Source organism: Hesperophylax consimilis, chromosome 2 (genome assembly GCF_061612785.1).
Source record: "Hesperophylax consimilis isolate HC1 chromosome 2, BYU_Hcon_1.0, whole genome shotgun sequence".
NCBI lineage: Eukaryota > Metazoa > Arthropoda > Insecta > Trichoptera > Limnephilidae > Hesperophylax > Hesperophylax consimilis.
The window spans coordinates 35,244,541-35,821,256 of record NC_142837.1 but is presented as its reverse complement, the minus strand read 5'-3'; the positions used below and the strand labels follow the sequence as shown (position 1 = coordinate 35,821,256).

The following is a 576,716-nucleotide window of genomic DNA, read 5'->3' as shown; positions in this document are numbered from 1 at the left end:
TTCTGTTTCATGTAGGTTCCTATGCAAATTATTTCCGTTTCATGTAGATTCCTATACAAATTATTTCCGTTTCATGTAGGTTCCTATACAAATTACTTCTGTTTCATGTAGGTTCCTATGCAAATTATTTCCGTTTCATGTAGATTCCTATACAAATTATTTCCGTTTCATGTAGGTTCCTATACAAATTGCTTCTGTTTCATTTAGGTTATTATACAAATTACTTCCGTTTCATGTAGGTTCCTAAAAGAGTTACTTCTGTTTCACGTAGGTTCCTATACAAATTACTTCTGTTTAGTGTAGGTTTCTATACAAATTACTTCTGTTTAGTGTAGGTTCCTATACAATTTACCATAAATACTCATATTACATTGTTATACCCATCAATGAATTATATCATTGAAGAAAAAATAAACTAAACGAAACTGGAAACAGAAAAAGACACAGAAACAAAAATAACTGCCCCTAGTGGGAATCAATATAAATCAAAAAAATAAAATTTGCTTGCTTGATTTGAACCCGCATCTTCTGGATTCGTAGCCAAAGATGGTAACCACTAAATCACGGAGGCCGTAGTTAGCTTCGATTCTGAATGGTGATATTTCACTTATGGTGATACTGAAAGTATCTACCCGTAAATATGCTATATATTATTTTTAATTAATAAATAAAATTTACTTGTCGGGATTTGAACCCGCGTCCTCCGGATTAGTAGCCAAGGATCGTAACCACTAAACCACGGAGGCTGTCGTTACCTGTGATTTTGGCAATATCATAGCTTATTTACTTTTCTAAGTAAACAATTATATTACAGTGTGTCTTTAGTGTCTTTAAGAAATTGTTTTGTCTCCCGTGATAAATGGAAGCTGACATTGTGAAATAACTCAACTTATCTCGAAGCTTATGTTAACAAATGCTGAGAATGTTATTTACAAAATTCTTCCACCAGGTGATAAATATGCTTAGCTTAGCAAAATATGCAAAGTAATTGACCGAACCGATAAAAAAATCGTATGTACACACCTATTTAATAATTATTCTTTCTCCGCGCTCGGTCGGCTGTTCAACAAATCACATCGATTTTGAATTTCAATCATTGAAGAAGAATATAATACTAATACATTTAAAAGAAACATGAAACAGAACAAGACACAGAAAATCAAAAAAGGTAACGGTCGGAACTAGGAATCGAACCCTAGATCTCTGTCTTTTAACGGCACAACGCATCAAACCACTCGGTCATTTCAATCTCCTTTACAAAAAAAAAAATATTTATCCAAGACACTATCTAGCCTACTAATAAATTAGGTAGAACTTTGTAATCTTTAAAAAATAAAGGGCCGCCAAACACATGGGAAAAATAAGTTGAATATAATATTATTGATTCTGAATTTGAAATATGAAATAGCCAAGTAAATCGAGGCGTTGTGCGTAAGACAGAGATAGTGGGTTCAATTCCCAGTTGCGACCGTCAACTTTTTTATATTTTCTATGTCTTGTTCTGTTTCATGTTTCATTTAGATTTGTTAGTATTATCTTCTTCTTCAAATATTAATATTAACTTGATGGGTATAAACTAAAAACTAATTTTTAAAAATATTCCAAAAATTGAAGTTGAAACATTATTTTTTGTTTATCTTTGAAATGGTAGTTAAAACGTGTTTCCAAATGCCGCTGTTACTAAGCTCAGATGTTTTTTAACACGTGCATTACGACTCGACAAAGTAAAGCCACAATTTTTTCTTAATTATGATGAATAATCACCCCCACAAAAATTCGCGGTATGAGCGTGGAACACTGTGTATATGTATATCTAATTAACTAACTAACTAACTAACCATCACGCCGTTTCCCCGCAGGGGTAGGCAGAGAGAACGGACCGCCAAACAACTCGGTCTTGGCACACACTCCTTGCCTCATTCACATTCATACATCGTCTCATACATACTCTTGACATGGCCCGATTCGAGTATCTAATTCACTTGATCGTGCCATGTCTTCCTCGGGCGTCCCCGACTTCTGCTACCATTCGCATTTGCATCATATATCCTCCTTACACTCCTATCTTCGCTCATTCGCTCTACATGCCCAAACCATCTAAGCGTCCCTTTCTTAATCTTACTCATTACGCTTACATCAGCCTTGCACTCTTTGCGGATCTCCACATTCCTCACACGATCATACATGGTTTTACAACACATACGCCTCAGGGATCTCATTTCAACAGCATTCAATCTACTTTCATCTTTTCTTTGCCAGTTCCATGCCTCACTTCAGTAAAAAAAACAGTAAAATCTTTAAATTTTTCTCATGAAATATGCACAGCTTTTTGTTTTTTGCTCAATAATAATAACAATGATTGGATTATTTGTACAGCGCCGTTTTCGTGAGAAAATCACATCAAGGACGCTTAACAACTTAGTTTATACATTTAACGTATTCTTAAGACTTAGGACGGGTTGTTTCGGAGTATTTGAACAATTCATCAAATTTCAACGTTCATTCCTGGGATCTGTGAAAGTCCAATACAAGTTCTGTTATTATATCATTATAGGCTAGTTGCTTGACAAAACTGAAATAAAACAGAACTTAAAAAAATCTTTCACAGAACTTGAAAATGAATATTTAAATTTTATGAATTGTTCAAATACTCCGAAACAACCCAACCTTAGAATTATAACTTATTACTCGTGGCTTATAACTAAGTTTAATATTCAAAAATATATTCAAAAAATAATTCTGAAGGTTATTCTAAAAGTCCCGTTAAGAACGAGCACTGATTTTATTTTTAAGACGCTAAATGTTCCTAACCAGAAAAAATTATATTCAAAAAATATCATCAAGTATCAGTAGTAATGCAAAATCATGTGTTTTTGGTTTGAAAATTTGGTCGCCTAGAAATGTTTCAGATGCTTTAATTAAATACTGCGAGTAGAATACATCTTGGCCTTTGAAATAATCGAGTACTTTTTAGATAAGTCTTTTTATAAGCCCAGAAAAAAATTATTTTTATTTATTTATTTTGTTTTTTCATGTTCTCCATGAAACGGTTATACACCAATATATCATGGAGAAGATTACAAATTAAAAGGTTTACACAGGCAGTTTTACTATTTTGTCACATGCGTTATAAGATAGTTACTGAATTGTCTGTAGGTGACATTGAAAATGTCGATGGTTAATGCAGAATCGTTAAGCAGTTGAGTCGCTCTGTGTATCGGCGCATTCTGATAGGCAGAAGTCCTCGCTTTCGGAGCATATAAGAGTGCATGGGATCTCCCTCGAATATAATTGATAGGGACATAAAAGTTAACCTCTTTCAACATAGGCGGATTATGTATTGTACCAGAGATTAACTTAAAAAAGTGTTTGCCTAAAAATATTTTTCTGCGGGCTTCTAATGTATTGAAATCGAGCATACCTGTTAAGAACAAGGATGGATACAGGAATGTATAGTATGTATATTCCCTCATATACAGGTAACGCATAAACCTTTTTTGTACTTTTTCTATTTCTAAGATATGGTTTTGTTCAGAAGGGGCCCAAATAATGGAGCTGTATTCCAGGATACTGCGGACAAGTGCTTCATATGTTCTCCGTATTGCAATTCCATTAGTAAATGATCTCGCATTACGAAGAACAAATCCAAGCATTTTGTTGGCGCGGCACGACAATGTCATATATGTGGGATTTGAAAGAGAGATTTGCTTCGAAGATCACCCCAAGGTCACGAATCTCGTTTTTGCGTGTTAATATATTTTTATTAATGTGATAGGGGAATAGAAATGGTGTATAGGCCTATGAAAACTGCTTTAAAGTTCAAAATCTCCTACTTACGAACCCATTTTTGGTTATGATTTTATTGTATAATGTGGCAAATTAAGTTTTTTATAAAATGATCGGATCTTTAAAAAAAAAAATATTTATGCCTGAACATCCACAAAATAAAATAAAAGGCACTTTTTGGCCATGTTTTTTTCTTGCATAAATCAAAACAGGCGGATAGTGTTAAGCGGGAATTTAAACCTTATCGCCATATACGTAAGAGTTGTTATTGATAGCGGCTCAATTTAAAATATTACACGACGTAGTGCATCGCCTTAACATCCCAGTTTGTCAAACCTCCCATGGAAAAAAAGCTTTAAATACTACGCTATTAAGCTATTCAATTCTCTACCTACTGACATTAGAAACACACAAACCAAAACTTTCTTTAAAATTAAAATCATTGATTACCTCCAATAAAAATATACGTTAGAAGTATTTTATAACATATTAAAAAAGGTGCCTACTGTGTATACTGTATACATATATATATAAAATAAAAAATTAAAATGTGTAATATTTTTTGACTTTAAATAGAAATAAATCTCATGACGACAAGTGTTTGAGTATGAAAGAAAATACCCTTCTCAAAAAAAAGCCTCGAACGAAAAATAATATTTTGCCCGATATTGATTTCTTACTACAAACAAGGAAGTACTGGAAACAAAACTTTCTGCACCCCACAAATATTGTGAAAAACTTGCACTCGTGGCGAGACGGCTTCCTGTTTACTTTTCTTTTATGTTTCCGTTCGATTGTGAAACTGTCTTTACACGCCACAAAGCAACAATGTAAGTACAGGGTGCAGCAAAAGAGACAGTGCAGTTTTAAAGGGCTATTAAAAAAATGGCGTAACTCACATAAAATTAAATTTATTTTATTTTATTTGGTTTATTATGCCGTTTAATGCATCAAATCCTGAAGATGTCATCAGAAAGATGATGCCCCCAGGGGGGGATTCATTGATGAGGGTGATTTCTCAAGTTTTCTACCATATTTTGGCACATCTCGACGGGTATAGCGGCGATTTCCTACCGAAGTCGATCCATAAGTTCTTCCAGGGTGTGAAGCCGATGTTTAAAAATATTTTCCTTTAGGTAACCCCACAGGAGGAAGTCGCAAATTGCAGCCGGAAGGCCCTCTGTGTTGCGACGAAAGAAGGTCGTTTTCAAGAAACTTGCGGACGGCGAAGCCCCGGTGTTGTCCGGACCAAACCATGGTAACGGCTGAAACCCACAGAATGTACAGGACCTTCAAAACAGCACTGTCTGTTTTGCTGCACCCTGTACCTATACATTTTAGAGTTTTGAGTAGGTACGTATATGTTAAGTTACTTTCTTCGTCGGCAAGTAGAACGGAGCTTTATGTGCTTAGTATATAACCAATATTAGGATATTACCAATATTACATAAATAAACGGGGATCCTTCGTAGTTGGACAGTCAAAAGCATAAAATGTAATCAATGTTGCAAAAAAAAAAAATTAAAAATAAATATCAAAATTAGGATAATACTAATATTAGGATATTACCAATATAAGGATATTACTAATATTAGGATATTACCAATATAGGGATATTACTAATATTAGGATATTACCAATATAAGGATATTACTAATATTAGGATATTACCAATATTAGGAAATCAACAAATTAGGATATTACCAATATTAGTATATTACCAGTATTAGGATATTTCAAATGTTAGGATATTACCAATATTGAGATTTTATCATAATTAGGATATTACTAATATTAGAATTTTACCAATATTAGAATGTCACCAATATTGGTATATTACCAATATTAGGATATTACAAATATGATGATATTACAAATATAACAACATTATCATAACAACATTACCATAACAACATTACCATAATCAAGTGACAAACAACATTAAACAACATTATCATAACAACATTATCATAACAACATTACCATAATCAAGTGACAGTTGTGTTTTACTCTGCTCCCTAAATTAATTACAAAATACTATGTTATAGTGAACATTTTGCACAAACGTCGCTTTCTGTTTGCTTGGAAGAAATTTAACAAATTTAAAAGTAACGAATTTGAGTGGATTTAGTGATATTACATTGCAGAAATCGATTTTGAAGTAAATAGTCATCACAGTGATAATATTGTTGCCATCAATTTACCCACTATGAGTTCTACCTGCAACCAATGTAACAAGGCAGTACAAACGTCTGACTGTATGAGGTGTATAAGTTGTAAAAACCAAATGCATCTCAGCTGTGCCAAAATTACGTCTGAAAATAAGTATATGTATGTAATAATTTTAAGAAGATGTCGGAGGAGAACAGGGAGTCATGGACGTGCACTAAATGCAAAACAGGACAATCACCGCTCTCCAGCAATCTCAACTCTGTCGACTCTTCAATCCTTCTTAGCGAAATCAAGAAACTCTCCTCCCAGCTCCACTCAATGAATTCGAAACTATCTTCCTTTGAACAGACAATCGTCCATAATAATAGCACAATCGAAGACTACACGAACAAAATTTTGGTTTTAGAAGAAAAATTAAAAAAAATGGATAAGCTTGAAGCCGAAGTAATCGAATTAAAAAAATTCGTAACTTATCTGGACAAAACAAACAACGAAAGAGAACAGCAGCTGCTCCTCAATAATATTGAAATCTTTGGTCTCCCCGAAAATAAGGATGAAAACCTAGCAGACAGTCTAATAAAAATCGCATCTAACGTTGGACAAATCATTAAAGAAGAGGACATTGAATTCATTAGTCGAGCCAAACCTCGCCAACATTCTCAAGACGGAATAGCAGCAGCTCCCCGTGACGCCCGCCCTCCAAACGTGGTGGCTAAATTCATCTCCAAAAGGAAGAAGGACGAACTACTTGCGGCCATTAAAAAGAAGAAGGGGGTCGACTGCAAGAGCGTAGGTGTTGCAGGAGGTAAAATTTTTATAAATGATCACCTCACCAGAAAAAACAAATTGACACTAAGATCAGCAAAAGAATTTAAAAATATAAACAAATATGATTTTTTATGGGTACGAAACTCAAAAATTTATATAAGAAAGAATGTTACCTCTCCTGCTATCCTCGTCTCTGGTCAAACCGTATTGAACAACTTAACTCAATGATTTCTTCTAAACTTAATTTTAATTTGATTTTATTTAATTTTTGCTTTCAACTTACACCACTTTTGTACTCAACTCTAATTCTATATACACACTACTCAACTTACTCAAAACACTACAACATAATACACTCACATCTGCGCAAATCGAAAACCATGCTCACCCCAGTGGACTTTTGGCTGTTGAGTGAATATGTATTTATTTATTTTTTTACATATTATTCTATTTACTTCGAATCAAAATTGGATAGTAGTTTCTCTTTTACATGATGCATAACAACATTATAATTTTTTATCAAAACGCACGTGGCCTCCGATCCAAGACTAAAGAATTCTATCAAAACGTCCTGATCAACGAATTCGACATAATATTAATTAGCGAGACGTGGTTAGTTGACAGCATATCCGATGATGAGCTGTTTGATTGCCGGTATAACGTATAAAGAAATGACAGAGATACTAATCGAACGGGTAAAACTAAAGGGGGTGGCGTTGTTATAGGTATAAAAAAAGACTTTAAAGTTCGATCTCAAAAGTCATGGACATCAGAAGCCGAGGATATTTGGATCTCACTATTACTAAGACATTCAAAACATTGCATTTCAAATATTCATATTTGTTGCTCTTACTTACCAGGAGTTAGTCCTAAGTTGTCTAATGCACAGCGTTTCTCTATTATCAATAGTCATACAACTACCATATCTGACTTAACCAAGGTTCAACCAAGTACGTAACAGCGAGTAGACGCGATATTTGTGCTCTCACTAAAACCGCTTAAAAACAGTGAATAATCTGAAGATTTATATTCAAGTGAGTGAACTTACTGATTAAAAAAGTTTTCCTTAAAAAGGTGGCTAAACATACTGTCATTCAAGTGCTTTATCACGGTGCATTTTGTAAATTTAACTGTGTTCTATTGGAGTCCATTAGAGCTCAACCAGTGATTGTGACAATAACACACAACTCAACGAAATAAACAACACAGTGTAAATTGGGGTAAACATGACGCACACAAATAACCACCAATTTATGGAATCATGCAAGACGGCAATTCAAGACCTGTTGGAGGCAGTACAAGATCCAACAAAAAAATTTACCAAGGATCAACAAAACTTAATTACATTAAAAGTGAATACAATATTGGCACTGATGGGTCACGTCGCCATTGAAATGACTGAAAACAATGTCAAACTTGAGTCGTATGACCAATCAGTAGATAAAAAACGATACTTAAATCGAAAAAACGAATTTTCCCTAATGATTACCCCTAATCAAAATAATAAAGAAACAAATGAAAAACTCCAAAAACGAATCCAAGAAAAAATTAAAAACGGAAAATTAAGGATTAATATTGACAGCATTAAAAAAATTTCTCAAAACAGATTAATCATAAAATGCTTTAAAAAAGAGGACGCACTGATGCTGCAAAAAGAAATTTCCAAAGAATTACAGGATGTAGAAGCAAAAGAACTTATGAAAAAAAAACCTACACTTATATTCAAAGGCATCTTCAATGACTACAACACTGAAGATTTTACTGATGACCTATTTGAACAAAATGAATATCTTAAAGTTTTTACACACACTACAGATATCAAATCACTAATAAATGTGAAAAGGTTGTTAAAAATAAATACAACGACACGATGAACTTCATTGTAGAGGTAGACAAGGACATCCGAAGAACTATAATACAAAAAGAAAAAATAAATATCGGATATCAAAGAATTTACGCCGAAGATGCAAACCCGCTGGTACAATGTTTCCATTGCTTACGCTTTGGACACACATCAAGTAGATGCCTTGGGAAAGAAAAGGACGCAGCTAGCTGCAGCTATTGTGGAGGCCCTCACACACATACGACTTGTATTAATATAAGCCAAGCACCCAAATGTCTGAACTGTGAACAACATAACCTAAAAAATAAACTGACATTTCCATCAAATCACCGAGCAAATGACAAGATTAATTGTAAGTTTTATAAAAAAATGCTTGAAATTGCACACCAAAAAATCGATTATTGAAAATCGTAATGTTTTAATGTTTTCTTCATCAGGATGTCATAAAATTGACATTTCTAACTACGTTTTACAAATCCATATTCTTGAAGTTTATTTTGTACTCTATAGTAGTATTTTGCACATAACTCTACAGCAGTATTCTCTCGTATTATTATTGAAACATATCTCTTTTTATATATTCTACTTACACGCCGATATTATTCAAGTTTGTTTTGTATTACTCAATACTAGGTTGTACATAGCTTCTCGGGAAATAGTATCAAATAATACTAAACCCAACAACCATAATATTAAAATATACGAGGATAATACTATTATTACAAACAGTTCGATATTTTTCTTTATAAGATGCACAAAATTAAAATCTATTTTTCAATTGATTTTTTACAAGCATTTTTTAAAATATTCAAGTATATTTTGTACATCATTATTATTTTGTACATTATTAATAGATGCTATATTTCAACTTCCAACCATTATACTGAATGTTACGAGTATAATATTATATTATATTTTTAAATGGCTTTCAACTATATTGAAAATGATTCTGATGTAGAATTTACCCGAGTAAGCAATTTAGAATGTTGGATTCACGCACAAAATATTAATAAAAGCAATACTAACCTAACCTGTGTCCAAATAAATATAAGATCACTAAACAAGTATTGGGATATTCTTCATGCCTATTTGAAAAACTGTTTGAAAGACATAGATGTAATTATGCTTTGCGAAACTGCAATTAACGAGGAACTTATTAAATTATATGATATTCCAGGATATAAATCGTATTATTATTGCAGAAAACATAAACAAGGAGGTGGAATATTGCTGTATATAAGGGAACCTTTAAATTTTAAACAAAAAATAGTTGAAACCATTCACTTTGAAAATGTGTTTGGAATATTGACATTACCTAATAAATGTAATTTTTATATTTTAGCAATTTATAGACCACCTAACCTCAATAAAAAGGGATTCTTAAATGAAATTTCTTGTTTTTTTTGCAATAATGTAAACTTTAATGATAATATAATATTTTTTGGGGATATTAATCTTAACATACTAAATCAAAGTGATTCAAATATAATAGCTTATGAAAATATACTTACCAGTAATTACTTAACAAAATGTATTAATGATACGACTAGAGAAGCAATCGTTGCTGGTCAAATAACCAAATCCTGTATTGACCACATATATGTTAGATCTAATAAATGTAACTTGTCCGCGTGTGTAATTGATTCGAGAATTGCTGATCATTTTATGACGGGACTAAATTTACAATACCATGACGTCAAAAATATTGAACAAAATGAAAAAATCACAATTCTGTCTCAAAAACGTGTTGATAAAGAAATAAAAAAATATAGTTGGAATATTCTTTTGAAAGAAGTGGATTGCGTTACTCTGTATAATAAAATTAAAAATAAATTTAATGAAATCTATGAAAAAAGTACTGTAGTAAAGTCTTATAAACCTCAAATCAGACCTAATGCCATAAATGAATGGATAAATGAAGATTTATTATCAAAAATCAAATTAAAAGATACACTTTACAAAAGATGGAAAAATAATCCTACAAATAAATTTTATGAAAGAGAGTACAAATGTAATCGAAACAAAGTTACAAAATTAATCAGTACATGCAAATTAAAATTCTTCAACTCAAAATTTAAAAATTACTTTTCCGACTCTAAAAAAACGTGGGACGAAATAAACAGATTGTTAGGGAGGAAGAGCAAAAGTAATTGCGACCAAGTAATATCAAACTATTTTTTAAAAAAAGAACAAACGACTGAACAAACATCTAACAATTTTGCAAACTTTTTTTCTGACAATGTTAAGCAACTATTACATAGATGTGACAAAAAAGCTTTTCATATTCAAACACATAGACTTCCACACAGCATGCTCTTAACACAAGCAAAACTTTGTGATATTGAAAAAGTAGTCAGAAGTTTAAAAAATAGTCAATCGCCGGGGATAGATAAAATTAGAATGTCTGACATTAAAAAACACTTTAATATCTTAGGACCTATTTTAACTCTATTAATTAATATGATTTTATCGGAGGCAATTATACCTGAAGATCTTAAATGTAGCATAATCCGACCTATCTACAAAGGTGGTAAACACAGTGAAATTGAAAACTATAGACCGATCAGTATCAAAGGCGGCTTGAGACTGAAATCACCAGCAGTGCATTTAACTTTTAAAATATACATAGAATGAAAAATAGTTGTAGCAAATCAATTAATGGGATTACTGTAATTCATCCACTCATACAATAATTGAATGAATAATACTGCTCCATCAGCATTCGCAAAATCATCTCGATAGTAAAGACGCGCTGTTCATCGTTGAAAATCTTGCTAAACCCTTTAAAATTACCGCGCACAAGCGCTAGTGTGTGAGTAGTATAGCGCTAATCTTGCAAATTAGTAATCCGAAACGAATTCCTTCCAGACGCAGTGGATTACGAACGACTAAAGTGATGCAAAATTTAGTTGCCTTAAATGCGATTTTTGCAAACGTCGATAATGCACGGGATGAGTCATATATCTACACTGTTCCAACACGTGATTTGCCATTATTAGCATAATCTTTCTCGCTCATTTCACCGTTTCGTAGGACCGAGTTGTCTCAATACTGCCCGAAACCGTCCCCGTTTCTGTATGCTAAAACTAAGTGTGTATTCGTTCAAGTTACGTGAAGACTGAAAACGAGCAGTGCAATGCACAAATGCACATACCAAGGAACCGCTTCTGATCAGTATTTTACCTGCAATTGAAAAGATCCTAGAAAAATATATATCTGTAAAACTAATAAAGTACCTTGAAAAATTTTCTATTATTGATACCCATCAATATGGTTTCCAAAAAAATAAAAGCACAGATCTACTACTTCAAGAATTTTCAAATAAAATTAATAATGATCTTAACAAAAGAAAACATGTACTCGTATTATTTATTGATAATTCAAAGGCTTTTGATACGATTGATCATAGTAAATTACTTAAAACTCTAGAAAACATTGGAATTACAGGAAACCTACATAAATTATTTGTTAACTACTTTCAAAATAGAAAGATTTGTGTAAAAATTTTTGATCATTTTAGCAAAAAAAATATTGTTTTCGCAGGCGTACCACAAGGGTCCATACTAGGCCCTACCTTGTATATAATATATGTTACTGCAATGAAATTTATTTTTTCTCATGTAAAACATTACGTTTATGCTGACGACACTGCATTAGTTATTTCACATGAGGATTTATTAATAGCGAGTAATTTACTTCAAATTGACTTTGTCACTCTTCAAAAATGGTCACATGATGTAGGTTTAATAATCAATGCTAAAAAAACGAAGCTTATGCACATCAGATCTCCTCATAATAACATCACCATAACTCCTAAAATTATTTCTCATGACTTTAATTGCATTCATAACTTTGTAATACAACCATGCTCATGCAAAAATATTGAACTTGTTTCAAAATACGTATATCTAGGCTTAACAATTGATTGTTATTTTAAATGGGATATACATATACAAAAAGTGTGCACACGGCTTAGAGCTATAGTGAGCAAACTTTATAGATTAAAGTTTTTTGTTCCACCAAATACCCTTAAAATAGTATACCTATCATTGGCGGAATCCCTAATAAGATACGGAATAACTTCATGGGGACATTCAACAAAAACAAATCTTCTTTCAGTCCAAAATGTACAATATTCTTTGGTAAAATTATTATTAAACAGAACTAAATACGAACAAAGAAATGACGTACCAAAGTCATTACTATACAACTCTCTAAATGTATTATCTGTTCGTGCTTTATTGTGGCTTAAAATTGCGAGTCAGCATACATCTCAATCTGAACATAATAAAATAGTGACACATGTTCATAATACAAGACTAATTGCAAACGATGGACTTGTAGTTCCCAGATACCTGAATAAATATGGTCAAAGAACTCTAGAATACCTCGTTCCAATAATTTACAACATGTTACCAAACTCAATAAAAAGCTGTGAATTGACTCACAGAAGGAAATGTATGTTAAAAAAATGGTTATGTGAAAGAATTTTTTTGTATTAATGTAATTATGTGTATATTTTATGTACTTGTTAAAATTGTATATGTATTTAAGAAGTAATTGTTAAAAGAACCCGTTGACAAACTGATATCAATCAGTTTAACGGGACTTAATTGTAAAAAATGTATTTTTGAAAGTTGATAAATAAAAAAATAAAAAAATAAAAAAAACTACTGAATTTCCAAATGACATTTTTCTAGTAATAGGCGATTATAATATGCCAAATGTGAGCTGGAACTCTACGTATCAGCCACGTAGTATTGACCTCTGTACCTCTACCCTCCTTAGCTGCCTTTCGTTTTCCAATTTAACACAGTATAACGAAATTTATAATACTCACGGACGAATTTTAGATCTCGTGCTTTGTAACACTGCAGTCATTGTCTCCGCGGCTGACTCGCCACTAGTAATCGAAGATGCACATCATAAATCTATTATAGTTGAACTAAATATTCCTCTCCCTGCTACCACCCTAAAACCCCAGATAGTAAAAATGTTCAATAAAGTTAACTACGAGGTAGTTAATGATGCTCTCAGAAACAGTGATTGGTCCTCTGTCGTTAATGCACAGGACGTAGATGCTGCAGTGCATTATTTTTATGGTATTATTGATGCCCTGATAGATGATCTGGTTCCAAATAAAGTAATCAAATCAACCAAATTCCCAGCATGGTATTCGGCGGCTTTAATTAACATAACTAAAGAAAAGTTAAAGTTTTTTCGTGCCTGGAAACGGTACAAGAATCCTCTAGATTACCTATCTTTCTCAATACTTCGCAAAAGACAAAAGAAAATTTCTAGTCATACTCATAACGCCTACATTGCTCGATTGGAATCAGATATACAAAATAATGTTAAAAAAATATGGAATTATGTTAAGACACAAAGAAAATCTCCCACTATACCAGAATATATGACCTATCATTCGACAACGGCACACGATAGCAAAGAAGTTACAGACTTATTCGCTGATTACTTCTCAACGGTCTTTAGAAATGAATTTCCAACACTCAATGTTAATAATAAGGAAGATCCTCTGAACAACACATTAATATCCTCAATTAAAATAAATGAAGAAATCACCTTGAAATACCTTTCAAACATAGATATTAAAAAAGGACCAGGAATTGATAGGCTACCCGGAGTTTTTATACGCAACTGTAGTAAGTATATCTGTCTTCCGGTTTGCGCCATCTATAAAAAATCATTAACAGAAGAAACGTTTCCCCTCAAGTGGAAATCAGCAGTTATCACACCCATCTATAAAACCGGTGATAAGCATGACGTTAAAAACTACCGTCCAATTTCCCAACTTCCTATTTTAAGCAAAGTTCTAGAAAAAATTGTCTTTGATCAATTATACTCGGCTATTTCCACAATAATTACACCGAATCAGCACGGATTCATGAGAGGTCGGTCTACGACATCCAACCTGGCCCTATTCATTAACTTCTTGCATAGCAAGATGGATGACAAAGAGCAGGTTGATACTATGTATACAGACTTTTTTAAGGCTTTCGATCGCGTAATACACTCAATTCTTTTGAAGAAGCTTGTCTTATTTGGTATACACGGTGACCTATTTAGATGGATCAAATCTTATATTAGTAACCGTAATCAAGTAATCTTAATCAACGGCGTCTTCTCAAAATCTATCGAGGTAAAATCTGGTGTCCCCCAAGGGTCCCACCTAGGTCCGCTAATGTTCAACATTTATATAAATGACATTGGATCATGTTTTCAAAATTCCAAATATGTACTTTATGCCGATGACATGAAAATATTCAAAGTTATTCGTTCTCTTTCTGACTGCGAAGCGTTACAGAGTGACCTAGATAGGCTTTGCAAGTATTGTAAAGTTAACTGTCTAGATATAAACGTTTCTAAATGTCACACTATGACATTCACCAGAAATAAACTCGTAATTAAGTACTCATATTCACTCAACAATGAACCTGTCATCTCTAAAACGGAATGTAAAGACCTCGGCGTTTACCTTGATAGCAAACTTATATTTAATAAGCACATTGACTCAATCGTTAATAGGTCATATAAAATACTTGGTTTCATGCTACGTATAAGTAAAATATTCAGTAATCCGCGTACAATTGTAATGTTATATTTCGCATTAGTCAGAAGTACACTGGAATATGCATCGCCTATTTGGAATCCGCAATATAAACTTTACATAGATAGTATAGAACGAATCCAAAACAAATTTATAAAATATATTACCCACAGATTCAACAATAATTTTGAGTGTACATTTGAAACTTTGCAGCGAAGACGAGCAGTAGCTGACTCAATATTTATACACAGAATTTTAAACAATGAGATTGACTGTTCTGAACTTTTGTCCCCCATTAACTTTAATATACCTTTGAGACGTACACGACATACAGTGCTATTCCACACGCTAAATTATAAAACAAATGCAGCATCTAATTCGACAATTAACCGAGCTCTTCACACTCTAAATAATATTTGTATTAACTCTAACATTGACATTTTTTCGGATTCACTGCCCAAATTCAAACGTGGCATCATGTCAATAATTTAAATAATTAAATGCGCATACATACAGACACACACACACAAACACTCACACACACATTACACACGTCACACACACACCTATAAACTACACAAGTCACCTGGTAATTAAGGAATAAACATACCACTTAGCAGACATTTCAAGGAAACATATCATAGGTACACAACATGAAGTATCTTATTCCTGTATATTGTTTCATCTCTGTAAATTATGTACTGTTTGTTTCAATAATATAAAAAAGAAAAAAATAAAAATAAAAATAAAAAATTAGGATGTTACTAATTTTAGGATATTACCAATATTAGGATATTACCAATATTATGATATTACTAATATTAGGATGTTATTAATATTAGGATATTATCAATATTATGATTTTATCATTATTAGGATATTACGAATATTCGATGTTACCAATATTAGGATTTTACCAATATAAGAATATAAGAATATTACCAACATTAGAATATTACCAATATTAGGATATTACCACTATCATGATATTACCAAACATACTAAATAACAAAATGTATGAAATTGTTATAGCTTGCAATAGTTTTCCATTGAAACTATTTTTCTACAAATAACATACGCGGACATACAATGTATCTATCTAAAATTGAATGACACTAGAGGAGTTAATATAATAAATAAATGTCCGTCCTACCCAATTGGGAATTGGCTCAGTTGTTCAATTGACTTCAGTCCCTGGGGAGGTAGGTTCGATCCTCAAACAAACAAACAATTTTTTTAAATACATCTGCTAATAAAAATAGACGTATTATAGTAAACAAACATTGTTTTTTTACAGGATATTTTTTTAAATTAGAATAAAGGGGAATATCAGTATTACTTTTTATAATTGGAAAGCGGGTTTGCGAAAAAGGAGTTAGAAAAAAAGTAAATAATTCAAGATGTATGTTTTTACCTAAATCTACTGTAAAAAAGAACGATAAACAATAGCCTGTCAGATGAATCTCTGGTCACATTGTTGAAGTTTTATTTATTTCCACTAATTAACACCAAAATATTAGTACCTATAAGTTGTATCTTGTACTTCAATATTTTGGTAAAAAGATAAATCTTATATTCTTTAGGGTACTCGCCTAGTGAAGATTGTTTTATAAATTGGTGTAACATCGTAATGTGTTTAAATTTCTTATATTAGATGTTCTTTGGTACAGTAAATTAGTTGATAACGTAGATCCATTTTTCTGGGGTTTAAGTAGAACAAACAAGAAACACCAAAAAGGAAACAAACAGAGATATACAAATACGCACAAAGCCAAGGTAGGAATTTACAAAAGGTACCCACTAATATATTGGTAAAAATAGATTATGCTCGATCACAAATACAGGGGATAGAAATGGAGAGAAGAAGAAAAAAGACACAACACGATACGACAAGAATTACACATTTTCGTTTTTATATCTATTTAAAAAATATTTTATTTATATGCCGGCTGTTTTTATACATATCTGGAAGAGAGTTATAGAATGAGTTAGGAGATTTTAACCCATATTTTGTAGTGTGTGTTAGAGGAATGCGGATTTTATTGTTATTACGAGTATTTTTTGGTTGTTGATGTCTTTATTTATTTTATTAAAAGAGTAATTTTTGTCTGAGTCTTGATTTTAGTGTGGGTTGGGTAATTTGTAGGATGGTGCTTATGATTTCGTGTTTAGGAAAGACTGTGATTGGAAGGATACCGGAATCTGAATAGATACCCTTGACATCTTTTTGCGATGAATAAACACATTTCTAAGATCTTTCCTATCAGTTTCTTTGAGGCAAAGCCCCAGATACAGCAGAGGTAGGATAGATGTGAATGTACCATAGCATAATACACCAAGTTAGTAAATGCATACGTAGTAATCTTTGAAGCCTATGTAGTTCACCAGTTATGGGGGGTAATTTTCTCCTTCACATGATTTATGTGAATATCCTACGATAGCTGGGAATCTAAAAATCAGGCCAAAATATTTTGGGTTCTTTTTCTTTTTGAGACAGTTGTTACCAATTTTAATATTGAGGCTGCATTTTTCTTGTTGCCGAAAAGTATGTAATGCGTTTTTTTTTACTTTTAGGGTCAGTTTGTTTATTCTCAACCAGCTTGTGAGATGGGAAACATCAACATTCATTTCAGTTTCAAGTTCCGCTAGATTCGGTTTGTTATAAAAAAATACTGTGTCATCCGCATAAAGCTGTAGAGTTCCTTCGATACCCTAATTTTATGTCATTAACATAGATTAAGAACAGCAACGGTCCATGAATTGATTGCACTCCACATGTTATATTTTATCTAAGTTACTCGTGACTCCACCCAGTTGACTCGAACTGTTAACTACAAAGTACTGAGAAAGTAAATAATAGAGTATGGTTATTATTAGGGTCTTAAATTAATAAACCTAAGCGTTTTAAATTTGCACCATTTGAAGCAACACGGGGTTTTTACCGCCATTTACGCCTTATTCAGGGTATTTACTTAATACTTTAAAAACATAGGATGATTGACACAGACCAAATATTCAACATGTTTGATGTTACTCTAAAGTTAGCAGATCTAGATGTTAGTAATCGTCTAATCGAACTTTCTAAGTCAAATCGAGCCTTATACTATGATCGCTCTTTTCATGTAGCTGGCTCGCTCATCTGGAATAGACTTCCCTCAGCTTTTACTAATCTCCAGAATTTGGCTGAATTTAAACGGTCTAGAAAAATAAACTTATTTAAAAATCTCACCATTCATAAATCTTAACTTTTTTTATTATTTTTATTTATTGTCAATTTTTTTGATACATACAGTTACATATAAAATTATACAAAATACAAGGAGTAACAAAAAAATCCCACAAAGGCGAAGCCTGTGCGTGGGCATTATAAGGTGAAAATTAAAACAGTGGTGGTTATATTATCTATGGTTTAAATTACTTCTTTTCGATATTTTATAATAAGTCATATTCTAAAACTTCCGGCAATTGTTTGGTTTCGGTTGCCTCTGTCGGTCTGTCTTCGGTCGGTTGTAGGTACTAGATATGCAACAAACATGAAAATTCCGACGGTAAACACAAGCTTTGAACAAAGACACCATAAATACCAGGCAAAAAACAATCTTTTACTCGATATAAAATTAAAAGATGAATTAAAGAACAAAAAAATAAGATTTGTAAATATTGTGAGCCATAAATATATATATATATATATATATATATCACATTAAAAAAAGGAATTATAAAATTTGTCCAAAGAAATATCACCATCTCAAGTACAATTCTCTTTTCAATTTTTTTCAGGTATTGATTCAGATTTGATAGCTCGTAATAAGGAACAACGATCATACGAACTCTGACGGGATAAAATGTAATATCCAACAAGGCCACCATCTCGAAACGGAACCGGAACGTAAAAAATAAATTGCAAAATGAAGATGCAAAATGGTCGAGTTAAAATAGGACTTATGAGTTCTCCACGTTTCTCTGCGGTTATAAGTAGATATAATATATTTTTATAATAGAAATCACAATAATACTTCAATGAAAATACACGACGTGGGTACTTATGAGGCATTACACGTGTCGCGTCGTCATAAAAGCCGATTTGAGTGACTTTAAAACCTTATACTTAACCCACAACGGGGAATCACGTTGTAAAATAAATCAGCAAAATCAAAATGACAATATTACGAGGAGCCGTAAAATTTCGAAGTGTCTCAATTTTGCTTCTTTCAATTTCACGGGCTTCAATAACGTAGCCAATTTTATTGTATCAGTCATCTTTTTAATAGGTTTTATGCTGTAAAGGTCGTCATTTCGTTCGTTTTGATTTAGTGAGAAATATTTTTATTGCAAAATAAATGTCACGGCAGTGAAGTGTAAATATGATAATAATAATTTAATTATACGATAAGGGTTATAGCGGGTGTAATTAGTTGTCCCGAAATAACTCAATCTCCTCTGAATAGCTTTTAGACTTCTGCTACCAAGTTAGAGTCTCATGTAACGCGTAGAAGAAGCAGGTTTAAACAGTCAAAGGTGGTTAAGAATACCGAAATATTAATCGAGTGAGCAAATCAGTGTGGGATTGGGTTGGGTTTAGCAGTTTAGCACCTGTTTAGTCATGACGTTTGTAATTTCTCTGGCATTATCAGCTTTGTTATGCTCCCACCAACCATAGAGCAGGAATTCAAACTCCGCACTTGATTTTGTACATGGAACAGTCATCCACCGAGGGAAGAGAGCGGTAATTAACAATTCAACCGTCATCGACTAAAGACCGGAGAGAAAAACCGCCGTTTTAATCTCATTTTAAGTGCGGGCCACAATTGACATCAATCCAAAGAATCACCAAACCTGGTAAGTGCAGAAATCCTGCAATGAAAGCAAGTCTAGCTATTATGTCTTTCAAAATTTGGAACAATTTTATTGATAGCCCGTTCCTCTTGGGATGCGATGATTTATATGTACCAGACCACTACAGCCGAAGTCTATACCATGACTTATTCAAAAAACCAAAAGGCAAAACCAACGTCCTGGCAAAGCAAAGCATAACGAGGGGAGTGGTGCTGTTGAACGAACGAGCAATGTATTTGGATGTAAGTGACTGTTCTCTAAATGACATAAAACAATTATTGAAGAGTCACTTACCTAAATGCTGATACGATGTAAAATTGTACGGTAACTGGAATGAAAATTTTGTTGTACAATAAAAAAATCAAAAACTGTGATTACTTTGTGTGTTCGTTGGGGTAGCGCAATCTCCATTTCGAATGTCAAAGTCTCCTGGAACATAGAAAAAATAACGCCTTTCTCTGCCCCAAATTACGGTGACGCAATTCCAGCGTCATCGCACAGCACCAGATGATAAACCCGAACAAACAGAGGCAAGTTTCAAGCAATAGTTGAAAATTAATAAAGGCCCGAAATATTATTATTTTTTATATTAGCTCCACACAGGAGGCCCTAAGGAAAATAAATGGCCCGTGTCATATTTGGAGATATTATATATAGGGTATTTACAAGGACACAACCTTTGCTTGCAGTAGTTGGTTGCGCCGCGCTGTTTGCTATGTCGCCAGCACGTTTATTGTTAGCGCATGTGTAGGTAGGTGTGAGTGATGGGGCACACGAAAAAGGTGGGCCTCCGACTAAAAATTACACCGCTACATAAGGGGCCGAAGACCAACAGGTCTCCCGGCCAAGGAGAATCAAAAGGCCAAAAGTAGATTTCTTATTGAAAATACTCACTTAAGGAAATAAAGGATCGGCAGTTCTGAGAAGGAAACGGGTATGAAGAATGGGTAGAAATCTGGGGGTTAGTGTGTCCAGTAGTGATGGATGTATGAATCCATTTTCGCACTGCACTGCAAGGCGATGGGTCGATAAAGGCCTGTTGGAGATGTCAAAGGATCTCCCTCAACCGGTGTCTCCCGATAAGCTTCCGATGCGGCCGGCTACGCAGTAGGTAGTAGAGGTGAGGCGTATTTATCGTACTGAATCAAGGAATCCAGAACCGAGTGAGAAATACCCCATACAATAATTCCCTTTGGCATACCATCGCTTGTAAGCCAGTACAAGTGCGAAATACTAGGGAACGGGTATTTGGACTAGGTATTTATTCATACTTAGTTGTTCCAAGTATCTCCAGTCTCCAGATACCAAAATTCCCAGGTAGGTATAAAATACTTTTGAGTACTTTGTAACCGGTATTTTTAACAGGTATTTTTTGTACCTGTACTCACTGTACCCAGTAACGAAAAGTACTCACAGGACCCAACTCTAGTAGGTGGGCAGCCGTATCCTCCGCCTAGACGTAAACTAACCACCCCCATGAACCCGGGTACCAGTGGCAGCTTGTTCTCACAAAAATGGGTAGTGCGCTAAAAATATTGCCAATCCATCCCTACCTACTGGAATGATCGGTATGTGAACTATAAACTTAAGTGGCGCTAACTCTCACCGGAGAGTTTACGAGGCATTGGCGAGCGCCGCTCACGTTTCGGAGAAATTTCAATACTGTAGTCGACATCCACGCTCCGCGCGTATATATAATTGTTGTTCCCGGGTGACGTTTCTCGATGAGCGATACGGAATTCGCTCGCACCACGTGATTTATGACACGTGAAACAAATAACGAAAATAGAACCGGTTGAATTTAACTTAATACTTTTATTACGTAATTAGAATTATTTTTTTAACTTAATACTCTTATTTGCTTTGATTTTCGATGATATTATTTTTGATTGATAATTATTATTTTTAGATTGACTGAAATTTTAGGGGGTGCGTTGCTCCGACGCTTCTCAGAGCTAGCCGCCACTGCCGTGTACCCCTGCTAAGTCGCCAAACGTAGCGAACCACTTGGGGTGACTTGTGGCAGAGGTGTTGGTTGGCCAATAAATGGTTCCTGGAGCAGTGGTACCCATGTTAGTCTCCCAAATTGAAACAAATTACGATCAATAGAATTATTGATTTTATTTGCCCTATTGACTGCCAATTTTTTATTTGTTGGTTGGGAACTGCCTCAAACGCTAGCAGCACATTGTGTAGGCACATGGACTGGACAGGGCTAATGAGACATGATTGCGTTTCTTATTACGTTCATACTTAAGTGCAATTTTTTTCGTTGTAAACAGAACATATTAACTATATTATAAGCCAGTAGTCTTCACCAAATTCATCGTAACGTAACATACTTCACAACTTTATCTTCAATCTTTATTTCAGGTTCTTTATTCGTATGATAATGAAGTGCTTTTTTCAGTGGCGTAATTTTAATGTTGGCGTAGTAACTAATTTCATTATTTACAAATTTTTACTTTACATACCTACTAATACTGAATGAGCCGTTACACAAAATAAACTATAAATTAAAACAACACTTTAGAGACATTACTAAAACTAAATTGTAAGGGTCAGCGAAGAACTGATATGAAATATTCTATAAATGTAAATCGTACCACCTAACTTGTTTCCCAAATCAAGCATCCTGTTGGTTAGTGAGTGCGTCTGATAGAGTTGGTTGTGTATGTGTTGCAGAATATTTAATTTTATTTGTGTTCCTCGTCGGTATATGGAATTTAATAGTGGCGACGATGGCAGGGCTGTCAATTAAGTAGTAATACAACTAGGTCGGGAATCATTCTCGTGTTTGACAGCGTCAATTAGACACAATTAATTCATAAAACTTATATAATTAATATGTTCAATTGGAATTTTCAGCTTGAAATTTATGTGCCAAATGTCACAATTTCCTCACAATATAACCAGTTAAGCTTTTGATTGAGATCATGGTGGTCACATTTGGAGAATTGACTAGAAAAAATCAAGTAAAATATGCAGGGGTTATGACAAAAAAGATGTCATAACCTAATTGAAAATATTGCAAACTAGTGTTTAAGACTTTAAGAGAAACAAAGAAAATCAATATTTTAACACGTTCCTAACGCAAGGAAGGGATCAAAGAAGTACGTATAGAAGGCGAACCTCGCTAGTGAAATATCGGAAAGCATTTTTGTTGCAGCTGTTTCATTGAAGCTATTCAACCTTTAAGAGAAGAGGCATAAAACTAGGACTGGGCAATAAAGTTACCAGAGTATTAGCACTAAAATTCGGCAATATTTTACTCTAAGAAGAGTTAACAAAAGTTTCATAAGCAAGTCAATTATCTTCTTTATGTTTCAATAAAATGGTAACAAGTCAGTAAAGCCGAAATTTAAACGCATGTTCCTACTTCCGTGCGGTTTTAATAGTTAGGAACATAAAATTTAATAATATTAAGTACTGTGTATGAAGTTTGGCATCATTTTGGAGTGTCGTTTCTAGTTGGCAGACTCTATGCATTTCTTTGACAGGTGTCCGAGGTTTAACGTCTTCATTTATCATTCTGGGGAAATGACAATAATTGAGAGCAAAATGAATCTCTCCTGTTGCAAAAGTCCCACTAATCAACACATCGTTAGAACGTATATCATAGACTGGATTAGTATTACGTTTCATTCGAGGTCAAAACTAATATTAATTTTAATATTATCTGGATTTGGGACACTAGCTGAAAATCTCTATAATTTCTATTGTTGTCTGTCCATGCGTCATATTTAAATATCTAACTACCATACCTAATACTTCTTTGGCAAACTCACTGATTTCCCGTGTTCACCAAAAATTAAATAATCTTTGTCCCAACCAAACTCTTGACATATTTATCGACTGTCTTCATTTAGAAAAAAAAATTACTGGTAACTTAACCAATGTGCACTCACAACGCTCCACTACTTATAATATAATAATATAATAAGATAATAAGTAGTGAGGTTGACTCTGGTAGTACGGAGTAAGTCAAATAGGTGACACAATTTAAATAGTAATGTTGTAAGTAGATCGATCTCTCTTAGGTATATCCGAACTGCTAGCTAGTTAAGACGTATCCGCAATCCTGTACTCGGTCTAATAAATGTAATTATCTAATCCTAACGGCCGTTGTTCCCAACTTTTCGAACAATCAATCTCAGGCTCCGATCAAGCAATTGATTCGTTCAGTAACGTTCGATTCGCCTGTTTCCAAACATCTTTACCGTTGATTATCTTAAATGTCCCCGCCCACTTTATTATAAATGCATGTGTAACTTGCAAAGTAATATTAATATTGACTAATTAATTATTGTATTTATTATAAATGCATGTATATATATTATTTTTTAATACTATAATACATAAATAACACGTCGAAACATGTTATTGGTACCGATCTAGTAATCTAGTAATTATTTATAAAACAATAGCTCTACCCCATTTGCTGTGACTGAGTCTTTCTGTGCAGATAGAGAAACAATAGCGCGTCTTGTTTTTACGTCCCACTGATGGCGCTGTTTTTAAAAAAACATGTTTTTAACTGTCACAGGTGACATTTATATATTATGGGCATATAAAAACACACACGTATTTGAATGTAACCTTGTGTAAAATTTCAAAGCAATCGGCGAAGAACTTTCCAATATTTAAGATCTTGAACGAACGAACATTATCATTTTTATTATACAGATTGTTTGACTCTTTGCCACTCATTTTATCTATATCCTACTGTTTGTTAAAAAAGAATAATAAATAAAACAAAACTGAACATTTTTGTTCAGTCACTGACAATTTTTTTTTTTATTTCTCCAGAAATTTTATTACAACGCTGTTGGGGTTATTCTTAGGACATAGACATATACTATTGCTGATTTTTCTGTAGGCCTTTTTAAGATATACAATTCTGTAGTACGTTATTTTGATGTTTCTCTTAGGGTTTAGCCAGCGTTAGCAATGTAAGCGCCCGAAAAAATATTTTTAAGACTTATTAAAAAAACAATTTTTTTTCTATATTTCTATTAATATAATATCCATGTATATACAAACCATCCAGAAAAAATACAACAAATGAAAGTGAAAATCCTATCAAAATCCGTGCCGTATTTTAGAAGAATTAAGGTCACAAACAGACAAACGCGGGTGGCGATTTTATTTAATACTATTTAGATACAGATAATAATATTGATTTATAATATATTACCTACCTTCTCCTGATAAAGCAGATATTTATGCTTAGGAAAAGAGAACCTATATTTATTGGTAAAGGTAAGAGACAAACAGTTTATACATAAAATATAAATATAAATATATACATGTTAAATACAGTCAAGCCATAATTATACAACAACCACTTGTGTATATTATTGGGTAAAGTTATAAGTTGTATTTGTTCAAAATCTGTGAAACAACTGACCCTTAGTGCTTTCAATTTCCACATAGTTTGGGCTGTCATTGTAACCACAGAAAAAGTCATCGACGCTCTTTTACGCCAAATATGAAAAAAATGCATTACACGCACAAAAAATGTTAACCTTATAAAATATGGATAAACCGAATACATTGTGCTTTTGTTTTATTCACCCATAGGTTCGCATTTAAATCAATGGGTAAATGGAGCCTTAATAAGGGGTCTTAGTAATATTTCATAAAACAAACATCCATCCGTGAATTTGCATAGTTTATTGAAAAATGATGGCTAAATTATTCAACGTTAGTTTCATGAAATTAGAAGCCGCGGGCTTGCATATTAAAAAAAATATTATTCATTCAATCAGAGGTACACAACCCGCAATCTGTAGGTATATTGTTAGTAGAAGGTATAACCACCAGTTGGCACGCGAGCCAAATAAATATATTTTTACTACTTTTTTACATTAACTCCACACAGGAGGCCATGAAGAAAATAATTTCCCTTAGGACCTATGTCATCTCTGGGGATGTGGGTCTTCTAGAGACTCGTGTTGTAGGAGGGAGGAAACACAGAGGCCGGCACATCGTTCCACAACCGAGCTGTTGAACTCAAGAACGAGTCGTAGAACGACCGTTCTCGTATAACTTACCATGTACAAATAATGGGCACGCATTTGGCGTGTTTCACGATTATGCACCGGTGTTGAAGGGATCCATGATGCTATTTCCTCGGAGCATCATCCATTGTAATACTGGAAGAACAAGGACAGCATACATGCCTGACGCCTGTTCTCTAAAGATTACAATCCGCCTGTTAAGATAGAGCAAACTATCAAACAGAGTCAAGGGTTTTTTACGGGTATTTTGGGGCTGCGGACCAGAGTTCAGCAGTTGTTAGTTTCTTCTGTGAGGCTAGCTTGACTCTGGCTTCGATGGAAGCTCTGTGCCGTAACTGATCACTCGCACAGACTTACACCAAGCATATCAAAGGAAGATTGGGAATTGTTGGGAATGAGACTAGATTGCCATTTCGATCCCTGTGAGAATTAATCATAAATGATTGGGTCTTTGAAACATTAAATTCGACTAGGTTAAAATCGAATTATTAATAATAATTAAAATGTAACAAGTTATTTTCATTTGGTTGAGGACTGGAAGAAGTTTGTAGAGGAGATCACCAGTATTATATTAAATTGCACGGTTAACACATGAAAGAGCTCATGAGCTTTTTGTTTTCTTATAGCTAACTTTACACGTAGAGTTGAATTAATAAAAAACACAAGGGTATTAAATATGGTGACCGGATAAATCATCACAATGCTAATTCATCACATCTTTAAAAAGTTATATAAAGTCATGGAAAGTGATGAAACGAAAAATTTATTAACTGGGTTAGTAATAATAATATTTGGCTAATTTATATAGCGCCGTTTTCGCGAGAATTCACCTCAAGGGCGCTGTACAAATATGTACGTTAGGTTATGTTAGGTTAGGATAAAAAAAAAATATCATCGTTTCTAATGACTTTATATCACTTTTTAATAGTGTGTTGAATAGTCACTGTGTTGAGTTATCATGGAACCAGTCTCACTGGCTCCATGAAGGTTGGGAGCAGTTGGGACTCTTGTGCGGTATTCACATTAACAAAAAAACAACAAAAACGTAAAAGAACGCCCAACTAAGCTCTTGACAGTATTTTTTTAAATTTATTTTATTTTGAAAACCTCTCAAGTATCTGACATATTCTGTCAGAATTTGTGTGTATTTGCGTTTTGCAATGAAATCCAAGTAAATGGAACATTTCTAAAAATATCCAAAAACTAACAACTGGTTTCCAAAGGTGATGAAATTTAAAGGTGAAAAATTTTTAAATATTAAAATTGAATGCAAAAAAACAGTGTTAAAAATGCCTCGCCCTACGTTTTTTGGTCTAAGCACTGAACCAAAATAATTGGTACATAAAATAATTGGTTTATAAAAATAGGTATATAAAATAATATCCACGATATCTCCTCAAAATGACAATACAACACATGATATAAAGCCATTAAAAGTGATAAAAAAACTTGGTTAAAAAGGTTACATATGTAATTATTTAACCTAGTTTTTGTTACATCACTTTTCATAACTTTATAGCACTTTTTATAGGTGTGTTGAATTGTCATTTTGAGGATTTATCCGGTCACCCCTTTTCATATAAAAATATTTAAATTTTTTTTAAATATTAATACATTTTAGTTCTTGTGTGGTTAGCTTGTAAATTTTAACAAAAAGCGTTGTGCTTTTTCTATTTAACACCATGACAATAAGGAAGATACAAGGATTTATATGAGGCCACATGAGCTATTCCCAAATGCGAATAAATTAGCCTGACGGGTAAAAAGAAAATAATCAACATTGTTTACACCACTATTTAATTAAATTAAAATTAAATAACGTTTCACGCTAATAGAAGCTAACGTAATTATCAATTAACATTGTTTACATCACTATTTAATTAAATTAAAACTATATAACGTTTCTCGCGAATAGAAGCTAACGTTATTTTCTTACTATTTTGACCAGATCCCTAAATATAAAGATAAATAGTGAATGTCAGTCTGATAAAATAATGATCGTGAAATAAGAATACGTTTCTTATATTCCGTCAAAACAATTTTCACCCACTTTTTCTCTAGACAGAACGCAGACACATTATTATGTTTTATTAACTTGTTTATTGGTTTAGGCACATTTTTTTTAACAAATCTCAAAGTCACCGCAGACGAAATTGTTTTTTTTTACATTAATTCCACACACCGAGGAAAAATAATTTTTCTCAAGGCCTTTCTTTTGGGGTATGTGTGGAGGATCTTTTTTAAGGAAAGGAAGGAGAGGAAGCTCTGGGAAGGTAAAATATATGAGGGTTGGATAGGAATCTAGGGATTGGTGTGTCCAGGAAGGATGAATATATCCCTCCAAGATGATGTGTCGAGAGACCAGTTGGACAGGTCAAATGGTCACCTCAAACAAGCCCCTCCCGATCTGGAACTCCACGCAGATAGTGGGTAGGCGCATCCTGAACACACCTCACCCGATGAACCCGAGCACCCCTGCTAAATTACCAAACGTAATAGACCATGGCAGAGGTTAGATGGCTATCCAATAAGTGATTTTTCCAATATAAATTGATGGAAAATTGAATGCATCAAAAAATTAACGCTACAAGTGTTTTCTTGGAAACAGATAATATTAAAGTAATACATCGCTAGATTTTTTTTTCTCTACGCGGAATAAAATTACTATTACTAATTTATTAAGAATCTCTTCAAATTGACGTAGGCCTATTTGACACAGGCTTTACGAATAAATTAAAAGGTTTCCTGATAAACCTTCGGTGAATTACTAATAAACTATCATAATATCGGAACACGTGTTAGTGAAAATCCGAATACTTTTGCATTACAACGAAAATTCTTTGTATCTTCATTGTATATTATCAAGGCAAGTCTATAAAACATTTTTAAATTGATATTTGATTCTTATGGCCTGTTAATTTATATTTATTTATTCATTTTCGGGAAATCGACAGTTTACATTTAATCAGTTTGTACATAAGTATTATATAGTAAAATAAAACCAATTATGGATTTCCTCCTAGTGACTTTAACTGAGACAGCATAATATGGAATAAGTTATTTAAATTTGTGAGAAAGGAATATGAATTAAAAAAATTATACAGAACAAAAAAATAAAAAAAAGCGAAAAATTTACAAAACAATACATTTATAGCCATAGAGGTTGTAGATATAAATCAAATCATAATAGAGATATAAACAATAGATACATAAACATTATTCACAAACCATCAGAGAAATTTTATTTTATGGACCTCTTGTATTTGGTAAGTTTGCAACTGAAAATATCAACCTTGGATAATACGCTATTGTAATTATTGCATAGTCTGTTCAGGCAAGAATACTGCTTAGAGTTCGTTTTGTTTTGATTAACCCTGATTGAGAGCGTGTTGAACGCGCAGGTACATTGAATGGAATCTTGTTTAGCAATTCTGGGCATTGAATATTATTGTTAACTACTTTATACAGGAATATTGCATCCTTATGATGCCTCTGTACACTCAGGGAATCAATTTTAAAGTATTAAGCTGCCTCTGCATAATTATTAAATCTTACAAATGACTTGTAACAAAGATATTTTAGGAATTTGTTTTGAATTGCTTCGATTCTGTTTATGTGGATTTTGTAAAATGGAGACCAAACAACTGATGCAAACTCCAAATGACTTCGTACATAGGCAAAGTAGAGTTGCTTAATGATATCTTATATATATTGAGGGCAAAAATCAATTTCTCTCCGTTTAAGATTATAGTTGTGGTATGTATATTAGAAACACATAAAAAATTGCACCTTATTTGTTGGAATCGCTTAGAATAAAATTTTAAATGATTACACAGTTATTGGTAGGCAACCAATTTTTCAACAAAATGGCGGTTCCTTTGTAAAGCGGCAAAATGGTTTTGCTGTTTTTTAGTCAATTTGTGTCAATTTGCAAGCAATTTGGCAAAAAAAATGGTTTTTATGTTTTCATTTAAAAATTTAAATTTTTTATTTTTATATTTAAAGGCGATAATCGTCCCGCTGACAGAAATATTACGTGATAGACACAGCTTGATCAAAGAAGAAAAAACTTTCGCTGAGAAAATATTACAACAACTTTAATTTTTTTGTTCCGAAAAAGTCCAATTCTTATTTTATTAGTAATAAAAAAGAGCCCAGCTTCTTGTCTACTGATTTATTTTTAGGCAAATAAAATGTGAAATGGGAAAATGACTCATTATGTAGGTCTTATTAGGGTAATGTAATATTAATTTATTTTTTGTAAATCCGTAAAAACATTGCGGCCTCCGCAAAGATATTAGAAGAACGAGATGTGCTATGAGCAGTTCATACTGTGTGGAATTGTTTGGCCGAGTGTCGCCGGTTTTGTTCACCAATACAACTGCAAACCTTCGCTTACGCTAAGGTATCCGCACTAATACATAGAACAGATTTCTGTACGTACACGTCCCGATACCGTTCAAAGTACCCTAATTAGGTAGTACTCTGGCTACGGTCCGGCGGCCAACATAGCATATCTCTGGACCTCCGTGATCCAGGGGTAAGGGTCTCGCCTAGCAAGCCGTACGTCGCAGGTTCAAATCCCGGCGTGCGTAAGTAAATGTTATTTCATCAATTTGTGTTATTTCACAATAATAATAATAATATTGGACAATTTTTATAGCGCCGCTTTTGTGAGTTATCACCTCAGAGGCGCTTTACAGTTGATGCAAGTATTACAAAAAATATAAATATTACCAAAATAAAGTGAAGTTAAGTAAAGTAAAATGAAGAACAGGAACAGGTGATATGAAGATAGAAGATGGATACTCTGCAGCAAGAATCCTAGGTGGTGAAGAAACTGGACCAGCTGGTGCAGCGAGAGAATCCACCAACAGTGCCAACACGAGGTTCGTCATCCATCCAGGTATGTGTTTGCTGCTAATAAAGCGCTGACAGCATATCCTCACATAGATACCAGACCTTGGCAGCACCGCTGTGACGTTTAACAAAGATAGAAGATGGAGACTCTACAGCAAGAATCCTAGGTGGTGAAGAAACTGGACCAGCTGCCGCAGCGAGAGAGACTACCGCGCCCACCAACAGTGCCAGCACGAGGTTCGTCATCCGTTCAGGTATGTGTCTGCTGCTAATAAAGCGCTGACACAATATCCTCACATAGATAACAGGCCTCGGCAGCACCGCTGTGACGTTCGACGTAGATAGTAAACGGAGACTCTGCAGCAAGAATCCTAGGTGATGAAGAAACTGGACTAGCTGCTGCAGGGAGAGAATCCACCGTGTCCACCAACAGTACCAGCACGAGGTTCATATAAGTTATATTTGCGGTACGTTCCAAAGTGGAAGATTCTTTCAGTATCGCCCTGGTGTAAAACAAACGTTGCTTGAAAAGACCCTGTTTTGTGACCAGATCTGAACAGCCAGGTACACCCCACCTTCCTCTCCCCCATACCTTCCCCTCCCCAATACCTTCAGCCTAACAATATACCCAAATTGGGGATGCCATAGTCTAACTGGTTACAGATAGTTGGGATTCTTGTGTGGTATTCACATAAATAATTTTTTTTTATTTTTTTATTTTTTATTATCAATATAAAGTTTTTTTACAGGTTTTTTTTTCGAAGTCTGTCTCACTAGGATAAACCTGTGTCGAGACAGACGTATTTGATACATGAATTAATGTTTACATATTTTTTGATACATAAAATATTTCATTACATTAAATGACATTGTGAAAAAGATACAAAATAATAAATAATAATAATAAATGATAAATTTGTTAAATTTGTTAATCAGCATCTAGTTGGAGTACATACTTATGTAGGGATTTTTATAAAATTTTTGATCATGGATCTGTCTTGGCTGATGATCCAAGACTTGATGTCTGTTTTATATTTCAAAAAAAATTCGTTCAGTCTAATGGCTAGTGGGAGAGCATTATATAGCCTTGTTGCAAAATATCTAAAATTTCTCTGGCCAAAAGTTGTTTTAGCGAAAGGGATTTGTAAGAAATTATGTCCTTTGGTTCTAGTATCACGAGCAGTTTGGATATTGTCAAAAGTAGTTTTGTGTTTGAAGAGGTATGTTAGTATGTTTTTGGCATAAAGTTGCCTAATGTCCATAACACAGATTTTCCTAAAGATTTCATCCGAACTGCTTGTGATTGGTAGTTTGAGGATAATCTTTATTATAAGTTTCTGAGCTTTAGATATTGGATCAATGGCGGCAGCGTTTGCTCCTCCCCATGCTATGATACCATATTCAATTATGAATTAAGAATTTCTCAATTGAAAAATCCTGTCATTTTTAATTACACAATTGATAACAATTCTCTTGAGACGTTGACACATATTAAAGACTTAAGCATCACTTTTCAATCTAATATTTCTGTTGTTAAGCACATTACGGAAATATCTAACAAGGACTTGCAAATGTTGGGATTTGTAACAAGGTAATCAGAAATTTCAACGAGCATTAAATTGTTATATTTTGCCTTTGTTGGAAGTCAACGTGCGTACAATTAATCAACCCACATTACAATATTTATGTACAAGCTTTTGAAATAATACAACATAAATTCTTATGATTCTCATGTTTTGAAAATGGTGGGTATTCCAGGAATGACTCGCTAAGGTAAAATCATTTTCTAAAATATTTCTTCAGGCCTCTCCAAGACCCGTGATAAAACCCTTCCTAAAGCCACTACCTTAACCCCTCCGACTTTTCGCGAACTTGAAGCTAAGATATCTTTACCGAAATGTCAATTTCACGAAAACGTTGTGTTATTACCGCCTCACAATCAAAGCTCTATAAATGAAACATTACTGAACGGAGCCGAATAGTAAAAACTGTTTTAGAAAGGTTACAAAATAGGCTTTCAAATTGTTGTATCATAAATAAATATTAACATTTGTAAATATTTAAATTTAGAATGGAAACATGAAAAAATTGTAAAAATGACTGACCTGTAATGTTTTATGTAAAAACGATACTAAAATCACGGATAATGTAAAAAAAAACACTTATTTCATCGTACAAATGTACAATAAACAATTCTGTCACTTCACTTTTTGACCATTTCATACAAAATATATTTTTAAAAAAATAATTAAACTTGCGAGGCGGGTCGGCACGTCAAACGGCTTTCTTGGCGTCGTTTTACGATTTGGCGGGTAAAATTTGCTTCCACTGAGTAGGCCTTTTTACGGGTTTCTATGGATAACTTTGAATAGAGATGTGAAGCTTCATTCAATACAAATATTCTACTTTTTGTTTTAGGGGTGTCACTAGAAGAATAACGGAGTTATGACGATTTTTGTGGAAACACACGCGTTGACGTGTAAACACGCTTATTGTACTTGACTGCTATCGTTATTTTATCGTGTATATCTGCTTACGTTGCTGACCGGTTAACCCTCCCCACAACGCTTCCCAACCGGGTGGCGAGATGTTCCCCTGTCTTTACACTGTACAGAAAGGGGCGCTCTTGTGAGGTGTCCATAAAAAATTAAAATAAAAAAGTTCACAGCGCACAGATTGAAAACCTCGCCGCTAGACGACAGCGAGAATAGTTTTATGATTAAATATTGCACATTTTGACAATTAATTTATATTTAATATCTACAAGACCTTGGGCTGATCTTTGCGAGTGCAAAGAAATGTATTATTAACCACAGAGACTTATTTTAAGTACCTATTTACTGTTAGCACGTTTAGAGCTTTAAGCTGTTAACTTTTACATAACACGCATGTGGTCAGACCACTCTCCATTCTCATGCTGATTTTTGCGATATATTTACATATATATATTTTTTAATTCTGCTACTTGATTTTAGAAATAATTCGTGCACTATTAGACAGCTCTCATATATTGATGTTTATTCACTTTCATGTTCCTACCTTTAGGTCAAGGTTCCCCAGTATGAATTATTGTAATAATTGTAGTATGGTTTCAGGCTACAATTCTATTATAAATAGATTATACACCATTGGTAACTCGTATGCTATGTTAGCTGATGTTTTTAATATGCCTCTATTGAAATATAAAGCTGTACCAATTAAACACTTTACCAGGGCATATTTTAACAAGGTTACTAAATTGTTTTTGATTCTTTTTCTTTCTTTCAGAAACTTTGTACTTTTCGCCAATAAACAATTAGATAATAAGTGTTAATCTCAAGTGACCTACCAGGTAAGTATTGTACAGTATATTTTCTCCATAAATAGTTAAGTAATAACACTGTAGAAATGTATTATAAGTTTGTACAGCGCCCTTGAGGTGTTTTTGCACAAAAACGGCGCTATAAAAGTCATCCAGGTATTATTATTATTATTATTATATTATTTTTCCTTATTGTCAACTTGCATATAATTTTTGCATTCTTTTTTTTTCTACATTGTACTGTCACTGTCAATACTATCATGCACGTAATTGTATGACTGTTAATACTATCGCGTATGTATTTTTTCTTTATTATCCTATGACTGTTAATACCTACTATCATATATGTTATTTGACTGTCAATACTAACGTACATGTATGTATTTTTTCAATATTGTACTATGACTGTCAATACCATGTGTATAAATGGCATTTTTATTCTGTAACTAATTGAATTTATTTTATATAAGATTCATAACTAACTAACTAACAATCACGCCGTTTCTCCGCAGATGTAGGCAGAGAGGACGGACCGCCAAACAACTCGGTCTTGGCACACACTCCTTGCCTAATTCACATTCCTACATCGTCTCTTACATACCCTTTTATTATTCTGACTCTTGACATGGCCCGACTCAAGTATCTGGTCCTCTTGATGGTGCCATATCTTCCTCGGGCGTCCCCGACTTCTACTACCATTCAAATTTGCGTAATTTATTCTCCATACACTCCTTTCTTCGCTCATATAAGATTCATTATTATTTTAATGAGATTTAAAGTACATTTAAAATAGTATTTACATTGTATTTGAGCATATTGTGAGATTTGAATACTGTTTTCCATGGAAGCGTTAGCTGTGGTTAAGTGTACAGTACATTATTGTAATTATTTATAAGTAATTAATAATATGATAGGTACAAGTGTTTTGAAAAGCATTTAGTATATTGTCTTATTATAATATAACATTTTGTCTTAATATTATGTGAATCTCAATGAGGTACTGTTTTTTCGACTTGATGAGGCTATTTAATAAATAAGTAATTTTGTTATAAATTTAATTTATTTATTATTTTACATCTTGTCCTATTAGAGGTAAAGTCACAAGGAAGAAATCCACTATTGGTTATATTTTTGAAATGCTACCTACACATAATCTATATAAACTTTATTGTTGTATACATTTGATATACTACCATTTTCATATTTATTTATACTTGTTACTTAGTTCGGCTTTTAAATTTGTTACTTAGTTCTGTTTTTTTTATATTTTAGTCTACATTCAATAAATACTTAGTTTACTTTGCGATTCTTTCAAGGATACAGAAACCATCCTGTCACTTCGAATGCAATTAACAATGTTCTCAAAATTTGTTTTGACAGCACCGCCATTCCATTGAAACGGGAATCCTTCCCAGTTGGACAGACAAAGGTTTATTTTGTTTTGTTTTATTTTTAATTCAAATATATAAAATAAAAAATTAAAAAATAATACCAATTCAACCATCTATGAACATTTATAATTGGTATGTTTTTTTTCCATCCTCTACTGTATATTAAATTAATAAACTGTTTATTTTCCTTAAAATAAATAAATAAACTGGGCAAATGTAAACTTTCAACTTCCAAACTTATTGTGATTGAATTATAGATGTATTTTTTAAATTTCCTGTGCTAGTGCACAGTAAGATATTTTGAAATCAATGACTTTGGCTGCCATAATGTGAAAGTGCCTAGTATTATGGTAGTCAACTGCGTTTTTTGTCTTTTATTTTATTTTCACATCTTGGTTTGTTGTCATAAATTACAACTTAAATATCATTTTATGTGTTACTTTTGGAACGGAGGAAACAAAACGGAATAAGAAACTTGAATCACGAGAAAGTTTACGGCTTATGAAATTTCTGAAATAATTTAGATCTAGAGAAATCGGTGAAATTTTTCATTCAGTTTCATGACGGTCGCGCTGAAAGAACATCAAACAATTCAACGCGTATGATTTGTTTATACCAGTGGCATAGTGAGGCATTTAAACATCCAAACGTTGAAACGATAATAAAATCGACAGCAGACTAAACAGTCGCCTTTCTATATTCTAATCGTCACCGACTTGGACTTGCTGGTGATAAGATTTACGGGGAACGAACTGATGATGGATGATTTTCGATGATGATTGCTGAGAGCGCTTAACACTTGAGTTGATGATTCACAAAAATCACACTTACAGTTGTTATTATTAACGATTTGATTTTTATCTAACTAGCGCAGACCCGTGATAAATCACAGGATAGTCTGAATATTGACAAATCAGTTCCGATTTTGAAAATACCAGTTAAAATAACCTCGCCACGCGTTGCTGAGGTTCAGTCTGTCTGTGCAGATAGAAAAACAATAGCGCGTGTTGCTTTTACGTCCATCAGATGGCGCTGTTTTTTCAAAAAAGTATATTTGTCAAACACGTTTATAACGCACGTTTTCACCTGTCACAGGTGATATCTTAATATAAAAAAATCACGTGTCACTGTGTTTGTTCGTGCTAATCTCCGAAACGGCCCAACCGATTTCAATGAATTTTTGTGAATGTGTATAGTGGACCTGATAGGTGGCGCTGTTGTCGAGATTTAAAAAAAAAAAAATTTCAATGGATATTTTATTTTATAGATAATAATATTAAAGGTACACTGAGAAAAATGAGTATTGCTATTTATTAAGAAACTCTTCAAATTATTAGTAATCCGGTTAAAAACATGATTGCAAGCCCTTAACGAATGATTTAACAGGTTTCCTGATAAACTTTTAGTAAATTGAGAATATATTATCACGATGTCTGAACAAGTGTTCGATAAAATATTCGTATTTTACTAAACGTTTATCAGGAAACCTGTGAATTTATTCGTAAAGCCTGCATTCCCGTTTTTAACAGGATTACCAAATTCAAGCTTCATTAGATTGCGAGCAAATCTAGTAAAAACTATACCAACCTTGGAGGAATATGTATATATTTCAAGAAAACGCACATAACAGCTTTTCTGATTTGCAGTTAAAATTTTACGCAATTTAATATAAGATGAGAAAGGAATGGACAACCAGATGATTTAAAAATGATCACAGACTCAACAGAATTCAGCGCTAAACTAAAAACTCAACTTTTTATACAGTCATATCCATAAAGTCATAGATCGTCACCGTCACAGTCTGGGACATAAATAACTAAATTTATAAAAATGTAAACAACTAAGAATTGGTTAGCTTTTTAAGGTAATTTCTTAAAAAATCTCGTCCTAAAGAGTGCTGAATTCTCCAGTTTAAAAAAAAAAAAATCAGTTCAACTTTTGTTACTAATCTTCTAATAAATGTAATCCGATATATGTCCTGTAATATGATATTAAAATAGCATATTATGTAAAAACATGAAATGTCCAGTGTTTTTACCAGTGGCGGCCGGTGGTCAAAATATGTGGGGGTTCACCGGATTACAACATTAAGTCATAAAATAAATTAAATAAAGGTACATACCTATTTATAAAGAAGTTCTATTCTCTGTTCATTTTGTTTAGCAAAGACCTCTATCAATGCTTAACACTGATAGTGCGTTCAGTCTGTCCTGGCTCAACGTGTTAAAAGATTTTATTCTTTTTAACGTTGAGAAACATCTTTAGCTTTCAACTGAGGTCATTCCAAAGGTCATGAATGGTGCACAAAAGTTTTAGTAATTTCACAGTCTCGGGAAAGTCTTCTAATAAACAAGTACTATAAAAAAGTTGCAAAATTGATAAAGCGCCGTTAGCTTTTGAAAAATCGTCGCGGGCGTAAATTGCACAGAGTTTACATTTTAGGTACTGAACTTTATTTAGGAAGTCATACGTTTTAAGCGTCACATTGAAATCATGTTCTGGGAAATTTGACCTGTATCGATTTTTATTAAATAGCTCATTATGGTGTTTACCTTAGGCACGGTAGCCTGAATCCAATTGCATTCTGATGTCAACTTTTCCTAAAACCTTTAAGCTCAAAACTTTTTGTTAATGTAAATGATAAGAATTATGTTTTTTGATTTTTTCAGAAAGGTGAGTTACATCAGTAACACCGCTGATTGTCCAAACTGAATCAACATCGTAAATTAAACACGTAAAACAAAATAAACTATTCAATTGATCACATGCACAGAGCTACAAGCTTTGTTATACATTGTTTTGTTAAATGATCGAGTAAACTTCTTCGATCCAGATTTGCACTCTTGTTTTATTATCAGTTCAGGTTTTAGGTGGACCGGCATTTTTTATTATCACTTTGTTTTCAAAACTCGACCTATTATTCTTAATGTATTCCACATTCAAACTCATTCTTAATTTATACGTTGAACAAACACAAAAGTAATCATAAATTAGTATAACATGCAATTGATATGCCTTATTAATAATTGATATACAAGATCGATATAACCTGCAATTAAACTTCAAAACTTTCTCAGAGTAAGAAAAGTTTTAAATTCAAGAGACAATGCCTGGCAACGGCGAGTACTGACTGAACTGATAATAAGTAATCTGACCATCACTCATCTCTTAATGACAAGTTTTATCCTGTATGCTTGTATCGAAGAAGCGTAACATTCGCTGAAAAATAGCAGATGGTAAATTGAAACAACGATATCGACAATAATATCAAACATACGCGTTTTAGTTTAACTTTCTACTGAATAAACCGTTCCTTCTGATGTGGTGGTAAAACTCCGAACGCCGTTCTTGATATGGTATTATTTGCAAAGAATAGTATGTAATGGTATGGACCCACGCTTTCGACTGTTCCACAGAATATGCGACAAAGCAGTTAAATTTTGGATCGCAATCGAAAACGAACTGCTACGAACATAGGCACAAGTCAAAGTCGGTCTGCAAGTTAAGCGCGCTTAATAAGTAGGTACCTTTTGAATGAGATATTATAACCGAGCCGAGTTTCGTATTGTGATTAGCCATGTCGGAAATCTTGTTGGTTGTTCGGCGCTCGGGAGCACATATTAGCTGGCCGCCACTGGTTTTTACTATGGTGTCTGCGGGAAAATTCGTAAACTTTTTAATAAAAGTGTGTTTGTGACCTGCCAGGTAAGTATGTTTTTTCTGTATGTGTTTGAAAATAATAAATTTAGATAGAGCACAGGAACTCTTAATAAATTGTACAAATTACATATAAATTATCCAATTTTTATTATTAAAGATGGATCTCAGACGGTCCAACGTGACAGAGTGCAATGAAAACATGTTTTTTTGTAACCTCCATTGATTGGGGAGGAACCAAAAAATAAGTAAGTGCGAAGTCACAATTAGTACTCTGCAGAAACCAGTGCAATCAACCTGCATATAGTTTACCACCCAATCAAGTAAGCTAGCAACTGTGGTTCGTGTAGAACTGCTGCTACCGTGGTCCGTAAGCTCAGAAAAAATCCGAGGGAAATGGCTGTGGTTTAAGAGGTCCGGCGGTTCCAGCCGTGCGCGCCGGGCATCGCGCAAGTCCGCTCGCAGTTATCTTAGTATGCCCCTGCGTGTTCTGCCGGGCGCACGCGCACAAGTCCTTTCTCCTGAGGGCACGTCGCGACCCTCTGTGATCGCTGTTCCAACACTCAAAAATTCAAAACAGTTTCAAAATAATTATTGAAAAAATCTCGCTCCAACACCGTTAAAACATCAATCACGCAATCCACGCAAAAAAACAAATTTCAAATCAGATTCGTTTTCCGTTTGAAAATAGTACAATCAAAAACTATTCGAATTATTTTTGAATTCTGACTCTCATTTGAAAATGTCATAAACATTTCAGTACCTACTCGTAAAAAAAGATTTTTTAAATCGCTTTTAGAATCATAACATGATTATTTCACTGAGAACATTGTTTTTTAGTGAAGGTGTACAACTGTAGGTACCTACTTATAATATTACATAGTGAACTCATTTTGAAAGTGTGATGCGTTGTAAAAATAATTATTAAATCTAGCAAAGCTTTCGCTTTAAACTTTAGTGATTTTTGTGTAATTTAGTGCGGGACATTCATCCGCACGAGTTTTAACATTTTATGATAGGTTTTTAACTATTTAAGTGCGTAAGTTAAAGATTATATTTATGTGTTAAGTGATTTAATATACTAATTATCTGGAAATAGTTTACGCAGTTACGTGAACTTGTAATTAAACCAGACAGTGGTAAACATTAACTGGCAACTCAGACATGAAGAAATATCTAAATATTTCAGGAAATATTGGTGAAAATTTTTATGGTAAGTAAAAACGTTATATATCTTAAGATTGTGCGAGAAATTGACACATTCTACTACGCTAGTAAGAAACGAGAAGATATCTTGTCACCCGTAGTCAGTAATGTAGTTGGTATACGTGTCAACCTGTTTAACATTTGCCAATTATGTTTTTCAACATTCTTGAGTCTTTCTTGTCGTATGATTCAGTTATCAACACTTGCCGGGCATTAATAATAACATACAAATCGATTAACCAGGTAGGGTAACGGTAGAAGTCTCGATCGATGATAATGCGGTCATGGGTTCAATTTTAATAATTGATGGCTTAGAGTTAAAATATTTTATCTCCATAAATCATAATATTGAGATAACTGAAATTGAAAGTTTGTATACCTTGGGACAGTTTTACTTTAGTTGCATCGAATGTAAATACGAAATGTTGGCATTAAGATGAATATTACTGTTAAGGAGATACAATAAATGTGCTCATATAAACATTGCCTGTAGGAAGTTTAAACGGTATGTTTAGGAGTACTTGACTCATGTTCGACCAAAATTTGAGATACAATATTTTAACTCTAAATCCATCGAAACACACTGTAACCTGATTTGATTTAATACTAATTGATACCTAGGTGCTCTATGCAATAAAAAGTCAAGAACCTTTAACAATTTCATGTGGTATTGTACAAGTGATGTACATAGATTATTATCTAATACAAAAAGTGTTTCAGTACTGAAAAAAAGTGTTGATAAATCGAGATAAGAGAAATGTGAAATAAATTAACTATATTTAAATTTTTATTAACGGAGTGGAATACATTGACATTTGTAGAAAGAAGGGTTAGGTTTTAGTACACCCAAGGTATGTGTTACAAAACCTATATTTCCATTATGTACAAAACAAATGCCATCTTATATTTTTCATTATGTATAAAAAAAAATTTCATTATGTACAAAAAAAAAAAAAAAATTGCAACTTATATTTTCATTATGTATAAAAAAGGTAGTCCTTCATGCATCCAAATTGTAACAACTGATAAGTATGTATAGTACTGTCAATTTGATAGTGCTCCCTCCGTAAACACTAGAATTTCTCAATTAGGGAGGTATTGTTACCACCAATATTATATATTATGTATTATATGTATATTGGTTAATAAATAAAAAAAATAAAAAATATTGTTAGTCGATGGAATTTCTTATTTAATATTGTTGAAATAAATAAATATGGTATTAACAAACTTTTCAAGTCGAACCGACCTACAATTAAATTTTTCCTGGTTTCTGCATGTCATCCACTTGGATAACAGAAACCACGTTATTGTCTATTTAATAAACTCTTTGTTTTTCTTTATTTCACTATTAATAAACAGTGGCTGTTTGTGGGATCAAAAAGAGTGAAGGTACAAACACAAAAGTATTATTTATATATGTATACCTACATACCAATATTCTACGTTAGAGGACAACCAAATCAGACGACGAAGTACCATGGCTGCAAAATAATTGATCAAATGACCATCTGATCCAACCGCCACAACAAGGCCATGTATGTGCCTGGTATGAATGGTGGTTTCAAATATCTAATCTATAACCGTTTATTAAACTATCAATTGAATAATGAAAAAAAAGTTACCGATCGGTGCTCCTTCGAAAGTGTAATTGGAGGCGCGCCTCAAACTAAACAATCATGTTACCAGTCATTTTGATTCCATTTGACTTCCCCACCCCCTTATGTTTACATGAAACCAACGGCTCCCGGAGGCGGGTCGTAGATCTGCCTCACTGGTGTATTTTGTATTGTACTATGTGTAGCTCAGCGGGATGATGCGTTACGTAATATTATGAAGACAACCAGTCCAAGTGAAATACGAAAAAGATGTATATTTTTTCCCTTTTCTTCTTTACCTCATTGCACGAACCGCCACTGAGTATGAATAAATGATGGCATCTTGTCTGTCTTATGTCGTGTGTACATACTAAAATAATATAAATAATCAGATAAATTAAACATTTTCTCAAAGCAAATCGATTTCCTAGTTTTCGCAAAACCTTTTTTTCACGGGCTTATGACATTCTCAGTCGGCGTACGCCAAAACAATCAAAATGTGAATTTAGTTCCTACTTGTGCGAACAGTTAGCTGTCTGGCACCAGTCCAACGAGACTTTTTTCTATGCACTTGAAGTGGCAAAGAAAAAGGATTGTTAGGTACTTTGGCGCAAAGCTGTTAAATCTTATATTTGATATCTCTGAAATTTTAGGATAAAGGGATGTAAAAGATATATTTGTAGATATTATCATGACTTCATTTATTTAAACTACTGACTAGAGTGGACGGACCGCGAAACGACTCGGTCTTGGCACACGTTCCTTTTCTCATTTACATTCATCGTGTCTTCTTCGGGTGTCCCCGACTTTTACCATAGTAAGGTGACACAAGAGGCATACAATTTAATTAATTCGACGAATTTGTAACTATGTTTTTTTCAGACCGATATCTACGGGTGTAAGTTATATATATTTAAGATTAGTATACAGTTTCTTACCATTAAAATATTTTACGAAAAAATATCTGATAATTTAATAAAACATTTTTCAAATATAAAATTAGCGATGAACACAATATTTTATTTTGGAATACGATGAATTAGTAACTTCCAGAGGTATTGATTTAGAAAAATGTGTAATTTTAGTAATACATTTTATAGAACAATTTTATAGGACTGCTAGGGCAAATTCGACCGTAAATTTTTATACATTCATTAACTTACGTCGTTTGTCGTCTTAATGTAGATTGACGGCCTACGTGGTCGAGAAAATTTGATTTGGTCAGTTTGTGTTCTTTCACAATTTATTAATAAATATTATACTTGCAGCACGTTCCAGAGATGAAGATAATGTCAGTATTGCCCTGGTATAAGACCACCAATCATAATTGAAACATTTCTTGAAATGGCTTCAATGTTGTTTGATGACCAGAACTGAATAGCCAGTTACACCCACCTTCCTCTTCCCCAGCTTCCCCTCACCGCTAATTTCAGCCTTGCAATAAGCACGAATGGGGATGCCATAGTCTCACTGGCTCCGGACGGTAGGTGTTATTCAAGTCCCATATAAAATATTATTTTAGAAAGGAAAACACGAACAATGTACGTGATAGATTCCAACTGCAAGGAGCCAATAGTTCTATGTCATTTCCATTGGAGGTATATTGAGAGATTAAATGGAAGTGAGGGAGGGGACGAAGAGAAAGATCAGAAAGTAATTAGCTATTCATAGCTGATCACTTAAGGCCCCGTAGTAAGCATTCAAATATAGTTTGAAAGGAAGGTATGTAAATACGAATGTTAGAGGGAGCGCGCTCATATTAAAAAAAAAACGATAGAATTATGCGAAAATGCTGAAAATATTTAATAAAACACGACTCATTCTCGACATATGCTTTAGTTGCATTTAAAGATACACTGTGAATTTTGTGAATCTGAGGTTAATTTGCGATTTTTTCTATCAAGGGAATTTCAAATAATTAAAGTTTCAGAATAACAAACGTATAGATATTATCTTCAAAAATAACATGTTTATATTTTTTTTAATTTAAAAAAATTAAGAGTTAAAGAGAAACTTGTTTTAAATCGGTAGAAATTGGGAATTCGGGGACTTAACCCCTTGGGAAATATTGGAAGATATTCTTCTCAGACAACAAACAAAGGTAGAGTATTTTTGGGAGACATATTCCAGCCTGACACGGTCTCATAAAAGTTATGCATAATAGCGAGAAATATGATTTAAACAGTGTTAGAAAGAACGAATACAGTGCTTTCAGTTTGCTTAAAAAAATGCATGAAATTATTCCATGAAACAACATTTAGCATTTAAAAAATATTTGAAATTTTTTAAATAAATATTTTTATATTGAACGAAAAAGAGTGAAGTGACAATAACTTTTTTAATACTTTGGTCTAATTGTATGTGTTTTTAGTTTCGTGTAAAGTTGTTATTAACTGCATTTTACTCGATAAAATCCATCGGTAAGTTTTAAATACTTTATCTTTGTATTCGTACAAAATTGTAATATTTTTAATAGCATTCGTTGATTCGTAATAATAAAATCTAAAAAAGTATAAAAGTCGTTTTCAAGAACAGTATTTTATTTCAGAGGTCTCCATATTTTTAAAAGTATATTTATCTTTTTTCTATCATGCAGAAATACGTATTTTTTATGTAGATAGAGAAATAATAATTCTTTCCAGTTTGCCTCAAAGATATATACTGAATATCATAAATAAAATCCTAAAAATAACTATCATGAATAATTCATAATTCGGTTTATCTTTAAAAATTATTTCTTATATTTTATTTTATCAAGGAGATAAAAGTGAAGTTACAGTTTTCTTACAAATTCCCCAAACAAAACGAACGTGTTTTCGAAATATCGAGTTCTTTCAATTTTTCTACGATTGGGGTAATAAATTATGTAAAATTTTTTTCACGTTTCATATTAAAATTTTATTATTTAGAAATAGTAATGTTTATTTTAAATGCACAAACCGGAAAGATAATTTTATTTAGTTTTTAAACAATATTAGATTACAAAGAAAACAATATAAACTAAACAAAAGCGATGAAAGCACTGAAAGAAGATAGTGTAAAGTAATTTTATTCAACGATTCGAATCAGAATTGTCTCTCAGTCTCGAACAGTCTCTCTTATTGTGCTATATTTACTTTAAATTGTGAGTTGTAATTAATCAATAAATCATTAATAAAAAAATTCGACTAGCTTTTTATTAATTTAATGTTTGTTTTGTAGAACTCTACCATAAATCATGTTACAATCAAACTTGGTTATTTTATTAGGTTTAGCGGAACGAAAAATCTTTGTTTTCATTTAAATGACAATAATTAAAACGATTAAAAGGTCGTCCACGAGAATTATGAAGTAATTAATTTGTTTCGCCATAAAAACATCGTTAACGAGCGTTTGGGACTGACGGCATTTTGTTACTTCTTCGTCTTTTATTGACTGTTTATCTTATTATTTTGAATATGACATGTTTACTTCTTTCCAGTAATTTATTTTTTGTAATAGGTACCCACTGTAATGTTTTCGGTATCTGTATTAATAATCAATTAAAATTTCCATCTCCTGAGATATTTACCGTAAATCTTTTAAACATTTATAAAAACTCAGACTGCGTATGTTTGCGCTTGCAAAATCGAAGAGTGGTCGACCGATATCGATGAAAATTTGTGCTTATTAATGAAGAAGTCGGGGATGCCCGAGGAATGCTTCACGAAATATCTTTGCACCAGAATTAAATACGGAGTCCTGTAGCTAAAAGATCAAAGTTCAATGCCAAAAGCTGAAAGCTCAATAACTCAAAGCCCAAAGCTCGAAGCTCAAATTAAGTACTTTGAAAGATAAAGTAAACAAAACTTTTCTAATATAAAAATAAAATACTTTTTACGTAGCAATTATCGAAGAAATAAATTTTGTTTTTATAAAAACCAATAATTTTATTGTAAAACTAAAATGTAATATTTCGCTTAATGAAAACTTTTTGTGTCTGTTTCTTGTCTGTTTTCTGTTTTTCACATTTATTTTTCACATATCTGTTTTTCACATATTCTCAATTTTGAACTTCTTTTTAAATAAAGATGGCTTTTCACAATTGAATTGAGATTTCATGTCCAACAGTTTTACAATGCAGTGAATTTGCACTTAAAGTTTATCATAAAATATTAACCTTAGTGATTTATTCACATAATATTGCCAAGAAGAAAAAAAAAATTGTAGTAAAATTCCTATCTGTCAAAATGCTGCTCAATTTTTAATTTAGTTTTTTTCCATTTTTTAAATAATAATTTCGTACACATTATATTAATTATTTTAACTTAAAATGTTCATAATTGTTCGCGTCTAATATGGCTGAGATTGAACTGATATTAAGGATATGGAATTATGAAGTGGAAGTTAATTGTAGAATAAGTTCTGGGCGCCCTAGGAAGATATGGCAGATCTCCTGATAAACTTTTAGTAAATAACAAATTATCACGATGTCGGAACACGTGTTCATGAAAATCCGAATATTTTTGCATTTCGTCATGGTATATTTTTAAAGCAAATGCACGAGCATTACATATATATGTAATTAACTAAAAGTTTATAAGGAAACCTGTTAATTCATTTGTAAGGACTGAAATACCATTTTAAATGGATTACCAATAATATGAAGAGAATGTTAATAAATTAGTAATAGGTACCTACTCATTTTTCTCCATGCGAAGAATTCTGAATTATTGATATCCCATCGTAACGTACCTTACCGACTGCTATAGTATAAATTGACATTGCATGTAATCAACGATAATAATTTTATGGTTTTGGAAAAACTGACTCTATTTTTAAATTTGAATTTATTTGGATTTACCGACTTTTACTGTATAAATAAACATTTACGGATAAGAATCTAATTGGAATAAGAAAATTATTTAAACGTAAATAGCTTAATAATAAAGATAACCTGATTGAAGAGGCGATAATTCCCAAAATATGTATTAAAAACGAACTCAGATCGGTCTGCCAAAAAAACAACTTATCTATAACTATTTATAATTTCTTTTTGTGTAAACATGAAAAAATGAAGGTAATAGTTTTAAATTAAAAATAATGCTAAATGAAATTTGGTACGTGATCGATCCAAAAATGAAATATGAATACTTGCTTCGCTGATCGCTTCTCTAAATTCCGAAAAAATGTATTTCATGACGCTAAAGCTCGCAGTTTGAGAGTTTTTGTTGCTTCCGAAACCAACTATACAAATACTACAATTAAAATCATAATTCATTTTTAGTACAAATTTCAGAGAATAAATTAAAGCTTTATTTAAAAAAAGAGTTTTTTGCGGCGCCCACACCACACGCGCGCGTAGGTGTCAACAAATTAAAATCTCGATAAAAACCCCTATTTATTATATTCCAGCTCAGGCGGCTAACGTCCCGTACTGACAGAAGTACGGCCCGACGAGACGGGTCGAAACGAAGCGAATGAAGATTGGACCTAACGAAGTTTTTAAAGATCATTTGATCTCAGAAATAGCTTTGATAGTCTTGTCTCGGATGTTTGTCATTCAACTGGAAGCAGGTGAAAAAATATTCATAATTTGTCAAGAATATTTTGAAGTAAAAATCGCAAGCAATACAATCGATTCCGCTTAATTGGTACACCGGTTTATCGAGACAGTCGGTTATTTAGGACAAAACTCAAAGAACTGAAACCAAACAAAGAAACTACTACTAATTTACTTCGGTTCATTCCTTGGTATAAATTCCGATCTAAAATCCACCGTCATTCGACAACGTAAAGTTATTCAGTTCGCAGTACATCGCTGCACATGTTAGAAGTCAATTTTTAAGGTTACTTTTAATTTCACGTATTATTTTTAATTTCCTATAATTAGTAAATAATTATTTTTTTGTAAGTAAAGTTTTTTTCTAAAATTAAAAAATTTAAAATTGCATTCCAGATTCCACGATTTAATGTTATATGAATACATATAAAAAGCTTAATAAATATTAAAATGTTTTTACCTGCCTTCCTCGAACTTTGCTTATTTGGGACAGCCGCTTATTTGGGACAAAATGGTTGGGTTGGGTTAGGTTGTCCCTATTAAACGGAATCGACTCTATTATAAAAGAATGGTCAAATTTAAAAAAAAATAGTTTGTCAGTAGAATTGTTTTTTGATCATGACCTCAGATCTGTAAGCTAATTGGCTGTGAAATTTGTGGAACGAATAGTTATGTATTCATGACATTTCCTTCCAGTGTTCCTACTTATCGGAGATTAGCTGTCATCAGGGCAATCGTCCGCCATAATTATGATTAGAGAAGTCACTGTGGTGGTTTTCAGTTTTAAACAGCCTTTTTGGTCCAGGAGTAAGACTCTCGACTAACAATCCGGAGGTTGCAGGTTCAAATCTCAGCGGGCACGAGTAAATTTTATTTGATTAATTTGTTTCATTAACACATTCACTAATCAAAAATAATATGTATTATATTTGCGGCACCTTCCAGAGTGGTAGATACTCTCAGTATCACCCTGGTGTAATCCACCATTCGAAATTTAAACGGCGCTTGAAATGGCTATAGCCGTGTTTGGTGACCAGATCTGAACAGATCAGAATATCTCAACCTTCCTCTTTCCCCTCCCCACTACTTTCAGACTTAAAGCATACCCCAATTGGGGATTTCGTAGTCTCACTGGTTGGGAGCAGCTTTTTATGATAATTATGGAGGTTTGGTTAGTGGTTTTTAGTTCTCTTCCACGTAGTACGTATGTAAGTACCTAATCATCATGCCAATTCATTAGAACCCCTTCCTTTGAAATACCGGTCTATCAGAAACATCACTTTTTTTATGATTAACTAACACATCTTACTTTCATTTTTCCGAAATGTATTCATCAGAATGCGGTCCGAGGTGATAAAAAAATATTTCTTTAAATTAACTTAAATTAAAATTTAAAGTAAAATAATGCATTTCTTGATAGTGAATGAAGGGAGATCACTCAATTTAATTAGCCAATTTATCAGACGTAATTATGTGCAGGTAAATATGTAGATTGATATGAAATATAACGATAGTACAACTACAAGTTTATGTAGGACATGTAGGTTGGAGGCGTATCAGGTGTAATAAATTGATTATTATATATTATATAAATATAACTGGATTGCACGTGATTGCGCAATAAAATTGTATGTAGTTGCAACAGTTTTATAATCATCATCTAACCATAGTAATTAAAGGAAGATATTAATTATTGATTTTTACATATTTATTTATTTACTAGCTTTTTTACACTAGCTCCATAGAGGAGGCCCTGGGGAAAATAATTTCCCCTAGGGTCTATGACATCTTTGGGGATGCTGTTTTGAGAGCCTTTTCAAGGAAATGTAGGAGAGGTAGTTTAGGGAAGGAAAAAAAGTATTAGAGGTGGGTAGGAAGCTGGGGGTCAGTGTGTTCAGTCAACCAGTCTCTCCTGATCCGACCCGCCAAGCAATAAGTGGGCAGACGCAAGGCCTAGAAAAAACCTCACCTTATGAACCCGGGCACTGTTGCTAAGTCACCAAACGTAGCGAACCACCTGGGAGCAACCTATGGCAAAGATGTTTCGGGGCGGCGGTACCTACACACGCCTCCCAAATTGATGGCGCTGCTCGGGGACTGAATGATTAGGCTTAAAGTTCTAAAGTTGTGAATTCTAGGCAGATGTGCAAAATGGGTACCCAAAACCATTTGAAATGCAAAATGGAAATGGGTCAAAACTTTTCCATTTGAAAATGCAAAATGCAAAATGGTTTTTAGAAAAGCATTTCAAATGCAAAATGCAAAATACCTATTTTCAAAATGCATTGAAAATGCAAAATGGTTTCTCAGGTTAAACAATTAAAATAATTATAGATTTTTTTAACAATTTTGTCATTTAATAATGGACATCAATGTAGAACAAACATATTACATCCAAAAACACCACGACTACAGATTATGAAACCACAAAAAATTTGCGCGGGACTAATGTCGCCAACGTAAAAACATAGAAATTGCTATCTAATATATAATATTACAACGTCATGGCTCCATGTTCAGTATTTTTTGTAATGGTATCACTCAATTGCCAGGGCTCCTACCAGGGAGCAACTTGACAAATGTAAATTATCTCTCATAGCGAGGTTGAGGACCGACTGATATTTGGGGCTTATGAAAAAAAAATAAGTGGAGATAGTAGGAAGAATGTTGCAAAAAAGCATTTAAAATCGAAAATGCATTGAGAAAAGCATTTAAAATGCAAAATGGTTTTTAGAAAAGCATTTAAAATGCAAAATGGAAAATACCCATTTTGCATTTCCATTTGAAATGGATTTATTTGAAATAAAGCACATCTCTGATTCTACGGTACCTGACAACTGAGTGTATTTATAAGGTGGAAATAAGTATTAGTTTTACTTGATCGTGCCATGTATTCCTCGTGGGTCCTCTACCTCTTCAACCATTCACTTCCAAGTCATGCATACATTATCCTTACACCGCTTTCTTCGTTTATCACTTACGACTCATTTTACCACAAATAATTACTTGACTGTCATGTCTTCTTTGGACATCCCTGATTTTTTCTACCATTCACTTCGTGAAATTCACATCGTTACTGTTAAAGTTAACTGTTTAATCTACATTGTGTCGACTTTAATTTAACTCCGTATCTCATTCAAGTGCAGAGATAATGCGTCTTTCTCGAGCGTCTCTGATTTCTTCTAAACATACCTGTTAATAATAAGAACAAATTGTGAAAATTTCAATGAAATCGGATGTTAGGTATAGGAACGCGTATGGGACAAACGAACAAACTTTTTTTTTAAAATATATGTAGATTTAAAAAATTGTCCATTAATTAAAATCATAAGCCGCTCATCTCACTAGGGAATTCCTTTGTCGAGAGAACTGCTTTACAATTATAGAAAACAAAAACATACGTGCAAACTTAATTTAAAATATTAACCTACAAAATTATTACATGTATAAACATTTCATAAACAGGTGTTATTCAAACTAAAATTACAGCTGGGCAGTACGTTATAATAGAACTAATAATAATACGTATAATAGAACTTCCTTCTTCTTCTGGCGTTAGTAAGATTAGATTGTTAATATTAATTTTAGTTGTAAGTTGCTAAATATGTAAATACTCGTATATATGACGTTAAGATAGTAGTTATAGGCCTTAGTCGTAAGTCACTAGATATAAGTCAGAGAAAAGTCAGTAGTTCTAGTATTAACTATTTAAGAAATAAATTTGTACAGCGCCCTTGAGGTGATTTCTCACGAAAACGGCGCTATATAAATTAGCCAAAATATTATTATTATTATTACTTTAAAGTTGGCAACAAAATAATTTTACTGAATAAATAATGATTACAAAGTACCTATGTTGGCTTATCAGCCACAATTATAGGGTGACCGTACTGACAATAACAAAAGGGAAAGTATCAATAATTATTAACAAAAATAAATGAAAATAAAAATAGGTAAATACTAACAGATTTGTAATAAAAGAAAATAATTTTTATTTATTTAATATCCACGGTATAAATATACCATAAAAAATAATTGCAATTAGAAAATAAAAGTAAGTAAGTAAATATAAGTAAATTAAGTAAAAAATAATTAGAAAATGATGTTAAAAACAATACAACTTTACACATTCTTAAGGATTGATCGATTAGCTTGAAAATGGCTTTAGTCATGTTCGGTGACCAGATCTGAAAATGCAGGTACTTCCCCACATTTTTTCACCTCATCTCTTTCTCCTTCTCACTACATTCAGCCTCACAACATACCCCAATTCGGGATGCCATAGTCTCACTGGTTCCAGATGGTAGTGGGCTAAAATCTAGCAAAATATTATGTGTGTATTTTCTTTTAATAATCAAAAAAATACCGGAAAACATTTATAATTATTTGACGTAAAAGCTCCGAGATAAATAAACCTGCTTCAACATTACTTTTAGAAAAAAGCTCCGTTGATAGTTATTAGGCATTCCCCTTATTTACGTAAAGATTTTGAGCATCGCAATAAGCTGATTTATATTAAGTAACGATTATAGCGGGGAACTTCATAACATCGTTTATATTAATTTGTCTACTAAATCTGTGTAATGCTATTGCGTAATGTTAAGTGACAGGGATCATTATTTGTCATTGGGTGAGCGGACTTTCTTCTTGCGGAGAATTGCATTCTGTCATGTCTAAGCTGTCTTAGTTCAATAGAGATTAAAGATGCTGCGTTTAAAGTTTAATTGACTCATAAGTTAGGTGGATATGCCCTATGTAGCTTTATTTAGAACAACATGTTTATTTAACTGGAGAAGCACGGTTATGTTGTAAGTAAAAGACGATCTGACCTTTAAAAAGTTCAACAAAATTTAAAAGGTCCAGATCAGAGGCCCCCAAACTTTTTTGTCCCGTAGACCATTTTTTTTCTGTTTTGAGTAGACACCTTGCTTTCCTAATATTGATTTTTCTGACCGAAAATACCCTAGATTTTTCAGAATGGGTTTGTATCTATGAGGTATTCTCGATTGCCTAGTACTGGATTTTCCACAATATTTTCCAATGCACTAATTCACCATACAATAATAATAATAAATCTTTATTTGAGAAATTTTATAACTAAGAATATATGTTAAGTGTTCGTAGTGTAAATTTGTTTATTAATTAGGTAGTAAATATAATTTACAACAGAAAATAATAATATTAAAAAATATAAATACTTTATTAATCCCAACCAGGAATTATTAGATTCTTGGTCAAATAAAATTATTCACGCAAAACATTTCAATTATCTCAACCAAACGTATGTTGACAAATTTTCGTCAAACAAATGGTTGAGTATTGGAGAGTTGAGCGCAGAAATAGAAGGATTTATGCTTGCCATTCAGAATAGAGTCATTAATACTAAAAATTATTGGAAGCATGCAATCAAAGCTACAAATCAAATTGATGATTTGTGTAGAAAATGTTTGACTTTTCCGGAAACTATAGAACATATTATTTCGGGATGTTTTGTATTAGAACCGTCCGGTACACAATACACTTAGGCACAATCAATTTTTAAATATAATTCACTAAAGTTTGGTAATTAAACATAACTTGATTGACTGCCGTAATATAATAACATATTATATAAAAAATATTCCAAGTTATAAAACCACATTCGGACAAAGAAACTATACATACTTTGCAACAAAACTCCATAACATCCTTCCCCAAGACATAAAACTAATAAAAAATCCTAATGAATACAAATCATTAATAAAAATATGGCTGAAAGAGGTCAATGAAAAAACCCTAATGAAAACACTAAAAACGATATAGAAGACACTAAAAACGACATAGAAGACACTAAAAACGACATAGAAGACAAATAAACCATATTTAAATAACTTTAGTCCGCCTCGGCACAGGACCCCCTAGTGAGGAGGACTAAGAAATACAATATTTTATACTTAATTTCACCATTATATTTTGTATGTAACAATTATTTTATATAGTCGCTAAAAAAAAAAAAAGTAAAAAAAAAAAAAAATTATGAATACGAACCAAATTATTTTTTAGTAAACGAATTTTATAAAATATATCGTGATAAAACTATCCTAACAGACCGAACGATTAGTCATAATAGACCCGATATAGTTTTACATGACAAAATTAAAAAATAACTTATATCATTGATGTCGCTATTCCAAATTCCTGTAATATTCAAAAATCTGTCAATGAAAAAATAAGAAAATACACAGATTTAGGAAATGAGATAAAAAGATTTTGGCATTCTCAGACTATAAAAATATTACCATTTGTTATTTCGGCTACTGGCATTATACCTAGCTCACTCATTTAAAAAATTAGGCGTATTAGATCTATCAAAAAATTTATATATAAAAATGCAAAAATCAGTCATTTTAAATACATGTAGGATTACGAAAGATTTTAAAAATATTTATGCTGAGGGATCGGTAGGATTTATAGGCCCTGTTAGGAGTTCTACCGAGTCGAACCTTCTGATATGAAAATATCTGGAGTCGGCGAATTGTTTTCCCATTTGATCTCTGGTGAGTTGACGTGTTGTTTTTGTTTTGTTTTGTATTTATTTTGCTTATATAATGCACTTGCATTATGTAGATTGACCAGATGATCATTTGTGGAAAAGTGTGTGGAAGGGTTTAGTTTTTCCTATGGGGAAGATTTAACCCGGACATAAAGTCAAAAAAAGTAGTAATAAATAGAAAAAAGTGGAGGTTTTTTATAACTAGACTATAACTATTTCTTAGGCTAGAAAATTTCAGAGAAGACACTAATTCTTTAAAATATTTTCGTGTGACGAAACTTGAATGTTTTCAGAGATTTTGAGTACAATATTTGAGAATCCCCCCAAATTTAACATTTCAAAATTTCACTGTTATTGTTGAAAACTATTCTATGTGAAACCACAAAAAAGTGACATTCCCTAAAGAGGTGGCCTAAAATTGTCCTAAATGGGATCCACTCTTGTGGACCCCCAATTTTATTTTTTATTGAATGAATTTTTCACTGTCGTTTAAGACCACTTTGGGAATGACTGGCCTAGAAGAATAAAGCTTTTAATCAAGTTTTATTTTATGATTTAAGTTGGAACATGGATTTGTCGTACTACTTACATAAATTAAAATTCAGACCAAATAACAGCATTCATAACTTTGTTTTTATATTTATATCGTTACATTAACACAACAATTATAATTATTTCAACAAATGATTGTCAAGTTTGCCTCTAAAATAATGATGAATCGAATTCTAGTAGCCTATATTTTGTAATAATATAGCTAGATATTTGATACATGTATATTTTGATTTTTTTTTAATTATTGTTGGGTATTTGGCTTAAAATCCAAAATTAAGTTTTGTATGAAGAAGGCCGAGCAGCCGTTCCTCTTAAGATTACCCTTTCAAACAGAAGATTATGTTTTCTATTTTTTTTCTTTGTTCTATTCTTCACTCACGCTCTTTATCATATTATTTGAATGGACATAAACCATTCTAGACTACAGAGAGATTTATTTACACCATGCTGTGAGAATTGAATAAATGACAAAATATAACATAAATCAATTCGCGACTAACAATAAAATTATCACTTTCACGTTTCCTCACCCACGAACTTTCTCTAACTTGATTTGATAGTGATTTTGTAAAGGTTGCATTGAATGAAGAGAATAGTTTAACTGATAATCGAACGCGATCACAACTTTGTTAGACGGATTAGTCTATAAACCATTCGAAACAATAGGACGGAAATAGAGCCTGATACACTTGGACATTCAAGTCAACCTTCTAATCACATGAACGAGCTTAGGGAGTGAGCTTATCGGAGAATCTTATGCTGTGACTTAGTAGCATTCAGGGCCGACCCTGTGCAGGCGCTATTGAATGAACGCAGAAAGCATGTACCAACAAAAAAATCAAACTGAGACAAAACGCACATTTGTCTAAAGATTGAATAATCAAATTTACAAAACACCTAAAATGTTTTAATTTTTTTTATTTTAAAAGGTGTTCATAATATATAGATCAATTTCTTAAAACTATAAAGTTAATTTAGGTGTAGATTTGCTCAACGACTCCTTGTGTAATGATTGAGATCAAAATAAGTTGCCAATTCCCCAAAACAGAGCATTGAAAAGAATATCTAATATATTTTTAAGATTTTAAAAAGTAACTAAAATGTTAAAGGAACTAAATTGGCTAGCAGTGAAACAGATGCTGACCTTAAACTCGATGATATTTATAAATAAAATAATAAAAAACCTATTGCTATTTTTTCTAACATTAACTCCTAGCAGTAGGCTCTGAGGAAAATAATTTCCCTCAGGCTTTATGTCATCTCTGGGGATGCTGTGTGGAGGGTCATTTTGCGCCCTTGATGTGATTTTGCACAAAAAATATGTGCTACAATAATAACGCTATAAAAATCATCCAATTATTACTATTGTTAAGTGAACACCGGTCTTTAAGTGAACACCGGTCTTGAAGTGAACACCGGTCTTGAAATGAACACCGGTCTTGAAATGAACACCGGTCTTGAAATGAACACCGGTCTTGAAGTGAACACCGGTCTTGAAATGAACACCGGTCTTGAAATGAACAGCGGTCTTGAAATGAACACCGGTCTTGAAATGAACACCGGTCTTGAAATGAACACCGGTCTTGAAATGAACACCGGTCTTGAAATGAACGCCGGTCTTGAAATGAACACCGGTCTTGAAATGAACACCAGTCTTGAAATGAACACCGGTCTTGAAATGAACACCAATCTTGAAGTAAACACCGGTCTAGAAGTAGTAGGAGTTAGGAAACACAGTGGCAGGCAAATCGTTCCACAATAATTTTCTAAGAAAATTATATACAACAAGGAGATTCACAAACATTGTACAAGAACGTGCGATTAAAGAGTTAGATTAAAATAGTTCACAAAAAATAGTTTACTATACAAAGGAATACAATATTGTTTTATTTATTTATTTCTTGGACAATTGAGAGTGAGATATCACCACAAGGGCGCTTTACAATTGATGCAGGTGTTACAAAAGTAAAGTGAAGTTAAGTTAAGTAAAATGAAGAACAGGAACAGGTGACACGAAGATAGAAGATAGAGACTCTGCAGCAAGAATCAAGAAGGTGGTGAAGAAACGGTATTAGTAAAAAAGTGCAATATATGATAAGAACGTAATTATGTATGGATGTAATTAATAGTGAATAAGACATTTTGAAACTTCGATGTGCAAATGACTAAAATAAAATTAATAAATAAAAAAAAGGATATATTAATCTTTGAGAGATATTTGGGTCTTTTCCGGTCTGGCTGTTTGTCTATAGAATACATAAATAATATTGCATTTATGCTCTGCAATCAACTGTCTGACCTTACTATGTGAAATATGCACTCTGACCAAAAACACTAAATATTTGTTATTACAAACGCTGTGAACGTTTTTTGCTGATTAGGTCAATTTCATTCTGGCTGTTTTGAGTATAGTGGGCGCTTTCTGCACACTTTTAAATGATTTTTTCGCAGTCAACGAATATTTCTGAAGGCGATTACTATTATTATTTTTGTTGGTTAAAGTAGAACCTAAAATTGACCGTGCTCCGTCAGATGACAAAAATATCTCGTTCTGATTGGCTTATTGCAGCAGTCCGCTCCGGATGCCTACTTGGAGCCAAGGTTCTGATAATATACCTAATACAGCGTCATTGAGGTTTTTAATGGCACCAAGCGCCGTTTTGACTGAGGGCCGGCCCTGAATATTAGCAATATACATTCGTTTCAAATGATACTAATATATTACTTCCTACGTTGTCTCATGCCCTGTTATATGATAAAACTCATTTATGTACGGACAAGAACTGGACGCAGCCGCTATAAAACCATTTCCTACAGAAGCGGTTATAAAATTTAGCTTCTCCCATGTAATAGGTATACAAACTATTATATATTTGCTAGATACTGCTGACGGTATTCTCTTACAGATTTTCCAAAGTGGTTCATTTAATTTAGAAAGACACCGCGCTACTTAATTCACCTCAAGAAGAAAACGGGACGCAAACAGATAGGAACAACTTAACTATTGATTATTTGTAATACGGTTAAAAAAGATTTGCAGGCCCAATGAATGAATTCATAGGTTTCCTGATAAACTTATAGAAAAACAACTGACGTGTGCCCAGCGTTGCGCGACTTTTCTCTACTTTCAATAAATATAAAATCCATGTATTATACAGGGTGTATCGGCACGTTCCCCACAAACTTTAACCAGTTATTCCTCAGCATATTTGAAGTAAAATATGCTATGGGCACTTTGCTATCCGGTCATATTGAAAAAAAAAATCCACACTCCGTCACTGTCATTGGCATTGTTTCTCGTGTTCAATAGCTGTTATTAGCAAGTGTGTCAAAAAGCGTCCTCGCTCTTTCATACACACTAAATGAGTTAAAAATGAGACGAATGGCGCCATGCCATTTCATTGTGATTGCAAAAGCGCGCCAATGTAGGTACGTACGTACATTATTCAACGAAACTCGAATAAAATATTGCCAGATGGGTTTTCAAACTTTGACAAAGGATAAAGCATTGTTGGCATGTGGTGAAATATGATTTTTTTATTAAAAAAAATGTTACCGGACAGCAAAGTGCCCATAACATTTTTACTCCAAATGTGGTAAGGATTAGCTGCTTAAAGTTTGTCGGGTACGTGCCGATACACCCTGTATATACATAAACCTTCCGGGAGAAATTCTCTAAATGACAGAGAAAACCCTATCAAACTCTGTTGCATAGTTAAGAAGAACCAAGCAGACAAACAGACAAACGCGGATAGCGACTTTGTATTGTAATATTTACGAATGTATTATCACGATGTCGGAAGACGACTTCATAAAATTCATAATATTTAGGCATTTCCTCATTATATATCAGCGTCATTACAAGGCAAATGCAGGTGCTTAAACACTGGTTCCGGTATATTAGGAATTTATTAAACTTTTTATTTTTATTTTTTTATATATTCAATAATATTGTTATTGGGTTTATACAAACAGTTTATTTTTAAACAAGTTCTGCTGTGTAATTATTATTACGCGTGACAGCTGTTTCGCCCTCTGAAGGCATTATCAAACTGTGGGTAGCCCACTTACAGACGATACATTTATATTATTTCTAGGTAGGTTTTTTAATTTCAATTACTGATTTCTCAATTGATTTCTGAGTAAAATGTTAGAAATTATTACTGGTTAAGTTTAAAGTAAAGTTTCCCCAATTAGTGTAATGTTTAAATTTGACTGAATGTCTTGATGTTAGTCATCGTTTGGGAATAACTAACATAAAGACATTCAGTTTAAAAATAAACTGTTTTTATAAACCCAATAACAATATTATTGAATATATAAAAAAATAAAATGGAGTTCTACAAATTAAACTGAATAACAATAAATAATTTACTAAACGTTCATCAGGAAACAGCCGTTTTTCAGAGATTCTTAATAAATTAGCAATAATGATTTTTCCTTGTGTAGGACCCTCCTTGATTGCGGTTTCGGTTTAAATTGCATTGATCCCCCGTGAAGATCGTCTTCTTCTTACTATTGTATTAATGGCTTAAAATAGACAATACCCTTTCTTAAAAAATAAATTGGTCTTTGTTATTCGATTTAAAAGGTTGGTTAATCTATGTAGGTTTAACGGTCTAAAGCAGGAGTGCTCAAACGGTCGATCGCGATCGACCGGTCGATCGCGAGTGCTTTTTGAGTCGATCTCGAGAAAAATTTCCCATTTTTCATGCCTTCTTTTTTATTATTTATTTGTTGCTTGTAGCGGACTGAGTTACTGAACGGAGTGTTTTGGAACAGCTAATGCTTATTGCGAACTAATTTCTGTCGTTCCTCCAAATTCTATGTGGATTCGTAGCCATGTAATTGTGCAACGTCCCTATATATACACATATACCTGCGCCACGATACACCTTACTTACATAGACGACAATCCTGCATCACACATAATTGCAGCCTCTCAGAGTCGATCGATCGGAATCTAATAATATTGAGGTAGATCGCCAGCAGTTCAAGTTTGAGCACCCCTGGTCTAAAGTATTAATAGACGGTACTTTTCTCAATAGATTGTATGCGAATAACAAAGGTACTTGCACGAATAAGTGCTCGTTTAATAATAAAAAAATACACGTTAAAAAAGGGTTGACAATCGAATATACGCTTTTGAAAAGTTGCTCGAACAAACTTCATTTTGCCGAACTTCGCACAAAGGAAGACATAACAAAAAATTGGTTTAAGGCGATGCACTACGTCGTGTAATATTTTAAATTGAGCCGCTATCAATAACAACCCTTACGTAGATGACGATAAGGTTTAAATTCCCGCTTAACACCATCCGCCTGTTTTGATTTATGCCAGAAAAAAACATGGCCAAAAAGTGCCTTTTATTTTATTTTGTGGATGTTCAGGCATAAATATTTAATTTTTTTTCTATCATTTTATAAATAACTTAATTTGCCACATTATACAATAAAATCAAAACCGAATACGGGTTTGTAAGTAGGAGATTTTGAACTTTAAAGCAGTTTTCATAGGACTTTTACATTATTTTTTTCTGGGCTTATAAAAAGACTTATCTAAAAAAATACTCTATTATTTCAAAGACCAGGATGTATTCTACTCGCAGTATTTAATTAAAGCATCTGAAACATTTCTAGGCGACAAAATTTTCAAACCAAAAACACATGATTTTGCATTACTACGTATGGCATCGCCACAAGGCTCTCTAGTAAGCGTTCAAAGAATCGAATAAGGTCTTTTGAAGGGAAAATATGTAAATAAGAATTTTACAAAATAATTAACCGAAAATTATGAACATATTCAATAAAAAACGACTCGTTTAAACTAGATCAAAAATCCTATGTTGCTTTTAAAGATACATTGTGAATGTTAAATAACGGAGCATACTTTGCGATTTTTTTTCTATTGAGAGAATTTCATAGAATTATTATTTCAGTTTTACAAATGTAATGATATCATCTCCAAAAATAAAATATATTTTTTTAAGGAACTTAAAAACTTGAAGTTCAGAAATATGTTATATATCGGTAGAAATTCGGAATGCGTTCCCTTCTTTGATAGACATCTGTTTCTAATCTGTAATATTAAAAAAGAAAGTTACATGACAATGTATGCTCCATCCTTTTATATGGATCCGAAATCTGGGTAGTAAAATGAAACGTTTTAAATCATTCGACAAGTGAAGGATAGAATGATGTTTTGCCATATTCCAACACCTACAAAATGACGATCAATATGAAGTTACAAGATTGATCATAGAGAGAAAGATCTTTGGGAAAGAACATGGGAAAATTAATGTTGAATGTGGACGGATGGCATTACAGATTCAAACATTGGACTATCATGCCAATGTTAATGGCATTAATGGTTGGAATACTAATTTAGAGTCAATGATCAGGTGTTTTTGCAGAACAAGTTTGTGTCTGTACATCATAATGGATATCTGAGTAATCCACCAAGCTTTAACATTGGATATAGGTATACTTGTAGAAGTATTCGGAATTTGGAAATATAGGCGAATTCTCAAAATATCCTGGATAGATAAATGTTCTAGCGAATGGTCGAAATATCCTTGATAGATAAATATTCTAGCGAATGGTCAAAGTATGCTGGACAGATAGATGTTCTAGCGAATGGTCAAAATATCCTGGACAGATAGATGGGTCAAAGAGGGGAAATTTATTGAACTTTTATTTGAAAAATCAGTCGGTTTTTTAATGTTTAAAAATCGTTTTACTGGGGATTGAACCTTTCTACACAGAGACTGGAGTCAACCGCGCTAACAACTGAGCCTAATCCCGATTGGGTAGGAATAACATTTATTTCTTGTAATAACTGCTGTAATGTCATTAAATTTGAGAGAAATGCGCGGATGTCGGGAATTGGTTTAATTTTCACTTCCAAGATTTCCATTCATGCATTCATGAAAAATAGATGTTTTCAAAAATATGTAAAATAAAATATCTTTGTTGCGTTAAGAGGCGCGACAAATTTAAGTTAACCCAACTAATAATTTATAATAGAGGAAATCTGTCTTTTGAAATCTGTTTTATATCGAAGGACGAATCACATTTAGGAAAGTATATTCTGAACAAAACTTTGTATTGTTGTACCTTGTACCGTCTAGCATAAAATTTGATTTTCCTTTCCTAAACACGCTCATTAAAGAACATAAATATATATTATTAAAATAAATACCGGAAAGTGTCCTAAATCCTGTGTCTAAATTTTGCTAATAAACAATTAGTTAATGTTAATTAAGTATTAATCTCAAGTGACCTACCAGGTAAGGAGGTAAGTATGGTATACTGTATATTATCTCTATGTATAGTTATTAATAACATAGATCATTGTAAATGTGTTTGTACAGCGTCCTTGAGGTGATTTTTCACAAAAACGGCACTAAACAAATCATCCAAATATTATAATTATTATGAGTATACAGCACATTGCACTTTCCAAATTTACGAATGAGTGCAATTTCGAGCTGCAGTCTGCGGAGTGAAGATTGGTCATAATCTAACCTAACCTAACCTAAAGATTTAAAGAGAGCACCAGATGAAAAATAAGACGATTCTTAGAATCAAAATGCGGAACCCAAATTTCGGCCATTGGACATCAAAGATAATAAGTTGTCGTCGTCATGACAAAACCGCATAAAAAGTCTTGCCCATAAGTTCTTGATCCGATAAAATCTTCATATTATCCCCGGGAGCACGTAAATATACATCACAACTCCAAAAACACAATAATTGTTTGGTTTGAAGCCAACATGCCTCAGAGATTTTGTAGCTTCGACTATAAAATAATATACAATTCCGCGTTTATCATATCTTTTACTGGTCACATTCGGACAAGTATTCCAAGCTAATTTTGTACAAATTGGGCCATTAATATACATGTGATTCAGCTTGTTCTTGGCACCGTCTTATTATTGCAATATTCAGATGACGGAATCAAATTTTGAACTCAAACAGAGACATAAAGAGGAAATTTACAGAACTATTGATCTTATCAGGCTCGACAATCTAACAAAGATCGCTTTGTGAATTTACTTAAACCGGATTATTACTGTGACATTTTCAAAGGACGTACGATTCTTTTATATAAACATTACACATGCTTTTAAAACATAATATATATTCATATATGATCAATTCCCATCGGCGACATTTATTATTTCTTGGGAGATTTTTTTCAATTTGTATGGGTATTTCAGGTGTATAATATTATTCACCTACTACCATCTTGTATCATATACATCAGTTTATCATTAAAAAAATAATATTTCATCAAGAAACGTATATATTATTTATCTTGACGCCATCTAGTGGGGAATTCAGCATTAACAAATACTTTGCTACAAAAAAAATTTGGTTGTTTTCATGTGAAAAAATATAGTAAACAATAATTGTTGAGTGAAAAATACCAGTACATATTGAATTATATGGCGTTTTTCTAATAAGCCGATATAGGTTAGTTGTTAGAGCTGCTGACAGGCAATTAGAAGGCTGCGGATTCAATTCCCGTGGGCGTCATTTATTCTTTTTTGGGAGATTTTTCAATGTGTATGTATATTTCAAGTGAATAAATTTTTGCCTATAATAATTTGTTATCCTTTGAGCTATGCATAAAAACCTTAATAATTATGTATATATTGCTAACTTCGACCATTTAGAAATTGAATGTGAAATTTAAAAAGTTATATATTATTTTTCAATACTTGTTAGAATCTCATAACACATTAACACCCTGTGGGAATTGCTCCTGCGTATTTAATTTTTAGTTATGTACTGGCAAAGTCTACCAGCTTGCCACCATGAGACGACACGTAGCCCCCACAAAACTACTGCGGCGGAATTTGGAAATCTTTCCGACTCGAGCTCCCGTATATAGACGTCATATCTCTTACATAGTTCTCCTTCTGGTAATAATATTGTCGCGTGTATCTTGTATTTTTAATAAGTAATCTATCTAACGATTGTCTTTCTTTATTCATCTCTGTAATCCGTCGCTCCCTTTCTAAATGTATCATAGTTTTTGTTTTAACTGCACATCCTTATCCTAATTACTTCTATTCCTAAGCTCCTACTCACATTATCAGAATGAATGGCAGCGTAAATTATTTATCTTTTTATCCAAGAATTAGGTGCTAAAGAAAACATGATAGATACATTAACATGGTAGGAGGAATTACTAATTCTTATTATGCACGGACGTGTCCCTTCAAACCTGTCCATTTAAATGCTTACCACAGAAGAAATGCGAGAAAACGCATCGTGAATTGGTTAATTTTTTACTGTACAATAATTATTCATCGATAAAATTCAGGTGACAAAGAAAACTTTTAAGCCTTGTGCTTATGCTGTAATCTCTGCTGGATATTTGAATCGAATCGAGGTTTTTTTGATGTAAATAAAACAAAATTAATCTGATAATAAAATTAGTTTTATTAGAAATATTCAACCGAATATCTCAATAAATAATGTGCTTGTGTGGTTTAAAAAAAACATAAGGTAGTTTGGTTTCAAAATTGGATCCTCAAAATGTTAATATTTAACATTCAAATTGCGCCATCTGATAATACGCTGTAAAAACTCTCGTTTTTAGATAAGTTTTGATAGGTTTATGGGGAGTTAAAAATTCATAAGTAATCAATTAACAGGCTTATCTTAACAGCTATTTTTTTAATGTGTCGCTTCCCATACAGTCGTGTGTCGTTTATGATGAACTAAAAAATAAAAACGATTTGCATATGTAGAGTTGATTCCTCCGTAATCTTTATTGTTTTCTCAAGAACACGTTTTCAGCAAACAGAAAAAAAACCCTTCTACTCTATTTTCTCTCCAAATTTATTCCTAACAACTTCACTGTTGCTGTGCAAACATGTCTAATTTTTATATACACAGAGTTTTTCGAAATCAGATGAAGACAGTAATTTTAGACAATAATCAGTTGAATGGCAAGTGTGTAAAATTTCACCAAAAAGCCTAAAATTTCTGCTTTAATGGTTGGAAAAAATGGGATTGGTATCGCGTAGAGAAAGTGGCCGCCCTCTTGTTTTTGTTTAAGTCAAGTGCCCAAAATATTAACGTTCTTTGAAGGTAGATTTCAAGAACGGTTTCAACTGTGGATTTGTATAGAAATCTAATACACTCCACCCGCCTGCCCTACACAGACACTATTTTTAAAATATAAATAGATATATTGTTTTCGTTAGGAAGGTATGTACTTGTTCTTAACATAAGAATATTTTTTGTTATCGCCTTTTTTTCTTAGATGGTTAATGGCCGAGTTCCGTTCAAAGCGCCCAAGCGTTGGAGGTTTAATATTCTGTTAGCTAAGCCTTCCGTCATTGCAAGATCAACCTTTTCTATTAGTAGTAGTAGCAGGAATGCAAATATTTTCAAATGACACCCTGGAAATAGTTATCACAATTCCCTACCATAAACATAACATAACATAAACATAACATAAACATAACTTAAGGCGATACACTACGTCGTGTAATATTTTGAATCGAGCCGCTATCAATAACATACCTTACGTAGATGGCGATAAGACTTAAATTCCAGCTTCAAACCATCCACCTGTTTTGATTTAAGCAAGAAAAAAACATGGCCAAAAAGTGCCTTTTATTTTATTTTGTGGATGTTCAGGCACAAATATTTAAATGATTTTCGATCATTTTATAAATAACTTAATTTGCCACATTATACAATAAAACCATAACCGGAAATGGGTTCGTAAGTAGGAGATTTTGAACTTTAAAGCAGTTTTCATAGGCCTATACACCATTTTTTTCTGGGCTTATAAAAAGACTTAAAAAAGTACTCGATTATTTCAAAGGCCAAGATGTATTCTACTCGCAGGTTTTAATTAAAGCATCAACATTTCTAGGCGACCAAATTTTCAAACCAAAAACACATGATTTTAAATTACTACGTAGTGCATCGCCTTAACAAAACCAATACACAGCTGGTAATAATAGGTAATTACAAAATTATAGAAACCGAACATAATAATGTAATTACCGAAAATTCTCAATGCATGATTCATTAATAATTTTTTATCAAAATTCAAGAGGTTTGCGCTCGAAAACACTGGAATTTCATCAAAATATACTGCTCAATAATTATGACTTGATCTTCATTACCGAAAGTTGGTTGGTTGATAGTATCCGAGATGAGGAATTATTCGATAATCGCTATTCTGTTTACAGAAATGATAGGGATATACACCGCACTAGCAAATCAACTGGCGGAGGCGTACTCATAGCAATTAAAAAAGAATTTTTTGTTACCCCTCGCTCTTGGAAATCAGACGCTGAGGATATCTGGATAACTGTCAATACATCAAAATCGAATCGTCATTGTTATAATATTCATATGTGCTGCGTATATTTACCTAGCGTCGGTCCAAAATTAACATCATCAGAAAGATTAGCATTATTTACTAGTCATACCAATACTATTTCTGACTTAACAATCCGTTTTCCCAATGACAAGTTTTTAATCATTGGCGACTATAACATGCCCAATATCGAATGGAATAATCAACAAATGCCAAGTAATAGAGATCAATGCGCACTCGCGTTACTTAACTGCTTATCTTTTGCAAATTTAACCCAATTTAACCATTTACCTAACAAATACGGTCGAATTTTGGACCTCGTCTTTTGTAACACTTCAGTTAATGTGTCGCTTGCCGACCACCCATTAGTTAAAGAAGATGCTCATCATAAATCATTGATTGTAGAACTAGAATTTCCATCCACTACTGCAACGCTCTCAACTCCTCGAACAATAAAATTATTCCATAAAGCAGATTATGCAGAGATCAATGAGAGACTGAAAGAAACCGACTGGTCAACCGTTATAAATGCACCAGATGTAAATACAGCGTTAAATTCGTTTTATGTTATAATTGAACAGATTATCGAAGCGTTTATTCCTAAGAAAGTTGTGAAATCTGGAAAATACCCACTATGGTACACGGCAGCCTTAATAAAAATAACAAACGAAAAATTAAAATTCTTTAGAAAATGGAAGCGCCATCGAAACCCCCTTGATTATCTCTCATTTTCATTGCTTCGCAAAAGGCAAAAAACAGTCGCTTCAGCAGCTTACAAAACCTACATTTCTACAATAGAATCCGGTATACAGCACAATGTTAAAAAAATTTGGTCCTACGTCAATTCTCAAAGAAAATCTCCTGCCATCCCTGATCATATGATTTACGGTGAAAAAACTGCTAATGACAGTAGAGGAGTAGCCAACTTATTTTCTGAGTATTTTGGATCTGTATTTTCGAATGCTCAACCTGCACATACAAGCAATGCCAGTCTTTGCTCTAATTCAAATAGCATAATCAACTCAATCGAGATCTATGAAGACATCACATTCAAATACCTCAAGTCCATTGATATCAAAAAGGGACCAGGGGATGATCAACTTCCAGGGATTTTCATAAATTATTGTAGTAAACAATTGACACCCCCCATTTTTGTTATTTTCAAACTATCGCTATCCGAAGGAACATTTCCCGACAAATGGAAAACAGCCCTGATTACCCCAATATATAAAAATGGCAGTAAAAATGATGTCTCGAACTATCGACCTATATCCAAATTACCGATACTAAGTAAAGTATTGGAAAAAATTGTTTACGATCAATTATATTCTATTATCTCACCCTCACTCTTAAATAATCAACACGGCTTCATGAAAAATCGCTCAACAACTTCAAATCTTGCATTTTTTACAAATTTTCTTCATGCTCAAATGGATATGCGATGCCAGGTAGATGCCATTTATACGGATTATTCTAAAGCATTTGACCGTGTTAATCATTATATTCTTTTACAAAAGTTATTAGGTCTAGGAATTCACGGTGACCTCTATAGATGGATCGCATCATACGTCAATAATCGGCACCAAATCACGGTTGTCAATGGTTTTGCATCTTGCTTAACGGAAATCATCTCAGGTGTGCCCCAGGGATCGCATCTTGGACCACTCTTATTTAATATTTATATAAATGACATTTCCGTATGCTTTAAAAATAGTTACTTTGTTTTATACGCGGATGACATGAAAATTTATAAAGCTATACAGTGTTTATCCGATTGTATGGAATTGCAAAGCGATCTTGATAATTTGTGCGTATATTGTGAATCAAATTTATTGTCCTTAAACATATCTAAGTGTCACTCGATTACATTTACTAGAAATAAAAACAAAATCATCTATCCATACAACTTGAATAACAAACCTTTACAACCTATGTCTACGTGTAAAGATCTAGGTGTTTACTTAGATAGCAAATTAATTTTTGACAAGCACATTGAACACATTATTTCTAAATCCTACAGAATGCTAGGTTTCTTATTAAGAATATGCAAAGTTTTCAAAAGTGCTAAGACTCTGAAAATTTTGTTTTGTTCATTGGTCAGAAGTCCACTGGAGTATGCTTCCACAATATGGAATCCTCAATATAAGGTATACATAGATTTAGTAGAAAGTATACAGAATAAATTTTCGAAACATTTACTCAAGAAATACAACAATACTACAAATAATATGTTAACTTTACAAAAAAGACGCACATTGTCAGACCTGTTGTTTCTACATAATCTGCTAAATAATAAAATAGATAGTCCCGAATTACTATCCGTCATTGGTTTAAATGTTCCAACGAGGCGTACCAGGCACACTACACTATTTCATATTGAAGCCAACAATACCAATGCAGCAAACAACTCAGTAATTACTCGCGCAATCACAACATACACCCATTACGAAAAATTACTACATTTAGACATCTTTCATGATTCCTTTCTAACATACAAAACTAACTCATTAAATTTCTTAGCATGACAAATTTCAAAAATATTTTCACATCATTTTTCAAAACTCCTATGTATTAACAGTCAATTACAATTCGTGAGCTTATTATAATTCTTATTTTCAATTCATTTATTATTATCTATCCACACACTTCCTTCCTTTTATAACAATCTCAGGCGAAATTACGTAATGACATTTTATGGACATACGTAATAGGTACTACAACTATGTAATAACTAAAAAATTTCTAACTGTATCTTATTGTACTGTGTATGTCTTAACAAATAAATAAATAAAATAAAAATAGGAACCTGTGTACAATAGTAGTGGGCGTTTATTTTATTTAAAAGAACAGATTTTCCAAAATTAGAAGCTTTATTTTTTTTAAAACAGTAGGTACTTTGAAATAAATATAAACAAATACAATAAAAGAAACAAGAAAAATATACGACATTAGATATTTTGGAATTTATGACCGCCATACTACCCGGAGAAAAATGATATTAAAAAGTGATAGCATGCCAACTTCCCGATAAAATACTAGTCATTCAGAATATATCGAACACACGTGTTTTTTACCTAATAAATTCCATGACGGAATGTCAATATCAATATCAGTATTTGTATGAACACATGTTCCGCCGTCCTCATAAAACATTCGCTTTAACTTATAGGATTCTTTGATAGGAATTCTGTCAATTCATTCGGTAAAGGTCTGCAGTCCCCTTGTTAACAGGAAAACAAATAATTAAACCAGATTTTTAACGAATTAGCAGTAAGTTTTCTCCGTGTATGATCACTCCCGTAGTCAATTTGGACTGAAGGGACGCATATTCTTTAAGTTTTAACCATGAACTCCTGTGATGAATATGCGAATTAAAGTTGATAAAGATTGCCTAACTCATTTTACCTAACTTCTTCCTATTTTTAGATTGAAGATCTCGGTCAGAACGTTTTGTTTTAAAATTTCAACAATAACGAATTAGGCTTCTTAACCGGTTGCAAGTCGTGTTTATATTTTATAAAAATGATTGATAAGCATGTAACCTGGGGTCGTTTTGAGTTCGGCAAACACAAGGCACGTGTATCTAATTACAAATGTGGACATTTTAATAACGTATGTATTATTAGTTAATTACCAAAGTAAGAAATCTCATCTCGGTGTTCATACTTTCTGGTTTGATATTTTTTACTTGGAAGCTTTGAACATCGGACATTTTATAAATAAGAAATATTTCTTCAATACGTGGATATCCGATTTCACTGATTGGGTTTTACGGTAATACAGTTCATATCTTGATTATCTTGTCATCGATATATTGATATTAAAACGAGTCTTGCAATTCTGATGAACCTAAGCCATAATTATTTTAAATAAACATACCAACATATCGCGTACAATATTATTTGTACCTGCTTCTGCAGTTTATCATGATTAGAGAAAACCACACACATTAATGAATTTTTGTGTGCGTTTGTCATTTTCATGTAATGCATACGCTGTGGTTACTAGTTATTACTTATCTTATTTATTTAATAAATCTTATAATTATAATAATATATAAGACACTAATCGCTCGAGTAGTTTCATGCAGTTAAATAAATTATCTTCGAAAACTTTTAAATATGTTTGATTTCGTTTTTTACGTGAAGGAATTACTGTATAGTTAAATTTGGAAAATTGGCAGCAATTATTAGTTGCTGGTAAAAATATTTCAAAGGGAGCAATGCTAGCACTCAACGACTCAACATTGAAGTGTTGATACCAACCAACCCTGATGTGTGTCATTGCGGAATTCCATTGCCCTCCGATGAATTAACAGACCCTTATCAATAACACATCAGTTTAAGCATGTTTTAGCGATTTACCTTGATTTATCACGACGATACAAATAAAAATAGACTATAAATAAAATATTATGTTAATATATATCAGTGATTTACTAAAAGTTTATCAGGAAATTCTATTAATTCGCGTCATAACGTTTGTTACTCGGCAACGTCCTATTATTTCATCCTTAAGGCCTGCAATCCCGTTTTTAACCAGAATTACCAATAATTTTAAGAAAAATCTTAATCCTTATGACGACCTCTCGACTGGCAAGCTGTAAGTCACTGGTTCAAATCGCGGAGAGCACAAATAAATTTGATGTGATTAATATGTGTTATTTCACAATGAACTCATTAAAAATAATATAAAATACATTTGCAGCACGTTCCAGAGTGGAAGAGACTCTTAGTATAGCCCTGGTGCAAGATCACCATTCAGAATTGTAACGTTGCTTTGACCGTGTTTGGTGACCAGATCTGAATAACCAGGTACTTCCCACCTTCCTCTTCCTTATCTCTATCATCTCCCCACTACTTTCAGACACACATCATACCTCAATTGGGGATGCCATAGTCTCACTGACTCCAGATAGTTGCAAGCAGTTGGGGCATAAATTAAAAAAAAAATCTATTAATTAGCAAAACATTTTTCTCCGTGTTGTAGATATATGAAGGATGATATAATTCGTGATGTACTTCAGGTTCATAGGAAATTTAGTTGTTTGTTTGCATACATCACAGCTAAATTATTAGATTGAAATTAGTTCGGTAAACACAATCATTAAATTCTAATTTGAAATAGTATTTGGATTTCCGGAGGTTTCAAATGACCTTTATAATAAAGCAGAAAGAATGTGCAATTAAGTAAATGCATAAGGTATGAAAAAAGGTGTTTATATTTGTGCATATAAATGACACTATCGTTAAATTGTCATTACGTTGTCATTACAAGAGACTTAGTATTTTGTCAACAATACGTAATGTACGCACCTATTAGTATTAATTTGTTGTGTAACTATTTAAGATATGCAAATAAAAGTTACCATTTGATCCTCCATTACTATTGATACATTACATATTTTGGATTTGTCTAATTTGTCCAAAAATGCAATTATACTATTAAAAAATAATATTTGCCTTTGAAAGGCAATGAATGAGATTCAAACTCCTACAATTATAATATCCTGCGATTTTAAATCCTCATAATGCTTGTGTCAGACGACGCTATATGCCCAAAGTTTATTTGGGCGTGGCATGTACAGGTTATATAGGTAGGCTATAATTTTCCTCTCTCCCCCCTTAGCATCTATTAGGGCAAGAGTGGGAGAGCACGGAATAAAATTTATTTTCATGAGAACTGTTACCTTGACCATGGCAGCTCCCTAAATCATCTGACCCCCTCTCCTTTTGAAAATATCGCTCCGCTAGCAGATCACGGCATATCATCTGGGCCACGCCCACATGTATAAAATATTATCTGACTCGTCGGACACGTGACACAACTCGTTGCGTGACACAACACACAACGACGAGTTATTGGAAGATAATTATAATCTTGAGTCGTGTATTATTTTATAAATCTAAGCAATTAACAAAGCGTTAAATCATATAGGTACCAGTCGTACCAGTGTGTGGTGATAATATGAAATGATTATTAGATAAAGTTTCGCTTAGAGATGCTAATCCAATAATTTACCAGAGGACACGAATGCAAATGTGCCAACGTAACAAATGCAACGCCAGATCACCTTGAAAAAAGGCAACCTCATAATAAAGATAACCTGAAAATAAAACGTTTACTTAATATGTGCTGTAAGGCGCCCAGAGAACCTAAAAATAGGATGGGTACATATTTTATGGTGTGAAAAATGTCTAGACTAGCACAGTTGCCAAAACTGTACAAAAGCTGTTATTATTTTATTTTCCTGGAATATATTACAAGTTTCTTTTCCTAAGTGGAAAAGTGAATTAGCGAACAGACATATAAACATTTTTTTCAGTCGGCCACTTTGTGTAAATGGGCAGAGGGTGGACAAACTAAAACAAAGATATTTGAATATTTGTCTATAAGGGGCTTAAATAGAAAATGAAGCGTGGTGAATACGTGAAGACTATTTCTGTAAAATTGAATGATAAATAGAATAGTCGCCTCTTTCTTGATATTCATATTTCTTGTCACTTTATGTCAAAAGCTAGCCTACTTGTATAACACTTTCTTTCGAAAGGATCTTTTCAGATTCGATATTTTATGCGCAATTGAAAGTGTTAAAATGACGGTTTCAGGTTGAAATTACACAAACGTGAATTCCGCACGTACCAAAGAATTGTATAAAATACATGAAACATCAAAGCCATGCCATAATTACACACGGACGGAATCACACATTGACGATATTACACAAGGAGAAAATCACACCTGCTGGAATTACACATGAAGAGAATCACACCTGCTGGAATTACACAAGGAGAGAATAAAATCTGATGGAATTACACAATGAGAGTGTTTTCTAAATAAAAAAAAACAAACGTTAGGTTAGGCTTTTTTGACTTGTGTAATTCCAGTAGGTCTGATAAGAGTATGTGTGATTTACTGCGAGTAATATTGGCATGTAATTTTCTCATGAAATCAAAAATAAAACAAAACGCAACGTTTTATAAGAAAAACAGTTTCGGATAAAATTCTGTGAACTTATATAATTGTTAGATGTTTTAGTTATTCTTTAAATATTAAAAATTATCTTTATGTGTATTTCGTTAATTTTATTAGTCTATTGAATCAATGTTTTTCTAGTAATATTGAATAAGTGTAGCGTGTTTAACAATGATAATTGTTAAACACGCAATGAATTCATAAAATAAATACATTTGAATATATATGTGAATATATATATAACCAACGTTGCAATGAATTCATAAAATAAATACATTTGAATATATATGGCTTGAAATATCGAACTGAATGTCGAATCTTATTGAATCTTATGGATTTTAGAATCTCTCTACCTAGTATTTATGAGATTTCAACTTTAGCTACCATTTGGCTTCCACTTAACTATCGCTGTGATGTTAGCTAATGGTTTTAAATAAATTAAACGCAACATAATACTTGTTTTGTTAGGACGACAGAAATGTGAAATTTGTCTTGGATCCACCAAATTTCTGGCGAGATTTCATAAACAAAGCTATTGTTCCCAGTTTTCGTTAAGGAAATTAGCAAACAGATGGCCCAATTTATCAGTTGTTTACAAACTAAACTAAATTCTAAATTTAATACATATTTCGTATGTTTTTAGCTGACAATTATATTGGTAGGTAACCGAGTAAAGATTTTTGAAGCCGACCCAATATGAAGATGTAGAACCATTTCCCATGTATCGAGGAACGTGAGAAAATACCCCAATAGGGCCAGGTCGAAGGTGTGAAATTGCTGAGCCCTTAAGTCCACAATAGGATTTCACAATCACTTAAGGTCTAAGAACTAAAGAAAAATGCAATTAAGTCATAAACAAGTGTTTGCTAGCACTATGTGGTCTCGTAACACTAGTTATCAGGATAATGGGACTATGAGCCTTTATTCTGTTTGCCTATTTATTTTCGGGGTATAATGAAATTCCCAGAAGTGTTTGTTTCGTAACAGGTATTTTTCGGTACTAATTACTACTTGTCTAATTTTAAAGTCTCTAATTAAAGATTTTTACCTAGGTAGAAAAACAAATATTGTGCTTTCTTATTCTCGGGTTATTACTCTTTTGCGTCTATATATCATAATACATTAACTTTCTTCTTTGTTCCATGAAATGGTACTGATTTTACGACTTTGGAGGCGAGATTTTTTGTACAGTTTAAAAGAATTTTGTTAAAATTCTATTTGAACCATTAACATCACGCTGAATGAATGGTTTATCATTTTATCATTTACGACTTTTTTCTATTATTCACTACAGTGTACCATATTTGTGATGTTAAAAAACTAAATTATATCGACATTAATTCGAGCACGTATCTCATTCCAGTGAAGATATAATGCGTCTAGTCTCTCCTGGGCGTCACCGACTTTTCTACCATACTCTACTGTAAACCACATTGTCACTATTAAAAACTATATTACATCAACTTTTGTTGGACTCAGTGCAGAAATAATTCATTCAGTGTTCCTCGGGCATCCCCGACTTCTCCTACCACGGAAACCTCTCTCTAATCACTCCTGGCACCAATACGAACGAACTTTGAAATTTTCAGCGAAACCGGTCTTTTTTTTTTTTTTTTTTTTTTTTTTTTTTTTTTTTTTTTTTTCTTTATTCATGAAATATTAATGTGTACAGTTTTTACATGCTTTTCGACTACCACACTAGACACACGCCCGTATTATGGTAGTCGAAATTTATATACATAGGTTTATATAATTATATAAATGTAATATTTGATAACTTGTTAATCTAAGTATTTTTTTTTTACATGCAATGTATGTGTATAATAGATGACACTTTTACTGGTTCCCAGTTCAGTAGATTGCTCAAGTGTACATCAACCGTATTTTAAACTGTTGATATTAATGAGATAAAATGAACACAATCAGCAAATAAATAGGTTACTTTACTTGTTAAAATAATGAAAATAAAGTAGAAATTATGAAAATGAACTTGTTGAAATAATGAAAATAAAGATTAATTAATTAATTATTAAACTTTTTTCTTTACAGAATTGAATAAAAAAACAAAAATGACTAATAAAGAAAATGAGCTTAATTTAATGATGGCAGGCATTCCTTGAAAAAGTTCCTTCCCTTTATAAATAACCAATTTTGAACACTTATGACATACAAATTGTGAGTTTTTGATTTTCTGATATCAATACTCAGCGAGTTGAATATTTTGGGAGCAATATAAGAAAACTGCCGCTGGGCGAAAGCTGTTTTCGTTTGGGGAATTTTACAATTTAGGTGTGACGAGTAACGGGTGTTAATTTTTTGTTGTGTTTTATTCACCAAGTCATTTTTCCGTATGTATATGAGAATGGTCTTAACATATAATTGTCGAATATCTAATATTCTGAGTTTTCTAAAAAGTGGTTCTGATGGGTTTGTTGGCTTACATTTGAATATTATCCTTAGTAACAGTTTTTGAATTAAAACCATGGGATGAAGAATCGTTTTTGCACAACCTCCCCATCCCACTATACCATATGTAGTAATTGATTGAAAAAGTGCAAAGTATACACATCTTAGTGTTTGTAGGTTAAGGATAGATCTGAGAGAGTAGAAAATGTAGCATAATTTGCGAAGCCTTTTTTTTGTAGAATTTATATGGGCCTCCCATCGCAGTTGATTGTCTATAATGACCCCCAAGTACTTAATTTCGTTTGATATTATAAGGTTATCGCATGAACAATTTTTGTGAGGTGATGTAGCCATGTTGAATTTCTGTGAACATGAATGTATGGTAAGTTTATGATAGTTTTGAGGGAGATTAGGTTTGCGTATGGAAAAAAGTAAGTATTTAGTTTTCTCAATATTTAGAGTGAGGAGGTTGGAATCTAACCAGTGTTTTATTTCATTTATACCATGATTTGCTTTTTCAAATGTTGAATTCAAATTTCCATCTGCAAATATTATAACCGTATCATCGGCAAAAGATATTATAGTGCCACCAGTATCCAAATTGCATAACGAGTTAATGTATATTAGAAACAGAAGTGGGCCCAACACACTGCCTTGGTCTATTAGTGTTTTATTTATGGCACACACATTCGGACGATGTCTTTAGATATAGATAAAGATATAGATATAGATATAGATAAAGATATATATATGTAGAATAATGTTCTCGGTTTACCCGCGTAAAGTAGTCCTTAAAAGGACTTTTTAATTTCTGACGTTTCGGACAGATCGCACTGTCCATCTTCAGAGGCCTTATGTCCTGAATTTCGTCTCAAACTGAACGCTTTCGCGTGTCTGTTCGGTCCGGAAGTCAAGATACAAGTGGGTGCTTATCAATTCTTATGTCTAAGACGAAGTATGCGTGTTGATAGTGATTTGACGGTAGAGGGGGTGGGGGGCGGGGTTGGCAATATCAAGCAGTATGTGTGTAGCGACCTGATTGGGTTGCTTTGAACTATACCTTCATTATTTGGCAACACGGAATTAAAGAATTAAATAACTTTCTTATTCATTTGAACAGTATCCACGAAGATATTAAATTTACCATGGAAATCGAAGAAAACGGTTGTCTCCCATTTCTCGATATTTTAGTTAAAAAGAAAAATAACGGCAGCCTTGGCCATACCGTATATCGTAAACCGACACATACAAATAGATACTTAAACGCTTACTCAAATCACAATCCATCTCAATTATCATCAGTTATAAATACCTTAGTTACCCGATCACAACGACTAGCGGATAAAGATCATATTCACGAAGAACTAGATCTTCTTAGCAGCGCTCTTCAAGCAAATGGCTTCTCCAAATATTTAATAGACAAATCCATAAATAGACGCAAAAAAACTGATCCTGAAACGGAAGAAGAACCCCCCCTTTCTATAGCGATTCTCCCATACATCAAAGGCTCAACAGATAAAATTAGTCATATCCTCAAAAGCAATAAAATCAAAACAATTTATAAATCGGAAAATAAAATCTCATCTCTATTAAGAAGTCCGAAAGACCACATTCCACTTGAGTCTCATGGTATTTATAAAATACCTTGTGGGGCATGTGAAAAGGTGTATATTGGACGGTGTAACAGAAAAATATCATGTAGAATTGCAGAACACAAGGTAGATGTCACTAATAAACGCTTAACTTCATCCATAGTACAACATGTCCTTAATGAAGGTCATAAAATGGACTTTAATAATACCACAACAATAGCTAGCATATACAATGAGCCAAAAAGAATTTACCGCGAAGCAATTGAAATTCATAAACATAAAAATAATATGAATACCAGAAATGACTCAATTAGAATTCCCAACACCTGGAAAGTTATAATTGACCAAAATAACCCAAAACCGACATTTCCAAAATTCTCAGAAACACCTCCAACAAGTTCAAAGCAACCCAATCAGGTCGCTACACACATACTGCTTGATATTGCCAACCCCGCCCCCACCCCCTCTACCGTCAAATCACTATCAACACGCATACTTCGTCCTAGACATAAGAATTGATAAGCACCCACTTGTATCTTGACTTCCGGACCGAACAGACACGCGAAAGCGTTCAGTTTGAGACGAAATTCAGGACATAAGGCCTCTGAAGATGGACAGTGCGATCTGTCCGAAACGTCAGAAATTAAAAAGTCCTTTTGGACTACTTTACGCGGGTAAACCGAGAACATTATTCTACATCTTACACCCGTGAAAACCTTAACCATAACAGATATATATATATATATATAGATATAGATATAGATATAGATATAGATATATATATATATATATAGATATAGATATAGATATAGATATAGATATAGATATAGGTATAGCTATAGATATAGATATAGATATAGATATAGATATAGGTATAGATATAGATATAGATATATATTATATTGACAGAAAAGCTTTGTTAATTTCGCGACGCCAAAGCTAACAGTTTCGAGCATAGATAGTTTTGCTGATTTTGGTTTTCTGCTTAGTTCACATTTTCGGATGTATTTATTTATTCCGATACAAAAATATTCTATGAGACGGCTGTCTACTTAGTAAAATTGAATACTTAGTTAACTAGGTAGAGTAAATAGATTATTTTCACAGCATCCGAACTATTTAGCAGGAATTTAGAAGTTTGATCTATTTAAAAGATGAGTCGCTCTACCTCGTTATGTCAACAAGTTGGAGTCGAGACCATTGCCTCGGGGAGCTTTTGTTTGGAACCAAATACTATCACAAGTTGTTTTTCTTGGAATCCTTCCATCAGACCTGTAACAGACGTTGGAACATTGCAATGCAACGCACTCGTTACTTGTTTTACGTCAACTAGCGGCTGACGTCTAAACTGTGGAAGTAACACAGCATTACATTGCATTCAGAGCTCAATGTGGATCGGGTTAAGATCGTTATTCAGGGTTATGTTTATTTAAATGTTCTGTTATGACTCGATAAAGTCGTTAATATCTTATCGATCTACCCTCGGGGGAATGTGTGTGTGGTATACATAAGTTAATTTAAAAGGAGATTAAAACAGGGAGAAAAAAATTCCCTCTTCTGTAAATCTTATTGTGGTCTTTTCCACAATTTTCTATCCATTTATATACAAAATAGTGTGTGCGCACGCAGAAAAATGATCTCATTAAAAAAGTTTAGTGATATCATGCCAATTTACTGTTAAAATATTAGTCATTCAGAACATATGGAGAATATGTGTTCTTTTTCTCTTCACTACCATGATGGAATGCGCCAGTTTCAGTATGTCAGTATCAATATCAATATTTGTATAAACACGTGTTCCGCCGTCCTCAGAAAAGATTCGCTTTTAACTGATACTTTGTCGGGAACTCTGTCAATTCATTCGTTGAAGGCATACAGTCCCGTTTTTAACAGGAAAACGATTAATTTGACCAGATTCTAAATGAACAGTATATAATCTCAGTAAGTTTTCTCCGTGCGGTGGACAATGAGCGGGCGGGGATTTGATTATTATTCGGAGACAGATAAAATTTTGCACACTTAACCTTAAAAACAAGAGGAAGGTCACGGTATACATTAGATTTCAAAAAACTTTTTGTGAAACCAAGAATTGCCGCCAATTTCAGAGAGTTATTTCATCATATCACATCGTAGGTTATGAAAAGCTGTGTTATGTAAGAAAATAGCAATTAACGGAAGACAATTTTTTTTTATGAAAAAAACAACTAATTTATTTAAATTGCAACACATTTATATCGAAAATGGGGTAATTTTTGTTTTGATGATTATTATTAACTCACGAATAATTAGTCTCTCAAATCACGAAAAAAGTTTTGTAAGGCCTATATTTTATAATTTAAAGCACAAATAAATAAAATAATACATATATCACTACTAGGTGTTAGCTATACTTTTTGATTTAAAAAAAAATTGTTGGGTATTTCGGTATCAAATCCAATTTTTCGTATGAAAAAGGCCTCACAGCCGTTCCTCTTAATTCGATCGTTTTCGCTTGCGCGAGTTTTACACTCCCGATACGCTTTTCTCCATCCATCCAATAAATATTTTCAGACAGTCTGCTGATAATAATAACGTTTGTTTATTTGAGCTGATTAGAGCGGTGAGTTCAATACTCTTTTTTCCATGTAAAAGAATACATCTAAAGAAATTGAAAATAAAATGGTAAACATATTTACCACTTATATTATTTGAGGATTTACTACGTGGGTTGAGGAAGTTTCTCCATCTATGGTATAGGGGCGCGCCCTGCCACTGGACAAGAGTGTTTTCTGATCTCCGTTAGCTACTCATATAAACTCATGCACCCTTCCCTCTGCGAACATCTGTGAAGCGCTGCATCGCCAAGGGAGGCAGAACAGCGCCCTGTATGAATGGTTGATTGTGTTCATGACGCCTTGTGTGTACCTTGTCCATAGTTCGCTAGTGTAAAAGCTCAGTATGTCTTGAATAGTTGCTTCTTCACTGGAGGACTGCACCTGTTGAATCTCCAGGCGAGCATGTTGGCTCGCACGCTCAGTACCTACCCTCTTCGGGCCCAAGACCATTTTTTTAGACTTTTAAACTTTTTTCTACTATTTTCGTATTCTCTACCATCATATTTGGAGCACATTTTTTTTTTTTTTTTTAATGGCCGGTTTGGGAGTAAGGGATGGTATCATATGTGATACTTGGGGACTCTAGCTCAACAAATATTGTGTTTTTTTTTTCAATTTTGCTTTTTTATGCTAATAATTCGAAAAGCAGATTAATCAAGTGTAATAGAAATAAAAGAGTAATGTTTATTTTTTTTTAATGATTTTTTTTTACAAAAATTGTGGTTTCAGGCACTGTAACCTACCACCTAAAACATAAAGTGTAAATGAAAGAAAAAAATAATACATCAGTTCAGCTGGTTGAATGAAAAGTTTTGAAACAGTTGCGATCCATTGAAAAACACAAATAAACCTGACAGTTTTCACAAATTACAAAAGTTAATTGTTTACACCCAGGCAAACGACATTTGGAACGATTCTTCTGCTGATCATTCATCATAACTGGCAAATGTAAAGCCTTTTTTGTCCTCAATTCTTTGTGTGGTAAAGGCTGCACAGATCGGCGTTTTCGAGGTCTCTCACAAATCTCAATACTATCACCATTTTCATCATCTACCAAATCTGTCGATTCTAATCCGGCTAGTAAAACATTTGCTATATCCCATTTAAAATCATAGTAGTCCAATATCTTGTTCTTGGGAAGATGTTTTTGGGCTTCCAATCTGTATTTTAGCCAAGATGCTGCTACAGCAAAGTAAAAAAAATGGTAAATTATTCGCACAGTCCACTTATTAGTTCGGTTTCGCATGGAATACTTTGAAATGACTCTGTCCAACAAGTCTACTCCTCCCATATATTTGTTATAGGATTGGACCACGGCAGGTTGAGATACTCTGATGTACCTGTTTTCTTGCTTGGACCATCGTCGACATTGATTGAGAGGTTCAACTGACGATGATGTGGAAGAAAAGTGTATTGATCGACTATCTAGCCATTTGACAATACATATCTTATTGTCTCCTCTTACCACACATTCATGGGAACCTCGACCAGCTCGTTTCATTTGAGAGTCTGATTTAATGGATATTCCTTTTGGTATCCGGTTCAGCATTAACGTACCACTTCCAAGAATGCCTCTGCTGTGTAAATTTTCTAGTAGTGGAATAGATGTGAAATACCTATCAGTATACACAGTGCAGCCAGTAGGAAGTGTATCTGCCAACTTTAATACAAATCGGGCTCCAACATGAATTTTTTCAGGCATTGGGAATAAAGCGGACTCCACCGATGTTCCTTTACCTTCGTACAAGTAAAAATCCAAAGGTATACCCTGCGAAGTAGTCATAACAAAATTTTTGATTCCTACTGGATTAGGTTTACCGCGAATGACTTATCTGTTCTTGCATTTACCTTGAAAGGGTATCATTTGTTCATCAATAGAAATATTTTCTGTTCTATCATTTTTTAGGCAACCTTTTTGAACCCGTAGTACAATTGGTCTGACCTTCCAAAAGCTGTCAAGTTGTTTTTCTGATTCTGACACACAATTATCATCGACAAGTTTTAAGTTTGAGCGTATATTAAAAAATCTTTTGCGTGAAATGTTGTCAGCAACTATAGGGATTCTAGTTTTTTGTGCCCAATTCTGGCGGATGCGAGGAAGACCCAAAAGGCTGATAATCATACTGATTCCAATAAAGCCTTTTATTTCAGTACCTGTCGTGTCCAAAGTCTTGCCTGTGCTCCTTACAAATTTCCTATTAGTGTGTAATGAAATTTCATCAAAAAAATTGTCATCAATGTACTTAGAAAAGTATTCAATGGGTTCTCTTGATTCACAGCTTTGTATTTCAACATCTATTGGGTGCCATCCATTTATGAAATGTAAATTTGTAGAGACAAAATTAGGTTTATGTTTCCACTTATTAACTGGATCATGCCGATTCACATTTTGGAGATCTACTAGTGGCACATCATCAGCGTCGCTCCAATCTTCTTCATCTTCTACTTGTAAAGGGCTAAGAGGTCTCCGAATTTCGAATTGCTCCTCACTATCCTCATCACCCAGCCAACCATAATCAAATTCCAAATCGGAATCATTTGGATCCATAGGAAGTAGCAACTCCGCTTCGATTTCATCCTCAACCAACCCTAAAATGAAAATAAAAGATGTCATAGAGGCCCGCGGTATCACCTATGATACTTCAGTTTAAAATGTCCCTAAATCTAACAAAAACGCCGATAGCTATATTTTTTTTATTAAACGATAGTGAATTGAACAAACAACAATTTTAATAACAATTGGATGATTAAAATAATAAAATAACACCTTACCTGCATTTTCTCTCCGAGACATTTTGACAGCTACAAATCACGATGTTTCAAAGACAATAGTTCACTCAAACTAACTTCAAATCAGTCCAAATGCTCCTAGCCGGTAAGGTAGGAATCTTCATTATCAGATACTTTAGATCTCCATTGGAAATAATGACTTGGAAATATTTTGTGAGCTTAAAACAGTGAGTATCACATATGATACCCGGGGCCCGAAGAGGCTACTCTTCTTTGACGTTCTATGTAATTTTTATCATTTAGGTCATCAGTGCGAGACTTGCCCCGAATGTTTTATTTCGCTGCAGAATTTGAGATTGGCTCCGCCGAGACATAGTCATTGTATGTTAGCCCTTGGCTATGAACGTATGCTTCGCATTTGGCCAGAAGTTTCATTGCTCTTACCGATGGGGCTAGTATGACCATGTCGTCTGCATAACTAATATTTTTCTTACATACCCCGACAATGTGGCGTCCGATTCTTGTTTGGTTCAATGATTTACTGAGCTCATCCATATACACGTTGAATAGTGTCTCTTTCTTACTTTCGATCATGGCGCTTGCTTTCTACATATATTCTTTTCTGATTTACAAATTTGTAACACAGTCATGGTTTTACCACAATAGCTGATCTCCTTTCATAAATTTCGGAGGACCCATGAATGATCGGTTATCATTATACCTTGTTAATCTGCTCCTACTGTTTTCTCATTATATCAGGTTAGGTTATTTAGTACAAAGCGTACTTTAGGTGAAACTACGCAAAATAAATTAACTATTATCATTATCATGACATTTGAATATCTTTTAATCTTTGCAATGTCTAGGTCAAGGCAACTATTTTCAGTTCGCAACATTGTTTCCATCATCTCCTGACGACAGGTGAAATTCAGACACCAGAATGATATATACGCACTCTCAAGTCCTATCCCTCGCACAATCGATCGATTCAAGTTTTTCGATAATGCCGGTAACTTGTCATCGTTCCCGAGTTTGACTGCAGATCGCCAGCGAACAAATAATAGTTCACGTCGAATAATCATAACGATCGACCACAATTCAGAATAGAATTGATGCTTACAATTAATACAATTTATGTATTTTATATATATAAATTACAAACAATACATAACAAAATGACCTTTGTCTGTCCAACTGGGAAGGATTCGCGTTTCAGGACAGCCAAATTGTGTATTTAGTACATAATATTCTTACAATGGAATGGTGATGCTGTCAAAACAAATTTAACATAATATTATCAACGCTATTATATTTTTTTCTATCTAAGTACTAAAAAAAATAAAAAAATAATTAATGGAATTAGCCGTGTTCGGTGACCAGAATGAATAACTAGGTTCTTCTCAACCTTCTTCTTTTCCATTTCCTTCCCTTCCCTTTCCCCCCAACCTCACAATATCCACTTAATTTGGGATGAGATAGTCCAACTGGCTCCAAACAATTGGGACTCTTGTTAGGTTTTCATATAAAAATCGCAATTCGAGATAAATCAACTAAAAAGATCTGGTTTCGAAAAAGGAAAACTTGAGTGTGAATATATTTAACGCTCTCTAAAACTAGTTTACACGATACACTGCACAAATTGTATGAGAAGGGGTTAAACATCTTGTTGCGAAAATGCTTCGTTACTTCTCCGAAGAAACATGGTGTGTTAAATGGTTGGTTAACTAGCCGATTATCTGTTATCCGTTGAATAACAAAAGGTTAAAACTGGTTTGATCGTTATCTGTTAAAGCGTTAGTTGATATCTATAACATAACGTTGTGTTCTGATTGTGCCACTATAGTAAATATATATTTAATAGCGGTCATGTTTTCACTTTATATTAGTTAAGCAATCGAACCTTGTTGCACGGCAAAATAATTATTGCTAATTTATTAAAAATCTCTTCAAATTATTGGTAATCCGGTTAAAAACGGAATTGCAGGCCGTTTATATCAGAACATGTGTTCATGCATCTTCATTTGCCCTGATAATATATAATGACAAAATGAAAAAAGTATTTTTTGGTTTTTATGAACACGTGTTTCACCGAGATTTCCATTTTACTAGGAACTACTAGTTTATCAGGAAACCTATCAATTCATCCGTTAAGGGCCTGCAATCCCGTTTTTAAGCGATTAATAATAATTTAAAGAGATTCTTTCTATCTTCATTTTTTGTCGCATGCTGCGGCTGAGAGTTTCGTTGTAACATAATATCAATATCCATATTTTTAATCATGATTTATGCCTAATCTTAGATTTCCTGTTAAATAATAGTAAAATGTCGCTTATAAGGAGAATTGAGAAGTTGTAACAGAACTATTAGAGCTATCTCTGGAGCTATACTTAATCCACTCAAGTGCCTAACAAGTATACTCGCTCCCATGCAATTTTTTATACTCCAGTCAGGATTTCTGCCTATCAGAACGCGCCAATTTAGAGTGCGACTCAACTACTCGACGATTCTGCATAGACCATCTTACAGACAGTTCAGCAAAAGCTATCTTTTGTGATTGTGCTAATTGCTACATGAACACGTTGTATATTCTTAATCTTTCTCTACACCTGTGCTGACAAAATGCAAGTGTTTATAATTCACGCTGGACACAACCTGTGGATCTCAGTCTAATAATAATATTGATGGTAAAGATTAGCCTGCACGTGCCTTGTTGCAATAACATCACCTCTCCACAGAGGAATATTGCTTGCCATATATCTTCCGCGCTTCGTGCCAAGACTCGATACATCCTTTACTTGGATGCCAGGGTATTATAGGAACTTTGCATGGAAATACTGTACAAGGATATGCAATACAATAGGGTGGGACTTTTGGAACCAATAGGAATTCCCCAAGGGTTTCGAAAATAAGCATGTTAATACTCTAACTAGTAAACATGTTTTAAATTTTTGTTGTTTATCAGTTAAAATTTAAAAAACGTTTATAGTATTTTTCAGTTCGATAATTATTAAGGGACAAAACAACATTTCTATTAGATCTTCCACCACCAGCACGTACCTTCATTAAAATGTTTTAGAATTGTCTTTTGATTTGTAGCAGAACTGGTCATTATTTGCTGCAGCTTTTCCTAATTATTGTAAATGACAATAATCTTGCTGAACTACTAATTGGTGAAATAAATTAGATGTGGCCTAAGCCGGATCCCCGAGGAAAACCATTTTTTATGCAATCAATGCAATTTTAATAAATATTTTCACGATCTACGAAAAATCTTGTTTGTCAGGCTCGAGTCAAGAAACCGCTGAAATGTTAACATTTTGAAAGAGAAACTCTTTGGTAAAATTCGTACCTACTACGGTATTCGTACCTACTAGGCTTACTTCTAAACACACACAAATGAATGGAATAATATTTCGTTTCATCTTAATTAGTACAAGAACCAACTATTTACGTCTGGGGAGATGGAAAATCATGCACAAAAAATGTTATTAGTTTTTGTTATTTATATAATTCCTGCAGATTTAGATTGATGCGGTACTACTTTCGGCAAACGCCACATCATAAAATCAAACATGGCGAATGTCATTGGTCTTGTATTGCAAATTTTGAATATTACATTATTGCAAAAAAATGTAACTTTAGTTCATCTTTTATCAGCTCCCCCGACGTAAATAGTTATTTGTTGCAGTAATTAAGATGAAAGGAAGAGTTATTTAAATATTTTTTGCACATTAGGTAGAATATATAAATATGGAAAATTCTTATAATTGTCTTCCATTAAACCTCAATATGGCGTCAAAATATCTATTGATTGTGAACATTATAAAGGAGGTTATAATTTATAATCTAAATTGTCATTCGCAACTTTTGAGACCAATGACCGTACGATAGTAAAAAAAAATACATACATTGACGGTGCACTCTAACGTACAAGAATATTCCGTGTGAGGATAAACTATGCAAGGATATAAAAGGAAGTAGGTACCAGGAACCAGGAACTGTAGTAGTGAGTAGCTAGTACATAGTGGACAGACACTCTGTGTATCTGTGGCCTAGTACATTACGGAAATAATTTAGTGTAACAGTCGAGATTCCAAGTTCGTGTTGTAACTTGTGACTATTGACAGTAAATAAACAGATAGTGAGATAGGTAGTATGTGTTTAGTTCGATATCTGAGTAACATGTGGACATTGCCATAAACTTAGACAACGCCCTGTTTTTCTCCCTACTCAAACATCCGGAATCAATACCATTATTTTTTCTTTATCGTGGGAGAGAGAATAATTAATTTCTTCGAAATTTCTAATTGGATTAATTATCGTGTTTACCATTAATACGAAATAACTAATAACAAAACTGTTTTAATGATCCTCCAACTTTTATCTGGTTACAAAAAATATCGGGATATGGTTAAATCCTCATTACGAAAAATATAAATGTAGATATTATTTATTTTTAAACAGCCTTTATTGCCTACTCAGGAATTTACTTTTAGTGTCAAGTTAAAATTCCTTTTGGAGCTTACAAGAAATCTTTTATTTCAGAGCCGGCGTTTTAACACTCCCGTACCCAAGATGGTAACTTACGTAACAAAAATGATTTAATATTTCTGCAAGATTACATGGCACCACTTTTAAGTGTTAGCTATTCAAAAAATAATATTTTTACAAATAATTCAATAATCGTACATTTTATAATACACAATAAAAATATGTATTATCAAACTTTGACAATAAAAAATATATTAAAATTTGAACTAGTTGGAAATCGCATTTTTTTATCAAACTTCAAATATGGTTAAAATATGATAAATATTTGTAAAATCTGGAATTTTATGGTGAAAATGATGGAACAAGTTAATACATTTGGACAAAATTTTGTCTATTTAGATATTCATTTTGTGCATTTAGAATTTTTTTCCAATGAACAAACGTTCTCGAATCTCAAGGAAAATGCCAAATTTTTTATCTAAACATTTTATTTAAGTTTAGCTCCAGATTTTGAAGCAAATCCTTGGAAAATTCTAAAATTTAATGAAGTCAGTCGAATTTTTACTTTAGAATCGTGTTCAGTTTACCTCCTAACCTCCAAAATACGAAAATAATACGTAAATATCAAAGAAAAAAACCTTACCCATACATTACTTGTACCTACTGTAATGTTTTATGAAACTTTCAACAATTCTTTTTGAAAATTTTAGATGGCAGCACTATCGTTTGTAGCTAGCACGTGCTGCGAGTGTGTACGACAGATTTTAGCGTAATTGGGTACTACGGATTGACTGTCAGAAATGTATAGAACAGAACCTACGGGGAATTTTAGAGTTATCCAAAGTACCTATGGTTTCTAACTCTAACTAAACTACTTGATTCTTGTGATCGTTTTTTGATCATTGTAAAAATATCAAAAAGATACAAAACCAACGGAGGATTTGAAAGGTGGCTTTGGCTTTATAAGATAAGAAGTATCGATAAAATTAAACATAAATCTCAGGTATGTACAATATCAAAACCCAATTATTCAGTGTCCGAAAGCATAGAATTATTTTCATCATAAACAATTTAAAAAAAACTGCTCCTTGCTTTTGTAATTCGCATCATTTCAATTTGACATTTTTTTAATGTTAACATTTTTTTACAAATTACAAACTACCTAACAAATTATCTATTCTGCTCTTGTAGATTTAAAACGTGTATACACTTATCGTAACGGGTCCATTATAAATCTTCAATATGGTGTGTTTAATATAAATACCACGAATGCAATCTGTTTAGGTTAAGTAAACACCATTATGTAAGTAATTGTATGTAAAACAAGCACTTAATCCTGAAAAGATTATCAAAGAAAATTAATTGTAATTAAAGTTCAGAGTCATTAGAGAAAAAGCAATTATTGCGGTCAAGTATCACTAGTGTTTTATTATTGAAACGTTTAATTATCAATAACGCAGTAATAGCCCAACTGACAATACCTTCAATATAATGTGGTTTATAACCGTTTCATACACTTAACAGCAGTCTATTAAATCTCAAAGGATCACTATTTTTATGACCCTGGAAACGAGTCATAAATTACAATGTGTGACGTGTAAGGGGAATCATGACAAATAATATCCCAGATAAACGAATCTAAGTTTAACAGCTGCAGGAACTGCAATAATTAATATTAAAAAGTCGTAACCCAATGACACGTTGTTTAATGAATAGTTTTTTTTATCTAGGACCCAAAATTAAGTGCCGGATCGTAAAGATTTTCTAACGGCGGCGGAGTTTTTGAAGAAGTCATAAAGTTCGGTATAATTGTGTGATTCAAATCGTCCAGCTGGATTCTTCTCTGTCGTATCGGTCAGTGATGTTATGACTGGGAAAAATTCCCTAGATCTAAGGAAAAAAATGTATAAACCATAAACGGATATTTTTATTTATTCATATTCATTATAAGCACCCGCTACACTAACAAAGCAGTTTGTCTGCAGGTCAATTTCACAATATTAATTATAACACTTAAGCACACGCATAACGAAAATCCACATTATATAAAATAGATAAGGAAGAATAAAATTTCAGGTGACTATAATATAAAGACATAAAATAAATAGATAGAAAGATATAACACAGTCAACATACTCATAGGCATACACACACTCAAAGGCACACAACGCACTCGTAGGCATATTAATATAATCACATGCATACAATCAATGGATACTAAATAAATAGATAGATAGATATAACACAGTCAACATACTCATAGGCATACACACACTCAAAGGCACACAACGCACTCGTAGGCATATTAATATAATCACATGCATACAATCAATGGATACTAAATAAATAGATAGATAGATATAACACAGTCAACATATTCATGGGCAAACACACACTCAAAGGCACACAACGCACTCATAGGCATATTAATATAATTACATGCATACAATCAATGGATACTAATTTATTCATAAAAATATCGATATAAAAACTATTCAACTATTTACTTTGCAAACTATAAAAATAAATTCGAAATAAGTGAAAACAGAATCAACATTAGAAATAATAATGTATTTTATACTCCCCAAACGAACACAAAACAAATGCAAACACACTGCAGTTTCATTGGACCTCGTACTTTCAATATTTTACCGAAAAATATTCAAGTGATTACTAAACTTTCTTAATATTTAAAAGAGTTAATATTATTGCTTTTCGATACAGCAGTTGAAACTTTTTTTATTTAATTTGTATCAATTTATGTTTCTCGTAAAATATTCACCATATATTACACTAAACACTTATTACTTCACTATACACTATTGTAAACACTTTTTATACAAACCGCTTAGACAAAATTTAAACTTGTTTTTGTTTTATATGCCCACAGTTTGTTTATTTCTAGGTACAATAATATAATAAGTTAAATATATTACAAATAAGTGCGCCTTAGTGGGTTCCCATTATTCGTATTGATTTATATAATATTGTATGTAATTCATGTAAAAATTGGGAAAAATAAAGGAATTAAAAAATATATATTTTTTTATATATATTGATCTGCAGCGCCCTTGAGGTGTTTTTGCACAAAAACGGCGCTATACAAGTCATCCAAGTATTATTATTTATTAACCGCTTATTCAGTATTCTTTAGTACAGTGGTGCAATTTGATTCACTTTTATATATGCAATGGCATCTTATTAAATATATAAGGTACAAGATAAGTAAATGTTTATTGGCCGTATTTATTAGTATTTTTTAATGATAAACTAACGTTTATAAGACAAGGTTTTTATGCATAGTACAAAGGATAACAAATTATTATAAGCATAAATTACTCGCCTGAAATATCCATATAAATTGAAAATATCTCCCGTAGTGTAGACGTAGCTCAGTGGTCCAGAGCACCTGACCGGACATCAGAAGGTGCGGTTCAATTCCCGTCGGCGGCATTTATTTTTACTCGGGAGATATTTTCAATTTGTATGTATATTTCAGGAGAGTAATTATTGGACATATATTCATTTTGACTGAATCTTGTGTTGTGTGTGAGTGATCTAAATTTTATTAATATGTGGAATATCCGTCTAACCAGTAATATATTAACTGACTCTTTTAATACTGAAATACTTTTATAAATTAATTGGTATCAGATAGCTGATAGATCACCACAAAAGTACCATGAATTTCACAGTGCGCTTTTGAATTTGTGAAATGTTTTACGTAGGTACCTTTCATTAAACCGACATGAAAATTGAAAAATAATTTTAAAACCCTCCGTGGCAGAGCGATAAGCTCGCTGGTTGGTTCAGAACCCTATGTTCGCGGAAACTAACATTAAAAAATGAGTTTTTTGACGTTTAGTTTTAAAGTATAAAATAATGTATAAGACCTATGAAAACCTCTTGAAAGTTCAAAATCTCCTTCTTACGAACCCATTTTCGGTTATGATTTTATTGTATAATGTGGAAAATTAATTTATTTATAAAATGATCGAAAAAAAAATATTTATGCCTGAAAATCCACAAAATAAAATAAAGGCTTTTTTGGCCATGTTTTTTTCTTGCATAAATCAAAACAGGCGGATGGTGTTAAGCGGGAATTTAAACCTTATCGCCATCTACGCAAGGGTTATTATTGATAGCGGCTCAATTTAAAATATTACACGACGTAGTGCATCGCCTTAAGTTATTTTATTGTACAATACCATTTTATGGTAATACCCACGTAGAGCCATAACTAGCTCGAGTTTATAGCGATGGATGGCATCAATGAATGGCGCCTGTTGATGGGTTCAAGGAAGTGGATATCAAAAAGATCACTAAATATACATATGTTGACTTAGTCTGTAATACTCATAAATATGTTAAATTAAATATTTATTGATATTTTTGTTTTATACTGTTTTTAGAATCTATTCGGCGCGCGACATCACTGTAAAAACTCGTAAACACTCGAGGAACGGCAGGGCGGCCTTTTTAATATAAAACTTTAATTTATATTTGAGGTAAAAATGCCCAACCAAATTGAATAATTATTTTTTTTTATTTCAAAAGATTTAGCATATATCTAGTAGGGAACAAATTAATTTATTTGTATTATAAATTATGATGTATTGGCCATTAAAGAATTCAATTTTACATGATTTTAGAGAAAGATTTTCTGATTATCTTCATAAAATATAGTCGGTATCCGCGTTTGACTTGTTGTACGCTTAGTTCTTCTAAACTATTCACTATCAATTAGATTTTTTGCCGGATGGTTTGTATATGTAATACATGCTATATTCATATTATATTTATGGAAAGTAGAGAAAAATCGACGTTTTGTAATCAAGTAGCAAAAATATTTTCGTGCGCTTACATTGCTAAGGCTGGCTAAACCTTATAATGATACAGTAAAATAATTTACTATGGAAATGGGTTCCATGATAACTCAACACAGTGACAATTCAACACACTTTTAAAAGGTGATATAAAGTCATTTGAAACCATGCAATTTTTTTTTAACCTAACCTAACCTACTTAAAAGATAACCCCTAGCTACGCCGGGTACACGTCAGCTGGTCTTTTATATAAAAACCAATGTTCGTATGTTTGTGCCATGTACACTAAAAAACTGCTCTACCGAATTTGAGAAAATTTTGAAAGTTTGTTCTTATTAGTGCCAGGAGTGATTAGAGAATGGTTTGAATGGTAAAATAAGTCGGGGAAGCCCGAGAAATACTTTTACACAGGAATGAGAAACGGAATCGAATTAATGTCGATGTACTTTAGTTTTTTTAACAGTTACGACGGCCGAGTAAGATATTCGCAATGGGTTCGCTAGTGGATAACATTTATACAGGGTGTATCGGCAAGCACCCGACAAACATTAACCAGCTATTCCTTAGCACATTTGGAGTAAAAAATGTTATGGGCGCTTTGCTGTCCGGTAACATTTCCTTCCCAGTTGGACAGACAAAGGTTCATTTTGTTTGTAATTTATATATATAAAATAAAATAAAAATAAATAAATAAAGTTAAAATTATCTAATAATATATGTTAAGATGATGCCTGAAAAATGTTGTCAAAAACGCCAACCATATTTTGAATTAATTTTTTACACTAAAAATTGAGAGAATTCGATATTTCAAAAACACATTCGCTTTGTTTAGGGAATTTGTAAGACAACTGTAATTTCACTTTTATCTCGTTTGTATAATAAAAAATAAGAAATAATTTTTAAAGTTAAACCGATTGTTACGATAGCGACCTGAAATATGAATTATTCATTTTTTTTAATTTTTAGGATTTTATTAATGGCAAACAGAATAAATATTTGTAATAAACTGAAAAGAATTATTATTTCTCTTTCTTATGTCAAAAAATTACGTATTTTCGCTTGATAGAAAAAAAGATAAAAATACTCATTTAAAATATGGACGCCCGGTCATATATGACCCTAAAATGATGGAAGGGTTAATATCAATTAACTAACTAACTCGGTTTTGGCACACACTTCTTGTCTCATTCACATTCATACATCTTCTCATACATACTCTTCTATAATGCTGACTCTTGACATGGCCCGACTCGAGTATCTGATTCATTTGATCTTGCCATATCTTCCTCTGGCGTCCCCGACTTCTGCTACCATTCAAATTTGCATCGTATATTCTCCTTACACTCCTTTCTTCACTCATTACAAACCATCTAAGCGTCCCTTTCTTGATCTTACTCATTACGCTTACATCAGCCTTGAACTCTGCGGATCTCCACATTTATCACACGATCACACATGGTTTTACCACACAGACACCTCGGGGACCCCATTTCTACAGCATTAAGTCTACTTTCATCCCTTCTCTGCCAGTTCAATGCCTCACTTCCGTACATCAGGGTAGGTACCAGCACTCCATTGTGGACTGCTAGCTGCTACCATTTGCATTCGCACCATATATTCTATTTACACTCCTTTTTTCGCTCATTCGCTCTACATACCCAAATCATCTAAGCGTCCCTTTCTAATACCAAAATGCGACATAATTTCGTCTTATGTATGTAATTCATCGAGAGAAAACAAGATAATTGCAAACCAAGAAAGAAATTACATCAGAAAAGATTAGAGTATTTAACGAGCGGCGTGAATGACTCGTAGATAAAACTGTTGGTTTATTACCTGCAGATGAGAACGTCGGCACTCTTCCTCCCAGTATCAAAGCCAGATTGAACTCGACCAACCAGGCCCATAACCAATACCTTCATGTTATGCATGAAGATTGTAGATACCTCCGATACCTCCTCCGATTTTCGAAAACAGCAACAGGTGGAGTATTTTTTTAGATTTTTCTAGAAACCCGAATGTTATGTGTTTATTTAACGGTACTATAACATGGCTTAACAATGATAAAGTTTAATTGAGAAGTTATTCGATGCACCGCTGTTCGAGTGGAGTGACCCTTATGTAAGAATGTACTTTCGATGAGACTCAAGAATAAGATATTCGACCAATGTATGTACTTTCGACGGCGATTGCGAGCGGCCTGGATTGGAGAATCGATACCCAGGAAATAGTCGTAGGCTGTTTCATCTGTCTACACTTAGTTCATGATTCTAACCTTAAATATTAATATTTACTAATTTGCCGGTAATACTAAAAACTCTCAAACGAAAAATGAGAACTACGAACATTTTCTTCATTATCGATTTTTTTTGGCTGTTATACGTGATTCCAAAATTTCTAGATAGTGTATTGGATAAATGCATCAATTTCTTACTTCCCACCATCCGATCGGGCTGAAACTCGTCAAATAGACTCGTTATCAATTTGTTCGCATTTCCTCGAAACCATTTGAGGCACTAAACACGTTTAATTTTACATTAAATACATAATAAAAATATTTTTCAACAACGTCTTCTTTCTGGCAATGCATTCTATCATCTTTTAGTGGCATTTACGCACACACACGCATTTCTTTAAATTGGATGACATTATAAAAATGTGTGCCAGTCAATTCGGAATTAAACTCGGTACCACCCAAGTAGGATTTGGCTGAAGTGACAGCGCTGTTTACTCAGTTTAGTCATTCCCTGTGGAGGAAGATTCAACTAGATCTAAAATAGAAAATAGAAAAAAAAGAACTTTTAAACATAAAATTATAATATACATAATTAACAATTAATCATAAAATTCAAATTTAGAAAATATCAGAGAGAATTAACTGCAATTTTTTAATCTGCTGTTGTTGACATTAATAAACTATAAAATAGCAGCTTTGCTAAAACTGTTTCTGACACTAAAAAATAAATGTATAAAATCAAAAGGACCACATCTCCATTTTCCATACCTCCCGACGGTTAGCAGCACTTTGATCGACCGCCTGCAGTCTCTCGCTGCAGGTGTCACTAATTAGTCGGTGAGTTACTGTTTAAATTATACAAGCCCGCACCGTGGCGGTATGCTGATTTCTTTAATAGTTCTTATTTATCGGTCGAATAAAAAAGTTTACAAAACATCTATTGAAATTTATCGGTGGTCCGACAACAGTCGATTCATGGACCAAAAGTCCCAACACTCGACAGGTGGAATTTAAAACAGACGTTTTGTAGTTGTAACTTTTGAATTTACAACATGTAAAGGGAAGGTCTCTTTTTTAATCTGGGTTGTCTCATAGCTTTTTAATTCGTGTAATATCTGACCCAGTTAGATTAATTAACTAGATATTTGTTACCATCTGAAAGCATTTTTGGTCAACAATTCATGATAGATAACTTTATAAGTGTGACCATTGTCATCTCCCAACCCCAACTGGAAACCTGGTGAATGATTTGTGAATAATATGTTTTTCCGATTATTTAATTTGTTTTGATTGATAGCATATAACGTGGGACTTTTACTGAGCAAAGCTTATTCTGAAAAGCGAGAAGTCAGTATCTGCAATAATTTTCCAACTTAATCCTCATTTCTGTAAGTGTATCGTTTCACCACCATATCGAACAATGAATATTTTATGAAAAAATGTTGTTTCACTGAATTTGAACAATTCATTAAGTTTCAAAGATAAAATTCAAGTTCTGTAAAAGTTTTGTTCAACTTCTGTTATTATTTCAACATGCGCCGGTTGTTTCACAGTATTGAATAGTATCAGAACTTGAATAGGACTTTCACAGAACTTGAATATTAACTTTGAAACTTGACCGTTATTCAGGACGAGTTTTACTTTAACAATTTCAACGTCCCATTAAAAATCGTTTCTGAATTCGTTTTTAATGGGCCACGGTAAAGTTGTTTTCAGAAGCAGATAGGTAGGACGAGTTGATTACACAGAATGTGAACAAAACTTCAAATTTGAAAGTTAATTTTCAAGGTGTGTGACATTTCTATTCAAGTTATGTTATTATTTCAATTCTCTGAAGCAACTGGCTTATAATGATGTAATAACAGAACTTAAACAGGATTTTTACAGAACTTGAAAATTAAAGTTGAAATACTTACGTACTTATTAATAGCCCGAATAGTTAAACTATGAATATCTTATTTAAAATCACAACATTCAAACAGGGTTCATCTAGTTTTCTGTTGTGTTCATCATACGACTTTCTGTTCCTTTTAGTCTGTTATCCAGTTACATTTTTTGCCACGACAAAGCATTTTTTTCTGGAACTGTGACAGTTTAATGGCGTTAACCCATAGAATACATCAATGTGTTGACCCTTTGGTTATTTAGTCAGTGGTCTAGCAGAAGAGTTTACACTGTGTGGAAAACATTCTATTTGCACTCAACCATTGGGGTCATCAATCCTTCATTTTGCCAATGACAATAGAATAAGAAAGCTTCAACGTTTATATTGCAATCTTCAGATTTAAGGTTTACCAAAACTTAAGCTACGCACAATGAACAATGGCTCAAACATCATATTACACAATAGTCTATCACGAAAAATACTCATAATTACTGTAATGAGCTTTTCTGTATTTGCTCAGATCTGAAAGTTCATTTTAACTTGATTTGTAGATTGTAACATTTTATATATTGGATGGGAAACAAGTTAGGTTAGGTTAGGACGGCCTCCGTGGTCGATGGGTAAGGCTCCCGACTAGCAAACTGAAGGTCGCGGGTATATGTACATCCCGGCGTGCGCAAGTGAATTTTGTTTTATGAATTTGATTTTTTTCACAATTTATTAATTTAAAATGGTATATAGTATACTTGCGGCACGTTCCAGAGTGTAAAATACTCTCAGTATCGCAAAATCTTAAATCATATTCACATTTTTATTTATGTAGTTAACTTTCAATTTAAGTTTAGTACTGCAAGTATAATTTAAATATAATCTTGATAACAGTAAATTCGTTTATTTTTTTACTATATTATATAAAATGCTTACACATGTGCTAACTTACATACAAATATAAAGAAATTGACTACAGTATTTAATTAAAATTACATTTAATATATATAATTCGTTACTTTTTCATAATTATAAATACAATTTCCTCTTTTTAATATTGGTTCGTATTTCTTGGAAGATTTTACGAACTCCTCTCGAATGACAACTTCTTTCGAAAGGGAAACTTTATTTCATATTTTTTCTTCTTGCGTGATTATGTTTGGTTGGTGTCTAAAGTTTTTACATAAATTGTGAAATGTGTTGGCCGTTAAACATTTTAAAATGAAATACTGTTATATTTAAGTACCTATATAACTGAAAAAGACAATACGTTTAAATAAAATATTTTAAATTATTACATTTAACTATTAGTGAAAAATTGATAAAAGTTGTATTTTAACGTCCTGTTCAATAAATTATGTTATAATAATAAACTAGGATTAGTTCGTAATTAATTCATTTTTATGTTGACAAGCAATTTAACCGTTTAGCTACATCATTCAGAGTTTAAAAATAGCTGTTTTAAGTGGAAGAACTGAAGCAGCATTGTTGTCTTATAGTAATAAAATGACCACTTCCACACATTCCACGCTTTGTCCTTTTATAAAAGCCATATTGAAATACACATATTTAAATTGCAGATTTATGCCATATGTCAACGATTAATTTTTAGCCACTGTTTTAACTACAATCTCCATGATTTGTTGTTTTTAAATTAATCTTCTGAAAGACCTAGTTATATTAAATATATATGTTTTTTATTTTTTTATTAATACATGATTTAGAGGGTACATATAGTTTTCGTGATATTTCACCTTCCATGCTAGGGATGACCCTGTGTTATGGCGGGTGAATTTTACAGTTTTTACAGAATCAATACATTACTATAATATGAAAAAGAAAAATAAGAAAAATGATGTAAAGCTAGTTTGGGTTGCAATAAGAGAATGGAGAAGTTAGAGAATTATAAGGAGATGAAAAATTGGAGAAATTATTAGTAAATAGATCACACTAATTAATTATGTACATACTATACCGCTAAGTTAGGGAATACGGATATATTATGTTTTGTCTAAAAGGTGATTAAATTGATAGAGCGTAGAATGAATGGGTATTGTATTGTAGTTGTAATGTATTCCGTATGTAAGGATCCATTTCGTAATTTGTTTTTTAAAGGAATTGGGTGGACTCACGGTTTTAAGGTTTTCAGGGATAAGGTTAAAGATTTTAGGAGCTAAGAAGAAAAATTGTCTTTGAGCTGACGTGGTATATAGTGAAGGTACTTTGTACCGTTGGTTATTGTTCTGGTGGTGTAGTTGTGTTGTTAAAGAATTTTGTTTTTATATTTGAACAGGAAATGGATTAGCGAAAATTTTAGGTGGAGTTGTCGTATGTTTAAGACCTTATACTCTATGAGGAGTTATGTGTTAGTTTAGTTAAAGTGGGGCTTGCATAACGCTATTTTGAGCGGTGACCGGTTAAATCATCAAAATGATAATTCATCACATCTTTAAAAAATTATATAAAGTCATGGAAAGTGATGAAACAAAAACATAATTAACTGGGTTAAGTATGTTAGGTTAGGTTAGGTTTAAATATTTTTTCATCGTTTCTAATGACTTTATATCACTTTTTAAAAGTGTGTTGAATTGTCACTGTGTTGAGTTATCATGGAACCATTTTGAACATGTCAATACAGCCAAATAAAAACGCATTTTTCTATGGATTGTGTTTTTTCACCACATCATTTATCAATAATTCTCAATAATATCTCAAATCAATAATATCAATAATATCAATAATATCAATAATAATATCAATAATATCTCAAATCAATAATATCTCAAATCAATAATATCTCAAATCAATAATTTTGAAATCCTAGAAATAAGAAAACACGTGAATATGAAAGCAGATATTATTAATAAACAAAAAATTTTTATAAACCCCATTTTAAATATTTTCCCAATTACCCGGTCTTTCCCGTCTAATGACATTTTAATTCCTACTTTGAATAACCCTCCCCCACTCTTACCCCTCCCCACTCCTTCTACCTCTTCTTTCTAGACCTAATTTTAATTATAACTTTAGTATACTTGTGCTCCTGATGAAGTGAACTTGGTTCATGAAACATGTTGAGATTTTGTATCGAAATAAAGTGATGTAAACAATGTTATTTGTGTTTTAATAAAAAAATAAAAAAAAACATCATTTATCATTGTATCGTGCGCCTGTTCAACCAAAATCTAAATAATACGAACTAGCCAACTAAAAAGTCGGCATGCGTTTTGGATCCATTGCAGATGGCGTTGTTTGGTGGTCAACACTTAATTATGAATACCTAACTATTGGAATTATAATAAGGAAATCAAATTTATTACCTACTAAAATAGTAATTTATTGTGACATCAACACAATAGGGGGCATTAATGTCATGTTTTCAATATTTTCATCTTCAATATTTACTTCAATCGATGCTTAGTAATTATTGCGGTTTGTAGAATACCATTTTGTTCACGATATGTCTCCATTAATTTTAAATCACTTGGTTTTCTAGCTTCAATATTTACTATTTTCATAAGACAATCAGCCCATTACTTACAAATCACATTACCTTTACTTATTCCCCTATCTAATTTAAGCCCCCTTCTCTTGCTGTTTTTGTTTCTAGAATGAGTTTCCCTCTAATAATTAACGTTTCACAATAACTAGGTACGTTGTCTTCGTTGCTCGAGGCTCACATTTGAATTCATTTTGACGAATTCTTAAGGATTATTAAGGGATCCCTACAGATGTATATTAATTATTAAAATCTTGAATTTTTTTTAATGAACCCCACGTCGGAGACGTATATCATCTTAGGGGATGTTATATGGAGGGTATTTTTAAGGAGGGGAAGATCTATGAAGAGCGGGTAGGAATCTAGGGATCAGTGTTTCCGGGAATGACGTATACACAGGGTTTTCCAATAAGAGGTGTTATTTTGAATAGCCCGCTATTTCGGTAGATGTTACTTTTGAAGCTGTCATTTTTTGACATTTGACAAGTAGAAACTACGCCATTAATAAAAATGGAATAATACACGCTTCAACAACGCATTGAAATTATTAAAATTCACTTGAGTGAATCAAATGCAAATCATCTTGAGTGATGAGGCCCATTTCCACCTCGGTAGCTTCTTCAACAAGCAAAATTGTCGCATCTGGAGCTCGGAAAACCCAAGAATTATTGTTGAAAAGCCGTTCTATCCTCAACGTGTGACTGTTTGGTGCGGTTTATGGTCCGGCGGAGTCATTGGACCTTACTTTTTCTAAAATGAGGCTGGAGCAACAGTTACGGTGAATGGATTGCGCTATCGAGAGATGATTAAGGAATTTTTATTGCCGGAATTGGATGGTATTGATCTTAACAACGTTTAATTTTAACAAAACGGCGCTACGTGCCACACAAGTAACGAAACGTTGGTTATCTAATAAATGGTTCCCGGAACGGCGGTACCCAAACCCGCTTCCCAAATTAAAACGGTTTGAAAAATTTATAAAACGTTTTTCAACTATAAAATTATCGTTAAGCAACAGATTTTATTTTTCTAGACGATGAATTAGTAACTTCTAAAATATGTTCATAAGAAATAACTAAAATAAACCCGATCAAAAGATTAAATTTCCAGACAGGTCTGTTTGATTAAACTTTTTGAGTGAAAACAACCGACACACTAAGATATTTAATAATTAATTATATATGTTTATTTTGTACCTAAATGTACATGATATGTAATAGAAAAAAAATTGTTATTTTTTTTGTTAACTTCAAACAGAAGGAGATGAGAAAAAATACCTTGAGGGCCTATGTCATATTTGGGAATGCTGTGTTGAAGGTCTTTTAGAGGTGAGGAAGGAGTGAACGGGTGAAGGAATGAGATGTTCCTATTGGTTATTGGGTTATAACCTAATCAGCATTTTTTTATAACATGTTAATTTTATTAACATGTTGATATTCCAAATAAAATACAATAGAATATACTAAAATAATAGACTTTTATCTACTTTCTATAAATATAATATGCATAAATTGTTTATATAAACCTTCCAGAAGAAATTATCTAAGTGATAATGAAAACCCTGTCAAAAAACGTAGCGTATTTTAGAAGAACTAAGTGCGATTTTTCTCTAATTTCTATAAATATAATATGCATGTATTCTATATATAAACCTTCCAGAAAAAAATTTCTAAATGATATCGAAAACCCTTTCAAAGTCCGTTGCTTAGTTTAGAAAAACTAAACGCACAAACAGACAGACGCGAATAGCGACTTTATTTTGTATCTATTTAGAGATAATAGAGTTGAATATTTTACGTGAGAAATACAAAATAACGACATTTTATTTTTCAAGAGCACTCATTTAATACCAAAGATAAGTTCATATATTGTAACTGCATTCTCAAGGTCCACGGCGGCGTCCCAACTTATCCGTATGAGAAAAGGTGTCATGTGACATAAGTGCATCATTTCTAATCCCTGATAATAAAGTGATCGATAACTAATAATTGAACCAACCCGATATTGTTATCTATTTACCGTTAGTTTATTGACCCCATATTACGTTTTATAATGTAATTCAACACGATTAAGGCTTATTCAGTAATAAAATATACACACCTAAATTAATTAGCAAGAATTTATTTTTTCGTAAGTAGGTACTGTAAATTCTTAATTTTATTATGGTACCTGCCTAAAATCTGAGTTTTTTTGTTGTTGCTAACCCGTCATCTTTCCGGTAGCGAAGATGGCTAAAAAAACCCCTTTCCCGTGACAATGAAAAGCTTTAATATTTTTAAATATTGAAGACAATATTAGTGATTTCTAAACGAAAATCTGAAACAGAAAAATCAGAAAAGGAAACGGTCACATCTGGGACTCGAACCCAGGACCCTTGTCTTTCCGGGACAGTGCTCTACCAACTGAGCTAATGGGACCCTATTCCCCTCGGTCACTTTTAACTGTATCATACTTCGAATAAGAACTACTAACATTGTTTTCATTTTTTCATCTTTATGTATGATCGCAAGATTCAACCCGAACTAAATGCAATCCAGACAGCGTCTTTTTAGATAAACCTATCTTATTTTTTTTAATGTGCGACATCTGTTGACTTTTCTGCAAGTCTAGAATGAATATTTATATTTTTACTGATCTGTAAGAGTCACACTATGTTCGAGGCATTTCCGAGGCATAAAAAAATGACAACACATGGATCATGTATTGTGTGTTTATTGGCATAATAATAGGAACTGAACTACATACACTAAAATTACGCTTTATATACTACAAAGACATCTACAGGTGATGAGGTTGACCTCTATTGAACTCCACAATCGTGTCACCCAAAGATATTAGAAGACCGAGATATGCTATGTTGGCCGCCGGACCGTAGGCGGAGTACTACCTAATTAGGGTACTTTGAATACTACCGGGACGTGTACGCACAGAAATCTGTTCTCTGTATTAGTGCAAATACCTTAGCGTAAGCGAAGGTGTGCAGTAGTATTGGTGAACAAAACCGGCGACACTGGGCAAAACAATTCCACTCAGTACGAACTGCTCATAGCACATCTCGTTCTTCTAATATCTTTGGTGTCACCATAAATATATTTTTTGTCGCCCTCTGTTGAACTCGACCGCTTTATCATCAATTGCTCCATCCACGTGATAGGCAGTCATCGGTCGTCCACCTAGTGAATTATATAAATCAGAATATTTCTCAGATCCATTACTATAGCTTTTCTATTTCTCTGAAAAAAGTGGTTACAACGAGAAAAAGGTAGATTTAAGATGGACTACTTTATTAGTATACCTTTATTTAAAATACTTTGTATCCTTTAACTTAAATCAATATCTACCTACTGCAACAAAGAGGCATTTCAGTGAGTTGAGACTAAACAGATAGGCTTTGCAGAAAAGGGGATGAAATATTTAGATAAAGATTAAAGGGAATGACAGATTACGCCATAAGTTCAAAGCGTTTTATATAACCCCATTTTGCTCGCCATACAATCCTATTTAGAACTGTCACACCTAAAAAGATGATGTGTTATAAGTGTGGCGTGGCGACGATATGCGCTGTGATCTGGCAGGAGAATGGTTCAGAACAATTTACGGAGCGCCGAAATTATGCAGTTGTCATCTGCCAAAATGAAAGATCCCATACAAAGAAATGATATTTGACTGCAGTTCGGCATATGTTGTATAAATTAAGAAAAAATATGCGCACATAATATAGCGTAAGGTGTATAAGGATTTACGGAAAAGTTTTTTTAAACATAAAGGTTAAGAAAGTGCGCTCCTAGGTTCTAACTCCAAAGCCAAAATGAGTTCGTACTACGAGTATAAAGAGATATAAAAAATATTTTTTTTAAAGTGAGATGGAACGAAGTCGCGTTCAATTTTATTGCGAAGACCAAACTTTTATTAAGGGAAATTGGTTTATACGTAAACGCCAGTAATTTAAGGCGATGCGCTACGTCGTGTAATATTTTAAATTGAGCCGCGATAAATAACAACCCTTACGTAGATGGCGATAAGGTTTAAATTCCCGCTTAACACCATCCGCCAGTTTTGATTTATGCAAGAAAAAAACATGGCCAAATAGTGCCTTTTATTTTATTTTGTGGATGTTCAGGCATAAATATTTAATTTTTTCTCGATCGTTTTATAAATAACTTAATTTGCCACATTATACAATAAAATTATAACAGAAAATGGGTTTGTAAGTAGGAAATTTTGAACTTTAAAGCAGTTTTCATAGGCCTTATACATTATTTTTTTCTGGGCTTATAAAAGGACTAATCTAAAAAATACTAGATTATTTCAAAGGTCAAGATGTATTCTACTCGCAGTATTTAATTAAAGCATCTGAAACATTTCTAGGTGACCAAATTTTCAAACCAAAAACACCAGCTTTTGCATTTCTACGTATGGCATCGCCTTAATGAACATCACGATAAATATATTGTGTAGGAAGATAAGTAACAGGCGCAGAAAGCAAATTAGAGTAGTATTAATAGTAAAATATCAGATTTAATTCTTCCTAGCTTATTCGTAGTATGTATGTTGATTCTAAATCTAAATGAACCTGCACACATTTGCATGGCCCCAACATCTGAGCAGGTACTTGAAATATTGCAAACATCGACAACGAATATTTATTTATTTATTAATTTTACTAGATGACGTGTACCCGGCATTCCTCGGGATTGTCAATCATTTGGAGTATAGTTGTGAGGTTGTGAATTATAGGATAAACATCGACTTTTCTCAGCTGTCTACAAATATAATATGCACGTATACATAAACCATCCGGAGTAAATTTTCTAAATGATGGTAAAAATCCTATCAAAATCCGTTGCTTAGTTAAGAAGAACTAAGCGCACAAACCGACAGACGCGGATGGAAACTTTACTTTATACTATTTATTTATTTATTGCATCTCACTATACATAAAACGTTTTTTTTCACATAAAAATCAACCTCACAAGGACTGAGCCTGTATCGAGGTTAACAATTTACATTAGAGTGAAGCATACATAAGAGTAATCACAAACATAAAGTAATTCTACATACAAACACAAAATATTTCAAAATTATAGACAAAATAAGTATTAGATGTGTTACCAGATGGGTAATTTGACAGTATATTGGAACAATATTTGAAACATAACTAATCATTAATCATTATTCAATATAAGTAGATAATAAAGACAGATAGGGTGACATTCAGTTTTTAGCAAATGGGACTTATATAAAATCTTATTATTTAAGAAAAGACAAGGATGAAAAATTATTAAGACAAACGTCTGTCAATACAAAAATCTTAATTGACTTTTTAAATTTAACTATAAATAACGAGCTGACGTGTAACCGGCGTTACTGGGGGTTACCCTTAGAAGATAGACGTATACTGTTTCGGACTTTTCTGTAGGCCTTTTAAAGATATACAATTCCGTATTACATTATTTTGATGTATCTCATAAGGTTTAGCCAGCGTTAGCAATGTAGTGCACGAAAATATATTTTTACGACTGATTATAAAACATCGACTTTTCTCTACTTTCTATAAATATAATATGCATGTATCGTATATGTAAACCTTCCGGAAAATAATCTCTAAATTAAAGTGAAAACCCTATCAAAATCCGCCTCGTGGTTTAGAAGAACTATGCACACAAACAGACAAACGCGGATAGCGACATTATTTTATACTATATAGACATTTTAAACCTTTTTATTATTTATTACATTTTTTTATTAATATGGCCCTATATCCAGCTTGAATCTATCAATTGGTGCAGATTTTGTGGGTTCCGACATTCCTTTGTATCTGTTTTAAGTATTGGCTTTGTCCTTTTTTGATAGCCTAATTTCATTGCACTTCTCTCGTTATGTCTGTGAATGTCCTTGTTGTACAGGGTTTTCCAATAAGAGGTGTTATTTTAAATAGCCCGCTATTTCGGTTGATTTTACTTTTGAAGCTGTCATTTTTTGATTTTTGATAAGTAAAAACTAAGTCATTAATAAAAATGGAACGATACACGCTTTAAGAACGCATTGAAATTATTAAAATTCACTTGAGTGAATCAAATGAAAATCATCTTGAATGATGAGGCCCATTTCCACCTCGGTGGCTTCGTCAACAAGAAAAATTGTCGCATCTGGGGCTCGGAAAACCCGAAAGTTATTGTTGAAAAGCCTCTCTATCCTCAACGTGTGACTGTTTGGTGCGGTTTATGGTCTGGCGGAGTCATTGGACCTTACTTTTTCGAAAATGAGGCTGGAGCAACAGTTACGGTGAATAGATTGCGCTATCGAGAGATGATCAATGATTTTTTATAGCCGGAATTCGATGATGTTGATTTGAACAACGTTTACTTTCTACAAGACGGCGCTACGTACCACACAAGCAACGAAAACATTGATCTTTTACGATTGAATATCAAAATTACAACTCTTATTGGAAAACCCTGTATATCATTTTGGTAATAGGCTGTTGGTTATTTTATGTATAAATATCATCACGTTCAAGGCCAGCATCTGTTTCACTGTGAGCCAATTTAGTTCCTTTAACACCTTAGTTACTTTCAAAAATCTATTTATATTAGTATTTAAGTATTTAAGTATTATTCTCATTACTCTATTTTTGAGAATTTGCAACTTATTTTGTTCTTTATCGTTACATAAAAAAGAATCGTTTAGCAGTAGTTAAATAAGCTGCACATAGTGATTATGATTGTGTATACTGTTATGTAAATGCTACCGGTTTTATCATCGTTGAAATGTTAAAAAATATTACAGATTCTTTACAACACGATAGTGCGTTGCGTATGATGATCTTTATTAATTTATTATTTAAGAACTTCATTTGCTTGTAAAACCCCGATTGTGTGAAGGCGGGCTTAATGTCAGGTGGTAATTTCATTCAACCCACCTTAACAGGTTGTACATACTAATCCCAGCGAAAGGTAATCGTTCTAGAATATTCTATCTTTTACGTTTTCACACAAGACGTGTGAGAAAGAAGAGAACGATCGTCGACGACGTCTTTACGAGTTCTCGCTGGGACTAGTATACTCGGCATTTTTAACACATAGGAAAGTTAATCGATAATATTTTATACTTCGATGGCACAGTGTCTTGCAGTCAGTCATGGATTTGATATACATATTTTATATGTTTTTATTTATTTTATAGTTAAATGATATTGTAATATAAGTTCAATTAATAATTCATTATTTTAAATGTAATACATCAAACAACAATTTAATGGTGTTTCATTATTACGAAGTATCTCGGGAGTGAGGAACGCAGTAGATTTAAATTCGATAAAATGTTATTTTATGACAGTAACAATTTCGGTCATATACAGTACTGAATTGTACAGAATAATACGATACTGAATTGTACTGAATGGTGGGCTTATTAATAACTTAATATAATTAGATACAGGCACATATATAAAACTAAATAAAAGCAGTGATTGATATAGATACAAAATAGAAAGAAAGAGACACAAAGAAAAGGAGGGACAAAATATTTAGGTCGAGTAGGGGTGTCAAACACCAATTGACCTAAGGGAAGAACCGCCCCTGATTATAATTATTATTTTTTTTTTTTAACATCCGATTTTGTTGTCCGGGTTAAATCTTCCCCAAAGGAAAACTAAACCCTTCCACACACTTTTCCACAATTGATCATCTAGTCAATCAACACTATGTTTGGTGATTTTTCACAAAAACGGCACTCTACAAATTATCCAATTATTATTATTATTATGTGAGTGCATTATATAAGCAAAATAAATACAAAACAGTACAAGAACAACACGTCAACTCACCAGAGATCAAATGGGAAAATAATTCACCGACTCCAGATATTTTCATATCAGAGGGTTCGGCTCGGTAGAACTTCTTACAGGGCCTATAAATCCTACTGATCCCTCAACATAAATATTTAAAAAATCTTTCGTTATTCTACATGTATTCAAAATGACCGACTTTTGCATCTTTATATATAAATTTTTTGATAGATCTTTGGTGATCTAGTGAGGAGGCACGGAATAAAAGACGTGTCGTGAAGGTCAGAGTGTTTATTTGATGAGTCAGGGCCGTGATGAGAGTGGGCGTAGGATAGATGTTGTATTCTCCGGATGCTGGCTGTGATGGCTGGTCAAGCGCGGGTCTGTGAGTCGACGCCGGGCGCTGGTGACCGGACTCGTTGTCTGTCAGGCACTGGCGATCTTGGCAATCAGTACTCCAGTGCTGACGAGAATGCCGAAGGTGCGATGGACCTTGTATGCGGTTGAGCGGGAGCTGGTAGACCAGTGAGGATGCTGCGTGTCCTCGTGGTGGTCATGGTGAGTGGATGAAGCGCTGGTCAGAGACGCTGGAACCAAGGCGCTGTAATCCACGTAGCGTTGGCCAGGAACGGCGATCTGGGCCAAAGCGCTATGATGATGTCCCGATGGAGTCCATGATGAGAGCCGGGAAGAATTTCCTTCGCGCAAGTGAGGTGCGCGGATTATCACTCGTTGAGCACCTTGTTAACTGATGGCAGATTGATGACTGACTGACTTCTTCATGCTGTCGATTTTAAAAGGTGAAGAAGCTTCTGGAACAATTTGGTTGCTATGTAGAATTTTCCAAACAAATAAATAAAAGAACATCCAAGAAGTTTGTTTGGAACAATCGAGACTTCTAGAATTTCGTTCGAATGAAGTAGTTGCGTACCACTACAGATCTAATACGCCTAAATTTTTAATGAGAAAGCTAGGTATAATGCCAGTAGCCGAAATAACGAATGGTAATATTTTTATAGTCTGAGAATGCCAAATTCTTTTTATTTCATTTCCTAAATCTGTGTATTTTCTTATTTTTTCATTAACAGATTTTTGAATATTACTAGAATTTGGAATAGCGACATCAATGATATAAGTTTTTTTTTTAAATTTTGTCATGTAAAACTATATCGGGTCTATTATGACTGATCGTTCGGTCTGTTAATAATAATAATGTTAATTATAATCTATAACTTACTTTTGTTGTTAATATTGACCACTTTTTGTATCCTACTTTTTATTTTAATTTGTGCCATTTACTCAATGCAGGAATCACTGTGTTTTCTTCTCTTCTCTCTTCCTTGTATTTGTTGTGACAACAAATATTATGTTGATTCATTTTACTTAACGGCAGAAACTGAGACGGACTCATAAAAGTACTTCTATCTCCTTTTGTATTACTGCGAGATGTATGATTTAAACAGTGCAGAAATTGGCAACACTACTTTTTGTATATACATTTAAAAGTTTACCATAGATTTTTCCAAACAATCCAAAAAGTCATCCACCACCATCGCTTGAATGTTTGCGAAAGAATTGTCAAAATTTGTGATATTTTTAGTAATTACTTTTAAATGCAACGAAACGAAGGTGATGTGGTCATTTATGATCATTTAAAGTAACTTGACGACAACATCTCAGAATACCCCAGGGGTTTATTAGTTTTTTTATGCTTTGAACTCCAAATTCATTTTTATATTCTATTTTTACTATATTGTCAGTATACATTGAATTGCAAATCCTATTCACATAACTAAAAAAAAGAAAAAAAAAACTATTAAAATCCCAAAATTTAACACTAAGCTCATTCAAAATACCTATCTTTATCTAGGCATAATTTATTTTAATAACCTTCCGTTAAATTTAAAAAATATCGAAAAATTTCAGGAATTTCACCTTAAATTAAAAAATTACCTTAAACTATTATAAGTCCAAAATACGTTCACTGCTTACATCTAGAAGTAATATTGTTTAAATCTTGTGTTGTTTTTAACAATTTATTTACCATAACATGTACATAATTGAACTAGAATTCCCTCAAACACAAGAGCATTGTCTCTTTATGGTGAGGAAAGGCTACTTTAAGTTCTAATGTTTTATATCTTGTTAATATCCTGTATTTATCTATGTAAAAAAATATTTTTTTCAAATATTAAATAAAAAAAATAAATAAAAAAAAACTGAAAATAAAATGTTATTTTTTACATTATTATTATTATATCAATTTTAATGCACTGATGTAATAATTAAGACTGATTTAGATAATTATGTATATAAATAAAGTGTACTGTATTGAAATTAAATAAAATTAACCTAAATGAAATTATTAAAAAAAAAAATCAATAAAAACAAATTAGGCAATATGTTTGTAATTGTGAGGTACGGTTGTAAAAACAAAATTACACTCATATATCTCACAGTGATACAAAATGAGATAGAACGAATTTTATGAGTCCAGTTTACAAAAATACTGCCATCGATGTAACGTTTACTAAAAAGTATAACAATACCCAGGAGGTTATACAAATCTCCATACAAGCAGATTTCCCGCTCTCTGACCGCAAAATTGTCGTGGTTTTAAAAATAAATCAACTACATAGGTATAACGCGGAATCATAAAACACTATCATTTATGGTTGATATTTATTCGTGGCTATCAATAAAAGATCATTTATCTTTATTACGACATTATTTATTTACTTATTAAATTAAAAATACATTTTGAAACGGTAAAATAATGATCCGCAAGCGGAACGGCGGCACGTGATAGGCTCAATAAAATAATGTGACCAATAATGAAGTAGGCATTTGCACAAATGTCCACCATGTTGCCCGATGCTCTCTTCTGATTGGCTGACGGGATGTGACTGGGACAACTTTCGCTATGGAAATTATATTTTTCCCACTATTATTATAGACAGCAAGATCGTTATTTTAATTAGTTGTCAGGTGACCAGGCGGTTCGTTATTATGGGACGTTAAAGTTGACACACCCATTCACCAGAAAATGTGGTCTCCTACTGTACGAGTTACGACTAAAAAGTTTTTTTTTCTGAAAACTAAAAAAATAACTCATTTCCTTACAATAATTCATTTTCGACCTATTTGGGGACTCCTAGAAAATATTGATATCGTGCAAAATCTTAGATTGAATACGTTTCTGTTAAAATATTTTATTGAATTAACTAGCTGTACCCTGCCACGCGTTGCTGCGGCTCAGTTTAACTGTGCAGTGAAGATAAAGAAACAAAAGCGCGTGTTGCTTTTACTTCCAACAGATGGCGCTGTTTTTTAATTTATTTTTAAACTCTATTTTTACCTCTCACAGGTAACATCTACACAATATAGGTACATACAAATACTATTCAATAGTCCTCTTGAAGACATACAATTCCGTGTTACATTATTTTAAGGTATCGAATAAGGTTTAGCTAGCATTAGCAATGTAAGCGCCCAAAAATATTTATTAACGACTTGATTACAAAACATCGAGTTTTCTCTCTTTCTATAAATATAACATGCATGGATTATAAATAGTTATATATAAACCTTCCGGAAAAAATTCTCTAAATGATAGTGAAGACCTTATAAAAATCGGTTACATGCTAACTCAACATAGTACAACACACTATTCAACACACAAAAGTGATATAAAGTCATTAAAAACAATGATTTTTTTTTTAACTTAACCTAACCTAACCTACTTAACCCAGTTAATTAAGTTTTTGTTTCATCACTTTCCATGACTTTATATAACTTTTTAAAGATGTGATGAATTATCATTTTGATGATTTATCCGATCACCATAAAATGCGTGGTTTAGAAAAACTATTTAGAAAAACTATAACGACTTTATTTTATACTCTTTAGAGATTTTTTATATTTCTTTCATTGAAAAGTACGGCTTTGTGTAACACTTAATAGATATATATTTTTTTCTTTTAAAAGAAAGACAAACATTCCCGGGTTACGAATAACCTGAAAATATTTGAAAATCTTCTACTACCACCACAATAAGCTGAAAATGTTGCTTGTGTTGTGATGGAGGACTTAGCCAGCCGAGGAATTGAACACACTACGCCTGGGTGGGACCCAAGCGCGATGTCAACTCGGCCACCGACCGGTCATTATATTGTATGTATAATTTTAAAATATGTATATAATGTATGTATAAAATAATGTATGTATAATTTTAAAATATGTATATAATGTATGTATAAAATAATGTATGTATAATTTTAAAATATGTATATAATGTATGTATAAAATAATGTATGTATAATTTTAAAATATGTATATAATGTATGTATAAAATAATGTATGTATAATTTTAAAATATGTATATAATGTATGTATAAAATAATGTATGTATAATTTTAAAATATGTATATAATGTATGTATAAAATAATGTATGTATAATTTTAAAATATGTATATAATGTATGTATAAAATAATGTATGTATAATTTTAAAATATGTATATAATGTATGTATAAAATAATGTATGTATAATTTTAAAATCTTAAATCCTAGAAATATGATAGTAGGTATTTATTATCATACCCAAGCACAGGCTTTGCCTTTGTGGGATTGCATTCATTCATATTTCCTTGTATCTTTTTATATTCTCATTTTATTATAACTGTTCCCATGAAACAAAAAAAAATCTATAAAAATACTTCACATCAATTAATTATAAATAAAATGTATGTTATATTTGCGGCCAGAGTGGTAATATTCTCACTTTCGCCCTGATGAAAGATCACCATTTAGAATCTAAACGTTGTTGCTTTAAGTAGTTTTATACTCGTTAGGTGACCAGCTACGAACAGCCAGGTACTTCACAACCTTCCATTTATCCATCTTCTTCCCCTCCCCACTCCCATTAGCCTCACAAAATTTACATTAAGGCGAAGCTTAGTGCTAAATCACTCTTTTGATTCATCTTTATAACGAATCGGTGTACATTATGAATACCAAAAAATATGCTTTAGATAAATTGAAGATTTTCCTATCGTTTTGCTTGAGTAGAATACAAATAAAAAAATAAATTACTCAATAAAAATTATAAATGTTAACTATTAAAAAAAAAAAAATTCTATAGAAATTTATGAACGCGTAAAGGAAACAACTTTTTAAAAATACAGTACAATAGATAAGATTACCTGTTACGTTTTCATTGATTTACTTTTTTGTTTTCTTATAAAATTATTTACAAAATAAATAAAAGCCAGTTTTATGCTTGAAATCTAACGTTTCTAGACTCCGTTTGTCGAGCGATTTTAATGCCTAACCTATAATATTAGGTATATTAAGAATATATACATTTTTTGCTTGTAGCTTCCTCTTAATACCGCTGTCACATAACATACAATTTTGTCCTATGTAAATAATTATTTGTCTCTCCTATCACCTTCCAGAATCAGGAATCAATAATTGCTTAACGTTGGGTATCGGAGAATTTATGGTTTCCTTAGGAAAATACGAATATTTAAACGGCAACACACTAGAAAACAAAACCGATTTGATATCAGTATTCAAGGAACAAGGCGATACTGAACTTTTAGCACACTGGCCACGACTCGAGCCATTGTTTACAAATCAGAAGATAAAATAAAAATTCTGACTTACGGATACTCACGAAGTCTTGGTTATTTTTAGAATCCCACTGCTTATATAAATTTAATAAAATACACGCAAGACCATTGGAAAACCAAGTAGTTTGTAAAAACGAGAAATATTTCATTTACATTAATTTGTCGCCTGTAAAAAAAACGCAAATGTCTTTTGACATTGTTTTAACAGTCCTGGTTAACGTAGGTATCAAATTGTCTTTCGAATTCAAGTTTAAATTGTCTTTACTTTGCATACGAAAGACATATAGTTCACAGAGGATTTAACATATTGCATAATTTCTATATTAACAACGTATCGTTTTATTTCATATCTGCAAAAACTTTTTTCTTAACCCTTCCTGACCGGTGCTATGTATTGCTTCGACATGTGTAGGTATAGTTATTTCAACACCTTTAGTAAATATATGAAACACGGAGTTAATAATAGGCGTTCCTCGACAAAAATTGTAGTATTGAATAAAATAATCAAAATACAGGTATAAGTATTTACCGCACACAACAGAACAAAAAAAAAATTGTCTAAAAATCCGGCGGTCTGCCGGCTGTAATGGGCATATTATATATTTTATGCTCGTGTTCAGCTTGTTTTAACATCATATTTTATTTACGCCCATGTGTCCGTATGTTGTATAAATAAAATGATTTACATAAGCAATAAATGAAAACTATTCATTTTTGTACAGCTTTGAAATGACAGCTGTGTACTAAACATTGCACCGGAGTAGGAAGGGTTAAAAAGAGACAAACATTTCCAGGTTAGGATTAACCTAGCAATAATTTTACTCTTTTAACTACCATTATTATAGGTAAATACCCAGAAAATGTCGCTAGTGCAATGATGAATGATTTAGCCGGTAGAAGATCGTGCCGGCTTGACACCCGATGCTTTGGACCACTGTATAAGATAATAGACTATGGACCATACCATAGACCACACATAGAATTCCTGAGTAATAATATGTTAGAAGATAATACTATTACTAATGGTGTATTTTCACAAACTATGAATACCGTTAAAAATGTGTGGAAGATTAAAAGTTTATTTTTCTGGTTTGACAGATTCTTCACAGAACTAGGTCCAGTGGACATACTTTAGCGGGTATATAACTATTTATTTCGTACACACATATTATTTGAATGGCTATCCTTTTTGTAAGCGGTGCTACGTTTTTCGTTAGATTAGTTTGAATATAACGTGGCTTATATTTTTATGACGTCATTGGACAGATGTCATAATTTTTCAAGTTTACTAAAATTTATTCTTTTGAAAGGCAATGATCCGGACGCAAATATTTTTTATGAACGCTGAATGCTTCACGAATCCTACAATTATAGTATCCCATGATTTTTCCCGTCGGGTTTCGAAGAAAATAATTTTCCTCGTGTCATCTTTGGGGATGCTGTGTGAAGGGTCTTTTTAGAAAACGAAGTTCTGTGTAGGAAAAGGGTAGGAGGGGTGGGTAGGAATGTGGGGTCATACAGTCCAGGGGTGACGCACGTATGAATCATCCCTAATGTAGAGGTCAAATTGACTGTCCTAAAGCGGGAATCCTCCTAGTTGGGCAGTCAAAACATTTCTTAAATAATGTATATAAATGTATAATCTTTTACTAAATAAAAATAAAACTTAAATAAATAAAAAAAAACTAAAAAAAGGTCTCCCTAAAACAATCTCTTCGATCCAGTGGGCAGACGCATCCGCCACCAAGACCCGACAAAACCTCACCTCATAAACCCGGGCACCACTGCTAAGTCACCAAACGTAGCGATCTACTCGGGGTAATCTATGGCGGAAGTGTTAGTTAAACAATAAATAGTTCAAATGGGTTTGCGCTAGTACAACCATTAAATGAGTAATGTATAGCATTATTACCATACTGATATAGCAACCGTATTTGAAAAAAATCTGAAAAATATTTAATTGGTTTTATATTGATGGAGACCAACGTGTATCTGTATCTTTGGCGTTGGCCCAGCTTGTACAGGGGGCTTCAGATTGATTCTCACTGCGAATTGGAATTCAATGGGGACTGGAATCTTACTGGACTCTAAAACGAAATATTTGTATTGCGTGAAATACCAAAATCCAGTTTGTTTAACGACTTGGGTTTATATTAAGTTATTGGCATGTAAATCAGTGATTCCTAACGGGGGCGGTGCCTTCCCCCGGGGAGTAGCTGAGATCCAGGGGGGTGGGGGGTGGTGGTGGCCTCGAGGGCAAATGGTGGGCGATGAAGGGCTCGAATGAATAAAAAAACAATTCCTTAATGAAATCCACTAGTTGCAAGAATTTTGCGTTTTGGACCTTTCAATAAGTGATATTATTGATGAATCAACTTTTTTTTTAAATTTTTGAAATACCGCATTATACATTTAATAGTCTCAGAATATGCGAAATCCACAAATCTCAATTCTTATAAGAGGAAAATATAGCTTGTGCAATGATGGAGGAGTAATCTAGTAGGGGAACCCGAAACGCCTAGGTTAAAAAAAGTAACTATTAATAGACTATTAATAAATAGTAAAACAATCATGTTTGAATGAATGGCTTCACTTTTTTTTTTGAAAATTCCGTCGATTTAATAGTGGGGGAAGTGATGAAGAAAATATTTCTTAAAAAGTGGGCGGTGAGTCAGATAAGATTAGGAACCTCTGATTTAAATGATATTAATAATTTATTTTTGGGATATTATGCCGTGTTGCCCTACCTCCTTCTTTAGCCAACGTGTCGGACAGCATTCAACGCTTTTAATAAACTACAACATCAGTCGTACATTGACAGGGGGGTATAACTCCGATCGAAAATTGGAACCGAAATATTGTCACGTCATTTGATTACCTATATCCATCTAGAAAATCAACTATATCCAACTATATCCATCAATGAAAAACTCTGAAAGTGTAACAAACTTTCAGAGTTTTTCATTGGTGTATAGTATAATAAGTAGGCTCCGAATGAGAATTTTGCTGTCTATATATTGGCATATCTATGGTTTTTCAGGACCAATTTGTTTCATACAAAAAGCCCGAAGATATCGATCTAGTAGGTGGTTTATGTACATTTACAACCGAAGAGTACACATGAAAATAACCACACCATGTAGATACAGAAAAGTAAAGTTCGCTAAATTACGGCAAAGGCTTGCAGCGGTATCCATTGTGGGACTTTTCTGCGCAGGAGCTGAATGTTGGTTATTAAACAAATCGCTTGACTTAGTATTAGTACTTTTTTGTCATAAAGTGTCTTACTAAATATTGTAACAATATATTAAATTTTGGAAACAAGCCAGAACTTTATATGTAGTTAAGTTTTTTACGCAGCCAGAAATTTGTGCGCTATTGTAAAAAGGACCAGTAATAAGCAGGACCGAATGGTGATATTACAACGCGAGTTGCCTGTATACTGTCAGATTCATTTATTGACAAATCAAATTTATTGACGGTCCCGCCGCCTCCTAATATTATTGAAGGAGATATTATTTTCACTTATAGGTACTTCTCGTTTTACATACAAATATTATGTTAGTAGGTAAATATATGAGAGAAAGGGTGAAAAATATATGATCATGCAATCTAGATTGGATTTTGATTTGTTCAAACAACCTTATAAATAACAAATTATCTGATTTTATTACCACAAAAACTCGAAAAAAGAATGCATTATTTAATTTCGCTTAAAAACCCCACACACTAATAAATTTAAACTTGTTTCTGAGGCAAAGCGAGCTTTGGCCTCTTAAAGTATAAAAAACTTAATTAACTCCAACCACCTGACTAAGCCTGTGAACCTTTAATCTCTGTATAAATCTTTTTTTTATTTCCTTATAATAATAATATTAAAAGATTAATCCTGAATAAATGCAGGGGTAGTGCAATGCCATGCATTTCATATTTGTAAATAACAAAAAAGAAATCAGACAAATAACAGGAAAAATAAATTACACAAAATAAAATAACAACAAAAAATAATAAAAGAAAAAATCTAATCTATTAAATCCTCGTGATTTCTCTATAAATCAATAAGCTGAATTTTATGTCCAATGATTTAACAATATCACTTAGGTACGCGTATCTGATGCATGTAACAATAATAATATAATTTTACAGTTACAATCCCACAATATTTATATATATTTTATTGCATACTTGATTTAAAACGACGCAGTTAAACCGCGGCTCGGCCACTAACAAAGAGAAAACAATAATTGAAAACATAGCTATTTCAATTTTCGATTAACCAATGCAATAAAACATTCATGGCCAACTAGAAGGAGCAGATTTAACTAAGGGAGTGATTGGAAAGTACCCTTCAATGGTTTATAAAAGGTCGTGAGGTCTGTTCGTAAACAAGGAAGGTACCTGCTACATAACGATGAAAGATGATCTGAACTAAAGCAAACATTTTATCTCATTTCACACGGCTACCAGCAAGTAAATATCATAACTTATCGTGCCATTACTTCACGGTTAGGGTTAATGTTAGTTATGGAGAACTTCAACAAATAAGTAAAGGGTGTTTCATTGTGTTATTTAGAACATGGCAATTATGTGTGAAAGAAATATAGCCCAAATGTTCGTCAAGCCTTCGGCGGCACACTTCCACTGGATAGTCAAATTTTTTAAGACATCTCTGCATAATTGTTTCTAGATCTCACCATTACACCTTATTATCTCATAATAAAGATGTTTATTTATTTATTCTAATACCAACGGTATAAAATATACCATATTCAGTAAATTATAAAAGTGACATCAGAAAATATACAATTAACAGAAACTATAGATGGATATAAAAAGTTAGAGATACAAGTGCATGCAAAACAAATATGTAGATTAGGTTAGATTAGCATTGATTGAAATATGTGATAGTGTAGATACATGATATAATATATTACAATAGCTAAAATGTATGCATTTATTTTCAGGTTTTGGTTGAAAGTAGGTAAGTGCCAATCAAGCTGTTGGTTCACCGAATTGAATATTATTATTGACCCAAGTTTCCTCAGTGATGAATTCTTGTTGGCTTCTTGGCATAAACCTTACTCTTGAGATAACCCCAAAGGAAAACGTTCAAAGGCGTCAAATCTCACGATCTTAGTGGCTAATTGACTTTGCTGTTTCGAGAGATGATGCTACCTGGAAACTTCTCATCCAATAAAGCCATTGTTGCGTTGGCTGTGTGGCGTATGGCGCCGTCAAAACCACAAATCTTCGACATCCATAACATCAAATTTAGGCCATAAAGAGTTGGTTATAATTGCACGGTAACGTTCGTTGTTCACCGTAATAGAATTTCCGGCATCATGTTTGAAGAAAAACGGTCCAATGATGCCGCCAGCAAAAAGTGCACAACAAACAGTGAGTTTTTTTGGATGCATCAGTTTTTCAACAATTGTCCTTGGACTTACATCAACCCAAATGCAACAATGCTTATTAACGAATTTACTGAGATGAAAATGGGCTTCATCAATGAAGATGACTTTTTGTGAAAAATCCTCATCGATTTGTTTTTGCTCTTGCACTCAATTGGCGACCGTACGGCGCTATAGTATCGCCAGGGTATAGATTATCCAATCCAGGCGGCTTGCAATCGCTGTTGAAAGCACATTCTTATACAATTGTACATAAATTGGTCGACATTCTTATCCTTGAGTCTCGTCGAAGGTACATACTTGCATACGCCAAACGTCAAAAGTCATTCCACTCAAACAACGAATGGGTCGAACTACTCGTTGTTCGAGTGGAATGACTTGATCGAGAATCGACGCCCTAGTCTCTCCGTCTCATTTAAGCACACTGTGCTGCGGTGTATATGTAAAAAAAATTGCGAAGTGCACGAAATGCATTTGTGTTTAAACGTCCATTTTCGTAATAGACTTCAATAACTTTAAAGGTTGTTCGATTGCTAATCTTTCCATGGATAAAATTGTCAAAGACCGAACACAAATCCGTTTAACCGTCAAAAATCATTTGACGGTTAAATCTCATTCACATTTAACATGTCCAAGCCATTGGAACACTTGAGATGACGATGACAGGGATGTTGGTCATCAAATAAATGGTTCCCGGGGCGGCAGTACCCATACCCACCTAACAAATTAAAAATTGGGAAAAGAAGGAAAAAACATTGAAAGGAGGGAAAAAGATTTTTTCTTTAAAGCATCCTGTATTAAAAATGCGAACAATAAGGTCGAAAACTAATGAAAGTTAATAAAATAAAAATATGTCGCCATTGCCTTTTGTCCAGCAGGTGGGTCTCAAGTTCAAAAGGGTCTGATTAAATTCTCATTTGTGTTTGTAAGTTCTGTGTTGGGGCTTTATGGCGTGGCTTGAGAACTACGAGTAAGTAGGAATGAACTCGTGCAGTCGCCATACGATCGCGTGTGAGAAATCAGAGTACTTAATGCTTTATGTGTTTAAATCAGGTCGCATTATTGGTTGTATAAATGACGTGGACAAAGAGAAAGGATCATGGTAGTGATTTAGGAACTTTGCTTCCTGTCTTTTTAGAGATATACCCACAGATATACTTCATTATAATTCTGGATTTTATCGTTCTTGGAGGTATATTCTCAAAACTGTTTGTTTTTGTTCAGCTGGTCAAGTTATTAGTTATTCTCGTACACGTGGACTGGTGTACATGAACTTCATCGTGATTATATTGCAATACTCGTTTAGTCGTCTAGCAAGGTTAAAAACGCTGATGTACTCATACGTAATCTTACTTCCGATGGTTATGCAACTTAAGGTATAGGTGAGATAAAGATGTTTTTGCAAATACCATTTCACTTATGATGAACGATTGCTTCTTGCTCTCTCTCTCCCTCTCTCCTAGATTCTCCAATTTAATTCAATATGTATAGGATGGGGCAAAACCCGATGTTCTTTTGCTGTAAATTTTTTTTATGATAAACTTTGGTACTGCTTGTGAAATTTCTTTATTTAATCCATAATCGATTCATGTCTTGTGGATTTGTATTCTGTATTTGTTTACCTCACAAATGTCAAAAACCGAATTGACATTTTCCAATAGTGTGATTACTTTTGCTCCAACTTGTAAATACAATGACAAAATGTACCATGACGAAATATAAAAATTTTAGAATTTTTATGAACACTTGGTAATATATTCGAAATTTACTTATTGTCAGGAAATCCGTTAATTCATTCGTTAAGGCCTGCAATCCCACTTTTAACCGTATTATCAATAATTTGAAGAGATTTTTAGTAAATTATTAATACCCATTATTCTCCGCGCACCGTACACTCCATTCATGACCAATCCATGGTATTCAATTGTTAATTAATAACTGTAATTGCACAAATGAATTTAAATAAACACGCCTAATGAATATTTGGGGATCCCAGGGATTGTGAGTTAGCATTTGTTTTGTTGTAAAATAGTTTGGTATAGCGGGTACATTTAGAGGGTGTATTAAAGTTTATTTGAGACACGAGCTTAGGGCGGTCTGTGTCATTATTTAGGATCTTATACAGAAATGAATTCCGTGTCATAAAACCACATTCGGACAAAGAAATTATATTTATTTTGCCAAGAAACTCCACAACATCCTTCTCCCTGATATAAAGCGAAAATAAAATTTGGATGTTTACAAATCAAGAATATAAATCTGGTTGAAAGAGATTAATGAAAAAACCACGAAAAAAACATTAAAAACGACATAGAAAACTAATAAAACCGAAATTAATAACTTTAGTCCCCCTCAGCACAGGTCACCCTGGTAATAAAAACTAAGAAATACAATTTACTATAGGGAGCTAAGATCCATAACAAGTCCAACAGAATTCAGGTCTAAACTAAAAACTTACCTTTTTAAGCTGTCATACCCTTAAATTAAATATACCATTCCTGAGAGAAAGTCCAATTATATCCAATTTTCCAATTATCCTAAATCCTGTATCTAAATATCGCAAATAAACAATTAATGAATGTTAATTAAGTGTTCATCTAAAGTGACCTACCAGGTAAGTATGGAACTCTATATTATCTCCATATATAGTTAATAATGACATATCATTGTAGAAATGTATTATATATTTGTACAGCGCCCTTGAGGTGATTTTGCACAAAAACGGCGATACACAAATCATGTTTATTTATTATAATTATTATTTATTTATTATCATGTTTTGTATTTACAATGTTTAAATAGTCACTATAATAATAAAAAAATGGTTGTTTACAGATGAAAAATATAATAAGCAGAAATTGTTGGTTGAAGTACTAGTACATATTGAATTGTTTAGCTTGTTGGAAATAAGCCCACGTAGCTCAGTGGTCGAGAGCACTTGACCGGACATTCCCGGGTTCAATTCCCGTTGGCGGCATTTATTTTTACTCGGGAGGTTTTTTCAATTTGTATGAATATTTCAGGTGACTAATTATTGCTTATAATAATTTGTACAGTGATAATCATTTTTGTATGTGAACCGGAGAAACCAAATGAATTTATTTTGTATACTTTCAATACCTATTCTATTGATGTATAGCACGTTTATGGGATTCTAGGCAGGCGATGCATATTCCAGTGTACGAGTACTTCGGACTAGTAATAAATTATAACGAGTATAAATACCACCATGTTATTTTGCACTATAAACAATAAACGGGCTTGACAATAGAACACACAGCAAAACCAAGGGTTTTTTTATGTGACACCTCACAAGAGCGCTCCTGTATATACAATGTAAAGGCGGGGGAAATGTCACCTCCTGGTTGGGCAGCATTGTGAGGCAGATAATGCTTTAGAAAGACAAAAGCTTAATCCATCTGAATGAATTAGCCAGTTTTGATTTGATAATGAGATGCGTTTGGAAGAAACGTGTTTCTATGGGGATTAGTTGCTCATTTGTGTTTTGTGTTCCTAAATAGGAACTCTAATATCCTCACTATTAGTAAGAGCTCACCCATATGCAAATGGTAATAGATTAGTCTTTTAGGTTACCCATAGATGGCGTTTAGTTGTCGAGTATTATTGTAGAGACCGAGTGTATTATAAATCAGGTGGGAACCTCAAGGTCGGGGATCCACATTATGTATTGCAATCACGATATCAGAGCCCATTATCAATATATCGCATTAAAATTCCAAGTTTTTTTGTTGAGAACTGAGTTTCATATAATAAGATTGTTTGTGAAAAAGCCCGGAGTTACAACAGGAACTACGAATGTAGATAAATGGAGAATTAATTGCTTAGACGTGGTCAGTGTTTGGTTATACTTAATTTACTTTCTTTTGCTAACTACATCAAAACACCAAGGACGTTTTGCGAGCTTTTATCTTCATTATTTTAGACATTACTTTGTATGGTTTAATTTTTATTAACGAACTTTTAGTTTGCTTCAACAGAGATGTGAAGTGTGTTGAACTTTAACATTATATGCAGATTAAATGACCCTAGGTGTTCATACTGTTTATATTACACCAATATATCTCACCCGGTATAAATCTCATTTGCATTACCAGACCTTGTGTCAGTCGCTGATGGAATGCTGCAAAGGTCATGTGTGCATAATACGGGATATCAGTTCCCGATTTCTGACATGTATAATATTGAAGGCTCCGTAGTAAGCACTCAAAATAAAGAAGAAGATGGCCTAAAAGGTTAAAATTAAATATGTAAATACAATGTTAGAGGGAGCGCGCTTATATATAACAAATAAACAATTATAATTAATAGGCATAAGCGAAAATATCATGACATATTTAAAGTAGAGTAAAAATCTCTTGACAAACGGTGTTTAAAGAAACACTCTGATTTTTTTCACATCTGTCACATGTTAAATAACAGAACCTGAGGGGTGATCCTGGTTCTATTGAAGGATAATAAATTGTCCATAACGTTAAAGTTAACGACTTTTCACTCTCATCCAAGAGGACTGAAATCGCAGATAAAGTCGTTAGTTTTAAGGTTTCAATTAACAATTCTGCTGTTATCCAAAAGAACTGGAACCGCAGTTATAGTGAAATTTGTAATTAATTTTAGGGTTAAGGCGATGCCATACGTAGCAATGAAAAATCGTGTTTTTTTGCTTTGAAAATTTGATCACTTAGAAATGTTTTAGATGCTTCAATTAAATACTGCTAGTAGAACTCATCTTGGCCTACTAGATGATCCAGTATTTTTTAGATAAGTCTTTTAATAAGCCTTGAAAAAATAATGTATCAGGCATATAAAAACTGCTTTAAAGTTCAAAATCTCCAACTTACGAACGCATTTTTGATTACAGTTTTATTGTATAATGTGGCAAATTAAGTTCTTTAGAAAAAGATCGTAAAACTATTAAATATTTGTCTCTGAACTTCCGCAAAATAAAATAAAAGCCACTTTTTGGCGATGTTTTTTCTTGTATTTATCAAAAAAGTCGGATGGTGTTGAACGGGAATTTAAACCTTATCGCCATCTTCATAAGGGGTGTTATTGTTAGCGGCTGGATTCAAAATGTCACACGACGTATTGCATCGCCTTAAGGACAATTCGTAGTGCCGCAATCTCCCACAGTATGTGTTTGTTTAAATACATATATTTGAATTTAAATTTGTTTTCGTGAGTGAATGCAAATCTTTATTTTATTCATTCACGGATATAAAATATTGCTAATTTATTGAGAACCTCTTCAAAATATTCGTAATCCGGTTAAAAATGGGATTGCAGGCCTTTAACGAATGAATTGATAGGTTTCCTAGTAAATTTTCAGTAAAACACGAATGTGTTTTCGCGATTTAAAACACGTATTCAATTTTTTTTCATATTTTCGCACATCGTCATTTTATATTATCAGGATAAATGCAGGTGCATGAACAAATGTTCAGATTTAATAGGAATGTACTAAAATTTTAATAGGCAATGTCTTGCAATCCCGTTCATAACCTGATTTTAATAAATCAGCGAGATTTGGAGATTTATTTAATATCAACGGTATAAATATACCATAAACAATGATAACATGTCACAGTTAAAATCGTAGAAATATTTTAAAAAAGAATTACAAATATATGTGGCATTTAATTGTGAAATGACCTTAGAGAGTAAGTAAGTAAACAAGAGATACAAGTACATAAGTTTCTATAGTGCAAATAAGGTAGAATTATATTAAATTAATATTGATTGAAAAGATTTGATAGCATAGCCCTCTTGTACCTACCTTGCGTGCAGTTAAATAGATCTGCCACATCTGCGTATCTATTACTAACTTCATGCAACCTAGGTACAAGCGAGTGTTTGGAATACTCAGTCCTGATATTTTTGCATTTAAACAAAATTTTAGAACGAGTAGCTCTCGTGGGTATATGAAATTCAATGAGGTTAATTAAATCAGGACTGTCTATACTACCATTTACAATTTTGAACATAAATATTAAGTCGGATATAATTCTTCGATCTGAGAGTTTTAATAAATTTATATTTTTCATCAAGTAATTATAGTTTATATTTTCAATGGGAATACCGAGTTTAAAATTAATGTGTCTTAGGAATTTATGTTGAATTTTTTCGATTGAATCTGAATGTAATTTGTAGTGGGGGGACCAGATCGAGGAGTTATATTCGACTTGACTACGAACCAGGGATGTATACAAAATTTTTAATGTTGAAATATTCTTGAAACCTCTGGAATTTCGAAGAATGAAGCCTAGCATTTTCATTCCTTTATTATTAATATTATTTATATGCGATATAAAGTTTAATTTAGAGTCGAAAGTTATCCCCAGGTCATTAATTTCTTCGATGCTATAGTCTCAGCGACTCCAGACGGTTAGAAACGGTTGGGAGTGTTGTGCAGTACTAAAAAAATCTACTTATCAACCTTTTTACTTCCACTTATTCCTTTCCCCATCTTCATTCAACCTGAAACATTACACACGAATAATTTGGTATGACTTACTGGCTACGGCTATTTGGCCGTGAAACTAAGGTATGGAAACGCATTAAAAAGAACAAAGGCTTTTATATTTTTTCATTTTCCTCAAAGGCTTTAAAAGGCTAAATAAAATGAATAAATCATGAACTTTTTTCCAGCGGAATTGTCAACTCTGTTGGTATTTTTAATTCAAACGATTGCGTTCAAACCTTGTTTAAACAATGGCGTAGCAATTGATTATTTGTACAGCTCTGGAATATGAGGCCTGGCATCGGATTTCTGATTTTATGGCGAATAATAAAGTATGAGGAAATTGTTTATTAGGGATTGATTTATTTTAGACCACCTGTTTTACCGTACTGCCTTACATTCAATTTGATAGATTTTCTTTTATAATTCTAAACTCGTCCGTAAAAAGGAGATTTAAAAAAAAAATGAAAATCGCTTTTGTTTTCGGTAATGAATTAATATAAATCTTAGAAGTGACATCCGATCGAGCTGAAACTCAGCATATTTTAATTTATTTTATTTTTGTTTATTGCAGAAACAAACAGTACATAATTACATAGATGACAATAGTTACAAAGTTATAAAAGTTAGTATAATAATTGGTACCAATGACATGTCGCTGACATATATACATAGGAGGTATATTATACATTTACGGTTAAGTTACATTTTTAAGTTAAGTTAATTAGTGTGCTGGGGAAGGAGAGAGGTGTGTGTGAGTGTTTGTGTGTGTGTACGTGTGCGTGTGTGTCTGTGTGTGGTTGTATGTGTTATGTTGGCGAATTTAGTGTGCTAAAAAAGTTTTTCTTAAATAGAGGGACAGAATCAAAAAATATATCGGTACTTGTGCTTGTTTGAATTGAGTTGAATGTTTATATTAATATTTATATTAAAATATACACTCATTTTCAATGACAAAGCTCTCTATCAATCACGTACACACGTGGACATATATTAATTTCTCTGAAATCGGGTGTAACTTCAACATACGAAATAGACGTCGGTCTTACCAGATTTTTGTCAACCTCAGTTCCTGGGTAGGAAGGTTCAATCCTTAATCAAACCAAGTTTTTTAATTTTTTTATTTAATGTTTGAAAGACATTGTAAAAAAACTTTGTTTTTTACGAATTTAAATTTTTTTATTGATAAAACGGAGACGGTTTGCACTGTTGACGTTGACCCATGACCTGAATGCCATGGTTCCATTATGCCGTAAGCCGTTTTACCTCATTTTACCCCTGCCCTTTGGTAAAATCTACCAGGGTTGTTTGGCTATTTCTCCTGGTTCCACAATGTGTCTTCACAGGCAGCTGAGCATTGTTCCCACCAGGGCGAGACATTGGAACCGCGATTCAATTGAAGTTTCTTCACCATCTTCTCAATTCCTGCTCCTGTTGGGTTTTCCACTGTCAGCAGATGAATGTGACCTGTTAGTAGTCCTACCAATTCCCTCACTGAGTGAATTGATCTTTTTTCTCTTTTTGTATTATAGTGACTATTTATATAAAGTTATTCATTTCTGTTTTATTTGTTTTCTATGTCGTTTTGAATGTTTTTTCATTAATCTCTTTCGGCCAGATTTTTATTCTTGATTTGGAATCTTTTAAATTTTCGTCCCAAAATAAATTTAATTTCTTTGTCCGAATGTGGTTTTATGACTTGGAATATTTTTTTATGTTATTGTGATTTGATGAATACGCGGTATTGGAGAGGATCAGTTTTTTGTAATAGTTTCAATAGTTTTTCATATTGAGTACTTTCAATTTGGGAGGTGGGTATGGGTACCACCTCCCCGTGAACCGTTTACTGGATGTGTTTCGCTACGTTTGGTGACTTAGTAGGGGTGCACAGGTTCATGGGCTGAGGTTTGTCTAAGTCATAGCGACGGATGCATTTGCCCACCTGGTTTAGGGAGACCTTTTGACCTCTCCAGCCGGACTCTCTCGACCCATCGCGGGACGGATGGATTAATACGTCTTTGTGGACGCACTGACCCCCAGATTCCTACCCACCCCTCATACCTGTTTCCGTCCCAGAACTTGCTTTCCTTCCTTTCTATAAAATACCCTCACAAAGCATCTACAAAGATGACATAGGCCTTGAGGGATTTTTTTCTCCTCTGGGCCTCCTGTACGTAGCTAATGTAAAAAAAAGTTGCTCCGTTCGTTTATTATAGGATCTAAGTCCATTTATAAGTATCTACTTTGGATTCTCTCATTCCAGTGTTGGGATTTGAACCACCTTTCAGTATGTAGTTTGAAAAAAAAGTTAAAATATAGTTGGTAGTAGAGTTTAAATGTCCGCTTTTGTGAACAATTAGTGAACAAATGCGCCGTGATCGCACCCAGGCTTCACGTTGCGGGTTCAATCCATCGCTAGCTAAGTCCCCATCATTGCTTATTGTGCAACACTGCACATTGCAACATTGCATCGTTGCGCATAGCAAAAAATTCAAAATTTTACAATTGACCTGAGGAACATTCAATTATTATCAGGTTATATGAAAAGTCTTTTCTATGTAAGAAATGAAAAAAATTGAAACTTGGTGCCATTTAGAAACTTCTGGTTTTATGTGTGTAATCATAGTCATTGGTCGTTGATCTTTTTTTAAATATGATTCAACATGATTATTGAATCACGCCTTTCGGCACAAATAATAACGAATATTGTGTAGGAATACTTAGGACGGGTTTTTTTTTTTTTTTTTTTAAATTTTTTAATTTTTTTATATTTATTATAAATTTTTAAAGATACAAGTTTTATGCAGTCCCACAAAGCTGTCACACATGACGGCTTGTCTGTAGGTTCTACAAATAATATATATAAACATTTTAAATTTTTAATACATGTATGACACAAAATTATACGATAAACAATATCACAAAATAATATAATATATATCAAAGTACCTACCTATATACAAATTATTTAGGCAGGTACGTTGAGATGTTCAGGAATACATCAATAATAAAGTTCAGAGATACATTGATTCGTCGCTTATTAGCCAACGCTTAGTGTTTTTGGGGTAGGGTCTCTCATTATTCTGAGGTTTAAAAGAATTATTAAATTTATTAAAAATCTCTGGTATTAAATATTTAAGCGTTCGGCTTCCATACTTATTTGTTACTCTTGGAATAATGAGGCCCTTATTTTCAGTGAATCTTGTTGTGTGATTATGCACCGGTTGCTTTTTATATTTGCTATCTCCCTCATTATCCATTATAATAATGTACCAAAGAAGACCCTTTATTGTTGTTTCGGAGTATTTGAACAATTCATCAAATTTCAACGTTCATTTTCAAGTTCTGTGAAAGATTTTTTCAAGTTCTGTTTTTATTTCAGTTTTGTCAAGCAACTAGCTTATAATGATAAAATAACAGAACTTGAATTGGACTTTCACAGATCCCAGAAATGAACTTTGAAATTTGATGACTTGTTCAAATACTCCGAAACAACCCGTCCTTAGTCCTAGTGAGGTTAAAAATTGAATTGTTTGAATTGTTGACAATAAAATTTAACAAGTGAAGACAAAGAAAAATTATATTTATGCTTCGAACTCGCATAGTATTTGTTAAACAAGCCTTTATCCTATCCTAAATAAAAATGGTGGACAATGGATTATACAAGATGTTTTTTTTAAAAAAGCATTTGAAAACAAGCACGATGTGTTTAAAATTTTTCTAATGTTCTGCGTATATTTTCTTCAGGGCCTCCTGTGTGGAGTAAATATAAAAAAAAAATATTTTGCTGAAATTTATAGTATTATGTGCGATGTTTTCTATTTTTTATATTGACAATTATTCGTAATGGAATTCCATTTTAATGATTTGTTAGAACAATTAGAAACTTTTCATTTTAAAATTTCGAAACCATTTTTTTTGAAAATTTGAAAACATAAAATAAGTAGAAAAAGTTTAAAATTGTTTCAATATATCTTTCAGAATGTTTTTTAACACAAAACCAACCTAAAAGGGTCGAGAAGATGCAGTAAGTGTCATGAATAGATAAGAAGTTACTAGAAGAGACGAAGAGACTAGGAGAGATGATGTTATTTTGCACAAAAGCGGCGTTGTATGATTCATCCAAATATTAGAGAATGTCACCCTAAAAATCTTACTTGTTTTTCTTCTTACTGAATACATATATGTTTACATATTTTAGTTAACGGGTCTGATTGCCATGTGTCTGTATTACCTGCACCTACATATATATTGAAATACATGATAATAGTAAATAATAATTGTACTTATATGAAATGTATTAACTGTATTAACTGCATTGTATTAACTGTACACGTGACTGTATTTGTACATAATATATGAAATGTTAACTCTTCTTCCATCCACAAGCTAAGGCTTTTAATGGAAGACCAGTAAAATTATATATATATATTACTTTGTAATCCGTTCGTATCACGATATGTTTGTATTATAAATTACATATTACCAAATAAAAAAAAATAAAAAAAAAAAAAAAAAAAAATTATTATTAATAGAGACTAGATATGATGGACTCACCGAACGTCACAGCGATTCTGCCAAGGTCTGTTATTTATGTGAGGATATTGTGTCAGCGCTTTATTAGCAGCAGACACATACCTGGACGGATGACGAACCTCGTGCTGGCACTGACGTGCGTCCACTGTTGGTGGACGCGGTGGACTCTCTCGCTGCAGCAGCTGGTCCAGTTTCTTCACCACCTAGGATTCTTGCTGCAGAGTCTCCATCTTCTATCCTCGTGTCACCTGTTCCTGTTCTTCATTTTACTTTACTTAACTTCACTTTATTTTTTTAATATTTCAAGCGGCGCTATACAAATTTTCCAATAAATTAATTATTAATTACATGTCACCAGGTTCCGCGCTCATATCGCGAAACTATCATGAAACATGTTCATAAAAATCTTATTATTTCTCCCAGTCAGCTATTCTATAATTTACATTGATTTTGAATCTACACTCTTCAATTTTTTGATGATAATTGTAACATTTTTCCAAACGTATAATATCTATAACTAGGCATGTACGAGTACATAATGCCTCTCAACTGTTTCCCGAATGCATTACTACTAGAAAGCTACGATTAAACTTTTTTTTGTATAAAATATTTCATGTTGCAGAATTATTTTGAAATTTAACTGACCGTCATACCGATACAAATATATTTTTTAAACAACTCATTCTATTAATCAAATTATTGGCTAAATTAGAAGATTCATATTAATAACTTTATGTTTAGTGATAATTCGAAGCGATTTGAAACTTTGAAGTAGGTAGCGCTACTTCAAAGTTAGATATTGCCGTTTTCTGCAATTAAAGCTTAGAGAGCTGTTAGATATTGCCGTTTTCTCCAATCAAAGCTTAGAGAGCTGTTAGATATTGCCGTTTTCTCCAAACAAAGCTTAGAGAGCTGTTGGATATTTCCGTTTTCTCCAATCAAAGCTTAGAGAGCTGTTACATATTGCCGTTTTCTCCAGATTGCAGCAAATCGTTTTATTCAGTGACGTTTTTTATCTTTCGCCTTGTTAATATTTCGAAGAACCGATTGGACATGCACAATAACACTCGAAACAAGCTTGTTCATTTGCATTTGAAAGACTTTAATTTAAATTCAGAGGTTATAGATTTTCATTTCTCGGACGCGTGAACAAGAAATTAATTCTTAGATATATTTTTAAAGATCATTTTATGTTTGCAAGACAAGATTTTATGCAAAGCACTATGGAAATAAATAAATTGAATCCCGGCGGGAGCATTTATTTTTTCTATAATTTTTTTTTCAATTTATGTAGAAGTTTTAGTCTATAATTATTGGTTATAAAAAATTGTAATTCTTAGAATGCTAGAAATTATTTTCACAATTATTTTTGACTGTTAATGACATGCACATAATATTAAATTTGCAAAATAAATGTTTTTAATTGTTTTTCAACGTTGAATATTTTATACAATCTGGTAACAATGCAGGAGCACATAAAAAATATTTTGATTTGATGTTTTTAGAAGTTTATATATGAAAAAGGTTTTGCAACATTGCAAAATCGCATTTGAAGGTTGCACTAGGCATCAAACTTTGCTGAATCCATGAATTAACAAAACGTTACGCCATATATTATGATGTTAATCAGTATATAGTGATACCATCATGCACAATACATCTAGACACCACTTTTCACACAAATTATCAATATTCCACTCACTTAATCACCTTTATATAGAGTCCATTAAAATACCATATCAGTTTGAAAGCAAGCCACAACAATGAAGATAGGAAAATCCAAATAATTTGAATAAACCCATTGTATTAAACCCCCTTCCCCAAATGTAATGTATTATATAAACCATATGTTAAGAAATATTTGTACCAGTCTGAAGATGGCCTTAACAGGCTGAAATCGGTTTCGGACAAAAATAAAATGTAGTGGAAAAAAAATTTATAACTTTTTAAATGTAATTCCACCACGAATTGTCAGTATCAAAAATAGAAATATTATCTTCTGTACTATCGAATCTTGAAATGATTCAAATCGCATCATCGAGCTACGTCTTCCACTTTTCCATTTATTTATGTGTTCTTCTTATGTTAGTCAAGAACCACTCATAATAGATTCTATTAAAACAGGCGTAAATTAAATAATTTTGGCCGTTTGCGTGTTACAGCCATGAACTCGTTATAAGAGTGCATTATAACTGAGTTCGAATGTAATTAGTTTTGTAATATCTTAACTAAACTCCCTTTCCCGTGAACTATAGAAGCATGTATTCATATTGTAATCTTAGCCTGTATCGCCTATCGTTTACTAATTAAATGAAACTCGATAAATGTCACCAAAGTGCTCATCGCGCATAACGTTTCACCGAGTCGGTTCCGTATCAGCGACATTCCTCCGATTTTCGATTTTCAATTGAAATTAAATGTTGATATCAAATAGCGGTGACCGGTTTACAATCGGTCGCGGCTTGGAGGCTTTTCAAATACGAAATTACAAAATCTTACAAATTGTCGAATGAAATTTAACAAAATGCGGTGTTTGTCGATTACAAAATGGACATAAACAAACGCATTGAATTAGCTACCAGCTAAGCACGTGCTTCTCTCGGAAATATCATATCGTAGTCAATAAGATGTGGAGGTAGGTATTATTCAAATTTCTTTTTTCAGCTTTGTGAAAATGAAATATGTTTTGGTTTCCACGAGCCAACACATGTTATATAATGAATGTTTTATTACACCATGTTCCTCTTATTGAGTCTTTTTCAATGATTGAGATTTAAGAGTTTTCAAAACATCTTTCTATTATATCACTGATTAAAAAAAAATAACAGAGGTCCTAGGTGTGAGCCTTGTGGTAGAATAAATTACTGGTGTTATATTTTAAAAACGTGAGGATAAATATTTTCCTTTTACTGTTTGACTTGATTTGTGACATATTAATATTATGATTTGATCCATCGTGAAAGGTCTAAATTTTTTGACACAAGAACACATGACACAATCAAGTGAATTCAATCCGTGATAGAGGTAGTGACAAGAATCAGATTAATGGAATCATATTAAGTGAGGAGTGCGTATTTATACATAATTTTGTGGCGTTCAAACTATATCTGCCAGCTCTTTTACCTCATACAGAACGCCAATGTAATCTCCGGGTAAGATTGTCGTTAAACGCTTGGCTTCCTTATAGTTAAAAAAAACATAAAAGCCTGGCTTTAATTCGTAAATACTGTTAACCGAAGTATCTACAGTTCATTTGTAAGCACTAAGTAATTTATCGAAATGTACCTCTCACGAAACACAGTTATGATTTCAATAATCTTATATTTATTACAAAATTATAACGTGTGTACGAGATAATTATGAAGTAAGCAAATCGAACTGATGCTAAGTATAACTATTATTTTTTAATGATAAACTAATGTCTATGAGACAAGCCTTTTATGCATAGCGCAAATTATTATGAGCTATAATTATTCAACCTGAAATCCTCATTAATATTGAAAAAATTTCCCGAGAACTTTGAATTAAACCCGCAGCCTTCTGATTGCTGGTCAGCTGCGCTAACTATTCTATAACTCACCATAAGTAACTGGTACAATGTCTTGAACAAAGCTGAGTAAACAAATCTACTGAAATAGTATCAAAAAACTAAATAAAGCATTAATAAAACTTATAGGTAGGTGTAATGTGGTTACTACAATGTTGTACGTAATATGTTCCTTGCTTTAATTTATTTCGAGATAATCCTAACAATGTAACGTACAGAGATGTGCAAAATGGGTACCCAAAACCATTTGAAATGCAAAATGGAAATGGGTCAAAACTTTTCCGTTTGAAAATGCAAAATGCAAAATGGTTTTTAGAAAAGCATTTTAAATGCAAAATACTTATTTTCAAAATGCATTGAAAATGCAAAATGGTTTCTCAGGTTAAACAATTAAAATAATTATAGATTTTTTAAACAATTTTGTCATTTAATAATGGACATCAATGTAGAACAAACATATTACACGATGGTAAATCCAAAAACACCACGACTACAGATTATGAAACCACAAAAAATTTGCGCGGGACTAATGTTGCCAACTTAAAAACATAGAAACTGTTATCTAACATTTAATATTACAGCTTTATGGCCCCATGTTCAGTATTTTTTGTAATGGTATCACTCAATTGCCATGGCTCCTACCAGGGAGCAACGTGAAAAATGTAAATTATCTCTCATAGCGATGTAAGGACCGACTGATATTTGGGGCTTATGAAAAAAAAATGAGTGGAGATAGTACGAAGAATGTGGCAAAAAGCATTTAAAATGGAAAATGCATTGAGAAAAGCATTTAAAATGCAAAATGCAAAATGGTTTTTAGAAAATCATTTAAAATGCAAAATGGAAAATACCCATTTTGCATTTTGCATTTCCATTTGAAATGGATTTATTTGAAATAAACATAGACATATGAATATTAGTAGACCTGCCCTAAGTGATTAAAAGCGTATTATCCCCACTCCCCATACCGGTTCCATTGGAGCCGGCTGTGTTCGCGTATGGCCTCAAGTGAAATTTGAAAACGTGACGTCATCATTCTCGTGCGAACTATGGTCGAGGCATCATCGGTTCATTTTACGAAATAACACGGCAAAATGTTGACTTGTACTATGAAAACTTGTAAAAATAGATGTGAAAAAGAGAATAAACCCAATTGTCGTATTACATTCCATATATAAGCATTATTTTACTTTATTTTAAGCATATTCACATCGTATAATATGAATCAGTTGTTACTATCACATCGAGAAACGTCTGGACGCGAAACACAAAGCTGGTTGGTTGCTGGGAAGTAAATTATGAACATTTATAAAAGTGTCTTAACTAAATACTTAAACGAAATATTCGACTCTGAAAATGAACCGAATTTTTTTGCCGAATTTGGACTTCGCAAATTTGTTCATAATGTGGCGAGTAATTTGCGCTCCCATGTAAAAATGTCTATTCATTCCAAAGCAGATTTTACTTTTAAGAAGTAAATGGTGATATTATAATGCGAGATGCCTATTTACTGTCAGATTGATTTATTGACGAATCACAGTCAGCTTCACTCCCTTCGTTCTTCAACAGTTGATTTTACCCCTCGCCATTATCTTCTCGTCTATTAATTCCTATGTCTGTGGAAATAAAGCACATCTCTGGTAACGTACATTAGTGAAGTATGCATGAGGAGAGCTTTTTAATGCTTAGCGGATTGGCAGTGTTTGGTTACGAAAATTGACCAGTATTTACGTTCTAAAATACTTTGATCTTAAATCTAGAACTAGTCTAAAATATCTCACTACTTACGTGGTTTGCGTTTGATTATCAATTCTATTGAAGCTTGATATAATTATTTTTTTAAGATGTTTATCTTACTGACTTAATAACTACCATTAGGAGTTAGACATCACTTTATAAAGACGTACCTAAATACGTCATACCTTCTAGATCAAGACCGATTAGAGTACAGGCTAGGCGCTCAACCGCAAAATTACAGTCCCAGTGTTGTTCGCTAAGTAAACTTCACTGTTTAAAATATTCTAATCACTCTAATTATTTAAGGTTCCGCAGGGAACGTATACAAATAAGAATATGTTTTGAAAGGCAGATATGTAAATACGAATGTTTACGAATGTTCGATAACGTATTACTAAAATTTCTAGAGGGATCCTTAAGTATGTAAGTGATATTTAAGATTAATAAAAAGGGGACTTTTTAACTGAAATATTTTATTTAAAACGATTTGAATTTTTTTAAACCATCTATGAAATTAGCGGTAAGCACCAAATTTTATTTTTCTTCACGATGAATTAGTAACTTTCCTGGGATGCTTCTCAGAAATAATTAAAATAAACCCCACGGAAAGATCGATTTTGTAGGCATGTTAGAGCAAAGTCGACGGTAGGTGAATCATTTACAGGTTTCTGATTCTTAAAATCCCAATTATTAATTGTAACTTACGTATTTGCGCAGGAATACGTAAAATACTAAAATGATATGTGAAGTATTTAAGCTAACATGAGGAGAATTTGATGATTTTCACGGCCAAAAGTATTTTTGTTATTTATTTTTGGGGTGTAATGCCGTTTTGCGCTAACTCCTTATTTAGCCAACGTTTCGGACAACGTTACAATGTCCATCGTCAGGGCAGATGTGTAATTGATAATGGTGAAAAGTGTGTTTAATTACGTCTGTGCGATACCGTGTTGCCAGCTCACTTCTCTACGAGCTGGTTTTACAGTAAAACTTAAAATGGTTTTCTGCGTTTAGTCGTCAATTACCGGATACCAAGAACTATTGAGCTTAGCTCCGTCGTCTTTATTGATATTATTGGGATTTTTGTGAGTTTCGATTACTTCTGCAATTAGGCGAGCTCTGTGAGTTTTGGGTCTTCCCAGGACTTCAGGAACAAATCCAAAGTAATGGCCGGTTTCAATCAAATGCTCGGCGATCGCCGATTTTTCAGGATCGCCGCCGCAAAGGTATCTTCAGTGTATTAAAAAAAAACTATTTAAACGCTATATACCTGCCTTTGCATCATAATGCATGGAATGCACATGTGTACCATTATAATTGCAGTTTACGCACGCGTATATACATATACATTAGTCATTGTGCTTATATGTATGTATGTGAACTTATTCATATTACAAGTATGTACCTGTCACGAGTATGAAATGTATATTATACATGACATGTATGTATATATGCCCGTTACCGTGTCAGAACTGTTTGCAAGTGAAGTGTATTGTGATTTCCACTGAAACTGGAAGCAAGGAACGTGACGGCCATCTCAGGTGTGAATTACTTCTGATTTCAAGGTCTCAGTCGGTCAAACGTGGTCCTGAAAGCGAAACCATTCATTTACTACACAATATGCTAACATGTATACGTTTTATGTTAAATTTTTTAACATGTTAAAGTTTTTTAATGGTATTTTCAAGATGTTTATGTGTGAAAATTAACATTTTCACTGCTTTCGTATATTACAAAATGGACAGTTATAATTTTTCCCCTGGTGAAGCTATAGTGCAGGGCTGCCCAACCCCAGGCCCGCGGGCCACAATGTGGCCCGCGAACGAATTATAAGTGGCCCGCGTGAACCATTTTCAAAAAACCCGCCAATCCGCCAATTTGAAAAAGTGTCGCGGGCCCGTGGTAAAACAAACAATGCAGCTTGCGCGCGGTCACCAGTGTTGCCAACGAAGGCGATTTATCGCTATTTAGGCTACTCAGAACAAGAATCAGCGACGAAAAAATCTAACCTCTTGAACTTACTTTTTAAACAAAAATACACCGGTTTTTGATATAATATTTTCTGCGTCCGAAATGAATCTCGTAGCCACCCCCCCCATGGAATTCGAAAAATTGTTGTGGGGAATCACATATATGATGTTTTTGGGTGCGCGGAATTTTTTCTCAGCGAAGTTCCGTAACAACCCCCCCCCCCATGGATTTCAAATTGTATTTCTATAACCGACTGGTTTCGCTTAGTACAAGCATCTTCAGTATATAAAATTAAACCAATCCAAAAATACAATGTGTGTGTCTATAAGTGAGCCAAAGTACACATTAATAGTATCTTTCTTGTACTCATTATTATTTATTGAACAACTATTACTTGAATATACAACAACTACTCTCAACGATAACTTGTATTGTACCTGCATATATTGTCTTTATGATTTGTAATATACACTCATTATGGTACTCCTGATCAGCTTACCTTAAACATTGTATACATGTAAAAGCTTTCATGACGTGAATAAATAAATAAAAACACAACGTGAGATAGCATGATCTTAAAATCTAACGTAGTAACAGAGAGAAAGGAAGAAAACAAATAACGTCGTGTACATAATGGAATAAATATTGCATCTAAAAAGACAACGCTTCACTACCCAATTTCTACCGATTTCTCAAACAAGTTTGTCGTTAACTCTTTAAGTTTTGAATTTAAAAAAAAAATATGTATGTTATTTTTTAATATAATATCTATACATTTGTTATGCCAAAACGTTAATTATGTGAAATTCCCTCGATAGAAAAAAATCGCAAATTAAGCTCCAAAAATGATTAAAAACACATTTTGTTCTGTTATTTAATATGATATAGGCATAAAAAAAATCACAGCGTATATTTAAAAACAACTAAAGCATTTGTCTAGAGATTTTTGCTATATTTCAAACGAGTTGTGTTTTATTAATATTTTTAACATTTTCGCTAAATTATTATTTTTTTATATTAGCGCGCTCTCTCTAACATTCGTATTTACATATCTCCCTTTCAAACCATCTTTGAACGCTTACTACGGGGCCTTAAGGGTTACTGGGAATCTTATTAGTTCAAGGGAAATATACATCATATTTTACCATTGGACACATGTAAGTGATTATTAACCAGGCAAAATTAACCCCATTGACCCCGCCAAATATCAGGCAAGAAATTGCAACACTGAGGGAATTCAAGAAGGCGCTGCAAAAAAGTGCAATACCTTTGCACGACGATGTCGTCTCCCACCCGGCATGCCGCTTGAAGTCCCGAAAGTCCTTCTGGGCGGAAGGAGATAGGCTCCTCCGATTACCTCTCACCCAGAAGATAGGTGGAAACTTTAGTGGCAAACGGTCAACGTGGGAAATGCCCACCTCATACAGGACCCCACCGAGAGACAGCCTGGGTTCTCATTGGCTTGCAAAACCTGGTCCGCCATCAATAGGTTAAGGTGCTCCCATAGCCGCCCACATGATGCACAGATGGAGCCTTAAAGAGTCGGCGATGTGGTGCGGTGTAGACCACCGAACATGTTGTCAACGAATGCCCGCTCCATTCATTCCCCGGCGGGATACATGATGTTCACATGGCGACGCCTGAAGCCCTAGAATAGCTCGCAGACCTAGATGTCCCCCTCTGATCCCCCCACCATACGAAAGAAGAAGAAGAAGTGATAATCAAAAATTAGGTTTTTGGTTTTATCAGCTTTCTTTATTTCAAGACCTTCTAAATAATTTTGATTGCAGCCATAACCTTTTTTCGCAGAATATTAGCACCAAAGAAATTGTTTTATTTTCTTTAATTTGTTGAACCACAAAGTCACTGCTTTCTGCTAAAATACAAAAGTTATTGTTTCATTTAATTATTATCTCTGTAAAAAAATAGGTTTCGCTTTTTGACCTCCAACTGACCTCCAACTCTCTGAACGCTCTAACTTAAACTACCGATTGTAATGGCGTTCTCAAAGTGAAACAAGTTTCGCCGAGATATTAGTACGCAGTAGCGCCTCTAATTATAGATCAATTTGTGTGATTATTCAGAAATGTAGGTACACATTTATTTATGTATTAACACTCTGTACGCATTTTAAACGATGTAAATTTACCCAAACAACCTTGATAAGTAGATGAATAAAATGATGAACGTCTTGACACATTTAACATTTTAGTAGGTAACATCGCTAGGGTAGATTCAGTGGATGTAAAAAACTTATGAATATTGAAATATTGAGTTCTTTCGTTAATTAATACCACAATTAACTGCTAGAGAAGATTAGTGTGTCAAGTCGGTTACCCGCTGTAAGTATTTATTTCAATTGACCCCTCCGACTGCTAGTCAAGCGTCTTGCTCATCAGACCATCAACCACCCCACAAGCCGTGAATGCATGGTACGATCAAGTGAATCATCATGATTTTGTCAAGAGTCAGAATGATAGAAGATGTCATTGGCGGTTGAAGCAACTTGTTATGTGTACATCAGAATCATAAAATAAAGAAGAAAAAGTTGTGTTCCGTACAAATTTGAATGGAAAAAAATATTTTGTTTAGTAGCTCCAGACAGGAGGAAATGAGGAAAATAATTTGCCAAGTCACCAAACTAGCGAATCACTTGGGGTGACACATTGCAGAGGCGTTAGTTATCTTATGAATAGTTCTCGGGGCGGTGGTACCCATACTCGCCTCCCAAATCGGCCACTGACTTATTACCTTTTGGCTCTAACCCATTGGGAAATTTAAGACCAGATTGGCCAAATATTTCGATCACCAAACACATCTACGTGACATTTCTTGTGTTTTTATTTAGTCCACGGTCAGAATATAGATAAATACATAGTATTCTAACCCTTCACAAAAATTGTAAAACAATTCAAATATTAATATTTATAATAAATATTAATTCTTATTTTGCCGCTAATCTTCTATGTGTTTATCTGAAGTGACCAACCAGGTTTATGTGTGCTGTTCCTGTTTTTAAATATAAATTACCCTCTGCGTGCAAAGTTGTGTCTTCTCCAAGTTTAAACATTCTAATAAAAGTGTGTTTATCTGAAGTGACCAACCAAGTTTATGTGTCCTGTTCCTGTTTTTTAAATATAAATTATCCTCTGCGTGCAAAGTCGTGTCTTCTCTAAGTTTAAACATTCTAATAAAAGTGTGTTTATCTGAAGTGACCAGCCAGGTTAATTTGTCCTGTTCCTGTTTTTTAATAATTAAATTAGATAGATCCCATGAAATCATAATTGTACAGCGCCCTTGAGGTAACTTTTCACAAAAAAAAACGTCGCCATACAAATTATTTAAATGTTTTTATTCAATATAATGTTTATATATAATGTTATGGCACAGTACCGAAACGCTAATGGGAAATGGAAATAATAATTAATCAGGTATCGCTTTACAATCCGCTTTGGGTTATTAAAAACACGAGTCACCTTGAGCAAGTGAGAGAATTATAATGCACCTGCGCATAGTTCGCTGGTCAGGTTTCACCGATACTAGAATTATACATTAATGTTAATGGAACGGTAGTCGGAACGTGTCGGTGGTTCATGTTTTGGAGTTACATTATTTTACCTTATACAGCCGTCCAGATTTTCAGTCTTTTTGTAAGAGTACTGACTGTGATTTGTCATGAAATAATCATTGAACGGGATTACAGGGATTTGAGCGCGCGTAAAATTGTAAAATAATGGTATGTCATAGCGATGAGTCGTTCATGAACGAGCCGCACAATTGAATTAGCTCTTTTGATGTGCCGTACTCTTACGACTCCCTGTAAACCGTACCACGGTTCAATTGAACGGTAACTCTTTTTTATGGTGAGATATTTTAGAAAAATTGCGTCATTAAAATTATTTGTTATTATCCACTCAGAGACATGAACGAAGTCTGACAGTCCGACATCTGGACTTGACGTATGTACCCACACGTAACGACTACGTAGGATCTTTTTTTCTCGTGGTACGAGTCGGCGTACCGGTACCAACAGTCGTGCGATCATTCATACGCTTATATGATTTTAGTTGATCAAGTCAGTGTTGAATGAAACTTCAAAGCTAATCGACAAGTGTGAACAGCCTTTCAAAAGAGTTGATCAAGTTTTTAGTTGAGCGATGAAAGTCGAAAGCCCGTCTACTTTTGTTGCTCAACTATGAGTCATCGTTCGATTTTCTTGCCGAATCGAAATATGTGAATATATGTTTCAAGTCGCTTGCAATTTTATATTCCCTGCGGTCGTAGGTAGACGTAAGACGTCCCCAGTGAGTGGTCTATTTATGCGTACCTAATACATACCATCATGGCGTCTACTTCAATGAAATAATATATTAATTAATAATAATATTTTTTAAACGTTGCTGTAATTATTAGTAGTAATTATTATTAAATAACACGTCTCTGAATGTTTCAAAAAATAATAATTTTTTTACCTTCATAACAAATTGTGGGGTATTAACTATTGTAACTAACACGTCTTTTATAAACAATGATATCGTATTTTTTGGAACTCTGTGCACATAAGCCAAAATTTAAAAAGAATCCCCGTTGCCAAGTATCTTAGCGTAATTTGTAACTTAGTTTTTGCCGGGACAGCTGCGCACATAACTGTGTCCTGTTTTTGGATTTTTTCTCGAATCTTAGACAGTACATCAAATTGTTCTTTCAAAATTCGTAAATGCTTTCGATAGCCTTCGGTATATCCCAACGCCATCTCTCTCAATATAGTGTTAGAAGCACCCAATTCGTTTCTCCTTATAATCCATTTTCTAGCCCACATAGAAGTTTTTTGCGCTTTTTCATATTCTAAAGTTCGTTCTGTAAAAGGTCCAAAATCATAGGGACGCACGAAGCGATAACTTCACTTGACGCCATCTTGATTAATAATAACGGTTCCAGTTAAATTGAAACGTCTGAACAATATCTTGTTCAATTTTTGTCGTTCAGTAAAAGTCGTCAAACTAAAATCGCTCGTCTGAACGGGGCATTACGCTTGGGAGCTGGAAGCCGTAGCGGGGAGCCGTATCGGGTGAATCGTTTAGGGTGGGCTTAGTATGCTCATTGCTCATAAGTCATATGAAAATATTGAGCTGGTACCGTGACTCCCGCTCTTAATAAATATTGAGCTGGTACCGTGACTCCCGCTCTTAATAAATATTGAGCCGGTACCGTGACTCCCTCTCCTAATAAAATTAGTCGTGACTCATCGTTAGTGTGTTAGCACCGGTTGTCGGTAGGGAATCAATGATGAAATTGAATCTTAACAAATTGTTATTATTATTACTTATTTTTTCAATCCTGTATTTATAATTGTGGCTTGCATTCAGGCCTGATGCTTTCTCCCAGTAGCCCAGTTAATTTTCTCACGATCAGTGTTGCCAAGTTAGCATATTATATGCTAAATTTGGCATAATTACTCCATGTTTAGCATAACTATTAAGCTTTAACATATAGCAAATTTATTTGTCTTATTTTTACAGAATCATGAAAATAATAAAAATCAATTTTTTAACTAACAAAAATGATATCGATAACTTTGTCGGTCTCTCCACCTCACTTGCACTATGGACAACACTTTTTCGGGCGTTTGTTGATTCTCTATACTATAAAAACAAAACTCCGAAATTGTTTGGCGGTGAGAACCCTGAATGCCATTTTGTACGTGAGATTTGGCCTAAAGAGAGCAGGAAAGTGCTGTTATTCTTACACTGTTCCTGACGAAGTACTACGCTGCATTGGGACCAAAGAAATTTACGACTCCGTCTCTCAGCCTTCCACATCACCTGCTGTTAATGAAGAAGAAGAAGATGAAGATATTGATATTTTATTTCACTGATTTTATTTCTAAGTTAAATTTATGTTAGCTTCTTTTTGGCATTTTTTAAAGTAATTTAGCATTTTTCTGGCATATTTTTCCAATCACTCTATTTCTCAATAAATACTAAGTTAAATTTATGTTGGCTTTTTTTGGCATTTTTTAAAGGAATTTAGCATATTTCTGGCATATTTTTCATATCACTCTAGCATATTTTGAAGTAGTTGAGTTGGCAACACTGCTCACGTACGTCAGTTGGTGTTTGGCGTCGTCTCTCGGTATTCAACGAGGCTTTGCAGGTTTCTGCGCATTCTTACAGCAAGTTACTAACTTCATATAATTTACTTTGAATGATCTCTAATAGTAACCTTTTTTCATTTTGTTTTATTTTATTTAAAATTAATTTATTTTAATGATGAATGAATAAATAAATGAATTCTTGGAAGTGGAAGTTAACCCACTTCCTGACGTACGATCGAGCTGAAACTCGACAGATAGTCTTGTTGTCGGTGGCAATGAATTATGTCAACTTTTTGTACACACGCCCATACACTCTGAAACCGGATGACATTGTACAAATTTACAGCAGTAATATACGACATAAATATCGGTAACATCCAAATAGGATTTGGGTTAAGTGATAACGCGGTTAACTCATTTTAGTCAGTCCCTGGGGAGGAAGGTTGAATCCTCAGTTAAACCAAAAAAATTAAAATATATTAAAAAACATTCAAAGGTTCGCTGTCGTTAAGTCCAGTTGATCCAGTCCCGGGGAGAAAGGTTCAATCATAATTCAAACAACAACAAAAATATGTGTGTATAATATTTTAAATTAATAAAAATATATGTATTTTAGTATCCAAAAACTTAGGTTTTACCAGCTAATCTGGGATTTTTATCTCATAATATTTTCACTCTGTTAAAATGTGGATCTATTTATTATCAACATACATACCTACTATTAACGTCACTCTGTGATACTTACCTATTTTACATGTGCCATTTAACATAAGTATAAAGTTACAAATACAAAGTATAAAGTGTAAGAAAATATAAAAATACAAAATGTATGAGAAAAAAATGTTAAATTTTTCATTGATTCCAATCTGAAAAAACCCACAATGTTTGTTATCAGAATAACCACTTATTTTGTATGGTTTAAGAAAAGATATATAATTGTAAGAAAATCAATAATCTCTTAAGAGGAAACCGGGTGGTTTTTTTTCCATACAAACGTATTCCTCATTTCCCTCTATGGATTTTGATACTAGAGAAAATATTTTTTTTACATAATATGAATATTGATCGCAAGCGTGTCGGTACGTTTTGATTTTTTTGATAAGTTACTTTTTATAGGAGTTATAACCCTTCAAAAATTGTTAAAATTGCCTTTTTTTAACGCCATCAACAAACGTTCAGTATACAAATAAGACGATGTATTTTTAAAAAAAGCAAAACGTACAGACATAGAATGTTTTCTTCCAATACATTTGGTAAAAAAAATCTTGGAAATCGGTTCAGTTTTGGAGTAGAAAAATGAGGACTACAAAACCTCGATTTTGACAATTTTATTTAGGTATTATCAGGCTGAGGTGCATGTGTCCCTTTCTCTCAGTATTCGGGGGTGAGGGGGGGCGGAGAGGGTTTTGTTGAATACGTATACAGTCAACGAAGTGATGTGACATTCTCAATAATTATATCGACACACTAGTCCACTAGTGTTGTCATGTCCCGAGTTATCGACGTTTTTTTTTAAATTATTTTTCTGTTTGGTGACTTATCTTGAGTGTGCCAATACTTACCGAGCTTATTTACTAAAGTTATTGTGACAAATTTAATTTGTTTACGTCAAATAAATTAATGGAAAAAAAATGAAAAAAAAAAACATCTGTTACAGACAGACCCCGAGATGATTCCGTTCCGTATTGCCGAGTTGGATATGGAACACAAAAATTAATTAAAATATTTTTTGATAACTTTTGAAGGTTGTACTCAACATAATATTATCCCTTTATAGGACACTTTTTTTAAGATACAACTACCGAACCAAAAAAAAAATTTTATATTTGACTTAATATATTGTTCTAGATTTTTTTTCAAAAAAATTATATTTTACAAGAAAATGTGTGATGGTAAGTACATACACCACTGATCGTTTAATGGAATGCTGGTACAGCGTATGTTCAGTGGTACATGCATCTACCACATGTTGTTGAATCGATTATGTTATTATAATATCATATTATACAAATGAATATTGAAATCTATGTATAAGAGGCACCATATTGTTTATTGTGCTACATATTAGGTACATACACATAACTAGTTTAGTTTTTATTTAACTTTTTTAATACGTTATATTATTACAGAAAAATGCACTTTTGAGAATACCTCCTACATCACTTGACATTTTCAATCTTCTTCAATGATCTAATATTTTTTGTTTTTAAACGCTTTATTGTAAAAAAAAATACTGTTTAACATCTACACAATGAAATTAAAACAATTTATGGTCCAGACCTTTCCCTCGCCGGTAAATTTCTTGGTATGCGACCGTCAATTATTTCTGGTAAAAGGCATTGGTGGTAGAAATTTTCTAACAGTGGAACGATTTTTTGCCAGATTTCATCGTCCCTCTCAATTTTATTCATACAGCAAACCTTTTGGACTCCACACAACAAAATAACAATAATTACGACGAGTAATATGTAACTGGCCTTGTACTTGGTAGAAGTAATTATGATTCCGTTTTAATGTTAAAGAATGGTCTTCCAATTTACAGTAATCAATTATCTTTTGTGCAATTCCCTCTTCTGGTGACATATTTGCTATACTATAAGGGCATTTAATTTCAATTATAGAATCCTCACCGATAAGGCCATCCGGACTTGCCGCTAAAAAGTTTTTCGTTTTATCGATAAATAGCCCACAAGCGGATACCTGAAAACTTGTTTGTTTTGAAAATTTCTCCATTGCTAGGCTTTCATTTTCTTTTCCATAATTTGTGGCCATAGTTCCTTTGAATTGTGAGTACAGTAAAGAGTTTAATACTCCCGTAACTGAAGTTTTTTGCCGAAGCTTATATATTTTTCCAAAGTTAGACGCCGTTATCCGCTTACGTCTTTCAATTGCCCACAGATTGTTATTGCTTTGGCCTACCGTATTCCGTTCGAGCTCTTCCTTATTCGTTGAAGATAATTCTTTGAGAAATTCCTCTTTTTTCGTTTCAAATATTTCAGGTGGCATATCTGGTTCTAATTCCAATTGACCATAATTTTCATCGGGCCCTGTAACTTTTTTTCTTTTTTCTGTCGTATTTTCATTATAATTTAGTTTTTTTTTTCGACACATTTGTGTATTCTCCTTCGAACGTCGTTTTCTCTCTATAAAGTGCTTTGTGTATTTGCCGGGACTGTGGCCTTGGATTTTCTTTTGTATTCTTGAATGGGTTGCCAATTCACTATTCCACGAAGCTACTGCTCCAAAACATCTTGCTTGGTAAGATCCTCTTGTAGTAAAATTTACCCTTTTTCCATCTATAAATTTGGCGATAACGTTGTTGAATTGCTCCACAGTGTTATTTGTCACGTCAATAATAAGACTTTCTGCATTTGCTATTAGAGACAATAAGAATTGTTGGATATCAGTCCATATTCCACAATCTCGAAGATCGCTTACTAAATTTGGATCATCAGTATACTTCTCCGGCTTGCAATAGTACGATGCACAATTTTTATGATCACCAAACACATGATTTGCGGTATTTTTTATGTCCATTTTCAAATTTTTTATTTTATCACTTTGTACTGTGTTTTCTTGCTCTTTCCTGTAATTTACTGCTCCAACTACAGCTCTTCTCATGCGTAAAACGTTTGCTTCAACCTTTTTCCTTATATGAACTGGTACAAAGCCTTTAGCGTTGTTGGTTTTTTTCCAAGTGCTTTCATTTTGTTGCAAAAATTGCGGAGTAAGTGATTTTTGCACTCTATTTTTTGTACTATAAGGTTAGGACCATATGGCATTTGTTGCATTATTTTTTTCATGATGCTGGAGTCGCCATCACCAACTAGTTTGTTAAATTTCAATCCATGCATTTCCATGCTTCTCGAGAACCCTTCTGCTATAATGTGGGCTTCCATGGCATTAGCACTGTCACGCCAGTTTATGAAGCACCTATGTGCTCAGAAGCAACTATGTGTAGTTTAGTAGCTCTAGCACATATGCAGCAGTATGAGTTTCGCACTCCCAGAAATAAAACCTTTTTAGTTCGTATCCAACTGTGCACCCTGCGCCAGATGAGGAGCTAAATCCACTTTTGTACGACCTCTTTGCCCAGGAGCCATCTGCAACCAACGTTACCAAAGGATAGCCACCCTCGTCTACGTCACCGTTTAAAATGGCTAGCCTTTTTTCTTCTTCACCAGCTGCGATCATTTCTTCTAAGGCACATTCTTCAATTGTTGGCGCTAAACATTGTTCTATTTTCGTGTAAGTCTTACAATCCATATTTGGCATATTTAAAACCCCACAAATTTCATTCCATTGTGAATACCCATTTCTTGTACACATCACTCCTTCGACGACAGAAGTATTTATAGACATTTTCCGTTTCGGGTCTTCGGAGTGTACGTATTCTATTTTCTTGCACATTTTGCACTCGAAAACATACTGGCTTAGAAGACCATTTCGTCGTTCCTTCACAAATTTTAAATCGGAAAATGTGCAGTTGGTGTGTTCGTGCTTTATATTTGATATCTCCTTTTTTATGTGTGCAGCAACCTGTATACACGCACCCACAAGTCTCATTTACTTGTGCGTGTGCAGAAGATGAGCTCGGAGCAGGCAGTCACATGTATATAACTACGCACAAGTCGCGATGTGACTGAGGTGATGAGCGAACAGCAGGCGCTCTAGTTGCGAGTTGCGACGTGACTTTTTTATGTGAATACCGCACAAGAGTCCGAACTGCTCCCGTATGGAGCCAGTGAGACTGTGGATTCCCCAATTGGCGACTTAATTGGACTAGTATTACAAAACCCTGTAAGCTGATAGCTGATTTGGCCGTAACTAAGTCGCCGCGTGTATCATTATTTCTCCAGACAATTATTTTATATTATATTTAATTAATATTCTTTTTAATAAATATTATTTTTAATATTGTGAAACAACATAAATTAATTAAAATCAATTTACTTGCGCACGCCGTGATTTGAATCCGAGACCTCCGGACTCGAAGTCGAGAGCCTTACCCCTCAACCACGGAGGCAAAATAGATGTATCTACGTACATATTTGTAGTAAGTAATAATAATAATAAAGTTAAGTACAATACAATATTAAATAATGTAGACCTCGCTATTTTATTACGAATATGTACCTAGGCACCTACTTAATTTTTGGAATAAATGAATAACAGTAAATGAAATAATAAGAACTGATCGCGATAATAAGTCGCTATTGGGCGCGGCGCGACGATTCGTGCATGCACCTGCAGCCACGCACACACACGCATTGGGGTTCACTAATACACCGATAGCGCTTTTGCTGTCCCCGTTGAGATGAACGAAATAGAAATAATTTTTACAAATACCTATCGTTAAAATTTCTCGGCGCTCCTGCGCGCTCTTAAGTGAGAACTTTATAAAGGGACAGTATAAATGTAATACTATCAGATAATTAACAAGGCAGTTAAAATAACTGGATCAAAAACAAGAAATACAAAAGGCTTTACAAACATTGTCACATTAAACAACTATACTTTGCATATGCCTGAATTAAGAGTTTGCATCGACTATGTGAGTTTAAAAAAAAACACTTATTAAAAATAAGAGTCCTTGTTATTAGTTACTATGCCTCCTTGAACCTACTAATTCTAATAGGTATCCAAAGTTATCTAAGAAATCAATCACAATTTCTAGTTTCCCCTTCCTAACCTAAGAATAGAAATCTACATTTCAGGCGGAACACGGCAGCTTGATTAACATTAAAGTTTCAGCCAGTCGACTTCATAATATATTTATATCGACCAATCTACAGATTGATAAATGAACCATTTGAATAATTACCAGTTTGATTTAGCACCTTAGCCAGAGGACGGTTAACTAGCCATTACTTCAATTGTACCGAGAACAAAATGCGCTTAAAGCTAAATCGAACTGCATTCCTAGAAGACTTCAGGGGTTGAGCTTTAAGCGGTGAAAGCTTTGGTGTGAATGCAATAAATTGTTATTAAACATTTAGGTAGGTACTTTTTTTAGAAAGCTTACGACATATTTTTGCTTCATTTTCATCCCATGTCCTCATTCGCAAACTTTAATACATTGGCATTCAGGTTTTTATGTTCCGTTAATTTCAAAGACGTATTTATTTTTGATTAGTACGAGTACTTACGAGCTCAAGGCAGATAAATCACAAACGTTTTACTACACTTTTATTTTTCAAGTGTTTATGGCTGTCACCATTCAACGGTGTTCTTAGCCATCATTTCAAATTATGAAGAGAGAGAGACGGTGAATTTGTATATAAATTTTGTTTAAACGGGCAAATTTCAAAATTTCGTAGAGGATTGAAGTCGAGTTCAGACTTAAAATAGATAAGACGATGAATGGAGAGGAGGCAATTTCTTGGTAAATGAGAGGGAAAATAAATAAATAAAGAAAGGTGATCTAAAGTTCCCACTTCTAGACAACAGAATCTGGGAGTCAAGCACGTGAATTTTATAAAGGTGAGAAGGAACGGAACAATGTCCAATCTTCTGAATATTGAATTATTGGTGTAGGCCAATTAGGTTCCTGTTTTTTTAAAATGATGAATTATTGTAGTTTGTGTTTTAAAGGCATTTTTGGTTTGTGTTTTCGTTTTGTTTGATGTTAGAAAATTTACTTTTTTTATTTTAGTTTATTTAGGAAACATACAGTTTTACAAAATTGAACATAAAATATGGAACATGATTTAAACCAGTTAAGTTCCATTTATAATATTTATAAAAGCTAGAAATTAATTAAAAGTAATAAAGTACACAGTGTGTGAAAATGATTAAAAAGAGAATACTAAACAATACAGAAGTAATATTTTTAACTAAGGTACATAGTAAGGTTAATTTGATTTTAAACGATTTAAGGGTACAGTGGAAAATGTCAATATCGCTTAAAGGCATTATAAGATTTGCAGATACGCCCGAGCAAGGAGTTTTGTGCGTATTTCGATTTGAAATGTTGCCTATAAAATAAGGTATTTACTCTGGTATTGCGTTCAGGACAATGAAATGCAATCCTTTCTAACAGGGCTGGGGAGTCATCAAGTATTTGATAACAACTAGAGAATCAAAAGATAACACATAAATTTCATTAATATATCAAAGGAAACTGACAATTCTTTCAAGCGTAGTTACTCCTATAATATTCCCAGTAATTTTCGTCATCGATGAAAAATCTTTTATATCACACGTCGTGTATGAAAACGAAAAATAAAGAAGATACTAGAACGATGGCGTCACATACAATCTTTCTCTTGGACTACTATCTGTACGTCACTTTCAATTTTCAATAAATTAATTAACGTAATGTTTAAAACGATTTCACAACCAAAATGTTACTTGCGAAATTCTGTAAGGATGTACATTTTTACATTGATGCTTTTCAGCTCCCATTCAGACTTTTATAAGGCATTCAATATTCCTAATACGTTACTTCACTGTCGCCTACTTGGCAAACCATCATTCAGAAACGTGACTTGAAAAGGCTTTAACATATTGTTATGAAGTATTACAGAATTGTTCTCGTCAAACAGACGTTTAGCACGAAAAGAAAAATAAATATTTTAGAAGACCGGCCGAACAGGCATATAATGCAGACATTCCTTTACAATATTAAAATTGACGGTGACAAAAAAAGTGATTTATGTTTGAAAAGTGTCTTATTTTACATTGCATACTGCTTTATTGTCACACCAATGTCTCGTTGGTAGACTTTAACTAGAATTATCAAAGCTCTCTTGCTTTGTATTCTCGGAGTGTTGTTGGAAAAATCTTAACAGATTGGCTAGCTGATATCGAGGCTTTAATTACATTTGCGTTTCCTTAGGATTTTTAAGAATGTAGTTCTTGGGCGAAACACGATTTTAAAATATAGGCTAGGTTTTTAAATCTTAATGTTCATTTAATTTTTTGAATGCTGATTGAAATCTCCCACGAGTTTTTTTTTGTGAAATTGGAACAAACCTTCAAATTATTACATAAATGATGAAGAAATAAAAAATATTATGTAATACAGTGAAAATAGTGAGTTTGTCGGATATCTATGGACTTTGAATCTTTAGATATATATTATTTTTATTTTATAAATATTAAAGATATTTCATGGTAGTCGAACATGATTCATTTAAGAATAACAATAATAAAATATAAAGGAAAAGTAAGTTGTTATGGTAAAAAACTAAACAAATCCACATCATTATAGAAACCATATTAGAAATAGAAATAAAGAGAAAACTAAATAAAGGATCAAGTCAATTCTTTTTATTAACTGAGTTAGGAACTGATGCATTCCTTAAAGAAGGCTCTTCCCCTTTCAAACAGTCCATGTTGAACACGGATAGTGAAAAGTGATATTGAATTAATTGAATATATCGATCTTTAAAGCATTGTATATTTTAGGAGCGATGAACCAGAATTGTCTTTGAGCGAATGTGGTTCTAGTTTTAGGGTATTTAATAATAATAAGAATTTATTCCAGAATGTATGCAGGGGTAGTGCTATGCAATACATTCCATATTTTGAAATAATATACATAATTAGAGTATGAAAAATAATAATAAGAATTTAAGTGAAAAAATAAAACAGATAAACACAAAAATGAGTGTAAGCAGCCGTTTATAGAGGATATTTGGACATCTCCCGTCTCCAGAGGGCCATCAGGGGGATTCCAACCAGGCAACCATGGCAGAGATGATTTCGTTACTTGATTGGCGTAGTCTGCGCCATAAGCTTCCCACGTCAATAATCGGCACCAAATCACGGTTGTCAATGGTTTTGCATCTTGCTTAACGGAAATCGTCTCAGGTGTGCCCCATGGGTCGCATCTTCGACCACTCTTATTTAATATTTATATAAATGACATTTAAGTTTGCTTTAAAAATAGTTACTTTGTTTTATACGCGGATGACATGAAAATTTATAAAGCTATACAGTGTTTATCCGATTGTATGGAATTGCAAAGCTATCTTGATAATTTGTGCATATATTGTGAATCAAATTTATTGTCCTTAAACATATCTAAGTGTCACTCGATTACATTTACTAGAAATAAAAACAAAATCATCTATCCATACATCTTGAATAACAAACCTTTACAACATATGTCTACGTGTAAAGATCTAGGTGTTTACTTAGATAGCAAATTAATTTTTGACAAGCACATTGAACACATTATTTCAAAATCCTACAGAATGCTAGGTTTCTTATTAAGAATATGCAAAGTTTTCAAAAGTGCTAAGACTCTGAAAATTTTGTTTTGTTCATTGGTCAGAAGTCCACTGGAGTATGCTTCCACAATATGGAATCCTCAATATAAGGTATACATAGATTTAGTAGAAAGTATACAGAATAAATTTTCGAAACATTTACTCAAGAAATACAACAATACTACAAAAAATATGTTAACTTTACAAAAAAGACGCACATTGTCAGACCTGTTGTTTCTACATAATCTGCTAAATAATAAAATAGATAGTCCCGAATTGCTATCCGTCATTGGTTTAAATGTTCCAACGAGGCGTACCAGGCACACTACACTATTTCATATTGAAGCCAACAATACCAATGCAGCAAACAACTCAGTAATTACTCGCGCAATCACAAATTACGAAAAATTACTACATTTAGACATCTTTCATGATTCCTTTCTAACATACAAAACTAACTTATTAAATTTCTTAGCATGACATATTTCAAAAATATTTTCACATCATTTTTCAAAACTCCTATATATTAACAGTCAATTACAATTCGTGAGCTTATTATAGGTAATTCTTATTTTCAATTCATTTATTATTATCTATTCACACACTTCCTTCCTTTTATAACAATCTCAGGCGAAATTACGTAATGATATGTTATGGACATACGTAATAGGTACTACAACTATGTAATAACTAAAAATATCTAATTGTATCTAATTGTACTGTGTATGTCTTAACAAATAAATAAATGTGATGGCTGAGAAGCGCTCTGAAAGAGTGTACTCGTCCCTCCAGGAAAATTTCCGTGGCGCTGCAAAATCTCGGTAGGCGGAATAGTTGGCGATATGTACATGTACCTACTCGTATTTACGATTATTTTTATATACCTTTCAAATAAGCCGTAAAACTTTAGTTGAGTATTGTAATGGGAGAAATTCAACTCCCCAACGTTCTGATGTCATGAAATTTAACACAAATAAGCAATCATAGTAAATAGTATGGGGTTATTTGAGAATAGTGGAAATACACGGAGATAAAAATAGTATTGTTTATTTAAAAATAATCTCTTCAAATTATTGTTAATCTGGTTAAAACCGGGAATGCAGGCCCTTAATTGATAGGTTTCCTGATAAACTTTTATTGATACGAATATAATATCACGGTGTCGGAATGCGTGTTTATCATAATTTCCGCAATTCATCATTTTATATTATCAAGGTAAATAATGCAGGTGCATGAACACGTGTTCCGAGGTTCCCGTATCCTGATAACACACGTGTTCCGAGGTGTTATCAGGATACGGCCGTATAGTTTTTAATTTGAAGAGATTCTTAATTAATTATCAAGACTAGGAAAAAACGATATGAAAGTTATTGAATTTTTAAGCTCATTTTATTTTCCATAACCATACTATAGTGCATAACTGAAATCCTTTTTAATCAATAATTATTATTTTTTTTGTAATCGAATTTGATTTTCACAAACCTTTCCTACTTCTCCACACGGAGAAAAACGAGTATTGCCGATTTATTCAAATCCTGTTAAAAATGGGATTTCAGGCAGTATCCTAATATTTTTTAGTACATTCGTAATTTATTCGTACATTAATAACCTGCATTTGTCCTGATATTATATAATGACGAAATGCAAAAATATTAGAATTTTTATTGACACGTGTTCCGACGTCGCAATAACACATTTTATATTTATTAGGAAACCTGTCAATACATTCATTAAAGATTAATTAATTAATTACGAATAATTTGATGATATTGTATGAAGATTTTCAAGAAATCCGTGCGGCTAAACTGATATTTCCTGAAAATCTTCATATATTTTTTTTTTAATTTTTCGAAAAAAAAAACGTTTTCAGCTATAACAACATCAAAATGCCACTTTTTGTAATATTAGCACTTTAGTACGCCCAAAAGTCACGAACCGCCACTGACCATAACGTCAGTCCCTACGATGCACAAAAGCACAGCACTTTTCTTCTTAAATAATTACATGCTCCAGAAGCTGAGAATAGTCGTACATATTTTATAATATTATAAAAGCACATAAAAATTCTTAACGTCAAAGAATGATTAAGTACCCATTTGTTTGTGATTCAAATCCTGCCTGATCGCATGCCAGCTGCCAGTTAAGCGACTAACCAACATTGACCACCGACAACCACCTGGCTTTACCTCTGTAAAATATTCACATTTATGTATACAGCCTTTAATTCAAAGAGGTCACCAACGGAGTTACAAAAGTGCAAACACAATGCTATATTTTACGCGTGATTGACACCAAATCAGGTGAAACACGTCCATTCATAATACTGTTTACCGACGGAAACAACAGGTACGAGCTACCTGTTGATGTGCACATCTGAAAGGTAGTGCGAATTCATATAAGTAAACCCTTGCAAATAAATAGCATACGTTGTGTACATATTTCCGTGTGTTTCGAGTGTTTTGGTTAGCTTCCTGTGCTTGGAAAAGGTAAACAAAAATGCATTATCTAATTTGCAAGGTTAAAGTACCGCCTTGCATTCGAAATGCGAGAGTGGAAGAGGGAATCACCAAACAAAACAATGCTTCCTCTAATTTTTTTATTTTGAAATAACCTCATACTTTGAGGATTTATCCTCGTGTCGCCTTTTAAGAAAGGCAGGAGTGTGCGGTTTTTTAAATGAAAGTGGTGTGTTAAAAGGTGTTACGATATGTTTTAAAGGAATTTAAAAAATGTTTGGAATTTAAACAAGTACAACGAGTCCAAAATGCATGTGTCCGATATTGCTATAATGTCCCGAGACGCGAGCATATCTCGCCTTACCTCTATCGGCATCGAATACTGAATATGTCGAACAGAAGGAAGTTACATCAAATGTGTCAACTGTTCAACTTGATGAATTCAAAGGTTCCTTCCTATCTGTTTGACAGACTGCAGTGGTCCGTGACTCACATGCACATAGAACACGCCAAAGAGACCATTTACTTGTTCTCCCCAAACATAAAACTGCTGTTTTTGAGGGTAGTTTTAGCTACTCATCGTCAAAACTTTGGAATAAAATACCACTGCCTATTCGAACAACAACATCGTTGCAGTGCTTTAAGAAGCTCTGCAACGAATGGTTGCTGACAGCACAGTCAACCGCACAACATCATAATTGATCGAATTTAAAATGAAAGGGACACCTACTTGTGATTATTTTTTATTTTATTTTATCTGTGTATTTTATGTAAATTTGATCCTGAATTTATATTTTATTCTATTTTAAAGAAATTTGTTTTTTTTTATTGAATTAGTTTGAATTTTGATGTTTTATTTAAATTATTAATTAAAAATTAAATTAAATTTATTATTAATTGAAAAATTGAATTATTATTATTATTAATTAAAATGTTTAAATTAAACTATTTATAACACATTATATTAAAGGCACTGCTGAAAACCAGCTACATTTCCGGAGAAATCCGGAATGTACTGAGCAATTGCCCTTTTGACAATATAATTATCTAAATGTATGTATACAAACTATATGCAAACATGTAAAAATTATTGTCAAATAAACGTTTTTATTATTATTATTATTATTGTCGAAGGACCTTGAATGTTAGTGTATTACCACTGCACATAAAACAATAATATGTTGTATGGATAAGGAAGGAGTCACCATTAAGAAAAGGGGCACTCGTTTTCTTTCTGTCTATCCTCTTCACAGCAGTGGCACTGAGCCCAAAGCGGTTTTGCATGAGACGGGCGCGGATGTCAAATGTATGCAGGTAAAATAGTTCGTGAATAATATGTTTAGGCTAGGACTGGGAACAACAATATTATCTCAGTACATTGGTCGCATGTATGTACATAGGTGTGTATGAGATGTGTGTGTAAATTAATGTATAATGCGTAATGGCGTAACAAGAAAGGAAGTTAAAAAAATTAATTGAACAGAGCCACTTTGTAGAAGGTAGGAGATAGAAAACCTACCGTTTAGCATATTTATGAAGGCGTCGTATACGACTAATATAAAAATAACCATTGCTAATTTATCAAGAAACTCTTCACACAGTTGGTAGTTCCAGTTAAAAGCGGGATTGCAGGCCGTAGGAATGAATCAACAGGTTTCCTGATAAACTTATAGTAAATTACGAATATATTGTCATGATGTTGGGACACGTGTTTATGAAAATCAGAATATTTTATAAATGCAGGTGCGTGACCACGTGTTCCGATATATTAGTAATTTACTAAAAGTTTATCAGAATACGACATGCAATCCCGTTTTTAACCGAATTATAAATGATTTAAAGACATTCTCAATAAATTAACAATACTCATTTTTCTCCGTGTAGACTAGAAAATATTGTATCATTATATATTATCAATGCAAAGGCAAGGCGAAGTTTATCAGGAAATCTGTCAATTCATTCTTAAGGCTGGCAATCCCGTTTTTAACAGGTATTGCCCTTAATTTGAAGAGATTGTTAATGAATTAGAAATAGTAATTTTTCCCCGTGCAGGCTTAATCAAATCAGCCTCTTAATTTGATAGGTAAAACTTACAATATTAAAAAAAAAAATTAAATACAAAGTTTTTAAAAACCTTGTCTTATAAACATTAGTTTATCATTAAAAAATAATAATATTTGACAAGTCAAAATATTTCACCAACAAATGTAGACATAATATTATGTCTCAACACCATCTAGTTGGAAATTTAGCACTAACAAAGCCTTTCCTACAAAAACAAAGTTAGTTGTTTACAGGTGAAAAAAAATATAATAAGCAGTAATTGCTGATTGAAGTACTAGTACATATTGAATTATTTGGCGTGTTGGGAAACGACGTAAGCCGACGTAGCTTTGTGGTCCAGAGCACCTGACCGGACATCAGAGGGTGCGAGTTCAATTCCCGTCGGCGGCATTTATTTTTACTAGGGAGAATTTAAATTTGTATGGATATTTCAGGCGACTATATTTTGTTGAAATTTTTGTTTTATTTTTCGTACATTTGTTACTAAAATTTTGTGTATTTTTGTCTACCGGTCTCGCCACAACCGTGTTATTAACTTTTCTTTTTTGGGTTCAAATTAAATGTTATTATTAAATTAAGTTTACATATATGAGTTACTGTTTTTATCAACGTAAAGTAAGGTTTTATCATCGTTTTAAATTCTGATCGGGGGTCATGGGCCCAGGACCCGGATTAGCTGTTAAATATTAGCAACCTGCAACAAATTAATTAATAAAGCTACTTCGAGAGATGTAAGTTGAAAATGGATGGAAGAAACGGTCGGGGCATTGCAGGATATCGTGACACGTCATGTACAATCGGGTTATTCTAAATAACAGAAGAATACACTGTAATCATTAATATGTTAATTACAATGCTGAAATTATTACACCTTTCTTAATATAATTATCTCCGTGTCCATCGTTTGTTTGATGCCCACGAGAACTGAGCAATTAAGAGTTTCGTGCAGTTAATTTAATAGATATGTTTATTTAATTAATGTTCGACGTGTTTCACTAATTAACTCTTGAATTATAGTTAGTGAATAATTTAACTAACGTTAAGAACTTATCCTACAGTAGAATATATGGACAGAATCTATTGATGTCGGAGTGTAATTTGTTGTGTACAAGTTTAGAGGTTTCAGTGATCCCACCCACCTGTTCGTACGTGAGTGAAAATGACTACAAGTAATTTTCTATTCCTTATAAATCCACTTACGAGTGCTAGTACTACGGTCAAATATAGGCAATAGAAACTTCCGTGGTTCAACATTAAATACGTACAAGAAATTTGTGAGACAAATCATGGAATTCCCGGAAATGAGAGATCTCGGAATTATTTTGGATGAGAAACAAAGACTCGCCAATCATATCCACCAAATTTAAAACAAAGGCATAAAAACACTAGGCTTCGTATTTAGAACAACTTAAAACTTTAACTCCATACAATCCATTAAACTGTTATACATATCTCTAGTTAGAATCATAATTGAATACAACTTAGTAGTTTGGTGTCCCTCTTACAAAATTCACATTATTAAAATTGAGCGCATACAAAAGAAAATCATTAACGTTTTATAAATTTTAAATTAAATATCACACTAGAAGACTTACAATATCATTTCTTATTAAATACTCTAGTAATACTCTCATTGGAAGACAGGCGTAAAATAAACGACTTAACTTTTTTATTCAATCTTCTAAACTCTATATTCGAATGTTGCGAACTTCTGCAACTCATAAACTTACGAATACCTACAATAAAAACACGACAAAATACACTATTCCACTGCAACATATATTACATTGCAAACTCCCCAATACAACGGTTTCACACTATGGGAAACCAATACTTAGGTAATGTCGATATATTTAATATTAACTTTGCAAAATTTGTGGATCACACTGATTCCTAAACATTCCTAAACAGAAGTGGTATTTTTGTAAACCAGTCAAATCGCTGTATTTTTTAATTTATATTCTTTTTCTTGTCTTTTCTTGCATTTATTTTATGATGTAATTTTATTTCTATTGTTTCTTTTAATTTTTTCAAAATTGTTTGTCATCAAAATTATACCATCTACATGTAATAGCCCTCTGGGCGTTAAATAAATAAAAAATACATCAACAGTGGGTAATCCGATTGATATACATAATACATTCATCTTAACGTAACAAACGGACTGCAATTGGTTAAAACACAAACGAAATTGTTTTACTGGGAATGCTGTGTTTGTTTTACTGATGTTTCAATATCACGCTTGAGATATACGGCAAAATTTGCCTTGTACGGTCCTGGGCAATTGCCAATTGTTAAAAGGATGACATTTACTCCCTTCTTTAAAAATTACCTCCATAGAGCCACGAAGGAACCCTACACCCTCTTATGCGGAGTGATCGAGATCGTGCAGAGACGTAGAAATGAAAAAATGACCAAGTGGAGAAAAATTGGCAAATCTAACTCAAAATAATAAGTAGGTTTACATTTTTACGCTGAAAATATAAATGAATGCTTTCGATTTTAAACAAGATAAAAAAGTCAACCAGTAACCAACAAAGTTTTGTTTAACTATAATAGAGCATTTATACCATTCAATTTTTTTTTTGGTTTGGCCATTGAACCTTCCTTTCCAGGGACGGGAGTCAACCGCGCTACCGACCTTTCTCAGAAAATATGCCGATTGTGTAGGATTGACATTTATTTCATGTATTAACTGCTGTCATATCGTCCGTTTTCAGAGAAACGTGTTTATGTCCGCTTGTGTATGTCATCGGCAACGAGTCTATCTGCCGAGTCTCAGCTCGATCGGATGTCAGGAAGTGGGTTAATTTCCACTTCGAAGATTTGCATTAATTCATTATCAAAAACAAATATAAAGTGAAATTCAAATGGTATATTAAAAAAAAAAAACATATGTAAGTAGTAAATCTGAAAGCTAGACTCTTGCCTTGACTTTCGCTCTAGTTGGCGACTTGCGAATGACACTTAACATTCCTACAGAAGCAAACAGCAACTTACAGTTCTTGGATATTGGATCTTTTACATAAGCTTATCCTGTCTCCTGTCTGCTTTACCTCGTCGCGACACCCAGCCTGACCGAGACAGTGACTGCCTGAATTTGTGCCAACTGCTATCCATACATTAAAGAGCAAACTCAAAGAACAGGTTGAATACAAAGTGACCATTCGCTAGTTCCTATTCAATAGGCAATGCCATAACTATGTCGGATGTAATTATAATAATTTATTCAGATACTTCCTTTAATATATTGGATTCATTATTATTAAACTAAGATAACGGCTGCGGAAAGCGGCAATTCGATTTTGACTGAAGCCAATAAACGAGGCCATTAAAAATATAATATTACTGCTCAGATGAGAGCTTTGTTTTTATGTATGTAGGTAGTGTATTCAGGTTCATCAAATCTGTCTGTTCATAATTTTAAAATAACACCAGTAGGAGATTTCATCTCTTATTCTAACCATTTTCGCTATTTTGCCTGCCGTAATTATACCCATAATGCATCTCTTGTGTTTTTGTAACATTCTAGTGTAACCGTTTTTTCATCTATATATCTCGGTATCTGCTTGTTGTCACCACATCGGGAAGGTAATTCCAGATATTTCTGTGTATTTGCTTGCAGCTCTGCCTATCATCAGCTATAGTTTATTTTAGAAAGGCATTCATTATAGAAATAGCAAGTGTTTTAAAAAGTCTACATTTTCACCATCACGTATAGATTTAGTAAATTGGATCCATTCTGACTGGACTACTTCTTGAAGAAAAGGGGTTCTTCATAATAACAAAGGTTTTTAACTCGACCAATCTGACGATGCTTGTAACAGGTCCAATGCTAGAAAGGTTATTTAAATCATTATATTTTTACAGTGGATTTTTCACAAAAATATACAAATTGAAAAGGATTAGAATTCAAATTACCAGACTTCCAAGAAAACATCAAATCCACCGCTGTACGGTCTTACATTGAAACTTTGTATATAAATAGTTTGACACCTGGAACAACAGAAATAAACAGAATTTTGTATTCAATTTAACCGCAAACAACTCACTGTTAAACATAAAATACATCAAAGTGAAGTAATTACTCGTTTTATTCCGTATGCCTTCATACTATTCAATAAAGTTGAACATTAAACCTAGTCCAAATTAGAAAAGAAAAAATAACAACGCGAAATGCTCCACATATAACTTTTCACTAACTAACTAACTAACCATCACGCCACAGGCAGAGTGGACGGGCCACCAAACAACGCGGTCTTAGTACGCACTCCTTGCCTCATTCACATTCATATATCGTCTCATACATACTCTTCTATTATTCTGACTCTTGACATGGCCCGACTCTAGTATCTGATTCACTTGGTCTTGCCATATGTTCCTCGGGCGTCCCCTACTTCTGCTACCATTCACATGTGCATCATATATTCTCCTTACACTCCTTTCTTCGCTCATTCGCTCTGCATCTTACTCATTTCACTTACATCAGCCTTGCACTCTTTGCGGATCTCCATATTTCTCACACGATCATACATGGTTTTACCACGCATACGCCTTAGGGATGATCTCATTTATACTGCATTCAGTCTACTTTCATCCTTTCCTCTCTGTCAGTTCCATGCCTCACTTCCATACATCATAGTAGGTACCAGCACTCCATTGTGGACATTGCGTTCAGTCCTCCGTTAGTGGATTTATTAATGAATTTCTTTCACATCTTCGCTTTCAGACTACCATTAGCATTAATCAAAATATATGACAAATGATGATGGTAATTTATGCAGATCCTTAAGTGATCTTTTAATCGTCTTGATGTCCCGGATGATTGGTAACATGTCCTTTAATTCAGCAAGTGCAAAATCATCCACACCAGTCAATTTCACACCAACATCGCCTTGGGAGGTTGTCTTGAATACGGAATATCTAATAAAACGCGAAGCCCGAGACACGTCGCGTGTTAACAATTTATGGGTTCAATACTCGTGTGTATATTATAAATTACTGGTTGCTGCATACGAACAGGATTTAGATGGTTAAAAGTTTTGGAGGAGACAACTTCATTGTTATTCTTAATACTGTGCTAGGTTGAACGGGACTTGCTAAAACCTAGGAAATGCGAATTGTTTATTGTCCGCCTCACGGCTTAATCCTTGGAAATAATGATAAAATATTCACATCAAACCAATCAATGATAAACAACCAGAAAAACCCAACATTCGTGATTTGTGGAAACTCTTGTGAGATACATAATAAGATAAGCTTGACTTAAAGTTGGTTAACGGCATGTTATAAATTACTTCCTATAATACTAGAAAATTATCCTGAGAATATATTAACAGAATTTTGTAACCAAGTTGCACCTAAATGCTTGCTGAACTTTCAGAAAGATTTTCTCTCCCACGAAAGACGTGGACCTAACACAAATAAGATAATAATAACAAAATTGGATATTCTTTTTACTGTTCACAGAATTTGAACAATTCTCCAAATTTCAACGTTAATTTTCAAGTTTTGTGAAAGTTCTCTTATTATTTCAGTTCTATTAAGAAACTGGCTTATAATGATATACTATCAGAACTTGTATAGGATTTCATAGAGCGTGCAAATTAACTTTGAAATTTGATGAATTGTTCAAATTCTGTAAACAACCCGTTTTTGGCTTTTGGCTTTTGGTAGGCAAAAGAATTTATGCACAAAGAAGAGATATAAAATTATATTACCCGTTCGAAGGATATTGGTTTAAGTTCCGTGAAAAAAACTTCTAATGATGAAATAATAACCGAAGTTGATAAGAACTTTCAAATAAAATATGATGAATTGTTATAACATAAGATAACATTCTGTGGAATAAGCTCTCAGATTTTTTGCTCCATGTTCAAATATTTTGCGAATGTTTACATTAATTTTAATTTTAAATTAAATTTCACTCTTATTATATACAAATATTTCATATAACTCAGCTTTAGTTTAAATATTAGGCGAATGTTTATTTTATTGTATTTATTAACGCCCTTTTTAGGGGTTTTTTACTAAGGAATAGTAAAAACTATGCATTACTAAACTGCCTCAGTAACAATCTTTTGTATGTGTGAAGGGAAAAATTGATGATGTCAACTGACTCATAATTATTTCCCTCAATTAGTATTCTGGGCAATGAGAAAAAAGTATGGCAGTTAATCACAGAATTTTTGCACTGTAATAAATTCCGACTTTTAGTATCATGCAGTGGAATCCGAAATCTTATCAATGCAAACAATTTTGAATTCTGAAATGCACCATTTAGAAACATATACGAGTATACACATATGAAGTCAGTGAAAATCATTTTGTTGGACAATTAAAGTCTGTTCATATTATTTTAAAGTATTGTAGTTCAACAAAAATGTTGGAATACACATTTCAATACATGGACAACGTTATTTTGGGCATGAATTTAAAATTACGCTTACACTCTTAAGCTGTCTCCATAACTTAAATATTAGATACTATTGAATAATTAGTTAGCTTCCTTCAATAAAATATACTACGTACGTCATACAGAAACAGGTTTTCAAATCAAATGCTATTGTCTAGAACAGTGCTCCGCAACCTTTTCTCATATACGACACACTAAATTTCTTCCTAGAATTCCGCGGCACACCAAAAGCTAAAATATATACATATTAAATGGATACACAAATTTTACAACAATTTCTTGTTTTTTATTTGAAAACTATACATACATACATATAACTATAACATATTTATTTTTACGCAATCTTAATAATTATTATAAAATAAAAATAAATTAATGAGCGATTAATTGTTAAATTAACCTGCACTTGTTTCAATGAACACAAAAGTTTTATATTCGGCTCGATTTTGACAGCGCAACCCGATATTCTTGGTCAAGACCTTTTAAGCATGACCGCTTATCATTTTTAATTAATACAAGCGTTGAAAAACTTTGCTCACATAAATATGTCGTTGAAAATGGAAGTAGTGTTAAGAATGCTTTGACGGAAATGTGAGGATATTCTTTTTTAACGTAAATCCAGAAAACATCTAATTGATCTTCGGAAAAGTAAAGTTTTAATGTCATGTCAGTATTTAAATCTGTAAATTCCACTCGAATTTGAAGGAGCATTGCTTCCGTAGAATTTATTGCATTGGTTGCAAAAGTATTTCGAATCCAATCGTATTGTTCCGTATTAATGGAATAAAAATACTGACCAAATTTCTGCTGAAGCATATTTAAATGTTGTTGGGCCAGATCCACAGTTGATTGTTTGTTTTTAATTGTACTATGGTTGATCCTTTGGTACATTTCCAAACATGCTTTTTGCAACTCTTTCTGCCAAAGTTCGTTATTAAGTTCATTCAAATGCTCGAATATATCAGCCATGTATGCAAGTTTGGCTATCCAGTAATTATCATCGAGATACTGATATAGTTTGGGCATATTTTGATTTAAAAGAAACTCACACACCTCGTGACGAAGCTCAAACAATCTAGTTAAAACTTTGCCTCGGGATAGCCAACGAATTTCAGTATAAAACAATAAAGATTTATATTTGGCTCCCAGTTCTGCACAGAATGTTCTAAAGATTCACGAGTTTAGGGCTCTTGATTTAATTATGTTTACGATTTTAATGCATTCATTCATCGTGTTCAAAAGTTCCTCCGGTAAATTTTTGACCATCAATGCTCTCGATGTATGCAGAAGTGTGTAAATTGTAACGTTGGATTTTTTTTGTTTTTCATAAAAGACAAAACCCTTTTTACTACCCGTCATTGCCGCGGCGCCATCCGTGCAAACAGCAATGCAATTGCTCCATTTAATATTATATATTTTGAAGAAATCATCGGTTACTTGAAAAAAATCTTCACCGGTAGTTCGCTCTGGAACCTCCTTACAAAATAAATAATGTTCTTTAATAAAGTCCTCGTCAACGAAAAGTACAATAGCTATCAACTGTGCTTTATTTTTAATATCGGTTGTTTCGTTGATCTGAAGCGCAAATTTTTCAGCCAATAACAGTTTTCTAATCAGTGTTTCTAATATGTTGTGAATACGTCTTTTAACAGTATCTGCAGACAATGAAAAATAGACAATATTATGAAAAATATGTTGTCATTGTGTATTAAATACATAATGAAATATTTTGAAAGTCAAATACATTGAATTTGACCGCGGCACACCAGTGTCCGGCTCACGGCACACCAGTGTGCCACGGCACACCGGTTGCGGAGCACTGGTCTAGAAGATTTAAAAAAAATATTCATGAATGTATCACCAAGTTACCAAGTACACTATCATAATTAAAGACTTTCTATTCATTTATTAATAGTTAACACAATAATAAATCTAATGACTTGTTGAAAGTTGAGTTGTTTGCAAATTGTAAATTTTCTGAATGAGAAAAGGTGGCAGAATAAGAAAATACACCTAATACGTACAATTTTGAGGGTTTTAAGGAGTAATCTTTATGATACTAGAAAAATTACTTAATCAATACATATACAAAGAAATAAACGAGCCTAATGGGTCCTTTATTGGGTTACTTGCTTTTTCCAAAACCGTGATTATTTTTTAAAACATTTAATACTGATAAAAAAATTTGTGGAATACTTTTTTTGTAATTTGTTTTTGGGGTGTTATGCCGTGTTGCGCTAACTCCTTCTTTAGCCAACGTTTGGACAGCATTGCAGTGTCCATCATCAGGGCAGATGTGTTATTTAATAACACATCAAAAAAGAAATACTTTTGGCCGTGAAAATCTTAAATCATACTTGTGGAATACTGTTTGCCTTGTTTACTATTAAGGCAATGGAAGAAAATAAAATGAAAACACGCTCTTTGTTGGTTAGAACGAGAAATTCCACGAGGACCACTGGTAGTGGTGGCGGTCATAAGGATACTCATTTAGCTGTAATGAATACTTTAAATGCACCCATTACTCGCTGTTAATAGTGGAATTCCACCAGAAAAGCTGTTAGCTGGAACACGCACCGCGAATAAGTCACAACGGATACCTTGTGATACGCGCCAAGTAATTTTTATACTAAATACAAGGAAGTGCTAACCTAATAATATACTTGCGCTATGCAAATCATCCAAACATTATTATTTTTATTATTCTATACATTGCCGGACAATTTTCCCTCAGAGGAGTGTTGTCTGTTAAGAATTGACCGCACACATCTCGAAGAATGGAAGTCTCATCAGATTTTTGTTTTGCGCCAGTATACACAAAAATAAAAAAAAATGTTTTATGATAGATTCTCTCGGGGTTCGCACAAATGTTACGTATTTTGAACAAACACTTTATGAATTATCCCTTGTTCATTCTGTTATTTTATGTGTGTTTTAATTTTTAGTTGTGTGAATATGAGAAGTATATAGAGAGGTAATATTTATTTTTACTGTACTTTTTGTGCACTACGAAAAATACGATACGATATATATTTTCAAGAACAAATCTAGTATCTTTTAGCCCTACCCCGCTCCTTTATGGGTCGGTAAGGAATCTACATAAGCCGGAATAAATAACTATGTATTATATAACTTAAGCTACACAAATAAGCTTCGTCTTAATATTGGAAACGAATATGAAGGAACATTATCCAACGGATATGGGAACGTTTTTAATCTAAATATTGAAAAACGTAATTTATTACATTTTTATATTTCGTGGTACGTTAACTATATTAATACCCAATTGTGTGTGTATATAATATCTTGCTGGTCCGCAACCCATTGACAAAATTTGAAGGAATGTTGCTGCCGGATGATGGTTTTTCTGAGGTGCTTCCTCTCTTTTCGATCTCACTCCCCCAGTTGAATATTCATTTCTTCAATTCATTTCTAATCCTGTCTCTTCGGTCTTTGATTGATTCCTAGCATGTATTTTAAATCCCAAATTGCATAACTAACAATTATTACACCTATTTTGTAGGTGTTATTTGTATTAGGTACTGTGAGAATGCGTAAATATATACTTTTAGATACACTGGGAGGTCACTTTTGAAAACCACGCCAAACATCCAAAAACACTTTATCTCTACGTGAGGTGCAATTATCATTAGAATAACAAAACTGTTACCTTGTTTTTGCGTCTATTACCTGTTTGATTATTTAAATATCATCTACTTAAGCGCAGATTTATTACAGTCGTTTGCCACCGGTTAAAAGACCGCCATTAATTAAAGCAAAACACAGAATATGGCGCCTAATAATGGGTACCTATTACTTTAGCAGCCAATATACAGGTTCAATAATAGTGTTGGACATTTGTGTATCGATCTTCAGTGAGATAGTGCTGGCGAGACTCCGGCGTTCGATACATAAATAACGATAACATTCGATTTGCTCGGGATCGTAAAACACGCGGGGACAAATGGCCTCCTGACAGCTGAATACTCGGCGGGAGATTGATGGCTCTGCGCACGGCGGACGACACGGGAACACTGTAATGTTTAAATTGTTGAAATTGTTGCATTTGCGGTAGCCATTGTGTGGTCGCCGCCCTTTTCCCGCCATTCATGCTGCTGTCCCGCCGCTAAACGCCGATTTCACGGGGAATCGTTTCTTTCATTCCTTTTTTATTCTAGAACAAAACAATTTTTAAAGTTTTTTGTTTGTTGCAGAACAAGAAGTTGTGGAATTTCAGAGAAAGAGCCGACACACGTGTAGTGATGTTTAGAATATCGTGCGTAAATTGTATTCGGTTCGAAAGACACGTGTGCATTCGTTTGACAAATCGTAGAGCACGTTTGCATCTTCTGAAACAAATTAAACTGGTTTAAAATTCGTTTTATTTCGACATAAGACTGATTGTCAATGTCACCTCTTCGTGATACATATTTTTCAACTTAACATATTATTATCAACAATGGCCCATAATTAATTATTAAAATGAAGAGAAGCATTTTTTGTCCAGAAATCAAATACATGCTTTTTGTCTGATTGATCTTGCACTGAGCTGTTCCCGACTGCAGCCAGCTGGACAAAGATGAAATATAGACAATACATAATGTTTAAAAATCTTACTACAATGTTTATAAAACATTAATTTACCCCGCGAAGATATCTCCCGTGTTTTTTAAAGAACAAAATAAATAAAAATCGATTATGTTTCCACTACATCAACCAGTCTTTATTTAATAGAAACAATAAAGATGTTGAAACATTAATGAATTAATAATATGAATATAAAACCACGCATTAAGTCGGTTCTTTCAATCTCTTCTTCCAGTATCAACCGTAGAAATTGTATGCTATACGTTTTAACATAAATTTGTATTCTAGATAATTATTCACGAACGCCGAATTCTAGGTGTTCCGAGAAACAATTCACACGGATTCCGAAGTCAAGTTGATTTGGTTTTGTTCGACCAATAAATTACCGTCATTAGTTAAAAGGTGCCTGACCTGTTTGCATGTAGAGTCACTGATAACTTGAGGTCCAGTTCATTTTCCGCGATTTTACTGCAAGTTGTTTGCAATTTGCAATACGACCACACTACACACGACATTTTTTTAAGATGCAATTCTCGTCGGAAGACGTCGTTATCATATTTTTAATATATTTATATCACTTCATAGTCTAATGCACCGTATACATTGCGAACCGGAACACGAGCCGAGCCTCAAATTATGGGATTGTGGTTGCTTCGTTCCTTTACCATAATTCGAGACTCGGCTCGCGTTTCGGTTGGCAAATGGATACGCAGCATAATATACAAAGCAGATAAATTTTCTGCTTGTGGTTTTGTCGTGGGCGGGCGGCTTTGATTTGATGGCGCTTTTGTGCATACAAATCTAGAGTTTTATTTCGAAGTTTATTAAAATGTACCTACACACTTGACCTTTAAAATATGAGGAAGGTGTGAGATTTCAAAAAGCTTGGATGGGGTATACTAACCTACCCCCTAAAGCAGTATTTTGATACTTTTTATCTAGAGATATCTACAATAAATAGTCATCATTTTACAAACATAATACAGAAACATATCAGTTATATAAATTCAACTAGTTATTTTTGTTTTGATGTAGGGCGGAGAGGTTTAAAATATATCGAAAAGGTCTTTGTATTTTTGGTAAGCAGTTTTGTTGCTTCTGTTGGAAGGTTTCTTCGGACAGACTTGAGTTGTCATAGGTGAAAAAAACCCGTTGCTTACAGTCCTATTTATTTGCTTTTAAACAAAAATTCTGAATCTAAATTGATACCGAGAAGTGTGACTGTTGTTTTTGGGATGATATCGCTGCCGGAAATAGAAATAGGTGAATCGTCTATGAAATGTTGACGTTTGTTTGTGGCCGCCCAGAGAAACTCAGTATTAGATGGATTCAGCTTCAGCTTGTTTGAAGACATCCATCGAGTTATTGCTTCTAGACATTCCGTTATACGGATCTTGAGACTATTGATTTCGTTTGGAGCGCAGTAAAAATAAACTTGCTGATCGTCAGCGTAGCAGTGAGACAAGAGACCAAATGATTCGATTCTCTTGGCGACATCATTTGTAAAAAGGATGAAGAGAAGTGGACCCAAACCGGATTCCTGGGGTACCCCTGAAGAAAGTGTTGCGAAGTTAGACAATTTATTCCCAACCCTCACGGCTTGTAAGCGATTGGATAGATAGAATACTAGCCAATTTTTGATGTCGTAAGCGTTTCGTCTAATTTCCTAATAAGGAATTCATGATCAATCGTGTCAAACGCTGCACTCATGTCTAGGAGTGAGATAAGTGATAACTTACCTGACTCTACGGCAAGAGTTATGTCTGATAGCATACGAAGTAGTCCGGTTTCAGTTGAGTGGAACTTTCTGTACGCAGATTGACGTTTTGCGAATAATTTATTTGAATTCAAGTGACTGGTTATTTGTGCGGCAGCAATTTTCTCCGGGATTTTTGAAATAAATGGTAGATTTGAAACGGGTCGATAATTACCTAAGTTATCGGCGTCTAGTTTTGAATTTTTCAGGATTGGTGTAACTACAGCTGACTTGAGTGGTTCAGGAAAGTCACCTGTGCTAAGTGATTTATTAAAAACGTGAACTAGGAATGGCGCTAAAACAGTAGAAAATTGTTTTAATAACCATGTCGGAATTCAAACCAAATGTTTCCTCTAATCTCCTTATGAGGAATTCATGATCAATCGTGTCAAACGCTGCACTCATGTCTAGGAGTGAGATAAGTGATAACTTACCTGACTCTACGGCAAGAGTTATGTCTGATAGCATACGAAGTAGTCCGGTTTCAGTTGAGTGGAACTTTCTGTACGCAGATTGACGATTTGCGAATAATTTATTTGAATTTGTGCAGCAGCAATTTTTTGAATGAATGGTAAGTTTGAAACGGGTCGATAATTACCCAAGTTATCGGCGTCTAGTTATTAAAGTGTTCATATAAGTTTGTCAAGTTTAGTAAATCTATTAGAAGGGTTTAGTTAAGATCTTCAACTGGAATCCCTAATTTATAATTAATAAATCTTATAAATTTATGCTGAACTCTTCCCATTTTTATTTGAGCCAAGATTGTCGAATTAAATTATAGATTGCTTCTCACCAATCCAGTGATAGTGATTTAAATGATTAAATTAATTTAAAATCTTTCACCGTCCTCAAAATAAACCCCAAACAAGTTTTGCCCCAAGTGTTTAATTTTTTTTATATACCTCTTGTCATTGTGTTCCCCAAGAACAATGCCGGGGTCGTAGATATAGGAAACGCATGTAGTGACATACATATATGAATAAATTTAGGTGCTAACCCTAACCCAATTCAATCAATATTGTCACTAGGTGGTGTCTTAAAAAATCATCTTTCTTGTTGTATAATCAGAATGCAGGAAAAAATATCCCAATTTACATGCTCGTAGAGATGTGCATCTCTGATAATGTATAGATTTAAAATATTTGTCGATATTTAAATAAGGCTGCAATGTGGGAAGCGATGGGTATTTTTTAAACATTAATAGTTGTCAGTGTAGCGATGTGATACGTGTGTTTATGCAGCTAATCAGATAAAATGTTATAAATAAACAAACCATAGATAACTATGTAAATCGTTTAGCGTCGGAAACTTTAATTAAAACCGAGCATTTGGTACTGACTTTCACAATATTGTAATCATCGACCATTTATGGAAATTAGTTGTTCGCGCAGTATAGATGGGAGTAGATATGTATTCGCAAAGATTTAATGGTAGGAAACCTCAATATCAAATCCTGCAATTGACCTACCTACCTACCTTTTACCCATCCTAAAATGTCAGCATGGCTGGAATAATTGTTGCAAGATGAAGAATATCTTAAAATCTACCTTTCAAACTGAAAGTATGCTCAAGCTTCTTGAAGCTGGCATACTTTGTGGCCCCAACTGCGACGTCCTTTATTCCTACATCCCTATCTGTTATTATCTTATGTTCCAGAACTTGCTCCAGCTTGCCACACAACATTACATATTGATAAGTGGGTCAATTCCCAACACCGCAAAGAATGGGAGAGGGCACCTGAAATGAGACAATCCAAAGTTCTCATTAAAGGACCAGACCCTAGACGAACCAAGAAACTACTCGATATGGACAGAAACTCACTGAGGGAACTGGTAGAACCACTAACGGGACACTGCCATCTCAGGAGACACAACTGCAGATATTGGGAGTAGAAAACACCAATAGATGCAGGAAATGTGAAGAGGATGAAGAGACTCCAATTCACCTATGGTGCCAATGTCTTGCCTTCGTGGGAACTAGGCCTAGATTCCTGGGGAGACATACAGTAGAACCAGAAGACATAGCCACATACCCAATGACAACCCTGGTAAACTTTAGGTACTGGGTTGTTATTAAAGGATTGAGGTAAAATTTGAGATAGCACAATGGACCTATGGCCTAAGTGCTCACGGGAACTACATGTAAACCGTAAATGTTCCAGAAAACCATATTATTTGAGGAATACTCTCCATCGATATTAAAGGATGCGTAGAAATTTAAATATCTAATATAACACTATAGCAGTTGACATAGTTTTGGTGCTGGTCGTTCGAGTGTGTTGCAAAGTGCTTATCCCAGGAGCACATTCTAACACTAACTCGTACCGTGGAGTCGAAGTTAAGCGACGCCATTAGTGATGTTTAAATTTGTAATAATAATTACCAAAATCTCCATTACAGTGCTATTTTGAAACAATTTTTTGATTAATTTCGATGTTAAGATAATACATATTTTGTAAATGGACAGCTATCGCGATTATTAGACAAGAGTGGTTAGAATTAGAATCATATTTTATTAATTGAAGTGTACCTATCTACATCAACAGGTAACTATCTACTGTAAAGTAAGTATCCTTGGCATGAAGTCCATTAATAATCGCCTCTTGTGATTTAATGTAAAATAATCGATTATTCTATATTTGGACGCGGTACTTCACAATCATGTCTGCAGTAATACAGAGTGAACTGTACCCTATGTGAAATATTTTGACACTAAATGAAGCAAATAGAATTAAAACAAGAGTTGTAAGTATTAACTTGGCCCTTGTGAGTGTAGTGTTAATTCTTAACAATTAAGATGAAGGTGTTAAATTTTTACTACAAATTACGAACACGACTAGATAGTGAAAACATCTTCCAGCATCTTGTGGAATGAGATGTCGGAGGTGCGGTACATAGTAGTTACCCACTAGTTAACTAGAGTGCGAGTTAGGGGTGAATATTAATAAACAATAACGGCCTACGTGGTCGAGGAGTAAGTCTCTTGACTAGCAAGCCGAAGGTCGCGGGTTCAAATCCCGGGGTGCGCAAGTAAATTTGATTTAAATAATATATAGTATACTTGCGGCATGTCCCAGGGAGGAAGATACTCTCAATATCGCCCTGGTGTAATACCACCGTTAAGAATTGAAACGTAGCTTTAAATGGCTTTAGCCGTGTTTGGTGACCAAATCTTAATAGTCAGGTACTCCCCTTCCTTCCTCTTACCCATCTCCTACCCCTCCCCACTACCTTAAGCCTCACAACATCATCCACTTGGAGATGCCTTAGTCTCACTGGCTCCAGGCGGTTGGGAGCAGTTGGGACTCTTGTGCGGTATTCAGATGAAAAATAATAAAATACTCCAGCGGTAACCCTTTAGAGTAACCCCCTTACCGAGAAACGTGTTAATTAATGGTGTTTTATCAGTTGTGTAAAATTTAAAACACGTTTACACTACATTAATGGTGGTTTATCAGTTGTGTAATATTTAAAACACGTTTATTAGTAATGCCCTAAGATTTTCTATTAGCTTGCTCAGACAAGACGCTCTCTTATTCCACTTCGACAAGGTATGTATAATAATCTGCTAAACTTGTTCATAATTGTAGAAATAAATCATTTTGTAAAAGACACCACAATAGATATTGCTTACTTACTTGGCGCATACCCAGTCGAACCATTGCACGTGCGGTTAGCGACAATTTTATCCATTTGTCCATTAATCACTAAAGTTCTTGCTACGTGATCCATGCTCCCTGAAGAATTGTGGAGTGTAACGATTTTGTGTGCAGTATACACAGATAGACTTTCTTTAATTATGAATGTCTTTCCATGTCATTATCAGCTATTCCGTTTCCCGTGAACACTCTTCACAAATACACACACTCGTCCACCTACTCCAAGTTTAGTATTCGTCATTCACAACTAAATCATTTATCTTTTCTTCAAATGCGCCAATTTTATGATACGTCTAAAGGTACAAAATAATTCATTATCATTTTAGGCTGACAGCGAGTCTTGCCCAGTGGGACCCTGGACCACCCGATGATCCGCGGCGTTTGCTTCAGTAGTGTCTCAATTAGCTTGGCTGACTTTTGATGAACACCTGTGACTTTGATACCGACAAATACTTGCCGAAATATGCTAATCCAAGCGAACCATTGGTTTTTTTTTTACCAAAACATAGATGAATATTCATGTCGCAGTTGGATATTCATTCGAAATTTGGACATGGACGCCTTTTAACGTTTGAAGATGTGTCACAAATGATCGGTTGTAATTATTCAAAATACCGTGTCGGAGAGATAAAATCCTTATTCACAAGGAAAACAACTCATTACATAAATCTTTTCATTGTCATCACGCCACCCTCAAAAGTAATTTTATTGAATGACAATATGACATTTTATATGACACTCATCTCAAATCCCTTAAAATTAATCATAAATCAATAATTCGAATTATGTTTAGAAAGCCTTATCAGCATCCGACAGAAGAGCTTATGATTGAAAATAACTTATTAGACATAAATAAACTGTTCATAAAGAAGATCATCTACAAAAACTGCATAAAAAAAATACCACATCACATAACTCACTCGCAAAACACGAGAGCAATTACACACAAACAATTACATGTACCGTATATCAAATCGAATTTCGCTAAAAGACATGAATCTTACATGGCTCCTCACATATTCAACATGTTCCTAACCCAAACTTAAACTTACGTCTTACCAAATTATTTGAATTGGGTGTTCAAAAGATTTGTAAACTGGTTGATGGTAAAAGAAAGAACAGATATTAGAAATATTCTAAACATCTAATGCATTTTACAAACCATACTGCACACAAATTCTAACAAAATTACAAAATTTTACAATTAATTATTATATACTCATTTCATATTTTTATACATAATTTTTCAACACATATAGTACTACACTTATTTTTATATTACTCATTTTTTTACTACTATTTGTTCTTATTATTTTTATTTTACTATTTTTTACTAAACATTTAGTTTATATATAAATTGTTAATTACCAGCCTCAGAACAGACTTTGTCTAGTGAGGAGGGTAACGAAAAAAAAACATCTGTACCGAACCAACCTTAAATAAACGCCCGGGTTGCCGGCACTGAAACTGAATGACACGTTTCGTTACATGTGTCGATTATTTCTCTTCTCTTCTCTTTGAACCGTTTCTTTAGGTCCTCTGACTCATTCATGACACCGATGACTGAGAAAGTTATGATTATTTCAATGATTTTGCTATCACAAATAGCAATAATTGCATGCAATTAATACGTAATATTGAACCGCAATGGTTAATAAAGCTCTCACCACACAATAAAGCGCAATTTAAAAAGCGAGAATATGATATTTCACGTCATCCGGCTGCAAACAGCTATTAATAACCCGTTTTTTTATCGTCGAGTGTAAGATATTCTTTTTTACGGTAAAAAAAAGAGTTATCAAAATGATGGTCGTTATTCGATTGTCGTGAAAGACTAATGCAGAATAAAATAGTAATATATGTCTACATCGCGATAATTTTTGTAATCAACAAGTGGGTATATTTTTAATTGATATTTATACATTTCCCGGTGATACGTCTCTCTATACCACATTTACCATAACACTATTGATCATAATTATGCATTCACCCTATTATTATATAACAGTTAACTACATTTAATGTACTGTGTATAATCATCTTCTATTCACAAGCAAATGCTTCTAATAGAAGAGAAGTACAAATCATAAATCGTGAAAATGTAAAAACTTTATTGGTAATGTAATGATTTGTGTGTAATTTAAATAAATAAGAGAATCGCAGAAGTACGTGCCCTTTCCTTTAGTGGTTATTTATCTGTCTAATTGCTATTTTATTACACAACTTAAGAACCTACCTTCTTGTTTCTATATATACCTGCTTCAATTCTTCTTCTGTTATCATGAAATTTTCCTTGCCGCGGTATGTTAAATGTTTAATGCCAAGGATGCGTTTTAAATGAAGCGATTTTATTATTTTAAAGATTAACTTTATTCAGCACTCAAATTAAGAAGGCGATTTATCGGAAGGTTTTGGAGAAATGTAGGAATAACGTGCTACGCAAAAATTAACTTCCTACAAGGACCTTCCATACGCTCTGACTTGTTCGCTGGAACGCGCATGCGTCCCAGTGCGTTCAAAATTAGATTATTAATAGTTCCATTTCTATTTTATCGTCTTGGTAGTTTTAGCTGGTTTATTGTTTTATTCTTATTAATTATTCATGGCCTTGTTCTAGATATTTTTTTATTGGTGTTCCTGGTCTCAGTCTCGTAGATTACGTTCTTATTGCAGCTCTTTTGCTAAATACCTCTAATTTTTCTTATCATTTATTACAGTACATCATCTCTATACCTACCGATAAAACTTGACCTGTGAAGTAAGTTTATATTTATTTCCTAATTGTCGTGGACTTTATTAAAAGTTTTAGGATTTTCAAAAAAGGGCTGTGATTACGAAATTATTTGTAACCAAGGATGTCTTTTAACCGTTTTCATTAAAGCTTTCAGAAAATTATTTTTGAATGGATGCAAACGGTTTTTGTGTTTATGTGGATAAAAATTTTGTTGGTCTACGAAAAAAAGGAATCATCGTTACATCACATTTTTTTATATGCCGTGATTTTAAAGATCTTAAACAGGGTCCAAAATTATGTGTTTTTAAAGATATTACAAATTAATTATTTCTATGTTGTTTGCAACCGTTGTTGCTATAAGAAAGACTTACATTTTAATTGCTGTCATGCAGTTTGTGTATTTTCTTATCATTGACTTATTTTTTTTACATTTCTTGTACTAACAAACCTATAAAAAATTAATACACTACATTATACGTAATAAAAACATTACGGGCAGCGATGAATATTGCGTCCGTGAGGAAAGATTCATTCAAGAATCAATAGTATTTCGCCTTTGAATCTCTCCCCACTGACGCTAAATATATCGATATAGGAAAAGATTGTAAGCGGAGAAAACTTATTGATATGAAATACTGTTAATTTATTAAAAATCTGGTCAAATTATTCGTTTTCCTGTTAGTAAACTGGGGCCTAAAACGAATGAATTGAAAGAGTTACTAACAAAGTATCAGTTAAAAGTAAATTTTTTGTGATGACGGGGGAACACGTTTTCATAGAAATACTGATATTGATACTATCATACTTATATTGTAGCATTACGTCATGATATCTATTAAGAAAATATGTCTTCTAGATATATTCTGAATGACTAATATTTTATCATGAAGTTCGCATGCTTTAATTTTTTATCAGGATCATATTTCTTCTTGTACTCGTATTGGTAGGACGGTCATACGGGCAGGAAGATATACTCGTACATACAGAAGGAGAGTAATCTATGATGAAGCTTTCTAAGATAGTCGTCAGGAACATGGAGACTCCCGCTCCAAAACAACTGAGTTCTCATTACAGCCCCTTGGCAAACTGAAAAGTGGGTGACCGCATTCCCCTCTCTCTTGAGCTGCAAGGGGTAAAGTCCGATCATGCCCAGAAGAAAGTTCTTCGGGTAGAGCCAGAGACAGTGGCTACACTTCCACGTGTAGAAGAACCCTCTCTTACACGAGGGAGTACCTACCCTAGAGAATTAGAAGTCTCCGGTCCTAAAATTTGTGTTATTTACGATATAATATTCTAATACTTACCATCATATTACTATGAACATGAAATTGTAGTAAATATTCGGAAGGCCTCATTCACGGATGAATTTAAAAAAAGCTATTTGGAATAAAGATCTAATAATAATTATTATGCATCCGAAATAAAGTCTTTTTCTTTCGTGTTTGGTTTCTCAATACTATAGCGGATCCTGTTTCACCTGCAATAGTAAATAAAATATTTATCAAATTATAATAATATTTTTATGATAATCAGGTATCAAAGAATATTATTGAAGGAATTGCGTATATTCTTGTTCTGTTGTCGGTTCCATTGATTCCGTAGTTACAATATATCTCAATAAATCCAGGTGTTGATGGACCAATGGACATGTAGATTGAACTTAATACCCACTTTGCAAGCAGTGATCAGAAACCGGTCCCTATAATATAAACAATTCAGGGTGATCTATGACAAATAAACTATAATAAGGATACGATTGAAATATGTAAAGCAGCTTTTATGGTCGTATAAAATGATAAGGCTAAATTGTTGTCATTGAAAGACCTACACGTATTCGGATAAACATGGCTTACTAAAAAACTAAAAATAACAAAATGGGTTCGCGGAAAGGCTTTTAAAAATATATATTAATATATGATATATTTGGTCATTCACAGTACATTTTACTACAAATTATAAGGTACTATTTATTAAATTATACATAGTAATGTATATTACGTTTGTCTTTAAAATATCTGACTTTGATTTTACATTTGATCTTTGATCTTTACCTGGCTTTGATATTGTAATGAATTTTTGATATTAGACTCTGCGCATTGTTTTGCTTCAAGCTCTTTTTAAAAATCAAATATTCTTTTTTATTTATTTCATGAAAAAATATACATATTTATTGTAAGAAAATAAGATCATATATATAAAAAACAAAGCTGCATAGTTTACCGCTATTCCTCAACAAAAACAGAGACTGGCTAAAGAGAAAAGAGAAGTTTTTGCTATATATTTTAAATTGGTTGTAATATTTAAAAAAATAATGACTGAATGACATTTAGATAAAAGCAAAATATTATGTTGTCTGATAATTACTTTTTTTTAAATAATGTGTATTATAGTTTTATTTAATCCTATTACAATATACACATGGTATAATTTACATAACTTTAAATATTTAACAATAATATATTTTAAAGTCCTTGCTTAAAATGATTCGTGAAACCTTCAAGGCCAATGCTGAAAATGTCAAGAGACCTAGAGATTTTATTTAGCCACACCATACCTTAAATCATGCTATGCTGGGCCAGAACGTACGTTCTGCAGTGTAAAATATAGATCAAGTCAAAAAGCTTTTTTTTTTATTTCTGTGGGCAGATTATTAAAATGTTTAATTCCATAGAAAAGACAATTGTTTTGCATTTGTTAAGCGTTAATTTTTGGAAGTTTGATGTTGTGTTGGGACCTAATTGATAAATAAGTTTCAATATTTTAGTTCATTAAATAACTGTCTTTATGATGGAAAAAATTGACAAGTGAAAAATCAACTTTTACATGATTAAAGATAGTTATATTTTCACAACCAACAAGAATATAATTAAAACCGTGTTTTTACATTGAATTTTTTTTCAACGTGCTTAATACTACGACTAAGTACGGCTTTATAATACGGTTGGTTTATAATTATGGACAAATTCAAAGATTTTTGGTAAAGCAAAACAACATGTCTGTTTTCATTTTGCTGCAATTGGTCGTGTTTACAATCGATTGTATGTTTTTCCGTCTTGAATTCAATGAACCTTTTGTCATTAATCTTTCCTAAATGTATTCATCTAATTTGTCATTGGAATTGGATCCTTTGGGCTTTTTAAAATTGCAAGGAATTGCTGTAACTTCTTTGGAATTTATCCATGAATGACGAAAGTTACCAAAAAGTGTTTTGTAACATCAATGAAGGAATTTTTCGTTTAATTCTCATGTGAACCCATTTCACAGAGTTATCTGAAAATGTAACAGATTGAAAATAAGGACAAAGAAAATTCCTCCTGCCCAGCTTCTCCGATGATCCCATTTCCAATCTACATACAAGCGCACAGCTAATGGTTTTGTTAAATCAACATAGACTTTTACGGTTCCCGCAAAGTTATGCAATACGTGCTTAAAAGCTCTTTTATTACAGCGACTAAAGCACTCGGATTACCTCTGATGTCTGTTATCTGGTCTCTCCTATATTCTGTGCTATATCCCGGAGGTTAATGATTTCTTTCGCGGTCCACGCAGCATCTTATGACCCGTTAAGTTTTATCTCCCACTTCAATGGTCCATTGGCTATCGTTTATTGGATAGGTCGTGCTTCACGCCATATGGAAAGAAAATAGCCAGGAATACTAATCACCCAATTATGCCAGTTTAAATGCCACACTGTTGTAATTTATTCATTGATTAAATCAAAATCACGTCATCCTCTTGTCTACCGCATACAACATATTTTTTTACAAAAATACATAAGTGTGTTGCTTACCGTATGTGTTCTGATCTGCATAATCGTTTTCGAAAATAACTGGTAAAAATAACGCATTCTGTATGTCTGTAAATATTTCATTGGTCATAATAAAAAATGTGTTTGCTTACACCGCTTTATTAGAGATTAACAGATACAAACGTGCCTACTTATTATCTTTCTCTTCTTTGTGACTTTTTATAGGAACTATCTTCTAATGTCTGTGATTACTGGTGTAAGTATTCTTACTCGGTATTAATATACAGAGAACGGGAGTCTTCAATAATTCTTGTTCGATTCGTTCAAGATTATAAGAAGTATATTTTGGTAGACAATTACAATAAAAGTCTTACTTACTTACGTTATTTTTGAGTTTACGAGTTATTCTGCTGAAGCATATAAATAGAAATGAGCTGCCGACCTATGATCGGCAACCCTCGGTTGCAGTCGGAATTATTCGGTACCCAACACTGCAAGCACCGCCACCTATGACTAACTCTCAAAACTATCTTAACTATATATTAATAATGGCATCAAATAAAAACAAGAAGAAAACACGGTTGTTTCTGAGACTAGGTGGCTGAAAAAACATGAAAAAAAAGTTCTGTATACAATCATATTTTAAAATAAAAATAAATAAATTAGGATGATAATAATTGTTGTTCAACATAATATATTCACTGGGAAAAGACGATTAGAAAGAAATAAATTAAAGAATTTGAACGACAAAGACAAAAGATGTAATTAATGATAAAAAATAGTTAATTCATAAAAATATGATGTGTTTTCTGGCTTTGCTTAAAATGGTTAAATTAATTCATTTGCTTTTTGTGTGCATTATACTATACATTATAGAAACACGCAATAAAAACAAATAAATTGAATTATATTCTCACGAAAAATATCAAGTGAGCATTTTATATTCAAATCGAATCGGCATGTTTTGAATGTCTAAAATTAAGGAAAAGTTAAATATGAAAATAATGGCTTTCAAATACCCATAAAACGTTTTTTATATTCTTTTAGTAGTATGCAATTTAAAAAAATCTTATTGCTGTGATATCTTCAATAATACATTGCGAAGTCACTTTGTGGCGTTATATTAATTTAAATAAAACCAATAACTTTGTACACATTCAATCAAAATAATTAATACTTTTCAAAAACCAATTGATCTTCGGTAGGATAGTCCTATAATAAAAATTAACAAATTTATAAATATTAAATTAAAATAATAATAAATAAATATTAATAATTAATAAATATTAAATTATTTAAATAACAACCTATTGACAGTTTTTTTTTATAAAAACAATAATATATAATTATCTTAAAATAGATCATAATTATTTAACAACTTTTTAGTTGCTCCTTGATTCTGTCGTGTTAATTTATAAAAGATTTTTTAATATATTTAAATTCAATATTAGCCTATTTTACATAATTGTTTTTCATAATAATAGCAAATTATTCGCAGCTAATTGTAATATTTTCGCTATATGTACTTATTTATCTATTCTTATATTTGTCAATTTTCATTATACGTTTATCCTGGCGAAGAAAACATTGGTTTTGAAACATGTCGATTATTTTGATTAAATAGTGGTGTATACAAAGTTTTTTTAGTTTAATTAAATAGTGGTGTAAACTAAGTTTTTTTTAAATTTTATTTTAAATATATTTACCGACAGTTTAAGTTAATTAAGTAATTACTATAGCGATATGATCCCAAAAAACAGTCAAACTTCTCGGTGTCAATTTAAATTCAGACTTTTCGGTTAAAAGTCAAATAAATAGGACTGTAAGCACCGTTTTTTTTCATCTAAGACAACTCAAGTCTGTCCGAAGAAACCTTCCTACAATTGCAACAAAACTACTTATCAACTCTTACGTAAAATCACGTCTCGATTACTGCAACGGCATTTATGCTAGCCTTCCAAAATATCAAAATGACAAACTTCAATCAGTGTTTAATGCAGCAGCACGGCTCATAACCGGGGTTTCTGAATATTCGCATATTTCAGGACACCTTCGTAACCTTCACTGGCTCGAGTGCACTGAAAGAATCCACTACAAATTATGCTGGATGGTGATTAAATCCATCAATGAAACGGCCCCAACCTACATCTCTGAACTATGCGTCCCGAAAAACACTGGTCTGAGGCAGTCAACTCTTAGATCAGCAACATCATCAGCTGTAGGCAGACTGATAGAACCTAAGCGCACGCCAAATACTAAGTTTGGTGATCTGGGCCGAAGGCTTGGAATAAAATTCCTCAGGAACTATGATCCATAAAGAGTCCAACAGAACTAAAAACTTACCTTTTTAAGCTATCATACCCTTAAATTAAATATTCTGTTCCCGAGAGAAAGTCCAATTATATCCATTTTTCCAATTATGTCCTAAATTTTGTATCTAAATTTCGCTAATAAACAATTAGTTAATGTTAATTAAGTGTTAATCTCAAGTAACATACCAGGTAAGTATTGTACTGTATATTATCTCCATATATACTCGTAGTTAGTAATAATATAAATCATTGTAGAAATATAGTATATATTTGTACAGCGCCCTTGAGATGATTTTGCACAAAAACGGCGCTATATAAATCATCCAAATATTATTAAATTATTATTTTACTACTTAATTAGGTAGTGACTGAATTAACTCCGTTTTTAAACTGTTTATTAATAAAACATGAATATTATGTGATATTAAATATCGCTCCAACTCACTGGATCTCTTCAAGATAATGGATCACTACTTCCTTTCCTAAAAATGACTCACTACACAACATCCCCAAATATTACATAGGCTCTAAAGGAAAATACTTTCCTTAGTTCCTCCTGCGTGGAGTTAACTTAGTCAAAGGGTATGGCTCTCGACTAGCAAGCCGGAGGTCGTGGGTTCAAATCCCGGCGTGCGCAAGTAAATGGTAATAATTTGTATCATTTCACAATTAACTAATTAAAAATAATATATTGTGTATTTTCGTCACATGCTCGAACGGATGATCTTTTCAGTATTGTCCTGGTGTAAGACCACCATTCAGAATTGAAACGTGGCTTGAAATGTGTTTGGTAACCAGATATAAATAGCAAGGTTCCCACCTTTCTCTTCACCATCTCCTCCCCCTCTCTACTACATTCAGCCGCACAGCATACCCCAATTGGGGATGCCATAGTCTCACTAGCTCCAGACGGTTGGGAGCAGTTGGGACTAAAACATTCTTACTATTGGTATGGAAATGAAGACCATTCTCAAAAATAGCAGAACGTTAATATTGGTAGTATTGAAAAGAATTTTGATTAAATTTATTCCAATCGGAATAAAACAGATTTGAACACGACAGCTGCCGGGCGAAGTTACATATTTTGATTAGGATTTCACCGCGTTGCCTCCGGTCTCCCAATCTGCATTATTTTATCTGTTAAAGCTCGTCCGGAGACGCTTATTTCTGAAGAATAATGCATTTGCATGTAATCTCTTGCAGTGAAATCACGGCAAGAATTAACCACCTGAAAATTCATTTGCGCCTCGAAAATATTTTATATTACTTGCATCAACGTTTTCGTCTCATAAAACATGAGTATTGCTAATTTATTAAGAATCACGTATTTGAAGCTACAATCCAAAAATGTGTATATTCTTGGTAAACCTTATATTGTAGGTAATATGCATTAAAATCGCTTGACAAATGGAGCCTAGAAACGTTCGATTTCATGCACAAAACTGTTTTTTATTTATTCTGTAAATAGTTTTATAAAAAAGCAAAAAAGTTAATCAAGTAAAACTGTCACAGATAATCTTAGCTATAATACTGTATTTTTAAAAAGTTGTTTCCTTTATGCGCTTATACATTTCTATTGAAAACATATTTTTTTAAGTAGTTTACATTCATATTTATTTATTGAGTAATTTATTTTTTTATTTGTATTCTACTCAAACGAAACGATAGGAAAACCTTCAATTTATCTTAAGAATATTTTTGGTATTCATAATGTACACAAATTCGTTATTAATATTAATCAAAATAGTGATTCTGCATTAAGCTTCGCCTTAAGTAAAGGTTTGTTTAAATCCTTTTGCCTGTATGCTAAATATTTTTGTTCCGAGCTTTGTATCCCGCTATCAGAGATGTACAATATCCAATCTCGACATCATCTCGAGGAGAGTCGGGTAGTGGCTGCTATGTACCAGCTTTGCGTCTAAATTAGCGACGCGGGCAGGAGATAAATCTCTCGCTTGTTTGTGGATAAGAGTCTGTGCTCTCCGCTTTTATAAGGGGATTATGTGTGATAAAACTGCAGGTAAATTTGCAGATCGCTTGGCACACAGCTATTAAATTTGACGAGGAGTTGGCGGCTAGAGAACAACGTTAAACACAGGTAAATTCAAGTACTTAAGGCTCCGTAGTAAGCGTTCATACCGAAGAAGATGGTTTGGAAGGGAGATAATTACGTTAAGACGAATGATAGAGAGAGCGTGCCAATATTTAAAAAAAATGTTATTAAAAGGCGCGAGCGAAAATATTTAATGGAGCGCCATTTTTAAAATTGAGCTAAAATATCTCGATAAATGTCTTGAGTAACATTTAAAGAACACCTTAAATTTTTTCACAACAAAAACACTTTAAATAAAAGAATAAGATGTGTTTTTAATAATTCTGGTAAAATACTATTAAGATTTTTTTTCTATCGAGGAAATCCAATAGTATTATTATCCTAATGACTACAATTTAGGATCGTTGTAAACGGAAGTGACGCCCTCTGTTGTTTTTAAAAGTAGTTGTTTTTAAAGTAAATTTTTTTTTTTCAATAGAAATGTATGAACGCATAAAGGAAACAACTTTAAAAAATAAGTAATATAGCTAAGATTATCTGTGACAGTTTCGCTTGATTAACTTTTTTGCTTTCTTATAAAATTATTTACAAAATAAATAAAAAACAGTTTTGTGCTTGAAATCGAACGTTTCTAGACTCCGTTTGTCAAGCGATTTTTATGCCTATTACCTACAATATAAGGTATACCAAGAATATACACATTTTTGGCTTGTAGCGGTTTGTTGCAAATAACATTGTTTATTGTAAGTTGTCGAAAAAAAATCTGGTGTTCAATTTATTTAATTTAAATTATTGTACGATAGATTAATCAACCATTTTTGGTATAAGATGTTTTTTTTAAACATTCTAAGCATTCTGGAAGATGCATATTACCCTCAAAATTGTAGTTATCAAATAAATCGATTTTTAACCATTTTTTTTATACAATTATTTGAATTTAACTTTTGTTTTAGCTAATGAATGGATGCTAATCTTGGAAGCGAAAATAAACCCATATCTCGACATCGGATCGAGCCGAAAGACTCGTTGTCGATGATAATGCATTTAATCTAACAATCATTTAAATGCGTTAAAGATCAACGATTAACTTCATTCATTCACTTCATTCATTCACTTCATTCATTCACTTCATTCATTCACTTCGGTCATTCACTTCATTCATTCACTTCATTCATTCACTTCATTCATTCACTTCATTCATTCACTTCATTCATTCACTTCATTCATTCAGTTCGTTCATTTAAAATACCTATATTTCCAGCTAATAATAAAAACTTATTTCAAAAACACCCTAATATAATAGAACTTTCTCCTTCTTCTGGCGCTGGTAAAATTAGATTGTTAATGTTAATTTTTGTTATAAGTTTCTACATATGTAAATATATATTTTATTAAGATAGTAGTTATAGTCCTTAGTCGTTAGTCACTAGATATAAGTCTCAGACGTAAGTCACTAGTTTTAAGAAATATATTTGTACAGCGCCCTTGAGGTGATTACTCACGAAAACGGCGCTATATAAATTAGCCAAATATTATTATTATTATTATTTGGTGGGCATCATATACACAGAAGCGGACATTTACGCATTTCTCTGAAATTGGATGACATTACAGCAGTTAAATTACTACTAAACTACATTTTTGACAAAAAAAATAAATTTCAACATACACAAAATAATACTAACAGACCAGTTAGACAAGCGTACAAAGAAAACATAAAAACTCCGACAGTAAATTCAAGCTTTGGACAAAGACACTACCAATACCATGCTATAAAAGCTTTCAACAGTGTAAAAATTGAAATGAAAATTGAGGAAAATAAAAATAAATTCACACACAAAATTACAAAATCGATTAAAGAGCAAAAAAGACAATATTACCAAAATGTCATAGCATAAAATAAAAATAAAACCTACACGTAACACACAAAACCAATATAAACACAAATCACTCACAAACACACAAGATTATATATTAAATGTATTATTTTATCTTATATTGTAGATTGTATTTAGATTATATTTTCATATTCATTCATTCATATTCATTTTCATAAAATGAAGGCCTCAGTACGGGCAAGCCACCCAGTGAGGCCAACATTACTGGAAAACTTTGAAATGTAAAAAAATATTGTACCAAATAAAAAAAGAGCGAATGAACGAAGAAAGGGTTGTAAAGACAATATATGATGCGAATATGAATAACATAAAAAGTCGGGGACGCCCGAGGAAGAGATGGCACGATCGAGTGAATCAGTCACATGAGTCAGGCCATGTCAAAAGTCGGAATAACATACATAACGTCTGAGACGATGTATGAATGTGAATGAAGCAAGGAGTGTGTACCATCCGCGTCCTCTCTGCCTACCCTGTGGGAAACGGCGTGATGGTTAGTTAGTTTTACGAAATTTGTTTCGGTACCATCCAATCGAGATTTTGCTTAGTTGTAGTGATAGCGGTGTTCACTCGTTTTAGTCAGTCCTTGGAGAGGAAGGTTTACATTTTTCAACAATTGTTTTGAACACTCGGCTCACAGAGGCAGAATACCTATTGAAAATCGTTTAACATCCTCTTTCCTTGTACTATGGCTGTCTCAAAGCGACCCGGGTCTGTGGAGTGCAGTGCTGTGCAGCAAGGCGAGGCGTGTCTGCGGTTACGAGATCGCTAATTGCATTCCGTTTTGTCGGGCAATTACTCCGAGGTTATTGAGCGAAATATTTGGCATCTTTAGAATGCATTCCCTGCACCTTGTGTGTGAATCCACCTGTTAAACTGTTCGCTGAATTGATAAAGCCTTGCTTTACAACGGTGCGAACCTTATTTTGCATAAGAAAACAACATATTTACCGTCTTTGATAATGTTCTCTAAGAACGGTAAAATTTCATTTAACATGTCGAAAACTATCACAATATCACGTATATATTACTAAACGCCATGTTTTTTTTATTATTCTAAGCAAAGGTGATATTTTTTTATAAGTATGTAATTAAATTTCAAATAATTTATCTGACACCTCAAGAGAATTCCAACTCCACATGGAAAAAAAATTAGTGTTGCTGATTTATTAAAATCTTGTTAAAACGGGATTGCAGGCCATTACCTTATAAACTTTCAGTTTATTCATAATATTTCGGAACAAGTGTTCATGCATCTGCGTTGGTCCTGATAATATACAATGATGAAATGTGAACAAATTAGATTTTTTTATGAAAATGTATTCCGACGTCGCGATAATGGTGACCGGATAAATCATCACAATGATAATTCATCACATCTTTAAAAAGTTATATAAAGTCATGGAAAGTGATGAAACATTAACTTATTAACTGGGTTAAGTAGGTTAGGTAAGGTTAGGTTAAGTAAAAAAAAAATTATTTTGATCGATTCTAATTGACTTTATCACTTTTTAAAAGTGTGTTGAATTGTCACTGTGTTGAGTTATCATGGAACACGCGATAATATACTCGTGTTTTACTCTATTTTTATTAGTAAACCTGTTAATTCATTCGTTAAAGCCCTGCAATCCTGTTTTTAACCGGATTTAAAATAATTTGAAGATATTCTTAGTTAATTAGCAATATTTTAGATCAGTAAGCTTTCTCCGTGCACAAATCTAGTCGGAATATGGAATTTCCGTTTGGGGAATGTTGTGAACTAGTAGGAAGGTGGGAATGAGAATGATGATGAAGTTTGGCAAGTAGGTACTCGGCTATTCAGATCTGGTCAGTAAAAATTAGTAAATAAAACCATTTGTCACTTGATTCTGAAAGTATCTTCATTTCTGGAAAGAAGTGCAAATTACTAATCCATCATCATTATTTTTTCTGTAATTTTATTGACTAACCCATACGAAGCAGGTAATTTTAATTTGCCCATATCGAGTTTTGAAACTGCAAACTCAGGGTATAAGAAGGCTTCTGCTCTAAGAACGAGGTCATCTAACAGATATTGACAACAGACTCAAGAAAATCGAGGTCATTTAACAGATATTGTCAAAAGACTGAACAACATCGAGGTCATCTAACAGATATTGACAACAGACTCAAGAAAATCGAGGTCATCTAACAGATATTGTCAAAAGACTGAACAACATCGAGGTCATCTAACAGATATTGACAACAGACTCAAGAAAATCGAGGTCATCTAACAGATATTGTCAAAAGACTGAACAACATCGAGGTCATCTAACAGATATTGACAACAGACTCAAGAAAATCGAGGTCATCTAACAGATATTGTCAAAAGACTGAACAACATCGAGGTCATCTAACAGATATTGACAACAGACTCAAGAAAATCGAGGTCATCTAACAGATATTGTCAAAAGACTGAACAACATCGAGGTCATCTAACAGATATTGACAACAGACTCAAGAAAATCGAGGTCATCTAACAGATATTGTCAAAAGACTGAACAACATCGAAGTCATCTAACAGATATTGACAACAGACTAAAGGATATTGGATGATACATTAGCCTTATTTTAGAATTAGAAACACACATAGTCGCCACGCTTTTCAACCATAACAAAGAAATTGTAAGAACAAAAAACCCGCAAAATTTCACACCTACGGATTTCTTAATGAATCACAGAGAACAAAAAACGCATAGCTAGGCCGTCGACTTCTTGCGAGATTAAAACGACTTGCTATTTATTTTGCCGAAGCCAAAACAAAACTACCGCTCGTAAGTTTAAACAGAAGTGAATATAAACTTACGCATTGTCCGTTTCTCAAGTTTGTCATCTACCGTAGTGTTTTCCTCAGCGCCGTAAAATTGTCTCAATTCTCGGAATTAGATTCGTATTTTAGCCCCGTCTGAAGTTAAAAATACTAAAATACTTATTGTTTTAGTTCGGCGGCATGTATTTTGGTCGTTTTAACAGCCCAAAGCACTTAGACAATCTAAATATTGTGCCCGACTGTCTAAAATGTCTACCCGTCGAGATAGACAATCTACAATCAACAGTCCACATAGCAAATAGCAAATGGCAATAGATTGTCTGCACACCCACACCCACCTGACTGTCTCGGACCGAGATCGTATCTCAGCAAAACTATTTTCTCGTCGCAGATTTTAAAGCAAATTTGGGTGGTCAATGGTCATCGGGGAGTGCTACATTTCCCAGTGATTAATGTATCTACTGATCAATGAGATCTTTTTTTCGGAAATCAGTAACATTCTAATTGAACATTTTAAATGGAACTGTGTGACTGCATTATTGATTTAAGTTAAAATCTTCTCTGTGTTTGGTACAGTTTATATTTAAGTACGTAACTATTTTTAGTGAATGTTTTTTTCTTTCATATATTTCTTTATGCACCATGTAATGAAGATTGCACGGTGGTGCCGAAACCAGTGGTGCAGTTATAAAAACTGTCCACAAAGTTTAATCCACAACAAATGAACCATTTCACAATTCTAAGATGTTTTGAAAAGGCTTTGTTCACTATTGCAATATAAAAACGGTCGGATTATTTCAATTTACTCAAATATGTCCTTTGTTTGATGAAAAACAATCATGTGTATAAATAAGTGTATTTGAGGAATTTCGGTACGATCAATCCCAAGAGTTGCATAGATGGCTGATTGAACCATAAAATAACTCCTTTGCTCTTTGTTACTGTGTGTAATGGCCTCAATATTTCCATTGAGAGTAAATGAGACATTGATTAAAACGGTGTTGTCATCAACAAGGAAACATTAAAATTCTTCAAGCCCACCAGAGCGTTTAGCTATTCGGCCTAAAGTTATAAATTAGAGTTTAGAAAATTACGCAATACAAAACATCGCATGTTTCTTGAAATAATTTATTTGAGAATTTTTGAAAACATACGCATTGTTTACTTCAAGCGATTTAAAAGCAATTTAAAGTGACCCATAAATTGAATAAATTACAAAACTTAAGAAATTTCACTTAATTCTGTATCCATCACATATTTAGAAGCAATTATCTGGACGAAGATAAACTAGATTTTAATATTTGTTTATATTCCGTCTGAATGTCATAAATTTCCAGGGAAACGGCCGATATTTCACATTTTGGCATCGTGCCTTTAATAATTTTTTTTAAAGTCGCCGCCTTGCGCGAAAAAGCCATAACTCTAGACATGTGCTTTCGTCGCCGTATCTCCCAGCCGCTAAATAATTTTATATGATGCCACTCTTCCACTAGAATAAAAGTGATTGGTGTCAAAAAGCTTATAAATTTAGCCCGCGAGTTGTCGGTCGCTTTGAAATCGGGAACAACCTACTGATTTTGGCAGCCTGTAAAGCCGAGTATACCAAAGCAAGTGACCAGATATTCAGTAAATACAGAAACGTGGATTATAAAATCAAGTCTTGTGTGCTGACTGCGGTGTTTTGGACTGACATACAATAAAATTAGTTGAGATATTAAACCGAGGGTGCGAAGAGGCAGCTTCATTGACAGAGGTGTTTTGGGAGAAGGCATCCATGATATATAACTGACTGGTCCAGCGTTTGAAAAGAATACTAATTCTCCCGCCAGAGGAACTTTCGGTGATCAGGCAATGAATAAATTAAACTACTGGCTTGGAAAGGAAATAACATGACATGTTTAGTGGTTATTTTACGTGTCTTTAACATCACGCCATGTTTGTGAGGATATGAAAGGAGGCATTTTATTTTCTTTAAACTTTAAACAGATGGCAAGCGCTTCCTCATTGATGTTGTTTTCGACATTTCAAAAATGATACGAAAAAGTTGAGAGTAGGCAGATAACTAATAATTTAATAGAATATGGCAAATGCGACATATTATAGGTAACGACTTTTTCAGTTTTTTTTTTCTCACAGGTGGTCTGTGAAAGTATTTTCTAATGTATATATATTTACGATATAAATTATGCATGTTTTATTTTCCTTGGTAAGTTGGCACATTCTCAATCGTACAGAATTCTTGGAAATATCTTGGAACGATATGTTCAGCAATAAAACACGATAAATTACGTGTGTAGTAGCTACCTGTGGCGTTTTATTATCAATTAACAATAATATTTGTTGTTATTGTTGTTCCCCCACCTCTCTCCTCCGCACAGGGGAGTGAGATTTGTTGCAGATAGTATTACGACATTTTACGAACGTGCTCTTTGTTTTTCCACAAACATTCAACAAATAAAGAATCCATTCAATAATTGCAAATTCTCTTTGTGGTGTCCCAGACAAGGTTTTTATTAAAATAACATATTATTTTTAAGCACCAATTATTAGTCACAAACACCTATAAGAATTGAAAAAACCTCTTTGAAGAAAAAAATACATGCCGCCGACGGAAATTGAACCCACAGCCTTTTGATTGTATTTTTTCCCCGAAGATTCTTTCAATTTATAAAGTTATATTAGGCTAATAATTATTGTTTAAAAAGGGTATTTTAAATAAAATTTATAATAATAGCTTTGTGCTCATTGCTATTTAGTCAAAAAGGATCAATATATTTCAAAACCAATGTAAGTTAAAATGTAAAATATCAGGATAAACGTAAAACGTAAAATTTATTTATAGAGCGGATGGTTTACATTTAGTTCCCGTGAGCACTTAGGCCATAGGCCCATTGTGCTATCTCCCATTTTACCTCATTCCTTTAACAGTGACTCGGTCCTTTTATAAAGTTCACCTGGGTTTTCATTGGATATGTGGCTATGTCTTCTGGTTCCACAATGTGTCTTCCCAAGTCACATCTCTCATCTCCAATCCCCTTTCGTTCCCTGAAGGCCCCACAACGAAGAGAGCCTCATCTCTCCTCTCCATTCCCCTTTGGTTCCGTTAAGGCCCCACAATGGAAGAATTCACGGAGGTGGCCTCATCTCTCCTCTCCACTCCTTCTTGGTTCCCTAAAGGTTCCACGAGGGAAGGGGTCTCATCTCTCCTCTCCACTCCTCTTTGGTTCCCTGAAGGCCCCATGGGGAAAGAGTCCACTCCTCGTTGGGTTTCTGAAGGCCTCACGACGAAAGAGTCCACGCCACCTTGGTTCCCTTTTAGAATTTCAAATGTCGTTTAATTATAGTCTGTTGAGACATTTTCTAGTTGTTGTCCAATAACGGAATGTTTTGCATAAATTAAACTCTAGAAATTAGACAAGCTGTGTGAAGGCGAAGCACTACATAGTAATGCAAAATCATGGGTTTTTAGTTTGAAAATTTAATCGTTTTAGAAATATTTTAGATGCTTCAATTAGATATTGCGAGTAGAACACATATTTCGTCCTTTGAAATGTCTTCTTATAAGCCCAGAAAAAAAGTGTTTCACCTTTGAAAACTGCCTTAAAGTTTAAAATCTTCCATTTTTGGTTATGGTTTTTTGTACTCGTATAATGTGGCAAATTAAGATGTTAGAACATATGTACATAATTTAAAGAAGGCGGCTGGTGTTGAGCGGGAATTTAAACCCTATCGCCATCTACATATGGAATGTTGTTATTGTTAGCGGCCCGATTCCAAATGTTACACGACGTGGTGCATCGTCAGTTCTGGCAACATCTTGCAGTCTTTTAAGTGAAAAGAGTCAAGTTGTCCAGGAAACAGGACATCAAATGTATCAGAAAGTCGTACAATGGGGGGAGTTAGGCTACAGAAATTCTGCAATAAAAACAAATATTTCAACGAGAAATAACCGATTCTTAAGAAAATTTATAAAGCACATTGTTGGCTTCATAATTTAATAAAAAAATCGACATTTTTCAAACCCAATGGTTATTTACCATTTGTGTTTTCTATTTAATAAATTAAAATGGCGCCACAAAGTGAATTTTTAATTATTAAAGTAGTTAAATTATCATTTACGTGAATGAGTTCTGTATAAAATAAAGAGATAGAATTTAAAAAAAAATCTAGCTCTAAAAGAATTGACTTGGCACTGGTGCTGTTAGAGTCAAAGTTCGTTCGGCAGCTCCATCGCATAAGGCTGGTCGAGTGAAGGTTAAATTGAAATTGATGACTGAAGAGTTGCAAACACCTGTGTAAGGATACTTGATGATAAAAACTTGTGCACTAGTGCATAATATTTATTGCTTTTATTTATATATTAATCTTTAGTTAGCTCACATTGTCGTATGTGCTAATATTTAGTTATTATGTAGGTACCCTAGTTAAGTTTAGCATACCTAGTAGTTTTAACATAGCAGCATGCCATTTGAAAATATTTTAGGTAATGTGACTGATATAGCGTACTGCATAGCTCAGATATAACTAGTCCACTCAAAACTATCAATATTGATAAATTATAGGGGCGACAAACTCTATTTACATAGTGACATTCTAGGTCTACTGTGATAAAATTTATAAACAATATTGTGAAAATATAACTTTGTTTACATACACCTCTAGAAGTGTCAAAAGACAGATCTCAAGAACTCTCAAAGAAGAATTTAAGAAATGTTCAACAGATATTTGGATGCCGATTGGGAGAGGCAACATACGATCCTATCAAAACAGTGTGGCAACAGGTCAATATTGTAAAAACACTCCAAACGAAACCTTCTTTTTTGATGCTAATGTGATTCAATATGGACAAATAGTGTCAATAATATTATCATTATCAATAATAACTTTTCTAATGTATTTTTTAATGTATTCCTTCTTTATTATTATTTCGGCTACTAGCATTATACCTAGCTCTCTAATTAAAAATTTAGGCGTATTAGATCTATCAAAAAAATTATATATAAAGATGCAAAAGTCGGTCATTTTGAATACATGTAGGATAACAAAAGATTTTTTAAGTATTTATGTTGGGGGATCAGTAGGATTTATAGGCCCTGTTAGGAGTTCTACCAAGCCGAACCCTCTGATATGAAAATATCTGGAGTCGGTGAATTATTTTCCCATTTGATCTCTGGTGAATTGACGTGTTGTTCTTGTATTGTTTTGTATTTATTTTGCTTATATAATGCACTTACATAATGTTGATCGACAAGATGATCATTTGTGGAAAAGTGAGTGGAAGGGTTAAGTTTTTCCTTTGGGGAAGATTTAACCCGGACAACTAAATCGGAAGTTAATAAAAAAAAAGGTTATCTACCTATCTTCTTGGTTCTCAGTAAAATTTTCATCTCCCTTAGATTAAGTGAGTTGATTTTTTTAAACGTTTGCAAAAACGGTCAGTCCGTCTGATAGGTCGTCAATTCTTATTCAAAATAATGTAGTTTTTGAAGGCCTGAAAATCTATATCTAAAATGTAAATGTTTGTTTGTTCAAAATCTTAAATCTCCGAAAATTTGTGACCGATTGTTTGAAACAACGACGTTGGATTATACGCGTGTGTTTTTATGTATCTAAATATGTGGTTTTATATGTATACCTATATATGTCACCTGTCAATCTGTGAAAGGTAAAAAGGTGCTTTTTTGAAAAATTATTAACGAGGAAGTTTATTACAAGCCTTCGGCTAGATGCTCCGAAAGCGCGATCACCAAACTTAGTATTTGGCTTGCGCTTAGGTTCCATCAGTCTGCCTACAGCTGATGATGTTGCTGATCTAAGATCTGAGGCTAAGGAACGCAGGTGCTTTGGCTCGTTGTGGCCAGGCCGCTCGCCACGCTCATTCTTGCCGTGACTGCCCCGTGATAGTGGGGTAAAATTTGTTTCCTGTGTTTCAATCATACTTAAATATGTAAATATTGTATTCCTTCTTTATTATTTAATTTTAGATGCCAAACCACCAGGCGAACACATCTCTGATGTGTTCTTATTTTGTGTTACTATTAATGTATGTATACATACATTATTTCGTACTAACAATCATGCATGCAGGGACATTGGAGGGTATAGAATCGTTTTAAAATAAATGTAGCTTCTTTTTACAAAAAAAAATAGAGTCCTGACGTGTGCGGCTAAGAAGGTTAAACAATCAGTTTCCTTACAAAGCCGTTGGTAAAGTGTGAGTCCCCTCCATAGATTTAAGATCTGTTGGACAAACATGTTTAGTACTAAAACTACGAAATCAAAAGCACGACAATTAGCGTTTCTTTCGCTTACCATTTTGAGAGCTCTGCAACGCGTCTACTTTCACTGCACTTTCTTTATTATTTATGTTAACTTTCTTAACAAGAATTTCGTTCACAGTGGCCCATTATTACCCCGAACAATTTAATATATTTAAACATTGTTTTAACAGCCTTTAGCAGTTAGCAGACAGCAGACACATAAAACCTCAAACAATCTTTGTCTTGTAGATGTGGTTATTTGTCGTCTGTGAATCTGCATTCATATTTCAAAACTTTATCTGTAACATGAAGTTACCTTTTCCGTCTGACACTTAACCGGCATTGGAGCAATAAATTGCCATGTTTATGTGGTCAACGCGTAAAGAACGTCCAAATGAATGCATTTGTTTGTTTACTTTAACATCCCTGTGGATACCCTTATTCTATAGTCCATATTTTATAGTTCCCCGCTAGCGAATCCTGTTTGCTTATGTTTCTGTGGACCGTGACCAGTGGTCGTCAAAATTTTACTAAAATAAGAAAACATTAATATCAAAAAATAAAAACAATTATTTAAAAAAAGGAAATCTTCTGATGTTTGCCTAAGCTTAAGGCCCAGTAGTAAGCGTTCAAAGATGGTTTGAAATTTAGATATGTAAATACTAATGTTAGAGGGAATATTAAAAAAAACGATAACAATGAGCGATAATCTCTTGACAAATTCTTTAGTTGCATTTAAAGATACATTGTGAATATTTCATGGCCATAACATCTAACAAAATGTGTTCTATCGAGGGAATTTCATATAATTAACGTTTCGGCATAACAAATGTATAGATATTATCTGAAACTTGTTATAAATATGCATAGACGCAATGTAGGCATGCTGTGTCTGTTCTACAGGTATTTCAATGGAGCCTGCTCCAAGGAGCTAGCAGCATTGATTCCTGATGCACCGGTGCACGTGCGCGAAACTCGACGGACACGAACTGAACACCCGTTCACGGTTGACGTTGGCTTCATGAGAACGGGCCGTTTTTACGACTCGTTTTTGTGTAAGTCGGCTCGTATGTGGAACGAGCTACCGGCATCTGTTTTTCCTCCCTCCTATAATCCGAGCCTCTTCAAGGCCCGCATTAACAAATCCCTTCCTACAGCCCCTACCTTACTCCGCCTCACAACGCCACCCAACCGGGTGGTGACATAGTTCCCCTGTCTGTGCACTGCACAGGCAGGGACACTCTTGTGAGGTGTCACATAAAAAAAAAAAAAAAAAAAAAAAATCGGTAGAAATTGTGAATGGAGGGCCTTAAATTAAAAAATATTAAAATTGGTTTGAAAGGGAGATTTGTCTATTTTTCTTTGATTACAACGGGGAGGTTTCTGGATCTAAGGGTCGAAATGACCACATAAGCTCACCGCGACCGGGAGATTGTAAAGGTCTTCGGTACCTTATGCACAGTACAGTGGTAAAAAATAGGAAAAATCAATCAGTGATGTCTGTTGGAAAGACTGTACTAGCAGTTCCTGAAGAATCACCGAATGCACGGAGAAAAATGAATACATATTGCTAATTTATTAAGAATATCTTCAAATTATTGGTAATTCGGTTACAAGCGGGATTGTAAGCCGTTTCCTGATAAACTTTTATTATTTTCGTAATAATATCGGAACACGTGTTAATGCACCTGCATTTTTTTGATAGTATATTATGATGAAATTTATTTATTTTATTTATTTATTTATTTAACGCCCAGAGGGCTTTTACATGTGGGTGGTACAAATTTAATGACAGTTTTGAAACATAAGAAAGAAAAGAAAGAAATAATAAAAATAAAATTACATAAGTATATGCGAGAAACAAAATTAAAAATATCAAGAACATAAATTAAAAAATACAGCGATTTGACTGGTTTACAAAAATATAACTTCCATTTAGGAATAGTATTGAAATAGGTCTTTTACATAATCCACAAAATTCGCAAAGTTAATGTTAAATATATCGACATCACAAAATTAAAATTGAAATGCGATAATTATGAACATGTGTTCCGACATCGTGAAAAGACATTGGTATTTTACTAAAAGTTTATTAGTAAACCTATAATTTCATTATTTAACGACCTGCAATTCCGTTTTAACCGGATTAGAAATACTTTGAAGATATACTTAATAAAATAACAATATTTTTATCAGTAATTTTTCTCTGTGTGCGTAGTAGCGCAAAGAGTTCCCAAACAGTTTGGGAGCAAAGATTTTTTTATTTATTTATTTAACTTAAACAGTAGATATGGTGTACTATCACAAGACATATAACAATAAAGGTACAATCTAAGTACAGTAGATATTTAAAATTACAAATCTAACAATACAATATTTTACAAAAATTTAAAATTTCGCTTCGCATAATGCGTGACTTCTTCCTTTTCTTTTTTATATTTGTCTGTATTTATTGGAAGATCTTTATAGCTTTATACTTTGTATAGTAATGACTTTAATTATTGAATGAATTAAATTTTTTTCTTCTTGTAGAGTGATCATTGTGTTGATGTTAAACATTTTTATAAGAAAAACTTTTACATTTAACTGCTTAATTTGTTTAAAAGATAATACGTTTAGATCCCTTAACGTGTTTTTAATTTTGTAATATTTTTTTATTTTATCTTAAAATTATTCTTACGGCTTTGTTATGCAACACTGTTAGCATTTTGAAATTCACGTTCTGGAAAATATCTATTCCAGTTCTGTTTTTATTTCATCATTGGCCGATGCTTCACAGTTTTTGGATTTTTTTATATGAAAACCGTACAAGAGCAACTTATCCCAACTGTCTGAAGCCAGTGAGACTATGGCATCCCCAATAAATATGTTGGGAGACTGAAGGTAGTGGAAAGGGAAATGTGATGTTGAAGAGGTAGGTGAGGGAGTACTTCACATTCACTCCAAAACACGGCTAAAGTCATTTCCACCTTGGATAACTTGAACAGGACTTTAACAGAATTTTAATATTAATTTAAATTTTGACGAATTCTTGAATCAACTCCTTTTTTGGCAAGAACAAAATACTGCTACAATAATTAAAAAATCTTGTGATCTGAAAAGGTTCAGGACGCCTGATAGTCCTTTCTGTCTATAGTTTAAAGTATCCAAAGATCCATAGAGTCCGAGAGTTGATGATTATTTTTCCTAGAACAACTTTGCCTCGCGCCGCCATTGTTAGATGATAATTTGTGCTGCGTTCAATTCTAATGTTATTATTTGTCGTAGTTCATTGTGTCTACAGAGACATTGTGTTTCTTCCACAATGTGTCAAACCCCCAGCGCGCCCTTTGTTTCCTAAGGGACGCCGTCCCTTGGGCCATTTGTAAACATCAAACGAATTTGGAAAAAATAAGTAGGTATAGAATATAAAAAAATAAGGTTCCTGGACATGAACATGGAAAGCGCCGCCAATTTAAATATCTAATATAAATTAAATAAAATAAAATTAAAATAAAATTTAAAATTGAAATTAAATTTAAAATTGAAATTCAAATAAATATGAAAATTAAAATTAAAATTAAAATTAAAATTAAAATTAAAATTAAAATTAAAATTAAAATTAAAATTAAAATTAAAATTAAAATTAAAATTAAAATTAAAATTAAAATTAAAATTAAAATTAAAATTAAAATTAAAATTAAAATTAAAATTAAAATTAAAATTAAAATTAAAATTAAAATTAAAATTAAAATTAAAATTAAAATTAAAATTAAAATTAAAATTAAAATTAAAATTAAAATTAAAATTAAAATTAAAATTAAAATTATATACCAGAGATTGTTACCGCATACGATCAACTAACTAACTAACTAACCATCACGCCGTTTCTCCGCAGGGGTAGGCAGAGAGGGTGGACCGCCAAACAACTCGGTCTTGGCACACACATCTTGCCTCATACATTGTCTCATACATACTCTTCTACGCAAGCGATCATAGCATTCTATGCGTACGATCAATAATAATAATAATTGGATGATTTATATAGCGCCGTTTTACTGCATATGTAATACACTTCTACACAGATCTACTAACTATATATGGAGATCTACTAACAATATACATATATATTAATATGATCTACTAACAATACATATTATGTTTATTTTGAATCTGAGCAAGTAAACTCGAACGGTAAGTTATTTCCGGCAAAATTGTTTTTTTGTCATGATATAAGATTAGGCGCCGTATTAAAAAAAATAAAAAAATTATACAGATTGTCCGGGGGTAAAGTGCGCTAATTTCAAGAGGTTATTCTGAAGTAAAAAATATGAAATAACTTTCTTTTAAATGTTTATTTTCCCATACAAAATATTTGTCCATAAGTGAATAATTATTTTTCCTAACATCAATTCAACTTTTTCCTAAAAACTATCTCAAAATATTGATTTTTCGAAAAAAAGTCATTTATATTTTTTACTTCTGAGATCATGTAGTATCATTCCCTAATTTTAACTTGATCTTACCTACAACTTGTGGGTCCAGACTGTAGATACAGGGTCGAGGGTCTTACGACCTTGAAAAGATGAAATCTTTTTACACTTTATTGTGTTATATCTATTACTAGCTGCCGTGTGAGGTTGAGAATTCGAATGTACTTACTTTTAAAGTAGATGTATTTATAAGATGGAAATAAAATTATTTTGAAAAAGTTATCTATTTTAAAGTATTAGTTTTGCTTACTATCCTCGACTTCTACACGACATGTCATAAATTCTGCATAATAATAATAATAAAAATAAACTTGCTGATCATCAGCTTAGCAGTGAGACAAGAGACCAAATGACTCGATTATTTTGGCGACATCATTTGTAAAAAGGATGAATAGAAGTGGACCCAAAACGGATCCCTGGGGTACCCCTGTACCAATAATATTAGGTCATATGTACCTAATATACATAGTAATGCGAGATCACTTTTTTTAAGTGTCAAAGTTGATAGTTATGTTTTTTTCTTATTAGTACATTGAATTAATATATAAATATATTTTTTTTTATTGTATACTACATATATTATCTAAAACTATATACTCCTTATTTTCTTTTAATAATAATAATAATTTTATTCCAGAATGTGGGGAGGTTAGTGCAATCCCACACGTCCCATATACATTATTTTTTATGTATAATAGATACGAGTATAATAAATTAACAAATTGGCGCTTGGTGCTGGTAGGCTGCGGTCACCAACGTATTGGCGGAGGCCATTAGCCGCATCCTGGCTCCAGTGAACCGGTGTCTCATCAGGCCGGCAAATCCATTCAGTCCTAGTGCCGTGAACATTGTCGATGCGTTGCTGTATCTACGGTATCTAAATATTACTCTACAGGCGTCATTATATTGAATTCGGAGTCGTTCCATCGAGCAAGTTCGGTAGTGACACCATGTATTACACGTATACAGGCCAGTACAAAATTCGTTGAACAGTATTTTTTAACAGTATTGCTGCATTTGAAAAATCTGCGGGCAATCATATTAGACACTATGCTTAGGCTTCTCCTTTGTCGTTCGATATCACCATCGTCCAATAGGTCTTGATTAATAATGTGCCCCAAGTATTTCACGTTCGAACATGTATTTATTTTTGCCTCGTTATGGTATTCGGGGAGCATCTTACTTGTATCTTGACTTTTTTGTGGTGGAACGCAATCCATTCCGTCTTCTTTGGGTTGTACATCATATTATACTGTTTTCCATATTCTTCAGAAGTGTTTAGCAGTAATCTTATTCCTTTGATCGACGGAGCTAGAAGGATCATGTCGTCCGCGTAGCTTATATGATTCATACATATACTGTTAACACGACAGCCCGCTGTGATGTCCAGGCGACTTGACAACTTGTCCATGTATACATTAAATAGGATGGGGGACATACACCCTCCTGACCGCAAATATATCGCCTGGGAGTATGTACTTGCCCACCGTACAACATTTTCCTGCTGGGAGTGCCATCGGGATAGTGTGTTTATAAATAAGGTAGGTATATTCCTACCTTTCAATTTACCTCGTAATGTTTTATGACAGACCCTGTCGAAGGCTTTAATTAGGTCTAAGAAGCACCCGTATACGGTAGTTTTTCGTTTCTTGTAGAATTCTATTATTTGCTTTGCAGTATATATTGCCATATTAGTGGATAATCTACATTTCCAATTTGGTTATCTTTAGACATTAGTTTATCATGTATCTCATTTAATATTACCCTTTCAAATAATCTTGCAGTTATAGTTGCTAAAGATATTAACCGGTAATTGCTGGAGTTAGTCATGTCAGGCTGTCCCGATTTCAGGATTGGAGTTATAATCTTTTTCGTCATTGCACCCGGTATATTAAGTATTGCGTTGAACAGTATGTTTAGTAGTTTGGGTATGTATCTACCTCCGTATTTTATGTGTTTAATACTTAGATTATCATTTCCCGGAGACTTACCAGCCTTAGTGCCTGTTATGGCCCCCATTATACTACTTTCAGAGAGGTAAACGTTTTGTCCATCATATTCCATAATATCAGGGACAGACGGTACTTCATTTCCGGCAAAAAAGTACCAATTAGTAATAAGTTTAAATTATATACTTATTTTAATTTCTTCTATATTTCACACTTGATTTATTGTTTTAATATGCTATATATAATCAATTACACAACACGGCCATGTGCCTTGCTTGGTGGTCATAACATACCCAATAATTGAAATAACCAAAAAACACTGAATAAAGAAAAAAAAAAAAAAAACAATATTATCTTCTTCTAGTCATGAATTACGGGAACGGAACGAAGCAATTGCAAGCGGGGTTTCGCACCATTTACGGTTGCTTCGTTCCTTTCCTATACGTAGCATTATAGGGCCTAGAAAGCTCGTGCACACTATTATCTATTATGGTATGTATACTTTTGCGACCCGAAACACTAATCGAGCCACGGATTCCGGGAAAGGAATTAGCCACGCGCATTTTGTGGTTGCTTTGTTCCTTTAAGTTGAGGTTCAGCTTTGTTCCTATAAGTTGAGGTTGCGGTCGAATGAGGTGCGCAAGGTACGCTCAATGTGTTTCGGCCCTTATTCGTGAATTGAGTGGCGTTAACTTCACGCCGGACGACATTGGTGACAGCCTTCTTATCAGACATTCGCGTTTTCTACATCATAATGACGTTGTAGCCAATTGGAACCATTTCGGAATGTGAGGTTTTAGATCGTTTATAAAATAAATAATTATTAATGGAAATATTTTAACTACATCTTTTTTGTACAGTAGTCAGAATCAGAAATAAAAACTTTAAATTTGACATACATTTTTAACGGCATTCTTATCAGTTTGTAAAAATAACCCAATATATATCCATAGAATTATTTATTTTTCTGGTTTGGGTGATATATTTCATCCTTAATTAATATTGTATATTCTATCACTAGTATTCTTCTAGACACAACTAGACCTATGTACCCATATAACTTCTTCGATTTAACTATTTTGTTTTATTGAATCTTTTGAATTCAATTAAATGCGTGAGGATTCTTAGTTCCTGTTTACATTTTTAACTGTGAATTCTGTTCTGTATTTTTTCGCAACCTTTTTTTGTCATTATTCTGTTGTGTTTTTCATTGTTCATATGTATTTTGTTCTGTGTTTTTTTGCAACCTTTTCTGTCATTATCTTTACATTTTTCTTTATTGTATCAATTTTGAAGTGCTTACTTTGATACTGGATGGTATTTTTTTAAAGAAAAGCCCACTAGGGCGAGTAATAAATAAATAAATAAATAGCTAATGGGTTAATGATTCAGCAACAAAGATTTTTTTCTACAAGTCGAATGAATGAATCAAATCATGTGGAATATTGACGTTTTAAATAATATCAACTGTGTTTTGATAAAATCCTTCAAGCCACATTTTTGGGAATCTTTCTTTTGGAGTGGCTTCACACAGAATAATTTTGGATGATATAAGATTTTTCAATACTCAAAACTAAATTTATGCGGATTTTTTTTTGGTTATTTCGAGAAAACCAAAACGTTGACGAAATTGCTTTATCCTCAAATCTCTCATAATAATAACTACAATTGCATTATTTACATACTTTAAGATTTCTAAATTAATTTAACCAATTCGTCCCTTGTAAAATTTTCATTTTGTGGCTTGAAAGGTTTTACCAAACCACAGTTGATATTTATATTAGGCCAGACTGTTCAGCTTTATTAATTTAACTGAACAAATATCACCTACACTACAATATAAATTCAAAAGTTAGTAAAGATCAATATCAAAACATTCAAAATACAATTAACACGTTCAACGATAAAATTAATTCATATTGCATAACCGTCAGTATTGTGAAGTGGTGCTAATATATTGATGTATTATATGTACATGAGACATAAATAAAAAAAATAGGTTTTGCTTTCTTACCTCCAACTGACCTCCACCTCTCCCAACGCTCTTACTAAAAGTACCGAATTCGGTCTACTACAGGCATAGACTAAATACATCAATGACTACAGGGTTTTCCAATAAGAGGTGTTATTTTGAATAGCCCGCTATTTCGATAGATGTTACTTTTGAAGCTGTCGTTTTTTGAAATTTGACAATTAGAAACTACGACATTAATAAAAATGGAACGATACATGCTTCGAAAACACATTGAAATTATTAAAATTCAATTGAGTTAATCAAATGCAAATCATCTTGAGTGATGAGGCCCATTTCCACCTCGGTGGCTTCGTCAACAAGCAAAATTGTCGCATCTGAGGCTTGGAAAACCCAAGAATTATTGTTGAAAAGCCTCTCTATCCTCAACGTGTGACTGTTTGGCGCGGTTTATGGTCTGGCGGAGACATTGGACCTTACTTTTTTTGAAAATGAGGCTGGAGCAAAAGTTACGGTGAGTGGATTGCGCTATCGAGAGATGATTAATGATTTTTTATGGCCGGAATTGGATGGTATTGATCTGGACAACGTTTACTTTCAACAAGACGGTTTACTTTCTACGTGCCACACAAGCAACGAAACCATTGATCTTTTACGATTGAATATAAAAATAACACCTCTTATTGGGAAACCCTGTATAATATATATGAGATCGCAAGATAAATAATAATATAAAAAATCGACAAATAATGATATAAAATATTCATTCAAGATGGCTATTATTGTTTTGTTTACCTACTCTTAAACGTGTGTAATTTTATTAAATATTACGTGAATAATACTCATTTTTTTATGAAACTTGGATAAGACGAAATGATTCTGAGAAATAATAAAATGCCAGTGGAATCTGTTTATTTTTATCCGATTAATTAATTTGACAATAAGACAATAAATTATTTGTTTATTCCTACATAGATGTAATTAACTCCTGGCCCGGGGACACTAGAATTTTTTACGTAAGAATTTATTTCATTTCACGGATTTTCTGTTATCCAATGAACATAAATATGTTTTAATGAAGCGGTTAGAGTTGCTTTTGATGTGTTCCTAATATCATTGACCACATCAATAAAATAAACTAGATGTGTTTTACGAAACAGACATGTCATTTTTTTTTTTTAATTCCTTTATTTTTCCCAATTTTTACATTAATTACGTACAATATTATATAAATCAATACGAATAATGGGAACCCACTAAGGCGCAGCCTGTGCGTGGGTAATATATTTAAGTTATTATATTATTTTACCTAGAAATAAACAAACTGTGGGCATATAAAACAAAAACAAGATTACATTTTGTCTAAGCGGTTTGTATAAAAAGTGTTTACAGTAGTGTATAGTGAAGTTATAATTGTTTAGTGTGTATAAGTGTTTAGTGGTGAATATTTTATGAGAAACATAAATTGATACAAATGAAATAAAAAAAGTTTCAACTGCTGTATCGAAAAGCCATAATTTTAACTCTTTTAAATATTGAGGAAGTTTAGTAATCACTTTAATATTTTTCTGTAAAATATTGAAAGTACGAGGTCCAATGAAACTGCAGTGTGTTTGCATTTGTTTTGTGTTCGTTTGGGGAGTATAAAATACATTATTATTTCTGATGTTGATTCTGTTTTCATTTTATTTCGAATTAATTTTTGTTTTGTTTGCAAAATAAATAGTTTACGGAGACAGAATAGTTTATATTCTTTGTATAACTCATCTGTTGAAAATGTTCTTTTCCGACTATACATAACTTTGATGATATAATTTTGAGTTATTTGTAAAGGTTTTATATGTGCATGAAGCGCACCGCCCCATCCTATTATTCCGTATATGAGTTCAGATTGCACCAAAGAAAAATAAATAATTTTTAGTTTTTCAACATTGAGCACATTATTATACGATTTTCCCAGCCAAAAGTAATATGGTGGTTTATTTTTAGTATTATACCGTGTTGCGCTACCTCCATCTTTAGCCAACGTTTCGGATAGCATTACAGTGTTTATCATCAGGGCAGATGTGTAAACTGATATTAAGATGTGTTAACACATGTGCACGGACGTATATAAGGGGGGGGTCTTGGGGGTCCGGACCCCCCCCATTGCACCGCGCCGATTGTAGAATACGATAGTTTCTTAAGTCCGCCACAGTGCGGGGAGCGGGGGAATGGGCAGTGCCCCCGCCGCGGCGCGCCGCCGCCGCCCGCGTTTCGGCCGCGCGCACCATACCAAGCTAGAATCTAGTTTAGTCTATTTTGTCTCTTCGCGTTGCGCAGTTGTCAGTTGTTTTAATACAGAAAGAAGTGTCGCATTTAAAAAGTATGAAACGATCAAATCAGGTATCTCTTTTGAGTTTTTTTTCTAAGAAAGAGAGACCAAATCCCAATGAACTTTTATCAAAAGACAATGTGGAATCCTGTCATATTGAAGAAGTAGGAATAAATAGAGCGGGGCCATCCACAGATACTGATGACGATGAAGTGAAGAAAGGTAAGTCTCTTGTTTATTTTATTAGGAAGGAACCCAGTTACTAGAATTTTAAAAACTTTTATCCTGCTCTTATTTTTATTCCCAGAGAATTTCTGTAAACAAATGTTTTGCCGTGAGCATAAAATATTTGACAAATGGTAATTTCAGTGTATATGCGACGTGTACCTAAGTGTTATAAAATCATTTCGCCTTTTAACAGAAAGAAATACAATTATATTTAACTAACAACTAACTGGTGCCCGCGACATTGTTCGCGTAGACTTAATTTTTAGTTGAAAATTCTTATTCGTGGTCAAACGCACAGACAAACAGACAAAAATTTTAATAACTATTTTATTGACCTCAGTAACATAATTATAGTGCGTATGAATTGTTTTTTTTTTGTAAATATTTATGTACTTACAGAAACGGAACGCTTACGATTTAATTATAGTATGGATTAGAGTATTAGAGTCACAAATTATTATTATTATTCTTACAATTAAATATGACCAAAAAGCTGTTTGAAGATGGGTATGTGCTGTTGTTTTGTTTTAGTCAAATATGTCTTTGTTACAGCCAGGATGGATTTGTGTTCGGCTACGTCCGCAGCCGCAGCCAGGACGGGTTATGATATTGCGCTCTACGTATGTCATCCTCCAAGCAATGACGAGGAAAAGCTGAGAGCATTAAAAGAGCTTTGGACCCCTCCGGATACATTTAAATTTCCAGTCACTATCACTGGTAAAAAGAAACTTTCTTTTCAACGCCATTGGACTACCAGGTACTCATGGCTTGTATATTCAAACGTCATGCAGGGAGCACTTTGCAAAGTATGTGTTTTATTTGGAAAAAAGCATGGCGGTCGTGGTCAGCAAGAACTTGGAGCCTTGGTTAGTAAGCCATTTACTTACTGGAAGAAAGCTTTAGAGAGCTTTGATCACCATGCAGATACTAAGTATCATAAATTTGCTGTTGAGCAGGCAGAAAATTTTGCAAGGATCATGGAAGGAAAAACGTTTGATGTTATAGAGTGCATGAATGCAGAAAACAGTAAAATTGCCGAAGAGAACAGAAAAAGATTGAAAGCCATTGTTGAAACAATTATTCTTTGTGGAAGGCAAGAAATAGCACTAAGAGGAAGTCGTGATTTTGGAGAAATTGGGATAAATGAACCCGAACATAATGATGGTAGTTTTAGAGCACTTCTTCGTTTTCGTGCGCGATCTGGCGATGAAGCACTTAAAAATCATTTACTAACACAAAACATTCACAGTAGAGCCATGTATACGTCACCAGGAATTCAAAATCAAGTGATTGAACTATGTGGTAGTGCTATTCAAGCGCAAGTACTTAATAGGGTCAAAGAGGCTGGTTTTTTTACTGTACTTGCTGATGAAACACAAGACATATCACGGCGAGAACAATTAGCGTTATGTTTACGATACGTACACTGCTCATCTGGGAAATCGGTTATACGGGAAGATTTTTTAGAATTCATCCACGTAGAAGATGTTTCAGCTCAAGCTTTGGCAACGACTATTATATCACATCTCTTATCATATAATTTGGAAATGGATAAATGGAAACCGAAACCGAAACTGAATTCGGGAGATTTCGTCCTGCGGTCGGACATGTTCGGTGCACTGAACTGCGAGCCACGAAAACACTTTTTATTTTCATTATATTCAAATAAGTATTATTGCATTAAAAATATTTTGTCATTGTAGGTAGGATGGAACTTTTTAATTTTAATTATATTGTAGTTCATTAAAAAGAGTGCCATACAAAATGACCAGAGTTTAGAGGAAATTATTTTGTTCTTAAAATGAAAGAGTATTTTTTGTTTAGTGTAGGTAGGTACCTAAAGAAATTAGTGCACCTAAAAAAGTAATTTTGTTTTCTACCTTTTATTTTATGTTATTCGTTAATAATGTTCACACAGGTAATACCTAGATACTGTTTATTTTTTTATATTATTTACGAAGAAGTTATAACTTATTTAAAAAAGCACAACCATTTATTTGAAATAAGGAATGATAATTTTTAATTAATAGTAGTTGTAAAACAATGAATCTCGTGTCAGTTTTTTTTGTTTGAGAGAAAACTACATTTATTTTCATGTATAACTTGAATTTACAATATTTTGTTAGTGTTACTGTAGGTAGGTAGGTAATTTTTAATTTTAATTATATTGTAGTTCATTAAAAAGAGTGTCATAATAATACGACCAAAGTTTAAAAGAAATTATTTTGTTCTTAAGATGAAAGCTCTTCATTTAGCTTGAGAGAAAACGCTTATTTTTTTCATACATTAAGTATTATTTGCATTAAAAATATTTTGTTATTGTAGGTAGGATGATACTTTTTGATTTTAATTTTATAATTGTAGTTCATTAAAAAGAGTGCCTTACAATATGACAAAAGTTTAGAATAAATTATTTGGTTATGTGATTAAATAAAAGGTGTTTCAATTTTAAAACAAATTATTTGTTCTTAAGATGAAAGAGTATTTTTGTTTAGTGTACCTTAACAAATTAGGTATAAAAAAAAGTTATTTTGTTTTCCACCTTTTATTTTATGTTATTTCTTTTTTTATGTTATAAACGAAGCGATTTTATTTAAATAAGGAGCGATAATTATGTTATGTTTATTTTTAGTTCAAATATCAGAGACTGAATGATTTATATATATAATATTTAAAAATAAAGGCTGATTGATTAAGACTGACTATTTTTTTCACGAAAACATGATCTTATATATTTTTTTTTAATTTGCGGACCCCCCCCTTATCAAAGCTATATATACGTCCGTGCGTGACATGTGTAAGGTGTGAACCGGTCCGATGATGGACACTGTAATACTGTCCGAAACGTTGGCTGAAGAAGGAGGTAACATAATACCCCAAAATAAACCACTATTATATCAAATTATATTTTTGTCCAGTAAACTAAGAAAGTTTAAGAGGACATAGTACGTGAGGAAGACGTGGCATAAGGAAGTGAATCATGTACTTGAGTCTTCATTTCAATAGTCAGAAAAACAGGATAATAAATTTTATTTTTTTATGTCAGCGCAAGAGACCCTAATGCTCCCAACCATTAGGAACCATCTATGGGTTTGTTGCGAGGCTGAAGGTAGTGAGGAGGGTAATGTGGAAGAGAAAGGTGCAGAAAAACCTATCCTTCAGATCTGGTTATCAAACACGGCTAAAGCCATTCAAACAACGGGGTGATGGTCAATTAGGTATTAGCCTAGTAATAACTTATTAATATTATGTACTTATTACTATCTACTTAATTCTCGTATTATTATTTACTTTAATTATTATCTAGCTAATTTATTTACTTACTTACTTTTTATTATATTATTATTAATATTATTTACTTACATATCGGTTATTATTTACCTATTTTTATTTAGTTATTTTATTTTTTCTTATAATTTATTATTCATACTACCCGGAAAACACTGGTCTGAGGCAGTCAACTCTTATATCAGCAACATCATCAGCTGTAGACAGACTGATAGAACCTATGCGCAAGCCAAATAATAAGTTTGGTGATCGCGCTTTCGGAGTATCTGGGCCGAAGGCTTGGAATAAACTCCCTCCGGAACTAAGATCCATAACAAGTCCAACAGAATTCAGGTCTAAACTAAAAACTTACCTTTTTAAGCTGTCGTACCCTTAAATTAAATATACCAATCCTAAGAGAAAGTCCAGTAATATTCAATTTTTCAATTAAGTCCTAAATCCTGTATCTAAATTTCGCCAATAAACAATTGGATAATGTTAATTAAGTGTTAATCTGAAGTAAGTGACCTATCAGGTAAGTATTGTAGTGTATATTTTCTCTATAAATAATTAAGTAATAACATACATCACTGTAGAAATGTATTATAAGTTTGTACAGCGCCCTTGAGGTGATTTTGCACAAAAACGGCGCTATAAAAATCATCCAATTATTTTTACTTTTTAAACTTCCGATTTAGTTGTCCGGGTTAAGTCTTCCCCAAAGGAAAAACTTAACCCTTCCACTCACTTTTCCACAAATGATCAGCTAGTCAATCAACACTATGTAAGTGCATTATATAAGTAAAATAAATACAAAACAATACAAGAACAACAACACGTCAAATCACCAGATATCAAATGGGAAAAAAAATTCACCGTCTCCAGATATTTTCATATCAGAGGGTTCGGCTCGGTAGAACTTCTAACAGGGCCTATAAATCCTACTGATCCCTCAACATAAATATTTAAAAAATCTTTTGTTATCCTACATGTATTCAAAATGACCGACTTTTGCATCTTTATATATAAATTTTTTGATAGATCTAATACGCCTAAATTTTTAATTAGAGAGCTAGGTATAATGCCAGTAGCCGAAATAACGAATGGTAATATTTTTATAGTCTGAGAATGCCAAATTCTTTTTATTTCATTTCCTAAATCTGTGTATTTTCTTATTTTTTCACTAACAGATTTTTGAATATTACAGGAATTTGGAATAGCAACATCAATGATATAAGTAATTTTTTTAATTTTGTCATGTAAAACTATATTGGGTCTATTATGACTAATCGCTCGGTCTGTTAGTATAGTTTTATCATAATATATTTTATAAAATTCGTTTTCTAAAAATGAATTTGGTTCGTATTCATAATATGGTACTACATTACGGCAGTATTATTATTATTATTATTATCCATGTTGTAATTGTTAGTATGGTTACCCTATGCTTGTGTCTGATAAGCCAGCACAGGTACCTTGTACTTTAGTTAACAGAAGAATATTATTGTTGTCAACTAACTTACAAATGCTTCTTTTGTTGACATTTTTGTTTTTATTTTTCGTAAATTTGTTACTAAAATTTTGTTTATTTTTGTCTACCGGTCACGAAACGACCGTGTCATAAACTTTTCTTTTTTAGGTTTAAATTTAATGTTATTATTATATTAAGTTTACATATATGTATTGTTTTAAATGATATAATTGTAAAGCTGCACATCTTGATACAGGAATGCCCTAGTAAGATGTGCAAAGTACGTTTTTTTTATGTTAAAAACTGTTTTTTTGAATAGATAAATAAATAAATAAAATTAAAATCGATGGAAAACAGAGATGAATCTTCGATTTATTGGAATTCAGGAATTTATATCACCTCCCGTTAAATTTGGTTATTTTTGAATATCAAAGACCATACCTTAATTATATATCTTTTTTTTTTTTTTTTTTTTTTTTTTTTTTTTTTTTTTTATTTATTTGGGAAAATCAACAGATTATTTACATATATAAGAATAAACTAAATAATATAGATAAAATCCAATAACAGATTTTCACTTAAAATTATAATAATAATAAAAAATATTAAAACAAGAAACTAAGGGTTCTGTACCCGTGGCCTGAGAAATTTACAAAAAATACAAAATTGTAAATAATAAATAAAAAATAATAACAGATCTAGGAACACAAATAATATACTAATAACCAGCTAAATTTCAAAAATTTAAATTTAACTGATATACTAATAACCAACTAAAATTCAAAACAAAATGTATTGTAAAATTTCAACACAGCAGCAATCAATAACACTACACAATAGCAATAATAACAATATAATAAATGTATACCTACAACTAAATTGAACACATGAGTATAAATTGGAAGGTAAGTAACTGGAAAGGATTCAAAGCAATAACATGATAACTTCAAGTAGAATATTTAAAATTATTTAATGTTAGTTATTACATATCTTTTAAAGGTTCCTAAATTACTTGAGAATATGTCCATATCATTAAAATTCTTATTAAATATACTACAGGCTCTGAATATAAACGCATTTTGTCTTATATTAGTAGAACATTTATGGAGATGAAAAAGTGATTTTTCTCTAGTTCTAACGCTCGGAACTCTAAAATTAATTTCAGACAGAAGGGGAGAACAATCAATAAAGCCATTGATAATTTTATGGAGATATATTATATCTGCGGAGTCTCTTCTAGTTTTTAATGGCTTAAGTCCATAAAGGTCCATCGAGCTGTTTACGTCAAGGTTTGAATTTAGTTTGAAATTTAAATGATGGACAAATTTTCTTTGGATGGCTTCAATGCGATTTATGTAAATATTATATTGAGGATTCCATATGGGAGAAGCGAATTCAAGATGACTGCGAACATAAGAAAAATACAATATTTTAAGTGTTATGATATTATTAAATTCTTTTCCAATACGGAATAAGAATCCTAGCATTCTAAGGGCTTTCTTAACAATCATATCAATATGAGCCTCAAATGTAAGTTTACTGTCAAGTATAACACCTAGATCACGAATTTGTGTAACTTTTTTGAGTAGTTGGCCAGCTATATGATAATTATGGTCAAACTTAATTTTATTTCTAGTGAAGGTAATTACATAACATTTAGAAGTGTTCATGTTGAGACGATTGCGGATACAATAATCATTAAGCCTATACAGATCTTCTTGTAGTTTAAAGCAGTCAATTATAGAATTAATAGGCAGAAATATTTTCATATCATCAGCGAAAAGTAGAACATTTGCATAATTAAAGCATTTTATAATGTCGTTGATGAAAATTGTAAACAGTAACGGTCCCAGGTGAGATCCTTGGGGCACACCTGAGGGTATATTTACAATCTCAGAGATGAAGCCATTTATTGTTACTCCCTGAGTGCGCCCATTAAGATAGGAGACTAACCATCTATATAAATCCCCATGAATTCCCAAAGCTAGTAATTTGGACAAAAGAAGACTGTGGTCAATTTTATCAAACGCTTTTGAGAAGTCTGTATAGATTACGTCAACTTGGATTTGATCATCCATTGATTTAGTAATATTTTCAATGAAAATGGCAAGATTAGATACAACCGATCTTTTTTTCATAAAGCCATGTTGGTTCACGAGTATTACAGACTCGATGCAGTTATATAGTTGTTCATGAACAATTTTTTCAAAAATTTTACTAAAGATTGGTAATTTAGATATCGGTCGATAGTTCTGGACATCATTTTAGCCCCAGACTTAAAAACAGGTGTGATGAGAGCACTCTTCCAACGATCAGGAAAGATACCTTCTTTCAATGAGGATTGAAAGAGCAATAATAGGGGCTTCGAGATTACCTTGCTACACATTTTGATAAAGAAAGCCGGAATTTTATCACTACCCGCACCCAGTGAGCTAGAAATAGTATCGATTATTTTTTCTATTTTTTGTTTTGAAACTGATACCGAGGAGATATTAACTTGATTGTCAAAATGATAGTTGGTAGAGTGTACATCGGAAATAGTGTTGTAATTAAAGGTGGAGACGAAATGCTGTGAGAACAGGTTACATATTGCGAAAGGATTTTCAGCAGTCACTTCGCCCAGTTTCATAACATGAGGCAAACCAGAATTATTTCTTTTTCCTTTAACATAAGACCAAAAGTTTTTAGGGTCACGAGATATATTAAGTTCAGCGTTTGTTATAAATTGTTTAAGACATTCTCTAGACAATTTCTTTTGCCTTGATCTAAGGATACAGAATTCATGGTAGTCTAAAGGATTGGACCACCTTTTCCACATTTTAAACACTTTATATTTTTCCTTAGTCAGTTTTATTAGGGCTGGACTAAACCAATAGGGATAAGAATTATTAATATGAACTTCCTTTGACGGGACGTTTAATCGAATGATTTCATATAAAATTGTATAAAAGCGGTCAATAGCAGTATTGGTTGATAGGTTTAAAAATTCTGCATCCCAATCAATACTACTAAGGACGTTATTTATTGTTTCATAGTTAGCTTTCCTAAAAAGATTGATTGTTCGTTTGTTGTCCACCATAGGAGTTTCCAGAGATATGTTAATGTCAACAAGAATGCTTTTATGATGTTTACATTCAGGGATGAGATACTGGTCAGTATTTGATACAATTACAGGGATCGAGCTAAAAACAAGGTCTAGGTATGTATGATTATTATTTGGAAAGGTGCAGTACTGTGATAGATCAGTAAATGAAAGGGTGTCAGATAGTTTGGAAATAATTTCAGATTTAGAGCCATTCGTAATATGCATACTATTACCATTACTTAAAGACCAGTTAATTTGAGGTAAGTTGAAATCACCCGATATGACAAAATGATCATCGTGATGTAGTCCTCGAAGTTCACATAATTTATCCATGAATTCATTTATATTTTGTGAGTGATTGACTCCTGGAGGTATGTAAACACATCATAAATGAATTTTTATGAAATTATTAATCTTAACAGTCACCCAGATGTCTTCAGCATTCGTGTTAAAATCCTTACGTTCATGAGCTATGAGGTGCTTCTTCAACGCAATCATTACTCCACCTCCTCTTTTTTGCTCATTGCGATCGCGCCTAAATACCAGGTAACGGTTGTCAAATAGCTCTTCACTAGCAATACTGTCTACAAGCCAAGTTTCAGTTATCATAATAATATCATAGTTGTTATTGGTAACATTAAAATAAAATCTATCAGTCTTAGAACGCAGTCCAGTCACATTTTGATAATATACATTCAACATTTTAGTACATTTAGTTGATAATATATATAAAATATAAGATTGATAAAATAGTTGTAAGCATGTTCTAGTAAATTATAAATATTAGAGTGGTGTTGTAGTAACGCAAGCAGAGTAATTGTAGGATAATTTGGATTAAAGTTGGTAGTTTTAAAAGAGTTAGTTGTTAATATTATACAAATAAAGAAAAACCAGTACAAAGGATGATATTTTAAAGTAGGAAAAAAGATAAGGTAGATAGGAAAAATAAATTGATAATAGCTTATAGTCACACGAGACGATGCTAAATCTAAGAAGATTATCAGCAAAAAACCTGAGTCACGTCAGATTCCAATGTCACCTGAATAATGGGACTAGTTTCATTTTTGCGTATAAAAATTTTTCCGTATTTGATCCATCTGAATTTAAAGTTTTTATCCTTGCTTAAGTCTCTCACTGTCTTGAAGAGCGCACGGGTTGCAGCAGTCAGATGCTCGTTGACATAAATTCTGGAGTCCCCGGGAAGCTTCAAATCACTTGAGTTAAGACTGCCTTTCTTCCTTATAGCAGCAAGAAAGTTATCTCTACTGCGGCTGGCTGTGAACTTTACTACAATTGGACGAGTAAATTTAGGATTTTCTCTGGGTAATTCCTTGACCCTTGTACGAGAGATTCCATCAATATCATTTGGGAGAACATCAACACCTGCCTTGGCTCCTAGCAATTTTATGATATCTATTAAATTTTCATTTCTTTTTTCCGGTATGCCAATAATTTCCACGTTATTTTTTAATGAGGTTTGCTCAAGACGGTTTAATTTGGACAATACCAGATTATAATTAGTTTGAAGTTCATTGTTTTTGACTTCGAGGCTATTAATTTTGGAGTGACACTCTCTTAGCGCATCATTCATTGTTTTTAATTGCATGAACACTTTATTAATTTCTTCTTTAATTTCGTCCTTAAACAAAATTAGTAAATTACCAAAGTCTGGCTCTGAACCAGCCTCAGCAGCGGGGCTCTCTACGGCAACATTACGTTTTGACTTAGTACCCGCTTTAGTAGGTAGAACAGACATTATGAATAGGTACTGAACTGTCAAGGTTATGAAACAATGAATTGTAGCACTCTGTAGAGTCAACGAAATCACACGATCACTTACGATGTACAATATACAAGTGAAATAATTAATTACGCAACAACTTTTTGTGGAATTGATCACTTTTATAAGCCCAAATAAACATTAAATTAACAACGATTTTACAGTCGACCACTTGGTTCAAGAGTATTGTTAAGAGTGAATATCAATGCCAACTTAAAATTGTCTATGGAACCTATGGAATATACTCGTAATTAATTGGACAGTAAAACTAAATACCATAGAACTACGCAATGAAATCGAGAGTTAGATTACTTCTAACCAGCCTATGCTGCCTCCTACCGGGTGGCCACGACACTAATGAATGGGCTAATGCAGCAATACACCATCATTAATACGATTAACGTGAGTTATTTCTAATCGGCAGATTCATTCACAAAAAATCGTGCCAAAAGGCAACTTTAAATGGATACCGGTTTGATACTTAATACAGTTTTAATACAAAATTTACAGCTTAATTATATATATATGCATTTTTTTAATTTTAAGTTAACCGGTTTTTTCTGTCAAACATTTTGTAAAATTTTTAATTGGACAATTTCTTAATGTAGCGTGTGACTTGTAAGTGGCATGAATATAATTTCGTCATAATTAACGTTATATTTAGAATTTGGCTGAATTTAAACGGGCTTTAAAAACAAAATTATTTAAAAAATCTTACCATTTATAAATTTTAACTTCTTTTCAATATTTTACAATAAGCCATATTCTAAAACTTCCGGTAATTGTTTGGTTTTGGTTGGCTCCTTGTACCTTTTAAAATGTCTGCTCAAAAGATTCTCATTTCTGAGCACAAACTGCCTCCTGTTTTATATTTTGTTTTTATTTTTAATATTCTTGTTTTGTCCTGTCCTGCTGTTATTGTTATTATAAGTTTTGTCATCACTTTGTATAAACAGTATATTTAGTGTTATAATATTAGATCTGTATTGGGACACTGTTCACACTGTAGGAATAATTTTAAAAACATGACCACTCATACAAAATTACCGTTTTTAAGTTTGTTATAGTTAAGCGCACTTGAAGTGAAATGACACTAAATTGCGCTATGTAAATGCCATTTTATAATAATGATTTTTATAATATAAAGTTAAGGTGATAATACATTTATATAAACGATACAGACACACTGTAGGAATAATTTAAAGAACCATTAATACTGAATTACCATTTTTTTAAAGTTTGTTATACGAGTAGTTAAGCGCACTTGAATTGAAATGACACTAAACTGCGGTATATAAATGCCATGTTATTATTATTATTATTACTATTTAAAAAATATATATTTATTTTTAATTTTTAAGAAAGACGTTACGAATATCTAACAAATGAAACGAAGGTCGCGGGTTCAAATCCTGACGGCCGAAGTAAATTTGATTTGATTAATTTTGGTTCCATGATAACTCAACACGAAGACAATTCAAAAAACCTTTAAAAATTGATAAAAACGATGAAAAAAAACTCACTTATATACTTAACCTTATATCGCCTTTCAAAGGTGCGTTTAACTGTCATTTTCATTGATTTATGACATAAGCGACAACATGGGTAAATGGTTAAAAAAATGTCACTCTCAGTATAGAATTTTTGACCATTTTCACGAATACATTTAATGTACCTATAGTTATTATTTTATTTTACATTTCCAACAAGCAAATTATAAACTAACGGATGATCATTGATTGCAAACATAATATTATTACCAGTTAACCTGTTAAGTAAATTAGAAATCGAGGTTTTGTGAAAGTGATCTCTTCTATATTATAACATAAACAATAATAAACATCAATATATGCTAATATTTGAACGTGTTTCATTATGATATTAGGTACCTACTCAACACAGTTTCCATTGTCTCCATCACATTGTTGGCCATTATCGTGTATTCAATACCTGACCGCATACTTAAACGGATTGTTCCGCGCAAAACATCACCCAAATATATCCACGCAACAACCGTAAAGCGGTTTTGCAAATAGTGAAGCAAGCAAATAAATAACCAAGTGAAATTATGATTTGTTTACAGAAGTGCGCCCGTCTGGTCTGGTGTAATACCGGCTTTAGCGCAGCGCAAGAGCTGGCGTACTGCGAGTACTTCCCATGGCGCCGCCGATGTTCCCAGAAGTCGGCGTAAAGACGCTATTACACGGTATATTGGGTCCGCGATCTCTCCACTGTGTGCTGACTCTAAATGTAAGTATTGTTTATTGGTTTTAGGCCGGTTTTGATCACAGGCCAGTTGGTCATTTAATCGGTAAATCATTTTATAATAATAATATAGCAGAATGTATACAGGTGAAGATTATACCATGAGATGTTCGTATACATTTTTATATCAGTATTATCTACCTGATTCTGGTCTAAAAAATCATTTTGCAGATTATGTAAATGGTTTTTATTTATAGATCTTTTCTTTACCCAACTTCTAGGATAAAAATTTATGTCTTTGGTGTACAGTATACGAATACGTGAGTATAAGAAACGCAAACGAAAAATATAGATTAGGAACCATCAATTTGGAAGACGAGTATGGATTTCGCCGCATCGGAAACTATTTATTGGATAATAAATGCCATAGATCATCCCACATTTCGTTTGGTGACTTAGCACAATTTGAGGTTTGTATGGGTCTTGTCCGTCACTCCTGCACACATTAAACCCCCGATTCATAACCACCCCTCATACCTTTTTCCTTCCCAGAACTTCTTCTTCGTCCTTTTTTCATTTATTTTTCATCAGAGCCTCCTTTATGGAGCTAATGTCATAAACAATATTTATTTATGAATTTCCCACAAACATATTTCATATGTTCATAAAGTATTAGAAAATTTACAAATTTTATGCAATGAACAAAAAAATGACTGTAGAAAAGCTATTTTACGGTAGCAAACTCTCTAGTTCGATCAACTTTTAATAACGTAAATAATTAAATGGACTTTACATTACATGTTATTATATATTTCCAAGCAATTTGCTTTGGCGCTACTTCTTGCCTATCCTACTCGTACATAATCTTTTGCGTTTATAGTTTAATTACTACCTTTACATGAAATATAGTATAATCATTCGCCACTCGAGTTAAAAACATGTTTTACCGTTAATACTTTGGACTAAGTCTAAATAATGTCTTTCCGTAAAATGTTTCTCTAGAGTTATTAAAAGTATATAATTTATTTATTTATTAACGCCCCTTTCGGGGGCTTTTACGTATGAATAGTAAAAGTTACACCATTAAACTGCCCAAGTAATAATCTTTTGTGTTGTGCATACCCAATGTCTACCGATTTATAACAACAAATTATTATAAACAATAGTTAAATAATAAAAATTTGCTTCTTCAAAATTATAAATGATATTATTGATTCACCTACTCTACTGCAACTCATTCCCTTCAATATCCCCTCGCACAGACTCAGAAATAATGAACTGCTCTTCCTCAACCATCATTCGAAAAATTATGGATATTATTCACCATTGTCCAGAATGTGTAGACTGGTCAACTCAAGTCAAAACCTTAACTTTTTTGGGATAAGTCTGAATGATTTTTGCCAGTCGCTAAACAAGTGACGGAATATTATAAGTGTCCTGTGGTCCTGACCCACGGCGTATTCTTGACTTGATTCGACTTGTCACTTTATTTTCTTATATTATATCTGCTTTATGTCTTTGCTTTCATTTACCTTGTCTACTCCTGTATTTTTCATTTTACCGTATTCGTGTTATTATTTTGTAATTTGGACGATGTCCGTTAATAAATAAATAAAATAAAAAATTAGTCGCCTGAAATATTCATACAAATTTAAAATATCTCCCGAGTAAAAATAAATGCCGCCGACGGGAATTTTTACTGGGGAGATATTTTCAATTTGTGTGGATATTTTAGGCGACTGATTATTACTTTTTTATCCTTTGATGCACTATTCCTGTATAAAGTAGTTAACAATAATATTGCATGCCCAGAGTTGCTAAATAAGATTCAATTCAGTGTACCTGACGGTACCTGACGGTACCTGACCTGACGGCCGGCATAGTCCAGCGTTAACGCATTGGACTACCATTCCGAAGGTCGCGGGTTCGAACCCGGCGTGCGCAAATAAATTTTATTTGATTAATTTGTGTTATTTCACAATTAATTAATTAAAATAATATATAGTATATTTGCGGCACGTTCCAGAGTGGAAGATACTACCAGTATCGCCCTGGTGTAAGACCACCATTCAGAATTGAAACATTGCTCCAAATGGCTTTAGCCGTGTTTAGTGACTAGATCTGAATAGCCAGGTACTTCCCCACCTTCCTCTTTCCCTTCCCCACTTACCTTCAGCCTCACAACATCCCCCAATTGGGGATGCCATAGTCTCACTGGCTCCATATGGGAGCAGTTGGGACTCTTGTGAGGTATTCACTATAAAAAAATTAAAAAAATAAAAAAAACCTGCACGTTCAACACGCTCTTCTGTCCTGTTCAGGGTGGATCAATGCAAAACGAACTCTAAGCAGAATTCTTGCCTGAACAGACTATGCAATAATTACAATAGCGTATTATCCAAGGTGGATATTTTCAGTTGCGTTTTAACTAACCAAAAACAAGAGGTCCATAAAAGAATATTTCTATTATGATTTTATTGAAATCTACAACTTCTCTCCATGGCTGTAAATGTATTGATACATTTTTGAATTCATATTCCTTTCTTACAAATTTAATTTACTTATTCCTTATTATGCTGTCTCAGTAGAGGTAAAGTCACAAGGAGGAAATCCATAATTGGTTTTATTTTGGCTATGTAATACTTATGTACAAACACAAATAAATGTAAACTGTCGATTTCCCGAAAATTAATAAATAAATAAAAAGTGTTAATTGTCACAGTTAAGGATGGAAAAATAAAACACTTGTCCAGATGTTGTGTAAATTTAGTTTCAAGTGATAATTAACGATAATAAAATTAAATCAATTAAAATTATTTCCCTCGAGGCTTACGTCATATTTGGGGAATGCTGTGTGAAAGGTTTTTTAAGGTAAGGAAGGAGATGGAGTTCTGGCAATGAAAAGGGTATTAGGGGTGGTTTGGTATCTGCGGGTCAGTACGGCTAGAAGTAACGGAATTATGAATCCATCCCACTGCGGTGCAAGGTGATGGGTCGAGAGAGTCCGACTGGAGAGGGCAAAGGGTCTCCCTCAACCAACGGAGCTGGAGCTCTACAAACTTCATCCCATGAACCCGGGCACCCCTGCGAAGTCACCAAACGTAGCGAACATCTTTTGGTGACCTGTGGCAGTCGTTTACTTTAAACAAACATCTATGTAGTTTATCCATAGGTCAGTTGTTTAACCATTTCGGTACCAGTCCGATGAAACCTTTAAAATGTCGGATATATCTTGATACATATATTTAAGTGACAAGTGTGGCGAAGTACCTACCCACTTGCCTAATAAACGTAATTTAACTGCCAGTTAGAAGTAAGTACTCAATAATAAAGTTAACATTTACATTGGTGTCACTTTTGTCATGTTTCAGTTCTATTTTCGAAATTCTAACAGTTGCACTTCTGCCACGATGTCATTAAGGCCAGTGTTTCTCAACCTGGGTTCATATTGTTCCCACATTAAGGCCGTGGTCATTTAAAGGGAATCAATTATTTTTCGCCAGGAGTAACAATATATTTAAGATACATTTAAAAAAAATTATATATACCTACGACATATGTTTCTTATAGAGCTGCGGTAAAGTAGTACGAAAGCTAATGTTAGATATTCATTTTGCTGTTAAATTAAGGTTTTACCTAGAAGTCTAAGATAGTTAGGTGGGGTTTAACAAGATAATGTTAGATGGTAAACATTTCTTAGATAAATCAATTTGTCGGACTTGTATAGAAACGCATTATATTATTTATTATCCCAACAAAAAAACATAACAAATTCTGGAAAAAGTATGAAATTTTCACAGCTCTGGGATAAGGCATATTTTGACATTATTGCATAATACAGGGTTTTCCAATAAGATGTGTTATTTTGATATTCAACCGTAAAAGATCAATGGTTTCGTTGCTTTTGTGGCACATAGCGCCGTCTTTTTGAAAGTAAACGTTGTCCAGATCAATACCATCCAATTCCGGCCATAAAAAATCATAAATCATCTCTCTATAGCGCAATCCATTCACCGTAACTGTTGCTCCAGCCTAATTTTCGAAAAAGTAAGGTCGAATGACTCCGCCGGACCATGAACCGCACTAAACAGTCACACGTTGAGAATAGATAGGCTTTTCAACAATAACTCTTGGGTTTTCCGAGCCCCAGATGCGACAATTTTGCTTGTTGACGAAGCCACCGAGGTGGAAATGGGTCTCATCACTCAAGATGATTTGCATTTGATTCACTCAAGTGAATTTTAATAATTTCAATGCGTTGTTGAAGCGTGCATCGTTCCATTTTTATTAATGGCGTAGTTTTTACTTGTCAAATGTTAAAAAATGACAGCTTCAAAAGTAACATATACAGAAATAGCGGGCTATTCAAAATAACACCTCTTATTGGAAAACCCTGTATAATACATATATATACTGATATAGTAGCTGAACTGTCTGTAAGTGAAGTTGAAAATGTCGATGGGCAATGCAGAATCGTTTTACAGTAGAGTCCCTCTGTTGATTAGCGCGTTTTGATAAAACCCCATCATATTGTCACATTATTCATATTTATTATCTATTTCAGTATTTGATTCATTCAAATTCATACACAGTCTTCTTTTGTAATACCGACACTTGACTCTTGGTGTGACCCCAAACATGCATTATTTTTAGATCTATGTATTCTTATTACATGGTTCCATCACACATATGCACCAAACATCTCATTCCTACACCTTTCAATCTAGTTTTTTTCTCATAAAGGTTGGTATTACATGGTTAAAGTTTAAGCCACAGTTTAAATAAACAGACTTAGTCTGTTTTCTGTTTACCGAGTCTGGGATCTTGGTTAAATACATAAATATAGACTACCGTTGGCTATCGTATTATCTCTTGGACTTGTGGGAACACGGTAAGGCAATATTAATATGGTAGCAGGGTTTATCTAACACCATTAAGTCATTCACATCAGTAACGCCAACGTAAAAGGTTTCCTAACGCGGGCAAACAGAGCCAAGAATGTCTAGGTATAATGATAGACGTATTAACACTGTGCCGACACTACTGACAACAATCTCACTAAGGCAAGTTTATCGAGGCCTCTGAACGCTTGAGTTACCCGTTGTTGCAGTTTTATAGACTAGACAATATTTCGAAATGTGTGGCATGAGATACTGACCAATTATAAAATTAAATTTTGACACTGTGACACCTTTGCCGCAAAGGTTTAGTACGTTTTTTATGTTTCCGCACTCTGTCTTGAGGTGTTTTACGGCCAGTGATACATGTTTTCATGGAGGCTGTATGGGGGTGTGTAGCTGTATATTATAACTAACCATCATGCCGCATGTGTAGGCAGAGAGGACGGACTGCCGAAAAACAAAAAAAACTCGGTCTTGGCACGCACTCCTTGCCTCATTCACATTCATACATCGTCTCATACATTCTCTTCTGTTATTCCGGCTCTTGACTTGGCCCGACTCGTGTCTGGTTCACTTGATCGCGAAATGTACCTATTTTTTTCTCCTTCCAAACCATAGAAACTTCCCTTTCTTAATCTCAATTATTACGCTTACATCAGCATTGTATTTAACGAATCTACATCATACGATCATACATGATTTTACCACGCATACGCTTATGGGATCTCACTTCTACAGCATGCAGTCTGCTTCCGTTCTTCCTCTGCCAGTTCCATATCTCACTGCCATCCATAAGAGTAGGTACCAGCATTCCATTATGAACTCCTTGTTTCGCTTCTTTGGATAATTTTTTTTTTCCCAACCGCGTTCAATCTTCCATTTAATATAGTTTCCTGTATTTAACCTTCTTTTAATATCTCTATCAGCCTTTCTGTTTATTGTGAGCATACGTCCCAAACACAAACTAATCAACTTGCTTATGAGTATTCATCATTTACAACTATATTGCACACTCACTGGTACTCTCATTTGTTATTGAAGGGAAAAAACACAAAAGCTTGCAATTCATTTCTTGCCTTGAGATTTTTTTTCAGAAAAGCATTAAAAAACTAAACTTAAAAATCATTAAATATTATATCTATTCTAGTACACCCCTGTTTAAACTTGTATCGTATCATTTGATTTTGTCACGACGAACACTTTAGACACAAAAATAGCAACTTTTCACGCTGAAAGTGATTGACACTATCTTTTTTAAAAATTAAACTGATACATTGCTTTGGAGTATTATATAAATCAAAGGCTTGTTTTGTTTTATACAATACCTTTGTGTTGACGCCAACTTAGAGTTAGCTTAACTCCTTGTATTTATTAATATCAGTAAGAAAAGTCCAACTTTGTGCACACAATTTCATAAACATTTCTTTGTAATCAACTTTGCAATTTGATGAATTGTTAAAATTCTGTGAAACAACACGTTCTAAATGGTGACCGGATAAAACATCACATCTTAAAAAAGTTATTTAAAGTCATGGAAAGTGATGACACAAAAAATTTATTAACTGGGTAACTGGGTAATTTATTAAGTACCTAGGTTAGGTTAGGTTAGGTTAAAAAAAAAATTTCATAATTTTTAATGACTTTATATCACTTTTTAAAAGTGTGTTGAATAGTCACTGTGTTGAGTTAGCATGGAACCGTTTTAAATAAACGTTGTGATAAAAATGACAATAAATTTCTTTACAAAATTATGAAAACCAAGTAGAATCTTCCCTTTTGGCCACAGTCTGAATTAATACCAATCAATCACTGTCTACTAAGAAGCCCCGAAACTTTCCATATTCCTTTCCAAAGAACTATCTTAACCTTCTCCCAACTTCTTTTGCAAATTTGTCGACTAGATAACATCCACTGTAGCAGCAAGATTCCTTACATATTTACCCCAGAACTTTACAAAATCTTTTTGTTCATTAATGTTTTTTGTCGCTGTTGTTTTACACAACTACAAAAACAAATGTGTTTTAAAATTTACATAACTGATAAACAAGCATGAATGTAGGGTAAATGGTTATTTATCAATTGTGTAAAATTTAAGAGTAGTTAATTATTTTATATATATCACCGTTATTATACGACTTTGTCATTTTGTTATTAAAGTAGGTACTTCCATGTAAAATCAAATTTACATTGGGTTTTTACATATTAAGAGGTTTGAATACTACTTTTCCATAGAAGCTTTAGATTGTGTTTGGAAGAGGAGTGCACAGTACATTATTGTAGTTATTTATAAGTAATTAATAATATGATAGGTATTGCGTGTTGTAGTAAGTGTATATGTTTTTGTATTTTTTATCAACCCTTGTCTGTTGTATAGTGAGTCCATAAACTAAATAAAATAAAATAAGCGAAATAATAATAATAATAATATTTGGCTAATTTATATAGCGCCGTTTTCGTGAGAAATCACCTCAAGGGCGCTGTACAAATATATTTCTTAAATAGTTAATACTAGAACTACTGACTTATCTCTAAGACTTATATCTAGTGACTTACGACTAAGGCCTATAACTACTATCTTAACGACATATATACGAGTATTTACATATTTAGCAACTTACAACTAAAATTAATATTAACAATCTAATCTTACTAACGCCAGAAGAAGAAGGAAGTTCCGTTATATTAGGGTGTTTTTTATTGTTACATAGCTGGATATATATGTTAAATGAATGAAATTAATAAATAAAATCAATCGTCAATCTTAAACGCATTTAGATGATTCATCTGCCAACAATTAAACCGATTGACTTGTTATGTTCCCGCTGATATTGTCCATTGTCCATTGGTAGGCAAGTCAATAGAAAAATTGAATGAACGGAATCGCTAGATAATGTAACAATTACAGTATAAAAAAAATGAAAAAAAAGAAATATTTGGATAGAATGACGGATTTATGGAAATGAGTGTCTGAAAAAGTGAGTTTTTAGTTTGGATCTAAATTCTGTTGGGCTGGTTATACATCTCAATTCCATAGGAAGTTTATTCCAAGCCTTAGGGCCGGATACTCCGAATGCACGATCACCAAACTTAGTGTTCGGATTTCGCTTAGGCTCTTTCAACCTTCCAATTGCAGATGATGTCGCTGATCTAAGACTTGACTGCCTTAGACCAGGAAAGAAAGTAGAAAGTAAAGTAAGAAAAATTATCGAGTTTGAAAATGTTTTTATTTGGGGTAACCCCTATTTAATGTAATATAATTTAATCGTCATTATCAGAATTTATACAGATTTATAACATAATGCTACAAATACTGAATTGTCGAACTGAACCTCAACTTATGGAAAAGAAACGATGCAATTGTAAATTGAAGTTGATTCGTTCCTTTCCTGTAATTCGTGGCACGGTTCGCGTTTCGGTTCGCAAATGTATACGTACCCTAATACTTTTGAACAACAAGTTTTTAATTTCCAAACAAATATTTGTTGTTCCTGAAGATAATATATCTTATATTCTTATATTCATTTGTAGAGCCGAAACAGTAATTTTAGAAAAAAAAATATCGTAAAGTATGTTCCGAAAATTATTAAAAACAAATTTTATTCTGTTATTTTACAAGTTATAGGTATGAAACAAATTATTACGACTTACCATCTGTCGACAGATTTTTATACGAGTCGTGTTTTTTTCAAATAATAATAATATTTGTATAGCGCCGTTTTTGTGCAAAATCACCTCAAGGGAACTTTCATTTTCAGAACTTTCGCTTTATCGTTTTTTTTATATTAGCTATTTTTCTCTCTAGCATTCGTTTACATATCTCCCTTTCAAACCTTCTTCTTCTTCTTTTTTAATGCTTACTTTGCCCTAAGCCCCCCGTATACTCAATTTCTATCGATTTATAACAAGTTTTTCTTTAACTCTTTAAGTTATCAAAAAAATAGTATTATTTTTGAAGATAATATTTATACATTTGTTTTGCCGAAACTTTAATTATTTTAAATTCGCTGGTAAAAAAAAAAGGAAGCTACGAAAATTATTAAAAACACGTTTTGTTCCGTTATTTAATATGTTATAGGCATGAAAAAATTCACAGCATATCTTTAAATGCAACTTAAGCATCTTTCGACAGATGTTTTATTAAACATTTTCACCATTTTAACTTAATTGTTATCGTTTTTTTTAATATTAACGCGCTCCCTCTAACATTCGTATTTACAATTATAATTATATTTCAAACCATTATTGAACGCTTTCTACGGGGCCTTAAGCAATTTTGTGTAATTTCTGTGTAAGCAAATTTAAAAAAGTGGAAAGTTTAACATTACATTGAAGTAAAGTGTCATTTTTCCTTGAAATATGCACGAAATAAATTGGTACGTGACTTTTTGTTCTGACAACTAATTAACTGAAAAATAAATGTGTGTTTAACGTTTTCTTTGCAAGCAAATTGGAATAAGGTTATTGATACATTGCATTGAATCGAAGTGTCAATTTCTTTTGACATGTAAAGTTGATTTGCGGCCTTTTGATTCTGACAGCGATTTATGAGGCATTACTTCGAGTGGGTGATCTTAGATTTGCTTTTAAGGCGATGCACTATGTCGTGTAATATTTTAAATTGAGCCGCTATCAATAATAACCCTTACGTAGATGGCGATAAGGTTTAAATTCCCGCTTAACATTATCCGCCTGTTTTGATTTATGCAAGAAAAAAATATGGCCAAAAAGTGCCTTTTATTTTATTTTGTGGATTTTCAGGCATAAATATTTTTTTTTTCGATCATTTTATAAATAACTTAAATTGCCACATTATACAATAAAATCATAACCGAAAATGGGTTCGGAAGTAGGAGATTTTTAACTTTAAAGCAGTTTTCATAGGACTTTTACATTATTTTTTTCTGGGCTTATAAAAAAACTTATCTAAAAAATACTCGATTTTTTCAAAGGCCAGGATTTATTCTACTGGCAGTATTTAATTAAAGTATCTGAAACATTTCTAGGCGATCAAATTTTCAAACCAAAAACACATGATTTTGCATTACTACGTATGGCATCGCCTTAAGTAATTTTAACCAAACAGTTAACTTGAGATATGTGTGTCTCACAATCATAAGTTTTTTTATAAGCCCAGAAAAAAATAATGTAAAAGTCCTATGAAAACTGCTTTAAAGTTAAAAATCTCCTACTTCCGAACCCATTTTCGGTTATGATTTTATTGTATAATGTGGCAATTTAAGTTATTTATAAAATGATCGAAAAAAAAAATATTTATGCCTGAAAATCCACAAAATAAAATAAAAGGCACTTTTTGGCCATGTTTTTTTCTTGCATAAATCAAAACAGGCGAATGGTGTTAAGCGGGAATTTAAACCTTATCGCTATCTACGTAACGGTTGTTATTGATAGCGGCTCATTTAAAATATTGCACGATGTAGTGCATCGCCTTAAAGTAAAACTTCTTCGAAATTATTTGTAATTATTACAGCAAACCAATAAGTAGCCTTGTTGATACTAAGCGACTCTCTTGGTAACTCTTGTTTGTGACAACACTGTACGGTTGAAACAATGCAGTGTTTGACCAACAAGTTATAAGCGGAAAATGATAATATTTGTTGTTGGTAGCGTGAGAAGTTTCTTAATTTTAAATTTGAGTGTTGACAGAACTCGTTAGAGACGGACTTAACACAGTATTTTTGGGAATACGTGTTTGTCGGAGGCACGAAATTAAATTCTTCGACTAACACGGAGGTATTTCATATGTTGGCTTTATTATGTTAGCACAGGTACAACAAACGATTAAGTAAAGTGATTTTTTTGTCAATACTTAAATGTTATTTTTTTTTTTATCAATTCACTATCAGGCTTCACTATTATTTTAAAATGTGTATTTTTTGTCGTTTGATAATTAAAAAATAACATGAAATACATACTTACCTATGGCGTCTGTTTTATCTTTGACGTGCAAATGGATCCGGTGAAATACTCGAAATCAGAGCTACCGTTCTACACGCTCCAGAATTTTTCGGATATCCTTGGATTTGTTTGGAACTTTTTGAACATAAAAATAATGTCTGTTTTAAGGCTTAGACACATTACGGCATATATGTATTATATGTTGGGGTGACACACTACGCTATAATCTTCCGTGGGAGAGGGGGTCAGATCAATTGGGAAACTGCCGTCGAATTTCATTTCTTTGTATGGGATCTGTCACTTTGACAGATAACAGCCGTGTAATTACGGCCGCTTATTTTGCCGTACGAGTTATATAAAACGCTTTGAACTCATAGCGTAATTTTCCACCCCCTTTATGTTCAATGTTATTCTTTTGATATTTCGGGAAAAATTTATTTATTTGCAATTTACTTCAAGTATTTTTTGCAAATGTATCAGAACTAGCAGAAAATTCCAGAGCGGGTTTTGCAAGTCTACGACCTTATTATTATATTGACCCAGAAATTCCGGACAGAATAACATTGAAAATGTTATGAGTCCAGAACTCACCATTCGAGAGTTTAGGGATTTATGTTCATATTTATGAAAAATATTTGATGTTAGTAAAGTTTTACATAAATATTTTCAGTTTTATAAACGTAGGAAGTTAAGAACTATTTACAAAACGGTTGTGGATTGTAATTATTGTAAGTTGTAATTAAATACTTGACGCGTGGACATAACATTAAAAATTCAAGTTTCCAGGCTGAAATTCGTGTTCATTACTTCGGACAACTTTATAAATAAGCACTTCCGAAAAACTTTAATTTTTATGAATCCAATTATTAAAAATATACAGTTAAGCCCACCATTGCCACTGTGACATATAACATATCAATCTGCCATAAAGCTGAATAACTCCTGCCTGTTAAACCGGCATTTCATTAAGTTAGTGTCAGGTATATCAAACGAAACTTCTAGCTAGAAGAATAAATTATCATAAAGCGTAGAATAAACCTTTAATATTTTACGTTCTAGTGATAAGTAACAAATTACACTGACATCTACGTGAGAATTGAGGCTGTATCGGACCATCCAGGGCCGTGTTTAGGTTGCAGGTCGCCCTGGGTAAAACTTAGCCCATCCGATCGGTTAAAATTGCGATTTAGGCATTTTTGCGACCTAGCTCAAAGGTGTCCGTGTTTTATTTTTATAGGGCCTAATAGGACAGGAACCTTAAAATATATTTGCTTCCATTAACCAAGTTTTTCCTCAACTTTTGAGTTATGAATTTCTTTGTATTCCTATTTTCATAACGATTGCTTTGAGTTAAAATATTGTCTCCAATTTTGGACAAAAATTAGTTAGATGTCGCCACTTCCGTTGGCATTTCGCACTTGGACGGGCCCTAGGCTAACGTAAATACTGTGCTTTCACTATTAAATTGCAGTTCCCTTGTACTGTAATACCTACAGGCTCGTAGTGGATTGAAGCTGGCGGCACGGTATCGCTTCCAAGTAAATAAACACAAACTCGACAACCAACAATTACACATCTTCGGATCTACCGGATCTGCCCTTATGATGGACACTGCAACGCTGTCCGAAACATCGGCTAAAGATGGAGTTAGCGCAACACGGCATAACACCCCAAAAACAAACAACAACAAAAAAATTGGTTATATATTTATGGAATCAAATATTGCATTACCTAAACCTACCGTCCCAAAGACATAAACATAAAAAAAATATGTTGTAAATCATCTAGGCAATCCTTTTGTGTGCACAGATATTATATCTCCTTAACAATAATGTATATTTTTACGCTAAAAAGTCCATGGAAAAATTTTGTATTTACGTAAAACACAGATACTATAATATTTCACTAAAACATCTTTATATATATCAAAATCTAATGTTTCCAGGTTTGCTAAACTTCAAACTCAGTTTTCTCAGTGTTATCTTATATGGAGATACGGGACAAGTTGTGGTACATTATATTGACAATAAATACGCACAGTCTGATAATATAACATGTAGATAGTATCAACACTATGTAACAGCTTGACACGCTTGTCAAAGTAGTAACTAAAAAACGTACCTTTAATTTTGAATACTCAAAATTCACACCAGTAACACATTGTCTTTCAATTTCCGGAGAATTAATGCCGTCCCCTAAAGTTTGCAGTCTAGACCTAAATACGGTTCTGGCATAAACAGAGGCACAGATGTAGTATTGAGTGTTTACCTATAGAGATGAGTTCTCACAGGTCTCACAGGTTTGGTGGTGGTTGGACCTAATGAACCTAATGATGCGGGTTCCCTGGAGAAGGTGGGGACCACTCTTGCATTATTGCATCACAGGTATTCTAAGTAAAATATATTCAATAAAGTCAAGCAAGTTCCAAGTACCTGCTGTGAACTAACCGCAATTACAATTTTATTACTAGTCTCTGTTTGCGTATAAATTTTATGTCTTTATTATGTAGCCTCTTGCGTAAAGACAAGAAAAATATGACATTCATTTATTTATTTATTCATTTCTATTCTTTTGCATACAGTTCACATAATAAGTACTTACCAGTTATACAAAAAATGTCAGAAATCAGTAACTGTATGGTTTATTAGTAGTGTTTTCTGAATACCTCACAAGGAGCACCTGTGCTGAGGTGTTTGCATGTTTTAGACAAGGTGTTATTATACCGTCATAAGTAAAAACACAGCATCGTCCTTGAGATTCTTGAAGAGGGTACTGTGGTTCCACCGAAGGCGGCAGTAATATTAGGTTACTGGCAGAAAGTAAATCATACTATTACTTAGACACAATATAGTCACAATTTGGTGTAAAGAAAATGATACCACAAGAAATGATGCAGTAAGACAAAACTAGAATAAAATAATACATATTTCATTATTTTTTTTTATTTTTTTATTTAATATTTGTATGTTTTTACAATAAATATACAATTATACATATTATACAGTGTTATCAATGTAAATAATAATAGCTTTTCCTCACCATAAAGAGACAAGGCTCTTGTGTTTGGTGAGTGAATCCTAGCTCAATTATATGGAATCATGTAAGTAAGTAAATAATATATTTGCAAAACCAAAGGGATAAGTAAGAAATAGGCAAGATTTATCAATAATACAGTTTCAAGATTTGAAGGAAATAATAATAAGAGTAAGATATGGACTTTTATAGTAGTTTTAGGTAATTTTTTAATTTTATTTTAAATTCCTGAATATCTTCAATATTTTTTAGATATAATGGAAGGATGTTAAAATATGTTATACCTAGATAGAGATAGGTATTTTGTGTGTGCTTTGTATTAAGTTTTGGGATTTTGATAGTTTTTTTGATATCTTACTGATGAATTGAATTGTAAGTTATTTAACTGTATTTCTTTATAAATTTGTAGAATTGAATATTTTTTATTTATATTGTCTATTGTGGGTACATTGAATATTGAAAAGAGAATCTCAGTAGAAAATTTGGATGGTTTTTTCAATATTACTTTAATTATCAATCTTTGAACTATTTTAAGTGGATTTAATATATTGTTATAAGTTCCTCCCCAGCCAATAATACCATATTGTAATATAGATTTTACAATTGCATAGTACACCCTTTTTAGGTTTTCTAGTCTAAGAATATTTCTAAGTCTTATAAATATATAAATACATTTTCTAATTCTTTTGACAAGTTCACAATTTTGTTTTTTCCATTTAAAATGTTGATCTATATATATACCAAGATATTTAATTTCAGAAGTTAGACTAAGTATAGAACATTCTTGATTGCAATTAGTTCTGTTACATTCAAGTTGATGTATTATAATTTTTAATTCTGGTATTGATTTAAATTTGTTGATAGAGAATGGGATACATTTTGTTTTTTCAGTATTTAATGAGAGGAGGTTTTTTCAGTATTTAATGATAGTTTAATGTTAGTTTTTATAATTTCCGCAGCGTTTAGTACCCTTTTTTTTAAAAACATACAACAAACGATGTTGTATTCCCATGAGTTATTAAACTCATTAAGGGATCGCCAATTGGTAGTTTTGAAATAGAAGAGTAAAAAAATAAAAAAAAGAGTTTTGTACAGAAAAATTAGACCCAACCCAACCCAATGTGCAGACACAATGTATGAAGAAAACATTTACAAAACATTTCACAGAAGCAACATACAGACACAACATATGAAGAATCACTTTACAGATATGTCACAAAAAAATGTCTTATAATTGAATTATTATAATCACTCATTTGATTTATGTACTGTTGGTGTCAAAAAGTTGAAAAAGTATCTTTAATGATGGACATAAAAACAAAATCGGGAAAATACATTAAAAAGTACGGGCTCAAAAATAAATAGACCTAATACAAGATGTTTTACATTCAAAATACATGAGAAGATTAAAAAAGCCCATCATCTCTGGGTGTACAAAGTTTGGTATTTGGAGATAATTAGGACGGCTATCAGAACAGAGTTTGTACCTACTTATGACTCGTTTTCCAAATAACATTTGAAAAAATAGGATTTCAATATATCGTTTCGAGATTTGTTAGAGGCATATACCTGTCTTAATTCTTCAGGCAATTTGTTATAGTTAGTGTAGGCAATATATTCTAATGATTTCAGTCCGAACTTTGTTGAGTGTATTTTTGATATATGTAGTTTGTTGTGTTGTCGTGTATTATATTGGTGAACATCGTTGTTATAGTTCAGTTTTATATTTGTGTGGGTGTTACACTGAATAATATTTACAATGGTGTTTGTTATCTCAAAGCTAGGAACCATCTTAAATGGCAAAACAAGTGCGTGACGGTAAATATCTTTAACAGGTATATCCCAAGGCAAGCCAAAAATGTTACGCATGGCTCTATTTTGGATTATTTGCACCTCCGATATCATTTTTTTGGTAGCAAAGCCCCAGATACTCGAAAGATATGCCAAGTGGGAGTGAATCATAGCATAGTACAATGATTGCAGTATGGCTGTGGGAAGCAATCTACCTAGTCTATACATTACACCGGTCACCGGAGCAATCTTTGATTTAACATGGTCAAAATGGTTTTTCCATGTAAGCCGTGAGTCAATCAAAAGTCCTAGATACTTCGCGACATCTGTTTGTTCCAGTTTGTTTATTCCCAGGGAAATGTTTAGGCGTTGTCCTTTCCTATTCCCGAATAGCACATAGTGAGTCTTTTTGATGTTAAGGCTAAGTTTATTGATTCTCAACCACTCGGCTAGATGACCCAAATCCCTTTCCATGTATTGTTCCATTTCGTTCAAATTAGTATTATGATAGAATAATATTGTGTCATCAGCATAAAGTTGAAGGGTACCTTTCAATCCCCATTTTGCAATATCATTTATATAAATCAAAAATAATAAAGGCCCAAGAATCGAGCCCTGTGGTACACCACATGTTATATTTCTATGATCACTTGATCCTTTTCCAATAACAACCGAAGAGCACCTACCCGTAAGATAACTAGATAAAAGTTTTAGATTTTTGCCCACGATGCCCAGATATTCAAGCTTTTCTAACAGAATCTTATGATCAACCGTATCGAACGCTTTTTTCGGAAGAACCGAGACAAATTCAACAGAAATCACAGCGTAACTCATGTAGGACACACTTCTAGGATTTTTTGTCCAATGATTTATATAGCCGTATTTTTTTATTATCTATAATGCCACGTGTACATCTGAGAAAAAAAAGCGCGAGTCGATCCATGAATTATGGGAAAGGAACAAAACAATTTTTTTTTCAAGTAAGCGCCTTTTTTCTCCCTTATATAATCAGCATAATATACTATTTACTACAACCATGAAAAAAGCCTGAATGGTGTGGTATTTTATTGGATATGTTGTTGTCATCATGTTAAGAAGAGAAAACTTTATGTTATATCCAATAAAACGACTCATTCCCACTTGCAACTTCCTAAAAGTATCAGTTAACAACATTTGTATGCCCACGATTGAAATCGATATGAATGCCCTTCTTTATCAGATAAACGGGGTATAATAACATGCTTAGGAGCACTTCAGTGAAACAACATACCACTAGACATTTCTGATTTCCTGTACGTACGTCACTATATTATTTGACAGTCTAACACCCGTATTCAGAGTCGATCCTTTAGTTCAAGAAACCTTCCTTTCCTTTAAAAAACACCGTTTTATATTCAGAGAACCGCCTAAAGTCGGTGTGACGTCACTTAGTAAGGAAGCTACCTTTCTCAAGATTTCAAAAAATTTTGTATTCAGAGACGTCACTATGGAAGTCTCTACGACACTGCGCACGCGCATACTTGCTTACTTTGACTTTTAGCTGTCAAAACTCGAGGTTGGTGGGTAGGGTACCTTTGCCTTGCTAAGTCGGTGATTTGTTCCCAGTTGTTGCGGTTGTTGCTGTTGAAAACATAAAACAATGGAGATGCAGATTATGGAAATGGAGATCATGGAAATGGATAACGAGTTTTTGGATTACATCGTTGATCCATACAATACACGTGACGACGTTGGCACGGACAATATGGGCAGCGTGCGGCGTTATTTACGCGATTTTGAAAATCCCGTGGAGTTTTACAGTGACCGGCAATTTAAGGATCGTTATCGGTTGGAGAAAACAACTGTAATGCATATATTAATTCCTCTATTATTTCCGAATTACGCTTTAGTTAATAATAGAGGCTTGCCCATACCTCCTGTTATTCAGGTAGCTATCGCGCTGCGATTCTACGCTACTGGTAATTATCAGGTAAATGCGTCTTTTTTACTAGATATCTATTGTCAAATTATGTTCTACTTTTGTGAAACGAAAATATTACATTTTGTGATGCTGAAACTTGTTATTTACATTATGTCTGTACTGATTTGAAATCGACAAAGAATGAAAGAATGCATATATTATTTAATGAAAACATGATGTCAACCTAAAATTAACCAGATGCCCTTAGATGTACAAAATATCTAGATGGAGTGTTCATCTTGTATTATTTTCAATGTTCATTAACTACCTACATATTTTTATATGATTCCAGATTGTTGCGGGAGATCTACACAAACTGAGCCAACCAACCTCCAGCAGAGTAGTGCAAAAGATTTCCTCCAGATTGGCGCAACGGATAACTGAATTTATTCATTTTCCTCAACGGCCCCAGGACTACGCTGAAAATCGGAAACTCTTCTATTCAAGAGCCCAATTTCCAGGAGTCGTCGGATGTATTGACTGTACACACATTGCCATCAAGAGCCCAAGCCGAACAATAGGGGAATCTTTTCGCAACAGGAAAGGATGGTTCTCCTTGAATGTGCAAGCTGTGTCAGGTCCACGTTTGGAATTTTTGGACATAGTTGCCAGGTGGCCTGGTTCTACCCACGATTCCAGGATATTTCAAAACAGCGCGTGCCGCCTAAAGTTTGAGGAGAAAAGGATTACAGGCATTCTTCTCGGGGACAGCGGATATGGCCAGACAAATTATATGTTCACACCAGTATTAAATCCTGCAAATGAAGGGCAAGAAAAATATAATAAGGCGCAAATTTCCACACGGAATGTAGTCGAAAGATTATTTGGTGTATGGAAGAGGAGATTTCCTTGTCTGAGGAGGAAATTAGAAAATAAACTAAGTAATACTACAAACATTATCGTTGCGTGTGCCATTTTGCATAATTTATGTATATCGTCAAACGACCAGCATTTTGGGCGGTTTGAGGGTATAAATATACCTGTCAATTCGGTGGTGCAGTCTGCTTCAGGCAGAACGATAAGAGATGCATTTATCCAAAGACATTTTACGTGATGTGTAATGAACTGTGAAAGGACACCATATATGTAATGAATAGTGACGTCAGTAATTGTGCCGTGTAATGAACTGTGAAAGGACACCATATCTAATGTATAATAATTGTGCTGTGTAATTAACTGTGAAAGGACACCATATATAATGTATAGTAATTGTGCTGTGTATTGAACTGTGAAAGGACACCATATCTAATGTTATGACTAATGAAGTCATATTTTTTAATGCATAGTAATTGTGCTGTGTAATGTCATGCTGTGAAAGGACACCTTATCTAATGTAATGAGTAGTGAAGTCATATTTTTTATAATATGTTATAATTATGCTGTGTATTGAATTATGAAAGAGCACAAGGGTTTATCTTAAATATATACCTATGTATGTATTAATAATGTCCATTATCAAAAAAATTGAAACAGAATGGAAAATAAATAAAACATTTATTGGAGATTAATATATTTTTTATTCATATTTATTTATTGGCGAGCTCTTTTTCCAATTCTGCCTTCGCTCTTCTTATTTGTAGTTCTATAAGTTCGTTCTGCAGACGAGCTCCTTTCGACTGCTCCCGAGCAGTCTCGATCTGCTCCCGGGCAATCTGCTGGGCAGTCTCCCTCTGCTCCCGGGCAGTCTCGATCTGCTCCCAGGCAATCTCCTGGGCAGTCTCCCTCTGCTTCCGGGCAGTCTCCTTCTGCTCCCGGGCAGTCTCTCTCTGCTCCCGGGCAGTCTCCATCCTTACTACGTGCATTTCTTCATCGTACTTTGTTAGATTGGTGCTTCTGAGGCAACGCACTTGGCCCTCGTCCCGAACCACCTGCCCACTAGATGGTATCAAGTCTGAAACAACACAAAATTACAAGCTGATTAGTGAAACAACACAAAATTGCAAGCTGATTAGTCATCAATGTAAATAACAGGTTTATTTGTGTAAATAACACTCTGTGCCCCATGACATAGTGCACAGTCGGGAAACACGCCAAACACGCGCCCAACATATTTATTTATTTACACAGTAAAGTAAGTAAGTGTAAAGTAAATATAAAGTGCAAACTATAAATTACAAGTAAAAATTAAAATTTAAAGTAAGAAAAAAAACAGTAAAAATGTAGAAATATAAATTATCTCTAAAAGGTACCCACAAAGATTTAAATATAAAAAGTAAGAAATCCTGGATTATGTCATCCGATTTGATAAAATTTTCAAGTACCTATGATTTCTAGTACATTAAATAGTTTTGGAGTGCAGTACTGGTAGGCATATTATGTTTACATGATGTATTATCGTGGTACCTACTAGCAAACAAATTAAGTTTAATGCATCTTTTGTATGAGGCCAGATTACCGACGAAGTGATCGATATTAGCATATTCATTGCATGTACACGGATGACATTTGTCATCAACAGCTCGGCTGTGGAACGATTTGCTGGCCTCTGTTTTTCCTCCCTCCTACAACATTGGTCTCTTCAAGACCCATTTTCACTCCTTCCTCAAAAACATTCCCCACACAGCATCTTCAACAGGGCCCCTCTTTCTTTATGGTGGAAAACGAGAGGTTAAAGTAAAGCTCTCCGAACTCCGAGCATTATTTGAACCTTTGTACGAAAATGCAAGTAATCACAGCAAATAGAGAGGTAAATATAGTCACCTTTCTTGGCTATAATGCGACGTGTCTTCGTCTTGAGCTGGGGCGTTGAACTTTCCTCCGGTGTTTTTGTTATATCTGAAAATTAAAAACACTTTTGCAATATTTCTATCTCGAAAATTATTTAAGATTTAGCATGACAACTGATAAAATTATGTAATAAGTTCCTACAGAGAAATGCGAACACTACCATCTAACAACAAATCACATTTTGAATTGATAAGAATCAATTATATTATCAAAAATTGACTTACCAAACACCGGCACTTCCGTCGACTGGTCAGTCCATGGCATGCTGAATAAAGCAGACGTGCTGGTGCTGGGCACAGCGGTATCTGAAACTTAAACAATACTTTATAAGAAATAAGGTCAAAGTTAAATAAACAAGTAGCCAAAATATTTCACATAACTTTCTTAAACTAACCGCGATCGCTGTCGTTGCTAAAGCTCAGTTCAACGTTGGTGGCCAAGTCCAGCACGCTGTCAACGGGATGATGCTCATCAGAGACAGTTGGCGACAGCCTGCCCCCTCCCGTCTTCATCCTGCTCCTCTTTTCCTCGCAGAGCTCCATCTTCCTTTTTGACTTAATGTTGTCCCAGCATTTCTTAAGCTGCGCTTGGGTCCGCTAAGAAGGAATTCAATAATACAGTATTATAATAGTATTACGGAATCGGAACAATAGAAGAGTATGTATATGAATGAAAAAAGAGTATCCCTGTGGGGAAACGGCGTGATGGCTAGTTAGTATTTCAATTACAAAAGATACAAACCTTTTGATTGCCGGCGATTGAGTTGAAATCATCTGTCAACTTGGCCCACGCATTTTTCTTCTCGCCAAGTTGCAGATGATTAGTCGAAATGCTGGCAACGGCAGGATATGTGTTTATTAAATCTAATAAACATTGCCTTTCACTCGGCGTGATTATAATACGAGAATTCATTGTTTAAAAAGGAAACTTTCGAGACACTCAACTGAAGATGTAACAGAGACTTTTGACAGGCCGATGTTATTTACTTATTTACGACAGACGCTTGAACTAAATCCATAGACAACAGCATAGATAAACACACAGATTGTCCCAAAACGGGGCATGTTGTTTCCGTAGAAGCAGGACATCGACAAGTTTCGGAGTCGATGTCAAGTCACACCTTTCTTTCGGCGTAGACAAAAGGTCTCTACCTGAGGAAAGGAAGCTCAAAGTGTGGACTCTGTATAGAAGCGTTAAAGGTAAGGACGGTTCTTACCTTTGCTTAGGTAAGGCTGACACTTGACTTAGACAACTTTAAGGATCGACTCTGAATACGGGTATGAGATGCTGTAAATATGCATTGACCTGGGTTGGTGCTCCTCTCAATGGTCATTCTTGCTATTAAGGCGAAGCTTCTTAGTACTAAGTAATGCTAAATCAAGTGTCTCTGGTTTGAAAATTTGTTCGCTCGGATATATTTAAGATGCTTTAATTAAATACTGCGAGTACAACATATCTTGGCCTATGAAACAGTAGAGTATTTTTGTATGTCCAGAAAAAAATAATAATCATACTTATGAAAGTATACTTAAGTTAGAAATCTCCTACTTACGAACCCTTTTTTCCATTTTCGTTTCATTGTATAATGTGACAAATCAAGTTCTTTATATAATGATCGCTAAACCTTTAAATATTTGTGTCTGAACTTTTTCAAAATAAAATAAAACACGCTTTTTGGCGATGGTTTTTCTTCTTTCGATTCTTGGTGAATTGGAATTTAAACCTTATCACTTATCACTATCTAAATAAGTGTTACTGTTACTGTTAATTTACTTATATAGTAGAATGAGTATAGAGTAGAATTGTCGATTTCAAATATTCGTCAAATTAACTAAGCATAATTTATAATTTAGTAATTAATTCCTTCCATTTTAAAAATTAGGACAATTTTCAAGTTTAATTCATGCCTATGTAATTTCAACATGTAACCGACTTTGGATAATTAACATAATACAAATACAAGACGCGTTATATACATAATAATCGAACAACAAAATGTAGCACTAAATCAGTAAATGTAGTTAGCCATTAAAATAATATGTCTATTAGAAAGAAATAGCAATAATTATTCTGCACCTAATAGTTTAATGAAACCACAGGGGTTGTCTCAGTTACGTATATCCACTCTATTATACTCTTTTATTCATCTTAGTTTTGAGCAAATGTTTTTGATATCGTAATTGGAAATTCTTAAGAATTCGGAAGGTTAAGTGCAAACTTTTAGGAAATTCACGCCAATTAATGTTTTCCGATGGACTGAAGGAAGTTTCGTAATTCCTATTAATATCTGTAATCTGAAATCCGTGATAATAAACAATTATAAACACAACTTAAGATTACTATTTATGCGATTTCTGTAATGTCTGTAATCTGAATCCTTGTTACAACTTAAGATTACTATTTATGCGATTTCTGTTATGTCTGTAATCTGAAATCCGCGATAATCACAACTTAAGATTACTATTTCTGCGATTTCTGTAATGTCTGTAATCTGAAATCCGTGATAATCACAACTTAAGATTACTATGCGATTTCTGTTATGTCTGTAATCTGAAATCCGCGATAATCACAACTTAAGATTACTATTTATGCGATTTCTGTAATGTCTTTAATCTGAAATCCGTGATAATCACAACATAAGATTACTATTTCTGCGATTTCTGTAATGTCTGTAATCTGAAATCCGCGATAATCACAGCTTAAGATTACTATTTATGCGTTTTCTAGCAACTTTGTTAGCCCATATAAAAAAAAGTCAAAAAAAAAGACAAAATACAATTGCACTCTAAACCCAATGGGCCATAATCAAGTAAGTGCCAAGATCTTGTTACCTTGGAGATGTAAGATGCAAGATTAATATCTGTTCCTGGATTTGTATGGATTCTCGACGAATTTACCATTTGTGGTTACGAGCGGCGCCAAGTAGACCAACGAAGGCCTAGCGACATAAAACACCCCACGTTAAATTAGATCCAGAAAACAAAAGGAGGATTATGGCCCCATAATTCATTGTCAATGGACGCTAGAATGATATTACGAATGGATATTTTTCGTTAACGAAAAACTGCAGTTAAAGTATATAAGGAAACCTCGAAGTCAAGTTATATAATTCCATTTCTCAAGTTCTTTATTATTATTGACGATTTTAGTAGAATGTAATGCTATTAGATACTGTTAACATTCCTTGTGCCTTGAAGTTTTTCAATAAAGCAATATCTCTTCTTGTATGAAGGAACTAACGAACTATTGTTCTGTCTTCCCTGGCTACGAGTTAAGTCTGTTTGATCGATTTTGTCAGTAAACTCTGGTATTTGACAATGTAATAACAATGGTAAACGAATGGATGTATTGTTGAAATAACAACCTATTCTTTCGTTTTTATAAATAATGTCTTCACTAAGCTCAATCGCATTCCGCATACAGAGTTCTTTAATTAAAATATAGTTACATAACGTCAAACTTTTACGTTACCCACCATACATGTTTTGTAATTAGTAATTAGATAGATAATTGTTGTACGATTATTGGAAATGTTTTTAAATGCTTCCATTTTATCGTGTTATCATCTACTTTTGTTTTAGTTTATTCTCTTTTCGTCTTAACTGCATCAAGTTGACTTCATGTAGAATTATTATCTTTAATTATTACTACGTTGTGTCTATGTAATATTATGATGTATTTTAACTGATACTAACCTAATATACAATAATGCCGCCTTGGATGGAACAACAGTATCCTTTTTAAGAATACCAAGGACGATTCTGTGTTCTTACTTATAACGGCATAATAACACTTTATCTAAAACATGTGAGCACCCCAGTACAGGTTCTCCGATGAAGTGTTCACAAAACACAACTATTAACCCTTACAGTTAATGATTATTGACATTTTTTGTATAGCCGGTACTTATTATGTTAACAAAAAGACAAAATAAATGTATAAATAAATACTATCTATCTATATAAATAAAAACGTTATGTTCGTTTGTCCAACAAATCTTAAATCTCTTTACAGATTGCTTTGAAATTTTGAGACAACGTTGCATTCGAATACCAATTTTATATAGATGTCACCTGTGACAGGTAAAAGCATGTTTTTTCAAAATATCGTAATCTGTTGGTCGTAAAAGAAACACGCGCTATTGTTTCTCTATCTGCACAGATATACTGAGAAACAGCAACGCGTGGCGGGGTAAATCTAATAAATAATAAATTAATTTGTGCTGAAGCAGCTAAGAATCTTATACCTTTTCCCCTAGCTTTATGAAATTTGCACAGCTTTTTTGTCGGTAATTTCTAGGTCAATAGCGTCTACTCTGTCACGAGTTATTAGGCTTTAAAATACAAATTATTTACCTGACATTAAATTGTTTCTTCCAATGTGTTGTTCTTGGGTTGAGTGTGGTAAAAAATTTCTAATAATATTGTAAGCCTACTAAATAGTACGTAACGGTTTCCCGAATGTTTGTATTTTGAATTTAAATGTTCCATACTATAATTACACATTTCAATCAATCGTTTATTTTCAATATATGTGTTAAATTTAAGATAATACATTTTGGTGAATAACTTTTTGGTTGCAGTAAAATAAAATGGATAGTGCAAATTAACATACATATCCAATAAACCAGAAGTTAAACTGATTGTATTTAAATTGTTGGTTAACAGAAACAAATCAACCAATATTTATTGTAAGTTAAGACATTTGACCTTTCGGTGATCCTGCAGTAATGCAAGGCCCGGTTTCTTGAATTATTATATCATTAATAAAATTTTACGTTTCATTTGGTGTTAGGCTGTCATATAATTCTTCCAAGTGCACAGGTCCTGATTATAATTGACAGATTGTTGGATATTGGCGTCCTTCAATTGCTCATTGGTGTCAATTAGCCGTACTTAAGTCTTCAAGTGCAGCGGCCAATGATCGTAATGCACGTCCTCGATTAATTGTTTTGCTTGTGTAGTTATTGTTTTCGTTGCTACCAGAAACAGAAAACAACATTCAGTCTTTGAAATAACTGTATCGGCTGCAATCGTTTGCTTTGAATTCGAGCGAGGTGTTTCGTTGATTTTAACGCTAAAATACTGGTTTTGTTATGACATTTTATTCCGAGATGCAATGCTAATTTTCCGGAGTCTTATTTCTTGTTGAACATTGTGCAACGAACACTACAGCAATTTTTTTCAAAATTTTTGACGGATAATTGTTTTTTTTATATGAAAACTGCACAAGAGACCCAACTGCATCCAACCGTATTGAGCTAGTGGGACTATGGCATCCCCAACTATGGTATATTGTGAGAATTAAAGTAGTAAGGAGGGAAGCAGATAAGGAAACGGAAGGTAGAGCAAGTTATTGTATTATATATTGGATCCGTTATTTCCATGCATATAATGACCGTGGTTCCACAATCTAAAAACAATTGCGTTGAACTAGAAACTGCAGACAGAAAAGCTATTCGAATTTCACCACGTATGCTATTATTTATTGATGCCGTTGGGCCTTCTTTCATGAAACAATTTTTAATTACATTATTGTCCTAAAATTTACATAATAATAATAAAAGTAGTTTTATTCCCAGCTACAAGATAAATATTAAAAATAATACAGGTCCCGAGAGAGAACCCTGTGGAACTCTGCTCGAAGCCTCAAAATGGATCATAGACCAGAATGAATTTACTATTGTAAATATCTAATTGATTTAATACAATTACTTAAATTATCAGAATTGTCTCGGTAACGAAAAGATAACCCTAACCTTTAAGGTTAAACCATATTTAACTAGCTGTACCCCGCCACGGGTTGCTGTGGCTCCTTCCAGAACTTTCAAGAGCTTTTACAAACTTTTCGGAACCTTCTAGACTTAACCGACACACTCCGCCACTCAGCTTGGAACCTTGTAACGAACTGATATGTTACGTCCGTCACAGAGTACCTACCAAGAAATGGGACTGCGAGAATTCTAGCCACGCGTATTTTACAGAGAAGAGATTTCCAAAGACAAACCCGGGCTTCAGCCTTCAAACAAGTACCGTCGGGTGATCGTGTCTATGAGAGGAGATCCTCGTTTCCGAGATGGGGTTGACTTAATGTAGTCACTTAATAATGTTAATATAAATTTTGTTTTCCAATGACTACAGGAAGACTGGCGCCCTTAGGTTCAAACTATGAAATTGATCGGACTTTAATCTTTTCACTTGTGGGTAGATAGATATTTCTTTGTATGCTAAATATTAACTTAAACAATCTTTTGAGTCTCTTCGAGAAGAAAACGGATTAAGATTTGTCAATATAAATTCACGAGAATCTCATGTTCTACAAATATTCCATTATAATCCTGATTTTTTTTACTTTTGATAGAAAGTTCTGGGTTTTATTCTTGACCTTTATTTAATATTCCTCAAGGTAATGAAAGAATGTTACAACCTTATGGAACCTTTTTGAACTTTCTCCTTCCAGAACCTTCTACAGCTTTCGAGAACCCTCATGAACTTTCTTGAACCTTTAAGACTCACCGACGCATTCTGAAATGATCAAAGCACATTTTCGTCACCCACTCCCACCCACGTTCAGCCACCCCCCACCAAAATATCTTTCTTTCAATGTGATAACAAGGGCTATCTACCACCATAACCACTGGTGGGTTTCAGCGGCTTGTTATGAAGAAAATTAGGCGGGTAGGAAAACACGGTTTTTTTTATTTTTATAATGGGTTTTCCAATAAGAGGTGTTATTTTGAATAGCCCGCTATTTCGGTAGATGTTACTTTTGAAGCTGTCATTTTTCTTCATTTAACAAGTAGAAACTACGCCATTAATAAAAATGGAACAATAAACGCTTCAACAACGCATTGAAATTATTAAAATTCACTTGAGTGAATCAAATGCAAATCATCTTGAGTGATGAGGCCCATTTCCACCTCGGTGGCTTCGTCAAAAAGCAAAATTGTTGCATCTGGGGCTCGTAAAACCCAAGAGTTATTTGTTGAAAAGCCTCTCTATCTTCAAAGTGTGATTGTTTGGTGTGGTTTATGGTCCGGCGGAGTCATTGGACCTTACTTTTTCGAGAATGAGGCTGGAGAAAAAGTTATGGTGAATGGATTGCGCTATCGAGAGATGATTAATGATTTTTTATGGCCGGAATTGGATGGTATTGATCTGGACAACGTTTACTTTCAACAAGACGGCGCTATGTGCCAAAAAAGCAACGAAATCATTGATCTTTTACGATTGAATATCAAAATAACACCTCTTATTGGAAAACCCTGTATAGGTATATTAGATTAGAGTAGGTAATATAACTTTTTCCTGCAACTATATGAAGTGTCCAATTGAGGATTAATTAAGGAAATCCCTTAATGGCCAATTGAGGATTGTTGTATAGTAAATAAATTATTATGCTGGTACATTTATGTTTTTTGTTGTTTTATGTTAAAGACTGTAAATGTAAACATTTGATTCAGTGAGAGTCCTAGTCGTAATTAGTCAGCGGTCAGTATGCCAGACTGTGCCATTACCATCAGCGCAGTTCTATTTCGCGACGCGACGTGTGAACACATTATTGCGGTCACAGTAACGGCTGGCGGTAATGACATTCAATTCGCATCTGAACCGTTTTGAACCAGCTGATCAATTTGTCTATCGTTCAACAACCCTTCATTGCTAAGGAGACAATTCAATAACTAATAAAAACATTGATTAGTTTATATAGCACATTTTTTGTGAAACTTCGCCTCAAGTGGGCTTCAAGCAAGGAAATGCTGCAACAATTAAATATTGTTAGAGGTAAAATAGGTTCACATACATCAAAAATAGTAACATATTGAGTTGATTTTTTTTATTTAGTAGTTTCTGCACAATTTTTACATGATGTAAGTATAAAGCATAAGTATTTGTCAGGGTGGCCGAGTTTGATGCTCTGAAGTGTTCAGATATCCTTTTGGAGATTGGTATTGGATTCATACATAAGAACACACTTCACCACAACCTTAGATTACATATATGCCCTGATGATGGACACTGCATTGCTGTCCGAAACACGGCATAATACCCCAAAAACAAATCACTTAATAATAAAATTTGTGTATACAGGGTGTTAAGGGAGGTACTTGACTTACTTTAACCAGTGATTCCTGACATTATTTGGAGTAAAAATGTCAATTAAATTTTGGTCTCCCGTACCATTTATGATATTTTTTTCGGCTACAACATAAAAAATAAGTAGGTATTGGACAGTTAGTTAGAGTTGGTTATTCTGTATAAAATTATCTTGAACTAATAATTTTTAAAAATATCTCTAAGTCAACAAAACTAATAAGAAAACTGGCACGACTTTCTGCTGATTTATTGATTACTAAACAACATGTCAGATCAAACGAAGATAGTTTAATTTCAATCTAACTTTCTCGGAATAAAGTGATTTTTAAAATGCGTGGAAAAAGACCGGTGAGGTTTATACATCAGTAAAATGAGAATGGCTGAAAAACCTTAAATCGATAGTTTAGAGATAAAATATTGTATCTCCGTACATCGTATTAATGATAAAACTAAAATTCAAAGTTTGCAAACCTTAGGACACTAGATTTTGTGATATAAAAAATAATTTTTAGTTTATATAGGTAGTAGTATCTGTATGTTATAAAAATAAAATATTTTAGAATGACTTTTTGTTTACTTTAATAAGATTAAAAAAATATTGTTAAGGAGATACAATAACTGTACCTATAAAATATTACTTGAAGGAAAAAGCAATGTTTGAACTATTTGGTACATTTCAGTACTTAACTCATTTTCTTCCTAATTTGAGATAAATCAATTATTCACGGATCCATCGAAAAGTTAACGAGAGATGTTTTTAAATGTTTTTTATTTACATTATTTTTATCAATGCTAATTATTAAACAATTCGATCAAATTTCACATTTATAACGATGTTTTTGAAGTCATTAAGGAAAATTAAACACATTTATTGTTTAAAATATTAATATAACTAAGTCATAATATCTGTGGCCTTGGGGCAATGATTATATTATAAAGTAGGCAGTGTTCAAAAAATATTTAAAAAATAACTGTTTAGATTTTTCCGAATTCTGTTCAGAAATATAATGAAATTGCCTTAGGGCAATTTAAATGATACCTACCTGTCTAATTATAATTTGTTTTTTCAAAACAAACGCTCGCAAATCCGAATGAATCATTCAAAATAATTAATATTTTTGTTTGTCTAATGATATTTATTTGTAAAGAGAACAAATTCAGAACAGTGGTGTGCAATAACATGTCGTAATGTTTCCAAACCATTTTTAAAATCTTTATTTAGTTAAGTAGGTAGGTACTAGATGAATATATTCTTATACCATATTTTTCTGTTATTATTTCACCATTATGTAGGCACCTATATGAATAATACTTTATTATTAATGGTTCCATGAAAGATAACTCATCAAAATGACAATTCAACACACCTATAAAAAGAGTTATACAGTTAAGAAAAGTGATGAAACAAAAATTAGGTTAAATAGTTACATATAATAATAATATTTGGATGATTTGTATAGCGCCGTTTTTGTGCATAATCACCTCAAGGGCGCTGTACAAATATATAAAAAAAAACAATGATCTATGTTATTACGAACTTTATGTAACCTATTTAACCTAGTTTTTGTTCCATCACTTTTCACAACTTTATATTTGCATGAAGATGTCGTCTCCCACCCGGCATGCCGCTTGAAGTCCCGAAAGCCCTTCTGGGCGGAAGGAGAGAGGCTCCTCCGATTACCTCTCACCCCAGAAGATAGGTGGAAACTTGAGTGGCAAACGGCCAACGTGGGAAATGCCCACCTCATACAGGACCCCACCGAGAGACAGCCTGGGTTCTAATTGCCTCGCAAAAACTGGTCCGCTATCAATAGGTTAAGGTGCTCCCATAGCCGCTGTGCCCACACGATGCACAGATGGGGCCTTAAAGAGTCGGCGATGTGTGAAAGTGGTGCGGTGCAAACCACCGAACATGTGGTCAACGAATGCCCGCTCCATTCATTCCCCGGCGGGATTGTTGAGGTTCACATGGCGACGCCTGAGGCTCTAGACTGGCTCGCAGACCTAGATGTCCCCCTCTGACCCCCCCACCATACGAAAGAAGAAGAATAACTTTAAAGCACTTTTTATAGGTGTGTCGAATTGTCATGTTGATGAGTTATCCGGCCACCATTATATAATACATGGTTATCATTACAAAATTCCAAATTGATAGACTATCCCGTGAGGGAAGGGGGAAGAAACCAAATTGTGCAAATGTAATAACACCATTTTATTCGCGAAAATAAAATCTGCTTACGAATTAGTTAGTCCTTTTTACAATTGCGCGCAAATTCAAAAACCCAAATAAGGTGAACAAAAGTTCGGGTTCGTTTCTAAATCTGAATATTTTGGTACCCGACTTGAAGGGCAGACTAAAAATTTGAATGTCTATGGTTATCATATAAATACTTAACTTACTAACTCTACTTAAAAGCACGATAATAGTTTAATAATTATAAATGTTTTATCATCCTCCTTTGTTTGTTACAAGTTGAGGTAATAGTATCATCACTGGGATCCTCTGTGCTGAGGATTTCACTTACATTTTAAAATTTAATTACATTAATAATATGTGACACAACTGAATAAATTATAAATATATTATATAGTTTATGATTTAACATTTTCACAGCCAAATATTAGTGATTTATTTTTGGGGTATTATGCCGTCTTGCGCCACCTCCTTCTTTAGTTTGTTGACCGTTTTCTGTTTCAATCTGTACTTGGTGTCAGTGTTTTTTTCTATTTATGATCTCCCTATGTTTTGTAACCATATTTTTAATAAATTTTTAAATGTTATAATGTTGTTTTGATTTTTGAATGAGAGTAGGATTTTGTTGTAGAGTTTAGTACCATAATATAAGATTATCTTTTTTGTCCAAGTGTTGTTTTTGTGGCTGCTTCTTAGATATCTTTTTGTCCCTAAGATCTAATGTTTATTATATTCTTGTTTTTGTATTTATGAATATAAAGGAGTGTCGTGTAAGAATGTAGTGCTACAGAGAATTTCATTATAATTTGCATGATGGATTTTAATTGGTAAGTTTTTGCACTGCCTCTTACAATGCATCCTTATAAATTTAACTTCTCCAAAACACCAGTTTGCGCAACAGAACGTGTTTGTGTAACCCGCTTCATTATTTACACTACACTTAGCGGAACACTGCATTATTGCAAATAAAATTTGACAATGGACATAATAAATAAACGAATCCCTTTCATTTCCAATTTATTGAAATGTCGCAACGTTGGCTGATCACCTCCAAGGAGCCATACTTTAAATGACATCTTGATTTATTAAACGTACATATCATTGTATTGTTGTGAATATAAGCATTATTCTAAACTGATGCAACTGCATGGGAACTGATGCAGCTCCTAAATCTTGACGCTGCAGTGTGCAGTGGTCTGGCAAGGTATTCTACTATCCAAATGAAATTCAATGGAAACGTAAAGGCAATATTTTCCTTACAAATGCACTTCGTATTTTTGATATACGGATAATCAATGACCAAATTAGTCGAGTATTCAACAAATCTGATAAAATTTAATAAAATAAGTTACATCATAAGTCTAAGTAACCTAGGTAAAAATACTGTTTTATCTCCGGGGTATTTTCGCTGATTTAATAAAACTCCGGCTTTAACAAAACTTGGACTTTTATTGTGATAGATACATCTTAGCTAAATAATAATACAATAATGATGTAATAATATTTTAATACAATAATATTTCTAAATACAGGATGTTCTATATTAGCACCGTCCGAGTATACATTTAGGCACAATCAAGTTTTAAAAATAATTCACCAAAATTTGGTAATTAAACATAACTTGATTGACTGCCGTAATGTAGTACCATATTATGAATACGAACCAAATTCATTTTTAGAAAACGAATTTTATAAAATATATTATGATAAAACTATACTAACAGACCGAGCGATTAGTCATAATAGACCCGATATAGTTTTACATGACAAAATTAAAAAAATAACTTATATCATTGATGTCGCTATTCCAAATTCCTGTAATATTCAAAAATCTGTTAGTGAAAAAATAAGAAAATACACAGATTTAGGAAATGAAATAAAAAGAATTTGGCATTCTCAGACTATAAAAATATTACCATTCGTTATTTCGGCTACTGGCATTATACCTAGCTCTCTAATTAAAAATTTAGGCGTATTAGATCTATCAAAAAAATTATATATAAAGATGCAAAAGTCGGTCATTTTGAATACATGTAGGATAACAAAAGATTTTTTAAATATTTATGTTGAGGGATCAGTAGGATTTATAGGCCCTGTTAGAAGTTCTACCGAGCCGAACCCTCTGATATGAAAATATCTGGAGACGGTGAATTATTTTCCCATTTGATCTCTGGTGATTTGACATGTTGTTCTTGTATTGTTTTGTATTTATTTTACTTATATAATGCACTTACATAATGTTGATTGACTAGATGATCATTTGTGGAAAAGTGAGTGGAAGGGTTAAGTTTTTCCTTTGGGGAAGATTTAACCCGGACAACTAAATCGGAAGTTTAAAAAAAAAAATCCAGATTAAATGAATTTTGCATTCTCATTCTATACAAATATTACCATTTGTTATTTCGGCTACTGGTATTATACCTAGCTCTCTCATTCAAAATTTAGGCGTATTAGATCTTTCAAAGAATTTATATATAAAAATGCAAAAATCAGTCATTTTAAATTCATGTAGGATTACGAAAGAATTTTTAAATATTTATATTGGGGGATCCGTAGGATTTATAGGTCCAGTTAGGTGTTCTACCGAGACGAACCTTCTGATATCAAAATATCTGGAGTCGGTGAATTATTTTCCCATTTGATCTCTGGTGAGTTGACGTGTTGTTCTTGTATTGTTTTGTATTAAACGAGTGTGGAAGGGTTTAGTTTTTCCTGTGGGGAAGATTTAACCCGGACATAAAGTCGAAAGAATAGTTTAATCCAGAATTAACAATTAATTAGAAGGCGGTTGGAATAATCTGGACCCCGACCTTGAGGTTCTCACCTTATTTGTTATCTTACTAGCTGACGTGTACCCTTTCAATAAATATAATATCCATGTATTATATATTTATATATATACCGGACAGCAAAGTGCCCATAACATTTTTTACTCCAAATGTGCTAAGGAATAGCTGGTTAAAGTTTGTCGGGTACGTGCCGATACATCCTGTATAATGCGAAGATGTGTGATTTGTTTTTCGTTATAAAGATTCGTAATAATTGTTCTTAGTTTGTCTCAAATATTTATACATTACATGGAAATCCAAAAAATAACAAATTGGCGCGATTTTTTCACTGACAATTGAAAGTTAAAAAATATTTAAAAAAATATTGTATTAACGGCGTATAAAGTGAAGTGACAGTTTTCTTACTAATTAACCACATAAAAGGAATGAGTTTTCGAAAATATTAGTTTTTCAAAATTATGGACGATTCGAGTCAAAATGTCCTGATAAATTTTTAGGTAAGATTGTCAAGGATGATATTAAAATTTTATTTTTTAGATATATCAATGTTTATTTCAAATGCAACCATTTCCCAGATAAATTTATCTAGTTTCTAAAACTGTGTTTTTTTACGACAACTTTGAAAATAAGAAATATGTAGTACATTTTAAGTACCTCGAAAGCAATTCCATGAAATTCCACTGTGTTGTTGAGACTTGTAAGTAAAAATATTTTAAAACCTGAAGGGTTCATGACAACTATTTCCGTAAATCTGTAGGAAATCGTAATTGTGAAAATAATTATAAAGTAAAGAAAAGATTTTCTACATGGTTTCCGATATATTTTCCTTGAGGATTGAAATGATAATAAGTATCGTGAAAAACCATCTTTAGGGTTGTTGGAAGTGGCGAGTGAAAGGAAACGAAGCCCAATAAGTTGGGTTAGGTTAGGTTAGGTTAAATAAATGTGGTCATTACACATGCTGCGGCCATTTCAATTAATTTCGAGTATTTTTTCGTAGTGTGTTATCCGGACAATTTCTAAGAAAATTTGAAATTACCGTTAAAACAATGTTGAAAATAATTACAAAAAATTATAACAAATTATTATAAGCCATAATTAGTTGCTTGAAATATCCATACAAATTGAAAATATCTCCCGAGTAAAAATAAATGCCGCCGACGGGAATTGGACCCGCGCCTTCTGATGTCCGGTCAGGTGCTCTGAACCACTGAGCTACGTGCTGCATTTATCGGCGGCATTTATTTTTACTCGGGAGATATTTTCAATTTGTATGGATATTTCAAGTGACAAATTATTGCTTACAATAATTTGTTATCCTTTGTGCTATGCATAAAAAACCTTGTCTTATTAACATTAGTTTATCATTAAAAAACAAAAAATTATGTCGTTAATCTCAAATATTCATAATATCAGTCGTAAGGTAAAAATCCAAATGTATTTTACATTCCAATTTGCAACCACTTCTAGAGGTTCATTATTTGTTTAATGGTTACATTAGTAATGCAGTAACCGTGTATTGTTTGTAAGCTTCTTGGATGATTGTAGAATTGCCCACTCTCCTTAAAGTTACCTCCCACGTCCAATACCTGTGGTGCCTGAACATACAATACAAAGGATTTAATAGGATAATCGTTTCAAATTTTGACACCAACCACCGCAATCGTGTTTGCACTAATGTCTAAATAAACAAGACACATTGCTCTTGCTAAAACGTCAAATGCAATAACAGTCAAGCTTGTTTTTGGTAATTCAACTTTGTGATGTAATGTTATTTGAATTAGCAGACAAATTGTTTGAGTAATATCTTATCTATTACAAAGTACTACTTTGATCTGGTTGCAATGCTATTTTTAACTTTTTTTTACTTTATCACTGTAATTTACTTACTACAACACATAATACCTATCAAATTATTAATTACTTATAAATAACTACAATACTGTAGGTACTGTGTATTCTTCTTCCTAACAAAAGCTAACGCTTCTATGGATATGTATATGGCTTCTCCTATTCAAATCTCTCAACATGTAAAAACTTAATGTAAATACGATTTTACATATAAATACTAATTAAATTAAATGCTGTGCTAGTAGTTCTGTGAACAGTTAACACGGCTTATCAAGGCTTAGTATCCAACACGGCTTACCATCTTGACATAATTGACCGGATCTGGAACACACAAAAAAATTTACAGGCAGACGAAATGCAAAGTTGAAACAGCACTTCGCTATGCTCGGTCAACATATATACGTTACCCTAATTTCTAAAGGCATTGCAAAATATTTTATTTTCTGACTGCATGTATTTTTGCTCGCCAACACTAACGAATCTATATAAATAAAAATGTTGAAACGTAATCACTGATTACCTTAATGTTTTGAAACAACGTTGCATTCGATATTATATAGATGTCAACTGTGTAAGATTAAAACAGCCCAATCCGTTTTGCCACAGCAACACGTCTAAAATAAAAATGATTAAATACAAAAAATAATTGTGACATTCACAATTTGTACATCAAGCAGGATGTATTTTTCGAGTTACCTTAAATATATTAAGTGCTCACGGAGGAAGTACTTTTTTGGGGAAATCATTATTTACAATACAGTTTCAAGTTTAACATGGACTGTAAGCCCTTGCTTATTGGTAAAGACACCCATTCATAGCAGTATTGTCGTGATATTAAAAGTGACAAGTAACGTTTGAATTTGTCTTGCGAATTTCAGTTAAAATAGTTATTTATAAGCATCATTTAAACAATTGGTTGTGTGAATCACATTATAAAAATCCCTCTAAACACTGTGAAATATAATTATACCATAATCGTAGTGATCCAAACGTATCAATCGGTTATTCACTAAATTCTATAAAATATTATCAGACATTACTGATTCCAGTGCGTGTGAGCGGTGCGACATCATAGTAGGTCACTATCACCCGTAAGTGCAAGCAGCGCAGAAACACTCCGGACGCAGTTGAGTGTGCAGGGTGCAGGGTCATCACTCACTTCCTAACTTAAATATTACGAACCTCTAAAATAAAAATGGATGCTAGTCAATGTATGGCGAAGGCTCAGGAAATTATTAACCAAATACATTTAATAATTACCGACTCATCTAATAAGTTCAATAAAGAACAACTTGCAAAAATAATGCCAAAAACTACCGAGTTACTGGGCGTCGCGGGACAGATGGCAGTGAAGATGGGGACTATGGAGGGTGAACTATCCGCATACAAAAATATTATTAATAACCAACCTGCAATAACTGGAACTACTCAATCTACTTCAATGGAAATATGTGACGCAATTACCGAGATAACAGAAAGGAATTTACGTTCGAAAAATCTAATTCTGCTGAACGTACCTGAAAGTAGAGACGAGAATCAAACCAACAGGATATCTGATGACAACAACAAAGTATGTTCAACGTTAAAAATTATCGATGATACACTACAGATAAATATTTCTAAAATATATAGGCTTGGCGTAAGAAAAACTGACAAGATCAGGCCAATAAAAGTAGAACTCCAAGATTCATATCAAGCTAAGCAAATAATCATAAATAAATATAAACTGAAAAATGGCATCAAAGTTAAACAAGATCTCACGGAGCTGCAAAGGAAACAAATGACGGATGTTTGGAAAGAGTTTGAAACGAGAAAAGCGGAAGGGGAAACAAACATAACAATTAAGTACATAAACTCTGTTCCAAAAATAATAAAAAACGTGCCAAAAAACTTAAACAGCACCTAAAATTGTTTGGGTACTACCAAAATGTCCGCGGAATGAGAACTAAATTACAACATCTTAAAATAACTTCTCCCACATTCCCACATGATATTTTGTTATTAACAGAAACATGGTTAAATGAGGACATCAATTCATCGGAATTAGGTCTCAATAAATACAACATCTATCGTCTTGACCGTGACCCCATTACAAGCAACAAATCAAAAGGAGGAGGTGTAATGGTGTGCATATCTAAAAACATTTCATCTAAAAAATTGCCAGTTAAACACAAAAGCGTTGAACAGATGTTTGTAATGCTAAATATTTCATCCACAAAAATCATTATCGCTTGTACTTATATTCCACCAATGTCAGATCTGCAAATATACAAGAACCACATCGAGGATGTAGAAACACTAAAATATAAATATCCTAAAGCCAAATTTATAATTGTAGGCGACTACAATCTTCCGAAAATCGACTGGTCTTTCGATAAGAACAATGAAGTGATTATTAACGAAACAGAAGTGCAGTGTGTCAAATCTAAGGAAATGCTTGATATGTCTTTTTTCCTAGGACTAAAACAGTTAAATAAAGTGCATAATTCTTATAACCGAATGCTTGACCTAGTATTTTCTAGTGACTTAAGTACAGTGGTAGAACAATCGGATGAATTGTTGTTACCTTTAGACCAACACCATCCCGCGTTAGATATTATTATCACAAATGAGTCTAGAAAATTGCAGAAATTAAAAACTTCATCGTACAATTTTAAAAAAGCTGACTACCCAAATATAATTGATTATCTTGACCATATAGACTGGTCATTTCTAGAAGATGAAAACAATATTGTGAATCAAGTCCAACAATTTTATTCAATCCTAAACACTTCAAAAGAACGTCATGTTCCAAAAGTTAATTTTATTGCATCCCTTTACCCTACATGGTTTTCAAAAGAATTAAAAGAATTGATTTATACTAAAAAACAAACTCACCGAATAAATAAGCAATCTAGAAACGTCGATGATTATATAATGTTTACTAACATAAGAAAGCAGTGCAAAGAATTGTCTAAAAAATGTTATAATGATTATATTAGTTTAATAGAAATGGAGGTTCATGATAATGTTAAAAAATTGTGGAACTTTTCTAATGCTCAGCGTAAAAATGATGGTAGTTTACCAAATATTATGTATCTGAATAACAATTGTGCGGATAATACCTAAGGCATTGTCAATCTTTTTGCAGATTTATTCAAAAGTGTTTATGATGATAATATTACCGATAATGAAATCCCAAATGATATATCACTTGAAGAATCACTTAACCTAAACCATTGTTTTATTGAAATAAACGCTATAGAAAAGGCTATAAAAGCATTAGATACTAATAAATCCGCTGGACCGGATGGTTTCCCTCCAATATATTTAAAATCTTGTGTTCGCAGTTTGACTTATCCATTATTTTTACTATTTAATAAGTCTTTGTCGTCAGGGTGTTTTCCAAAACAGTGGAAAAAAAGCTATCTTACGCCTATTCATAAAAAGGGAGATAAAAGCGATGTATCGAACTACAGACCAATATGTATATTGTCCGCTATTCCCAAACTATTTGAATCGTTAGTCCTAGATGTAATATGTAAACAAATTAATAATATTATTGTACCCAACCAGCATGGCTTTATCACAGGTAAATCCACCCTAAGTAACTTGATCATATACGAAAATTACATAACTGATTCTCTTGCCTTGAAGCATCAAGTGGATTCAATATATACTGATTTTTCCAAAGCATTTGACAAAGTTAGGCGACATATCCTTGTACAAAAATTAAGTATGTTGGGTATCAAGGGTAATCTGTTAAGTTGGATTGAAAGTTATCTTAGTAAAAGAGAGCTATGTGTCAAAATAAAATCTGTGGAATCTTACATTTTCGAAGCCACAAGTGGGGTCCCTCAGGGGTCTCACCTGGGACCAATTCTTTTTTTGTTATTTATTAATGATATTGTTAGCATATTTAAAGATGTAGAAGTTCTTCTTTTCGCAGATGATTTGAAAATATATAAAACAATACGCAGTTTAGACGATTGTTATACTTTGCAACTTAATTTAAATAAACTATATCGTTGGTGCATCATCAACTCTCTGTTTCTTAATATTAAAAAATGTCAGGTCATTCGTTTTTGTAAAATACGAAATCATACAATTTATGAATATTCGCTTAATAATGTAAAATTGACAGCTGTCACTCAAATCAGGGACTTGGGTGTTATATTTGATGAACAGTTAACATTCAATCTGCATATAAATGAAATCACAAATAAAGCCCTAAAAATGCTTGGGTTTATATGTAGAACCGCATGTGACTTCAAGTCACTAGAATGTTTGAACACACTGTACACATCTTTAGTAAGAAGTCAAGTAGAGTATAATTCGCCTATTTGGTCCCCGTTTTATAAAGTACATTCCAACAATATTGAAAGGGTACAACACAAATTTTTAAGATTTATTAACTTTAAACTAAATATTCCAATCCAAAATATAAATTATATCCAACTCATGCATCAACTAAATTTGATTACGCTATCAGATAGGCGAATTATCTCCGACCTTGTTCTACTAAATAAAATTATTAATTATAGAATCGACAGCCCTGAAATTCTTGCCACAATAAAATTATTTGTACCTTCCAAAAATACGAGACAAAATTCCACCTTTTTCTGTAACAATTTCAAATCTAATTATCATGCGCACATATCGTTAAATCGAATACAAAATTTTGGTAATAAATTTGGTAATGTTGTTGATATATTTAGAGATTCCGTAGCAGTGCTCAAACGAAATCTACATAAACACTTTGCTGATATGTATGACTTCTCCACTCCATAGTAAAAAACCCATTTTTTAGCTTCTGTTTTTTCACTCTTTTCTTTTATGACTTTTTAACTTTAATATATATGTTTTAACTTTACAAATTAATATTGTAATTTAAATAACAATTCGAATATGATTTTAAGTCCCTATAAATGCTGATTAATTTCAATCCATTTATTTTTCTAAGTAAGTAAAAAAAAGAAAAAAAAAACTGTTCTCCATAATGGTATTCTGTATTATTTGTAAAACATTTATGTACTACAGATATAATAACTATTTTATTTATATATGTACGTAAACTTTTCAATGTCACATAGTTAATGTAATAACACTAATAAGAATGTATGTAAAAGCCCAATGGGCGTTTAAATAAATAAATAAATAAATAAATAAATAAATAGCCTTTAATTTTAAGAAATGTAGCATTAATTATTGAAAAATTGCTTTTATAGCTTTAATTTTGCGTTTTCATAGCGTTTATAGCTAAATAGGATAACGTCAAGGAATGGGAGTCGGCAAGAGGGGAAAAACGATTAAATTAGCAAAATCACTTGAAACATGTTTATTGTATTATTGATTGAAACTCAACATGGCACATGTTTCTACAGGAGACTGTGTCATGTTCGTTCTACGATCTGTCAATACAAGATTATAGCGACTAAAAAATCTTTTTTATTATCGCTAAAAACACCATTTATCGCTTTAATTCGCGAAAATATCGTTAATGCTATGAATGGGTGTCTCTAATTATAGGTAAACTGTAAGGAAGACATTCCGTGATTTTTCAATTAATGAATCTGACAGTAATTCAGTCCTGGAAAACAAAATCTGCTTACGCATTACGTAGCCCTTTTTACAATGGCGCGCAAATTGCTGGCTGCGTAAAATCTTGAGTACAAATTCCAAATCGAATAAACAAAAGTTCGTTGATTGTTTCCAAAATTGAAAATTTTATAACAATATTAGGTTAGACACTTTTACAAATGTGTTATAATTTACCTACCGCACTCACTTTTAGCTTTGCTACATCAGGCGGTTCGTTTAAAAACGTACATTCAGATCCTGCTTAGAAAATTCCCACAATGTACTGCGCTCCAAACCACTGCCTTACAATAGGCAAATTAACTTTTCTGCACAGGGTCTTCGGCGTTTAATTTACAACTGATGTTGTAGTTTATTCAAAGCATTCTCCAAACCTCCTGGGTATCGATTCTCCAATCCAGGCTGCTCGCAATCGTAGTCGAAAGTACATACATTGGTCGACTTTCTTATTCATTTACATACGCCAAATGTCTGAAGTCTGACTGCAGATGAAAAGGAATGACTTCGTCGAGAATCTAGGCCCTGGTGCCAAATGTATGTCACGTGGTTGGCATCCAGCTCGTCGAAATGTTACCCAGTCTTCATGTTAGGCAAGGCTATCAAATTGGATATATACGGTTGTCACCCACGTTTAACTTATTGCCGTCATACTGCATATTATTGCAAACCTTGGCGTCGGTATACTCTAAAAAAGCATGATGTATATTCATCAGACATAACTTGACGACTTATTATAAGTATTTAACAACTTTATTAATAATTTATCAAGGTATTAACGCTAAGTAGAACCAACAGGTTGAAAGTTTTGACATGTTGTCACAGCCCAAGGCGCCTTACTTCCTACGATCTGGATTATAGGTACAACTTCAGCTAAAGCTTAGCTACTCACTTGAAGTATTCAAAAGCGTTGATAATGTTAATTCACAACGCTTTGCTAATTTTGTCAGTTTGGTATCTCATTCAAATGCTTTCAATGTAGTTTATCGTGTTCGAGAAACATTACAATAAATTTCCAAACTGCTTTTTGTAGAAATAAAATAACGATTTTTTTAAATTAATATATATTAAATTGTGGTAGGTTGTGAGGCTGGAGGGAGTGGGGGAGTGAAATACGAAGGGAACTTGGCTATTGAGATCTAGTCACCAAAACGGCTAAAGCTATTTCAATTCAAGTTTCAATTCTTAATGGTGGTCTTAAACTGGGGCGATACTGAGAGTACGTTTAACTCTGGAACGTGTCGCAAATAAATCGTGAACTGACACAAATTATCAAAATAAAATCTATGTTCATGAAAAGTACGTTTTATTGAGGACTATATGAAAAAAAAAATTTTGTGCATCGCAGATTGATGTAATCCTATTACAATACACATGAAATATACACAGTTTTAAATGAAACATTTTACAATAACCGATATTTTAGAGTTCTTGTCTACAATGACTTTTGAAATCTTCAAGGTAAATGTTGAAAATATCAAGATACCTGGAGGAATCATTTAGCAGCACCATACCTCTTTTCATACGCTTCAACAGTGTGGAACCCTCATTGTTTTACTTATACAGCACATCTAGAAAGAGTTCAGAAAAAGTTTATCAAATATGTCTCTTATCGCGTGCGAAATGATGAATACTATGTTCCTATAAATCTTAAATCTCTTGATCAACGCCGTGATATCAGAGACCTATTAATGCTCTATAAGATACTTCATAACCATATTGATAGCCCATACTTACCACAAAATATTCATTTCAAATGTCCAAAAAGAGTTACTCGATCTCTGGATACGTTTTATATTCCTAAAAGCAATACAAATTACCTTGAAAATGTATTTATAAGAAGATGCTGTAGCACATTTAATAGATTATGCCCAAACATCGATGTGTTTAACATGAACCTAGCTAAATTCACAGCATTCGTAAAAAAGTGATACTGCATCTTATTTTACCAAAAAACTTAATATTTCATTGATTTTTTTAAATATTTCAATTGATTAATACATTTTTGATAATTGATGTACTTTATCAGAATTGTTTGTATTAGGTATGTTGTTATGTATTTTTCTGTTATGGTTTGTTTTGTCGTTATTTTATTGGTCAATGACATAACTACTCTGATCACTGTCATATATGCATGTATAAAGACTGTTTATAACGCTAATAAATAAAATAAAAAACAAAATACTATGCTGCGCCAGAACGTCCGTTCTTCCGTGTGGAATACAGAGCAGGTCGTGGTGTCGAACCTGACGGTAGTTGTTCGGTACAAACAATTTATAGCCTTATTAACAGATCGTACAACCTTTTGGGTACTAAGGCACTAATTCCATAAGAAATCATGGATGAAAGTAAAAACAATACCTTATTTTACAGCTCAGGGAGACAATTCTCTTGGTTTTTATTCTCGGATGCTTTTAAAGTGTTTCTGTTGAGATTTCTAAGAATTGTGCATCTGGTGCAACCTCTCCCATTGAGCGCTTTTAAAATTCCCACGGCAACGGCAAAGTGTATACCTATGAACTTAACAGGTGATACAGGACTCATTCCTTTTTTATTTGGTTAAAAAAATTCTATACATACACTAACTTGTTTTGAAATCCATTTACCAGCGTAGGAGATATATTTAGGTCGGGTTGTTTCATAGAATTTGAACAATTCATCAAATTTTAATGTTGATTTTCAAGTTCTGTTAATGTATCATTACTGGCCAGTTGTTTCATAAAACTGATATAATAACAGAACTTGAATAGAGTCTTTAGAGAACTTGAAAAACAACTTAGAAATTTGATGAATTGTTCAGATTTTTTTTTAAAATCCATCCTTTAGTTACTCTAAGGATACACAGTATAAAATTACACGGAGAAAAATGATGTTGTTAAAAAGGGATTATTGAAAAATTAGTAATTCTGAATATATCGAGAACACGTGTTCTTTTCCGAATAGATATCATTAGAGTATGCTATAATATAAGTATGTCAGTATCAATGTATGAACACGCGTTTTGACTTTTCTGTTTTAACATTTTCTTTTGACTAATACTTTGTTACGAACTATTTCAATTCATTCGTTATAGGCCCACAGTCCCATATTTAACAGGAAAACGAACCAACTGACAAGCTTTTTAATAAATTAACAGTGTTTCACATAGCAATTTTTCTACGTTCCGAATTATATCAACGAACAACGGCGTTTTAAGAAATGCACTCGTTTTAACAAATATTAATGTTGACTGTATGTTAAAAAAATCTTTTTTAAACAGAACCACTTATTTAATCGATTTAATCAAATACATATCTAAAATATAATTATTTGAACTTACAAATAATAAATCATTTCATTTCATTGGTTCACCATGATTCAAAACACCTTGCATGGAGAAAAATGAGTATTGCGTATTTTTAAAAAAATCTCTTTAAATTGTTCGTAATCCGGTTATAAACGGGATCGCAGGCATTTAATACTAATATATTAACACGATGTCGGAAAACGTGTTCATATAAATCATAATATTTTAGCATTTCGTCATAATATTACTATCAAGGCCAATGCAGGTGCACGAACACGTGTTCCGATAAATAATAATAATAATAACATGGCATTTATATAGCGCAGTTTAGTGCAATTTCACTTCAAGTGCGCTTTACTATAACAAAAGTTAAAAACGGTAATTTAGTATTAGTGGTCATGTTCTTAAAATTATTCCTACAGTGTGCCTTACCCAATACAGATATAATATTATAACACTAAATATACTGTTAATACAAAGTGATATTAGAATAAGAATAACAGTAGGACAGGACAAAACAAGAACATTAAAACTAAAACATAATATAAAACAGGAGGCAGTTTGTGCTCAGAAATGAGAATCTTATGAGCAGACATTTTAAAAAGGTAAAATAAGGAGTATTAAGAAATGACATAACGTTTATCAGGAAACGGCATGAAATCCCGTTTTTAATCGGATTACTAATAATTTTAAGATATTCTTAATAACTTATTTTACTCCCTGTAAAATTGCTGTGCTCAGTGTTTTTAGGACAACTGTCCAACAATTTCAAAATTCCTAGGTATTATTGAGTTTAAATCACTCCAAGAGACAATCATTATTTATCACGATATCAAAACTAAAATATTGATTAAATAAATTTCCAGTTTTATCCATTTCCAATATCGTCAAGTTTACAAATTACTCGACAGTAAATACGGAAGAATTGCTGCGTAGGTTCTGTTAGGAAGAACACAGTATTGTCCATTCGTATGCAAAATCGGAATTGCATACGACCCACCAACTGCTTGTTGTTAATTCCTTCCCAACAAATAATAAGGAATTTAACGATTATCGAATTACCCGACTTTCTCATTACTACCATATAGTGTTCAGATGTTTATAGAATTGGATTTGCTGATAAATTCTTTTTTTAGCGTATCTTCCTGGATGATAATATTTGCATATGCTTTTTGATTGCTTGCAATACAGAAACCAAACTAACATTATTATTTTACACGTTTGTTAAAAGCAGTTAGTTTAGTAATAATAATAATTGGATAACTTGTATAGCGCCGTTCATGTGAGAAATCACCCCAAGGGTGCTGGTACTTAATCCGACAGTGTACAGGCAACTCACGTTGTAATATCACCGTTCGGTCCTCGAAAATAAAATCTGCATTCGAATTACTAGTCTTTTTAACAGTGGCGCGCAAATTTCTTACTGCGTAAAAACTTAACTACACATCTAGAATCGGGTAAACAAAAGTTCGGGCTTGTTTCCAAAATTTTATGTTTCGTTACACTATTTAGATAGACACTTTTACAAATGTGTTTTAATTTAGCCACCTCATTCAATTTTGTGTCGCTGCGCCGCGTCAACCGATTCGGCTAAGGCCCCGTAGTAAGCGTGCAAAGATGGTTTGAAAGGAAGACATGTAAATATGTACAGTGTTAGAGGGAGCGCGCTAGTATTAAGCGAAAATGGTGAAAATGTATTAATAAATCGCGACTGGTTTGAAATAGAGCAAAAATCTCATGAAAAATGCTTTTACACTGTGAATTTTTTCATGCCTATAACATATTAAATAACTGAACAAAATGTGTTTTTAATAATTTTCAAAGCTTATTTTGCGATTTTTTTTCTATCGAGGGAATTTGATATACTTAATTAAGGTTTTGGCATAACAAATGTAATAGCTATTATCTTTTATATTTTTTTTATTTTTTGGAACAAAAAAACTTAAAGAGTTAACAAGAAACTTGTTATAAATCGATAGAAATTTAGTATGCGGGGGCTTAACAAAATCCCATTCTTGGTTGAATTCATCTTCCTACACATATAAGAATGTAAATTGTTTGTCAATGCCATCAGAAGCTTGGTGACCATTAGGAAGGCATGTGTTTTACACATAACCCCAGACAATACACACAAACCTTCAAATAAAATAATTGACCTTACTTTGGGAAGTTCTTACGCAAGACATTGATAATACAGGGTTTTCCAATAAGAGGTGTTATTTTGATATTCAATCGTAAAAGATCAATGATTTTGTTACTTGTGTGGCACGTAGCGCCGTCTCGTTAATAGCAAACGTTGTCCAGATCAATACCATTCAATTCCGGCCATAAAAAATCATTAATCATCTCTTGATAGCGCAATCCATTCACCGTAACTGTTGCTCCAGCCTCATTTTCGAAAAAGTAAGGTCCAATGACTACGCCGGACCATAAACCGCACCAAACAGTCACACGTTGAAGATAGAGAGGCTTTTCAACAATAACTCTTGGGTTTTCCGAGCCCCAGATGCGACAATTTTGCTTGCTGACGAAGCCACCGAGGTGAAAATGGGCCTCATCACTCAAGATGATTTGTATTTGAGTCACTCAAGTGAATTTTAATAATATCAATGCGTTGTTGAAGCGTGTATCTTTCCATTTTTAATAATGGCGTAGTTTTTACTTGTCAAATGTCAAAAAATGACAGCTTTCAAAGTAACATCTACCGAAATAGCGGGCTATTCAAAATAACACCTCTTATTGGAAAATCATGTATTACCGGTAATAATTTGACCGGTCGGTGGCTGAGTTGGCATCGCGTAGGGTCCCACCCAGCTGTAGTGTGTTCAATTCCTAGTCTGGCTAAGTCCTCCATCACAACACATGCAACATTTTCAGCTTACTGTAGTGGTAGTAGAAAATTTTAAAATATTGTCAGGTTATTTGTAACCTGGAAATGTTCGTCTTCTTTAAAAAAAAAATACTTTGTGATGTATAAGCTAAACAATGCTTTACGAAGTTTAAATGTAATTTATTATAATAAATTAGAGCTATATTACCTGTAATATTATATTGATTCATCGAGTCGTTATGTAAAAAACGAAAATTGCATTTACTATTGTAATTTATTACAGATTCTGTTCATAGTTGGAAGTGATTAGATCTAATGGATTTCGAAGGTCAGATAATAGTAATAGAAATAATAACACAACTGGTATTTTTCTTAAGTAATGCTTACTTATGAGGGATCACTTTAATTTTTATTTATAAGTTGTACAAATTATAATTTTTGTGATTTTCTCAACTGCCATTATGGTTCATGCTCGTATTATGGTAGACGTATGTGATTTAGATTATAATGTAATAACTAGGAAAATAATTGTAGAAAAAAAAAATAAAAATCAGAGGGAATAGGACATATTATAGAGAAAAAAACATATTACCAAAATACATTTACAAACCGTAACAGAAAAAAAAATAAAATGGAAAAAAGTTATTTTAAATTAAAAAGAAACAAAAACCAAAATATTGAATAGATAAGGCCAAATATACATGAAATAGATTAATCATGTCCTGTACCTGTCTAAAAGAGTACACGTTTACGGTTACATTGGTTATCATGGTAGGTACCTGTCTAGAAGAGTACACGTGTACGGTTACATTTTTTATCATGATAGGTAGCTGTCTAGAAAATTACCCGTTTACGGTTACATTTTTTATCATGGTAGGTACCTGTCTAGAAGAGTACACGTTTACGGTTACATTTTTTATAATGGTAGGTACCTGTCTAGAAGAGTACACGTTTACTGTTACATTGTTAATCATGTCAATGTCATGTGCCTGTGTAGAAGAGTACACGTTTACGGTCACATTTTTTACCTTTGAATTTAGTGAATTGTTTTTTATTACGTAATATTACTATTATTATTTTTATAAACTTACAACTTAATTACACATAAAGAATTAAAGATGTAGCGGGAAGAGAACAAAGAGTGAGGGCTTAAGGAGGGGGGGATTTAAGGGGGGAAGGAATAAGTCTGAAGAGTAAAAAACCAAAACTTAATTTCCTGAAAATTGATAACCTCTAAGAGTAAGTAAGCATCATACTCGAATTTTTGTTATTCTCAATGTTGCTTTGGTGAAATATAACAATTAACAATCGAAGCGTTACTTCAAATGATCATTCAATATAACTGAGTTGCTAGTTACTTTCCGACATTCATCTTCATCTTTCCAATCTCCTCACCCCCGTCGAACAAAACAGAAACATGCCATACATCTGACTCTAGTATTCATATTTGTAAAATGGAATATCTTTTTCGTTGTTGTTTGTAAAAATGGATAGCTGCTTTTAGGATTCTTGAATTTGTTCATCAACACATTCTGCGTCTTTCAATAAGGTAGGGTAGGTACCAAAAAGCTTTATTCTTCGACAACTCGATACCATTAAATCTTTAATAGGTACCTACCTTCGTGGCAATTAATGTTTTTTCAGGAGTAAGAATTTAAAATAGACGAATACACACGGGAGTAATTATCTGTATCCACGTGGGGAGCATAAATACCTCCAAGTTTGGTGTTTTCTCTGGGTTCATCGTACCGTTTATCGGCCTCCATGAAAAAAAGCGCGAGAATGATGCGGACGAAAACGTTCCTCAACGCATCTGTAAAAACAATTATGCGTCCCGTGGAAACATACAACTTCCTTAGCGGCGTCTGTGTTCCGAATCTCTTCGCACCCAATTATTATTGCTGATCGCAATAAAGCTTTCGTTTCAATTTCACTTTTCAAGACCATCAAAAGCTCTCCGAGGTTTAAATGTTTCAAAGCTCTCATTCAATTCCCTATTTAAACATGATTTTTTGTCAATATGTTATTTTTGGATTGCGGTCTCTTTGACTTTTATACTTCAGGAAGATATGACATGATCGAGGAGATAAAAATTTTTGCATGTGGATGAAACATGGAGTTTGCTCCAAAACGGAAAAGTGTGGGATAAGATCTCTGCTACTTCCACTGAAGATTTTTTGGACAATTCATTTTGTGTTAATTTGTGAAAAATAGCGTGATTTCTGCTGCCTTGAGCCAATAGGGCTATGTTGCACCTAATTGGGTTATGTTGTGAAGTTGCAAGAAATAATATAGGATAAGAGAAGAAGATATTTATTTGAAAGAACGTGTTTGTTATTATTGATTTGTTATTAGATAAGTATTCTGTGTACAGTGTACACACGAGAATATCTGGGAATGATTATAATGTATTAATATTTATTAAAAGTAAACATGTTCACAAGACAAGATTTTATGAAAAGCACAAAGGATAACAAATTATTAGCTTGAAACAAGAATATAAATTGAAAAAATCTTCTGAGAAAAAATAAATGCCGCCGATCGCAATTCCCGTCGGCAGCATTTAATTTTTGTTGAAAGTATTTTCAATTTATATTTTTGTTTCAGGCCAATAATTATTGCTTATGATTATAATGAAGGTGAATAATATACAAGATTTATAGGAAGAGTTCATGAATTTCAATTTTGTGTTTCGGGGTTTTCTAGTGTAATACCACCATTCAGAATCAAAACGTTGCAATGGTGCTAGCCGTGTTTGGTGACCAGATCCGAATAGCCAGGTACTTCCCACCTTGCTCTTCCCCTTTTCCTTCCCCGACCACCTCACAACATACCCCAATTGGGGATGCAATAGCCTCACTGGCTCTAGACAGTTAGAAGCAGTTGGAACTCTTGAGTGGTGTTCAAATAAAACAAAACAAAAATGTCACCCTGATTTAAAAATATGCACAAAACAATATTCATTTCTAAGGCTATGAAGTTAACTAAATTTAACTTATATCAACTTTTAACACAAAGTGTGTCCACAATAAATTAATTATAAAAAACGTAAATTACTTCTTGGTTAGACATTATATTTTTAATTAAACCAAAGAATTGGTATTAAAAAAATATATATTTTTGAAAAAAAATCAAAATCATCATCGTGTTTCCCAAACTTATTACCTATATTAATTTTTGTTTGCTAGTAAAACTGTAAACAAATATATTAGTTTTAGCACAGAATACACAGGCAGATATTCCCCAGTGGAAAGTATTATTTTACATATTTAATTCGCTATCAACTATCCCTTGCCTATTTTAAGCCTAGCTGAATCTGCAAAATCTATTTGTCAAACAAAATCTTGTTTACCTGCAGAGTAATGAAGTTTTGATCTTGTTCGGCAGTGGTGCTTTACCATTTCAAACATTTTGAAGATAGCATTAATTTCCTTGAAAAGGGATAAAATTAACAATATATCTTTCTACAACTGGATTAGAATATTTACCTGTAAGTATAATTCATAGATTGCGGCAAAAAAGGAAAATAATATTTGTAAAATTCCGACTTTTTAAATAAACGAATTTCCTTCTGCTATACCTGAACATCACTAGGCAAAATGAGTAGGTATATAATTGCTTTTGGAAGAATCTCTCATCGCCAATCGATGTCCCGATCATAACCGCTACCTACAGACCTTGGACGAAATTTAGGGAAAATCTATTGCAAGTAAGTAAGTCCGGGTTCTTTCACAAAATTTGAATAATTCATCAAATTTAGAAGTTAATTTTCAAGTTCTATGAAGTTTCTATTCAAGTTTTGTTGCTATGTCACTCTTGGCCAGGGCTTTACAAAACTGAAATAAGAACAGAACTTGAATAGAACCTTCGGAACATGAAAATCAACTTTGAAATTTGATGAATTGTTCAAATTCCGTGAAACAACCCTTACTTAGTATTCGAGTACTGCAAAACAACTGGACTAAGATGAATAATATGTGAATTTGAACAATTCATCAAATTGAAATTTGATGGATTGTTCAAATTCTATTAAACAACCCGTCCTATAGCGTAGGTAGTTTTCTATACAACATATATCAGAACACGTGTTCATGCAGCTGCGTTTATCCTGTTATTACACAATGAGGAAATGCGAAAATATTCGTGTTTTACCGATAGTTTGTTAGGAAATCTGTCAGTTCATTCTTTAAAGGCCTGCAGTCACGTTTTTAACAGGAATACGAATAATTTGAAAAGATTTTTAATACAAAAATTACTAATATTTTATATTGGTAAGATTTCTCCGTGCACTAGGACGATTTCTACAAAGAATCTGCCGCTCTGGTTTCATAACGTTCTAGAAAGCTTAAAACAAGTACGCGGAACACCGGTTGAGAACCACTGGCATGAAGCATTTTGTGGAAACTTTGTCTTTGATCGAATCCCAAAACGCTTCATTCATAAACTGCCCATAGGTATTCGAGATCGGTGAATGCCCTTTTGATCGTCGTGTTTGCTCGCTTTATCGCCTAATAACCGCCCTGCACACTGTTTGCTCAGGAGGAGAAGGGCAAGTGGAGGGTTAATGCAGTGCCGATTATAATTTATATGCCATTACCCGGCCGCATATAATTTTCACCACATTATTATAGGGTACGCGCGCCAACTAAATCCACTTGGAAATTTCGAGTTCGCTTTGCAAAAGGTCCGTGATAAAATGCTACCATCAAAATTGCACTCTTATGAACAAACTGTTTGCAGATGATTAAACATTTATTTCACGTATTTTTTTTCAGTTATACACGGAGAAAAAAGATAAGTGACAGCACGCCAACTTCCTGATAAAATATTAGTCATTCAGAATATATCGAGAACTAGTGTTCTTATCCTTAAGTAAGTTTTCTCGGTGGTCGGACATGTTGTTATTTCATATATTTTTAAATTAAGGCAAAGCTTAATGCTAAATCACTATTTTGATTATTAATAACAAATTGTTTTACATTATAAATACCAAAAAATATGCTTTAGATGAATTGAAGGTTTTCCTATCGTTCCGTTTGTGTAGAATAAAAATTACTCAGTAAAAAAAATAAATGCAAACTACAATTTTTTTTTATTTTCAATAGAAATGTACGAACGCATAATAGAAAACAACTTTAAAAAAAAAACAGTTTTACAGCTAAGATTATCTGTGACAGTGTCACTTAATTAACTTTTTTGCTTTCTTATAAAATTATTTACAAAATAAATAAAAATAAGTTTTGTGCTTGAAATCGAACGTTTCTAGACTCCATTTATCAATCGATTTTAATGCCTATTACCTACAATATAAGGTATACCAACAATATACACATGTTTGGCTTGTAACTTCCTCTTAAAAGAGTTACAACCCGACATATGATATGGAACAAAAAAAAACGGCATCTTGTCTTATTTGTTGACAGTTAAATTGATATTTCAAAACACTATAAATTCATGAAAGTAATCGCAATGACATTGCGAGCCTCAGATAGCTGCCATGGCTTTATTCAGCACAGAAAAGCGGTGTAAAATTCATGACGCTAGAGCTCGCTTTTAGAGATCTTTTAGTGTGAAACAAAAACAGATTTTCAACTCTATGTATTGTGTTCAATTTTATTGACTTAGTCGCTTAATCCATCAAAGTTATGATTTAACTCCAACGTTTGGCATTTCATCTGTCTGTAATTTTTTTTACGTTTCCGTTTTCAAAATGATTTTTTATTTATTTCTTTATTACTCGCGCAAGCCTTACTTTGCCTAGATGGCCAACTTTGACCATTTGGCTAACTTTTACTTTATGTCCATTTGTTACACAAAATTCAACAAATTTTGTAGTCAATTTTCAAGTTCTGTCAAGTGTGCATGTCGTATGGCTAAAGGTATTGGGGAGGGGAAGGAGATGGGAAAGAGGAAGGTGGGGAAGTACCTGGCTATTCTGATCTGATGACCAAATACACTCATTTTTAGAAAAGTTTTAATTCTGAAGGTGGTCTTACACCAGGGCGATACTTATAGTATATTCTACTCTAGAAAGTATCGCAAATATACTGAATATTATTTTTAATAATAACACAAATTAATAAAATTAATAAAATTAAATTCGCACGCCGGGATTTGAGCCCGAATCCTCCAGCTTTCTAAACAAGAGCCTTACCCTTCGAACACGGAGGCCGGCATATAAATATTTATATTTAAAGTTATTGGTGTTTTATTTCATAAAATAATATAATACAATAGCTAAATATGTTATTAATCTTCTACCAACGGATGTTGTAAATTAAAAGAAAGACCGAGTAAGTCCGAGTTCTTAGTGTTATTTCACGCGCTCGGCTCGAACACATAAACGCGTATAATATTGCTATAAGTCGCAGATCGCAGCGGCAGTTAGCGGCCGCCTTTGCAGATATGCTATCTCCATACTACAACCCGGGGTGAGATGCGCCGGCCGTGCTGGGCACCGCCCACACGTCGTGAACGCACTACAGATACCTAAAAATCGAAATAACAATCATTCCTTCGACTAAACTCCATGCCCCTACGTAAACAAATTCATAGAGCACGTAGTGTAAATCTTGAAAAGTGATTTTGTAGTTTGAACTCTATTACTTCGTTCAAAAATGTGGTGTTCGATGTACAAATATGTGCAGGGTAAATTGAGCAATGATGTTTGATTGTAAGTTTATTGATCCTGCATACAAATATGGTAATTTTGTATATAGGATGTAAAGAGGTGTGATTGGTAGATATTATTAAAGGATAAAGGTGCACAAAAATTTTTACCATGAGGGATAAAATGCTCCATCATTTTATTTACAATGTAAAAATTGGTGTGATTTTTTAAAACTATAAATTTTATAACAATCATCATAAATGCGAATTTCAGTTGTCCGTGAAATCTGGTTCATTGAATTTAAATTTTATTTCAAATTAAGTGCAATTTTCAAAATTCGAACTGACCGTGTGAAGAATTCAGACAAGCGGCAAAGTAGGTACCTACCTGTAATGTAATATTTTCACAGTAAATTATTTTAATTTTCTTTTTCAAACTTGGAATTATAATATCCAGTGCTTTTTCATGGGTCTGCACCAGTAGTTAATAGTAACAGTTGAATAAATAGTTTTCACAAACTGCATATTTTCACATCGTATTAAAAGAATTTGAACGATGGAACTGTAGTAGTTTTCTTCGAACTGAGTAAAGATAAGGACACACTCGGCCGACATGCGCAACAAAGGCATTACAACGTTCCCAGGCCAACGTGCACGCTTGACCTACGCATACAACGCAAATTTAATTTTACCTTTCAAATCCACTTCGTAACGTCTTGCTAAATCTATTTGCTGTTTTTCATACATTAAAAAACTAGAAACAAATGTCAGTAAACGCCAAACACCAATAAAAACATAGGCTTTACCGTCAAATCAACTCATTGTAAGATGGAAATCCTTCCACCAATACCATCTTTCTTTCACACGTCCCACGCCGATCTGTACAGCGCAGACATCTCAGTCCGGCTGGATTAAAAACTTAAATAAATCAAGTTGCTTGTGGCAAGTGTGTTTCTGAAGCATCTATTTTCATCCAAATTGTATGGTTTGTAAGTTTCCCATATATCTTAATACATTGTGTATATTTCGTACATGTGCCCAGTGTGTGTTTAACTAGCTATCGGGCACTATTCATTCGTCTGACTTAGCAATGAGTTGTTCATGAGCGAGCCGTACAATTGAGCTAGCTCTTTTGATGAGCCGTAAAATTGAGCTAGCTCTTTTGATGAGCCGTACAATTGAGCCAGCTCTTTTGATGAGCCGTACAATTGAGCTAGCTCTTTTGATGAGCCGTACAATTGAGCTAGCTCTTTTTATGAGCCGTACAATTGAGCTATCTCTTTTAATGAGCCGTAATCGTACGATTCCCGGTAAACCGAACTACGGCTCGATTGAACGGTGACTTTTTTTCATCGGGAGATATTTTAGAAAAATAGTGCCATTAAAGATAAAATTAATTGTTATTACTTACTCAGAGACGTGAACGGCAGTGACAGTTCGAAATCTGAACTTGATCATATATACCTACACCTACTAAGTACCTAGCGTCGTACGATCATTCCTTCGCTGGGAGCTATTTTGGGGGGGCGTAGCGGTAGGGCTGTACCGGAAGAGTCGTATCGGACGAACACAGTATTCTCATACGCTCAAACAAAAAGTCGACTCTTTCGGCCGTTGTTTCCAATCCGAATGTTCAACTGTTGAGCTGAAATTTTGGCTCAACATTGCTCAAACGCACAACTACGCTATTTCCAACGGAATGGTGATTACTGAGCGATCAACCAATTTAAGGAAGCCAAACTACTGGATTAAACTTGTCTTAGTAAATAACTAGTTATAAAAAATGTCGTCAGAGTGAACAATATTCGCGACGCCAAGACACGGTGGCATTTAATTTAAGGTAATACTTTTTAACATAAGACATAAGTTTGGTTTTTTTTTTAAATGTGGGTTTATGTATTACAGTATTTAAGATAATCAACCGTAAAGATGTTTGGAAACAGGCGAATCGAACGTTACTGCACAAATCACTTGGTTGATCGGAGCCTGAGATTGATTGCTCGAAAAGTTGGGAACAACGGTTTTAGCCGTAAGAAAATATCAAGCTGGTACCGTGGCTCCCGCTCTTAGTAAAATGAGTCATGGCCCATCGCTAGTCGGACTGCACTCGACTCTCATTGGTCTTGAAGTTATGAAGACAGGGATCTTGAACTATAGTTTTTAACAACTACAGCAGTAGGTAGGTATGAGCAATTTCTTTTTATATTTCGAGACGATCCGACGTCAGTCCTCATCAACGCACCACAGTGGCGACATTCGCAATAATCGCAATATTATAATGAGGATAAATAATATCTAAATGTCAATTAAATTCCCAGTCTCCTTGACAGCTGACATCTCGCGGTCCGAGCACCGCGGTCTCAATTATTTGCATAAGGAATAAGGAATACCAATAATAATATTAATTGTTGTGTCGTTCGCAATGCCTCCGCTGCGGAATATAATTAATAATTATTGGCAGAGATAAGTAGGTACTCTTATCTTGGGTTATAATAGCTACAGGATGCTGTTTTTTAAAAAATAATATACTTCTTCTTATCTCTTAACGGAGGCTGGCTATCTTCACTCTGAAATCAGTGGAACTGCACTTGTACTAGTGACATAGATAGGCGAAACTTCTTCGTTTACTACCAATGTCTAATAATCTAAACATATATTGACTGATAAATTTTCTCGATTGGTTTGCTTTTTGATTGAAATTCAGATACGGGGTAACTTTTTCCTTGCGAGGTTGAAATTGCTTTGTCGCGCAGATCGCCTGTCTTAAATTCTAAAGCAAACGTTTTATATTACATACTTTAGTTTTAAGGCGATTCACTACGTCGTGTAATATTTTAAATTGAGCCGCTATCAATAACAACCCTTACGTAGATGGCGATAAGGTTTAAATTCCCGCTTAACACCATCCGCCTGTTTTGATTTATGCAAGAAAAAAACATGGCCAAAAAGTGTCTTTTATTTTATTTTGTAGATGTTCAGGCATAAATAAACACTTAATTTTTTTCCGATCATTTTATAAATAACTTAATTTTCCTCATTATACAATAAAATCATAAACGAAAATGGGTTTGTGAGTAGGAGATTTTGAACTTTAAAGCAGTTTTTTTCTGGGCTTATAAAAAGACTTATCTAAAAAATACTCGATTATTTTAAAGGCCAAGATGTATTCTACTCGCAGTATTTCATTAAAGCATCTGAAACATTTCTAGGTGACCAAATTTTCAAACCAAAAACACATGATTTTGCATTACCACGTATGGCATCGCCTTAATATGTTTTTTGATCAAATTTAATACTAACCCTAAATATATATAACACCTAAATTTTTGAAAATAAATTTTACGGTTTTTATGTTCTCGCTGCAGAAAAAGAATAATATTATAGCTTATGAAAAATATCTTCAAAACTCGATATCAAACAAAACTAAACGCAAACTCAATTCAAACCAAACTCTAACCCAACTAAAACCCAGTTCAAACTCAATTCAAACTCAACTAAAACTCAATGGAGAAGTTAGTAATTCATGGTTTTTCAATAAGAGGTGTTATTTTGATATTTAATCGTAAAAGATCAATGGTTTCGTTGCTTGTGTGGCACGTAGCGCCGTCTTGTTGAAAGTAAACGTTGTCCAGATCAATACCATCCAATTCCGACAGTAAAAAAATCATTAATCATCTCTCGATAGCGCAATCCATTCACCGTATCTGTTGCTCCAGCCTCATTTTCGAAAAAGTAAGGTCCAATGACTACGCCGGGCCATAAACCACACAAAGCAGTCACACGTTGAAGATAGAGAGGCTTTTCAACAATAACTCTTGGGTTTTCCGAGCCCCAGATGCAACAATTTTGCTTGTTGACGAAGCCACCGAGGTGGAAATGGGCCTCATCACTCAAGATGATTTGCATTTGATTCACTCAAGTGAATTTTAATAATTTCAATGCGTTGTTGAAGCGTGTATCGTTCTATTTTTATTAATGGCGTAGTTTTTACTTGTCAAATGTCAAAAATAACAGCTTTAAAAGTAACATCTACCGAAATAGCGGGCTATTCAAAATAACACCTCTTATTGGAAAACCCTGAAGATAGGCTGAAGTGGTGGATCTATTTAACTGCACGGAAGATAAGTACAAGAAGGTAGATAGGTGGGTACTAAAATATCTTTTCCATTTGTTACAATTAAATAAATGAATAAATTAAACTCTATTGTCATACATGGAATTGAGCCACCTTTTTATTACATAATTACATATTTATGTATATATATTATGTCATTCTATGCATCTATTGATGTTTAATACTTTCTTTATAAATACATCAATGCTTCGTTTGTCTTCAACTTTCTCTTCGTCGTTTTCGAACATTTACTTATCACCCTGTACGTAAAAAAAATAATAGGCACGCACCGAAACGTGGCAAAAATATATTGTAAGATGGATCGGGTATTTAGACGACTACCCATTAATTATATCACGCTGTTTAGAATAAGACCGTGCAAAAGCAATTGTAAAAAAATAATAATGAATGCACTGAAGGGTATTTAAAATTTAATATTATTAATTCTAATATGATGATAATGCTTTCGTTATGAACGCTGGCGCCTGTAAGATTTTATGCATGTTTTAATGAAGTTGATGCAATTTATAATCTTGTGAAATAATCCAGTTTTAGTATTACGATCTGAAATAATGTGCAAAGCAGTAAATCTATCTGTGTCATCGAAACTTTATTGGCGTAACTGATATAGATTTTAATTAATCACTGAATTGAACAGTAGCTAATTATCCTGAAGTGTGAACGTTTACCTGACAGGTCAGTGCAAGTTTTATGTGGATTTCTATTTATATTATAGGCGACGCCAGCTTCCAAGCTAGGGGGTGAGCAGGTTAATTTTTTTATAGAGATTACAAGGGAGGCACAAGAAAGTAGTCAGAATGAACTAGACATATTTATATACAAGTTCATGTGTACCCGGCATTGATCAGGGTTATTGAACAGGGCTGTCTTAAGACGACATAATACTTGAAAATAATATCAGTTATGGGCGTTTCTAGTGGGCGCGGCTATAGCCCAAAATATTTCGTTTACGCCCCGCGTTGGTCAAAATTTCGCACAGTGTCACATGGTTTGATTTCACACGGACAAGTTTTATAATTATAAATTTAAAATGATAATAATAATTTTCATTATTGTTGGCATTAATTAATGAATTGCATAATTTGCATGGTGTTTTGAAAATCGTGGTATCTACATACAGTATTATAATCATCTGCAGTATGTAAGGCATCTCAAATAATCATAAATCACAAATCCTTTTTTGGTTACTATTTTTTTTTTCTTGATAGAACAATCCCGAAGAGTTAAAAAACTCATTGTAGGACGGGAGGAACTTACAATACATACAGTGGGTTGCCATATTAATAGGGACAGTTCCAATATTTCCTGATTTTTATGTTTACGTTATCTCTACTTCTAAATAACTTGAATATGATGGCCATTCCTTCGTTATTTTTGTTGCTGGTATCACCACTGACACTTTTAAGAAGTGGCAACACTCGCAAAGTGACACATCCCTCGAAAATTTAAGGTTTTTTGCACGTGGCCAGCATTTTTGTGAAAATGCGTGATTGAAGTTCTGGTAACTATATATATACATTATAATTATATTTACGAGTTTTAACAGTTTAGCTATACAAAGATGGTAGTAATTATTAATTATGTATTAATTTCTGTAATTTTTTTTTTCATATCTTATTTCAGTGAATGGTTTTTCCATATTGAGTCCAATGTTCTGTTTTTTCAGTATGGCTAGGTCTTCAGACACGTCCCCAAGAAAATTTCCGGAAGTGAAGACACTATTGTTAAACACTCAACATTCCCAAAGGGATATAGCAGCCATTACAGGTATTTTAAAGTCTGTGGTTAACAGGATAAATTAGAAAATCAATCAAAACCTGCCCCTTGAATTGGATCACATTGGGAAATGTGGCAGAAAACGAATCACTACACCTCTTACTGGCCGCAAAATCAAAGACGTCTGTCTCCAAAACCGCAAAAAGAGAGTGGTTCGTTTGACCTTGATGATCAACGAAGAAGATATCGAAGTCTCCCAAAGGAGAGTCCAGAGGATATTGGCTGAGGAGAATCTCATTGGTCATCGGCCAGCTAAAAAACCTCGCCTTACAGTAGATATGAGGAAAAAACTACTGGAATGGGTCAACGCGCACCAAAACATGACTATAGAGAACTGAAATATGGTAATTAACATTTTTGTGGTTTTTAAGCTTTCAAAAAATTCCATTAGTTTGATTATGGCCCTTTTTTAAGGTGTACTTCTCTGACGAGTCCATATTCCAAATTTTGTTGGATTAATCATCGTTTGTCCGACGACGCCCAGGAGAGAAATTTCAGCCGGACTGCCATCTAGAGACTATCAAACACCCTACCAGTATCATGATGTGGTCAGTCATCTCTTCCAAAGGGATGGGGCGCCTCCACATCGTGCAAGAGACTATGAGGCAGGATCAGTACAGACAAATACTGGAAAATCGATTACTGCCTCAAGTCGGAGAATGGTTCCCTGGTGGCCAGAAATACGTTTTTATGCACAACTCCGCACCCTGTCATAAAGACTAGACTGTCACTGCATTCCCGACTGAAAAAAATGTGCAGGTTTTACCTTGGCCGGGGACTTCCCCTAACATGAACCCTATTAAAAACCTGTAGGAGCTCACCAAGAGGGAGATTGCCAAGGAGGTGATCACAACGAAGCAGCAGCTCATCGAAACCCTCATCCGGGTGTGGCATCATCCTCCTGACCTAAAGATTACTGCAAAATTGTGCATTGAGAGTATACCACGGCGTGTACAAGCTGTTATTGCGGCTAAAGGCGAAATGACGAAATATTGACTTTTTGTTCGATAATGTTTAAAAATAATAAAAAAAATAAAATAATCGTAGATTAAGGACAAATACGGTGTTTAATTTTTCAAAATTCAATGTCCTTGTAAATAAATAATAATAACCGCACCTAAAATCATAAACATCTGTGTTTTATGAACACAAAGTGTAAAAAACACATTTTCCATAGGTGTCCCTATTAATATGGCAACCCACTGTAGGTGGGAGTTAAAAGGTACAACTTTACATTGGTATTTTGATATCAAAATTATAAGTTTCACGTACGAAACAGTACAAAAATAGAAAATTATAGAAATTTTATACCAGCTACTTTGTGTAATATCTTATGCTGTGCAGACCCTGCGAATTCTTGAAAAATCTGTTTGCAATTTAAACTAAAGCAATTTTATGTTAAAATCTTATATTAGGTATAGAAAGGTATTTATGGCATGTCTGAATTCTTTACATTCATTTTAAATTTTTCTGTGCCCAAAAATTGGCATGACTGAAAGCCAAATAAATATAATTTAAATGTAAAAAGAAAAAAAGGATATTATTTATAATTATTATATTTGAAATACTTTTTACATGAAAAAAAAGTTCTACTATATTATCATTTTTAGGCGCTCCAATTACAAAAAAACAATCACACATAACAGCAGAATTTTTAATTGAAAAAAATATTTAACGTAATATTTAACTATTAAAATAAAGAAACTTAAGAATTTTAAAAAAATCTACAAAATAAACTGTTTTCATATTTTTTTTTACTATGTCCAAATTTTTTCTGAAACTTAACCACCGTGCACTTTTTAAGTTCAAATTATGACGAAAATATAATCTTTTGTTTTTTATTGGTGAAACACACAAAAAACCTTTACTGACTTGTGGAAGAGGTCACATTATAAAAAACAGAAAATTTCACTAATAACTTTAAAAATAATCGTTTGATTAAATAAAAAAATACGTAATAGAAATTACTGGACATACCGCCCGGGAGTCAGACGACCTTTCCGGCTTAAGCTCTGGCCGTTACTGAAGAACAACGCTGTAAGTGCCTGGGGACCTGCACACGAATACAGTAACGCGCGCCTCAGAGTGTTGGAGTAACGTACGGCGAGTTTACTTTATCGGGACAGAAGTTTAATGTTTCCGAGTGTTATATTTTAATTAATTCTTATGAATACACTAATAAAATCACAATTTTTTTTAGAGAGATTCCTCGGGAAGTTACTAATTCATCGTTTACAAAAATAAAATCTAGTGCTTCCCGCTCATCTTATAGTTGAAAAACGTTTTATAAAATTGGAAAACCGTTTTACATAAGATATTTAATGGTAAGGTCCTATTTTTATTAATCTTATATATAAATAACTTGCATCCCTGGGAATCCCTCGAGAAAAATTTAAGATTTTAGTAATACGTACATCAAAAATAATTAAAATGTGAGCGTCGAGGCAAATCCCCGTTATCAGGGTATTGTGTCACCTTAAACTGTGAAGAGGCCCATGAGCGTACCGAGCTTGGAGCCCCCTTTAAAAGCCGAAAACATACAAGAAAATAACAAATCAATTTTTTTCTATTATTTTATTTCACCTAATTGTGATTTGGAGATATATAAGCATTTCAAAGTTAAATTTTTTTTTTAAATGTATTAAATTGTAAGCATTATTTTGAATTGTGTAGATATTACACAATTTATGTATGAAAGAAGTATTTCCAAATAGGTCTAATAAAAAAATAAATGCCAGTATTTTTTTTAAATCTGTAGTAGATAAAAAAAACTTCGAAAAGAAGTCCGAATACCGCACAACAGTCCCATTTCCAACTCGATAAGTGACGATAGCGAAGGTAGTATTACATTAATTATAACTAACACAAAGACACGGAAGAACGCCGGAAAAAATAATAATAGATAATAAAAAATAATAAGTTATAAGTTAATGTTTCAACTGTTTGGATTCAGTGGGACTATGACATCTCTAATTAGAGTACCTATATTGTGAGACAGAAGACAATAGGACAGGAGAAGAAGACGATTTTGAAATGCTTGCTTATTCAGATCTGGTCACAGCTGTTTCAATTAAAGTTAGCACTTTCAATGGTCGTTTCTCTGAGTTAAGAAATGTGATGTGTAAAGTAATTATTTTGTATATGCAAAAATGTATTATTTAAACACAATTAAATTTATACGAATAACACCAAGTTAATATAACCATTCTGTCACGGAGGCTATCAAGCAATGTTACCTGTAAGGTGTGAGGGTGTATTTGTCCGCACACATGTTTTCGTCTCCCGCACACATCTCTATGACTCTCCAATATGAAGGAATATTATCCGATAAGAAAATAGTTATATTTTAAAAGGTTATAACCTTCATATTGAAAATGGACTTTATCATTTTTTGGTACATTAACTTGATTACTAGCCTCTTTCTTCCTTTCACATCTTGCACAGATAAGTTGATAGGCCGCACACAATGAAAAAATAGAGGGAACGTTTATCGTCAGAATACTTCATGTCCGTAATACTTCAGTTAATCTTTCGCAATCGATCTACGAACATATTATGACTATTTAGAAAATAAATAATATGTAAAGCCCAGCGGTGGTCACATCTTATTAACCATCAAAATTGACGACCGCGTTATATTTGATTGAAAGAGGAGGCATTCAAAAACAACCACATAAGAAAACATAAATATGCGCAAAAACAGTAAATAAATTCTCCTTTGACACGCCAATTTGTTTTTAGCACCATATTTGGTGTTTTTATGTTGTTTACGAGGCGTTAGGTGGTTTTTAAGGTAATAATTTAAAAAATAAAGAAATAAGCTGGTCCAGAAGGAAGTCAGTTAAATAATTAAAGAAATATTTTGAGGTTTGTTGTTTATTTATTTATTAAATAACGGACTTACGTCCAATATATTAAGCGACACGAGATTTGGGACAATGTACAATGCAAGAGCAAATGATGGTATATAAAAGCAGAGACAAACAGGGAAAACATAAAAAAATAGAAGTGTCAAGTCAAGTCAAGACCTTGCTAAAACTAAAGTGATACAAAATATCCTCAATTGCATAGTGACTTATACCAAATAAATCAAGGTCTTGACGTGAGTTGACCATTCTACATATTCTGGACAATGGTGCATTATAAGCATAATTAGTCGAGTGTTGATTGAGGAAGAGCAGTTCTTTATTTTTGAGTCTACGAGAAGGTATATTGAATGAGATGAGTTCTAGTAATGTTGGTGAGTCAATAATATTGTTGATAATTTTAAAGAAACAAATGAGATCAGATTTTTTTCGACGTTCTTCTAAAGAGAAAGGTTTAGAATTTGTTCAATTTCATAATACGAGTAATTGCCTCTTTATAATCCTAGCCTCCTAGCAATTCCTTTTAGAAACCGATGTTGAACGGACTCAATATGACGTATATGGATAGCATAATAAGGAGACCATATAACACAAGCATATTAAAACTTTTAACATATATTTAAATTGGTTCTCTGGTGGTTTATAGTATAGTTGATTTTTCACAAAAACGGCGCTTTACAAATCATCCTAATATTATTATTGTTTAAGTATAATGGTATTTTAAGAGTTTTGTGAATCTATTTTGGGTGACCTGTGCGAAGTTTGGAGACATCAAGTGTTTCTCAGTGATGCTGTGACGCATAAGATGATGAGGCGTGTTGTGATTACCTCGTTTTACCTGGTGGCTGTGGCATCAGGGTTGCCAAAGCGAAAAGTTATTTTTGTTTAAGTTTCATCTAAAATATTTGTAAAAAGTCATGAAAATATTGGTAAAATAAATAGTTTTGTAAGAATTTATGATTGGGTTTGAAGCATCGAGCGCCATGACATACGAAGAAAAATGACTATTGCTAATTTGATGCAAAATTTTTCTGCATTCAAGATTCATGCAAGCCTTACTTAGACTAGGTGGCTAACTTTGCCTAGCTGGCTAACTTTGACTAGTTCATTAACTTTGACTAGATGGCCAACTTTGACTAAGTGACTAACTTTGACTAGGTGGCTAACTTTGACTAGGTGGCTAACATTAACTAGTTGGCTAACTTTGACGAGTTGGCTAACTTTGACTAGGTGACTAACTTTGACTAGGTGGCTAACTTTGCCTAGCTGGCTGACTTTGCCTAGCTGGCTAACTTTGACTAGGTGACTAACTTTGACTGGATTTTTCAATATTATGATACCTACATGCTTTTAGAATGTTTGAAAAAAGAATTAAAATTTAGACAATGACGTTTCTTTCAACAAATTATATATGCCTGGAGGACAGATAAGCCATATTTTGTTTAAAGTTTTTGTTTTTATTTTCTGTTTTTGTTTATGTATTTTGTTACAGATGACACACATAAACTTCACTTTGACTTTGGTTCAAGATTTTGCTTATGATAGCCTGCGATAAGCGAGCTCTAAGGGTCTGAGACAGAGGTGTGAAATCGTCGGATCACGACAATAGAAAGAATTTTATTTTTTTTATTTTTTTTGCTGGATTTTATTTAGGTATTGGAGCCAGGAAGGAGTCTGAAAGGGTCGAGAGGATGCACTAGGTGGCATGAAAGGCTGGGAGGTGACTGGAGAGACTAGGGTAGACTAGGATGAGGTGATTTTGCACAGCGGTGCTGCCAAGGTCTGTTATCTATGTGAGGATGTTGTGTCGGCGCTCTTTATTGGCAGCAGACACATGTCAGCGCTATATTAGCGGCGGACACATGCCTGAGCGGATGACGAGCCTCGTGCTGGCACAGTTGGTGGACGGGGTAGTCTCTCTCCCTGCAGCAGCTGGTACAGTTCCTTCGCTACCTAGGACTCTTGCAGCAGAGTCTCCATCTTCTGTCTTTGTCGAGCGTCACAGCGGTGCTGCCAAGGTTTGTTGTCTATGTGAGGATGTTGTGTTGGCGCTCTTTATTGGCAGCAGACACATGTCAGCGCTATATTGGCGGCAGACACATGCCTGAACGGCTGACGAACCTCGTGCTGGCACATTTGGTCTAAATAACAAATGTAGATCCTAGGAAATAAATTGTACAGCGCCCTTGAGGTGATTTTTCACAAAAACGGCGCTCTACAAATTATCCAATTATTATTATTATTATTATATGGCTATTAATCAATTCGGTAGGTATTTAATTACCTATTTACAAATCTAATGATTTCAGTAGTAGTTCATTCACTTGTTCAAAATAATTGGAAGCTTTAAATTAGATTTCATTGGAGGGACAGACTTTTGCACTAATCACACCTTTTGAAAATGAATCTGCTGTTAGTACTTGCTCAACTGCTAGTCAAGCATCCTACTTATAAATCAACATTTTACTATTAAATTCTGATAAAATCCCCTAAATCTTAAGATTGTATCATTACGTCTTATAAATGAAAGATATATTAAAATACAGCATCCCTGATTTCCTCCCCATTACAAGGCAGATCACGTCTCTCGCGGGCCCGTTGTCGACTTCGCACATTATTAATCGGCGCCTATTAGCGCCGCCGTCCGCCGCTGCCCCCTTCCCCGCCGCCCACCACCCGCCACGCCTATGTTTGACGATCTCTCTCTGTTTATTATGCTAATTATTATCCGCAAATTAATATCGGCCACTTAACTACCGAATGATCTACCCCACCCAGAGGCGGATTTGCCCTTAGGCCTATGTAGGCCCGGGCCTAGGGCGGCCAGATATTAGGGGCGGCCAATCGTGACAAAAAAGTCACAGATGATAACAAGAAATTACTTCCTAAGTACCTAAATATTCTACGTACGAAATAGCGATATGCAAGAGCGTGTTCACACACAGCACACAGCGCGCCCCCACGCCCCGCAGCCGCCCTCGCCACACCTATCATGCTCCGTCGCTCGCGTATTTCCAATCCATTCAGTTGCGCTAGTGACTGAACCGCGTTAGGTATTGTTATGCATAATAGCGTGTTCACACACAGAGCTATAATATGCGTGGGATGGCGTATTTCAGCATATCGCTCGCCATACTTTCCAATTTGGAATGTACGGCGAGCGATATGCCGAAATTTGCCATCCCACGCATATTATAGCTCTGTGTGAACACGCTCTTAATCACCTTACAAAAGCTATAATAAATAAATAAATCAGAGATTATAAAATAATACAATAATAAGATGTTATTTATGCCAATTATGAACTTTCCACTGATGATAGTGAATAATAAAGTGTGACATTATAAAGGCCATTTATCCAAACGCGGATATTGCTCTTCGAATGTGTGTGTGTACTCCCGCCAGTAACTGTTCTGGAGAACGATCATTTTCTTGTTTACGACGTGTAAAAAATTATTTACGCACAAGCAAAGGCTGAACAATCTTGCTTTGCTTAACATAGAAGCAGATTTTTTCAGGAAATTGGATTGCGAAGATCTAATTAATGATTTTGCTGCACTTAAGTGCAGACGAGAATTGTAACTGCCAGATTTTTGTTTTGAGTTCAGTTTTTTTTTTATGTTAGATAATGCTTTACGTAAATTTTTTTACCAACGTTTTAATTTGTATTTTAAGTTTAGTTATTATATTCGAATATGTACCTTAAGTTGATTTTTATTTAAAAGAGGTGCTGATTTCTTTTATTTGTTTGGAGACTTAATAATAACTTTTATCCAGCCCGTATCTGGCAACCCTAATTTTTTATTTTTATTTTTTATTATCAATATAAAGTTTCTTTTACAGGTTTTTTTTTCGATGTCTGTCTCACTAGGATAAACCTGTGTCGAGACAGACGTATTTGATACATTAAAAATGTTTACATATTTTTTGATACATTAAATATTTCACTACATTAAATGACATTGTGAAAAAGATAGAAAATAATAAATAATAATAATAAATGATACATTTGTTAATCAGCATCTAGTTGGAGTACATACTTATGTAGGGATTTTTATAAAAAAATTTATCATGGATCTGTCTTGGCTGATGATCCAAGATTTGATGTCTGTTTTATATTTCAGAAAAAAATCGTTCAGTCTAATGGCTAGTGGGAGAGCATTATATAGCCTTGTTGCAAAATATCTAAAATTTCTCTGGCCAAAAGTTGTTTTAGCGAAAGGGATTTGTAAGAAATTATGTCCTTTTGTTCTAGTATCACGAGCAGTTTGGATATTGTCAAAAGTAGTTTTGTGTTTGAAGAGGTATGTTAGTATGTTTTTGGCATAAAGTTGCCTAATGTCCATAACACAGATTTTCCTAAAGATTTCATCCGAGCTGCTTGTGATTGGTAGTTTGAGGATAATCTTTATTATAAGTTTCTGAGCTTTAGATATTGGATCAATGGCGGCAGCGTTTGCTCCTCCCCATGCTATGATACCATACTCTATTAAAGATTGACAAAGTGCATAGTAGATTGTTTTGAGCTGGCTTAGGTTGAGAAAGTTGCGAGTTTGTCTAAAAAAATAAATGAATTTTCTAAGTTTGTTTGCTGTAGAGGTTATATGTTCTTTCCACTTTAAATTTCTATCAAAAATAATACCTAAGTATTTAATTTTAGTTACCTGTTCTAAATAAGGGCAATCACATATTATCGTATTTGTCAGGTTGCAAGCACAAATTTTAATTTGATTTTCTGGGTTTCTTAAGGAAGGATTAATACTAAATTCAATGTATTTAGTTTTGGTCACATTCATTGTTAGTGTATTATTGTTTAACCATCTTTTAACCACAGTTATGCCCCTGTTAGCTTTTATGTATACATCATTCCAATTGCTTGATTTGAAGAGGAGAATCGTATCATCAGCGAAACTTACAATTTTGGCATCTATTTGAAGATTACATAATTCATTTATGTATATTAAGAACAGGGTAGGACCTAAAACACTTCCTTGAGGCACGCCGTAGCTAATTGGTAATTGATTGCTATTGCAGTTGTTGATTTTCACACTTTGCTTTCGGTTTGACAGGTAATCGCTAATAATAGTAAGTTCATCACCATTTATACCAATATTAGATAGTTTTTGTAAAAGTTTAGAGTGAGAGATAGTATCGAATGCTTTGCACAGGTCTAAGAATATTGATATGCATTTTGATTCCTTGTCTAAGTTTTCATTTAGAAAATCGGTAACTGTTGCCAGGGCTTCGGAGGTGCCTTTATTTTTCCTGAATCCAAACTGGTTGAGTGATAGTATGTTATTTTGTTCAAGGTATTCAATTAGTTGATTATTAATAGTTTTTTCAAAGACTTTAGTAACTGTGAAACACTTATATATTATTGTATGAGAATAAACCTGAAACTAGTTACATAAATTACACCTAAAACTGTTTTAAATGTTTTATTCAAATCCTTGAAACCTTAGAAAGTATTGCAAACTAGCAGCTATTATAGTTAACTAAATTTCTGAATCGATTTCGATAAAAGTTGTCAATAAAGTAAATTCATTATGTAGTCTATAGTCTATATCAGGGGTTTCCAAACAACGGCCCGCCAATGTCATCAATCCGGCCTGCGACAATCGACAATTATACAGTAATTGAACTAGCGAATTTAGCAAGCGTATTTTTTTACATTAATTCCACACAGGAGGCTTTGAGGAAAATATTTTCCCTCACGACCTATGTCATCTTAGGTGATGCTGTGTGGAGGGTCTTTTTAAGGAAGGAAAGGATAGGAAGTTCTGAAAAGGAAAATGTATGAGGGGTGGGTAGGAATCTGGGGATTAGTGTGTCCAGGAGTGACATACGTATGAAGACATCCCTTCAACTGCGGTGCAAGGCGATGGGTCAAGATAGTCCGGCTGGAAAGGTCATAAGGCCTCCCTCGCCCAGTCTCCCTCGAACCGGCCCGCCACGCAGCAGGTGGGCAGACGTATCCGCCGCCAAGACCTGGACAAATCTCACCCCATGAACCATGAATGATAATGGCAGGAAAATGAAAAACGGTTTTGACCCTAGGAACTTACTGAAAAGTTTGGATACTCCTGGTCAATATGATGGGTACTGAGAAAGGGGCGGCTACATGGTCTGGGGCCTAGGGCGGCCAAGACTGCAAATCCGCCTCTGACCTGTAATGATCTGCCCTTTCTACTTCTTTCTACGATAATTTTTCATTAAAGTCCCATAGGTAGCTTTTCCATAAGGCTTTGAATATGTGTTCGCAGGGATGGAAAATTCCTCCCTTCCGTCTTTCAAGCCTTTGCTCCTCTATTTATTACACACCCCTTCAAGTGTGTACTTCCTAGATTGTCTACGTGACGTACGACCTTGAACGTACTCATTTCACGTGACGGGTAAGTATAAAAAGGCTTCACCGAACGTTGTGTTGGTTTTTTGTTTCTCGGTTTAGAATCCTAGTTATGTATGTATGTGTGGTACCCCTCGGTTCTTTTGAGATAGAGTGAGTTGAATCCATTACCGCTGTGTTTCAAAACCATTTCATAAACCCTATCTCCTAAGTCGCCTGCTCCCCCAACTAGCTACGTGATTCTACCTGTCATAGGGTTATGTGAGTATAATAAAGTGTTAGATTTTATATATGTGATATACATACGATAAATTTATGGTGTTAGTTGTCGGCGCCATCCATGTATATATTTTGGGAGGGGAAGGAGAGGAAAGGAAATGAATTTTTTTCAAGTTAAGACTGGCTCCTCCGCTTACCAAACAAAACTGATGGATGATAATTCGAACAAGGCAATCGATATCTGCGTGTCTGGATATCACAACCGGCCGGGTCTCCCCTTGTTCCAAATCGGCAACCTTCACGCCAGAATAAAGAAAACCAGGTCTCTTCACCAATTTCAGAATTGCCCCAATCTCAAACACCTCCAGGATACTCTACTTTACTGAGTGTAGAAGGGGAAAACCATAACATCCCTTTATCACGAATCTAGTCGCGAAAATGTGACACGTAAGGTCCTAAGTTACGTGCCACCTCTAGAAAACGTTGTAACTCCCACGTCGTCGGGGATTTACATCCCTTTCTAGGTCAATACATAGATAACACACGACAATCTTGTCGACATTTTGCCTGCTTATTAACGATAGGTTGTGTGCCTACCCATTCAGCCAATTATCATGTGAGATATATGTAAGGTCTACTCGAAATGCCAAATTTAGGATGAGGACTGTCTGTATTTTAATATTTGGTTCCAGTATTTATTTTATGAGGTTACTAGCATCCTCGTGTATTAGGTATGGGTAACTTCTACTGAATACCTATCCTCTCAGGTAAGGTATAAACGGATAATTGGTTTGATGTTTTGCATTTAATTTAAAGAGGCTGCCTACCTCTCGAAAGATACCTGTTGAGAAAAGTTGTTCGGTTGGTAGTTTTATTTCGGAGATTACCATCTCCCTCTTTCGACTTTAGATTTGTTTTCGTGCATCCCAATTCGTAACTTAGAAAGTCAAACAATAGATGAAAAAGTATTAAATTAGAAAGTCAAATAACAGAAGAAAAGTTTTCATTTTGTTCCGTCTGGTTGCATCCGATCGCTTTCAATTTGGGACGGCATACGCTAGCAAAACTTCCCCCTTTGACTGACTGTACCTGCGTCTTGTCCTATATATGAAAAGGTCGTTGACTCGTCTCTCGCTCACAGCTGATTGACGGTTCGCCTAGCACATCCCTGTTAATGATAACATTATTTGGGCGGCAGGTGTCGTAAACTTAGTTCCTGTACCTCGGTTGTATCCGTCTTTTAAAAAGGTTCTCTGAAATTTAATAAATAATATAAAAAACTCACCCAGTTAGGCACCTCTCATTCTCAGCGTGAAGCTTACCTGGTTACACTATATAGCTAAATCACTTTAATTTTCGACCTCCTCCCTACGCTTATAAAAGGGTAATTAAATATTCCTGTAAATAAAATTGTACCTCCCTAATCTGTTAGGATTCGAACCCACAGTTAATAATCTATTTGATTCTCTGGTTTTCGGTCTCCGTGGATAGAATTCCATCTCGCCAAATCAATAACTTAGCCCGATTAAACACTTCCTGCCTTTAAGTACATTCACTCTATTTTAAAACCGCAATCATTATTTTTATTATTTTCATGTTTTTAAGACAAGCAATCTAGTTCGAACTGTATACGAAATCACGTTTAAATCAACACAACTTTATAACACAATCGCGATTGCACAACACCTGGCGCCCCTGAGGTGGGTTTTTACAAAACGGCGCTCTACAAATTATCCAATTATTATTATTGTCACTATTATTAATTGTTTTCCCACTGAGTCGAACCACTTTCACTTCACGCAAACACCGGATCAATAATCTTTCACTTTAATTCAATATTCCGCAATACTCTCTAATACCACTTGAATTCAATAATTAACTGTAATTTCAAACAACACTTCTGATTTGTATCCCTTTCTCGGGGCTGTCAATGCACCCAAGTTCAAAACTCGACTGCCCGTCCCTGCGCCCTGTCCCGTGTGAATCTGTTTACTCCAGGCCTGTCTGTCCATAAATCTTCCGTCGTTGTCTAAACAAAAAAATTTTTTTGAGCACGTTCGTTTATTATTTATCGTTTGTTTTTGTGGATATTCAAAACATCACAGACCCCACCCCTGTTCTCTCACTTGTTACAGTGATTTGAAAACATTCTGACACCAATGGCGTGCCGTGAAAAATGAATTCATTTACACAGTAAAAATCGATACAAGGACTCGTTCATCATCTGGGCAAGTAGGACATCCCCAAATTTCAGTACCCGTATTCGGGGCTACCTGAAAAGTCTCTCGGGGCTACCTGAAAAGTCTCTCGGGGCTACCTGAAAAGTCTCTCGGGGCTACCTGAAAAGTATGATTTATCTACTATTCGCGGATGACATTAAACTGATGAAGGAAATCGAATCAGATGGTGATTATTCAAAACTGCAGGCTGACCTCGATTCAATCATGATATGGTCGGTAGATAATAAACTTAATTTCAACATAAAAAAGTGCGTTTTTATGACTTATAGTCGTTCACAAAATCCGCTATTCTGCCAGTATAGAATGAATGGTGAAGTACTAACACGCGTAAACATCATCAAGGACCTTGGGGTGATCTTAGATCCCAAGCTGAAATTTTAAAACCACATAGTGCAGCTTACCTCGGCTTGCTCCAAAACTCTTGGTCTTGTATTTAGAACTTGCAAACAATTCAATAACATAGAAGCAATGACCGCCATGTTCAACGGAGTGGTCAGAAGCAAGCTGGAGTACGTCAGTACTGTCTGGATACCTTATCAACTTAAATACATAAATATGATTGAACAAATTCAAAAAAAATTCCCAAGGTATGTTTACATGCGATCATACGGAATATATCCGAAATTCATGCATCACGTGGAACTGCTAAAAGAGACAAATTAGCAAAGCCTGGAGACCAGGCGTAATGCCGGACTCATGGTATTTGAATTAAAGTTACTAAAAAACCTTATCGATTGTCTATTTCTCCTGTCATGCTGTGGCTTATTCGTTCCTGATAAATACTGTCGAAATCGTAGCCACCACCTATTCTGCATTCCGCAAGATCGGACAGCTTTTTCAACTATTATTTTAACTGAAAAAAACAACACAATCTAAATTATTTCCTCGTTTCGGTACTTAAATTGTTTTTGGTGTTAGGTAAATAGAATTGAAAACAATTACGGTGATCTCACCTAAAAAAACATTGCGACATACCCGCGTTTAACCTTAAAATTGTAACACGACTTCTGTTACACTTTGAAAAGCTATAAAACGTGATTCGAAATTGAAATGTCGATCTAAATGATTGGATGTCACGTGAAATGAACACAAGTCATGTCTGGAACATTTGATAAATCAGTTAAAGACACACATCTAAATTATCGACTTAATTCTGCATTGTCGATAGATCAAAATAAGTCGACGCGATTGGTATTCAATACGCGGCTAACCGATACGTCAGTAGTTGATTGATATGCAAATAAGCATGAATATAATTTGATCGCTGATGAATATATGCGAAAGTAATCGATGGAAATTCAAACATACCGTGTTCAATAAATTTCAAATGTTTAAAATTGAATATACACACCTACATAATATGATCTCTTCCCTGCGGGAAATTACCTAATGGTTAATTAGTTAGTTAGTTACGTGTAGGTACAATGTAAGGAGGTATACAATTTACCCCATGTAGGACAGGACACGACTCCATGGGGACGATGGGGCTAAGCTTAGTAATAATAAAAAAACACATTTATTTGACGATAGATTGTTACGGTAACCGGATAAATCATCACAATGATAATTCATCACATCTTTAAAAAGTCATGGAAAGTGATGAAACAAAAACTTTATTAACTGGATTATGTAGGTTAAGTTAGGTTAAAAAAAATTTTTTTTCATCGATTCTAATGACTTTATATCACTTTTTAAAAGTGTGTTGAATTGTCACTGTGTTGAGTTATCATGGAACCGATTGTTACATATTTATAAACCTTATTTTATTAATTTCATTATATTGATTCTATCTAAAAAATGATCACTACTTTGTGCCTCTAATAAAGTATTTATAAAAGAAATAATTAACCAATCTTCAGTAGGTATCACATTCGTTATAACTTATATCAATTAAATTGATGTTTTACTGTTGACTGAGCAGTCAACAGAACCTGAGAGTAACATACTTGTATTGTCTATAACAGGGCTTCCCTAACTGTGAGTCGCGACGCCCGGGGGCGCCGCGGGATCATCCCAGAGGCGTCGTGAGTCAATCTTTATAGCGAAAATTAGAAGAAGATCAAGTAAGTTCCGAATGTTTCCCTGATTTATAAGGCATTCTACAAGAAAAATCGACAGAAATTCTCGATCCTTCTTTAAAAATAATATTTACACAGCACTTGTCATCTTTGAGCGAACATTTTGAAAAATATTTTCCCAAAAATCTGGAGCAATATGACTGGGTTAGAAACCCTTTCCAGTCGACCTCACCATCAACACTTTCGACAGCAGAAGAAGAACAGTTAATAGAATTGTCCTATGACTCCAGCCTTAAGCTGCAATATAGGTAATAAGGATAAGCCACTTGAATTTTGGAGCTCAGTTTATCAAGAATATCATTCCATCAGCACTGCAGCGCTAAGCGTTTTATTACCGTTTGCGACATCATACTTGTGTGAGACAGGTTTCTCTACAGTTGCAGTAATTAAGAATATGTACAGACCAAAAATAAATTTAGAGGCAGAGACGAGAGTAGCCATTTCAGCCTCGTTTTGAGAAACTATGCCCGGAAAAGCAAGCACATCCTTCTCATTAATACCAAAGAAAAAAATTGCTTTTTTATCTTTTTTGTTTGCTTCCATTTTTGTTTTTATGTTGTGTTCTTTATTTTCTAATAAAATTTTTTGATACTATTTGGAGTTTTTCTGACAAATTGTGGGGGGGGGGGGCGTCGCAAAAATATGGCAACTTCCCAAGGGCGTCACAGTTGAAAAAAGTTTGGGAAGCCCTGGTCTATAATATATCACACTTTTCTTATTGGATTTACATTATTCGAAGTCTGTCTCATGCTGAGGAACGAATCACATTTCAGATGATTAATTCTGATAAAATCTTTGGAGTGTTGTACCGCCGAACATAAAATGTGTTTTCCTCTCCTTAACAGACTCATTAAAGAACATAAATACATATTATTAAAATAAATACCAGAATTAATGATGGCGTTTCCAATTACATGTGTTCCAATTATATCCTCTGCGTGCGAACTATATTTCTCTAATAAACACCATTGAGATTCTTTTTCATAAGAACGGCGCTACGCAAAAATACAAATCATCCATATATATTTTTTTTTATAACTTAATTAGTAAAGCCTCAAAATTTTAATATTTAATGATTGAAGACAATATTAGCGATTTTTAAACAAAAATTCGAATCGATACGGTCGCATCAAGGACGAACCCAGGACCTTCGCCATTTTGGGACGCTGCTCTTCCTTACACCTAATTTATATTACGCATATCTAAATAACAGTTACCGTTAATTATATTAAGGTAATATATGTGTATAAGTTAATGCACGTACAGTATAAAAACAGCCACATATTTTTTTTCAATACAAGAGACATTGGAGTTGTTCTCTTCAGTGAGCAATGCCGTAGGCTATTCCAAGCAAATAATCTCATCTTCTTGAAGATCTGACACCATTTTTAAATGTTTCTATCAAATGATTTCTATAAAACTAATAATGCTTGGCTTCCTTTGCAGGACCTTAACTAATTTAAAGTCCTTGGACTGTAAGAGAATGAATAATATTTCATTAGTAACAAGTCAAGTGGAATATAATTCACCTATTTGGTCCCATTTGTATAAAGTTCACTCTAACAATAGAGAAATAGTTCAGCCCAAATTTCTTAGGTTTGTAAATTTTAAGATCAGAATTCCAATTGAATACATCAATTATGTCAGTTTTATGAATCAATTGCATCTCATAACCCTGTCTGACAGGAGATTTTAGTTTCTATATTATTTTATGTTACTGTTACATGTTTTACTAATATTGTTTCATATTCAGTTTATCAGTTTACTGTTATATCATGCTGTTATAAATTGTCGACAGCTCACTAGGTATTCTGTTCTTTAAATCCATGTAAAATCCCAGCTGGGCGTAAAACCAAATAAAATAATTACTATCAAATTAATATTTGGATAATTTGTATAACGCCGTTTTTGTCCAAAATCAATTCAAGGGCGCAAATTATAATTACGATCAAATGATAATTACGATCCCATGATAATTACGATTAAATGATAATTACGATCAAATGATAATTACGATCAAATAAAAATAAGAAAAAAAATTTGTGAAAAAATAAGAAAATACACAGATTTAGGAAATGAAATAAAAAGAATTTGTCATTCTCAGACTATAAAAATATTACCATTCGTTATTTCGGCTACTGGCATTATACCTAGCTCTCTAATTAAAAATTTAGGCGTATTAGATCTATCAAAAAAATTATATATAAAGATGCAAAAGTCGGTCATTTTGAATACATGTAGGATAACAAAAGATTTTTTAAATATTTATGTTGAGGGATCAGTAGGATTTATAGGCCCTGTTAGAAGTTCTACCGAGCCGAACCCTCTGATATGAAAATATCTGGAGACGGTGAATTTTTTTTCCCATTTGATATCTGGTGATTTGACGTGTTGTTGTTCTTGTATTGTTTTGTATTTATTTTACTTATATAATGCACTTACATAGTGTTGATTGACTAGCTGATCATTTGTGGAAAAGTGAGTGGAAGGGTTAAGTTTTTCCTTTGGGGAAGACTTAACCCGGACAACTAAATCGGAAGTTTAAAAAAAAAAAAAAAAAATAATTACGGTCAAATTATAATTACGATCAAATTATATTTACGATCAAATGATAATTACGATCAAATAAAAATTACGATCAAATGATAATTACGATCAAATTATAATTACGATCAAATTACAATTAAGATCAAATAATAATTATGCGCAAATTATAATTACGATCAAATTATAATTACGATCAAATTATAATTACGATATTTTTACATACGATATTTATGCTTACGATCAAAACGTCGTTTAGCATTTTTTAAACATATTTATATTTGACCGAGGACTAAAAGGACTGATCTTATCTGGTAAGATGCTGCAGCCATCTTATTATATCTGAGAGACGTTTATGTATCATGCTTCAATCATGTTATTTTATTTATACTAATTTTTGAGTCAGAGACCTTTTACCTTGCCGCGCGAATAATAAAACAATTAGTCTCGATTCTTTTACCGCGTAATCCGAATATTAAATTTGAAATTCAAAATTAGAACGTAGAATAAAAAGCTTTCAAATAATTCATTTTTAACTTCCAGCTTCTCACAGATTTTATGTTTTTCAATGGAACTTTATTTATTAAGGAAAAAAGGTAGAGATAAACATTTTATAAAAAAAAAAGTGACAGGACAAGTCAAAACCTTGTTAGAAGTCAAAATGTTTATAATATATTATTATTTGTTTAGTGACTGACAAAACCCATTCTGGACAGTGCCAAATAATATCCAAAATTCGTTGAGTGTTGATTGAGGAAGAGAAGTTCATGAGTTGAAGTAAAGTAGGTTAATCAATAGTATAATTATCAATTTTGAACGAACAAACGATACCTTTTTTTTCTTGAGGAAAGGTATAGGAGATAATTTTCTGGAAAGGAAAAAGGTATGTGGGGTTAGTGTGCTAAGAGTGACGAACGTATGAATTAATCTCTCCCTCTGTAAGGCGACGAATCGCGAGAATCCGGATGGAGAGGTGAAAGGGTTTCTCCACCGGCCTCGGGCTGTTGGGCAGGCGCATCCGCCGCCAAGAACTGGACAAAACTCAACCCGTGAACCCAGACACCCTTCCTAAGTCTCCAAACGTAGCGTTAGGTTGCCGATGGCAGAGGTGCTGGTTATGCCCATACCCGCATCCCAAATGTATGTATCAATAGTTATAACCATTTTCGAAGGTAACACACACTGCTTATGATGAAAGTTACATTTTGAGTTGACCTAAAAATAAAAAAAATGCGTAAATCTTTTCGCAATAGCAGACCGTTTCAGGCCTGGTACCTACCCTGATGTGTGGCATTGAGGCGTGAAACTGGCTGAGGAATGATGAAAGTAGACTGAATGCTGTAGAAATGAGATCCCCGAGGCGTATGTGTGGTAAAATTATCGTGTGAGAAATGTGGAGATTCGCAAAGAATGCAAGGCTGATAGCAGCGAAGAAAGGAGTGTAAGGAGAATATATGACACAAATATGAAGACATGCCACGATCAAGGGAATCAGTTACTTGAGTCGTGCCATGTCCAGAGTCAGAATAATTGGAGAGCATGTATGATACGATGTATGAATTGTATGTATGTATGTTTGGCGGTCCGTCCTGTCTGCCTATCCCTGCAGGGAAACGGCGTGATGGTTAGTTAGTTAATTTTCTAATGCTGTCTTTCTTGCGGAATGCGTGAACTACCAACAGCATCCGGTGCATTCGCTTTGCGTACATTATGCACAAATGGTGCCTTAAAGACTATTGTATTTGAATACGAGCATGTTCAAACTACAGACATTGGACATATTGGACAATGTCTACATTACCAGTTCCCCGGGGGCTTATCGATACTGCACGACACTTCACTGGTCGTTATTGAATCACTGACACAATATGTCCAAGAATTCTCGACACATAATGTACACAAGAAATATGTATAAAATAAAACAACCCAAAAAAATATTATTTTGCACTTTGTCAATGCATTTTAGAATGCAGATTCATTATTTGGGAAGGAGCAACAAACTTGGCCATCGCGCGCACAGAAAACTATTTTAAAAGTAATGCTTTAAAAACGTAATATACCTACTCGTATTTGTAAGAGACGAAATATGACATGTTTGACGTATCTACTAGTTGTACGCCAATTATACATAAAAACACTGCTAAAGTATGTTTTTGACGATAAACCAAAATATCAACAAACAAATGGACAATTTAGACAAGCGTATGAACAAAATATTTTTTAAAAACTCAGCAGGCACAAGTTTTACAAATTGTGGAAAAAGTTACTTGGGCAACGATGGAGGACTTTGCTTGCAGATGATTGTATCCGGTGCGCCTAGGTGCGAACCCTACGATTGGGACCATTTGGCTACCAACAGGCAACAATATATTATACCCACTAAGGCACCACAAGAAACATTAAAAAAGCCCAAAGCCCTCTTCCAAAGCCCATTATTATCGCTGTTTTATTAAACCTTGGGTTTATAATTCTATAATAATAATTTTGTTGCGGTTCTCCAATAGGGGGTAATTGGGACGATCGTTATTATCCCCAGATGTATTGAACCCGAGATATATTGATCCCCAGATATATTGATCCCCAGATATATTGATCCCTAGAAATATTGATCCCCAGATATATTGATCACTAGATATATTGATCCCCAGATATATTGGTCCCCAAATATATTGTACCCATAAATATTGATCCCCAGATATATTGATCCCCAAATATATTTGTCCCCACCATTGAAGAAGCGCTCGAGCCGCCACTGGTTAATAATTATATTAAAAAACGAATATTCTATAAATAATATCGAATTATATATAATTATATACCTAATCATATATGATCGTGGGATATGAAATGTGCAGATCCGAAAAGAGTGCAAAATAAGTTGGGTATGTAGAACGAATGAGCGAAGAAATGAGTGTAAGTAGAATATATGATGCAAATGTGAATGGTAGCAGAAGACATGGCACGATCAAGTGAATCAGAATAATAGAAGAGTATGTATGAGATGATGTGTGAATGTGAATGAGGCAAGGAGTATGTGCCAAGACCAAGTTGTTTGGCGATCTGTCCTGTTAGTTAGTTACAATGACCACGAAATCGCAATGATAATCAGCACATTGCGACATTTTTCGGCAATATTTCTGTTTGTTAGTCTTTCGCTTATTTACGACCTTAAAATTGATTATGCATGTTGCACGATGCATCCAAAAAAATCGTGATCACTTCGCCCCCTGTTTGATAAAAAGATCGCGTCTGAAATTTTATTTGAGGTCTACATATTCACATCTACGAATTCATGTGCTACCTGTCCGAACATTTTGTTAACCCATCCCATACGGTGATGGGTCAAATATAGCCCCGCTCTTCAGTAAAAAAATTTTTTATCTTTTAATCCGCTTTTATCCTGTCAATTTTTTTTTATCAGAAGTTTCCACACAATTTGAGATACAAATCGAATGTAAGTGAATGATTTAAAAAAATGCATTAGACAAGGAATAATTACAAAATTAATACTGATTAATACGTGCTGTGATGAAATTGTTAGGTCAATATCTTACTTTTTCTGTCGTTATCGTTATTATGTTTTGTAACAGAAAGATTAAGATACGGTTCCATTAAAGTGATTAAAGCATGCATTTTCCGCATTGCGTGGTTCAGAAACATAGATATGGTGCATTCAATTTATTCTAACCGAGTATTCTAACGTTGATAAAGAGGTGAAAGATAACCCGGTATATAAGGTCCTCGGATCGAGTTATTTTGCTATTTTTTCTCATGCTCTTACTAACTTAAAACAAGACAATTGTAATAAAAATTCTGTAATTTTTTTTTATGAAATATAACATCACGTCTAGAAAGCAACTGAAAATTAATCCATAGTTTACTAATTTATTTGGTTTTACTCCCAGCCGGGCTTTTACATGGATTTTAAGAACATAATAACCTAGTGAGCTATCGAGATAAATGATTCTTTTTGGAAACATCGCGCTTAAAAAGCTTTTAGATTAAATGAGTCGTTATGGCGTACAAAATTTATGTATATTCATTTTTTTTACTCATTAACAGTTTTGCAAGACAATCTATCAAATTCTGAAGCTGGATCAAATATGGCCGAATGCTGTTCATTTTTGTAACCACCTGACTTAAAGGGTTAGCCTGACTTCACGTAAATATCGTCTTTAACGGACCCCCCGGATAAAAATCCATGGCGCACCTGACACATACTAATTAGTAAATTCGGCGTTGCGGGCGGCGTTACAAAGTTACAGAGTTACATATTTATACAGTTTTTCCTCATTCGTGCCTTCGCTATGACAGGCGCATCAAACGGTGTTATTTCGGATTACATTCACGATTCCAAAACAATGGAGGTGTGAGACAATTCCCAATAAGAATATCCGGCTAGAAATTACTTTGATTCAGTTACCTGCGTTTTATGGAAACGTTTCATTTCACATTATGTCTATATTAGTTTGTAGACACTTCAGCGGAGACAGTAGACCCATTACGTATTCTAACTCAGGAAACATCAAGAAAATTATCGCATGATGAATTTCACAAATCACTTGTTTAAACTAAATGATGACAAGAATGCGGAACTCGTGATAATGTGTTTTATCGAAGTTTTGTCCTATAATATTTAAAACTTGAGCACAGACGGAATGTGAAATGTTAAAATTACGCATGCAGCCGGCCATAGGTATAATGATATTCCAGTAGACAATTCTTTCATAATTTTATATGTATATTTGCACTACTCCCAAGGTCCTAAAATATGCTCTTGATGGAGAAGTATCACCTTGGCTGGAGACCACTATTCAAATACTTCTGAATAGCCTGGTACTTCTCAACCTGTCTCTTTTTCTTCTAATTCACCAACCCCGTACTCATACAGTCATCACCTTATTTTGTCACGACCGATACCCAATAGAGGTGTTCGATAAAAAAGGTTAAGAAAAAGAAAAAAAAAGATCAGCACACAAACATCGATAAAAAACAAAATGCCTGATTTATTGTTGACTCATTTCATACAATGGTTTTATAAATTCTCGTAAAAACACTCGATATTCGAAGGAGATTTTATTGCGTGACTTGGGTTTAACATAATTGTAAATGCATTATATTTATTTATTTATATTGAGCTGGCCTCATTGTTTGTGCTAATAATTGTACAAACATATTTTTGTAATAATTAAAATTATTTGGTAATGAACCTATTAAATATTTTAAATTTAAACATATTAAAAAACACAAACAAATCATTACATATTTAAGGTGGACATACTTTTTTTAATTCCTTTTTAAAATTAATCATATTTTTAATCTCAATAATGTCATTCGGAATTTTATTGTGAAGTTGGACATCCTGGTATACCAAAGATTTCTGGGTGCTTGATTTCTTCTTTGTGGGCCATCTAATTTGCTTTGCATTTCTCGTCCCATTCTTCATCTCGAGATTGTAATTTATGTTCCTTTCATTTCCCTAGACATCATCCCTATGTTTATCTTATGTATAAAAATAAATACATTCAACCATACAGTTTGCCTTACCGTCATAAAAATTAGTACATTAATATGTCTCTTATCCATGCGTTTATATTGCATTTCAGTATTATTCTCATTGCTTTATGGTGCAGTATTTGCATTTTGTTCATTTCCTCTTGAATGGTAATTAATAACTATGTTCACAACCGATTTACTAATCTTTGACACTAAACTTCCTCGAACACCTAAATCTTTTCAACGTAACGAACTTCGTGATTGTGGAAATATTTAGCAATTAAGACACATTAATAATAGAATTTATAATAAATCATGCTACAATGCACAAGTCTTAGTAAATATTATAATTGAAGCTTAATCTTTATGCTTTTCGTATTCCATGGTATAATTTTTTTGTTTAGTTTAGTTGTCTGCTCTTTGCTTTTAGTGAGGCTATTCGACAACTCTAGGTCCTATATTGGTTTTCTGTTCTTGAATCAATTTGCTCGCTTTTGGGAAGAACGCATATGATCTCATAGATTTCTTCGTGTTTCCCTTACTCCTTTTTCAAATTATTCGTAAACCGGTTAAAAACGGGACTATAAGACTTCAACGAATGAATTGACAGGTTTCCTAATAAACTGAGATGTCGGAAAACGTGTTAATAAGAAATTCAAATTTTTTTCTCATTTCATCATTGTATATTATCAGGACAAAACGAAATCCCGTTTTAAACAGGATTTTGATGAGCAATACTCATTTTTCTCCGTGCACGCTTTATATTCAAATCCATAAAAAAATCCACAGAAAAATTAAAATGTACTATTCCATAAAACCAAAGATTCCGACCACATTTTAATAAAAAATATTGAGATTTCGTGGAATTATTTTTATATGAAACTACAAAAAGTGAGATGACTACAATGTTTATAATACTAGTATAATAAAATGTGTCTGTGTTTTTTTTCATTATCAGTAATTTTGATTCCGTAAAAACGTAAAGTGAGCCATGTTTGCATAAAAAAAATATATATTTAAAAATTGATGTGATTATTTCTAATAATAACATTGTAAAGCATATTCTATTGCGGATATACTCCGACCTTCTGACAAAATATGTCAGAGGCCTGAGGGATTAACTGTTTAAAGTGCACGAAGAAAGACGGCTTTTGTCAAAGATAAACTTACCTCCATAACCTCGTGCGTCTCATCGTTAACGATTTTGCCTTCGATTCACTGCCATTTAAACGTATTAAATGTATACGTTTTTTGTGAAGCACAGAATTGGTGAACAGAAACTGAAACAGTGCTAGACGGCAGGTTCACAGGAATGGGATATTTTTATAAATCACGGTGACAAATATGGACATGTAAAAACCCTCGTCGAAATTCTATAAAATTCGTTCCCCAAGACTGCGATGGGTTGATCGTGTAGAAATAACGTGAAATGATCAACACCGAAAATCAAGATCGAGTGGGTGTCTCGGTGGAAGCTATCTCGAAGCAGACTTAGTTAGAGGTGGGCTACGTGGAAGGTGATTTGAACAAGATAGGAAGGTTTTAGAAATGAACATAAATAGTTAGGGTCTGTAGTTCACGGAGACCATCCGTAAAGAAAATTTCGTTCTTGGGATGAAGAGTGAAATTTGCCTTGACAGTCAATAAATACTATCGCTTAAGTGCAAATAGTTTAAATTTCCTGTGTTTATATTGCTGTCAAAGATAGGCCCTGTATATAAGTTGATTTTAGGCTGGGCTTGTTTTGATTGTCGAGCTTAACGTGGCTTGGAACATAATCCGTATTTAGATTGTAAGCCTGGATATAAGTAATATTACATGTATTGTCTATGATTTCAATAATTTCAGTAATTCAACAAAATTACTGTCTACGTGAGTGGTATATCTATGCTCTTTACAAGCAAATTTTTTGATTAAGTTCCCCATTTCGATCAGCAAGCTGATTTATGCCAGAATACTAATTTTAAATAATATTTGTTTTGCTAGAGTCAATGCACTATTCATGAAATTATGATGAACAAACGCTAAAAACACTGTCCTGATGTTTAAAATCCTCCTTATAATTATGTACCTTACCAGACTATTTGTCTATTTAGATTGATTATTAATTAATAACATCAATATTCCTCATCGCCCGACGAATATTTGAATGTCGGTGAGATGGACGTACGTAATTACGCGCGTAAACGTCATATTTTATATTTGTTACTGCTAGCTTCTTGACGTCTAAAAAGCCTTAAGCGGCCGATTTAGCCCGCTTATATTTGAGCGAGGAATGAGGCACGTAGCGAGGATACGGACAGAATGTTATGCCGGGCCATCCTCATGTATTCTAACGTGTTGTCTGTCTTATTTAATATTGTCAATGATATAAATCAGTTATTTATTTGGAAAGTACTTAACTTAACACATTCTTTAAGGCTTGCTCGTTGTTTCCATGACTTGACAATAAGGCAAACACTCCCATTGCTTGTCATCGATACACAATACCATCAATAAACATGTATTATGCGCTTAAGATAATAATCATTGTAATCTCAAATACCATTATGCTATGAATATATAATCCGGTAATAATCGTTATGGAAAACTAGTCTGATTGTAATGCGTGCATTTGAACTACATTCATTTTAATTTACTACTCTCCTGGATAATTGTATTGTCTGTACCTACCGTATGCAAATTGTGTGTTCTGGCATAATTCTGGTATCGTTCTGGTATGGTTCTGGTGTAAGTATTGAGTGGAGTGCAGCGGAGAGACCCGCCCATTGGGTTGAATTGGCCGTGTCGCCTGCCTGTAATCGGTTAGTCACGGTTCATTGGGCAAATTACCACACATAGGCGGATACTACTTACATATCCGTTACCAGGGGAGCAGAACTATAAGCAGATTACTTATCTTACAAAATTTCATATATATTACTTGATAGAAGACAGCAGTCAATCAACATCAATTATTTCTCAAGGCACTAAAATGATGCGAGGTTTTTGAGCAACTTATAGAAATTTTGTGATTCACATAATGCAAAAAAGAAAACAGTTTTAGCCATATCATCAAAATATTCGCAAAAAGAAGATACGTTTACTTTATTACAGAAGTTCATTCACATCTGTTACTCCAAATAAAGTCAGGAAACACTGGTTAAAGTAAGTTAAGTACATCCCTTAATAACCTGTATACTACAGGGTTTTCCAATAAGAGGTGTTATTTTGATATTCAATCGTAAAAGATCAATGGTATCGTTGCTTGTGTGACAGGTAGCGCCGTCTTGTTGAAAGTAAACGTTGTCCAGATCAATACCATTCAATTCCGGCCATAAAAAATCATTAATCATCTCTCGATAGCGCAATCCATTCACCGTAACTGTTGCTCCAGCCTCATTTTCAAAAAACTAAGGTCCAATGACTCCTCCGGACCATAAATCGCACCAAACAGTCACACGTTGAGGACAAAGAGGCTTTTCAACAATAACTCTTGGGTTTTCCGAGCCCAGATGCGACAATTTTGCTTGTTGAAGAAGCCACCGAGGTGGAAATGGGCTTCATCACTCAAGATGATTTGCATTTGATTCACTCAAGTGAATTATAATAATTTCAATGTGTTGTTGAAGCGATTATCGTTCCGTTTTTATTAATGGCGTTGTTTCTACTTGTCGAATGTCAAAAAATGACAGCTTCAAAAGTAACATCTACCGAAATAGCGGGGTATTCAAAATAACACCTCTTATTGGAAAACCCTGTAGCTGACGTGAACCCGGAGTTGCTCGACGACATATACATTTTTTGGAGTAAATTTTCTAGGTTTTGACTCCTTACTCTAGGAGTCAAAACCTGACAATGAAATGCATTTCTATGTTGGAAATAATAATATTTTATTGCAATTAGTATTGGTTTCACTTAATCGTGTCTCTTTTACAATTTACTTCCTTCGTACATTTTCCTGACACGTATTTCTTCGACCATCACTTACGTTTTATTTTACCATAGATAATTATTTGATTAAGTTAAGATTAAGTCTTTCTTGAGCGTCCCCGACTTCTTTTAACATTCAAACTATTCTCTAAATACGTCTGTTACTAATAAGAACAAACTTTGAAATTTTCAGCGAAATCGTATGGATGGTATGGGACAAACGAAGAAACATAGATTTATATATATATAGTCAATATACAGGGTGTATCGGCACTAACCCGACAAACTTTAACCAGCTATTCCTTAGCACATTTGGAGTAAAAAATGTTATGTGCACTTTGCTGTCCGGTAACGTTTTTTTTTAATAAAAAATTAATTAAACATATTTTCACCACATGTCACCACTGTTTTATCCTTTGTCAAAATTTGAAAGCAACATCGCAACTCTCGCGTGTTGCTGCGAACGAAGCCCGTATTACATAATCCAGTACCAGAAAAGAAATATTTTATTTAACAATAATGATTATTCACATTTTTCGTATGCGAATCACTGATTGTCTTCTTGTATTGTACACATCAGTTTTATTTTTGTATCTAAATTTTTTCACCTCTGGAATGCTTTGGTTTCACCTCTTACGCGTTTCACGTATTAAATAGTCTAATTTTGAAACTAAGAAACTAATTAGTAGATTTCCTGAATTTATAATCGAAGTCCAATAATTCTGAGCACTTTTAAAAACAATTTTCCTCACTTAGGTACTTATCAATAATAATAATTGGATTATTTGAACAGCGCCGTTGTTTTTTAAATCACCGTAAGTGCTCTGTCAAAATGTTACTTGCTAGGCTATCCTACAACGTATATTTTTTAATAAATTTAGTTATTTACAACTTCGCGGAATGTGATTTATGAATATTATTGCTTATGTTAAAAGCCTTCCAGAATTACCGGAATATAACGAGCAGCTTGACACACTTAAGTTTATTTCCACTAATTTGAAGGTACAAAGAATGTATAGTTTTAAAAACAATCCCGATGAATCAAAAAACGGTTCATATAAAACTGCTGCGCAACACACTGAGACAAAGGAAAGCACTCACACAAACGTCATGACTGCATTGGATTGACCACCTGCAAATGAATGCTGCCAGATTGCTAATTTATTTAAACAATAATTATTAAATTTTATTTAAAATATCGCAATTTTTTTAAAAAATCGACAATAAATTACAACTATAATTTAAAAAAAATATTCTTAACCCCACGCTTTTTCGTAATTGATTAATTAATTCAGAATTTAAACGTTGCTTGAAATGACTAGCCGTATTTGGTGACCAGATCTGAATATCCAGGTTCAGAATTTAAACGTTGCTTGAAATGACTAGCCGTATTTGGTGACCAGATCTGAATATCCAGGTTTAGAATTTAAACGTTGCTTGAAATGACTAGCCGTATTTGGTGACCAGATCTGAATATCCAGGTTCAGAATTTAAACGTTGCTTGAAATGACTAGCCGTATTTGGTGACCAGATCTGAATATCCAGGTTTAGAATTTAAACGTTGCTTGAAATGACTAGCCGTATTTGGTGACCAGATCTGAATATCCAGGTTCAGAATTTAAACGTTGCTTGAAATGACTAGCCGTATTTGGTGACCAGATCTGAATATCCAGGTTTAGAATTTAAACGTTACTTGAAATGACTAGCCGTATTTGGTGACCAGATCTGAATATCCAGGTTCAGAATTTAAACGTTGCTTGAAATGACTAGCCGTATTTGGTGACCAGATCTGAATATCCAGGTTTAGAATTTAAACGTTGCTTGAAATGACTAGCCGTATTTGGTGACCAGATCTGAATATCCAGGTACTTCCTCACCTTCCACTCCTTCCCTTAGCCATAAAACTTACCCCAATTCAACATAAAAATTGTTTAAATTATCGGATGTAATGAAATGCATAATAATTAGACCCCAAAATACTTAATTATTCAGGGAAATAAACCCCTGAGTCATCAGTTGGAAATACCAACGACATTAAGTGAAATTAACAATGCAATAATCCTATTATTGCATTGTTTAAAATTTCACTTAATTATTAGCATTAGCAAATAATATTGGGATTAGCAAATAATAATTTACGACAATTTACTCGGAAATCAATAAAGCCAGAATAATAAAAAAAGAAAGTTATCACTTACGTCGTCTGTAAGTGGCTTTACCAAAGTTTGATAATGCCGTCAGAAGGTGAAACAGCTGTCACGCGTAATAATAATTACAACTAGCAGAACTTGTTTATAAACACACTGTTTTTATAAATTTTTTAATAAGACTGTTAAAATAAAAAAAATCTCTAAATTGAAATGGAGTTCTACAAACTAAACTTAAAATCAAATAAATTTATTGCGAAGGTTCAAAGTACTGTACTGTAATATTATATTAAATAATTTTTACGTGTTTAATTATTGTTTAAAGTCAGATTAAAGCGATTAAAAAACCCACCTGGCAATTCTTATTCGAGTTTCGTTGTTTTTACGTATTGGCGCGCTTACAAGCATCAGTCGTCTCATTTTTAACCATTAATATTTAGTGTGTAGGAAAGAGAGAAGACGCTTTTCGACACACTTGTCGAAAAACTTGTTGAATGCCGACGGGCATACTCTTCTACAGATTTTATTAAATATTGATATGTAGGTAATATTGATGTGTAAATGAATGACATTGTGAGAATTTTACCAATAAATAATAAATGAAAATGCGGACATGTAGTTTATGTTAATTTTTTTATTGGAGCATTTGTTCGAAGTGACTACCATTATTTTCGATGCAAGCGTGTAGTCTTGTTATATTTTGATTATTTAAGTTTGCAGGATTTGCTTTAATTTCTGCAGCGGCTTCCATCACTCGTTCGAGCAGTTGCTCTCTTGAGGCTATTGGCTTAGCATACACTTTTTCCTTGAGAGCCCCCCACAGGTAGTAATCCAGGGGGGTCAGGTCGGGTGATCTTGGTGGCCAAGCAATGGCCGGACTTCCACGGCCTATCCAACAACCAGGAAACTCGACATCCAAGTAGTTCCGCACGGCAATCGAATAGTGTGGTGGGGTTCCATCGTGCTGGAACCACATTCTCCGTAGTAATTCGAGGTTCACATCTTCCAGAATCTCGCCCAGTTGCACTTGTAAGAACTCCAAATACATCGGTCCATTTAGTCTGGGAGGCAACTCGATTGGACCGAGTATTTGATTTCCCAGGATTCCTGCCCACATGTTGATGGAAAATCTGTCCTGGCTCGACGACTCCCGAACAAGCTTGGGGTTTTGTTCAGCCCAATGGTGCAAGTTGTGCACATTTAGCACTCCTGTTTTAGTGAACTGTGCTTCGTCGGTAAACAATATGTTTTTCATGAAGTCTGCATCTCTTATGACATTATGCAGCATTCTTCTGCAGTACACGACTCTGGAAAAGTGGTCATTCTCCATGAGGCCTTGGCAGCGCCTATAGTGAAAAGGTTTGAGCCCGTGCTTCTTCAGAACTCTCCATACCGCCATGTGTTCCCTGTGTCCTATCATCAGAGCGACCCGACGCACGGACAGCGTGGGGTCTTCGGTAATTAAGTTCAGGATTCTCTCCTCAACTGCCACAGGAACGATGTTGTGTCCTCCGCCGGCGCCTTCAATCCGTCCGATGCCACAGTCACGCAATTGTTGATACATCTGAAACAAAACAACAAATAACAACTGCTTTTATTATTCAGCTCAGTAATAATGTCAAATAAACAATCGCGGGCTTTTTCACTCATTTTATTTTTAAAGAACACTTATTTTAGGCACATATCAGAAAACTTACGTTTTCTCTTCATTTATTTCATTTTTTTATAGTAAAATGTATAACAAAGTGTTTTAAATTATAATTTTCTTAACTAGGTACGGTTGATATCTTGGATTCACAGGGGTGAAATTGAATTCAAGTAATTTAAATAATCCCATGGTGAGAAAGGGAGTGAATTCAATTGCAGTGAATGATGCATTTATTAGAGATTAAAATTAATTAACTTTTTAAAACGCCGTTTAGTGACCACTGAACACAAATCACCTAAAGTACAATTTACATTTTTAAAGTTGGTGGCCCCTTGTTATGTTTTTAATGTTCCCAGTTTAAATTTCAAAAGCGCTTTTTGGCATTATCAATGAATGTAAATAGTTTCAATAAACAATTGATAGGGTACAAACCTGGACAAAGGTAGCATGGTGTGGGACGCGTCTTCCAGGAAACCTCATGCGATACTCCCTTACGGCTGCTCGTGAATTTCCATTGCAAAATCCATAAACAAAAACAATATCTGCTTGCTCGGCAGGTGGATAATTGAGGGGCATATTTCAACAGTAAAAACTTAGATAACAAAACAAAAACGAAACTAGAAACTTGATGACATGCGAACTCCCAAAACAGCACTGACCACTGATACGAGACGGGGTGGCGGGAACCACACGGGACTTGAGACAGAATATGTGTGAAAGAGATGACAGTAGCGCGGCGTTGCCAATTATTTTACCCCTATACTGTGGGCAGTAGCGGAGTGTGGAAATTTTATTTATTTTTTGTTTTTAAAAGAAAAAAAATGTTACCGGACAGCAAAGTGTACATAACATTTTTTACTCCAAATGTGCTAAGGAATAGCTGGTTAAAGTTTGTCGGGTTAGTGCCGATACACCCTGTATATTCAAACCCTGAAGATTTCCGCATTAAATAGGCCATCTGCGATCCAATCAACTACTGGTTAAAAATAATTTGATTGAAATAAATCTGTCTTTTCTGACAGCAAACAGAACAGGACTGATCTAATAAAATTGTCCAACATGCCAGATGTAAGATTGCCGACAGAGTTAATAAATTTGTCGCCGATAAATTATAATCGGCAAAACTAGCAGCTTGGTTTGTCGCGATAAGTCGAAACTTAATAGGCAGCTCGTTTCATATGCAAAACATGATATGATTCGTTCCGTGAATTTGTGATGTGCTGTTGATCGCTCAAGAATGATTATGTTATCGATTCATCAGTTATAAAGACATTAAAACATGAAAGAACACGATTCGTGTCATGGCGATTGGAAGAATTATTTATTATGGGTTGATCAAATTCTGGGAAATTTTACTGGGTGAAATGTTAAATATACCCGCTTCGATCTATGAATACACAACACGATGCCTTATCTTGTATTCATGGTGGACATATGAAAAATTATATATTTTAAATATGCATTTATCCGTAATCCTTAATCTGATAAACGTGCCTGTATCACGTATGAGATTTAACGATATGCCCCATGTGCCCGTAAGTCGAAATTTTTTCGTCAATAGAAATTGGAACGTCAGTAAAATCTCAAATAAAATATTTATTTAAATATATTTTTTTTATTTATCTGGGTTTTTAGAGACGATCGATTAATACACAAATACCTACATACAAAAATTTACTCAGATATGGGATACATCAATTTACATACATCTAAATAAAGATAAAAATATAAAAGGAATAAAAATACAAAATTATAAAATTATGTGAAAGCTCTCTCAAATGACCAATAGTACAAAATAGAAACGAATAGAGACACAAGAGACACAAATAGAGACACAAGAGACACAAATAGAGACGCAAGTATAAATAATTTAATCAGCGCAACATATTGAAGTGAAACTTCTTTAGGCGCGTAATTCGGGGACGGAGTAAAACCGAGTCAGGATCGACACGAAAATGCGGGTACCCCCACCACCGCTCACCGTTCACTGTCCCTCTCTCACCATATGCGCTTGTTGAGCTGGGGGAGCCGCTCACGAACGTTCTCTCCCGACACGGGACAACAATCGATGCAGTTTTTGCACGATTCATTAAGGATTTAAGTGCTCATGTATATATCTCGCACTTTAGTTACCATAACCCAATTATCACGACATTAGGAAATGATATTCATGAAATTGACAATGAAAATGGCACATGATTGGTAAATTGTCATTGTAATTTCTTTGTAATTTTTAATTGTAATATTGTTATTTATGTAATATTGTATACTTGTGAATAAATTGAAAATTTTTGGAACTATACATTAATCGAACGTCATTCATCTATAAGAAAATATTAGAAAAAGCAAATCCATGCTTCGTCGTTGAATTATTTAACCTCTAATTTTCAAACTAACCTAAGAGAGAAAATAGAGATGATGAAATGAAAATAGAGAGAGAGGAATACTAGAAGTTTCACTTCTGTCTTGCGTAGGCTTGACACACCCACTTTTTTTTGGTAACTGCAGAACTTTTTTTTTATGTGATAAGATTATATAATATGCGTTTGTGTGAAGATATGTGTACTAATTTTAGTGTCATATTTAAGTACTGTGTAGTGATTAAATACATGTTATAAGCAGAAATAATCTATAATTAACCAGTCAATAACTAATGGTCATTGTTGATTGCTAAACCTGGGCAAGGTCTCTTATGATTTTGCTGTATAATTTCCCATGCCGTCTGTTTAATGAATTGTAATTTGTCACGTCTTCAAGAGAAAACAATTATGTAGTGTTAACCTTACCCTCCCTAATCTCATTCTCTACCGCGTCTCAACAAAATGTATTGGGAAAAGTGAGGAGTGAAATTGTGAATGAAAAGTGGGAAAAGGAATATGAGAAATTATAGTAATTCAATAATTAATTATAGTATTCCGTCATAATATTAACTGTACATAATCAAAACACAATTTGTTCGGCTTAAAATACGCGTGGTTGTGAATTTCTGAATTCTTGGCGTAGGCCAAATATAAATTCTTGAATTTCAATGATAAGAATAAATTATCAATTCTTGCCAAAATAACTAACCATTAATTTCGTAAATTTACGATTATGGCTAAGGATCTGGGTGTTGTTCTGAAATATTCCATGTAATTAAACACATTTCATCTCAGTAGTTAACAGATATGATCAAAACCATAAAAACCGATAGATTAATAAGAAATAAAGCGACAAGCTGCCATACGCAAAATTTGTGCACAGTTTGTCGCTGGACGACGTGATTTTAAAATACCTACTCATTTTACTTAAATTTATTCCAATTCTACACGGAGAAAAATGGGTATTGGCAATTTATTAAGAATTTCTTCAAATTTTTAGTAATCCGGTTAAAAACGGGATGGCATTCTTTTAAGACATGACAATACATTGAATTTTCCCTAGCAAATCTCTAAAATAAAGTGGGAATCTTTACGACATAAGTCGTGTAAAAACAATATTCGGCGCGCTGCCCCGCGTAATGGACGGACCTACGGTTGAATTTGCCCTGGCAGACCTAGAGAATTGATCTTTCCGCAGGGATTATTTTAATTATTTTTAATGAACGTATTACTAAAATCTCAGATGTTTTTATAGGGATTCTTCGGGAAGTTACTAATTAATTGTCAAAAAAATAAAATATTGTCCTTCCCGCTAATTTTATAGTTGAAAAACGTTTTATAATTTTTTTAAACCGTTGTACAAAAAAAAATTGATGGTTAGGTACTGAATTTATTAATCTCAAATATTAATAACTTACATCCGTGGATATCGCTCTAAAAATGCATATTATTGTTACGAATTCTATTCGGAATTAATTAAAATGTGAACTTCGAGCGAACTCCGTTAACGAACGATAACTCTTAACGAACGAATACATTATGGAACACTTGTTACGAAATCATGATATTGTATTCGAAATGGACTAAGAGTTTATCAGGAACCTGTTAATTCATTCGTTAAAGACCTGCAATCCCGTTTTTACCATTACAATGATCAATATTTTGAAGAGATTCTTAATAAATTGGCAAATATAATTTTTCCGTGAGAATTGTTTATTTTATTGAAATTACTACTTTGTTACAAAAAGCCACTCTAACTTTATAAAAAATAGGAAAATAAAAACGATTCAAATTGTATTTTGAGTGGGTAACATTTTACGATGAATGTTTATGTCTACATCAAGTAATATTTTATTAAGTTTTGTGACGTTCTGTAAATCATTACATCTTGTTTGATTAAGTTTTCTGTCTAAAACGCAAAAAAATATCGCAGAGTAATCTTGTAAAAGTTTAGTAACGTGGATAATAAATCTAATATTGACTTTGAACGTGTCTAGACAAAAAAACAATTCACATAAACGTCAAGAGATTACTAGTTTTACTGTCTGACTTCGCCCGAATAACAACACTGTTTTTTAGAAATCTGCTTTCTTATTAACAAATAGGAGCAAACAATTACGGCATCTTGTCTTGTTTTATAACCGTTATTCTATCGCATAGAGGGCAAAGGGAAATGATAAAGATCTTTGTATCAGTCTGTAGAGGGACGTCTTTTTTTTACAGTTTCATCGTTATTTATTTATTAAATTTGTGTTTAGACAATTATCCAATTAGACAGTACACAGCGTATAAGATGAACTGAAAAACAGTAGTAATGAAAGAAGAGAATAGTATGTACCTAAACATTAAGTACACCAGAATATAGCATGCACAAACTGCACATACATCAGTAATTTGATTTCTGAATAAGGTATTTAGTGCAGTCCAGCCCTGTATAGGGTGTTAAGGGACGTACGAGGGAGTACCCAAAAGAAACCGAACTGATATTGCGATAGGTTTTGTTTTTCGGATTCTGCCTGTAGAACCGTTAACAGCTACCTTTCCCCAGTCCCCTATGCCAAGTACTGCGCTGGAGAAGTCGTCCTTTCGGCTGGTGTGAATTTTTTGGTGATGGTTGTTTTGTGTGCTCGTCGTTTTGACGATGAACTTTTGACTCAAACTCTTGAAATGTGAAAACAGCCTAAAAGGATGATGATACGGGGAGCCAAAAATGAATCAGCATTGTCTGGATGTTGATAACACTTGACGAGGTTTTTTGGAGCGAGGCGAATTTAGAGTCTTTCGTTGGATTCATTAATTTGGAGTCTTCCATTGGATTGTCGTTTTGTTTCAGGATCTTAGCCATAGCACTATATTTCGTCACCTGTGAACACGACCTTGAATAAAAGGTTTGGCTCACTTGGAACTCTGTTCATGAAAATCAGTCATCTTAATAACGAACGCACAAAATAACCAACACCTAAAAATTCATACCAGCCGAAAGGACGACTTCTTCAGCTCTGTGCTTGGTATACTGACTCTGAATAGGTAGCTGCACACGGTTCTACAGTCAGTCCAATCAGTTCGGTTTATTTTGGGTACCCCCTCGTACTTAACTTACTTTAACCAGTGATTGCTGACAGTTTTGTCTCCGCTGAGTTTCGGCTCTTTTTTTCAAAAACAATTTTTAAAACTTTCTTCCCTTTGCCGTCACTGGTCACTTAGCCGAGCAACTGCCCAATCCCGCACATCGACCCTAGCTGTCCAATACCTGCTGATTTTCTATGTTTTTAGTTGGATTAAAAACATCAAAAATGTTACCGGGGACCAAAATTTCAATTGCATTTTCTCTCTATACCTAAGTCAAGTACGTCCCTTAAAACCCTGTGTATACAAAAGTAGTTTTAAGTGCTATTATTGTAACTGAGTTGTTTTTTTATTGCAGATAGTTCTAGAGTTTTTAATGCTTATTGCTACTTATATAATGCAAGCATTTTTCCTCAACACTCCGATTGCAAAACTTATAGCTTGTTTAGACCCAAAAATGTAGATATTATTACTCAATGAAATATAGTTATAATTTAACATTATAATTGGACAAAAATATTTTGTGTAATTTTCACAATACATGGATAATGTTTTTTCTCTAAAAGATACATGATCCATGGTACTGATCTAACAGATGCTGCGCGCTGGACCAATATCAGATGATCTCCCCACCGTATGGGTTGCACCGGAACGATGCATAATATATGATGAGGTGATTAGGGAACTAATAGTTACTCATTATTCGCGATTTCTCCGTTACTGAAGCTGCTGTTGACGGTTTTCAGCTTACCCGTGTAATTTTGCTAAGGAGACTTTGAAATAGAGAGCAGTTTTCCTATGTTATTATTATATTTAGATCCAGATCACGGGAATGAAGTCAACCTAACAAAAGCACAAAGAAGCAAAGAAGTGGTCTTGGTCTTTTTTCTGATGAATCGATTTAAAATAATATCATTAGAAAACAAAGATTTTTTTATTGTTCTGAATAAAGCCATACATTGAAAGAATGTTCACGATACACACAATTATTGCGAATATAGGTTCTCGTATATGGAACAAACTACGATACGATTTGAGATTTTCACGGCCACGGCATGTGATTTATTTTTGGGGTGTTATGTCGTGTTCCGCTACCTCCTTTTACCAAAGTTTCTGAATTCATTACAGTGTCTATCATCAGGGCAAATGCGACACTGTAATTCTATTCTATTAAAATATGTAAATTTAGAATTAATATTTCTTAAATTTATAAATCTTTGTGCATTTTCAAAATGTACTATATTTTTGTTGTTGTCAATTCATACGTAAGAGTAGATTGATAATTTTAACCAAAAAATAATCATTATATATTAATATTAACAACAACAAAAAATTGTTCTACTACATACTCGACAAACATTTAATTCGTGTTTTTTCTTCATTCTGTCCACTGTGCGCCGGATGACATTGGTTACAGCTGTCTTACTAGACGTCGGCGGTTTCCATGTCATAATGACGTTGTAGCCAGTTGGAACCGTTTCGGAATGTGTGGTTGTAGAATGAAAAAAATAAAAATTGCACATTATCAGTGCAATGATCAAAATCACTATAAATCTTTTATGCATTTTTAAAAGGATTCATAGTTTGTGAAAATATCCCATTGATAAGAAATTAAACGAAAGTACCTACATTACATTAAAGGTTTGGTAATTATTGAACTCCTTTAAACAACCGAACTCTCTATGATAACTTTATTGTATCTGCTTATATCTTTCATACTTAGTTTATTTTTTAATAAACTAAACACATCGTTATTTTAACCTTGAACATTTTATCGGTAGATGTAAATATCTTTAAATAAATAAATTATTTTTAATGTAACTAAGTATTCTCATGTCAAATTATTTCATATTAGTGTCAGAGTAGAGATTCGAGTCAGGTAAATCAGGTGTGTTCTAGTCATAATATTGGATTTGCAATACACAATCGTTACTGTTTTTTTTTGTAGCTCGATCAACCAGTATAAGCTGTAATACTACGATTTATTAGCAATGTCAGCACCTTGTGTCACATCGGTTTCGTATCAGTAATATTCGCTTTGCGGCAGTTTTCATACAAAACTTAAATTTGCATTTGAGGACAAAATACTTGACTAAACTGAAATAATACTTTGTACGGATTTTTGGTACTTATGCCTATTTTGAAATTTAAAAAAATATTTTTGATTACAAAACATTGAATACCCTCTACTTTCTACAAACATAATATGCATGTATTGTCAAGACCTTGATTTTTTGGTATAAGTCAGAATGTTTTTTGTCGCTCACTATCCAATTGAGGATATTTTGTGTCACTTTAGTTTTAGCCAGGTCTTGACTTGACACTTCTGTTTCATTTCTATTTTGTTATGTTTTCCCTGTTTGTCTCTGCTTTTATATACCATCCTTTACTCTTGCATTGTACATTGTCCCGAATCTCGTGTCGCTTTGTAATATATTGGACATAAGTCCGTTAATTAATTATTGAATATATAAATATTAACTTTTCAGGAGGAATTCTCTAAATGATAGTGAAAACCCTATCAAAATCTGCTGCGTAGTTTAAAAGGGTGACCGGGTATCTCATCGAAATGACAGTTCAACACAACTACAAAAAGTGATATAAAGTCAAGAAAAGTGATGAAAAAAAAACTGGGTTACATAGGTAATAGGTTACTATTTAAGGCGATGCCATTCGTAGTAATGCAAAATCATGTTTTTTTGGTTTGAAAATTTGGTCGCCTGGAAATGTTTCAGATGCTTTAATTAAATACTGCGAGTAGAATACATCTTGGCCTTTGTCGAGTATTTTTTAGATAGGACTTTTTATCAGCCCAGAAAAAAATATTGTAAAGGCCTATAAAAACTGCTTTAAAGTTCAAAATCTCCTACTTACGAACCCATTTTCGGTTATGATTTTATTGTATAATGTGGAAAATTAAGTTATTTATAAAATGATCGAAATTTTTTTAAATATTTATGCAAGAACATCCACAAAATAAAATAAAAGGCACTTTTTGGCCTTGTTTTTTTCTTGCATAAATCAAAACTGGCGGATGGTATAAGCGGGAATTTAAACCTTATCGCCATCTACGTAAAAGTTGTTCTTGATAGCGGCTCAATTTAAAATATTACACGATGTGATGCATCGCCTTAACCTAGTTTGTTCAGTTTTTAACTCACTTTTAATGACTCTATATCACTTTTTAAAGGTGTGTTTAATTGTCATTTTGATGAAATATCATGGAACCATTTCTTAGTCGGCCATCCCAAACACTTACCTTTGCCCCATTCTGCAAATTTATTGACCTCCACTGAAAAGTTACAAGCCGGCACTACCCTGCAGGCACCTGATGAGAATGTTAAAGCACAATTTAGAACTCGTAGACAGGTAAAAGTCCATTGATTTATGCATTGTCGTGATTTTTTGACATTATTAAGTGCTGTTTTTTGATAAGTCATGGTTTAATGCATTTCGTGATCAATTATGATAGTTCATAAATTTAAACTTTAGACGGGATATTTCATTGCGACACTTAATTTTTCCTTAATACGTTCATGTGATTTATTAGCGAACTGAATAGACAAGCTAAATATAACTGCGTTAGTGTAATACTACCTTATAACAAAGGAGCAATGACATTTTTGGTTCAAAGTTATACATACAACAAACTTACACCTAGTATCAAACAGCTTAAATCAAATAATTACTATATTAGTCCAGCAATTCTTAACTGAATGAATGTATATAGAATACGCTGCAAATTCACGAACCAAAACATACCACGGAGGACTAAAAAATATTATGTATTCATTTTTATATTTGTATCTTACACATACCTTCTTAAGAAGTCAAAATGAACAGGAAATAACTTGTTTTTCTTGCATTATTTTTTTCTGGAACAAAACACTGGTTGCTCTTTTAGGGTGTTATCTGTTCGGCAATCCAAAGTTTAAAACAAATAATAATTAATATTTTACCGTTCCGAGTGAAAGAATTGTTACTTTGGATTTTATCATAGACGTCAAGTGCAGTCCACGTCTAATACTATTTTATTATGTTAAGTAATCCTGAAATAAGTTAGATTCCTTTTGTAAGGAAGATAATAACAATAAGCATCAGTTTATTCCCTTACTTTCACCATCCTTCGCTAAAGCCTCTGTATTATAATATATTCCATACTGAAGTATTATTTCCTCGTTGCAGTAAGATGATAGACTGGGCCGGCCCCGAACTAAACGACGCCTGGTGCAACTAAAATTTTGGCGCTTCTTGTCAAAGCCATTTTAAACACTAACATTTTCAACATATTAACATCACTGGTTTTATCATATTTCCGATCAGAAAATAACTAAATTCATATCTACTGACGGATCAATAAATGTATTATAATGACCGGTCAGTAGCTGAGTTGGCGTCACGTTTGGGCCCCACCCAGGCGTCGCTCATTCTATTCCTCGGCTGGCTAAGTCCTCCATCACAACACAAGCAATATTTTCCGCTTACTGTGGGGGTAGTAGGAGTTTTTCAAATATTGACAGGTTATTCGTAACCCGGGAATATTTTTCTTTCTTTAACAAAAAAATGACTTTTAGTTAGTGTACAGTATGCCACGGTTTACACGATTGAATATAATATCGTTTATTTAAATTCGATTCCGCGTATAAGTCATTAATTAAAAAAAAAAAAAAATTGTTGGCTATTATTTGAACGGTATAAGCCGCATTTATTGGTGTTTTAAAATTTTGAAATCGACCAATAGACTTACGTATGTTCTGGGTTAAAGGCAATACCGCGAACTAACCATTCCCAGTACATAAGCAACCAGGAGCGCGGATATCCCTTTTTGTCCCTCATGAAAATTTTTACAAATGGTTGTTCCGCTGTATTGGACTGATGATATTGTGTTTATAATTATATATGTAGGTAGTCAGTTAACCAGACGCTAAGAGTGGTCACTATAATTCATGATTTTTGGATGATTTGTATTTTTGTACAATATAATCTCAAAGCCGTTGTGTTAGGTGTGCGCCTTTGCAATTGTGCTCCCCCTGGGCCGACCCTGGTAATAGGCCAAGGCGCCACTTTCGTTACAGTCTTATAAATGCAATGCTAATAAATGATTAGTTGAAAACCTCACATTGCGTGCTGTTTATCTAATTTCTGAAGTACCTACCTACTCTATCTTACTAACGGAGGAGAAGATATGGCGTACCACTGCAACTTCTGCCTCTTTCTAGTAAACGATGCTTTAAACATATATGTTAAAACTGAGCTTTCAGCGGCAGGACTTCTTCATCTTTATGTACCGTATCAGGTCCCCCCGACGTTGGCGATCACTCTACAAAATGTCTCTTTGTCTTGGGCTGCCCGGAATAGCTCCTCCACACTTCTAATGCCGGTCCACTCTCGTATATTTCGCAGCCAAGACATTTGTCTCCTACCAGGCCCTCTGCGACCCTCAGGATCCTGATCAAATCAAATCCGATCCTCTCGGCAGGACTATAGTTAGATAAAAAAAGAGCGCTCTCTCGAGGCGACTCTAGGGATCCAGTCGTGGTAGGTCATTTGAAAATAATGTGTGACTAATCATTATTTGATATTGTGAAAAATTCCCATATACTATTATCTCTATCAATTTGTTATACTAACATAGAGTCCGCGACTCTAAATACATACTATGTTAATATAGTAAATTAGAAATAAATACACAATCCATGTACCTACTTACGGCAAATAAGGCGATGCACTATAAATAAATTTAGATCGAATCGATAAATTTAGCCGCTATCAATAACAACCCTTACGTAGATGGCGATAAGGTTTAAATTCCCGCTCAACAAAATCCTCCTGTTTTGATTTATGCAAGAAAAAAAAATGGGCAAAAAGTCCCTTTTATTTTATTTTGTGGATGTTCAGGCATAAATATTTTTTTTTCGATCATTTTATAAATAACTTAATTTTCCACATTATACAATCAAATCATAACCGAAAATGGGTTCGTAAGTAGGAGATTTTGAACTTTAAAGCAGTTTTCATAGGCCTTATACATTATTTTTTACTATGCTTATAAAAAGACTTATCTAAAAAACACTCGATTATTTCAAAGGCTAAGATGTATTCTATTCGTAGTATTTAATTAAAGCATCTGAAACATTTCCAGGCGACCAAATTTTCAAACCAAAAACACATGATTATGCATTAATACGCATGGCATCACCTTAAGAATAAAGCTAGTTGTTTTGATGCACATAATTGATTATTGTTATTGTTGTCTTTTAATTTTGGGGGTCAAACACCAATTGGCCTAAGGGAAGAACCGCCACTGGCTCTCTCTATCCTTACTTTCAATTAATATCTTATTTTGTTGTTTTTACGTGATTACCACACAAAATGCTTAACCGTTCGGGTCACGGGCTATATATGTCACTGTCACAAAATGACACGTTTTCATAAAAACATGTTCTCTTTTTCAAACAAAAGTGGAACAAGTTTCAATGAGATATTAGTGCGCAGTAGCGCCTATAATCGTAGTTCTATGCAAGTAATTACGTCTTTAACCGGATTACCAATAATTAAAATTTAAATTAGCAATGCTCATTTTTATCCGTGTAGATAGATATACACAGGAACAAGTGATAATGACCTTAAAAGCATTGCAAGGAATGGCGCCAGCCTATATATCGGAACTATGTATCCGACAAAACTTAAGCAATAGACAGCTTACTCTAAGGTCAGCAGATTTAGATGTTAGTAATCGTCTAATCGAACTTTCTCGAGTCGAGTCGTATACTATGATTGCTCTTTTCGTGTAACAGGCCCGCTCATCTGGAATAGACTTCCTTCAGCTCTTACTAATCTCCAGAATTTGGCTGAATTAAAACTGGCTTTTAAACAAAATTATTTTAAAAATCTTACCATTCATAAATCTTAACTTCTTTTCGATATTTTATAATAAGCCATATTCTAAAACTTCGGGTAATTGTTTGGTTTTGGTTGCCTCCTTGTACCCTTTAAAATGTCTGCTCGGAAGATTCTCATTTCTTAGCACAAACTGACTCCTGTTTTATATTTTGTTTTTATTTTTAATATTCTTGTTTTGTCCTGTCCTGCTGTTATTGTTATTATAAGTTTTGTCATCACTTTGTATAAATAGTATATTTAATATTAGATCTGTATTGGGAAAGGCATAATAGGAATAATTTTAAAAACATGACCACTCATACAAAATTACCGTTTTTAAGTTTGTTATAGTTAAGCGCACTTGAAGTGAAATGACGCTAAACTGCGCTATATAAATACCATGTCATAATAATAATTATTATTTTATAAAGTACAGGTGATTATATGTTTATATAAACGATACGTAGGTACATTATAATAGCAGATATATTAACGTAGAAATGCGTAACTATCTGTGATTAATTTTACTACTAGTCTAACAATTCTCGTCTCATTTCACGTGAAGGTCTTAAATGCTGGTGGGATATTCTGATTAAATAAATTGAAAACCTTTCAACACGAGAACAAATGATAAATAGTTTAGATATTCCTTCACAAGATTACAAGAACGTATAAGGCATTCACTACCTGCCGCATTGCACAAGTGTCTATTTTGGTCCAGGTTGCAGCATCGTAGATCTTTGAGTAAAATAATACAGAAGTTTACCCCTTTGTAAACAAAGATTACTGTTACCAAACAGACCATCTTCAAAAAGATCTCTACACTTTCGAGCGTGCAAACATGGCCATCCGGACAAATTAAGCACCTAATTGAAACTGGCCATTATTTTGGTTTTATTTTTGAGAATACCCAAAATGCATTGAGCTCGCCAAGTTATGAATGCATTTGAATATCTACAAAAACTGCATTAATAATAATAGAGATGACCGGTTAAGCGTAATAGTTAAGAGGTATAACTAATCTTCTACATTAATAAACATACACTTCACTTTCATCAAAATCTTTTCATCTGTCGGCTACCCTGATGATGGACACTGCAATGCTAACAAAGGAGGAAGTGCAACACTGCAATTATCCCAAAAGTATTTTAGTAATATTTAGGCGATGCACTACGTAGTAAAGCAAAATCATGGGTTTTTGGTTTGAAAATTTGGTCGCCTAGAAATGTTTAAGATGCTTTAATTAAATTCTGCGAGTAGAATACATCTTGGCCTTTGAAATAATCGAGTATTTTTATAAGCCCAGAAAAAAATAATGTATAAGGCCTATGAAAACTGTTTAAACTTCAAAATCTCCTACTTACGAACCCATTTTCGGTTATAGTTTTATTGTGTAATATGGAAAATTAAGTTATTTATAAAATGATCGAAAAACATTTAAATATTTGAGCCTGAACATCCACATAATAAAATAAAAGGCAATTTTTGGCCATGTTTTTTTCTTGCATAAATCAAAACAGGCGGATGGTGTTAAGCGGAAATTTAAGCCTTATCGCCATCTACGTAATTTGTGTTATCGATAGCGGCTCGATTCAAAATATTACACGACGTAGTGCATCGCCTTAACGAAAAACTTTATACTTTGACCTACTATGGTAGAAATTTAATTAAATACTTGTAATTTTGTATAATTTGAATACCTGGATATTTCTGTAAGTGATAAAACAATTTCCACAAAATCCACCATGACGTCATAGAGATCTATTTTAATATTACTTATAACGGGTTCTAAATCGGTAACGCATAATTAAAAACACATATCTGAATCCAAATCAAGTCTTGTTTACTTAAAAGCCCCGTTTAGTCTCATCGGATTCCCAATATTGACACCGGAAATATCTCGAATCATTCCCGAACCGGTGAATAATTTGCAAGAGTAAATTAATTAATTTGAAACACGGAAGTCATAAGGTTTTTGCTAATCATAATAATATGGACACACCAATTTTCAGAATACTCTTAGTATAGGTTAATGATTTACATGAATTTAATTTCACATTTCTTGGGCAATATAACAATACTTGTAATACTATAATAAGAATGCTTGTTTGACTCAGCGTAACATAGGTAATAATAATAATAATATCTGGATGACTTGTATAGCGCCGTTTTTTGTGCAAAATCACCTCAAGGGCGCTGTATAAATTTATAATACATTTCTACAGTGATCTATGTTATTACTAACTATTTATGGTGATAATATACAGTACAATACTTACCTAGTAGGTCACTTGAGATTAACACTTAATTAACACTATCCAATTGTTTATTAGCGAAATTAAGATATAGGATTTAGGACATAATTGGAAAATTGAATATAACTGCACTTTCTATTAGGAATTGTATATATAATTTAAGGGTATGACAGCTTAAAAAGGTAAGTTTTTAGTTTAGACCTGAATTCTGTTGGACTTGTTATGGATCTTAGTTCCGAAGGGATTTTATTCCAAGCTTTCGGCCCAGATACTCCGAAAGCGCGATCACCAAACTGAGTATTTGGCTCTCGCTTAGGTTCTATCAGTCTGCCTACAGCTGATGATGTTGCTGATCTAAGAGTTGACTGCCTCAGACCAGTGTTTTCCGGGACGCATAGTTCAGAGATGTAGGGTGGGGCCATTTCATTGATGGATTTAAACACCATCCAGCACAGTTTGTACTGGATTCTTTCAGGGCACTTGAGCCAGTGAAGGTTACGAAGGTCTTCTGAATGTATATAAAATGGAATCTAGTTAATTAATTAATCTGAAAAAAAATTAGGTGTGCAAGAATCAAAAGATAAGTAATTAAGCATATATAGTATTGTTTAAATTGTCCATACTTTGATAATTGATAATCATTTATGTTAAGCACAGTTGAAAAATAATTCTTTTAAGTCCTTATAAAAAAATATTTGTTCTTACCATTTGTACTTATTGTTTATAATTTATTCTTAATTATTTACTTAACTTTTAACATTTAACCTTACACTTTTCACCGTAATTATACTTCATATTTAACCTTTACACTTTATACCGTATATTATACTTTGAACTTTATGCTGTATACTTTATACCTTGTGCTTTTTAACTTTATATTATATTTATATTAATGGCACATGTCGTACCGTTTGTATTTAAATAAATTGCAAGCAAATTATAACATATTTAACACTTGTATAATGGTGACTTGAGGTCATATATGGTGTAGGGGAGCGCTCTGACACAGGGCGACAGCCTGGCCGAGAGTGTTTACCGATTTCCGGTATGATAGGCAGCGATAAGTTATTTGGTGATAATATATTACAAATGAATACTTATATCGATAAAAAATATGTTTGATGTGCTGGGGGACATTTTTCGCAACTTACGATCGTATAGCCTATATACCTTAGATCTTCGAATGAATCATAGAAATCGTAATATTATATACAAAAATGCTCTGCAGGGCTGTTAAAGGTTAGCGAAGACTAATGTATTATGCACTAGACTGTGCCTAACAGGTTTACTCGTTTAAGATCCATGCACTTTTTATGCTCCGAATACGAGGACTTCTGCCTACCAGAAGGCGCCAATCATCAGAATGACTCGATGCTGCATAGATCATTGACATTTTCAATATCTCTTACAGACAATTTTACAAACATCTCTCGATGAATGTCACAAAATAGTAAAACTGTCCCCATAACCTTTTTATACTTCTAATTTGCTCTATTTCTTGTTAATCTTTTCATGTTGTTCTCTTGCGTGCTTATTTGGTACTGTCTTTGGTACTGTTTTAAAACTACAATATACACCATGTTATTTACTCACTTCTACATTTATTATTATTACCACTTGTTTATGCATATATAGTATTTACCATTTCTATATCTATATTTTAATAACGATCTGGGAGGCGGGTTTGGGTACCGCCGCCCCGGGAACCATTTATTGATTAACCCAAACCTCTACGATAGGTCACCCCTAGTCTTTCGCTACGTTTGGTGATTTAGCAGGGGTGTCCGGGTTCACCGGGTGAGGTGTGTTCAGAATGCGCCTGCCCACCAGCTGCGTGGCGTACCAGATCGGGAGAGGCTGGTTTGGGGAGACCCTTTGACCTCTCCAAGTGGTCTCACGACCCATCGCCTTGAACCGAACTCCTGAACAGACTGATTCATGGATTCCTACCCAACCCTCATACCCTTTTTTTAAATTTTTTTTTATTGTTGATACATTATTTTACAATATTTCATATTTTAAATCAGTAATGTTGGCCTCACTGGGTTGTTTATCCGTGCTGAGGCCCCCACTTTATAATATAAGAATTTATACATTTAAAAAAAAAGAAAAACAACATTAAAATAAAGATAAATTTAAACTAAAAATAAAGATTAAAAATTAAAATATAATTATCACACTAAAAGAAAAATATTAAAAGAGAATGTAAATCGGCATTTATAATGATTTATGTGTTTGTGCGTGTTGCGTGTTTTATATACACGGTGTCCGGAAACTCGTAGTACAAGCGGGAAACTGGAGAATCTACACCACATGGGGAACCCAAAAAAATATAAAGTTTTTTGATTTGAGCATTTTCAAAAAAAAAAAAAAACCAAAAAAAAATATTTTTCGGCTATTTTAGGGCTAAAGTTTTTTCTGGTGTTTAGGGTTGAATAACAGATGTTTTAACCCTGCAGAGCAGAAATATTTTATGATTACCTCGGGTTAAATGAAGGGTGATTTCAAAATAATGCTTCAAATCCGTGTTTCTTCATTTGTTTTACTTTCAAATAGTTTTAATTAGTTGGGTACTTTGATCTTCAGTAATAATTTATAAGAATTTGATTAAAAAAAAAATAAAAAAAAATAAAAAAAATCAACTTCAAATTCGATTTACTCGATAACGAAAGCTCAAATAAAAAAAAGTATACTACAAAATCGACTCCAAATGTGATGTAGATTCACCAGTTTCCCGCTTGTACTACGAGTTTCCGGACACCCTGTATATTTTTTGTTCTTAAATCCATTTTTTTTATTTTGTGTTTGAATTTATTTTTATTTTCCTCAATTTTTGTTTCAAGAGGAAGACTGTTGAATGCTTTAATAGCGTGGTATTTATGGTGTCTTTGTCCAAAGGTAGTGTTTACCGTCGGAGTTTTTATGTTTTCTTTGTACGCTTGTCTGACCGGTCTATTAGTTTTATTTTGTGTTTGTTGGGGTTTGTTTTTTTGGTCGAAAATGTAGTTTAGTAGTGTTTTAACATATAATTGGCGTATATCAAGTACGTCACAGCTTTTAAATATTTGGTCTGTGTCGGTTAGTTTATGTTTTTTGAGTATTACCTTTAATATCTTTTTCTGTGCGATTTCTATTTGAGTGATAGCTGCGTTTGTTGCTCCTCCTTTACCTTCCCAGAACTTATTATTATTTAATTTATTTTCTTCTGGGCCTCTTGCGGGTGGTTAATGTAAATAAAAAATCGTTGCGTTCTAAATTTGTAGCAAAAATCGTTGCAGTTTCTCGTAGGATAGCCATGAACTGTACTATTAATACTAAGAATTTTATTAATATATAATCTGTTAACATTTTATATTTATAATTAGAAATAAATACGAGGGTATTATAGACTAAACGTTGCCATACACTAAACTTATTGAGTTGCTGTTGCATTGTTTTTATCCTGGGATATCTGCTACAGCACAATATAGAAAGAGTCACAGCGGTGCTGCCAAGGTCTGGTATCTGTGAGAGGATATTCTTTCAGCGCTTTATTAGCAGCAGACACATACCTGGACGGATGACGAACCTCGTGCTGGCACTGTTGGTGTACGCGGTGGACTCTTTCGCTGCAGCAGCTGGTCCAGTTTCTTCACCACCTAGGATTCTTGCTGCAGAGTCTCCATCTTCTATCTTCATATCACCTGTTCCTGTACTTCATTTTATTTAACTTAACTTCACTTTATTTTTGTAATATTTATATTTTTTGTAATACCTGCATCAACTGTCACGGTTATATCTCACAAAAGCGGCGCTATACAAATTGTCCAATAAATAAATAAAAATATGAATCATCTGTAAATCTGTTTTGAATTATTTCCATTTTTTTGTGTTTTGTCTTTTATTACTCAAAAAATTACACATGTGCAATATTTCAGGTGGGATGCTACAGTGGTGTTGTAGACCAAATTTCTTATTTTAAGGTTTAATTTTTTCTATCCGGGGAACTCGAGATTTTGCCTTTGAGCCAAGTTATAACTTTGTTTTCAGTTTGATTGGTGAAAGTCACCTAAAGAGATTTCCTTGGTTTTCTATAATATTCTCTTTAGTGCAGTAGGAATGCGAGTATGTGCATTAGTGATAATTAGACGCGTATGATGTGGAAATATTCCTGGAACCAGTTGCGTGTAGCATACTTAGGCGAGCCAATAATGTCCGCCGGGAGATAAGGCAGATTAATAAGCGTTGAATCGATCCGTTGATTTATTCACGGCTTCTTCAGTAAGCTGTAATCAGTTAGCATCTGGAACAGCGGCGGTCAACTTCTGGCAGAAGAAACACATTTATATTTATAGGTTTAAGTGAGTTCATTTAACCTGTAACTAATATAAGATGCTCTCAAAATCACCACTTGGTTTATAAACATTATACGTTTAGTGAGGGTCTGAAAAAGCAGAGAATCTTTACCATCATGAACTAACAAAACCATGTTGCCAGATCATAAATTGATGCATAAATATATCGGCAGCATCTCCTATCCTTATCCTATATTCCTCTTTCTCTACCTTGACAAAGGCACACATATTTTCCGAAACCGGTTGAAATTTTCGTAAAAATTATGAGATAAAATACAGAATGCTACAATTTTTCACTAATTACTCATTGCTAACGGTAAAACAGACACTTCACCAAAAAAACAATTTTCAAGACTGGACCAAAAAATCCTAAACGTCTTTTCATTTTCATTTAACCATTTTTTTCGTTTCAGATAAATTGACCTTCGTAATGTCGCTATTGTCTTCTTGTTTACAAAACTAGGCCAGTGGAATGGGCTGTTAACTTAATTATCGACCCTAATTTGCTATCCATTTAACCGTGCTCTACATACATTCGATAATATTTGTCTAAACTCTAACATCGACTTTTTTTCGTATTCATTGCCCAAATTTAAAAGTAAAATCATATCAATGATATAAACTGTTCGATGCGCATACATATACACCCACACTCACACAAACACACCTTTACACAACATACATATATATACCACACATTAGACATTAGTACGAAACATATCATTGGGGCCCATTTTGAAACATTTAACATTGCTGACGAGTACCTGGCCTTGCTGAAGGTTATCCTTAGGAGATAGATATATACCATTGTAGGCTTTTCTATAGGCCTTTTTAATATATACAATTCCGTAGTAAATTACTTAGATCTATCTCATAAGGTTTAGCCAGCGTTGGCAATATAAGCGTACAAAAATGATTTGTTTACGACTTGATTACAAAATATCTTCATTTCTCTACTTTCTATAAATAATATAATATGCCTTAATTTTATATACACAAACCTTCGGGAAGAAATTTTCTAAATTGTAATGAAAACTCTATCAAATTCTTTCGCGTAGTTTAGAAGAGCTATGCACACAAATAGATAGACGCGGATAGCGACTTTATTTTATATTATTTATCTGTAAATTGTTTCATCACTGTGACCAGTTTGTTTCTGTAGTATAAAATAAATAAACTTTAGCCCCTGTTTTCTTACCCCTGATGATTATACTTGCAGTCATACTTACCGGGTAGTGGACAGTACTTGGGTGCGCCTGGTTGAGCGGGGAAATTAATGTTAAATATGTGCCTGGAGTTATTGCGATAAGATTAAAGAAAGGTTATGCCGTCTTTCTGCAAAATGATTTTCATGTTAATCATGGTGATTTACTTTTGATTGTGTGCATAATTCAAAGCAATGACAGTGCTGTTGAAAGTGCAATTGAGAGGAATTAATTTTTGATCGCTTTCCGAGAACTATCATTACAAATATGTTTTATCATGCTTTTTTATTAAATTTAAAATAATTACATTTTTTAATACCTGATGCTGATGGATAAACAAAATATTCGCTGGGTTATATTATATAAATATTATGCTTGCGTGGAAATAGTTGTGTTTCTAAGAAGACATTACCAAAGTGGTTCAAGTTAACATTTGATAATCTACTCTCGTAATAATGTTGTTCATGAAAATCTGGTAATTTCGGACGGGTTGTTTCAAAATTTTTGAAAAATTCATCAGATTTTAAAGTTAATTTTTAAGTTCTGTAAAGGTTACAATCAATTTTTGTTATTACATCACTATTGGCCAGTTGTTTCACGTAACTGAAATGATAATAAAACTTGGATAGAACTTTCACAAAACTTAGAAATTAACTTTGAAATTTTATGAATTGTTCAAATTCTGTCGTCCTTAATTTAGTCGAATGTGTTCCGGTGTTTATCGAAGATTGACGTTTTGATGCGACTTTCACGAAACATTTCCGAATGGTTAAAAAGTAATCATCTTTAAATATATTTTCTTTTGCATTGCGATATTTTTCAGCGATAAGGCATTATAAAAATTATCCAAGTAGGTGTAATTATGTATCTTGGTTTCTCTGCTGAAGGCTATCAAAACAAACCAAAACGCCAAACTCATCATTATTGTTTGTATCTACAGGATATTTATGTTTAAACGGAAATAAAATGAATTGTGTGGACCCAGTACTTTCATTCTACATTGCTGAGGATTGTGACCCCTTTCATTCAACAGTATTATAAATTTTTGTAATATATTTTTGTAAAATTAGAAAAAATCGTACAATTTACAATATCATATTTTGAAAAAAAAAAAACAATTAATTATTATGAAAATAGTGCCAGCCGGCTTACGGCGGGTGATTGGCATTTTCACTAGCTTTCCTAGGGTTAAACAGTAAAATTCTTCATAAAATCCATAAATAATTACTCATTCTTGAAAGCAACATGACATTTCAGAGTGTGTTGGAATTTCGAAATGTAAAAAAAACACATAGTATTTAGTCTACAGTGTGGGAATTTCTCTTCATCCCCGTGTCTGTGATATGTCAGGTAGTCCCCGCCGCTGAATGCTGTGATGTACCATCTTTCATATGCCAAGACAGGAATACACGCCGCGACGGGGCTAATTGTTCAAGTGCCGGGGCTGGCTGGAGTGGTGTCGCGACACTGGTGTTTTAGAATCTATTGATGCCACTGGAGTTGACTGAAGGCTTCTGGGCATTAAATACTATTGACTTGTTTAGACTCAGGCCAACTGACTGCCTTTAGAAGTAAAAATATATAGGCATATTGTTAAATCTTAGCAGCATTACCGTTAAACGTTGTTTTTGGTACACATTGTAAAAAGACTGTAAAAACTTACATTCGAGTTGGTACTAACAAAAAATACTCCGAAAGAGCTGACAACGTCGCATTTCAGGTCATTCAGACATATTGACTGTTACCGCTTGAATTTAATAAAAAATCTATGAAAGTGACGTTTTTGAATAACATAAAGGTTTTATGTATATGTAGAAAAATTTGATTCATAGAAATCAACGTTTACATATATTGCAGTAATAATTCATTGAAAACCTCATTTTTTGCTGTTGTTATATAAACAGATTTACACGGATAGACACAACCGAAATTTGTATTTTTGACTTTCTTAAAATTTCATAGCTTGAATGAGCGTATTAAATAATAATAGTTAACGGTGTTAACATGTTAACTGATGTTGCAGGTTAAAAAAAGGTTCAGACATAATTAAAATAAATTTTTTGTACTGATGATTTTCAAGTGGGGACATAATATTGTTTACAAAAAATGTTGTTGGTGGGTTTAAAAAAAATACTAGTTTTAGCCGTGTGTAGAAGATAAGGGATCCTCTAATTAGGAGCCTAGTGATAGTAAAATTAAATATGCTGTAGAAATGAGATTCCTGAAACGTATGTGTGGTAAAACCATGTATGATCGTGTGAGGAATATGGTGTAAGCGTAATGAGTAAGATTAAAAAAGAGACACTCAAATAGTTTGGACATGTAGAGCGAATGAACAAAGAAAGGAGTGTAACGAGAAGTCGGGGGCCCCAAGAAAAACATGGCATGATCAAGAGAACCTGATACTAGAGTCGGGTCATGTCAAAAGTCAGAATAATATGAGAGTATGTATGAGACGATGTATGAATGTGAACGAGGCAAGAAGTGTGTGCCAAGACAGAGTTGTTTGGCTGTTGTCCTCTCTCCCTACCCCTTCGGAGTGATTTTATTTATTTATTTAACATTCACAGTAAACTTTACTACACGTTATAAGGTTCTAAGTATTATATTATGTAAGATAATATCAAAAATACTAAATAGGAGGAAAGTGTGTGGAAAGATAAAGAGAAACTTTTAAAATAAATAAGTAAGTACTCGAAGCTCACGACTTGTAATAGATAGGTGATGGTTAGTTAGTTAGTTAGTTTGTAACAATTGGCAGGACTTAACCAAGTACCTAATTGTTCTATGCAGACCAAGGAACAAGGAAGTGAAATGGCTCCATTTACGAATTTCGAAACGTATCAATTAACGAAAGCTACCTTTTGGCTAACAATTACAAATAAATTATTGTATCTTAACCTTTCCTATTAGTAATTCACGCTATGCTAAGAGAAATGGTTCAAGATCTAGAGATTAGTGTTAATAAGTTGCATGTTGAAAGACAGTGTTCACGATATGTCGAAGTTGGGCAACACGAGGGTCAGAATAGGGTCACCGTTACGTCGGATAAAGTGTGATTTATTTTCAGACTTGACTGAAAATGACAATAATCTACGTTAAATTAGATTCAAGTCGTTTTTTAGATTGATCTAACCTTTTCGGCGATAAATCTTTTTTCATTCACTTTATTGCACAAAACATGACAAAATAAACTCATCATTTCTTCACTCTAAAAATGGAATTAACAAGTTAAAAGACATTGTACATACTTCATTTAGTATTACAATGCTAACGTGTACCCGGGGTTTATCGACTTTTCTCTATTTTCAATAAATATTATATCTATATATTTTATTTTATAGATAGTAAAAATCTTATCAAACTCCTTCGCATATTTTAAAAGAACAGACGCGGACAGTGACTTTTTGCTATACTATTTATAGATACCAATGCATTGTCACGCTAACGAATTTACCTGTAATCCCGTTTTTATTTCATTATGATATGGGATGTTCCTGAATGTTTCCGAACGTTCCAGATTATTCCCGAAAAATCCACAACATTCCAGAAAGTTCCGGGATGTTCTGGAATGTTGTGGAATGCTCTCGAATACTCTCGAATGTTCTGGACTGTTCTATAAAAAATCTGGAGGGTGAAACTTCCAGCCCTTAAACCTTCAAAAGCACGAGCGTCAGTTAAAAACAGGAACCTTCTTCATGAAGGGCCACCACACCATATAACTCCCTTTATTGTACCGGGATTCTCATTGTACCCTTACTTTTATATTATATATAGATTACCCGATTTTTTCTTTAAGGCAATGCACCACGTAAAATTTGGAATCGAGCCGCATACAATAACACTCTTAATGTAGATGGTGATAAGGTTTTAATTCCCACTTAACACCAGCCGCCTGTGCAAGAAAAAAACATTGCCAAAAAGTGATTTATTTGATTTTGTTGTACGTTAATATTAAAATGTTTTAAAATCATTTTCTAAAAAACTTAATTTGACGCATCACAAAATTATACCGTAACCAAAAAGGGGTTCGTTATTTGGAGATTTTGAACCTTAAAGCAAATTTTTATATACCTAATACTTTATTTTTTTCTAGGCTTATAAAAAGAAATGATAAAAATACGTGCCATCATTTGAAAGGTGTTCTATTTGCAGTATTTAATTAAAAGATCAAAACTATTTAAAGCGATCAAATTTTCAAACTAAAAAAACGTGATTCTTCAGAGTGCTTCGCCTCAAGTGCATTTAATATTTCTTAAATATTTGATAAACATTTTCCAAGCAAATAATTTGATTATATGCAGCTGTAAAGTAAATACCGTTGTTGGGTTGGTAGTTATCAATTGATCGTTTTTATAGTCTGTTTTTGCATATTTCACCGCCGTACAGTTAGTCAAATGACGCTAACAATACTTAAAAGCACAACGAAACGTACAATTGTAACATGCTTACAACTTACAATTGAGCCTTCATACAACCTTAGTATTTATTTATAAGTTAAGAAATAAAATGTTACCAAATTATATGTAAAAAAATGTCAGTACTAATAGTACGGTTCATCGCTGTCCTTCGAGAAACTGCAACGATTTTAGACTAATTTATCGACAACACAAAACAATGTTTATTTTAAAGGTTTTAAAATGTTCAATGTATTAATGTTGAGGAAGTTAAAAGTATTTTTTCATTGGTTATGTCTCAACGTTGTGAATTCCAAAGTTTAGTACATAGCTAATAGAATACTATTTAAGAATGATGTATAATAGATACTTCTTATATCTATAATAAAGTGAAGTACAACTAAAGGTTTTCAGAATTATGCTATTGGAAAAGGGCTCATTTACTCAAGCACATAAGCTTAAAATGACTATAGTTTTTTTTACCAAATTTGAATATTCAAGTACTTCAAAACGTTCTCTCCTTACCTCCTAAACTTCTCTCAACAAACAATGTCAAACTGACTTCGGGCAGTTACTCTTGTGCGGTACTAAAAAAATAATGGTAAAAGTAGGGTAAGGTTCTATTCATCGAATTAAAATCTTAAGGTCAGGTCAGTAAATCCAGTAAGTCCATTTCTCATATCAGATCTTACAGCGGTATTTGGGCCGCTGTGGCGGTAGTCGACAGTGTCTGTAGTCAATAGCTCTCTCAGTGTCGCCTATACAAGTAATGGCGATGGCAGTGTTAGATCCAACATCTACCTACTGTCGTCAGTGGTAATTAAACACGCTAGATGCTCAGTAAAAGGTATTCTGGTATCTCATATACAGGCTACCACTGAAGTTCATAAGGAATATTTTGTAAAATATTAGTTTTTTTTACGATAAACTTAACCAATATATCATGCACTTACTATCGCAATATATGCTTAAATTTCAAATTTAAATTCTCAGAATCGTCTTCGTTTTTAATCAAGATATTATTTGTATCGGTGTAGATTTTATTATCTTTACGTTTAAAGATTTTCACATCAAGTTATCTATTTTGCTATGGATTTTGGCATAATTACCAAAGAGGCTAATATTAGTAATCGTTATCTATAACCGATTATATCTATGTAAAATATAATCGGTTTTCTTTAATGTGTGGATGTGAGTGAACCCCAAAAGAATAACTACGTCAAACAAGACTCACTTGGATTATAATATTACTAAAGTTTAAATAGTGTGCCTAGTGGAGTGAAGTACGAATGAACATCTCACCACAACCATGTAGTAACATAAACGGTGCTAGTCGGTATCTAAGGGCCAAAATTCGTTATTCGTGTGCGCCACAATAGCTTTTTTAGACTCGGAACTGAAGATTACCGAAAGCATTCGGGTGACATATCTGCTCTGCATCTGTGGGTTTTGGACATATAATAGGCATTTATGCACATATATTTACACCTTTATAATAATATTACGTGCATCTCAATATTTGCTTTTTTTATTAAGTAAATTATTACTACACGTTTTATTTACTTGTTCCTCATTAAAACAATTATTTGGTGCACTCATTATAAGTAGGTTCACTGTTATTTTCGTTTTCAAAATTGCATGACCCAATGCCACTTATTATACATATTCATAAACAACAAATATATCAGTAATGGACGTATTTTTAAGTCTTATTGACATTTTTTACCATTACTTTTAAACTTCTTCTAGATCTGCAGTCTTTTAAAATGACGTGACAAAAACTCGGAATTCTTTCCTTTATTTAGACCAAGAACAACTGCCACTGATTTATAGCTTACGTATAAGTGTTAATATCCTTTCCTTTCAGGATGTCTTGGAAGCTATGCCAATAAAGATTTCTGTATCGTTATGCATATACAGGGTTTTTCAATAAGAGGTGTTATTTTGAATAGCCCGCTATTTCGGTAGATGTCATTTTTGATGCTGTCATTTTTTGACATTTGACAAGTAGAAACTACGCCATTAATAAAGATGAAACGATACCTACACGCTTCAACAACGCATTGAAATTATTAAAATTCAATTGAGTGAATCAAATGCAAATCATCTTCAGTGATGAGGCCCATTTCCACCTCAGTGGCTTCGTCAACAAGCAAAATTGTCACATCTGGGGCTCGGAAAACCCAAGAGTTATTGTTGAAAAGCCTCTCTATCCTCAACGTGTGACTGTTTGGTGCAGTTTATGGTCCGGCGGAGTCATTGGACCTTACTTTTTCGAAAATGAGGCTGGAATAACAGTTACGGTGAATGGATTGCGCTATCGATAATTAATGATTTTTTATTGCCAGAATTGGATGGTATTGATCTGAACAACGTTTACTTTCAAAAAGACGGCGTTACGTGCCACAGAAGCAAAGAAACCATTGAACTTTTACGATTGAATATCAAAATAACACCTCTTATTGGAAAACCCTGTATTTCACCATCTTTTTACATTTACAAATCAAGATATCTTTATGTGGCTGAATCTCGGTGGATTTTAATGTTTTCTTAGATCACTGAAAGTTGAAAGAAACATGTAATTGATCCCAACCAGTAAACATACTTTAGCACTTTTCTGAATACCAACATTAATTCCTATTCGTTTGAAATTATATAAAAGTCTTTAACATAACGGAATTATGATGCAGGCATTAAGAGATTTAGCTAAATTAATGCAGCTCCGTTCGACGAATGTATTCGTCCTTGATTATTGGATAATCAAGGTATGAATATTACAAATATTGTCTCCTAAGACATCGTTACTAATTATTCGTTATTAATTCGACTAAATGAATACATGAATACTTAACCTGATTATAATAAACAAGTGTTTGGATTATACGAATACCCTGTGCCTACTTCTATTAGATACCTTAATATAGAAGCTAACAGCTTCTGTACACATTGCGTTAGTATTTTACAGTGGTCCCTACAGCATCTCCAGCCCATCTCAAACTGCACTTCGATCTGAGAATTGACATATGCCCCTTGAGACAAATGACAAACAAATACACCTTCGCCGCATCCACTAAAGACAGGATATAAGTGTTCAGATTTCGCAGTGTGGAAGCTGATGTTATTCTCGAGGCTTTTTTGGTGTTTACATTTCTCAAGTTAGGCCATGAGATTACTCAGAAAGGCGTTGTTGGTATATTCTCTCACTTGCATAATAGATTTAGCGAGAAATTCTGCAGTGAAATGTTATTAAGAGTAAAGCGGTCTTTTTTAAATATAAAACATAACCTTTATTAACTTTTATTACTTTTTGCTTCATACTTTACAAATCGCAAACAATACGTTTTTTATAAAGGTTCTCGCTCTGCTGAATTCCTGTTTTTTTCTGGAGTCCCGCAAGGATCAATTCTTGGACCGCTCTTTTGAATAAAACATACCAAAAAGTCAAATATTGTACTCAAAATGAGAAACAGTTCAACGATTCAAACAATTCAAAGGCCTTCTGAAAGTGGAAAGCAAGTAAATTATATTTGTATTAATTCACGATTTAATCAGGTATGTTTGCGGCACGTTCCAGAGCGGAAGATACTCTCAGTATCGCCCTTTTGTAAGACCACCACTCAGAATTTAAACGTTGCTTGCAATAGCTTTAGCCATGTTTGATAACCAGATCTGTATAGCCAGGTGCTTTTCCACCTTCCTCATGTCCTTCCCCTCCCCACTACCTTAAGCCTCATAACATACAGACAGAAACCGAAAACACTCAACTGAAACAAAAAACACCTTGTACTATATTTATAATTATTTCAGATAAAACACTATTCCATAAACACTATTTATAATTACTTTATATTATCTATATAATTAAGTTTTAATCATATGTAAATGAATTCCTCAGCACGGGAGATCCCAGTGAGCATATCACTATATCCATTTGTTACAAAATTAAAAAAAAACACTTATAATTATAATTATTATACCCCTATTGGTGACGCCATTATCTCAGTGGCTCCAGGCGGTTGGGAGAAGTTGCGACTATTGTACGGTATTCACATAAAAAGGTTATCATAAAATGACTTCCCTGAATTCAGTTACTTACAAACCTTAGGGCGCTTTAAAACTATAAAACGAATTTTAGTAAAAATATCATATATTTATTATAAAACATTAATATTACAAGAATTAAAAAATAACAAAAAAAGTTGTCTCCGAAAGCTGGTCTACAGATTCTTTTATTTTATTTTATTTAATAAATAAATAAAAATAATTTATTTTGCTGGTAAATTTATTTTTATTTAATTTCACGACAATGCCTATCAGTAATGCACTTATCTCTTCTTCTGATTGTAACTGCTTTCTTTAACATGTTTCCACTATTCCTCCCCTGGATTTGGGTTAACTTTGTACAGGGTTTTCAAATAAGAGGTGTTATTTTGAATATCCCGCCATTTCGGTAGATGTTACTTTTGAAGCTGTCATTTTTTGACATTTGATAAGTAGAAACTACTCCATTAATAAAAATGGAACGATACACGCTTCAACAACGCATTGAAATTATTAAAATTCACTTGAGTGAATCAAATGCAAATCATCTTGAGTGATGAGGCCCATTTCCACCTCGGTGGCTTCGTCAAGAAGCAAAATTGTCGCATCTGGGGCTCGGAAAACCGAAGAATTATTGTTGAAAAGCCTCTCTATCCTCAACGTGTGACTGTTTGGTGCGGTTTATGGTCCGGCGGAGTCATTGGACCTTACTTTTTCGTAAATGAGGCTGGAGCAACAGTTATGTTGAATGGATTGCGCTATCGATAGATGATTATTGATTTTTTATTGCCGGAATTGGATTGTATTGATCTGGACAACGTTTACTTTCAACAAGACGGCGCTATGTGCCACACAAGCAACGAAACCATTTATCTTTTATGATTGAATATAAAAATAACACCTATTATTGGAAAACCCTGTAGATATGTAGATATTAAACACTATTTAAATGCTCAGTATTGCTTAGATTCTTAATCTCTAAGATTAAAACGGGGAATCATAGACTAAATTGTCGAAAAGCGGTAGATCTAATCTTTGGTAACCGGATAAATCATCACAATGATAATTCATCACATCTTTAAAAAGTTATATAAAGTCATGGAAAGTGATGAAACAAAAACTTTATTAACTGGGTTATGTAGGTTAGGTTAGGTTAGGTTAGGTTAAAAAAAATATCATTTTTTCATCATTTCTAATGACTTTATATCACCTTTTAAAAGTGTGTTGAATTGTCACTGTGTTGAGTTATCATGGAACCCCTAAGGATAACACCCAACAACGCCGGGTACAGCCATCTAGTTACCTATAAAAGTAACGAGTTATCGCGCTGTGGATAATATTTTATATTTCTGATCAACGAAACAATTTAAATTTTTAACAGTTTAAATGCAGTACCAACATATATAAAATCATAATTTGTAACGGAAAACAGTTCCTGGATTGCAAGAAGCTAAATGTATAGGTAGGTCCCTGCGTCATTTGACAGCTTAAATGAACTATTCAGGATAAAAATAGAAATGCCATACCCGGAATCAAACATATTTTGGAATTTATGACATGCCAAATGCCTACCTAGTTACATGTGTAGTTTTAGGAGTATTTCATTCAGTATGCGCATATCAACAGTGTTATACTTACGTCATTATTTACGTTACAACAGAATATATAATATTTATAATAATCTGCTCGTTAAATATAGTATTCCAGCCACAGACATAGGAATTAATAGACGAGAAGATAATGGCGAGGGGTAAAATCAACTGTTGAAGAACGAAGGGAGTAAGGCTGACTGTGATTCGTCAATAAATCAATCTGACAGTAAATAGGCATCTCGCATTATAATATCACCATTTAGTTCTTAAAAGTAAAATCTGCTTTTGAATGAATAGACATTTCTACATGGGAGCGCAAATTACTCGCCACGTTATGAACTAATTTGCGAAGTCCAAATTCGGCAAAGTAAGGCAGCTTCTATTTTCAGAGTCGTAGTTAGTTTCAGAGTATTTAGTTAAGACACTTTTACAAATGTTTCATAATTTACTTACCCCAGTAAACAACGATGAGCACACTTGAGAATCGCTACATTGTGATGTGATAGTATATGTTTCTAAAACTGATCCATATAATACGGTGTGAATAAGCTTAAAATAAAGTAAAATAATGCTTACTTATGGAATGTAATACGACAATTGGGTTTATTCTCTTTTTCACGTCTATTTTTACAAGTGTTCATATCACAAGTCAACATTTTGCAGTTTTATTTCGTAAAATGAACCGATGATGCCTCGACCATAGTTCGCACAAGAATGATGACGTCACGTTTTCAAATTTCACTTGAGGCCATACGCGAGCACAGCCGGCTCCAATGGAACCGGTATGGGGAGTGGGGATAATACGCTTTTAATCACTTAGGGCAGGTCTACTAATATTCATATGTCTATGATTCCAGCAGATTAATTTTATTGACAATATTATTTATGATGTTGTAGATATACTAGATATTGTAGGACATAAAATTATTGATAATGGTTAAATCTTGAATATAAAACCTTAAATCCGTCATCTATGGCAGTTAGCGATATTTGTGAGCACGGCCAGAATATGATTCGGACAGTCGGTAGACAAAAACCACTACTTTTAGGACGGCCTCCAAAGGTGTCGAACTTTTTGGATAATGTCATTCGTTATGCAAAATAACTGGCTTATTAATGAATCGAGGTGAAATAACTAAGATGCGATCAATTGATGCCGTTCCAACTTGGAGAAATACAAGTTATTATTTATGACTAAAAAAAGTAACGATCAATTTAAATTCCTTTTTAGTTTCAAAAAGTAGGTACACGCGGTTTGCCAATATTTTATTTTTCAAATTGACATTGTCAATTTATTAGTATTTTTAACTTTTATGCAGATGTCTGACTTTCATAAATGTCAATTCATAGACAGATGCGCCAGCGTTACCATCGTATGTCAATTTGCATTATCAATATCGGTCTGGGTATCAACAGCGCAACCGTGCTCGAGAAATCGGTAAAATTCATCGGTTGTTAAGCATATCGATCCGCTGACGTAATAAATTAAAAACTCTACATCATCACATATTATTTCAGTTGCAAACATCGTTCCCAATAAATTACACATTTTATTATTTTCACCGTTTTTATTGAGATATGTGATCCAAAATATTGCCGGCTGATTTTAGAAAATTTTCCCGTGAATAGTGTGATATAACATCAACTCTAAACAAAATGAAAACTGTGACATCTTAATCACGTATATCCTTAGATTAGTAGGTATACATTTAATGTCTACGGATGTTTAAACATAAAATATAAACAACATCATCTACTGTTTATTGATTATGATGTAGATCTCACCACACAACACGCCAAGTTGTGTCTCAACCGCAAATGCAACAAACATGTCTATATGTTACCTTTTGAAGTCTCCCAAGCAAACAGAAAGATCTGCGTTGAGCTTTTTATACGTTTTTTTTATTAACACACTTTTATCAGGTCATGAAGTCATTTGCCTCGAATAGTGCTGATCCGATCAACCATAATAATCATTAGCGCGCTTTGATACAAAATTATCTAATAGCTCTCTCTTTGATATTGGATCAGTTTAAAATAGATTTCTGTGGCTTGTAGGTGTGTTTTTTCAGTAAATTTAGCATATTATGAAATTTTAAATTTTCCGGTTACTGTGCTATTTTTGACTTGCTGGATTTGTTGATTTCTTAATTTGCTATTCCTGGACAAAGACGCATTAACTCTAAGTTAATAGGTTAATTAATTGTTTAAAGCCTACGCATAATATATTTTCAACTTTTTAAAGAACTCATGCTTTAAAAAGCATATCATTCTTTGGTCTTTCATTATGTTTACATATATCTGTAAATGGTAATTATAATTATAGAATGTTTAACTAACTAGCATCTCGCTGAAGAAACGGCACACACTTATTGTATCATCCACATTTCTACGTTTTTAATTATCATGTTAATCTGTTGTTTTGAACACAGTATATCTTTCAATATACATATACAGTGATCTCGTATCCCCAACTTTTCGAAAGGACTACAGCTGTTTTGTGGCGGAAGGAAACCGGTGATGAAAAATACTTACAATTAATTCCTGTACAACAGTTGATAAATAACCTTCAATTCGTTTATATTTCTTAACCATAGACAATCAAATTAATAGACTTGCCCTAACATCAAGTAAGGATATTATTTTTATAAGCTTGAGACAAACCACGTGCCAATGTTTTCGGCATGAGGAGGGTTTGAGAATGCTTTGAAAAAACTATGACATCTGTCGAACATTGACCACTGAAAAGCGCATATTAAAATAACCAGACCAAGGGCAGAAAATTAAAGTTCGCTAAAGTAAGGCAAAAATTTGCAGCGCTGTCCGTTTAAAAACGAACATTTGAATGTTCGTTTTTAAACGAACTACCGGGCATAGCAACGCTAAAATTGAGTGAGGTGGGTAAATTGTAACGCATTTGTAAAAATGTCTGAACAAGCACGATTATAATTTTTTTATGCAGCCAGCAATTTGCAAGCCTTTACAATGCGAGTTGCCTGTATACTGTAAGATTCATTTATTGACAAATCACAGAAAGTGGGACGGTCACGTTGCATCCTGCGCTTTTTGCAGCGTGGTTTGTTCTCCTTTCCCTGATTGGCTGGTCAATTCATTTGAATGTCTATCAATTATAAAATAAACATTTGGTTTCTGATGCTGAAACCAAATGTTTATTTGAACCCTGAAATTAAAATTGCACAGCCATTTTCTTGTTTAATTTCTAGATTATCGCGAATCTTTTCAGCACGCCAATATATTTCCATCGTGAGAAAAGGAGGGTAGGAACTGTTCTCGCGTATTAAATTTTTAGTTACTGGGAAGATCTACCAGCTTGCCACCAGGAAACGACACGTAGCCCCCACAAACTATTGCGGCGTATTTGGAAATCATTCCAACTCGAGCACCCGTATAGAGTCGTCATATCTCTTACATAGTTCCGCCCCGCGTTCACCTTCTTATAATATTATGTCGCGAATATCTTGTGTTTTTTTTAAATAAAGGTATTCTATCGATTGTCCTTTTCCATTCATCTCTATAATCTGCGACCTTTTTAGCATTGCGTCAAGGTAAGGCGCTGTTATAACCACTGCTAAAAAGCTTTGAAAAAATAATTTTACCGTTTTATCTGTGTTTTTCGAAAGTTAGATTATTAAAAAATTAAGGAAGCTGGATAGAAACTAGTAACGATTGATTATTGTGATCTATTCATTGACCCACCTTTTAAGAATAGCTGAATATCGTTAATGCTTCCATTGCAATACTTCGATTATAGCAATCAGTGGTTGATTTTATTGCAATATTATTGATATTTATTGCGATATTAGACAAAGGTCTTATGCATACTTTACGAGTTGGAAGTCGGTTGGCGCCAATCCGAAGCATTCTGTTCTGATAAAGCTGGTGTTGGTAGCTAACACCATCCACAGAAACACGGTACACGATTGTTCACGCATGCGAAATGTTGTCGGAATTAATTAATTAATTTTATGGGCGTCCTGGTAGCAAACTTATGAATTTATAATGCCTTCTGATTGCGCACTTCGGAGAAAAATAACTGATAGTTTATACATACAGGGAGTTATGAAACAACAAAGTAATTGGAAAAATAGTACCATTTTAGGAAAAGTGACAATTTTCTTCATCCACAGTGGTCACAAGAATGATTGGATGATACAAAAATTGTTTTTTGCAGGATTAGCATTTAAAAAATATATGTGGTCGAAAAGAGAAGAATAATCGAACGTGTTAGAAGGATATAGGAGGTCAGAGGAAAGGAAGCATTTGAGTGGTGATGATGTTTGAGTCCTGCTGGTTTCTTGAAGATCCCATGGGTCACTTATAGTTTTTAGGTGTACACCTTATACAATCACCATTAATGTTACTCACAACACCAACTCGGTTTACATTCACCAAACGACAATATTGAACTTAGGTATGAAGTCTGTACTATTTAGCGAGTGATAGGTACTATTATGAACAATTATTATAAAGAACAATGGAAAGGCTTCGGGTGCAATATAACAACGCTTACCGATTGATGTTCGGACTCCCCAGGCACTGCAGTGCGTCCTCAATGTTTACAGAAGGGCGAGTTCCAGGATTTACAGCTCTGTTAAGAACCAGGATTGCAGGACTGAGGGAAAGGATAAACTATTCCAGAAACATTATTATCATAGAATTCCGTCTGACTTCAGGATCGAGCATTGAAGACCATTGGAGAAAGATACTTGCTCCCACAATCTTAGATCCGATGGATTCCCGTGCTTCTCTGTTTTAATTTAATTTAATTTTCAATTTAATTTCTAATTTTTTAATTTCTTTTTATTTATTTTACTATATGTAAACACTATCTGTACTTATATCCTCTATGGGATGTGTGGGATTGCACTTACCTCCCCACATCCTGGAATAAAGAATTTATTATTATTATTATTAAATATAATATTATTGATACGAGCAGCGAAATAACATGCACTCTCAACTGTGACAAAAATTCTAATCATAAAACAAATGACATATCATGTGTCTTAGTAACAAATGAATGACACTGGCGTCGGTCTCCTTTTTTTAATTCTTTTTTCTTCCATGGTAAGACTTCTAGGAAAGGAACAAAAGGAAATGACAATTTGTGTAGGACATTGGGATGTGTAATACATCAGATAAAGAAAAATTTGACAAGATATAAATGAAAAGAAAAAATCTCAAATTTCGTGAACGTTTTATGAAGAGCGATAGATTGTGCAAGTGATATTAACAAATTATCGACTGCTTGTAGCAGTCAGTTTATTCCCGGCCTAAAGGTTTTTATTTGTGCATTGTAATAATATACCTAAGCGAAATACATCATAAAGGACTTATGATTTATTGTTGTTGTATCAATAAAAAATTCAGACGATCAGATACTGCAATTTTCTTTTAATTGGATAGCTTGACGTCGGCACCCAATATGTACCTACGTAAGCAGTGACGGTTGTGTTTAATTTTTCAAAATTTACAAACAAAAAATTGATAACTCATTCTTAAATTGATGTTTTATTAATGGTGCGTGTTAATAATTTATCGGGAAGGCAAAAATTGATTTCTCTCTGTGAGGCGTTCCACATAAATTGATAGATATATATATTCATATGTAGGTATTTAAAAAGAGATTTTTTGATTTGCAAACTAATTACAAACATAAGAACTAATCTTTTAATAATTTTGTTGTCCATCAAAGATATGATGTTAAAATTTCCAGATCAACCGGCGTCTTAATTCAACGCGTTAATTTGAACCAATCATTGTGATCAATTCAAATTAATGGATTACAATTATAGCTTTCAAAATATAGTAAAGTTCATTAGAATTTCCTAGAAAAACTAAAATACCTGACTTACGCAACTTATTTATTATCGACCACAGAATCACACGGGGTAATCGTACGCGGTGGCAAAGTGTACGCGGCGATGTTCGTGATAAATTCATGCATGATTCACCTGAGCTTATTCCTTAATTCTGTGGTGCTTTTGGTCACCTTGAATTTGGTCGTGTGTACATACAGTCAACCTTACGTAGAAAATAAAAGTTGTCAATTGATTTTAAATTACCTATTATCATGATTTTCCTATTTGTTTTGCATCCTTTATCGATGGGTCCTACTGCGTACCAATTGTGTCATCACATTTATATTTTAAGTACAATTTCTCTTCCAAATTCATCTGTTTAAGTAAGAGAGTATCTGGATAGGTCATTTGCACCGAAGACCAGATTGAAGGCAGATGGCGAACACTAAGGGTACGTATACATTTGCGAACCGAAACGCGAACCATACCACGAATTATGAGAAAAGAACGAATCAACTGCAAGCGGCGTATCGCGCCATTTGCGTTTGCTTCGTTTCTTTCCCATAAGTCGAGGTTCAGTTCGGCAGTTCGGATCGCGGGTGTAAACGTAGCATTACACTAAATCTGCGTATACTTACCCCGCCTATGGGTCAAGTCTACGCAAGTACTCTTAATATAACTTTTTGACTCATGAACCGAATGAGGTTTCTGTGTTTGAGGGTTCCATGGTAACTCAACACAGTGACTATTCAACACACCTTTAAAAAGTGATATAAAGTCATTAAAAACAATGAAAAAAAACCTAACCTAACCTACTTAACCCAGTTAATAAAGTTTTTGTTTAATCACTTTCCGTGACTTTATATAACTTTTTAAAGATGTGATGAATTATCATTTTGATGATTTATCCAGTCACCGTGTTTGAGATACCTATATAAGCATATTTATTAATAAATGAAAAAAAAATTAATGAAAAATCTAGGGCTTTTAATACGAAAATCCTAATGTAAAATTGCGTATGGTTACCCCAAGTGACTACATATTTCTTCTAACTGACATTTGGCCGATGCTTATATGAATAAGAGGAATGCTGAAGGGTATGGCCAAAACCTCGTAGATCACAGTATAGTATGTGCAAAACGATCGTTTGTATGTCGAAATACGGACCAAAAAAGTGGAGTTACATCTTTATTCGTGTCTGGGTCTTCAAGACAGTTGAGTACCGCTTTTTAACACTCTTATCTATTTATTTTCTTTATCCTGACGAACAAACCATTGCCTTTGAAAGATGTATATTATTATTGATTAAAAGTAGTGTATTCAAAGTATTTCAATTTCATATAATTAAAATATAACTACGCTAACCAGAAACTGTAACAATATAAAGTGTATTAAATTGTTATATTTTGCCTATGTAAGAAGTCAACTTGAGAAGCTGTTGAAAGAATACAAAACAAATTCTTACGTTTATAAATTTTAAAATGGGTATTCCAGCAATTATGTTGAACTACAACACTCTGTTAAATTATATGAATATGCTTAAATTGTCAGACAGAAGAATTTTCACTGACTTGGTATTTCTATATAAAATTCTAAATGATTTAGTTGATAGTCCGGTATTGCTAGAATTGATAAGCTTCCGGATTCCACAACGTAATACTAGAAGTCAGGATTTATTTCAGTGCAGAAATTCTGGGACTAACTACCATATGTATTTCTCTTTGCCCAGAATACTAATGAATGGAAACAATTATACCAAGTCAGTGCACGTCTTCAATTTATCTTTAAAAACAAATATAAAATTTTGGTAATGAAGCCATTCAGTTATGTAAAATAAATAATGTAATATTCACATGTAAAAGTCCCGAAAAAGGGCGTAAATTAATAAATTTATAAATAAAATGACGCCACAAAGTAATTTTGCAACTATTAAAGAACCATTTTTATTTATTTATTGATTTTATTTTATCCATTTGTACATCCAAGTTTACAAATGCCGAACATTATTACATCTTTTATTATTTATATCATTTTATTTTGATTGATATGTCTCCTACAATTCAGCTTGAGTCAACCAATTGGTGCAGACTTTATACTTTCCGGGATTATAATATTTTATTCCTTTGTATAGTAAACCGTTTTTTGTGTTAGCTTTGTCCTTTTTTGGTAACCTAATTACATTGCACGTTCTTGTCATATTTTTTAAAATTATTTTCTTAATAGGTTATTTATTATTTTATGTATAAATATCATCGCATTTAAGGTCAGCATCTGTTTCACTATTAGCCAATTTAGTAACTTTTGAAAATCTATTTCGAATTTATAAAGTCTTATTCTCATTGCTCTATTTTGGGGAATTTTAACTTATTTTAGGCCTAACACACCTTCCTGAAATCGGAGGCAATTTTGGGAGAGTGGTGGTGGGGGAAAACTTGGCATTTTCTCTACGGTGACCGGATAAATCATCACAATGATAATTCATCACATCTTTAAAAAGTTATATAAAGTCATGGAAAGTGATAAAACAAAAACTTTATTAACTGTGTTAAGTAGGTTAGGTTAGGCTAAGAGAGGTTAGATTAATTTATTTTTTTTCATCGTTTCTAATGACTTTATATCACTTTTTAAAGGTGTGTTGAATTGTCACTGTGTTGAGTTATCATGGAACCCTTCTCTACACACCCCCCTTCCTCAGTGTGAAACTGAAATTACATGAGAAAAGAATCGTTGAGCAGCTGTTAAAATTTTAAAACAAAACTAGTTTGATAATCTATATTTGCTTGCATCACATGTGATGTTATCTATGGAATGTCTTTATCTTATTCGGATACCCACATATTAAATTGTATCAATCAATTTACCTTACTGTCATAAATACGCAACACTATTGGCATTAAAAATAATCCACTTTTCTGATAATAAGTAAATTATCTATTTTTAGAATTTTGTTTAATAACGATTATGGCGCCTTATAATTTATGATTAAAAACCCGCCTTTAATTTAATTGTTATCAAATGATAAATAATTTATTGCAGGTTTTAACAAAAATAGATTTTATCGGCCGATAAAAACATGTTAAAGGCTATTTTTAATTTGGTCTCTAAGGAAATTGTGACATTCCTAGAAATCATTTTTTTTTTGTAAATATGTTTTAATCACGCTACCTTAATTTAATTGAAAAAAAAAATCAGCCCGAAAACACCATTGCTTTTTTTAATATAATCTATAATCCTTAATTTTAATCTTAAAAAAAATACATTATCTAAAACGTGTCGTAAGAATTATCAGTAATCGTTGGAATATCTGTATAGCAATTTTGTAACTTCAAATCAATTACAATAAAATGCATTACTTAAAAAATAGAATTATTTTTATCAATTATGAACTTTATATTAAAATCTCGGTCATTGCTAAGAACGACCAGTTCCCTCTGTCAATCAAAATAAGAATAATTATAGGTCACTCTGTTGAACACTGTTTGGTTTGTATGAACAATGAAATCTGTTGTTTTTGTTGTAAGTGAAATAAAAAATATAATTAGCTCTCAGTTGTTTATGCGCATCAGTCAGTAAAAGTGAATTAGATTGGAAGCTGTGAATTATTCACATTAAAAGTAAATAAGTTATTTGAAGCGGTAACTTGCGATAAAGTTTGATTTTTTGTTTTCTTTTCTACCATGTATGTAGAAACATGAATATTGCTTGTTTATTAAAAATATCTTCAATTAGTAATCCGGTTAGAAACGGGATAGCAGACCGATTCCTGATAAACTTTTAATAATAATGAATTCCTTATATATCGGAACACGTGTTCATGCACCTGCATTATTTGCCTTGATAATATAAAATAATGAAATGCGGAAATTAGGATAAACAAGTGTTTCGACATCGCAATAACACATTCGAGTTTTACTGAAAGTTTATTAGGAAACTTTTCAATTCATTTGTTAAAGACCTACAATCTCGTTTTTAACCGAATTATACGTATAATTTTCTTCGTGTGGGAGTGGATGGGATCGTTTTGTGGTTTTAAGTTACCTTTATCTAAAATAGTGCAATTTTGATTAAAATTTGAAAGTTTTGTGTTCACTTTTCATAGGTAAGTAATCTAGAATTCATTGGTGTGATTTTCTCATTAAAGCGGGCATTATATAAATAGTTAAATGTTATTATTATTACATTCAAGTTATTTGATTTCCTATTTATGTCGAAACCAGACAAACAGAAGGAAGTAATCACGTGTTAACTTTAAATGTGTTGTTAATTAATGTAATGCTTAATTAACTAAAAATATTAACTATCAAATAAAAAGCCTACTAACAAAGTATAAGATAAAAGAATTAGGATGATTTTTAAATGCAATATTTTGACGAGAGTTGAATTTAAATATGTTGATTATTAATTAATATTTCAATGGTTTTCCACTTTAAAATAACATGGTTCCTAAAATTAATTTAATATAATGTAGCAGTAAAATGTTCACAATTATCTAACGACAAGTTATGAGGATTTTAGGCTTTTCAAAACTAAACACACATGAACGGAAAAGGACAACAACTTTATAATAACTCACAAAAAGCCTTAAAGAAAGCCACAAGTCTTGGCACTTTGTATGGCAATTTATATCTGAGAAGAAAACTATGATTTGTATGCCAAGGTACTTACCAAGATTTTTTAGCTACTTTTAACTTATACCTACGAGTTTATGAAAAATCTGGAGTAAATTTAAATAAAGATTCAAAAACAAATTACATCGCCAGAAGAATGTCACAACTTATGAGAATGGATGAGGTGCGATCAATATCATCGCGTGTCTAAATATCTGTGTATAAACCAGGGTGGTATAACTCCGATCGAAAATTTGAACCGAAATATTGTGACGTCATATAATTGCCTAGCTATAACCACCAATGAAAAACTCTAAAAAGTCTATGGAATAAACTTTCAGAGTTTTTCATTGGTGTATAGTATAATAAGTAGGCTCCGAATGAGAAATTTACTATCTATATATTTATATATCTATGGTTTTTTAGGACCAATTTGTTTCGTACAAAAAGCCAGAAGTTATCAATCTAGTGAGTGGTTTATTTATGGGATAACCTAACATAGGAATATTGCTTTCGTCCCATTTTATTGTTCGAAAATGTTGTCTGGTGAACGGCCTTGGTAGATTGCATGTCCGGTGTCTCCACGCTTTTGGATTGGTTTTCTAAGTATTCATTGGAAACTAGTCGCATTCCTTCTGGAATTGCCGATAGATTTCTCAATAGTCCTAATAAAATAACCTTATTATGTTTATTTTGTCAACTTTCTTAAGGCGAAGCTTAATGCCAAATCACTATTTTGAATAATCTTTATAACGAATTGGTGTACATTATGAAAACCAAAAAATATGCATTCGATATATTGAAGATTTTCTTATCGTTTCGCTTGAGTAGAATACAAATAAAAAAATAAATTACTCAATAAAAAATATAAATGTTTTCAATAGAAATGTATGAACGCATAAAGGAAACAACTTATTAAAAATACAGTATTATAGATAAAATTATCTGTGACAGTTTCACTTGATTAACTTTTTTACTTTCTTATAAAATTATTCACAAAATAAATAAAAACCAGTTTTATGCATGAAAACGAACGTTCCTAGACTCCGTTTGTCAAGCGATTTTAATGCCTATTACCGACAATATAAGGCAGTGATGGGCAAAGTACGGCCCGCGGGCCAAGTCCGGCCCGCCAGGCTAGTCAATCCGGCCCGCGACATTGTTTTTAATAACCCTACCACAATTTACCAATTGAACAAAATGTATTTTCTACGTAGATAGAATAGAATACTTAACGGTTTCCTTCTCATTGTGTTTTAAGTACGGTATTATTGCATCTAATATTAGTTTGCACACAACCTCGCGCTTTGTAGATCGGTAGCATGGCGATGTGAAGTGCAATGCGTGTGTTTTCTACTATGAAGCTTCGCAAAAACAGTGTTAGAAACCGATTGACTGACCACCATTTAGCTTCACTACTGCGAATCAGCTCATCCCAATTTTTACCAGATTATGATAAACTTTTAGAAGCTCAGCCACAGTTTCATCTGTCACATACGCCTTCATACTCTTCTAAAGAATAATCAATTTTTGTTACTTTTTTACCATTTTAGCATATAATGTACTCAATATTATGCATGATGTAAAAATTCAAAAATAAAGTGCTTATATCACTTATAAAAAATTATTTTACTAAATTTTTTTTCCGGCCCGCCTAGATAATTTTTTTATTTTATCTGGCCCTTTCCTTAAAAAGTTTGCCCATCTCTGATATAAGGTATACCAAAAATATACATATTTTTGGCTTGTAGCTTCCTCTTAACACGAATTATGCAGCTTTAGATAACATAAAAGTGGGCTGAATATTTAAAAAAGACGACATGATGTTTGGTGGAATTGGGTATAGAAGTAAGCAAAGATATTAGAGTTCTTCTAATATCTTTGGAAGTAAGTGATATATGAATATATTGAAAGGAAATATGGACGAAAAACCAATCAATTATCATTGTACATCTTTCCAAGGAGCACATAACATACCAACTTAATATTATCGAGGTAATTCAAACGAACGAATACGAAAAAAAAACTATATTTTGTACACAAATAACAGCATCAACCTGTTTCCATGGTTGTCAAATTCCTTCCTCTAAAAGGCCTTACACACCTTCCTGCAAATGGAGCCAATTTATTGGGAGTATTGCTGCAGTGTGAAAATGATCATGCAGAAAAAGCGTTCGTCGATCAAGATGGCGCCAACACTTAATCAACATGATTTCACTACACACTGAGTTTCAATTTTGGAGTTAGGGCCGATTTGTCTATTAAGGCGATGCTATACGTAGTAATGCAAAATCATGTGTTTTTGGTTTGAAAATTTAGTCGCCTAGAAATGCTTCAGATGCTTTAATTAAATACTGCAAGTAGAATACATCTTGGCCTTTAAAATTATCGAGTATTTTTTATATTAGTCTTTTTATAAGACAAGAAAAAAATAATGTAAAGGCCTATGAAAACTGCTTTAAAGTTTAAAATATCCTACTTACGAACCCATTTTCGGTTATGATTTTATTGCATAATGTGGCAAATTAAGTTATTTATAAATTTATCAAAAAAAAAATATTTATGCCTGAACATCCACATAATAAAATAAAAGGAACTTTTTGGCCATGTTTTTTTCTTGCATTAATCAAAACAGGCGGATGGTGTTAAGCGGGAATTTAAAGCTTATCGCCATCTACGTAAGGGTTGTTATTGATAGCGGCTCAATTTAAATTATTAACGCGGCGATCAAGGAAGAGACCAAGGGTGCTCCCCACCACTGCCCCGTATTGCCTCCGATTGCAGGGAGGTGTGTAAGGCCTTTTACTTAAAAACGAAATCATAATATCAATTACCTAGTGCACATATGTGTTAAGTGCAGCTTTAAGTAAAAACAATTAGTATTTAGAAAAACATTTATCTAGAATACTTATTTTGTAAATAGATGTTTCATGGGAAGGGGATATTCACATAAAATTTGATAATTATTATTATTTTTAATTAATTTCTTACATTGCGCTTAACATATGTGGGCGCAGTGCCATCGATATAAAATATGGAAAAACACCAACAACTCGGTTCCAAGAATCCTTTATTTGTTTTCAAAACAACACCACTCGAACTTGTACTATTTTCTTGAAATTGTTCCAAATTTCAAAAATTTTTCCTTGGAGGTGATGGAATGATGGTTTAGGAAAGTTAGGAACTGGATAAAATGACATTACGGTAGGAACTAAGCATATTCTCATTTGAAGATCAAACAGCCGTTTTTTATGAAAGGCCTACAGCGTATCATTCGAATTTGGAACAATTCGATAACAAGATTATATTACAAAAAAAAAACATGTACTTTCAATCTCCGTAACACATCAAATATATAATTTGGACTTACATACCTCGACTTTTGAGTAAAGTCCTATCGCACACCAGATCTGTACTCAAAATCAAAATACTACGTCATAAACATTCTCCAAATAACACATATTACGAATGTACATTTAAATGACGCAAATCGAATAAAATATGTACTATTTTCTTTAAGTCATGGTTATGCCCTTTGAAAACAAGCTCTTATGAGTCGAAATTTTACGAAATTAGATATACAGTTAACTGATAATTGTGCGTAATAAGGAAGTAGATTTGCGGACGCATTTCGATAAAACTAAATACATTTTAATCAAAACGTGACAGGTTAATAAGCGAATTCCATTGAATACATTATAGGAATGCACTTATCATCACTCTTTATCGAGAATTCCATCAATTCATCAATAATCGTTATTGTTAAGTTCGATTCATAGTTTACGAACCTTTATATATTGGTTTGATATGATGGACATGTTCGATACGGGGATTCCAACGTGTTATCTTTTCTCTGGCGCCTAGGAATTCTTTGAAGTAATGAAAAGTGCTATTTTATCAATATTTGACCTGAAAACCGTACTAAATTATAGGGCGTTGTACGGCAATCTTTTTAATGAATGTCTAGACTTATATGTACGTAATTTACTTCCGGCTTAGCTCGATATTTCAAAGCAATGAAAATATTTGTTTTTCTATATTTTTACAAGGCGTAAGAACAGGGATTTTAACCTATACGAGTATATTTCGTGTAATAAATGTAGATTACATTTTGCTGCCGGAAAATGATATATTTTTTTCAATTAAAAACAAAAAACATTTTTATCCATCACACGTCACTTGTTACCGTACACTGTCTCGTTCCAGCAGCACGGTTAGGCTAAGGACTCACGGAGCGATTTTTACCCGAGCCCGCTGCGGTGGCGGAATGCTGTTTTATTTTCAAAACTCACGAGACCGGAGTTTTGTGCGGTTACGCAGCCGTCGAGGTTGCGGTTATCGCTCGCAATCTTGGCGGTTGATTATCGCAAGACGGGCGGTTGCAAGACGGCCCACTGCGGTCGCCCGCCAACCGATCGCAGAGCGCGCGGGTGCAACCCGCCGCGGCTGCGGAACCTCTACCCGCGCCCGCCGATACAAGATGACCGCCGGTGCAGCGGGACCTACAAACAATCGCACACGCCGCGGGCGTAAAACGCGTCGTAAAATGTGTTTTAATTTTTTACATAAATATCTGCATTCTACAAAGGCTGCGGGCCCGCAACCGCGGCGGACGCGGGTGAAAATCGCTCCGTGAGTCCTTAGCCTAACAGGTGAGACACGGCGGTTATCACGTGATCTATTGCGACATATCATCGAACAGCAAAATGAAATCTACGTTTTTAACGTCAAATACGGGTTTTCCAATAAGAGGTGTAATTTTGAATAGCCCGTTATTTCGGTAGATTTTACTTTTGAAGCTGTCATTTTTTTACATTTGACAAGTAGAAACTACGTCATTAATAAAAATGGAACGATACACGCTTTAACAACGCATTGAAATTATTAAAATTCACTTGAGTGAATCAAATGCAAATCATCTTGAGTGATGAGGCCCATTTCCACATTGGTGGCTTCGTCAACAAGCAAAATTGTCGCATCTGGGGCTCGGAAAACCCAAGAGTTATTGTTGAAAAGCGTCTCTATCCTCAACGTGTGACTGTTTGGTTCGGTTTATGGTCCGGCGGAGTCATTGGACCTTACTTTTTCGAAAATGAGGCTGGAGCAACAGTTACGGTGAATGGATTGCGCTATCGAGAGATGTTTAATGATTTTTTATGGCCGGAATTGGATGGTATTGATCTGGACAACGTTTATTTTCATCAAGATGGCACATCAGAAAATCAGTATATGAATATTAATGAAACTTGGAGTCTGTGCAATGAAATAGTTGTATGGCGTCCCATCCTCTCTATACGTGTACCTACCCCTGCAGAGAAATGATGATTGTTTAATTATTTGGTAATCGGAGACATTTACACGTACAAAAAAAACCTAAGACTATAGTTATAATTTTCGATTGCTGTCATTTATTAGATTTAAATTTAAAGTAGGTAATAAATTTTTAATATTTTCATGCTTGTCGTCCGAAAAGAGTGCCAGTGAAATAAACAAATTCCTTCCGTTAGTAATATTATTCCTAGGAATGCATATCGGTACAGAAAGCGCCTGATACAAGAATTCTTATTATTTAAGAAATTGATCAGGTTCTGTTTGCATTGGCACTACCCACAATAATGAATATCTAATCAAAAACGCAATCTAATCTGACGCGAGCTAAGTTAGTTATATTTATATCATCATCTGGTCGTATATCGTCACATTACGAACTTTAGACATAGAATTGGATTAGCTAATGATTTTATATTTGCGATTTGCGAGAAGTTTAGTGAAATAACTTGGTTTTTTTCGAAGAAATTTGGAAGAACTTTCTGCTTACCGTGGTGAATTTTTCGTGGTAAGGTGTTACACTTAAGATATAGATGTTTTGACATATTAAAGTGTGAAGTAAATTTCGCGAATAGAGCATTACCTACAATCAGTGGCGCACCCCGAATCCATTGAGAGGGGGGGACGAGTTCAAATATTGTGCTATGTTACATAAATTTCAATGCAAAATGCTATGAAAAAGCGATGTAACTTAATGTATTTGTTAAAAAAATAAAATCACAATCCACTCATGTCACTAGAAAATTCCTATGTCGAGATTTGCAACTTTAGTAAATAATAAATAAATAAATAATTCAAATCCAGTCACTGAATATCTTTCATTTAACCCTCAAAAATACAAAAGATGTTACTGAGACAGTTTAATTATATATAGTACTGTATTGATATACAGCTGTTTCGGCTTTCAATGCCATTTTCAAACTGTGGTTTAGCCACGTTTAGACGACTTATTAATATGATTCTATTTTACACCCTCACAATTAAAAATGATTTATGACCGGTTAAACCAATTTACTGATAAAAATAATTGTGACAATAGATTTCATATTCCATGGGGGTATTTTGAAGTCTGTTTCAGAACTTAATAATTATATTATAAAATTTGATTTTAATTAAATATAAAAAAAAATTAAATGGAGTTCTATGAATTAAACACAAAAACAATAAATGTATTGATATATCATTTTTACTATTCATATGTAAAAGCCATTCAAAGGGCGTTAATAAAGTAGGTAATATGCATATTTGTGAAGTTAATATAATATTGAAAATATGAAGCTACAAAAGTATTAAAAAAATAAACACTACAGTTCTTCAAACTAAAATTAAAGCTGTCAGCACGTCTGTAACAATAACATTCTTCTGACTAAATAAGTATTACAAAGTAACAGTGTTGGCTTACCAGTAATATAATATTCTGAAACTAACAAACATTTCAAACAGTTCGAACAGTTTCAAGTGCGTGTAAGTGATAACGTGATTTATGAGGGTATCCTTTGGGCTATGATGGTTGTAAACAATGTCGTATATGACCGGGCCACACTACTCAGACTTAATAGTGAAAGTGTCTATTTGGACCCTGCAATAGCTGCAAAGATATCGCTGTATAACCTTGGACGCGTTATTACTAAAACAACTACCCGTAAAATTAGGTTTCGTGGTTGCAGAGCTGGACGCAGTAGGAAAAAACATCTGGAACACAGCATCGAAATAGTTACGTCACCGCTAACAAAAGAACAGGGAAAAGTAGCAACTCAAATTCTCCCGATTCCGGAGAGAGAATATAACACAGTTAATGCTTGTATACAACGGCATGCAAACTTTAAGAGCCGTCAACTAGGTATAGGATCCTGGAATGTTAGATCTCTCAATAACAAGATAGAGGAGGTAGGGGAGGATTTCAACGAACAGAATCTTCATGTCCTGGCCATAACTGAGACTTGGCACGAAAATAGTGACTCTTTTTCAATAAAGAGACTCCGAGCTTTAGGTTATGTCGTGCTAGAAGAAGCCCGACCTAAAGCAACAATTTCTCGGGATGACAACATCGCTAGCGTAAATCACGGGGGTATCGTGATTTTAGGTCGCCAGGGCTTGCGTTTAACAAGGGTGTCAATTGGTGCATACCGAACCTTTGAGCACTTGGGATGCCGAGTTTCGTCTGCAGGAGCATCATTCATTTTATTTACCCTATACCGGCCTGGTTCAAAACAAATCACTTTGGACTTTTTTAATGAATTTTCGTGTTTTCTCGAGCGGGTTGTGGGACTTTCCGATAATATTTTCATAACAGGTGACATTAACATTCACTTAGAGCGTCTAGAATCACCAAATACTCTTAAATTCACTGATTTATTAGACTGCTTCGGATGCCGTCAATGGGTTAATTCCCCAACTCACGATGCTGGCGGAACTTTGGACATTTTTATCTCAAAGTCAAGTGGTCCGTTTCTGGTAGCGGATAGTGTGGATGTAGGACTATCAGACCATCGACTTATTCGCGCAGAAATCGATTTTAACCCACCGAAAATTCCTTACGTTACTATCACATCAAGAGCATGGCGCGGTTTTAACTTTGACGACTTCCTGTCAGAACTAAAAGCTTCTCCGCTCTGTACACATAGCGCATGGGAAACAGAGTCGCCAACCAAACTAGCAGCAGATTATAACACCATCCTTTCAACCCTTTTAAATACATATGCTCCAATTTCTACAAAAACTCGGCGTCTACGAAAATCTGATGCCTGGTTTGACGAAGAATGTCGGAGCCAGAAGAGATTGATGCGTAAATTGGAGAGGTCCTACAGACACTCGGGGGTTACATCACGGAACGATTGGATACAGGCTCAAAAAGAGTACACGATCTTAATCCGTTCAAAAAGGTCTGAATATTGGACAAATAGGATCACTTCAGAGCGTCAAAATCCACGTAGTCTTTGGAACTCGGTTAAGACAGTCATTGCTGATGTCCATGCACCAAATACAATCGACATAGCTCCGGAAATCTTCTCCAAGTTTTTCCTTGACAAAATTGAGTCAATACGAGCCCTAACAACCTACGCTCCACCACCGTATTTTACTAAATGCAATAGAGAAAACCTTTCTGCCTTCAAACCTACATCCCTAGAAGAAGTAAGGAAATTAATTCTTACTTCACCGAACAAGCAGTGTTCGCTCGACCCTATTCCAACGTGGCTACTGAAAAAGTGTTGCAATGAAATTGCTCCCTTTTTAGTTCATCTTTTCAATAAGTCACTTAGCACGGGTGACTTTCCAAAATCCCTTAAATCAGCTATCGTAACTCCATTATTAAAAAAACCACAACTGGACGCTGAAGATCTTTCAAATTACCGACCTGTTTCAAATCTGCCTTTTATATCAAAAATATTAGAAAAAATCGCTGCCTCACAGGTCATATGTCACTTAAATTCAAATGAATTATTAACTAAATACCAATCTGCATACAGACGGTTCCACTCCACAGAAACCGGGTTACTACGTGTTTTGTCGGACATAACTACTGCCATTGAGTCGGGTAAACTGGCACTTCTTTCAGTCTTGGACATGAGTGCTGCATTTGACACGATTGACCATGACTTTCTTATTAAACGATTAGATGAATCATTTGGTTTAAACTGCGATGTTAAGACCTGGCTGACATCGTACCTGGCCAACCGTTTACAAGCCGTAAAAGTAGGAAAAAACCAATCAAATTATGCAACCCTTTCATCTGGAGTACCCCAAGGGTCCGTTCTGGGTCCACTACTCTTCATCCTCTTCACAAATGATGTCGCTAAAATAATAGAATCATTCGGCCTTCTATCTCACTGCTACGCTGATGACCAGCAAGTTTACTTTTACTGCTTACCAGAAGAAATAAACAGTCTAAAAATTCGTATAACTGAGTGTATGGAAGCAATTACTCGCTGGATGACCTCAAATAGATTGAAACTGAATCCCACAAAGACTGAGTTTCTGTGGACTGCTACAAGCAGACGTCAGCATAACATTGAAAACTCCCCAATAACCATTTCTGGAAGTGACATCACTCCAAAAACGTGCATCAAATTACTGGGTGTCAATCTGGATGCTAATTTTTCCCTTAAAACTCAGGTGAACAGAACTGTAAGCACGGGGTTCTTTCAATTAAGGCAAATTAAAGCAGTGCGGAGAAACCTGCCAACAGAGGCGACTAAATTGCTAGTCAATTCCTATGTTGTTTCACGTCTAGATTATTGCAACGGAATATATGCAAGTCTCCCTAAATGTCAAATCAACAAATTACAATCCGTTTTCAACGCCGCGGCAAGGCTTATCACCGGAGTATCTAAATACTCCCACATTTCAGAGCATCTCAAAAATCTGCACTGGCTCAAATGTCCTGAAAGAATCCAGTTCAAGGTATGCTGGATGGTATTTAAGTCACTTAACGGAATGGCTCCAGCTTATTTATCAGAATACAGCTTATTTATTATTCATTGACAACAACAACAATACGGAGAGTGCACACGCATTATTTTTATCCTAACAAAATCATCTAAAGCAGTCATAAAAAGTATTAAATTTAAAGTGTTTCACCTAATTATATTAAATTAACACTGGCTTAAAGTTTACTAATTGTCAGAAAAGTATATAGTGCATTAAAAGTGTTTAAAACAAGGATTAGTGTAATCAAGTGACAGTTGCTATAAGCCCCCCGCGCCCGCATCTACACCGCCCGCGCCGCCAGCGGTAGTACTTACACGCCCTACCAAAAATCCAGGGGTTCACAACTGTTTAAAAAAAAAAAAATAAAAAAAATAACAATGGCTCTGAGTGATAAAGCTTCGCAGTACATTACCAAAGTAAATGCGATAATCAGTGGATTGATCTCAATCGTTCATGAGCCTAGCAATAAATTCTCTAAGGAAAATATCGTAAAAATAATACCAAAAACAACCGAACTTATGGCTACGATTGCAGAATTGGTAGTCGATTTTGGAGTAATGCAAGGAGAATTAAATTCAATGAAAAATAATACGCAACTCAGCAGGACCAACCCGATTGACATTAATATGGGTGATATTGTCACCGAAATGGAAGATAGGGCCATCAGATCTAACAACGTCATATTATATAACGTTCCCGAGAGCTTTTCTGATGAAAAGGCAGTCATCATTACGGAAGATAGAGACAAAGTTTCTTCGGCTATAAAAGCTATCGACCCGTCATTAGATCTAATCAACGTCAAAGTATTCCGACTGGGTGCCAAGAAAATTGCCAACAAAAATCGTCCAATTAAATTGGAATTTACAAACAATATCGCACCGAGAACTCTCCTACGTAATAGCACCAAATTTAAAGACGGAATCAAAGCAAGTAATGACTTAACCATCCTCCAAAGGAATCAATTGGTGGAGCTTAGAAAGCAGTTATTGTTCCGTCAAGAGAATGGTGAACCAAACCTTACCATAAAGTACATAAACTCCAAACCAACTATTGTTACAACCCTTCCAAAAAACGACACAATGTAAACAAACTGAAGTGCTATTACCAAAATGTCAGAGGCATGAAAACTAAACTTAAGGACTTTAAAATACATGCCCCAACACTGCCACATGACATCCTCATTCTTACGGAAACCTGGCTGGAACCATCCATCAACTCTGCTGAGCTTGGTCTACCCCACCATCATATTTACCGGTCTGACAGAAGTCAACAAACCAGCGCTAAATCTAGAGGCGGTGGCGTCATGATAGCTGTCAACAAGATACATCCTTCAAAACTTCTGAAAACCAAAAATTCTAATGTGGAACAAGTTTACATTTTACTAAACGGCAAAAATCAAAAAAATATCATAGGCAGTGTTTATATTCCGCCATCATCAGATATCAGTGTATACAAAAGTCATTTCGAGGATATTGAACAACTGTCGTTTAAATTTCCAAATAGTAAAATCACTATCATCGGTGATTACAATTTACCAAAAATCAACTGGGGTACCCGCGACAATTCTACATTATCTCAAAACTCTAGCTTAACTGACACAGAAAAAGAAATAGTTGAATTATGTGATTTCCTTAACCTAGTTCAATTAAACAATGTAAAAAATGACAATAATAGATTACTAGATCTTGTTCTTTGTACCGACTTGTCAACTGCGGTTGGAAAGTCACTCGATTCAGTTCTTCCCCCTGATTCTCATCACCCACCTTTAGATATTACTGTATTATGTAACCCTATAAAATGCCAAATTAAAAACCAGACACAATATCCTAACTTTAATAAAGCCAATTATGTTGCAATACGCGATTATCTTTATAACACTGACTGGTCTATACTAGAAGGAGGTAATCTCGATGAGAATATTAAAGCCTTTTACGATCATCTATATAAAACCATAGAAAACTTTGTCCCAATTAGTTATAAACTATCTTCAAATTTCCCTCGCTGGTTTAGCAAGGACCTCATTAACATAGTAATTGAGAAGAAAAAAGCGCATAAAATTTACAAAGAAACAACAAATCTTTCTGATTTTATAATTTTCAGCAGGCTGCGAAAAGATTGTAATAAATTATCAAACATTTGTTATAATAATTACATTAAGAATGTGGAATTTTCGATTGGTAACAATGTAAAATATTTTTTCAACTATTGTAAAGCTCAAAATAACAACAACCTTGGCATACCTGAAACTATGCACTATAAACTGAAAACTTCCTGTAAAATCAAAGATATTGTCAATTTGTTTGCAGATTTTTTCAAGGATGTATATGAAACAGATATCCCTGATGAAGACATTCCAAACTTTGAGTCCGATATAAATTTACAACTATCTCGGATACATATTGAGATTAAAGAAATTGCAGCATGTATCAAACTACTGGAACCTAAATCGTGCTCAGGGCCAGATAAAATTCCCCCCGTATTTCTAAAAAACTGTGGGAGTAGTGTCTCTTACCCTCTGTACCTACTATTTAATCAATCACTTTTAACAGGCAAGTTCCCACAAATATGGAAAAATAGCTTTCTCACTCCTATATTCAAAAGCGGAGACAAGTCTTTAGTTGAAAATTACAGACCAATATGCATACAATCGTCAATACCAAAAATTTTTGAAAAGTTAATTCTCCAAAAAATATGTTCTTGCATAAAATTTAATATCTCATCATTTCAACATGGTTTTATCTCTGGACGATCTACCTTAACTAACCTTACACTGTATGAACATTTTATCTCTGGTGCTCTTGCTAATAGAGAACAAGTTGATTCAATTTACACGGATTTTAGTAAAGCCTTTGATAAGGTTTGCATTAAAATTCTTATAAATAAATTGTCTAAATTAGGAATAAGTGGTAATTTATTATGTTGGATTAAGAATTATTTATCAAAACGTGTACTAACTGTCTGTATTAAAGAACACTTATCTTACGAATTTGAAGCCACTAGTGGTGTGCCTCAGGGTTCGCACCTTGGTCCAATATTGTTTATACTATTCATAAACGATGTCACTTCCATATTCACTGATGTTAACATATTATTATTTGCCGATGACATGAAAATATATAAAATCATAAAAAATATATACGACTGCTTGTCCCTCCAATCCAATTTTATAAAATTCGTAGAATGGTGTACCATTAACAAACTTACACTTAATATAAAAAAATGTCAAATCATGAGTTTCTTTAGAATTAAAAACCCTATCAAATATAGTTACTCTTTTAACAATCACAGTTTATTGTCAGTACCTGTAATAAGGGACCTTGGAATAACCTTCGACTCTAAACTACTATTTACCAATCACATTGATATAATAACGGGTAAAGCAATGAAAACTCTGGGCTTCATTGTAAGAATTTGTAAAGATTTTAAAAATATCCAAACATTTAAAATACTATATACAACTCTGGTTAGGAGTCATTTAGAATACAATTCCCCCATATGGAACCCTTTCTACAAAAGCCATGCAAACTCCATTGAAAGAATCCAACGCAAATTTCTCAGATCAATTAATTTCAAATTAGGTATTCCTGCGGTTGACATAAACTATGAATCTTTATTAAAAAAAATGAGACTCTTATCGTTAAAAGATAGAAGAATACTCAATGATCTTATTTTCTTATTTAAAATAAACAATAACTGGTTTGACTCCCCTGAATTGGTCTCATTAATAAATTACCATGTACCTAGTAGACCGACTCGACTCAAAACACCTTTTCACTGTGACAATACTATGACGAACGCAGAACAAAACTCAACCATCAATCGCTTGCATATTTTAGGCAATGAATATGCTAATATTGATCACGCTGCCGGTAATCTGTCTTCATACAAAAGATGCGTTAAACTAAATTTGTTTGCTAGTACCACGTAAATAAATCATGTAAACATAATATGCCTACCAGTACTTCTAAAACTATTAATGCACTTGAAATCATAAGTACTTGTAAAATTTATCATATCGGTTAACATAATCCAGGATTTATTACTTTTTATATTTAAATCATTGTCGGTACCTTGAGATAGGTATCTTATTGGTACATTTTATTGTTTTATTTCAATCTTTAAATTTTTATTTTTATTTATACTTTTTCCTAATAAATTATGGTTTGTACTTTAATACTTTATATTTTAAACTATTCACTTTACAATTTACTTTTATACATTATAGTTTTTATACACTACTTATTACCTTACTTTTTACCTATTTTCTTAAATTTTACTAACATTATACTGTTATTCTTCATGTTGTTGTACTATTATAAGTATGTCAATTATGTTAATGGCACGTGTTGTGCCGTATATGTGTAAATAAATAAATAAATAAATAAATAAATAAATTGTGTATTCCAGAAGATTCCAACTCCCGACAGTCAACCCTTAGGTCAGCAACGTCATCAGCTATCGGAAGGTTGAAGGAACCAAAGCGCACACCAGATACTAAGTTCGGTGAGCGTGCTTTTGCCGTGTCAGGACCTAAAGCCTGGAATGGACTGCCACATGATTTGAGAATGATCGCAGACTCGACAGAATTTAGGTCTAAACTTAAAACGCACCTTTTCAGACAGTCGTATCCATAATTTCAGAAACCTCCACTTTCACAGTTGACGGCAATTTAAATTTAAATTAACAAAATGTAAAAAATACTAAAAATAAAATAAAATAAATAAAAATAATAATTAAAAATAAATAAATAAAAATGATAACAACTAACAATTTGTAGGCTTTTAAGACAGTTAAAATACATTTAAATTAAAATAAAAACTATAGCAGACTTAAGATCATGCGACGACCAGTGTTTTTTGATATAGTGTCCTCTGCGTGCAGTTCTATCTTTTATAAGCATAAACTTTTTAATATAAGTGTGTTTGTTGGAAGTGACTTGCCAGGTAAGTATGTTTTGGTATCATTTCTAAATAACAAATGTAGATCCTAGGAAATAAATTGTACAGCGCCCTTGAGGTGATTTTTCACAAAAACGGCGCTCTACAAATTATCCAATTATTATTATTATTATTATTGGCCAAAGCTTTTAAGAGGAAGCTACAAGCCAAAAATATGTATATTCTTGGTATACCTTATATTGTAGGTAATATGCATTGAAATCGTTTGACTAATAGAGTCTAGAAACGTTCGATTTCAAACACAAAACTGGTTTTTATTTATTTTGTAAATAATTTTATAAGATAGCAAAAAAAGTTAATCAAGCGAAACTGTCACAGATAATCTTAGCTATATTATTGTATTTTTTAAAGTTGTTTCCTTTATGCGTTCATACATTTCTATTGAAAAAATATTTTTTTTTGTAGCGTACATTTATATTTTTTATTAGGTAATTTTTTTTTTTTATTTGTATTCTACTCAAGCGAAACGATAGGAAAACCTTCAATATATCGAAAGCATATTTTTTGTTACTCATAATGTACACCAATTCGTTATAAAGATTAATTTAAATAGTGACTCGGCATTAAGCTTCGCCTTAAACGAAATTTTCTAAGCAGTTTATAAACCAGTGACGTAATTTTTCGTTGGAACTCTGTAAAATCTGTAGGTATATCTTTATATCTAAAAAAAATAATTTGGATACTAGATATTGCTCACAATAATAAGAATGAGAAATCATTTAATATTGTTTGAAAAATAACACTAAACAGCACTCAATAATTTTTGATTGATAATGTAAATATTTTTCTCAAATCGCATTCCAAAGATCACGTGCGGATGGGCGGGAGATACCCCTAGCTCCAATGCGAAGGATGAACTCATATTTCAGCGAATAGGCCAAGGAATGTTCTTCTCGTTTCAATGTAGTTGCTCACCTGTTGCTGAAAAGTCCAGTTTATCAATTATTATTAGGAAAAGTCAATTGATGTCGCACATTAAAACTAAACTCTAGATCACACATAAAGATTTTAGAAAAATTTCACTGTGCCATATGTACCTTCAAATTTCACTGTGCCATGTTTACATTTAAATTTCAGTGTGCCATGTATACCTTTAAATTTCAGTGTGCCATGTATACCTTTAAATATCACTGTGCCATGTGCACCTTTAAATTTCACTGTGCCATGTGTACCTTTAATTTTCACTGTGCCATGTGTACCTTTAAATTTCACTGTGCCATGTGTACCTTTAAATTTCACTGTATCATGTGTACCTTTAAATTTCACTGTGCCATGTGTACCTTTAAATTTCACTGTGCCATTTGTACCCTTCGAATTCACTGTGCCATGTGTACCTTTAAATATCACTGTGTCATGTGTATCTTTAAATTTAACTGTGCCATGTGTACCTATAAATTTCACTGTGTCCTTTTTACCCTTAAAATTCACTGTGCCATGTATACCTTCAAATTTCATTGTGCCATGTGTACCTTTAAATTTCACTGAGCCATGTGTACCTTTAAATTTCAATATGCCATATGTACAATTAAAAACAGTGTACAACCTCGTAATAATACGTTCGCTATTTTCACAAGTACATCAATAAACATTTTGTTACATAAAATACGATTGAAGAACCACGTTTCCGCCGTGAGATGAGAACATTTTTTCACACTTGTGCGTGATTCACACCCATAGCTACATCTTCCGGAAATTCTTCGCCGCGAATCCGGTTTATGGTCCAACTGGTAAGGTGATCGATCCCAGACCATCCACGTTATTTGAATCGAACTTCATAAAACCCAAACAACTTCTCTAGTTGCCAAAACACATTGTTCACGCTAATATTTTCAGGGAATTGATATAAGCATGTGCTAATTGCACTGGCCATGATTTACTAATTTTCAGAAAAAAAATGATTATTTTCGGCTGAAAGTATAATCTTCATTAAAAAAACACTTACAACCTAACCTAACCTAACCTACATATCTTTACGTAACCTAAGTTTCTTTGGACACATTGCTCAACAAACTAAAATTTTGTTCACAAAATTAATAAAAATCACTTTTTGCCAAGCGATTTTTATGCCTAGTACTCAATTTGGGAGGTGTACATGGGTATCGCCACCAAGGGAACCATTGATTGGATAACCAACACCCCTGTTCACCGCAAGTGGTTTGCTACGTTTGATGACTGAGCAGGGGTGTCCGGGTTTCATGAGATAAGGTTTGTCCTGGGTAGCCTTTTGACTTCTCTAGCCGGACTATCTCGACTACTCGCCTTGCGTAGGTGGAATGGATTCATACGTCCGTCACTCTTGGACAAATTGACCCCAGATTCCATCCTTCCAGGAATTTCCTCTTCTTCCTTTCACTAAAAAGACCCTCCACGCAGAATCTCCAAAGATGACATAGGCCCTGAATGATTTTTTCCTTGCTCGTGTAGAGCCAATGTATAAAAAAACTTACCCATATTCTTGGTGATGTAAGCCACACTAAGAACTCAACACAGCGACAAATCAACACACTTTTGAAAAGTCCGGTTACCATACAAAAATCTTCGCTTCAGCGGTAAACCGTGCAAGTACGGAATCCTTATGAACTCGTTATCTGCATGGGTGATATGAGATTTGTCAACACCAAATTTGTACTGAATAGTATTTTCAAGACTCAATAGATTTTTAATGCGATTATCGCGTTTCAAGTTATATTATTGAAATAATTCAGCTAATGACGAACGAGTTCTTTCATAAATTGAGATTACTAAATATAGAACAACTTTTCATAACCTACTACATTATATTCACTAGGCACAGACGCCAAATCGCCAAATTGTACCTTAAAAAACAAAAGTCAAAATATTTCACCAACAAATGTAGATATAACATGTCTCGACGCCATCTAGTGGAAAATTTAGCACTAACAAAGCCTTTCCTACAAAAATAAAGTTGGCTGTTTACAGGTGAAAAAAATATTATTATTATTATTTTATTTTTTTTATTATTTATTGAGTTAGTTTATATATTTGAATATAAACTAATATAAACAAGATCATATTTCATTTTGTAATTTTACATATTTTTACAATAAATATAACATTTCTTTTTAAATACATTCATTCTTCCTTCATTCTTCAGACTTTCAGGCATTTCATCATACATTTTTAGTCCTTTGTACATTAGGCAGTTCTGTGATTTTGTTTTTTTCATATGTGGCAATCTAATCCTATTTACATTTCTGGTTTCGTAATTATGAACATCTCTATTAAAAACAATTTGATCCTTAAAATATTTTGGCATTTGATTGTTCATGATTTTATGTACAAAAATTAACACATTAAATAATAGTCTCTTTTTTTATAAAAATCCAATTTAGCTGTTCTCTCATTTGATCTATGCTTGCGTATTTTCCTTTTCCTAGTATACATCTCATAGCTCTATTCTGTATTACATCTAGCTTGTTCAAGTTTCCTTCATTGGCCAAATACAACATAGTAGAGCAATAATCTAAATGTGGAGCAACTATAGTTTTATAAATCAGCTCTGTAGTGTTTCCATTTAGTTAATTTTTTAATCTTCTAAGAAAATTGATTTTTTTAGATACCTTCTTTAGCACATATTCAAAATTTGCTGCGAAAGTTAGTTTTGAATCTAGTATCACACCCAGGTACTTAATTTCATTTACTTTTTCAATTTTTTCGTCATTAATTGTCAATTTCAACTCTGTGTTATGCGTTTTGTTGCCTATTTCCATATATTTGTTTGTTCCAGTACAAACGAGCAAACATGCCATTAATAAATGACATACTCTCAGAATTCAACTGGAACCACCTATACACGATATCGGATGCAAATGACGCATTCAAGTACTTAAACAATGTTTTATACAGTGTTTTTGAAATTTGTATCCCTACTAGAAAATATGTATGTAAAAATGTTAATTATCCAGCGTGGTTCTCTAAAACAATTATAGATAAATTAAAAAGCAAAGAATCGCATCGAAGAAGGTACAAACTGCGTGGGGATCACTCAGATTACTTGTTATTTTCTGCGATGCGATCCGAGCTTAAAAAAGATATTGCAATTGCAAAACGCCAATATTTAGAAAAAGTTCAGTTTGGGATCAAAGATGATGTCAAATATTTTTGAGATTTTATTAAATCTCAAAAAGCAAATCCTCATACCCAAATAAACTTAAGCGACGGAACGGCGACTATTTCCGATCCCGAAATAGTTAGCCAAAAATTTGCTGACTATTTCAAATCAGTGTACAGCCAGACAGCCCCTCTACTAAATCTAGACTTTACTCGAACAGAGGAGCCCTGGAATATCGGAAAAATCAGTCTTGGGCTAACCTGTGCAGAGGAAGTAGATGCCTGTACTCGGACTTTAAAGCTCGATAAGGCGACAGGCCCAGACGGAATACCCCCTAATACAATTGCTTATATGTCAAAAATCATAAGTCATTCACTGAGTTATATATATAATCTAAGCATTTCTACTGGTTGTTTCCCCCATTCCTGGAAACTCACGCGTGTGAGCCCAATTTTCGAAGCTGGAGACAAGGCTGATATTAAGAATTACAGACCTGTTGCCATTCTGTCGACTTTACCCAAAATATTTGAAATGATTATTTATAAGAAATTACATCACCAAATTATGCCGTTTCTAGGAGAAAACCAACACGGTTTCATGCCAAGAAAATCCACGGTATCAAATTTGTTAACATTTTCGCGATTGGTGGCCGTCGGACTGGACTCGAGACACCAAACCGATGTAGTGTATACGGATTTTGCCAAGGCTTTTGATCGAGTTGATCATGATATTTTATTACTTTAAATGTTTAAACTTGGCTTCGATCAACTGACACTTATCTTTTTCGCATCATATCTAAAATCCAGAAGACAATATGTATCAATAAATGGACAGGAATCTAAACAATTCCCCGCCTTGTCAGGTATTCCCCAAGGGTCAAACCTTGGTCCTCTGTTGTTCCTAATACTTATAGACGACATCCAGGTCTGTGTAAAATATAGCAGATGTCTTTTATTTGCGGATGATCTCAAACTTTTGATGGAAATAATATTTTACGAAGACTGCTTAAAAATGCAATCTGACCTTGATGCTATAGCAGAATGGTCAGATAAAAACAAATTAGAATTTAATATAAAAAAATGCGTAACAATGACATATACCCGCTCTCAGAAGCCCGTAGTTTTTGACTACACCATTAAAGAGAAAAAATTATGCCGAGTCAATAGCTATAAAGATCTCGGTATCGTCTTTGATCCCAAACTAACATTCTCGGACCACATATCACGACTTACTACAGCATGCTACAAACTCCTGGGGTTTATCACCAGAACATGTAAACAATTTCACGACCCAGATGCAATGATAGCCATGTTTGATGGCGTCATACGAAGTAAGCTGGAGTATGCTAGTGGTGTGTGGACTCCGCACCAAACTAAGTAGGTATATTAATATGCTGGAACAAATCCAGAAAAAATTCCTCAGGTATGTCTATATGCGGATGCGTGGAACTTATCCAAGGTTCATGCACCATGTGGACTTACTTGAGGCAACAAATAGATTTAGCTTGGAAACTAGACGTCATGCAAATCTTGCAATACTTAGTTTTAACATAATCCATAACTATATTGATAGCCCGTTCCTCTTGGAATGCTATGGTTTATACGTGCCCGAAAACTTCAGCCGTAGTCGTCGACACGACTTATTCAAAATACCATACGGCAGAACAGATATTCTAGCACAACATAGCATGACAAGAGGAATGGTGCTATTGAATGAAATCTCAGAAGCACTAGATATATATATAATTCTTCTTTAAATAGCCTAAAGTTTTTTTTGTATAGTAATTATCTTCATAGGTGTTAAGATTGTCAAATTGAGAACTGTACAGTAATTGGATAATCTATCTGTTGTGCAATAAAAAAAATAAAAATTAAAAAATTAAAAAAATAAAATATTTTGTTTTGTTGACATTCAGTTTTAATTTGTTTAATTTCAGCCATTTCGCTATATTTTGTAGGTCTTCATTTAATTTATTGATTGCATCTATGTACTCTTCACATGAAATATAGATTAATGTATCGTCTGCAAATAATCTAATTTTGCAATGTTTTATGGTTTTAATTATATCATTAATGTAAATAATTAATAGAATTGGACCTAATACCGACCCTTGTGGAACACCGAGGTTGTTGGTTCTATCGGTTCTGATTCTGAGCTTTCCACTTTTGTTACCTGTTTTCTTTCATGGAGATATTCTTTGAAAAGATTTAGAGCTACTTCAGAAAGACCTATATCTTCTAATTTTTCCAAAAGTTTTTTCCTTTCTATCGTTTCAAATGCTCTTTTAAAATCTAAGAATGTTGCAATGGTGATTTTTTTATTATCTGTTTCTTTCTTCCATGTATCAATCACAATGTTTATTGCAGCTTCACAAGAGTTATTATTACGGAATCCTGATTGTTCGTCACATAATATATGATGTTTTTCCAAATACTCAATGAGTTGTTTCTTTATTACAATTTCTAGTACCTGTTCGTATTTTGGTAACATATTTATAGGTCTAAATTCTTCACATTTTCTGGTTTTAACAACTTTCGGAATCGGGATCACAATAGATGTTTTCCATGTGTTTGGAAATTTTCCACTTCTTAACGATTCATTTATTATGTTCAGTAGATGAGGTCCTATTACTGGCATTGTATCCCTTAAAACTGTAAAACTTATTCCATCTGGACTCTCTTTTGATTTGGTGCTATTTAGAATTTGTAAAAGATATGTTTCATCAATCTCTTTAAACACAAGTTTTTCTCGGTTTAGGGGAACATTTCTTACGCGGTTGTCTTCCTTCAGTATTGGTATACTCTGATGTAATTCCGTTATGCTGTTTACAAAATATTTGTTGAAGCAGTTCTGTATGCTACCCTGTATCTGATGTGGAAATTCAATGTTATGTTTCATCCCTTTATCTTCAGTTTGCATTAATCCTTTTATGGTTTTCCGCATTTTTTTAGTGTCTCCTTTTTCACAGATAATTTTATTTTTGAAGTAATCGTTCTTACAAACTTTCAGTTGTTTTGAGTATTTATTTCTTGCATTTTTGAATGCTTTCCAGTCTTGTGAGTTTCTTGAGATTTTTGCAATTTTGTACAGTCTATCTCTTTCATATTGTATTGATTGTAGTTCTATGTTATACCATTTATATTATATCATATTGATTGAAGTACTAGTACATATTGAATTATTTGACGTGTTGGAAATAAGTCGACGTAGCTCAGTGGTCCAGAGCACCTGACCGGTCATCAGAAGGTGCTGATTTAATTCCCGTCGGCGACATTTATTTTTACTCGGGAGATATTTTCAATTTGTATGGATATTTCAAGCAACTAATTATTGCTTATAATAATTAGTTATAAATTGTACCTTGTTGCTAGGTTTTCTAATCTCTTGTGCAGTCATATTATTAATTTCTTTTAAACCTAAGGAAAATTTTTAGATGGAAATGACCGTCAAACGTTTAATGAAGGATTTTTTTTTTCCTTTTTTAAATTTCCAATTGAACTCCTAATTAAATTCACAAATCACCAATGCTATCGGACCCTTCTGCAGTTATCCAAATCTAGGCCCCCTTTATTCTGATTTCCGATTAAAAATCTTGTAGATAACACAAAAACTTTCCTGGAAACATAATCTCTGTTTTATAAATCATTAATCTCGACCATCAGTCAATTGTAAATAATACATGTACCCTTTTGATAATAATCACATTGTGAAATATTGTTAAGTACTGATTGATTTAGATGAATATACCTATTTATTAATGCAATGATAAAGGTAAGAACAAGAAATAATCTTTAAAATATTAATAATAATATTTGGCTGACTTATTAGGCGCCATTTTTGCGGAGCCTAAAAATTAATAAAAACATTAATTTTTCCGAATAAACTTTTAGGGCGGTTTGTTTCACTGAATTTGAACAATTCATCAAATTTAAAAGTCGATTTTAAAGTTCTGTGAAGGTTCTACTTTGAAATTTTGTCGAATTCGTCAAATTTCAACGTTAATTTTCAGGTTCTGTGAAAGTCCAATTCAAGTTCTGTTATTATATCACTATGGGCTAGTTGCTTGACAGAACTTATATAATAACAGAATTTGAAAAAATCTTTCACATAACTTGGAAATTAACTTTGAAATTTGAAGAATTGTTTAGATTTTCTGAAACAATCCTTCCTTAGTGCCGCACTGGTAAAAAAAACACCATTCAATGAAAACCTCCGTGGTCGAGGGGTAACGCTTCCGACTAGCAATCCGGTGGTCGCGGTTAAAATACCGGCGCACGCAAGTAAATTTCTTTTCGCTGATTTTTTTTTATATCACAATTAAATAATTATAGTAAAATAGGTTATATTTGCGGCACCTTTCAGAGTGGAAGATACACTCAATACCGCCCTTGTGTAAGACCACCGTTTCAATTGGAACTATGCTTGAAATGGCTTTAGCCGTGTTTGGTGACCAGATCTGAATAGCCAGGTACTACGCTACCTCCCTCTTCCCCATCTCCTTCCCCACCCAACTACCTCACAAAATATCTCAATTGAGGATGCCAAAGTTTCACTGGCTCTAGACGGACGAGGGCAGTTCTTATCGGGAAGTCAAATTAAAAAATTATGCTTTGAATGACTTTAACCTCATTAAGTGACTTATCTGTTCCAGGTACATTCCAACCTTCAATCTACCTCATCTCTTTAAATCTCTACACCCTTCAAGCTCAAAACATACTTTGGCCTGCGATGCGTATATTGTCCCGCTGGCATCGGGCAGTCAAAACTCTTGTGTGTTATCCACATAAAAACAACTAGTCATTACCAGCCTAGGCTTATCATTTATTAGTCACTTGGATCGATTTTGAAATCAATCGGATATACCTACCAATCATAATCCTACGGAAGTAAAAGGAATTCCCAAATTCTTTTAGATTATGAGCAGGCTCGAACAAGTAAATAGGAAATACCTTTCCTAATTCAATTTTAATCTCTTTATTATTTTACAAGATAAAGTCATACACCATTGTCGACTTTCCTGTAAGTCTTTTTAAGATATACAGGGTTTTCCAATAAGAGGTCTTATTTTGATATTCAATCGTAAAAGATCAACGGTTTCGTTGCTTGTGTGGAACATAGCGCCATTTTGTTGAAATTAAACGTTGTCCAGATCAATACCATCCAATTTTGGCCATAAAAAATCATTAATCATATCTCGATAGCGCAATCCATTCACCGTAACTGTTGCTCCAGCCTCATTTTCGAAAAACTAAGGTCCAATGACTCCGCCGGACCATAAACCGTACCAAAAAGTCACACTTTGATGATAGAGAGGCTTTTCAACAATAACTCTTGGGTTTTCTGAGCCCCAGATGCTACAATTTTGCTTGTTGACGAAGCCACCGAGGTGGAAATGGGCCTCATCACTCAAGATGATTTGCATTTGATTCACTCAAGTGAATTTTAATAATTTCAATGCGTTGTTGAAGCGTGTATCGTTCCACTTTTATTAATGGCGTAGTTTTTACTTGTCAAATGTCAAAAATGACAGCTTCAAAATAACATCTACCGAAATAGCGGGCTATTCAAAATAACACCTCTTATTGGAAAACCCTGTACAATTCCGTACTACATTATTTTGATGTATCTCATGAGGCTCAGCTAGCGTTAGCAATGCAGTGCCCGAAAATATATTTTTACGACTTGATTGTAAAACATGGGTCATTCCGCCGTTTCGTTCAAATTTGCCTGTTTCCGCGGATTTTTTTTTTTTTGCCTTTTCACTATATATTTTTATAGAAATGGGTTCCCGTACCTATCAGATGTATAAAAGTGAAAAGGGCACCTTTGTGCGACACTTGGATTCGAAGAAAATTGATGGAAGGTAATGAAGGTGTGGATGGTAATGAAAAACTGTTGGATGGTAATTTAAAAATTTGGATGGTAATGAAGTTTGGTAATGAAATATTAATAGATGGTAGTGAACATGTTTAAGGTTCTTAAAATGTCTGTGAATAATGAAATTTGAATAGAAATTGAATAATAAAATAGATTTCAAATCATGCTAAGTATCATTTGACGTGGTGAGCGGATTAGGAAAAAGAAGAAAAACCTATTATAGTGAAAAACTAAATGCTTTATTCATACTTTTGAACATTGGAGACAAGAAATACATTTTTTCATACGTAATCAGTTCTGCTTACTTATGCTTTTGCAATATCTGTATGAATTGTTAAAAAATAATGGAAAAAAATATCAAAATACAAATTAAGAAAAGGCAGCTGGAACATCAAACCCAACACAACTAAAATTTTCCTATTATACTACTTACCCAGAAATTATAAGGAATAGTCAAATTCTTTATAATTACGTTTTATAAGTAGGTTTGTACAAAGAAATACTAAATTTTCACATTCCTAAGCAAACATTGTAATATTTGAAAAATAGAAATAATAAAAATAATAATTAAAAATAAGAAAAAATCAGAAGTCAATTGAAATGCAGTTTAAAATAAAATCAGAGATACTTAAAACAAACACAACATATGTAACTAATAAGTACAAGATAAAGGTCTTACATCTAAATAGGAACATAATATTTAAGGAACTTGAGATCATTCTTGTGAAAGTTTTTGCTGGAAAACTATTTCAAATCAAAGTTCGGCAAATTTTTGAAAGTGAATTGTCCTCTTTCATTCTCATCTGGATCTTGCAAGCGCTGAAGAATTTGTGATTCCAAAATGAAATCGTCGTCACTAATTGTTGGCCAGACAAATTTTTTGGAATTCCCTTGAGCTTTTTTCAAAAAAATTACTTTGTACTCTAGTGTGTACTCATGTTTTCCAATAATTTTCCCAATGAAATGATGTGTCGTGTTAGTTATTTTATATTGAACCATTATCCAGTCATCTAAGTAGTATTTGAATGGCGCCTCCTTATCCTCTTTGTTGGTTTCCTCGTCAATGTCCATGTGTGGGAGTTCCACAGTTTTGGGGGACTGCTGTTTTGATTCATCGAAATCAGGATATTCTACTCTTAGGGATCGGATGAACTTCTCGAACTCACATTGATCTAAAGGATTGAATTCTTGCGTACTATTTTTATAAAGGGAATAATGCTGATAGTCGAACGGGACGTTTGAGAGTATTTTCACTTTACATTTCTTTTCTATAGTTTTAGCAGGCTCTGGCGTTGAAGCAATAGTATCGTCCAAAAACATGGAGCCGTCGAATTCGCTCAATAGCATATTGTCATCAATATTATTGAAAATAGTAGGCGAGTCAATTTGTAGGCTTAAGTTTTCAATATTCATGTCAACTGTGACATCTATACAGGCTTCGTCATTTTCTACATTCAGTACTCCCAGATGTTTGCTGTGCTTACATAACAGATTGCTGTGTTGGCAACTGAAACAGCTGAGGCTTCTTAAAACAACACTCTATGGCAACGACGAAGACCAAATCACCTGATGTACTTTGATTGTTCCTTTAAATCCGGGAAGTTTTTCTGGAAATTTATTCCGATATATTTCGTCTTCTGCAATGACAGTCAATTCGACGTTTTGAACATTTTGACGGACAACTTCAGCAAACTCTTCAAAGGAACCGATGTCTCCGCCAAATTTCACGTAGTTGTCTGCAGATCTCTTCACAACCGCTCCGATGCCATCTGGGGCCCCCTTACCATGTCCCGCCTCTTGGTAGTTCCATGTGACCCTCTCGATATTAGGAACTTGATCTATTAACTTCGTTATCATATAGAAAATGTAGCGGTTCCTATATTGACTAGATGGCGAATCAGATAAGAAGTGAATCGTTGCAAGCGATGGAACCAAATCCTGCGCCATATTCAGAACAGGTACTAGATGTGCCCATATAGCTGAAGCATAATGATTGAGGCACCGACTCATCGTGCAAAATGATTTGGTTGAAGGAAGACCCGTCTGGCTGTCTACATAGTAAAGTACTCCTGTATGAAGAGAGACTTGTCCTCGGCTGCCACCAAAATGAAAGGACTGAATTTCTTCATGGTATTTCAACCAATAGTTCTCGCTAAAATCAACATGTATGAGAACCTCCGTGTCTGTCAGATTATCTTTCAATTCTCTGATAGCGGAGTACTGCATTACGATGTTTCGTGTGTGTTTTAAGAAAACATCCATGGTGGCATCTAACTTTTCGATTATTTTACGAGGGTTGTCCTCGAGCTTCTTTTTAGTTGTTATGGTTTTCATTTTCTGGATTCCATCCTTTCCCCTGTAGGTTTGTTTTTCTATTGTCCACTCATAGTAGTTAATGTTTGTGCTGTTATTAAATTCTCCGTAATTATATCATTGAATAAAAAAATCGATTTTCAAATAAAAATTCGCAGGGTAAATTTTAACAGATTGTTTTTCCATATCAGTAAATAGATAAAACGAAAATATGTATTTCACCAAAACTGAAATTGTCCGACGCTAGAACGCAAGAAACTGCTTTTATTGATAATATTAACTTTTATGAACCCCCAAACATGGTCCCAGATGCACGTAAAAATAACCCTTACAAATTTATCATTACTCTCCACACCTCTAAATTACCATCCGGCAAAAAAATTTACGATACGGAAGGTAATGAGACGGAGGGTAATGAGGTTTTGACAATCTTTCCTTAATAACTCGCTTAATAATGACATTACAAATCTTTATGTTTCAATAAAAAATAGTCCGACTAATTATAGTTTATAGGTTCATGATTCGAATTTTTAAAACATGTACTTACTTTAAAAAATGCTGGAAGGTAATGATGCCTGGTCGGTGACAAAGTCGTTTTCGAGCACGGAGATCGCAGATATTTCTTTATTCAGCGACGCACGTCCTCCCCCGTCCAGATATAGCGGTACACTGATTAGTAACGGAGGCGTGGGGTGGGGTACAGCTGACGAACAATGACAAACACGGTCACAATTTTAATTACCGCTTTGGCGGAAGACGACAGCGATTTTTTCTGGACAAAAACAAAATCTCAATTCTTTCTATGATACAGTAACTTTAAAAATAAATTAAATACCAATAAATATGCAAAATTAGTTGTACATTCAGGTCGATTAATGAATGTAGTGATTTTACTAGTGTAAAATGTTCTTATTTATTGATCAATTTACCGGTCCCTCATTTACACGGGGAAGGTAATGAGATTTTAGCATGTTTTTTGTATACCATAAAGTTATTAAGTAACAAATGCCTAATCCGGTAAATACTACTTTTTCCTTTTTTAAATAACTACATTTTCCAATAAAACTTTCTTGAAAAACATTATTTTTCATATGACTTTTTTGCAAGAACATGCGATTTGAACGAAACGGCGGAATGACCCACATAGACTTTTCTCTACTTTCTATATATTTATAAGCATATATTATATATGTAAATCTTTTGGAAGAAATTCTTTAAATCATAGCGAAACTTTTATCAAAATCCGTTGCGTAGTTTAGAAGAAATAAGCGCACAAACAGAGACACGCGAATGGCGACTTTATTCTATACTATTTAGAGATATCTTATACTTATACATAATTGCCTATTAATGACACATCTTGTAAAAATTTTGTGGATAGTTTTTTTAAACTTGTAGAATTCTGCTGCATGCAAAGACTCTTTAAAAAAACAATGTATGAAAGCAAATTTTCTTAGATGTTAAATCAAAATAAAATCAAATAAAATTCACGGTTCCATGATAACTCAACACATTCATTAAAAACGATGAAAATAAAATTTATCCTAACCTAACCTATCGTAACCTAACATACTTAACCCAGTTAGTAAAGTTTTTGTTTCATCACTTCCCATGACTTTATATAACTTGAATAAAGATGTGATGAATTATTTTAGCAGTCCACAATGGAGTGCTGGTACCTACCCTGATGTATGGAAGTGAGGCATGGAACTGGCAAAGAAAGGATGAAAGTAGATTGAATGCTGTTGAAATGAGATCCCTGAGGCGTATGTGTGGTAAAACCATGTATGATCGTGTGAGGAATGTGGATATCCGCAAAGAGTGCAAGGCTGATGTAAGCGTAATGAGTAAGATCAAGAAAGGGACGCTTAGATGGTTTGGGCATGTAGAGCGAATGAGCAAATAAAGGAGTGTAAGGAGAATATACGATGCAAATGCGAATGGTAGCAGAAGTCGGGGACGCCCGAGGAAGACATGGCATGACCAAGTGAATCAGATACTTGAGTCGGGCCATGTCAAGAGTCAGAACAATAGAAGAGTATGTATCAGACGATGTATGAATGTGAATGAGGCAAGGAGTGTGTGCCAAGACCGAGTTGTTTGGCGGTCCGTCCTCTCTGCCTACCCCTGCGGGGAAACGGCGTGATGGTTAGTTAGTTAGTTAGTTAGTTATGAATTATTATTTTGATGATTTATCCGGTCACCAAAATTCACATACCAAAATTATAAATTACAAAACAAAACCGGCCCTATTTTGTTGTTTTCTCTTCTTTGCTTAGAATTTAAAACGAACTGTCCAACTCGAGTGTGAAGATATATGAATGCGAGTAAGTAACTCATTTATCTATATAAATAAAAAATTTAATGTTTATTTCTTCAAATCTTAAATCTCCGAAAGTTCTTTAATCATTGCTTTTAAATTTGATTTTGTATGCCTATATTATATAGATATCACCTGTGATAAGTAAAAACTTGTATTTTGAAAAATAGTGCAATTTGTTGGTAAAACATGCTTTTTAAAAAAAAACAGCACCATCTGTTTGACGTAAAAGCAACACGCCCTATTGTTTATCTATCCGCACACACTGACTGACTGTGGCGAGGTACAGCTAGTAGACCAAAAAATTTAAAAGACAAGTAGATTGGTGTTGCTATAGTGATGAAAGTTTTAGTACCAGTGGAAAAAAATTCTGCACTTTATTGCCAAATTAATTATTTTTGTTAAATTATTGAGGTGCCTATGCAGGTACCTAGATAGTAGGTACATCTGCACCTATATACTTCATGTAATCCCATCACATGAATAATATCCCATAGGTTGATCGATAGTTATCGGTCATGTAAAATCGTTTTTTCAATATTATTTCCAGTGATACATGCATCGTATTTTTAGACACATTTCGAGGAGTATCTGGTATGTGATATGTGATTACTGATTAACCTATTATAGTCGATGTTTGTGTGAAGATTGTACACACGGTGATAATGCATTTTATATTACTTTACCAATCCTTGGAATCTTAACCAGATATGGGCACCAAACCATTAAATAATAACCAGTTTGTTTTATGTTTTAAATTAATATCTTATAGCTTAGTCATTTTCCTAAATATATTTCTACAGTGGTGTAGATTTCTAAATACATTTGTAACGATGAACTAATGTTTAAAAGACTAGGTTTTTTATGCATAGCACAAAGGATAACAAATTATTATAAGCAATAATTAGTCTCCTTAAATATCTATACAAGTTGAAAATATCTCCCAAGGAAACATAAATGGTGCCGACGGGAATTGAACCCGCACCTTCTGATGTCCGGTCAGGTGCTTTGGACCACTGAGCTACGTCGGCTTATTTCCAACACACCAAATATTTCAATATGTACTAGTACTTCAATCAACAATTATTGCTTATTTTTTTTCACCTCTAAACAACCAACTTTATTTTTGCAGGAAAGGCTTTGTTAGTGCAAAATTTTCCACTAGATGGCGTCGAGACATATAACATCTACATTTGTTGGTGAAATATTTTGACGTTTCAAATATTATTATTTTATAATGATAAACTAATGTTTATAAGACAAGGTTTTTTATGCAAAGCACAAAGGATAACAAATAATTATAAGCAATAATTAGTTAAATAATAAATTTCAATTTTGTTTTAGGGAATGAATAAATACAAATTTTGAATGCGGAATTTAACCCAGTTCTCGACATCCGATCGAGCTGAAACTCGGCAGATTTTCATTTAGAAAAAACTTAATTTTTTTACGGTTTAATTTTGAATCTGTTTTACCGAAATAATTGTTGTTATCAAATAAGAATGCGTAGAAATAATGTGTAAGTAGGTTAAACTTTATTTATTTATTTAAATAGATTAACGAAAAATAAAATTAGATTTTGATGCAGAAAACACACATTTAACTTAATATTGAATCTTTGTGCCAGTCCACAGCTTTGATTAAAACTACACTCAGCACATGAAAATGGTTTCCCTCAATTTTTCCAACACACAGTTTGCATTTTGGATTTAAGGCGATGCACTACGTCGTGTAATATTTTGAATTAAGCCGCTATCAATAACACACCTTACGTAGATGGCGATAAGGCTTAAATTCCCGCTTCACACCAACCACCCGTTTTGATTTATGCAAGAAAAATACATGGCCCAAAAGTGCCTTTTATTTTATTTTGTGGATGATCAGGAACAAATATTTAAATGTTTTTCGATCATTTTATAAATAACTTAATTTGCCACATTATACAATAAAATCATAACCGAAAATGGGTTTGTAAGTAGGAGATTTTGAAGTTTAAAGCAGTTTTCATAGGCCTTATGCATTATTTTTTTCTGGGCTTACAAAAAGATTTATCTAAAAAATAACTCAATTTTTTCAAAGGCCAGGATGTATTCTACTCGCAGTATTTAGTTAAAGCATCTGAAACATTTTTAGGCGACCAAATTTTCAAACCAAAAACACATGATTTGAAATTACTACGTAGTGCATAGCCTTAACGCGATACGAAGACGATATTTTTCTTCAAAATACGCCAGCTGCAATAAAGTTTCAAGCTGAAAACAGTGAAGTTGGCAGATAAAGCTATTAAAAATTAAACCCTAACCAAAAACACGTCTCAATAAAACAACATTTTTTCGTGTAAAAAAAATGTAAAGAGGATTGTCTATTGTCTATGACACCGTGTGGGCGATTGTGTTAGATTTTTATACAAATCTACAATTTTATTTTGAGATTGATGAAATTTTCATTATTGACCTTCAAATCTCTTCAGGTAACTGTAAGTCTGATTTCGAAAAACTAAAAAGCCTTGGCATCGCCAGGGACTTCAGCTAATGATTTTTTGCGTATTTTTGGAAACACCGTACTATTTTGTAAAGGTAAAATTCAATTGGGCGTAAAACATTCATACATTATATGTTTACCTGTTTTAGTAAAATTAGATTACTTTATTATTATTTTCGTTTATCCTAGAAATTTGCACACGTAAAAATAGATACCCATTTTCATTTAATTCACCAGGTATTACTGATTTATTAAAATCCTGTTAAAATCGGGAAAGCACGCAGTTTCCTAATAAAATTTTAGTACTTTCCGAATAAATTGGAACACAAAATTTCGTGACAAAATACGAAAAAAATATTATTAACACGTGTTCCGACATCGTCATAAAACATTCATGCTTTACTGATAGTTTATTAGGTAATCTGTCAATTATTTCGTTAAAGGCCGTTTCTAACGGGATTACGAATAATTTGAAGAGTTTCTTAATAAATTAGCAATATTTTAAATCAGTAATTTTTCTCCGTGTATTTAGTTTAAGAATTATTATCTTTATAATCAGCTAAGGTTTTAGACGCAAAATATGAAAACACTCATAATATATATCGTTACAACTTTATTTACCTTTCTCTAAACATTTGATGTGCCCCAAAAAATTATCAATATTTTTTGTGCTCACAAAAATTTAAAACCTATGTTACAAATTATAACTATCCCCTTGCGGTGATTATGCACAAAAAACGGCACTTTACAAATTTAATAATCCAATTCTTTTAATCATAACATAAAATTGCTGACCGGATAATTCAACAAAATTACAATTCATCACACATATAAAAAGTGTTATAAAGTTATAAAAATTGATACCTTTTAAATGTGTGTTGAATTGTCATTTTGAGGAGTTATCGTGGAACCATTCGGAAAGTACTAACATTTCATTAGGAAGCGGCTTGCGGTCCCGTTCTAAAAGGATTTTAATAAATCAGCAATACACATTTTTCTCCGTATATTTACAACAAATTTTACGAATAATTTATTGATTAAAGAAAACAATATAATGGTTGTTATTTATTATATTTGATAGCATTTCTGAAAGTGAGTATTTTAATTGACTTCCATAAAATCAAATCAGTTCCAATTTTGAAAATAGCAATTCAAATAATTTTCTGTAGAAAATATTATATTATAAATGGGCACTTTATCGCTTATCTGAATTGTCTAAACAAACACTTTGATTTATGAAATGATATTTAAAACCATTCCAAATCCGAGTCCTAGAGTTCATTAAACCGGTGTTACAGACAGATAGACAGATTCATTTTTTTGACTCTGTGTAAATGAGGTAAATATTACTCGTTTAAAGCTATATTCGAATATCAGCCAAAGGGGCGTATCTTACCTTTAAACTCATTTAATTGGTCATTTGATCACACCGGTAAAACACCCACCTGGACTCCCTCCAATGGGTGTAGAAAACCTCCCCCGCGTTGATTGGCCGCCCCTATTTGCGCGCAGGCGTCCCCGGCCTATTTAAACCTCAGCGGCCGCCGCGACGCCTCAGTTGGCCTCCATTCGCCGGCCCTAGCACGTCGCCTGACGGAGAATTTCAAGAGCGTATCTTCTATATGTCAACAATTCGGCCGCAAATACGCGAGTGATTAAAAAAATTCTGAAGTTATAATTTTTTCAGTTATTTCATAATTTGTTTGAGTTATCGAAGAAGAGTTAAAAAGTTTTATTTTATAAATAATCAACATTCCTGAAAATAGTTTTTATGTGCTGACAATACTGGTATGTTAATAATTTTATTTGTTAGTATTCCTTGCATATATTTTACGAGTTTTGGTATGATAAATGATTTTCAATAAATTCTTATTTTAGATAATTCGATGTAACAGAAGTTTTAAAACCTTCACATTTTCAGAAATAAACTGGTAGCAGGAACTTACACGTATATTATTACATGTAATTATGTGTTTAAAATTAATTAATTTATTAAAATTACTTTTTTAATATTTTATTCCACACATTTTGACACACAACTTTAATCACTTTCACACTCTGTGAAAACTGTAAATACCAGTTTTTTGTTGTTTTATAGCTACTAGATATTTATATCTTTTTAGCTTTATATAAGTAGAAACAAGTATTATATTATTAAGTGAGCAATCCTCTGTAAAATTTTCACTGTATTTAATGTCTAAAATTTATTTACACGCGTCCAAACAATTTCACAAAAATTCAAACCATTTTAGTGTATACGAGTGTGCAAAACAAGATTAGGCCAAAGGCATATTCATTTTATTAAATGTACAATAATTCACTACTTACAACCTTTTAACAGATCATGTTGCATCAAAACATTAACTCTTCTAAAAAAATATCAAATCTCTTTTTATTAAGAATTTAATGAAATATATTTTTCTTGCAAATCTCAACAGTCATCATATGGCAATTTACTCCTAGACAGATGTTTTCATTTTATCTAATCTCGCTTTAAGTTTTATATAATTCTTCTTAGAAAACTAAGACAATCATTTTAAAATCTTAAATAGAATGTGCTTAAAATTATTATACCCACGCACAGGCTTTGCCCTTCCGGGATTTTATTGTTTACACTCATTTTTTCAAAATTTCTCTGAATTTTTGAATTTTTATTTTATTTAACTGTTAATAATTTCAATAAAATAAGATATATCAAACTCGTGTGTTTTCAACAACGTAACCCTATAAATAAATGTATGATATTTACACTTACATGAAGTGAAATTAATCAGAGACCCTCATTTTCAGGATTAATTTAGTCAAATTTGTGCTGAAATGCAATCTCTTTATTATCACTGACATCCTAAACAATATTATTGACCATGAATTCGATTAGACTATCGTTTTGTTAAAATTACATCACTTCATGAAATGCGATACGATCAAATAATACTATTTGTGCGTATGACAATAATTTTTGATCGCACAAATTTGGAATTGATCTAATTTTAATTCTGTGATAAGAAACTTATTATTTTGCAAGTCACAAAATATTTTTTTAATTTTTAAAAATGTTTCTACAAAAACTTTCAAAAGAGAGATATGTATAGAATAAGGAGCGCGCTAATATTAAAAACTATAACAATTAAGCGAAGATGATGATAATATTGAATAAAACATAGATATTTAATAATACAATAAACTAGCTTGAGATAGAGCAACAATCTTTCGACAGATGCTTTAGTTTCATTTATAGATACACTTTGAATTTTTTCATGCGAATAACATATTAAATAACAGAACAAAACATGTTTTAAATAATTTTCGGAGCTAACTTTGCGATTTTTTCTATCGATGGAATTTCATATAATTAACATTTCAGCATAACAAATGTATTGATATTATCTTAGAAAATAACATATATTTTTTGTGGAACTTAAAAACTTAAAGAGTTAACGAAAAACTTGTTATAAATCGGTAGAAATTGAGTATGCGGAGGCTTAATATATTGTTGAAACTATTTGATTAATCGTGTAAGAAAGAGATTACGTAAATAATCGATAAAATTTATCAGATTATGTATTTAATACGTATATTTAATTAGCGCGAGTTTGAATGAAATGCGCTATTTCCAAATCAGGTAGATAAGTTGCCTTATATAAGTTATATGACTTGAACTATGGAAATTAGTCGAAATCAATAGTCACTCTAATATCTGAGATAATTTGTGTATTTGCAATAATAATTATTATATAAATTAGGACTATATCAGCGGATTTTAATACTGTTATCAGTAGCAGACTGGACAGGATTAATCCAATCACTCGTACTTCGTATTTTTTTTATCTCAGAATGTTCCTTGCGAAAGCTGTTTAAGTCACTTAATAATAATCAATTGGACAAAACCTCGTCATGCAACGCACGTGTATTCTTTTTAAGAACTTAAATAAATTAAATATTAATGTATGTTTATTATTAAAAGCTTGTTCAAAAAAGTTGTTATTATCATTTACTATAAAGAAATTTTTCCACTGTACAAGAATTTTTCGACAGAAATATAGCTCGCCTGCTCTCGACTTGAAATTAAATACCTAAACTATTACATGGACTATTATACATGGACCGGTCGGTGGCCGAGTTGACATCGCGCTTGGGTTCCACTCAGGCGTAGTGTGTTCAATTCCCCGGCTGGCTAAGTCCTCCATCACAACACAAGCAACATCGTCAGCTTACTGTGGTGGTAGTAGGAGATTTTCAAATATTGTCAGGTTATTCGTAACCCGGGAATATTTGTCTTTCTTTTTTAAAAATTAAAAAAAAAATTAAATATCTGCCTACGGATAACTATTTAAATCACAAGTGTTTAAATCTTTGACAAGAAGTCGGTTATAATTTTCATCGCAAACAAATTGTACAATGAAAAGCTGATAAGATTGACTAATTTTAATGAGCAATGAGTTTATTAACTCCTGGGAGTACAATGCTTTATATAATATACTATATTCTCTATTGTATACTTTTAATAAATAAATAATTTTCAATGCCGTTGGGAAGAGCTATCACGTATTTAACCTTTTCAATACCAGTGTTCTTCCTCAGGAACACGAAGAAAAAAATAATATCTCTTGATTTTGTGAAAAAAATAGCCCCTTATTTTGAGTATAGCTTGTGAAGGATATTCCTCATTGCGTCTATTTTTTTTGCTTGGTTGCTAGGTTTACTCCACGGAAAAATAACGTTAATATAATGAATGTTCCCGTTTCGACTGTTTTGCTTGGGCTGGGATCCATCATTATTTTTATGTTATATTTATGCATGCTTTACTGTAAATTAATATTTGTTTTAAATAAACAATTATTGTTTATAAGATAATTTTTTTCTTAATTAAAATTACCCTTTGAGGCCTAAATATATATATTTTTATTTTTTATTTATTTCTTGTTAGAGCAATCCCGATGAGTTACAAAACTCATTGTAGGACGAGAAGAACTTACAATACATAGGTACAATTTTACATTGGTATTTTGATATCAAAATTATAAGTTTCACATACGAAACAGTACAAATACATCATAATTATAAGTTTCACATACAAAAAAGTACACAATATAAAAAGAGAGGTTAAGTAGAACAAACAAGAAGAAACAAAAAAGAAAACTGACAGGGATATACTCATAAGGACAGAGCCAAAGTACGAATTTAGAGGAAAGTACTTACCCAATAATATACTTGTAAAAATATATTATGCTCGATTACAAATACAGGGGATAGAAAAGGAGAGAAAAATAAACAAAACTAAGTACAACACGACAAAAATCACGTATTTTCGTTTTCATATATTTTTTTAATTAATATTCTTTTAAAGCCTCATTTTGAATTTTTGGATTATGCTGGCTGTTTTTATACATATCTGCAAAAGAGTTATAGAGTGTGTAGGAAATATAGTTAAGAGATAAAATCAAATATAAGAAAAGCCAAAAAATATGGCCATGTAAGGAAGGTGCGGTTCTGAAAAGGTTAAAATAAGAATAAAATCGTAATGTAAATTGTTTCAACCCAGTGAAAAGACATGAAGCCTTATTCTACAAATTCTAAGTAGGTACCTAGCTAAATATAAAAAGTACCAACCAAGTTATATTGTGTGAAGAAAGGTAAATTATTGTTTCACAATCTCCTTAGTAAACACCTTGTAATAATTAACGCCGAGCCTACCAAGAAGGTCCAGGTATTATTTTAATCCTGGTTCGTTTCTCTTATCGGCAAAACTTAAACACTTGGCATTCTCAAAATGAAACAATAATACGACCGCAGTTTTATTTTTATCCTAAGTAATTGTGTAGGCTTATGCTGCGCCTTTGATGTGGTATTTAATAGAGATATTGCCATAAAAAAACAGTCACAGCTTACACTTAATCTTAGTAATTTTGCGCTTCAGTGGTAGTCTTTCTAAGTTTAAAAGTAAAAAAAATCAACCCTTAAGACATAACGTTTTATTTACATAAGATATCTATTATCAGTTTTCGATCTAGCTGCGTCATCGCTTAAGAATTTCAAAATTATTATCTTTTTATTTGACAGATTATTGAACCAAGGACTAGTCAACCGCGTTATCAAATGCGTTAAATCCATCCAATGTCATCCAATTTCAGAGAAATGCGCATAGGTCCACGTGTGTGCGCGTGATTGCCACCAAAATTTGATAGAATGCATTGTCATCGACAACGAATCAGATATCGTGAATTGAGTTTATTTCCACTTTGAAGATTTGCGTTCATTCATTCACAAAAACAAAAAATTCAAATTACCAACAATCAACCCACACTAAAGTCAAGCTACTTTACAATCAAGACATCCACAACCACAATACTCAGAATAACAATAAAATTCGCATTCCTCTAACACACACGACGAAATATGGAATAAAATCTCTTTTATTGCCTACACACTCTACAACTCTCTTCCATATAAAAATTAAGAATATGTTGAAGGAGTTAAATATCTTGTCATTTAAACAAATTATTTACTTTAATACCATATTTTTAATCTACAAGATAATCAATGGCCATGCGTCTAGTGAATTCCTAAGAAAAAATGATAAACTACAGAACAAACACACACATGAGACGAGGAAAAGAAATGAATTGAGACTCCCCTTCAGGAAAAAAACACAGAGTCAAAAGTCATTGATGTACGGAGCGTTGAAGATATTTGGAGAGCTACCAGAAGAAATAAAATCAGAAGAAAACATAAAAACATTTAAAATTAAATTACGAAAATATGTGATTGATTCATTTTAAATGTGTTACTATAATTATATGTATATGATATAAGGATTGTATTAGGACATAGATAACTATGTACCTACTTAAAATACCGCAATAAACAATAAATAAATAAATAATATATGTATAAAAACAGCCAGCCTTTGTTTTGTTTCTTTCTCTCTTATTTTCTATACCATGTATTTGTAATTGAGCATAATCTATTTTTACCAATGTATTAGTGGGTAAGTACCTTCTTCTAAATTCCTAACTTGGCTCTGTGCTTATGTGTATATCCCTGTCTGTTTCCTTTTTTGTTTCTTCTTATTTTTTCTACATAACCTCTCTTTTTATATTGTGTACTGTTTTGTATGTGAAACTTATAATTATGATATTTTCGTATTGTTTCGTATGTGAAACTTATAATTTTGATGTCAAAATACCAATGTAAAATTGTTCTTATTATATCCCAACTATGTATTGTAAGTCCTTCTCGTCCTACAATGAGTTTTATAACTCATCGGGATCGCTCTAGCAATAAATAAAAAAAATAAAAAATAGATGTTTTTTAAAAGCGCTCAGGAATCTCATAACACAATCTTGTAATTTGTATCATAAAACCGGTTTCTTTTCCGTATTTCTAATTTACTTATATATATTGCACCGACGCAAGTAGAAATTTATTTTGTCCGATGTTTTTAAAGTATTAATAGTTACATAGATATAATCCCCCGTAGCCAGGGTAAGGTCAAACAAGAGAAGGGGAGAAAACAGATCTGATATCAGAATCCATTTCAAGAAATGTTTCATTTCAGATTGATAGTCTTTCACCTGGGCGATACTGTAAATACCTTTTGGCAATTTATTGAGAACTAACTACGAGTACCTGCCCACAACTCAAAGCACGAAGATTTTATGCCAATAAATCCGCGCAGTGTGGAAAGCATTTAATCTTTCGCTGAAAGCTTTTGCAGCTCGATTTATCTTTTGAACAACTCGTGGTTGATTGATTTCTCTAGAAGTGTTCATATATTTTCTTTCGTACACTATTTCTGTAATGATATTTGCGGTTTATCATTTAATTTGCTTCCAACTCTCTTCTCGAAATAGTATAAAATAAAGTCTGTTTGTGCGCTTAGTTCTGCAAAACTACGCAACGAATTTTGATAGAATTTTCACTATCATTTAGAAAATTTCTTCCGAAAGATTTATGTATATAATTCATTCATATTATATTTATAGAAAGTAGAGAAAAATCGATGTTTTGTAATCAAATCGTAAATAAAATATTTTCAGGCGCCTACATTACTAGCGCTGGCTAAACCTTATGAGATACATCAAAATAATGTAGTAAGAAATTGTGTATCTTAAAAAGGCCTACAGAAAATTATACAATAGTATGTGTCCATCTGTCAGCTAGTCTAAAATAAAGTTGAAATTGCATTGCGGATAGGGGATTTTTATTCGGAATTCTAATTGATTTATTAATATTTACTAATAATAAACTCATCGTGATACTTTATTGGTAATATTAACTATTTAAATCGTATTTATGAGACTGTTAAAACTTCCGTACAAAGTAACGTATCAAGTTTCTTTAACTTACGAAGAAAGCCTTACAGAAAACTGCGTTTGCTTGAAAACCATATGACACATTTAAAGACGCTATTTATGTGCTGTGCAAGAATTACATGTAAATTCAATTGCATTCCAAATGAAGGTGACATTTTCCAACAAAATCATAAAGACATACAGGAAACTGGGTTTGGACACAAAGGTTAAATTTAATTCACAAACAGATGTTATAATTTATTTGACACTGTGCATAACAGTGAAATATGTGAAGTTAGCCAAAGATTATTAACACACTCGGAATATAAGAGTTTGCTTTTAAAGAATATAGGTAATAATTTAAACGCAAAAACAAAAACATATTCAGAACCAAAAAGAAAATGTACCAATTTATTTACATTCAAAATATAAGTTTTTTTACATGCTTTTCCACTACCATACTAGGCACATTTCGTATTATGGTAGTCGAAATTTGTGCATATATGTAATACCTGTTAGTTGTTAAATATAATGTTTTGTTAGTATATTGAGGAAATCTATAATTGGTTTCTCAGATAAGCAAATTGCACATCTATAAACCAACTTTATTGTAATCTGTTGATTGTGAATTAGTAAATAAAATGAATAATATAATATAATATATTTATTTTAATGGTGTTTGGCATCCTTTAACATAGTTCCTTTCTTTCATAAATAACCAATTCTAAACACTTATGGTATAAAGATCACCAGTTTAACATTTCCTGGTATCAAAACTCAGCGAGTTGAATATTTTGGGATCAATGTTAGAGAATTGTTGCTCGGTGAAAGCTGTTTTCGTTGTAGAAATGGTAGATGCATCTCTCTAGCATTTTCAACTATGTACCCATACATTTATCAACTTAACTAACTAACTATCTAACCATCACCCCGTTTCTCCGCAGGGGTAGGCAGAGAGGACGCACCAAACAATTTGGTATATGCACACACTCCTTGCCACTTTCACATTCTATTCTGACTCTTGACATGTCCCAACCCAAGTATCTGATTCACTTGATCGTGCCATGTCTTCCTTGCGCATCCCCGACTTCTTTGCGTCATATATTCTCCTCACACTCCTTTCTTCGTTCATTCGCTCTACACTCCCAAACCATCTAAGCGTCCCTTTTTGAATTTTACTCATTACGCTTGCATCAGGCTTGCGTTCTTCCACACATACGCCTCGGGAATCTCATTTCTACAGTATTCAGTCTACTTCCATCCTTCCTCTGCCAGTTTGATGCCTCACTGCTATACATCAGGAGAGATAATTTATATCTTGTTTGTCAATAAACAAAATAATTTTATTATGAAATTGCTATTTTATCGTTTTTGTTCTTTATTTGGTATTCAAGACTTATATACACCAATGTCGTCAATCAAAGAAAGATTAATCTTTTTTATAAAATAAATTTTCTTATGTACAATTCTCCCAGACAAAATTTGGCATACCAAAGACAGCGAATGAGCAACAAGCAACACTATCATAAACATAAAACTGGGCAGTTTTTGGTTATCTCTCGCCTAAAGCCAATATTATACTTACGACATAAAACAAATGTTTCAATAGTCAGTTTAAAAGTTTTACTGCTCTCATAATTGAGCTTAGAAAATACGAGAATATAAGAGAAGAACTGCCACTATAAAAAAAGTGAAGTGAAGGTGAGGTGTAGTTACCTGTCCATTTGGTGCTTGTCCTTGCAATATTCCTGGAATAAGGGATGGAATTGTATGCGTTTTAGCAAGTACGAATCTTTTGACCGCGTTTGTTTTTGTATTCAATAATAAACGGTCACTTTTTTCTTATTTACATCATAAAAGAGCATTTCTTCTTATTGTTTTTTTCGTTGTTTGTTTCAGACTTGAGAACCGCCTGCCACAAAAGGAACATGTCAACAGCTGTTAAAAAATGTGCGAAATTATCTCACAAAAATACAAACGAAGAGAATGGACGATAATTAAATAAGCGTGAAAACAAACACCTGAAATTAAAAATCAATTATTAGTAAGCTATTATAAAGTGTTTGCAAAACAAATTGAATTGAAATCAGTGTTTAGTGATCAGTGCGTGATGGTAACATCAGTTGTGCTGGTCGTATGCGAACGTTAGTGTTACCAGGGTGTTTGTTGGGAAGTGTTTGTTGTGTGTTGTGAGTGCGTGTGGTGGGGTGTTGTGGAGTGGCACGCGTGACGTGGCGTGATAGCCAGAGCAGCACGCGGGTGGCGGCGCGCACGGGCGGCGGGGCCTGCGCGCCCTGCACGGCTCAGGACTAACTACTATGCGAATTGCACATCGCCTCGCATCTCTCATCGCGGTAAGTTGCTCAAACAAATAATACACAAATATGGACTAATGCAGCACAGACATTCAAATTGATTGACTGGCCCTATCATTTCGACAAGCTGGAAGCAAACCACGTGGCCATACTTTTGGAACCGGGAGAGTTCGAGAAATCTTTGAATAAACTACGACATTAGTCGTACATTGACCGCCGAAGAGCGCTCATTGAAACAACCACATCAAAGTTGGCTAAAGTAAGACTTAGACCCATTGTCCACGTAACCGCACGTCATACGCATGCTTTCGTCAATTGACGATTGCAAGACGAATGCTTGCATCTTGCGTAGAAACTATGAAATCTGTGTCCACGAAGCGGCAACGTCACGTCAGCCTCTCGTCATGCGTTCGTAATGCGGTGCGCGCGGCAACATGTCACTACTCGACCGACTCGTCAGACGGACGCTTGCAGTATTTTGTCTTTGTATCAGTGGTCCAACAGTAGAAACTAAATTTTGGTACGTATGTTTAGTCATTCGGTAAAATGATTGAAATACAGAATCATCTTCTGATAACTCTTTGGCAGCAACAATCTACAATTTATATTTCTTTCGATGTATGGATGAATCCAGTACTTTCTTCGTTTGTTTCGTCGTCTTCTAATAAAATTGTATGCTATAATAACTTCATCATCATCACTTGAAATTTTCACAACAAAATACGTGCTTTCTCGATTCTAGTTGAAAGAAAACTGAGACGTTTTGTAACGTGACTGACTATTGCATGAAGTAGCGTGGACATAACAAATATGCAAAATACGCCTATCTTCATTTGTAGGTTACATGCATCCTACAAAAGACGACTGCCTAAGGTTTGCAGCGCAGTCCATCCTGGGACTTTTCTGCGCAGGATCGGAACGACGGTTAAAAAACTGAACCGTCTTCAAACAATACCCCCTAGATCACAAGGCCGGGACACTCATTCAACGCAGACTCTTAGGGCGAGTTGTTTCACAGAATTTAAACAATTCATCAAATTTCAACGTCCATTTTCGGGTTCTGTGAAGGTCCTATTCAAGTTCTGTTAGTATATCGTTATAGGCCAGTTACTTTACAGAACTGAAATAATAATAGAACTAGAAAAAATCTGTCACAGAACTTAAAAATTAACTTTGAAATTTGAAGAATTGTTCAAATTCTCCGAAACAACCCGTCCTTAACCTGTATGGGATTTTACAAAAAAAAACGTTTTAACTTTTATTTTCAATTTATTCTAATTTATTAAAACATCTTAAAATGTTTTAGTTAATTAAAAAAAAAAATTATGAAGTTGATTTGATTTATTGTCCCGGCCTTGAGATCTAGGAGGTTTTGCTTCAAATCGTTTTGCGTAGCGACGCAAAAAATGTGTGAGGTGGGTAAATTATAACACATTTTTTCATGGAGAAGGAAGGAAGAGACACAGAGGCCGGCAAATCGCCGAACTGCTGAACTCAAGAACAAGTCGTAGAAACGACCCGTCATCACGTGGAAAATATCAACGTGCGGAAACGGTGGCGCTAGTTCCTCGGTAAGGCTAGTTCCTTCCATTGAAATATCGATGGAACACGGACAGTATTCCCACATGACGCCTGTGCTTTAAAGCTAGCAATCTCTCAGTTGGCCTCTCAGAAGCTGGGCGTACTGTACAGGGCCCGCAGATACTTTAATAATACACAACTGCTGACCCTGTACAAATCGCAAGTGCGCCCTACTGTCGAATTTGGCAGCCATCTCTGGTCCGGAGCCCCTAAATACCTGAAAAAACCCTAGACTCTGTGCAAAAACGGGCGGTCCGTTTGATAGATTCCCCAATCTTAACAGACGGACTGCAATCTTTAGAGCACAGGCGTCAGGTAGGTATGCTGTCCTTGTTCTATCGGTATTACAATGGAAGATGCTCTGAGGAACTAGCGTCATTGATCCCTTCGGCACCGGTGCGTAGTCGGGATACACGCCAAACGCGCGCCCAACATTTGCACACAGTTGACACTTGTCACATGAGAACGAGTCGCTTCTACGATTCGTTCTTAAGTTCAACAGCTCGGCTGTGGAACGAACTGCCAGCCTCTGTGTTTCCTCGCTCCTAAGTGACCTACCAGGTAAGTATTGTACTGTATATTTTCTCCATAAATAGATAAGTAATAACACTGTAGAAATGTATTATAAGTTTGTACAGCGCCCTTGAGGTGTTTTTGCACAAAAACGGCGCTATAAAAGTCATCCAGGTATTATTATTATTATTACAACATGGGACTCTTCAAGACCCATGTTCACTCCTTCCTCTCCACAAAACGACCCTCCACACAGCATCCCCAAAGATGACATAGGCCCTGAGGGAAATTATTCTCTTCAGGGCCTCCTGTGTGGAGTTAATATAAAAAAAAAAAATCCGTTTGTTAAGATAAAGGATTTTTTGGAAAAGTGTTTTGGGGCATTAGGTCAAATTCAACAGGGCACATGGTCAGCCATTGTATACTATATTTATTAGTTGTTTTCTAATATCAATCGCAACAATGGAATGAATAGACGATTAAAAAACAAATTAGTAACCCACAATGCTCATTTTATGAGCAGATCATCGTTTTGCGGTTTAATTTGCAAATAGCAAAGAATTTATTGAATTATATTATTTACTGACTCACTTTGCAAAAACGTTAAAGCGTTTCTTCACTGATTCCAACTGAATATTGTTATTTGAATACCAGACAGTCAATGACATTGTAAAATTATTCACAAAGTATAAACTGTATTTAATTTGGTATGTAGCACAATATTACAGAAATACCAATTTTCATTCACTAGTATTAGGTGACTGTTGTTTTGAATATAAAGCATTCATACCTGGCTATAAAACGTAAACATTTTTATTAAAAAACTTTTTATTAATTTTAAGTGAAATATGAAAAAATTTTAAACGCGAGTCGATCATAAATAAAGAAATAGATTTAAATAAACAACCGTCCTTATTTTAGATAAATGACGCTATATACTCGTAAATTAAGCTGAGTATTAATCAATGAACGATAAAATTTGCGTCTACTTGATTCTTATTGGAATTGAAAAGAAAAATTTACTGCAAGTGGTTTTTATTAAATAAATTGTTGGTTGTGAAAGAGAATGGATCTCCCCTCGTTTATTTTTTGCGAAGCAGATACCTTGGTCGAGGAGTAAGGCTCTTGACTAACAATTTGAAGGTTCCGGATTCAAATCTTCATTCATTACGTACGTAATTTAATTATTAGTATATTAAATTCTAATCCGACGTGGTTCTTTGCATTCTTCCAGATTGTGTTGCGGCAAGTCACAAGTTAGTCGCATTGAAACGCGTCTCAGACACTCAGACATCATCTGACAGATCTTTCTCCTTATCTGTCATCATCATCTCTCCATTCCATCATCTAATCATTCACGTAATGTCGCGTTTCTCCTTACATCAGGCAGGACAAACACCATGTCGCATGTCGTGTGGACTGTGGAGTACAAACAGAGATATATTTAATTATATTCTAACCGGGCATTCCAACGTTTGATCCAAGTGGCGTAACAATGAACCATCTATTGGGCCCTGATACTAGCTTGAAAAAGGTCTCAAACATATAAAATAACTATCTACTCAAGGCTGCCTTACAAGAATTGTAAATGTGGTAAATAAATTAATTGAAATTTCCTGCATTTACCTTTCTTTCAATATTTATACTAGCCCCACCTCTCGTAACCATAATTTCCAAGTACATAAACCCATTCATCTGCTCAATAAATTATATCTTAATAATAAAAAATAATAATAATAACATGGCATTTATAAAGCGCAGTTTAGTGTCATTTCACTTCAAGTGCGCTTTACAATAACAAACTTAAAAACGGTAATTCAGTATTAGTGGTCATGTTCTTAAAATTATTCGTACAATGTGCCTTACCCAATACAGATCTAATATTATATAACTAAATATGATGTTTATACAAAGTGATGATAAAACTTAGAATAACAATAACAACAGGAGGAGAAAACAATAATATTAAAACTAAAACATAATATAAAACAGGAGGCAGTTTGTGCTCAGAAATGAGAATCTTCTGAGCAGTCATTTTAAAAATGTAAACTAAGGAGGCAACCGAAACCAAACAATTACCGGAAGTTTTAGAATATGGCTTATTATAAAATATTGAAAAGAAATTAAGATTTATGAATGGTAAGATTTTTTAAACAATTTTGTTTTTAAAGCCCGTTTAAATTCAGCCAAATTCTGGAGATTAGTAAGAGCTGAAGGAAGTCTATACTAGATGAGCAGACCTGTTACACTAAATAATAATAATAATATTTGGATGATTTTTATAGCTCCGTTTTTATGCAAAATCACCTCAAGGGCGTTATACAAGTATATAATACATTTCTACTATGTTATTATTAACTATATATGGAGATAATATACAGTACAATACTTACCTGGTAGGTCACTTGAGATTAACACTTAATTAACATTAACTAATTGTTTACTAGCGAAATTTAGATACATGATTTACGACATAATTGGATATAACTGGACTTTCTCTCAGGAATGGTATATTTAATTTAAAGGTATGACAGCTTAAAAAGGTAAGTATTTAGTTTAGACCTGAATTCTGTTGGACTTGTTATGGATCTTAGTTCTGGAGGGAGTTTATTCCAAGCCTTCGGCCCAGATACTCCAAAGCGCGATCACCAAACTTAGTATTTGGCTTGCGCTTAGGTTCCATCAGTCTGCCTACAGCTGATGATGTTGCTGATCTAAAAGTTGACTGCCTCAGTCCAGTGTTTTCTGGGACGCATAGTTCAGAGATATAGGGTGGGGCAATTTCATTGATGGATTTAAACACCATCCAGCACAATTTGGACTGGATTCTTTCAGGGCACTTGAGCCAGTGAAGGTTACGAAGGTGTTCTGAAATGTGCGAATATTTTGAAACCCCGGTTAAATGCCTGTTATCACACAGACAACATAAAATTTTATCTGGTCTTGTTTTCATTAACCTATGGAAAATTACAATATACGACTGAAGAAATCGACTGTTCATAAATTGCTTCTAAATTTAGCCGTCCTATTTTTATAATAAATAAAATGTTTCTGGCTCAAATAAACTGCTCATTTAAGTAAAGTTCAGCAACTTGATTATCTACGGTGATTAAACATGTCGATGAGTAAATTAAAGATTTTCGATAATATAAATGGTGTGTTGATCAGATTGATTATGTTATGTAAACAACAATAAACGGACTCTTAATTAATCGTCTTACGAAATTAGTTGCTTTAGTTGCCTGATATACATCCGCTATCTTGAACGTGATTTTTCACAAGCTTAACGTAGAACGTATTATCTCTTCTTTCGCTTGTTACACTTTACTAACCATGATCAGGCTATTTCACGTGTGATTGTACCAGTTGTACCAGAAGACAATCATTCATAACTTTATTTTTTTTTAAATGATACACACTTGATAAGTCAAGTTTAGTCAATACTTCTGAGCGGCCAAGTACTTTCTAAGCTTATCTATCCCCTTCTTTATTTCCTCCATAAGTAGCATGGCTAACAGTCGGACGGACAAACTTTATACTTTATACTTTATACTTTAGGTTTCAAAGCTACCTTTTTTCGTATTAGATAACCATATTGCCAAAATCAATTGGATCTAACGTCACTGAGCATTTGAGACTCATGATAATTATTGCTTAAAATACATAATAAAATTGCATGCAAAAATGTATGCACAGAAAAAAAGTCCTTACGCTGCAGCAGAATAAGAACCCGCGATCACTCCAATAAGATAATGAGCAGACACATACCATTGACTGATATCCCCCTGTACCTTCGTGGCACTAAAACGTTTACCATAAATTTTGCAGCTAATTTGAATGTTCCGGACTTGTAATAATTACGGGAGAACATTATTCAAGCCTCGAGCTTTCTTACGGGGAACAAATGGATTTAATCTTGACGCAGCATCGGTCCATTAGCAACAACAAGAGTGTGTAACAGCAGTGGCGGTTTTCAACTGAGAAAATAATGCAAACTTTTATTGTAATATTATCACACCAAACAAACAAAACGTCATTCCTTGCTAAAAATCTACTTGCTTAAATTTTTCTGCCCGAGAGCGAATCCGATATGAATCTCATACGTGCGGAATTAATTTCGCACCTATCCACTTTCTATCATTAAACAAATCAATACATTCCTTGTCAAATGCAAACCATGTCTCTGTTGTAATACGGGTGCGGCGCTCCTTCGTGATGACGTGACGTAAAAACTTACCCAGAATTCGTCAAGGTCTTTCGGTGTATATGTAATTGTTTTTACTGTATATTTGTTATTGAATGTAAATATTTAAACAACATACATTATATAAACAAAATTTGTATGCAGGGTACACTGGAGGGTTTGGAGTCGTTCATAATTCATAGTTCTTCAAACTAATTCGTGGATGGTTTGAAAATCCGACTATCATGGAGAGTATTAGTCTCTAAGTTCCTGATGGTTATCTCCGTCACCGACAGCATAGACTGTTTTATCTCCCGGCCTGCAGGACCAACTTGCCAATAGTCATGCCGGTGGGGAGAGCAGTCTTGCTGTTGAACAGAATCAATTTGGTTATCGACATATTTAGCATCGGTGAAGCTGCCTTTAAAAGGCAAGCTCTATTGATGCTGGTATAGTTGATACACCGCTTACTTATTATGTAATAGCATTTTACAAATGTACTTAAAAACAAATTAAAATGTAATTTCGTAATGTTTTTAAAGGAATAAACTTGAATTGAATTGAATAATAATTCAATGTAGCTATGTTTTATTTCGACGGCCGGCATAGTCCAGTGGTAACGCATTGGACTGCCATTCCGAAGGTCGCGGGTTCGAACCAGGCGTGCGCAAATAAATTTTATTTGATTAATTTGTGTTATTTCACAATTAATTAATTAAAATAATATATAGTATATTTGCGGCACGTTCCAGAGTGGAAGATACTACCAGTATCGCCCTGGTGTAAGACCACCATTCAGAATTGAAACGTTGCTCCAAATGGCTTTAGCCGTGTTTAGTGACTAGATCTGAATAGCCAGGTACTTCCCCACCTTCCTCTTTCCCTTCCCCACTTACCTTCAGCCTCACAACATCCCCCAATTGGGGATGCCATAGTCTCACTGGCTCCAGACGGGAGCAGTTGGGACTCTTGTGAGGTATTCACTATAAAAAAAATATAAAAATTAAAAAAAAATTAGAGTCGATGTCGGTAGATCATTAATCACTGGTGCAGTGAAGGAAAATACAAAAATCTATACTGTCCATACATGTAGGGATTTTTTTAGACTAAAAAAATATTTTTTATTATACTATACTATTATACACTATTTATGGCAATGCTTTCTGGTTTCAGTGACGTTCTAAATAGATCTCTCTATTAGATAATAAATACATACTCAAAATGAAACCACGAATCGCCACTGGTAACAAAACAATCATAAAGTTATCTCTCTGGACGTAGGCATTCAATTTATGCCCTCGCGGTGTTTGGATTTCGTTTTGAAGCCCGTACTCTCTGGACCCTACGTCTTCGGACGTTTCATTCGCTCCCACGTCGTCGTGTTTCTTATAAAAATCTGTCTGATATTCGTCTTGTTAATCATAAATATCTGAAGCTAAACATTTGTACGGCTAACGAATACATTGATATGGTTTTATTAACCTTTTCAAAGCGATTAAGCGGAAGAAATGAATTCATTGTGATCTTTATCAACCATTTTGATTCAGAGCATTGTTGTAAACTAGTGGTCAGTACCAAAAAATTATGTAGTTGGGACTCAATGTCCCAACTTCTCCCAACCATTTGGAGCCAGTGAGACTATGGCATCTCCAATTGGTGTAGGTGTATTGTGAGGCTGGAGGTGATGGGAAAGGGAAAGCGATGTGGAAGAGGAATATGACCATAAAGATCTGGTCACCAAACACGGCTAAACCCATTTCAGGGTGCACCAGGGCGATACTGAGAGTATCGTCCACTATGGAACGTGCCGCAAGTATACGTGTATATGTTATTTTAAATCAATAAATTGTGAATAATCAATCACATAAAATTTAATTTACGGGTTTTGAACCCGCGACCTTCGTCTTACTAGTCGAGACTTACCTATCAACCACGGAGAACATCATATGATATAATATTGTAGTGGGTACGTTATCAGTTCTCATGTGTGAAATATATGATATAGCCGTATATGGATAAGTCATCAATTCTCATATACGACATATATACAGCAGCGTGTGGATACCTCATCAATTTTCATCTGACATATATGATACGTCCGTGTTTGGATAAGTCATCAATTCTCATATACGACATATATACAGCAGCGTGTGGGTTCGTCATCAATTTTTATCTGACATATAGGTATGATATGTCCGTGTTTGGATAAGTCATCAATTCTCATATACGACATATACACGGTAGGGTGTGGGACGGCATCATTTCTCGTATGTGAAATATATGATTCATCCGTGTTTGGATAAGTCATCAATGCTCATATCCGACATATATACAGCAGCGTGTGGGTACGTCATCAATTATCATATATTACTTGATAAGTCATCAATTCTCATATATTACATATATACAGCAGCGTGTGAGTACGTCATAATTTCTCATATACGACACATATGATACAGCCGCATCCATCAGGTTAAGCTCCCAAATGATTCTCTACGTGGGACGAATATTTCACCAAGTTTTGTTTAAATCTGCGTGTTGTTTTCCTTAGTCATGATTATTTTGAATGTACCAATCGATGGATATTTACAAAGAAAATTCCGATACACTTTTTTGTGTATTTTCGTAACACTTCCCTTTCGCATCACCATTGCGTCATACGCAGAAAACTGACAGATGCAAAACAAAATGGTAGAGAACAAGCCAATTTTGATTAAGTGCGATATTAAAATGTTTTACCTACAGACGTTTCAATCAGCAAAGCATAACTATAGGATATGATATTTCGTTATTGAGAAAATCAATGTAGTAGAAATAAATTATAAAATTAAAATAAAATACTTCCCACAAAAGGCAAGCTCATCAGACCTTTTTCATTCTTCAATTATTTCAAAAATATCTGCAAAATAACAAAATGGCATTCTTTGATGCAATCTTATAATGCAAATACTAAAATATACCCACCTACGTATTATTACAATATGTATTATGTGATATATTATGGTACGTATACATTTGCGAACCGAAACGCGAACCGAGCCATGACTTACGGGAAAGGAACGAAACAACTGCGAGCGGCGTTCCGCCATTTGCGGTTGCTTCGTTCCTTTCCCAAAAGTTGAAGTTCAGTACGGCAGTTCGGCTCGCCTATGTATACGTAGCATTACATCATTGGATTGCCTTGATATATTGTTGATTTACTTTCATGTTCCCACCATGAGATAAGGTTCCCTAGTATGTATTATTGTGACAGTTATACTACGGTTTCGGGCAACGATTCTGTTATAAATAGATTACACACCATTCTTAACTCTAATGCTATGTTAGGTGATATTTTTTAGATGCCTCTATTGAAATATAAAGCTGTACTGATTTTACATTTTAGCGTTGCATTTTTTAATGAGGTCACTGCATAACTTTTTTTTATTTTATTTTTGTTTCTTCTTCATTTATTTCATTAATTTTTACTATTGTGTATTATTTTTTCTTTCGTCGTCTTTACTTATATATATTCTTGTATTTTGTATCTTAGAATTTTTATATTCTTGTTTTTTTTTTATCTTAGAAATTGTATTTTTTATCTTAGAATTTTTATTTTATTAATTTTTTCTACGTTGACTGTCAATAATTATCATGTATATAATTGCACAATTTATCTGCTGTAATATAAGTTATGATCTTCAAGTATATTGCTGAAAGACTATTTTTAATTAGTGTTCTCCGTGCATAGAAATTCTTTGATAATGCTCTCTTTGAACCGATTAGGATTTATCTTATAAAAATGTGTTCTTCGGGAAAAGGTTCTGTATGCATATATCGTAATAGTTATAATATGAATTTACTGAAGTACTAGACTCCAGGAAGAAAGTGGTAACTAAAATGAAGGATACCTTTAGAAAATATAGTAACAGTAGACTTAATATAAGGTTGATTATTGACATGACAGCCGCAACAGTCGCAACAATCATGCGCTCTGGCAGAATAAAAAGATATTTATTCGTGTTCTCCATAAAACATATTATGCCTCAATATTACGGTGAATCTTACAAATTTAAGTATAAAAGGTTACGGGGGCAGTTTTACTATTTTATGAGATACATCAAAAGATAATTGCTGAACTTTTTGTAAGTGACATTAAAAATGTCGATGATCAATGCAGAATCGAGTCGCTCTGTTGATTGGCGTGTTCTGATAGGCAGAAGTCCTCTCTATCGGGATCACCCACGAGTATACTTGTTAGGCACATATAAAAAGGTAACCGCTTTCAATACAAGTGGATTAATCATAGTTACAGAGATTAGTTAAAAAATATTTTTTTAGGCTTCTAAGTTGTTGGAATCGAGTTTTCGTGTTAAGAACAAGGATAATGCAGAAATATTGACAGGATGGACTGGACACGAAACACACATATACATATACGAGTATACAGATAGACGAAATGCAAAATACATAACCTCAAATGTGATTACTTTGTGAACATGATAAAACGTTTTATTACTCGGTTTCTCTAAAACAAACAAAACTGTTTTGTAAATTGTTATGTTTGTGTTTCTGACCTTTCAACATCGAAATATATTTGTTAAAACAAGATGATATAAGAATCATTCATTATTTATTGATGAATGCATTCATACACATTACACTCTTCAGATAAATGATAACACAATAGCTGATATAGCTGACGGTTCATTAATTTTCAATGATCATGATTATTGTTGGAGGTTTGTTTCGGTTGTCTGTATGTTCAAGAATGATCCTAATACAATAGGTGCTTTACTGCACTGAACTTGTATCGTTTAATAAACTGTCACGGCGACAGGCTTTCTCTTGCATAATAGCACGCACATCTTATCGACGGTTCCTGATCGAAACCAGGAACATGGGACGTGGGACATGGCAGGTAAAAGTGGTTCTAGGAAGTGAACAGTGACAAAAATGTGATAAAAGTTTCAATTGCTTCGTGTATTTTGGCTCAGTCATACAAATTTGTCGAAAACTTACTTTTGCATGGACAGTTCTTTTGTGTATTTACAGGAGAGCTTATAATATGCTGTATGAAGTTTGTTTTAACTTTCTTTTCCATTTACGACTGTTATGATTTATTTACTAAAACTTATCCTTTTTATGTCATCGACATACCTCTCTGTATACTTACATATTATTATACAGAAGAGAAAATGCACCAAGAACCCGTGATTTAAGAATAAGTAATTTCGAACGTGATTCTCGGAAAAATACTACTAAGTTTCTTGAATTTGGTAAGATTTAGCCTTGTTATTATATAAAAACATCGTATGGGCTGGTACTTCCTTTTGCTTGACGGAACTATAACTTTCTATGAATATAATACATGTAAATTCGCGAAGACGTTACTTTATGGCAAGAACGTTTCACAATCTTTAAGAAATTATGGGAAAAATAATTAATTTTTATAGAAGATTCTGAAACACCAACAAACCTTTTCAGATTTCATTTTTGAGGTGCATGGCACGCCCTTGCGTATTATGGTTTTCTCCCAGCAATAACTAATGCCCTATTGATTGTTAATCTTATTTCTTTGTTTGTAAACCGTGTAACGTTATCATACATTATTCTTTCTGAGCCCGTTGATTTCAAGGTTGAGACCACCTCAAAGTCGAGGGGTTTCGGCTGCCACTTGCATGGCGCTATCTCCAAGGTGCTACTTACTGTAAGGTACTCCGGCTGTCAGATTGGAATTTCCGTTTGTAAACAAGATGCCAGATGAAGATGGGAACACAATGCCAGAATAATTGACATTCTTGGTATTTGACACTGTAACACGTGTCTTTTAACTGATTTCTTACAACGTCTTGTTAGCATTCAGTAAATGAACTGTTAGATTTTGATAAGATGCGTTTGAAGGGCTTCAATGATACTTATTATTTATTGCGTAATACCAAAATTCTAATAGAGAATGATTAAGATGAAACGTGCATTTTAAATAAGTTATGAATTGAATTATATGCGAGCTCTCTTGACATAAGATGTCCAGCTGGCTTTATTGTAACTCATAGAGATCGACGTTTGCTCGACGGTTCCGTTGTGTGTGGTCTTGGGAGTGTTGGATTTTATTTCGCGATCTTCATTAAATTAACAGTGAAATCAGTGTCTCTTGAAAAATCTGAATTCTCAAAATCCTTTCATACTCCTGCGGAGAGACGACGAACACATCAATGAGCCACCATAAAAGCTAGTATTGCTGAAGAAGAAGAGAAGGAGCGCTGTCAGTATAGTAAAACTGACATTGTTATAAATGCATTACAAAGTTTATACATTTTGTACCCACAATGTGATATATTTCAGATAAAACATTGTAACACCAAAAAAATAGAGAATTCCTTGACGTGTAGAAGATAAATAAATAAAGATAATTGAATGTTTGTACCTCTTACAATCCAGTGTTATCTAACTAGGCGCCATTTTTTTACACGGTTTGTAAAGTGCTTTTCTTGTTAGTCGGCTATCTACCTTATTTCAGAGAAAAATTCCGTAAATTATTATCTTTTCACTCCCAATTGTAAGATTGAATTGAAAGAGTTTAACAACTAAATTATGAATTATGACTAGGTAATATAATTTACCTTGTCATTATCGTCTATTCTTTTAGACGGGAGTGATGAAAGCAACAATTGGATCAGTCTGTAAGTTCAACCCTTTCAAGGAAAAAATTTCTTATTCTTTGTCTTTAAGAGCCTTCGTCTGACTTCTGTATAATTTAGTATTGTTTGGTATTGTTCCGTAGCGAGGTTGGAGAAGGGCGTGGGACAGTTGGCTACTCACGGAGCGTCAGTGCGTATAGACAAACAAACTGGGAGAGTGTACTCAACAAATGTTTGGACTGTCAATCATTGCAAGATACCTGCAGTCTTGTTGTTGAGGTGAAAGAAGTGTAGGATGCAGAACAACCTTGGGAGCTTATTATAGAAAACATTGATGAACAAAGAGAGAAAAATAGGTTTTACTGCACCCTAGTTTAAATTTCTGGATAGGTACTTGAATTTTGATTTTTACTAGAAATGGATTTTGTGGACCGTAGGTAAGAATATTTGCAGTTGTATAATAGTAGCACTATTTGTAACATGATGAATACTTTGATTATGACGGCAATAGAGACATTTCACATGCAAAAAAACATTATTCGTAAAGGTCAACGATTGAATATGAAACTTAAATTTGTTTCAAATCATAATTCAGCACACCTTTAATTCAAAGGGCAAGCTGCTGTCAGAATTACTCTGATGTAAAACTATTACGTGGAAATGAAACACAGCTTGAATTTTTAGATTTTAGATTTAATACGCTTAATCACACGATCAAAAGAGCCATAATAAAATTTTCCTCTCTCCGCTCCATTTATTAAGCCTTACAATTATTTTGTGTAAGTGCATATTTAGTAATCACTATTTTAAATTTTATTATTGTATATTTTTGTGAATATTAACAATCCTATCAAACATTTAAAAAAAAAGAATCAACAATTTATTTTGTTGTAAATAGCACATCCTCCGTGGAATTTCTCCCATGACTGCAGCGGAGGCAAGCGTGAGAATAAAGGGCATGAGGGGAAGCCTTCAGATACCAATAACAATACATTCGAGAGTAAATATTGTCTGCCTTATTGTCACACCTCATCATATCCAGACATTCCTCACAAAGTATTATCTTTAGCAATAACTCAGGTCTTAATAGGGGGCCTTGAGGAACGCTAATTTAAATGAAACCTAAATGGGCACACTTCTCCGTGTTACTTTAACTTTTGCTAACTACTATTTAAACCGATTCCCCCACCTGTATTGCAAGTCAATATTTGCGGCAATTATTCCATTTAATTTTAACAACTATTGTGATTCATTGATGTTAGGTCTTCACACAATGGTATCTACTGTCTACTCTAAAGAGGTACGAAATAAAGCACACTATTTGTAATTTTAATTTTCACGTAATTATGAAGGCAAAAACAAATTCATACCCAACATTAAAACATTATTTTATTAAATCATCGACGCGTCAAATAGCTCAATTTCCCGATGAGAATTGTTTTTATAAAATGAGATTTTGAGGTGGAACAGAGTTGTTATAATTATATCTAAAATCATTATAAATTGAGTGGGTAATAAACGTTGTAAAAACAACAAACTTCTTCCTGTTTTTGATTAATTTGAAATTAAACATAAACATTAAGTGCAAATGCTCATTAATATCAAGGCAGAAGATTAATCTTATCTAAAACGAAGTAAATAGAGAAAATGTTCTGTAATTCCGTAAGTAAAATTCAACAGGTATACATTCTAATGTAAACATTTCATTCAGTTTGGTATAGTGCGTGGGAAATTTTTAAATAACATTTTCTAGACTTACCGACGACGCGTCGCCGATGTGTGAAAATTCTAATGGACTGAAATGTAAATAGGCTGGTCCATAAATCCTGTTGAAGTTTATCGATGATACACAAATTCACTACCGTAGTTCATTCATGATATTGAATTGCTATTCTGAATGTTCTGCACGTTGTTCATGAATTATTCTTGCTGTAAATTCTTAATTGTTTATGACCCCGAGATAGCTAATCGAGTCAGCTTAATCATAGCTTTCTTCAGTTTAGTATAAGCTACTTCTTCAATCTTTTTGTGTAATACCCTACGAGTGTCACTTTTTTTTAGTAAACTAAACATTATCTACATCATCTTGATTATTTTTTTATGTGAATATCGCTGAATTGTTCCAACTGTTACCAACCGTCCGGTACCAGTGAGACTATGGCAACCCTATTTGGGGTATATTCACAGGCTGAAAGTAATGGAGAGGGGAAGAATATGGGAAAGAGGAAGGTGGGGAAGTATCTGGCTATTCAGATGTGTTCACCATTTTTTTTACATTAGCTCCACACGGGATGCCCTGAGGAAAAATATTTCCCTTGTTGCCTCTGTCATATTTGAGATGCTGAGGGTTTTGCTGGGGAAAGAAAGGAGAGGAAGTCCTTGGGAGGAAAAGGTGTGCAGGAGTGAATCCACCTCTTCATTACGGTGCAAGGCGATGGGTTGAGAGAATCCTGCTGGAGAGATCAAAAGATCTCCTTCAACCAGTCTCTCCCGATTTGACTCGCCACAAAATAAGGGGGCAAACGCATCCGCCGCCAAGACCTAGACAAACATCACCCTATGAACCCGGGCACCCCTGCTATGTCACCAAACGTAGCGAACCACTTGGGGTGACCTACGACAGGGGTGTTGGTTATCGAATAAATAGTTCCCAGGGCGGTGATACCCATAGTCGCCTCCCAAATTGAACCATACACGGAAAAAACCATTTCAAATAACGTTTCAATACCTATCTCAAATAACTGAAATCCGAAATATTTTGAAAGAGGGCTAATGAATGGTGCTTTCCGAAATACCAAGAGATTATCTATTATATTACGTCTTTTGAGAATTTTGTCATTTATTAAATCGGCTTTCAACGCAGTATCGTAATCGGCAACTAGTACAAATGTCATGGGAAAACTACTCAATTTATTTACTCCCTATGTTCAATAATTTATTTACTACATATGTTCAATAATTTATTTGCTCCTATGTTCAATAATTTATTTACTCCTTATGTTCAATAATTTATTTACTCCCATGTTCAATAATTTATTTACCCCTTATGTTCAATAATTTATTTACTCCATATGTTAAAAAATTTATTTACTCCCTATATTCAATAATTTATTTACTCCCTTTGTTCAATAATTTATTTACTCCATATGTTCAATAATTTATGACGATGTGGATGGGAGATCGCGTAGTAATAAAAATGGTGCTTAAGCATTCACAGGTAAGTAAAGAAAATTTGTACTTAACTTTTCCCAATCAAAACGGCTTATTTTCAGTATTAAACAATTACCGGAAGTCAGTTCAATGACTTGGTTATTTAAACAATTATTATAAATAAAATACCGTGTTCTATTTATCGGTCTCAAGTTAATTAAATCTAAAAATAAAAACATTTGACCCAGAAATTGAAATGGTAAACATTTGAAAGATTGACTGCATATTTAGATTGTGAATAAATATTGCCGGTTGGTTACATGGAAGCGTGTTGGTTGAATAAATATTGGATAACATTCATAAAATTTTCCCGTTATACACTATTATACATATTTTATCGTTTTCATTTCCTATCAGTCAAGATGTAATGTTTATTTAATGCATTTTTGAAAGTTTTACATAATTTCTGTTAGATTAGTACATTCTCAAATTATTTCTCTGTTTACAATGTATGGTTTTACAACATATATGTATATATTAATACATTTATTTGGCTTATATTAACTCTAGTGGCCACGTAAAATCAAAATCGCCCGCATCGCCCGCATCGTTAGTAATGCACCGGCTGAGCCTATGTTCGTAAATAGTTTTGGTTTTTTACAAAATTATTTTTTTGTAAATTGTAAAATCTTACCAAATAATGTGTTTATATATATATTTATAAAAAAAGCATAATTTATTCTACGTATAGGGTTTTCCAATAAGAGGTGTTATTTTGAATATTAATTAAGTAATTATATTTTTTTATGGCCGGAATTGGATGGTATTGATCTGGACAACGTTTACTTTCAACAAGACGGTGCTACGTGCCAAACAAGCAACGAAACCATTGATCTTTTACTGGAAAAGTTTCCCTACCGTGTTATCTCTCGAAGAGGTGATCACAATTGGCCACCGAGATCTTGTGATTTAACACCTTGCGACTTCTTCCTTTGAGGCCACATGAAAGAAAAGGTCTACGCCAACAGCCCAGCGTCAATTCAAGACCTCAAAGATGGAATTGGTGAGGCTATCGAGGACATAAGGCAGCCACTTTGCGATTTGGATATGGAAAATATCATGAAAAGGATATGGTCCTGTAGGCGTGGTCGTGGTGGTCATTTGACTGATTTTATTTTTCACTATTAACGGCATACCTTCCTCTTTATAATGAAATAAACATTTGATCAATAATTACCTAAAACTACTATAAAAGTCCATATCTTACTCTTATTATTATTTCCTTCAAATCTTGAAACTGTATTATTGATAAATCTTGCCTATTTCTTACTTATCCCTTTGGTTTTGCAAATTGATTATTTACTTACTTACATGATTCCATATAATTGAGCTAGGATTCACTCACCAAACACAAGAGCCTCGTCTCTTTATGGTGAGGAAAAGCTATTATTATTTACCTTTATAACACTGTATAATATGTATAAATTGTATATTTATTGTAAAAAACATACAAATATTAAATAAAAAATAAAAAATAAATAAAATAAAATCATTTATATGAAAAAATTGCATTTTTCTTTGAATATCAAAATAACACCTCTTATTGGAAAACCCTGTATTTTTCCCAGGACAGCTACTTATATTCAGGGATTGTTTTTTCTTCAAAAAAATATGTTATATGATGGAGTCCTTCACAAAAAAATAGTCGTATGAGGGTTTCCTGTAAATAAATATAGGAATATGGAAATAGGAAGGTTGTTAAAAAACGGTCACTCAACCTTTATGCTATGTAGGCTCTATCAGAAGGCTTACTGAGTTATTTGGTTTCATCGTCACAATTTGCAATAAAAGTCTTTAACGCGATGTACAAGATATCTATTCGCTAGTTGGTAACTGGTTTATCCAGCGATTTCTGCAATTTTTCTTGCAAATGTAAATGGCTGTTTATGGCTGTAAAATCAGCAGAAACCTATCTCTAGCCCTGAGTAAATGATGCTGTCAGATAAAGCTGATAACACGTAACAGCACCTTTATTGGAGATGTATATATTTTCAACACATTAAAACGAATAAATTACGAACTTACTACGTATCGTACTCCTGCAACGACATTTTCGAATGTCAAACTGCTGCAATGATTACCAAAATTTACGTAATTCGTTTTGTTATATTGTTAAAATTCAAAGACAGGTATGGATATTAACGTTATCTAGTCATTTGTTCTCTAAATAACTTTCTGTCAAAAAGAGTGCTTCTTAAAATACGTTTGTTTATTGTACATGGTTTTCCAATAAGAGGTGTTATTTTGATATTCAATCGTAAAAGATCAATGGTTTTGTTACTTGTGTGGCGCGCAGCACCGTTTTGTTAAAAGTAAACGTTGTCCAGATCAATATCATCCAATTCCGGCCATAAAAAATCACTAATCATCTCTCGATAGCGCAATCAATTCACCGCAACTGTTGCTCCAGCCTCATTTGCGAGAAAGTAAGGTCCAATGACTCCGCCGGACCAAAAACCGCACCAAACAGTCACACGTTGAAGATAAAGAGGCTTTTCAACAATAACTCTTGGGTTTTCCGAGCCCCAGATGTGACAATTTTGCTTGTTGACGAAGCCACCGAGGTGGAAATGGGCCTCATCACTCAAGTTGATTTGCATTTGATTCACTCAAGTGAATTTTAAAGCTTGTATCGTTTCGTTTTTATTAATGGCGTAGTTTCTACTTGTCAAATATCAAAAAATAACAGCTTTAAAAGTAACATCCACTGAAATAGTGGGCTATTCAAAATAACACCTCTTATTGGAAAATCCTGTAGTAGTTAAGCTAGTTTGACATCTGGCAACTCAAAATATCCTTGGTTGGGAAATATTAATTTATTTCCAAAATTTTTACTAAAAACCACATCTTCCAAAATTTTCAATGGTTCAATAATTTGATTCCAATACCGGACCCGTGGGGGGTCGTCTTTAAAAATATATTAATTTTGTTTTCAAATACACCGCAATCTTTTCATTACGTGCACGTCTCGATCGGTACTTTTACGAAATCTCGATTAAACACAATCTTTTTCTTGCATCAGTTAAGATTTTAAAATGAATATCTTGTTAATTAAATTCCGATGGTAAGTAATTGATAGTACGAGATTAAAAAAAAAAATTGGTAAGATTGAAATGAAAATTATTGGTACCTATTACGTAAATAATAATAATAAAATCATATTATGTCAAAATTCCGGTCCTACGTAAAACTATCATATCTTCGACATCTCAATTGTTGTTTATATTTATCACGGAAATAATTCCAAAAATTAAAGGAATAAATTCATTTTTTTACAAATATTTTTATTTTATATATTCTTGGAAAAAAGTTGTAAGGTGATCTAAATAATCTTTGAACTGTTATCGGAATTTCGAAGATGCGATGGTTTCGTAGGAGTCGTAATTTTATAGTTTTTTTACACAGCGCACTAGTCATTTTAATGGTGTAGTAACTTATTGAGTAAAACCTAAAATCGTAATACTTAATCATTGAAGATTATCTCGGGCAGATGTGTAATTAGATTACACATTTTCCTTGATGATGGACACTGCAATGCTGTGCGAAAGTGCTGTCGTTGGCTAAAGAAGGAGGTAGCGAAACACGGCATGATACCCCAACAACAAATCTCTATAATACTTTTGGCCGAGAATACCTCAAATCATACCTACCTTCTTTCACAGTATTTATTTAGAAATCCGGGAATAGCAATTCAATTCCTAGATTATGAGACCGATTTTTTTTCTGTTCCACAATTTTCGTTTCAGAGTTGTTAATATTAATCTTAATCTTCAATGATTAGTTATTTTACTTTTTTTTATTTTTTTTTTTTTATTTTTTTTTAAATAAATTTATTTATTGATATTTATTTAGTGATTTTACAGTTTTAACTTTTTGATTCCAAAATTCTATGTCTGAGTTAAGGGAACTTTTGTTTTACTTTTGATTTCATTATATTTTTAATCTTTCCTTACTGCTAAAACGATAATGAAACTCTCCATTTATAAACTAACGGGGCTTCTAATTTATTTATAAGTTTTTCAGAGCGACTGAGGAATGTTTAATAAGATCAAATATTAGATGAACATTAATTAAGTAAACATATGCTTTAAAACATCTTTTAACTATTGATTAACTCACTTGGGTAGCCGTTATTATTCAGGGAAACATAAATACGCCATGTATGCATAAAGGGGGTGACAGATTACACTATAAAAACCCATACAGACCTGTCACACCTAAAAAGTGTGGGCGTGGCGACCTGCTAGCCAGGCTATATTTGAAAATTATGCGACCCCCTCTCCTACCTACGCCAGGAGAAGGAGTCAGAACAATTTACAGAGCGTCGTAATTACGCGGCTGTCATCCGTCAAGGTGATAGATCCCATGCAAAGAAATTATATTTATAAGCAATAATTAGTCGCACGAAATATTAATACAAATTGAAAATATCTCCCGAGTAAAAATAAATGCCGCCAATGGGAATTGAACCCGTGCCTTCTGATGTCCGGTCAGGTGCTCTGTAACCACTGAGCTATGTCGGCTTATTTCCAACCCGCCAAATGATTCAATATGTACTAGTACCTCAATCAACAATTACTGCTTATTATATTTTTTCCTGTAAACAACCAACTTTATTTTTGTAGGAAAGACTTTGTTAGTCCTAAATTTCTCACTAGATGGCGTCGAGACGTCGTGATATCTTCATTTATTGGTGAAATATTTTTGACTTGTCAAATATTATTATTTTTAATGATAAACTAATGTTTATAAGAAAAGGTTTTATGCATAGCATAAAGGATAACCAATAATTATAATAATTTTAATTTTAATTAATATTTCGGGTGACTAATTATTTGCTATCCTTTATGCTATGCATAAAACCTTGTCTTATAAACATTAGTTCATCATTAAAAAATAATTAATGATATTTTGCGGCTGTTCCCCAATTGATCTGACCCCCTCTCCTGATGAAGAATGTAGCGTAGTGTGTCACCCCTTAAAAACTCTTGCACACTTCGAAATCTGTGAGTATTTACGTACTTTTAGTGGTAAACAGTGAAATAATAAACGAACATAAAGATTTTAAAAATTAATGCCTACCTAAAAAATATAAAACATCAAGCTGTAATTGAATATTAACCGCACACACGACGAGCCAACGATCTACGTATCTTACTATAGATAAATAAGGATCAATCTACCGATAACGGTATTTTTTCTGACAAAACAGCCTTCGAACGATTTGTAGTTTAACAGCATACCACTAGTAACAAGCATTTAAAGCTCCCTTACTATAAATTGAATCGATTGCAATCTCACTTTATCTCCAAAGCTCTTCTAAGTTAACTGCCTTCACATTACTTATCATCGGTGTCGATTGCTCTAACTTGAGTTCCTGAAACATGCTAACTAGCTGCTAAAGTATTTATTTTTAAAGGTTTTACAGAGGACGCAGCCCTGGAATGAAAATATGGCACCGATATCCGAGCCTTAAAATATTGGAAATCAACCTAGAAACCAGGCAAACTTCGGAATTGGGGAATGTTGTTTGACTGAAAATAATATGGGAGAAAAAAAGGAAGAGGTGTGTTGGATGTCTGGGTATCGATTATCCAATCCAGGCCGCTCGCAATCGCGGTCGAAAGTATTTACATTTGTCGAAATTCTTATTCTTGATTCTCGTCGACGGCACATACTTACATACGCAAAACGTCAAAGTCATTCCACTCGAACAACGAGTGACTCGAACCACTCATTGTTCGAGTAGATTGACTTCGTCGAGAATCGAGGCCCTGGGTCGTTTCAATGGTTTCGTTTGGTTTCGATTGTGCAGTATTTTCCAATCTGGAACCAACTGGAAACAACACACCATTCTTTGTAAATAATTTTGGAGACTAAACGTTTGGTCGTTATTAACACACTTTTTGGAAGTATGCACCACAATGAAATACACCATTACCTAAAGAATTATATATTCGCCCTATTCAACGTAATAAAATACTGTTTAGACGGCAGTCCTTCAACATCAATCTTATTTACTTTAATTTAGGAAAAAAATATCGAACATGGATCCCATGGTTATAAACTTTCAGTTTAGTAGTATTCTGAAAGTGTGCTGAATTGGTCTGTATGGATATTTCAAGAAATTCCACCATATACTACTCAGCCACTTATCGGCCAAAATCAGACATAAGCACTATCTAAAACTCCATCATAATATAAGTAAATAAAATCCCCATTAAGGTTTGTGGAGATGCCGCGGGGGTAAAGTGCACTAACTTCGGGGGGGGGGGGGGGGTGATTCTACGTGATTAATAATGATTGACAATTATGAATGAATGACAATTAAAAAATATAAATTACTTTTGTTCGATATTCCAACATCAGGGGTATTTTTTAAGGTAAATTGGTCCGCCGTGTGGGGCTGGCATTATTATTTTACTATGTTGTTAAATCTACCGTCCCGCGCCACCCGCTGCCGTTCCTTCAGTCTATTTAATTGCCGCACTTCGTGTCAATAACTTTTATTTTATTTGCAAAGGAACTGATAATTTAATGTAGGTATGTAGCAGTATTTAACTTAAAAAACTTGATTGTTTTCATCAAAACTTGTTATTGTAGTGTGTTTTTATCTTAGTGTGCATTTATTAAGACTTACTCAAAATAACATCTTTATTCAGTTCGTGTTTTCTCCAAAGACTTACTTTTAAAATCGTGTTTATTTGTGTGTAATTTTAATAACTGTGACAATACCTGTCTTTACCCACGAAAAATATGGAGACATTTGTTAGCTTCACGGGCTACATGATGTTAAAACACATGGAAAGTGAACATTTTGAAAATTCGTCAAAATAGTCAAAAGCAATGATAAGATTAATAGTTAAATAATTTTATCGTTCAAATTGTAACTACATATTGTGAATTTTATTACAGTTTTCTTTTGAATTTGGTTTAAAAAATACGATATTGTAGCGTAATTGTAAACGTCAAACTCTCGGCCTAATGTTATTGTTTACATGCGGTTTCAAAGGATACGGGCCGATCACAACGTTGCTACCTCTCTCTCGGCAAATGTACAGCGAATTTATCGGATAAGTTTGTCTCACACTAAGGAACTTTAGTGTTTGTTTTTTTGTATTGGAAAAATAGTTTGAATTTCAGAAGTTATTTATCTTTTTTACTCCTACCATCATGTAGAATCACTTCCGAAAGTTGGTGCACTTTACCCCCGGACAAGCAATAAGAAGAAAAAAAGTTTGGTATTTTCTACGAGATACCATTAACCTTAACATATGGACGACTTATCAGAAAATATTATAGGAGAACATTTCTCGATGTGACTTCTCTTTAATTTTTTTGCTTATTGAGTTACGAATTAAGAAATCCTATTTCAGACTGCAAACTGGTTCATCAGACACATGACTTCGGAACTAATTCCGATTAACCGAAGGAAAAATAATAATCACATTCACTCAAAGGTGCAAGTCTAAAATATTTGCTATAGTTGATTCATAAAAGCAAATTCCAGGAATACCACAGGGAACAGAAATAGGGTTCTTGTTAAATTAAATGTTGATTACGATTTCTGATATGCATTTTAATTACATACATTATTTGTATACAATTTGCGTGGGTACAAAACAGTATTTAAAACTTACTTTTAAAAAATAATACCAAGTTTAGTTTTTATTTTTTATTCAAATCATTTCCAGGAAAAAAATGTTTTTGGTTTTAATAAGTAAGATTAAAAAAATTTACACACTGTATTGTCTTGGTGAAACGCAAACATTAATAATCGAAATGAAAACTTGCTTAAAAATCGATAGGTTAGATCGATAGACAGATCTGAAAATACCAGACACTTCCCAACCTTCCTCTCCCCCAACTCCTCCTCCTTCCTGCTTACTCCAGCCCCACAACAATCTCCAAACTGAGAATGCCATGAGAGGGATGAGGATGTAATATTAACACATTGTCGTCGGGACACGGCCTTTGCCGTTTTTCGCGGACTGTCGGTCAACTGCGGGACACGGCAAATGCCGTTTTTGTCGACTGTCGGTTTTTGGCGGGAAACGGCACTATACGGGTTTGTTATCAGCGTGAAATACTATGATTCATAAGTGGAATGGGCTCTTCAATTAGGCGAGGCAACCGCAAAAGTCTCTTTTTTGACAAGAAGCAATTAAACATGTAAGTTATTGAGTGTGCGCTTTCGACCTTAGGCGACACTGTTCGATTTACGCGATCAGATTTCACACATCCAGCGATTGTAAAATTGCGGGCATGGCAAATATATATTATTATTTATTATATAACTATATGATATGAATAAACATGTTATCTTTTACTTGGAATTTTCAAATATTGAATATTGAATGCTATTTACTGAATTAATATCAGGTTTTTATATTAAGCTTTGAAATTTGGTGAAATTATGATCAAAGCAATTATAATTTATTTTTTATGATAAAATGTCGTATATGATTTCTTTGAAAATTTTAATTGAAAATATTGTTTGGTTTAGAAATTGTGTCAATTTTAGGAAAGCGATATATTTATGCGCTAATCGCAAAAAACACCCGCTATGGGCTAGAGTCTATTGTTTGAAGCGCCCGACTACAATGTGTTAATAATGTCCAAACATACCAAATATAAGGTTATTGTTGATTCGTCCGGGCGGTTTTCCAAAGTTTATCCAAATAAAGATGTTAGATCCAAACACAATATTTATGTTCATCCGCAAATAGAGGCATATTAAAACAGGTTAGCCGAAAGGGACCTCACATAGCGGTCGAGAGTCGGGACCAACACGCAACCCATCTCATTCTTACCTAAACGATTCATTTAGTTAATTGCATACTTTGCCTTAAATTATGCCAACTTAACTTCCACTCAGATAGAGACGAGTGTTTTTTGCAATATTGCAATTTAGTTTAGACAGATTTACGTCGAACAAAAAATAACGGTTTGAGCAGTAAACTTTCTGAGATGCTCTAAAAATATATAATCCGTACTTACATATAGGACTACAAAGACATACCCAACGGTCTTAATAACCTAACCTTATCTAACCTAACTTAATCTAACCTAATTTAACCTAACCCAACCTAACCTAATAACAATACAATATGACAAACATATGTAGTAATATGACTAATTTATTAAAAATCTGGTGTTCTAATATATTCGTATCTCTGTTCAAAACGGGACTGCAGGCCTTTAACGAATGAATTGACAGGTTTTCTAACCAACTGTCATTAAACCGCGAATATGTTATGAGGATGTAGGAACACGTGTAAATAATTTTTTTTTTTTTTTTTTTTATTTTGGACAGGATTTTGATAAATCAGGCATACTCCTTTTTGATAGTGTAGATAAAAAGTATGTGGCATTTTTTCTGCGGTGACAATTATTTTTTCAATTATTAAAAGCTTATCAAATATTTATTTCAAATGACGTAATTGACCACGTGATGTGAGTAATGGTACTTTTACACGATGCTTTTTTTTTCAAATCGATTCCAATATAGAAACTATATCGGCACCCATGAAAACTCTTTGCTTTTTACGATCATTATTTTCAAACTAACGATGTCACGCATATAATTGCCGTTAAAGAAAAAATAATATTTTGGGTTCTTTAGATAGTGTAGATACAAAATATTTAAAAATTACCAACAAATCATAAAAAATACACGCGAAATCCACATTGGCAAACATATACACCTCCATAAATAGTAATAAACATGTAAGTATTCTATGCTATGGTTTTACGGGTGTAACAGCGCTTGCCCGAAGGATTTTAAGTTAGTTAAGTAAAACAATGACAGATGACAGATGTCTAATAATGGTCGCCATCACTGCACCAAAATCTGTACCAAAATAGAACAAATCCATTTTTATACTGAGTCCAAAACTAGCCGTATAGAAACTGGACGAAAAAAAGATTATATAAAAGGCCCAATTTGGTTTTACAGTAACGATTTTGTATTTAAAATTGTTACTGGAATTATGAATAGCCCTGATTTGTTTTAGTATAATCACCTTCAATGTACCAACTACAACTGCACGGAATTTAGTTACAAGAAGGTTATAATAACATACTTCAATAATACTAATAATTATAAAGTTCAGCATAATACTTTTCTTCTGCAAAGGTTCTATAAAATTTTAATAGCAAATTTTACATCAGATATACATTTGGAAATTCATGTGTCTGCTCAACTAGGAAAAAATTAAATAAACTGATTAAATATAACTTATACCGATGAAATATTTTGTACAACTAGAAAAAAAAAGAAAAGAAAAGGACAGAAAGAATAAATAAAATAAAATTGATAATACCTAAAGATTTGATGTTTGATTACAAAACTTATTAAAATAATAATAGTAGTAAAATAAGAGATACACGTACTTAGTAATAAAGTTTTTTTTTATAAAGGAAGACAAACATTCCCGGGTTACGAATAACCAGACAATATTTGAAAATCTCCTACTACCACCACAGTTAGCTGAAAATGTTGCTTGTGTGATGGAGGACTTAGCCAGCCGAGGAATTGAGCACAATACGCCTGGGTGGGACCCAAACGCGATGTCAACTCGGCCACCGACCGGTCAAAGAGTTAACACAAAAACATTGGTTGCAGTACATATTACATATTTGGTAGAACAAAAGAACAATAAAGAACAAGATTATTCATACATATAGATTGTAAGAGGCAGAACATTGTCACGAAAACATCAAAATTAAATTTTCAATTTTTTGTTTTTTTTTTGTTAAATTGGGTACACATACATATTTAGTTCATAAAATAACAAAACAGAGATATAATAAAATAAAATAATTAATAAATCATAAAACGATGTATCTCACATGTTTGTAAAAGTATGGGCGTAATATATAATTATAAGTATGCCATAGGCAAGTGTGAACATTGGTCGTGGGTTATTCAATTAAACTTTATTTGTTTTCGTCACTGTTTTTACGATCGGATCATTGATCCGTTTATTCATAATTAAGTGGTTAAAAAGTCATCAAACCCATCGCGGAATTAGGGAAGATCAAAGCATTAGAATTCTAGTGCAAATAATTGGGAGTTAATTGTGGGAACTTTCTATCCCAAACTTATCAATGGTTTTACGACAATAGTTATAAACCCACGTTTGATAAGTTCTGTAATTCAAATATTGAATGAGGATTCGTTTCTCCGGACTCAAACGTACATATTTTTTTTTATTTTTTATTTATTCATCAATATAAAGTTTTATTACATAAATTTATTGACATCTGTCTCACTAGGGTACACCTGTGTCGAGACAGACATATTCAGGTACTTAAAGATTACTTACAAAGGGGCTATTATAAAATTATTTTATTTTGTTTGTGAATTGTTGTTACTGTTTACGTGTAATTTGGTTTACATATGTTTGTGATAGTGGGACGCCCAATACTTGTTATCCATTTCTTTATTTCATGTTTGAATTTGGTCATTGACTCTGTTCGTCTAATAGTGGCTGGTAGTATATTGTATAGTTTGCAAGCTATGTATTTGAAATGTCTTTGCCCAAAGGTGGTTTTAGCAAAAGGAGTTTGGAGAAGTTCTTTGTTTTTGGCTCGGGTATTGTGTATCGTTTGAGTTGGTCTGTAAAGTATTTTGCTGTTTTGGTGTAAATTAATCAAGATGGATCTTGCAAAGAGCTGTTTTATGTCCATAACGTTGATAGTATTGAAGATAGTATCAGTGTTGGTAGAAAGAGAAAGTTTGAGAATTATTTTTATGATTAATTTTTGTGCTTTAATAATGGGGTCGAGGGCACTAGAAGAAGTATTACCCCAACCTGAAATTCCGTATTCTATGTGTGATTGGCATAGTGGGAAATACACTGATTTTAAAAGTTTGGGGTCAAGGAAATTACGTGTTTGTTTGTAAAAGTTAATAGTAAATTGTATTTGGATAAGATTTAAATTGGTATATCGACAGGCTAAAGGTATTGGGGAGGATAAAAAGTGGAAAAGAGGAAGGTGGGGATGTACCTGGCTGGTCACCAAACACGGCAAAAGCCATTTCAAGCAACACTTGAATTCAAAACAAATTTGCGTTATTTCAACCAGATTTGATTGCATGACAGACAGACGAAATTAGTATTGTTGATAATGGTGATGAAATGCTAAGCTGTAGCATTCTACTAGGAAAAATTATTATTTTGGTTTTTTGGGCATAATTTAATAAGGTACATTTCAGCTTATCTAGAATCTTGAATCTAGAGGTAATTTTAGCTGAAATATACCATACATGCATCGTCATATTGTCCTTATGACTTATGACGAGTCAAAAAATGTTCAAATTCGTCGCAAAAGAATCTCAAATTCGATTAAAAATTCGAGCTCCACAGCAAAGTTAGTAAACTAAGCCGTGACGAGCAGTGTTGCCAACATTTAATTAAACTACTTCAAAAATTTTTGCATAAAGTCTGTATAAGTAAAACTAATGTTCGTATGAATGTGCCCTACAGACTATGCTGAAAATTTCGAATTATGTTCTTATTAGCGCCAGTATACGGTAGGGAATGGTGGAAGAAGTCAGTGCCACCTGAGAAATACATCAGAAATGGTGAAGAATTGCCGGGTCCACAAGTTCCAATAATTTAGGATATAATCCACCGTTTAGGCGCAATTGCCAGTTGAAGTTTGACTTACCTGTTAGCGCCGATTGAACAACACGAAACCATCCTTTCTATATTCCCTAAAATTATCTCTCCATAAAACATAAATGAGAACTACAAATTATGAGAACCTCAGTAAATATAAGAATGGGCATGCAGCTTCTTGATTCTCATGTTACATTAACAATTTTCAGTTAAGGCGATGCCATACTTAGTAATGCAAAATAATGTGTTTTTGGTTTGAAAATTTGGTCGCCTAGAAATGTTTCAGATGCTTTAATTAAATACTGCGAGTAGAATACATCTTGACCTTTGAAATAATTGAGTATTTTTTAGATAAATCTTTTTATAAGCCCAGAAAAAAATAATGTATAAGGCCTATGAAAACTGCTTTAAAGTTAAAAATCTCATACTTACGAACTCATTTTTGGTTATGATTTTATTGTATAATGTGGAAAATTAAGTTATTTATAAAATGATCGAAAAAAAAAATTATATTTATGCCTAAACATCCACAAAATAAAATAAAAGACACTTTTTGGCAATATTTTTTTCTTGCACAAATCAAAACAGGCGGATGGTGTTAAGGGGAATTTAAACCTTATCGCCATCTACGTAAGGGTTGTTATTGATAACTGCTCAATTTAAAATATTACACGACGTAATGCATCGCCTTAAAGCCATTCTAATTTGTCTGCTAATCTAGGTCTCTACATCGTTCTGAATAATGTATTGATTAATTATTATACAAACAGAAATGTCTTGTAAGTTAGAAGTTAGTTTCCCCTTGAGGGTAGAACATGATTGAAAATTTTACTGCCCTCTGTTTAACGAACACGTTGCACTTATCAATGTTTGTAATTATTCATAAATAAATAGCGTTAAGAGTTATGACTTATGACTCATAACGTAGTTATTATGGCAGCAACTTTGTTTAAATAAGTATCGTAAAATGATAACTTCATATTTATTAGCGTCGTATTCTCGTGATTGATTAAAATAAATAATTTTCATATATTTATATTTTATGAAGTCACTCGATTAAAATTATTATTTGATGACTTCCGTGTTCGAGCGGTATGACCAAGCATTTAGAATATCTACCGAAATATAACATAGTTCCCTCTATAATAACTGTACATTTGCTAAGTTGAAAATGTGTGAATTTCCCTCGACAGAAAAAAAAATGGTAAATTATGCTTCGAAAATGATAAAAACGGTGACCGGGTATGTCATCAAATTGGCAATTCAACACACCTACAAAAAGTGATGTAAAGTCAAGAAAAGCGATGAAACAAAAACTAGGTTAAATAGGTTACATAGGTAACTATCATTTCATCACTCTTAAAGGTGTGTTGAATTTTAATTTTGATGAAATATCAAGGAATCGATTCGCAATTCATAATAAATATATATAAAAGATTATATATATAGTTTTTCTAGCATTGAACAAAATGTTTCTCTTAATATTACCGGGTCTTGCAATAATATAGCATTAATGATAAAAATTATATTTAATTACTTATATTATAAGTAACCTAACCCAAATTCGAATATTATAGCACAATGATGCAACTTATGGTTAGTAACAATACAATACAAATATATCCCAAAAAGACAAAATTTGTGGTAATTGGACATAAGAAAGCATGCAGTGAAAGCAAAATTAAAATTGATAGTAAAATTATTGAAAATGTTGCAGAAATGAAATGCTTAGGAGTTATATTAGATTTGAAATTAACCTTTAATAAGTATGCCGATAATACACAAAAACAGAAGATTTCTTTTCATGCCGACCATACACAAAAACAGAAGATTTCTTTTCATGGCGACCATCCACAAAAACAGAAGATTTCTTTTCATGCCGACCATACACAAAAACAGAAGATTTCTTTTCATGCTGACCATACACAAAAACAGAAGATTTCTTTTCATGCCGACCATAAATGATAACAACCAACAATTTGTAGACTAACAATTTGTAGGCTTTTAAGACAATTCAAATACATTTAAATTAAAATAAAAACTAGAGCAGACTTAAGATCATGCGACGACCAGTGTTTTTTGATATAGTGTCCTCTGCGTGCAGTTCTATCTTTTATAAGCATAAACTTTTTAATATAAGTGTGTTTGTCGGAAGTGACTTGCCAGGTAAGTATGTTTTGGTATCTTTTCTAAATAACAAATGTAGATCCTAGGAAATAAATTGTACAGCGCCCTTGAGGTGATTTTTCACAAAAACGGCGCACTACAAATTATCCAATTATTATTATTATTATCATACACAAAAAAAAAAGATTTCGGAAATAATTTGTCAAAAAATAAAACTAAATTGGCTAACAGTGAAACAGATGCTGAACTTGAACGCGATGATATTTATACATAAAATAATAAACAACCTATAACCAAAATACTTTTCAAACATAATTATATACAACAAGGACATTCGCAAACACAAGTACGTGCAATGACTACCAAAGACTACCAAAAAAGGATAATGCCATATTATATTGCGCTGCCGGAAACTATAAAGTTTGCACCTCAATTATCAAAATAATCTAAGTCATACTCAATACATAAGTCATTTGTAAACTTGGATATACAAATGTATAAAATAAAAGAAAATTAAAAAAAAATTAAATATACAGATATACTTCGTAAATCTACACAACTTCGTTACATTGAACATTCATCATTCACATTAATTATTATGTGGTACATAATATAAATCATCGTTTCTCTCGTACACAATTTACATGCAAATCACGGAAGCTGAAATGGCCACTCATATATTGGCTTTAGTTATTGCCGGCTCGACCAATGGAAGACGCTTATCTGCACAACTCTATAACCTCGGTTTTTAATGGCTTTATAATTAATGAAGTCAATCTCCAGCTAGCCGCGAATAGGTTAATTACTGGGAGGAGCGGATCAGACTGCATTTATCTTATAGACTCATTTACTTATTAGAGGCGTGGAATCATTTTTATGGTTAATAACATTTTGTTATCTAATTTTAACTATTTGATGATAATTTTAACTCATATTAAGTCATTAAGCTTCTTTTATAGTGCTTTTTTGTATATAAAAATTTATATTTCAAATGTCACATCGGTAGGTTATTGGTTTTGATTTGAGGGCAATCGCACAAATCACTTAAAGGGAATCGATTTAGAAATCAAAACGTTTATTATTATGGGATAATTCTTCCAAACTCAACGGTATGTTAATTTTAAAATGGTGTACAAATAAATTTAGCATATTAGTCAGATAATATATTATCATTATAAGCGAATAAAGGAGTGTAAAGAGAATATACGATGCAAATGTGAATGGGGGACGCCCGACGAAGACATGGCACGGCCAAGTGAATCAGATACTTGAGTCGGGACATGTCAAGAGTCAGAATAATAGAAGAGTATGTATAAGACGATGTATGAATGTGAATGAGGCAAGGAGTGTGTGCCAAGACCGGGTTGTTTGGCGGTCCGTCCTCTCTGCCTACCCCTGCGGGGACAGCGTGATGGTTAGTTAGTTAGTTATATATTATCATGTGTTGATATTTTTGTACCTAACCGTCTCAACAACTCGTAGCCAAGTGAGAATATTGCATGCCAATGTTGGGAAATGTTGTGGGACTACAGGGTGTTAGGAAGGGGAGTAAATGTGCCAAGTACTTAGTTGGAAAGTGCCTTACTATTATTTAAATAACTTAACAAAGTTTTAGCATAAGATTTAAGTATTTATATTGTATATATATTTATCTTTAAACTAAAGTTTGTTTTTCCAGGTATTGATTCCCTTAGGGTAAACTTAAAGTTATTCATAAAGTGTTCCTTCAAAGATGACACTTTTTGCAAGTTATGCTTTAAAATATTAAAATGAATTGTTTGTTAAATGGTATAAACGTTTTGTCTTTTGAATGCAAATATCGAAAGTGGAAATTAACTCACTTATTGACATCTGATCGAACTGAAACTCAACAGATAGAATCGTTGTCGATGACAAGCAATCTATCAATCACGTGTACACACGCGGACATATACGCATTTCTCTGAAATTGGTTGACATTACAGCAGTTAATATACGAAATAAATTTCAATCTTACCCAATCTTGATTTGGCTCAATTATTAGTGCGGTTGACTCCAGTCCCTGTAGAGGAAGGTTTAGTCTTTAATCAATCCATATTTTCTAAGTAACTAACTAACTAACCATCACGCCGTTTCTCCGCAGGGGTAGGCAGAGAGGACTGACCGCCAAACAACTCGGTCTTGACACACACTCCTTGCCTCATTCACATTCATACATCGTATCATACATACTCTTCTATTATTCTGACTCTTGACATGGCCCGACTCAAGTATCTGATTCACTTGGTAGTGCCATTTCTTCCGACTTCTGCTACCATTCACATTTGCATCGTATATTCTCCTTAAACTCCTTTTTTAACAATTACACAAAAATCAAACCGAACACCTGATTCAAAGTTCAAAGTAACAATAATATAACAGGTGATATCTCACAAAAGCGGCGCTATAAAAATCATCCAATAAATAAATAAATAAAATAACGCCAATGTTGTACTTGCACTTGATTTTTATGAACACGTGTTCCGATGTGTAAGGAATTTATTAATATTTTATGAGGAAACGACCTGTAACCGGATTACCAATAATTTGAAGAGATTTTTAATACCATTGTAGACTGCTTATAAATTCGCTTCTTTAGACATTTTTTGTTAGCGCCAACTGCGTTCAGTCCTCTATCAATGCAGTTTCCTGCATTTACCTTTCTTTCAATATCTCTCATATTTTTAAAGGGTTTTTAATATATTTTATAAGTTTACAGCATCGAACATACATCCTTATCTTAATCACTTGGATAACCTCTTTTAATTACAGTTGATTAACGATCCGGCATCAATGTAGATTGCGAGTACGTCATGATTAAATAGATCACTCTGTAATCTCCGTCCGATCTACTCGAGATGAAGTGACCGTAGCTTTAATGTGTTTAATCATGGTATGTGCATGATTATTCAATACTTCAATAGTTCACTTTGCACACCTTTAAGATGAAATTATAGCAAGGATGTGTTTAGCTTGTCATTAGAAACAATTGCTCACGCCATAGGCCGGGTATATGAGTCAGTCCGCTATGTACGACATTCCTCGCTCAAATTTAAGCGGGCTAAATCTGCCATTCAAGTCTTGATAAGTGGCTGGAGTCTCGCCAAAATTTACATAAATTGCCTAATTTTATCAGTATGGACTATAATATTCATCTAGAATTGAGGAATTTTTATGTTAATAATTGATAATAATCAATCTAAAATAGTCTAATAACACGTATTATCCTCGCTTAAGGCGAAGCTTAGTTCTAAACCGATATTTTGATTAATATTTATAAAGAATTGGTGGACGTTATGAATACCAAAAAAATGTTTTATATAAATTGAAGGTTTTCCTATCGCTTCGCTTGAGTAGAATACAAATAAAAAAAAATTACTGAATAAAAAATATAAATGTAAACTACTAAAAAAAAAATTTTTTGAAAGAAATATATAAACGCGTAAAGGAAACAACTTTTAAAAAATACAGTATTATAGCTAAGATTATTTGTGACAGTTTCGCTTGATTAACTTTTTTGCTTTCTTATAAAATTATTTACAAAATAAATAAAAACCAGTTTTGTGCTAGAAATTAAACGATTCTACACCTACAATATAAGGTATACCAAGAATACACACATTTTTGGCTTGTAGCTTCCTCTTAAAGCACCATGCTGATTGAAGTGGGGAACCAATTCGTAAATTACACCCACAAAAAAAACCGCCTACTTTGGCATTTTGAAAGATCGCGATCTCGCGATGACATTAAGGAGCATAAATATACTACTGGCGTTAACAGTATTCGGTTTTCAAAGAAAATGAAACACGTTCCTCTATCGAAATCATAGAAAATACATCTAGGCTTTTTATGTTTCAAGTTGTGCTAAGCTTGATATAAAAACCAAACCGAGCTTAAAATCAACATTTTATGTTGTGTTTTTTTTTTATACTTTTTAATTTTTATGTGGACAACTAATACTTTTCCAAAGTTTTTGAGTTTTGATCGGTGTTCTTTTTAGTTATTTTTTTATTACCTTCTGAAGACTTTGCAAATATTAGAGTTGCAATTGCAACTGTGGTATGCAATTATTCGCGAAGAATTCTATTTTATTGTCCAACTATCGTGATTTTACCGTATTGCTTCTTTTATGATATCTGTGCAAGGATTATGGACACAAGTTTTTCACACAATTTAAACATTTTTAAAGCTGAACTGTGTCGTCTTCAGTTGTATAATCAATTTGCTGGGATATATTTCGCACCTAGCTAACGGGTCCGGTCATGTTAAGCAGAGAGCAGATTAATGATCAGTTAGGAAATGACGCTACGCTACGAGGTGTCTCCTGTAATGCGTTATTTAATAATATCCTGGTTTGATTAATAATAGTTCTAAACAGGTTGAAGTAATCCTTACCAGGTTATACGTCCATTTCGTTTTAAAAGGCTTTAGTTTCACAGGAATTATAAATAATATTATAGTTGTAGCGGAACACTTAGCCCATTTACATGTTTATACAAATGATATCACAATAATGTGAACGCCAAAATTTATGAAAATAAACTCTGGAATGTTTTAATCCTTGAACGTTATTGAAACAGTAAAAATGTAGGTTGATCGATAACTTATCTACATTTAAAACACTTTTTTACATGTTTTCGACTACTTCACTAGGCACATGCCAATAAAACGTCTATATTTATTATATGACCTTTGATTTCATGAAATACAAGTCGCGTATAAGTAATTCATTCCCATATAAGTAAACAATTGCAATTACTTATTCCCACGAGTCAAAGTCAAATTCTGATGCTTGAACAAATATACTCTAGTATTTATTACGAAAAATATTGTGACAATAATTCCACATTTGTGTACATATCCTTAGCCGTAGCTCAAACGTGGATTTACACAAAAATTGCCGATATATATCTATACACCTATGTTACCATAACACGCACATGCAAATCGCTCATCAAGATATAACTTATCCCTACTTTCTTACCAAATAGTACTTTCTTTGATTTTATATTGTATTTGTATTCTTTTTTTAGAAATACACTTGTACTTAATGTACTTGTATTTTTACTACATTTTTAATTTTATTTTAATCACACAAATGTACTTGTATTTTTTCTTTTTTTTGATACATGCTCCTTGTATTATTTTTAATTCAATAATACGTATTTTCTTTGATATACTTTTTATATTATTTTAAATTTTTCTGTTTTCCACACCTATTTTTTATATTCATATATCTTAAACTTATATAGATATTTTGCATTATTTTTAATTCCTTTATACTTCATACTTGTTTTAGATGTATAAATAATTTTATTTTATTTTTATATTATTTTGTTTTCATTCAACTTATTTTTAATTTGTATTATTATACTTAACATAAAATTGACCACTACAACACGGGCATGTGCCTAGTGTGGTGGCCACAAATTTACCCGTTTACTGTTATGTATAAACTTTACTGAATAAAGAACAAAAAAAAAAAAAAAAAAAAAATAAATGTCAACATAAAATACGCGTATCACCCAAAATACTAAACGGCACACTTTTCATTGCCGATAAGGTATATTCATATTCTCTACTTCGTGTTATTCATGAACGAGCACATTTTTAACCCCGATGCGAGGTTTTTATTGAACTGGTCAGATAAATTTATTAATACTACAGTCATGAGCTAGTTTTGTTGTTGATTTGCGTTTTATAGAAGATGTTGAAATATATCAGTAAGGTATGTTTTAACTGAACTCTTCGCAGCAACCATCTTGCTTCTACACGTGCACATATCGTGATATATAAATATTCACGTTGAATTATAAAATCAGTAGTACGGCATCATTAAACTGGTCTTGCACGTAAATTTATAAAAAATACATTAATCCATTTTTACGCCCTTATATATTCTATTCTAAGGTTAAACGCAATGCTCCTTATTTTCTACTTGTTCGTAGATTTTTTAAATTAATTTATTTTATTAAAATGCGCTTTTTGCAAGGTTTTGCTTTACAATGTTGAGACATTTTTTTGTTTGTGTGCACCCGTACATAAGCAATATGAATATGATTAAATATTTTTGTAAAAATTCTCGTTAGTGTTAGTGTTAAAAAAGGAAGTGCCTTTCGGCTCAAATCACGAAAGTAACAATCAGTGCCAACTGTTGGAAGGTACCGCTATTAATTAACTTAAGTAACGAAAAAAAAGAATTATTTTCGCTTTCTTTCACGCAAATATGTGGTCAAAAAATATGATTTTTTTATATATCCAGTAATAAGTTTATAGTATTCATAAATAAAATGGTTATTTGGATATTTAATGTGGCAGATAATCCGAACACAGATTGGCTAAAGCCATCAGATTTGCCATTCATGGTGAAAACTTACAACATATATATTAAGCTTTTTTAATATCAATTAATAAGCTATTTTCCCCAGTGCCTACCCTGATGAACTCTCTGCATGCCACTGATGGCAGTGAGGCTTGAGGGTAGTAGAGGAAGAAATTAATTAGACTGAGTGCAACTGAAATAAGATTTCTGAGGCGTTGACGACATGTTGTAGAGGAAGAAATGAAATAGACTGAATGCAATTGAAATAAGATTTCTGAGGCGTTGACGACATGAATTTAAATGAACTTGAATTGAATAGGGTATCTTCACTATTTTTTTTTTCGTTAAAAAATTACGATGTTGGAGGTATTTTTATTTTGACGAATAAATTTTCTATAACGATTTAAAATGGGCTGAGATCGAAATACCGCCAAAACGACGTGACAGCCGTCTTACCAGACATTGTCTTTTTCTATGTCATTTCGGAATGTGCGGTTTTAGATCGTTTTCGATATCGATAACTATGAATTTAAATATTACAATTACATATTTTAAACTTTAAATCTTCCATACATTTTAACAGTATTCATAGTTTGTGTAAATACACTATTTTAACTAACAAAGTAACAAAGTACAGATAGGTACATTGTGAGGCACTGTGCGACCTTGAAAAAACGTATTTTTGTATGTTTGATATTTTGACTGGATTTTGTTAAGTTTGCCAGTGAATAAGTGTCTCGCAAAGCCACGGACCATTATCTTCTGAGAATTAGGATTTTATGAAAATATGCCAATAATTATCAACAAAATTCACAAAGCTGATAACTATCTAGCAACATACCTGAGTAAATATCGCATGGATGGCGTGTTTACCTGATAACTTTGCAAAAGCTAACGGCCCAGTACCTAGTTCACGATTCCTTGTCATGTCAGCGTTCACCATATTTCTAAAACGTCACTTTTTACATACATGGAAGTCTGATATCTGACAGTATTCAATTTCTTGTTTCCTTGTTTGCACGGGAGTAATTAAATAATAAAAACAAGTTTTCTAAGAAACAGGCAAACTATCCAACGGTGAAATACAATGAATATAATACATACATATTATGAATAATGTATCTTAGCTGTTTTATCTATGGAATGCGAGTAATAATAAAATTTATTGAATAATTTTCGGTAGGCAGTTTTACAAACATGGCAACTCAGGGGTGCTTAATAACTAAAAAATACTTAAAATTGTAGTTAAACATAACTTTTAAATGCCTAACTTACAGACAGCGTTACACATACAGACGCGTCGTAGAGCTCTCAAAGTGGCAAGCAAAACAAACGCTAATTGTCGTGCTTTCGATTTCGCAGTTTTAGACTACTACTAAACTGTCACGCGTAGCGTACTATCACTTAATAAATTGCGTAAAATGTGGCAAAATTCTCTCGTGTGCGATGAGAACGTGTTTGCATTACACGGCAAACACTAGAAAGAGTCAAATAATAACCTTTAATTCGTAAATACACGAAAATTATTTATTATTACAAAAAATACAATTATTTCGATTGTTTCCCGAAGATTAGCGAAAGTGAGACAACGAACGTGGCAACACATACGCATAAGAAGGATAATCTACTAGCAGTATGTCGTCTTATATAGTATTTCGTATTCGTCTTAGAGTAAGCGGGTAAGCTTATCTTGTCATCTCAGTCACACCCGTGATGCAGAATGTAGTATTCGACGCAACTTTTAAATACGAAAACACCGCAAGTTTATTTCATCCATACACGCATTGTTTTAATGTCTATCTTTGACGTACATGAACAACATTTGAATTGGGCATTTTCACAAACTGTGACTACAGCGTAATTATAATAACGCCAATCTTTGGGAAGACGGCTATCACCAACGCAGCCGAATTCATTAATAAAAACGAACATGTCGTTTTGACAGCAAATCGAAAATGGCACAATTTAAATCGTTATTCATCAAAAATCAAAATACGTAATTTAAAAATTTTCTTCGAGAATACGGTGAAAATATCCTATTAAGAATTTACTGGAAACATAAGGCTGTTTCTTACTTGCCACATTTTGTCTTAATTTTGTGAGGCAACAACATGTCTTTATCATGTATTGTAACGTCTTTGAGATAAGCTTTATGTAGCTTCGTAATGTAGCCGTATCTACGTACATTCCACAGAGAGGGAGCTTTTACTCGCTAAACAAACGCGTAGGCAATATTCAATGATTGATTCTATAATGTTCTTTATATTACTTTCTTATTTTGCAATGCCTTATCTTCAAACCAATTACATCCGATAATCAAATAGTGATCCCCATAAATTCTCTTCCTAATATTAGTACCAGTATTACGCAATCTGTCTTGGTTTATTTGTGTCCTCAATTCCATCGCAATCTTCCGATTTCACATTCTTGCATACGATTGTTAGCAGTAGGTACACATTAATATATTTGCTTAAAAACTGAGTTGGCGGACGTTTGTTGTTCGTCTTGCCGAGTGCATTGTAAGGCTTAATCCCTTCCTACGTTCTCGTTATTGCGACTTCAAAATATTCAATGCAGCCGTGTGACATATTATATTCCACATTGGTATATGTTTTTTTTTTTGTAGACGCCGCCTTCATTATAACACCCGCTTGTGTTACAATCTTAGATTTGTATTAACGCGGGGCGTAAGTCCCACGCATAATTGATTTTGTACGCGCTTCTGGAATTGCGACGGGATTCCCAATTATTGGAACAAATCTGTGCAAGTAATGTGATGGTTGAATGTAGCATCTTGGAAGAAATGCAATGATTGATTTCAAAACATTTCAACAGGGACGTTTTTCTAATATCTAATCTTCTTTTAATATATAAAAATTAATGTTTATTTGTTTGTCCCGTACGTGTTCCTAAAGAATTCTAAAGTTTGTTCTTATTAGTGCCAAAAATGTTTAGAGAGTTGTTTGAATTTGGTAAAATGAGTAAGGGATGCTTGAGAAAGACCTGAATGAGATATAGTCAAATTAATATTGACATAATGATTTTTAACAGTTACAATGTGGATTTCATGAAACTGCAGGGAGCAGCAAAACAAACAGTGCAGTTTTTAATGGCTGGTACATTCCGTGTGGGGCGGTAGGAACCTAAAGGTGTTTCATTTTTTTGTGAGGGTCGTGCCGTTTTCAGTCGTTACCATGGTTTGATGCGGAAAACACCGGAGCTTCGCCGTCCGCACGTTTCTTGAAAATAACCGTTCTTCACTCAGCGGGCCTTCCGGCTGCAATTTGCGACTTTTTGCTGTGGGTGTACCTACCGGAAAATATTTTTAAACATCAACCTCACACCTTAAAAAAAATCAAGAATCGAATTCGGATGAAATCCCCGCTATACCCGTCGAGATGCCAAAATGCGGCCGAAATCTAATTTTTTTTAAAAGCCCTTCAAAACTGCACTGTCTTTTTTGCCGCAACCTGTACATGCATAAGTGAATGGTACAAAAAGTTGGGGATACCCGAGGAAGAAATGAATCAAATCATTATTTGGGGTAAAATGAGACATAAGTGATGGACGAAGAAAGAGATGTAAGGAGAATGTATGACTTGGAAGTGAATGGTTGAAGAGGCCGAGGACACCCGAGAAAAATATAACAATAATATTATTTATATCATAAAAAATGCACCCAATTGTCAAGCACTCTAGAATTCACAACCACAAAATTTTACCCCAAACCATTTAAAGTCCCGGCACGACGTCAGCTAGTTATAAATAAAAGTAATATTACACAGCCCAACAATGTATTTTGGTTTGTGCCGGAAAAGTATTAATATTTTGGATATAGTTTGATGTGCTGAGTAATAATGCACCAAATGAATCTCTGCATTCGTTTAGAAAATTTGGTGGCCTGGTCGGTGGCTTAGTTGACATCATGTTTGGGTACCACCCAGGCGTAGTGTGTTCAATTACTCGGCTGGCTAAGTCCTCCACCACGAAACAAAAAATACTTTCCGCTTACTGTGGTCTTTCTTTTAAAAAAAATATATGTATAAAATCTGAGAACGATACGATAGTGACATCTATAGATATTTTAGTAATGTATGGCTCAAAGCATGCCTTCTGCATAATTTTAAAATTGGCTGCATTTCATGCGTTGCGTTTGTGATGGAAAATGTTAATTTGGCGACAGAGACTTTGAGCCTGTCCCCAAACTCTCCAAATGTCCCCAAAACATAGGCGCGCTCGAAAAACATAAAACATAAATATATATATATATATATATATATATATATATATATATATATATATATATATATATATATATATATATATATATATATATATATATATATATATATATATATATATATATATATATATATATATAATTACTATGGATCCGTCCATGAGGCACAAACAATAAAAAAATATGTGTGCAGCCAGACTAAACAATCCCGTAAAGCATGAGGTTTTTAAATGAGACTATAAACCGCTCAAAACCTCGATTAGAAGAATACTAAATTCTCAAATTATGTAACACAAATATTGGAATAGAAAATAACAATTTGCATTTCACTAATTTATAACTCAAGTTAAATAAGTCCATTCCACTGTAGCCTCAGAGAACTTGAGTCAGAAAGAATTCTGTTTCAAAAAATAATTCAACAGGTCTTGAGATTTTTTTCTCAAGTATGTTATTTCATTTTTCATTTCCATCCACCGAAAATCATGCAAAACGCGGTGCAATATGCCTTCGTATCGTCGTAATATCACCTGCCTGGCGGGCTTCCGATGCCCGGCACCCCCATTTGTCCAAACTCAGAGATTTATTGAAGGATGACTGTAAACGTATGTAATAAAAGATGAAAGAGGCGGACTCTCAATCAAAACATAAAATCAGCCCTGTTCTTTGTTGTCCACGTGGTTTCCGCTAGCTATTTATTTAATACACGGGTTTTCTACACGGAAAAAATGTATTGCTAATTTATTTAGAATTCTCTTCAAATTATTGGTAATTCCGGTTAAAAACGAGATTGAAGGCCTTATGAATGAAGGGAACAGGAGGCTGCCGAATAACAAACGTTTTAGGTCACGATTATCAGAATTTCCTGATAATCTTCTTAATTTATCGTTGGGACAAAAACCGATTTCTCTTCGTGCAAGTATTAAGGAGTTTTTGCTTAGAGAGATTGCATCTGTGCATTCTTGAATTAACTTATTGCATTTCTGCTTTGGGAGATTGTATCAGAGCATATCCGTAAACCTTGAATTAACTTATTGGATTTTTATGGTAGTTTTATTGGAAAATTTTGTTGATAACAATACATTATATGGACGATGTTATAAAAATAAGATTCTGGCTCAAATAAATGTCCTTGTACCAGAGTCTCACTCATCTAATTCAAGTTTATACTTACGGAATTCAATACTTCGTTTGTGTGAAAGTACAGGGTTTTCCAATAAGAGGTGTTATTTTGATATTCAATCGTAAAATATCAATGGTTTCCTTGCTTGTGTGGCACGTAGCGCCGTCTTGTTGAAAGTAAACGTTGTCCAGATCAATACCATCCAATTCCGGCCATAAAAAATCATTAATCATCTCTCGATAGCGCAATCCATTCACCGTAATTGTTGCTCCAGCCTCATTTAAAAAGTAAGGTCCAATGACTCCGCCGGACCATAAACCGCACCAAACAGTCACACGTTGAGGATAGAGAGGCTTTTCAACAATAATTCTTGGGTTTTCCGAACCCCAGAAGCGACAATTTTGCTTGTTGACAAAGCCACCGAGGTGGAAATGGGCCTCATCACTCAAGATGATTTGCATTTGATTCGCTCAAGTGAATTTTAATAATTTTATTGCGTTGTTGAAGCGTTTATCGTTTTTTTTTATTAATGACGTAATTTTTACTTGTCAAATGTCAAAAAATGATAGTCTCAAAGTATATCTACCGAAATAGCGGGCTATTAAAAATAACACCTCTTATTGGAAAACCCTGTGCTATGAAAAAATACACAACCTCCTGTACTGTCGAGCCAGCTGCACCAATGTATTTATGAACTCTTGGGGAAAGCTACGTATACCTAAATGTCGTGGATCAAAAAATAAATACATATGTTTTATGTCCTGTAACACAATTATAGCGTTTTTTGCAGTGCATGTACACTTTATAAACCGCACAATTATAACGATTTAAACTCATATTTGTAATCTTATATAAATTTGTACAAACGGAATAATAAAATAACAATAACAAATAAAATAAAATAATCACTTCTTCAATTATTTTATTCCACCATTTTATCTAAATTATAAAAATTTCGTTTTATTCAATTTTTATAATTTAGATAAAACCGACATGTTTCAATAATAAGGGTTTAGTAAACTTTATTTAATCATTGAAGACAATATTAGCGGCTCTCAAACGAAAATTTGAAACTGAAAATCAGAAAAAGATTCGGTCGCGTCTAGGAATTGAACCCAGGATCTCAACGCCCGACAGCAACTTTAAGAGGGTGAACATCACTCAAGCCGAGCTTAAAAAGCAGCTGAAATACAGGCTCTTAGTCAGGTGTTGCTAAATATGACATCGATGAAACCTGGCAATATGTCGCTGGAATAATCCATCCCTGCTAAATACGGCGCGCGTCAAAATAAATCATTTCAGCCATAATGCTTACGCTTAAGTTGGGAGGTACCTTTTTGGCAATAATTCCCCTTTTATTACGGCTGACCACGGTTTTTATGGTAATCCCAATGCTTCGTATAGGATACTCTAATTTCATTGCACGCCGACGTTATTTATGTCCAGTCCATCACTACTGGAGTGACATGGCTATTGGCCACTAGCCCTTAGCTGGCCGGGCGAGCAAATTTACAATGCCAATGGTCTCAGAAGGGACAAATAAAACCACTTTAGCTCGCTGCTTTCCTGGTACAATAGGCATTATTTTGGTATTCGTCGGCTCTGAAAAGGTAGAAGGATGAATATGAAATCACCAATCTCCAAAACGATCCCGCAAGAACTTTAGTGTTTCATTTTTTTTTATTGAAATGTTACAGATGAACTTAGGCTACTTAAAATATTCTTGGGGTGCGTTTTACGGAAAGGTACGTCAACAGTGCTTTTCTCTTCTTTCGTATTGTGGGGGGTCATAGGGGAGCATCTAGGTCAGTGAGCCAGTCTAGGACCTCAAGCGTCGACCTGTGGATCTCATCAATCCCGCCGGGGAATGAATGCAGCAGGCAATCTTAAAAGAGCTAAGTATTTAACTAATAAAAATAATTATTTATTATATATATATATATAAATTACAAACAATACAAAAAAAATGAACCTTTGTCTGTCCAACTGGGAAGGATTCCCGTTTCAGGACAGCCAAATTGTGTATTTAGTACATAATATTCTTACAATGGAATGGCGATGCTGTCAAAACAAATTTTGAGAACATTGTTGATTGCATTCGACGTGACAGGATGGTTTCTTTATCCTTGAAAGAATCGCAAAAATGTAATTTATTACCAAGGTCAATTTGGATAACATTAGTAATTGCATTCAGAACAGATGAATGGTTTCTTTCGGGATATCACAAGTCTTAGATTCTTTCCAGGGCATTTTGGAGAATATTTACAATCGTATAGTTGGAATTTCCACATTTATAAATCAGTATAAGACATATGAATTCTATAGTACTATAATTTTAGGATTTCTTAGGTGATAGAAATTACACATTACTAGACCAGAATATATGCCGTATGACATATGAATTTCCAATTTTTAAATTTCGAATCTTTATTTATTAAATGGCTAGTCATTATTACACAGTAATCGAAATAAAACCGCCCAAAAGATTCCTAATTATTTTTTTTGTGTTTGATCGTGTAATTGGCGTATTTTCTAATATTTAAAATGCTTAATTTAGGCGAATTATTTATAGTTCTAGTTCTCCAAGTTCAACTCTATACTTTCAAGATGGATCTTTTTTTTTTCTTTCGGTCAACTAGGTAGGTCTTATTGAGTTGTATTCTCTTTGATTTTGGTCGTGTTGCGGCAGAAACTTTCCATGGAGGCTGCGGAATATGTTCATTTTTGTCAACGTTTTACATCCAGTTTTTGTATACCTCGCTAACACTCTTATACACCCTAAGGATTGTATGATTTCTAATCCTACTTGTATGTTATCAATTGGAACACTGTTTATAATATAACACATATACATACGTACCTACACAACCTGAATACGATTCAAAAAGGAATCATAAAGACCATATTGAAAGTACCAATTAGAACGCCTTCAATTGAAATATTCAATTCCTTTGACGTACCAAATGTACAGCAAATATATGCCAAAAATATATTATTGAAGCTCTTCAAAAATAACAAATCCTCTACTAGACTGTGTATGCATAACACTAGATCGAACAAAAATGATATAAAAAATATTCCAAGTTATAAAACCACATTCGGACAAAGAAACTATACATACTTTGCAACAAAACTCCATAACATCCTTCCCCAAGACATAAAACTAATAAAAAATCCTAATGAATACAAATCATTAATAAAAATATGGCTGAAAGAGGTCAATGAAAAAACCCTAATGAAAACACTAAAAACGATATAGAAGACACTAAAAACGACATAGAAGACACTAAAAACGACATAGAAGACAAATAAACCATATTTAAATAACTTTAGTCCGCCTCGGCACAGGACCCCCTAGTGAGGAGGACTAAGAAATACAATATTTTATACTTAATTTCACCATTATATTTTGTATGTAACAATTATTTTATATAGTCGCTAAAATAAAAAAATAAAAAAATAAAAAATAATAAAAAAAAAATAAAAAAAATATCTAATTTTGTCGGTAATATGAATATATGAATGAATGAAGAGCTGTAGTGCCATGCGATTCGCTAAGCACCGCGTACGAGGACTATCGGTCCAGCTCGTCAGCGCTACGTCGTCAGTTGATTGACGCTAGGCGTGGCAATAATTCTATCCTAAAGGAGTAGGCATATTATTTATATCCCACTTTGAATCATCCATGATTGCACATATTGGGTAGGCTTTTAGGCACCAAGTAAGCAAGAGTAATTAGTGTTAGTGAAAATACCAATATATTGCATAAACACCTACTGAGAAACTGAATCACTGACAAGTTCCCCATATGATGTAAGAACGTATATGATACGACTACATACAAGATTCATTACGGCACCCCGTATTGAATACGAAATTAATTACTTTAAAATTTCATACCTATCCCAACATGAGGTCTTTGAGATTCATCGGGAATTGTAGAATTTTGCTTTACCAAGTCATTAAGTGTGTGTTCGCTGTAAACATCTTTGCACTCTATTTGCAGTTTATTAGCATGCACGTAACCGGAATAGTTAGCAAATTAAGTATTATTTCCTAAGCTAATATGCAAATTAAGGGCTTATTTATTTAAAGACAGAGCATAAACATGCTCATTATTCTAACAGTTTTGTGTCACTGGAGGCAATGTATGTGCTACCTACAAGTCGTGTCATGTCATTCTGTCGCTTATGCTTCAAAAGCTTTGACATTAAAGTAATGAGAAATAAAGATATAATTAAAATCAAAATGCTAGGTACTGGATATATCTGGAGTTGTCTGGGTAGAATATTCGGTCTATAATTTGGCTTGTATTTGGCGTGATATCTACTTGCTAACCATTAGTTTAATCACAGATCGGCCTTGATTGCAATATGCTTTACTTAGGTACTAAACGAAATTAATTAAATTATTTTGCTTGCCGAACAATAATTGATAATATTCTACTACCTTGGAAATGTTTTCTCATGTGGTATTATGTTAATTGTTTGTTGAACATATTCTAACTTCTTGTCATCTAACCTGGCTCACCCAGTCTTTTCACAATAAGATATAAGCAGATATATGCACCAACGACAGGAAATAGATTTTGCATAGAATATCCATAATAAGCCTGAAGATGAAAATTAACACGAGGTCAACACAGTCAACCATTAAAACACTATAACTTAGAATGTGCAGTCAAGCCAATAAACCTACCACCCTATCATAAATAATGTATAACAAGTTGTATGTGTTGCAAATTCAATAATAAATAAATTCTATTCAGTTAAATTATTATAGTACGCGTAAAAATAATTATTATGTCATAAACCCCATGTTTAACCTTATAACTTCAAGGAAAAAAACGAGTGTTGCTAATTTATTAAAAAATCTCTTCAAATTATTGGTAATCCATTTAATAACGGGATTGCAGACCTTTAACAAATGAATTAACAGGTTTCCTGATAAACTTTTAGTAAACTCTGACATCGTGATATTCGAAATTTTCTAAAAGATTATCAGGAATCTTTTCAATTCATTCGATAAAGGCCTGCAGTCCCCTTTTAAACCGCATTACTAATCATTTTAAGATAAATTAAGAATACTAATTTTTCTCTGTGTTTATATTATAGTAGACTATTTATATTTATTACAAAATAAAAGTAAGTCCATTAGGTGAGCTCGAGGAACTCGTGTTTAAGGAGCGGAGTAAGTACATGAAAAAAGAAAATAATGTTTAAAAGGCGATTTTTTAACAATATTCAAAGTCTTATTAAATACAATTCAACATACAACATACAAATTAACATAATTCAATTTACACAATTTTAGAGAATTAGTATTATAACAATAGCCAAAGTTGTTTTTAAATGCTAGCTAGTATAAATTAAGTATACATATATTAAAGGTACAATGTTCATATTTCAAAGTTTCGGTTACCTTAATTTTGTTTTTGGACAGTATTATATTGTATCATTTCACACCTAAATACAAGTAGTGGTGCAGAGCCGTGGTCGTTCTTAGCATTGGGGTGGCTATTAGGCCCTTTGTTTTGAATCTATTGCTTATGCTATCTAAGGAGTGAATTTTAATGATGAAATATCCTTTGTAAATTTGATATAAGGCGTTTCTTTTTAATTTTTTTATATCTGTGAAGACCCCTCCCCACCCAATAATCCCATACTGCAATAGAAACTATTGTATTTCTTATATATGTACCATCATCTCAGTTCCTTTAGTACATTTCGTAATGTTGTCGTTAAAAACTTGACAACATGTCATGGTTACACAACGTGATTCCCCAGGTATCAAAAGCATTCTTCCAATCAATGTATACCTACTCCATACTTGCTCTCAACTTTCATTACATTTATGTGTACTTTTTCCAGTTCTCAAAAGTCGTGTGTGTCTCCTAAGGTAGTAAATTTCAGTTTTGTGAAGCAAATGGCCTATAATAATACAATAACAGAACTTGATTAGAACTTTCACAGAACTAGAAAATTAACATTATTGTTCAAATTCTATGAAACAACCCGTCCTTATTGTAGCTCTATCCATATTTCTGGCTTGTTTAGAATTTGTAAAGTCCTTCAAATATTTATTTTTTTAGTTCCTTGTTACGTTTCCTATTAATTTCAATGCTTGAATCTGACTCACTTTTCAATACAGCCGAATCAGTTCCTACAAGTAGAGTTTCAGTCCTATTCTAACTTACCTACATCATTGAACCATCTACGGGTCAGAAGGGATGTGCATATTGCTTCACATTTCTTCAGACTGATTCGTGGATGGTTCGAAAACTCGGCTGTTATGGAGAACATTCATTCTGTGTTCCCGATGATTTTCTCCGTCACCGACAGCATAGACTGTTTTATCTCCCAGCCTTCAAAATTAATTTGCCATGCCGTTGGGAAGAGCTATCATGCTATTAACTCTTTCAATACCAGAGTTCTTCCTCAGGAACATCAAGAAAAAAATAACATCTCTTGATTTTGTGAAACAAATTTCCCCTATTTTGCGTATCTCTTGTGAAGAATATTCCTCATGGCGTCTGTTTTTCTGCTAGGGTGCAATCGAATTATTCCAGCGACTTTCAACCGTTTTGCTTGTACTGGTATCCATTATTATTATTGTGTTTATTTTATGTTATCTTTATATTTATGTAGTACGTAACATTGTAAATTAATAAATAGTATGTTAAGTGAAAAAATTGCTTGTATTATAGGATTTTTCCTTGCTAGTAAAAAGGTAATCCTTTAATGCCTAACAATAATAAAAATCAAATTTAAGATACTAAATCAAAATTATGAACCAAATTTTTTCAAATAATATTTTAAGTGTTATCAAGCATAAGAAAATATTCTCTGTGTGTGGAACAAAAGCGCAGTACTGAAAGGTTTCAATATAATCATATCAGTTTAAACGGTAAGCTTGGTAAGCTGCTCTTACAAAATCTGTTTTTTTTTTATTTAAATTTATTTTGATCTGTCCGCTTGCTGCCCTTGTGAACTTAGGTATTTACGTTTTTTTAATGTGGTCAGTATATCTTATACGTGTCGACTGTAGGTGTTTCCGTCAGAAAATAAATTAACTAGCCTGCATGTTGTTATTTACATGCAAAAATAAATAGCAAAGACGTCACGATACGATTATAATAATCTTATTAAACAAGGTGCGATCGGCCCTCAGCTCGCCGCGAGTATTATAAATGCAAGACAGGAATTCACGGGCGCGCGGGGGGTCTGCTTAAATGTTAACCTCCGAGGATGTTTTTCAAAAAACACCTAGTCCAGGGTCCAGAGATGACCAACGAAGAATACTTCAAGAGCGAAAATACCTCTGCAAATATTTGTGAAGGAATTACTCAGACTTTTTTCGTATTGTAAAAAGTCATTTTTTGATACAGAACTCAGTAAGGCTGTCAACCATAGACATATGAATATTAGTAGACCTGCCCTAAGCGTATTATTCCCCACTCCCCATACCGGTTCCATTGGAGCTGGCTGTGCTCGCGTATGGCCTCAAGTGAATTTAGAAAACGTGACATCATTCTTGTGCGAACTATGGTCGAGGCATCATCGGTTCATTTTACGAAATAACACGGCAAAATGTTGGCTTGTGGTATGAAAACTTGTAAAAATAGATATGAAAAAGAGAATAAACTCAATTGTCGTATTACATTCCATATATAAGCATTATTTTACTTTATTTTAAGCATATTCACATCGTATAATATGGATCAGTTGTAGAAACATATACTATCACATCGAGATACGTCTGGACGCGAAACGCAAAGCTGGTTTGTTGCTGGGAAGTAAATTATGAACATTTATAAAAGTGTCTTAACTAAATACGTAAACGAAATATTCGACTCTGAAAATAGAAGAAATTTATTTTGCCGAATTTGGACTTCGCAAATTTGTTCATAACGTGGCGAGTAATTTGCGCTCTCATGTAAAAAATGTCTATTCATTCAAAAGCAGATTTTACTTTTAAGAACTAAATGGTGATATTATAATGCGAGATGCCTATTTACTGTCAGATTGATTTATTGACGAATCACAGTCAGCTTTACCCCCTTCGTTCTTCAACAGTTGATTTTACCCCTCATCTTTAATTTCCAGTCTATATATTCATATGTCTGTGCTGTCAACCTTTATATACAATAAAAAAAAATTAAAAATCGTTTCGGGTACGACAACTATCACCAAACCAAGATTTTTCTCTTTTGTACTCAAAGGGCCTTACTAAGAAGCAGGTTTACAATATCTTAAAAATTCATTATGCGCTTGGTTGTTCTTGCAAAACTCGAAAAGTAGTGGACCGATATAGCTCAAAATTTCAAATTTTGTTCTTATTAGTGCCTGGAGTGTTTAGAGAGTCTGAATTGAAGAACTATCTCTACACCAGAATGAGATACGGTGTCGAATTAAATTCGATGTAATGTAGTTATTTAACAGTAACATTGTGGTATACCGTAGTTGATGGTGGAAGCAGTCGGAGACGCTTGAGAAAGACATTAGCAATAGCGAAGCACTGCGGGGTCCACTAGTCGTTTATAATAGTTTAGATAAATGTTTGTTTATCCGTTGTGTAAAATTTAAAACACGATTATTAGTAAGTCTGAAAAAGTAATGCTGAAACTGAAAAAAATGATAATATAATTGAAGGTTTGGAAAATATTAATTTTTAATTTTTTTTTTTTTTTTTACTTCCGATTTAGTTGTCCGGGTTAAGTCTTCCCCAAAGGAAAAACTTAACCCTTCCACTCACTTTTCCACAAATGATCAGCTAGTCAATCAACACTATGTAAGTGCATTATATAAGTAAAATAAATACAAAACAATACAAGAACAACAACACGTCAAATCACCAGATATCAAATGGGAAAAAAAAATTAATTAATTAATTTAATTTAATTTAATTTAATTAATTTAATTAATTTAATTAATTTAATTAATTTAATTAATTTAATTAATTTAATTAATTTAATTAATTTAATTAATTTAATTAATTTAATTAATTTAATTAATTTAATTAATTTAATTAATTTAATTTAATTAATTTAATTAATTTAATTAATTTAATTAATTTAATTAATTTAATTAATTTAATTAATTTAATTAATTTAATTAACGTATTATTATTAAGTATATTTTTTTTATTAATCGTCCCATTAGGGCTTCTTAACATTATTTATATGTTAGCGCGAACCATTTTTTTTAAAAATAATTATCGTATAAGGAATCCAATATGTTTTGATTATTCCATTAACAATATGTCGTTAGTATCTGTCTCGGAAATTAATGACTTAGGTATTTCGTTTGACACGAAACTCAACTTTATCAAGCATATTGAAATAATAACCAATAAAGCTTTGAAATTTTTGGTATTTATTTTAAGGGTATCTAGTGATTTCAATAAAGTCAATACTGTAAAAACATTATAAATGTCACTAGTAAGGAGTCATATAGAATACAATTCCACGGTTTGGTCCCCAAATTATGTGGTTCATTCACATGCGATTGAAAGAACCCAAAATATTTTTTTAAGATATGTAAATTTTAAAATAGGCATTCCTAGAGAATACATAAATTACGATAACGTACTTTGTTCATTAAATTTAATAAAATTATCTGATCGCTGAATTATTTCTGATTTAATCTGTTTGTATAAAATCATTAATTCAATGTTTGATACCCCTGATTTATTATATGTAATCTCTTTTCATACTCCAGGCAGGTCGGTTACAAGACAGTAACTACCATATTATTGTAGCAATTTTACATCAAAGTCCCAATATTACACTCCTATGCGACGGATTCAACAGCTGGGAAACAATTACTCCGATGTTGTTGATATATTTAGTACATAAATTTCAATAAATAAGCATACCTTATTGAAGTGTTTTTCATCAAGTGGGGGAATATTTTGATAAAGCTATTTAAATTGACTAACACATTAACAGTATTTTGTCAGCTGAAATAAAAAAAAATATTTTGGATTTTTTATTTTTATATTTTGTACCTAAATACTGTGTAGATCAAATTCAACAATATTTTTGTTCGGGTGTTTTAAACATTCATTTCCTGCACTATTTTCAAGTGTAATTTCATAAATATTGTTATATATGTATGTAAAAGCCTTAATAGGCGTAAAATAAATAAATAATTTCTATTAAAATATGATATTATTAGTAGGTTATTAGTTCAAAATTTGAAAATGACTCTTAAATTCAAGGAAAATCGAATATGATAATCGCCATGAGTTCATTGAACCGGTGTTACAGACCCACAACCGAAATTAGTATTTAATTATTGATATATATAGATATATATATTGAGTTTGTCAATTTTCAAATTCGCAGTATATTCCCCCGAAAACCTTATTTCCGATATAAAAGAAAACATTCAGGTAAAATAACAAATCGGGCTTGTTTTTAATTTTTTTTTTAAATAAAAGTTTTTCCACCCCTGTCATTCCATAAGTGTAAAACTTGAGCTTAAAGAAGGTAAATAATATTAAACGAGTGTGCATTAACGTTAATGTTAATACCGCGGAGAAATGGCACTCTGTCGGGACACTGTCAGCCTGCCATCTGACAGAGTGACAGGCGGCTGCGAGTTGCGAGCTGCGACCTGTCAGCTGCTAGCCGCCAGCTTTAAGAGGAAGCTCGATTAACCGCAGCGAATATTGTAAATAAGCATGATTAAAATGTTTATGGACCCGAGCCTTTGACCCGTTTAATTCGGGGTTTTTAGTCGGTTTTTGATGAGATTTTGAGGGTATTTTTTATGAACGGAACGAGAGGAAGTTCTGGGAGGGAAAAGAGTATAAGGGATGAGTAGGAATCTGGGGGTTAGTTTGTCCAGGAGTGTCAGATGAATTCATCTCTCCCACTACGGTGTAAGGCGATTTTTGGAGAAAAACCTGTTGAAGAGTTCAAAAGATTTCCCTCAACCAGTCTCTCCAGGATCTGGCCCGCCACGCAGTTGGCGGGCAGACGCATCCGCCGCCAAGACCCGGATAAACCTGATCCCGTTGTAACGTAGATTGTCACCGCATGTATTAATCTTACCGTGTTCCGGTGAAGTGATCCACCATAGCTTGCCGCAATCATGGGAATTGAAATGAACACTCGGAATATCAATTGAGATATATTGTATATTTAATTTAAAACTTTTAATACAAGAGCAAGGACTCACATTTAGTAAAACAGGGGTGGTTGGCTACTTGAAAGCACAAACGTAATATGAACTTGGCACGACATTTACTTGTAAAATTTAATTAACTAAAACATCTTAAAATAAGACATCACCAAATGAGCGCCAGTCTAGAATCTAATCTAAACAAAATTTATAACATGGTGATATCTATAAATTATGTGTCTATTTCATAATGATTATTAAAATGTCTCACGTGTGTTAATAATATCCCGACAATCAAGCAGCTCATCCTCGTGTGTACTCTCCACCGGCCTCGAAACCCAACTCCCAACTTCTCTGGAACTCAACGCGCAAAACAAATTTTGTATCCTCCGAGTGACAGCCGTAAATCACTGCCGACGCGTGTCTAGAAGTCATACTATGTAAGCGGACGGTTCCTACCGCTACACCGTGAACCCGGACAATCCCTCCTAAGTCACCCAACGTAGCTAACCGCGAGATGTTGGCTATCCAAAAATGGTTCCCGAAGCGGTGATACCCATACCCGCCTCCCAAAGTGTGACATTGTTAATTTACTCGGTATTTATGCAACATTTTAAATAAAAAGTTCTCCTAACCTTAAAAATGTACTAGATTTTTAAATTAAATTTCACTTAGTTTCAAAAAAGTTATTTGCAAAAAAGTCATATCGTAGCCATTTTTAGGGCTAGTTACCTTAACAACGTTACCTACAAAAAAACGAACTAATATTTCGAGGGCTTAAAGTCAAATGACGTTTTGTACAAAAAACATGTCAATAATAATAATTGGTAATTGGTACCCATGTCTTTGTGTAGATAACGTTGTTTGACTTTAAGACCTAGAATTATAACGTCTATGTTAATTATATAGCGGATAATATTCAATTTCGTAGCAATATTTAGCATGTGTATTTAATGATCTTCTTATCCTACAAATTTGTAAGTCAGTTATACCATTTTTGCCTAAAAAAATCAAAAATGCATGTTTTGCGGTATGGAAATTGCAATAGAAACTACGATATGTACATGTACAGTGTGTTGTATCTATATTGTGTATGAAGTTATAGGCATAATGCAAAATACCTACCCTACCAGCAATGGATTATATTTCTATTATTGTTTCGACGGATTGACTTATTTGAAGTTTTCTGATCACGAATTCCATTTTCATGTCTACCGTATAATGAATAGTTTTGATTACAATGTTAACTACAAAGACTTGTCATGTTTGCCTGGTATTACTATTACGCACTTTAGATGCAAAGTCCACGGTCAAAAATATTGTTCCGGCATTAATTAAAGGTTTCTGAAACAATCGTAAAATGTTTGTGTTTCTAATAAAATTGCATAAAACTTCAAATTTGTAAAGCTCGAGAAAACAGATAACTAAATCTAATTTTATAATTATATACACCCCCATGACGGCATCCGTGGTAGAGGGGTAAGGTTCTCGACTCGAAAGCTGGAGTTCGTGGGTTCAAATCACGGCGTGAATAAGTAAATTTCTGTTTTTTTTTCATTGAATCTAGTTGAGAACATATAAGATGTTATAATAATAAAAGCACTTTTTCAAAAATCGCAGAATATCTCTTAGTGAATAATCACGTCCCTCCTGACAACAATGAAATTAAACCCTTACATATAAAAAGAAAGGGCCTTAGATTAAATTTACTTGAACAATTATAAATCAATAAAAGAACCACTGACCCTAATATAACATTAATTTATAAGGTAAGGAAAGTTATTTATTCCCCTCTTTTAAGTATCTTCACAAAACCTAAACAATATAACACATTTAAATAAATAAATATATAAAAGATAACATTAATGTGGGGAAAACAGACTTCAAAATACCCCCACAGAATATGAAATCTATTTTCACAATTATTTTATCAGTAAATGGGTTTAACCGGTAATAAATAATTTAGAATTGGGAGGGGGTAAAATAGAATCATATAAATAAGTCGTCTAAACGTGGTTAAAACCATAGTTTGAAAATGGCCTTGAAAGCCGAAAGAGCTGTAACAATTACAAAAACCAAAAAATACTTGCAGAACTCAATAATAATATGATTAAATTTGATTTACATTAAATTTAAAAAAAATTAAATGCAGTTCTACTAATTAAACATTCTTTATTTCACAATTTATTCATACAAAATAATATATAGTATATTTGTGGCACGTTCCAGAGTAGAAGATACTCTCAGTATCTCCCTGTTGTGATAATACCATTCCGAATTGAAACGTTGTTTGAAATGTCTTTGGCCGTGTTTGGTGACCAGATTTGAATAGCCATGTATTTACCCACCTTCCTCTTCCCCATCTCATTCCCCTTCCCGCTACTTTCAACCTCACAACATACCCCAATTGGGGATGCGATGGACTCACTGGCTAAAGACGGTTAGGAGCAGTTGGTATCTACTCTTGTGCGGTTAAATATTTAAAAAAAAAACATGAAAGCTCACGGGTTCACGGATCATACGCTATCTACTTTGACGTTTGTTTTGTTTGTTGCTAAATTCAGTTTCTTAGTAGTTATTTCTGCAACTGTTTTTGCACCTTTCTATTTGCTTATAATATTATAATTCCGGATTATTATAAATCAAATACAACAATAAATAAGCATCAATGGCTTAAAGCTTCTATTTTCTTATAATTTTCATATTAAAGCTGCCGTAATAAAATATAATCAGATTTTCTCTTAAGGTTGCAGTTACGTTCGCAGTTAATAAATCAAATAAAACTGTTACATTCGCAAGGCGCCCGTCTGAGTAATTTTTATTAATCACTTAACAACACTGCGGTCTTCAATGTCATTACCAATTCACTAGAAAGGCTTCGGATAATTGATATCTCGAGCTTGCAGCAAATTAAGGCACTCAATTAGGCTCAATGTCTTTAATTGAGTATCCTGAACATTCTTTGCTAAATAAATACACGCTGCTCGATCAAAGTCAAACTCCATAGGGTTTATAAGAGGTGTTATTTTGAATAGCCCGCTATTTCGGTAGATGTTACTTTTGAAGCTGTCATTTTACAAGTAAAAACTACGTCATTAATAAAAATGGAACGATACACGCTTCAACAACGCATTGAAATTATTAAAATTCACTTGAGTGAATCAAATGCAAATCATCTTGAGTGATGAGGCCCATTTCCACCTCGGTGGCTTGGTCAAAAAGCAAAATTGTCGCACCTGGGGCTCGGAAAACCCAAGAGTTATTGTTGAAAAGCCTCTCTATCCTCAACGTGTGACTGTTTGGTACGTTTTATGGTCCGGCGGAGTCATTGGACATTAATTTTTAGAAAAATAGGCTGGAGCAACAGTTACGGTGAATGGATTGCGCTATCGAGAGATGATTAATGATTTTTTATGGCCGGAATCGGATGGTATTGATTTGGACAACGTTTACTTCCAACGAGCCGGCGCTATGTGCCACACAAGCAACGAAACTATTGATCTTTTACGATTGAATATCAAAATAACACCTCTTATTGGAAAACCCTGTATTATAATGTGATCTTCCTTACATGTAGCTTTCTGAATCTATGTAAAGTGGCACAAAGGCTAATCTTAGGTTTATAAGTAGTAATATTTTTTTTACGTATTATAAAGGTATATACTCGTACATTGCTAGAACCCAGATTCATATTAGGCATGTATATATATTTAATTACTAAAAAACTAGTATCTATATAAATAAATATGTAAATGTTAGTTAGTCAAAAATTGTAAATCTACGAAAGTTATTTACTGATTGCTTTAAAATTTTACATTATAACAAGTAGACAATTTTCTATGTCCGAAGCAATGACATCGATGTTCAACAGTATTGTACAATCAAAACTAAAATATTCTTCTGGTGTTTGGGCCCCATACAAGCAAAAACACATAGAATTAGTGGAACAAATTTGATAAAAAACGTTTCTAATGCATCTTTAAAATGGGAATGCACGGTGATTTCCCGCGATCTATTCATCGCATGGAATTGTTCTTGGAAACGCGCTACGAAAATCTCCAATATAGGAGGAAAGGGGCCCTTTTGGTAACAGCATCTAAAACAAAAACAAAAACAATTTTACTGACAGTCCATTCATCCTGAAATGCTATAAATTGTTTGTACAGATCAACTACCGCCAAGGTCGACACTACATAGCAGGACAAGAGGTATGGTGCTGCTAAATGATGTCTCTAGTTCTCTTTTCATCGATACTTTCAGCGTACTGGCTTTGAATGTTCCAAGATTAATTTTAGGCTAACTGACTAACTAACCATCACGCCGATATCAGGGGTAATCAAAGAGGACGGACTGTTAAACAACTCGGTCTTGGCACACACACTCCTTGCCTCATTCACATTCATACATACATTAAGTGGTAAACCCTTCTAGTATTCTGACTCTTGACATGGCCCAACTCAAGCATCTCATTCTCCTACGCAAGTATCTCAAGTATTTATTTTAAGCGAGAACTCTAAAATATATTATTGTTAATACATTTATTTTAAGTTATGTAAATTATTTCATGTGCATTGCAAGTATTCATATCTGCAATACACGTTATTATAAAAAAAATCTCCTACATAAAACTCTTTTTTTTTGTTTGAAGTTTTGCCAGTGTTAGTATCTGATTTCACAAAGCAAACAACACTAACTAAAATAGGTATTAACGCGTTAATTTAAAAACATTTAACCACATATTTACGTCAAATATTTTCACATCAGATGTTAACTGAAGTAAAACGATTCCAAGCAAGAAATTTTAAATGAAATCTGTGTTAGTTTTCACACAATAGCTTGAGACCGGACACTCTGCATTAGTGTTGTATGGTACAGAATAGGTGTTCCTGTCAAATCAAATGAACATTAATTAGTTCACTTTGTATGGAACGGACTCTGTACCTTAGCCTGGAAGTTATCAAGAGTATTCGGATCGTCAGATGTATGTGCTTCGTGACTGAAGAATTACTAAGTTGCCACAAATCTTCCGAGAGAAGGCTTTACATAAGTATTTTTTATATAAATTGTTAAACTCGTTATACATGTTGTACTTGTCATACTTGTTAAACTCGTTATACTTGTTAAACTTGTTATACTTGTTATATGTTATCGTGTTATTCAGATCACGTTATTTTTCTATTGATATACTGAATACTGATTAATTTTATCTGATCTAAAAATTTTCAAGACAAATATTTTTTATAGCTTTCTGTAACTTATCTTTGGATGAAAATGATTTTTTTTGTTACTGTGTAGGTATATCGTCTTGTTTTATAAGTACCTACCCACAGTATATTTTGACTAAGCAATCGGTGGAATCCATGTCATATGAAGAATTCAAAATTACTTTATTTTTCGGTAAACTTTTGCAGACATCAAACAATACATATTAACCCCCCAGCGACCATGTTTTTCTTCGAATTTGACCTAAAAAAGATCCAATTTCGGAATTGATTTTCTCGAAAACGACAGCTCAAATCAAAAGATTTATAACAAAAATCGATTCCAAATGTGATATAGATTCACAAGGTTCCCACCTGTACTGCAAGTTTTCATATACAGTCTTGGATTACTTAGAAGTTACAGCAAGTCGTGTATAATTATATCTCTTCAGTATCTTTCTGGCAATGCAGTGAAATGCTGTACTATCATCAATTACATCTGTGATCGCTTCATCAATTAATAACATAATCTCTCTATTCTCCGTTTATTAATAGTATGTTCTACTTGGAAACCCATGTTCCAGAAGTGTCGCGAAGAATTAGCTATGAAGATTGCCAGGTGATATGCATTTACATCTTAAGTAAGCAGCCTGGTTAGAGCTGTGAAGATAAAATCCATCGCTTGAGCAACTTTAATTTTTTCATCTGACAACACTAAAGTTTAGTGATAATAAACATTGCAAAGTGATAATAAACAGTGCCTTTTTGCAAACAAGAAATAGACTGCAAATATCATAATCCAAGCCATTTTCAAAGCCAAATCATGATCATTTTATGAATTTCGAAGTCTCTTGAGTTTAATAAAATAGTGTTGCGTGCGGTCCATAGATACGCACTCCTACGTTCAGTGGAGAATATTGAATCATAAAACATTATATATGTACAGATAATATTGATGCATTGAAAATATACATTGTGGTCCACAGATATAATTTGAGATTTTCACGGCCAAATAACAGTGGTTTATTTTTTGGGATACTATGCCCTCCTTCTTTAGCCAACGTTTTGGACAGCATTATACCGTCCATCATCATGACAGATTTGTATTCAAACGTTGGCTAAAGAAGGAGATAATAAGAAGGTAATCGTGTTCCACGAGCATGCCGCGAAACTTTGGGGGGAATTATGGATAAAAAACTTTTTATTTTTTTACAAAGCGTACTTATACAAGTTTATTATTATTATTTCTCCGCGCTCGGTCAGCACCATCGCTATTGTTGTATAAGAACTTTTTTTTAAATTTAATAAAAGAAAATAATATACTGTAATAAGAAAAAAATAATAACACAAAATATAAAACCGAAAATAAATCACTTTTTAGTAGTTTATAAATGGGTGCTTTTGACGTTGATAAAAACTTATTATATGCACACTGTACATCACAGAAACGAACTTCGCCTTACGAGATTCCTAAACAAAGTATTGTAACATTTTGGAATTGGCTTGTTCGTACCTACGTAAGAACTTCTGAAAAACAATGTTTTATAAAAGTTCTTACGTATTAAGTTTAAAATTTAAAATAATTACAAAACTATGCAAAGCATGTTTTCATTGATTTATTCCGGCCCCATCCAATAGGAAATACTACTAAATAGCCACTGGGTATACTTGTAGCATAGTTAATTAATAAAAAAATATATAAAGTGATATCACATTTAACTTTGAAAATATAGCTGTAGGCAGACTGATGGAACCTAAACACAAGCCAAATACTAAGTTTGGTGATCGCGCTTTCGGAGGATCTGGGCCGAAGGTTTGGAATAAACTTCCTCCGGAACTAAGATCCATAGCAAGTCCAACAGAATTCAGATCTAAGCTAAAAATTTACTTTTTTAAGCTGTAATACCCTTAAATTAAATATACCATTCCTGAGAGAGAGTCCAGCTATATCCAATTATGTTCTAAATTTTGTATCTAAATTTCGCTAATAAACAATTAGTTAATGTTAATTAAGTGTTAATCTCAAGTGACCTACCAGGTACGTTTTGTACTGTATATTATCTCCATAAATAGTTAGGAATAACAAGGATCACTGTAGTATATGTTTGTACAGCGCCCTTGAGGTGATTTTGCACAAAAACGGCGCTATACAAATCTTCCAAATATTATTATTATTTAATAATGTTCTAAAATAAAATACTTGCTGAAATCCCCGGCGTTGCCCGAGCTTTACGCAAGGTATTTCGAAATATCATGTAGACAGTGACCTTCCTCTTGTTTTGAAGGCTAACGTGCATAATTTCAATCATCAATAAATAATAAAAGTAAAACAAACAATCTTCTTTATATATATAAGTTACATTTTTGATAGCTCATCAAAATGTCAATTTTATACACTTTTAAAAAATGGTATAAAGTCATGAAAAGTGATTAAACAAAAACTAGGTTGAATAGTTTTCATAAGTTAGGTTAGGTTAGGTTAGGAAAGTTGTTTTCCATCGCTTTTACTGATTTTACGTAAATATATCACTTACCACGGAATAATAATATTGAATGTATTCATAAGATAAAACGCAAATAATTTTACGTTTTTCAATTTAAACACATTTTGTTGAGGTTTTCGAGAGAGATTTTTATTGAAGTTTTTTAATACAAAACAATTGATGGCGCAGTGCAGGTGGTCCGATCTCCAGAATCTTCTGAAATTAAACGATTTTATTGGTTTCATTCGACGTGTTGACATTAATACTGATTTAAAAAAAAGTTGTTGCCGTAATTAACGCGCACTGATTACCATGCTAAACTGGCATTAAAAAAATGATAAAATTTCAGCAAAAATGTCCTCAAAATGGCCAAGAATGGTAGCGCCAAACCAATCAAGTTCAATGCCTTACCTACCTACATCAAAGAAGACAAATTTTCGAACGAAATTCATGTTTTAACTCGAAGCTGATATATTAAAAGAAAAAAGAGCGGTGATTTGATTGGGTAGTTACACCGTATTTTATTGGTCGGGTCGCCATGTTGAACTAACGTCTTCTTCTTCTAGTGGTAAAGTAAGACAATTTCCTCTTCATCAAGCTTCCTCTGAATTTACCTATTTATTGAAGCAACACCTTACCATGTACGGTGTCCGGAAATTCGTAGTACAACCGTGAAACTGGTAAATCTAAATCACATATAGAACAAAAAAAAATTATTGACTTGATATCGCGTTAGGGTCCCACCCAGGCGTAGTGTGTTCAATTCCGCGGTTGGCTAAGTCCTCTACCACAACACAAGCAACATTTTCCGCTTACTGTGGTGGTAGTAGGAGATTTTCAAATATTTTCAGGTTATTCATAACCCGAGAATGTTTCTCAAACTTAAAAAAAAACCGAATGTGTACCTGGCTAAATTCTAACAAGATTTCCAAACATTACCGCTAGAGGCGATAGTGTCAGTATCCAGGGATTTATACAAGGAGACATTGAAGTTTTCTATGCACAATGAGGTTGTGGCCAGTTGGAACCGTTTCGGAATGTGCCGTTTTAGATAGTTAAATCAATAACTTTGATGGAAAATATTAAAATTACTCATTTATAGTTCAATGCTCAGAATCAGAAAAATAAACTAACAGTGTTCATAGTTTGTAAAAATACTCAACTAACTAACTAACCATCACGCCGTTTCACCACACGGGCAGGCAGAGAGGACGGACGGCCAAACAACTCTGTCTTGGCACGACTCAAGTAACTGATTCACTTGATCGTGCCATGTCTTCCTTGGGCGTCCCCGACTTCTGCTACCATTCGCATTTGCGTCTTATATTCTCCTTACACTCCTTTCTTTGCTCATTCGCTCTACATTCCCAAACCATCTTAGCGTCTCTTTATTAATCTTACTCATTTTACATCAGCCCTACCCTTCTTTCAATATCTGTTTCAGCTTTCCCATCTCTTGTAAACATACATCCTAAATACACAAACTCATCCACCTGCTCCAAGTATTCATCATTCACAACTATATTGCACACTGTTTTAGTACTCTCTCTTTCAAACACTATGACTTTAAACTTACTTACATTTATCATTAACTCATTCTTCATACATACTTAGTTCATCCGAGACACGTGAAAATGACCAATTTACGTATATCGAATTTATCGTTTCATATAACTTGGAAGAAATAGGTGTTCCTTCAATATTATGTAGTTCAGTTTATGATGTCGTAATAAGTTTTCGATAAACCTCTACAGGAAAAAGCAAGGAATTTAGAGTTGATAGGTTGAATGATATCCCGCCAAGATATTGCTCTCTTATTGTTAATTTCATTAGCGTTATCTTGCTGGCGTTCTCATAAATAATAATACTTCAAACTGTTAACAAACTATAAAGATAGCTGATAAATACAACGAGGTTGGTACATTCTTGTTGATATTACGAAAAAGACCGCACAACATGCACAATTTTGTAGGCACGGTAAAATATAAGAGCTCGTATATAACGATTTTAAATGGTGGTATAGACAGCCCTGATTTACTTAACCTCATTAATTTCATATACCTACGAAAGCTTTTAAATGTAACAATATCAGGACTGAGCATTTCGAACACTCGCTTGTACCTAGATTACATGAAGTAATAGATACCCAGAAGTGGCGGATCTATCTGTACTAGAAGGCTAAACTGAGAGACACCTATTTATAGCTTAAATTTTTAAGAAATGTATCATTAAATATTGAAAAAATAGCTTTAATTTTGCGTTTTCATAGCGTTTATAGCAAAATAGGAAAACGTCAAGAAATGAGTCGGCAAGAGGGGAAAAACAATTAAATTAGCAAAATCACTTGAAACATGTTTATTGTATTATTGATTGAAACTCGACATGGCACATGTTTCTACAGTAGAGTGTGTCATGTTCGTTCTACGATCTGTCAATACAAGATTATAGAGACTAAAAAATGTTTTTTTTATTATCGTTAAAAACACGATTTATCGCTTTAATTCGCGGGTGTCTCTAGCAATACTATAATATATTTCAAACCAGCTCTACTAGATGGAAAAATTCGTACAAGTTAACTTATATTGAAACACTGATGGATTAAATATTATACTAATATATATACCAACTGTCTTGCCAGGATGATGGAATTATAACTCTATGACGTATTCACAAAGTGTTGACATTTAAAAGCCTATGAGTAAAACAAAATACAACATCATCTCATTTTAACGTGATACCCGTTTTTTTTAATACTGAGGTACTGCCTTAGTTAGCGATGAAACGCTTTTTTTATCGCCAAATATTAATTTAAATCGTGGCCCAGGGGTTGTAGCGCCAAGTTGCGTGTATTGCAATTCGAAAAAAAGTCCATCGTCCGTTGTTTGTTAGTGCGCTTACGTCATCGAGTGGGAGGGGGGTCAGATAATAGCCTCGAAATTCACTAAGAAACTAAAGGGTTGCATGAGCTATTCGTGCATCGTCGTGTAGATCTTGGGGTGCCCTAAAAAGTAACCTGAGCAAAAAAACATAAATTTTGCTCAATGACGAGCAAAAAGCGTTTTCAAGCAACAAAATAATGACTCTACCTAATCCATTTTTTCTCTTGGATTTCGACCACCTCAGTATTTTTGTGTTATTTAAAAAAAACTAGAAATTCTTTAAAAAATTAAATAGACTTTTAAAACTTAAAAAAGTTTGGTTTGGTCACATTCCTTCCCAGGAACCGGAGTCTGACCCTGCCAGATGCCGATCAAGTGGAACCGACATTTATTTCGTATATTAACTTCTATAATGTTATCGGATTTCAGAGAAATGCGTATATGTCCGCGTGTCTGGTCCAAAAGTTTATAGAATGCATTGTCATCGACAACGATTCTATCTGCCGAGCTTAAGCTCGATCGTATGTCGGGAAGTGGGTTAATTATGGTTTCATTCGTATTGGCTATATAGTATGAAATCTCCTCGACTCGCTTTCAACTGTCAACTGGTGCCTCTGTCATAATTCTTCACGAGCTTAATGCACAAAGCTATGAACTTGTTTAATCCCAGGTGCAATCATTTATGCTAAATATTGTGTTGTGCCAACAGGTTTGAAGTTTAAATACGAAAGCGCATTGTTTATTATATTGAGATATATTTTGACACAGATATATCAAAGTACATTTACAGGCAAAATTTATGATCTGAGAAGACACAAAAGATATACTGTTTTTTTTATTTACACAGCTTTAGTAATAGGTGGTGTAATTTTATTTGATTTTACTGCTAGCTGTGATTTTACACAGTGTAGTCGCAAATATTGTCTGTGAATCAATTTCTAAATTCTATTCATAAAATGGACTGTTATCAACAATTATAAATATGTATACAGTCTCTACTATTTGGGATAGCTGTTTAAGATTCATAGTTGGGAAGGGATTCAGACTTACTACTGGTCTTTTGATCTGTTACATGTCTTGTTGCGAATCGATTTTATGGCCCCTAGGGACACCACGTGTGATAATCACTGCACAAGTTTCCGTAATAGATTCGATATTATACAATCTGAGGAAACTCTTAGGATGCTCACTGCACAGTCTTTCTTAACAAAACTGGATGTACAATTGTTTTAATGTAGGTATTTAGTCATGTACTCCACACTGTCAGACAGGGGCAGGTAATTGGGTAAAAGGTTAGGTGGAGGAATGCAAGAACACATGTTAGAGGGAGATGCATTGCGTCAACACATAGATTATAAAAACTATGTTCTTAATGAGTTATCAAAAATTATTAAAAAAGTTTTATTTCAATTTTAAAGTTGTTTATCAAACACTAACAGTAACATAAAATAAAAGACATTGAAACGGTACAAATCACAAGAATTTCATTTTGGTATTGTGTACGCTTTATTCTGTAAATGTAGTCAGTAAATATATCGTTAGTAACCCCAAAAATTGTTGCTCATATCGTGCCTCCTAATTGGTTAATGAGTTTGTCTGATAGTTGGTTGTGTACGTATTGCAGAAAAATATTACATTTAGTTTTGTGTTCCCAGTCGGTACATGGAAATTAATAGTGGAGACGATAGCAGGGCTGTAAATTAAGTTATTAATGGCTCTATGTAATACAACCAGGTTTATACGTATTGAGTTAAAATGTTGAATAGTGATGTCAATATAGTAAAAAATGTTGGACTGGATAGCAAAGTGATAGGATTGAATGGAAAATTGCAAAAACGATTAGCAATATAAATTTTATGATGCAGTGGTTAATCAAATACGTACGGTTTTACAGCTTATTTGTACTTGTCATTAAAATGATATTCGATAGTTTGCAGTTTATCCAGTAAGTGGTTAAATTACTTGTAACATGTATATAACAACAAACAAAACCAAACAACTGCAATAAAAACTTTCTGATGACTACATCCTGGCTTATGACTGCAGGTAAACGTACGTAGCGGTGATGCATCTACAGGTAACATTCAAGCTACATAGAAACCAAACGATGTTGTTTTAATTTTATAATATAATATGTATCTTTTAATAAACTGACTTGATTAACTAACCATAAGTTATATTTCTTCACTACTGGCTTATATATTATGTAGTTACGAAAGCGTGCCGTTTTAATGTGATATAAGCAGGTATCTTTTTTATAAATATGTAAAAGCTATTTACAACTTTTATTAATTTGATTTCGTTTAACTTTTTTGTCCTTGAAAATACCTGTATTATTAAATTATTATTGTTTGTGATTTTAGAATCATTCAGTAGATAGATATATTGAGTGATAAATAGATTTCAGAAATGATTACAAGGAGTACCAATAACACGTATATATGAAATATCTGGTGAATGATTGTAAATTGTAGGTATTTAAATACATGCTAGGGGATGATTTCAGGAACAGATAACGATATTAAATTTAAAGCATATATGTGGTGTTTAAGTAATTAAGTGTGTCTGTAGTGTACCTGTATATCTGAATTGTGTTAAATAGTGGAGTATTGCGAGTGCGCATTGATTAAGTAACCAGTAGTGTTTTTTTCTTGCAAGTTGAGAGTTGAGTTGTGGCAAAAATTATTGAATGTTTGGAGAAATTAATAACATTTTATGTAAATAGTCAGTTGAATGGACATGAAAAAAGGTTGCCTCCTTATCCTACCCCACAAGTCACTTTCATAGACCAATACAATAAAGTGTGTGATATTATTAGCTTCAATCACGGTTATTATTTCTAAATAATTTTTAATAAATCGTTATTATTGATTCATAAGCACATTATTTTTAATTTTTTATCAAAGAGCACAGAATTTAAATAAATTATGCTAACTGTTAAAAACATGATGTGCATTAAAGTTTGGATAACAACATTGATGTACAATCATCAAACATCCTTTTTTCGGTTGTTTGCGCATCTATGCTTAGTATTCAATTAGTGTCATTTTCAAAATTGGAACTGATCGAGTAAAGGATTTAGACAATCGATTAAGTAGGTACCTACCTAACTATAATATAATATTTGAACGGAAAATTATTTTAATTGCTTAATTGTTTTTTTTTTTCAAAATTGAGATTATAACATCACGTGAATTTTCAGTATTATTATAAGAGATATGAAATCATAGCTAACATATCACAATAACAATCACAGAGCTAAATTTTCGGGTGGCGTCCTTAGCAAGCTCCAGTGCATTCATCTCCAGCTTTACAGCTTTGTACACTCAGTCCACCTCTTCTTATATCGGCTTCTGGGATACCCTTCTTCTGGGGAACTCACTTGCTCATGATTCCTGATATCCAGTCATCTTTTGTTCTCATTTTTCAATCTTGACTCTGCCCAGAAACTGTCCGTCCGTTTTATAAATTCCCCTATCTTAACAAACGGATTGTAATTTTTAGAGCACACGCGTCAGGTGGGAATGCTCTTGTTCGAGGAACGAACAAGGGTTGGGATAGCCGTACTTTAAAGGGCTATTCCACACAGATAAAGCATGAATGACAGGTGAATGCAAAAACACAATTCGCAAGGATAATTCACAATCAACTTACCGGGTGGCGAATGAAATCTGCATCTCGAGATCATCTGTCAGCACTGGAACGGTGATCGTTGTAGGGTAGCACTCGTTATTTTGAATTGCTTGCAATTAAATACGTATTAAGGAATTATTCCGATAAATAACCGGCGATCGTGTGGCGTTAGTTTTGACAGGACGAACGGTTTTTGTGCGACTGAACGGCTCACGGCATTCCGTGGTTATAGCTGACGTGTGCGAATTTAAACTGTACAGTTCAAATTCTGACCATACTATTGGTTAGCACACAGCCTGTCAAAAGCAATCGGCGTGATGGAACTGCTCTCCTTGTTCTGCCGGTATTTTAATGAAAGATGCTCCGAAGAACTAGCGTCATTGATCTCTTCAGTACCGGTGCACAGTGGCAAACGCCAAACACGGTTGACATTTGTCACACGAGGAATCAACAGCTCATAAGTGGAACGATTTACCGGCCTCTACGTTTCCACCTTACTACATCATCGGTCTCCTCAAGACCTATGTTCACTACTTCCTCTCTAAAAAAATACCTTTTCCTCGAGGTCTCTTGCGCGGAGTTAATCGGCGAAGCTTAAGCTAAATCACTATTCTGATTAATCTTTTTAACGAATTGGTGTACATTATGAATACCAAAAAAATATGTTTTAGATAAATTGAAGGTTTTCCTATCGTTTCGCTTGAGTAGAATACAAATAAAAAAATTTATTACTCAATAAAAAATATTTTATCAATAGAAATGTATGAACGCGTAAAGGAAACAACTTTTAAAAAATACAGTAAGTATTATAGCTAAGATTATCTGTGACAGTTTCACTTGATTAACTTTTTTGCTTTCTTATGAAATTATTTACAAAATAAATAAAAACCAGTTTTGTGCTTCACATCGAACGTTTCTAGACTCCGATTGTCAAGCGATTTTAATGCCTATTACCTACAATATAAGGTACCTATACCAAGAATATACATATTTTTGGCTTGTAGCTTCGTCTTAAAAAAATTGCCATGACCCACAAGCAAACCTTATTATTCATCTACACAGATTTGTTTTTTTTTCTCCACTTGAATCACGGAGACAATCTTTTGAAGCAATCTGTATCCCTGAGAAAAAAAATGATATTTATTATTAACATATCGACAAATCGACATACATTTAAAAATAAAAAAACCACATCTTTTCTCAATGCAATTTGTCAAACCGTCAGATTGACATAAAAACATAAATAACATGTAGGTATACCCAAGTTAAAGAAATATATTTTCAAGTAATTTCCTTGTTTTGCGACAAAAAAACCTGTTGTTTTTCATTGTGTCATCTCAAATTTAATGTTCCAACGAAACGGGAAAAAAATACGGTGTCAAAATGCATCCAAAAAATATTAAAACAACGTAGAATGTTAAGTTCATTTGGACTAGAATATAAATTAAAAACCTACGCGAAACAACAAATTCCTAAACTTGACAACAAGTAGTTTTATTAATCTATAAGAAAATCATCACAGAATGCCGAACTTGTTTATTTTCTCGTCTTAATGTGGAAAAGAAAGCATATTTTTTAATATTATTGTAAAATGATTTCTTCGTGAGGAATTAATTTTCAAAGAATCTTCTTTATACCAACTTGTCAACTTGTATAATTTTATTGTCAATACAAAAATGTTACACACCTTTTCCGTGTTAATTTGTTAACGCTTTTGTGAATATTCTATTCAGTTTTGTACTTGTTACTACAAGAAGTTTTCAATAATTGGCATACATTTGTTCTTATATTTATATTTTTTTTGTAAAACAATTCATAAAAAACTCATTGTTTGTATGTAGGTGTAATGACAAGAACATCAAATACCAAATGGATATCTGTTGAAGTGAGATTGACTAAGTTAAATTGTAAAGAATCGAAACTTCAGCAACACTTTGATTAGGCAGTTGACAAAAAACATTAATAGCATTTAAAATAGTGCATACATCCGTCAAAAACTAGTATATTAGTTCACAGATTAAGCAACAACATTTATATTAGTTTGCAGATTAAGCAACAACATTTATATTAGTTCACGTACTAAGCAACAACATGTTTATTAGTTCACAGACTAAGCAAGAGCTTTATATTAAATATGATTTAAGATTTTCACGACCAAAAGTATTAAAACGTTACAGTGACCGAAACGTTGGCTAAAGAAGGAGTTAGCGCAACACGGCGTAACACCCCAAAAACATATAACAAAAAAGCTTTATATTAGTTCACGGATTAAGCAATAACTTTTATATTAGTTCACAGATTATACAATAACTTTTATATTAGTTCACAGATTATACAATAACATTTATATTAGTTCACACATTAAGGACGGGTTATCATTCGTCAAATTTCAAAGTTGATCTTCAAGTCCTGTGAAGGTTCTATTCAAGTTCTATTATTATATTATTATTGGCCAGTTGTTTCACAAAACTGAAATTATGAAAGAACTTGAATAGAACTTTCACAGAACTTGAAAATCACTTTGAAATTTGATGAATTGTTCAACAAGAAAACTTTCGTATCATAATAAAAATATTTATAAATAAGTATCAAATAATGTTTATTTTTCTAAAAAAAATATATGTTACTTAAAGTTGTTATTTACCTTGAAGATAAGTGGTGTTTGACTGCCCCGTGGTCTGGTCGTCTAGCGCTTGCCGCTCTAATCACTTCTCCCGGGTTCGGTTTCACAAACACGTCAATACGCTGTGTGTGCGTTCCTTCGATTTTTATTTGCTATCATCACAAAGGCAACGTCTCGTCAAATATTTACATAGATATTAGTCTTTGAAAGAAATCAAATTTCATTACCTATATGGACCAGAAAATGTATCTATTTGAAGATGAAATAGATACTAAGTTGTTTTTTCAAAATGTTTGGTTGTTTTGGAGCAAGTGAGAGTTTTTAAGGAAACCTAATCTTTTATATGAAAAACTGTTGACAAAAACATATACACTTCAAATTCAATAGGCAGCAATACAGGAATTGTTCTTACCGGCGCGACTTGATAACAAATAACTAGCAGAGGCGAGAACCTTTCATAATTAATATAACCTAAACTTCACAGGTGGCACTAATGGTATAAAATTAATCCAATATACTGCGATCAAAATAATACAGATATATTGTGAGGCTAAAAGGGGAGGATGCTGTGAAGATACAGGGATAATGGAAGGTTGGTGTACCTGGCTGTTTATATTTAAAATACTCCATTTCAAGCAACGTTTCGAATCTGATTGGTGGTCTTTCACCAGGCGATACTAGAGTATATACCACTTTCTCCTTTTAGTCCCGAAGTCAATATTACCCACTGAATAGCCGACCTGATAACCCAATCAATATTACCTACTGAATAGCCGACCTAATAACCCAATCAATATTACCTACTGAATAGCCGACCTCATAACCCAATCAATATTACCTACTGAATAGCCGACCTAATAACCCAATCAATATTACCTACTGAATAGCCGACCTGATAACCCATTCAATATTACCTACTGAATAGCCGACCTGATAACCCAATCAATATTACCTACTGAATAGCCGACCTGATAACCCAATCAATATTACTTACTGAATAGCCGACCTGATAACCCAATCAATATTACCTACTGAATAGCCGACCTGATGACCCAATCAATATTACCTACTGAATAGCCGACCTGATAACCTAATCATTATCAATGTCAAAATGAAGAAAATAAAACAATTTTACGGACGCACTCCGCATTTTTATTTCGTAAACAATTTTTAAAACATTTTAATGTGAGAAATTCGGGTGACGACATTCCAGCAAAGTTTTAAATATACCATTGTACACCCACTCGCGGCTTGTATCCACTAACCAAATACCAATAACGCGTGTTTGGTGATTCAACTCTTAAAAAATGGAAGTAAATCTCCTGAACTTCCCATTAGACCTTTTGAATATCACACAGCCTCCGCCGTGGGCAGACACTTAAGGTAATTTGTATTAATTGCCTACCACTATTCTTATATCATAATTTTCAATTTATGGGAGCTGTCAACGCGATAGTGCGGTATCTATACGTTTTGGTTGAACATCGTGATAGGAAAATAGAATGGAAATATAATGAAATGTCTAATTTAGCGTAGATAAATCCATGTGATAATAATTAAATGTTACACCAGTAGCGTGCAATGCTTTTTGAACAAGGGTAGGTAAGAGTTCAAAGATTCCCCTATCGTAACGGACGGATTGGAATTTCAATCCAGTTGTTTCGCAGAAATTTACACGTGACAAAGTCATCAAATGGCGCCATTTTATTTTTTTACATTTGAAAATTCCCCATTAAACGCCGATTTTAGTTATGAAAATATAAAAATCTGATAAGTTTAACAATATGATAGTTATCCACTTCTGCTGATCACAATTTGTTCAAAGCTGAAAATGAATCTTTTAATTGCCAAAAAAACTGAATGGCCATTTGATTACAATTTTATACATATTTGAATTTCTGTGAAACAACCCGTCCTTAAACAAATAGACGTCACATGTGCTTAGCCAATTAATAAATTCCGCATTAAGTTTTGTAAGAAATAACACCTAAATGAAAAACAATTTTATTAATTTGATGTTCTAGTTCTCACGGTAGAACGATTTGAACTAAAAAAAGTATTGGAAATAAAAAAGGAGAGGTACATATTTATTAGCAGGTCTAAACGGCAACCTGTGACAAACTTTTTTGAACAGTCTTAAATATGGCGTCTTGTCTAATTTTTAGACGATTTGACGGATATCTCAAAGTTTACGATTGAAATTGTGGGAAAATAAAGTCAGGTGTTTGACTCCATCAGTATAGAGCGAGACAGAGATATTAAATTAGTATAAAAGCCCACGTATTAGTTTCTCTCTCACGTTCCAGCTCGCAATTAGTAAACACGAATCCGTAATATCTGTATTCGGTTAACAATAATCTAAGTAATCAACCTCGTTATTATTGTAATAATCCCAGAATATTATAATAATAATGGCACAGCCTACAACAATATTATAACAGAATTGATTTCGAAAAGTTATCTTTGAAAATCCAATAGCCACCTACTATGCTAATTTCGTGATACCAGAGTTTATAGTTCTAGTGTATTTAGTTTGAAAAACAAACAGGTTTTCTGCTCCACAGAAAAGATTTACAAACTGTAATATTTTTTACATTCAGTTTTCTCGAGATATGTGCAGTGTGTGCACACTCTTACATACATTTTCTGCCTTTGTGGACTGTACGCCACTGCTATCAGCCTTATTTGGAAATCACCACTTATTGCTAATGATATCATAATGTTTTTAATCTTTTTTTTTATAAAAAGCTTTTCCATTAATTATTATGTAGGAAGTTGTCAGATAAATCAATGTTAATTGTTCATTAGACTATAAGGAAATATGTATTAAGATAACTTATTCAATACAAATAAAGCGAAGATATCTATATTTTTTTTAAACTATCAATATGTTTAAATTTTTACTGCCATAAATTCATGATGTCAAACGGAAACACGCAAAAATTATTGTTGGTTGTTGAATTCGACTTTTTATCTTATTTTCGATATTTTGTTCCTGTTCCGCGTTATATTTACTGTATAAAATTGGTATAATCGTAGGTAAAATAATATAAAACAGCTGTTCACGTAGAATTTGACGTTTTTGATGGAAGTTAAGCGTAATTCTTAGTTTTGAGATAGCGCTTTCGGAATATTTAGACCTGAGGCTTGGAATAAACTCTCTCCGGAATTAAAAAGCATAACAAGCACAAAAGAATTAAGATCCAAACTAAAAAGTTACAATTTTACCCTTAAACTAAATGTACCTGCCTGAGTGTAGCATTCTTGTATTGCCTATATATATATCATAATCACACTTTTCTTATTGGATTTACATTATTCGAAGCCTTACTCCTCAATCTGTATCGTAATTAAGGACGAATCGCATTTAGGAAGATAAATTCTAATCAAACCCTTCTAACATTTTTTTTTCTTCTCCTAAACACGCTCATAAAAAACATAAATATATACTCTTAAAATAAATAACAGAATTAATAATGACATTTTCAATTACATGTATTTCAAATTATGTCTTCGGCATCTAAATTTCTCTTATAAATAATAAACAGTGTTAATCTCAAGTGACCTCCCAGGAAAGTATGGTCCTGTATATTATCTACCTGTACTTAGTGTAAATAAATATATATATTTTTTTTATTATTATTTTAATATAGATCATATGGGTTACATTAATACATACATATTTTGCAAAATATAATATTTAGGTTCATAATTGGTCATGTATAGGTACCTTATCAGAAAAGAGAAGTTCTTGTGCCTGATAAGGGAGCCACGATTCTTACTTAGATTCTATGTTATAATATTATGTTATGTGTAAACTATATATAATAATATATATATATATATTTTTTTTTTTACTATAATTTTTTTTGGTATAAACTTAGGTAAAATGTAAAGTAATAAAAAATAATAAATATAATTAAATAAATAATATGCTTGAGGTGATTTTTCACAAAAACGGCGCTCTACAAATTATCCAATTATTATTATTATTATTATGTACGTTCCTTGTACGTATAATATCCACCGGTTCGTTAATAACTGAACTCGTGGATGCAATCTGTTAACCAAAAGTTGATACTACTTTGTTTAGTCTATAGTTTGTAATAAGTTAGATCATTGTAAAAACATATTTTATATTTGTACAACGCCCGTAGGGGATTTTTTCACAAAAAGGCGCTTTTTAAATCGTCAATAAATCATCAATATTTTTGATTCAAAGTGCTTTGCAATGTTTATGAATCTCGTAACAATAAAATACTGTATTAGTTGGATATATTTATGGTTAGGTTAGGTCAATCAGAAGTTATGTTTTCTCTAATATTTAACCCTTAGGATACGACCAACTACAATAGCAGTTCAGTAAAATCTACTTAAAAAAAACTAAACTAACTAACTTCTACCTTAAATCTACTTAAATCGACTACCTTCAGGTGCACTGCAATGTGCAGTGTTTGGAGCTACGCTTAGAAGTTTTGAATGCATTTTAATATTTCAAAATTCCTAAATAAAATATTAACATTTTAGATGCCTGTCAATTAGTTAAAATATAATTATCAATACTTTATTTGGCTTTGAGATATTTACAAAATATTAGTCGTCTTCTAAGGGTTAACATAAAATGTATGTATATTGCAAACAATTTTCTTTCGTAATCTGTAGTGTTCCGTCACGCCGTTTGCTTTTGACAGGCCGTGAGCTAACCAATAGTATGGCCAGAATTTGAACTGTTTAGTTTAAATTCACACACGTCAGCTATAACCACGGAGGGCCGTGAGCCGCACAATCGCACAAAAAACGTTCGTCCTGTCAAAACCAATGTGTATACCATCGCCGGTTATTTATCGGAATAATCCCTTAAACGTATTTTATCGCAATCCAATTCCAAATAACGAGTGGTACCGTACAACGATCACCGTTCCAGTGCTGACAGTTGATTCTCGAGATGCAGATTTCATTCGCCACCCGGTAAGCTGACTGTGAATTAACCTTACGAATTGTGTTTTCGCATTCGCCTGTCATAAGCCATAGACTTCATCCATGCTTTATCTGTGTGGAATAGCCCTTTAAAATACGGCTATCCCAACCCTTGTTCGTTCCTCGAACATGTAGAATAATTGTTTTTACGAATTTCCACAGATATTTTACTACCTCCAGAGATGGGTGAACAAAATGATGAATGGAGAATGGAATGATACAACATTCCCTTCCAAAAGTTTATTTACTTTTATATGTTTTCCTTGTCGGTGAATGGTAGTTATTTATGTCAAAATTACGCGACGGAATAGCCAAAAATGTCTTAGAACAGGTTTCACACTTAGCCACGCGTTGATCTACGTAAAATTAGAAAACATATTTGTCATGAGAGGATTAAATCTAATGAATATCATAGTAATAGGCATCAGATTCTCTTTTGGGAAACGTATCAATGAATCAATCGATGGTTTCTTTTAAAGGGCGTAGGAATGCGGTAGCTATGAAATAAATATACAATGAATGGTAACTATAATACGTGTTGGAATAATACTGCATTCATATTTTATACGGAATTTTGATCAATTCTTAGTCAGTGGAATTCAACGAAATACTATATTTTTATACTACTACCTACTACACTAGCTGATTTGTACCGGTGTTCCTTAGGGTTATCCTTTTTAAGATATACAATTGCACATTACAGTATTTTGATGTATCTCATGAGGTTTAGCCAGCGTTCGCAATGTAATTCCCGAAAATATATCTTTACGACTTGATTATAACACATGAGAGATAGACTTTATTTTATGCTCTGGAGATTCATAATATAAAATATCTTCTGTACCTACCTAGTCGTATGCTATCCGAGGCCAAATAAAGAAAAATCCTTAGATTATACACCATGTTCCACGCTCATACAGCGAAACTTCGGGGGGTTCTTGATAATCATGATAAACAAAGCAATTCTAATTACAAAATAAAAATTGTCTAGTGTAATCGTAAATTTACTTTTGAGAGTAATCCACGCGTCTTTATAACAAAATATCCACCCTCACATTTCAAATTTCAAATAGAATAGCTGACCGAGTGGGAAGAAAATATCTTTATAAAGATGTGTTTAAACGAACGCTTTGTAAACCTTGCAAAAATATGTATGATAACTTTTTTATTTGGGCACTAACAAAAATAAAATACATTTATAACTAAGTTTTGCGAATAACCACCCTCCAAGTATCGCGGTAGGGGCGTGGATCACGATGTGTGTGTAAATATTCCTTTTTTTTAGTCCAGTGACGAGTGTATATAGATTTTAAAACAGACTAGACAGATTTAACATAGTTAATAAAAAACATTTCATAAATACAGATATACAGAAGTTAGAAAGTTTGCAGCGCCTTTGAGGTGATTTTGCACTAAAACGGCGCTATAAAAATCATCCAAATAACATTATTATTTTTAAAGATTATTTCACTGGTTAAAAAAGGCTGCTGAGAAAATATATTTATAGAGCTTTTGACAATGTTTTTTTGTTTGTTACTTTTGTGGTTTAAGGTTACAAACCTCCTGATATGAAATACTGTTAATTTATTAAAAATCTAGTCGAATTGGACTGCAGGTTTAAAGTGAATGAATTGAAACAGTTCGTAACAAAGTATCAGTCAAAAACAAATGATATTTTGACTGACTAATATTTTATCAAGAAGTTAGCATGCTGTCACTTTTTTAACAAGATCATTTTTTTCCGTGTGCTAGTAATGTGTTGTATTCAGAAATGTGCAAAATGGGTAACCAAAACCATTTGAAATGCAAAATGGAAATGGGTCAAAACTTTTCCATTTGAAAATGCAAAATGGGTTTTAGAAAAGCATTTCAAATGCAAAATACCTATTTTCAAAATGCATTGAAAATGCAAAATGGTTTCTCAGGTCAAACAATTAAAATAATTATAGAATTTTTAAAAAATTTTGTCATTTAATAATGGACATCAATGTAGAACAAACATATTAAATGATGGTAAATCCAAAAACACCACGACTACAGATTGTGAAACCACGAAAAATTGGCGCGGGACTAATGTTGCCAACGTAAAAGCATAGAAACTGCTATCTAACATTTAATATTACAGCGTCATGGCCCCATGTTCAGTATTTGAATCAGTATTTTTTGTAATGGTATCACTCAATTGCCAGGGCTCCTACCAGGGAGCAACTTGACAAATGTAAATTATCTCTCATAGCGAGGTTGAGCACCGACTGATATTTGGGGCTTATGAAAAAAAGATGAGTGGAGATAGTAGGAAGAATGTTGCAAAAAAGCATTTAAAATGGAAAATGCATTGAGAAAAGCATTCAAAATGCAAAATTCAAAATGGTTTTTAGAAAAGCATTTAAAATGAAAAATGGAAAATACCCATTTTGCATTTTGCATTTCCATTTGAAATGTATTTATTTGAAATAAAGCACATCTCTGGTTGTATTACATAGATATATGCGAGTTAATTTCAAATTTCAATATTAATTATAATCGTTAAGTCAAGGATGACTAGCACTCAAAATTTTAAAGAATATAAACAAATTTAATAGTACCTACCACAAAAAAGATATTACTTACTAAGTAATTAAATCGTTTAATTTGAATAGGCATTAAAGTCACAAGAACAGCGGTCTACCTCTAGTTTATCATATCTCACAAACGTCACGTAAATTAAATAATTGAAATAGCAGAATGACGGGTCTTTCTGCAATAGTCCTTCGAGCTTTGAGAATACTCCGAGATACTCCCACCTCCCACAGCTAAAGCAATTATTTCCCTGCGGGCTTTTAAGTATTAAAAGCAGAAAGTGATATCTCGTTGCTATTGACACAGGCAATATGGAACAACATTACTTCCGCTTATTAATAATAACGTTGATTATTAACAAGACTTAATTTGGTTGGCATTAAATGATAAATATCAACTAATATTAATTTATTTACTAGATTTTGTAGGTACCATAGATATTCAACTTAATTGACGAGCCAATCGGGGAAAAGAGAAGAACCAACTTTCGTGGAGCCTGTCCCATTTCGGTGATTCTAACAGTATACAAGCAACTCGTATGGTAATATCACATTCAGTCCTCGAAAATAAAATCTGCTTACGAATTACTAGTCCTTTTCACAATATTTTACAAAGCATTTTCAAACTCTCCTGGTGCCAAAAATATTGTCACGTGGTTTGTCTCCAGCTCTTCGAAATGATACCCAGATTTCATGTTAGGCAAGTCTATTAATTGGATGCTAATTGTAGGTACCATCATTTCAATGTTTCAAAGACCCAATCCTGTCTGATTACGTCTAAAAGGGATCTAAATGATAATCTAGTCTCCTTCAACGGAAGCAATCTTCCGAACAGGCCTTCCATTGATATGCTTGGTGTAACTATAAGTGACCAGCTCAGGTACGGGGGCTCCATCGAAGCCAGAGTAAAGTTGGCCTCTCAGAAGCTGGGGGTACTGTACAGGGCCCGCAGATACTTTAATAGTACACAACTGCTGACCCTGTACAAATCGGGATACACGCCAAACGCGCGCCCAACATTTGTACACGGTTGACATTTGTCACATGAGAACGGGTCGCTTCTACGATTCGTTCTTAAGTTCAACAGCTCGGCTGTGGAACGAACTGCCGGCCTCTGTGTTTCCTCCCACCTACAACATGGGACTCTTCAAGACCCATGTTCACTCCTTCCTCTCCAAAAAAAGACCCTCCACACAGCATCCCCAAAGATGACATAGGCCCTGAGGGAAATTATTTTCTTCAGGGCCTCCTGTGTGGAGTTAATATATAAAAAAAGGGATTTTGAAATCATTTACAGAATTTCTTCCAGAAGGTTTATATTCTTGCATATTTATTATATTTATAGAAAGTAGAAAAAAGTTGAGACACGCTGGGTACACGTCAGCTATTTATTTACAAACATATACAGTGAAACATACTTACCTGGTTGATTACTTCAGACAAACACACTTCAGGGAACACTTTCATGAGAACATTAGTCAAGAAAGTAGAGTTCACATTGCTTTTAAAAAAGACGAGAATTTAGGACTCTTTCGGACCGGAGAATTTTAATTAAATTACCTCAAAAAGCTTGCAAAAAATGTGATTTTTTTTAGACATTTAGTTATTTACAATATCACAGACTGTGGAGGTGAAACGTCTTTATGGATATGAAGCACCTGGGTATTAAAATATCGTACCTTGGCGAAACTTAATGCTAAATCACTATTGTGATTAATCTTTATAACGAATTGGTGTACATTATGAATACCAAAAAATATGATTTAGATAAATTGAAGGTTTTCCTATCATGTCGCTTGAGTAGAATACAAATAAAAAATAAATTACTCAATAAAAATATAAATGTAAACTACTAAAAAATATATTATTTCAATAGAAATGTATGAAAGCGTAAAGGAAACAACTTTTTAAAAATACATTAACTTTCACTTGATTAACTTTTTTGCTTTCTTATAAAATTATTTACAAAATAAATAAAAACCAGTTTTGTGCTTGAATCGAACGTTTCTAGACTCCGTTTGTCAAGCCATTTTAATACCTATTACCTACAATATAAGGTATGCCAAGAATGTAAACATTGTTGGCTTGTAGCTTCCTCTTAATGCCACAGTTATGTATTTAATATGGACCCATTCTTGCTTAGATATAAACAGAAATAAAGCTATCTCAGAAGAGTTAGGCCTAGAAACTGGGAAAAGTATGTTCTACTCTGACAACGATTTTATTTACACATTATTGGCTTTTTGTTAAATTATGCTTACCATTATTTTCGCGCCCTTATGATAGAACACTCACTAAAATTGCGCTTCATTATTTAAATACATGTAAAGGTTAATACTTTCAAGAAAATCTTTCTTCTTAGCCTCAAAAAAGTATTAAAATTTTTTTTTTTTTTTTTTAAATACCAACGTTTTTCGTGATCTATAAGATTTTCTAAAATCTTTAATTTAAAAATATTTAAACTGTAACTTGTGATGATTGTTTTAATTTTTTAAATAACACTAAATCACTGTTAAGAGATGTCACAACATAAAAACGGATTAACGAAATTCCCAGTAATAACACGTGTTTTCTTGATCGTGTGGGAACGGTGTGTAGGTAATCTTATCGAAATTTTATGTAATTCTGTCAATCCAATTGATTGTTCAGTTTGTTTTTTTCCGTATTATACAAAATTACATTTATAAACTTGTAGGCAGATACTTAAAGTTTAAGTGCTTGTAAAACCATTGATGAAAAGTTTATGAATGAAAATAATTCACTTCCAATGACGTTACAACACACATAGACGCGTTGTGGAGCTCCCAAATTGGCAAGCAAAAGAAACGCTAATTGCCGTACTTTAGATGTCTTAGTTTTAGTAATAAACTGTCGCGCGTCGCGTAAGTGCATGTGTTACCTTTATGTAAATTGCACAAAAAGTGTCAAAATGTCCTGGTGTGTGATTAGAAAGTGTTTGCTTTACTCGGCAAACACTAGTAAAATCAAAGGATCAACAATTTATTCGTAAATATATGCACATACTTTATTGTAAATAATACATTTAAATAGATTATTTTCCGAAGATGAAGACGAAGAAGTGCCAAATATCCAGATAGGGAACTTTGCCACATATAAGAAGGACAAGAACGTAGCAACAGCGCTTCTTCTGAAGCTGTAAACGCATCTGTTATCTCAACCTCACCCGCGATGTAGAATATAGCATTAGATGCAATTTTTAAAAACAAAAACGCTGAACGGTCCCATATTTATTTCATTCACACACACATATTCTTTGAATGTCTGTCTTTTTCATACAAGAATAACATTTGAATTGAGAATTTACTGAAAGCATAAGAGTCAAGAGTGTCTCTTACTTGCCACATTTTGTCTTAAATTTGTAAGACAAATAACCATTTTGTATGTATTGTAACATCTATGACTTCATGGTAAGATTGCCAGATGTTGTTTTTAAACCGAACTGTTTTGTTTCGTGATCATATCAACTCTCAAATGTTGTTCTGGTACTCGAAAGCTGTAGGGACCAATAATGATAATTGAACTTTGGAGAATGTGTTACCTTTGTCGCGTGAAAATCGTTCGTACAATTGAAAGTAACTAGTAATCGTAAGAAAATCCTACAAAATCCGGGTGTGCTATTGTAGAATGAAAATAAATTCAAAGGGTAGGTACTGCGCGTTATCGTTGACTGAGAGCCTCGAAGTCCTGTTGTAACTGTTGCGTTTTGCATTTTCTCTTTCTATAAAGTAGTTTGTTGTGTTGCGGTTCCGGTTAAAGATGGTGGCCGTTTTAATGATAAATATTCTATTTTCGAATGTGATCGATCATCGAATCGTCGTGTTTATTAATTAAGTAGGTGGGAATTTAAGTACCACTTGCAAATGTTATTATTTTAGAGGAAATATTGGATTTGATTTATTAAATAAGAGAAAATTAGAAACATGATATTTGGACGCGAGGTATACTATTCAAAGAACTATTTATTATTTATTTTTAAAATTATGAAAAACAGTTTTTGGTCAATGCAATCTCTTGAAATGTTTTTTAATTCAATTTTATTTAAGTCAGTGAAAAATATGTCTTTAATGAATGCTTATTCACTTTATCGCAACATTTAAATTTATTAAAATTTTCATTCTTTGTTTAAACCCTAGCGTGTCAAGAAAATCACCGAGGATTTGATGTTTATGGTATTTTGAACCTAATAAAATGGTCCCAGCATACTAAAATATATTTTATTTTATGACAATTAAATAATATATCGTCACATTATTCTAGCTTATTGTTTCGTCACTTGCAAATATGTTTATTTTATCTGTGAAAAAGCGCGTCGCCAAATTCCATGTCACATATGTCATATCACTGTATTTATTTATATGAAAGACTCGTATGATTTATTTTGATTGTGAAAAACTCTTATGAGCTGTATAACATAGTGAAACTCAAATAACTATCCTAGAAAACATGTACATTATTTGGTAATGCAGTACAATTCGCAAAAACAACATTTTGCAAAAAATGGTTCCATGATACCTAAAAACACATTTAAAAAATTAATATAAAATCATCAAAGAGATGAAACAAAAACTAATTTTAAATAGTTTCCATAGGTTAATATTTAAATATGCTTTGAATCGTCATTTTGATGAGTTATCCGGTCACTGCAAAAATAAGTAAGTTATTTCTAAAGTATTCAAAGTGCCATGAGAGATAAAGTTTCTTGTTTAAGAACTCCAAGAGTGCTACTCTGCCTCCATCCTTCACACTTCTAACATCAACAATCAGTTACATATCAGAAATGTCTTCTCTTTTATTTACCTCCACCCACCGAAGCAGTTCGCTTGGATTGGTAATTATTCCCGTATTATAATGAGAACCCAAAGTAGGCGGTGCATCAAGTCAGTTCGGACTGTGATTCAATTAATTGCACGTCCGTTGCAGCCTGCAGCCCGTGGCATGCCCCTTAGTGCAATATGAACAACTGCATTATTTACTCGGTTACGGGAGGTCTATTTGTATGAATGTACTTCATCATGCTAATTGTGCAAACCACGTTCTTCAACACTGGTATATGTCAATTATTAAAGGTATTTTCAATTGTTATGATGGTTATATTATAAACATTAGTAAATCGCCCCGAGGCTTATAATTTTTTCATAGAGTCCTAAATTCTCCAGTTTTTTTACCATTCAGGTTTTAAAATAATTTTACCAAAAAGTCCCAACGACATGGTGAAATTTCACGGAATTTCGAAAAGCTCCCGACGTTTCTAAAATGTGCTATATATTGCTTATTTTTGAAGTTGTCGTTAAAAAAAATACCATTTCAAAAACTGGATAAAATTATCTTTGCAATGTTTGTATTTGAAATAAACATTGATAGTTTTATAAAAAATATTTTTTTAATATCAAACATAAAAACTTACCGAGAAATTTTGATTTTTTTTATTTTTTTTTAAATAAATTTAAAATAAATCAAATTTAATAATGTTATAGTAATTATTAAGTTCTGCAAGTATTTCTGTTATTTTTACAGTTTTTAATGTGGTTTGATAATGGCCTTAAAAGCCGAAACAGCTGTCACATTAAAAACTGTAAAAATAACAGAAATACTTACAGAACTTAATAATTATTATAACATTATTAAATTTGATTTATTTTTAATTTATTTAAAAAAATTAAGTGGAGTTCTACGAATTAACCACCAAAACAATAAATAGCGAAATTTTGACTTGGAACGTCCATAATTTTGAAAGAATTAAATATTTGTAGACGACATTCCTTTTGTGTGCGTAATTCGCAAGAAAACTGTGACTTCACTTTTTATGCCATCTTATTATTTAGGTATATATAGGATAAATGCAATAAAAATAATATTTTAATTTTCTACTGTCAATGAAAAAATACTGCCGATTTGTAATCATGGACTTTGACATTTTTTTATTTATTTTATCCATGTAATTCGGTATAAATATTTGGCACAAACTGAAAAAAATAAAAATTTATCTTTCCAATGACGAACATATCACATATCTACGCATTATAGAAAAAAAGATTCAAATACTTTTATAATGTATGAACGCCCCGGTCAGATCTGTCCCTCAGAGTCTCTAATGGAATATGATGTTTGTAGCTAGTAATGTCCTTCCGAGACCTGAAAGGAAGAGTTATCTCCAGTCTTTTTTTTTACCGGTGTCCTCTGTTTAAAAGTGTTTTTATCTGAAGTACCTGCCAGGTAAGTATATTTTCTGTATCTGTTTGTAAATAATACAATTAGATAGAACTTAGGAACTTAGCCAGTTGTACAGCACCCTTAGTATGATTTTTTACAAAAAACGGTGCTGTACAAATAATCCAATTGCTATTATTATTAAATATTAAATGAAATTGATTCTACTGCTCAAAAATTCTTGCAAAATGTATTGGTAAAATTTTAATTCCATGTGCACATTTTAAAGTAAAATAATAAATGTTTTATTTTCTTCAATTTTTGTAACAAATAGAGAACATTGTATCCTCACTAGGATCTCCTGTGCTGAGGATTTCATTTACACATTATTAAAACATTTTGGTATGAACAATACTAAGTAATTATAAATAAATATACTATTTAGTGCAATTGAGTTTTTTCAGTTTTAGTCTGTATTTGTTGTCAATATATTTTCTATATCTCCCTATGTTGTTATTAAGCTTTTTTTTGAGATTATAACATTGTTGTGAGTTTTGAATGAGAGTGGGATTTTGTTAGAGTTTAGTACCATATCATAGAAAGTTTTTTCCCAACTATATATTTATGAATCTTGTGCAAACACATTCCCAAATGTAAAACATTTTTTTGTAATTTGTACGGTCGTTGAATGGGAGTTGTCTTAATTTTTTTCACCTCGTTAAATTATAATACTGTCAAATATTTTGGCATGATAAGCTTTCTACAAGATATTTTTAAATGTATACATTCGTTATCTTTTTATTAAACAAGATAATTAATTATAGGCAGGTAGTCCAAACATACAGTTTCCTTTTTTTCTGTATCTCATCTTTGTTTCCACGATTTTATTATTTCTGTACAAAGTCATCGCTTAATTAGCATACTGCAATTTAATCACTAATAACCACGTCAAACCACTTATTAAAAGAGCAAAACTGCCAAAAAAGACACGTTTATATTGTGAATTTTTAAAGAAAATATTAAAAATGACATGAGTAGGCACTCTACATTAATCTTCCCTAATCTTGGCGTGAAAAAGCCCATCTTGAATACGTAGCCTAATTAGCATATAATTTGAGTAATAATTGATATTCAATTCGATTCAACTCTTTGTTCCTTTAATTTTATTTGACTAATTATTGCTATTCGATTCGATTCAACTCTTTGTTCCTTTAATTTTATTTGAGTAATTATTACTATTCAATTCGATTGAACTCTTCGTTCAATTTTATTTGAGTAATTATTGCTATTCGATTCGATTCAATTCTTTGTTCCTTATTTTATTTGAGTAATTATTGCTATCCGATTCGATTCAACTCTTTGTTCCTTTAATTTTATTTGAGTAATTATTGCTATTCAATTCGATTCAACTCTTTGTTCCTTTATTTTTATTTGAGTAATTATTACTATTTCTATTGTTCCTTTAATTTTAAGTTGTTATTTTAATTTTATTTAATCAACTAGCTGACATATTCCCGGCGTTTCTGGGTGTTGTTAAAGGCTTGGAGTGACGTTTTGAGGTTGTCAATTCTAGTGTACCTGAAAACTGAGTGCATTTTTAAGATCGAAATAATATTATTATAAATACAGGGTTTTCCAATAAGAGGTGTTATTGGTATTCAATTGTAAAAGATCAATGGTTTCGTTGCTTATGTGGCACGTAGCGCCGTTTTGTTGAAAGTAAACGTTATCCAGATCAATACCATCCAATTCCGGTCATAAAAAATCATTAATCACCTCTCGATAGCGCAATCCATTCACAGTAACTGTTGCTCCAGCCTCATTTTCGAAAAAGTAAGGTCCAATGACTCCGCCGAACCATAAACCGCACCAAATAGTCACACGTTGAGGATAGAGAGGCTTTTCAACAATAACTCTTGGGTTTTCCAAACCTTAAATGCGACAATTTTGCTTTTCGACGAAGCCACCGAGGTGGAAATGGACCTCATCACTCAAGATGATTTGCATTTGATTCACTCGAGTGAATTTTAATAATTTCAATGCGTTGTTGAAGCGTGTATCGTTCCATTTTTACAAATGGCGTAGTTTTTACTTGTCAAATGCTAAAAAATGACAGCTTCAAAAGTAACATCTACCGAATTAGCGGGCTATTCAAAATAACACCTCTTATTGGAAAACCCACGTTTTGAGGTTGTCGATTCTAGGGTACCTGAAAACTGGGTGCATTTTTAAGATCGAAATAATATTATTATAAATACTTGAAAAAAATTACTTTTTAGAGTATTTGTTTCACTTTCGTCCTCGACTTCTACCATTCGCATACAGGTCATACATTCTCCTTACATATCTTTCTTCCTTCATCACGTACGCTTCATTTGACGACAAATAATTATTTGATTCATGTCTTCCTGGGACTTCCCTGACTATTTCCTGACTTTTTTTGAATTACAAAAAAATTTAAGTTTTTTTTAAAGATAATATCTATACATTTGTTATGCCGAAACGTACGAAAAATTAAAAAAAAACACGTTTTGTTCTGTTATTTAATATGTTATAGGCATATTGTATATTAACAGTGTATTTTTAAATGCAACTAAAACATTCGTCGAGAGATTTTTGCTCTATTAAAAACGACTCGCGTTTCATTAAATATTTTCACCGTTTTCGCTTAAGGCGATGCCATACGTAGTAATGCAAAATCATGTGTTTTTGGTTTGAAAATTTGGTCGCCTAGAAATGTTTCAGATGCTTTAATTAAATACTGCGAGTAGAATACATCTTGACCTTTGAATTAATCGAGTGTTTTTTAGATAAGTCTTTTTATAAGCCCAGAAAAAAATAATGTATAAGGCCTATGAAAACTGTTTTAAAGTTCTAAATCTCTCACTTACAAATCCATTTTCGGCTATAATTTTATTGTACAATGTGTCAAATTAAGTTATTTATAAAATGTTCGGAAAAAATTAAATATTTATGCCTGAACATCCACAAAATAAAATAAAAGGCACTTTTTGGTCATGTTTTTTTCTTGCATAAATCAAAACAGGGGGATGGTGTTAAGCGGGAATTTAAACCTTATCGCCATCTACGTAAGGGTTGTTATTGATAGCGGCTCAATTTAAAATATTACACGACGTAGTGCATCGCCTTAATAATTATAATTTTTTTTTAATATTAGCGCGCTCCCTAACATTCCTATTTATATATTTTTCTTTCAAACCATCTTGAACGCTTACTACGAGGCCTTAAGGGACGCCAATGTTCAAAGCTGGATACCAGAAGGCTGATGATGAAGAAACTATGGAATTACGAAAGTTTAAGCTGAAATACCTGCTCTTTAAGCCTAAAAATATCCATACCTAGCAACTAAGTAAAAATACTTAGAATCAACGTAATACGTCGCTTGAACTCTGGTGGCCTGTAGCATATTGAATCAAGAAATGAATGAATGAATAATATAAATTCATTTTCTTGTCTAAGTCTCCACAGAGTTATTAGAGCTAATCCTCTCAGCCAATAGACAGCAATATATTACTAAATTCATTCAGCGTAATGTGTTGTTTATGAATTCTGTGGCACAATAACTCACAGTTTTAACCTTAATTTAGTGCCTTTACTGGTTGTGGTTAGTTGCACGTAAGCAAAAATAGCTTTTCAAATAATGGTTTCATAATCGTTCATCATTTGAGAAAAGGGAATTGATACGACTTATGTGTAATATGAACAATGGTTTAAGAATAGATTACCTGCTATCCACGTTAATTCATAATATAATTCAAATATATAATTGAAATTCTTTGTTTACACCACTATTAAATAAAGAAGTTCATTGGTTTACAAAAGCTCCTGGCTTTTTTTGCTTTGAGGGGTAGAATAATGGGATGGTGGCGGTTTTTCGAAATCTCGTGTAGTCACTGACCTTATTCTTGATTTGATGGTTGTGTGCAAAACTTCATAAATCTTGAATAAAACTATAGATTTGTATAAAAATACACTCTATACTACTTTATATATCAGAGAAGATTGAAGAAGATGAAGATAATAGAAAAGGATGGAAGAAGAAAGAAGAAGATGAAAATAATAGAAGAGGATGGAAGAGGATAGAAGAGGATAGAAGAAGATAGAAGAAGATAAAAGAAGATGAAGATAATAGAAGAGGATAGAAGAAGATATAAGAAGATGAAGATAATAGAAGAGGATAGAAGAAGATAGAAGAAGATGGAGATAATAGAAGAGGTTAGAAGAAGATAGAAGAAGATGAAGATAATAGAAGAGGATAGAAGAAGATGGAGATAATAGAAGAGGATAGAATAAATATAAGAATATGAAGGTAATAGAAGAGGGTAGAAGAAGATGAAGATAATAGAAGAGGGTAGAAAAAGATAGAAGAAGATGGAGGTAATAGAAGAGGTTAGAAGAAGATAGAAGAAGATGAAGATAATAGAAGAGGGTAGAATAAGATAGAAGAAGATGAAGATAATAGAAGAGGATAGAAGAAGACAGAAGAAGATGGAGGTAATAGAAGAGGTTAGAAGAAGATAGAAGAAGATGAAGATAATAGAAGAGGGTAGAATAAGATAGAAGAAGATGAAGATAATAGAAGAGGATAGAAGAAGATAGATGGTTTACAAATATATCTGATCACCTCTTAAACGAAAATTCGGTACTTTTTAAAAATTACCGATTATCAAAAAATATTTTTGGTAATTGGAGAGAATATAAACTTATTTGTTAATCAATCATTCGTTCCCAATCTCAGTGATCTTACTTCAGTCCAAACCTTGCGTTTACTCTGACTTAACATAATGTGTATTAATACAAGTCTATGCATTTCTAAATAACAACTCGGCTCAATATTGCTTGAATATTGCAGGATATTACAATAAACCAGCAGCAACAATCGTGTACTTCCCATTGGTTAATAAATATTCATTGTTGGCGGAGTAATTCAGCCAATGGCGGGTGTTTATTAGAAGAATGCGCGCGTATCGATCAGGTGATTTATTCGCATTCCGCTCAGCTAAACATAAACCTTTAGCGTACCTACACCAATGTCTAAGCCAATGTCCACACTTTGCTATCTCGGCTATCGTTTACTTCTTGCGTATTACATTGTAAAATAAATCGTTTATAGTATAGTATCTTTGCCTTATGGAATTAATTGGAAGGTTGCGGGAATTATATCGATATAAAATGGTGAAAGCAAAATGATACCTTCTATAGATATATTCAGCTGATGTTTTTCTTCTTTCAATTGCGTACTAATTTTGGTTCACCCCACAAACATGAAATATGTTATTGTAGAACGAGATTACTTTTAATTAAAAAACGGGTTGCAGTTTTATTTTCGATCGAACCGATATTTTTCTCAATTAAACAAATAAATTATTTTAATTAATTATTTAATGTTATTGGATAATTTATTTAATAAATTTTATTGATTAATTTATTTAATAAATTTTAATGATTAATTTATTTAATAAAATTAATTTATAAGTAAATTTTACTAACTATTTTTTTTTTCAATTTAACGTGTAAATTAATTATTTTTCATATATTTTACCATTAAATTAATTCATTTGGCAAATTATACTAATAAGTTAATTAATTTTATGAGTTTAACTAACAAATTAATTCATTTTATAAATTTAACTAACATTGAAGTCGTACCTATATTTGATCGAAATGAAAAATTTAAATAATGGAACACAGTTCGAATAATTCGAATAAAGACACTAGCATAAAGTTTTTTCATCATAATAAATAAATATATTCACGTTTGTTGCCAATCGATTTCTTCTGATTGGTAAAAAAGCATGTAAAATGCCATTATTTGTATAGAATGATATTTGATTACCAAGTGCAACAAGCGACATTAATGCCATCTCTTGACATGTTGTGGCACTTGGAAGAGCAATATTTTCAGGATTTCAGGTTTTTCAAATCCCCACACAATCGCTCCCGCTGCGATGCATATCTTGGTACGTATACAATTACGGGCAAGAACTTACCAACTGCAAGCGGCGTTTCGCGTCCTTTGCGGTTGCTTTGTTCCTTTCCATAAGCTGAGGTTCAGTTGGGCAGTTCAGCTCTCGTATGTATATGTAGCATAAAGTCATTCGGAATGTGAATTATGAATGAAGTCGGCTCGTCGGCTTGTATACCTATTATTATTATCTTATTTTCTTATACCTATCTTGCATCGTAATCACTTTTATCTTAATGTGTTCGCGGGGAGCGGGGACCGCAGAGTTCAAGTTTTTACCGCATACTGCGAGAGTCGTATAACATATTTTTATGGGAAGTTTTAATTGTAGTTTATAGGAGTTTGTGGAATTAACCGCATACAATCTCAATACTCGATTATCATTCTCAATTTAATCTCATCGTTTTTATAAGCATGTATTTATACTAAAAACTAAATTGACAACGCAGCATTTTGTTCTTTTTGAACATTTAAAAGAATTAAACAAATTGTATGATGTCCCTGTTTTTTGGCAGTTGGCATAATATTTCAAAGCTTCTTATCTCATAATTGAAAGCATAAGGCGTATTGAAAATAGTTGTGTTCGCTCATAATTATCATTATTTCTGGTCCAATTTACAATCCACTCAGATTCCATTGAAAAAATTTAGCATAAATTTCTAAGGACAAGTTGTTTCGGAGAATTTGAATAATTCATCAAATTAAAGTCCTATACAAGTTCTGTTATTATATCATTATAGGCTAGTTACTTGACAGAACTCAAATAAAAACAGAATTTGAAAAATCTTTCACAGAACTTGAAAATTAACGTTTAAATTTGATGAATTTTTCAAATTCTCCGAAACAACCCGTCCTAAGACATTTTAACTGTAAACTCGGTCTACCAATAGAAACTATAAATTTCAACCACTTGTTTCCGACTTTACTTTGATTTTTCAAATTGTTATTGGTATTATAGACAGCCCTTATTTACATGTTCAACATATCAACAAGAACTACTCGATCGAAAATTCTTTTTAATTGCAACAACAATATCAGGACTGATTTATTTCGATTCTCGCTTAAACCTTACCTATTACTATTAGTTGGCAATACTTTCACGAAAATTGTAGATGTATTCCATTGCACGGAATATACTTACAAGAAGGCTATAATAACATACCTCAATAATAATAATACTTAAGGTTAGCTTTATACTATGCTTCTGCATGGCTTCTATGTAATTTTAACAAAAAATTTACATCATGATTAATGTTCCACAAAATTATAATAATAATAATAATATTTGGCTAATTTAAATAGCGCTGTTTTCGTGAAAAATTACCTCAAAGGCGCTCTGCTTATAACACATGTTAGTAAAAGCCCGTACAGACGTTTTATTACAGGATTATTAATTATAATCTAATTTTAACAAAATTTCTAACAATCTAGTTCCCTTTACGTAAAATAGAAACATGAAATAAAGATGTGCAACATCTCATACAATTTTTTTCTATTTGATTACCGCACAAGAGTCCTGACTGCCCGGAGCCAATGGAACTACGGCATCCACGATTGTGGAATATTCTAAGGCCGAAGTTGGTGGAGAGGGCAAGAAGATGGGAATGGAGAAGGTTTGGAAGGAACTAGAATTCCTTAGGTACCTACTACGCTACTACACGATGTCAGGGCTAGTACACTAATTTAAATTTAAGATACAAAAACTCATTTTCTGCTCTTTCATAGATGGCGCTAATTTAATTATTTTAGAAAAAAAACACTTCTTTTATACAAGTTATGTTTTAAAACAAAGATTAATTATTTGTCTGCGCCCATACATACAATTTCAATTCTTTCAAGAAACTCATTCAATCCAACATTATATTTTTTTGTCTTTCTTGAATGAATTAAGTTTTTATTCGGATAAAACTATTAATTCATATTAGTATTGCTTATGTACGAGCGCAAACAAATAATTTATCTTAATATTTTAAAACATAACTTCCAAAAAGTCTTTTATTCTAAAATAATTAAATTAATAAAAGAGCAGATTATCAAGAATAATATTTTATTTTTAATGCACGACCTGTTTTTTAATACGAGCACCGGTCAGTGTCCAGTGGTGAAGTGGTCACTTTATCTTGTTCAGGAACCTGGCTGTAGTGGAAATCCAATCCAGTCCAATCATAATGCTGACCAACCATGGCGTCAGAATTATAATTTCTCACAATAAATTACATGAATGGTATCTTATATCCACCCACTGGAGTTCTGGATCGTTTATAGGACCCACTTCCCACACAATATAAGCTTTTAAGAGCACATTTAATATCAGGCATATTACTATATATCAGCTACTTTCTAGATTTTCCCAAAAAGGTAATTTTCAGTTGATCTCTCGTCTTATTGGAAATGATTTATTTATGTGAATGTATATTCATGTTGTTTTTTGTAAATGTATTTGTCTTTTGCAAATAACTTACAAAAGCTAAAGTTACAACATTTTTTGTTACACGATTGTCTTTACGCTTGTGAGAATAATCCGTTTGTAAAATACAGGGTTTTCCAATAAGAGGTGTTACTTTGAATAGCCCGCTATTTTGGTTTTGGTAGATGTTACTTTGAAGCTGTCATTCTTTGACATTCGACAAGTAGAAACTACGTCATTGCTAAAAATGGAACGATACACGCTTCAACAATGCATTGAAATTATTAAAATTCACTTGAGTGAATCAAATGCAAATCATCTTGAGTGATGAGGCCCATTTCCACCTCGGTGGCTTCGTCAACAAGCAAAATTGTCACATCTGGGGCTCGGAAAACCCAAGAGTTATTGTTGAAAAGCCTCTCTATCCTCAACTTGTGACTATTTGGTGCGGTTTATGATCCGGCGGAGTCATTGGACCTTACTTTCTCGAAAATGAGGCTGGAGCAACAGTTACGGTGAATGGATTGCGTTATCGAGAGATGATTAATGCTTTTTTATGGCCGGAATTGGATGGTATTGATCTGGACAACGTTTACTTTCAACAAGACGGCGCTACGTGACACACAAGCAACGAAACCATTGATCTTTTACGATCTAATATCAAAATAACACCTCTTATTGGAAACCCCTGTATATTAAAATCAAATTTTACTACCAGACAATTTATAAAGTATACAGATTTTAAATATTGCTTGAAATGGTTTTAGCCTTGTTTGGTGACTAGATCTGAATAACCAGGCTTTTCCCAACCTTCCACTTCTCGTCTCTCTTACCCTCATAACGTACCCTAATTGGGGATGTCATAGTCTCACTGGCTCCAAACGGTTTGTTGACTTGTGCGGTTTCCTCATTTAACTCTTAAGTGCCGTTGTAGGTCTATGGGACCCACATCGAAACTCATCCTCCCCCTCTCCCCCTCTGCCTCACTCATCCTATTCACCACTAAGCCCCGCGGGTCTCAGTACATTCTTACTTTCTGACTGAAAACACACGAAGGTAGACAGCTCCATCACATAAGTTCATCAAGTCTATTTACGAGAGTCTTATAGGTCCCGCCACGTAATTTTATTTATTTTTCAAGTGTAACTGTCAAGATGGCGAGTCAAAACCACCGACCAAAAAACTTGACTTAAATACCATATTTATCTCATAGATAGTCTCTATCGAGCGTTGGCTACTATTATGACAGTAAAACGAGGTATACATTGAATATTAATCCCAGGTCGTGCAAGATTGGTGTGATTATCGTGATCGTATTACTAACTTATCGTGTTGCATTTAGTGCAAAAATACGTGTAAATTTACTTATCGCCATTATTTTTATGTTTAGCTTTATTGTTGTTTTGTGGACACATGTTTTAAGAGTGTGTAATTAATTAAAAGGAAACATCATTTTTAGTGACGAAGATGTTACATTTTTGTGAATTTAAACGAAGGATTTTGCATTATATCTATCATTTGTTGTAAATATAGTAAAAGTAGTTTTGAAAAATGTGGGTCCCGTAGACCCACTACGTCACCTAAGGGTTAAAACAAAAATTAAGATGGAAATAGCTTTGCAAATTCGTTGACATCCGAGAGTTTTTTTTGCAACTTTTAACTATAACATGAACGGTTTTATTCTCCAGAGTTGAGAGTTTCGTGTATCTTTAAGAAATATTTAAAAAATAAACGATTTTCATCAAATTGGTGTAGTTTCACGATGCGACAAGTTAAGTAGTTCACGATTATTACAGTTATTATAACAGCCGTCAAGAAGGCAAGGCAAATACCGAATAATACCTCGTACCTTATATTACACCGTGTAGCCTTGTATCTTGTACCCTGTGGTGATGAAGGTTAACAGGGCGGGCCTTATCTGATTCACAATAGCTGCTGCTGTCACTGAGCGAACAGGGACACTGAAGTCAAATCACTTTGGCTGTTATGTCAGATGGCCCCACATAGTATTATGCCTATTAATATTTCCAGGGCTTCTCAAAATGTGAGTTAATCTAATCTCTACCAAAAAGCACATGTAAGTTTACCTTAAATGAGGCACGGATTCAAATTATTAGTTTAACACCTTTCTCTAAAAGTTTACTTATGCGGAAAAATGTTCAATACCACAAAAAACTTATACCAACTAATTTTGCTAAAGTTTTAACGTAAAAATTACAATCTGGAGCGTGGTACTTTTCTCGAAGAAATCCGTTTTCAGATATTTCGGAAAAACCGTAAGCCTCTACTCTAGGAGGTTCACGAAAGGAAACCGGGATGTTAGATATTTCAAACTTCTAAAAATCTCATGGAAAAACAATTGTATATAATATTTGGTCGGAATAAAATCTCATAGAAAAACTGTTGAATGTAATAGTTTTTCTAAACTAAATCTCATAAAAAAAAAAAAATCATTATAATATTTTTTCTTAATTTAATCTCATAGAAATACATACAAAATTTTATTTTCAATCTCATATAAAAACTACTAAGTATAACAAATCTCGTAGAAAAACTATTAAATATAACAAATCTCGTAGAAAAACTATTGAGTATAACAAATCTCATAGAAAAACTATTGAATATAACAAATCTCATAGAAAAACTATTGAAAATTACAGATCTTATAGAAAAACTATTGAATATAACAAATCTCGTAGAAAACTATTGAATACAACAAATCTCGTAGAAAACTATTGAATATAACATTTTGTCCAAATTAAATCACACAAAAAACTAAATATTTTATATAAAATGCATATCATAGGAAAACTATTGAAATAACATTTTGTCAAAATTAAATCTCGTAAAAAACCTGCTGAATATAACGTTTTTTCTAAATTAAATCTCATGGAAAAAATTTAACCATACATTTTCAGTTAACTAAATCTCATAGAAAAAAAAACTATTGAATATAATATCATTTCATGAATCAGAATAAAATAAGATTAGTTAAATATGAGATGACACATGTTTCGAATAAAGCAAGGAGAGCTTGCCGATACAGAGTTGTATGGCGGTCTGTTGTAAACGTAATAATGATTAGTTAGTTTAAAAATATATATTTTTATTGAAAGTTTTACCTGCAGCTGATATTAATCGGTTCATATTCCGTTCCTTACTAGAATGCATGCTCAGTTATTCAATACAACTAACGGAACTGACAATGTCGAAATATAGAAATGAACTTTTAAATCTTTGATTATGAAAATTATTTCTACTGCTGCGTCGAATGATGTTTATCTATGTAACATAATGATGATCTTGCGTTCACCGTGATATCCGATATAAATTGTTGGTTATTTTTTTCATTTCACAACATTAATTTGATATGTAATAGTAAATATTAGCGTAGAATCTTGAAAAATAACGGAATATTATAATTGTAGGATTTGTGAAGCTGAACGCATTTTGCCTTTTAAAAGAAAAAATATCATTTCGGCTATTAGTAAGCTTGAAAAATTACCACGTCTATCCAATGCACATTGCAATTAAAGAACTATCAATTAATAAAATTATTTTGGTACCTACTTTAACATTTTTCTGATATGAATTATACTTGCCAGTACAAGTTTTAAATATTAATAGTTCATTGGACTTGAATAATTTAACGCATTATGCAGGAATACAATTTAAAATCACACACCGAAAAGAGATTTTTACACTGTAGATCTAGTATCACGATCATTACATTGCCAAATAGAATTCTGTTTATAAAGAGGTAGGCTTTTACGTTTTTGGCGTAAAAATGTCTAAAATCCAAAATACAGATTCCCCCATCCTCTTGTCAGATATATCTGATAGTAGCCAACCCCAATAAGATTCCCCTCCGGTCAGATATATCTGATAGTAGCAAACCCCAATAAGATTCCCACATCCTCCTGTCAGATATATCTGACAACCCCACCCCCGATAAGATTCTACCCTACCAACCCCAATAAGATTCCTCTATCCTCCTGTCAGATATATCTGATAGTAACCAACCCCAATAAGTTTCTTCTATCCTCCTGTCAGATATATCTGATAGTAACTAAACCCAATAAGATTCCTCTATCCTACTGTCAGATATATCTGATAGTGGCCAACCCCAATAAGGAAGGAAACCACCAAATGTGTATTTTTTTTCATTCCGTAATCTTTTTAACGAGAAATCACCATTCTTAAACGTTCGAAACGTTGTTTGCATGGTTTTAGCTATGTTTAATGACCGGATAAGTACTATCAGTAACATCCCTTCTTCTTCTTCTTCTTCTTCTGGCGTTAGTAAGATTAAATTGTTAAAATTAATTTTAGTCGTAAGTTGCCAAATATGTAAATACTCGTATATATGTCGTTAATATAGTAGTTATAGGCCTTAGTCGTAAGTCACTAGATATAAGTCTTAGAGATAAGTCAGTAGTTTTAGTATTAACTACTTAGGAAATATATTTGTACAGCGCCCTTGAGGTGATTTCTCACGAAAACGGCGCTATATAAATTAGCCAAATATTATTATTATTATTATCCCAACTTTCCCTATCCCCTTCCTCTATATCCTCGTATTCACTATCACATCATTCCTCAAATGAAGTTGGAAGTATCACAGTTTAAAAAAAGTTGCCTACGTTGTATAAGAAACGTAGATATCATTCATATGTAATTTACTTTTTCTTTTGTATTTCATGATTAATAGTAATCGTTGACACTCCGATAAAAAGCATTAAGTCATTTTTTCCAGATAAATAATTTGACATAAATCTGTAAAAAAGGGAGTGGGTACCAAGAGAGGAACATTGATCACATTGCATTCAGCCACGGTTACGTGAGAAACCGCACGAAGCCCGATTAGATTTTTCGTTGGAAGAATTTCCATGTAAGCTCATCTCTAGTATTCAAATTTGGACAGACGATGAAGTTTGTTATCTTGTTAAAGCTAAAAAATATTAGATTTGGAACAACGCTAACCAACGGCAAGTATTAAAAATATTAATTATATTATCCGACCATCGAAAATTATTAGATTAAAAATCATTGACATTAGGTAAAATAATAACAAGCTTTCTTCGCCGTTTTCGATAAAACATCATTTTTACAAATCACCATGTTTTTTCATAAAGAGTGAAGTGAAATCAGTTAATCTATAGTTGACACAAAATATAGTGAATTTAAATGTAGTAATGGTATTTCTTAGTTATCCTCACTAGGGTGTCCTGTGCTTCGCTAATGCTAATGTCTTTTTCAGGTGTATCCAACTTCTTCCACTATTAACTACTGTATAGCACAATGTAACCTTTTAAAACTACTTCACATTGACTTAGATAGAACCTTCACAGAACTTGAAAATCAACTTTGAAATTTGATGAATTTTTCAAATTCTGTGAAACAACAGAGTTTTATTCTTTATTTGTACTCATTAAACTTTTTAACTAGTTTTATATCTGAGACAATGATGTTGAAGGATTTTTTTGCAAACTAAATCTAGTTTTTTATCCGAGTGTGGTTTTATAACCTACAATGTTTTCATGGCATTTTGATTCGATCTAGTGTGATAGAAACCGACATTTTAAAGTAGTTACTTATATTTTTCATTTTTGTGGTGTAGCAACTACGGCCTCCGTGGTCGAGCTTTCGATTATCAAGTCGGATGTCGCTGGTGCGACATTTGTTTTATTTTCCAACTTAATCATTTAAAATAATACACCTAATGTAGGTACTAATACTTTCTCCATCGCCTTGGTGTAAGATCGCCATTCAGTATGGAAACGTTTCTTGAAATGGCTTTAGCCGTGTTTGGTGACCGACTAGCTGATCTGAATAACTAGAACATACTTCCCAATTGGGGATGCCATAGGTAGTCTCACTGACTCCAGACGGTTGGGAGCAGTTTCAAATATTGCCTGTAAAGCTTATCTGAAAATACCCACGTAAAGATTAACGATGTTCCAGCATACAGATATAATGGTGGTCTTACATCTAAATACGTTTGAAACACAACGCCTTATCTTTCGTGCAGAAAACCACGGCTATTACAACAGTAAGTGTTGTCTTCGATTGACGTTAATTGCGAATTGTAAATGTCGACTTAACCACCGCCATAATGGAGCGGGACATAATCCAAAAGTTATCACTAACCTAGAGCTAAATCGGAATGCGTTTAAGTCTAAGCCGAGTTGGTAATTCTATCCAAATACCTACTGCATTCACCGGACAAATTACATTTCGATACACCACAGTGCTGACATTACAATGAATAGAAATACCGCATTACAAATTCGTGAAAATGTGGAGAATTTCATTACGATTATAGTCAACACGATTTCGAGCATTTAATCCAGTTATTTAGAGAGATTTTAATCCGATCATTTAAACAGAATGATTCAATGAAAATCAATTGGGTATTTATCAATATATCAGGGAATATAATCTGCTATTTACGGCATGTTTATGAGGAAAATACATTATCATTAGTATACACAATCCATTTAAATTAGTGTTTCTTTGCATTAACGGTAATTTGTGATTTAAAATGTTACTGGATTCTTTCGAGTTTCCCGTGCTTAGATAAAATATTATTTTTTATGTATTTGGTAATACCCACCAACATAATAAATAAACGTACCTGAGTTTTGAATACTCGAATTGCGTTTTCATTAGGACTCACGCAAGAGCCCTGTGGAACGCCTCATTCGACAAATCAAATTAAGATTACTGAAAATTTTTGTGTTAATTTTTTTTTGCGGAAGTCAATCGAAAAACAAGAAATATTAATAACACAGTTAGGCTATCACATTTATTTATGAACTACACATTCTACAGTTGTTCTTCAGGATCTTTTTTTGTATTATTTATTGTTAACTGTCTGCTGTCAAACTGCTTGGGCAGTTTAGCGGGTATAAATAATGAAAAAAAATCTTATGTACTCACATTACGTGTACAGTTCAGTAGCACTTAACGCCACAACCAAGATTGCGAGATAGCATCACGTGAACCTGCATCTAGACGATCTAGAGATATTAATAATATATTATATTTGATGATTTTAGCATATAAGTTTTTGCAGTAGATTCCTAGTTCAGCTTAGAAGGTGCCTGTTTTATTTTCCTTTGAGGATGTGACAACTAAGGCGCCTCTTGCAGCGAAGTGACTGGCCATACATTATTTACCTGTAGAACCGGTCACAGGAGGAATACGTAAATAGACGGAGATTGAATTATCTTGTAATTAATTAATGTCTCGAATTGATGGACGAGCTTGATAAAGTCGTCTGCAATATCTTGGGATTATTGAATATTTTTACTATCCGCATATTGATTTCTTTATCTATTATCTTTAATCCAAAGTGAATGGGTTGAATCGATTTTACTGAGCGTAGTGAAGTCTTTAACTCGACCACATTACATTTCACCCGTCTGTAAATTATTTGTTTGTGTGTTCCATGTAGGGTCAATCATATCAAGATAGTAGCCGTGTTCGGTAGTGCCTTTTTGTTCACAAATTGAGACAAATAAAGGATAAGGAATGTTGAAAGAGAGAAGCCAATATTTAAGTGGAAATTAATATTACTAATAATTTATTACAGAATATTTAAATATACGGGGATAAAAAAATTTCTTAACCTCTTGAATTCAATCGTAATACTGGTCTTCAAAAGCGTGAAATAAAAAAAATGTCGAGAATGTACGAAAAATCAGAAAATTTATTGTAGTGTCAACTCATTTTCATAGAATTCAATGGGGATCATAACTTGGGAACAGATTTTTTTTGTATAACTTTAAATTAATAAAACCATGAATTGATTGGGTGTAATTTTCTTTTCTTCACAATAATTTCCCTCATGGCCTATGTCATATTTGGGGGTTCCGTGTAGAGGATTTTTTTGAGGAGAGGAAGGAGTGATGATTGGTCTTGAAGAGAGGAGGGATGAAACACAGAGGCTGGCAAACCTTCCATAGCCGAGCTGTTAAACTCAAGAACGAGTCGTAAAAACGATCCAAATGTGACAAAGATTGGGCGCTTGTTTTGCATGTTCTCCGACTATGTATCTGTGTCGAAGGGATCAATGTCACTATTTATTTTGGAGCATATTCCATTGAAATACCGGTAGAACAAGGACACCATTTCCAAATGACGCCTGTGCTATAAATCTAAAGATAGGGGAATCTATCAAACGGACTGCCCATTTCTGTACCGAGTCAAGTACCTACATTGGGGCTCCAGACCAGAGGTGGCTGCCAAATTCCTCAGTGGGGCGCACTTGCGATTTGTTCAAGGTCAGCAGTTGCATACTACATAAAAGCATTTGCTAAGATATCAACATTTCGGGTTTACATAGTTTGTTTTGAAATATGCGATGATAATATGATCTCCTAGACTCTGCCCCTAAAGCCTATTTTTCTTCACGCAATTCCAAAAACTTACGTAGAATTTTATTTGTTTTTCCCAGGTGTTGGCAGCCGTCGTTCTCCTGGTCCAAGGTGTCCCCGCACAGGACAATAGTTCCTACAGCGTGCGCCGCTCCGTGCGCAGTCTGCCGCCCCACCCCAACAATCACTGGTAAGTTTTCCTTTTTAGTACCCGGATGATTTGGCAGAAATCCACCATGTATTTCCTAGTAGATCACCGCACTTGTCTCGTTTTTGTGGTATTTTGAACCTTAAAAAATCTCCTAGCATACTTAAATATATTTTATTCGCTTGGCAAAGAAATAATTTTTCTTCATATTATTCTAGTTTGTCGTTTCGTCACTCGCAAACATGCTTATTTTATCCGTGAAAAATCATGTCAATTGTCATAATTCTTATTTTCTTCTGACTTCTCTAACGACACTTTTTAACATATGAATAGTAAAAATTATTCAGTATTTACTTTTGTAAACGACACCTGCATGAACACGTGTTCCGATATATTCTGAATGGACTGATATTTTATCAGGAAATGGATGGCAATCACGTTCTTAACTGGATTTGAATAAATCAGCCATACTCATTTTTCTCGATGTGCAAATTAGAGAAAAAGTGTCGTTCGTGAAAGCCGTCTGCATGGTATAACGTTTTGCCATCTATTGCTAACCTCAAATAATTCGCGTTGAAGTTCACAAATGTATACGTACCATTAGGTGGTCATCCCACGAAAACCGAATGCTGTAGAAACGAGGGAAATGTTGCGCGATATATGTTGCATAGTCTCTACACAAGGCAGATAAGCTATGAAGCTTGTAACTCAATTAACTGTAAATTTCTGCTGTCGGCATTGCAGATTTCTGTTACCGGCTTTACGCTAATGTGTCACCTGTCGTTTGTAATTATATATGAATGGATGCCTTTCCACCTCTTATAAATTGGAGATTGATATCTCGCTCCATATTATTTGTTTTTGTTCATCAATGGTAGATGACTGAGAAGACAAGCGAATCGCGCATAAACATGTAAACAATAACAAACGATTGTAAACCAATTGAGCCACCAAATAACGACGAGATTGTGGAATATTTGTGAAATTGTTAATGTGCCTAATAAATGCAAAGAATATATGTATTTTTAATCATTTTTGACTAAAATAAATGTCAATAGTAAAAATGATAATTAAAAGTTCGTTACGTGATATCTGCGGTATCACTATACCTATACAGGGTGTATCGGCAAGTACCCGACAAACTTTAACCAGCTATTCCTCAGCACATTTGGAGTAAAAAATGTTATGGGCGCTTTGCTGTCCGGTAACATTTTTTTTCCATAAAAACAAAAAATAAATAAAAAATCCACACTCCGTCACTGTCATTTGCCTTGTTTCTCGCGTTCAACAGCTGTTTTGTTTCTTTTGCTAATGCAAGTGCGTCAAAAAGTGTCCTCGCTCTTTCGTACACACTAAATAATAATAGTTAAAAATGAAACGAATGGTGCTGTGCCATTTCGTTGTGATTGTAAAAGCGCGCCAACGTAGGTACGTACGTACATTATTCAACGAAACTCGAAAAAAATATTGCCAGACGGGTTTTCAAACTTTGAAAAAGGATAAAACATTGGTGACATGTGGTGAAAATATGAATAATAAATTTTTTATTAAAAAAAATGTTACCGGACAGCAAAGTGCCCATAACATTTTTTACTCCAAATGTGCTAAGGAATAGCTGGTTAAAGTTTGTCGGGTACGTGCCGATACACCCTGTATATCGAGCGCCCATCATTGATGTATCCATAGCGCCTATGAATCAGGATACCGCTAGCTCTGTACGAGAAGTACATCGAATCGCTCCCTCTTGCCCCCCGACCCGTGTGCGTTGTTTACAGGCACCAATACAAATATATGGATCGGTGGGCTCTCGGTATACCGCACTTGGTTTTTGTCGATTCTTTACCGAGCCGTGTGACGAAAACCCTAACGTAAAGTGCTCACCTGTGCTAATTAGAGTTTATTTATTTATTAACCTCAAGTAAAGTTAACTCACATCGCCGTGTGTGCTAATAAATTTAGAAACAAATATATATATACAGGATGTATCGGCACTAACCCGACAAACTTTAACCAGCTATTCCTTAGCACATTTGGAGTAAAAAATGTTATTGGCACTTTGCTCTCCGGTAGCATTTTTTTTCAATTAAAAACAAAAAAAAATAAAATTTCCACACTACATCACTGTCATTGGCATTGCTTTTCGAGTTCAACAGCTGTTATAAGCAAGTATGTCGAAAAGCGTCTTCGCTCTTTCGCACACACTAAATAATAATAGTTAAAAATGAGACGAATGGTGCCGTGCCATTTCGTTGTGATTGTAAAAGCGTGCCAATATAGGTACACACGTACATTATTCAACGTGAGTGAAGCGGATACCAAATTAAGTGGGCCTCCAACTACAAACTATGCCGCTATTTAAGGGGCCGAAGACCGATAGGTCTCCCGGCCAAGGGGAGTCAACATGTGGTCAACGAATGCCCGCTCCATTCATTCCCCGGCGGGATTGATGAGGTCCACATGGCGACGCCTGAGGCCCTAAAATGGCTCGCAGATCTAGATGTCCCCCTCTGACCCCCGACCATACGAAAGAAGAAGAATTCAACGGAATTCGAATAAAATATTGCCAGATGGGTTTTCAAACTTTGACAAAGGATGAAACAGTGGTGACATGTGGTGAAAATATGAATAATATTTTTTTTTATTAAAAAAACGTTACCGGACAGCAAAGTGCACATAAGATTTTTACTCCAAATATGCTAAGGAATAGCTGGTTAAAGTTTGTCGGGTACGTGCCGATACACCCTGTATAAAAAAAATAAAGTCAACATTATTTAGCAAACATCATACATATATATCTTTAAATATTTTAATATTATACTATTTTAAATTAAGACCTTTTTAAAATAAATCATATTTTTGATCTCCATAATTTCATTCGGGATTTTGTTGTAAAGTTGAATTGCCTGGTACATCAGAGATTTCTGAGTGATAAATTTCTTCCTTGTGGGCAATCTAATTTGATTTGCAATTCTCGTCCCGTGTCCGTGTATCTCGTGATTGTAATTTATTTTTCTTTTCATTTCCTTAGACATCATCCCTATGTTGTTTAACAATAAATACATGTAATTGTATAGTTTGCTTCAACAATACAATTTAGCTTTTATTGTTTTTCAGTATTATTCTCATTGCTTTATTTTGCGGTATTTGCATTATGCAAGTAAGATTGAGCGTGTAGATCGTAAGAGATAAACACTATTCCAGTGATGTGATGTTTAGGGAAATTTTTGTCCGAAATCTAGGGAAATAAACATTTTAGGCATACCATCAATCACTGGGGTCTACCCAAAACAGAAAAAATCGGCACGTGGTCTTCGGGACAAAAGAGATTGGGAGAAGACGGACCTTTATGCGAGACCCCGATAAACTTATTATTGTTACGATTAAATATTATGTTCACGTCTAGTTACACACAAGAGTCTTCTGGGTTTGTAAATACGTCGGCAATTCTGAACATCGCAATTTGTCTAATTCTGTTTATGGTGATAAAAATCAGTCTGTTATCGCTCTTTTAATATTTTACTGTACGAATAATAACTTGGCAGGGTGAGAGGTGGAAAGTGTTATCGTGACTAGTGGCCATAATACCGAGAAAAGATGCTTATCTTCAGAAGAACTTTTGACATTATTATAAGAGCCCTGGCTTTCATTTTACGAAAGATTTTGAATTTTTTACTCATGAAAGTCAGTATCTACATGCCTTTATTAATAATTATATTACTGTGAGTATTCTTCAAAATATTAAACGAGTTAAATGTACAGAAAATTGGACCACGTTTAATACGCACTTTTAATAGAAAAACCACTGTGTATAATCAGTTAGATAACAATGAGAAGTAATTATTTCTTTTCTTCAGTTTTTAGGCTACTTTTTATTTATTTATGTTTTGATTTACCCAAACTGACAACCTAGAAACCTGTTTTAAGGCCGAAGGTTTATATTTTGGTTTAAATAAGATAAGAAACAAAAATAACCTCAAAATTTTAATTTCAATAACTAGCTGATGTGTACCCGGTATTGCTGGGGGTTATCTTTAGGAGAAAGACATATATCATGGCGTACTTTTCTGTAGGCCTTTTTAAGATATACAATTTCGTAGTACACTATTTTGATATTTCTCGTGAGGTTTAGCCAGCGTTAGTAATGTAGTGCCAGAAAATATATTTTTACGTCTTGATTATAAAACATCGACTTTTCTCTAAGTTTTATAAATATAATATGCATGTATCATATATGTAAACCTTCCGGAAGAAATTGTCTAAATGATGGTGAAAACTGTATCAAAATCTGTTGCGTAGTTTAGGAGAACTAAGCGCACAAACAGACAGACGCGGATAGCGAGATTATTCTATACTATTTTGAGATTAGAGATAATGGCTGCGAAGTAATCATCGGTTTTAATGTTCAACTAATGTATTATTTTCTCGATATTATCTAACTACTGCAAAGTGTTTTTCGAATGAATGTACTTATTAAGTTTGTTCCTATTTTCTGTTTATTTACCCAAAATATTAAATAATTGGGTAAAATTCGGTTTAGGGGAGTCACTCGAATAACCGAAATTGAACTTGATTTAGACTAATTTAGGGCTGGAGAATCCGAATCTGTAAGAATTAGGTGGGGGTCGACATTATTAACTGAGTTATAGGGTCTTGAAGTTTCGTACGCGACACTACAGATTCGGATTCCCCAGCCCTAAATTAGTCTAAATCAAGTTCAATTTCGGTTATTCGAGTGACTCCCTTAAACCGAATTTATTACAAATAATTACTCGGCGTCTGTTGAAAGGGAATCAAACACTTAAGATATTATCAAACCTGGAATTTAGTCTAAAATACTTAGGAAAACTCGTCCAGAACTCAATTTCTGAACGCTTTGAGATTTCAGGACACAATTTTTAATACTTTAGATATCATCAAACACTTAAGATATTATTTAACACCTTAGATATTATCAAACACTTTAGATATTATCAGACACTTAAGATATTATCAAACACTTAAGATATTATCAAACCTGGAATTTAGTCTAAAATATGTTGGAAAACTCGTCGAGGACCCAATTTCTGAACGCTTTGAGATTTCAGTGCACAATTTCTAATACTTTAGATATTATCAAATACTTAAGATATTATCTAACACCTTAGATATTATCAAACACTTTAGATATTATCAGACACTTTAGATATTATCAGACACTTTAGATATTATCAAACACTTTAGATATTATCAAACCTGGAATTTAGTATATGTATATGTTGGAAAACTCGTAAAGGACACAATTTCTGAACACTTTGAGATTTCAGGATACAATTTCTAACACGAGAAAGAATCTGCCATCTGCTAAAATTGTTTTGATTTTCCTTGTGATGAAATGTTGTTTTTATTTAGATAAATTACGCAGAGGCGCGCCTCATTCTTAACACGCACGAATAATTTAAAACACTCAATTAGTTTAATTACAACTAGAAATAACTATTCGCGTCCACGGAAAAGCAATTTTTGTTTTTGTTTTATGTGAAACCACACAAGAATCCCAATTACTACCAACTCAACCGCTTGGAGTCAGTGAAACTATGGTATCCCCAATTGAGGTATGTTGTGAGGCTGAAGGTAGTGGGGAGGGAAAGGAGATGAGAAAGGGGAAGGTGGAGAAGTACCTGGCAATTCAGATCAAACACGTCCAAAGCTATTTTAAGCGAAGTTTCAATTCTGAATGGTGTTCTTACACCAGGGCAATACTGAGCGAATCTTCTTCCAGAGTGAACGTGCTGCAAATATACTATACATTATTTTATATTAGTAAATTGTAAAATAACACAAATTAATCAAATAAAATTTACTTGCGCACGCCGGGATTTGAACCCAAGATTTGAAAATTAATATTCGACAGATAATTCTTCGTGTATATTGGTTAGTTTTATCATCATTTTTAATTAAACCTAAGCTAAGAACTTATTTCAATTAAAAAAGAAAAACTAGCCTATAAACCTATCTTGTTGTTAGTGTTTTTTATTGCTTATTGAATGAGGCGCGCCTCAGCATATTCACCATTGTACAGTCTAGTTTTTTTTAGCATGAATAAGTTTTCACAATTCTGAAAATTCTTGAATCTAAGAAGCGTTTACCTACTGCGTACCCTGTACAAAGGTACATTAGCAAAGCTACGACACTGTACAATCCGTAGGGTTAAATTCTACTATGTGAATTGAATTTGAATGTAAATTCCTAAAATTTTATAAATAATTCCTGGCGTCCCTGACACACACGGCGCCTAGCGCTAGTAAAAACCTCAAGGGCGCTGTATTAGGTGCAGCCAGTCAAAGTTAAAGTTTAACCACTCAACAACTAACAGGTTACATATTCTGGTAGGAAAATACATGGGTATATTATCTTAACGATGTTGTCTCAATAAAAACACTCACAAGATGAAATCTCTCGTCAAGAAATTTGCAAATTTTAAAGAAAACGGAACAATTTTCAGATCGCAACGTCATTTCTATCATGGTGTATGAAGTTGAAATGGAAACATAAGAGCACCAAATTCGTCTCCCATAGCCCTGATATTGGTCACAAACCACTCAATAGGAGCAGTCCGCTCCGGGCGCCGAATTGCTAAGGCGCCAAGACGCTGATAATTCCTAACACCTAACAGTCCTAACACAGCGTCCTTGAGATTATTTTTCATAAAAACGGCGCTACACAAAAATACAAACCATCCGAATATTTATTTATTTATTTATTTATTTAATATCAACGGTATAAATATACCATAAACAATGATAACATGTCACAGTTAAAATCGTAGAAATATTTTCAAAAAGAATTACAAATATATGTGGCATTTGATTGTGAAATGACATTAGAGAGTAAGTAAGTAAACAAGAGATACAAGTACATAAGTTTCTATAGTGCAAATAAGGTAGAATTAGATTAAATTAATATTGATTGAAAAGATTTGATAGCATAGCCCTCTTGTACCTACCTTGCGTGCAGTTAAATAGATCTGCCACATCTGCGTATCTATTACTAACTTGATGCAACCTAGGTACAAGCGAGTTTTTAGAATACTCAGTCCTGATATTGTTGCATTTAAACAAAATTTTAGAACGAGTAGCTCTCGTGGGTATATGAAATTCAATGAGGTTGTAATATGATTGATGACAGTGATCACCTATTTGGGCGTCTACTGGCTTTGACCAGGGGCACCAAAATTTTACTTGCGCCTGGCGCCGCACAGTGGGCTGAAAATCGCCTTTCATAGACATAGAGACTTAAATTTTCAAGGGTATTTTTTTGGCTAGAAATGGATTCTGCTGATCATTACTATGCTATAAAATTTCGTACCAAGCAATTGCGTGTACAAATGAAGGAGTTATCATTTTTTTCAGAAAAAATTGTATGGCACTGACATTAAAAATGAGGCTATCTCTGGAATCATAAGGTTGGCCATTCTATCCTTACACACAAATATACTACTATTTATTTGTATTTTTTCGACATACTTCGTATTGTGGCGTAACTTGCGATTTTTTTTTTTAAATCCTCAAAGTTGAAAAAAACACTTTTTAATGTTGATGATTCATTTTAATGCTTAAATGCTTTTAGGCTTGCAGTGTAAATAAAATATTGTAAACTAGACAAAACATACTCATATGTAAAGCATTTAAGCATTAAAATGAATCATCAACATTAAAAAAATTTTTTTTCAACTAGAGGATTTAAAAAAAAAAATCGCAAGTTGCGCCACAATACGAAGTATGTCGAAAAAATACAAATAAATAGTAGTATATCTGTGTGTAAGGATAGAATGGCCAACCTTATGATTCCAGAGATAGCCTCATTTTTAATGTCAGTGCCATACATTTTTTTCTTTAAAAAATGATAACTCCTTCATTTGTACACGCAATTGCTTCATACGAAATTTTATAGCATAGTAATGATCAGCAGAATCCATTTCTAGCCAAAAAAATACCCTTGAAAATTCAAGTCTCTATTTCTATGAAAGGCGATTTTCAGCCCACTGTGCGCCGTTGGGATCATTTGATACTGTCTCCCACCAAAATTTAACATGGATAGCCTATACGTGGTTTGAAAACTATCTCGTTTGTTAGTAAGGTATTAGGTGCCCAGAACGGAGTGGTCCAATTGCGCCTGCACAGGCCCCGCTCCAGTTATAGCTTATATTGATTGAAAAGTGTGTATAGATTGTTTATATGTAATGTTTGTTTTGTTAATTACAGGGTGTCCACGGACAGGGACAGTGGCAGCGGGGAGGGTCGGCAGAAGCGCGGTTGGCTGACGGCGCGGGAGATGCAAGCCGTGGTGAGGCGCGAGGGCGGAGAGACCGGCAGCCCCGTGGAATGCTGCCCCTCGGTGCTGGAGATGGTCCAGCCAAAGGGCGGCAAGAACCAGGAGGACATGCACTTGGATCTCTACAGGGACGGGGATAACATGCAGCGGTAGGTTCACCGAATATTCAAGACATCCCCCCGATCCATCCTTACGTGGAGGGTTTTTAAATAAATACCGTGGTCAGGTGAACTTGCACAGATTGGACACTGCTTAATAATTCTTCAAAAATAACGTGCGATATTATTTTGTAATGATAAACTAATGTTTTTGAAATAAGGTTTTTATGCATAGCGCAAAGAATAACGCGTTATTATAAGCAATAATTACTCACACAAAAGTTCCATACAAATTGAAAAAATTCTCAGGAGAAAGAATAAATGATAAACAACAGAACCAACAAAGCCTTTCCTACAAAAATAAAGCCGGTCGAACGAAATCTGTTGCCAAATGTACGTTTGTAAGTTTGAACATTCTATTACATGCGTACTTTAATAATAAGAGGGAGAGGTCGCTATACAGTCTTGAATCGTTTGGTTAGGTATGCTGATCTAAGTTTTTGAGATGATTTGTATTCATCTTTTTAGTTTTATCGATTGTTTTAACATACATCTCGTGACATTTTAGGAAGTTCTGTTTTTGAAATCACCTACTTTTACCAATCTAACGTTTTTGTAAAAATTATTAAATGGGAACTCATTTCAAATTTACGTAGAAGCAATGACAATACGGCGAGAACCCGTACCGCTGCGGCGTGAGCTACGTAGATACATCGATGATACCGTGCAGACTTCGGTATACGGTTTTTTTCTGGCGATGTTTTGGGCGAGCATCACAAATTCTAAAGCAATTCATTTCAGAATGAAATTTTGATATTAAAAAATACCCTTTATTTAGTTAGACAGTAAACATTGTTAAAAAATGTACTGGAATTCCTTACTAAAGAATAAAATAATGCACTAACCACAGGACGTTCAGCGCATTGATGACGTCACCCACCATCTCGCTTCTTACCGCTCGGATTGCGATCGTTTTGGCGGGTTAAAAAATATTCAAATTTAGAGAATTAATTTAACCATAAAAACGAACTTTAAAAAAAATACTCGTTTTTAAGTTTGAATTTGGATGTTGATATTTTTTTAAATGGACTCAAATTCCCTATAGTTGAATTAAAAATACTATTACATATTTAATTATTTGGCGGGTTTGTAATAAGCTGATGTAAATTAGGGGTTAGAGCAGCTGTCCGGCAATCAAAAGGCTACTGGTTCAATTTCCGTCTGTGGCATTTATTCTATTTCGGGAATTTTTTTTCAATTTGTATTGGTATTTCAGTTGAATAATTGTTGTTTATAATAATTTGTTAAAAGTAAGATATTAAATTTTAAAGTGGATATAATTTTATATAGGTAATCAAAACTAAACAATGAAGAGCCAGCAGGTAGGAGTAGGAGAAATTTTTACAGTTCTTTTCCAGTAATAAGTATAAAAACAATATTAATGGGAAACACTCAAATTAGTATAATATTATAATTAATTTACACATGGCAACTTCGTGTGAAAAGTCAAAGATTGTCAGAAATGTTAAAATATAGTTCCAAATACCTTGGGTTTATGCAAAACATTAGAATTTGTTGCTGACGACAGGTTGGTTGCCTTGGTTCTTCGCCGGGGGGTATAACTCCGATACTTTTTTGGTTTTTGATGACGTCAGTTCCAGACTATCCAATGAAAAGCCATCCTGGTTTGATCTCTCACTCTCTCCCGTGTAACAGAGAGAGAGAGGCTACGCTCCATTTCCCCCGGAAACAATGTGACCAATGTGACGCCATTATTGCGTCATGGTTGCGTCCTTCTGACAGATTCAGATTGTTTGCGTGGTTTATTTATGTTGTTTGCTTTCGTGAATTCATGAGTTGTTGTTGTGTGAAAATGTCTAAAATTATGAAGCTGTGTTGTGTGAAGGGCTATACAGACAGACAGACCACTCGTCATAAATACCCGAAATACGGAAGTTACAAAAGTACAAAAGAAACAAAAATGCCAAATGGATCCCTTCGAAGATGCGCACTGCTGACTTTAAATCTACCCGGCATCGGTAGTTATGCAGATTTAAGACAGTATCGGACCCGTTATGACGAAAATACAGGTGTGAATATCCCTTTGTTTGTCTTCAGTGTTCCATGTAATGTGTAACTTAATTTCACCTAAGAATTGAATAACTTCATGACTAAATCCTCAAATTGAAATATTTAATAATTTAAAACAATATTAGCGACTCAAATGAATATTTAAACCAGAAAAAGCTTCAGTCGCAGACTTCGTAAACATTTAAAATGTGTTTTGTGCTTATAAATTTATTTGTTTCTTTCTGTTATCTTACTGAAATAAAATAAAAAATACTTTACAACATCTAACAAAGTTTTTCATTTTTCTGATTAACAGAGAAATGTTAACATTCAATGCTGTCGTAGAAAAACACAATCATTGTTTGAAAATGTTTTTCCTTAGTGGAATTCAAATTTCAAGTAATTTTGAGTTATTTTACGACGGCCTCGGGACGACAGATTTTCAACTTACAAAGCGCCGTCCTGAGAAAATGTGCCGTAAGGAAAGATACCTTATAGCTCATTTTCGCAGGACCGCACTTTGTGAGTTAGAGCCTTGTCGTCCTGAGAGAATCTGTTAACATTTCTAAAATTTATTTTTAAAATAATATTTTAGGCTGATTAATAGCACAATATTATCTATCCTAGGTGCCTACCTAGGGAAGATCATATTATTGTCTATGGCCGCGCTTTTTTTTTTGTTTCCTCTACTTTGCTGAGTGGTTTGTTTATGCCTCAATTCTGGATGTGACGTCATTAGTGGACAAAATTTCTCCCTACTAAAGGCCGAAGTTATCAATCTAGTGATTGGTTTATTTATGGTTCTTCGTTAGTACCGAAATAAATTGGGAAAATTGGAAATTTAGTTGGTAAACTTGTCGAGTTCCGCTGCATGCAAAGGTCCTTTAAAAAACAATACTTTATTTCAACTTAAATATCTAATGTATTTTAGTTATTTTAATAATTTATACATATGGAACTTTAAAGCATCTTTTACCATCGCCCTTGACACAAATAGTTTTTTTTTGTAGTAATTAAGTTGAAACCAAGTGATATCTATAATTTTTCTGCATACTAAGTGTGCAGAGGAATTCAAATGAAGCGAAAAAACACATTCAACTTTTTACCTCCAATTCATCTCCAATGCTCTAATTAAAACTACCGAATCCGCTCTATGCGCACCGCTTATCACTTTCTAATGGTCGATCACTTTTCAACAAGATATTTCTCTAATGTATAGCTCTACATACACATTAGTCACATTACACCTTTTGATATTATCTCTGTTCTGAACATTGACTTCAATATGACTTGTTGGGTTGTGAGCCCTGGAGAAAACGAATAAAAGGTTTACATTTATTGACAAATAATAATAATACAATATTAGTAAGATATGGTAGGTTGATTTTACCGTTGCCAAACCCAGCCTAGCAGATATTTATTGTATTGGCCCAACTACATTGTTCTCCCCAGCAAATTTATATGCTAATGATATGCACCGTAATGAAATTAAATTATATAGTTCTATTGAAACATTCGCCATACTAAATTCATAGAGTAAGAACAATGACATTCATAATTAGTAAAAACTCTAAGATATCTTATTATGTACAATGTTATTATTGTTATTCTTGTCAATTTATTGCAAAACGTTTTACTTTTGTAGTAGGCTGTGTTATAAATTAGCTATTGACAACTGCAAAGAGAATTCACTAGCTATTCAATTGTTCAGGAATTGGTGTTCTAAATAGTTACCGATAATATACAGGGTGTCCGGAAACTCGTAGTACAAGCGGGAAACTGGTGAATCTACATCACATTTGGAGTCGATTATGTAGTATATTTTTTTTTGATTTGAGCTTTCGTTATCGAGTAAATCGAGTTTGAAGTTGATTTTTTTTTTTTTTTTTTTTCTTTTTTTAATCAAATTCTTATAAATTATTACTGAAGATCAAAGTACCCAACTAAATAAAACTATTTGAAAGTAAAACAAATGGAGAAACTCGGATTTGAAGCATTATTTTGAAATCACCCTTCATTTAACCCGGTGTAATCATAAAATATTTCTGCTCTGCAGGGTTAAAACATCTGTTGTTCAACCCTAAACACCAGAAAAAACTTTAACCCTAAAATAGCCGAAAAATATATTTTTTTGGTTTTTTTTTTTTTTTTGTGAAAATGCTCAAATCAAAAAACTTTATGTTTTTTTGGGTTCCCCATGTGGTGTAGATTCTCCAGTTTCCCGCTTGTACTACGAGTTTCCGGACACCGTGTATAAATATTTGGATTTATAACTATTAAGCATTAATTAATGGTCTCAGTAAGATCTGATCTGGAAGGCATAGATCAAGTTCAACCCACACTTACTCTATTTTGTGACAGTTTGTATTTTTATAAGTAGGCAGAAAGCCTTGACTATTTGGGTTCATAGGAAAAATGGTAGTATGAACTTGTATGTTAATGATTGTATAGAAATGGTCATTGGGTTTACGTAGCTGTAACTGATTCGTATATGTAAAAACTTTCACATAAGATAGTGAAAAGACATACTGCTGATAGCTTTGTCGTAACCTCTGTAACGTACGTATATCACGTATTAATAAAACTTACGTATCACCAGTTATTTGCTCTACTTAACTTGCAGCAATATGGGGAATGAAATGAATACAGCTTATTAATTGTGATAAACAACAAAGGGTATATTTGAGATTTAACTTGAATACAAGAGCAATACTTCTATTTAAATCATCAGGGGTGGTTGACTACTAGACAGCCAACGTAAATTGAATTCGGCCTCGATGTTTAACTCGTATGATTAAATTAACTATGCATCTAAAATAAAACATCACCACTGAGCGCCAGTCTAGACAGCTTATCTAAACAAATTTATATTCATGTTGATATCTAAGAGATGTGTCTAATTCATGTGGATTAATCAAATTTGTCTCACGTGTGCGTATTAATCTCCGACAATCAAGCAGCCCGTTCACGATGACCTTTCCCCACCAGCCACGAAAACCAACTGCCGGCTTCTGTGGAATTCCACGCTCGGCTCTTGAAATCAACGAGTGGCGGCTTGAAATTCTATGGCAACGCGTGTCTAGAAATCTTGTTAAGTGAGCGGACAGTTCCTACCGCTACATTACCCCCTTGGCCAACAGAATTTCTGCAAGAAATTCCACTACGCCACCTGGCGTCTGAAGTCGCATGACAGAAGAGTGTTGCAGCTTCCAAAAGTATCTTGAAGCCATCCTAGAAGACCAACATGAAGACGTCCAAGGAGCCATTCCCACAGAAGAAATAATTTCAGTACCCTCCATGTTACTTGAAGACGGTTTGAATGTCAGACAGGTGAGGTATACTGAAGTAAAAGTGGTGCCATCCGTAAAAGCGGTTCCAATTGAAGAGAGACTTCTGCATACTCAATGCCACTTAGCTTCAAAATTACCAACATACTGTAGACGTCCCGAGAAAACTGAAGAGCCTTTCTTGAAGAAGTTCCAATTGAAGAAATGTTTCTGCATACTCAATGTGATTTAGCTTCAAAATTACCAGAAGACTGTTGACGTCCCGAGAAAACTGAAGAGCCTTTCTTGAAGAAGTTCCAATTGAAGAAATGTTTCTGCATACTCAATGTGATTTAGCTTCAAAATTACCAGAAGACTGTTGACGTCCCGAGAAAACTGAAGAGCCTTTCTTGAAGAAGTTCCAATTGAAGAAATGTTTCTGCATACTCAATGTGATTTAGCTTCAAAATTACCAGAAGACTGTTGACGTCCCGAGAAAACTGAAGAGCCTTTCTTGAAGAAGTTTCAATTGAAGAAAAGTTTCTATATTGTAGGTTAGAGATGGTTGTAACCGATGACTGATGTTGAGATCCAGAAAGAATTCCTAATAACACGTGAGACCTACTGATGGATATACTAAAACTTACAAGAAAAATCACCATGTTTTGAAAGATCTATGTTTTGAAAAAAGAAATAAGAAATACGATATTAACCATGATAAACAAAATTTGAAAGCATAAGAGAAAAACTCTATTTTAAATTATCAATTGATCTCCACCTTATGTAGTTACTGCTGAAAATATATAAATATTGAATTGAAATATTAAATAATAGTATACTGCCACCTATAGAACCCTAGAAAAGCAATATCCAAGAACCAAACCTCGCAAGATTTATCATTGAAAATTATTATTATTATTATTATTTTCTTTCTTTTTTTTTTTTAAAGAAAAACAACAAAAAATTAACTGTAAACATCTGAGATTCACCCCATGATAATGATCATTAGAACTAATTAAAACTTCTGTTGAATAAGTTTGTTAAAATTCTAAATAAAATAGTATTCCTCATAATTAAAATAATATTAAATTCTATATAACACAAATGTGATAGCTTTTAAACATGCAACAGAATTTCCTAAAACTCTGGAAAATAGATATTATGAGCTTCTGTAGCTATCATTTTCAATGTACATATTTATCTGGTGAGGAAAGTTAAACCTCCTCTGGAGAGCAAAAATAACTCAAAAAGAAAACTTAATATTCTAAGACAAACACTACACACATTTTAAGACTAAATAATACACACAAGATTAGGATCATCATACTTGTGAGAAGTATACATTCCAGGGATCAGAATGAACACTTCTAACAACCACTTTGTTATGCAAAAGACATTACCGTTCCTTTCCTTTTGTAATTATAAAAAAAAACAACAATGTCAAATACAAATCCAACATGTCTGATATTTCTCAACTATACCTAATCAAAGTATGGTCGTGATGGCCAGTCACTCCCACACTCTGACAACACTAAAGAAAGATAAAAAAAATATAATAATGACAACACAATTACAATACCCAACAAATACAAAACACAATCACCACAAACATTCAACGTAAGGACACAAAGCGCAATCGTGTTCTCACGATGAATGTAAGTTTGCAAACATAATGTCGGTTTATGTATGCCACACAAAATAGCAGTACTACAGACCGAAATAAAATCTCACCAAGAGAACAAAGTTTTGCTAGAAAAAAAAAAGATTATGACACAGAATCATCCAATTGTTCTACTTTTAGCATATCTTTCACATGAAAGGTACCCAGTGCCTTCCCATTCATGTCAGCTAATTGATACGCAACCGGGGAAATTTTCCCTACCACCTTGCTTTTGATGAATTTTGGTGCAAGTTTAGCAGAAAAATGTTTGCTCGCATCTGAAAGAATGAACGATCTTCGCCAGATGATATCTCCCACTTTGTACTGAATATCCCTGCGACGCAGGTTATACTGACGCTTATTGCGTTCATAAGACTGTCTTAACGATGTGCGCACCTGTGAAAAGATATCATTTAATTCCTGCAGATCAGCAGCCCAGGTGTCACGTTCTGAAAATTTAATATCCTCAGCATTGAAATCAGCATCTGCATATTCCTTACCTGAGATGACAATCTCCCTACCATAATTAAGAAAAAACGGCGTGTACCCTGTGACCTCATGCACTGCAGTATTTATTGCTAATTCAATTTCCGCTAAATGGTTCGCCCATGTTCTGTGGTCAGAACCAACATAAGAAGCAAGGGCTGAAACTAGAACCTTATTGACGCGTTCCACCGGATTATTCTGCGGGTGGTACCTACAGTTGTAAAACAAATGCCTAATGTTGAATTTTTTAACTAAAGCCTTCATGTCCCGTGAAATGTACTGTGGCCCATTATCCAAGACGATGGTGTCCGGTACCCCAAACTTATAAAAAATTTCATCTTCAAGAATGCTAGTAATGTTATTCCCAGTAGCTTTTCTCAGAGGGAAAAGTTTGGTATATTTAGAGAAGAAATCGGAAATAACCAATAAATAAGTGTACCCTTTCTTGTATGAACTCGGATAAGGACCTAGTAAATCCGTCGCAATCATCTGCCATGGGCGTTGGACTAATTTGGGATTTCCCATAAGCCCTGGTGGAAGCAAATTAGTGCTTTTATAACCTAGGCAAATTTGACATTTGTTAATAAATTGTTTCACATCTGCTGCCATCTTGGGCCAATAATATTTATGCCTTATTCTATTTAACGTTTTCATTATACCAAAATGAGCACAGACCGGAGGAACGTGGTGTTCTACAATAACATTCTTTCTAGCTTCTTTAGGAAGAACCTCCTTCCAATCATACGACCTATGAAGGGCTTCCATACTTTGAATGTGTTTGTAAATCTTATTATTCACCACTTTCCACGCCGAAAATTTGTCAGGACTGGCAATAATTTTTTCTCTTAATTTAATGTACCATTTATCAGATGTGTCAAAGGTTTGAGCAATGATGTTAACTTGTAAGGGGTTTCATATTCGATGCGTATTCTGTAAATATGCATCGTATTGCCATCTATGGGCATATTTCTGTAACTTTTTCACCAATTTTAAATATTTTACATCATTATCGACAGAGATATCGGCTGTTATTTATTTCGCATACTATTTTACATACTGCATAATTTAATCAAAAAATATAATTGTTTATTTATGTAAAATAAACTCACTTCCCAGAGCAGTGCTAGCATTACGTAACTTTTTCCCGGAAAGGTTAGCTGGAAAGTAACAAACAAATTCATAGAAAAACAAAATGCATAACATTCGAGTAGTCCAAAACAGGACATCACTACGCTCAGTCAAATATTAAGCATTGTTGTTTATCTCTTTGCAGGTTCTATGAGCTGTCCTGTCGCACTGACGTGTTAAACAAACCATGCCGATTTATAGACCGCAAGCTGTACAACCAATCCCTCTGCGTTCAGAAGTTCTCGTACACATATGCGTTGGTGCGTGATGAGGGCAATCACCCGCAGAGACACGGTAGGCACTTTCCCTCGCTGCCCGATGGAGGCTGGATGCTGGACTACATCCGGGTGAGGAGCGGCTGTGCGTGCGAAGTGAAGGCGAAGCGGAAACCACACAAAGCGCATGCGCACGAGCGGAAAAAACACCAGGTGGATGCCAACGAATCTCCGCCCGACACTTAGTCGGCCTAGTTTACAACGTCACTTTTGGATCCATTGTGAGTACCTACCATAAAAAGAATATTAGTAAAACAAAACTAGTTTCAACGTCCAAATCCTAACATGAAAGAGATACGTTTCTTATATGGACTCTTTTTATTTCCGCTTTAAAATTTACTCAAGCTCTTAATGGTAGTGCTGATATTTTCTTAAGATTATTTATATCTGTTTATGAATAGATAAATGTTTTTATTTTAAACCACAGTCAGGCATTGTATTTAACATTTCTAGTGGGTCAAAAAATGGTATCTACTAAAAACATATAAATAATTGTAGGTCTTAAAGTCAAACAACATTATTTACAAAAAAACACACTAACAATTCAAGGACTTAAAGTCAAACAACGTTATCTACAAAAAACGTACCAATTATTATTTATCTAGAAAAAACATATAATATTATGTTTGACTTTAAGCCCTAGATTTATCTGTATGTCTTTTGTAGATAACGGTCTTTGACTTTCAACCCTCGATATATAGCAAAACAAAATATTTGTTTAAATTATTCTACTCATGAAAAGCCTAAATGAGGCGGTCAGCGCAGAAGTGGTGTAACCCATATAAATGTTGAGCTGAGATAAACGTGTTGAAAGTTTAAAAATGTGAAGGTGGTTCAAGTAAAAGACAAAATTGCTTTTCAGTGAAATATTTTTCCTGGTTCGACCTAGCCACTTCTATTTGATAAAACATATTGTAGCCTTAAAATTCCCAAATCGGAAATTTCTACTTTCATTTGGGCATTTTTGTGGTTTACATCACTTCTGCGCTGACCACCTCAAATATGACTGCATTTTACAAACATGCTTTTTTGCCCATTTTTTTTTAAATGCATTGAAACCATAGACATATGAATATTAGTAGACCTGCCCTAAGTGATTAAAAGCGTATTATTCCCCACTCCCCATACCGGTTCCATTGGAACCGGCTGGGCTCGCGTATGGCTTCCCGTGAATCTTGAGAATGTGACGTCATCATTCTTGTTCGAACTAGCGTCGAGCTATGGTCGAGGCATTTTATGAAATAATACGGCAAAATAGTGGCTCGTGATATGAAAACTTGTAAAAATAGACGTGAAAAAGAGAATAAACCCAATTGTCGTATTACATTCCATATGTCAGCATCATTTTAAGCTTATTCACGTCGTATAATATGAATCAGTTGTAGAAACATATACTATCACATCGAGCCAACATTGGTCGAATGTAGCGATTCTCAAGTGTGCGCATCGTTGTTACTGGGAAGTAAATTATGAACACTTATAAAAGTGTCTTAACTAAATACGTAAACAAAATATTCGACTCTGAAAATAGAAGAAAGTTTTTTTTGCCGAATTTGGACTTCGCAAATTTGTTCATAACGTGGCGAGTAATTTGCGCTCCCATGTAAAAATGTCTATTCATTCAAAAGCAGATTTTACTTTTAAGAACTAAATGGTGATATTATAATGCGAGATGCCTATATACTGTCAGATTGATTTATTGACGAATCACAGTCAGCTTTACCCCCTTCATTCTTCAACAGTTGATTTTACCCCTCAACTTTAATTTCTAGTCTATATATTCATATGTCTGTGATTGAAACAAAGGTTTGTTACAACCATGCATAAAATAATGGTGTTGAGAATTTTCCTATTTATGTTGTTTTCATTCGAGCTTGTAAAATGTAAATTTCAATACTTCTAATACAGAGAAGTCTTGTAAAATAATTATTAATCGAAATGAGGAATTTCCTTTTGTTTTGACTTCAAATTTGTTAAATACCACTTAAGGCTCTGGTATTTAAGCAAGTTTTTACAGTAATTTCTTGCGAGCAAGGTATTCTGCCATGATAAATAAAAATACAGTGTATTCTTTGAGACTCTGTGTTTTTAGTTACCGCGGCAGTATTGCTGTCTAGATTTCCGCATTGTCGGATAAAATTACGCAAGATTGTTGTGTATTGCTTTTTCCTGTCGATCAGTTCGCTCAATCAATGATATTACGACAATATTACCAGACCAAATCAATTTCCTTCTCGCTCCGTTACATATATTATGCATCTCTATTTTCTACCTACCCGCTACCAAAACTATCATAATTTCAAACACAATTAATAATCTTAATTAATTTTGTGATTTTGCTTCCAATTTTTTATTAACTATCTACTTTTAGGGGTTGCAATAACCCTCCGAGTAGTTTAAAACAACGAAAATGATTGTTTTATCTGTTTTTTTTTTCGTTCAGTTCCTACCCCCAAATCTATACAATCAATAGTCAATATGCCTCGCTAATGTATAATGTTCTTTTGTTTCAGGGCGAGATAGAAACAAGATGGTGTCCGTGGTTCCAAATGATTCCTAGTCAATATCGTTTACCATCGGTTGCTTTTTTTACAAATTTCTCTTGTACAAATACAATATCACTTTTAAATTATTTCAGTGTATAGATATAAGAAAACTTCATGTTTTTCAAAACTCAAAAAATAGGCGAAGACTTTTTTTTATAAATAGAACAAGTTAAGTCATATTATGTGATGGTAATATCAATAAAATTACATGCATTATATTTTCAGTTCATACAATATGGAGAAATTCATTTTGAATCCAACAAGCAACCAACATAACAGATGTTTTTATATTAACAAATTTATTAATGATGCGTCGATTCAAACACTCAATGACACTATTTTCTCTTGACAATCACATGTTTACGATCATCGAATCAATTAAAATGTATACAAAGAGTGAGAAAAGGAAGAAAAAAAATGGTATTAACATGTCAAGTTTCAATTAATACTGGTAATACTGTATATAGTACCTACTCATTGAAAAGTTTTCAAAATACAGATGAGTAAGTGATCAAATGAATTATTGTAATGAGCAAACCTAAATATCTGAAATAAATACATGGCTGATATTTATTTCAGATGACATAATATGAAAATTAGCTTTCGACAGTAATTTTATTGTTGATTTCAGAATGGTTAAAGTTTTTTTAATCTTTAATGCCTTCACAGTTCTTGAATTCTCAAATACATCTCTTACTATCACAGTATGAACTCGAGGAAGTTTAGAAAAATATGTTTTTTATATCTTGATACTAATTCTCAATATTATTATGACAATATAGAGAATATTTTTATTTATGTAATTTTGCTAGTACATGCAGTATTTCAGTATACTACCGGTTAGTTTTAATAATGTATTCCAAATAATATAACTAAATTTAAGTATTGCAGTAAGGCTATAAAAGGCTGGTATGTAAAAGTTTTATAATTTGTCATAAAAATGTGTTCCAAATCAAACAGATGTTTCCGTGGTGAAAAAATAATATTTTTTTATGTTTATTTATGCCAACATTATGGTTCAATGCTTCAGTTTAGGTTTATTAAATTAAAAGAATTTACCTATTATTTTGTATTGTTCGCATCAGACTTGTCAAAGCGATTTAATGACAGTATCTGCCTCATTGGAATTTATGTAAAGCTAAGCATTGTTTGAATATGAATGTATTTTTTTATTATTAAATATACAAACACATTAAAATAATTTACAAATGTAGACATTTTGAGGCTGATTGCGAAAAAATGATATTTTTGTAACGAAACTGCCCAACTCGATTAAGAAATTATTTCTTGTACTTGAATTGGGTAGTGGCGTCATTATGGTTTATAAGGTGTAAAATTTCAATAATTGAACAGTTAACGAATACATAAGAGTTAACGAATAGTTATAAACCTAAATGATAAATTTAAATAACATAGTATAATTAAGAAAGATAATTACAAAATTATAAAAATATAGCTTAAATAATGTAATAGTTTTTAAACTTAGAAAACATAAGATATAGAAATAAAAATAAATGTACTTATTAGGTATGTAATAGAAGGTGGGTAAACAGCTGGTTGTAAATTGTTCGAGACAGCTGACAATATTGTATGAAATGAGTACTAAATAAAATGCAACAACAATAAACGCATACTAATAAAATCAATCAATGACACTCCCGGGGACACAATAGAAATATTTCGAAGCTCATAATATAATTTTAGAGGATATGTTAATTAATTCATTCATTCATTTCCTTTAGGTTCATAACATAATTCAATCAATCAAATTGCAAATGGGCTCACGTAATCAATTATGTGAAAAAATTATCCAATGAATTTAAAACTTGTGATTACTGTTGGGTTTATCTAAAAGTAGTTTGATTTGTTATTTGAAAGCTTAATAATTTTTTTCAGTTTTAATTTTATCCGGAAAGGCATTAAAAAATTTTATAACTTGATAAGTATAATGGTGTTGATAAGCACTAGTTTTACATTTAGGGATTTCTAAGTTACCACGTGATCTTAATCAGTTACTTATTTTTGTAGAAATTGTTGAATTGAAATGGTCTTTGTGAATTTGTAACTGTTCATTCTTTTTGAAAAATTTGTTTAAACTAAGAAGCCTAAAAGAGTTAAACAGCTATGTGGTTGGAAATATCGATGGTTTTCGCAGGATGACTTTCAAAATTAACCTCTGAACCTAACCTCTTAAGTTCCTCCCCAACCTATTACACCATATTGTAAGGTAGATTGGGCAAGAGAAAAAAAAAATATTTTAACCATACAGGATGATAGGATGCTTCTTAATCTAATGAAAATGTAAATTAGTTTTCTTACTCTAGTTACCGTATTTTTTATTTGCTCGTTCCATTTTAATTGTTTGCCAACACCCTACTTGAAACTATTTTTGCCCGTTATGGGTAAAAATTTGTCATGGTTATATTATTTTTTATTTTCACACTCACACAAGAGTGGATTTTAATTGTAACACTATTTTCGACGTTTTTTTCTCTCAATGAGAGTGGGATAAAATAAGTTTTCTCAGTATTTAGCGACAGGCAATTTTGGTCAAACCATTTTTGAGTATGTTTATGTTGGAATTTGCTATCCTCGTTGTTTCCTCTCATGTTTTTCCTTTTGTTATCAGTACAGTGTCGTCCGTATACGATTTGATGTCTCCAATTATTGGGAGTGTGAACATTTTATTTACATAGATAGTAAAAAGGATTGGACCGATGACAGTTCCTTGCGGTATGCCAAAAGATGCGGTTTCGGGTTCGCTTTATTGAAGTCTCTCTTTTGAATAACTTTGGAACCATGATAGGTCTATTTCATCTATTCCAATTTGCTTTAGGTTTTCTATGAGTTTGGAATGTGATATGCTATCGAATGTCTTGCGGAGGTCAATGAAGATACCAATACACTTATACACTTTTCTCCATTATCTACCTTTTGCATTATTGTCGGTGTTAGTTTAGCAATTGCATCTTGTGTGCTGAGATTATCCCTAAAGCCAAATTGATGTGGACTCATTATCTTTTTGTCTTTTATGTACTAGTGTTGAGTTGTTTCTTAACAATTTTTTGATAAATTTTAGCTATGTTTGGTTAGAAATGTTTTCTTCATCACAAGATTTTAAAAACTGAGGTAACAATAGTTTTCTTGTAATCATTTGAGAATACACCTTTTTTAAACTGGTGTTAATTATATGAGCAATTGGTTTGCTGATTTCCTAATGTACTGCTTTCAATGTTGTAACCGTCATATTGTCGTATCCAGGGCTTGCTGATCCTCTTAGACTTATTATAGTATTTTCAACATCTTTTTCAGTTACTGAAACAAAGTTGTGGAAATCTTCCTCAGAAAATGTGTTTGGTTCTGGTTGGTTAGTTTGTTTATTATCAAGGATAATATTGAGAGACATTTTAAAATAATCATTAAAAACATTACCACATAGTTTTGGGTTTTTTTCGGTGTCAATGGTAATTCCCTGATATGAGATTTCTTTTGGTACCTTTCGATTTGTGCTTTTGTTCGTTATTATGCTGATGATCGTCCAGAATTTTTTGCTGTCTTAACCAGCGTCTTTTATTTTGTCAAGAAAGTACTTCTTTTGTCTGTCTAATTAAGAGCTTAAGTTTATTTCGTTATTTCTTATAACAATTAATGATAAATTGGGAATTTTTCGGAATCGTTATAATATTTTTCTTTATTTCTGATTGATATTACTAATCCTTTTGTTATCCATGGCTTAACTAATCTATGTTTAGATTTTGGTTTACAAACTATTACTATTTTGGATACCTTTATGTGATTTTGAAAAATCTATTTTGAAATTTTCCGCACATGTATCTGGATTTTCCGATTTCAAATATTGAAGACCAGTTTTCCATTTTAAGATTTGCTACTAATATTTCCAAATTAAATTTTTTTTTTTCAAATATTGTTTTACCAATTTACCAATTTTATTGTTGTTGATGTTTCTTTTATCAATATTGTGAACGAATATACAGAGGTAGTGACCAGTATTACTGGTTTTCCATAATATTGACATCGTTTTTTCAATGTTATTTGAGTTGCACCACATGTGATCAATGCAGGTAGGTGTTTGTCCAATCACATTTCATGTAGCATTATTTATATATGATTTGTAATTTAGTGATGTCATTACATTTATATAGTCTTTTTTCTCTTTGCTATTTATACTGTCATTAATATTTATATTGATATCGCCAATGACGATATTGCAAGTATCCTTTAGAGTTAGTAATAATTGTTCCATTTCTATTATAAAATGATGTTGATCATTTCCATGTTCGCGATAGACAGCAATAACATGGTGAATAATTTGGTTAATTTTTCCACGCAGTTTTAAATGGTTTCTCTAATTTCAGAGTAATTTCGGTGACTGTAACGTTATTGTGTTTATTCAGTATGAACACCGCAACACCACTGCATTTGTTGATATGAGTTGTAGACGAGTGATATGTGCAGTAAGGTATATCGTACCGGGCATCAGCATTATTTATATTTAAATGCGCCTCTGTTAACACAATGATATCACATGGCATTAGGGGATTGCAATCTTCTATGTGCGCTCGGACAAAACCTATATTGACCCTTTGTTTATCAAGTAATATCTTTCGGATTGGGTCTGTTGTTTCTATAATTACATTGCACAGTTGATCAATTTTCTTGTTTCAATATTTTTGTTACTTTTATCATTTAGTTCATTGTTTTGCAGAAAAAAGTCGTTTTACTCCCCTCCTACACTGATTATGCACATTCTCTTCTTTTTTTAAAATTTTGTTGCAGATATTCCATTTTTATTTATTTTTATTTTTCTGCATCTTCTTTTTTCAAGCAAGTCATAATTTTTTTTTTGCTTTTTCGATCCCATTTATACCAATTCTTAGGTTAGGTGTTTTGATTGTTTTATAAATTCTTTATGTCCTCAGATGTTTCTTTGCTTTCCACAGTAATCATGACGGCATATTTGGGTTCTTCGATTTGTACCGTTCATTCTTTTAGTACCATTGCTTACAATTTTGTATAATTTTTTTTTCGAGCTTAGTGATAACTTTTTTTGGAGATCAATTATTTGTTCCTGGAAATTGTTCCCAGGTTTCTTCTAACAAGTTTATGGTTAATTCAAGGTTATTTCGCACTTTGGAATCCTTTTCGGTAGTTATATTTTTTAAGTAGCTTTTTATATTTTCAATTAACTTTAGCACGTCCATTATCTGTTAAACTTGAGCAGCCGTGCACAAAATGCATGTCACTCCAGGTCAAACTATGTGACAATACTGAATATTAGAATATTGATTTATTATATGTTATTTAGGATAAATTTAACGATTTAAAAATATTTTTTAAACAATGTATTATTATTTAACAAAACTGATGAACAAATCTATAAAATATTAATTTTAAATTGACATGATTTTTTTTTATTTTTCGATTGCCACTGTAAAGAAATGAATATAGTTTTAAACTTATTGTACCAAATCCATTGAAAAAAAGCAGTTTATTTAAAATTGTCTAAGGGCAGGTTGTTTTACAGAAATTCAAATGTAACTTTGTAATTACCGTTCAGCACCATTTTGTTTTTTAGTTGAAAGGTCCCCACTAAATGCCGATTCTAAGTCTGTCTCAACTTTTGAACAAATTGTGATCAGCAGAACAGTATTATTTTTACATTGTTAGCTTTTCAGTTTATTACAATTTGATTGAAAGCTAAAACGCACCTATAATCGGTGTTTCAAATGTCAAAAAATAAAACGGAATGGACATTTAATGACTTTGTCACATGTAAATTTCTGTGTAACAACTGGTCCTAAATAGGTACTTATTACATTGTCAATCTTTTAGTATCATTTTTCTCCCATTTTTCTTTATAAAATTATTACTTTATTTATTAAAAGCTTAAAGATTAGAAAAATTCGTAGACAGAATCCTCTTCGGTGACATTTTTTTAAAAGGGTAATTTTTTATTTTACTAAATTAGATGTAAGTTATTTGAAATTTTACTCATTTCAATGGGTACGAATTATTACAGTTTCTAATTTTTTCACCTTATGCATATATTCAGGATCTGATAGATTTAAGTTTTGAATCTGTGATGGCATTGTAAAAATGAATACATTTTAATAATAGTTTTTTTTTTATGAATCATAATTTCAGTAAATGATTTTAATGCCATATTATTCTTAATAATCTTTTTGTACATTATTTATATTTAAGGCGAGTATTCCGTGTTAAAAAATATATATATTTCAATAAGTTGAAAAACATTATCTGTTTCAACAACACAAGTTTGTACGTATTACAGTAATACTCACAAATTTCCCTCTTTTTTTTTACACAAATAAACTTACTAATTAAAATAAGGATGTATTATTGTATAATTTAGAAGATTTTTTAATTATTTAAAACATTTAAACAAATAATAAGTAGGTACTGACAAAAAAACCTCATTTGTGTTATGTATGTAATTATTAATTATTTTTCTCTTCCTTTAAATAATCAGAAGAGCGAAATAATACAGGGTTTTCCAATAAGAGGTGTTATTTTGATATTCAATCGTAAAAGTTCAATGGTTTCGTTGCTTTTGTGGCACGTAGCGCCGTCTTGTTGAAAGTAAACGTTGTCCAGATCAATACCATCCAATTCCGGCCACAAAAAATCATTAATCATCTCTCGATAGCGCAATCCATTCACCGTAACTGTTGTTCAGCCTCATTTTCGAAAAATTAAGGTCCAATGACTCCGCCGGACCATAAACCGCACCAAACAGTCACACATTGAGGATAGAGAGGCTTTTCAACAATAACTCTTGGGTTTTCCGAGCCCCAGCCGCCAGCCGAGTGACAATTTTGCTTGTTGACGAAGCCACCGAGGTGAAAATGGGCCTCATCACTCAAGATGATTTGCATTTGATTCACTCAAGTGAATTTTAATAATTTCAATGCGTTGTTGAAGCGTGTATCGTTCCATTTTTATTAATGGCGTAGTTTCTACTTGTCAAATGTTAGCTTCAAAAGTAACATCTACCGAAATAGCGGGCTATTCAAAATAGCACCTCTTATTGGAAAACCCTGTATTATAATACCATGTGCCGTGGGGAGGTATGAGTATTTTTTTTAACACATCTTTGAATATGGTGCAAATGCCATTTTTTCTTAAGTTTAGTGAATAAGGATTTTAATTCTTGCCACTGTATAAAATTTTAATTTATTTAAAAAGCTGATCCAAATATCAAAACAGAAAAAAAAAATCTTGAAAATTTTAACAATTTTATTTTATTATGTGTATGTATTTTTAATTGAATTCCATGACATATTATTATTATTTAGATTATTATAATTTTGTACTGAAATATTGTAAAGCACTGAAACATAAAACAAAATTGACATTACAAAAATGCTAAATGCCATATTTTTAATGAAAAATTTAATAAATTACCACCTATGACATTAAACTAGCTTCTGATATTAAAATAAGGTATTTGTTCATGTTATATCTATTTGCTTAAACACATTTCAAAATCAGACATTACATAAGTCATCTATGGGCCATGATTTATGTGAAATTTTTCTTGTAAATTTGTCGAGAAACAACAAAATTTATGAACAGCTTACATTAAAAAAACAAACTAATATTATTTTAAATTATAAAATACGTATTAAATTTGCTAAATCTCTTGGATTATATTCTGTATTAAATCATAGTTACTGTAATATAATATTACTATAGTTCATTAATAGCCTCCAAAGTAAAATAATGTTTCAACTTTTTCAATATTGTAATTGTTAAAATAAATTTTTCCTGTTATATTATGACAAAGGATTAAGAAAATATGTACTACCTTCTAATAAATTCGTTAGGTAAGTACCTTTTTCTTTGGTAACATCCATCATAAGGGTTTATACATACCTACATGTAAATACATTTAAAATATTAATATACTATTGTGTTGCAAGCATTAAAAATTGTTTTATTTTCTTCTTCCCTATGATGGTGGAGGGCCGGTGCATTTGAAATATTTGGTGGTTCGCGGAGCAATAAATAAGAATCTTACCTATTTTTAGAGAAGATAAATACTCTTCAGTCCTTTTGCCGAGCGAAAACTTCAATCACCCTTGTATTAAATCGGGAATGATTTGAATAAGCTCCTTCCCAATACCTGATAGCGCATTAAAAATGCACACAAAGGGTCACTCTTTAACTAATAAACAAAATTACTATGTCAATTTCAAATAGGTTCCGACTACAATATAAGCATATTATACAGAGATGTGCATAATGGATACCCAAAACCATTTGAAATGCAAAATGGAAATGGGTCAAAACTTTTGCATTTGAAAATGCAAAATGCAAAATGGTTTTTAGAAAAGCATTTCAAATTCAAAATACCTATTTTCAAAATGCATTGAAAATGCAAAATGGTTTCTCAGGTCAAACAATTAAAATAATTATAGAATTTTTAAACAATTTTGTTACATATTTAATAATGGACATCAATGTAGAACAAACATATTACATGATGGTAAATCCAAAAACACCACGACTACAGATTATGAAACCACAAAAAATTTGGGCGGGACTAATGTTGCCAACGTAAAAACATAGAAAAAACATTTAATATTACAGTGTCTTGGCCTCATGTTCAGTATTTGAATCAGTATTTTTTGTAATGGTATCACTCAATTGCCAGGGCTCCTACCAGGGAGCAACTTGACAAATGTAAATTATCTCTCATAGCGAGGTTGAGGACCGACTGATATTTGGGGCTTATGAAAAAAAGATGAGTGGAGATAGTAGGAAGAATGTTGCAAAAAAGCATTTAAAATGGAAAATGCATTGAGAAAAGCATTTAAAATGCAAAATGGTTTTTAGAAAAGCATTAATGCAAAATGGAAAATACCCATTTTGCATTTCCATTTGAAATGGTTTATTTGAAATAAAGCACATCTCTGATATTATATAAAGGAACTAACTAAGCGATGCGGATCCCATTCCGCACACTGAAGCTAATTGTCATTTTGTATGTAGCCCTAGCAAACATATCCAAAGAGTCAAAAATGTACCGAAAAAATGAAATTAGCAGTGCACGGCGCAGAACATATAAAATCTCGTCAATATGTTTGTATTATACAGCTCTTGAGATTTAGGGAACAAGTGATCTTTTCTGTGTGTGCATTTTAAACGGGTATCGGGAAGGAACTTATTCAAATCAGTCATGATTTTAATACAAGGGTGAATGCAGTTTTCACTCAGCAAAAGGACCGAAGAGTATTGATCTTATCTGTAAACAGATAAAATTTTGAATCATATTCCACTCCCTTCACCCACACCATATAGCTATCTCAAAAGGGATACTATGGACAAAATTTAATTTCTTTGTGAGAGTAGTAGTAAGTAATTTTCTACTCCCTTCGCTCTCGTCACTTTGTCACAACTCCATTTGGGGGTGTCATAGTTCTACAGGGCTCTGAGATCTTTGAGAAATCAAGACTAATATGAGGTATTTGCAATTCTTTTCGAAGGCTTTTGTTTATTTTTATTTTTTATTATTTATTTATTTATTTATTAACGCCGATTATAGCGGCTTTTACAAAAGAATAACAATTGTTTTAAATATGAATACAGAATATACATAGATAAAACAAATATAAATATAAAATACATAAAAGAGAACAATAGAAATAGTAGTATCAACATAAAAAAAGTACAATGAGTAGGTTAAATACAATACAACTTATTATAAATCCCGGATATTATGTAATGAGTGTTAAGAAATTAATACTTTAAAACTGTATTTGATTATAGTCAATGTGAGAAGCGCTGACAGACAGTTTTAATTAAGTAGTGTTTGTATGAGGTTAAACTAGCAATGTTTATAGGCTCATCCAAAAGATTATTTCCAAGTACATGCAGGCGATTCATTATGGAATTGAGTTCAGCGTTAGATCCTGTATTGTTGCAATGATAGGGTAATTTGAAACGAACTGATCGACTAGGTACATGGAAACATATTAACGAAAGAATTTCAGGGGAGTTCAACAGGTTGGTAACGATTTTAAATAAATAAAATAGGTCTGAACAAATTCTTCTTTCTTTTAATGGATCGAGTCCCAATAATTGTAACAGAGAGGGGTAATTAATATTTTCGATGAATATTCTCAATTTAAAATTAATATGATGTAAAAATTTATGTTCGACTCGCTCAAGGGAATTCTCATGTACACTAATTCTAGTTGGCTTTTTTTATATCTATGTAAGTTGATATGACCTTTCGAAATACAAAAGAATATTTTGGACCCCTTCACAGCTTAAAACGGCCCTTTTCAAAAACCCGAGCAACGGCGTGTACACGTCAGATTGTATGTAAATATTTTCAATTTATATGTTTCTTCCCTGTAAGCTCTATAAACTGCCCCCTCCTAGCTTGGAGGCTGGCGAGACCCCTGGAGTGTTTCACACCTTTTTTTTTAAACATTCTTCTTATGTAGGTGAGTAAGCGAAAAAGGATCTGATAATGTCTAAAGTCTTAATACCCTTTCTCACTTACTCGCCCACGTAAGAGTGTTTCCCTAGTATCTAAATACTGGATACACCACCTGGACACCACCTAGTATTTATCTGATACTATCTAAAGTCTTTATACCCTTTCTGGCTTACTCGCCCACGTAAGAGTGTTTCCCTAGTATCCAAATACTTGATACACCACCTGGACATCACCTAGTATTTATCTGATACTGTCTAAAGTCTTAATACCCTTTCTCGCTTACTCGCCCACGTAAGTGTGTTTCCCTAGTATCCAAATACGTGGTTCACCACCTGGATACCACCTAGTATTTAAATACTTGATACTACATAATACGTTCAATGTAAAAGTATTTTAATGCTAGCTTGTAGTTAGTATTAAGAAGAGTGAGAAGAAAACCTTATCAAACGCCGTTGCATAGTTTAGAAGAACTAACCGCACAAACAGATAGACGCGGATAGTGACTTTGTTTTATACTATTTAGAGATATTTTGATTTTAATAAATACAGTATTTAAAAATGGTTCCAGTCTGGAGGGGTTTCATCGAATGGGGCCACATGTGTAAGGGGTATAAAGTGAGGCTGAAAATAGTGGCGGTGAGAAGGATATGGGGAAGAGGAAGGGGGAAAGTATCTAGTAGTGCAGATCTGGTCACCAACGGCGAAAGCCATTTCAGGCAACGTTTCGATTCTGAATGGTTATCTTTCGGGAGGGCGATACTGAAAGTATCTTCAGTGAATAACAATTCAAAAAAAACAATTGTGGTTATTCAACTATAGACACTGTTATAATCAGAGATGTGCAAAATGGGTACCCAAAACCATTTGAAATGCAAAATGGAAATGGGTCAAAACTTTTCCATTTGAAAATGCAAAATGCAAAATGGTTTTTAGAAAAGCATTTCAAATGCAAAATGCAAAATACCTATTTTCAAAATGCATTGAATATGCAAAATGGTTTCTCTCTTCACAATTAAAATAATTATATAAATTATAATTATTTTGGTAAACTAATGTTTAAGACAAGATTTTTTATGCATAGCACAATGGGTAACAATTATTTTTATAAGCAATAATTATTAGCCCGAAACACTCATCCATATTGAAAAATCTCCTGATAAAAGATACATGAACGTCCCGTTGGCGTCATGTATCTTTTATCAGGAGATTTTTCAATGTGGATGAGTGTTTCAGGCTAATAATTATTGCTTATAAAAATAAAATAATTATAGAATTTTTAAACCATTTTGTCATTTAATAATGGACATCAATGTAGAACAAACATATTACATGATGGTAAATCCAAAAACACCACGACTACAGATTATAAAACCACAAAAAATTTGCGCGGGACTAATGTTGCCAACGTAAAAACATAGAAACTGCTATCTAACATTTAATATTACAGCGTCATGGCCCCATGTTCAGTATTTTTTGTAATGGTATCACTCAATTGCCAGGGCTCCTACCAGTGAGCAACTTGACAAATGTAAATTATCTCTCATAGCGAGGTTGAGGACCGACTGATATTTGGGGCTTATGAAAAAAAGATAAGTCGAGATAGTAGGAAGAAAACTAACTAACTAACTAACTAACCATCACGCCGTTTCCCCGCAGGGGTAGGCAGAGAGGACGGACCGCCAAACAACTCGGTCTTGGCACACACTCCTTGCCTCATTCACATTCATACATCGTCTCATACATACTCTTCTATTGTTCTGACTCTTGACATGGCCCGAATCAAGTATCTGATTCACTTGGTCGTGCCATGTCTTCCTCGGGCGTCCCCGACTTCTGCTACCATTCACATTTGCATCGTATATTCTCCTTACACTCCTTTCTTCGGTCATTCGCTCTACATGCCCAAACCATCTAAGCGTCCCTTTCTTGATCTTACTCATTACGCTTACATCAGCCTTGCACTCTTTGCGGATATCCACATTCCTCACACGATCATACATGGTTTTACCACACATACGCCTCAGGGATCTCATTTCAACAGCATTCAATCTACTTTCATCCTTTCTTTGCCAGTTCCATGCCTCACTTCCATACATCAGGGTAGGTACCAGCACTCCATTGTGGACTGCTAACTTCGCTTCTTTGGACAATTTTTTGTTAGCGCCAACTGCGTTCAGTCCTCCATTAATGGAGTTACCTGCATTTACTCTTCTTTCAATATCTCTGTCAGCCTTCCCATCTCTCGTAAACATGCTTCCTAAATACACAAATTCATCCACCTGCTCCAAGTATTCCTCATTCACAACTATATTGCACACTGTTTTCGTAATTTCTCTTTCAAACACCATTACTTTAGACTTACTTACATTCATCATTAACTCATTCTTCACGCATACTTCGTTCATCCTAGACACGAGAGACTGCAGATCATCCATACTATTAGCAATCAGCACCGCATCATCAGCATACAACAGGCAACATATTTTCAGATTACTCAAATTCGCGCCCAATCCCACATCTTTCAATTCTTGCATACAATTATCCATGTATAGATTGAATAACCACGGTGACATTACGCAGCCTTGTTTAACACCTTTTGTGATATCAAACCACCCCGTAAAACCACCGTTCACCCTAACACATGCAACGCTTCCCTCATATAGAGACGCAATTGCCTGAGTCAGATTCGCATTCACTCCATACTTGGACAACACCTTCCATAGCTTTTTCCTGTCGACTCGGTCGTATGCTTTTTGTAGATCTACAAAGGCACAGAAAAGTTTCTGGTTTTTTGCCAGAAACTTCTCGGTGAGCATACGCAATGAGAAGATCTGGTCCATGCACCCCCTTCCACTCATAAAAGCACCTTGCACATCCCATATTTTATCCTTTGTTTCCTTTCTTACCCTTTCAATCAAAATTCTACCATACAGCTTGCCAACTGAACTTAGCAGGCTAATAGCCCTATGATTCCCACATTCCATACGTGACCCTTTACCTTTGTATAATGGCATGATCACTGCCCTTCTCCAATCTAAAGGCGTGTAACCTTCCTTTAAACATTGGTTAAAAAGATTGCACAACCATGTGAGAATTATACGGCTACCTCCTTTAAAATATTCAGCAGCAATATTGTCGAAACCGACAGCCTTACCATTCTTCATACACTTAATTGATCTTTCTATCTCATCCATGCTAATTTCGGTAACATTCAGTCCATCATCGTTCATATCTGATTCGCCGCTAGAATCACTGTCACTCACTTCGCTTTCAAAGACTTCCTCGAAATACTTCATCCATCTCTCTTTTATTTTTTCCTCATTCGTCAACATTTTTCCATCTTTCGATTTTATTACTTTCATGCTTCCGGTTTCAGGGCCACACCGGGACCTTTTGACTTCCTTCCAAAACAACTTAATGTTTTCTTGGAAATGGTTTGTCATTTTCATTCCTTCTTCCTCTTCCAGGCGTTTCTTTCGTTCTTTCACTCCAACTCTTACTTTTTTCTTACATTCCTTATATACTTCTTTCGCTCGATCCTTCTCTTCGCTGGAAGCACTTCCAGCCGCAATCAGACATAACCATGCTTTCTTCTTCTCTGAGACCAGTGCTTTAATATCATCATCCCACCATGCATCACCTTTCTTTCTACCTTGCGTACTTATTCCACACACCTCTCTAGCAGATTCACAAAGACTCACTTTTATGTGGTTCCATGTTTCGTCTATGCTTAGACCATCCATTTTTTTCTCATTCAATCTCATCTCTGCACAATTCACATACTTACTTCTCTCATTATCGTTTTGTAGTTTTTCTATTTTGATTCTTGTTGGAGTTAGTACCGTTTTCACTTTAGAACGCCAACCGCGAAAGAGGTTTACTCTCGACACCACCAGAAAGTGGTCAGTTTCAACCTCTGCCCCTCTGAAAACTCTCGTGTCCTCGGTAACGGCTCTCAACCTAGAGTCAATTACTACAAAATCGATAATTGACCTCTCATTTCCTCTTTCCCACGTATATTGGTGGATACCTTTATGATCGAAAAAAGTATTGGACACAAACAGGTTCCACTCTAAACATACTTCAAGTATTCTGTTCCCGTTGTCATTCGTTCTTTTATCCCCAAACATACCTAAGGCCGATTCAAATCCGTCACGTCTAATTCCTACCCACCCATTCAAATCGCCTGCCATTATAATCCTTTCATTAATATTTTTCAGTCTCATCACATCATTCACACCAGTCCAAAAATCACCTTTCTCTTCGTCACTCTCAGAATTGACAGGGGCATAACAAACAACAAGAAACACCCTTGTCAAACCGATTTTGAACCTAATCCACATTATTCTCGGACTTACACATTCATACTGCAACATACATTCAATCATTCTGGGAGACAGTAGCGCTGCAACACCTTGTCAAGCCCTCTCTGTATCTGGTCTCCAAGACCAAATGACGAGCCTATCATTATGCTGCATTGTACCGCTCCCTTTTTTCATACTCTCTGTTACACAAAGTATGTCCAAATATTTGCTAACCATCGTGTCACACAATTCATTCATCTTTCTTTCCATACCTCCTCTAATATTCCACGTACCAATTCGACATTGTTCGAGTTCCTTCCTCCTCTTTGCGCCACCGAAGGGTTGGCGATGTGATGGATAGCGAGCCTCATCGACACCTGTGTCGGCCATTCCCTTCTACGAACTGCTTATCTAGTCTAACATACTGATACTTAGGTATAAATCACTAACATACAAATTAATATAATATTTAACTTAATCCTAACGCCATCAAAACTATTCCAGATGTCCAAATGAAAAAACTTAATTCTAAAACAAAAAGTATTATAATCACTATAACAATACACTAATCACTGCATAATTGTTTGTAATAGTTCATATTGACAGAAGACAAAAGACGCGGCTTCATTTCGATTTCGTCCTTCCTAGGGCGTAGGGGCACGGGGGCGGTGCAGCGGGGGTGTAGAAGTTGCCAGATGATTGTTTTGTATGGGTCATCTTGTAGGGGCGATGGTCGTGAGCGAATCAGTGCCCGAACCACGGACAGGTCGTATAGCCGACAGACGTCTATAACGGAGCCGGTAAAGGTAACGGCGAGCATGGTGGCGGCAGCGGGGGTTGAAATATCGGTATGTGACGGTCGATGAGGTCTCCACATCTGGTAGAAATTATCAAATGCCAAACTCGGGCTCACTGACACTGCATTTTTTTTGCGGCACCGGGGGTTGACGTATCGGTACGGGGTGGCGAGAGACACGGGTAGGTTGCTGCGACCGCCGATGAGATGTCCACATCTGGTAAAAATTCCGGACTCGGGCTCACTAACACTACACTATCCCTTGGGATAAACAATCTTGCTAATTATTCTTAAAACTCGTCATTCTTCCACACCTGTCACCGTAAAATTATTCTAACTGCACTAACGTAACTGACAGACAATAAGACACCTTTACGTGTACTTTTAACGGCGGAATATATTAAATATCCCTATAAATTAGGGAAGGATAGTGAGACCGACGAAGAACACGTCAGGCTGTCCCGAGAGCCCGATCTTTTAGGAAGAATGTTGCAAAAAAGCATTTAAAATGGAAAATGCATTGAGAAAAGCATTTAAAATGCAAAATGCAAAATGGTTTTCAGAAAAGCATTTAAAATGCAAAATGGAAAATACCCATTTTGCATTTTGCATTTCCATTTGAAATGGATTTATTTGAAATAAAGCACATCTCTGGTTATAATACATAATTATGTATTTTAGTTTCTATGATGACCTTCATTGTCTAGGGGTAAAGCTATAGACTAGCAATCCGGAGGTTGCAAGTTCAAATCCCGGCATGTGCAAGTAAAGTTTATTTGATTTATTTGTGTAATATCATATTTTTTTAAATTTTAAATAGTATAGATTTTCAGAGAAAAATATGTTAAATATCAAACACGTCATACGAATGCACGTATTACTGTTGTATGAGTAAGTCCCTCAACTGGCTCCAGGCGGCTGGGAGCAGTTGAGACTATTGTGAATAAAAATAAAAAATAAAAATAACATCCTTTCCAACCCCCGTTTTCCCCCTCTCACCATACCCTCCCCATACCCCACACATCAACCTCCCTCAGCCCCCCCATCCTCCCTCAACACCCTCATTGGGAGCAGTTGGGACTCTTGTGTGGTATCCAAATAATATTTTTTTTTAAAACCCTCCTCCCCCTTTTAAACCCCCTCCCCCGCCAAACTCACACCTCATGACTCAATACAATAATATCCCATACACGAAATGTAGCAATATGGTGCAAACACACCAACCACCTCACACCTCACAGCTCTGGTACAAAAATGTCCCATACAGGAAATGTAGTGATGTATTGCAAACACACCAACCACCTCACACCTCTGGTACCAAAATTTCCCATACAGGAAATGTAGTGATGTACTGCAAACACACCAACCACCTCACATCTCTGGTACAAAAATGTCTCATACAGGAAATGTAGTGATGTACTGCAAACACACCAACCACCTCACACCTCAGGTACAAAAATGTCACATACAGGAAATGTAGTGATGTACTGCAAACACACCAACCACCTCACACCTCACAGCTCTGGTACAAAAATGTCGCATACGGGAAAAGTAGTGATGTATTGCAAACACACCAACTACCTTACACCTCACAGCTCTGGTACAAAAATGTCCCATACAGGAAATGTAGTGATGTACTGCAAACACACCAACCACCTCACACCTCACAGCTCTGGTACAAAAATGTCCCATGCATGAAATGTAGTGCCAATACACCAACCACCTCATTTGTAGAGTTACAAATAGGTAGCACAAATACATTTAGTGAGGTAGTGGGACATTTTGCATGTTCGTATCGGACATTTTTAGTGCTTCTTGAATGAGGTACTCAACACTAGTGATAAGTACTAGGTAATAGGTGTTTGGAATAAGTATTTTTTTCATACTCGTTGTTCCTAGTATCAAGATGAGCTAGTACAACTCACCTTTAATAGATGATAGATGTATGGTGATTGGTTTATTTATGGTGTGACCAGAGACCATGCATTTTGTAGACCGTCGTCTCTGAATCTTATCTGTATTACGTAATATGTACATTGTTTTAAGTTTTTCTTTAATATGATTACAATGTTCTCACTGAAGTGCACTGCAGTCAAAATATAAATGTAACCTAAGAGTAAAAATGATGAAACTGTAAAATAAAATATCAATCATACGAACATAGGCAATTTTATTAATTTTGTACACCCTCTTCTACCTACTCCTATTCCATTATCAAAATAATCATAATAATTCATCTACATGTAAGTTATGTGTAAGTAACTGAAAACTACAACCGTTGTGACAATTCATTTCAGTTTCTGAGTAACCATTTATATTTCTGTGTTGCGAGAATGAGATCTGAGTCACTTGAGACATAAATATATAAATAATACTAATCTAATACCAGGAATAAAGTTTTAGATTTGTTAAAAATCAAATCCAAGCAGCCCGCCCCAAACACACAGACAATCTTCTTTACATAAATCGATACAGGGATCATTCAAATGTGGTTATCAAATAATGTGATAGAGTTAAAACCACAATCTTTGCACCTTAGTACCCTACCCTTAACTAACATTTCCAGAATAATGAGTGTACCGGACGTTGTACCTCGACCGACTTTAAATTAATTTGCATAAATTTGAATTTACGCAGAGGTAGTTCCTTTACAAACTTACCTCTGCGCATCTTCGAATTTATGCAACAAATTCCTTCTCTAAACTTGTATAAACTGTAAAATTGATTAATAAATAAAACCACGGGGTCGAGCAGTCATCATTATAGACAAAAAACAAAGGCTTGACCCCCCAAATACCCTCTTATAATTAAAATACCTAAATGTTCAAAATTTGTACAAAAACATGGATGACTTGCATGAAGTTTGAATTTGTGCAAACGCAGTTTCCTTTACAAAACTCGCCGTTTGCACAAAATCGAAATTTATGCAAAGCTTCACTTTAAAATATCTATATGTAAATGTCTATTTGTGCAAACTCACAAAATATCTGAAAATAAAATATGACCCGGGCAGGCGGATTGAGGAAACAGTCAGGGGACCCAGGCAATTTTGTCCGCTAGCGCGTTTTGCAACAACGGCGCGTTCATCACTCTGCCCTATGAAGATTCCGGGAACTCGAAATAATTCTCGGAATCTCTCGCAAACAAAGGCAGAGCAGGGTCCGTTGGCCCTTTAAAAGGCGGACAAATTGCACAATTCCGCAGAGATCCAGAAACCATCGCCTCGACAACATCTCTCCTGGACTGCCCCTGACTGCCTCTTCAAGCCTCTTTTCTGCCCTGGGACCTTCACTTCAACCTGGCCTTCTTCTTTCTCCTGGCTCCCTGGCACTCACCAAGAAGAAGCATTTTGCAAAAGTCGAAACGTCCTTTGTCAGGGCGCAGGTTCCCCCCTACCTTCCTCCCCCCTGCCTTATACCTTTCTCCCATAATCTCCCACATATCCCCATTTCTCCCTTTCCTCATATTTTTCCCCATTTTCCCCACATTTACCCAATTTTTCCATTACCTCATATTTTTCCCTTTTCCCACATTCTCCCTCCTTTTTCCTGACTTTTCTTCCTAGGCGTCGAAGCGGCCAGCCGGCCATTCCCGCTACATCGTCTGTGCGGCCGGCGACTACAGTGCCGTCCCGTACAATGAGTGTCAAAATGATATCAGATATGAATAGCCAGGTAATTCCAAACCCTCCTCTTTCTCTTCCTATACTCCCTTCAGCCTCACAACAAACTCAATATGGGATCAGATATGAAAAGCCAGATAATTCCCAACCCTCCTATTTTCCGGTCCAGGGCGGTTTGGCCATCTTGGTTCATTAAGAAGCGGTCGGCACAGGAGACAGCTTAAAGAAAATTGTGTATTATGATTATTATTTAATGAACAGGTAGCATTCTGCTGATTGTTTTAAATTCAAAATATCCTTACTTCTCTTCAAATAAGAATCCATTCCGGCTTTTAATTGATTTCTATTAGAGGAATGGATGACATGTTGTGGAAGTTTGTTCCATGCTTCCACTACTATATTTGCAAGGAAGTGTTTCCCAGGTTGGATGCAAAAGATGTTTTATTAATTGTTGTCGAGTGTCCATTGAAATAATACGTGATTTTGGAGTACATGCGAATGGTAAGAAACTACATCAGATCTGAGAATGATTTGTGCACATCTCAAACATCTCACAGGAAGGTATTTTTTTCACAAAAAACGATCCTACTGTTTGTGGCAGCCGGTGACAGCTTGTCTGACCGACGGGCTTAAGTGCGATACTAAACGCAGTAAATCACCAGTTTGTCCACTGGACCCAGTTCAGTACAACTACGCGTGTTGTTTCAGTAACCCATCTTCCCATTTAATTCATTAAAATTATTTGCATTTTATTGCAATGCGAAAATACTCTGACCTTCTAACAGAATAGGCCAGAGACCTGAGAGGTTAATACATTGCTTTTATTAATAATCTGTGACCAGACAGTTGGTGATCAGTTCTGGATGGCCAGGTACTTTCCAACCTTCCTCCTCCCCATCCCCCACCCCATTTCGGTGCAGCGATATTCCTTAAAACAATGCTATTTTTTATATTATGGTGAATCTATGTATAATGCTTGTAGCAGGATATTGTTAGTATAATAATTCACTACGTGGGCTCACAAAATAACATTCCGATCAGTACCTAATGTCACTGGGTTATTTTTGTTAAAACATGATGTAACTATTTCGTTAAATAACGCTATTAAGGCGATGCACTACGTCGTGTAATATTTTTAATTGAGCCGCTATCAATAACAACCCTTACATAGATAGCGATAAGGTTTAAATTCCCGCTTAACACCATCCGCCTGTTTTGATTTATGCAAGAAAAAAACATGGCCAAAAAGTGCCTTTTATTTTATTTTGTGGATGTTCAGGCATAAATATTTAATTTTTTTTCGACCATTTTATAAATAACTTAATTTGCCACATTATACAATAAAATCATAACCAAAAATGGGTTCGTAAGTAGGAGATTTTGAACTTTAAAGCAGTTTTCATAGGCCTTTACATTGTTTTTTTCTGGGCTTATAAAAAGACTTATGTAAAAAATACTCGATTATTTCAAAGGCCAAGATGTATTCTACTCGCAGTATTTAATCTGAAACATTTCTAGGCGACCAAATTTTCAAACCAAAAACACAAACCAAAAACAAAAATACACAACTGCTGACCCTGTACAAATCGCAAGTGCGCCCTACTGTCGAATTTGGCAGCCATCTCTGGTCCGGAGCCCCTAAATACCTGAAAAAAAACCCTTGACTCTGTGCAAAAACGGACGGTCCGTTTGATAGATTCCCCAATCTTAAAAAACGGACTGCAATCTTTAGAGCACAGGCGTCAGGTAGGTATGCTGTCCTTGTTTTATCGGTATTACAATGGAAGATGCTCTGAGGAACTAGCGTCATTGATCCCTTCGACACCGGTGCGTAGTCGGGATACACGCCAAACGCGCGCCCAACATTTGTACACAGTTGACACTTGTCACATGAGAACGGGTCGCTTCTACGATTCGTTCTTAAGTTTAACAGCTCGGCTGTGGAACGAACTGCCGGCCTCTGTGTTTCCTCCCTCCTACAACGTGGGACTCTTCAAGACCCATGTTCACTCCTTCCTCTCCACAAAAAGACCCTCCACACAGCATCCCCAAAGATGACATAGGCCCTGAGGGAAATTATTTTCTTCAGGTCTCCTGTGTGGAGTTGATATAAAAATTAAAAAAAAACATGATTTTGCATTACTACGCATGGCATCGCGTACCGGGTGGTTCTTGAAAAAATTTCATTTTAGATTCGGATCGGTTATGGATTACATACCAGATACCAGATTTGAACATCTATTTTGGGTATTTTAATACATACGCATAGGCAACCCTGACGGTATTATATATTCTTGTACCTAAAAAGCCCTGAACAGGGCATTCGTGCGATTTTCTATGAATGGCATTAAAGTCATATCTAGAGTGAAGGGAAATTGCCTGGCAGCCATCTTGTATGCCTACTTTTGATTTGTTTGCAAAGTGGTTGCATAATGAACTATTCTTCTTTTTTCGGTTGTTCTTGATTTTTTGGAGTATGAATAGGAATAGGATACGTCATTAAAAAAATTAAGTAGATTTTCGCATTTCTATACATCTTCCCCCGAACCCCGGGACTTCAAATTGTTGTCAAATTGCTCCGTCCTAGGCATAATGCACATAATTTTAAAAAGTGGGTTGTTGAGAAGCTCATACCCAATATAGCAGAGCCCTCCATTATTGTCATGGATAATGCGCCTTATCACAGTGTTGTGAGAAACAAGGCACCAACAACCTCAACGAGAGTTAATGACATAAAAGCATGGTTATTACATAACAACATTGTTTTTGACAATTCATTAAGGAAACCATCATTGTTGGCTCTGGTTAAAATGCATAAGCCAGAGCCTGTATATGATATTGATGAAGTATTAGGAGAGCATGGTCACACGGTTGTAAGGCTTCCCCCTTACCACTGCGACCTTAACCCGATTGAGCTAATTTGGGCACAGGCCAAACGAAAAGTTGCATCTCAGAATATTGGAAACACGGTCAATATAAAAGAGCTGACAGAAAATGCTTTTAATAGCATAAGTGCTGATGATTGGAAAAATTGTTGCAAACACGTGATGAAAATTGAGGCAGAATATTATGCACGAGGCAGTACTCTGTATGATGATATCGATGAACTGATAATACGTTTAGATGAAGATGAAGATACGGAAGAAGAAGAATCGCATGAGGACGAAGATAATAATTACATGTCAGGTGTTGAATTAATAGACTCAGATTTTTAAATACCTTTTGTACCTACGTTTTTATAGCGAAATAAACGCCCACTTAAGACTTGTTTTGTTTTATTTTACTTCCATTTAAATTACAGTTTTTTGTGCAAAATTTTTGAAAATACAAATACGTTATGAAATATGCATTTTGGCTGAAGTGTTTTTTTTTTAACATACATTCATTGTCCTATGAGCCATCTTGGTGTTGCCATTTAAAACCTAGAAAACGATTGCAGCGCCATCATTTGTTTTCTACACTTAAATGTCGAGCTGTATTTATTTGTCACCCTAGCAACGCCACAACAACGATTGAGTCTACCGCTACCGATTTTAGTAAACAATCTACCGATATTTGTAGAAAACCTTTTTTTTGTAAAAAAAATCGTGAAAATCAACCGCAATTTTCAGAAAATCTGAAAATTTGTGAAAATCAACCGAAAATTTCCGAAAATCTACCGAATTTAATCTGGGGAATTATTATTTCAACACTGATTTAGCAGAAAGTGTTGCCAACAAAGGCGAGTTATCGCCATTTAGGCTACTCAGAACGAGAATCGGCGACAAAAAAATCTATAAGGCGACTGGTCGCCGATTAGGCTACCTCAGATTTTTTAATTTTAATGGAAAAATGTGAGGAATCTTTCGAAATGGAATTCCGTAGCCACCCCCCCCCCCCCCCCCATGGATTTCAAATATTTTGTGGGGAGTACCTCAGTTTGAAATATTTTTGTGGGGAATTATGTTTCACAGAAATTCTCTAACAACCCCCCCCCACCATGGATTTCGAAAAATAAAAGGGGGAATCAAGCTCACGTAGAATATTTGTGAGGAATATGTGGGCAGAATTTATGCGAGTTCATTAGAATTACTGCAATTGAAATTCGGCTACATTAGGCTACTAAATGTTTGAAAAACGGTGACATTGGGCCAAGATCCGTTGGCAACACTGTTTAGCACCTATAAATATTTTGACTATTTAACTAACTAACTACCGATTTTTGTCTGTAATCTACAGATTTTTTTTTCACCTAAATCTACCGATTTTCATTTTCAGGATCGTGAGGTAGTGATGTGCAGGATCGAAATATTTACACAATCGAAATATTTAAAAAATAATAATAATAATGATTGGAATATTTGTATAGCTCCGTTTTCGTAAGAAAATCACTTCAAGGATGCTTAACAACTTAATTTGTACATTTAATTTATTCCTATCTCTTAGGCTTATAACTTATTATTCTAGCTTTTAGCAAAGTTTCATAGCTAGAGACTTATAATTAAAATTAATGTCGAGTAATTTACAACTAAGACTTTTAACTAATGACTTAAAACTATACATATATTTATGACTGAGTGGGTATTTACACAATACCGCTATAATATGACTTACATACCATAGCGATAATATACGGATATAATATATGCGGCTTGAACTAGATATTTACGACTAACATACAAATTTACGTTTACAAAAATAGATTATTATGAATTCTGCCCGTGGTGTAAGTGGTAAGGCACAAAATATTACAAAAATAGTTTACGCATAATAAATGGTTATTACATTAAAGTGGGTAGTCAAGGAGAAAAATCCCCTGGACTGAGCAATGAGTTACTACTGAGAAAAAAGGTCATTATTCTAGATACAACAAGCTGAAAAGGTGAGTCTTTAGTTTTTCTCTGAGCTCAGATGAGCTGTCGATCTTTCGCCAATGTGGAGGGAGTTTGTTCCAAGCTGTTGGGCCTGCTACTGCAAAAACCCGATCTCCAAAATTGGTATTGGGATTGCGCATATGTACTTCTACATATGGCTGTTGAAGATGTTGATTGAAGGGTTGCTTGTCTAATATGAACATCGTTTAGAATGCACAGTTCCGACAAGTATTGTAGCGCCATGTCATGTACGGCTTTGAAAACCATCCAACAGAGTTTGAATTGGATTCTCTCAGGGCACTGAAGCCAATGAAGGTTCCGCAAATATTGTGAGATCTGCGAATATTTGGAAACACCGGTTATCTGCCTTGCTGAAGCATTGAAAACTGACTGAAGTCTGTCAGTGTATAATATAGATATACTTGCATATACGCTATAATTGCAATAGTCGAGTTTGATTGAAAAATCAAAATAATCGAGAGATTAATCGATTTAATCGCTCGGAGTTTGGCGGGGGCAGTAGCTTCAAACAAAGGCTTGCTTGCAGATAGCAACGTAATGATCGTAATATTACTATAATTATGTGAATTATTACGAATTTGAATGCGTTTCATATGACGTTAAATTAAAAATATATACATTTAAACTAAATAAATAATATAAATAAGTTTCGTATCTACTTCTAATTATAAGGAAATACTAGGTATATACTTGAATATTCCTACTGGAAGTTTTAAATCTCACATTTCTCATTATTCCGTGAAACAATTCTTCAATAGAAGAAATGATTAAAATATTTAATCCCCACGGACATAAAAACATGGACATTATAAAAATACCGAATATAATATTTATATATCAGGTCGATGGCATCTTTCCCAAAATATACATACGTAACCTTAAAAATACATTCAACTTTAAAATTATTTGTGGAGCGCTCTCGAGGTGATTTTTCACAAAAATAACACTATAAAAATTAATATTTTATGTTTATTAATAATCTTCCCAACTTATTATAAGTCAGAATGCCATTTTTTAGACAAATTGCATGGGCGTCGTAAATTCCAACCTAAAATATGTTCACATACTCGTAACTTCTTTGGATGGTAGATAATATCTTTGACAATTAGAAAAGAATAATTGCGTAATCTCAGATCCCAGTTCCCAGTGGATATCAAATACGTAGTACGTAACACAATATACCACGGGAATAATATCTGATTTGTCTAGCAATCCGAGATATTTTGGACTTTTCTCGGAGTTGGGTATAGTTGGGTTAGCTGGAAGAAATAGGATTATACCTATAAGCTATACCCTTTGTACTCTTTTTGTGCAATAAATATTTTTTTGAATTTTATTGATTTATGTTTTCGAGTAAATTCTGACGGCTGTGGTTTCAAATGATTTTCAAAACGATTTTCTCGGACTGTGTGATGATTTTTGACAGAATCGATTTGTCCATGATAATGAATCTAAATATTTCGATGATCAAAAAGAACGAGTAAATCATCGATTGTGCCCATCGCTATCGTGAGGTTTATCTATGGAGTAGTATATCTGACAGATCTGATTGGTTTATTTATGATCTGACACATGGCATATCTGTGCTTTTAGACCATTTACATAGACATAAAATATGCATAAAATACACAAAACGAGAGTGGATGGAGAGTGGTATATTCAAAAACACAATACAAAATACAAACGATTTGAAACGACGTAAATAAGCTTTTCCTTTCCGTGTTTATTTGTTAGTTTTTGAAGATGTTTTCTAAATTTTCGCATAAACTGCTATTTAACCGTTAAATCTTGCGACAATGGAGACGATGTACGATGCTGACCGAATTGTTTCTTCGGAACCCGTAAACCCGGCACATTTCTTACAAAAGTCATCTGAAAGTTTCATGTTTCCCAAGAAACCTTACGATATACTTTCCCGTGATAAAGAAATAAGAGAATTGATGGGAATATCACTAACTGGTGAGGAATTCAACAACGTTGCACTCAATTGCAGGTAAAATCCATTTTTTTACTATTTTTTTCAATCAACGTTAAGTTTTAAGGTTAGGAAATACGCATACATTATTAAAATAACCCAAAATAAACCCTAAAAACTTATTTTGTGCATTTGCAACTTAAATACTTGTATGATAATGCTAGAAAAGTTAAAATCAAGTGCTGTTTTTTTAAAGAATGAATGAATGAATTCTTTGAATGCAGCGGAATTCCACAAGCTTACCCATTATTTTTTATTCATTAAGTCATATAAAATTTTGGTATTTATTTAGCTAACTGCCACAATTTTAGCCACAGGTTATGGAAATTACAATTCGTTTCAACAATTACTACAAGCCACAACTATTTAAATTCATGATAGTTTCTTAGTTTGGTTAATTAAGTAGTTTATGCATATTTAGATTGAAACGAAACTTTAGCAAAATGTCACTTCATACTAAAAAATAGTCCAAAATGACAGCTAACGGATTGTTTTATAAGGTAAATTTTTAACATTGATTGAATAGAAATGGAATTACAATGCATCTTTTATCATCTCTGGACGTAAATATTTGTTTCTTGTAATAATTAATAACAATAAATAATAATAGATGATAAAACCATGTATGATCGCATGAGAAATGTGGAGATCCGCAAAGAGTGCAAGGCTGATGTAAGTTTAATGAGTAAGATCAAGAAAGGGATGCTTAGATGGTTTGGGCATGTAGAGCAAATGAGCGAAGAAAGGAGTGTAAGGAGAATATACGATGCAAATGTGAATGGTAGCAGAAGTCGGGGACGCCCGAGGAAGACATGGCACGACCAAGTGAATCAGATACTTGAGTCGGGCCATGTCAAGAGTCAGAATAATAGAAGAGTATGTATGAATGTGAATGAGGCAAGGTCCTCTCTGCCCACCCCTGCGGGGAAACGACTTGATGGTTAGTTAGTTAGTTAGTTGAAACGAAGTGTAATTTCCATAATCTGTGCCTACATAAAAGTGCAGAAGTTAGTTAAATAATAAGTTAACCCTCAACTTTCTTTCACTTTGGTAAATATATTCGTCACTATCGGTTCTTCATGTTGAATATATTATTATAAATGTCATAACAATATTCGTCACTATCGGTTCTTCATGTTGAATATATTATTATAACTGTCAATATTATGTTTGTTTAATCCTAGTCCTATACCCTTGGATGGCTGTGTGGATAATTGGGACAGACTGAAAATTGAAGGTACCAGCACAAATAGTTGTGTCAAAACAATATTTAAACCTGTAGAAATTACACCGGAGTCGTTGAAATTTAATTGTGTCCGGAAGGCGAAAGCTCTAAGAGAAAGCAATATGTTCTCTTTTCGAACCTTGATGAAGTACAGCAATGACAAGTGCCCTGTTAACGAAGTAAGTGAGATTAATATTGTAGGTATCGCCAAATTCTCTACAATAATAATACGCCCAGCTTCTTCCATTTTTTAAACAATCTAGCGTCTCTAGCGGCATGAGTTATACTTGCTGTTATTCTTTCATACATTTTAAATGAATTTTCTGTGAAATATATTATTTTAATAAAATATAGAAATTATAGAAAATAAAAATAAGTTAATGGTAGATAACCTCATATGTGAAATATCGACGCTGGAAGAGCAAAAAGGTGTAAGCGACCAACTTCTAACATATCCCATACATTCTATCCTGCTGTTATTTTTATTCTTTCTTTTGTCAACGCTTTGAATAAACTGGACATATAGTGTCAGTTGTGCTGCGGTTAGCTGCTCTGCGCACAACGGATACATATTTTTATGGCACTACCCACGTAAGATTCTTAGCTACGTGAACCAATTTGTATTCATAGGTTACAATGTAAAATTGTCATAAAATCTGCAAAAGTCATGCAAAATTTGAGCTTCGCTTTGAGTTATGCAAACCGGTTTTTAAAAATTTGTTTCCATTTAGGAAATGCAAAGTAAATTAACCAAAACTCTATAAGAAATGTTCTCAGCCAGGGTTTTCAAGAATTACCCAAAAAAATTAGATTAATCTCTATAGCCAAGTGGGTAATATGGAATTGACATGCGGGCCGCTAAAATGAGGCCGCGAGTTGTGCATCACTGGTTTGTGACGAGTAAAATTTTACAGACGAAAACCAAAACAATCCCGCAAGATAGTTATTTATGATAAGTGCGATTTTACAAGCGATAGGTACAAGATGCACAAGGTTGTGATAATACGATAGACAATTTAGTGATATTTTTCTTGGAAGCCTTAAACCAGTCGATGATAGTTATAATACATTGATTGTTTTGAGGAGGAAATTGAGAAGCATGAAAGCAAAATCTTTAAAACAATCATTGATAGTAAATTTGAGTAATAAAAGTGTATTTTCTTAATTTTTTAATTTTATTAATAATACCTACTCTATTTTGAAATATACTTTTCTTTTGAGAGGCAGGTAGGTAAGTACATATGACTTATAAAAAACCTTTTTTTGATATAACGAGTAATGGCTATAAGAAACAAATTTAGTCAGTCCCCTCGTTCTCATTATAACCATGTTTGACTTACATAAATCGATTTTTTTTTTAAATTAGGTAATCTACATATAACCTTGCTGCTTTATTTGCTCACACATATTAATTATTAAAGCTGCTATTAACTTTGTCTTTGATGATTTAGAAAGGTAATAAAATAGTTACATAATAAGGTAAAAAATAGTATAAAATAAAGTCGCTATCCGTGTCTGTCTGTTTGTGCGCTTAGTTCTTCTAAACTACGCAATGGATTTTGATAGGGTTTTCACTCGCATTCAGAGAATTTCTTCCGGAAGGTTAATATATATAATACATATATATTATACTTATAGAAAGTAGAGAATGTCGGTGTTTTGTAATCAAGTTGTAAAAAAAAATATTTTCAAGCGCTTACATTGTTAACGATGGCTAAAGCTTTTGAGATAAATCGAAATCTTGTACTACGGAATTGTATATGTTAAACAGGTGTAAGGTCAACACTGCAACTGCAGGGCTTTAAGGGTTAAAGGCAGTCTAGCTGCGATAGTGTCATATCTGAATTCTATATTGCCAATTGTTTTTTTGACATATTTTTTATGCAATTTAGACCAAAAATAATATTCCTCCGGATTTGGTGCCTGGCAGTGATCTTCTCATCAGAGTTAGGATCTATCACCCCTTCAAACATATTGTAAGTTTCCACAATTTCTCTTAAACTTGTTTTGAATGGGATAAGTTATATTTTTGATACAGGTTCCTACACTGAATGAGAAAATACTATAGGGTTTTCCAATAAGAAGTGTTATTTTGAATATCCCGCTATTTCGGTAGATGTTAATTTTGTAGCTGTCATTTTTTGACATTTGACAAGTAAAAACTAGGCCATTAATAAAAATGGAACGATAGACGCTTCAACAATGCATTGAAATTATTAAAATTCACTATAAAAATGGTGAAAATTTGGCAGAGATGGTTCGTAAAACTCAAACATTTTTGGGTCGTCGTGAAGCACCTTGTCGGACCGCAATACAGAAATTGGTGGAAAAATTCGAGATGTTGGGACAACTTAGTGATGTGAAGAATAAAACCCGTGCACGTCGCTCAAGAACAGCCGAGAATATTGCTGCTGTAGCCGAAAGTGTTGAAGAAAACCCAGGTTTGTCCATTCCTCGTCGTTCTTTGGAATCAGGCATTCCACAAACGTCATTACACCGTATTTTGCATAAAGATTTGTGTCTTAAGCCTTATAAAGTTCAGTTAACACAAGAACTCAAGGCGGCCGATCATCAACAATGTCGTGTCTTTGCTGATTGGGTCTTTGAAATGCGTGAAAATGATCCGGAATTCCATCGAAACAACAACGCATTGAAATGATTAAAATTCACTTGAGTGAATCAAATGCAAATCATCTTGAGTGATTAGGCCCATTTCCACCTCGGTGGCTTCGTCAACAAGCAAAATTGTCGCATCTGGGGCTCGGAAAACCCAAGAGTTATTGTTGAAAAGCCTCTCTATCCTCAACGTGTGACTGTTTGGTGCGGTTTATGGTCCGGCGGAGTCATTGGACCTTACTTTTTCGAAAATGAGGCTGGAGCAACGTAACAGTTACGGTAAATCGATTGCGCTATCGAGAGATGATTAATGATTTTTTATGGCCGGAATTGGATGGTATTGATCTGGACAACGTTTACTTTCAAAAAGACGGCGCTAAGTGCCACCACACAAGCAACGAAACCATTGATCTTTTACGGGAAAAATATCAAAATAACACCTTATTGGAAAACTCGGTAAATCATTGTGCATTAATGAATAAAGAATAAGAAAAGTTCAATGTAGGCAAAAAGTAAGTGACATCTGCCCTTAAATTTCAAATACAGAAATTCGTTACATCTGTAGATTTTCAACTTTCGTCAGTTATTCACTGACTGACTAAAAAATGCTGTGTTGTTCAGTGTGCCTTGTATTTGCAGTAAACATGTAGATGGCATTTTGGTCTTCGCAACAAAACAATTTAAAAACAAATCTCGTCTAGTCAAGAACCTAGTACCAGCGCACTTTTACCATGTGATACTCACGGTCTTTTACTGTACAGTGCTCTGGGAATGTGTGGGAATATTTCAAGCTGTAATGTTATTCACTTTTTAATTGATGAAAATTTGATATTCTATTATTTGAATAAAAATCAAGACAGTCATTGTTTTAAATCTTCCGGAAGCTTCTGCAACAAGATGGCCGCCGTTTGACAGTTCATCTGCTTAATTTTCAATTGTTTGATTTTCGTTTATAGGTTGGTGTGAAAGCTTTTAACAATCCCCAGTTCTACCATGATTTAGTTGTACTCGGAAGTGACAGCCTCGATGTGTTGAGAGATAAAATATTATGCCCCAATGACATGGCGTGCAATACTGACGTCAGTGAGGATCCTGAAGCAGAACCTACCGTTCTCACAAAGGTCAGTATCACTCATAAATAAACCACTCTCTAGATCGATATCTTCGGGCTTTTTGTATCCAAAAAGTTTATACAGTACTTAACCACAGATATACAAGCAGCACTTGCCGTGCGGAGCGGAGAAGTAGACAAGGTAGAAAAAACTCAAGGCTATTTAAAAAAAAAGATGCAACCATAGACAATATATTTGCTCTCGGCCTACTCCATTCATTCACTAGCCCAAAAAACTATTTTAAAAATGAAAATTTCCAAAACATGACTGTCTGACAGTACGACAATGAATTCCGACATTTTTCTGCCTATTTTGAACTCATGGTTACATATGTTTAAAAATCTTTAATTTCACCAAAACAATAAGATAATACAGGATAACACTAATCAATAACATGAATTAGTTGGTCGATATAATAAATCACAGTTATACGTTGTGGAGGAAGCCATGCGAAGTATGAAGCATTTGTTAACAAAAAACTGAAACGTAGGAATAACCTAAAACTGTCAATTCACTTTAAACTTGAACTTACGTAGGTAGGTTGAATATATGTTTGTAACTCGTTAACACTACACTGGCTTTATAATTTTATCACGAAGAACTTTAACAAGCAACATTTTCGACTCGAAATGATAGTATTTCGACAGCCCGCGTCAGGGGGGTATAACTCCGAGAAAAAAGTGGGTCAGAAAAAAAGACACGGTAATCTCTATGGGTGACTTGTGACGTATATTTTCCACAAACCAGTACGAACTCCATGCATGTTTATAGGCCGCTGTCACGAACTTCATGCATGTTTATAGGCCGCTGTCATTGGCCGATTTTAGGCTAGCCAATGGGTTGGCTCCGAATGAGAATTATATTGTCTATGGTTACGCCTTTTTTATAGTTTCTATCCTAGTCGATGGTGAGTATGTGTAGTAGTGACGTATATTTTTCAGTTACAGACTTTTATCTATGGCAAACATTAGGACCCATGGGCTCAGTACTAAAAACCCGAAGATATTGATCTAGTGAGTGGTTCATTTATGGCCCGCGTGCATAAATAAACCACTCTCATTTTATTTGAATGATTTGAAAACTGTCAAAAGACAACATTCCGTCCTCTCTTTTTGTTACACGAGTCACTATGGTAGAGAGCGAGAGATTAAACCAATCCTTCTGCTGTAACCAATGAGATCTTAGCTTTTAGCCACACTATTCGTTTTCTATAAGAATAAGGAGGTGGGTGCGGCGGTTTCAAATGGGTTTCAAGGTCAGAGCTTAGTTAAATGCCCCTGGTATCACTACTGCTACAGTATACAACATTGAATATATCTGAATGCTATCCCTGCATACTGCTGTTACAGGGAGAAGTTACAATGGAGCTCACGGTGGTTGACCTTATCCTAACCTAAACTAATTGAATATTGTAGTTTGTACGACTGTCCGGAGCCAGTTAGACTGGCATCTCCAATTGGGAGATATTGCGAGGTTGAAGGGGGTAGGCATAGAAAGAAAAGGTTGGGAAATACCAATGACAATACAAAATTTATTTATTCATTTTCCGGAAATCGACAGTTTACATATAATCAGTTTGTACATAAGTATTATATAGTAAAATAAAACCAATTATGGATTTCTTCCTTGTGACTTTAACTGAGACAGCATAATATGGAATAAGTTATTTAAATTTGTGAGAAAGGAATATGAATTAAAAAATTTATACAAAACAAAAGATTATATAAAACGAAAAATTTACAAAACAATACATTTATAGCCATGGAGAGAGGTTGTAGATATAAATCAAATCATAATAGAGATATAAACAATAGAGACATAAAAATTATTCACAAACTATCAGAGAAATATTCTTTTATGGACCTCTTGTATTTGGTAAGTTCGCAACTGAAAATATCAACCTTAGATATTATTGCATAGTCTGTTCAGGCGAGAATTCTGCTTAGAGTTCGTTTTGCTTTGATCAACCCTGAACAAGACACAAGAGCGTGTTGAATGCGCAGGTACATTGAATGGAATCTTGTTTAGCAACTCTGGGCATTGAATATTATTGTACTTTATACAGGAAAAGTGCATAGACAATTTAGGGTGTCCCAGGACATAAGGAAGAATTTTTTTTTCATGAATTTAAATATGCATACCCTCTTATTTTATTCCATTTGATCCCAATAACTCATATAATAAATATTATTTTGATTAACCACCGGCAACCCGTGCCGACTTGATGCCAAACATATGATACAGAGTTAATATGGAATTATTTTCAACTTTCATTTTTGTCGGATAAATAAAATTTAAAAATGCACAAATGTTCAATTATGTAGTATTTTATATTTAAAAATGGTTTATTGATTAAATTTTTTCTTCATAGTTTGTTTTTTACAGTCAGGATAAATCTTCCGGTGTTCCTGAACGCATCGTAACAAAAATTATTTTTGTTCCTCTTTGACCGTGAGATTAAGCCTTGAAAATCTTGCATTAACTTAACAGTTCTTTCAGCTGTATCATTCATTACCCTCAGCGGCGACACCTTCTTTCTGAATTCTTGATACGAAGCATTATTTGACCACATCGTAGGGAATTCGTTAAAAAAACTGGCATCTGTGTTCAGACGATCAAACAAATACTTGCTCTTGACTGAAATGAAGTCGTAAATATTTTTCTCTGAAACAAAAGTCACTAAATTATGATATGAACAAAAACCTCAATACAAAACATAATTTAAACTACTTAATAAACTTACCATACAATTTACCATCAAGATCTTCCTTCGATGGGATGTAACGTTTGTCATGGGTTGATAAATTATTTTTTTGATATTTCGAGCATTTTTATTTTAGTTGCTTGATCCACAGCGTCGTCAAACAGCGATAAAATAGATCCTTCATCGGTCAAATACCATAACTGCTTACTGAACAGAAATAAAGCTGCCATTGAGATGTTTTCATAATTTTTTTCTTAAGCCTTCATCGATTTCAAAAAGCACAAGTCCTGGTATGGTGCTTTAACTGCTATAATACATTGTAACCATGGCTTGACATAGGATGTTACTATGAACAGGCAAACGTCTAAAAGTGCCGCCTTATCCTTACCGGTAATTTTGAATTGCGCACAAATTAATGATATTTTCAAGGAATAAAGCGCCTTTGCCATCCATCGAGCACCTGGAGGCCGAATCTTAAATTTTCTCGCTGTATCTCTTCCTAAAACTATCACACAGAGCTCTAAAAACTCTCAATAGTCATCTAAAAGTATTTTTGTTGTCAGTGCAGTACGGTAAAAGTCAAGCAAATCATCGATTTCGGAAGCGGTTAGGAGCAATGTGAGATTTTCTCTGTAGCACTGAATTTTATCGGGATCAACATTTTTACAGTTATCTCGAAACTTTTTGAAGAGTGGTATGTCATGGCTTGTAGTCACTTGACTGATTTTTACTTCAAACACAGCTTTAAAAAACCAACTATGGCTATATTTGGTATATATTGACAGTTAAATTCACTTTCCGGATATTGTAAAAAAAAATTTCAAGAACTTGTCCATTAGATGGCAGTTTTGAACCCGATATTTGGTGTTTTACGACTCCTATTAAAAATATATTCTTTTTAGAAGTGCATAAATCTAACAAAATCTTGCCTGAACGAGTGATTTTCGTTTACTAACAAAATAGCAAGTTACTACAAGCTCATCACCATGTTTGCTCGCTTTCGTCTTAATGTACAAGTACTGACATCTTTTGATGCAAGTCGGCACGGGTTGCAGTTGTCCAAAGTAAACGAAATTTTTTTTATAAGTGTTTTGTCATTATTAAAACAAAATTAGAGGGTATGCGTTCAAAAATAACAACTTTAATTTTTTGGGACACCCTAATATATATATATATATATATATATAGTATTAGAAATTTACCTTTCAAATGAACGCCATGTGTAAACGTGAAAAAACCTCTGACGAGAATTTAAACAAAAGAAATACACATTTCAAATATAGAATTTATAATTAAAACAAAAATTAAATCATTTTCCGATAATAGGTAGATGCCTACTTTGCGCTTGTTTGGACTGAATGCTATAGACATGAGATCCCTGAGGCATATGTGTGTAAAACCATGTATGATCGTGTGAGTAATGAGGAGATCCGCAAAGAATGCAAGGCTGATGTAAACATAAGTAATGAGTATGATTAAGAAATGGACGCTTAAATGGTTTGGGCATGTAGAGCGAATGAACGAAGAATGGAGTGTAAGGAGAATATATGATGGAATTGTGAATGGTAGCAGAAGTCGCGGACGTCCGAGGAAGACGTCAGAGAAGAGTATGTATGAGACGATGTATGAATGTGAATGAGGCAAGGAGTGTGTGCCAAGACCGAGTTGTTTGACCGTCCTTCCAATTTTGAACATTTCGTAACCAATTTGAGTTACAAAACCTAAATCAGTATTTTTGATATAAAACTTATTTAGAATGTTTCCCAAACACTTTGAGAGTACCATTAGAGAAAGTGAGATAGCGAATGTAGCAACAAACGAGGATAAGGACAACCTACTGGCAGTTGAACGTTTCGTACCGCATACCGTATATGTCTTAGTGGGAATAAACATATTGTCATCTCAATCACAAATTTGATGTAGATTGTAGTATTTCACACCGCAACTTTTAAGTACGTAAATGCAGCCTGGTTTTCAGGAATAAAAAAAAAATTAATATACCCTATTCTTCGTTGGCCATTTGACCCTTTTTCTTTGTGGATACGGCTCCCAACCATCTGGAGCCAGTGAGACTACGGCATCCCCAATAGGGGTATGTTGTGAGGCTGAAGGCAGTGGAGAGGGGAAGGAGATGATGAAGAGAAAGGTGGGGGAGTACCTAGCTAGATCTAGTCACCAAACACGGTTAAAGCTATTTCAAGCAACGTTTCAATTCTGAATGGTGGTCTTACACCAGGGCGATACTGAGAGTATCTTCCAATCTGGAACGTGATGCAAGTACTTATACAATATATTTTCGTTTTAAATGAATGAATTGTGAAATAACACTAATTCATCAAATAAAATTTACTTGCGTACGCCGGGATTTGAACCTGCAAACTTCGGATTTGCTAATCAAGAGCCTTACCCCTCGATGGATGTGGAATTTATCGCAGCCGCAGTAATTTTTATGTATAGCTTGTTAAATCATTAATCATCGTAATTCGTAAACGTAAATAATCATTCACGCAATATTCAACACAACCGCCTCTGTTGAACGCGTATTGCGATCCGTGCCAACATGTGAACGCTCTTTGTGGGGTGGCCGCAAGATCCTTTGATGTGTGCACTAAAACTGACAATAGTGGGGTTGGCCGGCCAACGTTGGCGGTCATCGCATGCAACCGCCAAGTCGTCCTGTATACGTTGGGCCAGCGCGTTAAAAACTAAAATTACTGATAACAAATAAAAAAACAAATTTTATACAGTTTCATAAATTTTTCTCAAGCGGAATTTTTGGTTACATGGAGGTGGACATTTTAATTATTCCGTGGTTAACTTCAATATTTCAATGTACAGCTTAGTATTTTTTTTTTCTAACACTGTTTAGTTCATATTTCTTACTATGATGGTAAGGAGACATAACGATTTCTATAAGATCATATGAGCTGTTCCGAAAAGCTAACGAATTGGCTTTACGGATAATAGCTGTTTGTTTAACCCTAGATTCATAACCTTATCTAAGAGGAACATTATTCATAAACATTCATCTCACAGACGACTAAATTTAAGTGACGAGTTTTGGGGTACTTGTAAATAAAATAAATAAATTAAGTATGGCACTCTTTAATATGTTTAATTAGGTAACAAAAAAAATAATAAACGAGTTAAAATTAAATTTCATCGGTACATTCCACACACATGAGGACGCGATGGTCTATGCACATATACTTTTTGCATTGCTTGCATTGGAACCTTGTCATATGCCGTTTTTTATAATCACAATAACCACAAACCTTTTTTTGAGTACCACTTGGACCATGTGTGGCAATGGTAGGCATTTCATCTAAAACTTCGGCGATTTTCCTTTTTAGGCATCTCTTCAAAGTTGGCATTTTGTGTCTTTTACGTAACCATGTTGTTATCACTGTCGGAATCTGTCGGGACCATTTCATCTAATTCCACATGATCTTCGACATTACTGATTTCTTCATACTTTTGCTGACTAGTAAAATCATCATCACCAGAATCAGATAAATGATTCAAATAGTCATCAATTTGCCGATCATCCATTCTAAAATAAAATAAAAGATTTGATGTAAAATACACACAATAATACATTTTGAACGATAAAATAAGATGTAACTATAAATAATAACTCATATAATAATAGAATAATATCATATACTTACTTTTACTTTGTATAACCAGAACTCATCAAAAACAATGTTTTCAAAATAACTTGCAGTCTCTTCAAAAGTTACACTATTCATAAACATTCGTCTCTCAGACGTTCAAAGGTCTATAACTTGTCCACAAGACTTCACTACGAGGCAAGCGAACCTGCGTTACTAATGAACAAGCGATCTAGGAAGGTACTTGAGAGATCATCATTCTATCTCTTTGACTCGAGACACTAGAAACAAATTTACATTTTGCCCGGTCTGTGGGACGAATGGTTACGAATCTAGGGTTAAAAAACCGAACAAATTAGCCTGACGAATGAAAGAACAACTGTGTTTATAAGTACTGGGTTAAAATATATAAATATGTAATACGAATTTGCCTAACACTAATATTCAATTACGATTCATGAAACATTATTTTTTTTCAGGAATACTTGAAATCCGGATTCTTGTTCATTCAAGGAACATTCTACAATGATCACAGAAACGCCAATAATATAGATTACAGCGAGTGCATCAGGAACTGGGCCAGTGAGAGGAAAATCGGACCTCTCTCAACAGCTGTAATGGAAGAAACCACTTTTAATCAATTGGAAATTAAATTAGGATATCCACAGGTATGACTAACACTACAAAATCAAAATTAACCACTCGGCCGTTCTATATTTTTCCGGGGGTGACCGGTTATGTCATCAAAATGACAATTCAACACACCTCCAAAAAGAGACATAAAGTCATGAAGAGTGATGAAACAAAAACTTGGTTAAATAGGTTACATACATTGATGTATTATACTAGATTAGCCCTGTCTAGTTAAATTCATTTAAAAAATAACGCCACGTAGCGTACGTCACAAATATGGAGATTAACTTAACAACCCAACTCTGTTTAAACTCCTTGTACAAGCGTTCAAACTCGTAAGCGAAACCACGGAGAATTTGTTGTCAGAGGTGTTGTAATATGGACATAATTCAAATTTGAATATTTGGAACTCGGTTATTTTTGTGATTGAAAAAATGAACTTGCCCAGCATAGCCGAGAAGCAAAATAGCTTACTCTAGACCAGGGGTCTCCAAACTACGGCCCGCGGGCCGTATCCGGCCCGCCAGTGTCTTCCATCCGGCCCGCGACATCTTATGACCAGTGTCATCAAGGACCCGCGACAGCTAATGGCTAAGACCTTGCTCAGAAGGGGCAAAAACTCCGCGAATTTTTTCGTGCGAATAAATAAATATGCTCGTTGGCGAGGTACTTGGCACCAATACATTGCGTCCACAAGTATCGCGCGAATATATCAAGAGGATTTTTTTGAAAAATCTTTATTTGATTCGCAATGATATCAAGGTCTGAGAAACGAGTATCAAAAATTATCTTCAAAGCTACGTTATCTAAAGCTATATTTTCATCCCTGAAAATTGTATTGTCTACCCCCCCCCCTCCCTAGGACAGAAAATATGGGTGTCTAGAAATTAAAACGGTTTTGGCCCTCCGAACTCACTGGAGTAGTCAATGTGGCCCTCCGGCTGAAAAGTTTAGAGACCCCTGCTCTAGACCAACAAAAGGTAAAACGCAATGCACAGTGCCCATTTCGCATTGCGACATAATGCGTGGGCCTTTTCATAAATGTGCATGTGAACCAAACCAAAATTGTGTTGGGGTTATTTTCAAATGAATATGCCGTGTCTAGTCTAATTTAGTCTATGGTTACATAGGTAAATAAATATAAATAAATTCAGACACAAAATGTATTAAAGAACAAAAAAGAAAATAAATTACCAAAATTTCATAACATAAAATAATAAAACTTACACGTAACACACAAAACCAATATAAAACACACATCACTCACAAACACACAAGATTATATTTATTTATCTTTGAATGTATTATGCATATTATTTTTTTTACATTATAAAATGAAGGCCTCAGCACGGGTAAGCCACCCAGTGAGGCCAACATTACTGGATAACTATGAAAAGTAAAAAAATGTTGTACCAAAATAAAAAATGACAATATCACTTTAAAGGTGTGTTGAATTTTTATTTTGATGAAATATCATGGAACTTTTTCCGGGTGTTCGTTTTTCCATTCGGCCATTTGATTTAATTAATATCGCTTCCATGATAACTCGACACAATGATAATTCAACATGCCTTTAAAATACAAACTATAACATGGTTTAAATTCATGTTGTGTGTAATATAAAGAAACATTTAATTTTTGTAATCATATGGCTCCATGATAACTTTACACAATGACAATTCAACACACCTTAAAAGCGGTGAACAATAAACTAACCTATAAACCTAAACCTATTTAACCTTGTTTTTTTTCATCACTTTTCATGACCTTATATCACTTTTAAAGGTGTGTTGAATTGTCACCGTGTTGAGGTATCTGGTTACCCTTATTTTCATGGTGTCATGTCAAACTTTTTGACAGTTAGCTGAATATTTCAAGCTCCTTAGCCCATGATGGAAATGATGTTGTGAGCTGAAAATATTTGCATTGATATTGACATTACAAACTTTAAAAAAAAAAAAATTATGTGTAACTGCACAAGAGTCCCAACTGCTTCCAACTGCCTGGAGCCAGTAAGACTGACCTTTTCAACGCAATGTATCTCATCACGCGGTATGTTTTGACGTATATAAATCACATATGCGACGGCTGTGTAAATAAAGATATACATCACTGTCGTCAGAATAGATAGATATACCATAATGCAAAATCTGGGTATCATTTCAATGAATATACATTAATGCAAAATCTGGGTATCATTTCAATGAATATACCATAATGCAAAATCTGGGTATCATTTCAATGAATATACCATAATGCAAAATCTGGGTCTCATTTCAATGAATATACCACAATGCAAAATCTGGGTATCATTTCAATGAATATACCATAATGCAAAATCTGGGTATCATTTCAATGAATATACATTAATGCAAAATCTGGGTATCATTTCAATGAATATACCATAATGCAAAATCTGGGTATCATTTCAATGAATATACCATAATGCAAAATCTGGGTATCATTTCAATGAATATACCATGATGCAAAATCTGGGTATCATTTCAATGAATATACCATAATGCAAAATCTGGGTATCATTTCAATGAATATACATTAATGCAAAATCTGGGTATCATTTCAATGAATATACATTAATGCAAAATCTGGGTATCATTTCAATGAATATACCATAATGCAAAATCTGGGTATCATTTCAATGAATATACCATAATGCAAAATCTGGGTCTCATTTCAATGAATATACATTAATGCAAAATCTGGGTATCATTTCAATGAATATACCATAATGCAAAATCTGGGTATCATTTCAATGAATATACCATAATGCAAAATCTGGGTATCATTACAATGAATATACCATAATGCAAAATCTGGGTATCATTTCAATGAATTTATTTATTTATTTTTTCATGTTCTCCATGAAACGGTTATACACCAATATATCATGGAGAAGATTACAAATTAAAAGGTTTACACAGGCAGTTTTACTATTTTGTCACATGCGTTATAAGATAGTTACTGAATTGTCTGTAGGTGACATTGAAAATGTCGATGGCTAATGCAGAATCGTTAAGCAGTTGAGTCGCTCTGTTTATTGGCGCGTTCTGATAGGCAGAAGTCCTCGCTTTCGGAGCATATAAGAGTGCATGGGATCTCCCTCGAGTATAATTGTTAGGGACATAAAAGTTAACCTCTTTCAACATAGGCGGATTATGTATTGTACCAGAGATTAACTTAAAAAAGTGTTTGCCTAAAAATATTTTTCTGCGGGCTTCTAATGTATTGAAATCGAGCATTCCTGTTAAGAACAAGGATGGATACAGGAATGGATAGTATGTATATTCCCTCATATACAGGTAACGCATAAACCTTTTTTGTACTTTTTCTATTTCTAAGATATGGTTTTGTTCAGAAGGGGCCCAAATAATGGAGCTGTATTCCAGGATACTGCGGACAAGCGCTTCATATATTCTCCGTATTGCAATTCCATTAGTAAATGATCTCGCATTACGAAGAACAAATCCAAGCATTTTGTTGGCGCGGGAGACAATGTCATATATGAATATACCATAATGCAAAATCTGGGTATCATTTCAATGAACTGGAGGCAAACCATGTGACAATCATTTAGGCTCCAGGATGGTTCCAACATTTCTTCAATAAACCACAACATCAGTTCAATGTGGGACTTTTCTGTGCATGGTCCGTCTAACCAAATCGGGTTGCATAGCGATGCGAAACTTGTTTACTGCGGTGAGTAAATTATAAGACAAGTATAAAAAGGGTCAAACTAAATACTCCAACAAAATATTCAGATTTTGTAAATAAAACGAACACCCAGCACCGAACCTTTTTTCACTCGATCTGGGATTTTTGGTTACGATAGACACCGATAAATAAAGCAAGGAATTAGCACACCATTTTAAAAAAGACAGTTTTGTTCATAAGTATATTTAATTTTCGAAGACTAAATAGTATTAGTACAATGCAAGTTGCGTGTATATTGTGGGATTTATTTTGTTGTTTGTTCCCCTCGTTCTTATGGGCGGGTCCATGATTTCCTTGGTATGTGGTATATACCACATTTTATTATCAGTACCTGAAATTAGGAACCTCGGTATAATCTTTGATAGTAAATTATCATGAAATAAAACAATATTTTTTGTTGAAAACCACGAATTTTTATTAATTTTAAGACCGACCGGTTTCGCTTCACTCGAGCATCGTCAGGGTACAAAATTAAACTAATCAATAATACAAAATGTGTCATTATATCTACATACAGAAGGAGAGAGAAAGTAAAACCAAAATGAAACAACAATATATTAAAAGAAAACGATTAGTGTACATAAATATTATAATAATAGAGAATAGGCATTAATAGTTGTAAGGTGATTAAGGGATACTGGGAATTTTACAGTTTACAGGGAATATTCCCAGTATTGGGCTTTTTGACAAATCTAATTGATTATTCAGAATTAAACTTTTGGTTTCAATGTTTTTATATCGGGAAGACAACGCGCAATGTCAACATTAGGATTAAAGAACATCTTAGATGCCTAAATAGGCATAATAGCCATAATTACTTTACGTAATTTATTACTTTTGTTTCCTTTTCATATTATAATAGTATATATTTTATTCCTTTCATTTTCTAATAGTATATACCTTTCTAATATCTTTATTTTTATTTTTTACAAACTCTTAATGCCTTTTAGACATTTTATAAGCACTTCATTCTTCCTTATACTACTTTATTGTATATTATTACATATAATTTCTTACTTTGACTTAATACTTTACTACAGATTGCTACTTATATTTTATTTATATCTCTTTTTTCATACTTTTAACCTTACTACTATTTACTGATTATACCGTTATACTTACATTTATATTGTTGCATTCCTTATGTTGCTGTACTATTCTCTGTAATTTAGTATGTGAATGGCACATGTTGTGCCGTATATGTAAAATAAATAAATATATAATGACTAGTGGACCCCACAATGCTTCGCTATTGGTAATGTCTTTCTCGGGCGTCTCCGACTTCTTCCACCATTCACTACGGTACACCACAATGTTACTGTTAAAAAACTACATTACATCAACTTTAATTCGACTCTGTATCTCATTCCGGTACAGAGATATTGCGTTAAGTATTCCTCGGGCGTCCCCGAATTCTTCTACTATTCAAACTACTCTCCAAACGCTCCTGGCTCTAATGAGAACAAACTTTAAAGTGTTCAGTGATATTGGTCAACTACTTTTCAAGTGTTGCGAGTACAATATTAAGAATAGCTGATGTGCACCCGGCGTCACTCAACTTTTCTCTACTTTCTATGAATATAATATGCATGTATTTTATATATAAACCTTCCAGAAAAAATTCTCTAAATGACAGTGAAAACCCTATCAAAATCCATTGTGTAGTTTAGAAGAACTAAGCACACAAACAGACAGACGCGGTTAGCGTCTTTGTTTTATTCTATTTAGAGATTATCTACTATCATTTATATAGAATCACTTCAGACTTCAAAAACGTAAATACCCTTAGAACTCTTTACTGCTCCTTGGTTCGCCCCCATCTTGAATATGCTTGTGTTATCTGGTCTCCTTTTTATTCTGTCCACATTCGACGCATTGAATCTGTTCAACATCGATTCTTAAGAGGGATTGCTAGGAGGCTAGGTTTGGAAAAAGGCAAATACTCATATGATGAAATTGAACTAACTCTAAACCTCTCTCCTTTGGAAGTCCGTCGGGAAAGAAATGACCTCATTTGCTTCTTCAAAATTATAAATGGTATTATTGATTCACCTACTCTACTGCAACTCATTCCCTTCAATATCCCCTCGCAAAGACTCAGAAATAATGAACTGCTCTTCCTCAACCATCATTCGACAAATTATGGATATTATTCACCACTGTCCAGAATGTGTAGACTGGTCAACTCAAGTCAAAACCTTAACTTTTTTGGGATAAGTCTGAATGATTTTTGCCAGTCGCTAAACAAGTGACGGAATATTATAAGTTTAGTGTCCTGTGGTCCTGACCCACGGCGTATTCTTGACTTGATTCGACTTGTCACTTTATTTTCTTATATTATATCTACCATATGTCTTTGCTTTCATGTACCTTTGTCTACTCCTATATTTTTCATTTTATTTTATTCGTGTTATTATTTTGTAATTTGGACGATGTCCGTTAATAAATAAATAAATAAATTATTTCCAGGTATACCAGCATCTCGGCAACTGCGAACATCTCTTCACCTTTTCCGACATCGAGATGCTCCAGCCCTATCACAGCTGCCACAGCTCCAGTTATCCCATGTACGCGGCCATAGCGATTAGGAAGGCCCAGTACTGCATCATGTGTGGTGACTTTGTGGCCAAGTGGAAGGTTGAGCAGAACGAGCGGCTTCCGTTCGACCCGTCGTTTTTCTGCGACGGCTGTTTCTACAGCTATAATTATGTGGACGGGGTCAAGGTGGGGCATTTCAAAGCGTACCCTTATTATGACTCCGTTGTTGCATTGTAACTTATAACAAAACTGTTTCTCATTCTACTCATACATCATTGTCAAATGTTTCTGTGTCAAAAGTGCCAGGAAGTTGTTGGTATTTTCCATTGAATCATTATTCGTAGTAAACCGTGAGCACAAACGCTCCATCTTCAACATCGTTGACCCATAATACTGCAAATCTTTTTGAATTTCACTTTTGTTTTTTTGAATGATTTAATGCAAATCTAAGAAGCGAAAATTAACCACTTCCCGATATACAATCAAGGTGAAATTCGGCAAATAGACTCGTTGTCAGAAATTGCATATGCGTCACTGCTTTTATAGTCCGTGCTGTTTGGTCATAGCACGGCGGCAATCAGAATGCTTCCAGGCCATATCTTCAATGTTTCTAATATCTTTTGGTATTTTCTCATCAATTAGAAGTGGAAATTAATGTTTTTTTGTTTCATTTTTACGATTAAGTGTTGCTGGTCTGGGTGTTGAATTGGGATGTCGATTTAAGAATGAGGTGTACCTTATACCGTGTACAACAACTGTGATTAATAAATATACATTTAAGAAGTTTTTTTTTCTCTTTATTTTGACAACCTCCATTGTATATTTGTTGCATGTTCCAGAGTGGTAAATACTCTCAGTATTGCCCAGGTGAATGACCATCTGAATTATATTCCGAAAAGGAATGTTGCTTGACTAGCGCGACTTATTTAACCAGGCCTGAATAGCCAGGTACCTACTTCCCAACTTTACTTCCTTATCTCTTACCACTGATTGAGACCTGCATTTGTAATTGTATAACAGAAGAATAACAGGGTAGTATGCATTAAATACTAACAATCATCAAGATTGCGAAATTGTATTGATCAAACCCCTCCATCGTTTGAGGGTCATATATGACCGGGTGTCCATATTTTATAAAAGTATTTTTATCTTTTTTTTTATCATGCGAAAAAAATTTGAGGTTAGAAAGAGAAATCATAATTCTTTCTTTAATCCTGAAAATAGTCAAAATGGATAATTCATATTTCGCGCTGCTATCTTAACAATCGGTTTAACTTTAAAACTTATTTCTAATTTTTTATTATGAACGAGATAAAAGTGAAGGTACAGTTTTCTTATAAATTCCCCAAACAAAACAAATGTGTTATGAAATATGGAGTTCTCTCAACTTCTCTGTGATTGGAGTAAAAAAGTAAGTAAAAATGTGTTTAGCGTTTTTGACAACATTTTTCATGTTTGATATAAAAATTTTATTATTTAGAAATAGTCATGTTTATTTTAAATGCATACACCGGAAAGGTAATTTTATCTAATTTCTAAAACAGTATTTGCTTTTACGGAAAATTAAAAAAATGATATGTAAATTTATTTTTCTTTTTATTTTTTTTTAAATATGCATTACATTTAAGCTTTTGACTGTCCAACTAGGAAGGTTTCCCGCTTTAGGACAGTCAAATTTACAGGTTTCAAGTTATCCTAGAGGAATACAGGATTTAAGAATAGAGAAAATAAGTATGTTAATGCGAAGACACATAAAAAGATACATAAAAAAGATACATAAAAGGCGTTCCTGATAAATAATTATCAAATAACATTTTTTAGTAATATTTCGGAATCAGTCCTGCCTAGATCTAATATCCATTTTGTTATTTTTGGACCGAAGGATGACAATTCACACAGTTTCAGCTGAGAGGAGATTTTGTTATATATTTTAGGACTGAGACATGAGAATATTTTTTGATAAGCCGCTCTGTTGCTTGTTGGAACGGAAAGTCATTTCTTCCCTTACTTCTGGTTACTACTGTTTGTGTTCGGCTGTTTTCATTTTGTTTATATTTTTATGAACGTGGATTACTATTTTTTTTATTTAGGGGCCGTTCAAGTATTATGTAAGCACTAAAGGGTGGCAGGGGGGTCTTTGCTTTGCTTATTTTTGATGACATGGGGGGTGGGGGGTCGAGATAGTGATAACGTCATCACTGCTAGCACAGCAGTAGTTATTTTTTTTTTACACATTGGCAACCCACACATTGTCTATGTTTGAAAACCGAATACATATTCGGGGATTCCCACAAATAATTAATACGTTTAGGTACTCGCTAAAAAAACAGAATACATTAACAGAAAAATGCATATAGGTACCAATTTTTACGTAAGCATGGGAGGGGGGGGGGGGGGGGGTAAGAGCTTTGCTTACTTTTGATGACAAGGGGGAAGAGGGGGTAAATAATTGTAATAAATCTGCTTACGTAATACTTGAACGGCCCCATAGCACTGTCGGACATTTAGTACATTAAATTCCTTGAAGAGAGCGTCACTCGAATATTAATAACACGTAAAATAGATTTCTGTGCCTTCAATAGCGGGCTTAATGTTGTTCTTCCTGTACCTCCCCACCCAATGCAACCGTAGGTTATGATTGAGTTACACAGCCTGTAATATATGTTTTTTAAGTTGTTTCTTAAAATTTCCCGTAGTGAAATAAATAAGTGAATCAGTGTGCGCACTCTTTTAGCTACATTTTCAATCTGGTTCTTCCATTTGAGGTTATTAATTATATCGCCTAAATATTTAATAAATTTAACACACTCGAGGGCTTCACACTTACATGGAGAGTTATTATTTCCAAAGTTACAGTTAATTTTATGTATTTTAAGGTGCTGAGTATTTATTTTATTAATTTTATGTATTGTAAGGTATGAGGTATTGTATATAGCGCATTTGAAATCCACAGAAAACATTGCAAACTGAACAAATGTGATGAATGTACTGAAGGTTCAAAAGAAGAAAACTGCAATATAAAAGGTGTTAAGGGACATACTTTAACTTTAACCAGTGATTCCTGACATTATTTGAAGTAAAAAATGTGAATGAAATTTTGGTCTCTATTAATTTTTTGATATACAGTCGAACTTAGTTATAACGATCATGAATATAGCGAGTTCATGGCTATAATGAGCAATTACAAAACAATATTTTAGTTCAGCCTTATTTTCATGTTTGTTGACTGTTATAACGAGGTCGATTCACTGATGTATCGAACAAACATTTTCTGAATACATGAACGGGTCATTGGTCTGAAAAAATAGTTGGGAATTAATCAAGAATTTCCTATCCCGTTAGGGAAGGATTCATATTTTTATGGCACTATCTGTGTAAGATTGTCGGCTATGTGAACCATTGCTATCTATCGGGCACAATGTAAAATTGTCATAAGACCTGCGAAATTTGAGCTGCACAAATTCGTTCCCTTTTTACGTCTTCTTTTGTATTACAACTAATCGTCAATTTTGTTTTTAAAACCACAAATATGTTTATGAAGATACCAAATTAGCTTTGCCTATTTTTCAAAAAGGCCGCAACCCACAAGTGGATTTTTCTGTTTTCTTTAAGGGGGAGGGGGTTGACAGCGATATTCAAGATTTAAGGTTTCTGTTGATTTTATTAAATTTTGTGTTATGCAAACCGGTTCCTCAAATTTGGTTCCATTAGGAATGCAGCGTAAATTAACCAAAACTAAAATAAAAATAAATATTTTCAGCTAGGGTTTTTAAGAATTACCCCAAACATTTAGATTTTTCTTTATAGCCAAGTGGGCGTATGAAATTGATAAGCTGGCTGCGGGTTGTGCATCACTGGTATGTGACGAGTAAAATTTCACAGCCAAAAACCAAAACAATCTAGTAAGCTAGTTATTTATGACAATTTTACAAGCGGTAGGTACAGTAGGCAGAAGATAGTGATAATAAGATGGACAATTTAGTGATATTTTTGTTGCAAGCCTTGAACCAGGTGAAAATTCAACTGAGTACGTCAACGTCTCACATTGACCCTAGCTGTGCAATTCCTGCTGATTATATATGTTATAGTTGAAAACACTGTCAAAAATGTCACCGGAGATCAAAATTTCATTTACAATTTTTTCTTCAAATAATGTCAGGAATCACTGGTTAAAGTAAGTCAAGTATGTCCCTTAACACCCTGTATACACTGTGTACGGAAACTCGTAGTACAAGTAGGAAACTTGTGAATCTGGGTGACTTTTGTAGTCAGATTTTGTGGTATACCTTTTTTTGATTTGAGCTTTTATTTTTGAGTATATCGAGTCTGAAACTGGATTTTTTTAGGTCAAATTTGAACTTTTTTTTTTTTAAATTTGAATTTGAAATTTTACCCTTTTGTTGAAAAAAAAAATTATATATCAAAATGTTTGTATTGTAAAGGACACAGTGTGCAGTCAACATTATGAGCAATACCAAATGTGTTACTTTAACATTAACCCCACTCATGAGGCCCTGATGAAAATAATTTCCCCCAGGCCCTATGTCATCTTTGGGGATGCTGTGAGATGTATCTTTTTAGGGAGAGGAAGTTCTGGGAAGGAAAAGGTACAAGGGGTGGGTAGGAATCTAAGGGTGTGTCCAGGAGTGACTGACAAATACCAGCTTGTAGCGGTAGGAACCGTCCGCTTACATATTTTCCATAGGACTTCTAGACATTCGTTGTCAGTGGTTTACGGCAGTCACTCGGTGATACAAAATTTGTCTGCGCTTTGAGTTCCAGAGAAGTTGGGAGTTGGGTTTCGAGGCCGGTGGAAACGACACGTGGGAATGAGCTGCTTGATTGTCGGAAGATTATTCACACACGTGAGACATTTTTTGATAATCCATAATGAAATAGACACATAATTTGGTTGCCTTCTTAGATATCACCCTGTTATAAATTAGTTAAGAATAGATTCTAGACTGGCCCTCATTTGGTGATGTCTTATTTTAATGATGAATTTAGTTAATAAATTTTATAAGTAAATGTCGTTGCCAACTTTCATATTACGTTTGTGCTTACAAGTAGCCAACCACCCCTGTTTTACTACATGTGAGTCCTTGCTCTTGTATTAAAATTTTAATTAAACATACACATATTATTTATATCTCAATTGATATTCCGCGTTGTCATTTTAATTCCTATGATATTGCTGCAAGCTATGGTGGATCACTTGAGTCTTTAATCACATATGGTTTGTAAGTGCTGTAATCCAGGAATACGGTAAGATAAAAAAACGTTACAAGCTGGAGAGTTCAAAAGGTGTCCCCCAAATTGGCCTCTCATGATCCGGCCCGCCACGCAGCTGGTGGGCAGACGAATCCGCCGCCAAAACCTGACACTCATCATCCAATGTACCCGGGCACCTTTGCTAAGTCACCAAACGTAGTAAACCATTTGGGGTGACCTATGGCAGAGGTCCTTGTTAACAACTAAATGGTTCCCGGGGCAGCTGTACCCATACCCGCCTCCCAAATTGAAACCATGCAATAAGGGTTGCGTGGTTTTTTTCGTAACATCACTTATTTGATTCCACTCGTAGAGATTCATTGAAAGATTTTAAAAATATGCCTTCTTTACCTAAATTTTCATAACGGAAATCCATGTAACTCGAAAATATCACGGCTAGACTGGATTGTTGAAATCTTCAAATGCGCTTTACACAACTGAACCTTTTTTGGGTTGCATGGTTTTGTCAGAACACGGCAGATATATACAATTGTTTTCAAAAAAGCACTTTTTCTAGGACAAGGTTTTACAATAAGAGGTGTTATTTTGAATAGCCCGCTATTTCGGTAGATGTTACTTTTGAAGCTGTCATTTTTTGACATTTGACAAGTAGAAACTACGCTATGAAATAATACACGCTTCAAGAAAACATTGAAATTATTAAAATTCACTTGAGTGAATCAAATGCAAATCATCTTGAGTGATGAGGCCCATTTCCACCTGGGTGTCTTCGACAACAAGCAAAATTGTCGCATCTGGGGCTCGAAAAACCCAAGAGTTATTGTTGAAAAGCCTCTCTATCCTCAACGTGTGACTGTTTGGTGCGGTTTATGGTCTGGCGGAGTCATTGGACCTTACTTTTTCGAAAATGAGGCTGTAGCAACAGTGACGGCGCTACGTGCTACACAAGCAACGAAACCATTGATCTTTTACGATTGAATATCAAAATAACACCTCTTATTGGAAAACCCTGTTCAAGGACATTTAAGTGATTATCCAAAATAGGAATGATGGAAGTCCCCACACTTTTTGAATTAGAAACTAGGCCAGTTTAAGGCTACTCGTCAAAAAGGCCACGCAAGTACCCGGTACTCATGTTACAAACTCACATTGCAAACAACTTGTCATGCCAAGTCCATACATGTTTTTTACTGAAACCACGAGACCTTCATTGCCACCAATCATTGTCACTAGAAGCACTCGCGTTGTGACTAAATATCTGACACAATTTATTTATGTTATGGAAAAAAAAACAGTACATTGGTTACATCAAACACCCTAACCAAATCGAAAAAAATTTGACAGTATTGGTCATCAACTCTGGCTGCTAGAGGCGCTAATGAAGCTTAGCAAAGTCATAAAATCCATTAAAATGTATGAAAGTAAACCAAGCCTCACAACTCGTGCCGTTAGGAGGCGCTAGTGTAGCATACTGCCATCAGAATGTCGGCAATATGTGTCTATGTACAAACCTCTGTGCATACTTGTGGTGGTAGTCACAAAGATACTCGAGTCTCAAATATTGGATAAATTTTTTTTTTTACATTTGCTCAACCCAGGAGGCCCTGAGGAAAATAATTCTCTTCAGGGCGTGTGTCGTCTTTGAGGATGCTGTATGGAGGGTCTTTATTAGGAAAGGAAGGAGAGGAACATAAAGAAACTACTCACGGAAGGAGAGGAAGTTCTGGGAAGGAAAAAGGTATGAGGGGTGGGTAGAAATCTGGGGGTTAGTGTGTTCAAGAATAGCAGACATATGAATTCATCACTCCCACCGTGGTGCAAGGCGATGTTCCGAGAAAGACCTGTTGGAGAGGTCTTTTCCGGTCTAGGCAGTCGCTTCCGCCACAAGACCCGGACAAACCTTAATAAGATACCTACTTGGGAATAATATTAGCCTCAAAGATATCTCTTGTAGAACAGATTAATAAGATACCTACTTGGTAATAATATTATCCTCAAAGATATCTCTTGTAGAATAGATTAATAAGATACCTACTTGGGAATAATATTAGCCTCAAAGATATCTCTTGTAGAATAGATTAATAAGATACCTACTTAGGAATAATATTAGCCTCAAAGATATCTCTTGTAGAACAGATTAATCAGATACCTACTTGGGAATAATATTAGCCTCAAAGATATCTCTTGTAGAACAGATTAATCAGATACCTACTTGGGAATAATATTAGCCTCAAAGATATCTCTTGTAGAACAGATTAATAAGATACCTACTTGGTAATAATATTAGCCTCAAAGATATCTCTTGTAGAATAGATTAATAAGATACCTACTTGGGAATAATATTAGCCTCAAAGATATCTCTTGTAGAATAGATTAATAAGATACCTACTTAGGAATAATATTAGCCTCAAAGATATCTCTTGTAGAACAGATTAATCAGATACCTACTTGGGAATAATATTAGCCTCAAAGATATCTCTTGTAGAACAGATTAATAAGATACCTACTTGGAAATAATATTAGACTCAAAATATCTCTTGTATAAATAATAAATATTCAATAATTAAATATAACAATTTGAGGTTTTACTCGTTAAGTTATTCCAAAAAAATAAATATTCATCCTAGACTTGCAGAAAAGTCAATAGATGTCGCACATAAAAATAAAAATAAGATATGTTTATCTAAAGACACTGTCTAGATTGCCTTTATTATGGGTTAAATCTTGCGATCAACCAATAAAAATGTGCGGTGAGAAAAATTAAGACGATGTTGGTAGTTCTTATTCGAAGTATGATACAGTTAAATAGGACTGTCTGAAATCTGTTTCAGATTTTCGTTTGGGAATTGCTAATACTGTCTTCAATAATTAAATATCTTTGAGTCTAATATTATTCCCAAGTAGGTATCTTATTAAACATTTCTACAAGAGATATCTTTGAGTCTAATATTATTCCCAAGTAGGCATCTTATTAATCTTTTATACAAGAGATATCTTTGAGGATAACATTATTCGCAAGTAGGTTTCCTATTAATCTTTTCTACACGAGATATCTTTGAGTCTAATGTTATTCATAAATAGGTATCTTATTAATCTTCCCTGTGCATCTAATATTATTCCCAAGTAGGTATCTTATTAATCTTTTTTACGAGAAATAAAAAAAATTATTCCCAAATTAAGCATATTTAAAGATACATCTCAAATCATGCAATGTAACAAATATTAAAAATTAGCAATACGTAAATTAAAATGTATGTTTATACTAAACCACATGAATTGGATCTATTTCAAGTTTAAAAAATACAAATATGAAAGAAAAAACTACCGACTATGGGCCAGGATAGGTCTGGTAAGAAAATGCAGAGCAAAATGCAGGTCACAAATTAGAGTTTTACGAATTTTACCAAAGACATTCAAATTAACAGACTTGTCATAATATGAAATCTAGTAATCATTTCGATGAGATGGAGGCAAACCACGAGACCATATTTTTTGCACCAGAAGGGTTCAAGAATGATTTGAATAAACTATGACATCAGTTGTACATTAACCACCGACGAGCACACATTGAATTAACCAGACTAAGCGCAGAAAAGTAAAGAAAGGTAAAGGTTTCGAAGCGTTGTTGTCCATTGGGAAATTTTTCTGCGCAGTATCTGAATATTCGTTCTTAAACGAATCGCCTGACGAAGCGACGCTTTTCAGTTCAGTTCAGTTTCAGTGCCGGCAACCCGGGCGTTTATTTAATTTCATGGTTGTTTACATTGTTTTCTTTTCTTTTACCCGCCTCACTAGACAACGTCTGTTCCGAGGCGGGTAAATCACATATTATATTTGTTCCAAAAGAAATGTATGTATTTTAAAAAAATATATATATATATATATATATGTATGTAAAAAGACAAAAAGATAAAATTATGTGGTGGTATATTAAATATTTACATACATACTTTTTTTTATTTTTATTTTTTTTAAATTTTTTTTTATTAGTTACATTCCATGAGAAGATTGCCTATGTAACATAGATAAAAGTAAATTAAATTTTGTGACAATTGAATATAGATATAGCGGTTACATGATAATTAGTGTTGCAAAAATAATTACATGATAATTAGTATTGCTTTAGAAACACATTTGTATCAAAATATAAGATTTAAACAAGTCTGAACTTTTTTTTTATCAGAAATTGGGATACTTACGTAGTTAAGTTTTTTACGTGACCAGCAATTTCGCGTGCCACTGTAAATATGACTAGTAATTAGTAAGAATGTTTTTTTTTTGAAGACCTAATGGTGATATTACAATGTGAGTTGGCTGTATACTGTCAGATTCATTTATTGACAAATCACCGAAAGTGGGACGGTCACACCACCTCTCGCACTCCTCGCAAGATGGTTTGTTTCCCTGATTTTCATCAAAATGAAAATTCAACAAGTAAAAAAATGACATTTAATTTTATTTCGTTTTTCTCAATCTCTGGAACAAAATGTCCAAGTTACATCAAACAAAATTCTTAAATATAATTCAAATCAAAATAGCCAAAAGTTTGTCATAACACAACTGGTATTGGTACTAGAAGTACAAATTAGGATTTTTTTTGTATTAATTACTATCTAATAAAGTAATTTGTTAATGTATATATTTTTTGTATTTTATTTAATCACCCAATAAAAGCAATAACAGTTTATACATTTGAAATTGCTCTCGTGAAAAGTTGTTTTTGATTTATACTTTGTTAAAATTAATTTAACACATGTTTATTGCAACTATCTCAGGGATCTCAAGTTCAGGCCATCTCTCAAGGAACCATCAAAATGAAAACACCTTATACAGTTATACTGCATTTATTTGGCAGCAATTTTATGCATATTATTACGAAATTATCTTAAGCCTATTGCATGGAACAATTGTATGCTGGAAGTTACTGGCTCTGTTTCATTACGTTTGTTAAAGGTACCTCATATTTAAAGCGCTTACTGCTGTGAACCGATGTAGGACGCTTGGGCTGCTTCTTTGGTCTCCATCGCTTGGTTCAATCCTCCAGAGTAGAGTGTAAATCAGCTTTTAGCCTTGCCGCTTTGTGGGGATGATCATCCACACAGCGGACGGCGGCTCGTCTCCTCACTCCTACAACTGAAGTCCACGGCTCTCGAAACTGAAGTGACGAGTTCTCCCAGCTCAGGTGCAGTCCCGCCGCCCTGTCTGTTCCCGCTTCCCCTCCTGTTTTGTCTCTCTCCCTCTTATTTCCCCCTCGTCCGTAGTTAACCATTCCTTTTATAGGCATGATTTTTTGCGTTTGCTGTTTAGCGTCGATCACCATATAAGGTGAGCCAAATGCCGATTGGGAAGGACCGACATTTATTTCGTATGTTAACTGCTCTAATGTCATCCAATCAGCGAAATGCGTACGTCCGCGTATGTCCGCGTGTGCATGCGCGATTGCCACCAAAAGTTGATAGAATGCATTGTCAATGATATCTTCCGAGTTTCAACTCGATCTCATGTCGGGAAGTTCGTTAATTTCCACTTTCAAGATTTCCATTAATTCATTCACAAAAACAAAAGTGAAATTTAAATAGATATATTTAAAAACTGGGAAGACCCTGATCAAGTGGGTAGGTACGGTAAGTAAGTACCTACCAATTATTGAGCATAAATAAAAACCGCAGAAGAATGCATAGGTGGCTAAAATGCAGTATTCAATGAATTGATGACAATGCGTGGTGATCTGTGAATAGGGCGGAATCAGGCCACGACTCGTGGTCGCTAATCAACTGATGGATTAATGGAGGCACAATGGACCCATTTCAGTTGTTGCAAATCGAAAGGCTGACGGAATAATTAGTATGTATTAGATTTCGAATTGTTAGATCTGTAATTTTTTTTTGTGGATACCGTACATCCCAGCTGTCTGAAGCCATTGGAATTATGGTATCACAAATTTGGGGTGTGTTGTGAGGCTGGAGAAAGTATCTATCTATTCAGATATGTTCACCAATCACGACTAAAGCCATTTCAAGCAAACTTTCAATTCTAAATAGTGGTCTTTCACCAGGGCGACACTTATAGTATTTTCCACTCTAAAACGTGGTGAAAATATTATACAGGGTTTTCCAATAAGACGTGTTATTTTGAATATCCCGCTATTTCGGTAGATGTTACTTTTGAAGCTGTCCTTTTTTTAACATTTGACAAGTAGAAACTACGCCATTAATAAAAATGGAACGATACACGCTTCAACAACGCATTGAAATTATTAAAATTCACATGAGCGAATCAAATGCAAATCATCTTGAGTGATGAGGCCCATTTCCACCTCAGTGGCTTCGTCAACAAGCAAAATTGTCGTATCTGGGGCTCGGAAAACCCAAGAGTTATTGTTGAAAAGCCTCTCTATTCTCAATGTGTGACTGTTTTGTGCGGTTTATGGTCCGGCGGAGTCATTGGACCTTACTTTTTCGAAAATGAGGCTGGAGCAACAGTTACGGTGAATGGATTGCGCTATCGAGAGATGATTAATGATTTTTTATGGCCGGAATTGGATGGTATTGATCTGGACAACGTTTACTTTCAACAAGACGGCGCTACGTGCCACACAAGCAACGAAACCATTGATCTTTTACGATTTACCCTGTATTATGTCGAAAACCGAACAAATATTTATTTTTATTTGATCATTCGGAGATTAGAGCCTGCGACCTCTGGTAGGTATACTAGATATTAGGTAGGTATATATCTTTTGTTATGTTTTACTTCCTGATATTGCTTTATAATTTTCCTCTATGTTATTTTCATACCTACAAAAACTTACTTTAAAAAATTAACATTCTTACAAAAAGAACTTGAACAAAACCAAGAACACTGTGACTTTGGAACGAGGTACCCTAGTAAGATCACATTCTTTTCGACTTGAGTAAAAATTTATTTAAAAAAAAGTAATAATAATAATCGGTTCCATGATAAGTCAACACACTGACAATTCAACACACCTTTAAAAAGATATATAAAGTCATTAAAGGGGGTAACAGATTACGCTCAATCTACAATCCTATACACACCTAAAAATATGATATGTGTTATAAGTGTGGGCGTGGCGACGATATGCGCTGTGATCTGCTAGCCAGGCTACATTTGAAAATAATGCGACACCCTCTCCTACCTACGGCAGGAGAAGGGGTCAGAAAAAAATAGGGAGCACTGTAATTACACGGCTGTCATCTATCAAAGTGACAGATTCCATACAAAGAAATGATATTCCGCGGCAGTCCCCCAATTGATATGACCTCCTCTCCTGAGTAAGATTATAGCGTAGTGTATCACCCCAACATGTAATACGTATATGCCACGCCCAAATTATGCGCGCATAATATAGCGTAATGCGTCTTATATTTAATGTTGCCGTTTTGATTTTTTCTACGTGTCATCTTTATTCCTCACTTTCTTAGAAAAATACTTTATTCTAACTTTAAAAACTGCTGTTGTGTCGATTTTTTCGACTTTAAATTGCGAATTTCATGATATTCTCGTGAAACAGCGAGATTCATATTTTTTGCGTAAAAATTCGCGCAAACGCGAAATTTTTAGGTCTCTACTCATTGATTGTTATTAATGTCTTATTTACTGATACAAACCCTTGTGCATAAGACAGATTTCTATGCGATATCTACGTGCACAGCGATTGGGATCAGCTACGCCTCAGGGATCTCATTTCTACAACATTCTGTCTACTTCAGATAGGTTCATGTCTTTTTATTAGTGACTCCCTCCAAACCCACCAAAAAACATCAGTACTCAGTACTCCGGTAAAATAGTTACCTGCATATAACTTCTATTTTAATTTGACAGCAAATCTTGTTTCAGAAATTAAATTACCGTTTGAAACTCGATTTTGACATGCGTTTTAAGTGGCATAGACGTTCAAATTTATAATGGCATTTATTTGATTAAGTTATTAGGTTATTAGCATACCATTTGAAGGCAATATATTTGGCCAAGTGTTCTACATTCATATAATGGGCCATTATAGAACAATTATTGTTGAGGAAGTACTGGGGCCTTTATCTAGGAATGGCTGACCATTGGCGCGTGAAAATATTCCAACTATTGGATAGAGGAGCGGTGATGCAGGCGGTTCATCGCAGCCTCTGGCTACTCAGGTAAAGCAAGGTTGTATCGATGAAGCTACCGACTAGCTCATTCTCTGTATCCCAATATGTAAAATTAAGTCATTTGAGGCATATCATTTTTTTATTAAAACTATAAAGCAAAGATACAAAAATTAATAACATGTTACATAACATCTTCTGACATCTACCTGGCGTTGCTGGGGGTTATCCTTGTGAGATAGACATATACCGTTATGGACTTTTCTATAGGCCTGTTCAAGGTATATAATTCCGTAGTACGTTATTTTGATGTATCTTAATCTTGTGTGGTTTAGCCAGCGTTAGCAATGTAAGCGCCCGAAAATATTTCTTTACGACTTTATTATAAAACATCGAATTTTCTCTACTTTCTATACCTAAACATAATTTACATGTAGGTACAGGGTTTTCCAATAAGAGGTCTTATTTTGATATTCAATCGTAAAAGATCAATGGTTTAGTTGCTTGTGTGGCACGTAGCGCCGTCTTGTTGAAAGTAAACGTTGTCCAGATCAATACCATCCAATTCCGGCCATAAAAAATCATTAATCATCTCTCGGTAGGGATCCATTCACCGTAACTGTTACTCCAGCCTCATTTTCGAAAAAGTAAGGTCCAATTACTCCGCCGGACCATAAACCGCACCAAACAGTCACACGTTGAGAAAAGAAAGGTTTTTCAACAATAACTCTTGGGTTTTCCGAGACCCAGATGCGACAATTTTGCTTGTTGACGAAGCCACTGAGGTGGAAATGGGCCTCATCACTCAAGATGATTTTCATTTGATTCACTCAAGTGAATTTTAATAATTTCAATGCGTTGTTGAAGCGTTTATTGTTCCATTTTTATTAATGGCGTAGTTTCTACTTGTCAAATGTCAAAAAAGGACAGCTTCAAAAGTAACATCTACCGAAATAGCGGGCTATTCAAAATAACACCTCTTATTGGAAAATCCTGTACTATATATAAACCTTCCGGAAGAAATGACCTAAATGATAGTGAAAACCTTGTCAAAATCAGTAGCGTAGTTTAGAAGAACTAAGCGCACACTACTATTTAGATTGGACAGTAAATGAATAAGTGATGATAAAATACTCCAGATGATAAAATACCCGAATACAAATTTAATATGACCACAAACTTAACAAACTGCCAAATCACACAAAAGTGTTGCGAACAAAAATTACTTTCCTTAGACACTGACAAATCCGCTGGCCCAGACAACATTCTACCAATATTCCTCAAAACATGCTCTAATACATTATCTAAACCACTTACATTACTATTTAACCGTCTCTTGTCCCTTGGACATTTTCCAGACCGCTGGAAATCTAGCTTCATTACACCGATCTACAAAAAAGGAGACGATACTGACATAGCTAATTATCGCCCCATTTGCATACAGTCAGTACTGCCAAAGCTTTTTGAATCATTGGTCCTTGATGAAATCTATCCCAAATTAATAAAATTAATTAAACAAAAACAGCACGATTTTATCAAAGGAAGATCCACCGCAACTAACTTAACGGTATTTCAAAACTTCATTATACAATCATTTGCAGAAAATAAACAAGTCGACTGTATATATACAGACTTTTCGAAGGCATTCGACAAAGTATCCCATAAACTACTAATCCAAAAACTATTTGCTCTAGGAATAAGGGATAACATGCTAAAATGGTTTAGTAGCTATTTGTCAAATCGTAAACTGTTCGTTAAAATAAAATCTTGGATGTCGAAAGCTTTCCGGGCTACCAGTGGCCTACCGCAAGGTAGTCACCTTGGCCCGGTTTTGTTCCTCATTTTCATCAATGATATAACTAATTACTTCAACGATGTCGAGGTATTGCTCTTTGCAGATGACGTCAAACTATACAAGAAAATAACTGATATAAATCATTGCCATATACTACAGTCAAATATTAGTAAGTTTAGAGATTGGTGCGTTCAAAATAATTTATTTTTAAATGTAGTAAAGTGCAAAACCTTGACTTTCTTCAGAAACAAAAATCCTGTTTTATTCGAATATTCCATCAATAACATAGCTTTAGAAAGAGTCACGGAAATGAGAGATCTTGGAATTATTTTGGACGAAAAACTAAGTTTCACCAATCATATCCATCAAACTGTGAACAAAGGTATGAAAACACTAGGCTTCGTATTAAGAACAACTAAAAACTTTAATTCTTTACAAGCCATTAAACTATTATACGTATCTCTAGTAAGAAGTCTAATTGAATATAACTCAGTAGTTTGGTCTCCATCTTATAAAATTCACATTAACAACATTGAGCGAATACAAAAAAAAATTCTACGTTTTATAAATTTTAAATTAAATATCCCTGTCGAAAACTTAAAATACAATTTCTTATTAAATACTCTAAAAATACATACATTAGAAGATAGACGTAAAATAAACGATTTAACGTTCTTATTCAAAATACTTAACTCTAAATTCGACTGTTGTGAACTCCTGCAACTTATAAACATACATACACCCACAGTAACAACACGACAAAATACAATATTCTACAGCAGCACACATAAGCGTAACTACATTGCCCACTCTCCGATACAACGACTTCACACCATGGGAAATCATTACTTGGGTGATGTTGACATATTCAATACCAACTTGGCAAGTTTTGTGGATCATTTAAAACATTTATTTCAACAATACTCCTAAACACATCATGTAAACCAACAAATAGCTGTAATTTTCTGTTTTTGTTTATTGTGTTTGTATGACTTGTTGCATAGCTTTTATCAAATGTAATTTTATTCTTATTTTTTATGTTTGAAAGTATTTGTCAAATTAAAATTATACTACCAACCATGTAAAAGCCCTCTGGGCGTTAAATAAATAAAAATAAAAAATAAGTGAAATACACAGAAAATAGCAATATAATACATATATCTGAAAATCATCGGTAAAATATCATTCTGTTGGTTTTGGATACAAATGTAACAAATTTTAAAGAAAGTAAAGTGCGTACCTTAACACCTTGTATAAGCCTCGTAAATTTGCAAAACTGACAATGTCCCTTTTTGCATCAGGCCACAGAATTTTTAATGCATATGAAATAGAAAAGTGTACAGAAAATACAAAAATTTGGTTGCGATTGAGACTTGAACTCGGAACTTCTACTCAATTCTATCCGGGAGTAATGCATACCAAAACTTTTTAAATACTGTCAAAAATAAAATAATGATATTGGTTTATCAGTTTACCATCTGATGGTCCATCTTGTCTTCTAATTCCTGGATTTCCCAGGGATCCTACTCTTCCCATTCTGGGTCCTGAAGCTCGCTGACAATGAAAAATTAAAGCAATTAAATTAAAATTATCAATAAATAGTTTATTTTCTCGCAATAAAAGACAGTGTAAGCTCAATTACTTTTTAATACATCGACTTTCATACTACCGGTAGTTCTTGGTGTATCACTCCATGTCCAGCAGATGCTCGTTGCTCATTTAAAACAACTTAAGGCGATGCACTACGTAATAATGCAAAATCACGTGTTTTTGGTTTGTGAATTTGGTCGCCTAGAAATGTTTCAGATGCTTTAATTAAATACTGCGAGTAAAATACATCCTGGCCTTTAAAATAATCGAGTATTTTTTCTTTAAGTCTTTTTACAAGTCCAGAAAAAAATAATATATAAGGCCTATAAAAACTGTTTAAAGTTCAAAATCTCCTACTTACGAACCCATTTTCGGTTATGGTTTTATTGTTTAATATATCAATTTAAGTTATTTAGAAAATGATCGAAACACATTTAAATATTTGTGCCTGAACATCCATAAAATAAAATAAAAGGCACTTTTTGGCCATGTTTTTTTCTTGCATAAATCAGAAAAGGTGGATTGTGTTAAGCGGGAATTTAAGCCTTATCGCCATCTACGTAAGGTGTATTATTGATAGCGGCTCGATTCAAAATATTATACAACGTAGTGCATCGCCTTAATCAATTTTCTTACATCAGGTAAATTGTTAAATAGCTTTGAGACTAGGTATTATATAGTGTTTTGCAGCTGTCATGTTGCATCTAGGTACAAATATATTCCCAGATTTTCTCGGTCTTACTTATACAACGCGTTGAGGATAGTTCGGATTCTTTAAAAACTTGACATTCTTCAGATTGAGGCACTAACCTACCAATAGTTATGGGTATGACACTGAATAATTAGATAATAATCAGATTGTTACGCGATGGTTAAGCATTGGCAGGTATTATAGTTATACCCAGTAAGACTGTTTTAACCACGGAGGAAAGACTTATTTTTATACCTACGCCATAATTTATTTCACTATTCCGATCTTACGCACTTAATATTTACACCACGATTATATATAAGAATGAATATGTGTATAGGGTTAAGCGTACCTACATATAGGGCAGGGGTTCCCAACCTTTTTTTAATCTAGAGCACATTCTAAAATATCGGTAGGGTGGCGGGCACCACCTATTTTTAATCGACAAACTCGGGGCAGCAATCGCAATCAAAATGACAACAACGCGGTTCCAGGCGGGGAATGCTATTTGCACATCACTCCCTGTACACGTCGAAAACCTGAAGTGAGCCGATGATCGCCGAACCGATCGGGACGGCACGAGTTCGTGACTACTGTCAGTTTGGCTGTCGGGGCCATGCTTATTGCTTTAACTGACAGACAGAGCTGGCAGAGTCATGTGCCATATATTTTGGCGCCTTCGGTGTTCATCGTCTCAGTTCGTGGCATTCATTCACTTATGGTTTTCTGCGTGTACAAGGAGTGATGTGCAAATAGAACTCTCCGTTCCAGGCTAGCGTGAAGAGTGCAGTCTGGCTCACCGCTAGACAGGTTGCGACAAGTACCTACTGTCTGCAAAGGAACCACTCATACATACAGTATCGCAAACATACGAACGTATTTAATAAACCAAGACAATCAAAAAATTAAAACTCTAACAAATAAATAAAAATAATTCATATTTTTAATTAATGTTGATGAAAAAATTATTTCACTGTCGAATAGTGGCGGGCACATACGAATCGTTCCGCGGGCGCCATGGTGCCCGCGGGCACGGGGTTGGGAACCCCTGATGTAGGGTATAGGTAAACATCTCAGAATTACGATTCGTAATTATTGAGTTGTTGTGGAAAGCATTTGTAGAATTATTCCTGTTTTAACTTGACAACTTTGCATTTCGTCTAATTGTAATTTTTTTTACGTTCAGTGTCCGGTAAATCCGGTCAAGATGGTAGCTGTGTTTGAAAGTACATTTTAATTCCGCCAGAGCGCTTGAGCGTTGCAACGAACACGAAGGCCGGCAATTCCTACAAAGCTTTTATACAGTACATATATGTATACGCCTCTTTTTTCTTTATTTTTCTGTGCATTTTTATTGTTATTATTATTATTTTATATCATCAAGCCAATCTTCGTACTGCAGATTGCAGCCCGGTTCAACTCAGCAGAATTGCACTCGTACCAGTCTTGTGTGAGTTATGCGGCCGCTTATCCCATTATACCCATTACAAGATCACGTTTTTTGGCGATGAAGAATAACTTCTAAGATAAATACCCTATAAGGTTATATCAAATTAAATTATTCACACCTTCTGTTAAATCTACCAAGAACCGGCTATTGTTTTAATTCTGCAGACTGTTCGTTCTATTTTGTCGTTAACACTTGAAACCTAATATTATCACTTTTCGAAGCCAAATGGTCCAGCTTCGGCAAATGAAAGCACAGCCCTGCGGCAGTTCACTGGATGCTAGATCATTCATGCAAACCCGTCGCACAATAATTCACAATGAGCCATTAATACTAAATGTATCACCAATCACCAATACTGTCTGTCGCTACAAACTTTGCGGTAACAATATTCTGAGTAGTACATTACATACATGAATCGCAAACCTTTACAGGGTGTCTTGAACTTTGTGAAGGATTTATATTATTTATCAGCTATTATGAATTTATTGAACCTCATCAAGATGATGCGGCACGAGTTGTGCGCTTTGCTTTCCTTTCATTCTTTTTAATGGATTTTATGTGAAATATAATATAATTTATTTTACGTGAATAAATTGTAGAAATCTAAAAAAAAACAGTTAGCCTACATCCAACTTTATTGCTTTTTTTTAGCTCATACAAAAAACATATTACAGCGGCTATTAAGTCTGTCTTTGATGGTTTGGGTAATTAAATCATTATAAATACAAATGTAAATGTTCGTTTGTTCAAAATCTTCAATCTTCCGAAGTTCTTCACCTTTAATTTTTTTTACACAAAGTTGCATTTGAATACTATTGTGGTTTTATAAACCTATATTATAAAGATGCCACCTGTGATAGGTAAAAAATGTTTTTTTGTCATCTGTGATAAAAAAAACAGACAGTCTGGGGTACAGCTAGTACTTAAATAAATGTGAGAAATTGTACAAAAAGTTGTAAAATATTTACTAAAAGGAATATGTAGCTGCAGCTACTGGAATAATACCTGGTACTCACGCATACACCTTACCAACTCCGCATCAGCGTGGAGAGAGGTGCCCACCATGGTTACTCTGGAGCAAACTCGGCTGGTTGAGCAACGCGTTCGCCGGCCTCACCTGTGTTGTGAAGGATCAGTGCCACATTCAAAGACTTTCACGCTCAAACTATTAAAACCTTTTCCTTTCATCGCAGCCCTTAGCGAGCTGCTGGAGGGGGATTGTTGTAGCGGCAGCTACTAGAATAATACCTGGTACTCCCTCGAAATACCTAGACAATGATGGGCAAAGTACGGCCCGCGGGCCAAGTCCGGCCCGCCAGGCTAGTCAATCCGGCCCGCGACATGGTTTTGAATAACCCTACCACAATTTACCAATTGAAAAAAATGTATTTTCTACGTAGATAGAATAGAATACTTAACGGTTTCCTTCTCATTGTGTTTTAAGTACGGTATTATTGCATCTAATATTAGTTTGCACAGAACCTCACGCTTTGCAGACCGGTAGCATGGCGAATGCATGGCAATGTGAAGTGCAATGCGTGTGTTGCTCGGCTAAGTTCGGGACGAATCGGGCGCTACCATTTTCGTTTCCTCTGTTGTCAAGGTCAGTGTTCAATCGTTCAATGTTCATCAGTGTAGTTCGGACAGTCACGATGCGACGTCACGTGCGTAGTCAGTGTCAAGTCACCTCTGCGGCTGTATGCCTGGCTTGTGTTTCTATGGTTGTGCTTTTTTGGTAGTGTTTTTGACATTTTTGATCGTTACAATGGCAAGTAAAAAACGTAAAGTTGATTCAGAATGTCGTATTTTTAAAGATGAGTGGACTTGGAAATACTTTTTTACACATATTAAGGATAAACTTGTGTGCCTCATATGCAATAAAGCTGTAGCGGTATTTAAGGAATTCAACCTCTCACGACACTTCATGACAAAACATAACAACGCCACTTATGAAACTATGACCAAAGAGGAACGGAAGCAAAAAGCAGAAGCTCTACGTAAGAAACTGTCAGGTCAGCAAAATATTTTTAAAAAACAAAGCTGTTCTCAAAAACTAGCTACACATGCCAGTTACGTTGTAGCATACAATATTGCAAAAAGTAACTAAGCATTTTCTGGTGGTGAATTTCTAAAAACTTGTTTGATCCAAGTATGTGACATTTTGTGTCCTGACAAAACAAAGGATTTTGAGACAGTAAGTTTGTCTCGAAAAACAATTTCTTCTAGAATTGAAGTAATTGATAAGCAGTTTGTCTCACAACTAGAGTCAAAGATGAGCGAGTTTAAATTCTGTTTTTTTGCGTTGGATGAAAGTACGGACATAATTGACACAGCTCAGTTACTGATATTTATAGGAGGTGTTGATGACAACTTTTGTGTTACTGAAGAATTAGCTTGCATGCGTTCATTAAAGGGAACGACCAAAGGACCAGACATTTTTCAAGAATTTCAAGAAACTATCACGTCTTTGAAAGTACCTTTGACCAAAATTTGTAACATCACTACTGCTGGAGCACCGAATATGACAGGGACGAAATCTGGTTTCGTAGGCATGTTTAAGGAATCATTTCCTGGGAACGAAGCTGTGTTTCTTCATTGTATCATACATCAAGAAGCTCTGTGTAAATCTGCTCTAGACATGAAACATGTGCTT

General features: G+C 33.5%; 3 protein-coding genes across 4 annotated transcripts; 2 read left to right on the top strand and 1 right to left on the bottom strand.

Moving 5' to 3' along the window:
- Positions 1 to 216,960: 216,960 nt before the first annotated feature.
- LOC149425956 (uncharacterized) lies at positions 216,961 to 514,847 on the top strand. 2 transcript variants are annotated; one of them, XM_089645349.1, is made up of 6 exons: positions 216,961 to 217,122; positions 389,573 to 390,027; positions 491,057 to 491,166; positions 499,365 to 499,583; positions 508,288 to 508,638; positions 510,931 to 514,847. In XM_089645349.1, the coding sequence occupies exons 2-5, from the start codon at positions 389,992 to 389,994 to the stop codon at positions 508,601 to 508,603; spliced, it is 681 nt and encodes a 226-aa protein (XP_089501475.1). In that variant the 5' UTR covers positions 216,961 to 217,122; positions 389,573 to 389,991; the 3' UTR covers positions 508,604 to 508,638; positions 510,931 to 514,847. The 2 variants fall into 2 exon arrangements, with proteins under 2 accessions (XP_089501475.1, XP_089501467.1); XM_089645341.1 differs by lacking the exon at positions 216,961 to 217,122 and adding an exon at positions 381,086 to 381,167.
- On the bottom strand, positions 236,205 to 238,500 carry LOC149425957 (uncharacterized). Its single transcript, XM_089643920.1, has 5 exons — positions 238,147 to 238,500; positions 237,800 to 238,001; positions 237,630 to 237,710; positions 237,379 to 237,453; positions 236,205 to 236,569 (listed from the first exon to the last, which is right to left on the bottom strand). The coding sequence occupies exons 1-5, from the start codon at positions 238,315 to 238,317 to the stop codon at positions 236,205 to 236,207; spliced, it is 894 nt and encodes a 297-aa protein (XP_089500046.1). The 5' UTR covers positions 238,318 to 238,500.
- Positions 514,848 to 540,074: 25,227 nt separating the features above from the next.
- Pbp49 (proximal sequence element A Pbp49) lies at positions 540,075 to 555,488 on the top strand. The gene is made up of 4 exons (XM_089645315.1): positions 540,075 to 540,227; positions 541,824 to 541,988; positions 548,777 to 548,965; positions 555,132 to 555,488. The coding sequence occupies exons 2-4, from the start codon at positions 541,929 to 541,931 to the stop codon at positions 555,435 to 555,437; spliced, it is 555 nt and encodes a 184-aa protein (XP_089501441.1). The 5' UTR covers positions 540,075 to 540,227; positions 541,824 to 541,928; the 3' UTR covers positions 555,438 to 555,488.
- Positions 555,489 to 576,716: the final 21,228 nt, after the last annotated feature.

Coding starts and splice junctions, on each gene's coding strand:
- LOC149425957 (XM_089643920.1), bottom strand. CDS start 238,317: ATGAATTCTCGTATTATAATCACGCCGAGTGAAAGGCAATGTTTATTA. Junction 238,002..238,146: donor CAATCGCCGGCAATCAAAAG/GTTTGTATCTTT, acceptor ATTCCTTCTTAG/CGGACCCAAGCGCAGCTTAA. Junction 237,454..237,629: donor GACGGAAGTGCCGGTGTTTG/GTAAGTCAATTT, acceptor TTTAATTTTCAG/ATATAACAAAAACACCGGAG.
- LOC149425956 (XM_089645349.1), top strand. CDS start 389,992: ATGCGAATTGCACATCGCCTCGCATCTCTCATCGCG. Junction 390,028..491,056: donor GCCTCGCATCTCTCATCGCG/GTAAGTTGCTCA, acceptor TGTTTTTCCCAG/GTGTTGGCAGCCGTCGTTCT. Junction 499,584..508,287: donor GACGGGGATAACATGCAGCG/GTAGGTTCACCG, acceptor ATCTCTTTGCAG/GTTCTATGAGCTGTCCTGTC.
- Pbp49 (XM_089645315.1), top strand. CDS start 541,929: ATGGCGTGCAATACTGACGTCAGTGAGGATCCTGAAGCAGAACCTACC. Junction 541,989..548,776: donor AACCTACCGTTCTCACAAAG/GTCAGTATCACT, acceptor ATTTTTTTTCAG/GAATACTTGAAATCCGGATT. Junction 548,966..555,131: donor TTAAATTAGGATATCCACAG/GTATGACTAACA, acceptor AATTATTTCCAG/GTATACCAGCATCTCGGCAA.